The 485,754-nt window shown below is 41.2% G+C and overlaps 27 protein-coding genes and 4 long non-coding RNA genes across 58 annotated transcripts; 19 read left to right on the top strand and 12 right to left on the bottom strand.

Annotated features, from left to right (window-relative positions):
• The first annotated feature begins 907 nt into the window (after positions 1–907).
• On the top strand, positions 908–18,634 carry nadka (NAD kinase a). Of its 7 annotated transcripts, none has more exons than XM_039604867.1 (12): positions 908–936; positions 2,368–2,544; positions 5,493–5,576; positions 13,294–13,423; positions 13,539–13,647; positions 13,752–13,837; positions 13,923–14,025; positions 14,173–14,315; positions 14,788–14,887; positions 15,185–15,342; positions 15,525–15,607; positions 16,113–18,634. In XM_039604867.1, the coding sequence occupies exons 2-12, from the start codon at positions 2,393–2,395 to the stop codon at positions 16,258–16,260; spliced, it is 1,296 nt and encodes a 431-aa protein (XP_039460801.1). In that variant the 5' UTR covers positions 908–936; positions 2,368–2,392; the 3' UTR covers positions 16,261–18,634. The 7 variants fall into 7 exon arrangements, with proteins under 7 accessions (XP_039460801.1, XP_039460802.1, XP_039460800.1 ...); XM_039604868.1 differs by having other exon boundaries at positions 930–958; XM_039604866.1 differs by lacking the exon at positions 908–936 and adding an exon at positions 950–1,096.
• Positions 18,635–20,917: 2,283 nt separating this feature from the next.
• On the bottom strand, positions 20,918–30,703 carry LOC116324489. Its single transcript, XM_031745091.2, has 9 exons — positions 30,563–30,703; positions 27,110–27,206; positions 26,799–26,973; positions 26,041–26,186; positions 23,723–23,899; positions 23,410–23,526; positions 23,180–23,266; positions 22,092–22,239; positions 20,918–21,875 (listed from the first exon to the last, which is right to left on the bottom strand). Exons 1-9 carry the CDS (start codon positions 30,574–30,576, stop codon positions 21,856–21,858), a joined length of 981 nt encoding a protein of 326 aa, XP_031600951.1. The 5' UTR covers positions 30,577–30,703; the 3' UTR covers positions 20,918–21,855.
• Positions 30,704–33,744: 3,041 nt separating this feature from the next.
• LOC116324485 (solute carrier family 35 member E2A) lies at positions 33,745–39,449 on the top strand. Of its 2 annotated transcripts, none has more exons than XM_031745086.2 (9): positions 33,745–33,822; positions 34,622–35,087; positions 35,729–35,864; positions 36,047–36,174; positions 36,467–36,587; positions 36,666–36,719; positions 36,994–37,066; positions 37,170–37,315; positions 38,603–39,449. In XM_031745086.2, the coding sequence occupies exons 2-9, from the start codon at positions 34,817–34,819 to the stop codon at positions 38,829–38,831; spliced, it is 1,158 nt and encodes a 385-aa protein (XP_031600946.1). In that variant the 5' UTR covers positions 33,745–33,822; positions 34,622–34,816; the 3' UTR covers positions 38,832–39,449. The 2 variants fall into 2 exon arrangements, with proteins under 2 accessions (XP_031600946.1, XP_031600947.1); XM_031745087.2 differs by lacking the exon at positions 33,745–33,822 and adding an exon at positions 33,838–34,060.
• Positions 39,450–41,369: 1,920 nt separating this feature from the next.
• On the bottom strand, positions 41,370–46,353 carry LOC116324499 (solute carrier family 25 member 45). The gene is made up of 7 exons (XM_031745105.2): positions 46,299–46,353; positions 45,829–45,884; positions 45,689–45,732; positions 45,534–45,605; positions 45,244–45,423; positions 42,655–42,889; positions 41,370–42,198 (listed from the first exon to the last, which is right to left on the bottom strand). The coding sequence occupies exons 2-7, from the start codon at positions 45,863–45,865 to the stop codon at positions 41,903–41,905; spliced, it is 864 nt and encodes a 287-aa protein (XP_031600965.1). The 5' UTR covers positions 45,866–45,884; positions 46,299–46,353; the 3' UTR covers positions 41,370–41,902.
• Positions 46,354–49,582: 3,229 nt separating this feature from the next.
• On the top strand, positions 49,583–59,903 carry mad2l2 (mitotic arrest deficient 2 like 2). Of its 2 annotated transcripts, XM_031745077.2 has the most exons (8): positions 49,583–49,922; positions 50,207–50,325; positions 50,424–50,495; positions 50,589–50,689; positions 50,791–50,885; positions 58,534–58,607; positions 58,691–58,783; positions 58,873–59,903. In XM_031745077.2, exons 1-8 carry the CDS (start codon positions 49,883–49,885, stop codon positions 58,909–58,911), a joined length of 633 nt encoding a protein of 210 aa, XP_031600937.1. In that variant the 5' UTR covers positions 49,583–49,882; the 3' UTR covers positions 58,912–59,903. The 2 variants fall into 2 exon arrangements, 1 of the variants encoding a protein (XP_031600937.1); XR_005609536.1 differs by lacking the exons at positions 58,691–58,783; positions 58,873–59,903 and adding an exon at positions 55,410–55,666 and having other exon boundaries at positions 50,791–51,025.
• Positions 59,904–59,983: 80 nt separating this feature from the next.
• Positions 59,984–64,500, bottom strand: LOC120435126. 2 transcript variants are annotated; one of them, XR_005609538.1, is made up of 4 exons: positions 64,448–64,500; positions 62,328–62,465; positions 61,972–62,137; positions 59,984–61,538 (listed from the first exon to the last, which is right to left on the bottom strand). It is a non-coding gene; the product is annotated as an uncharacterized LOC120435126 (long non-coding RNA). The 2 variants fall into 2 exon arrangements; XR_005609537.1 differs by lacking the exon at positions 64,448–64,500 and having other exon boundaries at positions 62,328–63,495.
• Positions 64,501–65,589: 1,089 nt separating this feature from the next.
• tmem82 (transmembrane protein 82) lies at positions 65,590–68,173 on the top strand. Its single transcript, XM_031745100.2, has 6 exons — positions 65,590–65,946; positions 66,069–66,138; positions 66,309–66,507; positions 66,686–67,100; positions 67,284–67,471; positions 67,965–68,173. The coding sequence occupies exons 1-6, from the start codon at positions 65,853–65,855 to the stop codon at positions 68,043–68,045; spliced, it is 1,047 nt and encodes a 348-aa protein (XP_031600960.2). The 5' UTR covers positions 65,590–65,852; the 3' UTR covers positions 68,046–68,173.
• A 3,276-nt stretch (positions 68,174–71,449) lies between these two features.
• On the top strand, positions 71,450–97,114 carry spen (spen family transcriptional repressor). Its single transcript, XM_039604107.1, has 15 exons — positions 71,450–72,010; positions 74,664–74,984; positions 81,221–81,835; positions 84,370–84,527; positions 84,697–84,897; positions 84,978–85,129; positions 85,235–85,360; positions 85,498–85,611; positions 85,695–85,808; positions 85,895–85,995; positions 86,082–93,867; positions 93,989–94,327; positions 94,416–94,610; positions 94,820–94,978; positions 95,094–97,114. Exons 1-15 carry the CDS (start codon positions 71,928–71,930, stop codon positions 95,223–95,225), a joined length of 10,596 nt encoding a protein of 3,531 aa, XP_039460041.1. The 5' UTR covers positions 71,450–71,927; the 3' UTR covers positions 95,226–97,114.
• A 22,260-nt stretch (positions 97,115–119,374) lies between these two features.
• On the top strand, positions 119,375–142,284 carry epha2b (eph receptor A2 b). Of its 2 annotated transcripts, none has more exons than XM_031745066.2 (17): positions 119,375–119,581; positions 120,277–120,356; positions 121,778–122,426; positions 132,857–133,012; positions 133,373–133,717; positions 133,904–134,031; positions 134,329–134,500; positions 134,577–134,673; positions 135,410–135,465; positions 135,584–135,709; positions 136,430–136,627; positions 136,728–136,789; positions 136,945–137,154; positions 137,280–137,429; positions 137,554–137,747; positions 138,644–138,799; positions 140,170–142,284. In XM_031745066.2, the coding sequence occupies exons 1-17, from the start codon at positions 119,497–119,499 to the stop codon at positions 140,276–140,278; spliced, it is 2,973 nt and encodes a 990-aa protein (XP_031600926.1). In that variant the 5' UTR covers positions 119,375–119,496; the 3' UTR covers positions 140,279–142,284. The 2 variants fall into 2 exon arrangements, with proteins under 2 accessions (XP_031600926.1, XP_031600927.1); XM_031745067.2 differs by having other exon boundaries at positions 136,430–136,615.
• Positions 142,285–153,570: 11,286 nt separating this feature from the next.
• fam131c (family with sequence similarity 131 member C) lies at positions 153,571–169,386 on the top strand. Of its 2 annotated transcripts, none has more exons than XM_039604109.1 (7): positions 153,571–154,095; positions 154,935–155,214; positions 156,706–156,767; positions 158,370–158,454; positions 165,624–165,869; positions 166,167–166,256; positions 168,789–169,386. In XM_039604109.1, exons 2-7 carry the CDS (start codon positions 155,184–155,186, stop codon positions 169,058–169,060), a joined length of 786 nt encoding a protein of 261 aa, XP_039460043.1. In that variant the 5' UTR covers positions 153,571–154,095; positions 154,935–155,183; the 3' UTR covers positions 169,061–169,386. The 2 variants fall into 2 exon arrangements, with proteins under 2 accessions (XP_039460043.1, XP_031600961.1); XM_031745101.2 differs by having other exon boundaries at positions 153,598–154,095; positions 168,786–169,384.
• Positions 169,387–171,565: 2,179 nt separating this feature from the next.
• Positions 171,566–190,027, bottom strand: clcnk (chloride channel K). The gene is given in 20 exon segments (XM_039605044.1): positions 171,566–172,400; positions 172,632–172,718; positions 174,255–174,335; positions 174,992–175,062; positions 175,463–175,593; positions 178,035–178,251; positions 178,516–178,626; positions 178,776–178,845; positions 179,432–179,584; positions 181,061–181,145; positions 181,372–181,473; positions 181,772–181,856; positions 183,887–184,012; positions 184,551–184,626; positions 186,044–186,121; positions 186,243–186,382; positions 188,012–188,140; positions 188,304–188,435; positions 189,890–190,000; positions 190,003–190,027. Coding segments are annotated over 20 exon segments (2,049 nt in total). The 3' UTR covers positions 171,566–172,361.
• An 8,524-nt stretch (positions 190,028–198,551) lies between these two features.
• On the top strand, positions 198,552–202,644 carry hspb7 (heat shock protein family, member 7 (cardiovascular)). The gene is made up of 4 exons (XM_031745089.2): positions 198,552–198,564; positions 199,384–199,564; positions 201,817–201,941; positions 202,080–202,644. The coding sequence occupies exons 2-4, from the start codon at positions 199,399–199,401 to the stop codon at positions 202,257–202,259; spliced, it is 471 nt and encodes a 156-aa protein (XP_031600949.1). The 5' UTR covers positions 198,552–198,564; positions 199,384–199,398; the 3' UTR covers positions 202,260–202,644.
• Positions 202,645–203,314: 670 nt separating this feature from the next.
• Positions 203,315–212,379, top strand: zbtb17 (zinc finger and BTB domain containing 17). Its single transcript, XM_031745090.2, has 15 exons — positions 203,315–203,684; positions 205,111–205,333; positions 205,425–205,604; positions 206,062–206,394; positions 206,685–206,771; positions 207,320–207,603; positions 207,804–207,946; positions 208,038–208,338; positions 208,793–208,880; positions 209,399–209,515; positions 209,629–209,749; positions 210,105–210,235; positions 210,404–210,667; positions 210,768–210,857; positions 211,210–212,379. The coding sequence occupies exons 2-15, from the start codon at positions 205,129–205,131 to the stop codon at positions 211,626–211,628; spliced, it is 2,763 nt and encodes a 920-aa protein (XP_031600950.1). The 5' UTR covers positions 203,315–203,684; positions 205,111–205,128; the 3' UTR covers positions 211,629–212,379.
• A 315-nt stretch (positions 212,380–212,694) lies between these two features.
• Positions 212,695–217,105, top strand: ddost (dolichyl-diphosphooligosaccharide--protein glycosyltransferase subunit (non-catalytic)). The gene is made up of 11 exons (XM_031745081.2): positions 212,695–212,964; positions 213,596–213,706; positions 213,794–213,880; positions 213,978–214,081; positions 214,161–214,255; positions 214,438–214,531; positions 215,212–215,360; positions 215,621–215,768; positions 215,860–215,980; positions 216,136–216,242; positions 216,460–217,105. The coding sequence occupies exons 1-11, from the start codon at positions 212,730–212,732 to the stop codon at positions 216,607–216,609; spliced, it is 1,401 nt and encodes a 466-aa protein (XP_031600941.1). The 5' UTR covers positions 212,695–212,729; the 3' UTR covers positions 216,610–217,105.
• Positions 217,106–217,631: 526 nt separating this feature from the next.
• On the top strand, positions 217,632–233,851 carry plekhm2 (pleckstrin homology domain containing, family M (with RUN domain) member 2). 2 transcript variants are annotated; one of them, XM_031745079.2, is made up of 20 exons: positions 217,632–218,213; positions 219,979–220,085; positions 220,934–221,043; positions 221,132–221,231; positions 221,374–221,461; positions 221,556–221,730; positions 222,482–222,541; positions 225,562–225,835; positions 225,917–226,702; positions 226,786–226,855; positions 227,230–227,320; positions 227,818–227,882; positions 227,996–228,084; positions 228,457–228,589; positions 229,014–229,204; positions 229,484–229,549; positions 229,663–229,822; positions 230,070–230,249; positions 230,837–230,953; positions 231,073–233,851. In XM_031745079.2, exons 1-20 carry the CDS (start codon positions 218,154–218,156, stop codon positions 231,208–231,210), a joined length of 3,060 nt encoding a protein of 1,019 aa, XP_031600939.1. In that variant the 5' UTR covers positions 217,632–218,153; the 3' UTR covers positions 231,211–233,851. The 2 variants fall into 2 exon arrangements, with proteins under 2 accessions (XP_031600939.1, XP_039460597.1); XM_039604663.1 differs by lacking the exon at positions 222,482–222,541.
• A 3,310-nt stretch (positions 233,852–237,161) lies between these two features.
• Positions 237,162–254,527, top strand: ano11 (anoctamin 11). The gene is made up of 23 exons (XM_039604106.1): positions 237,162–237,398; positions 237,850–237,976; positions 238,056–238,249; positions 238,362–238,469; positions 238,778–238,914; positions 238,987–239,044; positions 239,129–239,239; positions 239,320–239,485; positions 240,313–240,403; positions 242,382–242,478; positions 242,562–242,705; positions 243,019–243,156; positions 244,273–244,371; positions 245,538–245,640; positions 247,170–247,281; positions 247,385–247,439; positions 247,528–247,625; positions 249,339–249,475; positions 249,629–249,834; positions 249,920–250,056; positions 250,329–250,419; positions 250,849–251,032; positions 252,679–254,527. Exons 1-23 carry the CDS (start codon positions 237,267–237,269, stop codon positions 252,708–252,710), a joined length of 2,757 nt encoding a protein of 918 aa, XP_039460040.1. The 5' UTR covers positions 237,162–237,266; the 3' UTR covers positions 252,711–254,527.
• A 365-nt stretch (positions 254,528–254,892) lies between these two features.
• arhgef19 (Rho guanine nucleotide exchange factor (GEF) 19) lies at positions 254,893–274,538 on the top strand. The gene is made up of 16 exons (XM_031745103.2): positions 254,893–255,677; positions 267,065–267,773; positions 267,872–268,366; positions 268,963–269,095; positions 269,176–269,261; positions 269,370–269,626; positions 269,717–269,877; positions 269,987–270,139; positions 270,391–270,520; positions 270,671–270,745; positions 270,843–270,932; positions 271,024–271,187; positions 272,074–272,232; positions 272,321–272,400; positions 272,490–272,594; positions 272,718–274,538. The coding sequence occupies exons 2-16, from the start codon at positions 267,086–267,088 to the stop codon at positions 272,870–272,872; spliced, it is 2,931 nt and encodes a 976-aa protein (XP_031600963.2). The 5' UTR covers positions 254,893–255,677; positions 267,065–267,085; the 3' UTR covers positions 272,873–274,538.
• Positions 274,539–274,576: 38 nt separating this feature from the next.
• On the bottom strand, positions 274,577–284,393 carry LOC116324478 (rho guanine nucleotide exchange factor 7). The gene is made up of 11 exons (XM_039603877.1): positions 284,358–284,393; positions 282,400–282,505; positions 281,654–281,800; positions 281,254–281,340; positions 279,902–279,989; positions 279,674–279,810; positions 279,430–279,576; positions 277,295–277,381; positions 276,767–276,842; positions 276,578–276,654; positions 274,577–275,056 (listed from the first exon to the last, which is right to left on the bottom strand). Exons 3-11 carry the CDS (start codon positions 281,708–281,710, stop codon positions 274,925–274,927), a joined length of 888 nt encoding a protein of 295 aa, XP_039459811.1. The 5' UTR covers positions 281,711–281,800; positions 282,400–282,505; positions 284,358–284,393; the 3' UTR covers positions 274,577–274,924.
• A 263-nt stretch (positions 284,394–284,656) lies between these two features.
• ttll10 (tubulin tyrosine ligase-like family, member 10) lies at positions 284,657–324,906 on the bottom strand. 6 transcript variants are annotated; one of them, XM_039603875.1, is made up of 13 exons: positions 323,355–324,900; positions 293,352–293,682; positions 293,009–293,132; positions 292,696–292,814; positions 292,355–292,475; positions 289,992–290,077; positions 288,691–288,877; positions 288,135–288,306; positions 287,263–287,403; positions 286,744–286,860; positions 286,575–286,668; positions 286,288–286,343; positions 284,657–284,815 (listed from the first exon to the last, which is right to left on the bottom strand). In XM_039603875.1, the coding sequence occupies exons 2-13, from the start codon at positions 293,593–293,595 to the stop codon at positions 284,786–284,788; spliced, it is 1,491 nt and encodes a 496-aa protein (XP_039459809.1). In that variant the 5' UTR covers positions 293,596–293,682; positions 323,355–324,900; the 3' UTR covers positions 284,657–284,785. The 6 variants fall into 6 exon arrangements, with proteins under 6 accessions (XP_039459809.1, XP_039459810.1, XP_039459808.1 ...); XM_039603874.1 differs by lacking the exons at positions 284,657–284,815; positions 323,355–324,900 and adding an exon at positions 301,872–301,982 and having other exon boundaries at positions 284,898–286,343; XM_039603873.1 differs by lacking the exons at positions 284,657–284,815; positions 323,355–324,900 and adding an exon at positions 295,061–295,261 and having other exon boundaries at positions 284,898–286,343.
• A 14,158-nt stretch (positions 324,907–339,064) lies between these two features.
• On the bottom strand, positions 339,065–378,919 carry mib2 (MIB E3 ubiquitin protein ligase 2). 4 transcript variants are annotated; one of them, XM_039604473.1, is made up of 19 exons: positions 378,763–378,919; positions 365,169–365,567; positions 364,017–364,188; positions 357,904–358,010; positions 356,364–356,558; positions 355,931–356,073; positions 355,456–355,563; positions 355,260–355,364; positions 354,487–354,649; positions 353,770–353,903; positions 352,168–352,316; positions 351,590–351,746; positions 350,740–350,894; positions 344,970–345,096; positions 344,607–344,867; positions 342,738–342,916; positions 342,292–342,485; positions 342,102–342,167; positions 339,065–341,790 (listed from the first exon to the last, which is right to left on the bottom strand). In XM_039604473.1, the coding sequence occupies exons 2-19, from the start codon at positions 365,389–365,391 to the stop codon at positions 341,549–341,551; spliced, it is 2,880 nt and encodes a 959-aa protein (XP_039460407.1). In that variant the 5' UTR covers positions 365,392–365,567; positions 378,763–378,919; the 3' UTR covers positions 339,065–341,548. The 4 variants fall into 4 exon arrangements, with proteins under 4 accessions (XP_039460407.1, XP_039460406.1, XP_039460408.1 ...); XM_039604472.1 differs by lacking the exon at positions 378,763–378,919 and adding an exon at positions 374,530–374,752; XM_039604474.1 differs by lacking the exon at positions 378,763–378,919 and adding an exon at positions 374,231–374,360.
• A 3,121-nt stretch (positions 378,920–382,040) lies between these two features.
• ubiad1 (UbiA prenyltransferase domain containing 1) lies at positions 382,041–387,121 on the bottom strand. The gene is made up of 3 exons (XM_031745099.2): positions 386,921–387,121; positions 385,047–385,671; positions 382,041–382,982 (listed from the first exon to the last, which is right to left on the bottom strand). Exons 2-3 carry the CDS (start codon positions 385,609–385,611, stop codon positions 382,495–382,497), a joined length of 1,053 nt encoding a protein of 350 aa, XP_031600959.1. The 5' UTR covers positions 385,612–385,671; positions 386,921–387,121; the 3' UTR covers positions 382,041–382,494.
• Positions 387,122–391,872: 4,751 nt separating this feature from the next.
• mmp23ba (matrix metallopeptidase 23ba) lies at positions 391,873–401,405 on the top strand. The gene is made up of 8 exons (XM_031745092.2): positions 391,873–392,354; positions 395,565–395,701; positions 396,408–396,547; positions 396,973–397,140; positions 397,235–397,399; positions 398,248–398,358; positions 400,793–400,919; positions 401,029–401,405. The coding sequence occupies exons 1-8, from the start codon at positions 392,211–392,213 to the stop codon at positions 401,201–401,203; spliced, it is 1,167 nt and encodes a 388-aa protein (XP_031600952.1). The 5' UTR covers positions 391,873–392,210; the 3' UTR covers positions 401,204–401,405.
• A 1,055-nt stretch (positions 401,406–402,460) lies between these two features.
• On the bottom strand, positions 402,461–414,102 carry cdk11b (cyclin-dependent kinase 11B). 6 transcript variants are annotated; one of them, XM_031745074.2, is made up of 20 exons: positions 414,046–414,102; positions 413,116–413,246; positions 412,656–412,795; positions 411,886–412,013; positions 411,655–411,796; positions 411,153–411,289; positions 410,798–410,923; positions 410,596–410,694; positions 410,217–410,351; positions 410,068–410,142; positions 408,785–409,020; positions 408,579–408,669; positions 408,362–408,483; positions 408,160–408,265; positions 407,874–407,995; positions 407,167–407,274; positions 406,685–406,801; positions 406,154–406,302; positions 403,649–403,838; positions 402,461–403,093 (listed from the first exon to the last, which is right to left on the bottom strand). In XM_031745074.2, the coding sequence occupies exons 2-20, from the start codon at positions 413,224–413,226 to the stop codon at positions 403,001–403,003; spliced, it is 2,427 nt and encodes an 808-aa protein (XP_031600934.1). In that variant the 5' UTR covers positions 413,227–413,246; positions 414,046–414,102; the 3' UTR covers positions 402,461–403,000. The 6 variants fall into 6 exon arrangements, with proteins under 6 accessions (XP_031600934.1, XP_031600930.1, XP_031600932.1 ...); XM_031745070.2 differs by having other exon boundaries at positions 411,153–411,328; XM_031745072.2 differs by having other exon boundaries at positions 411,655–411,799.
• Positions 414,103–421,877: 7,775 nt separating this feature from the next.
• Positions 421,878–424,067, bottom strand: LOC116324471 (ribosomal biogenesis protein LAS1L-like). Its single transcript, XM_039603913.1, has one exon. The coding sequence runs from the start codon at positions 423,916–423,918 to the stop codon at positions 422,182–422,184; it is 1,737 nt and encodes a 578-aa protein (XP_039459847.1). The 5' UTR covers positions 423,919–424,067; the 3' UTR covers positions 421,878–422,181.
• Positions 424,068–427,380: 3,313 nt separating this feature from the next.
• Positions 427,381–433,704, top strand: LOC116324498 (HAUS augmin-like complex subunit 7). Its single transcript, XM_031745104.2, has 9 exons — positions 427,381–427,527; positions 429,172–429,287; positions 429,363–429,433; positions 429,510–429,571; positions 429,686–429,876; positions 431,505–431,616; positions 431,719–431,931; positions 433,202–433,313; positions 433,390–433,704. The coding sequence occupies exons 1-9, from the start codon at positions 427,471–427,473 to the stop codon at positions 433,449–433,451; spliced, it is 996 nt and encodes a 331-aa protein (XP_031600964.1). The 5' UTR covers positions 427,381–427,470; the 3' UTR covers positions 433,452–433,704.
• Positions 433,705–437,138: 3,434 nt separating this feature from the next.
• On the top strand, positions 437,139–439,466 carry LOC120435373 (ninjurin-2-like). Of its 2 annotated transcripts, none has more exons than XM_039604874.1 (3): positions 437,139–437,340; positions 438,665–438,803; positions 438,883–439,466. In XM_039604874.1, exons 1-3 carry the CDS (start codon positions 437,217–437,219, stop codon positions 438,938–438,940), a joined length of 321 nt encoding a protein of 106 aa, XP_039460808.1. In that variant the 5' UTR covers positions 437,139–437,216; the 3' UTR covers positions 438,941–439,466. The 2 variants fall into 2 exon arrangements, with proteins under 2 accessions (XP_039460808.1, XP_039460809.1); XM_039604875.1 differs by having other exon boundaries at positions 438,668–438,803.
• Positions 439,467–457,367: 17,901 nt separating this feature from the next.
• Positions 457,368–459,905, bottom strand: LOC120435311. The gene is made up of 2 exons (XR_005609652.1): positions 459,065–459,905; positions 457,368–458,295 (listed from the first exon to the last, which is right to left on the bottom strand). It is a non-coding gene; the product is annotated as an uncharacterized LOC120435311 (long non-coding RNA).
• An 802-nt stretch (positions 459,906–460,707) lies between these two features.
• LOC120435313 lies at positions 460,708–462,401 on the top strand. Its single transcript, XR_005609654.1, has 2 exons — positions 460,708–461,269; positions 461,407–462,401. It is a non-coding gene; the product is annotated as an uncharacterized LOC120435313 (long non-coding RNA).
• Positions 462,402–463,499: 1,098 nt separating this feature from the next.
• Positions 463,500–465,521, top strand: LOC120435316 (RING finger protein 145-like). The gene is made up of 5 exons (XM_039604689.1): positions 463,500–463,552; positions 463,999–464,146; positions 464,537–464,770; positions 464,868–465,131; positions 465,474–465,521. Exons 2-5 carry the CDS (start codon positions 464,063–464,065, stop codon positions 465,519–465,521), a joined length of 630 nt encoding a protein of 209 aa, XP_039460623.1. The 5' UTR covers positions 463,500–463,552; positions 463,999–464,062.
• A 5,036-nt stretch (positions 465,522–470,557) lies between these two features.
• On the bottom strand, positions 470,558–472,607 carry LOC120435317 (RING finger protein 145-like). The gene is made up of 5 exons (XM_039604690.1): positions 472,522–472,607; positions 472,356–472,419; positions 471,761–471,908; positions 471,136–471,369; positions 470,558–471,037 (listed from the first exon to the last, which is right to left on the bottom strand). Exons 3-5 carry the CDS (start codon positions 471,842–471,844, stop codon positions 470,558–470,560), a joined length of 798 nt encoding a protein of 265 aa, XP_039460624.1. The 5' UTR covers positions 471,845–471,908; positions 472,356–472,419; positions 472,522–472,607.
• A 1,216-nt stretch (positions 472,608–473,823) lies between these two features.
• Positions 473,824–479,679, top strand: LOC120435310. Of its 2 annotated transcripts, none has more exons than XR_005609648.1 (5): positions 473,824–474,492; positions 475,905–477,142; positions 477,285–478,077; positions 478,276–478,495; positions 479,619–479,679. It is a non-coding gene; the product is annotated as an uncharacterized LOC120435310 (long non-coding RNA). The 2 variants fall into 2 exon arrangements; XR_005609649.1 differs by lacking the exon at positions 473,824–474,492 and adding an exon at positions 475,086–475,228.
• The last annotated feature ends 6,075 nt before the right edge of the window (positions 479,680–485,754 follow it).

Here is a 485,754-nt window from a genome sequence, read left to right on the forward strand (position 1 = left end):
GTCCTTAGACGGACGGGTAGTCAGGAAGTGAGCGGCTGTGGACAGCCCCCTTTTTTTTCTCCATAGAAACTTTATTGAACAAACAATGAGTGTCCAACATAACAGATGGGCTGTGGACAGCCTCCTAGCCTTCAACTCCGCCCTTGCGTGTTTTTCCAGTCGCTGCTCCCACTTGTCCACTTTCCTCAGTTCTTTTAAAGACATAACATATCTCAGCATGGTGTGCATGAACTTTTCAGTTAAATAGCTAATTGAGATCACCTTTTGGTGCAAAAATACAATTTTATGCCTGTCAAATTGGGCTACCTTTGAAACATTTTTATAGTTTCAGCTAAGATGATGTGTTTTTGTATGACAGGCTGCTGGAAAGAAAGTGCCTGTGTAAGTTGTCAGTTATGTGTAGACACAACACTGATGCATCCCTCAAGTAAGGTGGCTTTTTTAAATTGCTGAATGACTCATATATGGATGTTAAGTAGCTAAAAAACGCAAAGAGCAATCCTCAAAGAAAAACCTTGAAAGACTAGAACTATTGCCAAAGACCATTTTCGAAAATGACAAGGAGAGTCTATTTCCTTGTAAGGAAAATTTAAAAGAAATGAGGGATTTTTTTTTCTTACCGCACAGTACAGTACTGTTTAAGGGAAAGAGACAGAATAAAGCGGAATAAAGGTTATTTGTAGTTTAATCATTATGAGGGGTAATAGAAAATTAAGCCTGGTGGCTTTAGTAGAATCATTAATCCAAAATAATCCCTTAATTCATGCAGCAGCTATATTTTTATAGCTTTGCCGTATCATTTTTTACCTACAATGTAATTACTTAATAGTTTCCTCCTGTGATATAATTTGAATGCTGTATATATAACCTATGGTGCTGCAGTTTGGAGAGGTAGTCCAATATGACGTCGACGCAGAGGAAGCCCGTGATTGGCTGGTCAGTATGAGGAAGTTGTGAGGTGATTGTTGATTCCCGAGAAGTGAGATGGTCTAACTATATTATTATCAAAGGGAAAAATAATGGTGAAGTTCTGATCCTGCGGGATTTTGCCGCGCGCCAGATTTGCGTCGTCTCCCGTGACGTTGTGAGTAAAAAGGTACACGTGCAGCTGGATGATGTGACGCTCTGTGATCAGGACGGCTAACTGCTAGCTTAGCTTGGGAACTAGCTTAGTTGCCTAACCGGGAATATTTCTCCATCTGTGGTCGCCACCATTCATCCGCTTATACAGTTAGGCAAGTCGGTGGAGGTGCTGTTGTAGATCACACGGGACAGTTAGACCATTAGAAAAGTGATAAATCACAAAGCGAGCAAAGGCTAGGCTGTTAGGCGCAAGATAAATATTAACCCGTGTAAGCTAGGTTGCATCTTTTTCTCTAGCTGGCTGACGGTAAGGAAAAAACTTTAGCCAGTATAATTTAGTTGATGCTTAATGTTGACATAAATGGACGTTTTTACTGTTTAGACAAACTTTTATTTCAATTTAATGTCGACTTAGAAAAGAGTGCATAGTAACTGTTATGTAATTTGGTGAACGCCGGTTACTGGGAGATGTAATCTGTCAGATCGATAGAAAGATAATAAAATTAATAGAAACATCTGAGCGCGTCAGTGGATTTTATTTGTGCCGAGCTGTAGACTCGCTCATGTTTTCTTTATGTATATAATAGGTGGAATGATGTTCTGTAAGTTTTTGCCTCTTTTGGATCATCAATACAAAAGCTGGTTTTATTACATGAAGTTTGGCGCATGCAGCCAATACACTGAGCCGGGGTTAATGTTTCTGCCAGCTGAGCTGATTAATGGTTGCTAGTTTAGTTCAGATCAGGACAAACTCATTGCTGTTGATCCACCTCATGGGAGGAGTGTGATTGAGGGGGGCAGGGCGCAAATTGAAAATTTGGCATTTAGCAATTGACGAAAAAATATAATTTATGTGTGCAACTTTGCCAGCTCTTTCACTAGGTAAATATTACTAGCTATAGTCTATTTTTAAGTTCTTATGCTATAGTCCCTGTATCTGTTAAGGCTGCGATTAACTGTTATTTCAGCAGCTCTTTTGTGTGATCATTTCTTTGGGTGTCAGTGGGGATGAATACATAAATTGGCACATTTCTTTTCTTCTGAGCCGATTGTGAGACACACACATACTGTTATGTTTTCCCACATTCAAAATAACTTGAACAAAAGGCTCTGAAAATCATCTTCGACCAGCCTCACACAGTTGTGAGTCATCTCCCAGCATTTATTGTCACTTGGTTTCCATTCCTTTGTCGCAGTTTAGATCCTGTATATTGTACAGATCATATATCAGGTGTCACGCAAAGTGTAACACCTGATCGCTCACAGATTGCTGTGTCATGTCAGTTTACCTCCAGCCTGGCTGTGTGAGATGGAGGGTGGAAAGGACGTGCGAGTGGAATCGGCCCCATACTGCTGCTCCACCTGTGATGGAGGGGAGGTGCCTGCCCGCACCCTGATTCGAAGAAACAGAAAAGTCCGCAGCTTGAGCACCTCCTCAGCCAGCACCTCCTTTGAATACAGGTAAAGCACGTGTCCACGCATAGAAGTTGATTTTATTTATTTTTTTAATTTTAAAGGTGGTAATGAGCCATGTTTAATGTGCAAGGTCAGAAAAACAGTGTTACTTATAACTTCATCCCCTCATTTTTATCTTTCCTTAGGGTTATGGTCGTGTGCGTATGTGTGTATGTGCACGTGTGTGAGAAAAATTGCTGATTCACTGGTCAAAACCTCCTTATCAGACACGTTACCCTGGTGCAGACTAACCTTTAAGCAAACAAACCAGGGCTTGCTGGCTTTAGGTTCCAGTACGCTTTATGTTGTTGTTAAGTTTGTAAGTTTACTTTCATACAGATCGTTGCTATAAAGGTCAAGAATTCATTACTCACTAAATTTGCAGTAAGTCTGTCAAACACACGTGCACACACAGATACAAACAGCCATGAAGAGGCCCACTGCATGTAACGATGCCAAGTGTTCAGCCTGAAACATCCAGATGTTTTTTAAATGGTCCATGTTGCCATGACTATAGTCCAGTAATACAATCAGTTAACCTGATTGCATTACTGCACTACCACATTGTAAGCAGCATGGAAAATGTTGACACAATCTCAGTTGCAGCAGCTGAGACTTTAGTGAAATGGATTTGTGTGGGTATCTGACTTCACGGAAACAGGATGTTTGAAACCTCTTTGGTTTGCTCACTGTTCATGTTGCAAGGGGTTTTGTTTTAAACATAGTTGTCCTTAACCAGTAACAAGTGCTTCTCCAAAGGAGACATCATTAGAGAGAACACTTTTCTGGGATGTTGAAATACAATCTCCCAGAAGCAGTAAGACTTAGGAGGAGTTTATCCTAATTTGGAAAGGATACTTTTCATTTTAGTGATATTTGTGGGTTGTAAAAAGCAAAAAGTGAAGTTGACCTCTTTTGAAAAGTAACTAATGTGAATTTAGTTAAAAGCTTCAAATAAGACCTAAGCTTAGGATAAGCTGACCGCAGTTTGATATCTGTGTATTATTTTACTAATACAACACAATACAATATCTTCTGTTGGAGTGATTTTAAAAAAAGTTGTCTCCACCTGCATTGGGATTCAGTGCTGGACTGAAATATCAATACATTCAGAGATTGCTTGAGAAGTAATGCAGAAGTAAAGCTTACATACACAGCTGGTTGCTTGGGGACATTATAGGCTCTGGTAACCTAGGTGACCGTCTGATGCTAGGATGTCAAACTCATTTTACATCGTGGGCCAGATACAGCTCATTTAGATCTCAAGTGGGCTGGACCAGTGAAACTGCCCTTTAACTAAACATTTAGTCAGAGGTCAAGTACAGTTTTACAAGCAATCTCAGTTGTGGTTAATTCACAGAATTTTTTTGGACCCACTATTAAAAATAGATTTCTATAATAGAGAACCTTTCTATCATTTAATTGCTTATCTAACACTTAACTAGTTTGGTGTGGTATGAGTGGTCATACGGAGGTCTCTGTCAGTAGGAAAGCTGTAAAGCATTTTCCAAAGCCAATTCTGTCCCCCTGGCCTTATGTTTGGCATCGTCACATGTCAATCAACAATATACTTAAGTCTCATTGGTAGTCTCTTCAGTCTCTCACCTGAGACTGACCTGAGCAGTCATTTTGCCCGTAGTTGCTTGAAGGCACTAAATGCCATTGACTTTTTATGCTCTCTGGTTGCTACATCACCACAAATCCAGTGTGGACACAGCTTTCTCTTCTCTTTTTTCCTTTGCCCATTTGGCAAATGTAAAAGTCTTAAAGTTGCATTACTTTTTTTTTTTTTTTTTTTTTTTTTTTTCTCCGCTAGAGGGGAAAAAATGACCCTAAAACAACTTCACGACCGCTTATCATTGATCGAACTGCTGTCATTTTAAAACATTCTCCACATCATCCCATTGGACTCTGACAAATACCAAAGCAGTGAGCGAAACAAGAGCAGCAGACTCCGTAGAGTTGCAGACTTGGCGGTAACCGTCAGTGTGAACAGCGTCTCTGGCGCTGTGTGTTCATTTCTTTACGTGTTTGTATGAAAATATCGTTCAGTGCAGCTTTAAGCATGCGTAAACAGCAGATGGTGCATTCGCAGAGTGAGACGGCTAAGAGGATTTGTTGACTGAGTGATTCAGCATGAAGGCTGCGTTTGCGCCGTCAGTGAATGCCACCACTGACCTTTTGACCCCACACTCCAGTCACATTGTGTTAACAAAGCCTAATACAGACAGGTGCTTAAGATTTTCATTTTTTTTTCCACTGCACGGAAAGAAGATTTCTGTGAGCTCCAGAGTAAATAAGTGGATAAGTAAGGCTTATAAAACAGCTTGTTGGGCTTAATTTTACTGATGCACTGTTAACACTGCACCTATGACAAATAGACGCCCAACAAAGTCTAAATCTGAACAAAGAACATTTGAAGCACTGGGCTGTAGCGCCAAAGTTTACACTTTCACCTATCAAGTGAAAGGTTTCCAGATCGACGCAGTGACCCAAATAGAGACTCTAGTGGTGTGTCGAGGCTAAGGGGACACAAAATAAGCAAATATCGCCTGATTTGTGAATTGTGTAAATTCTGAACTTCCGCTTCTGTTTTGTCTCGAACACCCTTTGTTTCACTTCCCCTTTTTTGTTTTCTTTTTACTTTTTTTGTCTTGAAAACTGAAATTAAAAGTGTAATTTATTTGGGGAAAACTTTGACAAAAACAGTTGGTAACTTGGGAATTTCTAGAGACCAGCATCGTAATCAAAGGGTACGTGACATTCTCCGGTCTTGAGCTCAGCTTCCAGTTTCCTGTAAACGAGCAGATGACAGTAGAAGAGGTTGTGGGGTCAACTTATGCCCAGTTCGAACAAGATGAGATCATTTTAAAAATGCCTTGGAGTCTTCATTTGCGTTCTTGCCCAACTACTTACTGTGTTTACATGTGAATGTTTTTTATCCTCTCCTTTAGGAGGACTCAATCACTTCATGGACCAAGTCCTGTGACGACATTCGGCCCCAAGGCATGCATGCTCCAGAACCCACATGCAGTAATGTAAGTCAAACGGGGAGTTTTTTTGTTTTCCATCTTTGGACGTCCTTCCTAGGCTTTAGTTTCAGTGTGAGTCATTGTGCATTGAACAGTAGTGAGTTTTAATGGGTCTTTGCATTACCAAAAGCCACCTGTACGACAAAGCATCATGTCATTGCTTTGAAATCCGGTTGGGCCTGTAAAGGGTTTTGGAACAGAGAAAAGAGCAGTGTTGCTAATGTCCTTATTTGCAATAGCCAATAAGGACATGAGTGGTCAACTTTTGGACCAACTCTTTTACCTTCAGTTATGCAATTCTGTAGTTAACTTTGACGCTAATCTAGCATGTCAGTCTTGCAATTTTGTGTAGTTTTCGTACCACAATGGGTCTAAATTCTGCAGTCAAATTAGCGTTAAAGGCTATAAAGGAGCTTTTTAGCATCACGGTGAGACTTGTGCCATCTAAACTTTTGCAAGTCCTCTCAGATCTGCTGTCTGGATGGTTTTAAGGCTTAGCTAAAGCTGGCAGCAGAGTCCATTTTTCTGGCTTTTTTTGGAGAGGCACAAAGAAAAATAATCTGAAATAACTGATTGTCGCTAAGGAAGTGCTGTGGCCCAGTATTGGTAATAAAAGCAACACAATAGTGTCATAAAGTACACACTCATTTCAGTTATTGTTGGATCTCTTTTCTTTTGTTTTTTTTTTTGTTTTTTTTTTTTGTTAATGACCCATTCATAGCTAGTCTACACTTAAAAAAACAATTGGTTGTCAAATGCTGTTCTGTTCAGTTAAAAAATAAAATAAAATAAATGAAAGAGTGGAACTGTTTTTAATCCTTTACGACACATTTAACACAAGCAAAGCATGGCCAGTATAGCTGACCGCTAATAAGATAAGATAAGATAACCTTTATTAGTCCCACACGTGGGAAATTTTGTCACAGCAGGAAGTGGACAGTGCAAAAGTTATGAAGCAAAAATTAGAATAAAATAAAATAAGAATAAATACAGTACACAACTGTACAGAATAGAATAAAATAAAATACTATATACAGTAGAATAAAATGTACAATAAGATAAAAATAGAATACAAATGCTATATACAACTGAGTAAAAATACAATAATAATACACAGTCGCTTTAGATTTGCATGTTTAGAGTCAGATTTTGCTTTAAATCTAGAATGAAGCCTGAGCTGAGTTTGATGCTCTGAGGCTGTTTTTTTGCTGATCTTCAAAAGCAGGTAAATACCTCAGAGTTCATGTAGTTTAACACGTGCACATGTGGCACAAACTCCAACGTGCCGAATATGTTTTTTTTTTTAGCCAACACCTTTAACAATGATTTGCTGAATGTTCTGCACAAGATTGAAGACCATGTGCATACTAACTAATCAGTGACTTGATCAGCTGTCCACATTGTGCAGGACGTGCCAGTATGAGGAAACAAGTCTAGAAAAAATGCAAGCCGTACTCTTAAGCATCTGTAGGCGTCATGACTGACATACTCCATTGTTTCTGAACTCTAGTGCAATTTTCCTATTAAACAAGTTAACACATTTTAAAAGTCATTATCATGGACGTCTTTAAAATAATCATTTTATGAGAACAAGTCTTCCACATAAATGTGCAAATTTCCTCTTTTGTAACTCCCAAGTGTAAACGCAGCGTGTTGCACATCGTGTGGTACTTCATGTCTTTATCAGCCGGTTTCAGTGCTGAAAGTGGAACCTTGAAACCAAAATGAGCTTTATCGTTACACTAACATCATTCTTCATTGTTGTGTTGGCGTTTATTAATTTGTCATCAGTGATTTCATTCGCAATAGGGCTTGGTTATTAGTGTTTATGAGTCTGTTGAGTGCTTCGTGATAATCGCACATCACGTTGGATCACATCAGCACATCTGCTTTCCTTTTTTTGGATCTGTCTGACAAATCTGTCAGAGGCACGTTAGGTTTAGTGTGCTGTGAAATGCTTTTTTAGAAAAAGAAAGTACAAACCAGCTGCAGGTTTGAGAGACTTTTTTTTTTTTTTTTTTTTTTTGCTTGGTCTCAGATCAGTCCATGCTTGACTGGAGGTTTAAGGTCATGTGCCTTGACTACTTAAGAGTGTTTGATTGTCCTCATAAATTTCTGGGTTGCCATGTCTGGATGATAAGTGAGTGTCCTGCTGCGCATCTACCTTTAAACACAACATGTAGCATCAAAGAACGCTGTGTTGCGTTGTTAAATAGAAAGAAGGGAACGTGAAGGTTCGAATAATGACTTTTACAACTGTTTATTGATCCCTTAGATTTAGCATATCAGCAATGATTTCTGTTCAGTTCTTCTCATGTGGCTGCAAACAGCCTCACTGTACTTTGTGTCCTGTGTGTTGAGCACAATACCTAGAATAAGAAAAGAGCTATGGGTCACTTTCACATTGCTGAACTTTCTAATTGCTCAGCTATGTGACTCTTTCATTAGGTTTAGGCTGTTTCTGTTTGTCTGTTGTGGTGGTTTTTTTGAGTCTCCATAAACATTAAAATTTATTTTAATTGACTATTTAGTAACACAACTTGCAACAGCATGCTTTTTTTTGTGTGCGTGTCCTTTTTTTTTTTTTTTTTTTCTTATGTTACTGTGGTAATGCTTGGTTAATGGACGCAAGCATAAACCATATAAAACACAAAAGTGTCTTAAACCTGCATTCTGCCTGAAGGCCAAACAAGGGTCCGAGCGGTGGCTGCAAAAAGCTTTGTGGTCCTATAGACGTCTATGGGAAAACTGATTTCTGACTTGACCTTTATAACGCTTTCCTAATCAGTTTATGGGCTCGGTCACTTGTTTAACATCCCACCCAATTAAAAAGAAAAAGGAGAAGAAGTCTGTTTGTTGTAAATCTTTGTCATTATGTTTCAAAATAGGGCGTTATCTACACACTCACTGGCCAAAAGGTGATCAGTCACAAGCCATTAGCCAATACACGTAGGAGCTTCGTGGTCATTCCTGTCGCATCCTGTTTTTTGCAATCAAAGATGAATGCGCCAGAACCGATCAAGTCAAGGCTTCAGATTGGGTGACGTTGCCGTGGTTACGTCCAGCTTTTCTGCAGTCAGTGTCTTGGTCAGGTTTTTCTTTATACTTTTTTTTTTTTTTTTTTTTTTTTTTTTTTTTAAAGCAAAAGTTTCCTCAAATCTCAGATTCTCACAAATTTGCAATCCACAATCTGAAGATTTTACCCGTGAATTTTCTGATCATAGCAGCAATAGTTTGACGGAGTGATCTGATCCACCTTTTCATCTTTCATGTACAGGAATCCAGTAGTTTGTCTGCATAAAAGATTGCAATCCAACATATTTTGATAATATTTTGATAATGCTGTCCAAGACGTCAGCACTACTTGTTTCTTACAGTCACTGTGGCATCACTGTCATATACACGAGCCACCTTATTTGATTGTACCCTAGATAACTCATCGTGCTGCAGTTATGAAAGAGTCTTGACGTTCAAACTGTTGATCTCTTGACTCGATCAGTCACATAAGTGTCTGCGTTTGTTCAGGCAGATTAACTCCCTTAAAGCTGCTCGACAGGTTAAAAGTAGCAAAACCAGACTATCTTTATTCCAAAGGCTGCACTGTGGTTCTTTTCAGGATAACCTAGTTCCACATATTCAGTGTTTACAAGTGTAATCTTTGCACCTACTGTGGACCCTCAGCTGCTGTGACCAGTAGGTGTTATGCTTTAGGGCAGTAGGAAGAAGGAAATGTGATTAAAGACAAAGGTTAAGTAGCACCAGTTTAGACCTTCCTAACTGGAAACTCGCCTCTTAGATCGCTCTCTGTGGCCACATTGATACCCGACACCCTAAACACACCCTCAAAACTTTACAGTGCATTGTTCTGAAGACCAGCCATGTCACTCCCTTGTTTTGTGTTGTGCCTCGTTGCTTTGACTTCTACTTGAAAGACGAGAGCTGAGGCAACTGTAGTCAAATCCGAACTACCGCTGAATGCACACAGAGTGCTTATGTCATGCCTACGTGTGCTAAAATATAATCAGAACTTATGTTGAGTTTTTCCACTAAGTAGGGATTTAATTGAACCAAATTAAGCCTGGCCTTTTATTAAATCTACAAGTACGTTTAATTCCTTGTGATCAAAATTTAATTATCCAAAGTGGCCGAATGGTAGTGACAATATGTTTATTATATTATTTTGAATTAAAGCCCAACGAGATGCACCAAGCGTGATCAGTTCACGCAAGCAAAGATAAGAAGTCCATGCTTCTCATACAGAGTGTGCATTACTAGTATAGTAGGGGAGAGGTGTAGTGATTTACACGTTTGTGAATGTGGGAGGAGACTCAAATCCATTTAGGGTTGTCAGGAAGGGCACCTGGTGCAAAAATGGGCCAAACCAAACGTGCAGAAAATAAGAAGAGTTATTGTTTTTTAGAAATTTACTGTAATGTTAGTGATCATCTTCAATCTTCCACTAAAACCTTTCTAAAGGACGCCCAAAAAATAATTTACAGCAGGTACTATTCATAAACTTTGACTTAGTTCGAGGCTTTTCTCATTATATAAATGCACACTGATGTGAAAATACCAGCGGGGAGACTAAGACCAGCTAATGTCTGAAGACTACTTCTTGTTGGTTTTGTGAGTTATTTGTGTTTCCTGTTACAGTCACACTGCAGGGTCCCATTATATCATGTGTGAAATTTGATTTTTATGGTACAATGTCTGTACTCTGAATAAAGCCCATATTGTTTAAGTCTCTCTCTCTCTCTGCTTACTGTAGAGCATGAGGAAGCTCGAATAGATCCTGGTGTATTACCATAACCCAGAATTGCATAATTTCCTAACAAAAGCTCTGTTGATGTGTTTGATTGTTTCCTTTCTAAAGCTGACAGATCACATTAGTCATCTGTCTTGCCCATTGGTCTAAGAGGTCTTTCATTGCATTGTACCAGGTCTATGACCTCTGAGTTCTACCGGTGTGGTTTCAGTATTTGAGATAATCGCACCTGTCTGACAAGGAAGGTCCTTCCCAGAAATGGGCGGGTTCAGTACCACAGAGGGGGTGGAGTCTGAGATGAAGTCAACTTTAAGATGAGTGAGAGGTCTGATTCAGCAGCAGAATGCAACAGGAAGGTTTAGTGTTAAGTCCTCGCTGGGCCAAATATAGCCACAGAGGATCCATCAGCAGGGGTGGCATTGCTGCTTGTTGTTGTTAGTTGTTCTCAGGGCCGGACCTCAGCGCATGGAGACACTTTCAGCCTCTCAGACTGCCGGTGGCTGACCCGCGACTGGACTTGGGGAAGCAAACTGTTTCAGCTGCTATAATGTGCAGCTTTCAAGGAAGTAGTTAGAAGCAGAATGAACTGTTTTGTCAGAACGGGCAACGACGACAGAGCCCCGTTCTCCAGCTGAGTCATCCTGAAGCAGCATCTCCGTTACATGTGTACAGTTATGAAGTTCAACCAGTGTGTACTGCAGGACGCTCCCGCGAGCCACAGCGAGAACAGAGTCTGGAAATGGTGAGAGGGTTTTCTAGCATCTTCTGTGTCTTTCTCAACAGAGAGAACATGTTCAGTAGGTGAAATATTAACTGGCATGCCACCGCTGCCAGACAGGTGTTCAGAGAGTTGCACTGCAGTGACCTGCAGGGTAGCTAATATTAAACGGCTTCTTAAGTTTAGACAGAGAATTCAACTTTTTTCCAGCTCGGTAACAAAAATAAACATTTAAAAGTTGTTGTTTATATGTGCGGGGCTTAATGATTGAAAGGGGAAGGTCAGGCTGAGCATGCTTTGAGGTGGTCAGAGGAGAAACTGTCCATGAATGGATCACAGCTTGTCGCTGCTTCAAATGCTAATGAAGTTTTGCTTTTGTCTCATGTGATTGTGTTTGAAAGCAGGCCTGCACTGCTCAGTTTTAGATGTTTGGGCACGTGTGTGTGTGTGTGTGTGTGTGTGTGTGTGTGTGTGTGTGTGTGTGTGTGTCAGTGTGTCAGAGCCAAATCATTCGAAATGTTTTACTACGTTTAACTAGTCCTCTTGTTTTAAAAATGTACCAGCCATCACAGCCTTTGTAAGTAATCTATGAATGTTCTAATTTTGACTTTGGGGGTATTTTGTCTTTACATCATTTTTCGGGGTTTTTTTTAAAGAAAGGGGAACTGAATGTGTCACAGCTTTTTCTTATGTTATGGTGGGAGTTGCGTAGGTGTGTTTGCTGTGGGGGTTTTTTAAAATCACTGGTCACTGCTTTATCATACGGGGTTAGTAGGAGTGTGTTGCTTTAACAGTGTGGCGGCTGATTTCAAAGCATGTAATATGTCCTCGCATGAGGATTAAAGCTTCAAGGATGTTGAGTCAATCTATTGCGTTGATTCCTGTGACATTAATTCAGAAGAAGTGGAAAAAGCGGGTCGATGTGGTTGTTGCTGCAACTTCCAAATTTTTAGCATTCGAAAAAAATAGCAGGCCATGTGCTGTTGCTGTGAACTGTATGTGGAGATGTAAGGTCACTCATGGAGGGAAGAACCGTTACAGGCTGATGGAACAACTTCAGCACCACAGATATGATCTGGTACTTTGTCTGATTCCTGTGGTCACCCACACATTCAGTGCTGATTTCACAGAAATACTCATGTAGGTTAATGCATTACTTACTAATGATTGATTTTTGCATGTGTTTACTTGTCCAAATGTATCCATGAATGCGCTGAAGTTTTGTCATCAGTAGTTTTGGACGTTTTTGCACCAGGATAGCCGCATGATTTTATTTCATTCCTGAGGTCTACGCTCGTACCACAGCTGAAATTGAAATGTTGAAGTTTTATTGATAACAGATAAGAGAGAAGTTGATCTGTGAAAATCTATTGCTCTGAGTAACGAGGCTCAACACCCCACAAAAAGTCATGCTAATGCTAAGCTAATTAATGTTCATTTTGTTTCAAAGCTAATGCTCGGTCGGTGCATAATACTCCTGTTGTGTCATGCGTTTTAAGCAGCTTCAGTGGTTTGATCCAAATGTTTATTAAAGGGTTTACTGAAATGTGTAGATGCGGTTTGATTAAAATCAATAAGAAAGGATTTTAAAAAGCTTTTATATGAAAGTGTAAAAGAACAAGTATGTTTGACTGTGCAGTTATGCTACTGGTGACTGAACCTGAATAATCTCTAACTTCTCACTCCTGTAACTGTAATTGCATATATTTCCAGGGCTGTAAAATCAGCTTCTTGCATAGGAACTGCTTGTAGGAACTAGAATCAGCTGATTGTAGAGTCATTAAGTTCCTAATATGTATGGCAGAGCTGTAACTAACTCAAGTCAGCAGACGTATGTCTTTTTAACCTGTGAGAGTTTCTGATTTTCATGCATCCCGTTAGTTTCTACTTTAACTTTTAATCAGATGTTTGTTTGTTTTGGGGGGGTTTTCTTAAATGTTTTGCAGTTTTGTAAGTATTTTAATAACCGAGATGATCATGCGGTTGAGTCAGAACCCTGCAGACAGATTCACATGTGTGTGGCAGCAGAGCTAGACAGTAAGCCGACGTGTCTAATTGGATAGGTTCTGAGCAGCCTTAGTGGTGATGAACAAGAGGAATTTTCAGTTAGCTGATATAAGATGTGTTGACTAAGATCTCGGGGCTCACGTCCCAGGCCCTTTACGTAAGCCGGTGATGCAGCTTGATGCCGTTTTGCACTGAGTGACGATGTCTTTGTTCTGACCTGTTTCTTTGTTCAGGCACATTCAGGATCCCGCCAGCCAGAGGCTGACGTGGAACAAACCACCAAAAAGTGTCCTTGTCATCAAGAAGATCCGAGATGCCAGTCTGCTACAGCCTTTCAAAGAGCTCTGCATGTTCCTCACTGAGGTAACCACAAACCGAAGGGCGGGGGGCAGTGTTTGTTGGTGGGAAACTGCTGAGTGTTAATGTTATGCCGCATGTCTAGTAAAAATAACCGGCTCTCGATTGTCGTGTCGTTTAGGGGAAAAACATGATTGTTTACGTGGAAAAGAAAGTCCTGGAGGACCCAGCCATTTCAGGCGATGAAAACTTTGCGGCTGTTACAAAGAAATTCTGCACTTTCAGAGAAGGTACGGACACCTGTCATCTCTGATCCAGTTACATGAAGTGTATATTATTATTTTATTTTATATTTTTTTAATAAGATTTAAATAAGTTGTCTTTAATCTCCTAGATCTCGACGACATCTCCAACCGTGTAGACTTTATCATCTGTCTTGGTGGAGATGGAACTTTGCTGTACGCATCTTCGCTCTTCCAGGTATTCAGCCGGTCGCCCGTGCCGCCACTCTGAGCGTTTTTGCTTTTGCTGCTGTAAACATAACCGTCTCCTCCCTCCCCCGTAGGAGAGCGTTCCACCAGTCATGGCCTTCCACCTGGGTTCCCTGGGCTTTCTGACCCCTTTCAAATTTGACATGTACCAGTCTCAGGTCAACCAAATTATTGAAGGTAATGAATGTTTTCTAACCAGTCTTTCAGCCTCCATGTTTGTATGACCTACTTGTACAAATCTTTCTGTTTTGTTTGCATAACTGAAGGTTTGTTGTGTGTGTTATTTTCCTTAAAGGAAGCTTAATGCATTTGTACGGATTGCAGGTAACACGGCCATTGTCTTAAGAAGTCGCTTGAAAGTGCGGGTGCTCAAAGAGAACTGGGAGAAGAAGGCCAGGGTGGACGAGAAGGGGATCATTTTGACCAACGGGGACATCGAAAGTAGCCGCAAAGCCATGCAGTATCAGGTAATGTGTCCACCTCGCATTCGGACATAGACACCCAAATTGTTCCTGCAGCAGAATGCAGATTCACAGACGATTGTCCCTCTGTAGGTTAGAGCTTCTGGTTGTCCGATAAAAGTTTTTGTCACATAACTGCAGGGTGCAGCGCCCCTCGCAGCCGCAGCCCGCACTAAAAATAGGTCAAAACGGCTCGCTAATGCAGTTTGCTCGTCCTGACTCGGCCGTCTTCAAAGAAGGTGCCTGCAGGCTGTTAACCTGCTGTTTAAAGAGCAGCAGGAGCAAACTGAGTCATTTGTGAAATGTAGCTCTGACCGCACGTATGAGGTTAATGGCTTCTGACAAATATTTATACTGGCACAAATCCAACAATGTGGTGCGAGTGGGTGACATCATATCAGCAGACATGGGGGTTGTGGCAAATTGAAAATCATCTGACATGTGAATTGTTTTTTTTCTCCCTCTCACAAATCTGCAGGTACTGAATGAGGTGGTGGTGGACCGAGGACCCTCCTCCTATCTCTCCAACGTAGACCTGTTCCTGGATGGACACCTCATTACTACAGTGCAGGGAGATGGTGAGTGGCACTGAAATCAGATCAGTGCTGCATGCTGATAAGGCTAACAACAGTTTTGCTTCACTATGTGGTGATTAATGCACTGAGCCATCAAAAGAGTGTAAAGAAGGGCAAAGTTCAGCCTGCATCTCTGACTTACCGTCACCTCTTAGTAATACTTGTACTTTGTGCAGAAGCTTCTAGACATTTTTCTGCCTAAAATAAAAAAAGTAGCCAAACCTTTGCAGTGACTCTTGGATATCCTGTTAAGTACCTGAGCTTCAGTGAAAATGTGCTTTTGCATCTCTGTCCACTCAGGTGTGATAGTCTCCACACCTACAGGCAGCACAGCGTACGCAGTAGCAGCAGGAGCTTCCATGATCCATCCCAACGTCCCGGCCATCATGATCACCCCCATCTGCCCGCACTCTCTCTCCTTCAGACCCATCGTGGTGCCGGCCGGAGTTGAGCTCAAGGTATTTGCGTGCTTGCCAAAAAAGCTCATTCATCACGTGCATTTGCTGTTATTTATTTGTTTTAACAAGACACAGGCTTGTACAAGTAGATCTCATTTGAATCTGAGCAGTAACGTCACGCACACAAAAGATGAAGCATGTTCTTTCTTTGACGTCTGCATTTGTTCTGCGTTGTCTCTCAGATAATGCTCTCACGTGATGCCAGAAACACAGCATGGGTGTCGTTTGATGGACGAAAGAGACAAGAGATCTGCCACGGGGACAGGTTAGTCTGCATGCCGAGGCCATAATGCCCCCACACACACACACACACACACACACACACACACACACACACACACACACACACACACACACACACACACACACACACACACACACACACACACACACACAGAGAGAGAAAAGGTGAAACTGAATTAAGCTAAACGAAGCCCACGGACTGAGAACTTGATAAGTTTAACGCCCCTGCAGCTGCCTCAACACTTAAAGGCTTTGTTATGTAACCTTATCAACCTGCTTTAATGGGCTTGAGTCCATGAGTGTCTCCTGAGTCCGATCCAGCTTCTTCCTTTATGTAACTCAGCAAAAACATAATCAGCTTTCTGGTTATTGGAAGCGAGCTGCCGGGATATCTTTATAAGGAAGTTTGAAGACAACACCTCTTTTGTTAAGACTACAAACAATGAAAAGGGTCTTTCCTTGTTCAGCCCTTAAGAAGTAAAACTCCTTTTATTTATTTATTTTTTTCATTTAAATTCTTGTTCCAGTATTACCATCACCACTTCCTGCTTCCCCGTTCCATCGATCTGCTTCCGGGACCCGGTTAATGACTGGTTCGAGAGCCTGGCCGAGTGCTTACACTGGAACGTGAGGAAGAAGCAGAACTACCTCAGCTCAGAGGATGAGGAATTCTGAGGCCTTTTCCGAGGTCTCCTCAAAGTCTTGGTTTTAGCTTGACCGTTCTCTGTGCCTTTTTTTTTTTTTTTTTTTTTTTTTTCATCTTTTATGGATAGACAGTCTCACCAAACTCCCTTCAAAATAAAAAAAAAAAATCTGTTATAATAGTTTTCAGTAAAATGAGGTTGCTACAGCCCCTCATTTCATCCACCTTCACAGCAACAGTTTTAGTTCCCCCACCCCCTCACAAACACAGCTTTCTTTTGATTGGCTGTGCTTTGTAAACAGAAGGTTAGGGATTCTCTGTTCTCACTGACATCATAAATACCGAAGACTAGAAGGAATAAAATGATCTGGGACCGAGCATTTAGAGCAGTTTGAAGCCTGAGCTCTACCAGTGTACCACTGTGCATATATGATAGGAAATAAGGACAAGCATACAAGGTATCTTTAATTTAAAAAAAACAAACAAAAAAATTGCTTATACTAAGTCCTGCTTTCTAAAATATTGTTTCGTCATTCTTTTTTTTATAGTAAGTGTTTTTTTTTTTTGGTAAACATTTCTTTCACGACAGTAAAAAGCTAAACCCCTGTAAAGACTGCAATTGGCTGAAATGTGGACGCTGCAACATGCCCGTAAGATTCAAAATATGACTTTAATAAATTAAAAAACTGAACGTTTTTTACAAGCATTAGTTGAAGAAAATTAAACCAAATCAATATATTTTTTCTTTATGAACTATGAAGCATTAATACAATCTCCCAAATGTACCCACTGGACGTTCGGTGTGTAAGATTTTTAAAATGATGGATTTTTGAATGGAGTTTGGTTCCACTATTACTCCAGGATCTGAATGCTGTGAAAACCTCTCCTTACTTGAAGTTAAAACTTCAGCTTGTTAACAAAGTGTTTTGACTAGTAAGGAAAAGGAAACGCAACACTTGAAGTGATCTTGTACTGAAACTTTAAAAGGTCAGTTGTGGTTATCAGATGGTGGTTATCAGATGTGTCGTAGCACTTTTTAATCAGATGGCAGGGTAAAAGCTAGCGCTCTCGGTAGGGGTGACGGCAGAGTTGCACTTTCCAGGAAAGATTCGACTCTGGTAAAAAAAAAAAAATGGATGTAATGCTATCAATGAAAGGCAAATGTTGTTTTTAGAGGTTTTTTTTTTAGTTGCGTCTCTTGGAGGAGCAGATTTAAGTACATCTACCTAGCAACAGCAACATAACATTACAGACTGTGCCTTAAACACTGGTATCATTCATATAGAGAAATAATATTTTTCAAGGTTTACACCACGCTTTTTTTTTTTTTTTTTTTTTTTTTTTTTAAATCACACATTTGCACAGATTTGTGTTTTTGTGCATTCTCATTGTTACCACATTGTGACTGTTTGTCTACGCTGTCCGCAGCACTTGATTGTCACTCGTTTGTGTCATTTATTACATTGTGTAATATCTCTACTATCAACCACGGGGTGAACACTAGGAGGCGGTATCCATTCCAGGCTAAGAGAACACAGATTGGAAGTCTTCATATTTCATACTTTGTATTTTTAAAGTCTGCTTTTTAAAATGTGCTTTAAGCCATAGTATATTTTATAGACCAATGTCTGTGGGATGTGGGTGGTTTAATGGTGTGAGACTTTGGATCTGTTCTTATCAGTTTACCCCTGTGCTGCCTTTGGTGATTACTTCGAGGTGGCCTGCCTTACATGTCTGTTCGGGCTTAGTGCCCTGATGTTAATATATATATGTTGTGAATTGGCTCAACAAACTGTGTCAGGGTGAAAAGATGAATAGTTTTCATCTGTAACGCTAAACAAAAACCACCCGAGCACTAAAAGCTAATCATTCCTTGAGCTTTTGAGTATGTATATAAATGTAATGTTTGAATAAGATGTATTTTGTAAAGTTCACGTGTTTATTAACAGTTTCTAATGTATTACTAATGGATAATCTATTTAGTACTTTCTTTTTTTTTTTTTAACGTTTTTCGGATGTAAATTCTGTTTCACCGATGAAGACCAATCTGCTTTTAGTAGTTCTGCTCATCCAACTAAATTTCTAACACGGTGTCATTGGACAGAAGTACAAACAGAGCTAAAGATCTCTCTAAATGCATTCCAGGACAAAGTGAATAATCTCATTTCTGACGTGGACAGTGACAGAATTATTTCAAATGTTGGTCTAATCTCAGTTTAAAAACACACACGCGCGAAGTTCAGTAAGATAACCAGGCTTTGACGACTCTTCTGTGAAGCATTGTCAACTCTCAAAGTGCTTTTCACTTTTGTAAATGGGAATTTTGTATGAGTACACTTGTTAATGTTTCTAATATGGAGTCTGATATTTTTCCCAAAACATTTAATAAACGGGTTTAACCAACAACCTGTGTGTGGTATGTGTCTGATCATGTGCTTTGACAAATGAAACCTGTTGTATGATAAAATCATGGGCATTAGCAGTGTTACTGTAAGTACAGTCCTGAGTCACACCCCATTTCTTTCTGTTTTTCCGGAAAATGGGTGCAGCTGTTTAAATGCTCAAACACAAAGTTTGTAAAACTCAAATCAGTGAATATGTGGCGTGACCTGAGTTATTATTCAACACAGCCTGAACTCTCTTTGGCAGCTTTCTTGTCATTTCTTCAGGAATAGTTCTCCAGGCTTCTTGAAGCTCTTTTGTTCTCTTCTCTGTGAAGATGATCCCAGTAATGTTGATCCAGACTCTGAGGAGCCCAATCCATGATTGATAGGACTCTACTGTGTTTTCTATCCTGGTTTGCTTTTACTGTATTGACAGTGTGTTTGGGATCATTAAGCTTTTGACAATTTTCTAGATGTTTTAGTCCTGCCACTTTTGTCCTTCGTCCTGTCCAGCTTCCTCAAAATGTTTAAGTACACACTTCACATCACACTATGATAAGCCAAGTTTTCACCCAACAGCTCTCTGTAAATCACCTGTTTTGTTTCAAAAATATTTTTTATGCCGGTCTCGTGTTTTGTGACACGCTTCCAGCAACAAAGTGCCTAAAGAAACCATTTAAAATAGCATCTTTGCCAAGCTGCCTGTTATGTGCAGACACAACGCTGGTTCATCCTTTGATAAGGTGTTTTATGCTTGAATGATTCATGATGATTCAATTTTAAGTGGCTTAACATACACAAAAACATTCCTCTGAAAATCCTCGTGTAAAAGGAGGTGACTGAAAAGACCACTTTAAAAAGTTACGCTGACGTCAGGTGTTTTCATTACAATATGATGACGTCAGCTTGTTATTGTGACGTCAAATGTTGTTGTACAGCTGTCTATGCCCTTTCATATGATACATGGTTTCTTGGGCAGTGACAATCAAGGTCAAATACAAGGCCTGGTATATTGTTGTGACGTTTGAAAACAATCCACTAAGAATTGTGGGTAATATCAAGTTATTAGTGATGTTCATATTTGATCTGACCTTGAAATTGACCCAATTTTCACCAAAATTAATCAGCTCGAGCTGTTATTGATATCTATCTACCAAAATGTGAAATTAATATATTGAAAACTGTGGATGATACACTTCTAACAAACAGACACACAAACAAACGGAACCGATTACATACTCCCTCACTTTAGGGAGAAGTACAACAACGTCTGGCTCATTGAAAGCAAAATTTGACCCATGTAGCAGACAGGTCTGCCCCAGATCTGGTGTCGAGCCGGCACTGCTGGCTGACTTCTGGCATGGTAAGTGGTATGTCATATGTCAGATATAGGCCAGGCCTGGAGTAGATGGCACTGTTTATGTGATGGCATGCCACATCTGGCCAGATTGTGGTTCGGTTTATGTGGCCCAGGCTCTTAGAAAACAAGTCTAGCCCGGATCCGTCATCAAGCTCGCACTTCTGACTGACTGGTGTCATGGCAGGGTGTATGTCAACCAGATGTGGGCCAGGTCTGGCAATGATGGCACTATTTATGTTCCTTTTTTAGTTAGAAGACCCAAATGCCATGTTGCAATACTATACTGCTGTGGTAGCCAACGTTTCAAATGCAGGTTTGTGAGTGTACACTTTATCCAAAACCTAGTGAGGGTTTACTCACGTTTGTCACCGGGTGGCTGTAGATCAGGAGGTAGATCAGGTCACCTACTGATCAGAGGGTTAGTGGTTCGATCCCTGGCTCCTCCAGTCTGCATGTCAAGAGTGTGAATGTGTATGAATGTAGTTAGAAAGCACTCAGTTTAGAGAAAGTGGGTGAATGTGGCATGTTGTACAGAGCACTATGAGTAATTGGGAGAGTAGAAAAGCGCTATAAAAGAATCAGGCCAGAGTTTCGTCATGTTTCTTTTGCACTATTATGTTCCAGCATAATAATCAAGCTATATTATCACATGGCTTGATTAAGGTACACATTAGGCTGACATCTGGGGCCAGAGCTGAAACTGTTCTGGGCCAGTACAGGACCACCAGTGTGTCTGCAACTGGCCTTGTGCTGGCCTATGTGTGGGCCACCTCTGGCAAACCAGATCTGGGCCACCAAAGGGCCGTCATTCTTTGCCGTACGTGGGCCATGTGTAAGCACATTGTGTGGGCCAGATCCGGGCCATACCAATTTTGCTATGTGAAGAAGAGTGGATCAAGACTTGCACAGAGCTGCATGTCCCAAAAAGATGGGAAAATCAAAAAGTTTTTGTTAAAATACTTTATTAAGAACTTTGAATGAAAAAAACAGGAGTGCATTAAAGTGCAGCAGAGAGTTTAAAAAATATGTCAATAAAAACACGGCTAGTCGTGGTGGTCGACTGCACGAGTTAATTTAAACATTTCTGATTTTAAAAAGCAAACTTAAATCAGTCAATATAACCGTGAATACAATTTACAGGAAGAAATCAATTTTTTTTAAAGTGGAGGATGTTGGCAACGCGACAAAACTCGGTTTAGGTGTTAAAATGCATATTGGTGTAAAAACGATTTTATAAAGCTAGTTTACAAACACATGTTGACAGGATACCAGAACGATCTACCGGCGTGACGACATTCAAAGGGAAATATTTCCGTCTAGTGGTATTTAAATGTACTCCAAGACTCGATTTGCACACGGTATAAACATGCGGCGCATACCCAGATAAACCATCTCCTTGAGGGAAAGCAGATGTTGTCAGGATACGATCGCATCAGCCAGACTGATCTACCTGCGTGACGACATTCAAAGGAAAATATTTCAGTCGCAGTCTGACTAAAGCCACAGAGAGTGGCAGAGCGTACAGCGTCAGTGAGCCGTGCTTAGCTAGTACGCTAATGCACTACTATAGAAGTGTTGGCACAACCTGGATAGTGAGGTCTTTAAATACAGAGAGTCACATCGCACATCATGATGCATGCACGCATCCAGTTACAGACTGATTATATCAGATGCAAATAAAGCCTCAGAATTCATTTAAATTCTGTAAACAGGGACACTGTTGAAGCCAGAAACACATTAACATTCTTACAGTATACAGAACATGGAAATATAAAAAAACATGCTGAGTGATGATTTTGGCAGACTTAATGTGAGCCCCGCTGTCAGCATCACGGTGCGTTAAGCCCACAGCGTGCAGCTGTTTCCTTGGTCCTGATGTTTTATCACTTGTTGTGTGCAAACACTGTGAAGAACAATAAAAACACAAGGTTTCAGTATCCTGATGCTCAAGGTTGGCAAATTCAGGAAAACTCAGGTTTCTTACAATCAACATCACAAGCAAACAAATTCAGGATATTTAGGAACAAACAGAAACTGCTAACTCGGTGTTCTCCAGATGCAGTGTGTGTTTTGTGTTGTGCTCAAAGTGACTCTTAAAGGACTGAAGCAGTAAACTCACTTCTCTCTCTCAGGCCTTGTCCAAAGCTGTGTACCAGTCTGATGAGGCCCCAGAATAAAACCACTTTGATCACCAGTGAAATCAAAGCCCCGGTTACAGCAGCTGCCTCCACCGTGTACGTAGTGTCCTGGAACCATTTCTCTCCCACCTGCGATTAAAGCAAAATCATTGTTTCCCCGCAGGCGCCTGTATCTGAGCGCACGGCTCACCCAAAGAAGAGAACGCCAACATGCGGCGCCATCCTCACATCACAGAGGCCAGCGCCCCTGTGATGTGAGGATGTGCTTTAATGAAGCGGATCTGGTTGAGCAGCGATCGTGTCAGAAAGTGAACTGAAATGCTGCTTGTTTTGCCTTTTTGGGGGGGTTTACTGGCAATACTGAAAAACACTGGAAAGTAACTATTTAAGTGCTACACCAACTGCATTTATTACTGCACCTAAGTCACTCCCCGATGAACAAATGCCCAAATTTACAGCACAAATAAACGGATTTGAAGTCTTGGAATAAAAACCATTGTGTTGCTGTGCAGGACTCACTGTGAAATATTAAGGAAAAATGTGCTTTGAGTGACTTTTCACGTTTCCTAGTGACAGAAAAACTGTATAAGATGTCACCTGAAACACTGCCTCTCTAAGATGTTCTTTTTATACCCAATCAAGTTACTGACCTGTTGAAAATGAACCTAATGAGTTTCAAAATGTTCCTCCAGCTGTTTCTTTTTAGTGCTACTTACTTTTCCAGACTTTTGTTGTCCAGGTCCAAACTTTCCTGGTATATTGTAAATAAAGTTCATGAGATTTGGTTTTACCTACATTTTATCTCCATTTTCCACGTTGTCCCAAAAAACTCATCACTGAGTCACACTATGATAAATTCTCACAGATATAATAAAATGTGTATTGATCCCCCAACAAAGGCACCGTTCGGTCATATTTGAAGCACAAGTTATGTGACAGTCATTCCTAAGCCATTTATGCAGGATTATTATTAGGAAGACTCACTTCATAAAGCACACTCACACAAACGGAACAACAAAATGTGTAGTTAAATAAAATATTTGAATAAATGAGGGAAATCTCAGCCTACCGTGTACATCAGATACACAAAGAATGCCACCTGAGGAACATTCTGCACCATAAAGATCCAAACCAAAACTTTCTTTTCCTTTAAAACCTAAAAAACAAAAACAAGTGGTTACAATTGGCTGCTCTTGAGCTTGTGACTGTTTAAAGTGCATCTATGTTTCTTTTTTTTTTTTGGTTTATTGTCGCTTGTGACTCTCTGGTGTGACCAAAGGATGTATAAAAAGGTCTCACCGCAACAGCGCCCACAACTGTAGTCAGGATGGCCCAGAACACTCCGACACCCACGATTATGTTGTTGGCACCAGCCGTGGCCAGGCTCGTTGTTAAGATCAGGACGCACAGGCACAACTGAAAAGGTCACACCAACAGCACAACATCACGAAGCCGCTCATCAGCTCTGTTAAAAACAAACTCGCCTCACTGCAGGACGCTGAACACCTAGGAAAAAAAGCATCTGACGAGGAGCACATGCAGGAGCACATGCTGCACGTGTGAAATGCCAAAAATTACTACTGTAAAATACAAAAGGGGAACGTGTGTGTACCTGAGCCTGCAGGTCAAAGGTCACCATGGAGAAACAGAGGTTTAGCAGGAAATACTGCTCCTGAAGGCACTCCAAGGCTCCGCCCACGCGGAACGCCATCATGTTTGGTCTCCGGATGAGGAGTGTGGTGCAAAAGATGTGCACGACGCCCAGGGTTACGATGCACACAAAACGCACCTGCCACACAAACAGATCGCCGCTGCTCACTCAGTTTGTGCTTCAGATTTGTGCACGGTGAAAAATTAAAGGCTCTGCAGTTATTACATCAAATTATTCTCCTATCAGTCATATCAGTCACCCGCCAGTAAAAAAAACGGTTCAGTTTGCAGAAATGTGGCATTATTCAGTAACTCAACACTCAGCTGCATGTACAGTAGACTGTGCGTGATATGAACTGCTCTTGTTGGGGCTTTGCATGCTTTTAAATAGAACACTGGTGGAGTTATAACAGGTTTACCACCTTTGCTTTTATGTATGTTCTGCAAACACCAACACACAGCTATAACCATCAACATGTAGTCTCAACATTCACTAAAACTACACACACATGCACACGTGCACGCACACAGATCTATGCTCATACCCAGAAGTGGCTGACACATACAGTCACAGTGACATCAAGTGGTGGAACTAAGAATCATCTAAACATGAAGTAATCATTCACGATGCCTGCTGACATGTTTCCTTTGGGTTTTCCTTTTTCGTTTATTTTGTTTCCTTTCGTGTCTTAACAGCAGCAGCAGGAAGCAAAGATGACACTATTCAGAGCTGACGCATACACAAGTATTTTGGATGATGGCACAAATTTGATTTCCTTTTTCTTTTGTACACCATGGCAGTGGATTTTAAATCAACCTATCAAACATGTTTGAAGTGCAGACTTTCAGCTTTAATTGAAGGAGTCAAAACTACCTGGAAAATTAAACTGAGCAGATAAAAGCTCTGCAGTTCATTCCAAGTGTTTAACATGTGTTTGGTACATTTCACTGGAAATCTGTCAATATGAGGCCTGAAGATATGTTGATATGACCAAAATCTCATATTCCGATAAAAGACATTTCTCATCCCAATAACGATTTATATCACAAAATAATGCTTTTTCTGTAAATTCTGTGAATCTCTGGCAACTCCACTTGTGTGAAGTGTTTTCAGCTGGGGGTCGTGTTCCTGGAGCCGAGTGTTTTGACCAATGCATGAAACTGCTGCGGGGAAAAGCCTGTTCTACCGTTTGAGTCTAAGGTTTATTTTGAGCAGCTGATGGCTATTTTCTGCTTCTCGTCCGTAAGCTCTCTCCATACTCTTTCACGTGATTCTTGCGTAGCTAGTAGACGAGGTTTGTCATGTTTGAGTCTGTGCTGGGGGCCGGTTTGCGGCATAATTAGCATAGTACAGTTTTCTGGTCCGTGTAGACTTTCATAACCAAACCGTGTCCATGCTACAGAGGTAGCCCCTTGTTTAGAAATAAGGTCCTCGATTTGTTTTGACTGGTCCTTCTGTTTGGAGCTAACATGTTCTGCCTCACTTTTACTGGCTATACTGGTATTCTCTGTGTATTTTGCGACACCACGAAACAAACGTATAATGTATAATTTTAAGTGACAGATGTTTCCATATCGTCATCCAATATATTTCATCATATCGCACAGCCGTAGTTGATAGGAGCGGAAGGAGGCCATCATTAGCTGTTCCGTGCTCAGCTGGAACAGCTCTCTGTGAGCACGTTTTCGGTTACTGAAAACAAAACTGAAGGCAAAGAAAGTCACATCAACTAGCAATGGGAGGGGACATGCAGTGAAGACCGGGAAGAGCATGTCAATGGAGGAAACGCAGCATTTGGTGATGCTCTTCTAGACTTAAGGAAGTCAAAAGACATAAAACATACATATCTCAAATTATGTTTGTTTTTCCAGTCACTGCTGGGCCTCTTAAAATAGAAAACTGTATAAAACTGGCTGTAATTTCTTACAGTTAATGAAATATTTTGTGAAAAGAAATCTGAATGAAGTCTGCACTTCAATCACAGGCATGTTGACTGTTTGATTTAAAATCCACTGAGGTGGTGTACAGAGCGAAAACTACAAAAATGGTGCCATTTTTGCAGCCATCAGTCAGTCACGCAGGACTTATAGAATATCTTGATGTTTAATATACTTCTGTCACGCTAATGATGTTTTACCATGTTTTTTTTACATTGTCTCAAATATTTGCTCATATTAACATTATTATATTCTCTGGTTTTGTTTTGTAAATCCAAATCAGTCAAAGTTCTATTTGCTTTTTGCACAAGAAATATTCACGATTCCCTCCAAACTCCTCACCAGCAGCTCCTGTTGGCCTTTCGTCCCCAGCACGGAGAAGTTGACCACCGATCGAATCATCACCACCAGCACGCTGAGCACGAACGCCACCAGCTCCTGTCGGTTCTCCTGCAGCACGCCGCGGGTGATGTAGTAGATGCAGAACACTGCAGGGGGCAGACAACAGGCAGAGCTCACATGCAAGACGAGTGCTTTGAATAAAGATGAAGTATTTGCACTATATGTCTCAATCATATAGCTTAAGGATATAAGTATACGATACAAAGCTTTTAATGAAGCTCTCTGTGTAAAAAATGTTAATGATCATGAACAAAATCAGTTACTTTGCTACTCTGTTCATCAAACATCTCCTCAGAGGTAACATTTACGCTACACTAAGCTCCACAATTTATTTGCTAATCATTGCATTTTGCATTTATTTCGGTTTTACACAGCATCCCAGTGTTTGTTGGAAATGACACTTCAAAAGCTGCTTTAAGCAAAAGTCACCATTTCCTCAAATCTCTACAGGGCAGGTAGAGAGTGCAGCTCAAGTCATTTTTATGGGAAATGCTGTAAACCTGAGCTATGAGGAAATAAAGCTAGCTCAGTTGACACAAATCATCACTGAACACATTACCCACTGGAACCGGCTCCTTCCACTGAAGTTTTCATCATATGATTGCAACAAAAGAACTTCTGCTTTTTAAAAGGAGGCGGTGGGGGCGGTGATGAACGCTGCAAATGTCTTTTTTTTTCCTTGCTCTCAACGAACTCACCTATTCCAACTAGCTGGATCAGCGACACAGTGAAGTTGTCCTCATCGGACACGTCCGTGTCCGTGTGCTGCTTGTAGAGGCTGAACACGGTGAGGCCAAGCAGCGCCAGCAGAGACAGTATGGCGAAGCAGAAATAGCCCTGCAGCAGGCGCGGCAGCTCCGACCAGGGCTTTATCTGCAGCAGGATGGAAAGGACAAAGAATGTGAAACAATCTGCGAAAGCCACAAAAAAAAAAAAAAATCACAATCAAAGCACGACAGGAATGAAAACATGCGCTTCGCTTCCCGGCACGGCAGCGTCAGTATCTCACCGGTCCACATGGTGTCGGGATCAGTTCCTGGTGTCTCGGCCTCAGGTTCGGAGACGGAAGGTCTGAGCCATGTTGTGGCTGGTTGCCCAACAGAGGACTGAAAAAGTAAACAAATTTTATATAACTGCAGACGATCATATTCATTCTGGTCACTCAACTTAAATAAAAAAAACAAACACTGCTCACTGATAAAAAGCGAAACTCTAAATAAGCCGGGATCCATCAGGCTGTTACATGCTGCACATTCAAATGCAGAAAACATCACACAAAGGAAGACAAACATAACAGACATTTATGGCAGCAAACATTTGAATGTGTCGCTGGTTTCGATAACAACATTAATGATTGCTCGGTGTCACAGTGAAAGCTGTGTCTACTTGTGCATTTCCTCCTACGAAATATCAAAGGTTTTCTTATCAGAGGCCACATTTTTGCAAGCATCTTACAACTGAATCATAAAATAAATATGTTTGCGGCAGCTTTCCTCAGCAAATCCTTTAGAGGTCTATAAAAATGGACCCTAGGAGACGACAAACACACCCCACATCACATACAGTGTCCTCCTAAGGTGTGCTCACTGGTAAATTATGATCAATTTACACTCATACACAAAAATGGCGAACCTCGAGTTCTTGACAATTGTAGGCGTTCTGCCTGTTCTTTCTAAGGTGGCTGAAAAACTGGCAGCTTATCAGTTTGTCACTTCTTTAAACAGCACTTATTCAGCTTTGCACCCAGTGCAGTTTGGTTTTTGAACCAGTCACTCCAGTGATACAGCAAACTTTACAAAAGTTAAGAGCCTAATTACACAAAGGGAGCTTGTGTTTTCAGTCTTTGCAAAGCATTTGATAGTGTTAATCATCCTCTGATGTCCTTTGTTGGATTGAATCATGTCTTCTGAACTGCAGTGATAATTCCATTGACCAATAATTGTCATTATAGTTTTCATCAACAGTCTTTTATTTGGTGATTAAAACAAGGTGATAACTAAATAAAAACTAATGCACGAGGAAAAAAATGATGATGAAATGTACTGACACTTTCATCAATGAATAAAAATGAGATGAAAATATTCTGGAGAGACGAGATCCAATCAGAACTAATTAGGTTGTTAGAAAGGTGGGATGAGTATGAAAGTTATCCAATCAGAAGTAATCTCTGTGTGTAATAAGGTCAGACATGCACATTCGATCTGCCCCTGGAAAACAGCAGAGTTAGCTCCCATGGTCACTGTTTCACATGAAAACACAGCAAAATGTAACTGTTTGAGAGGAATAGAAGAGTAGACATATTGACACATTTAGCATTTGATCTCAAGAAAAATATGACACGTTGTAAGCTGTGTGGAGCAACAGTCGCTGGATAAAAATATGAAAACTTCTCATATGAGAAGACTAGACTATATAATCAACAATCAAGCTCTTTGTTTACCTGTAGGCGTTCCTCAAGGCTCATTTCTAGAACCTCTTTTTTTCTTTTTGATATATTATGGATTTTCAATCTGCTTGTTGCAAACTAGTAGCACGTCAAAATGTGTATTAGATATGCTGGTCTACCGTGTCTATTTCAAGCTTTGCCTCTCCAAACAAGAAATGGACACAGATGCACAGATGCTAAGTTGCAGTACCAGCACAGGGAGACATTTCATTGCAAGCCAACATGAAAATGATGACAGGAAAGTGCTAACGCAGACATTACTAACACATTTACATGTACACATTATCTGCCTATCTTAATAGTTTCCTAATAGCCTAGTATTAATAGTTACTTAATAGTTACTTAATAGCCTAGCCTAATAGTTTCTAGCAATTAAGGACCCTGGTATGAAGTACACTTCCTACCTTCCTTGCTTAGTAACAACTTGTATTATCTCCCACTGTGGGTACTGCAACTTGTGCATGCTTGTGCTTTTCACATTTTGAAGAAAAACATTTGAAATGGACACAGTGGACCGGCGTGTCTATAACATGCTTTGTCGTGATATTGGTTGGTTTGCTCTAGAGCTAATACTCTTTGCTGATGATACTGATGATATGCATACAGTAATAATGAAACTGAAATGTTCTACCAAACTTCCATGATTTATTAATTGATATTAATTATTGTATTACTACACGGTCACAGTCTGGCTTTAATACTTTAAAACTACAGTCTTTATATAACAAGATTGGAAATCTTTAATAAAATGGCATTATTGTTATCACTACTGTTGAATTTTACAGAAGCACACCTTACTTGGCTTTGAAAATCTTGTTTAACACATGAATATTTGTCTTATTTATAAAATTTCACATAATTTGGATCCTCCACCTTTTAGTCATTGCATTACTATTAGGGTAAATAGAAACCAAACTACACAGAATAAATACAATATTTTAAATATCAGTTAAAAAGGTGGTTGATCGATAACCGGGATTGCCAACACTGAGGTGGTTTTATCATGTTTCTCTTTAATATGTCTGTTTACCTTTTCTCCTTTTACGTTTCAGTTTACATTCATGCAGCAGGGCCCTGAGGTCATGTCATCAGGGCCAACTGGTTGCGCATCATACCAGGCTGAAAACTAAGGCAGAGCTTTTGCAGCAGTGGAAGTCTCTCCCTCTGAGCTTGAGATCTGTAAACTCGAGGGTCGCTTTCAAAATGCAGCTAAATTTTTTTTAGATTTGCATTTGAGTTTATCTTGAAATGTGCTGAAGAAATATTTTATATTTAAGTACATGTACTAACATTGTCCCAGTTAAAAATATACAAATAAAAATGCAGAAGTTCTTATTGTTACTGCCTCGATAGGTGCTTAAGCAGTTAATACAAAGACAGATATTTCCCAGCCATGTGAAATTACTCCACTGGATGGGAAACTGCCAAATCTAGAAACACCATCCTTTAGACTGTTGATCATCGTGACTTACCAATAATTTCTACAGTTGAGGATTGCAAAACTAGAAATTTAGCACTGAACATGAATCATGCCACACACAGGAAGGCCATCCTTAGTTGGAGCAACTAAAAATACTGAATGCAAAATACGTTGTAAGCATTAACGTGTCTTTCCTGTTTTGTTCCTCTGGTCGTTTATTTTTGTTTTATTTGGCTTGCATAAATATGACTTCATTCATATGTCTACAGAGGTTACAGTCGTCCGTGCCAGGTTCAGTCCTCCACATACAGAAGACTTGTTGAACCATTAAGCCTCTACATTAGCTCAGACTCCATATAAAGCTTGTCAGATGAAGGCTCACAGTTATAAATAACAATAAATAACACCTTTATTGATTTTAATGGGTGTTTCCGGTTATAACGAGATAATTAAGGTGTACATGTACCAGCTGTCTCGTTACATTTTATCACGACGCAGATAAAATGTAATGTTACAGAGTAATGTTACTCTGTGACTAACAGAGAGAGAAAGAAAAAGTAACTTTTACAGTTAAATGCACGAATTAAGCTGCTCACCTTATCTCGTCCATTTCCTGGCGGACTACAGCGCTGCAGCTCTCATTCCTGAAACCTTTTCAGTTCGTCTCCACCTCCAGCCCACACAACTTCAGTTTCACATTTTGCAATATAAACAACGGGAACAGTAGCCTGGCCAAATTCTTCTTCTACTGCTTCATTTGTTGCAGCGCGAAAGTGCTGCTGCCCCCTCGTGGACCACAAAGAGGCTTGCACCGATTGATTTTCACATTTTCACATTTTATGAATTAAATATATATATTTTGATAACTTATACACTACCAGTCAAAAGCTTGGACACATCTTCTCATTAAATACTTTTTCTTTGTTTTCATGACTATTTACATTGCAGATTCTTATTGAAGGCATCAAAACTATGAATGAACATATTTAGAATTATGTAGTAAACAAAAAAGTGGAAAATAACTCAAAACATGTTTTATATTTTAGATTCTTCAAAATAGCCACCCTTTGCTTTGATTGCTGCTTTGCACACTCTTGGCATTCTCTCGATGAGCCTCATGAGGTTGTCACCTGAAATGGTTTTCCAACAGTCTTGAAGGAGTTCCCAGAGATGCTGTGCACCTATTGGCCCTTTTGCCTTCACTTTGGGGGTCTTCTCATCCCAAACCATCTCGATTGGGTTTAGATCAGGTGACTGAGGAGGCCAGGCGATCTGGCACAGCACTCCATCACTCTCCTTCTTGGTCAAATAGCCCTTACAGAGCCTGGAGGTGTGTTTGGGGTCATTGTCCTGTTGAAAAATAAATGATGGTCCAACTAAACACAAAATGGATGGGGTGGCATACCGCTGCAGGATGCTGTGGTACATATAATGGTTCAGTGTGCCTTTAATTTTGAATAAATCCCCAACAGTGCCACCAACAAAGCACCCCCACACCTCCTCCTCCATGCTTCACTGTGGGAACCATGCATGTAGAGACCAACTGTTCACCGTTTCTGTGTTGCACAAAGACATGGCGGGTGGAACCAGAGCTATCAAATTTGGACTCATCAGGCCGATGCACAGATTTCCACTGGTCTAATGTCCATTTCTTGTGTTTCTTGGCCCACACAAATCTCTTCTGCTTGTTGTTTTTCGTTAGATGTGGTTTTCTAAGACTTAGTCTAAGTCAGGGGTGTCAAACTCCAGGCCTCAAGGGCCGGTGTCCTGCAGGTTTTAGATCTCACCCTGGGTCAACACACCTGAATTAAATGATTAGTTCATTAACAGGCCTCTGGAGAACTTCAAAACATGTTGAGGAGGTCATTTAGCCATTAAATCAGCTGTGTTGGATCAAGGACAACTCTAAAACCTGCAGGACACCGGCCCTCGAGGCCTGGAGTTTGACACCTGTGGTCTAAGTCTTGCCCTGTCAAGATGCCAATGTTCACATTTTGGACAGAGAACACAGATGTGAATGGCCATTGTGAGCGACCATCTTTGAACAGAGGGGGTGGCTTACGACACCAACTGTCTGCCATCTATAATCCAGATTTGAGATCCCTCGCCAGACGCCTTAACGCCCATTCACATCTTGGGCCATTTGACATAAGTAAATAACATGATAGGGTGGGGCTAGGTTTCACCCATAACCTTGGCTGATTGTGACCCACACCCATTTTCACACCTTCGCTCATGCGATTAAGCATAGGATCAATCAGGGGTCCATGACCCCCTTAGAGATACTCCCAATAGGGTTTAAAAATCTTGGACTCTCCATCAATTGCTCTTAGAACTGAAGACATTTCTCGTATGAGAGGTGAAACGTCTTCATGGAAACTCAAAGAAGTTCAGACACTTTTCTTTCCAACCTCCTTAGACTACAATGACCTGAATGACTGAGAACCTTCACAGACATATTGCCTGTTAACATGCGATTTTTCTAAGGCATCTAAGACTCAGATGAATGTTAGTTACATATCCTGTTTGTCAGCTCCAACCCATCAGCTCATTCAGTTCTAAGCTAAAAACCACTAAAACCACAAAACTATGAAAACTACACATGCCACTGGGCTAGAGTACTACTAATCTTACCACAGCCACGTGTGTTAAAATATACATCTACTAATGTGATATGCTGATATCCAATAAGTAGTTGAAGTCATCTCCAGGTCTGATATTAAAGCTGTAAACACCATATATATGAATCAATTCATGACAAAAAGCACTTTGAGAGCACAAACATCCGCTAAGGGAGCTCACTCTCTGGGCAGTATTTACTTTACAGTAGCATGACAAATGTTTACTTTGATTACAGACATTATGGAGGAGTAGGTAATGGGCAATAGATATTGATTTGTAAATAAATGGACATGAATATCATATTGTGTAATGTTATACTACAGTATATTTTTAACTAACTGGACAGCTCATTCTTTTTCTTGCTAGTAATTCCTTCAAAGGTAAAACACATTTTGGGTTGAAGCTGAAAGAAAGGCAGATATGAAATATAATAGCAAGCGGTCAAATGTGACATGATATTTGGATGTCAAATATAATGTTGTCATTAAAATCAAAGGCAGCAGAATTTCAAGTACAATTTAAAAGATAAAAGGCATTTTATGAAACTTTGACCTTATCTGAGCTTGAATGAGAGGTCAGGGGTCAAATGTGACTCGATATTTTACCTCTTTATATGGAAATTTCTTTATTTTGATACCACACATCTGTTTCCTACACACTGTTTATTTCTAAATATGCTGATTTCTCCGTTTTTATTGTCCATCCTGAGCCATCTTAGTAACAGTGCTAGGCATTATTTGTTTATTGTTTATTTGGTTATTAATACGTCTGTATTAATAGTCACCAATGAAATCAGATTAAAAATATCTTGTTCTCAACATTTTACAAACTTAACCACGTGTGCTGCTGCAGAAGTCATTTCTCTTGTGCGGACGGAAAGCTTAGAGAATGTATAATTTTTTGACAAGAGTCAAGTTTGACATGAGCCCCACCGGAAACACGCTGATGGCATTATGAAATTAAAAGCACACATTAATTAATTAATTTATTTTTCTCCAGAAAAAGCCAGGATTTTTTAAAGACTATAAACAAGTTTGGAAAAGACATTTAGGGAGATATTTATAATGAGACAAACTTGAACTCATGACCCTTGCGAGACAGCTGCATTCGCCGCTGGAGATTTTATTTTGAAACTTCTGTTCTGGGGCTATTTCGAGGTAACTTGACGCATGCGCATTGTTAGCAACCATGTTTCGAAGCCAGGTGCACAGCTATACGTGACCTAGAAACAAAGGTAAATGCTCTTTAACAGCGGGAGGGGTGTTGCGATGTGGGTGTTGTCCAGTGTGGATGAGAGCGCGGCGTCCTCTGTGTGGGTGACACCGCCTTGTTATATTCAGTGCAGCAGCGACAGCCAACGGCGGCTGCTAGCTAACCTCAACTTCCTCCTGTGATAAGTCCGTTGCCTCGCTGAACCGTTGTCTTCTCAGTATTTGTCTGTACAAGCCTAGCCAGCCAGGTTACAGAGAGAGGTAAGAGCTGGGTCTTCCTCGTGACGTGATGTTTTTCAAGGAGTAGTTTTTCCCGTACTGCGAGTTTCTGCGGGAAGAAGCTAGCAGCCCCCCCCAAACTTGTACGTGTCAAGCTTGTTTGTGTATCGTTGGCGGTCCCTGAAGCCTCGCTGCTGTAACTGTAACTCAGTGTTATCATCGGTTTAGGTGAAATTTCATCAGGTTTCATTCACCGTCTGTCCTCAGTCCTGTCCTAACAATATGTGCAGCTGCTCCTTTCAATTGCAGGGTTTTTGCTGATTATATTGATGTTTCCATCAACGGAGGATACAGTAGATACTCGTTAAATGCAGTGAATGGACTTTATGTAACATAATACACCTTAGCCATTACAGTGTTGAACAGTTTATGAAGTAATTTCACTGTGCACTTGTGTTTCTATGTAAAGTATTGGAGCAGTGTGGGATAAATGTGCTTTGTTTGGTGTTTAAAGTAGGCCATGGCGTTACAGCGCAGAGTGATTTATTTAAAGACTCTGACTTTGTTTTTTTCCCTGCCCTGTGATCTTTTCTTTCTTTCCAGTATCTGCAGCAGAGGACTGGGAAGGAAACACAGGAAGGGATTTCCAATAATCACAGCAAGACTGAGAGGTAGTTTGCAGGACCTTTCAGAGGATGGACTAATAACCAAAAAACAAGCAAACAAACCCTGAAAAACTGAGACACATTAAGAGTCCCCCTTTTAGTGGGGCCCGCGGGGGGCCCTCGGGCAGCAGGAATGATGCCGGGCACCAAGCAGCCGCTCTGGTGCCTCTTGTCACCGTTACGTAGCCGCCAGGAGCGAGTGGTGCTGACCCGTAGTGAGAGCATGCCGGGGGAGCAGGTGCTGAAAATCACGGTAACCGAGACTACGGTGATCGAGGCAGAGTCCGGGGTGTCCAACTGGCGCTCCATGACCTATCTGGGTCTCTGGTACTTCTTCAGCTTCTGCACCTTGTTTCTGAACAAATATATACTGTCGCTGCTGGAAGGAGAGCCCAGCATGCTCGGTAAGAAGTAGTAAAATCATTCTGCTGCTTCTAACACTGATTAACTGCAATAATGACAAGATAAGATACACGCACCTCAGTCATGAATCTTAAGATTAGTGAAAAGGCATTGCGATTAAGATTGATTAACGGCAACTTTCACATAAAACTCAAGAACAGCTTGCAGAGACAATACTTATTGTTTTAGATTGTAAAACTACTAGTGCAGCTGTGGCTAGGTGGTTTGGCGCATTCAAGAAGATTTTAATTTTCCAGTAATGAGGACCTGTGTGCGCTAACTGTATGTTCATGTGAATGCCATCTTTGTTTGTTCAACTATGAACCGCACCTGAGCTGTTATACAGGTCAAAACAACATGCTAAAGCAGCGTGCAGAACAGCACAGCCAAGTGAGAGGTAGTGTGACAAGATGACAGAAGTAAAATTGCAGTGACACAAATGATCAGGTGATCAGTCTAAGTGTCAGCTGAAGTTCAGTTTAAATAGACAACTGTTTATCAGTATTATGTCAGCATTTTTTGGCATGAATGGGCCCTCATAGTCAGACAGGAAACAAGTATTCATTACAGCAGTATTTTGAAGCGTTTTCTCCCTCATGAAAACTAATGTCTGCCTTTGTTTTTTTTGTCATTTTCTTGCTAGGTGCTGTTCAGATGCTCTCCACCACCGTCATAGGCTGCTTAAAGATGTTTGTCCCCTGCTGTCTGTACCAGCACAAGTCCAGAAGCGAGTATCCTTCCAACTTCGTCATGATTATGCTTTTTGTCGGACTTATGAGGTGAGTTTGTTTGCTATCCTGTAAATATGCAGATTAATAACAGATTAAGTGCATGCATTTGAGAAGAAAAAAAGACTTCATTGAGAATTTTATTGTGTTTTTATAAGTGCAGCTTGATAAGAAATTACTCTTGACTGCTGTTGCAAGTTCAGCACAGACGCCATCATTATCTCCACTTGCAGGTTCACCACAGTGGTTCTGGGCTTGGTGAGCCTGAAGAATGTTGCCGTGTCATTTGCTGAAACAGTGAAGAGCTCTGCACCCATTTTCACAGTCATCATGTCAAGGCTGATCCTCGGGGAGTACACGGGTAAAGTTCACGTTGCTGTGCTGGCTTCAGGGCGTGTCTTTCATCTGCAAAGGAATGGTGAACGCCTTATTGGTGTTGGCGTGTTCAAAAGATTTGTTGACAGTCAGGGGGGAGGAGGAAGAGAAATAATTTGACAGCGTTTCTGTAAATGTAATTGTTGCTAGGTTTAAATGCTTCTTTGATTCACTTTGATATTAATGCCTGGGTGTAGTCAGACCAGTTAGGCAGCTGCAGCTCTGGTCACTGGTTTAGTTTAGATAAACACAGTGACTCATTTAACTTTTGTGTGCAGGGCTGTGGGTGAATCTGTCCCTGTTCCCAGTCATGGCCGGCCTGGGCCTCTGCACAGCCACCGAGATCAGCTTCAACATGCTCGGCTTCTCCGCTGCTCTCTCCACCAACATCATGGACTGGTACTGCAGCACCGGCACAGCTTTTCCACCAGTGGTGTATTCCCTACTTTGTCCTAACTCTTGTCTCTCTGATCTCAGCTTACAGAATGTATTCTCCAAAAAACTGCTAAGTGGAGACACGTATAAATTCAGGTAAAATCATGCTTTAATTTAAGAGATCTGTCTTTCGAGAGAGACCTGCATACAAAAAGCATATATAAAAATGGAGACAAATGGCTAGATAATAAAAGGGCACATTGTACATGATCATAACAGAAGAAAAACACGTGCAAGATGGACAATTAAACGTTTTAAAAGACTTCAGTGAAATCAGTGAATGCAGCTTTTTACCCCTAGGCTATAAAAGGCTGATGGGGTGAACACACAGCTTTTTTTTTTTTTTTTTTACCTGGTTGTCTTATTTCAGCCCTCCGGAGCTGCAGTTTTACACCAGTGCGGCAGCAGTCATCATGCTCATACCTGCCTGGCTGTTCCTTTTGGTGAGGCAAAACAGAAGTTTTTAATTTCCAGAGCTGTTAGGCACTACAATACTTAAGAAAACAAGCGGGTAACGTTCTTGATGGTTGTCTGTTTAATTTCCAGGACATCCCCACGGTTGGGAAGAGCGGACAGAGCTTGATCTTTAGTCAGGACATCATCCTGTTGCTGCTTTTCGATGGTTTCCTCTTCCACCTGCAGAGCGTCACTGCCTATGCGCTCATGGGAAGGATTTCTCCTGTTACCTTCAGGTAGGACACAAAGTCAGAATCCTGCATGTCATGTGTTTCCTGGAGGCCATAGTTCCTGCTACAGTTAATTAATTGATGTCTTTGAATTGCCCACGCTTAGCTTATTAGATAACCACTTGTCGCGTCTGCAGATTTTCAAGTACACCACCATCATCTTATCTTAAATACAAGCTGCGCTGACTAAAGTCTGTTGTCTGCTGTAATAACTTCCGTTGAGTTTGACTGCATGCTGTACAACATTGATTTGCACCTCGGTGCTGTGTATTTACACTTCACTAGCTGGGCCTACGTCCTCATTTTAGATTTGACAGCGTTTTAGTAGGTAAAAGTGAATGCTTTGACATGAATTGAGCTGCAGTTTGGGGAAGGCCTCGAAGGGGACTGGCGATGGCTCCTGGGCCTGGCGGATCCCCGTGTACTAAATAGAAGTGAAGAAGTTGAAGAATGGAGAACAAGGAGGGAGGGAGGGTGGGGCACGTAAATGAGAATGATCAGCTTGCAGAACTAGGGGAACCTCTATAGATGACAGCCGGAAGGAGCGTGTTTGGAGGTGTGGTCCTGCTCCTGAAATTCCGATACATAATCTCCAATAGACGAACCAATCCATTACTGAGCGTATCTGAATCCACAAAGTCCAGCGTGTTTGGCTCCCTATCCCACCTGAGAGATGGGATGTGTGCCACTGATTCTAAAATAGCTTCAGTGAAATCACAAAATGCTTAAACTTTTCTGTGCTCTGCGCAAGAACACGAGAGCCAGGAGCTGAGATGCTGAGGTGGAGCGTGCCCAGTGTGAGGAGGCTCTTAAAGAGCAGGTGCACACAACACTGTATGTTTCTCAATATAGACCTTATAGTTTCTGAGGCTGGAAGTTATTAAAGTGGACCTATTATTTCCAGCTCTATATATTTTTCCTCTAGTTGATTAATTTGTATAGGCTTCACTGTTTACAGCAGGCCTTTGTGCAGGTATTTTACTTCCATCTCTCTAAGGCGTCTCCTGATTTAGCCCTTTTCTTTCGATTGGTTGTGCCTCACTAACAGCAGCTTGGTGAGGGTTGGAGAACATGTTAGGGATCTCTCCTTTCTTTGACATCACACAGAGCTGAAAGAAGGAAAAAAATGAGAGAAGGAGCTTTTAAAGCAGTCTGAAACATGAGGATAACTTATATGTACGCTGACATTAAGATTAGAGACTGTTTGTTTAAAGACGAACATATAATTTAAGAAGTTTAAACTGGATGAATTTGTTGTTAACCCCAGTAATAACGATCCTCATTCTTCCTCAGTGTTGCCAGTACTGTTAAGCACGCCCTGTCTGTGTGGCTGAGCATCATTGTGTTCAGCAACCAGGTAACCATTCTCGGCGCCACCGGGACCGTCCTCGTGTTCATCGGGGTCTTCTTGTACAACAAAGCCAGGCAGTTCCAGAGAGCAACCTTACAGGCTATGGCTGCTGAGCAGAACCACAAACCCCTTCTCCACGACCAGGACTTCAAAGCCTCTCAGTCTCACTGAGTAGCCCGCTCTTAAAGCTGCAGTGCTGCCTGAAATAAATTGGAAGCATCAACAGTTCACTCCGGTTCAAGAGCTGCCGTCTTTCAGGGTTCCTTCAGTGTCACTGTTAAAGTAAACCATTTGATGGCTTGATGAGCTGTGGGTGTGTGACCAAGCTGTCAGCCATCAGTCATCCTGTGGAACATTCTCACCAGTATTTCTTTGTACCTGACCGGATTACCACTTTAAGCCTTTTTGATCCTTTGTTTGTCTTTTATTGGTCAGTAAAAGGAAGCTCAGGGTGTTTTTCCTACATTTGCATTCCATTACATGCTAGTTTTTCTCTCATCTGTGGTATAGCAGCTACTAAACGCATGGGAACTGCAAAGCTCGGAAGCTGTAAGATTTTAAATTTTGTGGTGATGTTAATCTTCATTGTATAATCCAGTGTAAAATGTATCTTGATAGCGTCTGAGTGTAGGATGTATGAAGGGCTCCAGTTCCCGAGGTAGGAGGCCTTTTTTGAGGCTTTTCCAGCCAAAGCTTAAGACTGCTTTACACGTTAGTAATCCATGTGTAAAACACTTGGAAGCCACATTATTGCATTCTGAGAATGCTCATCCTCTATAAAGTTATAACTCCCCTTTTTTTTTTTTTGTGTGTGTGTACACAAAAAGCTGACACGACCTCTGATCCATGCTGGGATGGCAGCCCTGTTAATCTAATCAGGAAAAGAGGATTGGAAGGAGGAATAAATGGACAAGCTGCTGTTTTTATACATTTATAATCTTTTTGAAAAACTGTTTATTACAACTTGGGTTTTATTACTGTAGTTCTTGCCAATGGCTCTCAAGCTTTGTGTCCAGCAGTCAGCTGTATTTTTATTTATTTTTTAAATAAACTGTAAAATCAGCACTTGAGGGGTTACTGTGAGTGTAACTATGTTACTTTGATCACTTGGTTAACAGACGTTTATGCATTTTCTTGTTATTTTTGGTGATTTGTTAAACAGAAATGAATTTTAAACTGAAATAAATTAAACACTACTTAATAAAAGAACCACAGCTGCGGTAGTTTTCCAGAACCTCCTTGGTGGGCACCATATTTTGTGTGTGTCTGCTAATCATCTGCCGTAAACATGGCAAACTTCCTGGTTCACCTCTGGTTGCTGCAGTTGTAAACACTCGGTTCTCTTATGTGGTGACAGAAACTTGTAAATGCTCTCACTTTTGATTGTTCCTCAAACTAAAGGAATTATTTACCATATGTGGAAAACGACTGATTGTTTCCAGACGTTGTGTTTTTCTGTGTGGATCTCTTCTTGTAGAACTTACTCCACATTTTGCATTTCTAGCACTTAAAAAAAAACACAAATGACAAAAATAAAACCCAAGTTGCAGTAAAAACTAAAGTCATCCTGTGCTTGTCACTACAGATTTACACAATCTGTGTTCCTCTTTCTGTCCTCGCTGCTTCCAATTTCAGCATCGACTTGAAAGTGGAAGTTTCTCCACCGGTCTGTAGAAAGTCGCTCTGACCATACCCAGGACATGTCTGTCATATTCATTTCCAGTCTGACGGTTTTCGCTGTGCCTCGAGAAGCAGCTTTTCTTCTTCTCTTACATGTTTGTGGTCACAGTTTAACCAGAAGAGCTGCCTGACTTGAACTTTTTGTCTTTACATTGAAAACCTTTTTTTTTCTTTCCCCTGAGTGGGCTCTGATTAAACGTTCAGATGTTAAGAATTAATCTTTTTGTACTAACCTTTCACTTTGAGTCTTTGAAATGCTGCTTCAGGAGGCAATTTTGAACATGCAGATGGTTTTTTTTTTTTCAGTCTGTTGACCAGGTTCAAAGTGTTGAGGTATAAGTGAGCTGTGTTTGGAACTGTGCAGATCAAAGATGTAAAAAATTTTGCAGAGGATGTAAAAATGTTTGATGGACACTGTGCAGAAGATTAAAGCATTTTCTTTCATTATGCTGCGTGTTTAAATGTATAATATGGCGTTGTTAATTTTCACACAGTATACACATATCCTGATTATGGCTATGCACTCACCAGCCACTTTATTAGGAATGCCCGACTACTTTGAGTCTATAGAAAGGCTACAGTAACTCTAATAATTTAAAACCAATGTATACAGAAGAGCATCTTTGAATGCACAACAGGTCTAACGTTGAAGTAGATGGGCTACAGCAGCAGAAGACCATAGCTGGGGTCACTCCTGGCTACAATTTGCACTTGCTCACCAAATCTGGATATTAGAAAACTGGAAAAAACGTTGCTGAGTTTGCTGCAACATTCGGATGACAGATCCAGAATTAGGCATGAACACGGAAGCCTGTCTGAGTGTTGCTGACCAAGTCCATCCCTTTATGACCACAGTGTACCCCTTTCTTTTGATGGCTGCTTCCAGCTGGATAAAGCAATATCACAAAGTCTCAAACTGGTTTCTTAAACATGATGGTGAGTTCGCTGCACTTAAATGGTCTCCATAGTTACCAGATCTCAGTCCAACAGAGCACCTTTGAGATGTGGGGAAACGGGAGATTGAAATCAGGGATGTGCATGTGCATAGTTATTTTAACACTGAGAAATATGTTGACAGAGCACTAACGCATCGTCTCCTAAAGTAACAATGAAATCCAGGCCAATATTTACTTTTCTTGCCATTGCCTTTTTCTGCTCGCGGGCCAATCCTTGAAGCACATATGGTAAACAGCACTGTACTTGAGCACTCAAAGCACTTTATACAACATCTGTCACTCCCACCCAAAAAACAAACTCAAAAGGTCGTTTTTTTATGGAGTCATTTCCAGTCATCACTTTTATTGTGATATGTTGTTAATGCAGAAATGTTGACTGTAGCAGTTTTCATGTAAAGTGTGTGTAGCAGGAGGCTCACTGGCTGCAGCTAATCTGTCCTAACCATTAGGTTACCTTCAAAGTGTGCCCAGGTTTCTGATGCTGGCCAAATGGGATTTGACCTATTCTACAGGCAGTTTAAAAACAGCATTTAGTAACTGAGAACACTCTTTATACTGAAATCTTCTCAAAGATATTTTATCCTTAAAGTCAATGTGTCCATCCCTTTACTGTGAAGAGTGACTGGCTGGTGGTGGATAGAAAATCTTCATCAGGCTCTCGTAGCTGAGGAAGGTGACGGCGTTGACCGGAAATGCTCTCAGGCTGTTCAGCAGGAGGCCTTTGAAAAACACCCTCACTCCTTCTTCCCTCACGCTCACTCTCATGCAGTGCAGGACGCCGCTGTACTCCCGCCCGCCGGCCCCCGACATCTGGAGCCGAGCTTTCACTACGTCCATGGGCGTGGCTAAGGACCAGGTCACCACACCCGCGACGCCACCTGCCATCAATATCGCAAAGGTGCCTGAGGACAGAGAGGCAGAACTAAGACAATACTGAGATGCTTTCTAAACAAATAGTTTTCATTAAATTATTTGCCAAAAAATGTGCCAAAGGTTTTCAAAGCAGACTCTCTCGTAGAGCCAAATATGAGGTTGATATAGTAAAATAGCCATGTGGGTTCATGTGTGTAGGGAAAATTTTAATGAGACCTAAAAATCCGGATCTCTGAACATAAAACTAACTTAAGAAATAAAGATGAATTATCATGAGTAACTAGATATTTATATTCAGCTTCATCGTGTGTGTTCACTTCATTACTGGATTCATGCGCTACAAACTGAAAGCCTTAAAGGTTTCAATGACTAATTCCAGTTGAGCAGCTTTTGTGAGATGAAGTCCTTTTAAAATCTGTCAGAAATACAGGAAACTATCCCACTATGATATCCAGTATTATGTTATGATTGTGACTTTCTCTGACCTGGCTCTTTGCCATCTTGAGTGAGAACCTTACGAGTGACCTCGTAAGGTAAGAAGTAGAGCCCATAGCAGGGGACGTCCCTCAGAGTGAGGGCCAGGCCTCCTCTGTACAGACCCCTGAGCCCCTCCTCCCTCAGGATGACGGCGACGCAGTGCACGGGTCCGCGATATCGTGCTGACGTCGATTGACCCTGCAGACGCACCTTGACCAGGTCAATGGGTGCACAAACCAACACCTGAAAACAGATTGCCTCAAAGAGTCAGTCCACCAAAAACAAAGAAAAACAACTTCTTAATGGTTTTTAATGTGTTTTCATCCCTGGAAATAAAATAGTCCAGTGTGGCTGGTGCAACATAAAATACACAACTACTGCTGAAAGTCTGTATTCAAGTAGAAGTACTGTTAACAGATCCATATTACTTGGTGCATCAGGTTTTTTTAGAGGAGAAGATTAAAGTAGCGTAAAGCCCAGTCATGGTCTGCAGAGTAAATGAATCTCAGTTATGAAACACGAACTGGTTTTTCATTTCCCTAAATCTCTTATCTGATTATCTGATTGTGAGCTGCAGTCAGTGAACACTCGGAGGCCCCCTGGTGGTCAGATGTAACATTGCATGAACAAAACCTGAATTTCTGTGAAAGCAGTGATAATCCTGCTGTTTCAACTTTTACTTTGGCAAGAGCACCAGCTTTAATTGTTTAATGCAGTTTTTTGTCTATTTGTTTGTTTTTCCTTTTTAATTTTCTTTTGTTCTCTACAGAATTACACCACCTAACACTGCTGTTTTCAGCTCTTCTGTGTGTTTTAATAATCTTTAACTTGTAGAAAAATAAAACTGGCCACTTTTTATGTTTCGTCGTTTTTATATTGTGTTATTTTGTTTAAGAATGTTTTTTAATTTCCTCCTGAAAAGCATGTTGGATATGAAGGAGTGTCATCTAGTCTTTAGAAAATGTCAATGAGGTAAATACAACCTCAGCTGAACGACAAGACATGAGATATTACATTTTGTCATTATTTATTTAACAAAATTAAAAAACACACACACAGTAAGTAAACTGTGTGTGGAAAGTAAAATACACTTTTACCCACTCTGTATGAGTTAACAGTGTAAGTAGGTAGCCATGTGCTGATAACCAGATGCCTTTGATTAATGATCACCGGCGAGTGTGAGCACCTCTCAGAGGAGACCAGCGTGGAGATATTTAGCTATGATGCACAACACAATGTTTAATGAGGAAGACAAACACACATGAGCACAGAGACCTCATACCAGCTGTCAGCACAGATGATTTGGGCTGGTTTTTCAGCCACAAGGACTGAGGATCTTACACAATAAGTCGATCATGAACTTCTTTCTCTTTATACCAAAATAATCTAGAGTCAAATGTGAGGAGCTCTGTGTTACAGTTAAAGCCTGGCCCAAACTGAGTCATGCAACAAGACAACGATCCCAAGCACAGCAGCAAATCTACAACAGAATGGCTGCGGAAAAACAACAACAAAAAAATCAAGCTTTTGTCCAAAGTCCAAGCCAGAGATCCGCATGAATGAATTTCTGCAAACCTCAATGAACTGAAACAACCTTGTAAAGAAGAGCTGGCCACGCCTCCACAGTGATGTGAGAATCACAATCATCCGAAGTCATACAGAAAATGCTCACATCTTGTTGTTGCTACTTCTGCTTTGGCTTTATTTCTGTTGGATAAATGATGACACAGTGTAATATGTCATGTGCTGTTGTTCTGAAGTTCCATTTAACTCATTTTAAGACTTGCTAATGAAAAGATTTTTTTAAATGTCCTAATATGTCAAAAATGGTATTTGCACAATATTTCCTGAAAATGTACTTTTATTAGTTTATTACTAGCCTACTTCCCTTCTTCAGATGCATAGCTGACTGTTTTTGTTCTAACCTGCATGCAAAGTTTTGTTACTATAGTTTAAAAGATATAAAGAAAAAAAGTGTTGGGCCGCAGCTTTAAATGGTTAAATTCCAGTTGATTTCAGTCCCTCTGAATTTGTGCATGGTACTGTAGAGGATGCCACCACTGCAACAAGTCTGAAATTTCTTCCCGCCTAGATATTCCACGATCAGCTGTAAGTGTTATTAATCCAGAGTGGAAGCATTTAGGAAAGAGTGTGTAGAAGTTGCCACACTCTGACTCAATAACAGCAGCGCTCCAAACCTCATCTGGCTTTAACATCAGCACAAAAAACTGTGTATGGAAGCTTTGTGGGTTTGGTTTCTGTGGTTCAGCAGCTGCTATAGGTGTAATGTAAAGGTGATCCAGTACATTTGAAAATATAGCATATTTTACATAACTGCAGTGTTATGTAACACTGCCAAAGTCTGTCCTAGTGCAGTCACACTGACGCAGTAACGCCTGATAAAGTACTTCAAACGGACTTGGTGTTGTTTCTACTGTAGGTATGTTTGTCTCTCGTGGCTTGCAGCTAGAATGATGGTGTGGGCAGTGATTTTTACAACATGTGTGGTCTCCCGCAGCTCTGATAGATGAAGCGTTGTGCATACACACTTGTCATGGCAGTGACATGTGCAGCCAGAGAACATCAGGTGATCTTACCTGCACCAGGCCTGAGAAGCAGCCAGCAGTGAAGACCTGTGCAGCAGAGGCCGGTTTGCCTCGACTGCGCTGAGACTTAGTGAGGTAACCTAAAGCATTACTGTAACAGCCAAAGACAAGGGAGTTGGTGATGCCAGTGGTCAGCACAGGAAATGCCATGCCTTTAAAGAATCCATGGAGCTGATGTGATTAAAGCATAAAAGATCAGTGCTGTCTTATCCTAGTGGAGCATCACACTACATTACATCATTATTTCTTGCAAAACAATGTAGGAGAAATGTGATACCCACCCCTTCATGAGAATATGTTTTAATCACACAGTGAAATATCCCTTTATACACAGACTGGGCTTGGAGACGTACCTACAAATGTAAGAAGACATGTGAAATAATTAAAAATAAAAAACAATTAAGTCATATGTACTGGTTTCAAAGTGTCATGCAACCTTCACAGTGTCTAACGGATATCCTACTCCAAGTCCCAGTGCACCTACAACAACCAACAACATTTTATTTCTCCACATTCAGACAATTACTACTCTGTGTTACATTTTCTGTTGTTCTCTTAAAAACAGGGTTTTCCTACCTGAAATGCTCCCAGCTAAGAACTCCCAGAGAGGCATGACTCTTACAGTTTCAACTCTGCAAGAAAACCACAGTGTTTCAGATCTCATAAAGATAAAACATAAAGATGCAGCTGTCATAACTCAAACTGATTGGTCTGGCAGTCAAAGAGGTTAATGTGTGACTTCTTTTAGAAATAGTATTCTATAGGGTTGTATCATAATCAAAGTCCAAGGTGAAAATCCCACAACTTCAATTTTTTTTTCATGGCTCAGAACATGAATTTTCTTGAGAGCACAAACATATGCAGTCTGGCCCAGGGCCGTGCAGAGACGTTTATAGGGGCGGGTGCTCAAAGTTAAAAAGGGGCACATCGAACCAGGCTGAATAACAACAACACACATTCATCAAGAATCTAATATGGGATCGCATCATACTATATCACTGTTGTGAGGTGGCGACAAGGCAAAGCAAACGTAGCCTATGTTTTACCTGATGGGTACAATGTTGCTGTTGAGGGGTTTCTGCTGCTCCTGCTGCTGATAGTGCTGGAGGGCAGGGCTGTGTTGATCTGAGACTGTACACATTAAAAAGTTCATAGGAGAGATGGTAGCTGATTAAACAAGTGTCGTGAGATAATAACAAAATGCAAAGAACATAACAAAATGCGCTTGGAACCATAAGGCAACAAAAAACTGTGAGAAATAAACTCGGCTCTGCCTGTGAATCACTCTGCTTCTCTTCTTCCTTCCATCCCCTCATCTCATATAACACTCTCCACTTGCTGTCTATCTGAGAACAAGGCACAACTTGCTTTTGCAATAAACTATAATTTAATTATCCACACTTAACAATTCTTGCACTTTATAATAAAATGATGACAGAAAAATGTTATAGAAGCAAAACATTTCAGTTGTGCTTATTATTATTTTTATACTGGAATACCTCTCCAACAACTGGTACATGTGTTAATGTTACCTGTGCTCTTTGTAATCCAGCTGCTGAGGGATCCACTGCCTTTAGTATCCTCACACAGCTCCTACTGTTTCCTCCTCATGTCCTTACCAGCCATGTCTGGACAATGTTATATCATGAGTACTAATTTAAAAAAAATCCATATAAATAAAACACACACATGCACGCACAGGGACATTTTAGACCTTCAGAATACTGTATATACTGTGGGCATCATGGAGCTGATCCAGAATCCTTCCCTTATTATTTATTACTAGAGCTACAATAATAAAGCAATGAGGGGGAAAAAGTAACAAATATGAAATAATGTATTTATGATGATTCCATTTGTTTCACTATCCACTCTGTGCAGCGAGAAAGCTTATTACATTTTTAAACTGTATTGATACAATAATTTTACTGCTGTAAAATCAGCATTTTAAAATATAAATCTAAAGTAATCTGTGTCTTAATGTATGTTCTTTAAAATACAGCGTATGTTTTTTAAATATTATAATTATAATAATCCATTATTATGTGGACATGCATATTAGATCGTTTTAAGTGAAATATAATCCCTCCAGAAAGGCAGGAAAAGCCCTGTAACTTACTTTAAAACTAAATATGTTCCCTAAAACGGTGGACAGAGCTACAGACCCATGACAGCCTCACCCAGTGAGCCAGCAGCTATGACCAGCACTACTTGTGCAGTTAATAAAAGGACAGGTTTGTCGCACTGTTACACACACAGCACGCTCTTTTGTTTCAGTTCGTCAGTTGCAACAAGACAGCTTACCAACGTGTACGTGATAAGCTAATACTCCTGTGTGCTGTAGACTACAGTGTATGCTGTACACCTACTTACTGGTTTTGTCGCATCAGTCTGTGTGTCTGAGGTAATTTGTGTTTCTCCTACAGCTCCGGACCGCAAAAAATGCGCGTGCACTTTATGAGCTCGTTCCCGGCTCGTAACCAGCGCCAGGCACGTGCAGAGGGGGGGGACTGGAGGGGCTTGAGCACTCGCCCCTTTCCTGATGGGTGCCCAGAGTGCCCTTTTGTTGGGCAACTTTTTAAAAAAAAATTTATTTATTTTTTTAATGTGTGTGTGCGTGCGGAGTCCTGTCTGTGCCCCTCAACAATAATATTTAACTATTAATCACAGTTTTGCTAAATAAAAGGATCTGGCTTGCATCAGTCACATGATTACTATTAACCAATGATCGCCCTTGACGGCAGAACGTGCTGGCGATCATTGGTTAATAGTAATCATGTGACTGATGCAAGCCAGATCCTTTTATTTAGCAAAACTGTGATTAATAGTTAAATATTATTGTTGAGGGGCACAGACAGGACTCCGCACGCACACACATTAAAAAAATAAATAATTTTTTTTTAAAAAGTTGCCCAACAAAAGGGCACTCTGGGCACCCATCAGGAAAGGGGCGAGTGCTCAAGCCCCTCCAGCCCCCCCCCCTCTGCACGTGCCTGGTCTGGCCTGAGTTAAGGCAGTAAGGCATTTCACACACACTCCTCACAATCTATTGGTATTTCCGATGATCTGATAAACATAAACTGTTATTGTGCTTCAGTGAACACAAAAGATTGTTTTGAGGGTTGTCAAAACAATAAATGGTAACCAAATCTTATTATAATTTAGCCAGGTTTAATCTTTGAAGATTGGTTAAAATGCAATAGCGTGTTCAGGAGGACAGTTCACTTTCCAGTTCTGTTTTTTTTCTTTGCGTGGTGTTTTTTAATATCCAGTTCTAGAAAATAAAAACAAAACAGCACCTTGCCTACCTTTATAGCTGTAACATCCTACGAACAAATTTGGTGACACACTCAAGTCATTCTTCGCTCTGCGGTCAAAGAGTCTCAAGTCCATGGACATAAAAGTCCACTTGTGTCGCATGAGGATTTGGCCGCTTCCCAAGACCGCTTTGACCTCCTAGGACCTGCCGTCCACATATGTGGACATCACATTTTGGGTTATTTAGACCAAAATATTCAATTTTGCTCTACATGGGCCTGATATCCACTTACGAGGACATTATACTGGTACTGTTCTATCATAATTTTAAATGAATATCCTCATTTGTGGCTCTCATTTTTCTTAAAAACAAAAATAAGGTAAAAAAAAAAATCTGGTAATTCTTCGTTTTTACATTCATTGGGCCCCAATATGCCCAAATATCAAAGAGAAATTAAAAATGCATGTTGTGGAAGAGTTCGGGTCTTAGGAGGTTAAATGTGCAACAGAGAGGACTGTTGATGTAAGTTAGTCTAAATAACCAGGTATAAAATTAGTCACCCTTAGTTAGGCTGCATATGATTTACTTATATTTTAATTTAATATGTTTCATGCGTAATTGGTGTGTTTTCATATTTTGAGCAATGGGACACCTCGTGATGGCATAACCGTGCCGAGGAGACAGATTACCTGCATTCGGCAAGGCTGATAATTAAGGATATTTTCATCCATGAAACTGTCATAGCAAGTATAAAACCATAACTAAAAAATTAAAACCAACTTTTAAAAGAATATTATCTTATAATTGGTAATTATCTAAAAACAAATGAGTGAGCTCAAATATTTAGTGAAATCAAGGCTATTATTAATTATAATAAATTTCTGTGTTTTTCGCCAAAGTCGTATTATTATTATTACTTTTTAAATAATTGTTATTTAAGAAAAGAGCAAAAAACAAAAACAAAAATCAAAACCCCAAAAGCTGGAAACTACATATTAAACCAACTTTCCAAGCAACGTCATCACAAGTGGACGGCAGAGTACGCAATTGTAAACAACTAGTGACGTCACCGCGGCGGGCGACGCAGCTTCACGTACCGAAAAAAAATGCCGCGGTTCGGGTCGGCAGGTTGCTAATGTCTCCGGGCTGTCTTACAGTGGACCCTTACATTTTTTTTAAACACGTGCAAAATTCAGTAAAAACTGAACTTCTTATCTCTTCGGTTGTCAGGTACAGCAGCGACAAAAAACGTCTTATCGAACCATTAAAATCACTACGAGGACCAGCAAGACTGCTGCTTTACACGAGTTAGCAAGTCGTACAGAAAATTAAGCGTCTAAATTTATTTTTGCTGAACTGGGGGAGCAAAACATGACAACTCTAACGAGGCAAGATCTCAATTTTGGGCAAGGTAAGGCCATTAAATGAATCTATGTACCAGGTGTGGTCTTTAGTTCGGAGAGAGTACTGTACTGTTACTTTTCCAATATAGTTGTCCTCCTTGTAAAGTCATGGGCATATGGGATCAGCATAAACCATGCTGTCACCTCACCTGTCACTGTCTGCCTCGGTTTTACTGTAAATAAAGTGAGCTAAGTAGGCGACGCTTTATTGCTGAATGTTTGCATTGGGTTTGGCGGGACTTTGTCACATTAGCAAGAACATGAGAGGTTTTATTGTTCGCATGTTTTCCAGTGGTTGCTGACATTCTGTGTGAATTCCTGGAGGTCGCTATTCATCTCATCCTGTATGTCCGTGAGGTTTATCCCTCTGGGATATTTCAGAAGCGAAAGAAGTACAACGTACCTGTGCAGGTACTGGTTTATGTGTTATTACTATTTGTTTGCAGCTGTTAGGTGTGTGCATATTAGTTTCTCTAATACAGGACTTCTGTTGGTGTGTTTTATTCCAGATGTCATGTCACCCAGAGCTGAATCAGTATATCCAAGATACACTACACTGTATAAAGCCACTCATTGAGAAGGTAAGCTATATCCTGAAAGTGACGGGTCAGTGTCACACAAAGTGTCATCTCATTTCTCCTCATAAGCTCTGATATCCTCCATTCGCCTCTTAGAACGATGCAGAGAAGGTGGTTGTGGTCATCATGGACAAAGAGCATCATCCAGTAGAGAGATTTGTTTTTGAGATTTCCCAGCCACCCTTGCTCTCTATCAGGTTGTCCTCCACATTTGAATGTTAACTAAAAAAAGCATCCTTACATTAAAATACATTTTTAGGGTGAGACTGGTCACTGACTGTTGTTTGTGTTTTCACAGCTCAGACACGTTGCTGTCACATGTGGAGCAGCTGCTGAGGGCGTTCATCCTGAAGATCAGCGTGTGTGATGCTGTTTTAAATAGTAATCCACCAGGTAATGTCACCGTGGATCACTGGAAGAGAAGACAATTACATACATGCTTATTGTTAGCAGAGCTGCTCTGTGCAGCGTTATGGCATAATATTTTTGAGGGAGAATAAAAAGTCAACACACATATCTTATTTCTGACGGAGGACTCTTCCACTACACTTCTCCAGTCCATTCACAAAGTCGTTGCATGGTGAGACATGGATAGTAAGTGGGCGGAGCCTTTTACCGTCATTTTATTGTGACGCAAAGTACAAACACCTGTGGACACACAATCCAACACCCCACTTGTACACAGGTTGGGAAAAACAGTCCTCGGAAAAAACATCTTACATTCCAAACACAAATGCAGAGAATTTGTCTAACTTAGACTTTGAAACTGGTTTCGTCATCATATCTGCTACCATTGACTCAGTTGGACAGTAATCAATGAGCACTTTCCTTTCATGTACAGCTGACCTTATAAAATGATATTTCACATCAATATGTTTACATCTTTGTCTGTTCACTGGATTTTTTGACAAAGCGATTGTTCCCTGATTGTCCTCCAATATCATAGGTATTTCATACTCAAACTCATCAAGATCTTGAATCAAATAAGTCAAATACATACATTCCTGAATTGTTGCTGCTAATGCCATGTATTCGGCTTCACAAGTTGATAGTGCTGTAGTTGTCTGCTTTTTGGTTTTCCATGATATCAAAGGACCATTTTCATTTAGGCTTACACAATAACCTGTCATACTGCGTCTATCAGAAACATCGGATGCCCAATCTGCATCACTGTATGCTCGTAGACCTAGTTTTCCACTTGAACATTTCCTAAAACACAGTCCTTTTAGATACCTCAGAACATGTTTCACTGCTGTCCAATCATCAACAGTTGGCGCATTGAAGTGTTGTGACAGTTTGCTGACAACATAGCTTAAATCAGGTCGCGTACAATAGCTCAGATAAATAAGACATCCTACCGCTTCACGATATCTCCTCACATCTGGTAATGTCTCGAATTTATCAGAATGAGTCCATTTCTGTTCACAGGGTGTTAACCTTGGCTTACAGTTTTGCATGTTAAATCTTTTAAAATGTTCTCAATATATATTTTCTGTGACATTTGACACATTCTTTTCTTGAAGAAAATCTATTCCTAGAAAATGGTTAAGTTTCCCCAGATCTTTCATTTGGAATTTAGAAGAGAGCATTTCTTTCACACCTGAAAGCACATTTTCATTGTTAGCTGCAATGAGTAAATCATCCACCCACACTATGATGATTACTTTTTCACTTTCAGTTTCTTTTGAATACACACAATGATCAGCAATATTTTGTCTAAATCCACAACTGCTTAAATAGTCATGTAAGGTTTGGTTCCAGTTACGACCCGATTGCTTCAGCCCATAAAGTGATTTCTTTAGTCTGTACACCAGTTTATTAGTCTCACTTGATTCTGTCTCAAAACCTTCTGGTTGTTGTATATATATTTCTTCATTTATTGGTGCATGTAGATAGGCGGGTTTTACATCCATCTGGTGAACCAACATATCATCCTGAACCACTTTCTGCATCAAAACTCTCACACTCGATAAATTAGCAGTCGGTGAAAAAGTCTCCTCATAATCAACTCCTTTTGTTTGACTAAAACCTTTAGCCACAAATCGAGCTTTATATCTGTCTGATCCGTCTGAGTTCTTTTTAACGGCATAAACCCATTTACCCCCACTGCTTTCTTACCCTCTGGTAAAGTGGTTAAAGTAAATGTGTCATTCTCCTTAAGGGATTGAATTTCTTCATTCATCACTTTTTCCCATTCTTTTGACTCACTTGACACAATAGCTTCGCTAAATGATGTGGGTATTTCACACAACAATCTGTAGCAATAATCAACACTGGTTTGCATCTGTTCATTTTCACACTCTTTCACATCCGTGATATAATCACTCAAATAATCAGGTCTCTTTCTGATTCTGGATGGATAACGTGTAGCTCCAGCATCTACTTTATCCTCAGTTTTAACCTCGGACTCAGTTTGACTGCTTTCACTACCATCTGGAATGTCCTCATCCTTTCGTCTGTTTGGGTTCACCATCTTTTCTGGATTCATAAACCTCATCTTCATACATCTGATCACTCTGTGTTTGTTGATCCATTGTCGCGGGATTTAATATTTTTATCAATCTGTGCTTTTCAACCTTCCGGTTTTTGGGAAATAGATCAAATATGCTGGACTATTTTTGTCATATCCCAAGAAAACACCTTTGTCACATCTTGGATCCAGCTTTCCCTATTTTGTTTATAAGCATAGCACAATGATCCGAATTTTTCATTCTAGAAAGATCAGGTCTTTTTCCAGTTAACATCTTATACGCTGTCTGACCTGTGCGTTTGTTAAAACATCGGTTCCTAATCACTCCCGCGGTTTGTACTGCATATGGCCATAAAGACTTTGGCAATTCGCTCTCAACTAACATGCATCTCGCCATGTCAAAAAGTGTACGCCAGTTCCTCTCTGCTGTTCCGTTTTGATGAGGCGAATATGGCGCCGAAGTTTCCTGCCTAATGCCGTGTCTACTTAATAAATCTCTGAACTGTCTGCTTGTAAATTCAGTTCCATTATCAGAACGAATGCACTTGATTTTCCCATATGACGCCACATCTGCAATAAATCTTTCAGTTGCTTGAGTTGTATCACTTTTGTGTTTCAGATTATATACAAATGTTGCACCTGAATAATCATCAACAAACGACAAAACAAACTTAAACCCTTCTTTAGAGTTTGGCGTAATCGGACCAGCTAAATCCGTATGCACCAACTCTAATGCTGCCCTGGCCTTCTCATCGGTTCTCGGTTCCTAGTTTGAGTAAACTTCCCTTGTATACAGGCTTCACATTGCATATTTTTGTTGATTTTACCCTTAATTTCCATTCCATCAACGACATTTTGCAGATTTTGAACATCCTCATAATTACAGTGTCCTAGGATTTCATGCCACGTTTGCATATCAAAACATCCATTACATTTATCTTCAAACTCTTGCACAGTGTTTATAAAGAACAGTCTCTTGTGTTCATATATAGGAATTTTGTTCCATCAACATGTTTAAGAAAACTGTCCCCGTGTTTGAAAACCACAGTGGCTCCGTTACTAGTAGCTGCTTTTACTGACAAAATGTCCTGTGGGAACGATGGAATGTAGAGTGCTTGTTTCAATGTTACCTTGTGGCTGCGTCCTTTACTGTCAATCATACTTATCTCAGCATCTCCTCGCCGCTTTGCAGCTCCTCTGCTCCGCCTTCCGTCAGCCAACTCTACACAATGAGCCTCGGGTCGAAAAGTGTCATCAAAAGTCTTAAAACTCTCGATCTTCGTGAAGATATGTGACGTCGCTCCCGTATCCACCAGTAGCTGGTTATTCAGCATCTCTTGGCCGCCGTCCGGGACCCTCTGGGGTTTGGAGCCCGTCTTGAACGCGTAGTCCTTCTCCACGACCCTCTCGCTTCATCCCGTCTTAGCTTCCTTCTACAGGTCGCATCTTTGTGTGTACTACTCCGGCAAAAACTGCACCATACTCTGGATCGGCACGTTCTTGCAGTGTGTCCCTTTGTCCACATTTAAAACACACAATCTCATTATCCTTTGATCTTCGGTCATCTGCTCGCCATGAAGTAGAATCCTGGTCTGATTGCACTTTTGTCCTCATTACGTTGTCATCAGTTACAGCCGCACGCATTCTCTCGGTTTCTTCATAACTTCTGAGTTTTACTTTAAACTCTGAAAATGTGATTTTGCTTCACTCTGTGTAACGTGCACAATCAGGGGTTTAAACGTCTCTGGTAGACCTTTCATTATCATTGCGATCAGAAGTCCATCAGTTAGTGACTCACCCGCATTTTTAACGCTGTGATAATTGCTTCTGCTCGGATAATATAGTCCGTCACACTTTCATTCTTTTCATTTGTGAGAGAAGTGAGTTCGGTGTACAGACTTATGATCCTTGGCCTGCCCACTCCTGCATAATGACCTCTCTCAAAATTTTTAGGGCTTTCCGTCCGTCATCAACTGCATCTCTCATAACTAACGATAAACTTTTGTCATCCAGAAATTGTATCAACTCTGCATATGCTTCTGCATTTTTGTCATCATCTTCACCATCGGCTTCTTCATCACCCTCAGCCTTTAAGATGACATCTTTCAAACCTTGTAGTCTGAGATGACCAAGGAACTTCGTTTCCCATATCTCATATTTCCTTTCATCTCCATCAAATTGCAAACGGGAATATCGACTGCCCGACTCTGCCGTGCGTCTGCTCATGATGCACAAAAACGCTTACTCACTCAATCGTGCCAAACTTTTAACACCTGCCGGTAACTTGCGGTTTCAGGAAACGCTGCCCTTCCTTTGGTAGTTACAGGATCTCTTTACTGCTACTCTGAGCTCATAACCTGTTAGCAGAGCTGCTCTGTGCAGCGTTATGGCATAATATTTTTGAGGGAGAATAAAAAGTCAACACACATATCTTATTTCTGACGGAGGACTCTTCCACTACACTTCTCCAGTCCATTCACAAAGTCGTTGCATGGTGAGACATGGATAGTAAGTGGGCGGAGCCTTTTACCGTCATTTTATTGTGACGCAAAGTACAAACACCTGTGGACACACAATCCAACACTTATAACTTTTTATACTCGCCAAAAGTTTTGGAAAGATCTTTGAGTGATTTGCTTTAAGTCACATGATTCAGCACAAAGTCTTGCCTAAGCAGCTTAAGAGGATGCTCTACATTACCGGGGTAAATATTTGTGTTCACCTTTGAAAGACAGGAGGTCCATAAATTGATTTACTCATTAGTAAATGATGTACATTTATTGAAGTCTGTGCTTGCTTTTCTTCATTGCAAACACCACATACTCCTTTAAAGGCTTACAGACACAAACTCACTCATTCACTTGCACAATTAAACATGAACACACACAAATCTACCTCATCCGGGAGAGAAAACACTGTCAGAACTCTTATTGTTAGAAAGCCTTCCAAGAGGACAGAGTAAAGGTCAGTTTTTATGTCTTAGTTTAGATTGTGTATATATATCTTATTTTACTTGACTTTGCCCTTTGACTGTACTTGAGATTATTTATATATTTTTGGATTTTAGATAGGGCTGCTCAATTAATCGAATTTTAATCTCCTTTACGATCTGGGTTTTCAACGATCATTAAAAATGACTGAGCCGATTACTAGCACCTCCCTCGTGCTTTACTCTCGCGCTGCTCCGTGTGGCAAAGCGAGCGCACCTCTCTGCGTTTCGAACACGCGTCACAACAATTAAGAGGACCCGAGGGAAGCTCGGAAAGCTAAGCAGAAGTTATTTGGAGAGGAGAGGATAATGGCTGCTGAAGAAAGAATGCCGTTGGTTGAAAAGAGCGGTAAAACGACTTCAGTGGTGTGGAAACCAATGTTCCCTCTACGCTGCGCACGTGCGCAATTGCGCACTGCTGGCACGGCCTCTGCGCACAGAAAATCTGCGTTGCGCACAAAAAAAATCTAACCTGAATTGAAATTAAAATTAAAACTTTAACAATTCTGTTTTGCAGTGTTAGTCAGTAAGTGACTGGCTGCTCCTGTATGGGATTAGAACGATGCCACCTTATCCTATAGTCCAGCCAATAATGCGATTCACATTCGTATATACGCAGCCAATCAACGTTGTTGACAGGCTATGACAGCGTCCTTATGTGCCGACACCGGTGTTTTAGCTGGCAAAGCGGCGTGGCTGATGTGCAGTGAAGCCACATTAATGACAACGTGTACAACCATTGGAGATGTGAGCAGGACAGACGGAACAATTGACGGAAAAAGTGTGGACTTTATACCAGTTTTTAAATTGTGTTGAGAGGCCACGTAAAACCAGAGTTATGATAAAAATATTTGCAATGTTTGGTTTTCTTCCTGAATACTGTCGTTATTTATATTTACTGCGGGAAGAAACGGTAAAAACGGCGTTTTATAAGGAACACGCTGGAAAGCACTCTCCGCCTGTGAGCAAAAACAAAACCAAAAAACCCCCCACCCTTTCCTATTGGTCGAAAAAAGTACCGTGTCGACCAATCAAAAAATGATATGGCAACGTGGCATCTAGTTGTTAAGAAACGGGGGGAAGTTTTAGGAGTGACGGCGGTGCTTTGATATGTGAGAGATTTGCGACGTTAAGAGCAAATCTTGTGTAGTTAGTGTGTAGTGTAGTCAATAGTTTTGTTGTGTGTGTCAGAACAATGAGGCGGCTGCTGAATGTTACAGGTGTTACAGGAGTGATACATCTCCTGTTGTCAGGCCTGCAGGTATCAGGCTGTTGTTCTCCTTTATCTCGTAGTGGACAGAAATTATTTTTTGGAGTGGCACAAATAATTTGTGTGGCATCAGATTTGATGCAGAACAGCTGATTGTTCTGTAAATAGTTTGAAATGTTTATTTAAAAAAACGCCTTGGCTGCATTTAAAAAAAAAAAAAAATAGCTGCAAAAAACTTTGTTGTTTGCCAAACTGAGTTAGTGTTTTTGAAGTAGTAACTATATAATTAATTGCCCAACATTGGTCATTATATACTGTATTTTACAGACAGAGAGTTATAGGACTCTCTCCCAGACCACAGACTCATACTCATAATACAAGTCAGAGCTTTGTGGAAAAAAAGAAAGAAAGAAAGTTGTGTTTTCAAAATTGGAGTTCAAGTTATTTTTACTTCCAATAGTGTTAACATACTACACAGGTCATGAACAGGATTTTTTACATTTTCATTGTAAGTGGGCTAAAGCAGTTAATTAAAAGTAGTCTAACATAAATGTAAATGCTGTAATTTGATTATTTTAATAAACCATGTAACTTGGAAGGATTAGATGCTGGCGTGACCACGGTGCACACTTCTGATGTCGCTCACAGTGGTCCAAGGGATCGCTCAGGGAGTTTGTGTGTTCGCTCAGACATATGAAAAATTAGAGGAAACATTGGTGGAAACATTATGGGTTCGCGGAGTCAGACGTGGATCAAATATTGTGCAGTATTTTGAAGTTCACTAAACATAGATGTTTACATTTTTCATTTATTTTTTATATTGCAAACATTTGCACTGTAATCAGTATTTGCACACTATTTTATATTATTTTTTGACAATCTTTAAAGCCATTATTCAATACATTGTTATTGTTAAATAAATATCGTCAAATAATCGAGATCTCAATTTCAGTGAAAATAATCGTGATTATCATTTTTGCCATAATCGAGCAGCCCTAATTTTAGATAACATTTTCTTTAAAAAACCTATATTTTAACATGACACATAAATATAGTCAAAGGTTTAGTTTTGTTTGTTTGTTTTTCGACAGGTGTTATATGCAGTTAAAATTTAAAACATTCCATTTCTAAAATGGAAACCAATTGGGGTTTCATTTTGAAATACCTGTAGAGTTTTCTATATTTATTATTGCTAATTATTAAGACAAAAATATTTCTTATCAGATTAATTGATGGAATAATCAAGTCTTTGTCAGAAATCTATGCTAATTAAACTGGAAGTCCAGAGAAATGTGACATTATGTTGCACACAAAGCGGTATGGGCTCATAGATTTGACTGATTGAACTGTTTTACTTTTTTTTTTGTCACAGGGTGTTCGTTTACAGTACTAGTACATACCAGAGATGCTGCTACTCGCAATATGGAGAAGGTTCAAGTAATCAAGGTGAGGTGTTTAAATGCACTTACACAGAAACACAGAATTGTTGTTTACATGTGTTGGTCACATTAATGCGTTTGCCTCTGCAGGATTTTCCATGGATAGTCGCTGATGAGCAAGAAGTCCACATGCAGGAGCCTAGACTCATTCCACTAAAGACTATGACTTCTGATATAGTAAAGGTAAGCAGAAGCATCCCTTTCACTGATTCATTAATGGTGAATTGTTGTCAGCCGCATGTCCACATTGTTTGGTTGTTTGCCTTTAACAGATGCAGCTGTATGTGGAAGAGAGAGCCCAGAAAACATAGATGCTTTCTTAGCAGAAGCCATGCTGCAGGAGATCATCTGTGACACCAGGGAATCCCAGGCAGAATCTTCAACACAGCCTATCAGTGCTGAATTGATGAGTTGTTGGGGAACACATGGGGAGAGAGTGATGTTCCCTGTGAAATGTATTTTTATGAGGTCCATTAACTTTGCTTCTGGCGGCGTTAAAGGTTGGACTCGCACACTGGGTTGATAGAAGTCCTCTATCATCAGCATGGGCCATTTTCTCATTCCACATAAATACGTGATTATGGTTCTGTTTGTGAAATCCTGGGCCGTTGGTTAAAATTTATATATTTTTTTATTTATTTCCCATTATGTGCCAGGAAAGTCTTTCAGCTCTTTATCACACTCCACTGCTAAATATCATCCTATTTGCTGATAGCAGTCAACAAGTCTGATATTGTCATGAATGTGGTCAGTATAGCTGTGCATCCTTGCTGATACGTAATGTGTTTTGTTGTTTTTTGAATGGAGATTTTTAGGGTAACCGGATTGAAATGTCCTTGTAACTCTATGAAATTCAAAGGAAATCAGGAAACCAGTGTAATGTGTACCATTAACACCAGTCTGTAAACTGAGATAACAGTTTTATTGTTAGTGCAAAAATATTACTCTGTTTCTTTGTAGGCAGACTTATTTGCTGAAACTCCCACAGAGAGTCTGTCCTTATAACTCCACATGGAGGTCATCTGTCAGTCTGTCTCACTCTGTTTATTGTACGGTGTCTTAACTCTCTGTAATGTCCTGCCGAGCAGTTTCTTGCATGGTGTTACAGCAGCATCTGTCAGGAAAGCCTTCCTGGAGTTTCTGTGAAGTTAAAGGATTTCGGTGTGTGCATTTGCAACCAGTGGTAGTATTCTCTTCTATTGTTGGATGGCAAATAGAAAGTTTTAATGGAGCATTTGATTTTTTTTTTTTTTCGTTCACAGAAGTTTGTTTTAATATGTGAAAGTTCATTAAACTGTAAAAAGAAAGAAGCTGTACTGTAAATGAAGGTCTTGGTATAAGAATTCAAGGACCCAAACACATGACAGGAGGAAGAGTAACATCTGAAATCTGAATCTTTTAACAAGTTGAAGTCATACAAACAGGTGGTTAATTCCACCAGGGGGCAAAACAAACCAAGTGCTACAGGAGGAAATCTAACAGGAACCAATAATGTGCGAGAAATAAACTAACATAAGGAAAATGGGAAAAACAGTTTGAAAGCCGACAGCTCGGCTGTACAAAGACAATCTGCCATTTGGGAAATGATGCACAGGAGGTCTAAATACCACAGAGACCGATTAGCTACATGAAGTGTTGTACAAAGTAGTTCTGGCACAAGAAGATGTGTTTTCCTGTCTGACAGCAGATCACTTATGGTCTTCATAACAATGGCTAGAATACCACATTAACATATTTACAGTGCTTTTAAATGTAAATGGTTGGTATTGTTTGCACTATGATTCATAGGCATTAACTTTCATGTCAGTTTAACTCTTAATAAACTTACATAAAGCTTAAACTTAATTTGTATCGTTTGCAGGACTGTGTCATATGAAACCAAGAAACACTTCATAGATTTAAAATATTAAAACGATCTGATACCACAAAACACGACAGGCTCTCTAAAGTTCAGTTCATTAAGAAAACACTGAGGTTGTGTTGTTTCATGAAAAACAGAGATAACTTAGATTGAGTTGAGTTTTAAAAATGTATCACTTTTTAGCATAAAAATAAAAAAGTACCTTTTTAAACATCACTTTTGTCTTTACTGCTTAGTGATGTACTGGAGTATGTGTGTGGAGTAGATGTGTTAAATACAAATGTATTAAAGGAAGTCGAGAGCCAAAACTGTTGAAGCTGCAGTTGTTCAGAACAATTGGGAAGAAATCGAACAAACGCAGAAGGTCTGGATGAGTTTGAGTGTTACTGAACGACCAGCAGTAGGAAACATTTAACTTACTCAGTCATCCATTAACTTCTAAGTTGCTCCAGATTCAGGAAAAGTCCCCCCCACAGTCGCTGACCTTCAAATGTCTCACAAATGTTTGTCTAAACCGTTCCTCACCCTCAGTCTAAAGGTGATCTAAGACTCCTACAGCCCACAGAAATACCAGTCAGTAGATCCAAAGGTATCTCCTGCCCGAAGGATTTTATCTCTAGTTATCAGTTTGGACAAAAAAACACAGCCTGATATTTTTTGACAGTGAAGGGAAAATCTGATAATTATGACAGAATCTCCGAAGCAGGAAACAAGTACAATTTATCCCAGTATCATTATGAAGAAGGATATGAATTAATATTTTACATTTCATATAACATCATATAATGATATAACTTCATTTTCATGTGCAGTAATATCAGTATGAACCATGAATTTGTATATTTTCTGATCACAATAAATCCGATTCAGTCACAGCTCATTCTGCATATGAAGCTTATGCTTTTTTGGTGTGTTTTAAATCTCTTTTCTTTCCTGACCTCCTGGTTCCCCTACGGGCATCGATGGATGTAGTACCCCGTCATTTATCCTATGATGTAAACAGCCACCAGTGCAGCTGCGGCTCCTGCTGCTTTTACTACTATTCCAGTGCTGCCGACACACATGCTGTTGCAGATCCTGTGAATGGGAAAGAAAGGGGGCAAGTTTATTTGGTACCTATGGTTTGGTACCTATGGTGGATGTAAGTGTAATTTTAATGGATTATTAACATGATCCCACTCTACACCTTTAAAACAAAGTTATACCACAATTCATTCAGAACTTGGAGCGATCCCATTTACAGACATACAAACACTGTCAAAAACATAAGCTCCCTGGAGGAAGTAACTACATATCATTTAAACTATAAAAAATGGGGTGGAGGAAGTTTAAGTGAGATGGATACATGGATAAAACTACATTACAACCTTTCTCCTACACTTGATTTAAACTGTATGGTCAATGTCAAACTCATAAAACCTGGATTATTTTTATTAAACACATTTAACCTTTGTCAGTTTAATTTAGTCCTCGTGTGGTGTCACCCCAGCCGCTATCTGCTAAGTCTCACCTCTGCAGTGAGGACTGTGAAGCCTTTACATTCATGTTGATGTTGTCCTCATTCCAGCGGTCGTACTGCACGCTGCCGGCACCGTTGGAGTCCATTTGGACAGTTTTCCTTCGCCTCGGGGGCCGATCTGCTCACTCACTGCTTCAGTGTTGAGCTTCACTGCGCTCTGAAACAGCGAGTTTGGACAGTTGTGTCTGCATAACAAAATACTAACACTTTTAGGGTATTTTAAAGTCAATCAAATATCCCGGGGCTAAACCATAGCTCATGACTAAAATAATCCGGTTCAAAAAGCAGTGACTGAAGGATTACAAATTCCATTCATATCCTCACAGTCTTACAAAATTTCTGCTCACCTGTAGGAGTCACAAACAGTCACCAGCCTGCTTAGGAATCTCTGCTCTCCGGCACTTGTAAATCAGCGACTGAGACGAAGAGCTGTGCCTCAGCCTGTCATAAGTCCTCTGCTCCTAATCCATCTGTTGTTTTTGACCCTGTTAAATGACTCTTTCTCAGTGATAAAGGCCAGCTCAATGTGGTTTGTTAGTCTCCTGTTTCATCAGCGCCTGTGCAGATAGTGCACTGCTTAGCAAAGATAGTTGATTTTGTAGAGTTTAATGGTTTGGGCTAAACACAACAGCATGCAGGTTTACTCCTTGGCTTCACTGAAAAGGGGAAATGCAGTACTGTAGTACAACCCCAGTACTGTTTCAGACACAGGGGCCACATAATTTAACGATCCCTGCGACTTACTTTTATTACAGTACATACAATGTAATACCTCAAAAGAAGCAAGGGGATTTTTTTTACTTCCCTTGAAGTGTCATATTTTACGCTGAGAAGTTGAGTTCATGAGAATCCTGCATGTGAATAAAGTTGTTAAGTTGACTTAACCTGTCTGGTTAACATACATTCAAATCATTTGATCCTTGAAACTGGAAGGAAGAAGAATCGGGGTAGAAAACTCCAACACTTTGGATTGGCAATCTGCAGGGACTTGCACTAGTGTTGTTTCACTCTGTTTTAGACATTCTGCAGGTAGAGGTAGAGGCTCATTCATCATTAACTTGAATGGACAGGCACTGAGTTTGCCTGCAGCATATTTCTCCTTTCCTTCCATGATACATCTCCCACAAACCTAAAAATAATAAGCACTATTGTACTTCTTTAGATTTTCTTTCTAAGGAGCCAGACTTTCATATATTTTTTAACTGGTCTTGAGCAATAGTTCTCCAGGGTTTCTGCCGGTCTTTCAAAGTCTTTCTTTAAATATTGACTGTGTTTTCACTCGTTTTCCAGTCCAGTCCTTGTAGCTCAACATTTTAAGAGAAATATTTGTTTTTGTTAACAATGACCTTGGAATTTTAAAAAAAGGCACCAAAAAGACACCTAACTCAAGGGATGAACCTGTGTTGTGTCTACACATAACAGACAATGTAGCAAGGAACCAATGTTACATTGTATCTTATGCCCCCAAAAAGTTGACTCCGTTCATCTGGACACAGCGTTTTCAGTGGGAGAAACTTTTCGTCACTCATCCAGATGACTTCTTCAGTCTCAGCTGACTGCAGGTTTCCTCAGTCTTATAAAAAGAACATTTGCACAATGACTGAAACCAGCCCACTGAATGAACAATGGGCTGTGAGGTCAGTTCCTTGATCATTAATATGAAAATTGTCATGACCATTGATCAACAACCACTCAAACCAGTGATCCTCCCTGTCCAGGATGTGTACATCCTAATCACTGAAAGAGGTGTCAGCTGGCTTGTAGGTGTGAATAGACTGCAGTCCTGGCCCGACAAGTTAGCTCTTCTGTGTTGCGCCATCCGCTTAGCGGCTAAGTGGTGTGAGGGGGGAGTGGTAGGCCCTTTATGTCAGTTAGGCTCTTTATGAGAAAAGGGAAAGACCATCTCTGAATTGAGGTGGGGGCCTAAGGGTACATCTTTCGCCATCTTACAGTGCTGTGATTGCAGCCATTCCCCAACTCTCTGTGAATGGTACTCATGGCCATTGATCAATGGTTTTTGATCAGTGGTTGCTGGTCAATGGTTATGAGAATTTGCATATTAATGATCAAGGAACTGACCTCACAGCCCATTGTTTATTCAGTGGGCTAGTTTTAGTTTTTGTGCAAATGTACTGTTTATAAGATTGGGGAAACCTGCAGTCAGCTGAGACCGAAGAAGTCACTTGGATGAGTGACGAAATGTTTCTCCCACTGAAAACGCTACGTCCAGATGAACAGAATCAACTTTTTGCAATTTCCTTACTTGGATGATTGAGCATGCATTAAAGACATTGTATCTTATGGCACTTGGTTACTACAAGACTGTGACGAAAACACGGAATTTGTTCCAGTTTCTTTCGCTGAGTCTAAATACCAAAGATGACACAGTTTGGCAGGAATACAATAGTAATTTTTGCAACAACAAGCTAATTCATGGTGAGTAGTGTGTCCTTAAAAAAGACCTGACATAAGATCTGAGGGATGCATCTGGCCCTTCAGCTGATCCATCTACTGTTCACTGAAGCTTCAAAAGAAATGGTCTCAGTGGAAGAGTCGCTGTCAGGAAGCCATTCTTAAGGAAAGGAAACAGAGAGAAATGACATTACTTATGAATGCAAAAGGAGGAGGTCAGAGGAGAGGTACAACAGTGAATGTCAACAGCCATCTGTACAACACAGTGGCAGCTCTGTCATTATTTAGGGACACCTTTTAGCCAGTCTTGTCAAAACTGATGAAATTATGAACACAGAAACACAGATTTTGATTTTGATCCACCATACACTACCATTTGGAAAGTGTCTGATTGGGATCATTGCCATAAAGCCATTGCCAAACACACTGCCAATGCAGTAAAAGCATAACTGAATAAACACACTGAATAACACACAAACAGTGGAACACTAACAGTCATGGATTGGCCCCAGCATTAATAAAGCAGTGTGGCATCATGTTGACAGAGAACAGAACAAAAGCCAGCCAACATCCAAAGAAGAGCTCTGAATGTCGCTAAAGAAGCCGGGAAAACTATTCCTGAAAACTACTTAAAGACATGACAAGAAAGCTGTCGAGGAGAGATCAGTGTTCAAAAATAAAGGTGTTCATACCAAACACTGACTGTCAGGTTTGTATTGTACAAACTGTTACACTGTATTTCTTTGTATCTTTGCATTTCTCCAATAAATTTCTCATTTTCAACATAAACACATGAGGTGACTCAAAACTTTTGCACAGTACTGTATATTTTGCTTCAAACAGCTGTTTCTTGATGAGATAATAAAATAATATTTGTAGAAACGTGACATTTGAACATGTGCTCGCAGTTATATTTCAGCTCCATCTTCCCCCAACATCAAATCTACCACTACACACCTCATCCCACACACTTGGTATAACTCTTTAGGTAATTACTGTGCACACTCTAATTCCTATTCACATATTATTATAATATCACCATTTAATAATATTGCAAGTCTACAACTGTTTCTTGTGTTTATTGCCATGAGAATAATCCCACGCTGTTACGTGCAGATCACCACAGAACTCTGCTAACGCTTGCTACTATATTTCAAAGAGAGTGTAAAGTCTTTCCCATGGTGCAATAACCTCCACTATCTTGCCATGACTCAGGCCTGAGGGCACCTCTGCTCCACCGACACTCAGTTGAACTTTGGTACAGGACACAGAACAGGCTTCTGGGTGAGCAAAGCACAACGCTGGGGCAACAGAAAGAAAACAGAAGCGCTGAGCTGATACTTCACAACACTGTAACGCGATCTTAGAACCATAAAATATGAATCTTGAGAGTGCAGTTGCTTAAAGCAGCTTACTTTTATAGACATTCAAGGTGAATTTTCCTCCCTAGAGGTAGTACTATGTTATCTTTCATCACATGGCTTCTTCCAACTTCCTACTTCTTACCAGGGTGGCTGACTCTAGATATAAATCCATTGGAAAGTTTACTCCAAGGTGAGTTCCTCATCTTTTCGTTGTCTCTGAGGTCAGCACGGCTGCAGGCCTTTTCTTAAAAGAGTAAATGTCTGAGGTTTGTTATTACCTGTGCTGGAAATTCACGGCTATCTGACCTGCAGGGCTGGTAGGTGCATGTGGGATCTCTGTGCTGTGCTCCCTGTTGAGAGTGCATTTATTCTTGGAGGAGAGGTGAGAGACGTTGCCTCTTGTGTACAGATTTATGTGGTGTTTTGCTGAAGAATTTCCCATTTACACTTTTCTCATTTAAAAATAATTGATTTTAAAGGGATTTCATCTTCCACACTGTTTATTTTTATGTCTTTGATGTGACTTTTTTTTCTCCTCCCTACAACTCGGAGATGGAGTGAAAAAAATGGTGAAGACACATCAACTCAGAAGACATTCGGTCATCCGATACGGACAAAACCTGGACTTACTGGGCTGCTTCAGTTTCTCTTTGTAACTGGGATACTGTGTGTAGTGGGCTCCCGTGTGGCCTCACTGGTGGTACTAGAATTTTGTCTTCGAGCTGTCTCTGGATTGGTTACAGCTGGACCAGTAAGAAACCAATTATGTGATAAAAATATATATGTATGTGCCTCAGCTGTATCGGGTGATTTTTCTGTGGCTTACTCTGCTGAGTTGGTGTTTATATTCCATGGTGTCAGGATGACTCGCGACAGCCATCGCTGTCTGCTTTGATTCATTCATCACTCGTGCTCCTCTTTTTTCCCAGGAGTCGGGGAAATTTCTGCAGCAGCTGTTAGTTCAAAGCCAGTTCTCTCTGGGTTGTGCCCTAACCTGCAGTTTGCACTTTCTACACGAGGGGGCGGCCCAGCGCTGGCTATGCTTGCTCCTGGCAGCAGCACTCAGCTGGTTTCTGGCTAGGCAGGCCACAAACCTGCTGCACCATGTCATAGCTCTGTATAAACTCCACAGCTCACAGGGCTACTGCGGCATTTGCATCAGCCTCCTCACATCGGGCAGCTCCCTGCTGCCCATGCTGTGCAGGACCATCATCATTACTTTCTCTGTGGCTGTGCTGGCTGCTGTTTCAACCATCAACCAACATTTCCTCTCTGCAACAGAAGCCCTTAGGTTTTGGACACCACTTACTATCTGCTATACGCTGTTGGTGGTGTACATGCAGGGTGAGGAACATTTAAAGACATAAGCCCTTACAAAGCGATATGCCAGTAGCATCACTTAGTGCTTCTCAATTCACCTGACTAATCACTACAGCATCTATGGATAATCTAAGACATTTATTTAGTTTGTTTAAATTTAAATCAAATATTTCTCCCTAATAGTCCTCTAATGTCATGGTTCTGTAGAAGAGCAACATCGTCTGCCTAGCAGCCAGGCCGTCCTCAACGCAGTGGTGGTGCGTCTCGGGGGTTTGATGGTCCTGATGCTGACTGTTGGACGCTGGGCAGACGTGTTCCACATCCTAATATGTTTCCTCGGAGAGGCTAGCTGTCTACTCCCCACCAAGGATCTGCTGGATGCAGCATCCTCACAGGTCAGTGAGTCTCCCTGGAAGCGGCACACGGGGCCAAAGGCACTTCGTTCCCACCGAGGCCTCCCAAAACTGGAGCAGAATATCAATATGTTCATTAGATGAGTCCCAAGATGAGACTGAACTTTTCAAACTTGTATCCCGGGCGGAGAAGGTTTAAGACCCCCAAGACAGATTCAGGTCAATGTGAGCTCTGACTCAGAATACTGAGTCTACTTTTCCTTTCACTGAGCTGACCTATTTAAAGTTGAGGGGTTTAAACAAAGTATAATGCAAAATAAAACAAATGTAAAAAACCCTGCATTTGAGTCGACTTTTAAGGTGAGTCGGGTCTGTTTTGCTATTAAAATGTAGCTCATTTGGTGATTAACAATCATGCATATCAAGAAATCATGGCTACATACACAAAGCTATAAGTCTGGCTGTAGCTTAACAGCAGACATCATGTCTTCAGTCACCCATGTTTTTAGCGTCATATTTTGCTGTGTTCACACAGGATGAAGAGGATTATACAGAGTACAGAAGGAGGGAGCGTCAGCAAAAACCACGAGCCTTCAAGAAGGAGCATCAGAGATAGGCACGCTGGGATTTTAAAGCCTGCACGTCTCTTTAATGGCACTATTTAGTGGAAATCATATCAAGGCAACGTTGCTTTGTACCTACAATGTAGTATGCATTTTGTATTAAATATTTGACACAACTCATCATGTAAGGAATGTTTACAGTCTTTTCACATTCTCTAAAAGAACAATTTAATGGTTATCAACAACTATTCAATAGGCAGCCTTTCAACAAGTCCTGGAGTTCATTTTACTTCTTAAGGTGCTAAGGATGTGTTTTTAAGCTTGTTTTCTTCCTGCTGGTTAGTCATACGGTTTCAACAATAATGGTTGTCTGGGTCTGTGTGACCTCTTGGGAAGATTTACCGTTTGAGATCATTTCCAATAGAGCAGATTAAGGTCAAAGTATTTTCTTTATTCAGTAGCGTTCGCATTTCCCAGCATTTTCAGGTGAGAAAGCAAAACAAAACCCAAACTAATTGCTATTTTTTATATTTCACCAATGCTGACCTCTCTTTTATTCTTGCAGTATAAGGTAGGTATTCAACAGAAACAGAAGTAATAATAAAGCTGCACAAAATAGGAAATTATTCCATTTATTGAAAAATAACTACAGAAAATGTAAATTTAGACTCCCATATCACGTCGTCGTTTTTAACCACGAAGCAATCGCTGTTACAGCAGGTAAATGCACTCTCTACAGAGGAGCTAACATTACTAAGTGCAGTACTGACATGGCTGCAAACATCCAATAACTGCATACCACACAGCCTGGGCAGTGGGTAAGCTTATTCGTTTATTGTTTTGTTGTTGGTTCACTTATTTCCCCGCGACAGGCCCGCAAACACCATTGTGCTCTGCTAGTGTTCAAAGGCTGTGTGCTTGAAAAGAAAGGGCAAAATGGCTGACGACAACGTTAGTGCTCCAAAGACACACAAAATGGCGTTAGACAAAGAAAAAGCTAGTTTACTTGATTATGCGTCGACATTAGCTCCATTTTGTTGGACAAACACACTGTTAAACAGCTAGCAAGCCGTATTAATTCACACTGTTGTTGTAATGGCATCAAATTCGCTTTATTAGGCTACACTCAAAGGGGTTTTTTATGAGGAAGTTTGAGATACCGCCCTTCCAGTCTTTGCTACATTGTCTCAATAACAGTAGCCAAGGTTAAAGCCTGACTTCGTGTGACAATTTAACACCCATATCGAATTAAATCCACAATGTGTCGCCGGTGTTATGCCCATTAGATCTGTCTTTATTGAGAGCTGTGGACAGACAGAAACATATTCCATGAGAGGGTTTTTGTTATGTCAGTCCCGTCATCCCGTGTCAAAAAAAATTACAGGGGGAAACATTAGCCTGACGGTCCAGTTTCCACGATAATCCACGTCTGAAAATCACTGAAGATGAAATTTAGTTTTTTGGTGTCTAGTCGATCCACCAAAATGAGAAATTGTACTCCCAGAGGTTTATTAGACTTTTAATGGAGTAAAGTTCCACATCAGGACGCTTTCAGCAGACATAGGGAGGACGCTCTGAGCACCCGAGTACGGTGAAATTGCCCATTGAACTGACTGAGCGTCGTTGTAACCTCCTCTGGAGATTTCCAGATTGTTCTGTCTTCATCTGATAGGCACAGTGGACGCATGCGCAAAGCAGTTTCGCGTGTCCCCTGTTACTGCATTTTAACGCAGGCGCACTTCTCCCTTTAAGTATTCTTAATATAGTAACAAAAGCAGAATAATGCCCTGCTGTAGTTGCAGCTTTTTTTTTTCAAACCAAACAAGCCAGTGATCATTTTCCACAGACAAAAAATTACAAATAAAATAAAAAGTAAAACAATTCAGCTCCAAGGAGGATTTGGGCACAACACAATGTGGAGAAAATAGTAGCTCATCTACCATTTTACTTAAACGTTGACACCCCTCTTGATTATGTGGATATCATTATTTGGTCTGTTATTTATCAGTCATGGCGGTCAGTCAGAGAAAGTGTGTATGTTTTATAATGGGGATAGTCGGTCAAAGAAAAATACACACACACACATACGGTTTGTATTTTCCCTTACAAGAGGGCTTATCGCCACTGTACTCTTGGACTTTTGGACAGGGGCCTGATTGTTTTGTGTTACTTATTAGCTTAGAGTAGAGCTCAGACCAGGTCAAAGTACTTGACTTAACAGCTCCCTGTGCCTTTTGTAACCCAGTAGTAGAAGCAGTTAAATGTGTCAAAGCATCTTCTTTTGTTGCTCTGACAGACTGCAGGTGCAACATGCAGAAGGCATACGTGTTAATTCAAAGTTTCAAACACATTCAAACTACCTCAGTGTGGTAAGTTTCTTACTGTAATCGTAGCCGTGTTGTCTCGAGTTTGCTGGATTGCTTTTCTGGTCGATCCGGTTTGGGGATTTTGAATTTTGGGGATTTTATTTATTGTGTCAGCGCTTTTCTTTTCTTCTTCTTCTTCTTTCTTTTTTTTTTTTTTACTGATCTAGCAGTACATTGATCTTTTCCATGCAAAAGAACAGTTTCCCACATGAGTTTCATATCTGTCAAAATATGAAACTTATCAAAATCCACCTAAACTTCCTGTAATTTCACTTGAGACAGTGAAAAGCAAACTATTTTCTGTGATACATAAGTTAAGAATTATGTCGTTTCCCCTATTTCCCTGTAACAGTGCCTTACATCAGCTTATGTGGAAACATTTTTGTTTCAATTTTCACACACTTAAGAGCAAAACTAAAGGGAAAAACATAAAGTGTATAGAACCCAACTGAACGAGACAAAAAGGCCCTCATGTGGTGTTTTTGTTGCTGATTGCTGTCTACTCAGACATAGGATATTATTCACACTAATTCAAGTTAAGGAGTAAAAAAATCTCTTAAACTTATTATAACTTCAGGGAGTTAATAAGTTGGTCACAGTTTAACTCACAGCACAATCTTGTTAGATTATTAGCATGCAGAGTAGCCCACAACTGTCCTTCAGTTTCCTGTTTCCTGTGTGCAAGTTTCCGCTTCAAGTGTCAAAAACTTCAACACAACCTGTGCTTAGAATGAGAGTGCAACTAGTATCCTGTTTCTTATGAATGAATGGACTGCAGCTACTGCTGTTTCTGCTGATTTGTTGTGCAGACAAACAGAGCAGTGATCTAAAGTCCCAGCAGTTACGACGCACTCCAAATGGTAAATGAGTGCCAACCAGCTAGGTGACAGGGGGCAACACTGAAGGTTTTGGTAACATTTTAACATGTGAGCTGATGGCTCACTTTACAATTATGGGGTGACAATTTTTTTTTGCCTGTGCTTTGATAACAACGGAACTATTACAACGTTGAAACATAAAGAATACCAAACTTGGGCTCACTGTGCTGTGCGCAGGGTGATTCACCTTGCCACACTTAACTGCCACTGATGGGATCCTCTTGTGAAGCTGCAGATGTCAAAGCACCACCATTCAACCAGGGGTTTTCTCACGCATGCGCAGGGGTGAAAGACCGTCTCATCGGGGAGGGAAAAAAAAGAAGTTCACACACAAAGCCACGCCTGCGCGGTGTGCCTCTCATTACAAGCGAAGTTGCTGCATCTTTTTAGGAAGCTACATGCTTTCTTTCGACACCCAAAGGTCGCATGGTGTCAGGGACGCGCCTAGTCACGGGAACAGACCGGAGCGCGTTCATGAGGTGCAAGATCGCGCTTTAACACTGAAGAGTATCAAACAGCGTGCGGGGATCCAGCCTAATGGTTTACATTGGGCCACAACGAGCAGTCAATGATTTGCGCCAAGCATCTTTTTTCTTGTCCGCCGTTTATTTTGCAGAGCTTTTGTATTTTGCACGGGGAGAAACTGACATAGCAAACTCATCTGTATGATCGGGGAGCAGGAGCACACAGTATGGTCCGGGAAACCAGACATTTATGGGTGGGAAATTTACCCGAAAATGTACGAGAGGAGAAAATTATTGAGCACTTCAAGCGGTGAGTAGAAACACAAATGAGCGGCGTGTGTGTGTGTATGTGTGTGTGTGTTTGTGCGCGTTTTGTAATGTTAAGAGCGGTGCACGTCCAGCATCTCTCTCTCTGTTGTGTCACATTTTAGAGAAGTCGGGATGAAGCAGGAGGTTTCCCTGTAGCAAAGTCCCATTTGGCAACTGTGCTGTCAGTCCCCCCCTCTCTCTCTCCATACACACAATCCGAGCAGCAACAACAACACACGGTGCTCCTGCGTTTGAGCTGAGACGAAAAAGCAAAATCTGCTAGCACACCTCAGCCACCCCAAGCCAAGCAGCCAGCGGACATATGGTTTTGCCATTTTGACACGCTTATTAACTTGTCGGGCTAGGTGATAACTTTACTCACCCCTCTTACGTCTTCCTGGTGCGCATTGCCAGCAGGCTGACTTTTAAGCAGCCTACCTTTCCACCGGGTAACCGTAAAGAGGGGGCTTTTTCTTGTTAATTGTTTTTGTGGTGCACAATCAGTGTAAACAAAGTTCAGTCTACCCGGTGAGCCCCGTGCTTTTATACGTGCCCCATCTCCGGCAGACACCATAAAGTCTCAGTGTTTGCTTTTGCTGTCTGACTCGACTCTGTGAGTTTGTCAGGTCACTGCTTCCAGTCAGACCTGCACACACGCACACAGACACACACACCGCGGTGTATTAGCACGCTGTGCACCCATCTATGAGAGCGTGCCGTTTGCTCCGTTCCTACATCTTAACACAAGTCTGTGGAAGCCGAAAGGTGACGCCGTCACGCCGCCATCCACGCTGCAACATCGCCGCGGCAAACTGGCTGTGATTGACCGGGCTCGGCTGTGCCGCGGAGCAGATGTGCAGTGCTGTGACGCTGTGGTGTTTACTTTACAGAAAATGGTTGTTAAAACGGCGCTGACTCGCACAGCCTGCAGCGTGATCTGATTTCAGGGGAGATCAGACATCATATCCATGTATACACACACACACGTATATTTGTAATGCAGCCTGCCATAATCGCACTGAGCTCCATTGCTACTTTTGGTTAAGAGCGAGTCGCTGGAGACTGTGTGCCTTCAGCTCTTTGTTATCTTCCTCGGGCTGAATGATGATTTAAATACGTTTTCGTTCTATTTATTTTCCTGCGTGTGGCTTTCACGGTTGTCTGCGCGCTCTCGCCTCTCTCCTCTCTCGGCTGTCAAGGAAATAGCAGCCCGCTTCTCCGTTCATATGCTGGAAACCAGACTGCCCCAAAAACATCAGTCTGCCCATATGAGACCTTTTTTGTTGTTGTTGTTGTTTTGGATTTTTAATTATTATCACTGTGTGGGCGTCGCCATATCGGACGAAAGCTGCTAAATGGCAACATTAATCCTTAATAACCAGTGTAACCGAAAGCCATACTCGTCCCACAGCACCCCCCACCTCCCCCACCCTCTTCCAAACCTACAGCTGGATGAAATATAAAAACAGATGATATGCATTTGGTGCTTTGCCCTCTCGCGGTCTTATTATTTGCGGTGGGTTGATGCAGATCTCAGCTACAAATATGGCTCGTATCTAATCCGTGCAGCCTCCGAGAGCAGCAGTAAAAATGAGCTACCTATATACACCGTTTTATTTACATAACCCCCTGTATGAAGTACAACGTAACGTTATGTTTGGGGGGGGGTGGCGACTGGCAGCATCATCTCTTTCTGTTTTTGTGCAGTAGGGGAAACGGTGCTGGCGAGCTTTTTTTTTTTTTTTTTTTTTTTAGCTCGCTACCTCAGCTCCAGCGTTAACCCAGAGGTAGCGAGGGTATGCAGGTGCATGACAGCCCAATGTGTGATAGAAGTCATTGAAGATGGGGGACGACAGAATGAGTAAGCAGTGTGAACAGCTTTTCTAAAATGGCGTCGGGGGCTGTTCGGTGTTGGGAACTGGCATGCCAATAAATTTTGTGATCACCCTACTGTCTGTTATTGGACAGCAAAAAATCACACTCCCAAAAGACCCACTTTTTTGGTGGTGGGGGGGCTATAAAAGATGATAACAGGCTTCTTAACCCTTTCTGTAACAGGCTTCTCATCCCAAAAATTGAATCTTCAACTGATCATTTGTTATTTTCAAGGGGGAAAAGGGTGTATACAGCAATTATAACTCCCATTACACTTTAAAAATAAATATAGGCTATAATATATAATATAAATATATTCTGCATGTGTGCTTGTGTGTCTTGTATGTATGTATATATATAAATAAATAAATCAGTAAATTAATGAGGAATTTCTTAAAGAAACCCCATCCCTGTATAAAGTGCTCAAAACCTCATCTGTGTGTTTTTCAGTAGCTGTGTGTTCATGGCAGCACCTTTTGCTCGGAAAACGTGCTAATTTTAGAAAATCTATGCATTTATTAACACGCAATGTGGCAGGGTTTCAAGTCCAGTTGCTGGGTTACTGTTGCCGTGTTAGAAAGTACCACAGTAGGGAAAGTAAGAGTAGCAAAATTGCCTCATGTCCCTCGTTGCCACAGACACATGTGCACATGTACGCACAGTCAATTTCAGGACTGTGCAGAACCCTGTGTGTTTTTTAACATTCCTAAAAAGTTATGCAACACATTTGCAGCTGCAAACCTGGTGGTAACCATGCTTTTCATCTATTCTGACTTTAGATATGGACGAGTGGAGAGTGTCAAGGTCCTGCCCAAGCGGGGATCAGAAGGTGGAGTCGCGGCCTTTGTGGATTTTGTGGACATTAAAAGTGCTCAGAAGGCTCACAATGCTGTCAACAAGATGGGGGACAGAGACCTGCGCACTGATTACAATGAACCAGGAACAATTCCTAGTGCAGCGAGGGGGCTGGACGATAGTCTGTCCTTAGGCTCTCGCGGCCGGGATGTATCAGGATTCACAAGGGCGGCAGGGGGGGCCGTGTATGGGCCCCCCACGTCGCTTCACAGCAGAGATGGACGCTATGAACGCAGACTAGACGGGTAAGTGGACAAAGTTTCTCTGGAGGCAGGGGGAACCGTAGTTTCTGGTAAACACCTTACCTCCAACCATCTTTCACCATCTGTTCATTTACCTGTTTGGGGGTTAAAGAGGAGAAAATGAGCTTGTGCTCGACATTGAAATCTTATAGGAATCCCTTCTAAGTTCCTCAGAGCGCGGCCAGCGCTCCTGGATTCCTACTTACAGGTAGACACCTAAGATATTTTTGTTAAAACGAGGGCACGTTTGCAAGTGTATCTGATAGTTGAATGAATAGTCAGTAGTTTAAATGGCTGTTGGGGATTATCTTTGTGACCTTAAGCATCTCTGTGAGGTGGAAATATCATTTGAGGAAAATACGGGGCAAAGATTGGATATCGTAAAATTTCCCAGGATTATTGGCGATTTCTGGAAAGAGAGAGAGAGAGAGAAAGAGAAAGATAGAGAATACAGAGTGGGGGAGAGAGAGAAAAAGAGAGAGTGGTCCAGCAGCCGTCCCCGGGATTCCCCTAATCTGGAGTTACGTGCCCTTGTCGGAGGATTAATATCACCCCTTTTTCATCATGTAACCAAACATCCAAGAGCACACATTACATGTATAGAACACCATTGTTTGGATTAGTCTAATTTGGCTTTAAGTTATAATGCCCACCTCACTGAGGTGTGTACTTCTGTCGCGGGCTGGAGTCATGTGGAGGATCTACAGAGGATATTTATTCCCCACTGTTGGATTAACTCTGGCCCAGTACTTAAAGGATATGCGGTCATTCTAAAGGTATGGGTTGCTTTCTTGGTTCTTTTTTTTTCATTTTGTTTGGGATTATGTCTAAAATCAGGGCATTACAAATTGAGTGCTGGGAGACCTCTACTGGTGATGCGACTCAGTAGAATCAACAGAAACAAGTGAGCAAAAGACTTTTATTCCCGCCTTATTTTTGTGGAGATGATTTTTTTTTTTCTTTTTAAACTTTTCAACAACTGAGACTTGCAGACTTGATGAGCAAAGCGAACATTTGGATCATACAATGCAAAGAAGACTGCTGGAAATGGTGACTGGAAAACTGCTACCATCCATGCTATTGGAGATAACCTACGTCAAATCTATGGATTACCTCCTTCTTTCCTAAATGTGGAACTATAATTAAACTTTGGATACAATTACACCGTGTCAGCAGCGCGTTGCACCTGTGAACAGTGTTTCATATTGATTCTGTCCAGGCTGGGACAGCATGCACTCTCTTCTGCTTGAAAGACATCCAACAGTGTTTTGAACTGTTATGCATGTTGTTCACCGTTGGGATGAGTATGGTGCTACTATGAACAAGAACTTGGATTACTCATATGACATCTTCCTCATTCCTAACTTTTTGTGGCCATATTTCCTTCCCTCTACAAAAGGAATTTGACTACTTTGTTGCTGTGAACGGTGTTGGCCAAAGTGGAATGTGCAGGACTTAATGCAAAAGATGCAAGACTTAATTTTTCACATCAACCGTTGCTGTTGGGGAATCACTGGTCAACTAAAGGTGGATTCCTGGATATCATGTATTTATTGCATTGGACTGAAATACAACACAGGTTTTGTTTTTTTCACTCCTGTTTGGATGGATATTTAGACTCGGACATTTTCCAGCACACAAAGCATCCTAACATGGATTTCTACAAGGCCAAAGTTGTCCTCATTGTTTTAACTAAACAGATGCTACCACTCATCTGTGCTCATGAGGTCCCGTGCGCTGAAGACGAGGATTACGTATTCTGTTGTGAACTAGTTTTCTTCATTTTTTTCCCTTCTCCACTCAACATTTTTACCCAGTTTTTGCTCACAAAGTTCTATCTCCCAAAATTGTATTTGGAATAATAGGTCAAGTTACCACTCTCTCAAAAGGTTGGTATGTCCTGCCCTGTGCATTTTAGCTGTCCTCTCTAACCCCCTAGTTTGAACCCCTGTCTCTCTCCATTTTCCACACTAACCAAAATAGCTGGTGCATTATTACTGCCTGTAAGTTTGAACCTTACCTGTATTGCTTTCTTTGCTCTGCCTCTCACCTGACCTGACCCCACCTTCAACTCCTTCCCCCAGCCCTCTCTCCTCCTTAGACTTCACAACGCAGCTGATATTTATAACGAATGATCATTGTAAAGATGTTCTTTTTAATATAAAATATTAATATTTTAACATAAGAAAAACTACAGAATCCTTTAAAATGCTCAAAATTCAAGGATTTGTCACATACTTATGATTAAAAAATATGCAGTGAAGTGTGAGGGTGGGTTTCTCCTGATGGCTAAATGCAGTAAAATAGAAGGAAAAGAAATAAAAAGTGATGTAGATCAAATAAATTTTTCGTGTTTTTCACTAATTCAAGTTTTGTTACAGTCACACTTTAAGATTTTAGTTTGTTTATATATTTATTGCTTAATTAATTTTGCTTAGATTAATTTGATTTAATTATTTGCCTGGGCCCTGAATGTGCACCAAAGTGTGTTCGGTCCATGAACCATGATGCTTATATTTGTTTGTCAGAAATGTTTTTAGTTTTCATTTCTGACCAGTTGCTAGTAATAAACATTAGTTAATATAAAATCAATTTTACTTAAAAAAACCCCCCCAAACAACATATTTATATATTACAATTCTGCTGATTTAATTTTGGTTCTTTTTAAGACGTTGGTAGAGTGACAAGGGAAAGAAAATTGTAGTTATTTGTCAGCTCTGGATCATTTTAAATGAATATTTGAATTTTTGTCAGCTTTAAAACAAAAAACGAAATCCTAAATAACATTTTAAACTCTAGAAACAGTACGGTGGCAAAATATTTTAAGTAACTGTTTTATAAAACTGACCTACAATCCTTCCTGAAACACATGCATATTAAATACTATTTTTATGTAGGAATTTCCTTTTTTGATGTTTGTTAGATTTTCTGGCTTTTAACCACAGAGATGTACGTAATGTTTCTATGTAATCGTGCAACTCACTGAGTGGTGAAGTGACTTCCAGTTATTGGATTACCAGAAGAAATATTCCTATTTCGTTGTTTTATTTTCAAAATTTTCTTTTTGATTAAATTAAACATTTAGATATAGCTAAACGCTAGCTCTGTAGTTTGTGTCGTAGCTTGCAAGACAAAGAGATTCTCAACAATTAGATTCAATTTGTTGTTTGTACTGCAAAATGGATATTTAACAATTAACCTCTTATACTGATTTTAAATGGATATGCATGCATTGCTCCCATATGACGGAGCCTCCATACAAGGCGGCGTTTTATCATGCTGCTGGCATGTCTCCTCATAATTATGCTATTCACGTATCCCCAAACAGGTGCTTAGCATGCTCCGCAGTAGACTAATAATCAAACACTGATGGAAATTCTGTCAAAAAAGTCTAACAGAATTATTTTTAAGCTCGATGAATAATGTAAAACCTGATTTGTGTAGAGTGAAATTGAAGAGAAATTGAAAGGTATCTGCTGAGCAGTGAGCCTTGCGCCAGCACATTAGCATTTTCGAGAGCACCTAGGGGTCAAGGTAATCCGTCATTTTCACAGCCGACATCGTTATAGCATAGATGTTATTCATGAATCCAGCACACAGATGATTAAATCAAATAAGCTGAAAGAGAATTTTCTCCTAACCTGCTCTACTCTTATGTATATGCAATGAATACAGACGTGGTGTCAGTCTCCTAAACTTAAATTACCCTCAACATTTTTCAGCAGTGTGAACGCTGCATACAGTCTTTTGTTGAGTCTTACGACCCTCAGTAAAAAGAGTTCATGGATGACATCCTGGTTACTACCCGGTTATGTCAAAGGTTTAACGCTGATGAATATTTCCAGGTTTGCCACTTTATGGTGCACAGAAGATGTTAAAATGGGTTATGAATTTAATACAAAGGGTTAGGTTTAGGTGGATGTTTGGGGGTCACCTTAAATATAGCAATAAAATATGAGCATAAATATTTTAAACACATGTGTAATGGCCAGATTTGGGAACAAAAACAAAAAAGAAAAACCTAATCTAATCTTCAGCATCATTTACCAAATTACAGTGAAGAAGAAAAGATGCTTGTGTCATATGTCTTATGAGGAATTGCAGAAGCCTTCTGTAACACCAGGTCTAATCTAATGCCGTCTCAGTGAGATGCAGGCAGCCGATTTCACTGCAATTGTGGCTAAAGAAGTCCAGATCGTTAGGTCAGCTGTTTGGTTTGAATCACCAGATTTCATTAAACACTGACATTCTTTATTTGTGCAAGAATTTTCACTAATTAAATGATTCAAATCAAGTGATAGAAGACTTCCAGTGGAATCACCACTTTCAAGCTGTAGAGCACAAACACTGAAAAACTGTAAATGCAAAACCATTAAATGTGTGATGACACATAAGGAACCAATTGCAAAGCAAAACTCATTCATGACCGTTTCATAACCCTGACACTGCTTACTTAACTTTAATATGTAGCTTTTTTTTGACCATGCAGTTTAACTACAGGGAAATAAAAAAGCAAGGAAATGTTTACATAAATACATTTTTAGACAAATAGACAAAAGCATCAAAAAATTGTGCTGGGCCAAACCTTTCAAAAGATTTTCATTTAGGAAATTTAAAAAGTCAGTCTGTGGAATAAATTGAGATAATGTTTTTTTTTTTTTCAAGTCTTGTTAACATTTGTATAGTTTGCACATGAGGCTTTGTTTCTTTCAGACAGTGAGTTGTGCATTGTGGAGATTGGCAGGAAATATTAGGGGAGGAGAGAAGAAGGTAGTGCAGGTTCTGGAAAGCACCAGAACTATGGGACCTTTGTCAATGCACAAAATCAACCTCAGGATGTTTCAGTTTTATGATATGGACGTTTGCCAGCACAAGGTTTTTTTTTTTCTTTCCCTCTCTCTTTTTTCAGCCTTATGAACACACTGTGCTTACATACAGCAAATACAGTTACTAGTATTATTTAGTTACTATTACACTATCTTTACGCAGCTTTGACTAGACATATATTTGATTAGTTTTTTGTGTTATGTTTTAATAAGTCGGATATGCAGTTTTTATGCAGTATTTATACCTGTGTTACACAAATATAAATATAATGTTTTTGCAGTAAATTAAATAAGACTTCACAGTTTTTTCCTCTCTAAAGTCTGACTCTATAATCTAACTATTTTACCATCCTTTGATTTTAACTTGCTAGAAGAATAAACGCCATGTTTTTTAGCTACAGAAGCACTATAATGAAGTTTTGTAACTGTTGTCATATTAAACCATATTCTGCCCTGTGTCGGAACATCACGGCTAATTTGCTGATTATAATTTGATCTGAATTCAAACGGTGGTAATTGCTGCCCTGTCCCGCTCATTATGGCGAGTTTGGTAATACGACTGCTGTAATGACACAGCAGTCGTATTACCAAATTAATTTCTGATTGCTTTATTCAGAAAGCGAGTGTTCGGGTCTGAACAGAATGTCCTTTCAGCGCCGTTTCTAATGTGCGTCTTCACAAAAGATGCTACTGAGGAGATTCTGTTTTCAGAAGAACAAGTGGTGTCAAATTGTGTAACGATATAAACAAAAGGCTTGTCAAAAGTCACCTCAAAACCTTCATCCAGGCTTGACTAATAAAACGCCTTTAGCGTCTGTTATAGTGTGCAGACCAGTAGGACTTTACAGCCTATAATGACATAATCTGCCATTCCTGTTATTACAGTAGCTCTGATATATAATATAGATTTCTGTTCTGTTATAAACCAGATGCATGCCTTTTGCTGAAAATGTTGCTGTGCTGTGTTGATTTACTGATGTATCTAAAAAAGAATGAACATAAAGCTTATATTAACACCTTGGAGTTGACAGAAATGCACGAAAAACAGTCCGATAGCAGCATTGTTGTTCTAGAAAGAGGATTTCTAGTGTAGCTTTGGTTGCAGAAGAATCTGATACAGTTTATCTGAAAGCCATAAATGGTTTGGCCATGAAAACATGTCAGACCCGATGGTCAGTTTCCTCAAGCTGTTACTTTAATCCCCTTGGTGTAGTGCTTTCTTTAAGATGGGGGCAAAAACTAGCTTGGCCCTTCTCAAAACACTTTGCCCAATCTTTCCATGTGTCTAATTATTGACAAACGCACCAGACACACCTGTTAATTTTTGTTTGTCCACTGTCTGATGCTAGCAGCTATCTTTTTATGTCCAAAGTGTAACTGTAATATAACTTGTTGTTTCTTCATGTTTGTTAGGACCACTGAAAGTCGGGATCGGGGGTACGATCACAGTGCCTATGGACTTCACGAGCGTACTGGTAGCAGTTTTGACCGTCAGCGGCATTATGAAACAGACTATTACCGTGACGCGAGGGAGAGAACTCTAAGCACAGCTGGGAGTGGGTCTGGTACCTCCAGCGGAAGTGGTACAACTGTGCCGTCAGGAGTCGGTGGAACTATAGTTAGTGCCGTTTCTGGGAACACCGGAACAAGTGGATCTTCAGCGGCCACAACGGGAGGAAGCGGAGGGTCTACTTCCAGCGGGGTTGGCTTCTACCGCTCCCACAGCAGGAGCCCTTGTCGATTTGAGACACCCGAGCCTCGGTATGAGTCTCGAGCCCGGGAACCCTTTACTTTGGCCAGTGTGGTTCACAGGGACCTGTATCGGGAGGACAGGGGTCGGCGTGGGGAACGTTCCTACCGCCACAGTCGTAGCCGGTCTCCACATTCGACGCATTCACGAAATCCCTCTCCTCAGAGACTGGTGAGTCAGGCCACTCGTCCTCCACGCTCCCACAGTGGGTCAGGCTCTCGCAGCCGTTCCTCCAGTTCAGACTCAGTCAGCAGTACCAGCAGCAGTACGAGTGGCAGGTGAGTGAAGCTTAATCTTGCTGTCAAGATTTCTACTTATGTGCTGTTGTTTACCTTTGTGCATCCCAGTCCGTGGCCTTCTGGATCCAAACTGGCCTCTGCACTTGGAAATGAACTGATATTTCCGTCATTATCTGTGTTCAATAAAAATGCGGTTTCCTCAGCTTATGTTTTTATCATCTGTAGCTATGGATTGCGCAATATTTTTCACACCCGCACCAAACAAACTCAGACTTGTGCAAGATGTGTGCATTTAACTTCCGTCATTCGTTAGCATAGGCTCTTTACAGAACAGGTGACACCTATTTATGTAGAGGCTGTGTTTACTTTGCCTATGTCTCTTTCTTCACAAGCATGTGTATGTGTGCACAGACAGACACAGTGTTATGGCCAAACCTGGAAAGTTAGGCTCGTTGTTTCTGTTTTACAGACTGTGTCATATCTAGAGGCTCCGCCCAGCAGGAGATACAATGGGTGGAAGGTGACAATCGCAGAGAAGTGTCTGCACGATAGAAAAAAAATACATTTCACAGACACGGCATGACGGGGAATATTACTACACGTTTGATTGTCACCCCTCCCTCGTTGATTTTTAAAACTTTGCCCTGTTATAATTGCTGATAGGAGTCAAAGGAGTTTGGAAAATGACCTTTGATGCCTTTAGTGACACAATTGTTACGTAGTTAAGATTTGACCTGAACTGCTTTACATGAACTGGATTAAGTTGAGACGCATTTTATTTCTGCTAGGAAGGCTTTACGTTTCCAGCTAGCTTGCCTTCATTAGAGCGGTGTTGAGTCTGGTTTCAGTAAGGATCCATGTATTATTCATGTTCTTTATACTTTACATGTTAAACTTATCATAAGTCTTTTTTAAAAGATACATTTGGCAAAATATAGTACTCATTTTGTCCAAAATAAAACCAAAACACAGGTTTAAAAATAAAGTAAGGTTTAGGTAGTTCTAGTTCTAGATCTCACACACCCTCTCACACACCCTAACCACAGGTCGAATTATTTGCATACAGAAGCTTAGACTAATACCATAATGGCACAGGATATGTGGACTTTCGATGTTTCCTGGTATGCTGTGTGTGCATTTTTGTGATTATGATGTCAGTTTCATTTTTGTGCACTGCTGTACACTGAAAAAAGAAAATAGGTGAACCAACTTAATTGAATTATTTCAATTGGTAACACCTAATTTAATTAAGTTCTTTGAAATGAAGTTAATACATTAGAGTAACACAACTGATTTATCTAATGTATTAACTTCATTTCAAAGAACTTAATTAAATTAGGTGTTACCAATTGAAATAATTCAATTAAGTTGGTTCACCTATTTTCTTTTTTCAGTGTAAGTGGCTATATTTGTAGTAACCGTATTTTCATCCAAGTTTCTATAAATTCACAAGTAAATCAAATGCCGTTTTAAGCATGTCTGCCCAAGAGGATTTACTCCACTGCATAAATAAACATACTGGAGAGGGGTTAATGGCATCACCTTTGGACACAGCAGAGTCCACAGCTTTTAACGACATGTAGCGACCCATGTGGTTTGATGAGGAAGTGCTATGGGGAAATTTCAGGAGACGGCTGCTATATTTTTCTCACTGCCTACCTCTGTGTATGGGTAATGGCTCCCCCCCCTCCGTGAGATCCAGTTGGAACTGGAAATTTCTGGCCAGTGCTGGCTGCCTGCCCACTCCCACAGGCCAGGCTCCGTCAGCAGCACTTCCGGGAGTGTCTGAGCACAGGAGGAGAAAGTGAGAGGGAAACAAACAGCAGAGGGCCTAGAAAGCTGAGATAGACATGGGAATCATTTGAAATAAAAGGTGGATGAGGCAGCCATGAATTTTGCGACTCATGTACAAGTGGTTTTGTACTCATAACTCGATGCAGCATCTAAATGTGAAACTGGGAGGAGAGGGGCGTGTTTTTTCTCATCATTTGGGAGCCGTTGCATTTTTTTAAACAGTGGAAGGCCACATTCACAATGCATTATATGCTCTTTTATGGAAAAAGAAAATTTGTATATACAATATTTAATCTGAAATGTGGAGATAAATTATGCATGGTTTTGAAAAGGCAATGTTTAACCTCGGTAATTTTGCAGTTCCCTTCAGTTTAGACAGAACCAGGTCTTTGGATTTTAGGTCTTTTATTTAAAGCAGTGTTAACAAAAGTCATATTTAAACTGTTGTTGTTGTTTGTGCACTTGTAGTAATTTCTGGCATATATATATATGTATGTATATATGTATATATGTATATATATATATATATATATATATATATATATATATATATATATATATATATATATATATATATATATATATATATGTATACACATATATACTAGATCTATTATATTGCAGCTGTATATTTTGTGTGAAGTAAAAATGTAACTATATTCTCAAGTGTTCCTCTTGGATAGTCAGTAACCAGGCGCATAATTTTTATTGTGCATCTCTAATGCGAGAGGTGACTATGAGGCTTTAATGTCTAAATTCATGTTGCTCTGTTGCTACAGTGATTCTAGCAGTAGCTCAAGTGATGACTCTCCAGCACGTTCAGTGCAGTCAACAGCTGTGCCTGCACCTTCAGCACTTCCCTTATCCTCCCTTGACAAGGATGAACCACGTAAAAGCTTTGGCATCAAGGTCCAAAATCTCCCTGTGCGCTCAACAGGTTAGTTTAGTGGTGCTCTAGCAGTATGTGGGCATAAAGAGCCTTTTTTCTTATGTAAAAAAACAAAAAATAAATAGTGATGCATGAAATTCAGGCAAATTTTATTTAAAAAAAATAACTACCTTTGTATTTTTTTGCTAAATGGTACGTTCATTTGCTTTATTTACAGACACAAGCCTGAAGGATGGTTTGTTCCATGAATTTAAAAAACATGGAAAGGTCACATCTGTGCAAATCCACGGCGCTTCAGAAGAGCGCTACGGGCTTGTGTTTTTTCGTCAGCAAGAGGACCAAGAGAAAGCCCTTGCAGCATCAAAGGGGAAGCTTTTTTTTGGCATGCAAATTGATGTCACAGCCTGGAATGGCCCCGGTAAGTTTTCTTTGCCAACTGCATTGTAAAGAAAACGTGAATATTGGCATATCAGTAAGCTCACACTAAGCAATTTTTAGAGACGGAAAGCGAGAATGAGTTCCGGCCCTTGGACGAGAGGATTGATGAGTTTCATCCAAAGGCCACGCGGACATTATTTATTGGAAACTTAGAGAAGACCACCACTTACCATGACCTGCTTAACATCTTCCAGCGTTTTGGAGATATAGTGGTAGGTTAATTTTCTTATAGTTTGAGAATCAAAGCATGCAGTGGTTGCCATGCTGTGTGCTGTGAGATAATCATGCTTACTGACAGAACATTTAACTTTCCAAAGGATATTGACATTAAGAAGGTGAATGGAGCCCCACAGTATGCCTTTCTACAATATTGTGACATTGCCAGTGTCTGTAAGGCAATAAAAAAGATGGATGGCGAGTATCTTGGAAACAACCGACTAAAGGTAAGAATTTATTTGATTTTAATTGTAAATCTCAACCTTTACACCATTACAACATTCTTGTCTTTCCCAACCATAGAAATTTGTGTAAGTTGAAAAGATACATGAATTGCTGACTGAAACTTTGTTCTTTTTTGCAGCTGGGCTTTGGGAAGAGTATGCCAACGACATGCGTTTGGTTGGATGGATTAGCGTCGAATACAACTGAACAGTTTCTTACTCGTCATTTTTGCAGATACGGACATGTTGTCAAGGTAAGCCTGTTTAATTTTCTGCTCATTATTTATCTTTTGTTTGCTTTCTAGACTTTTTACCTTATTTTCTGCTATTATTGTAGGTTGTACTTGACAGGATGAAAGGAATGGCCCTTATTCTGTATAACAACATCGAATATGCGCAAACAGCCGTTAAAGACACAAAGGGATGGAAAATAGGGGGGAATAAAATCAAGGCAAGTAAAATATAGATTTTTCTCTGAAATTTCATTCTGTGTTATTGTGCTTGATACACTCTAACCAGCTTTTCTTCCTTCTTTAGGTGGACTTTGCAAATCAGGAAAGTCAGATGGCCTTCTATCGTTCAATGCAGGCATCTGGTCAGGATATTCGAGACTTTTATGATATTCTCTCTGAAAGAAGGTTTGTGAAATCGGCTTACAAAATAATTTGACTCCATGACTGTCTAATATTAAAACTGAAAAAGATTTGTGGTTATTTCTTGGCAGGGATGATCGACGAACCCAATATGAGTTTCAAGCAGAAAGACAATATTATGAAAATGTTAGAACACCTGGAACGTACACTGAAGATCCACGTCGAAAATATCCTGCCAGAAGTCGGGACTTCTACACTGAATGGGACCCATATCAGGGAGATTACTATGATCCACAATACTTTGAAGACCCTCGGGAATATCGGGAATACAGAGCTGACCCTTATGAGCAGGACATACGTAAATACAGCTATCTGCAGCGGGAACGTGAAAGAGAAAGGGAGCGCTTTGAAACAGATCGTGGACGCGATCATGGAAGGAGGACCATTGAGCGTAGCCAGAGCCCGTCTCACATTACCACTCGCCGACCTGCTAGCCCAACTGCATCTCCATCACTCTCTGAGAGAATACCAAGCGATTCAGACCGCCGTATTTGTTGTCGATCTTCTGAAAGAAGTGGTAGCTGCAGTTCAATATCTCCACCAAGATTTGAAAAACTTGAAAAGGCACGCTCTGAAAGGTATAATAAAAGTGAAAAACTCGAGAAGGATAGAGTTTTTGAAATTGACAGTGGGAATGTGGTTGAAAAGGAAAAGAGGACTGGACGAAAAGAACGAGGAGACAAAGACAAAAGTGAAAAACAGAGGGTTAAGAAGCTTAAAATGGCATCACCTATTATCCAGACATGTGAACCGGAACCTGAACTTGAAAGAGATGTTAGTCCTGAGTCTGTTCTGCGAAGCAAGACCAGCAAAATCCAAAAAGAAAGCTCAAGTAAAGGGAGGTTAGACCTTCTGCCTTGTGTGGTGCAGTTAACACGAGTTAAAGAAAAAGAAGGGAAATTGATTGGTCATGTTGTCCAAGAAAAACAAATACAGAGGGGTGGGAGTGACAGTCCGAGACTGGCATCACCTCCAGCTGACCAGAGGAGTCCTCCATTCCGCACAGAGCCATCAAAAATTGATATTGCTAAGCATGGGAAGGTTCCCAGAGACAAAAATATGCACAGTTTAGTGGAGGTCACTGACAAAGATGGCAAAATCAAAGCCAAAAAACATGGGAAATCTGAAATGGGATTTGACAGTGGCATTTCAGTGGATATTGACCGTCTAGCTGCAAGGAAAAGGCGTTTTGAAGACTCCGGTAAAGCTGATCGACAAAAGAGAACTAGTGAAGAGGACCTTGGTAGATCTGGACTTTATAAGCTGTGGAACAGTGCTAAGGAGACAGATTTGGATAAGAATCTTTTGATGAGAGGGATTCATAAAAAGGATCACCACAAAGAAAAATGTGTGCGGATGATTTCAGTTAATAGTCCAAAAGAAGGACAGGACAGTGATATTAACCCCGAAGGCCTTCCTCTGGAGCGGCACTCACAACTAGTGCAACTGGCTGAAGATTCTACAGATCAGTTAGACTCTCCCTACCTTAAAATGGATTTAGAGAGCTCAAAAAGGGAAAATACCTCAAGTTTTACAAAAATATCAGACGATAACGCCGTTGATTTGGACGAATTAAATGAACAGAAACAAGTTATGCCTGAAAACGCACAAGGCAGAGCGAAATCCAGAGACTCTGATGGAGATGAACAATTTGTGCACATTGACCAGACTAATATTTGCACAAAACAAACTGAACAGAGTCAACGGCTCAGATCCAAGCTAGTCGAGCCTGATAGGGGACTAAATAGTGAGACTCGTGACTTTGAAAAGGATTATTTTGTTCAAGACTTTGAAAAATCAGTACCAGATGTGGCCAGTGATGATTTATTTTACTGTAAACGAAAGAAATTAGAGAATATTGACTTTGAAATACTCAAATTAAAAAGAGAGCGCAACTTTTCAAGTTCCCAAAAGTTCAATGAAGACATTTACACCATGTCATCATCAATAGGAGCTGCTCAGTCTTCTGAAAACGAGGAAGATGAAACAGCCCATGTCTCTTTGACAGGTACAAATAAAGAAAGAAAATCCTCTCCAACAGCAGGTGAGAAATTTTCACACACCGAGTCATTGAAAAACAGTTTGGACCTGATGCCTAGACATTTTCAGTCTTCTGACACTGATCTCCCAAAGCTTAACACGTCCTTGCTTGGATGTGATGAAGAGTTAATGCAGCACTGGGAAAGAGGGATAAAGCCTGATTCGTTCAGAATGGAAATGGCATTCCAAAGTGATATTTCAAAGCATGAAAGCATTCGGAAGCGCCTTGGTCAGGATTTGGAACCTGGAGAAGTGCAGTCTGATTCAGATGATGATGGAGAAAACAAGTCCAAGTCGAATAGTTCCTTGTCCTACATCCTCAGGGATCGTGATAAGAGGATGACAGACCTGAAGCTTTCAGGATCCTTGGAAAAGAATAAGTTTTACTCCTTTGCTTTAGATAAAACTATAACTCCTGATACAAAAGCACTCCTGGAAAGAGCCAAAACACTGTATTCTTCTAGGGAAGACAATTGGTCCTTTCTCCCTTCGCGCTTTCCAGCATCCCACAGGTGTTCAGATAAGGACAAGGTGGAACTAACACCTCGACCAATACCTTCTTGGTATATGAAAAAGAAAAAGATTCGTACTAACTCTGATGAAAAGCTGCATGATAAAAAGGAGGATCTTAAGCCACAGGACCAAGAGCGTCAGGAATTGTTTGCCTCTCGTTTCCTTCACAGCTCAATCTTTGAACAGGATTCCCGGCGGTTGCAGCATCTTGGACGTAAAGATCAAGATTTAGAAATTGGAAGTGGAAGGCCTTTGAACAAGCCAGGTGCTGCTGAAGCGGAGCCTGAATCTGCAGGAAGTGACATCCCACAAGAACCGATAGTGCTTTTCCATAGTCGTTTTTTGGAGCTTCAGCAACAAAAAGACAAAGACCACCTTCCACCTGATACTGAGAAGGATTCATTAGTGCCAGACATAAAAAGAAATGAAGTTCAGAACTGTGATAATACCATACCTGATAAGGAACTGGAGCCAGTACAAAAGGCAGATGACAAATCAGCCAGCCCCTCATTAATCGCTACTGCCTTACCGTTTGTTCCTTCCCCTAAAGAAATTTCTCCACAAGAAAAGAAAGAAGTTTTAACTCTGCCCTCAGATCAACCTGTGCCAGTTGTCAAAGAAGAAAAAGTAGAGCCAATCCTTGAGGTTTCGCAACCTCACTCTGTCGCTGTGGAAGACTTCAAACCTGTTGCTGTTAAGCTAAACAGATCCCCTTTGCTTACTCTTTCAGAACCAGAAACTGAAACTGAAACAAAACCAGAGTTAAAAGAACTGAAGGTGGAATGTGGTGATAGTAAAACAGTGGAACATACTCCCATTGTGGAAGATAAACCTCCAACTCCTGGTGGTTCCCTAGGTGGTTTTGAACGAGAGACTGTAGAAATCACTTACTCTGACTGCCCAAAGATGGAAGAAAAACCTGAAACTATGAAGTCAGAACCTGAAACTGAAAATCAAGAATCAAAAGACTTTGAGGAATCTCAGAAAACTGAAACAGATGGTGAGGTGTGCATGCCAGAACTAGAAGCTGAAATAAAACCGTTACCAAATCGCAGACAACCCAAGAGTAAAAGGGCAAAACCGCTGTCAGTATTACGGACTACACAACCTTCCCAAATTGCTGCCACTGAAAAACCTGCAACACGTAAGAGTGAACGGATTGACCGAGAGAAACTCAAAAGGGCTTCATCTCCTCGTGCAGAAGCACCAAAGATATCAGTTGACTCTAAAACAACGTCCAAGTCACCGATACATGCATCAGACTCTGAACAAAACATCGAGTCAAGTTTGATCCATGGGAGAACACGTCGGCGAAACGTAAGGTCAGTTTACGCCACACTACATGAAGACGACCAAGCTGGCAAAGAGGTAGTTGAGTCACCACGCTGCATGCGCAAACGTGGTGCTGATAAAGAACCAATACAGCAAGATGTTCAAATTTCTACCAATACTAGGCGTGGACGCCCACCTAAAAGAGGCATCAAACGAGGAGAAGATGTATCACCAGTAAAGGTTGATCAGAAGAAACTGATGGAAGAAGACACAGAGGCGTCATGTACAGTAGAGGTTGTGAAAGCCTCTGAGGGCTGGCGTTCACCCCGCACCCAGAAGCAGCAGCAAACACCTCAGACTCCATCTACTCCAACTAACAAGAAAGGAAGTAGAGCAGACAAACTGTCTGGGAGCACGACAGAGCTAGCTGAACAAGATGATATGGCAAGTCAAAACGAGCCAGAGCTTAAGCCTAAAACTGAACCGCTTGGCAAGTTATCAGAAAGGGTGGAAAATCCAAACTCAACAGTTCACAAAAAAGAAAAGGAATTAAAAGATGTTGGAAAGAAATCTGGTGATGTTGATGATGAAAAGATAGACACTGGCCCATTAGAGAGGAGACAGCAGCCTGAAAAGAGTGCAAAAGTTAAAACACCGAGGTTAAAACGTAACACCAAACAGATAGCTGAAGACAAATCACACAGTTTAAAAAATCTAGAGATCCGTGTTAGTGTTGATGATGTAAAAGGTTTACTCCGTTCAGAGGATGATGAGCTTGAGACCTTTGAAGCTCCAGCTATTACAAAAACTAAGACAGTACTACAAGATAATGAAGGAATTAAAACAATAGACCAAATTCCAAAAGAATCAAAAGAGCTTGCTGCACAGGATAAGGAAGACTCAGAATCAGAACTTCCAGCTGATCCAGCTGCTGCATTATTAGCACGACAGATGGAGTTAGAGCAGGCAGTCGAAAATATTGCTAAGCTTACAGTGGAGCAACCTTCTCGACCATATAAAGAGCCACCTTCAGAGCAAACTACGATATTGCCTCCTGTTGCAGTGGAACCAGAGAGTGAAGTTGAGGAGGAGAAGCGAGCTAATCCTGCTAGTGAAACTGAACTTGCAGCGGCTATTGATTCAATTACAGCAGAAGAAACATGTGTAGATGCAGATAGCTTCACGTCTCCTCCCACTTACACTGCTCTTATTCCCACCCCTGAATCCTTGATATCCTCCTCCTCCAATGAGATTATGGAACCTGAAACTCACATGGTCATCAACAATATTCTTGCCGGGGATTTAGATGATGGTCCTGTGACACCAAGCCCAAATCGGCCAGGGGCAGAATCTAAGGCAGCTGAAGATCCCATTTTACTTGAAACACCCAGGAAAACCGGAAAAGTTAGAGCCAAAACCCCGAAAAAGGCAAGAAGTCGTAAAGGGGCAGGTAACAGAAAAGGGGATGCTGCTGAAGAGGTTTCTCAGTCAGAGTCCACTCCAGTCAAGTTACCTGAATCAATCCCAGAAGACCCAGAAACCAATAATTCAAAAGCAGTCACTGTTACAGCTGCGGCCACTTCAGCAGCCTCTGTAGTCACTGCTGTTGCTACTTGTAGGCGAGACGTAACAAGTGCCATAACGGTCGACACACCCAAAGAGGCAGAACAACCCGAGGTTGAACAGCCTGTGCCTAAAGAATCTGCTTTTCATTCTGGCACAAACACTATCTCCAGTGTTAAAAAGCACCCCCAAGCAGCAGAGCCATGTACTCCTCCTACATTTACCCCTGCTCCTGCTTGCACACAACCTGTATCCCAGTTAAGTGTACCTCTGTTGCGGCCTGCCAAAGTGCCACTTTCGCCTGACTGGCCTCAGAGATCTGAAGAAAGCAGAATCTATGTTGCCCCTTCAAGTCATGTCACAGTGGTAACTCCTTCAATGCAAGCATCAGCTACACTTGGAACCCCTGCAGCAAATCCTCCAATGCCTCCAGACACCAAGGCCTCTGACATTGACCCAAGTTCAAGCACGTTAAGAAAAATTCTGATGGAACCTAAATATGTGTCTGCGTCAAATAGCAATTCTATACCTACCACTATAGTCACACCAGCTCTGTCAGAGCCTTCACGGATGTCAGAGAATGAAAATCCCTCTGATGCAGTGGGTTCAAGACAGTTACATTCTGAAGACAGGCCACAATTACCTCCCCAGCCCATGCACCATAAACCATCTCCACTGACAGAGTCACAACAGAACTGTGGAGAGAAAAACCAGCATACAATTATTTCTCCTGCTACCTCAGTAATAAGTCGAATTCCAATGCCTTACGATACAGAAGAAACTCCACGTATTTCACTAAGCAACCGAAGCATTGGCCTAACCATTCCCAAGCAAAAATTCAGATCAAACTCCAATGAGAACAGCCGATGCCTTGCTATGGATATAGTAGAAGATGGGACAAGAGGACGCTCTGTTGTTGAGAGCACTCCATACATTACTGGTTCCAGTCCTGGCCTAAGGGTCAATACATCTGAGGGTGTTGTCGTACTCAGTTATTCAGGTCAGAAAACCGAAGGACCTCACAGGATGAGAGCCAAAATTAGTCAGATTCCTCAAGCCAGTGCTGGTGATATAGAGTTTCAGCAATCTGTTTCCAAATCTCAATTAAAACAAGACCCAGTCATCTCATCATCCCAGTCACCTACTCCCAAAGCAGCCCCAACTCCTACTGGTTATGGTCACACAGGAGTCCTTTTAGCCGGCCAGTCATATAACTCTCAACCTGTTATTTCTAGTACCAAGCAGGAGAGTCTTGGATCTGACAAATCTGAATCTCCATATCACACAGCACCCCAAGGAGGTGTAGTAAAGATGTTCCAGCAACCAGTTAGTTCTTCTCAAGTCTTAATGTACAACCCACCTGTGATACAACAGCAGCATGGCAAGAGAGGACTAGGGTCAGAGCCTCTGTCGAAAAAGATGGACCCTGGCAAAGCTGCTCAGCAGTCTAATCTAAGCCCAGTCACACACCACCCATCACTCTCTGGAACCCGCATGAGCCCCAGCCCTGGCATTGTAAATGATCGCTCAGCTCTGCACCTTAAGCAAGAACCACAGTCTCCACGAACAGCTGTTCACTCTCCTTCACCTTTTGTCAAAGCCTGTCCTCCAAGCAGTTCTCCTATCGGCACATCTGTTGTTCTGACTCATGGCATGCCACCAATGTCTAGCTATCATTCTGCTATGCATCACTCGCACTCAGAACAGTCCTCTGTCATAATTCAACCTCACAGTGTCACTCAGTCAATGGCTCATGATGCCAGGATGAACACCCCACCAATGCCTGGGATAAACTATGGAAGGCGAGGTGATTCGCTGTCTGCGCCGCTTCCGGGGTCTCAACAGCGCTCAAACCCACAACAGCAAAATGTCATTCGAGATATGGTTCTGCACTGTCATTCAAATCCCCAAGGTTCAGTATCAAGTGGTGGCGGCAACAGTGCAAGTGAAGAAGAGCCTAGACACTTTAACCAAGCACTCAGTAGACCTTCAGTTCCCCAGCTGCAGTCCGATGTAATGATGATTCACAGTGATCACAGAGGACTTCACCCAAACATACGCATGGAGCAGTACAGAGACATGCACCAGCGCATCCTCATGCACCAGCAACGGGGTGAACAGGCTGCTGTAGAGGCAAGACAGTCACGCAGAGACTCGGAGACTGGAACAGCATCTTCAGGCAATATCTCTGGACCTTCAAAGAGTCCTATTTCGGGGAAGAGCATTGACCTTTCTGCAAAGGAACCTCTCAAACCACTAGAAGGAAAGCTTATTCATCCAACCTCCAGTGAAAGCAGAATCCGGGGAGTCCATGCATCTAGTCCTGTCATGGTGTCGCCTCACCCTCATGGGGTTCACCTAATGCATCCAGGTGGTGCTGGCTCCTTTCCAGTTTATAGGGACATTCGAGGCTTCTCATCCCAGTTTTCACCACACAACCTGGCTAACCAAGGTGTTACATCTTCACAGGTGAGTTAAGATGCTTTGATTATTACATTTGTGCAAATAATACATTCAACTTAAGCACATTTAAACACACATAAAATATAAATAAAAAATATGATGTCTTTTGATGGGTTTGGATTATCAGGTACCTCCAGATCCTGAACTGGGTAACCGTGGTAAAATGTCTCAGTCCCATGGGTGTGGAAGTGATTCCAAGTCTGAGAGCTCCCACCTTCGCCATGCTACCTCTTCGGACCTCTCACACATTTCCCGAATACAGGGGGATACAGTCTCCCCCTCATACCAGTCTCCCATGATGTCCCCTATGGGTCTTACACACAAGTCAGATCTATCTCTTCAGAAAGGCCCTCCAGCCTTCCTGTCTACTTCAGCAGTACCCTCTTCGACTTCAGTACAGCCACGGCCTGATGCCAAACTGGAACATTCAGGACATCGTTCCATTGACATGGTGCAGCTATTGACGGTAAGTAGAATGACAGACCAGCTCTTTGGTCACGTGTAGAATTTATTTTCAGGGAAAATAAAGACGTTTTTTTCTTTTCTTCATGCAGAAGTATCCTATCGTATGGCAAGGCTTGTTGGCATTGAAAAACGACCAGGCTGCTGTCCAGTTACATTTTGTTTCCGGCAACACCATGCTGGCCCAGCGCTCCCTTCCACCCCCAGAGGGAGGTCCTCTTCTCCGTATTGTCCAGAGGATGAGGCTCGAGGCTTCCCAGCTGGACAGTGTGGCACGCAGAATGACTGTAAGTATTTGATTTCTGCTACCTTTGAACAGCAGGCTCTAAAATTTGGCTGAATATAGATTTAATCAGGACCCTCACTTTGAAGAACTGACTAAAACGATGGCTCTATGAATTAATTAAGCAATAACGTAAGAAGATAGTGCCATTATCTTTGTTTTTCTACATATGTATATACACATTTTAAGATTAAAACTTGATATCTGTGGCAGGTGGAAAATGACTACTGTTTGCTACTGGCTCTACCCTGTGGTCGAGACCAAGAAGATGTCCTTGGTCAAACCCAAGCCTTGAAAAGTGGCTTTATCACATACCTGCAAGCTAAACAGGCAGCTGGCATCATCAATGTGCCCAACCCTGGCTCTACTCAGGTTTGACTTTAAGCATTTTATGTTTTTATGTTTGTATATTTTACTGTGTTTTAAGACAGCTAAGATGTTGATGATGTTCTCTCATCATGTTATTTTTTCTTCTTTGGGTTTACAGCCAGCTTATGTGGTTCAGATTTTTCCACCTTGCGAATTCTCCGAGAGCCACTTGTCACGTCTGGCCCCGGACCTTCTCAACAGCATATCCAGCATTTCCCCTCACCTCATGATTGTCATCGCCTCTGTTTAATTACCTCCATTTTTCTTTCCTGAACTAAGCCAACACCAGCCCTTTTGGACTCATCCAGTTTGTTGGAAGCTGGAATTGCCTCATATTTTTATGAGTTGGACTTCTTTTTACGAAAAAACAAAGCAACCTAATTTAGCATGAACTCACCTTTTCTCCTTCACTTCACCAAGTCCTTAAGTCACCCAGTGATGTTGAATTCCAAAAACTATACCTTTCCGAAAAGGATATGAAGGGTTGAGGGGGATTTTATTTTTGGATGAGGATTTGCTCATTTCATTCTTGCCATTTTTGGAGGTGTTGTGCATAGCCTTTTTTCTTATTCATAGCATTCATTAAGCTGTGGATGGATACCTTCGTATGGGATATTTTTTATCTTCATAAAAGTGATTGTGATTTTTTTTAAGACTATGTCAGAAGTCATTGCACTATGTTGAAGAGAAATTGTGAACTTTGTACAGATTTGAGTATAAAATGATACATGTTATGGACTAATTCTTGTGATCACATCAGTCATGCTTGTGCAAGATAAAAGAAAATCATTGCCTGGAAAAACGATCAGTCAAGATCAGTCATACATGCTTTTGCTTATTCACCATCAGCAAATTTCTACTTAATTTCTGGACTCGACTCTCCATCCCAAAGTGTTCCCTGCCCCAGGAACTCGTAAGGGGACGATTGGAGTTGTACAGTTTACACTCAATGCCTCAACAGGGGACTATATAAAGAATATTTAATTAGTTTATTTTTGTTTGCATCTTCTTTAAGCCTAAAGGTATTGTTGACAATTGTGAAACTGTAAATATTATAAATATTTAAAGACTGAAGCAATGTGGAGAGACCAAGTGAATATTTTACAAGACAGATCATCAGATCTTTCTTTGGACAGGGGCAGGGATGGGGAACAACGGGGGAGGATCTGTACAAGATTACTGATTGATATTTGCCCCCCAAAAAACAACAAAAAAACTTGATTTTGTGCCAAAACATTTTTTTTGCTAATACTCAACATGCGCAATGTATCTAAAACATTTGATCAGAACATATTTTCATATGTGACTTTGTATTTTGTCATCCGGAGGGCAGATTTGATTCCTTTTTTTGTATTGTTCATAAACCTTTCTCTGTTATTACAGTGCTTTTACATGATGGAACTCTGTGTTCATTTCAAAAGGACCATTGTACTGTAGGGTTTGCAATTCTGCTCCTATTCCTGTTTTTATTCTCCCCCCATGTGGTCCTGTACTGCCCCCTGCTGTCTGAAAAACAAGTCTCTTATTAGGCACTGCATCTTGAGGTCATTTATCCATGACTTCATGGCAGATATGCATGCTTTTATTTTTCAAATTCTAAAAAGCTAAAGTAGGATCATAAAGGCAAAGAATGTGACTTAAACTTGACATCAAGCCGCTAATGGATGTGTTAATCATCTGTCTCCACCCCTCCCCTTAATCGTGTCCTTGAGCCAAGCTGTAAATACTGATCTCCTTAATCTGTGCTCTCGTGTATTTTTCTCCCCCCCTTATAATTGTTTTCTTCAGGGTCTTTCTTTTTGTTTTGTGCAACAAAACAACGCAGTCTGAAAGAGACGGGAGAGGAGGTGAACCGATGCTGAAAGTAAAAACCATGCTTGTCAGTTTTGTGTTGTAAATATTTCTATGACTGCAAGCTGAATACTCTCATGGTTATGTTGAAGGCACTTATAAATTTTGATAAACAAATGAAAAGAAAAAAAAACTTCAAACAGCGATTAATATGAAAACTGTCTTTTGATCAACCTTCATTTTGAGTGTATTTTGCTGTTCCTCCATGAGGACATTTTAAACTGTAAAATAAATGGTTGTTTAACTTACTTCTGAAGATCATTAAATGGTCCGTAACTCTGTTTTTTTCCCCTTCGTCTTCTCCTTTTGTGATTTGTGAATCTGAAGGTACAGGTGAAGAAGCATTTCACCAGAGACCTTCAGTGCTTAAACCCTCAGTTTTCATGCTTCTCTAACATGTTGCAAAAGCTGCAAATGATTCAGCAATTAAAATGGTTAACAAGAGCGGTCTGACCTTGGATACGTGTGCTGTGGTTAAAAACACACCATGCTTGAACTGTCCGTGGAAAGATTTTCATTTTTTGTCATTTTTCATGTCATTTTTTGAGAACATGTAGACTATGTCCTAATGTTCTTCCAGTATTCTTTCAATTCAGAATTTATTGATGAAAATATGACACAAAATGTACACTTTTGTCTCTCCAGGAAAGGTAAAGAGTCCAGATCTGGATGAACTTCTAAGTTAGGCCAAACTCTAGTGAAAGTTTTCACATTTTTGATCAATCCTGCCACCAAACGGGACAACCAGTCACAACCTTCTGGGCGGAGGTAGAAATACTTTACCTGGCATCCATCCATCAATCCGTCTTCTCGATGGACATGTATACTCCAGACAGAAAGGTGGATTCAAGCCCAAACCACTGCCCCTGCATGCTGGCTTACTCATTATTACAGTTGTTGCTGCAGTGTTTACAGCGGTCAGAAGATGTCACTATAAGACTAAAGTACAAGGCTTACGTTAAAGCCATTGTACGCTTTGGGAATGTGAATCAGTCGACCACAGAAGGCAGTTGCAACATAAACCTATCCTGCAAGTATGACTTTTCCTTCACATGACAGTACCTGTCCTGGAGCTTAGGTTTTCTACAGCGTTTGAATTAGAAACTGAAAGAAATATGTCCACCTAAGGAAGCAGAAGATCTTTGCTGAGACCTAAAAAAGACTTCATTGCAAATCGGTTGTATTTTTATTTATTTATTCTAAAACTTGTGCATATAAACGTTTCTGTCTGTCTTGCTGGGGGAAAATTCTAAACAGGCTCACTGTATTACTGCCATAATGGATAAGGAGGATACAATCAGGTCATCTCCTCCTGCATTATGATAACACACAGATGTTGACAGAAGCTGACAAGGTTCGTCACAGTTAACAGTGTTTACAAAAGAAATTATATCAAATATATAGGGGTGCTGGCATCTTTTAGACTCTTAGGCTGTTCTGTTGGGCAATACGGTCAGGGAGGATCTCGATCTGTGCCAAATTCCAGGCAGGGTGATAAAGACCTATCTTCACTGACAAGCATAACAAGGAGTCCTGCAACCACTAAGCCTTGATTTCAACATACGGTCGGAGATTGTACGAAGACATATAAAACACTGAGTGAGCCTCAAGAACTGTTAAAATTTGTCAGATATGCACAGAAGCACACATCTGCGATAAAAGCAAAGGGCGCTCACACCAAATGTGATTTTAATTTAGTTTTTTTTTTGTTTTTGTTTTTATATTTACTACAATTTACATAAAGTTATTTCAAACATGCGCCTGCACTGTTGTTGAATCAGTCTCAGTGCCTATAAATTCTGTCCAAACGTGAGTGCGGCAGAGTCTGAAAACCTCTTTGTGGCTCCGTCTTTAGAGCAGTGCTCAAGTGGATATGGAGCAAGACAAATGAGCACCGTGGCTGTCAAAGCTGCAGTTACAGACTGATCCCTGAGGCAGGCTGCGCTATGGTTTTGGGGGAATTTTAAGACTGTGGCTGGAACATCAGGGTTTCCGGCTGCACCCGTCCAATTCGGGTGTATGCTAGTTGACAAATTCCCCAGAGGGAGGCCTGTGGGGATTTAGAGACGATTGGATTACTATTTGGGAAAGTTTGGTGGTCCGGGCTGTATTATCTCTCATTAATTTTGGAAGTACTCCTTAGGCAGGAAAAAAAAATACATTTAAACACATGCAGGCGGTGATTTGATCAATACTAAATACAGTTTTTCATCAAGTGTAATGCATCACATTAGTGCTTCTCAAAAAAAGGGACAACAGCTGCTGAGAAGGGTAAAGGGCTCATACCCGAGCTTCACTCATTTTCTCCCTCCTGTCGTTATGCCTACAGTAGAAAGGACCAGAAAGAGGTGAGGCATAAGTGATTTACAGTGGCCTGACAGGCCAAGACTGTTGGAATGTTAATTGACACCCTGTTCGCAGCGTGAGAAGAAGCAGGTCAGACATGACAGAGGAACACATAAGACAAGAAAGACTTCCGCTGATGCTCTCCCCACACCCTCCTCCTTCACAATCGTGGTGCTTCTAAGATTACACACTTTGAGCGTTGGAGCAAAGTGCGTGCTTTTGTCCTTAAAGCGGACCTTGTTCATATTTCAGAGCTGGTTTCCTATTGAATACATTTCCACAGGATGACATTTTGAAAGTTCAGCTTTTGCCAGAAAATGAGAAGAATGTTGGAAATTTAGAGGTTCTTTTTTCAGAGACCGATAAGTGCTTGTTTTCTGGTTTGTGTCCTTTGGACAATGAGCTCCATGCATTCCAACATGTGGCTGTCAGACAATTTGTCCTTTCATGAGAGCGTAGAGGGGAGACAGAGGAAAAAAATCATTTGCTTTGATTACTTTGTTGCACCTTTTTAAAGTCATTTGGGTGAAATTAATTCTTACTGCATTGCTTCCATCATGGGGACCAAAACCACCAGCCACTGCAACAAGGTGGGTGGTTAGTGCCACTGAAGTTTACTGTGTGATACATCAGCAGTGATGATTTAGTTTTAGTTCAGTCTCTTGCGATCCCCATTAACTATTCTTCCTGGTGTCATAAATCTTTATATTTAGACGGTGCACTAAAAAACATATGCACACACACAAATTCCAACGGTGATCAAAAGTCAGACCAAATAAACATTTTAAAGGTTTTCTAAACCCAGTTTTATTGCTTTCTTGCGTTAGCTGTATTGCCAGTGAATAGCTGTGTATAAAACTGTTCTTTTAATTAAATTGGTTCTTGATATGGTTGATAAAAAATGTCCTCCTGTAGCCTGTCTGTTAGGCTATTAATGTCCATCTGCACAAAAATACGCATTTTTATGCGAAATGATTGGAACTGCTGTAACAATAATGCTTGTAATAAACACAACTAAAGAATAAAGTAATCTATTTCTGCAGTTAACCAAATAAGACAATTATGCATTGTTACAATATTTGTAACCCACGGTTAAAAACTCTTTTGACAAGGACACTGTAACCACTATGCTTTTGATTAAGCATCTAATGACACATAAGAACTCATTTAAGTTCTTCTTTAGCTTCTTTTTGACCTGAAGCCTGAAGCGTGAAACGTGTCTATGGCCTTGTGATCCATGTGTTTTCCTCTGTGGGCACTGTCATCCTCATAGAGTCCTGGGTTTTGGGCTACTAGCTGTATTTCTACATAGTTGGCAGATTTTTGGTTAATTTTTTCATCAAAAAATAATATTAACAATAATAACCAATGAAAATTTGAAAAAGCAGCCCTGCAATGGGTCAGGAATCTGTCCAAGGTGTACCCCTTACCTTTTGCCCTATAACAGCTGGAAAAGGCTTCAGGCTTCCCCAGAGCTTGAACCTTTGAACAGTTTTCCTTTTTCTTATTTCCTGACACATATATAGACTATATCGTGATAATGGTGGATGCTCACATTAAATCAGCAGCTAAACGGCTGTGTGTTATGCCCCTCTGCAGTCCCTATTCTCCTGGCAGTGGCAGTACAAGAGCCTTAGGGTTGCCTGGGCCTGCTGACAGTCTATACCTGATGCAGTGTGGACAAAGGCACTCCTGTCGTCAGCTTGGTGCTTCTCAACAGATCTCATCATGTCAGATCTACAGACTCTCGTGTCATTATTCAGGTCATGATGAGCCAGGTAGTAACAAAGGTTACACAGGGATTACTTGCTGGCTCACAAGTAATCCCTGTGAGCCAACAGCTCAGGCCTCAGAGTGCTCTAAATGTCCCATACAGAAAACAATGCTGAAACAGCCACTCACGCAAAGTGAACATGACTGATTTCCATGTTAGGCTGATAAGGTACAGTAATACAGCTGTTTGTTTATTATCCATGCATGGAAAAAAAATTATCAAGGGGAATATGCGAGATATAAACACTGACTGGAGCCTGAGTGTAAATGCTTTAATCCAAGCAATATATTATATGCTGTAAAAAAAAACTGGAATGTGTTAGATAAGATATTATTTTAGTGTTTTAGTGAACCTATCAAAGCATTAAAGACAGGAAGAACAAAAGCCAAAGGTCATGTAGATAAATACACAAAAGCTCTATTAACTACATTAAAGTTTACAAGTTACTCTTTATATATTTCCATTAGGTTCCATTAGGGATTTCCATTAGATTATGAATTCTTAAACACTCCTTGGTGCACTTTTTTATAATGTCAATTTATCTTTCTGACCTGTAAATATGACCAGTTTTCAGAGAGTGAGTGTGACACATGGCCGATTTATAATAACTGTCCATGTGTGGGAATGTTTCTCCAGACTGAAGAGGAGAGGTCGGTGCCAGACAGGCACATATATTGTGATCTCTACGCTTTACAATGGACAAGAGTCAGAAATGGATTAAGTGACTTACAGGGTCACAGTACACATTAGGTGTGGACAGGCTGCAGTGGAGTTATAAAGGCCTCACCCTGGTGACTCAAGCCTCATAAATACAGCACCTTCCCCTGACGTTGCGGCTCGGTGGCCTAGTTGCAGTTCAATATCTGAATCAGATGTGATGCACACATTTTCATATTATGTTTCTCACTTTGAATGCCTGCTAGTGTAATGAAAAGTATGCAATGCTGATAAACACATAACATTGATATGAAAATTGGAGTTCCAAGTGTTTATGTCTTTTACATTTCGAGCATTCAAATGAGATATTTGGCACCTGAACTGAAATATGGTCTTTGTCTTGATGGTCTGGAAATAATTCAGATTTCTGTAACGCTTTTTATACGGCTTGAAAAATGTTTTATTACTAGTGTTACTAATCTGTAAGAGTCAAAACATGGTTACTAGTACATTATCAGTCTAGGAATTTATTCAGTGAACTTCCAGAGAGTCACGCTGTGGAGTTCTTTAAAGGGTTGCGTGATGAGAATTGGCAGAATATTCAGGAGAGTGCGTCATTCATGGGACAAATCAGCTCAACAGTAAAAACAAAGCGCTTATCTTATATCTTGTTTAAAAATAAGTCATGCCAGAGGAGGCAACGTTCTACATCATGCTGAGTGAAAGAACTCAAATGCTCACACTCTGTTTCTGATATCAGTGTTTTATCATGCAAGCGCGTGTTTCCCGTTTTATTTTTAAAGTACTTAGTTTTTGTGAAATTCCACTTCCTGGTCTCGTCTCCAGCTTTGCTGGCCGTCTCCCACCTCCTGCCAGCCCTGAGCCTCCTCCTGCCCCTGGCATCTGCCCCTGTCAGCCCCGTGCGCTCCTCAGTTCTCCTCGGGCTTTTGTCATGTTGACTTTGGCTTCCTTGTGTGTTCAAAGCTTTCTTGTGCAGGGCAATAAAAACCTTGAATTCTTGAGCATCATTATATATCCAGTGTCTGCATAGAAATCCTTTTGAGAAACATTGCAACATGTTTCAATGGTACTTCAAAACTAACCAGTGCTAGGGTTCCAAAGGATTCTGCAAAACTTACTGCGTTTACAGTACTTTTAGTTTTCTAAAGGTTCTTGGATGTTGATGCAAGAAACTAAAAAGACTGGTCCCATAAAAGTCCCGTGACATCATTAATGGTTCTCTAAATGTGGTAAAAACATATTGAAGAAACTAGTGTAGTGTAGAGGGAACATCCTGTACTGATGGTCACCAAAGCCGTAAAAGTCCTCTGAATGTCACCAAATAACGACCTACCACAACCTGGATGCCTGAGAACCTACACAGACACATCTGAAATATCACCTACATTCACCAGCCACTTTGTTAGGTACACATGTTTAACTGACAATGCAGTTACTTGGCAACAACTCAGTGCATTCAGGCATCTAGACATGATCAAGATGATCTGATGAAGTTTAAACCGAGCATCGGAATGACAAAGAAAGGTGATTAAAGTGACTTTGAATGTGGCATGGTTGTTGGGTTCTGAGTATTTCAGAAACTGCTCAACTTCTCGGCTCTTTGTGCACAATTACATTTAGAGATTACAGAGAATTGTCAAAGAAAGAGAAAATATCCAGTGAGTGTCAGTTCTCTGGGTAAAAAATTTCTTGTTGATGCCAGAGATCAAAGGTGAATTCTCTTCTGCTTATTCTTATTGGGGCCATGGGGGGGTGGAGCATATCCCAGCTACAATAGGGGGAGAGATGGGGTCTGATGCAGGGCTAACACAGAGACACAGATGACCATTCGCACTCACATTCACACCTGTAGGAAAATTTAGAATCACCAATCAACCTGATCCCACTAACTGGATGTCTTTGGACTGTGGGAGGAAGCCCGAGTACTCGGAGAGAACTTACACGAGCACGGGGAGAACATGCAAACTCTACACAGAAAGGACCCGCCAGATGGCGGCTTTGCTCGCAGCCTTGCTGTGAGGCAACAGTGCTAACCACCATGCCACTGTGCTGCCCTTTAGCATTCAGTTTTCTTTATATAGCGCCACTTCACAGCGACAGTCACATCAATGTGCTTTATATTGTAAGTTAGAGACCCTACAATCTTACAAAGAAACCCTAACTATCAGTCGTACCTGTGAGAAAGCTGATAGGAAGGCCACTTTAACTCAAATAATCACTCGTTATAACCAAAGTATACAGAAAAATGGTTGAAACCTTGAAGCATATGGGCTACAGCAGCAGAAAAATACACCACCTGTCAGCTAAAAACAGGAAACTGAGGTCACAGTTCACACAGGAACTCACCAAAATTGCGCAATAAAAGATCAGAAAAACTTTGCCTGGTCTGATGAGTCTTAGTTTCTCTGCTGTGACATCTTCTGATGGCTGCTTCCAGCAGGATAACAGACTATGTCACAAAACCTAAATCATCCTGAACATGACCGTGATGTCACTGCCAACAGATCTCAATCCGAACTGGTACTAACAAGGTGAATCTACTGAAGTTGGTACTGAGGGTAGATCTCATTAAACACTGACAGTGCTGCACACATGACCAGGTTATGAAACCATCGCCTTTGAGTCAGCCAAATGAGTGTCTTCAAAACTACCGTGGGCTCTTTAACCAAAAGCCAAGTGACATTAAAAAATGTTAAAAAGTAACATTGTTACTGCCAGAAGGACTGCTGGCAAACTAAAGAGTTTAAAAAGAAAAGCTGGACTTTTATCCAAATGCACCAGTGTGTTCATATGCTTCACCAGTAAATTTCAAAATAAAGCAAACACTACACATGTAGCGTAAGCATAAAACATGTCAAGTCACTACGAGTTACCACTGCATCAGAATTAGCAGGCAGTAAATATAGTACTATGGTCCATATATTTACAGTGTGTGTGTGTTGTTCCATTCCTTCTCCAAAGCGGTAGAGTCTGAGTCGTGATCTGGCCCCAGGGAGATGTGAAGCTGATTTGTGGTTGTTTCACTTTTCAGGGAAAATAAAAGACGGGCTTGTGTGTTGCTGTCTTTTTTTCCAGCCTCCATCTATTCTGAACTTAACCACTCTCCGCCTCCAGAACCCAGTCTGTCAGCCACTGTGATTAAGTGTGAGAGACTCGAGATTATGCCTCAGGCATTCGAGTGGCAAAAGTGGACGCAGGTCACATGAGGCGAGCGTATAGTTTGTATACTGTGTATGCAGGTCTGACTCACTCTCAAATACAGTCGGTTTCCAGGGAGGGACAACAATAAGCTTTTATGCCATCCTAGATGTGCTGATTGTTTGCCTGCTTAACGTTGAGCACACTCTCAGTGAAAATGACAAGGTTTGGAATTTTTTTTAAGAATGGAAAATACAAAAGTATAATTAAGGAAGAGATAAAGCACAAAGGAAGCCATTTAACTGTCAGGATTCCTCAGCAGCTTTTTCCACCCCTCACTCTCTCGCTCCCATTGTGTGTCTGTGTGTTTTTTGGTGAGCTAATTGTTGCTGCATAACTGGCTTGTGAATCTCCGCTGCTAAGCATCCAGGGTACTAACAAGTTATAAGCTGTTTATAGGAATATTACTGCCGCCCTCAAACCTCAACCATGTTATGATTTATGGAAAGCTGTGGTCTCACCAGAGATTTAGGCAATTACCAAAGTCTAGTTTCATACAGATTTATGTCTTGGAGAGAGTCTCTGGAGCCTTTTAAGTTGTATAAACTGGAACGCTGCGACTCTGATAATAATACTTAGCCATTTGGCGCTCTTAGAAGGAGCAGGAGAAAGCAAGTCAGTTTCTCATTTGTTCGGCGAGCCTCTTCCAATTTCACCCAAAACTTTTCAAACAAAGAACGACCCTTTCATGGCTCGAAGTGAAAAACAGTGCTACCTAAACTCTCAGACGTTTAAGGGTGCTACTAATTGTCTCCAGATGATGTCTTCATAACATCCTTGATGAGCATACTCCCCAATGTCCTATTAAAGGGCAAAACATATGGCATATACTCATCGATGAGTGCCACTAGTCTGCTTGTTTTTATCAAGTTGCTCTACATGTTCAGGATTCGTCCTTGGATGCAGTTATTTTGTATCATAGTCAACAAGAACCCTCTCTTTCTATTTCCTTAAAAGGACAGCTTCTTCTTCTATTAGCAGCTTTCTTTAAGGATCATCTACCTGCATCTTGCACTATACCCAGCATCCTCCTCTGTCGCACCAGCCCTCTGCTTGTCCTCCTTTCTGTGGCCTTCCTTCTTTTCCTCCTGCCTGGCAGCTCCATCTTCAACATGCACGGTCCAATATGTTTGCACTATGCCTCTCAATATAGTCACTAATCAGTCTAATGCACTCATTTCTAATCCTGTCACTCCTGGTCACTCCCTTTGAACATCGTAGCATCTTCAGCTCTGCAACCTCTACGTCCTGCCTTTTTATTAGTGCCACTGTCTAGATAGCATCAATACAAACTCTGGCATTGGTATCGGATCAGTGACTGGATCAATACTTTGTTTCTATCATTTAGATCAGTATGTATCCCACATACATACCTCAAACATGCACTGTAAAAAATGTTTGAGCCTTTTCGCATCTATTTATTTACAGCCTATAGCACATAAAGAACAGAAGTTGGCCCAAAGTGCTTTAGAGACAGCTACATTTAGATTCCAGATTTCCACAAAACCCAGTTTCAAAATACACGAAAAGCTGAAAGGCGTGTTTTGTCATGTTAACTAATTATTGTGGAAAATAAAAAGTGATTCATTGGTCATTAAAATGTGTTCAGAATTCGCAAATTGAATGTGATTCATCTCATAAGTCATGCCACACTCCTCTCTTCTGCATAAACTACCTTAATGAGTTACAAATATTGGCACGGATATCGGCAATTCAGGCGCTGTATTTACTGGGTATTGGATCGATACCAAAATTTGCAGCACCACCACTGCCTCCAAACCACACATCATCATCATCATCGTCGGCGGGTTTCACTGCTGTTATAAACCTTCCAAGATGGTAGTGAGACCTGCCATAGCCTATGGGGGACAAGAAGTCAGTGTACTCCGAGTGCCGATCCCAAGCCTGAAAGAGATGGGGGAGGGTTGCCTTTGGCATAAAGTCTTTGCCAAATTAAATATGTGAATCATCAAGAATGGCATTTTCTTCAAGACAGATCATGTAAGAACGTTTTTCACATAAAGCTCGACTTAAATAGCCTCAATAATTGCTTGACTCAACTGCGACTTGGTTGTTAGGTGTTCGTGGTTACTTCTTATTTAAGCTGCAGGCAATTTGTACAACACAAAGGAGTTTCAAAGAAAACTCTCAGAATACGAGCCGTTGGATTATCCCGCTTATCCCGACACGTTTTAAGAAAAACATTATCTGTTATTCTTCACTTATTTGATCATCGTGGAAGTGTTACCTTAAATCCCAAAGAGCTGATTTGCAAATGCTAAAGTCTGATGTTTTCAGAGTTTAGATGTGTACCACAGTGCAACTCATACATTTCCAGCTGATTAAGTGAACGTATGTGAACTAATTCATTATGATGTTTTAACCAACAAGCACAGATATGCACAATGTAAGTACAGTGGTAGCTGAAGTTACTTATTCCACATAAAAGATCATATTATTAAACACAAAAACAGGAAAATAAAGTTCAGTTATGTAATTTTTAAAAATGATTTTCAGCATTTGGGAGTCAATGTTAAGTATATCGCAAAACTTCAGCAGATAAAATCACAACTATCTGCATGGCTGTGCACCATAGAGGTATTTATAAAACATAACTCAACATCTCGCTATTAAATCAATAGCTTATTATTAAATACGCTCAAAAGAAAACTGGTTACTCAGAGTGAGCAGGTTATGCGGGTAATCGGAAATTGTCTCAGTTACGGATGAACTTGCTTTGAGACCGGTGAGAAAATAGTTTGTAGGACTGAGAAAATCTTCCCAGGAACATGTTTGGGCTGGTAATACAAAAGACAAAACTATGCAGCTCAAAAATGCAGCCATTACAAAGCTTATTTTCTCTTTTATTCCCCGTCTCACACCCATCGCGCTTTCTATGTGGCCTCCTCGGCCTCACAGGTGCATGGAAAGATTTCCTGTGGTATTTGGTGTTTGTTGAAAGAGATCAACAAGCAAGGACAAGCTCTCTGCGAAGCAGTCCTGACAGCCCGACATCATTCCAGGAACAGCTGTCACGCTCGTTGTCTGCAGCACCACCTTCACCCTGTTCGGCCAGCGCCAACGGCACCCCATCAGCGCTGATGCACACTCGCTGTCAAATATGGCAAAGAAGTAAAAAGGCACAGACTGCACCTGCATGTGTACAAGCACACACTGTGCATTCCCACACTTGAATCTGTAGATGTGACAGCTGCAGGGAGTGCTGTCCAAACACAGCCACTTCTGACAGCACTTCATGTGAAAGTGAGCATGTGGAGGTTTGTAGTAATTTGCCATCTGGAGGGTCACATTTGGTGTGTTTAAGGTGGAGAAAGGTTAAAAGACTGGAAGTTTCAGTCATCTGCGACGAAGGTAACAGTCGGCTAAGAGACACGAGCTCCTCTCTATACAAGAAAGCAAAGTGATACCATCTCCAGTGATTTGGCATTTTTGATCTGCCCACACACATACATGCCTCGCCTTGCATTATTATGTCATTGCAGCCCACCTCCTTCTGTAATTCCTATTGGCACACCTGGGTGTGGCAGCTTATGAGGATTCATGTTTGGGTACTTTCAAAAATTACTTCCAGACATTTTGTCCCGGCATTGTTAGGTTTCGTAAGACTTTCATCTCCGAAATGGAAATTAAACAAAATCACTAATGTTAAGTATTTACCTCGGGAATTTGCAAAGTGGAAAATTAAAGAGTAGAAAGAAAGACCTTTTCATTTAAACCAAAGATACTGTTGCAGCCACTATCGTGATTACTGTTGCTGCTGCGATTAACTCCACAAGTGCTGGAGTGGCAGCGAAACACACACGTGAAAGCTGATCATGAAGTTTAATGCCAAGATGGAAGAAGAAGAAATGTGAGTGCTAAGGGTTTAAAAGCAGCAACACTGCTCGGTGTGTACGGTGGGCCTATAAGGTTCCATAATTTATCAAAAATAAGTCTGTAATGATCTGTCAATGCAAGGAAATTTGGTTGGGCGACGACTTAACTAAGGGGTTAGTTAACTACATTTGTTAATATGTAATTTGTACTGTCTGACAGTTTGCTCACATAACACAGTGCTGACAGTCAGTGATTTACACTGCTGCCAGGACACTGACAGCCTTTCACAGATACAAATGCATGTGTAAACGGGTTCATAGAGACATTCTTCTAAATCAAATAATGACTCATCCTTTAAATGCAGCTGATGTAGCCTCCTCTGTCAAAAGAGAATTACTTCCACCAAGGCGGTTGTGTTTGCACGCATGTGTGTCATTCTGTCTTCAAACATGGTAGCTCAAAAGGTTTTGAATGAATTGTGATAAAACTTTGTAGGGGTGTAGAGTGGGCTCATTTTAACAATCTAGCTCACAGGTGTCGAACTCCAGGCCTCGAGGGCCGGAGCCCTGCAGGTTTTAGATGTGTCCTCGATCCAACACAGCTGATTTAAATGGCTAAATTATCTCCTCAACATGTCATGAAGTTCTCCAGAGGCCTGGTAATGAACTTATCATTTGATTCAGGTGTGTTGACCCAGGGTGAGATCTAAAACCTGCAGGACACCGGCCCTCGAGGCCTGGAGTTGACCAACCCCTGATCTAGCTTAACTGGTTAAAAATTGACCAAAAGTCTCACAACTTAGAAACTATGATTCTTACAAGTGTGGTTTATAGAGCCAACATAAAGAAAGTAACGTATAAAGATTTTAAAAAGTCACATGTGACCTTTGACCTCTCCTTCAAGGTCAGTCTGAAGGTCAAAGTGATAATAATGCTACATAGGGCTGCTTAAAACTGTGTTTCTTACTACTATTATTTATATTGACAACAAAAAGGCATGTAGGGGAATGATATAAATATCATGTGATTTTGATATCAAATACAAACATTACAGTAACAGGTTCTAATCATTTAAGTACGAATACATGTACAGTGTTTCTGAAGAAGTATAATGTTTTAATAAAAAGTAAACCATTAACCTATTTATAAATGTTCTTTTTATATCCAATACCTGTCCAATAACATCACTAAAGTAAAGCACATTTATTTTAACCGACTGGCTTTATTGGCAGCTTTTTCAAACAGCTTGTTTGTTATTTTTATTTTTTAAGTGCAATCTAATTATTGTGGAAGTTTTAATAAAATATATAAAACACTGGATATTTTAAAAATGAACACCTTAAGTAAATGTGTACGTACCGGTATCCGATGCTCAGTTTTTGTAGAAGCATTATGAACAATTAAGAGGCACAAGTCATGTTTTAGCTAACCCTACTTTTATTTTTTTATTTTTTCTAATGTTACAACACAATAATTTGCTGAGGTTCTCTTATTTCATGTCCAATTTCAGAACAAGTGTGCCAAACTCCTGTTTCATTGCTGTGTATTTTAAGAATGTCTTAAACCTCCCAAATACACGTCCAGTCTGTGCTTCATATTCTGGGTATGAGGAAGCTCACACCCAGCTGTCCCAACACTTTCACTGCCATAACAGCCCTTTATTACTTGGAGTCAGAGTTAGACATGCCTGACGTGCCTACCTCAGCAAACCAAAAACCACATGGGGAGGTGGGATCCAACCGCAAGGACAGGTGCTACTGAGGTGACATCACTGCCAATTGTGGGTCCTGCTGAAAAAGCTCTCACACATCCAGGACCAAGAAGTGATGACAGATACTAATGTGAAAAAATAGAGCTACAAGAATCTAGAATGGCCAACATAAGGTCCTAGCAATGCTGTAGTCATTTGTTTTTAGAGATCAGATTTAATGTTTTCAGCAGCAGTGGAGATAAACAGAGATTTATGAGTAAGGCTGGCTCATTGGATCAGAAAAAAAGAGAAGAAGACGTCAACCGAAACCTTCTTTGGTTTCATCTCCGAAATTATTCATGACTGCCGAGCTGTACAAATAATCAAGCCTGAGACTTATACCTAGAATTAAAGTTTTTGTGGGTAGATTTCACAAGTTGATGTTTTATGAGTTCGGCACAAGTAATTTCCATGTTGTGTGAACATAAATAAATTGTTTGATATGTCAGAATCTTGGCAGAATTGAGAGTCCTCTGTTTGCTTTGAAAGTAAATTGTGAAGCTTGGGCATGTGACCAACTGAGATCAACAGTGAAGCATGAAAGTAGCGTTCTGTGCGGTTGTCAATCACCTGTTGCTAATTGCTACTGGCAGGGCGGGTGGTGGGAGGAAGGGAACGGAAACTGCAAAACTGTTTATCTTAGTGTTGATCTTTAAACTTACCTACCACAGCTTCGACATCTGGGGCACCTTTTTAGGCAAGTTTATGCTTAACAGGACTGAGTGAGCAATTTTAGTTTGACATACATCCAACTAAGAGTGCTCTCACGTAAACTGTTAACATATCTGGGTTTGCTGGGCTTTTAGTGTCTGTAACTGTTGGACTGGCAGAGCCTCTGTTGCACCATGCTGCTGTGCTGAATTAGGAGCCAAGACAAAAGAAAAAGCTTTCAGAGAACCAGTCGAATCACCGGCTAATTCCTGGGTGAAAGAATGAGATTATGTTACAAATTAGTCTCCTTCACAGCGGTGGCATGCACTGACATATGACTGTAGCTCAAACTACTCAAAAATATATAATCAAGTAAAACAATCATACATAAAACAGGGGCTGGGAGAGAGTTTGGAGAATGGCTGTGGCAATGTATTTCACAAAGGGGACGTTGTAAGATAGAAATATGAGATGAGTAGCGCCCCGAGCTACCATGCACTGTATGTGCATGTTTCCTAATATGAGGACTGTTTTTAAAATGAAGTTAAATGCTTTGTTCTTTGAAAGCACAATATCTTAGAAAACCATCCACTAACTTTACACAGTGACAAAACTGATCAAGACTAATTTGCTGCACAAACACTGTTACTTCCTGGTAAAACCACTGATGATCAGATAACAAGCTTCTCATGAATTACACAAACACCTATCAAGTGGTTCTGCGTTGGCTGTTAAGAAAACCACATTCACAAAATATCTTTCAGATCAGAACATATTCACAAGCAAAGCAAAGGCTTTACGTCATCAACTAAAAACACTCACACATGCTGACTGTGTGATGGCAGAGCATTCAAAAACTTTTTTTCAGTGCTGAAAAAAAGTATGTTTGTTGTTTTCAGGATTTACTCTGAGATGTTTCATTGTGTCAATAATAACAGTTGCTAGTTTAAAACACATTAGCCTTCTGCTGCCTCATCAGCAAAGAAATGGTAACATACTCAGGCCGTCATTATTACTAGTCTAATGTATGAACAACTTATTGATTCTGCCAAGTTTGGCCACTTTCAAGGATCCATTACAAAAATCCAAAGTTCACATTTACGTAGCCATTTTTATTCAAATTTTCATGTTGCTCACCTGTTTACAACTTTGTGACCACTCTTTAGAAATGGACACCTCAGTTAGCTAAGATCTACTACAGCCACTATTAAAATCCTTCTGTCAGTTTCAGTCATAACAAGAAACCTCTGCATGACTGTATTTTTTCTCCCATTCGTACAGTGGCCCTGAGAGATCAGATGCACTGCAACACTGCAACACTGCAAACACCACAAAAGTTCACAAGAAATTAAAATAAATGAATAAAATCCCCAAAACACAATGGAAGAGACAATAAAGTAAGCTAACAGTAAACGGCTAACAATAAACATGTATCTGCACCATTACATGAAGCTAACAGACGTTAGCTTACATCTTTTGCTTCCCAGCAACACCAACGAATCCTCTGCTTCTCTTAAGCGTGTTTCAGTGCAAATCCTTTGCATGTTTTGGTTTCTGACACTTCTGCAGCTCTTCTGTCACATTATCGTCTCCCCAAAAACACTTCTGTTGTGTTTTGTGAGATTTTTTTTATAGTTCTATTATGTTTTCTGTTCTTTTGCAGCATTTTTCTATTTGCTGATGTTTTCTTAAGTTGCAGTGCATTTGACCTCTGAGAGCCACCATACATTTGCACCCATTTTGCCTTTTATTGCGACCAATGGTAAAGGGTGCGTGACCCGGACCAAACATGCATGGATAAACACATTTCCACACACTTCCAATCACTTCCTGCCTCTCTCCATTCCATCTGATATCACTTAGCCCAGTAGGTTCATCTGGAACCAGATCAACAGATGGATTTCAATGGAGGCTCTCAGCAGCCCAGGGGCCTCTTGTCAGAGCCCACGGGACATCCCTCCTTCTCTGACCCTCCAGGAATCCCCCTCAACTATTCTAAGCACTGTCTCCTTTTGCTCTTTCCTCTGCGCCTCCTTAAACGTCCACAAAGGCCTTCAGGTTAGCAGTCACTCGATATGGCAGCAGGAGAGGAAGGAGGCGCCTGAAGGAGCAGGTCATTCTACTTGGGTGAGCAAATGGGAACATCTGCCACTTCATTTTGGTCCGTGTCTCTAATAAAAAAACACAGGAGGCGTCGTCTGAGAAAATGAGCGCGTTCCAGCTCAGGGCATCGGAATGCTGAGTTAATGTTGTGATAAGGACTTCAATGAATTATATGCTATAACTATTCTGCCGTTCCACCCGCAGGCTAGGCCAGTATTTTCCAAGGACAGTTAGCTGGAATGGGTAGAATGGGAGGGAGAGGAAGTTTGGCAGGATAGCTGTTCGATTGATTCATGACTTGATTCACAGGTTAGGTAAGCTGCTAAACCAGGGAGATGATACTGTAAATTAAATAAGTTTTGAATTTGAATGAAAAGGACATGGAAAGGTTTTATGGAAATAATGCTCTAATAAAGTCTTTAGTTAATGCTTAATCTGACAAATTCCTTCAAAGATAATGACTAACAGAAACATTTGTATGTAAATACATTAGCGTTTCAGTGTGAACAAAAACCACTTCCAGACTTTAATGAGCTTTTATAAGGCCAGAGTTCTCTTTACTTAAAGTCAATGAATGAAGATTTGGTAAAATCGTTTAATCATTATTTTTTTGTTATTATGTCGGTTTATTTTCTCACACGTTACAGTTCAGGTTTTACATTTAAACTCGGGTACTGTGGTCAAGAAAAACATTTAATAAATAAATGGATCAACTTCAGTCATAAACCACATTCAAAATCCCACTGTGGACAAAAACTGTGGGGGACTTTGTTGGAGATGGAGTATATTTTGTCTTGGGATACAAGAATTTCAAGTCTTTCAAGTCATAAAAGCCTGCTGCAATTGCATATTTTGTCATTTCCCTTGGATGACTCAGTGGTCTGATGCTGGGTTCATGCCATGTATTTGGAGAACTTTGTGGTTTGATTCCATGTCGGCTTGGGAACATTCCTGCATTATTTCAAGACGGATACCCCGGTTTCTGGCCGTGTATCACACCATATAAAGATAAATTACGCTCAAATAATTGTGTTTCACATCTGAGGTATAGTCATCTAAAAAAAATATAAAGTTTTCACACGGCTCTATGAAGTCTGTTAAAAACTAAGTACGTCCTTGGTGCTTCCACAGGAATTTAGAGCACCAGGTGTTGCTAATCAAATGCACTTGATTAACTGACTATAAACGAGTGTGACCACCTCTATAAAAGCAGAGAATTCAGGTGTGTGTTTACACAATGCAACAATCTTCACAGGAGTGGACGTCCCAGCAAATTCGCCCCTTGGTCAGACTGTGCAACGCTCAGAGAAACTGCAAAAAAAAAATCCAAGATATTTAAGATCATGACAGTGGAATCAAAAAAAGACTGACAAAGCATGGCTTGTGTGGAAGGGCAGCATAGTTTCCAAACATTCATCCTTTGAAACAACTTTTTCCTTTGGACAGACAAGTACAGATATTTGGTTATAAGGCACAGTGACTTGTTTGACAAAGAAAATCTAACACCCTGTGTCAACTTTCAGGCACGGTGGTGGAGGGGTAATGATTTAGATCTTGTTTGGACACCTTGTAGGCATGAACTCCCGAGGCCTGACCAACAACTAAAGCTTGTACCAAACTGCGTCATGCAACAGGACAACTATCAAAGCACAGGAACAAATCTACAACAGAATGAATGAAAAAAATGTCTTTTACAAATCAACGAGTTACAGTGACCCAGTCAAAATGCAGGTTTAAACTCAACAAAAAGGTGTGTCCAAAAGCTGTCGAATCATCCGATATACTTGATTTTTCAGAGGATTGTAGATGCCAGCCTAGATGTAAGCCAGCTATAAAACTGTGTGCTGCTCCTTTAATATCAGAGTTGATGTTGATGCAGTGACTTTGCAGCTATTTTTGTACAGAACTTTATTTTTTGCAAAGCAAGCAATTAGAGTCTTGTCATTATGGTCTCTATGATGTGAATTCAGTACAAGAGGAAGATGCTACTGGATGCACTGTGGCACTGTAATAATGTGTGGGTGTGTGTGTGTTTAAAATTAACCCATACTAAAGAGCAGTATCAGGATGCCTGGCTTTGACTCCTTTATTTTGAAGTAATCCCTTGTAAGTTCCCCCACCTTTAAGAAACTCAGCAGAGGGCCCCTTTAATCAGCAACATTCAATCTGAGTAGTTTTAGTGCATGACTAGCAAACATACACAAACCCAAAAAAGAAAAACAAAATGGGAAAAGTAGACGATAAAAGCAATCACAGACTAAACTCTGAAAGAACCGGAGATTAATCTGAGCATCAGCTGTCCCTGAACGTTTCCCCGCAGCAGTGGCCTCTTTAGCTGTTTGAAATACAAATGACCACAGTGAAGCCAGCCACACATGGGTGGTTTACATTACACATCAACACATATCGGTCACACATGCCCCCGGGCCTCCCAGCTTCTCACCTCAATACACGCATCAAGTGGACATTACCACCAACATTTACCCATTACTGCATACTCACATTTGTATATGTAATGTATACAGCTCTTACAGATGTCTGCCTTGTATGTTGATGTGTAAAAATCCAGCTGCCATGTGTTTGGCATTTACAGTGACTGATGACAGCCATTAGTGCTGAGTGCTTTCAGGCTGTTGCGCATTGTTTGGGGTTGTATAGCTAAAAATTCGTAGTGATCATTGTCTTTCCTTAACATCCAAACTATCCATGCAAAGCCCAGGTACAAACGGCTTGATGTTTCTTCTTCACACATTTTTTCTCTGTCTCTCTGCGACCCTGGTGCTGTTAAAAATGAGTTTTTCTTTCCCACTGTCGCCAAGTGCTTGCTCATAATGAGTCGTCTAATAGTTGGGGTTTGCTGTGTTATTGTACGGTCTTTGCCTTACACAGTAAAGCACCTTGAGGTGATTCGGTTCCATTTGGTGCTTTATAAATACAATTGAATTAAATTGAAAGTAGCCACAAATGTGACAAGTTATATGGAACTATTTCTCAAGCCAGCTCCTGAATATAGGGAAAACCAAAGGGATCAGGTGCTGAGGCTGAGGTGGGCAGGGGAGGGCACTATTTGGAGGAGATGGAAGTTCTGGGCTGTGCAGCTTATAAGACAAACAGACGAGCCAATGTCCTGTTTTCACATATGCTGGCCTGAGCCACACTTGTTTCCCTGTATGTGTGTATGTGGAAACAATGCCCCTGCTGTTTGCCCTCCACCACCTCTGCCACTGCTGCTGTAGTTGCTCTACACCTGTGCTTGGCAGAGCTCCCAGCATTTCCACCCCCTCCAAGAACACACGTTACCTCAATCTAATCTACCCGCCACCCCCGCCTCCATAGACCTCAACCGCACACCCCAAATCCACTTTAGTTCTCAGTTTACACCCTGCACTAACTTTCAGCGCTGCAGTACAAAGAACAATAAATATTCAAGAGCTGCTCCAGGTCAGATAGTGCACATGTGGCCCCTCTGGGATGTCTTATCATTTCAAGATGGAAAAGGGGACAAAATCAAAGGTTTCTTCTAGCTACTTGCATCCCATCATGAGCCTCAAACCATAACCTCCCCCGTGCTCGCAGCTTGAGGATGAGGCGTGAGTAAGGGGTGCGAGAAGGCAGCTGTGGAGGAGAGGCGGGCAAGTGGTACGTTTTTTAGGGGGTTCATAAGCTCACCAGAGCCATGATGTTCTTGTGGTTTTGGAGTGGGGGAGCTTTGTGAAACCGGAGTCCCCTGAAGGCATAAAGAGGAGGGTGAGGGGAGGGTGACTGGGACACAGCCTTGACCAGCAGAAGCCCACCTCTTTTCCCGCAGTGTCAGCGTCACAGGTGTGTGAACAACAATGCATGTGTGTGTTTGAAGGAGGCCCATGTCTAATCAATGACACACTGTATTGTAATCGTCTATTGTGGGGACACAACTGGTGCTCAAATGTAAACACAATTGGGAATAAACTCTTGGGAATCAGGTACAGCCCTCTGGCTGGACCGGGATATGCAAGATGGAGTGGGAAGCAAGATGTAAAGCGCGGCAGCGACTTATCGTTTCTATAGCCGGTTCTCAACATTTTGCCATAGAAACAGTGCGCAACAAACAATGAAAGCAAGTCAGATAAAGCTCGACAGTGAATTCCACTCTGCAGTAGTTGCTAGGTAAAGGACTTTTCCTAATTCCCCATATTCATACTGGACTCCCTCACTCCCACTCCCACATACCCTCCTGAGACTGAAAACAAAGATTAAACCTTTTTTTCCCTTCATAACTTGACCACTGTCTATCTCCAGGGTTGGCAGGGTGCTGCATTTTTGGAATATTTCCCATAAATTATGATGGGTATCAGTAGGCCAGCTGTACTTTTGAATTCTGGTATTCTGAGTTGCTATTATGCTGATATGAATACATCTCTCTCCGCCTGTCACAGTGATTCTGCTGCTGTATGTGGCAATGCACAGAACAAAGGTTGCCAAGTTAAGCGGCTCCCACTCCTCCTCGCGCCCATTCAGTGTAGCAAATAATTCTAAATCAATATTTCCATGTAAATGGTGCCATACAGGCTGCTTTATAGCCAGGTAGGTAAAACTATAACCAACCCTATGATGCCTTCAAGTGGCCCCGGTAAAATGAACTTCTTTCACATGAAAACTGGTTGGCTGGTTAACTGATGGTTCATAATTTACTACAATGCAAATGAAGAATTCTTTGGTCTACAAATGAGGAGATTTAAAGTTTAAAGTGCTTTTGTGTGTGTGTGTGTGTTTTTAACACAGCAAAAGATTTTCAACACAGCATTTCTTAACACTACCTAAAGAATTGTTGATGCTCACAAAGCAGGAGATGAATATACAAAGTAGTCAAAGCTTTCCAGAGTGTCAAGAACTAGAGAGCAAAGTATCATTAAGAAATTTAAAGAGAGCCACACAGCACAGAACAAGCCTGGCTGAGGTAGGAAGGGAAAGATTTCAAAGACTCTGGAAAGAAAACTAGTGAGATGTTTCTAAAGACCAGCAACTAAAGAACAGCTGCAGAGACACGAGTGAATGACTTTGCCAAGTCAGGCAAAGTAATACTCTCAAAGATGATCACTAGAACCCTGCACAGGAATGGACTTCGAGGTTGTAGACCAAGAAAAACTGAAGTACGACTGAAGTATGCTAAGGACTATTAGGATTATGTATACTGGGTATACTGGAAGTACATCGTTTGTTAAGATGAGACTAAACTAGAGCTCTTTGGCCACAGAGATGCTGTTAATGCTTGGAGAAAGAAGGAAGAGGTGTACAACACCACCCTCACAGTGAAACACGATGGCGGGGGTATTACGTTGTGGGGACACGTCAGTGCATATGGAACTGGGAATCTTGGTCATGACTGGTAAGGACTGGTCAGGAATCTTAGTGAAGACTCATGGAGATTTTGAATTTGAAAGAAAACCTCGAGCAGGCAGCAACAATCCTGGGTCTGGGTCATCACTTTGTTTTCACACACAATGACCCAAAACATACATCACTCCTTGTGAAAAACTACCTCCAGAAGACCAAAGTGAACATTGCTGACTGGCCTGCAGAAAGCCCTGACTCGAATCCCTTTGGAAATGAACTGAAGATCAAGATCCGTGCCTGAAGACCATCAAATCTGGAGAAGCTTGAGAGATTTGTCAAAGGAGCTGGAATTGCTCTGCAGACATGTGTTTAAAAAAAAGCTGACCATTAGCATCAATTTTGACCCTGGTAGGTTTGGGGAGTTTGTGATTTATTTATTTATTTTTGTGCAAGTAAAATAAAATAATGTAACTTAACTCAAAATGCAAACTTGGATGTTTATATAAAAATCTGCATTTAAAAAAAAACATATCCTTGCTCTGTTTTTTAACACCATTGGGAAATACTTTTAAAAAATTATTAGTAATGTAATTTTCATTGGAGGATAATAGTTCTGTCCTCTAACCCTCCTCTCTCCCACAGGCTAACGGTGCTTTGCCTGTTAGTGCAGTTTGGGGTTGATTGCACACAGAAATATTTCAGGTTTTCTCTGCAAACTTGCACCAGGCTGTACTAACTATGATAAGCTCTTTGAGACGTTCGTGATGGTTCGTTTGTAATTATGAAATGTCCAACAGTCCCTAAGTGCCTCACCACCCCACTGCCTTTCACTCCCACCTCTGGAAACGCTAAACACACCATGCACACGCACTCACCCACTCACACAAACACACACACACATTCCAGCAGGCGGAGTCCGTGACGTGCCGTGCTGTTTGTGAATGAGCTGCAGCAAGCTGTGCTCACCTCTCAGAATCCCAGCCAAGCCCAGGAGCGGAGAGAGGAAGGAAAAGTTTTCTAAATGGATTTCTTTGGTGGAATCAGACGTTATTTGTTTTCATACGTACTTCTCAATGGCATATTTATTACAATACAAACTAAAGAAGGTGAGTGACTTTTTAAAAAAAGCTAATTATTTAAAAACCTGGTTGCATTAAATTTTTCTGGGAGATTTTTGCTTAAGGGAAGCACGCGTGCCATGCGGGACACCAACTTAAAAGTTTATTTTTTTAACAAACAGGAAATATTCTTCATGCTTTATGACAGTCCTGCACTGCTCTGTCTCTTTCTTTATTTCATTGTTTTATTTGGATAAAAAAAGAACTTCCCGGAGTTTGGTTTGATTATTAACCATCAGCAATGCTGAGCCTTCGTGTGCGCTGCAGTAAACCACGTCGCACCAGCAGGTGAAATCTGCCACAATTTGAGTGATCGTCTGTGATTTTTTTTCCTTCCACTCCTTCTCTGTATTAAAGAAGGAAAAAAATATAAATATATTTTTATTCCCATTATTTCAACACGCTGACTCGAGTATATCAAAGTTTGCTGGCATGTGGCAAATGAAACGTGTAATATTCATGCAGCAAGCTGCCGCTCTTATTTAGCTAAAATCTGATCGCTTCTTTAGTCAAAGACCAAAACTCCAACTTATTCGTGGCTTCTTATTTGCAGATATCTCTTCTGAAGAATCACAAGTCAAATATTTGAACTTATTTCAAACCAAACCAAATGTTTCTGGATAAATATATATTTTAAAATAGGTGTATTCTCACTTACTGAAATTGTTCTCGTGTCTCCACAGAAGTGCTTTTGGACATGAGGGCGTCAGGAGATGAACTGGGCTGGCTGACTTGGCCCTTAGATCAGGGAGAGAAGACCGGGGTGAGTAGAGCTCTGCTTTCTGGTTTCTCCTCCAGCTCCCACGTTTCCTGTTGGAATTTGCCTTAAGGACAAATCAGCATGGAGAAAATGCACGGAAAGGCTCCAGCTGAATGTAGACCCTCCAATTTGATGACATTTGACTATTTGACTCCTGTGGTTAGATGTGGAGTGGCTGCTGTGTGTGTGTTTAGGTTTGTTTTTTTTTAATGAAAATCAGTTAACCTTATATTCGATAGTAGCAGGATCCTATCAGGAACTGCATCCAAAGCATGTCTGGGCTACACCAAAAGCTTAGGCAGACAGAATAGCTGCTAGCGCTCAACTGGGAATACTTGTGGCTTCTTGTGGTTTGAAGGCTTCAGCTCCAGAATTGTATGTCAGAGAGCAATTAACTTTTAAAGTTTGCAGCATGTGGTGCCTCTCTTTTTTTTGGAGAGGATGGGTTTAGGATGGAGGGGAAAACGTAAACGTCTACATTTAGTGCAGTGCCCAGCACATTATTACACCAGTGTACTAGAAACATATGCCTTCCGACTGGGCTGCAGTTTCACAGTAATTGACCAGTCAGACTCATGCAAATTCACAGCAAATGGCTTCATCTTGTGTGCTGATGAGTCAAAGGCATGTGCAGGCGTGTTCGTGATGGCTCACCCAACTTTCTTGAAGAGAAAAAGAAAAGAAAGAAAACCTTTAAATAAGTTTCACTTTTTCATTAATAAGCCTCAGGTGTTTTAAAGGCCCCTTGTAAAAATTGTGAAAAATGTTCACCAGCTGTTTTATAGATGTGTCGGTTCTGCTGCTGCACATCAAGTTTATATGCACAGCCACACAATCGGCCAGCTAAGCACATTTTTTTATTTTTTAATTAATAGGACAGGGGCTACATGCAGAGAGCAAACCACAGCCTCCGTGGGGCCAGTTGTTTCTCAGGAGCCAAGGTTTTGTTAAAACTTGCTGTCACTTTTTTTTTTCACCAGAAATATTTGTGGCACCATTGAGTATGCAAGAAGCAATGCTATTTGGGGAACATGCCAACAAGTAGCCAGAGGAAAAAAAAAAAAAAGACCTGGAATTGGAAATAATTTGGTATCTTTGCAATGTCAGAAATGCTCATGTTCATCAGCCCCTGAGGTTTGCAATATTGTAATGCTGCTCGTAAAGTGCACTTTTCCATGTCCCAGAAATGTGTTATTGCTGTGAAGCTGTAAAAATATTCACAGGGAGTAATTAGCAATTTGTGGAGCATGGCTTCCCTGACACACACTCATACTGTTCATACAGTAGTACGATAGCTGAACCCTTATGAGGAGTGCAATGGAGCCTTTTTCCTTTGCCGTCCTGGTAGTTTTGGTTTGCACATGCTCAGTGTTCGTACCTCTTAACCTTTTTCGCTTGTGTGTGTGTTTGTTCTTATTCTTCAGTGGGAGGTTGTCCAGAGGACTCTAAATGGCTCTCAGTTCTACACGTACTCCATCTGCAACGTGGAGGAGCGCGAGCAGGACAACTGGCTGCGCACCACCTTCATCCAGCGGCATCCATTGGCCTCGCGGGTTTTTGTGGAACTTAAGTTTATTGTACGCGACTGCAACTCTTTCGACGGAGCCTCGTTAATCTGCAAGGAAACCTTCAACCTCTACACGTCCGAGTCAGATGCAGATGTGGGCACCACCTTCCGCAAGAGCCAGTTTAAGAAGGTGGCCACCATAGCTCCGGATGAGATCACCGGCAAAAATGAAATGCACATCAACACAGAGACGCGAGTGGTGGACGGGCTGTCTCGAAAAGGTTTCTACTTGGCCTTTCAAGACATCGGAGCCTGCATCGCTCTTCTCTCCGTCAGGGTCTTCTACAAAACCTGCCCGGGCACCGTACAGAATCTCGCCACGTTCCCCGAGACGGTGGCCGGAGCTGAGAACCAGCCACTTACGGAAGTGAGCGGGGTATGCGTGGATAACGCAGCCAGTGAGGAGTTACCTCGCATCTACTGCACCGAGGAAGGGAAGTGGGCGGTGCAGGTCGGACAGTGCCAGTGCAAACCGGGCTACGAAGAGGTCAAAGACACATGTCAAGGTGAGCACATGCGATTGAGTCTCTGGAATTTTCAAAGTCTTTATGTCTACAGGCGCTTCATCTGGGTGTAAACCAGGATTCGCTTCCCAGGAGAGTGTGCTTTTTTTAAGCACACTCCAGCATTAGTCACTATTTACCTTTATTTTAATTGCCACGGGGTGTAAAACAGGCCTGGATGGCAGAGTGTGGAGCTTCATGATGGGTATTATTATTGTAATTCAGTGGAATTCTGCCTTTGGCTAACATGGTTCTTTTGCAATGGAAGGAATGTTGAGGCCTACTTGTACATGCCCTGGCATTATCCCTGACCTTGAACTGATACCTGTAAAATTAGGAAAAGTGCTTTTGGGTTTCACTATGACTAAGATGTACGGTTCTGAGGAAGGAATTATGTGAAGCACTTTAAAGCCTTTGTGATATGGAGGCTTAAGTTGGGAGAAGAGGATTCGAGTCAGGTTGTGTTTGACGTATTCATTTTTCATCGCCAGTGAATCTCATTTGGTAACAAAGAATATTTGAAAACGTATCTTTTAAATAAAGAAACCTTTTGGTTGGAGTCACGCTCAGCTTTCAAATCACATATTTTACAGTCTTGCTCAAGCACATGGCCTTTCATGGCTCAGGGCTTACAGCATGTTGCGTCAGGCTGATTTCCTGCCACCTCATTATCACCTGTTCTCGTTATCTTTTGAGTGTGATATGTCGTCCAGTGATACATCTGTCCCTTTGCCTTTGTAGTTGTGGTGCAGTTGTGCCTGAAGTCCTGCAAAAGAAGGGTTTTATTATTGCGGTGAGGGCTGTCAGAGTGACTGAAAGTGATCAAAGAAGCCGGGAGGCTACTGTACTGTGATGGATTAGCATCTTTAAAGATGGTTTGGGGAGGGGGGGGGGAGTGGGAGGCGGCAGGAGGAAGCTTTTTGAGCCCCACTCACTTTGTTCATATCAAGCGTCACAGAGTGCAGAAGCCCTCCTCTTGTGTGTGAACGGGCAAGTTGGCTGCATGTCCCCCCGTCTGCATCCATGTCTTGATCCTCCTCCCTCTGTTGTCACAGATTTACTGAGCTTCCACTGTGGGGTGTGTGTGTCTGACTTTAGCGGTGTATATGAACATATTGCACAGCCTGGCATGCAAGGACCTGTTAAGATCCGTTTCCATAACTGAACACCTGAAGACTGAGGAGCCTCATTCTCTGCTGCTCGTAACACTTGCTCGTACCCACCCACATGCCTGACCCGAATCACTCGTATACGGGTATGAATACCTCTAATCGTCACCTGAAAGACATTTGGGGGCAGCAGTTGTAAATCCACCCGTGGCTCTGTAACAGATCTACTTTCCCATTTAGTTTCCCCACCAGTGGCAAAGTGCTGTTTTAAAAGCGATGACGTTTTCTGTCAGTAGATCATTTTTAGCTGCAGGAAAGTGGCAGGTAAGATGATTAGGGAGGAGAAGCAGGAAGGAATGAGAGAGAGAGAGAGAGAGAGAGAGAGAGGGGTCATGCAAAAGCGAGAAGCTGTGTTTAGAGGAGGGGGCGTGATATTTTTTTTTTTTTTTTTTTAAATGGCAAGAGGTGAGGAGAGGAATGTAAAGGTAGGAGAACAATGGAGTGCTGTGTTTCCCACCGCATGGCCGGTGGAGCACACCTCCACCTCCTCTCCCTAGTGGTTGATACATTCCTGATCGGTTTGCTGAGGAGGAGCCTTCCAGCATTACTCCAGACCTGTGGAATTCCCAGGAGGGGGAAGAGCAGCTCCGGGTCGAGCCCTCGCATAAAGATGACTAAACAAAGACCCCCAAGGGAAAAAAACCTACCAGGATGAAGTTAAATGAGAGGCCTAAGATGCATGAGGGCAGTTGCAGATGAAGGTGGAAGTGAATCACAGAGCTGCAGTGTGGGCCAAGATGAATGGTTCAGAGAGCTTAAAGTGGAATATCCTACCGACGCACAGTTAATCATTCTCCCCGCTTCTTTCCTGTGTGGAGCGCTGTTACGGGAGAAACCACAAAACTTCAATTGTGGCGCTTTTTCGTAGTTGGGTTGAAAGTTTCCATGTTCGGCGATGTGTTCACTCACTTTTATGACTCCTCGCTCCTCCCGTGGGACCTGTTAAAGTAGAAACCTGTGACTTCATCTGGTTTTTGTCTCCCGTCTCTTCATCACAGCTCCTCACTGTGGTACTTTTTTGGCTTGGAGATCACTCTCTGTCAAACTGTACCGCAGGGATCTTTTTTTCCCCTTTTCTTTTCTTTCCCCCCCCTTTTTAAACCTCTGAGGTTTTTTGTTGTTGTTTTTTTTTCTTTTTTCTATTTGGCGTGTGGCGCTGTTCTCTTGGTGGCCGTCGATGCTCATCGTAACGACAGAACCGAGCAAACAGACCCTGAAGATAAAACACATCGCTTCCTGCACTGCACTGAGTGTTTAGAGCAGTTATTGTAAACGTTTTTATGAACTAGTTGTAAATCATATGAGTCAGCAAGCCTGACAAGATGGGGTTTTTTTTGGGGGGGGGGATTTGTTTTTAAAATTGGGACACTTTTAGATACTTTACAAGTGTGTATTTTGTAAAAAAAAAAAAAAAAAAAAATCTCTTTCTACATGTTTTTAATTAAGCTATTTATTTAATGCTTAAAAAAATTGCAAAACATTGTATTTAAAACCCCCCACTAAATCTAAACTGTAAATCAAGCACTGAGGAAGCTTTCTTTGATTGTTTCCCGTCACCATCTGCTATGGATCAGGATGCTGTGGAAATAAACTTTCCTTTTTTTATTCTGTGGGGGGGAACACAACTTTCTTTCAATTACCTGGTCAGTCTTTTAAACCTCAACACTTTCCCCTTGTGACTCCCTTTTGACACTGACACAGTTTTCCTCTGCAGCCGATCACGCCCTTCCTTACCCACAGTCCTCCCTGGCACAATGCGACGGCATACCCGTTGCACCCCCTCAAAGGATCACAGCTGGTGCTCTGGTTTTTGTGTCTAAGTGCCCTGGTCCACACCTCATCGGTCGCTCTAAAGCCTCAACAAATAAGGCCTAATCCCATATTATGGTTTACAGAAGACGCTAGAAAAAGAAAAAGACACACAGTGTGGAATATTTGGACTGCTGAGGGCACTTTCGGAGGAACAACTGTTCCCCTGAGTTCCAGTAAAGTTCCGACTCCTCTCTCCAAAAAGGTTCCAGTAAACCATTTTCTTCCCCCCCCACCTCCTGCTCTCCGAGTCCGTGTTTCCGAGCTCGTCCTCAGCTGATGTAACAAACAGTTGGTGACTGTTGTAATTGTGACTGCATGCTGTGGTGAGTGATTTGTATGGGTAGTAATTGACTTGGGTGTGTTTAGTCTTTTTAAGCAGAGTAACTACTGGTTCTGCTGCTTTTTTGCCTTTGTGCAATCTCTTTTTACCGTCCTCTGCCCCCTCTCTCCCAACATCCTCCCTGTCCCTGAAGAGTCTTTCTATTTTAACCTCAATTTTCCGCCCTCTCATCTTGTATTTATTTAATAGTTTCTCATCTCAGCGGATTATTTGCATCGTCATTTTGTCACAATTTACTCCCGAAACGCGCACTGTTGCAGAAGCTGCCCCAAGTACAATAAACTTACAGACAAACAAAAAGTCTTTCCTCCACGTCTTGTGTTCATGTCTCCTGTGAAATCACTGAGTGGCTGTTATTTCTGGCCGGGGTTCAGGTCATGAATATGACACCAATAGAGTTTAAACATCCCGTTTCACACGGCTATGATGGGACTATTTAGACTGTGTACAATTCTCATCTCGGCCCCTGATAAATACATTTCTCCGCAAGTGCCTCGTAAAGATAAATAGAGGCTAAATTAGAACAATTCTGCCAATGGGAGAGTTTTTAGTGGATGGGGAGAGGAAAAACCAACTGGCTTCATGTAGTGGTTAAGCCATAAACATTTGATGGAGGTAAAATATTTAAAAACAAAATGCTTGCTCCGGCATTTGCAATCTAAAATGTCAGAGATAGACACTTCAGTAGATTTAAATCTTTTAATCCGGTTGCGCTGAGAGCCAGCTGGTTCCTCATGGTGACTGCAAACTTATTAAAACAAAGGTGTTGTGCAATTTCACTCAATCTGATGGTGACTGTGCAAAGACGTGAACACGGCACCACTCCTCAAGATGACAGGGATTTCATTTAGCTGGCTTAAAGTGGATTTTACACAATGGAATCATCTCACTCCTGCAGGATAATCCCCACACTGAAATTTTCTGCTCTACCAAACTCCTTTAACCTTTGATCCCTGTGGCTGATCTCCAAAATAGGAAAAAAAGGGGGGAAAAAAATTGTTTAAGTCACAAACTCGTTGGACAATGCTGTTCATTTAGATGCACAGTCTAGATATAACCTTGGCTATAAACCCACTGCGATTACACTGATTTACTTTGGATTTCTCAGATCTTACGCCAAGTTAACGTCTGCCTAGCGGGCTGAACTTGAGTGAGCTGGTTAGGTAATGGGGGTGGGGGTGGACTTTCAAGTGGTGTCATGCACAGTCTTGTTGGGCCACGCTTGTAGTGAGCAGAACACTGGCAGTTAATTCAAACAAGATGACAGAAAATGTAGCACGAGTTTCTAATGTGGACTGCAGCTAATCATACTACTGTGGTTTAAAAAGTGTGACTTGTGTTGCGGTCGAGCCGTGGGGCGCTTCATGATTTTATTTTAAAAATATGTATATACTTTTTAAAACAATCTGAGATGAATACCTTACCCTACCTACAGTGGCCCTGAGAGGTCAAACCAATTGCAACTCAAGAAAACATCAGCAAATAGAAAAATGCTGCAGAAACACACACAACACAATGGAAGTTAAATAAAACTCAACAGTGTTTTTGTGGAGACATTAACGTGACAGAACAGTTGGGGTGTTGTCAGGGCGAAAAGTTGCAGGTAATGCATGTTTTAATTCATATAATACTGTAGATGCATGTTTGCTATTAGCCATTTCCTGTTAGCTTACTTCCACAGCTGTTCCATCACATTATTTTCTCCCCCCAAAATTTGGAAGTTTTTCTGCACAGCTTTTTTTCTCTTTCCGTTGTATTTTGTGTACTTTTGCAGCTTTTTTCTATTTGCTGGTCTTTTCTTAAGTTGCAGTGCGTTTGAACTCTCAAGGCCAGGATACGGTACTAACCACTTAAAACACTTGCTGAAAATTCAGTGAGTTCTAATGATTTTAATTGTAGGCAGACCTCCTGCCTCCGAAACATTTAGGAGATGTGCACTGTAACAGTATGGCAGCCACATTAAGGTTTAGCCGAAAAATGCAGTTGTAGTAACTCGAGTGGCAGAATTAAAGACCAAAGTCTCACACGTCCTCCAAGTTAAATGAAGGAGTTAGCAGCCAGTGGACCAAACAACTGTGAGGCACATGAGAGGGAAGCCCAGTTTTTGAAACCTAAAAAATGTATAGCTTTGCATCTACAGTGTAATTAGCATAAATGGTTTTCATGTGTGTTTTATTATTTATCATTAAATAAGTATATGAACACTGAGGCACTGAGAACAATGCTAGTTTTTGGATGTTCAGCAATCCTCATGTCATGGAAAACCAAAACGAGTGAAAAACGGGGGGAAAAAAGGTTCTTTAGAACTAACGAGAAGTTTTTACTTTTCGTGTTCGTCATGACAAACAAGTGTTTTTTGCATTACACGGAGTGCTGTGAATGTATTTTTAAAAATTGATTAGTGCAGCTTTAATCGGTTTCCTCAACATTCTGACCAACACAACCAATTTCTTTTGCAGTCGCCTTATTTAGTTTCCAAATGTCCATTGGCCCAAACAACTGACCCTTTGCAATTTTTAGCTTTTTAGTGTGTGTGTTGGTTGTGGTGGGGAAGTTGGGACATATTTCCTCTTGGTGACATTCCTGAGCCTGCAGGCTGTGTGTGTGTGTGTGTGTGTTGATGTGAAGCGCATTGTATTGTACTGCTGGGGTGTGAGGTCAGCACTTTCCTTCCCCCATGTCAGTCAGTTACCCCCACCTCCCCCAAGCACAACACACCACCCACCCGCCCTTCACTGCTAACAGGACGAGCCCACAGCGGAAACCGGAGGTCACCTAATCCCTTGGTGACTCCCCAACCCGTTGGCTCAGGGCTTTCCATTGTCGGTCGATGCCGAGCGGCCTTGCTCAGCCGCTTTCCATTTCGTTGTCCTCCCTGATAACCTTTATTGTTTATTGGTGCATTTCAGTCTCATTTTGGCCACTTCCCCTAGCCAGGAAGCAGACAGTGATCAGCATCCAGCGTGTTACCTGTTGGCTTGTTGTGGTGTAGTAAAACGGGTGTCGCGTTTGCCACCTGGTCGTCTGGCTCTACCAAGCAGCTTTGCAGAAAACCACTGGAACTTGTCTGTGTTGGATCACCTCAACCAGTACTGGGTTTCTTCGATGCATCTGCAAAACTTTAGAATTCACTGAGCACATTTCGTGTCTGCTTGACTCGACCTTTCTCTCCCAGTTTCCCTGCTCCTGTCAGTGAATCTGGGTGGACAAAGGGAGTGAGAGGAGAAAGCAGATCAGGGAATTTATTGTGTTTGTTAGCAACCCCAGATGAAAGCCTGAGAGCAATTGTAAAACAGATGTAATGCTCTTACAGCTGCTCCATTGGTCAGCTAATCCCTTTGACTAATGCTTCTCTACCCACCACCCCCAACGTGCACACATGCACACTCTGCTCTCAGCCCTTACACCTTTACTGCCTTCTGCTGCTCTCCCCTCCTTTACCTCAGTGACCCCCCCCCACCTCCCCAGCTCATATTACCAGTTCACCTCCTCCAACACAGGCCCCCATTGTTCTACTACCTCCGAGTACCCCAAAATGCTAATGGTGTGTTGTCACCCTACATACAAACAAAATGACATGACATATTGCAGTTACAGGTTTGTCCCAAGATGGAGAAAAACAGGGGGATGGGGAGTGTAATAAGAAGACAAGGATAGAGGCAAATGCCTTCAGTTATACTCGGGGAGCCATTCTGATTAAGATCTAGACATTGCATTTATTTCTTGGTTGGTATTATTTTTGCAAGATGTTTTTTCTTTTCTGTTCACTGGCTGTAGTTCTGAATTTATCCTTTCTCTCTCCCTCCTCCTCCTCACTGCGAGCATGTGTTTGTTTTACTTGGCCACTGACTCCCTGTAAGCCATGCACAGTTTAACTCACAACTGCCCTGAGGCAGACATGACCTTACTGCCTTTAAAAAGCCCTGCACTGGCTTCAATTGTTGGGGGACCAGGGGAGTTTCCCCTTACCATGTGCTGCCCGAGTCCTGAGGGCCGATTCCTGTTGTTGAGCCACCATGTTACCCATTCATCCATCTTTCCGACCGTGCATTCATCATTTCGGCGTCTCCATCCATCTTAACTTCAGCTGACAAGCCTTATGGGGTGGTCATCGGAGGCTCCCACTCCAGAGCCACTCAGGCTCCGAGCAATGTAGCGGGCCCCTGCACTCACTCTCAATAAACAAACACAGAGCCACTCAAGGCACACGGGGCCTCTCAAATGACAAACAGTTCCTTTCTTTGTAGCTACAGGGAGGGGAAAAATGGCCAGTCTAACTTTGTGAAATGTTTCAACTCTGAAGAAGCTGGCTGAGAGACATTTGTATACATGATCATCCATCTAAGGAGCCCCCCCCTTTGTGGGTTTAGTGCCTCTGTTCGTGTTGGGTCAACACATTCTGGCTTCCTTTTGGGTTATTATTCTGTCTCAGGTCTCTGGTAGCCACAGCGGCGGTTCTTCTCCTGGTCACGCTCCCCTTATGCTTCCATGCTTTGATTGGCCGCTTTAGGAAGGAAGTCTGCGTCAGTCTCACACTTCCTGTTTCCTGTTGTGTCCAGCAACAATCCAAAGGCCCTCTCTCCACCTTCTCCGTGGAACAAGGAAGTTGTCTTTCACCGGTCTTTTCTCCTTTGTCGAGGAATCCTCTCATCAAATACCTCAGCAGAGAATCATCTACTTTCATTTACCGTCACAGTGACTCAAATGTTCATGATACACAAACTCCTTGACCTGTTTTTGTTACAGCGGAGACCTGGGCTGAAAATGAATCTGCTCTCAAGGCGCTCTGGTACAGGCCTCCTGTTGGGTGGTGTGCGCTGGAATGCATCTTGATTATAGAGGGGACTCGCAGAGTAAGGCCATCATCTCCGCAGGCCTGACCACGATGCATTGCAGCCGGCACTGTAGCGCCAAAAAGAGGCTAGTCCTCCTCTTTTCAGTTGCCATGTGGCATTCCGGCTATTCCCATCTGCAGCGCTTGGTTGTTTGTATGTTTTTTTTTTTTTTTTCTTCTTTCAGCACTTGAATGGCATGGCATTCTCTTTGCCTGTTGGTCAGCGGTGAATAGCAATGTTAATGGGTTAGCTGGGAGGCTTTTTAGAGGCGACCGGGAGGAGAGAAAGGAGAGGAGGAAGGAATTTGGGGATTACGAGGAGGAGAGGTAGGGGTATGAATCGGGGTTTGAGGCAGCAGCTGTTCCCCCTTCTCAATGAGAGAGTTCACCCTGCCCCGTCTCCTTTCTTTCTCCCCTCTTTTCTTCAGTCCTCAGCAGGATACAGTATTTCTTCTGTCCCCTTCACACCACCTCTCTCCTGCCTCTCCTGTCCTCTTGCCTCGTCTGCGTTAATGAGTAGCAGTAGCTGTTGGTGAAACAGCTGGCTGAGACAGAAGCGAGGCGCTGTCTTGAGAGAGGATTGAGTAACGCGTAAGCCTGTTGGCCAAACTTTTAAAAAAACAAAACAAATGCCTCTAGCTGAGTGTCTTTTTCTGTCTTATAATCCTTATATAACACACACACCCGTTCACAGCAGCGCAGCTCCCAACCCGCAAAGATCGAGAAAAAAAACAAGTGAAGCTGGAGTGAAATGTACGGTTTATTGAGGAAATCCCCTTGATAAATGGAGCCACAGCCATGTGCTTTCTGTCTTCTGTGTGTGTGTGGGGGCACTTGTAGGTTTCAGATAAACTTTGACTCATTTCGACCTCAGTGAAAGAATTCTGCGTGAATCTGATTTTATCTTCATCCTCGGCTCTCCTTTATAAGTCGCCTCTGTTGGAACACGTACATTTTGCCTTTGATTTGAATGTTTTGTTGCTTTTCCTCTGTCAGCGGCGTTAACCACAATCTTTGAATACCATGTAGGGTTCTTACATTGTCTGATCTCTTTATTTCTAGCACCTCTTTTGAGTTTTTTTTATCGCTTGAACCTTTCCAAATGAGAAAATGTAAAGGTCTGTCAGCTATTTGCTCCAGGAATACAACTTGGAACAAAGGCAGAGATGTGTGTGTGTGTGTGTGTGTGTGTGTGTGTGTGTGTGTGTGTGTGTGTGTGTGTGTGTGTGTGTGTGTGAATAGTTGAACTGACTTAGCAGAGGGATGTGAACAGGTGACAGGCAGTGGTCATAATCCCTGTTCTGATGTCAGATTGTCCCATGTGTCCAAGGCTGTGCTTCGCATACATGTATGTGTATTTTGTGCATGTGTTCGGTGCACACATGAACGCGTGTGTGGATGAATGTGCAACGGCGTGAGGACACGAGCGGCAGCAGGCGTTGGAATGCTCTCGCGGAGTTAATGGGGAGCCATCTCGTTTTCACTCCCCTTTATGGCACGCTCTCTCTGAGATTTCACACCACATTAAGTTCGTATTTCACCGCGGCTACGCACAGCTGGACCCCTACCTGCGTCTCTTTATTCCGAGTTGGACGTGTGAAATCGGGTGTCATCTTATCTAAGCGATACAGTTTCAAAGATCTGCATGTGGTTCTGTAAAAGGAAAAAAAATATAGATGATGGATTGTTAGGCGCACGCGGATGCAGTTTTGGGCTGATTCTTGGTGTTTTTAATGAAAGCTGTTGCTTCCATTCCTCTCTCCTGCTGCAGCACTGAAAACCTAAGTATGGTGAAATGTGGCATAACTGGTTGTGCATGGAGAGACAGTGAGAAGTCAGCAGTGGAGTGAGGGAGGACGCGTTAGTGGTTGAAGAAGTAAAGGGCAGGAGTGCAGGCTGGGTTGGGCTCATCTGAGTATTTTAATAAGTAGAGCCAGCACCATGCAAACTCTTGCGCATGTTTTCCCTACAAAATATCTTTCACTTGGAGGTGGCTGAGGCTCGGGAGGTAGAGCAGGTCATCTGCTAATTGGAAGGTTGGATCAATCCCTGTCTGCAACCAGCAAATTACTGAGCCCTGTATAAATGTGACTTTTAGTCTTGACATGTCAGCTTAGCCTGATTGTGTTGCACATGAGGTCAAAAGTTCACAGCATTGCTGGTCTATTGAAGGGTGTAGAAAGGTCTGGAGAAACTAGCTTTGCATTGTCATTTGGGATGCTCCCTGAAGTCATTTGTTGTTCTGCTGCTTATGCAAATGTCGTCTTTGTCTCTGCAGAGTGTCGGCCTGGCTCTTTCAAAGCGGAGGCATCGAGTGACGCGTGTGAGCCATGTCCTCCCAACACCGATACGCTGGAACATGGGGCTGTGCTTTGTGCCTGCAAGGATGGCTTCTTCCGGGCCCCAACCGACCCCTCTACTGGACCCTGCTCAGGTGAGGCCCGTGGAAAAAAAAAAAAACATTTGAAATGAGGATCGGTGTGTTTGCTGCTCGGTCAGTGCAACCAGTGCCATTTCCACACGTGACCTTTCCAGTGTGTAATCAAAACAGACATTTTAAAAGTGACTGTGAATCCTTCAGGATGTGCAGGGGTGTGTTTATGGTTTTGAACTGGCAGCATGACTTTCAGCCGACACCGGACATGTTTAAAACTTATTTTTATCAAACTTCTTTTCTAAAAAAAGTATATTTCCAGTCATAGCTGAAAAAAAAAAATCCCACACATCTGGCATCCTGTGCTTCTCTTCTTTGTTGCTCTTAATACTGCATGCATTTCCATCCTGTGCTCACCAGGCCCCCCCTCTGCACCACGAGATCTTTCGGCTGTCCCTCAGCCCTCCGTGGGAAGACTCATCCTCTCCTGGACCCCCCCTGAAGACACCGGAGGTCGTAATGACATCACCTACAACGTGGAATGCCAGCGCTGCGATGGGGTTGTGTGTCACCCCTGTGGGGAGAGAGTTCGCTATGAGCCGGCGAGCATGAAGCTGACTGAGGCCAGGGTGTCAGTGAGCGAGCTGGAAGCTCACCTCAACTACACCTTCATCGTGGAGGCGCACAGCGGTGTGTCGCAGTTGGCTGGTGAGGCGCAGCGGCCACCATCCAGGAGCAATGTCACTATATTTCTGCACTACACAGGTGAGCGCGGCTTGTATGAAGCAGCACTGTGGGGCTGTCTGTGAGGTAGCGACAGCTCCACAGGTTGAAAGATGAACTTTCGGATTTTATCTCTAAAGTCTACCTATTATTTTATCTATTTTTTCTTATATCTTCTCAGCTTTTCACATCACAAAAAACCCCTAATATTCTCTACCGTCTCCTTAGATCCCCCACAAATTACCACAATGCGACTGGTGGGAAGGACCTCCACTAGCCTGGCTCTTTCCTGGGATGTATCCCCTCGACCACGTCCCCAGCTTAACATCCGGTATAAACTAACTTACCACAAGAAGGTGAGCATCTTTTGTTTTTCTCACCAGGAATGCCCTGAAATCAAACTGTTTGTCTTATGTATCATTTTGGTTTTGTGTCAGTGCATGTGTGTTACGCATGTTGTTTAAATAACAGATCCACTGGATCTATTTTGAGTATTCATAATTATCATCACGAGGCATAAATTTTCAAAATCAGACATCACCATTTTGGCCATAACCTTAAGCCACTAATTTAAATGCTATAAATGGCTGCAGGATCATGTCTTCTGCAGTAACACTGGCTTCTTAGATCACATGTCTTGCTCTGCCTCCCAGGATGATAACCTCGATAAGACTACCTACACCGTGCTCACGCTCGACAAGAACTCGGCACAAATCAAAGATCTGGCCCCGGGCACGGCCTACCTGTTCAGGGTGCAGGCCCTCGGCAGCGATGACAACTCCGAAGGCTCCAGAATGGAGGAGCATTTCGAGACCTTGACTGAAGGTACAGAGCAGAATCCCTGTACAAGTTTCACTAGTTTCATGCAGATGTGTGCATCTAACCTTGTTTTCTCTTCCAGGAAACCCGTCTCAGAACTACACAGTCTTATTAGTGGCGGCAGTTGGGGTGGCGATGATGCTGATCGTAGTGTTCGCGGTCCTTTTCTTCCGCAGACGGTCAGTAAACGTCCCACTCTGCTTCCCTTCCCTCCACTTTCTGTCTGCTAATCGGTCAGAATAAGTCCTCCTCCACCGGCTTCCTCCCTCATTCTTCTGCTTTTCCTTTTTGAGGGGCCTCCAAATGGCCCCCACATTCATCTCTCCTCACCTCTCACTTTCTCTCTTCCTTTAGCCAGCTTTCTCTTTCTATTTATCTGGATTTGTGTCCCAGCATTCACTGGTGAGGAATTTGCGTTGAATGTGCCTTGTCATTGCTCAATGGTGATATTCTAGTGAGTGTTGGGTGGGTGGTGGGGGGACCCTTGAAAGGAAATTTGCCCAGAGTGGTACATTGTTGGTGATAAGAGGGGCTTGGTTCTTTCTGCACCAGGCCACGGGCACTTTGTCAAAGGTGACCCGGGTCTCTGCTGTAGCAGATTGTACTGTAGCCCGTCTGTCTACTTCCCTCCCTCCCCGCCTGCTCGTCTGTCTTTCAGTCTTTAAATCAGCTTTGCAAACACAGTCTATCGACAGCCGCTATCAAAGGGCCACTTCTTTCTGAATGGATGCATTGCAGCAGTGTTGGTATCCTTCTGAAAGCCTTAGAGCACCTAGAAAAATTGCTACAAAGGTTGCCATGTGTTCTTGATGTTAAAGGAGGGAAATAATAAAGAGATAAAGTAGGGCATTAATTTGCAGATGGATGTTTTTATTTATTTATTCTTTTTTTTTTTTTTTTTTTTTTTTTTTTTAGGAAAAGAAACTCTCACACCAGGCAAGGACCAGAGGACACGTACTTCTCCACCCCAGGTAAAAAAAAAAGATAATTTCTCCCACCTTTCTGTCTCATTTCAATGAATTGACTTGATTTATTTGTCGACCTACAATAACAGTGTTTGTTGTTGTTGTTTCTTCCTTTGGTTGGCAGAACAATTGAAGCCTCTGAAGACCTACGTGGATCCACACACATACGAGGACCCCAACGTGGCCGTCCTCAAGTTTGCCACCGAAATCCACCCCAGCCACATAACCAAACAGAAAGTCATTGGAGCTGGTGAGTGACAGCCCTGCTGAGACAGTCTGTTGTGGGTCTTAGCTCTGAGATGTTGAAAGATTTTTCCAATCCCCCAAATTCGCTGTTTACATTGTGCATTTTCTACAGCTTAGCGGGGTGACTGACAGTGGTTACTTCAGTGAGATTAACATCCGTCAGGCTCGCGCAACAAGTCGAGACATTTTGTTGTATGGCAACTTCTTGGCTGTGGCACCTTTTTTGTTTTGGCTCAAGTTGACAGCACACTTACACAAAAAAGGAATTGTTGCAGGAACGGTGTTTTGGAACGATATCACAGCACCTTCCTGAGCACTGTCGGCTTTTTTTTTTTCCATTTTCTGCCCCACACGATGATACGTTTACTCAACTGCGACCACCTTTTACCCTGTAAGCAAACGGCCTTTTTCAACACGCGCTTCCCACGGCCGCGTGCCCCCCACCCATTCTCCTCTCGTGACAGCTGATTCCCATGCCCACCCCCCACCACCACCCTGAACTACAGGCTAATAAAACAACAACAGAGAATCAGGCTCTGAGAACACACCTCTATGAGAGAGCCCCGGGCAAAACAGCCACACAGACTTCCTCATTTTCAATCTGTAGCACAGCCAAACCCCTGTGGGTAAAACCTTGAGATGTATCAGATGCATGTTTCAATATTGGGCATCTAGTTTTAAACTCAAGTCTCTGAATGATGGTGTTTTTCTTTTTTTGTTGCAGGGGAGTTTGGCGAGGTGTACCGCGGTATTCTGAAAGCGCCGGGGAGGAAAGAGGTGGCAGTGGCTATCAAGACACTGAAGCCTGGCTACACCGAGAAACAGAGGCAGGACTTTCTGAGCGAGGCCTCCATCATGGGCCAGTTCTCCCACCAGAACATCATTCGCCTAGAGGGAGTGGTTACCAAATGTAAGGGTTTCTGTGAGTTTGGCCGTTTTTTTTCTAAGTTTTATATGTTTCAGTTGTTTTGGTGCAATGGAAAGATGTGTAATTTATTATTCTTGGTGGCTTCTTTGTGCAGTTAAACACGCCATGATTGTGACTGAATACATGGAGAATGGAGCTCTGGATAGGTACCTCAGGGTAAGTCCATACCATGCAGTTTGTACTAATGCAACTATCTCTGTGAGTATAGCCACAAAGAAGCTGTTAAAAACACAAGAACGAGCTCTGAAGCTCAGTTTGATCCTTTTTCTGTTTTGTTTTTTTAATTATTATAATTTTGTTTCTTACACCAGGACCACGATGGTGAGATTTCTTCCTTCCAGCTGGTGGGCATGCTGCGTGGCATCGCTGCAGGCATGAAGTACCTCTCTGACATGAGCTACGTCCACCGAGACCTCGCTGCCCGCAACATCCTCGTCAACAACAACATGGAGTGCAAAGTGTCTGATTTCGGCCTGTCCCGGGTGCTGGAGGACGATCCTGAGGGGACGTACACCACAAGTGTGAGTAGATGTGGGCCTTCCTGACAGCTTTTCTCCAGCCAGAATCATCTTACCACGTCCCGTTTTAAAGATCTCTCTCTTACCCATTTTTTTTTTTTTTTTTTTTTTTTTTTTTTTTTGCACAGGGAGGTAAAATTCCGATTCGCTGGACGGCTCCAGAGGCAATAGCGTACAGGAAGTTCACCTCGGCTAGTGACGTGTGGAGTTTTGGCATCGTCATGTGGGAAGTTATGGCTTTTGGAGAAAGACCTTACTGGGACATGAGCAACCACGAGGTATGTGCCAGACAAGCAAACTACATAGAAATTTTTAAAAAATGACCACAAAGTTTGAAGAACTCTGCCATTTTAAAGAGAAAAAACAAACCAAAAAAAGGCTAATGAGATCAACTGTTTCCAGGTGATGAAGGCCATCAATGAAGCTTTCAGGCTCCCGGCACCTATGGACTGTCCCTCAGCCGTTTACCAGTTGATGCTGCAGTGCTGGCTCCAGGATCGCGCCAAGCGGCCACGTTTCGGAGACATAGTCAGCCTGCTGGACAAGCTGCTGCGCAGCCCAGAGTCCCTGAAGACCATTGCAGACTTTGACCCACGGTAAGATTTATTTAAACACTAGGCAGAGGGCTTATAGTGCATATTTTTCTAGTGCTGACTCTACAGTGGCTGCCACTATCAGCAACCAGTTCTTGGAAAGAGCCCTTTAACCAAAACATTTGGCAATACAATAATAATATAAATTACTTTTTTTCCCCTCCTTCTGTCTCATTTATGTAAACATCCTTTGAGCTCTTTCAGCTTCCCTTCAGTTAGATGTTAAGATGGAGCCATGCAATGTGCATTGAAGACTATGCAAATCATTATTAACAAGTCTGTCAGGGAAATGAGTCAGTTTATTTAATAAATGAAATCTTTTTTTTTTTTTTTTTTAACAGTTTGACTGACGTGTGACCGGACTTTTGTCACATGCTTTTTAAAGCGTGACTAATCTGACTCGACGCTCAGCTCAGAGTTGGCCGTCTGACTTCAGACTCAACCTTTCCTGGCTTCAAAAGAGAGCTTTAGGCAGCAGCTCAACCATTAAGTTTAATTTAAAACAATTGCAGGATGTTTAGGGTCAACCGGGGCAGGGGCAGTGTTAAGATGTTATACTTAAAAACACCAGGACACACTGACACCTTTGCTGCTGGGCTAATGGAAGAATTATGCGTGCACTCCTTTTAGAGGAAGACTAAAGTTGTTTTTGTTGTTTTTTGTTCTTTTGTTTTTGATGTTTTTTGTGTGTGAGAATACTTTCACCTTTGTGAAAAAGCATTAGAGCCAGAAACGGTGAGAAAGGACAAAGGATGCCACGCTATCTTTCGCCCCAAACTCCTCCGACTGGTTTTTATCACCAACGGGTTTCCTGCACAGTAATTGCAGTTCAGTCATCATCCTTTGTTGTGGGGAAAGCCTGCTGATTATTATCATTTGGATCCATTTTACTTTACCAGCGTATCCATCCGCCTGCCAAGCACCAGCGGCTCAGATGGCTCTCCCTTCAGGTCGGTGTCTGAATGGCTGGAGTCCATCAAGATGAGCCAGTACAGCGAGAACTTCACCTGCGCCGGGATTGTCACCATGGAACAAGTCCTGCAGATGAAAACTGAGTAAGTGTGACATGATATTAAAGTAGCAGTTATCTTATTTGCTCACAGGTTTCTAGATTGATCCAAAAATTGCACACTTGTGTTTTTCCTCCCAGCCCCTGACAGACTTCTCTCGGGCAGTTCATGTATCTGTTTTCCCAAAGATGTTAAGTTTTAACAGCCAGCAAAATAGTTTGCACTCAATATAATCGCTAGCCTCGGTTACAACTTAAGAAATGTTTGAGATGGAAAATTTAATCGAGGGAAGGAGAAGAAGTGGGGCTCATTTGTGGTCGGCTGATGGTGGTGGCTTGTGGTTACTGCAGTTCTTATTCTTCTTGCCCTCCTCCATTCTTTCTCTCCTCCCTCCCTGCACCCACTCACACCCGCTGCCCTGGACGGCACTTTTACTCGAGCCCCTAAAAAACCGCCAGTTTTGCTTGTTTAGATCGGAGGCCTTTTGTGGCTTCTTCAACATTAAAGGAGGGGAAAAAGGGGAGAGGGAGGAGGGAATAGGCTGTAGAGCAGCAGCAACTAGAGGAGATTACTGAATTGAAATGGATGGATGTGATTTCTGGAGAGATTGAAGAGGTGCGCTCAGAAAGTACTCCCTGAACTCATCACAAGATAGTTGAGGCAATTAGATTTTCCCCGATTCCCCCGATTACAAAAGGGGTAATTTAATGAGATGAACTCAACGTTTCGGGGAGAAAGGCTTAGTGAAGCACATAATATAAGGTTGCTTTAGGTCTATAACGAGGGCCAGAGCATTTTCTAACCACATGACCAACCAAAAATGAACCCCCCCCACACCCCATTCTGCCACGACGTATATATGTAGGTCTTGATCTTGGGAAGATGGGCAGACTGTGAAGCAGAGACAAACCCTTTTGAAGTATTTGTCATACAGTATGGTGTGATTTCATGGCCCCATGTTTCCATCTCGGGGCATCTGGTAGCACTCTTGGAAAACCAGCAGTTATTTACAACGCGCCCTCTGCTTGCCAGTGATTCATCGTCAGCAGGGAGAATCCTTGTTAAGTAATTAAGGCTGTAATTAAGGCTTTGACTTTAGGCTGCTGCGTTGCAGAGCTTTTGCAGGTTCGCGTCGTGCGCTCGTGGAGCCCCCTGTGATATCCTTTTTATTTTTTTTTTATGAAAGATCAATCAAAGCTTTGGCAGATTGCACACTTGGAAAGCATCCCACGTAGGCATGAATCGGTTCAGCTCCGGGCTGGCATTTCATCACGTCGAATGAGTCAGTGATTACTTCAAGGCTCGAGAGGCAGGAAGGATGTGCGTGAAAAGTGTTGGAATGTGGCCAGACTGTAAATCCATGTGGCACTTCTCTTATATATCCTCCTCGGTGTGTGTGTGTGTCTCTTTTGCAGGGATATTAAGAACATCGGAGTGAGGCTGCCTGGACATTTGAAAAGAATTGCCTACAGCATCTTGGGCTTAAAGGACCAGACCAGCACACTGAGCGTGTTTGCAGTGTGATCCTTATAATGAAGGGAATTCAAATCAGGCACTGCAGCCGGCAGCCCTTTGAACTCTAAACGGAGCTGGAGCACTACTGCGGGGATGGCTTGGGATCATCAGAATCAAGAGGACTGTGCCATCCTTTCAGGCTGACTGAATAAGACTAGCTTACTGTACATTTTTTCTGATTTCTTCTTATCTACAGGGAATGGAGCAAATACACACCGACAAATATATCAAGTAGACTCTGTATATTTGAATATCTATTTTTTTATTATCCATAATTTCTGTACAGATGCAATTTTATCTTTTTTCTTTATCTTTTTTCCCATTTACGGTTCATAAAACAGTCGTACCCTGAGCTTGTTGTATCCAGTACCAAACAAACAAGCGAAGGCACAGTTAAGGTGTGATCAGCCTTTTTGTTGTGACTGTGGTCGGCAGTGATGTCACAAAATCTTCCTTTAATTGGCACCTTGCTCCATTTCCTGTTAGGCTGGCCGGTGAGGACGGAGCGCCGCGGTGGCTGAAATGAGCTTGAGCTGGCCCAGAGTTAAAGAGATGGTGTTGCCTGGGTGCATAAACACAGATGGACCTTGTGTTTTTACTGGCCGCCTCCTAGCTGTGTGCAGAAATTAAGCTATAATCTTATAAGTGATGTTTATATGAGGGGAAAAAAAAAAGAGAGGACATATGTGAGGTACTCTGTGTACAGGATCTCTCCCCCCCCCCCCCCCTCTCTCTTAGTTTATAGGAACAAAAACCTACAATGTAGCACTTGGATCAAAGAATCAGGAATTGCAATAAAAAAGGCCGCTACACTCAAAAGTTTCTATTGGAATGCAGCACGTTTGTTTGTAGTGTGCCGGAAAATGAAGAGGGAAGTTAAAAAAAGAAAGAAAGAAAAGAAAAAACATACCCTGGGAAAAAAAATGGGGAGGATTAAATAATGAGTGGTTGTGGTTGAGACAATTTCACACTAAATAATAGTTTGGTTTGCAATTTCAATGTCTCCTTTAGTTTTGTAAAAGCTTTACAGACATTCGTTCATATTCTTGTTGGTTTGGGTAACACGTCGACTGGATGAAGCGCTATGAAAAGACAGTTGCTTGATTTCCGACATTTAAAGACTTTATTTTTTGTTAAAGTGCCTCTTTCTAGGAGATTAGCGAGAGTTTGCTTCCGTCTATATAAAAGAAGCGGCTCTATAATGTAGTAAGTAGTGGATAGTGGACAGTGTGCCCCAGTGCTTTTAATTGATGACTGCAATTCGTTGTGTTACTGATGTACACCTTCCTTTACTTGAATTTTTAATGTATTTTCAAAGTGTATCTATGATTCTGTTGTAGCAGTTAGACACCCATCTTTGGAAAAGGGATTTTTTATTACTCTGTTTTATCGGTTGCAGTTACATTTTGTATAGTTTTTATGATTTCACTATTTACCAACTGCCAAACGGATTATTTTTCTAAGTTCATCACTTTCCAAAGCAGCGTCTCCTACTTTTATTTTGCTTTCTTCCTTCATCAAAGAGCAATCTCCTCCCTTTGTGCCTGTTGTTTTATACTGTATTTAATAGTGTATTTATTTTGAACTTGTATTTATTTATCCTGATAAACATTGAGCTGGGTTTATAATTGGAGCTTGCTCTCTCATTGTCAGTAATTAAAAAAAAAAAAAAAAGGAGAAAAAAAGCTGTAATGTCAATTTTTTCATTCCTGGTTTCTTTTTACTGCCTTTGTTGCATTTGTGGAGCAATAAAGTCTTAAACTGAGTTTGGCAAAGCCTGTTGTATGATGGACATTAAAATGAGCAGACCCACCTGGGTATGCTTATGCTATTGGGTGTTTTTAATTCTAGAGTTGGAAACTGTAATAAAAATCAGTGCTCGACTAACTCTGTGGAAACCGATTACAAGGCTGATCCTGAAAATGTCTTACAGGAGTTATATGATCTAATCAACCTTAAAAAAAAAAATCTCACATTTAACACTGATGCCTGCATTTATTAAAAACTTATCTGTGTGTAACGTGGCATTTAAGTACTTCTTGGGAAATGATCCGATGTGTAGTGCTGTGAACTTTTACAGTCATGTGAAAAGGAGAGTTTTCACTGGACTCTATGCAGTCCTGTGAAAAACTAAGAACACCCTAACTGCTTCCATAGGAATTAAGAGGGTAGCAAGTCGATGAACTGATCACCAGCAAACACGGCATGGAGGAGTCATGATCTGGGATTGTTTTGAAGCCACAGGACATGACCAACTTGCAGTCACTGAGTCAACCATGAACTCCGCTGTGTACCAAAGTATTCTAGAGTTCGATGTGAGGCCAACTGTGATGGCTAAAGCTTGGATTGAACTGGGTCAGGAAAATTATCAGAACAGACTGACAGGAAAAAAACAAAACAATCCAGGTGTTGCAACTGTCCAAGCGACTAAAGTTCTGCAGTGGGAAGGGAGGTTATGAGAGCTGTGCTTAGAGAAATGCCCACAAAGAGGCTAAAGTCGTATATAAAATGATCACATCAAGTTATCGCTGCTCAGTGTGGTTCTACAAGCTACTGAATCCTGGTGTGTGGTATATGAGAGCAAGAAAGGCAAATCTTATGTCCTTTTAATATAGTCATGCATAAAAAAGTGGTGCATAAACTGAGTTTTAGCACCACAGAAAATCTATCAATCATTTTTAAACATGAGAAACGGGACAAAAGTGCAGAATTTCACATCGTTGGTTGTAGTGGAAGGTCGTTTCAGTTGATTACATGTTGGCCTTTTCCCATAATGTGGCCATTAAATTATCATTTTGACGTCACTACACCGAGTTAGTCACTGATAAAGGGGAAAAAAGCGAGACGTTCCAAGTTTAGCAAAACTAATCTTAAAAAAGAACAAAAAACCCCATAAAAACACCTGTTGAAAGGTCAGATTGTAGTTTCCACATTCTTGCAAGTTCTTCCTATGTGATGACAGATTACTATCATCTTCCAAATAAACTGATTCAGACAGTCTGATTTAGCTGCTGGGAGGTTTGCAATCTCTGCGTCTGTCCGACTCCTCCTGGTTCTTGTCCCGTCCCGACAGCGTAACAAAGACTGTCGGGCTGGCGAAAAACAGGCTTAAAACAAAATGTGCTTACCAGAGAAGCTGAAAGGGCGACTACTTAAGAGTGTCATGTAATACAACAGAACACAGAGCAGGAAAAAACGGCACCTACCTGTCACTGAAAGCAGCCACGCTTTTAATTGTCTTAATTTTAAGCCTTAATAGAATATAAATGGGGGAGTTATAAGAAGATTAACCCATGACAAAGGACATTTGCTGTTCTTTTGTTTTTTTCCAACCAGCCTGTAAACTGGTAAATTGCCCTTAAGTGTCCAATTTAGGAGCTGCAGTTCTGCATTGTTTTCATTTTTCAATGCACCACAGGTTGCTGCTTGGTTCTTCCACACCTGTGATAGTGCCTCTCTTGCTCTAGTGTCTGCACCATTATCTAAACTAACCAAAAAAACTACACAAAAAAAAGTCCCAGCATGATTTCTAATACTGTAATTGTCAGCCCTGCCCTGAAAACAAGAACGCACTAACCGCAGATCAGCTATTTCTAATGCTGTGTGACAGGATTTTATAAAATAAAGTCATGTATGTTAACATGGGAGCTTTTGCTTTAATCATCAGAATGAATAAGGCGTTTACTTCCAGGAGGAATGTGGGTTTGCATAAATGTAACTGATCAGCGCAGTGCACTGAGCCAGGTTCAATTTTTTTTCTTTTGCTGGTCCGTTCATGTAAACGATAGGGTTATAATTTCTCCTTTTTTCTTTTTCCTTATTTATTTTTTACACGGGACCGTCTCGGGCCTCAGAGTCTGCTGTGTGTCAGTCCACATTTGAACCGTGAATGATGACCAGCCCAGCAAACTTATAAATAAAATCACTGGATCACTGAAAAAGACATCAAGGCCGTTTTATATTTGGAGCTCCTTTCTATGTGACCTTCATGGGAAATGGAAATATTGGTGTTGCAACTGGAGAATGTTGTATCAGTTTCTTTTACATTCACACACCTGCTGAGGACAGAAATTACCAATAAAATGTAACCGTGCACAAGCCCAAGAATCCAGCAAGTCTAGACGTGCCCCATACTTCTCACTTCACCTTGACTGATCCACTGCGCCTTATCTGACTCACTCTAACCTTGCGGCCCACATTTTGAAAATTTATCAGCTTTGATTTACTGATGTAAGGAGGGGGGGGACTTAAATGCACTCTTCAGATAAGAGCCACACACTACAAGGAGGAATGTCAATATTTAGATATTGAATTAATCTGCAGGTCAGTGAAGTAGCAAGAAAAAGACCCGACAGGGCCGGAGCATGGGAACTTGGATCTGCCGCTAAGTCCCTCACGAGTCTTTGTCCTTGACTTCCAGCTGGCTGCGTGTTCTTGCCTCTGTTAAACCAATAGGACGCCTAGAAATAGTCTTGGCTTTATGTGGCCACTGTAAACTGAGAAAGTATTCCACTATTTTCCATCTGCGTCCATCCATGCCTTTAGTGTTTCACAGCGAGGTGGATTTTCCCCCTCTCTCTCTCTGTCTCTCTCCCTTCCAGCCGCTATGGAAAAAGAAGAGCAGAGCCACACAGTTTAACTGCTGATTGTACTGTTTGGATTTATGCAAATCCACGTCTGAGTGCGTCCAAGTTGAGTTCGGTTTACGTCCCTGTCGTCGGCTGTAATGCGATTATCCTCGCTCGCCGAGGGTTGAATGTGTGGAAGTTTGCGTCTTGTCATTAGGACTGTAAATGACAGGGATGCATGGAGAGACAGACAAAGAGCAGGAGGTGGGACAGAGAGGCCTGGTGGTGAGAGTGGGGGTGGAAAGGGTTAGCTGCAGATTTGAGCCATACCAGAGCTTTACTGCAGGCCACAATAGCATGTGTGGTGATTATGTTGAAGGCTTGGCGTCCAGGGCCCGAGCCTCCCCCTGAGGACTGTTGTGCGTGGGGGCCGTGGCTTTCGCTTTCAGAGTTTTTCCCTCCTTCTTGTGGCTTGTTAGATGTCTTTGTTCTCGGGGCGAAGGTCAATTTAAAAAGAAATAAAAAGAAATAAGGAAGGCGGAAAACATTACCCAGGCACTTTTTCATGTATGACCTCTTCCTATACCGCCGCCCTTCCTTTACTTTTTGTTGTTGTTGTTGTTTGTTTGTGTTGCTTTTCTGGCAACTCTCAGTGTCATGCGTGGATCTGAAAACCGGCAACGCTCAGGAATTTACATCCCTGCTAATTTTAGCATCGGGTTCCTGACCAGAAAACACATGCTCCGATTTCTGTCTATATTGGTCTTCCTGCGTCTTTCCGCTGCTGTTCCTCTCAGCAGCACTCCAGGCTTTTGCAGATTATTCTGCTAAGCTAACTCTCCTACGAGCCCCTCAATTTTCCCATTTTCACCGCATTCTCAACTAGAACATCTTACATGTCCTGATCCAACATTGCTCTTTGAACACTGCCAAAGCTCCTCTCCAGGTTTAATCCATGTGAAAACAAACTAAGCTGCTGGAACTAAACGATTTAATGAACTTGTTTAATAGGATAGTAGCTGAGGAGCAAATAATTATTACCGGCATCAAGCGTTTCCCAAACCGCACTGCTGGGATCTGTTTGATGTTAGCGCAGGCGACATGAGGGGGCGAGTGGAGAACAGTAACACATGCTGCTGCCGCTGGCCTCGTCTTTCCACAGACTCCTTGTATATTTTGAAACGGCGACCCTAAAGTCACTGCACATTTGCGTTAATCACTGTGCTGATGTCATTCACTCAGCACACACACACACACACACACACACACACACAAAGAAGGGCCACAAACACATTAGTGCTTTGCAATACTGCAAATTTGTAAATACAGGGCCAATATTGGCAGCGCCAATACCTTTAGCCTATGAAGAGAGCTTATGTAGAGGAACGCAGTGTGTTATGACTTATGACAGAAATCATCGTCAGTTTGCAAACTTGGAACACATTTTAATGACCATTAAATCTATAAACTAAATGTTTTACTTTCCATAGTTAGTACAACAAAACCCACTTTTCAGCTTTTTATATATATTCTAAAGCACTTTGGGTCAACTTCTGCTGAAGGCTATAGTTAAAATGAAACGCTGTTCATTGTGCATGTTTGAGATATAATTTTTCACTTTAAAAAATAAGAAAAACGTATTTAACACAATTCAGTTTGCTATATACTGAACTTAGATGATATAATTAAAGTATTGATCTACTGAACGAGTATTGATCTGATACCAATACCAACGTTGGTATCAATACTCTCTTAAAGAGAGCTCTTTGGCCCACCTCTGGTACACATCATGGTGCTGCTTTTCCAGCTGCTGCGGTATACACGAAGGTTTTGTAATTAACACAGTAAATAAAACCAAAAGCTGAAAGCTGGATAGTAAAATAGGCAACAACGTCCCATTAATACAGGAAAACTTTCTTTGTATAGGTGCAGACATAGTTTTGAATTTTAAAATGAGCTTTTGTCACTCTCTAACTACACATGTGACAGATTTAAACATTTGCTTCCATTTAAAACAGATGTCAACTGTGAGAATGGATTAAGGCAGTCCAGTTTATGGTTAGAGGATCTCGGCGTGCATTAAAGGAGAAAAGTCATTTGTGATTTGACTGAATCACTGCACAGTACAATGCCAGCAAAATCAACAGAGACCAAATACACTTCAAAAGTAAGAACAGTAACGTGGAGTTGTGCGTGTGGACTATATTGTCTTATGGCTGAGTCTAATTTTGACTTACGAGGTAACACATGTTACAAAAACATGTCTGAAATGTGATCTACAGGATCCTGAATGGTTCTTTTCATAGACTAGATTAGAGTTTACGCTCCGCTGGTAGTGTTTTATGATTCTGGAGCCAGAAAAATCCAGATTTGATTAAAGAGAAGTAAACATGGGCAGACCAGTCGAATGGGTTGAGTGGCAACCGCTCTGATAGGCTGAGACACCTGTCGCGTAAGGAGACATGCGCCTAAAACAGCCAAGTGAACTGCCGGCCAAGTATGTTGACACAAGGAATTTGACTCGGGCGGTCAGTGGTTCTTAGCACACACAGAGCTAAAAACAAATACGGGAAGGTCCAAATACAGCCAGACACAGATAATGGGATGCAGCATAAACATGTAGCCATTACGTACAAGTAATATTAAACAGCTGGAAACAAACACTCCATTTCTATAGGTCACATTCTTGTTATACTAATGAAGAGTACATAACTTCCTTAATGGGACAATAATTCTCAAGATCACCCCCAAACATCAACAGTGAATCTATCTAAATATTCTCACAGTCGACTAATTGTTAGCTGACCGTTCCCTCATTATTCTAACATGGGAAGATTTACTGCTTTTTCATAACATATAAACTAAAACAAGGATTTTTTTAAAACTCTTGGCTGAACAAATGTGCAAGTAATTTTGACGGGAATCTTATTTTTAGTTTAATTCAATATAATTTTATTTACATAGCATCAAATCACAACAACAGCTGCCCCGAGGCGCTTTATAAAACCCCATCAATCAGACGACCCCCTGTGAGCAAGCACTTGGCGATGGTCGGAGGGAACAACTCCCCTTTAACAGGAAGAAAACTCCAGCAGAACCAGGCTTGGGGAGGGCCCGATTATTCGAGACCTTATGTGTAAGTAGAAGGGTTTTAAATTAAATTCTGAATTTCACAGGGAGTGAAGAGAAGCCAGGATGCTCTCTCTTTCTAGTCTCTCACTGCAGCGTTTTGGATCAACTGAAGGCTTTTCAGGGAGTTTTTGGAACAACCTGATTATAATTTTGAAGATATTGCACAAATTTTTCACATCAAACAGTTTGTTGATTAACTGAAAAATGCCTCATGCCTCCAACACTGATCTGTTGGTTGCTTTTCTCTTGTTCTGCGTGCCTTTGGTTGTGTGGACTTCTGGCGGTGTGACTATACTCACCAGTACCTGCCAGGTCCTTTACCGGCACACATGGCTGGCATCAACTAATTACCAGCCTGCTGTATATCAAAACTGGCTCTTCCACCCACATGGTCTCACATTATCTGCTGTAGTGTAGTGGAACTCATTTCCTCCCAGGCTCCTCTCTTTGGGTTTTAAGTTTCTTTTGATATTCACTTCTTGTGTGTCTGCTCACTGTCCCGCACCTACAGGCCTCTTCCAGCGCCTCAGGAAATCCACCTGCATCCTCTATGTCATAATGAAGCTTTTTAAATCTACCTGTAGGCATTGCGTCCACCATTAGAATCAGCCAGTTCCTGTTTCAACCATTAGAGAAAATAGATCCTTTTCAGTTTTATCATGTGTTCCTATTTGTAACTCCAGAAATGTGCATTTACTCAGTCAGTCTCCTCTGTGATAGTAAACAAGAGAAATGTTGTTTAACTGTCTTATGAGAAAAATCTCTTAAAGAGAGCACCTACAGGCTATTAGTGGTACTGCAACCTAACTCTTTTTTTTAAATATAGGTGGTTGTTCATATACAGATGTTTTCTAGCACATCATTAAGGTTAACTTTTACCTTTTAACTGTATGGGTGGCATATGTTTTATATGTCCATATGTGCCTCAGATTACATCTCATTAAGATTTTTTAACTTAGTAGAAGATTTCAACCAATAAAGTCCCACAAAGAAAAGGAAAAAAGCTCAAAGTGCTGTGTCATTGTTCTGTTTCTCTTAACCAGCAGGACGTGTCTCCCTCTGCAGCTTTACGGCTCTTTTCTTCTGCACAGCTATTCTTTGTCTCAGTGCCCCCCTCTCTTAATTTCCGCCTGTCTGCATATGTTTTGGAGGCCATTAATCGTCCCCGGCACAACATGCACCCCAGCAGATAATTACAGTCATTAAACCAATTAGGGAGCACATGGAGGGGAAGGTTTAGTCAGCCCTGAGGCCTCCCACTCCTGTTCTTCTCTAACAGGACAGCCGAGGTGGTCCGCTGAAAGTCTGGCAAAGCCTTAAATAAAGAAGGGGGTGAACTACTTCATCCCAGCTCCGGATTAATGAAATTTCCTGTTGGTGTAGCCTTGAGAGACCTCGCCAACTTCGCTGCAGGCCAAGTAACCAGAGCCATTAGCCAGCAAAAGCCGTCTGAATTTTCCCATCTTTTTTTGGAGGGCGTAGCAGCCATTTAGGTCGGTGTCATCAAAATACGTTTTCACGGAGCCAAGAGGGCTATTTTGGTGATTCTGTGGCAAAACACAAAAAGAGATCAGAAGTGGCAGGAAAGGGAGGGAAGAGTGGTCAATCTGCAGACAGTGGTTTTCAGCATGCTCAGTCTATCATGTGATTGTAGAGCTAATATTATGGTTTCAATGCCCTGCACAGTGGGAGTTCTGGCAGAACAAGGCCGTAACACACAATAAATTAAACTGGGATTTCTTAGTTATTGAGAAAGATGGGAGTGAGACTTTTAGTTACTGGCTACATGTGCAGGCAAGCCACAGAAAGTCCCTCACGCTCGCTCTAAGTCACCATGTTGGATGACAAACTGTCCTCCGCTGTATCAGAGAGGTATTTCCCAGCATTCATGTTATGCTTGGCACATGTTTTTTTTCCAACCTCTGAAAAGAAAAGAAAAAACAAAAAAGCTAGGAGCGCTTTATAAGTTTTGTTTGTCCTTATGAATGACATAGAAAAGTAAAAGGCAGATCTTGTAATGAATCCAAAATAAGCAAAGAAAAAAAAATCCTGCAGGTTAAAAATATGAACATGACCAGCACATATGGTCCGAATAAGGCTGGGCTAAGCTATACTGATGGTGTGAACTTTATTCACAGGCCTGAAAAATGAAACTTAAAGAAAGAGAGACGTTACTGGCTCAGTTATAGAGACAAGCGGTTATTATTTGTGCAGAAAGCATGGGGAAAGTAGCTACCTTGACATTTTCCACTATTAAAAAAATACACAAGACGCCTCTAAATTTCAAGAAGAGGGTAATTTGTCCATCCATACATTGTCTTAACCACTTGACCAATTCAGGGTTGAGGTGGGGACTTGCTGTTATAGGAAAAGAGGTAAGATACACTTTGAGTAGTTTAGCAGTCCACTGAGGTTTTATAGATACTTTTCCATCATTTGGGGCATGTAACAATCCTGGTAACAATGTAGGTTTAAGTGAATAAGGCTCAGGTCATGCAAGCCTAGACCCGGTCCACAACCATCTGGCAAACATGACAAACGTGAAAAACTAGCAACTGTGGCAATCTGCCAGGGTTTTGGCACATCATCTTCTTTGTAACCTGTTGTACGCAGCGAGATCCGGAAACTTCCAGGAACCATTGCCAACCACTTGAGTAATACATATGTTTCCCTAGCAACCAGTGTATCACATCCAATACAGAGAACTCTGGAGCAACATGGCAGGATGTAACATGAGATACTTCAGTTGAAAAAAGGATGTGTGAAATCAGTGCAGCAGTGTGAAAAGACTAACTGACTTTTACCCAAGTCCAGTCTTAGACTCTGCATTTTAAAGCTTCACTGTTCGTGCTTTGAAGTCAGATGCTACATTACTTGAATGAAAGGGTAGAAAGCTTACTTCTCAGCTAATACTAGCTAGCTTGGTTAGCAAGCTGCATCCATAGATCATATTGGTGCAATGCTAAATAGCTTGGTACCAGACTAACAAAGCAAAAGAATTTCACTCACCAAAACTGAAGCCAAAGTTCTTGGATGGTCTGTGACACACAGCAAGCCAAAATCTTAGTCAAATAATACACAGTGAAAAATATCCAGTTAAATGACTCAAAGTAATGAAGGTGAGGGCTGTCATGCTCCAGAGTTGGTGTGAGGACAGGAGAGGTAGCGGATATAAAAAACAAAGGATGCTGAATACATGGTGCAGCCAGGCAGGAGGAAATGAGAAAGACCACACAGAAGATTCATGTTTGTAGTGAAGGAGGATATTGGTTTGACAGAAGAAGATGCTGGGGATAGGGTGAGATGGAGGCAGATGATCTGCTGTGGTCACACCTTAAGGGAGCAGTAAAAGAAGAAGTGTTGAGTTGCATGTGTTGTGAAGAGGGTGTATAATCGACTAAGACTGAATGAAGCCAGCTGGCTCTCTGTCCTGTCAGGTTATGGTCTGCAGGTCTCATGATCCTTGATATTCAAATGTTTGTCTTCAATTTGACGTGTGAGCTTATCCTATATTAAATGATATGATTTATGTTTTTAAAAAGCTTTTTTTTAAATACCAGACTGAATTTTAACATCATAATTTGCACAAAGTAAGACATAACTATAACAGTAATGGGTATATTTTGCTTTAAGCTAACATTAACTTTAGTACAGATTTTCATCTTTCACTTGCTTTATTGTTTTTCCATTTTATTTATGTTTATTCTGTTTGCCAAATAAGTCTTTGTCAAAGATTGTCAGGCCTGATGTTATTGTTGGCTGCACATTTAAACCTCATTGAGGTCAAATGTTTGATTCTCGCTCTTCTTGGAATGCTGAATTTTCTCTGGGCTCCCACTGACTCTCACTGAAGGACTGCTGTAACCTTCAAAAGTGGATCTAAAAAACAGAAAAAGCATGGCGGGTGGACAGCTGGACTTTTTTAAAGGAATAAAAAGTTATCGTCCAAGAAAGGCTTTTTAATTCATTCCCTTTTTTAATCCTTGACACAGACTGCAGCAAACAGAGGTTGAATTTCCCCAGAAGCCGAATGATTACTTGCTTTGCAATAAGAGAATCAAAGTAATCAAACTTGTATTGAATCAAAACTTGGCCGCATGAAGTAAAAAACAACTTTCATGTTGAGTACACTGTGCATATCAATGACAATATTTCAGAATCCTCCAGCACTGAAAGGCATCCAACTTTCTCTCTGCCCCAAGGGATGACAGAAATGACTGTTGCTGAATGGTTGTGGCTTCCCACTGAGGAGAATCGCATACGCGTATGTGGATGTTAGACATTCCTCCTTCTCTTTCTGCTCTCTCCTCGACTACTAAGCAAAAACCCACATTCCCCTCAAAGCCTACTCGAGATTGGTTTCGTTTGATGGACAGAGATTTGGTCACACCAAAGGACCATAAAGAGGCCGGTTTTATTGGCGCTGTCTAACAACTGCACACGGTGACAAAAAAAGGTTTGCACAGCAGCCGGCACTGAGACGTGTTGAGGCGTGGTAAAGAGCCGATGTGAATATGTAACAGCAAAGGAATTGACTTTTCTTCAACATGCAAGGTGAGAAGTGGGATCTGACCCCTGGGGCTTTAGTGAACACGTCCACCTGCTGGTCTGAATTATTCATGAAACACTTCCCAAAGCTCTTCCTGTCTAATATCCTAGCTCCGGCTGCTTTAACTGCGCACCTTGTTTGGTTTAACGATACATTTATAAGCAACTGAAGCACAAATGTCATGAAAGGCTGCAACACTGCCTTCCAAGTTTCTCATGCACTTTTGCCTTTTTGCCACAAGGTGTCAGGCTGCTCCTAACCTTGCCCCCATTCCTTTCACCAAGCCGCATGCGTTTCATGACGGGATGTAAGGACATGGGGGAGTCTGGGACTACAGCAGAGATTATTAAGAATGTTCCAGAGCAGGTTCAGAATTATTTAAAGGAATAATAAGATGCTTCTCTATGGGTTTCTGGAGGGATTTCAGAGCCCCCAAAGTGTATTAAAAGGGTCAGTGAACATATTAAAGCCCTCCTTGAGACTGAAAGAGGTTTGAGGGGCTCTGGAAGGGTTCCTGCGGCTGGTGTATGCTAAATTTGAAGGAGTGAGTTCTTCATTTTCATCTTAAGGTTTCTTTTAGGGGAGCTGAATGGATCAGTGAGGGGTCTCTTTTTCTTGAAGGTGTATGGTTTCTTCACTGTGTTCACTGATTGTTAGCAGAAGGTCTCAGAGGTCCTTAGATTTTTGGAGGAACATGTGTAATTTCTAGATGTTAGGGTTCATTCAGTTCTCCTGAAGCACAATTTTCTGGAAAAACGTCAGTGAAGGTCAACAGTTTTAAGCAGGGTTTCATTTAATTAAAACAACTCATTGATTATATTATTCTGTAAAGCTACTCATCAGCTCTTACTTATCTCTGTGTCAAATTAGCCAGAAAGAACTTCTCTTTTCCAAACATCCCATCTTCTTTCTCCAATGTGCAATTTCAAGGCTCACTTGTATTTTCAGTTAGTTATTGTATGGTTGAGCGGTAGCGTCTCTGGGAATGTATATGAAGGAATACCCTGTGGAGTTTCGGCTTAGTGGAAATGATCTGCCCTTGGAGAAAATACAAAGAGCACTGTTTCTTTTAAAGGGAACGTAAACGCAGCACGATTTGTTTGAATGTTTGAGGTCAGCGTCTGCTGTTTCTCTAACTTTATCAGCGCAGTCCTCCCATGTTCATCAGATAATGTTTCTTTGCAGCCTTTCTCCGTCCAATTACAGCAAAAAGCTTTAAAAGCACGGAGCAACGTGGTTGCCACAGCAACAGGATTTTCCCCACGTTGCCGCGGCTGATGTCAGCAAAGCCCCGGTTACTACTGTGCCAGCAGGCACCGGGCTCTGAGACCAACCTACGAAACACAGGGACAAGAAGAGTCGAGAAAGAAAAAAATCGATTCAGGTGAAATGAGCCACTGTTTAAATGCTGTGTTTAAGCAAGGGCAAGAAAGTCTGAACATTCAGCTCAGGCTGCCAAGTTCAGAGAGAAGATCGTCTTAGAGGCATCTCAGTAAACGCCACAAAAATGCTTTTAAAGGAAGATTTGGCTTCAATATCATCCATAAAAGTTTCATATCCCCGGAGAAATTAATCAGGTGAGACAGAATTTGCAAAGGAAAACAGCAAATTATATATTTAGATATATATAGATATATAATTTCTGTGCAGTGTGCGCTGTTGGTCTGCTGTCCTTCTGTGAACTGATGCGCTTTCCCCCTCGTCCCTCGTATAAGGTCCAACTATTTCTTTGTCGTCGGTCGGGGTTCTCTCCTCTGAACTTGTGTGAGTGCTTCTGATTTGTGTGTGGTGTCTTCTTGTTTTTGTCTTGATTTGTTTTTTTCTTCAGTCGTTTTCCTTCTTTTCGTTTTTAAGACCACCCTGTACGTGTTTTCCTCCCTATTTTGTATTCGGAAAAGTCGGGCTGGTTGCTTCTTTAGTGCTGTTGTCTTAAATACGATGTCATACGCACATAATGAAATAAAAGATTGTCTGCCCTTCATGGTCAAAAGATGGGAATGGAAATGATTGCGTAAAAATGACTGAGATCCACCAGAAAATCTGCACTTAAGCATTTTGCACTTTCTGCCTGAAACATAGTTTCAGTTGTGAATCAAATTTCTATCTATCTATCTATCTATCTATCTATCTATCTATCTATCTATCTATCTATCTATCTATCTATCTATCTAATGATAATTTGTCCCACAACATACTTACATACCTCCATCAATAAGCCTTCTTGTCACAGTGTGAAGTCAAATATATACAGTAGCATGAAGAGTGGGAGGAGAATAGAAGAAAGAGTGGGGAGGGGATTCAAATCGTCACCAAACAGACATTCATGCTCTCTGTCTCTTTTTCTTTGTGTCCCCCCTCCCCACACTTTGTCTCTGTTGCTCTCTCTCTCTCACCTCCCCTCTCCTTTATGGAGCAGTGCCTCAGCCTACAGCTCATCAGGCATTCGTGCTTACTTACCCCCCAACGCACACACACACCACCGCCACCACCACCACCACCACCACAGTTTCTCACTTCCCTCTGCTCCTCTGCTTACTGATACTTCTGCATCCACTGCTGCCTCTTTTTTCTTGCCTTCCTCGCTCCCTTCCCTCCTCTCTGTAGCTCGCTCCTCATCCTCAATCCACCATGGTGAACAGATAACCGCCCCTGCCGTCCCGAGACCATGGGTGCCTGCCTCTGCAAAGGTCACAAAGGTCAGTGCCTGACTCCACCTGCTTGCTCTTCCTCATCTGTCTGTATGTCTGAGGGTTTAATCAGCCTTGAAGATAATGTGACAGCATTCACAGGCTGTTTCAGAAAGTTGCATTATGCCTTTCAGGAATAATTATGCATGTGTGGATGTGGAAAATCATGGAAAAATGTTTGAGTTTTGATTTTGGCAGATATTCCTGAAGTTCTAACAGCAGAAAGACCACCTGAATCACATTTTGTGGCATGTTTGCGATGCGCTCCATCATGCGAATCCAGAAACTTATTTTAAGCTGATGTCTTATCTATCCTCGAGCGAATCTGTTGAGGCTGCTTTAGAATAAAGACTCTGGGAGAAGAGGTTGATGACGAGGATTGTGTGGATCAGTGAAGGACAATTGTAGCTTTAGGATGTCAGAGCTTCGTCGGAAGCCGATTCCAACTTGTCGTGACTTGAAGATGTGACTTGGGTTGCAATTTCTTTTCTCTCCTACTGTGTTTGCTCACTGTCTCTGCTTCTGGGGGAAATAAGTTAGTGTTCCAGCGCTGCCTAGATGAAATAACAATACCTCAGCTGAGTGCAGGGCCTCTTCCAGGGAGGACATAGGTAGTATTTTATGCTGTCAAAACAAAAGGTTCACTAGCATAGAAGACAGATGTGAGGTGTCTGTGATACCTCAGAACAGCAGTCTACTTAACATTTTCCCAATACATGACAAAATATTAACGTCATACTGCAGTCGTATACATTATTTTCAGCTGGAGTGCGGAGTGCTGTTTGAAAATATTTCGTGAGACAAAGGTGACAGAGCGAGCAGTGCTTTCAAGCTGGGAGGAAAGAGAGAAGGCAGCTGTGAGGATCCAGACAAACAGATAAGAGAGCAGTGGAGGTGTGTGTTGTGCGTACGTGCACAGGTGTGTGTGTGTGGGAGTGAGTCAGTGTGGGATTTAACCCCACAAGGACAGTGTATTGGATCAGGAATCATGATGGGGTTTCTTGACCTGCTGATAGGATCTGATGAGGCCAGAGAGCAGATACAGCCCTGTGCACCAGTGTGTGTGTGTGCATGTGTAAAAGTGCGTGCTGGCAAGTAAATGGAAGGGCATCACTAGTCACCTTTTGCTGTAGCGTTTCCATAGCAATACCCAATTGTATTGAAGGCACCTCCCGTGGGAAAACCCCTAATGTGTGAGCGTGTGTGTGCGTCTGACATTTCTAATAATGTTAATTCGCCATCGCATGGGCCTGCACTTCATTTCCTCCTGTCATTCATACGAACCTCATCACCATCAATTAGAAAGCAAACAGAGTGTGAGCTGGGGCCGAGCTAAATATGCAGAGAGGCTTTGGTTAAATGACTCTAACAGGATTCAGCCGTCTCCATCTCATCATTTATATATGAGGCTCACTTGACCCCTGGAAGCACATCGACACACACAAAGGAGGCACATACGCTGCAAGTGTAACACCAGGGTTTGTCTGTCACTCCCTACAGAGATCAGCATTCCTGTATCAACACTGCACCACCCCGAGGAGGGTCAGTCATCCCCTGCCAGGGTAAGTGGAAGCCCCTCCACCATCACCTTGTAAATACGGGCCCTTTTAGATTTTTAATGGTGGCTTTAATGGCTGTCATTACCAGCTAATACCTTTTTAAAACCAACAACACAGATCATAGTTTAGCTAATTATCTCCCTATGATGTCATCATTAGCTGGACCAGCTCAGTTTATGATGACATCTAATGTGCTGGCAGCTCTTTCTATACCTGTGCATATAAACAATAACAATAACACAAAGGTTACAACATTTACAAATTCTCAATTATTATAAAACATTTTTGTCCTTCTGTCTCTCCATTTTTGTAACTTTTTAACATTTTTATGTATGTTTTAAGGAGTAGCATTTTATCAAAAATGTATAAAACAACACGTTTTAAAACCTTCAAGTGAAATTGAGTTTACAGGAATGTTATTGTAAGTTTTAATCTGAAATAAATCAATTTACAAGCAAATGTGTTGTCTTTGTGAGGTTTTGATTTGCCTCTACAACGGGAACAACAGTGGCGTATTTCTCAAAAACATTCTTAAAGTTCTCACCACGAGTTACAGCTCATACATTGAAACACTGCAACTACAGTGACTTACCCTAAACCTTTAACTCACGTGTTAAAAAAAAGTGTTGTTGAAAGCCTACCCAGTCAAACTGGTCAAATATTCAGTCATGGTGAATTCCTTGATTTCTAATTTCTTCTACAATGGTAAAACAAAAATGCGTGCTGCTCCAGGCAGGTTATTTTCTGAGGATAAATGACTGCTATTGTGTATCAAGGTGAAAACTGGGGACCCTGATTTGAAGAGAGGAAGATTTCACTTGCTTTTGTAAAGCAAAAGAGCATCTACGTTTGGATGTAATGGGATGGAAAAAAAAGATCGAACCTCCAGCAGTAACATTAAGCTATCAACTCGCGTAGATTGTACAAAACTGAAATTGAACACATCCCAAAAAACATGCAGACTGTCTGTACCAAAGGAAAAAAAATCATATTGTAGAAAACTAAAATATTTTTCGAATGCTGACAAACGAGGGGAAATCGCCTTTCTATGATGCACAAAATGTGAATGTCATTTATTGTTATATATGAAAAACTGTAATATGTGTACAAGTGGATTTGAACTGGTTTCCAGCAGTCTGGAGTGGAACCTTTATCTATGCTCTAATGTGAACTGTTTACACCGTCAGCTTACTCTCAGTTCAAAAATACTAAAACCGAGAGAACACTGTTTGAAAAGTACCTCCCAAGTCTGTATCGATTGCAGCTTCTTGGGTGTAAACAGCAGACAGGCTTATAATACCTTTTGCTTGCAACTTATTCAGGCTGAGTGTGATTACTGAGGGATTTATGGATGTTATTGTCATTATCACCATTTTGCCAGGAAGAAAAAAGTGGGAATAGTGTGGGCTGAGGCTCAACGTGACTGGATGCGGTTGCAAGAAGAGGGTGTATGCAAATGTTCTGTTTGCATCTACTGTTTTTTTGCAGTTGCCTGCCCCCGAATTAGGTCAGATGTCATAAATGCATTGATGGCAACCTAAAAGGAAGCTTAGTCCTGAGAAGTAATGAATATAAATCCCTTCTTTATACTATTATACTATGCAGGACGGCCAGAATCCCTCCAATGGCAGCGTATCAGATAAAACCAGTCGCTATGACATTGCAGAGCTGGCCACGTCCTCTTTGATGGGTGAGACACACACACACACACACACACACACACACACACACACACACACACACACACACACACACGTGTTTAGTTCATGCTGTGTTTAATTCCTGTGTGCTTCATCATGAGTCACTGTGCTGGTAACTACAGGAGATTATAATGTAATTTCCGTCTTTCCTTACTCCCTCACACACGGCAATGCCAAGCAGCACACATATTTCCTTCATCCATGTGTATTTTTTCCTTCTCCACCTTTAACTCTGGCTTCCTGCTCCTCGTCTTCTTTCCCCATCCTGTGTCTGTCTGCCTCATCTCGACTGCTTCCCCCGCTCTGTGGGGGGTTCATTATCTCGGTTAATGTGTTATGCCTTGCTGAACTTTTCCGAGTGAACGCTTCTTTATTACAGTGACAGAATAATTATGGAGACCATGAAAACCTCATGAATGCGATAGACAAATACAGACATTCAGGAAGACGGCTGAGATGCTGGCACCTGCTTTGAGAGGCTGCGTGATATAAAAAAAGAATCAAAAAGCTTTTTAACATTTACTCAATCTTAATCAGTCTTCAGTCATCACTTAAATTGGCGCTGTAAGTTCTGTGGACGTGGAGCTGACACCATAACTGCTTAAATGTGATCACACTGTGCTAACGCAAATATTATTGTACCACTGTAATTGCATTTTGAATAATATTGAGCAGCCGTTGCTGCTTTTATTCTCCTTGTGTGATGCTGTTTGATGAATGCGTCAGGCTGACGTGATTGTATTAAGAGCCAATGGTGCTCAAGCGCTGTTAGCGACTCTGGGAAGCTAAAGTCTTCATTAGATTGCAAAGCTGCAATAATATTGGACTGAAAAAGAAATGACAGTTTTGTTATTCTTAGAAACCCTGTGTTACTAAACATGCAGTGTTTTTCTACACGTATGTTTACGCTGGTCATTAAAATGAAATAGGCGTCGCACTATCAGAGTATGAAGGTGCTCAGTGAATTCAGTGTCATTTGAAAGGTAGTCCTAATCATAACTAAAATTCAGTTTATATAATGCTGCTGATTCTTTCATCGTGGTATACGGCAGTTCTGCAGGCTATAACAGTAAATGTTGTTGCCAGCGCCTAGCAGATGCACAATCAATTGTAAACACCAATCTGTGTGTCCCTGTCATTACTTTAAGTTTAATTAAAACCATAAAACTAGAAGCATATTCTTGCTAGCTGTGTGCAGTCACAGTTCATTAATGATACTGTAAAGGCCTGATCACCTTTATCTGGACGTCTGTACAGCTAAGAGGATCTGCTCAGCAGATCTAGTGGGAGTGTGCAAAGTTAAAATAAAAAAAGATCAGAGAAGTAAGGAGGCACAATCCATGCAATGACTTAAAATCAGCGGGAAAAATGGGACCAATAAAAGGAAATCAATATGGTTGATCTGTTAAGACCCAAACATTTTAGCCCAGCTGCAGACTGAGCAACAACTCACTGACAGGTGAATAAAGACTGTTACAGTCAAGTCACGAAATGAAGGCATGAATAGCCTTTTTCAAAGTCTGTCAAGCAGAGAAATAGCCTCACCTTTTAAGTACCCAAAGCTAAAAGAGCCTAGCTTTAACAACAGCATTTATCTGTTTATCAAAAGGAAAAGAGCTGCCAAGGGTCACGCTAAGTTTCTTCACAGAGGCTTTGTTTTTTTAAAATAGATTTTTAAACGTCTGAGTCAGGTGGGCTTCAGGTGCTCCAAACAAAATCACTTCTGTTCATTTAAAGTAAGAAAATTTAATGCAATCCATCTTTTGACATAGACCAGACAGTCCAGTAGGGCCTTCAGAAGAGCCATGGTTTTGCATTTTAAGCAGATAATTCGCAGAATTATCTGCATAACAGTAAAATGAAATACCATGGGGTTTTTTAAAGATTAAACTCAAGCAGAGCATATACAATGAAAACAGAAAGTGGACCAAAAATGGATCCCTGAGGGACCTCACCTTAAAAGTTAAGCTGGTGAGCATGGTGCGTCCCCCCATCCTAACTGAAACAATTCTGTCAGCTGAATAAGATTTTTAATAATTGCAGAGGAATGCCTTTATTTCTGACAGTGCTCAGACTGAGCAGTTAGAATATTATGCACATTGTAGATAAGGGTACTAATCTCTAAAAGGTCATTTAAAACCTTAAAAAATGCACAAACTAAAATACTTCTGTAACTCAGCTTCAATCTAAAAGGAAGCTTTTAGCTTTTCGGTCTGAAGCTGATAACAGCTTTCTCCAACACTTTAGTCAAAGTGAACTCATTAAATCACATCTCTAAAGAAGCAGCCCATTAGCAGACCTTTTAGTCTTTCTGTGTGTAATTTGAAGAACATACAAAACATTTTGACTTGCCAAATTTTTTAATAGATATTAAATTTAGCAATTGGTGTTTCTGCTTACAGCTATGAAAACAAGGCAAACTGCTCTGAAGGCTATTTTAGACCAGTGCAAATGAAAATAAATGGGACAAATCTGCATGTCGTCAAACCAACTCCTCTAAAGGAGAAAAAGTAAACAAAGGGCACATTTGCCTACGGTTGTAGAGCAAAATTAATGTCCTAGGTTTTCTCAAGTTCAGTTAACAAGTTTTAAAAATTAAAAACTTATGAAGACTCCAGTTTAAGTTCAGTTAATGCAGATTTTTAACACAGCACTGGAACTTAGTGTTTTAAAATCTCTATTCCAATGGCTACATAAAATGTAATTGTTCATCTCGAAGTGAGCTGAATGTTCCCAGCAGTTTATTTAATACAAAGTTACAGCTTAATATACAGAATTTATGGTGGCTTTGAAGGAACATTCAGGAGCTCCCCTAAATATTTCACTTTGGAGCAGGAACACAAAGTTCAGAACAGACACAGGAAGATGTTTTATTAGCATTCATTCACAGCAGTTATGTATGAAATCTTTCTTACTGCAAAGCTTCAACATTGGCAATATTAGCAAACTCATCAGTCCAGTCTACTTTAGTGCAATATGTCAGTAACTTTTGCATGAACTGCCTTGAAATAGGTGGCTATATGGACCGCATATAATTTGCTGCTCCTTCCCCAGTGGCCCACCCTGGCAAGACTGTGCTATATTGGTAAAAAAAAAGGTCTGGAGGCGCCCCTACTTGTTACTATAGATAGGTGTGAACATGGACGTCTGTCCATTCACAGTAGCCAAATTTACATCACTTAGACCTACACACACTCTGACACGGAGAGTGTGGCACCTACAAAATATGTATAAGTAAGACTATAAACATGGTAAATACACAGAGCACCCCTTTGCCTGTATTTAGAGCCTAGCAGGGCTGTTAGCAGGTTAATTTAATGGTAACAATGAATACATAAATACCCCCCAACAATGCAAAACCCACGCTACATCTCCAGATTTTAAAACCTCCACAGTTTATTCATCTGTCTGTGTTTGCTCATAAACAAAGCACAGCAGGAAGTCGTGCTCCACACGACGCAGTATATGTTTTTGGTTTTTATTTGATAAAATCACTTACTCCAGACTTACTGGTTGTTTAAGTAGTACCACTATCTTGATTGCAATAAATGAGACACTGAATCATTTATTACAGTCCCCAAGGAATTTCAGATTATTATTGATATGCTTGTTGCCTCTGACATGCTGAACATGGCTAAATGTATCATTTATCATTTCATTTCCTGTCTCTATTTTAGCGGTGACTCATTTTTAACAGCAAAGTGACTCTTACATATTTTCTGTTAGTTTCATTTTTATGACTGCTTGCTTTGTTTGCACAATCACCTCTACTGAAGCTGCCCATGTTGTGTAATAATATATGTGTTTAAGGGCAACTTCATAGAATAAAACAAAAAAAACTCAAGCAAAAAACCATTGGTTGAAAATGTTGGTTTGCGTGAACCATTCAATATTTTAAAAGGAGTGCCAGCTCTATGCCGATCTTCTTCCCAACCTAAATTTCATGTCTGTGTGTATCAAATGACTTTGAATGTGGGATCAAAAACAGAGCAAAAAGAATAGTTAGCAAACGGATTTGAGCAGCCAGTCGGCTACAGTAAATGATAAAGAGGGGACATTAGTGGAGAAAATAGCTGGCGACAAGCAAACGAGTCGTGGAAATGGCTGAAAGCAGACTCTTTAAAACCTTTTTTTTTGGTAAATCATAAAAGCATCCCGGTCCTATACTTTGTTAGGTAGGTACTTTCAGCTGCCCCCTTATTTCCCATGGGGTCACCACAGCAGATGGATTGGTATATTTGATTTGACACATATTACACCAGATGCCCTTCCTCACACAACTCATTTATCCTGACTTGGAACTTAGGACACTAGGAACACATTAACTTGTGACCCCCTAAGGGTCAGCATGCGTGTTCTCAAACAAGGGATGTTTTGCATATTATACCTATATGTTAACTACTGCAACATGGAGCCACTGGGCCGTAGCCTTTAGTTCGTGTACCACAGACCTCTTAACAAGCTCAATCTGGGTTTGTTTTGACTTTGAAATTACTCACACAGTCACTATTCAACCCAGTAATGGCATACTTCCTCTGAAGTTGTGAAGATAAATCTAATACATCAAATGTGTCTCTAAGGGTCTCCTTTGAATTCAGTCCTCGAACTCTTATTTGATTGATCTGATTGGCTGATCTTACTGAGAAGCAACCAAGCAAATGTAAAACCTGACATGCTAATCCTCTCTATCATGTGCTTAGCAATCAAACTGTTTCAACTACCCAACTTATATATCAGCTTGTTTGTTTCATTTACTATGAGCCGTTCCCTTTTAGCTGTTCCCTTTTTTCCACAGCAGTTCATCTCATCCTATCCCTAGGATCCACCTCTCTCACATTAATATACTACTTCTCTACATCCATGAATCTTCTCTGTGGTATTCCTCTTTTCCTCCTGTCTGGAAGCTCCATATCCAATATCCTCTGTCCAGTATATCCACCATCCATCCTCTGTACCTCTGAGCCTGCTAGCCCTTCACCTCAGCTATGTTTTTGGTCTCTTACAAGTCTTGAGGGAAATTTTTGTCTCTTTAATTGCCGACTGCCTAGCTAAAGGCTAATCGCCATTTAACCAAGCCTCTGCATGCCCTCCTTCAGTACATTCACGAATGGTCTCTGTCTGTATTTAAAAACTATAAATCAACTGATTCAGTTCTTATTTATCCCAGTTCACTCTGTTAGCATAAAAGTCAATCATACAGTATAACTTTATTGTGCTTACAGCTTTACAGAATTACATAAAATTTCCCGTTTAAAGAAATATAAATGAATTAATTGTGTCTGCTGTTATTATCAGGATGCATATGGCTCCAGTAATCTTAACAGGCAAGCTGGGTATAGGGTAAGATGCTAAACTAAAGGCAAAGAAGGACAATATTACTGTCTTTTGTGCTCCACTCACGACTGCTTAATAGGCTCATTGCTTTCAACGCCCAGCAATAATTGAGGCTGACTCAGACGAGCATATGTTTCCAAAGTTTTCAAAAAGGCTTCTGTGATAAGGAAAATTATCTGAAACAATAAAAGCGAGGATGACAAAAATAACATCTTGAAAAAGCCCTTTCAGTTAACTGTGCAAACTCATGAAAATGTTTTACTTCTCTGCACACACAGACAATGCAAATGTGACATTTTGTAGGTTTTTTTTCTTTTTTTTCCAGAAACATAATAACAGGCCTGTATAGAGGCATGCAGCAGCAGCAGCACAGTCAGTAGCTCCAAACAGCACAGTGTGCATCAGCCTCCCATGGACCTGGCGGTCCCTTAAACACTGTTTCTTGTCTGCACTGTACCTACAGATTAACAGCGAAAATCATGCCTGGCTTACGTTTGCCCACTGCGTTCCGGGAACAAATAGGCTGAGCTATGTCAGCCTATTATGATTTAGTCCGTTTCATAACGCAGTGTTGACAGTTAGTGCAAAATACCCCGTTTGGAAAACAGATGGGATTTTATTGCTGTGTGCACATAACCTAAATAGATGCAAATATAGCTTCCTCACATCAACAGTCAGCCAGAAAAGAGCCGCAAAAAAGAGCCGTCACTGTGTGAACGCAGCATGAGACGGAAGTGGGTGTCACAGTGTACAACAAAACGCTGAGAAGTAGGTGTTGAGCTCAGAAGGGAAAGAAGAAAAAGTGATACCAATGTTTTTTTTCTCAGCTTGAACCCAGGTGTCCAGCACATTTGGATCCCTTATCTTATTTACACCATTTCTCAATCCTCAAAGTCGCCTTCTGATTTCTAATCCTTGGTTTTCCTCTAAGCTTCTGCAGTCTTAACATTTTTTTTCTGCTTTTTCCATAAATTCATCTCTTTTTTTGACCTTTACCTTTTCAACCTTTCCTTTGTTTGTCCTTTGTCAATTTGACTTTAACTCGTCCTTTCCAAAGACCTTTCAACTTTTGTCTCCTTGATTAAATTAAATGATGGATCCTTTGAGGTTTTGCCCGGTGATTCCGTGGGAGATACGGGAACACAGAGACTTGATATTGCTTGACAAGAGTCCATTTAGGGCAACATTCAAAGACCAGAGGGAAACGCACCTGATTTGTTGGATCCTTTTGGTTAAACTAACAATTATGATGTCTATCACAACTACAAAGGAGTCCAAACAGACTGAAATGATCTAATAAAATGATAAATGTCAAACTGTTTTTGTTTCAATGGTTTTCTAGCTAAGTGAGACTCGTACAATACTGTTAAAGTGCTGAGAGTTATAAACAAGAACTGCCCGAGGCGCTGCTATGCTCTCATTTCTGTTCTGTCCAGTTTCGTTTCAGTGGCTCGCTACATAAGAAGGCAGCAGTAGAAGTTCTTCTTTTCATGGTTCATGTTATGCAAATCAAGAATAAATGCTCACCCTCAAGCCTGAATTATGCAAAGCTGTAGAATTTCATGTCAAACAACAACCATCTCATTACAGTTCACCTTTCTCTTGCCCTCTATTAGACTTCACATGCCCCGTTTCTCGCCGTTTTCATCTCTTTCCTACTCTACACCATTTTCATGGAGCTATTTCATCTTTACATTGCCTTCCCCTCAATTACTTTCTCTTATTCCTTCGTTGCCACACTTACTCCATGCTCCACCTTTTCAGCCCGGACAACCAAAATCTAATCTTGAGCTTCATCCCTTCTTGTCCTCCTTCCATTATTTAGGTCTGGTGGCCACAATAAAGGAGCACATCACCAAGCCGACAGCAATGGCCCAGGGGCGAGTTGCGCACCTGATTGAGTGGAAGGGTTGGGGTGGATGCGGTGAAGCCAGGGGAGGCGGAGGTGGATGGAGCGGGGCCTGGGGTAGAGGAGGCGGCGCCTGGGGGGGCATGGAGGCCGAGCTGCAGGAAGACGAACAGCTTTATTCCCAAATGACGGACGAGTTCAAAGAAGCTCGCTTCGCTGCAGGTGAGGCAGACGGATGAGTTTCATAGGAGGGAAAACAAGATGTTGTCTGTGGAGATGAAGCGATGCTGTGATCCCCCCCCAACATTGTTTTTGTGTGATTGGTTTGTGCCGAGGGAGCATCTACAAAAATCAATAACCTTTAGAACGTCTGATGACAGTGACTCAAACCTGGTGCACTTATTGAATTTCCCTCTTTCTTTCTTTTTTTTGTCTTGTGGTGTACGCTTTGTGAAAAACAACTGATCAACTTCTGAGAAACGCAACATGAAATGTGTTTGTTTGGCTTGCGTCTCGCAGGTGTCGCGGAGCAGTTTGCCCTGGCTGAGGCGGCCATGAACGTGTGGTCCATGAACGACAACACAGAGCAGCCGTCCACCAGCTTACAAGGTTGGTGTCTCCTTTATCGGCATGTCATTTTTGTTTTTCACGCTGCGAACGTGGCTGATCCATTGTGTCTGAATACGAATGAACCAAATACATTCATTTCTTTTATAACGGTCTCCGTCTGGGTTTCATTAATTATTATCCCAAAGTCATAATTTTACCTCCAAGTCGTTGCTTTAATGTTGACAATGAATTTTATTTGCAGACAGACATAAAAGATAAAAGAATGAATTTGTCTTTCACAACATACCTGATTTATAGCTTTATTGTGTTTGCTGCATAGTGATGTAAGCTGCTCTGTTGTCTTCTTTATTTTGTTACTGCTGCTTTGGCATGGAGATTAATCTGTCCTCTATTAAATAAGAGCCATGAAGGAATCCAACTGACTGGCAGTTACTTTACTTGAAATCAAAAGTCATCAGTGTGTCAGGATTTACTTTGTGTAGTAGTGGTGGATATCTCAGAGGAACTGTTTATGTCGTGTGCACCTATTGCTCGAAGATGACTGGTGCTAAAACTTTACCGACGTAAACAGCTGAAAAATTCTGTAACCCCAAGGATGAATACTACTACCTCAGATATCATGGTATGTACATCTAAAATCTTAAACTACCCACGGTGAAGACCTTTTCATCTTCACACTGAAATTATGATGCCTAATATGTTCCTAGATTTATATATTTAGTACTTTGATATATGTTTGTCTGTAATATGTAATTCTGGGCTTGTTACCCTCTCCAGTCATAAAATCAAAGTACATCCTCTTTCAAATATAAGGTTTTATGTGTACGGACATCATCAAAATCATCTGTTACTTGCAGGTTTTAAAATTGCATAAAAAAAAAACATGGCAACATTGCTTAAATTTGCTATGCCTTAAGCAATGGTGTCTGGCTATAACGTGCTGCACCACAACACCAAACAGAGCATATCAGCACAGCACGGTGATGGAGTGGTGATGATTTGGGCTTGTTTTGCAGCACCTGGGCACCTTGCAGTCGTTGAACCATGAAATCATCTCTACGCTAAAGTTGGTGTGGTAGGATCATAAGAAAGCTGTGTGTGGACACATGTCAACAAGTGTCAGTGAACTAAAGCAACACTGTAATGAAAAGTGGGCCACAGTTCCTCCACAGTGATGTGAGAGGCTGATAGTCTGCTGGAAAACTCTTACTTAAACTCACTACAGCTGAAGGTTCTGGAGCTACTGAGTCATGGGATGAACTTAGGTTGTCACACACTACTTCAGAATTTTGGCTTAGTATTTGTTGAATAAGATACGGTGTAATATCTCACATATTGTTGTTCAGCAGAGGTTGTATTTATCTAGTTTGGATTATTTTTTATGATGTTCTGACACATAAAACCTTAGAACAAAAGGAGGACGTGCTTTCTGTTTAGCATGACTCTTTGTTTTATTTATGTTAGCTGTTTTGTAAGGAAATAAAAAATTAAACTTACTGCCTAAAATTCCCACTTAAAGGAAACTTCACCAACTGATACATCTCCTGTCATGGTCCGGAGAATGGAGACTCAGTGTTTGTGTTTTTTTATTATTAACATGCTTTGTTTCAGTTAGTTTCTGGTTACATTTTGGTGATTTCTAGGTCTTAGGTTTGTTCCTGTGCCTCCCATGTTTAGTGTGTAATGTTTCAGTGTAGGTTTAGTTCTGTCTTCATGTTCATTCATCTGTTTACCAGTCACATCTCTTGCTCCCTCTCTTCCTTATGTTCTGTCAATCCGCGTCTCAGTGTGAGTCTCTGGTTTCCTGTGTTATGGTAATAGTTCCGTGTCCTGTGTGAGTGTATTTTGTTTTGCTTCCTCCCTGACTCGTCATGTCTGATTAGGTTCAGCTGTGTCTTCCTTCTGTTGTGTATTCCCTCGTTACCCTCTGTGTAAATAGTGTGTGTCTTCTGCTTTGTTCCCCGTCGGTTTGTCTGTTAAATTTCCCATATCTCCCCGTGTTCCAAGTTCGTCGTGTCTCAGGTATTCATGTGTTCCTGTTTTCGTGTATTTGGTTTTCCCAGTTTAGGTTTTCGTGATTAGTTTCTCATTCATCTGGTTTTTCACGTTTGGTTCATGTTCTGTTTTTCGGCCTCAATAAAAGGCAGGCCTTTTGTTATAATCCAGTTCAATTTCCACATTTCGGTCATCTGCATTTGGGTCCACTACTTTCCACTCCACACAGTGACACTAATAAACGCCTACTGTTTAGGTAACCAGATCATTTACCCTTAATCCAAGCATTCATATCAAAAATATATACTTACACACATGTCTTCACAAACTTATATATATTTTCAGACAGAAATAGGTCACAGTGTTGTGTTATCCAAGCCAACAGTCGAGTGCTGTGCAGCAGGTGGTTTAGAAAAACATTTTTTTTTCATCTGATTTGAGCAGCGTGTGTGTAAAGACCTTCTAAAAATCACAGCAACCTGTGATGACTCACTTGTTTGTGAAATCCAGATACTTTTTTTCCTTTTGTTTTTACAAAGCTACCTTCTGACTGATACTGATACCCCTCCACAGCAGCACAGAGCCACTACCTGTCTCAGTTCCTGCTTGATGGAGGAAGCGTTGGCGTCCCTCAGCATCTGTACAGCATTCACACCCAGGCGTATGGGAACAACACTGCAGCCAACCTGGTCCCCCCTCCACCACCACCAATCAGCTCTGCTTCCCTGATGTCCAACGCGCAGGACAGAGATCATCCTATTCAGGACAGAAGCACTGTGATTGCAGAAGCCGCTGTCCGACACGTAGACAGCAGCTCCTTATCCGAGGACGATGTTTTTTACAACTAGGCTGTAAAAAAAGAAGCCTTGATGGCAATCTCTAAAATGAGCCTCGGTGTAAGGAGTCTCAACCACCAGCAACGAGCGAGAGGAGAAGTAAAGGCAGACATTTAAGAGGCGACTCTGTAAATGGCTTTTCTGAAAAGGTTCAGAAGACTCCGGATAGTATTTTCCTGAGAGCTGAGGCATATAGTTTTGTGAATGTACATAGTTCAACTGTCACATTAAAAAAAACATTTTTTATTCCATGTACATGAAGTAGTTATATAGAGCTGAACTGTCAAATGAAATATGCTGTAAATACCTTGTTATAAAGTATGTTTTAATATATGTGATGAACAAGGCTGTCTTGTTTGTATCGCGGTCTCTTTTCTTCTCACAGGTGAACTGAAGGAAAAGGTTTCGCTTATAAATCAGAAAATGTCTCTCTTTAAGGATTTCTCGTGTGAACAGAGAGGTGACGTAAGCACACATCCAATTATCCGAGTTTCAGCCGTGATTAGCCATAATTCACACTTTCCTGTCTGCGAGCTGAGAGCAGATGCAGGGAGCGGTGAGAGACGAGGAGAGCGTAGAAAAAACAGAGTGAGAAGAACACAGAATATACTGTGCAGCCGGTGTGTGTTTGAGAGGGAGAGGAGGGAGAGGAGAAAGGTGGTGTTGCTGTTTCCTGTCATGATGCTCTTTAAGCAGAAGCTTACACAAAGTGAAGCTTTCCACGCGGCGTGCTGTGGCTATTCTGTTGCCTCAGTGGCTGTGCACGGCTAGTGTGATCGCATCCATCAACAAAGTCTTTAAGGAGTTTATTTATTACTGCAGTGCAGCAGCATCTAAAGTTAAATGTGACGCAGGAAAGCTGAATGAAAGGTCAGAAGTGTATGTTAGCAAGGGAAAAGTAAACAGAGGCTGTTTTTCAGAAGAGGGCCTCGGTCTAACAGTAGGACAAGGAAAAAAAAAACAAGCCAGAAATGGCAGCGCCCTGCAAAAGAAGAAGAGCGACTCCTCTGGGAGCTTAAGTTTGACCACCAAACGTCTGCGACTGTGGCTGCTTTCGTTCACCGCAATCAGATTAGCCATGCGCTAACTTGAAATGAATGGACAGCAAGATTGTTGGCTTGGGTTGATGATTTGGAATTGAATGCATGAGCAACTGAAAGCTTTCCAAGGGGTTTTTGGAAGTGGAGCCACTCAGACTCAGATCACAACAGAATTTAATGCACCAGTGGCCTGCAATTACCACTTGCGGCCACAGAGGCTCCTGAAAGCCAAAAAGTAATTTATTGCTTCAAAGAATTTCTTAAAGGATGACTCCAGTTTATTCATGTTTGCCGCTGGAGCTTGTTATTTTCTGCCCTTGTTCTCAACAATTACTTACATAGTTATTACACTGTCAGCATAACTGAAGAATGCCAGTGTCTTTTCCTTGTGGTATCTCTGGGAAGGATGTCCAAGTCACAAACTGTTACATTCAACACATAGCAGCTATAATTTTAAATTCAGTGGGTCCTGTAACAAGTTTATAAGATTCAGTCAAAATGTTGTGGGAATAGGTTCGTGAAATTTAGGCACCTTACCTTGTTTGAATTTGGTGGATTTCCAGTTTTCCAGTTTGCTGTTTGTTGATCACTCCCTTGAAGTCTGGTTATAACCACCTCCACTGTGCACTCAACAATTTCTCCTCAGACCTCAAATTTTTGCAGAGGAAAAGTGAAGTTATGTTTCAAATTGACCTGAATTTCACATGGAGGTGGTGATGAGAGAGCAGGGCAATTTTCTGCAGTTTTTAGTGGAAGAGTCACTGTTCCCAAGCCGGAGGGCTTCGTGTTAGACTGTCAGTGCAGAGTTGTAATATAACAGCCCAAAGAGGCTGAGGAGGTAAATTCAGCAGGAACGATCTGAACCGTGAGGCGTGCCAGTGTAATATATGGCACAGAGTGCAATGAAAAGGTCTTTTGGTCACATGAGCATAGAGGTCTGGCTCACATAAGTACAAAGTACAAATGTTCAGAACAGGACTTCGACTGAAAGGTTTAAAAATAGGAGCCATTCTGAAAACAGCCCAGGGGCATACAGGAAGACCTTGAACCAAATTTAAATCAGGACAAGCTTTTTGATTTTACAACCCCAAGTTTGAAACTTCTGAACTTTCAAAATTACCTCTCATGTAGATACAAGTCACAGGAGAAATCATAGGCCAGTGCTGTGTGATACTGAAATGTTGGTATCGATTACCAATACCAGCACCAATATCGCTACTTTTAACTTATAAATGCAGCTTATGTACGGAGAGAACAGCGTGTCACGACTTATGAGTTGAAGCATCAATTTGCAAATTCTGAACACATTTTAACAAGTAACAAGTTAACATAATAAAACACAGCTTTCAGCTTTTCATGTATTCTGAAACTTTTTTTGGAGACCTGAAATGTAAATGTGCCCATCTCGAAAGCACTTTGGATCAGCTTCTGTTGTTTAAATGTGCTGTGGGCTGGAAATAAAACAGACGTGACAGTCAAAGGTTCAGGCATTTTTCATAGTGCATGTTTTGTTTAACACAATTCATTGGGCTGCACACTGAACTTGGAGGATAGAAACAAAGTAACTTATCATGCTGGTATCAACCTGATATTATTACCAATAGCAGTATTGGTATTGTTGATATTTGGATTGATCCGCCCACTTCTCTACCAAAGATACACTACACTGATCCCTTAAAAAAATGCCATGAGCAAAAAATAAAAGCAAAAACATTTGGGTGTCTTTTCAAGGAAGCCTCATCTTGCAAAAAAACAAAAAACATGGCTGCCCCTGGGTTGCTATTTAAGATAGACTGTGACAACAGTCCATCATGGTCACATAACTTTCAGCTGCGCCCACAGGACCTAATGTATACTGAACAGATGCTGGCCGAGAGGTTTAGCTAGAAAACAGCAGGGACTGACTGTTATTACTGGTATACATTTTTAAACTGTTTTTCTTATTATTAGCACTGGTTAATATTCTTTGTGCTTACAATTTTGCTGTGAGACAAAGTGCAAAGCAGTAAATGAGACTGTGTGCTATCTGCGTAATGGACGAGATCCTTCTAATTACAAAAATAAAAATGAAAGATAATAGGCTCTGATAAATGTTTTTCACAGGAGCTTCCAGCTGATAACAGTATAGTTTGGTGTGCAAATATTGTTAGAGAAATTATATCATTATTAAACACGTTGGGCTTTACGAGCTAATCAGGCAGAGACAGGTACATGTTTATTTAAAATACATTTTGATAGGATGTGCTGTCGTGATGATGTCGCTGTGATGTCGCTCAGATTTCTTTGGCCAAGTCCTCTAATATCCTCTTCATCTGGAGGAGAAAAGGGAGAAGGAGGGAGAGATGGAGGTCAGGAACAAATGAGACTGCTTTGAATCCATAAGTAGCTATTTTCTCCCTGCATAATTTTAACAAATCCATACAAGGACGTGGTCTTGTTTGCACAAAGTAAAGCTCATTTGAGGAACATGGGAATGTGACAAAAACCTGCATGCTGAAGGTAACATGTGTGCATGGGTGAAAGTACACAAAAGCACTCCCTACCTCTGGCCACGTGATGAGCCCGACCAGCTTTCCTTCGTCTGCAACAAACAAGGTTTGGGATCCGAGTAAACTCAGCATACTGTGGGCCTGAGAACACACAGAGAAAAAAAGGGTTAATGAAAGCAATTTCTCAGATGAGATGATAAATATTCATCTGACGTCCTGGAAGCTGCAGAGTTTTTGTTGTTGTCGCCGTTTTGTTTTTTTCCCCTTTTTTGTCAGATACGTTGCAAATAAGCCTTTTTTTTAATTATATGCCCTGTGGATCAGACTGTCTTTATCTTCACATATTTAAGTAACTGAGTGTTTAGAGTGTTTTTCAGCCATCTATTGAATCTAATTTTAATTTGTTCTCATTTGGTCTCATTTTTTGTCTCTGTTGGGTTACATTACCCTAGCACATAAAGAGCAGGATATTTCTCTCGTAAGTTGGAAGAGACATTTGTTAAGCAGTGTAGTGGGGGTTATTATTTCTGAGAACAGCTGCCTGCTTATTTTTTTTTTTGAAAAAAGTCTAGCAAGTCCTCCAAAATAATTGCATATTGTTGATGAGAAACACAAGGATTTGGGTTCGCTGTGTGCAATTCAAACATCTACTTCACTCTAATTGGCTACAAAGCTTTTTGTTTGAGTGTGCAGTGAGGGGGGGGGGGAAGCACCAGTTAACAGGGCTTTTAACTGTTGGCACTTGGTTGCTGGTTGTTTGATTAATTGGTTTGCTGTGGTTATAAAAATATTTTGCAGGAAAAAAGATGGTGACAGCAACAAGGAGCAGGCAATGCCAGAAGGTGGAGGAAGTGTAGTCTCCTGTTGCTGTAGCAGCTGATGAGTCAGTGAAGCACACGTGCCACAGCTTCTGCTGCAACTTAAGGTTTGGTGAGGAAGGGAAGAGGATGCTTTTGCAACCCAGCAAGATAAACCCTCTGCCTGAGCTTCAGATTCACCTGCCACAGACAAACCTGAGCTCACAAAAGAGATTCATGATCTCATGAGTTTTATTCAAGCAAGGATCAAAAGTGTTGTGCATTAAAAAAGGGTTTATATTTGTGATCTAATCATCAAAAAAAGTGAGATTTTCTTGGCATCCTGACTGCACTCTTTTTAGGAGAACAACAGCAGAGAGAACAGGTGGAGAGAGCCGAAGAGAGATGAAGAGTTTGGCAGATGATTGAGGCACTCTAAGAGCAAGTGGAGAGGATCAGATAGACACAGATAAAGAGTTAACACAGTTCAGTTTATCCATTCAGAAAATTAGCTCATTACTTAAGAGAAGCAGGAGATGTGAGACCAGGGTAGGTCCATTTTCAGAGACAGAGACTGCATCATCAGTGTTTTACTCATATCTAAAGATTTCAAAACTAAGCTAGCTCCAGTTGCTTTTTTTTTCAATTTCAGTCTGTGCATAAGTGGAATTAAACAGTGAATAAAACAGCTCATTAGTTATTAGCTGTTTCCGACTGATTATGGTCTGCTAACTGCCTCTCGGTTTGTACTTTGGAAAGTGTGCATCATCCTCCAGTTCTCAGAAAGTGATAAACAGGATTTCTTGCAATTGTTGGGATACTGTTGCTTTAAATCAATGACTGGTAACGCTGCCAGTTCCATTTAACAAAGCGCCCCTACCTCCTGAACAGTGTTGTGAGGTGATATCACGATGGAGGTTTGGTGAATGCAGCATCCTTCATCCAGATGTTTCTCCGGACTCTGCGCACACACACACACACACACACACACACACACACACACACACACACACACACACACACACACACACGGTTTTCTGTGGCTCATAAACATGAATCAGTAATTGGGAGTAAAATGCAACTGAAATATACAAAATAAAATGTTTATTTATTCAAATTATAATTGGTTAAGAAAAATATTCATGGTATAAACTCAAGTAAGTCAAGTAAATGCCTTGGTTGGTTTTATATTGTTCTTGCATAACAAAACTAGAAACTTGAAAATTTAAATGTAATTTTGTAATTACAATACAGTCAACATTTTGGGCAGACATTGTTTTGGAGTTTCACAGCTAAGCTTGACCTGGAATAATACCACTAGTTTCCATTTTCTTGAAAAACTGATTTCCTACTTTTAACAGTTTATCGTAGTCCTTTAAAAAAAAGTGTTTTTCTGTGAATGGAAAATCCTTTAAAGTGGATGTGAGTTGTCATGAAATGAGCTCTTCCATCAGTTCGCAGTCCTGCCAGCACATCCTACTTCAATCATCTTTTTTTCCAGCTGTTTCACATTCAGTCAATGTCAAATGGATCGTACGGACACACTCTGCTTTTTAAACGGCTGCTTTTAAAACTGCCTCTCTCAGTGAACTCTCTGTCTCCATTCAGCCTTTTCACCTCAGTCTTCCAGCGACGCAGGAACGTCAGCAGCTCTGATCGCAGGACAAACCCCAGCAAAATCTGCGACTCTTCAACAGAACAGAGGAGAGAAAAATCAATTTTCTTTGCCACAGTCGGTGCTTCAGTTTAAAGTGCGTGCAGCTCTCTAGTGGCTTTGAGTCATCTGTTCCAAACACAAAAATTCATCCGTGCAACTGCTGCCGAAAGGCTCAGCTGCCCAATTGACTATTTTCTCATAATTGTCACCTTCTCAGGGAAGCACTTTTATGAACCTGAACTGCTGGAGCCTTTAAGATGGCTACAATTTTTCATCATTTTATTTTACTTTCAGTGGATCTTTGTGATGTCATACCCATGCGTGCGCTTCGGACCAGCATGTACGTGAAATTTAAAAGCAATAAAACGAAGTAGAGATAATATAAGCAGACTATTGGAGTGAATTATGATCAAATACATTTGTCCACTCACCGTAGGAGTCTACCACAGGGATTTGCATTTCAGTGCTGGTTCTGACAGCTTGCTCAGCCTCCACTGGCCCAGCTGCTTTCTGAAGCAGCACCGATTTCACCGCAACCTGTCCGACTGGTGTGGATGGAAGCCTGCAAGAGAGATGAATCGTCTCACACCTGGAGGAAAAGCAGCAGTGCTTAAATTAAATGATCAATTCTGAAATTACATAATAGCGGCTGCTGAGTGATAAACAGGAACGCATAAAGGAGAACTGCAGTGCTCTGTTTTTACTGATGAATTTGGATCACTTCCACCCCTCATACTCAGGATGCATGTTGTATAAAAGCTGGTTGGAAGTCAGACAGTACAGCTGCTGCTGTCAGGGCAGTGATGTAGAAGACTTTTTGTTATTCCAACAACATTTCATCTGGCAGACATAGGCTGATCCGTGCGTTGTCTGAACTTACCAAAGTGTTGTCAACAATGTGTGATATCTGTTAGTCCTGTGTGATACTGTCGATTTCGGTATCGATCTGATACCAAATAAATACAGGGTCAGTATTGCTGTTACCGAATAATTAGTTAACACGACGAAACACACTTTTCAGCCTTTATTTATTTTGAAACTGGGTTTCTGGCACTTTGGGTCAACTTCTGCTGTTTAAATGTGCTATAGGTTATAAATAAAATACATCTGAAAGTGTGACAGCATGTTTGGGATATATTTTTCATTTTCAAAACAAATAATGTATTAAACACAATTCAGTGGGCTATATAATGAACTGAGGGAATAGAAACAAAATATAAATCCGATACCAATACTAGCATTGGCATCCGTACTGTTGATCTTTGGATCGATCCACCTCTAATTTCTGTCATGATAAAGCATTAAGGGCTGAAATCCTGTGTGGGTGGCAAACGGATGATGATCCAAGTATAGACACATAAATCTCTGTTAAATCTGAGTTCATTTGGATTTACATCCTAATTAGAGTTCTTAGCAGATATATGATTACTGACATTCATAGCCTCTGTGCCCAGTTTCCAGATATTGTCAGTGTGGGTTGTCATGATGAGTTTCTGTTATGTTTTTCTGTGGCTGACTTGGTTAAAAGCTTGACTTCATTGTTGTGATTGTTTTGATTCTGATGGTCGCCTGTGCTCCTGGGAATCGCCTGGTAATCAGTTGTAGGGGAGACAGGTTTGTATGGTTGGTGAGACAGAGCGGTGATTAACTGGGGCACAGGAGAAGCAGGAGAGTGGGTGTCTGTAGTTGGCATTCTTTCAACAATGGAAGTAGAGTGCATGTGAATATATGCATATGTGTGTTTGTATACTGCTGTGAAAAATTAAAGGAACACTTTCAAAACACATCAAAAGGTCATGCTGGCTACACTGATATGGACTGGGTAATGTGTTTGGAATGAAAGTAAGGAAATTCAAATACAGAGGACTGAATTCAAAGTCACACCTAAAATCAAAGTGCAAAAATGTTGCAGCAGGCTGGCCCATTTTGCACAAATTTCATTGCAGAAACTAAAAATGGTACTCAGTAGTTTATATGACCCCCACGTGCTTGTATGCAAGCCTGACAATGTTGGCGTATGCTCCTAATAAGACAATGTCTGGTGTCGTGGGGGATCTTCTCCCAGATCTGGTACTAGTACGGATTGCCTGTACTGTAGAGGTTTGAGCATCCCTGCATGAACGTGATTCCCCAGACCATCACTGATTTACCACCAAACCGGTCATGCCGAATGAGGTTAATGGCAGCACAATGTTCTCCATGGCTTCCCTTTCACGTGTGCTCTGGGTGAACCTGCTGTCATCCGTGAAAAGCACAGGACGCCAGTGGTGGACCTGCCAATTCTGGTATTGCATGGCAGTGCTCATCCTGTTCTGTCAAAGGAGCAGACATTAGTCCTGCTAATGGTTTAAGGGCCTTCTAAGGTCCTGTCAGCTCTCCTAGAGTAACTGCCTGTCTCATGGAACTCAATAACACCAAAGCAGCTGAAACCGATGAACAACCTGACCCGATCAATATCCCAGACGTTCAACTAACTTGATGCTATACTCTGATTAAAAAGTCTTCCTTTAAGTTTTTTAAGCAGTGTATATACAGCCATACATAAAAGTGTTAGTTGTATGTTTATTTACACTTTGGTTGGCTTCCTTATAGTTTTATAGTTTCAGGCATGGACTGAAGTTTTGTTGAAACTTTTGATACTCGGCATAACTTCAGAGTCTGAGGATCCAAACATCAACTGATGAAATATTTCACTGTGAAACACCGTTTGAAAAACAAGCTTTGAACAGCAATGAGCAAACCTAAAAGTAACTAAAAAAAACTTTATATTTTATAAATATAAACTTAATATTCAGCTTTTTTCACATTTTCACACATTTCCCCATTTCTGGCTAGAATTCAGTAATAGAGTAAATTTTCATACTTTATACATTGATATGACTTTCTTACCAATATAATGTTATTACACACAATTCTCAGCTAGATGCAAAAACCCCACAATCAGCACCAAAGTCAGAGGTTTACTACAGATCCTCAGTCAGAAGGCCTTTTGTGTTTACTTACTGAGGACTTGCCTTCTTCAGAGAGGGAAGGTGTGGGAGCCTCTTGCTGATGGACAAGGCATCATAGAAAGATGGGCGGTGGCCAGAGCGTGACAGGGCATTGGCCATTAGAGTCGCCAGGAGGATGGGTACAGCATGGGTGAACTGACCAGTCAACTCTATAGCCACGAGAACTGGGGACAAAGTGTGTGTGACGGCGCCAGAGAAGGCCGCTGCACCTAAAGTAGATAAACCATATGATGCACTTTGAATTGTAGCTTTGCTAAATTTAATGCCACATTTCAGCAAATTTACTGAAAAACTCATGATTTCCTGAAGTTAAAAAGCATAATGATGATAGAAATGAACTTCTTAGCTAATACTGGATTCAAATTGAAGTAAACTAATTAATGCAGGCAAGATTGTCTTTCAGACATTCAGGCAAAAGTCAATAAAAGTGGTAAAATATTAGCACCAAAGTACAGCTGGTCAGGTTTTTCTACCAGCAAGTGCGTAGCCTCCTGGGTTTACAGAAGCCCACTGCTGGCCTGGAGTCACTCCAGTGGAAGACAAATAAGCGGCTCCTTCCCCAATCAAACGGCCAATAGCTGCCCCTGGAAAAGAGAAACCAAAACGACCAATAAGAAAGGTTTTCTTACCTAGTAACTTTGCCATGTTAGGAAAAAGACAGCTTCCACTCCTGCAGAGGGGGGATGCAGTGAGACGGACTTGTTATATCTAAATTTAAAGTTGAAACACTGACCATAGATGAACACTGGCATGAAGTATCCAGCTGGCAGAGGCAGGGTGCAGGCGAGGACCAACATCCACATCTCAGACACAACAAACAAAGAAACAGAGCATCCAGAGGAGTCACATCAGGCTGTGTTTGCACTGCTCTCATTTATGCACAAATGATTTCATTATATGCATTTGCGTTTCACATTTAAATGCAGAAATGAGAGAACTGCTCATTGGTTCCTGCTAAAGTGACTATCAGAAACTGTTCTCAGTGCAGAAATTTTCTTTTAAACTCATTTTCTTTTTTGTGTGTTTCCAAGGTGTTCTGTCTGCTTCAAACACAAATGAGAAGAAGAGATGTGCAGACACATAATGGGACTGATTAAAACCAGTAACTGGGCTATTACCTTAATAGCTGTTAAAGGTCAAAAACCCATTCTTTCCACCCGCAGCGTTGCTATGACTGAGCATCAAGCATCACAAGACATTTCATCCTCAAAGGTTAAACAGCCTTTAGTTTGCCTATTCTATTGTGAAAATGTCAATTACTGTATTCCAATTATGGGTCGCTGTGACCCAGCCCAGAGGAACAAGAGGAGTCGCAGCCGAGTTTGGTGCCTTCTTAGGATTCCTAGACAGATAAAAAGCTGATTTCATTGACCTTTGCATTGGCTGTACCTTCATGAGCAGAAAGAAAACCAAAGAGAAGTAGACAGAAGTCCCTGATGAGCTCCACTCCAACAAAGGCTCCAGCTGCTCAGAGGTGTTGTGGGATTGGGAGGTCCACTGCCTGCTATCCAGGAAAGAAGTGAGGAGCTCCTTCATGGTGTACTGATGAACAGATTAGTGATATTGGTATTACTACCTCACACACGCCATTATGAAGCAAAAACAGACTTTTGCTAACATTGGTCCTCATTTACAAAGAGTGTGTTTGCACTAGAGCTGGGCGGACCCATCCAGATGTCAACAGTAAGCCGGTGTTGGTATCAGATTGATACTTTGTTTCTATCCTTTCCTTTCATCTATCAAATTCATGATGATTCATCTCATAACTCATTACACACTGCTTTTCCCTACATAAGCTGCCTTTATAAGTTAAAAGTATCAATATCAGTGTTGGTATCGGCAATACTGGCCCTGTATTTGGTATTGGATGGATACCAAAATTTGCAGTATCACAAACCACAAGTTTATACAAATCTGCATGTGAACTGTGTGTACCAATATTTTTTAACATTAATTTTTTGGCCTTTATTAGATAGCACAGTGGAGAGCAGGCAGCAAAGGTGGCAGAGAGGGCGGAAAAACAAAGGGCCTCATGTTCGAGCTGAACCCTCGCTGCTGCCTAAACTGGTAGTTTTTCATGGAATAATTAAGCAGTGGTTCATCAATGTTTTCTGCTTCAGATGCATACAAACATATGATGAAGGCCTTCTTATAAAATTTATTTCAAATGTATTTGTTAATTTATAAATTTAGTTTTTACTCTATTGGAAACACTTTGGAAAGATTTTCCTGCATTTTCCCGTTGGGCACTTCACGTGGAGGTAAACATGTTTCCTGTTGCAGAGACATGGATGAGTTGTAGCTGATGGCATGCAGATTGCACAAACCTGTTGGTTGATTCAAAACAGGCCAGTGCCCACGTGCACGTGACCGTCATTTTCAGGTGCACTACCTCTGCTAAGAGTATTTCTCTGCTGATATTCATTCTGATGTGATGGTGATATTCAACAACGACATCAATTAGCATCTTTGCTAGCTTAATGGGATTATTATGATTATTATTTTATTGATTTGAAAAAAAAAACAGCAATCAGAGTCAATCAGAGCTTTGTAAATGGAATTAGGAAACAAGAAAAGTTTCTTCTTTATGTTAGAACTGGGAAATTATTCAAGAAGCTGTGTGCCAAAAATCTCGGTTATGGGTTACTGAGATAGAATTAGATATTGTGAGCTGACACCTTGACAGAAATAAAAGTGAAATAAGCCTCTGTGATGAGTGTAATGATGTCTAAGGAAGAGCAAAGTAATGACGAACACAAACAAAGTGTTTGAGCTTGTAATGAAGTTAAACAATCATGTTAGAGTGACTGATCAGGCTCAGATCAAGTGTTGGAGTGAGCGGTGAAATTGTTGACTATAATTGTGGATTAATAGTTACAATTTAAAGGAGAATGAGAGCAAGGCAGCATACACGGGAGTGCCTCAGAATAAAGTGCATTATAATGAAGGAACATTCAGACCAAAGCAACAGCGTGACTCACTGCAGTGTTTATGTCTTTAAATGCTGCTGATGCCCACCTTAGAAGCCATGTATTGACCAGCAAAATGGGGAAACGTCAGTGATGCCAGGAAGAAGACAACCATGCCTGAGTACAGACCCTTCCTGCAAAATACAGGCATTTGGCTCATTCCATTAGCTTTTTAGGTTTTAATCAGTAAAATTATCTGACTTCTAAATAAACTGACATCGTTTCCTATCTACTCTAGTCCATGCTTTCAGTGGTTTAAAGTGTGTTACTCTACAAATATTTGCTTCTATCTGGAGAAAAAGGCAAATAAGTTGTTGCCCGGATTTTACAGCACAATTCCAGGTTGCAAAGAGCTCTCACTCTGTCGTCAGCATCTTGGCGAAAACTGGGTTCGTTTTAGTGAAACGCAGGATCCACCGGTGGCAGAAGAGGTAGCAGCAGCTCACAGCCCCACACAGCAGCCTGTTTTCAGACAGTGACACAAACCACAGTGAGAGACGAGAGGCTAATTTTAATCCAGGCAGCAACAGACTATCGGAAGTCATTAGACTTGGAGAAGTCATGGGAAGGAGAAGGAGGAGGAGGAAATGGTTGAGATGAGACTAAAAAAATTGGAATGCTAATTGGTACAGCAGGAAAAAACAGCTGGTTTTCATTGTGACTGATATGAATATGAATGCCAGAAGTCAGGGATTATCTGTCAGACAGAGAATAAAAGAGGACCTGTTTGATTATGCAGATACTGTCAAAATAAACCTACCCCAGGAAAGCAAACAGTAGAATTTCCAGCGGGTAGAAAGGTAAAGCATCGGGGAAATTGGTTCTGAACAAGGCCTGGAGAGTCTCTGTGGACATAAAACAAATTGCATCACTTCAATCTCCCCCACAGCCTTTCAGGATTTAATATTCCCTCACATTACTGAACTGAAAATTTATTGGATTTTACAGTCTGCCAGCTTAAATGCTTCCACTAACTTTGCCAAAGTTGATGTTTGACATGGCGAGTTATTATATAGTTGTCAACATTACTGACAACAGGAAGAAATAACATCAGCAGAAGAAAATATTTCATTTAATTAAGGATTTACTTCAACATGAGACATCTTCATGATAAACACCACGAGAGAGATGGAGAGTCTGTTTATGTCAGACAGTCTGACGCATGAGTTTCTGAGAGATCCATGTCATCAACATGATCAATAGGCCTCTGAAAAAGCTGCAGTGACATACATCTTCTGCCCACTGGTGGATTATTAGTGCACTGCAGGCAGTAAAGGAGCTGCTGTCATGTAGACAAAAGCAACAGGCCACACAGTCTCTTCTTTGAATTCAGGTGTTTTCAGCCTATCCACGCAGTCTGCTTTTACAAACACTGGTAAGAGAACAGGTCGTTCTGAAGAGCTCACTGAATTCCAATGCTCCTCTTAAGTGGAGCTACAATTTCCACGCTTCCATGATCGGTCAGAAGCTGCTGTGTGGAATGAGGTTAGTTTATTGCTGCCCCAAGTGAAGAATGCAGGAGATGGAAGTAAACATTAGGTGACCATTTAATACTGATCAGTGTAAAAGGAAAACACGCTACAAAAGCAGAAAGTAAAGCTAAGGAATGCAAATAACCAGGAGCCACTAGGAATGATTATACAGGAAACTGGAAGTGGAAAGACTGTGTGGCAAAGGTCAAGGGGTGACTGAGACAATAACTATAAAAGGACATGAGCCTAGAGGGAAACAGGTGGGAAAAGCATTGGGGACAAATCAGGGATGACAAGGGAAGTAGAACCTAATGCAAGGCACAGGGGAAAAACATCCACCAAAATAAAACAGGAAGTGGCAAGACAAGCAACACCAAACACAGAGACTGAGACGGGCAGGATGAACTGAAACAATAACTTAAATATAAACAGAACCAGGAAAACCGAGGGAAAACATAAAGCAACTGTAAGCACTAGTAAGTGTTAAAACAACCAAAACTAAGAGGTTCTTAACTTAGAAATACTGGGACAGCGACCCAGGACCATGACATGATCAATGGTACTATTGTACAGTTGAGACCAGGGTCACCGAGTACTAAAGACACACAGTTGAAAAGTCTCCAACGCTCTGCTGACTCAGTAACTGCAGACTTCCAGACCTTCTCTGACATTAACATCAGCATAAAAACTGTGCGGTTGGAGCTTCATGGCCTGTGTTTCTACAGCTGAGCAGCTCCTGTAGGTGCAGCGTGTAGGTGGCCCAGTATAATCTAGGACACTGATGTTTAAAATGTCATTATTTTCCCACGCAGTTGTTGGTGTTAAGTGGTCCAGCTTTTAAAAAGGAAATAGCACAGTGTCCTTGTAAGTCTGACTTCAGTAAAATCTCAGCTCTTCAGTCATTATCATCCTATTATCTTGGACCTGTTGCTGTGAGGAGCTGTTACTGTGGCCTGATTATTGAGCTGTCAGCTGCTGGAAAGCAACTTTATTACTCTCTGCAGGAATTTGGTGTTTGAATCCAGTTTGAATCAACACGCTGTCTGGCTGTCTGGTGGAAGGCTGTGGATAATTAATAGATCTGGACCCTCTGCACCACTTACTCGACGTACTGCTGAACATTTTTCTCTGACATCTGTTTCAGCTCCAATGCCCCAAGCACTGATACAGAAAAACAAGGCGTGCATTCATATTAAGCTCCTCATTTCAGAATATTTAGATTTTGATTGAGTGAACCATGTTCTTCTTTCTTTTTTTGGCCACTGTAACACAACAATTTCCCATATTTGGGGGAATTTCTTCTTCTTCTAGGCCTGATTTGGCTTTTTTTTTCTGTGACTCTAAAGTAAACCCTCTACTTGTTGACTATTAAAGGAGCGAGTGGTATTTAGTGCATCCATCACCTCCATCTCCACCCCACACTGCTAAAAGTCGGAAGGTCAACGCCCCACAGGCTGCTGAGAAGAAGCATGGGCAGTAATGCCTCAGGGCGAAGTGAGAGCTCATCACCTCCACAGAGAACAACACACCTGCAGGGGAAGAGGAGCAAAGAGACAAAGGAATAAGAGTAAGGTGCAGATGACATTTTGCATGCGATGGCAGTAGCCCTTTCTACTGTAAACAGTAGAATCTTTGTGGAGGCTGTAATAAATAGTGTTGTCTGCATCTGTGCCAACAGAAATAGGCGTATATTTCAGGTGTTAATAGACCCCCTGCTGTTGCATGTAAATTGTGACATTTTGAGCTTGTGACATTTTGAGCACAAACCTTTGGCAATGAACCTCCAGCAAGGATGCAAAAGAGAAATAAACGGAGGTAAGAAGATCAAAATATTAGGCGGAGAGGTGATCAAAGGAGGAAGAGGTGAGGGAGGAACATATACAAACATGATGGGGGACCAAAAAGGGCTGAGGGAGGATAAAAGGGAACAGCAATTTTGTGAAGCTTGCAAAAGGGAAATCAAAGGTAGAAAAGAGCATTACCTGAGTAACTGTGCGAAAAACAGATTTGCTGTGAGCAGATACATAAAAAGTTATTGATTTGTAAAGCTCAGCCTGGCTTTCTCACCGCCAATGGGAGCTCCGAAGCAGCTGGCTACCCCGACCCCGGCAGATACAACCAACATTTCTCCAGCTGCTTTTTCCTACAAGAAACACATGCTGTAGTGTGCTGTCTCTTTTTCCAGACTTTTATGCTCTAAAGAACGTAGCAGGATTTCATTTACTGTTTTCCAGAGAAGCATTTCACACCCCGTTTGAGCCCATCTGAGGTCCCTTGCTATGATTCAAATAACATGGCCTCCAAACAGTGGAAGAATCAAATGCAAAGCCCTTAACATTCAGATATCACTCAGGCCTTAACAAGCATGTAAGGAGCCTTTGTTCTTTTATTGTGTTTCCTTTAAAGATTACTCCGTCTTTACTGGATTTATGTCAGCCCTTCGATGTGATTCATTTTTTCTGATGTGTCAAAAGCTGCAGTTCCTCAAACGGCCACTCGTGGCTGGCTCCAAAAATGAGTCGTCCTCCATAGACCATCATGTTAAAACGCCCAAATTTAAAGCATAAACAAAAATGTTTGCAGCCTGAAACAAGAAGCAATTTTGGTTTTTATTGCTAATTTTCTCATTTAGGACAACTGCATGAGGGTTGAAGTTCGCATGATTTGCTTATGGCAGCTTTGGCTGAGAGGTGGAAGATGACACCGGCCACCTGCAGCTAGCGCCTTTTGGCAAGGCTTCACCTCAGCACTGATCTGGACCTCTAAAAATGTTTGTGTCCTTTTGAGCATTTTTAATGGAATTATCTGACAAATAATCGGCTGCTGTGCGATAAATATTTCTAGCAGACTGTCCAGGAAGACTGTAGACAAGTTCTAGTATTTTATTCATGCATCACTTACTCTTATTTTACTTATCACAAATTATCAGGTATCTGTTACAGCAGTTAGGCCTTGATCTTAACCCAAGGGTTAAATGTGTTGCAATGAGGTAAGCAGACAAAGATGAAGACAGCAAATAGATTCTGAGTCAGAAGTATTTGTCCAAAGAGATTAGGGGTCCTATTTATAGCAAAATGATGACATCCAGTGTTCACACTCCTTCCAAATCTCTGTCATTTTAGCCACTAAATGGACTTATATAGCACCTTTCCACTCATGCTGAGCACTCAGCTTTCTACTAAAGATCTCATTCACCCGATCAAACATTTATTTATGCCTAAGCACACGTACTGCTTTGGAGACAAGTAAAAGTTCAGTATTTTGTGCAAAGACACTTGGATTGGTGGACTGGAGGGGGTCAGGGATTAATCCACTAACCTTGTGATTGGTAGATTACCTGCTCTAACACCTGAGCTTCAGCTGTGCCACTAAATCATCTCTGGCTTTGTTTGCCTGGTGTTTGGTACTTGATATGCAATATATGGGGTTTATCAAAGCTTTTTTTTTTTTTACTGAAAGGTTTCTGGTCTAAATATCAAAAAAGTTGAATTAAAATGTGCTTTATTTCTAACATACCCAGACTGTTTTAATGTACAGCATCCTTTTTCTCTGTGCTTTACCTTCTTATCACGTTGTATGAGAGTGCAGAGATTGCTCAGGTAACCTCCCACCATGGTGGAAAGATGCACAAATGGACCCTGATGTTTCGAGGTAAATATACAGAACCGTCACAACAAATCAGAAAACACACCATTAGCAAAATGATTACATTACTGCTGCGCAATCTGAATAACAAAATGACACGCTGAGTCATCTTACCACTTTGCCCAGGAAAACAGTGCTGCCAGCAGCCAGTGTACAGATAAGGCCCAAGAACTTGGAAAACAAATTAGTGAGAGACAAATAATGAGGCATTTCAAATCCCGCCAACATGGTTCTCACCTCTGGTATCCCTGAGCCTGAGAAGAAAAAAAATTGGGATTACAAGATTCTTTTGACTGAGTTTGAGGTACAAAAGCAATCACAAAGGCAAAAAAGACTATTATAGGTGAATACGCAAGAATGATTTTTGAATAATTAAATAGAGGGGAACGGCAAGGCAAGGATTTCTTTGGGACTTAAAAAGACAATGAACATAAAACAGGCAAGCTGAAGATGAACTGTGTTTCAGTATTTGATTGCAAAAGCTATATCTGCCCAGACCTGCAGGCTCTGGGATACTTTATGAGGGATTTTGGTTGCATAAATCAAACCAATTTCTCCTTTTTTATGGTTCAGCTGAGATGTCTTCTTGTTTGCTTTGTTTGTAAGTAAGAGACCAGAGGGGCCAGTGGGCTACAGCACAGAGCTGCACTGCGAACGGGGGACAGATATGACATATAGTCCCTTAGATATGCTTTATCCTTCATACTTCAAAAGATTTCTGAGACTGATAATATCATAGTTGACTTCTTCATATCTCATTTGACTGTTTTTCAATACCGTTTATTTTATTTAGACAGAAAGACGTTAAAAAGAGAAAAAGTGGGTGATGAAAAATGAATGTGAACATTCATTTCTGCTCATTTCTCTTTTTTCCAAGACTATAATGAAGATAAAATGATTTAATGTCCTTTCATGTCACAGTGTGGCCACACAAAATCATCTTGGATAATTAGCCTTTCTAATCTTATGCCATATTGTAGCCAAACACTACATAACTTCCACGGTGATGATCACATGTAAGTGAATGAATGGCAGAAGCTTGTTACTGCAATACTCATTAGCTCACACACATCCACATTTGGTAGAAACTCAGTGTTTGCTTAGCTGTCACATCTAAACAAAACTGGTGCTTTAATGCATGGGCTCACAATTTTTCAAAGTCTGTCTAACAACAATAATCAGGTTTGCATGTAAATATATGGAGAGTTTTTTGTGCTGTAGTAGTTCCTCTTGTTCACAATAATCACGTCTTTCTATTGACTTTTAACCCTGAAACAAGTTTTTGAGACCTCTGTATCATTAGTGTTATTGCTTTGTATGTTTTTGTTAAAGTTGAATTAAAAGTATGAATAAATAGTATAAATAATATAAATACATTCCAGTCTGAATCTAGAGGTATTATGAGGCTTTGATTATGTGAGTTGTAAAATAAAATCAAGTCTTTTTAGATATAAACATCATCTTTTTGCTATTTCCTTCTAATCTGAGCTGAGCTGGTGGAAACACTCTATCATGGACACAAATAGTTTTACTTTTTTCTTTCAGTTTTGACATGGACACCTTTGTTTGAGGTAAGCTTGTTGATTAAAAATGTTCTCACAGAACTAAATTGCATACTGAAGAACGTTTCAAGGAAGGAGTGTTTTCTGCTAGAGCTTCTTTGTTTGTAGTGTGTGGTTAATTTTGGAAAAGGGTCATTATCCCCCAAGCCGCAACCTAATGAAGATAGATTTGAGACCTAAAATAAACACTAATTCCCTCCTTCTTCACCTGTGGACTTGGATGGTTGCAATGTCATGCTTTCAGAATACAGAGAAAAGCAGCACAGCCTGTGATAAATAACACCTGAACTAATCATGTTTCCTGCTTGTTGCTGAACAGACCTGTGGAAAAAGGACAGATGTTGTGGGAGAATGATGATGCAATGGCACAAATGCATGCTGGGTAAAGAGTCCAGCAGAAAAACTGCAGCAAAACGTTTCCTTCCAGCATCGTATAAAGCCACTGGTGAGCTGCAAGAGACACGAGAGAGAAGCAAAGCTTTGCTTTACTTAGCTTGTACCATGTAACTGTGTGTGTGTGTGTGTGTGTGTGTGTGTGTGTGTGTGTGTGTGTGTGTGTGTGTGTGTGTGTGTGTGTGTGTGTGTGTGTGTGTGTGTGTGTGTGTGTATCCACCTCGCAGCAGCTTCGCTACACTGAGGTCCATGAGGAAACTGAGGATGGCAGTCAAAATACCCAGAGCAGCATAGCCATACCATTCAATCCCACACACTGTTCCCAGACAACACCTCAGCTTCAACAGCAGCTCTAAGGAAACAATTAGGTTTAGCATGTCAGAGCAACAGCGTTGTGCTGAGATGTTACAGAGGTGATAAAGTTCACAGTTACTTGGAAAGCTGTGGAGCATTAAAGTTTTATATTTTTCATCAGATTGGATTCAGTTCAGTTTCGATTCAGCAGTTTCCAGAGTAGGTTTGAATCTTTTAGGTTAGTTTGCATTGTTTGATTCCAGCCTTCTGGTTCTTACCTTTGTATTACAGATTGTACAAAACAATGTGAAAATACAAACACTTGGCTCACAGTCGTATAAGCATCCCAACATATTGCACATAAATGATTAAAAATTAAAACAGCCTGGATGCATTCTTTTTGGCTGCCCCAGCCACACCCAGCCAGCTGAGGACTTTGCAGAGTGATGATCCTGCAAAGCCCCTGGATCCCAGGGACGCCAACGATACCGACCATCGGCCAGGGCCTTCGGGCAGCTGCTGAGGTGTTCTAGGGTGACTCTTCCAGAGCAAAGGGGACAGACAGATGTCTCGCTCTTCCCCCACACCTGTGTATTCAACTACAGAGCAGTGCACAATCCTTGTTTTTTAGATTTGTGCAAGGCTTGGGTCAAATGACTTAACTTGAAACAACAACTACAGAACCGCATATGCTAATACTGAAGTAAGCACCCATCCGAGCAAACACTAACATGTTCAAACATGCTGTACTTAAGTAGAACTACAGACACTAGTGCTAAAAAACACTCCAGGAAACGTTGAAGTACTGATTCGAACTCTTTACTCAAATAAAAGTGAAAAAGTACAGGCTCTGAAATGTACTCTAATGTATTTGATTAAGACTGCAAAGTAAAAAGTAGCTCTTTGGAGGATGTTTCGACCACATATTTCTGTGTAAAGGTAACAGGAGTATTTTTAGCATTAGTGATTGTACTTCTACTTCAGTATAGAATGTTTGTACTTACTTCAGTATTAAAACGAGTGGTTCTGTAGTTGTTGAACTTTCAAGTTAAGTGACCTGACAACAAGGATTGTGCACAGCTCTGTGGTTGGATACACAAGTAACAATGAAATCAAATAACAGTTTAGTATAACTGAAATAACAGAAGTATAATAACATAATATGAAAGTTAAATCACCACATGTATAGTATGAATTATAACAGCGACTGATTATATTGAGTATGAGAAGCGAATATTAATAAGATATCAAATCAGTAATTAGGATTCAGTGTTGCACCCTGTCCTTAGAGCAGAAAATACATATTTAAAAACATGTGATAATATCTTATCAATAAACTGATCAGACCTTTGAACTCAGTAACAATGTATGACTTTCCAGATTGAGGTCAAACCAAACTGGAGCTCTAGCGTAAAACTACATACTTCATTAAGATTGCACATGGCTGCTCTCAGATAGATTGATTGCATCAGTATTGATCAGATTATAACAATTTTCCAATGTCACTCTGACCTTTGACAGCAGCACGGTGCCGTCTGCATGGTTTCCATGGATCCGAAAGGAGCGGGCTCTTATTATGGGATGTGTCCGATCGATTTTCTTGCTCCCAGTTGTTGTTCTCGCCATCTGCTTCACTCCTTCGAGACTCATCCGGGGTCTTCATTTTGTCTTGAAGTGTTTGCATTGCAGTGTGACTAATGCAGTCACAAATAAGCTGCTTGAATGAAGATAAAATACTTACATGTAAGACAAACAGACTTACCTTCAAGTCCCACTTGAAGTAATATGATGTGTTACAGACAAACGTCTGTGTGTAGTACATACAAACTGGTAGCTGGTTGTCAACTGACCTCTGTTAATGTGTTAGTATTAAGATGATGGGGCAGTCACGGTTGAAAGGGTAGCTAATATTAACTCTTTGGGGGAACGTGGGTATGTGCCCTTCATTTGTCTGGATGTGCATGATATTCAGCTTTTAGGTAAAACAAAATATGCTTAAAATACATGTTCCACTGTGTAATTTATGCATTATCTGATAAATTTAGCAACTGGTTAAACTAAAAATTGACGTTTGTTAGATATATTAGATATTAAGTGTCTATTTTCAAAGGTCAGAGAGGACTTAAAATTGTAAAATGAATGATTTTCTTTTTTTTTCTTTTTCAAAGGACATTATGGTCTGACTTTTATGAACAAAATTAAGAATTTTATATTATATTATATTATATTATATTATATTATATTATATTATATTATATTATATTATATTATATTATATTATATTATATTATATTATATTATATTATATTATATGGAAATGCATTCATTTAAATATAAACTTGAAGGTAGGTCAGTTGAAAATCAGTTTAAATCTGAGTTATTGTTACTGTAATAACTTTACACCTGCAATAATTGCAATTAAAAAAAACTATGACCTTGCTTAGAAGAGTGATTGGCTTTAAAGGCCCTGAGAACCAGAAAAAAACATTTTGCACTAAACGGTCATTGTGAATTCTCTTAATGTCCCAAACTTTGCAGGAAATGCAGGTTTAGCTTCAGCAGGTTGATGAAGGTCAAGGTAATCATTGTTCAGTCCTGGAATACACATACACACGTGTGCGCACCCACAGACACACACACAGACACACACACATACATACACTTTAAATCAGTCATAAGTTAATGGCTATCAGTTATACATCGAATTTATTATTTCATCTCATTTATTTTAAAAAACTTAAGTATGCATTGTGTCTCTCTCTCTCTCTCTCTCTCTCTCTCTCTCTCTCTCACACACACACACACACACACACACACACACACACACACACACACACACACACACACACACACACACACACACACAATATCTCAGTATAAAACTTGTTTCCATGGGAACAGCACACTGAAGTTCCTAGAGAGCCAGACCGAGAGACTACGCTACTTTACTCTTGTCAACAATGACTGCTGCTGAATTGAGAAGTTTTCCTCTCTCCCAAATAAGTAAATAAACCAATCAATTTATTCCTTACAGTTTCTGAAGCCTGAGGCTGAAAATGCATGCACTTGCAAATAAAGATAAAGCTTTATTTGAGAGTGAAGTCACAAATTAAATGACCTCAGTTTATTTTCTTTGTGAGGCTGAGGAGAACTGCTTATCTGTGATAAACTGAGGTTGAAAATGTTTTACTTACGGCAATCTCTAAAAGTTCCCTGAGGTTAAAAGCAGCATTATGCTTAATATTTGATGATCATTAATGATGATATTGCAACAGCCTTAGTGATAAACCAAAAGAACCCAACATAGTTTAGTTGGTGGTAAAACAACATGTAGATGTATGTAATATGTTGCTGTGTTTTCCACTGTATGTTTGAATTGCAGGCTATATTTGTTGTTTTAATGTGTATATTACAAGTAGCGAGAGTAACTGCGATATTATTAACTATGAGTTTAAAACTTCATTACTTTCCATAGAGGCTCCACATAAAACAGAAAAGTTAGAGGATCAAAAATGGAAAGTGAATATTTGTTTTACAGTTTAGTAATCAGAAAGTGACATTTATAATTCAAAATGAAGGCTAATAAACCTGCCCTTACATGCAAGTTTTAAATATAAACAATTTATTTAACTACCTGAACAGTCCACACCTTTGACAAAAAGGACTTCTGCCTACATAGCTATGTTTTCATGGAAATACGATAGGTTAATGAATGAAAACATGTTATCAGCTTTGAGATGACCTTCAAAAACAGCCGCAGTCTGTTACAGTGGGATCTGTCTGCAACATTAACAACCAGCGGCTGAAACCAGCAAAATCATACGTGCTGTGTGTGTGTGTGTGTGTGTGTGTGTGTGTGTGTGTGTGTGTGTGTGTGTGTGTGTGTGTGTGTGTGTGTGTGTGTGTGTGTGTGTGTGTGTGTGTCTCGCAGGTGACATGGTGTCACTAGTTAGTGAGAATGTCATGCCTGATCATTTTGTTTTGTCTGTCCACACTCCCTCTGACCCACATACTGAATACATAAAAGTGGTGAACATCCTGCATGACTCGACTGTACTAATTTGCTGTTAATTCAGCTGTAAGCCTCAGACTAAACAACTGGTCCAAAACTAAGAAACACTCAAGTTAAATTTGAAAACAGTTTAAAAAAAACATCCAGCCTTACATAAAAATTATTAATGAGGGCTGGGAAGCAAAGTTTGGTCAAGCACGAGAGAAGATTTTGTTCCTGATGAAGGAAAACAAGAAAAAAAGTGCTGAATTAAAAGAAACGTCTGCCCAGCTTCAACACAAGAACGCTACTATTGAGGAGATGGAAAGGGATCTCCAAAACATGGAGCAAAAGAATAAGGTGCTCCGAGGAACACTCGATGAAGCTATAGAAGAAATCGTAGAAATCCTCGGACAGAAAAAGGAAGAGGTCATACAAATGCAGCACCAACTCGAAGCCATAAAGGAAAAATACACAGCGCTGAAAGTCAGGTTGGATGAAACAGAGTGCAAAAATAAAGAGCTTCCTCAAGAGAAAGAGCAACAGGAAGAAGAAAAACGCATTCTCCAGGAAAGAAATCTAAAACTGAATGAATTTTGTAATAAAATGAAGGACAGAACACCTGAACTGGAAGGAGAAATACTGGAAATACTACGTTCAAAGATGCAGCGTAGGATCAATGAAATGGCAAGAAAACACTCAGAGGTCATTAATGAAATGTGGTTGAACTTCGACAACTTGAAGCGCGAAAACGCTGAAATGCTTGCACAAAAGCAGCAACAAGAGAAAATAAATGAAGAGCAGCGTAAGCTTCAAGAAATCCCAAGAAGAAATGAGCAGTTACAAGACATCCACAAGAAAAAACAACAGCGAAATACAGACATGCACAAGGCAAATCTAATGCAGGAGGCAACATCCAAAGACCTGAAAGAAAAGCCTATAAAAAAATGAGCAACATTACAAGAAATGGAGCAAAGATGCCAGAAACTTGAGAAGGAAATTGCAGAAACAAATGATCAGTTGAGAACCATCATCCTGGAGAAGAAAGTGCTCATGGAAAAGTACCTGAAAAAGAAGAAAAAAGGCTTCTTCTGCACAGTGTAGCCCCGTCGTCCTCCACCTCTGTTCCATCTTAATTTTCACCTCTCCTCTCCCCCTTCTCCCTTTCTCGCCTAAAACCTCTCCCCTCTCTTCTTCATCTTTTTTCTTTTTTCACCCTAACCCCCCCAACCAGTTGACTGCCCCCCCTGAGCCTGGTTCTGCCGGAAGTTTCTGCCCGTTTAAAGGCAGTTTTTCTTCCCCACTGTCGCCTAGTGCTTGCTTAGAGGGGATTGTTGGGGTTTTCTCTCTTCTCCTCCTTTTTTCTTTCTTCTTCTTTTTTTTTTACTTTTCATTTACGTTGTTTCTTTATTTACTTGTTTAACTTTTTTTTTTCAACTTATGTAATAAAATAATAAGCCAATTGAATTTATCCTTTGAGTATTTTACATCTAATCTTTGCAGCATATTTCCAAAACATTTTCAAACATTAAGATCTGTCTTTTATTTGCTTGTTAAAACCCCATAAATGGTGAAGTACAAACCCTGGGATATGGTTTAAAACATCGAAATAGACTAAACAACTGGTCTAAAACTAAGAAACACTTAAATATTAAGTTGAATTTGAAAACAGTTTTTTTTTTTTTAAATATCCCCATTCAAAAATGTCATGTGACAATCTCATTGGCTTATGGAGGGATGATGTCATAAGGACATCATCACTCCAGCCCTTTAATAAGGCTGACATAAAGGTAGAAAGAGTCAAGGCAAACATGAATACATGAGATCTGAACGGAACCCTAAAGTTGGTTGTAATTGCTCAGCGTGGGGAAAAGAATCACAGCTCACAATAATTTCTATTGAGAGCTCAGTAGATTTTCTTTATGTACAGGCTGTGATCAGCTGACCTGCGACCTTTTGTGGATGTACACAACTGAGTTCAACAAGATGTCGACAGATGGTCATGCCTTGTCCTTTATGTCCAGCCTCTACACTGACAGTATTCTGTTTATGCTCTCTGTTTTCCACACAGGATAAAGTTGGTGTGAAGGTTTCAATCTGTGAATGAATCTAAGCACCATCACCTTAACTTTAAATTCATCTCTGTTACCCTTTATGTAACTGAACTCTGACCGTGAGCACCACAGCCACTGTGTACCAGTCACACGCACTTTAAATCCATCACAGTAAACCACAGTTAGTTTACCTCAGTTTGTTTTGCAGCACATTTCACAACATGAAAAAACATAATGTCACATGTACAGACTCAAAATCTGATTTAAAAACATGAGGACTGACCTGTAAGCTTTACATTTACAGTTTATCACATACCACTGAGCAGTTCTTACCTGTAATTCTAACCCCTCTTCTTCCTTTTCTGCCCTGTCTTTCTTATCTTTTTCCATCTCTGAGTGTAGTTAGCTCTCTTTCTCTCCCTGTGAAATACAGCAGCTGGACCTTTAGCTAGCAACACACTGTGCGACAAAATGCATGAAAGCCATTTGTGTGTTTGTGGACGTTTGTTGAGCTAATAGAAATGTTGCATTTGAAATTACTTACAACTTAAAAAATAATACTCGCTTAATGCTCGCTCATCTTGTGTAGGGCTAAATAGACTCTGACAGAGTACAACCACGACCTGCAACTATTTCGATGTTGTGCAAAATAAAATGAATAAATAAAAATACCCGTGGCTATGGCACACCATTTGCCTCTTTCATCTATTTTTATGCGACATCCCCTGGTGTTTATTAGGGGAACATGACTGCCTCGAATGCATTAAACCAAAAATAAACATGTTTAGAAAATGTAAGGAGGAAAAAGTACTGATATTTGTTTAAAAATCTAGGAAGTAAAAGTCAAAAGTTGACAGATACATAAATTCTTAAGTAAAGTGGAGCTACCTGAAAATTCTATTTAAGTACTGTAAAGAAAAGTATCTGACTTCCTTACTTCTCACCTCTGCTACCTATCGAGCCTGCTTGTCATTTTTTGCGCTTGCGCTTCAATCACCTAGATGTGGGACCAAGTCATTGTTTTGCAAGCCTAAAGTAAGTCTCAAATTTTTATCCTCAAGTCAGAGTCAAGTCTCAAGTCAAGTCCCAAGTCCAAAACTTTGAATTTCAAGTCCTTTCAAGTCTTTTTTTTAAACAATGTTGCAGTCATATGTTAAACGTAAATAACAGACCAGGTGTTCTTTTTCAAATCTGTATTTATCTCAACACCTGATGAAACAAGTGAACTTACAAGATATGCACAAACTAATTCTGAAATTGCACCTCTATAATGTACAGCTCAATTAAACTTTGCTGCAAGAATAGTCTTCCTCTAAACTACAAATTCACAGAATAAACATTCAGTGAAAAATGCAAAAGTAGAACTTCCTGTTCAAACAAAAAGTGCTGAGATTTCCTTCTGTACAAAACAATGAACCATCGCAGTAAGATTGTCCTCTCTCTCTCTCATCATAAAGTTAGCTGTAGCGCTGCTGTTCCCCACATCCTTCTTCTGCCTCTTACAATAAGCAGCAAACAGTCCTCCATCTTCACAGTCTTCTTGATGTTCCTCACCAGGAGTCACAGGTTGCTCTGACTTTGCAGGACTGCAGCATCTTGCAGGATCAGATCTGGCAAAACAAATTAACAACAGCAAAAGAGCCTTTATTACAATTTTAGACAAAAAAAAAATCAGAAAAAATATACACTATATTCAGTCTTTACCTTTAACTTTTAGTGTCACCTCTGTCTTTATGTCACAACTGCCCAACACATGGTGTTCCACCCACAACAGAGAGAATGCTGGATCCACAGCAGCTGCTTTAAGGTATACTGGATCTGAAAAGGGAGCAGTGATCCCATCTTCTGCTCTAGCCTTTTGCACACTGATAGAGATTCCAAAAAATCTTTCGTTCAACGATGCTTGGAGACTCCTGACCAGACCAATCTCTGTTTTTGATATAATTGTTCTGCGACATACTGGGCTGTATTTTCTGTCAACTACTGCCAGAAAGTGCTGAAAATTCTTGTTTTCCACAATAGACAGGGGCAGGTTGCAACCAATAATCAAGTCACTTAATCACGCATTTGTGATAGCTTTCTGCTGTGGATGAGTCATGCTGTACTGTCCGGCACAAGTGTCCATAAACTGTGATATGGAAGGCTGCAGAAGGCTCTGCAATCACCTGATTTCAGTTCGCGTGTCAGAGGAGGAAAATAGCGCTGCAGTCTAGAGCATGGACAGTTATTTTTACTGCACAACAGGACAAGATAAATGGTAAAGTGAAAGACTGCATTGAGGACAGGAAAAATTGCATCATGCTGCTAACACAACTTCAGTTTCAAGCATCTGCCCAGACAGCATGCTAACGCTAAGCTAGCCAAGAACCCACTGTGGTCAGATTTGTCCACTAAGAGACTGATCTTCGAGACATGTCTTCTCATTAGGGATTTGACTTGGTGTGTGGGATGTTGCCTGGGGTTGATAGTGTTAAATTATAAGATTATGTGTGTTGCAGTTATTTCACAGAGTAACATGAATGTAATGTAATGTTACTCTCGGGAGTAAATAAGTCATATACTGCATTGCGGCCAGGGTAATATGTGAAATAATCACTTTTTTGAGTAAAGACTCTGATCACAACAAAGAGGGAAAATACCACAACAAACATGCACAACCATTTGACCCACAGCATTAATGTCATTTCTGCATTGCTGCTTAAAGATGGTGGTGACTCTGAAAACGTACCCAATGAGAACTTAATCTATAAGTGATGTTGATAATGGAATAGGAATCACTAAATTCTTATCAATTCCGATCCCTACAACCAGCAGCTTTAATCTCCGTTCGACGTTTGAAACACTGATTCATATCTGACTCTGAAATAAAGTAACAATATTACTGCTGTTACTAGGTAGGGAGGAGGCTCTGTTAGGGAGGTGCTGAGTTGCTGGGCTGGATTTAGACCTTCAGCAGGGGTCTGTCATGATCTGAGCAGCCAGGAACACACAGGCACAAATATAATCTTCAAAAAAAATGGGTTTTATTATACCCCAAAAAGGACAAGATGATTACAAAAATTCAAAATAACAAAAATAAACTTTTTAAGAACCAAGTGGGCCCATAAAAGAGGTTAAGTTAACAGAACGCTACTCAAAAGTCACTTAACAAAAACATAACTCAACAAACTGACCTGCCCAAATGAGAAACAGCTCTAGTTATATAGCAAATGAACAAACCATTATATACACCAAAGGTGAAAACTAAAGAGATAACAGCTAACCATCATTCAAGGAGAACCCCATTCCCCCTGCATGATCACAATGGATGGTCCAATCCACTTTATTGGCTTCTGCATTTAAACCAGCTCCACCCTCAGCCTCCTCTTTCAGCCAAACCAGGAAGGACTGGAGCGGAGGTCAAGTAACTCAGAAAGAGCAGAAATATAATTAATATAACATATACCTATATAAAATAACAAACAATGCAAAGTCTATGCCACCATTTGGGCTATAGCTTAGTGCTGCCATGCATTACAGGTAAACTCAAAATATCAAATTAGTTAACTTATGATCACAGAAGCTTTAGAGCATAACGTAATCATAAGACAAAAAGATCAAATGAATATTACCCAAGTATCTCAATTGTGTGGTTGCATGCAGCCATCACAGGTCTGTACTGATAAGACTGGAAGCAAATAACAGTGTGGCGTCATTTTCAATACTGGGTAACGTTTCAAAAAAAAAAAGATCACCTTGCATGGTGGATTGCCTGAGAATTTACTGTAAAGATTGACTGTGATGGTCATTATTAGATGTTAAAGACTGAGGTTGTGATCTCTGATTTGCCTATAATGTGTCTTACATATAAACCCCTGCGAATCACAGGCAACCTCCTTTTCACTGGAATAATGAATCACAAGTCAACAAGGCAACCTCAGAGAGTACATAAATGGATTTTAATGGATTAGCTGTCAGCAGCACTAACTAGAAAAAAGGAGCAGAGAGTGTTTGCTAATCATGATGGGCTGTGCTCTCCATGCAGATATTAATAGCCACAAAGCAATGTCACTACCGAGGCCCCTGCCCCCATCCGTGGCTTTGTTTTCAGGCACATTCTTTCCAGCTTTGCTTTTCTCCTAACCTACACTCTGAAAATAGAGGTGAGGCGCTTTTTTCACTTTTAGCTTGACTTTGCTTGCTTCTCTCAGTGCAACACAAGACAGCAGCTGCGTTTTCTGGCACATGATTAGGAGATTGAATTAAATACACTTATGACACTGAGAAGGATTTCAGTCGAAAACGGGCCCTTGTGAGAGCACAAACATCACTATAATGAGATGAAACCGCGCTACACCGTACGCTGTCATTAAATGGCAGAAACACGTGCGGATCTAATTTCAGGTCAAAAGACGTGGCCCTGAATATTAAGAAAGCAGAAGAAACAGACAGATGGGAGTGATGGGGAGCAGGGGGAATTAAAGCGAGGGTCGGAAAGCTATTTCAGGGATGACGTGTGATGGAGTGACAACTGTTGCCCCCCTCCCCTTTATCCTCTGTCAGCCCCTGCTCTTTCTCTGCCTCTCTCTATCAAATCCCACTCTGCCTCCCTCTCTTAACTTTAGGCCCTTCAGTGCCCAGAACTTTTCCAACCACAGACCCATCTCTCCATCAGCTCTCTGAGTCTCATGATAAATTTAGAACAGTGTTCCCAATGAGCTGTGGCTTGTGTGACACGTGCCACCTCCCAACCACTGCATGGGACCGTATAGTATATAAGGGCCGTGGGTAAAGGGCTGCAAGAGATTGGGGGTAAAGGTTGATACTGCCTTACGCAAACCAGAAAAAAAGAATAAATAGACAGACAGAAAAAGACAGTACAGGTAAATAGAAGAGCTGTGTGTGCAACTATAGCCGCAAGAAGAATCAACTCTCTCCGCCTCCCTCTTCTCTCCTTTTCACTCCTCCTCTGCCTTACCCAGCACTTACAGCCATCCATGAGTGTAACCAACTCCTCTGCCTATCGATCGGAGCGTAGTTTCCACCAGACTTCATCCTCAACTACGTCCTCTGGTAACCCATACATGGAGAAGAGCCGGGGACTATTTGCTGAGGACTTTGGCTCGTTCATGCGGCCTGGGAGCGACTCCTTGGGTTTTTCCAGTAAGTTGGAAGCAAATTTAAGGTCTCTGGCATTCGTTTTGTAAACAAAAGGGGTAAAAAATTAATAGTAAAAGAGAGTGGAAGGAACAGCTTTGACGGCAAAGAAGATTTATGCCCGCTTGAAGGCGATTTGTGTACAGTGGTGTGTTTTTGTTCGAGGAGTGATAACATATCTTCAGAGGAAGACGATGGTGTGGCTGATCTGTGTGTGGACAGATGTTTCTTTAAGGAAAACTGTAGCCAAGGTGCTAAAAGAAGAAACAGAACACACTCCATTTTTGGATGTGTATTTTCTCCTTTTTTAAAAAATTTATTAGGAATTTACATATGTGTTTAAAACGGAGGGTTGAGGAGATTTTTTTTCTTCACACAGCCTGGTTCATCTACTGCTTCAGTAACTCAGTGTCCACTTGGTGTGAAGTGCTCCGTATCACTTTGCTGCCGGTCCACGCAGACGCGTGAATGTGTGAAATCGGATCTTTAAATGGTCCATGTGCTCCTATGTGTCAGAGGCAGACCAGCATTGTTTTGGAGCCACAGTTGGTGCTGTAATAGGTGCAGCAGATAAGATGTGAGGTGGGCGCTGCTGAGAAGAAAGCAAAGCAATCACACACACACGCAAGCACACACAGAGTACGTGCAAACCTGGGAATGCTGGACTGACTGCCAGCAGTGTGACATCACACACTGAGTATCTGGGATGACGCCTGCATGAGAAATGACCAGATGGTTGCCCAGTGACCAGTGTACACACACACACCTACACACACATACACGCACAGTGAGGTGAGGTCACATAATTAAGCTAACCTACATGTGAAGTCAGAGCTAATATCACTCACACACACTCGTTTCCAGGCTGCTGCCGTGTGTGTGAGGTCATGCACCACGCAGGCTTTCAGTGAGCTCAGACTCCACAGGGACAGAAAATAAATCACACTTTTTTCCTGGACTCACTTACCTATCAATCAAGGATATTTAACCGGGACTACAGCTGTGCCTCTTGACAATTCTTAAATTCACACCGGGCACGGATTGAATGATTATGTCATGTGGAAGATTCACAGGAGCGACACAGCCACAAACCATCTTTCGGCTGTCGATTTTCTTGCCTCCAAACTGCTCTCAGAAAACTTAAGTCAGCTGGAAACAAAAAACAAAAATCAACTTCTGGTTATTGAACATCTGAGGAGAGAAAGTCATTAACTCAGCAGCTAAAAAGTCAGATATATTCTCCAAAGAGGTGGTGCAGACCCAAACAGAGCAAAAATGAAATGAATATAGATTATGGATGAATGTGGACAGATTAATGATCTGTTTTTTCATGTCTGCCCATAATGTGAGCCAAATTTCAAAACACAGTTAATTTTTACCCCAATTTTTACACCTCATCAACTATCACCATTATTACTCATCATATTTTTTGATCTTGTATATGAATATGAACAACAAGAGCTAAAAAAAGATTTTGGAATTACGAAAGAAACATACAACAAGGGAATGTAACTGATTTCTATCTGACTCCTCAAAGCACTTTACACAACACCCCTCAATCACAGAGGCACTTTTGTCTAAGTGCTTTCTATCTAACAGACAACTTGAGGTTAAAGTATGTTGCACAAGAGTACTTCAGCATGCAGAGGCCAAGAGTTGGACCACAAACCTACAGCCAACCCAAGCTTACAACACTTGGTATTTGTAGGCAGTCTCCCATTGATGTACTAACCTAGCCCAGCGCTGCTTAGCTTTCAAGATCAGCCAAGGGCATGCTCAGGTTGGTAAGCATGCGGCATAGATTCTAGCAGTTTTATTTAACCATGGAAAACAGATGATCCTCAGTACTGTAATAATTAAGGTGCTTGTTCATCTTTTGTCTCTGCTCAATCCATTAAATCGACAATAAAATCCATGTTTGCCTTGAATGTGTGGAATAGGTGTGTCACGCTATTGCAGCAAAAGCAGAGATTCTGATCATGTCTAAAAATGGATTTTGGTGAATACACACAACTGCAGATCCCTCACTCAAATGAGCGTGTGTAGCCCATCCTTAATGAAACACCACCTGCAGGTACTCCAGTGATGAACAGCACGCGGTTCTCAGACTGGTGGGTTTATTCACACAGGAAGTATTGAAGATGAAAATCTGTGAATGTTAACTGTGCGAGATATACGTACTTCGCACAGTTAATTGTAGCTCCCTGATTCATCACTTGTGCTCTAACATCCTTTCATCATCTTGGCCATGGTTTTAGGTGGAGCTGGAAATATCAAGACTCTTGACGATTCGTACCAGTTCACAGTTGACGTGCGAGATTTCTCCCCTGAAGATATCATCGTCACCACATCCAACAACCAGATAGAAGTCCGTGCGGAAAAGGTGGGTAGGGGCGTGGGAGGTGTTGAAACAATGTGAATCTTCATATCAAAAGGGGTTAATGTGAGCTAAATAAACCCTAACCAAGCATCTGTCTCCACAATACATCGCGTGAATCTCTAACGTTTTCTGTTTTGGCAGTTGGCCCAGGACGGTTCAGTGATGAACACTTTCACCCACAAGTGCCAGCTACCCGAGGACGTGGATCCCACCTCAGTGACATCATCATTGGGCACCGAGGGGACCCTCACGGTCCGGGCACGGCGAAATCCAGCCAAGCATGAGCTCGTACAGACCTTCCGCACCGAGATCAAAATCTAGAGAGGGTCCGATCTGTCACTTCTGTGCTTTCATACCATTTCCTGTGCTTCTTATCCTCACTGTCATCATTCAGTTTTACTTCAAACACTCAGAGAGCTGACACTGTGCTCTGCGTGACACAATGCCACTTTGTTGCTGCTCATTTATGTGTTGTGAGTTAGCTCATCCCGCACATACACAACGGGACATACACATTAATTTAAGGAGACGCAAGGGCTTGGAGCACCATTTTGCACAAAGATGTAGACACACAACCAATAAACCATCAGTTAACTTCTCCTCTACCCCTCCCAGTGTTATTCTAAAACTTACCAGTCACTTCTAAAGATGATAAGTTATTGTATTATATTATTTGTGTGAATAAAATGATACTGCTTTGACAATAGGCCATCCTGCTCTGTAGAATGCTTTTTATGAACTTCTAATTTTACAAATTATTGACAGGAAATATGGGTTTGCAGTTTAAGAGATTTATTTGTATTGTTTCAGTTTTGACAGAATTGGAGAAATTTTCTGTGGAGACTTATCACCATCCTTGGTATGACTTGCCTTAAACCACTGTTTTGTTAACCATCCTGGGAAAAAAAAAAAAAAAAAATCTGCGTAAACCTTGAGCACCACAAGGCAAACTACCCTTGAAATCAATATGAGACGGACTTGGCATTCAGTGGGTGCACAGAGGTGTATATACAAAGGTGCTTCTATTCAGTCTTTTGTGCGTGGGAGCATTATGAACCATGGTGTCCTCCTTTCAGGAGAACAGGGTTTCAAAGGAGCTATTCTCCAATATAATTTGGAAGTCATTGTTGTTTATAATTTCCTCCACTGTACGTGAGCTATGCAGTGGCTTTTTCGTTAGAAACACAGGAGGATTACTTTTATCCTTGTATTAATATACTTTTCGTATAGCAGAAAAGCAATTCCTCTTTGTTCCTTCAGTTTTCCGATGATTTAAGACATGGACATCTTCTGATTGTATAAAATAAAGCCTAAAGATATAACTCACTTTAGCACGCAGGGATTCAGTTTGAAATTTGAAGATTTATTATTATTAAGTTAGACTTGGAACGTTTATTTACACACTACACGTGCCTTTAACGACAAACCATCCTATTACAAATCCATTTCAGCTCCACTGTGTTATGAAGGTATCAGTTTCGCACATTATGTAACTTTGATGTATCGCGACACCGCGTGTCCGCTGTCGGCAAAACATTGGTTCCCACTGCGCGTGCTCCAGCGATACATCCGGCCGGTCCCTATCAATCGATCAGAGAGAGGAAGATGGCGTTGGATGGAGTGAGCGGGGTATGATCGATCACCGAAAAACTCGATTGGGTTCGTTTTTCCCAACTGAGCCAAACACTCCGTAAGACCGCTTGGACCAGCAGTTTCAAGCCCGAGTGAAGACGAGATAACAAGGAGGTAAATCGGAAGTTGGTTTCTGTTAAAATGGCGCTTCTTAAACAACCGAAAAGAGCAGGCTGGCTGTGAAAACAAGAGGGGAGGCCGGACTCGCCGCTCCGCCATCTTGTTCCCTCACCACACGCATGTAGGCATGCTAAATTAATCCCTGATAACAAAGCTGCAAGGATTGAGGAATTGCAATCGATATATTGCACCGTCAAACCATGCTGTCAAAACTTGTGGAGAAACTGACGTTCAAGTTAAAAAAAAAAAAAAAGACGAATAAAAATAGCAGCACACCCAGCGGGACACGACATTACGCTTCATCCTTGCGTTAATGTCGTATCTCGCGGTTTAGTTGGCCTTTAGCATCGCATTTCGGATTTAAGCTAGCAGTCATTTTGAGTGGTTGTTTTTAAAACGCCGTTTTTCTCTTTAAAAGCACACACACGCAACATGTTTGTGAAGTTTGGTTCATAGGTTGCGTCCCATGGGACAATTGTGAGTCTGGAGGAGATGTCATTATCTAACATAACAACTGAAACAACGTACTTTGACTTTACCAGTGGCAGAGTTACTATAGTTATTATAGTTTTATTATTGTTATTATTAATAACAATAATAATTAGTTTAGATTTGATTATTTTATTTTTTAGTTTAGTTTTTATTGGTTTCAGTTTTCATTTTGGTATTGGTTATTACTGTATTTATGCCAAATGCCAGATCCAAAATTTGGCCTCATCAGCCAGTTTGTGCCAAAATTCTAACAGATTAACACATACCATATTTATTTATGTTTCCTCTGTTATTTTCCAAATTCCCAAAATAGTTTTAGTTAGTTTACCATTTTTTCATGGCCTAGGTTTTATTTTTATTTATTTAACTACAATATTTTTTCAAAGCTAGTTTAAGCTTTTGTTTAGTTTTAGTTAACTATGGTAGCCGTGGTTATAGTCCAGAGCAAGACACAAATTAGTGTGAGGATAACAATTGCTGTTATTAAAAACAGCTTGTGAAACCACAAATACAGAGAGTTTAAAAACTGATTTAGCGTTGTTGGACGCTAACTTTACTACATCTCTGTGCTGATACATTGTAAAAGGGGTAATTGTGAAATTAAAATGAACACAATTTCCTCAGTGTTTAAAACAGCAATCAGACACAGTATGCCAACTTTCCAGTTTTAAATAAGGATAATAAATAATGTAATGGTTTATTGTGACATATAGTCTAGACACAGAATTTATACTTCATTATAACTCATTATATCTTATTTCTGTCGACTTATTATTGACTGACCGCAGTCAGTCAATAATAAAACTACTATGCTGTTGGAGTATGCATAATTATATCAGAGGTGAACAGTGCAGACACAGATTTAACCTGACCATCACAGCCTTTTCAGGCTTCCTCATGCTCCACATTTCATCCGTTTTATCCACAGAGCTTGTCCTTCAGGACGATGGAGTTCCCGTGGCACAGTGGGAAAGTTCTGGAGCAGCTTAACCGGCAGCGCAAGCAGGGCCTGCTGTGTGACTGCACCTTTGTCGTGGACGGTGTGGACTTCAAGGCCCACAAGGCTGTGCTGGCTGCATGCAGCGTGTACTTCCGCACCCTCTTCCTGGACCAGAAGGATGTGGTACATCTGGACATTAGCAATGCAGCAGGTCGGTCCCCGTCAGGTTATGTGATCTACCCTATCTCTGCCTCGTCTCTGCTGTCTAACTGGATGTGTTGTTTTGATGAATGTTGTTTCAGGCTTGGGTCAAGTCCTGGATTTTATGTACACTGCAAAGCTGAGTTTAAGTCTGCAGAATGTAGAAGACGTGCTGTCGGTAGCTCACTTTTTACAGATGCAAGAAATCGTGAATGCTTGTTCTGCGTACCAGTCGATGTCAAATCCAGCCCCGTCCGTCATAACACTGGATTTTGCTGTTGGTGAGTCGGGTCCTCGGTGAATACTCATGCCTGTACCTGAATAGTCATTGTCCTCAGCTAATCCGTGCATGCCTTGATTCTTCAAATGAATCATCAGTTTGCTTTGTATTAAATTTGTCAACCAATTTTACCATCACTTCTCATAGCATGGTGACAAACGTGTATTTCTGCTCTGTCCATGTTTGGCAGTAGTCCTAACAGATGCTGTTCTACTTTAAAAAAGATAAATGACAAGTAACTCTAAATTAATATATATTTACCCGATTGTTGTTTTATTGAGGTCATAACATGGTTCTTTATCTGTTCTTATTGGTATTCAGTTTGTTGAAAATGGAACACAATCGTCACTGATTCTGCATTCTAGTGTATGAAATATTGCTCCTGATATCCAGCATCCATTACTACAATATTCTTCTGAAAGAATGACCTACTTTTTATTCTGTCTTTAACACACCAGATGAAAAAACAGGTGAAGGAGAGCAGAAAGAGGAAACTGACAGTCAGCTGTCAGATTTGGCATCACAAGCCGAGGAGTGCCCTCGTAGCATTCCCACAGAGGATAAAGAGGCCATTCAAAGTCAGGACATTTTAGAGGAAGAGCTTTCTGCCGAAACACAGAAGCCTGTTTCTCAGCCGAAACCCACTAGAACCCACACAGGCCGCGGACGACCACCAAAAACATCCCCCCTTCTGACTCAAAAGAAGACGTCTGTCAAGAACGAGGAAGAAAGTGGTGCATTAGACGGACCCGCCTTCCAGGACGACCCCGCTGATGCCGACTACACACCGAGTAAATACATATTCATAGAAGTCTTCTCAGTTATTTAATTATGATGTATGCTAGCATGTTTAAAGTTTGAAAGGATCCACATGATGCTAGTAGCTTTTTATTTGATGGCATTTGATATCTTGATATATTATTTCAGCCATTATTAATGTTTTTAAGAAACTATAGGTTATATAAATAAATACATACATAAATGTTTAAAATCAAGAGTTAAAATCAATGGAAAGAACACAAATGATTGTGATGGCTTAACAAAGAAGTGTTTTCATTTCTTATTTTATTGTTTTTATTAGAATCACCATTAAAATCTGGCAGTTCGCCTTATATGAGCTCCCGCGGGAGGAGAATCAGAAAACCACCTCGACGAAACTTCCCACCTGGTGAGCGGTCTGTCCTGAAGGACGCCCCTTTCCTTTAAGCTTCCCACTGGACAAACTCTGTGCAGAGGCAGGAAAAGCGAAGTCATTTAAAAACACCTTTAGATTCAGGTTGATTAGTGCTCGGATGATTATCCGAGCGTTGTTTTCCACATTTTTACATTCAGTTTAAAATGTCAGAAATGTGATTAAAAACATAAATATTTCTTCAGCACCTTTCAAACATGCAGTAATTTCACATTAATCTAATGGAATTTAGAGCATTTGCTTCGTATTAGAATAAACACATTTCTTTAAAGGTTGCAGCAAACCTGCTGTGTGTATTTGTTTCATTGCTGATGGTGCTAGTTGCCCCAGTTGTAGCTCTTATGTCTGGAAGACGCAATGGGGAACATTAACGTAAGAGTGACCTCTGTCTGATGTAGAGAATGTCATCACTTTAACAGACTGATGAAGCCAGCAATCCCATATCTCAAAAAGTCATTGCTATTTCCCGTCAAAGCTGTAGACAGTCTGTCATTTTCAGAGCTTTTCTGCTCTTGTTCTCCTAGACAATGACTCAGAGGATGAAGGCCCATCACAGGCAAAAACTGACAATAAGGTGGCAGAGCCAGCAGGGGTGGCTGAAGGGCAGGAAGAACACTCTTTGGAGGCCGGCGATGTGGAGGCTGATGATAATGATGATAACGGGGATGGAGAGGAGGATGACGAGATAAGTCAGCAAATGGAAGGAGACAGCTCAAGCAGCGAGAGAGACGGAAGACAAGCTCAGTCAGCGTGCATGAGCAGCCGATCTGAATCAAAGCCTTACAGCTCCGTGACACACAAATGTGAGGTGAGAGATTTGTGGGACGGCCTAAGTCGCGCTGTGCCTGCTTTTCCTGCTCTGGTCTGCAGGCTCTGAAGATATAAATGTCAATGCTGGGAGCTTTCATGCAAAGCTTGGCATCATAGATGCTTTTATGCAAATGTTGGTCACATTTGCAGGCATATCTTTGCATTAAAAGGCTTCACTATATATTTTCCTCTTTCTAGGACTGCGGGAAGAAATTCACCCACACGGGCAATTTCAAGAGGCACATGCGTATTCACACTGGAGAGAAGCCCTTCAGCTGCCGGGACTGCAACAAGGCTTTCTCTGACCCTGCAGCTTGTAAAGCCCATGAGAAAACACACAGGTGGATGACTTTTCCTTTTCATATTCATTTCGTTTATCTTTGCATACTTCTGCAGATGGATTAATTAAAGTGAGCTGTCGTTGACTCCTAGCCCCCTGAAGCCGTACTGCTGCTCTACTTGCGGAAAGAGCTACCGTCAGATCAGTCTGCTCAACCTGCATCGCAAACGTCACACAGGAGAAGCGCGGTACAGCTGTGAAGTTTGTGGCAAGCTTTTCACCACTTCGGGCAATCTGAAGCGCCACCAGCTGGTGCACAGCGGCGAGAAGCCATACCACTGCGACTACTGCGAGAAGGCTTTCTCTGACCCCACGGCCAAGATGCGACATCTGGAGACGCACGACACAGAGAAGGGCAACAAGTGTCCGCACTGCGACAAACGCTTCAACCAGGTACGCTTGGAAAGGTTTGGCTTTTCTGTGGACACATATATATAGTCTTATATGAGTCTTCTCAGGACTGTGCTCTTCTGGACAGAGGCCTCTGATGATGTGCCTGAAATCTGCTGGTGCCACTCTTACAGTTTGGGGGTTACCACTAAAGACCACTTTGGACTTTACCTCCCACACCCGCTTTTGCGGCTGGATGGGGGTGAGGGAAGGGAGATAGGAGAAAAACAACATGACTGTCTTTAGTAGAACAGGTCAGGGTACAAATCCTCTGCAGGGCATGGATACAGTAAGGGTCCCCAGGCTAGATCCCTAGTGCTATCCAAACCTGCCTCAGAACACGAGCCAGAGAGACTTCACTAAAGTCATATTTGGCTTGGCTGTCACCGCGATTAAGTGTGCATATACTTAAGTGTCATTTATGGAACATTTTTGTTGTTTTGTGTTTCCTCGTTAGGTTGGGAATCTAAAAGCTCATTTAAAAATCCACATCACAGACGGGCCTCTCAAGTGCAAAGAATGTGGCAAGCAGTTTACCACTTCAGGTAAAAAAGAAATAACAATGTTGCTTTTTTCTCCCTGCATTTTTATTGTCACAGTGAATAAAACGCTCTCTGTTTCTTCATGAATACAGATTCTACCTGTCATGTTGATCTTGAGAGAAATTAAGGACCAAAAAAATATCAAAACATACACCAGTGATTTGTTATTTTATTTATTTATTTTTGTACTTACTAACAGAAAACTACTTTGCTCCTTTCCGTTAGTAGGTAGTGTTAGTCAATGTTATTCAGTTTAAAAATGGTTTGAGATATACAAAAACCCATTAAACTGCATGCAAGTACAACAAATGTTATATTTAGAGATTCAGTGATAGTTATAATATCACTAATAATAATAAAATAATGATAAATACTATTAAAATAAACTGTGATATCCAGTAGTTAGACCATACATGAACAAAATTATTTAATTGCTTTTAGATGGTGTGTTACTATGTAGAGTTGTTTTTCTTCTTTGAGCCATTTGGTCTAATCTGTGTGTGCTGATACCTGCTTTTTAGGGAATCTGAAGAGGCACCTGCGGGTTCACAGCGGGGAGAAGCCGTACGTCTGCGGGCACTGCCAGAGAGCTTTCAGTGATCCCGGAGCTCTGCAGCGGCATGAGCGCATCCATACAGGTACTCTCAAGACAGTCGGATTCTGGGGAACTTATTTTCATTTTTCCATCTGAATCCCTGTGTGAATATAATCTACTTCCCATGATAGTGAAACGGTTATTTATATGTTGCAGGAGAGAAGCCCTGTGTCTGTATTATCTGTGGTAAAGCTTTCACTCAGGCCAGCTCCCTCATCGCTCATGTCCGCCAGCACACGGGAGAGAAGCCCTACGTCTGCGATCGCTGTGGTAAAAGGTCAGCACGGCACAGCGCTGCAATGATAGGCTCAGGTTTCAAACTCACTAATAGCTGAGGTACAGAAACTGGCATTATTTGACAGGGATGTTTGAGAGGGGAATATTAAGTGTAGTTTAGGGTTTTGACCTGTGTAGGCGTTAATGAGAATTGAAGATAATATAGATTTGTGGAAATTCTCAAAGGTCAAGTAACAGTGACCTGTTATAGTTCATTCAAATGATAGTGAGAGTACTGAGATTGCCCAAATTAGAGATTAAAATACAGTTTAAAAGATTCTTTTTTTATGAACAAAATGAATAAATGTGTCAGTAAAGCAGATGAGAGGAAATATCGTATATTTGTTTTTGTGCAGGTTTGTGCAGTCTAGTCAACTGGCCAATCACATTCGCCATCACGACAACGTCCGCCCGCACAAGTGTCAGATGTGCAACAAGGCATTTGTTAATGTGGGAGACCTGTCGAAGCACATCATCATTCACACAGGTGAAGACCACATTTGTTACAAGGCTTTTTATTTTAAGGAAAAATGGGAGAGTGAGGGTTCACCTGTTGAGCAGTGAAGTCTCTTTTTCCCACCACATCTGTATCCATCCAGCAGAACTCTGATCTTTCACCGTCAATCCACTACTCATCTTTGTCTTGTTGTCTCAGGAGAGAAGCCTTTCCTGTGCGATAAATGTGGTCGGGGGTTCAATCGCGTGGACAATCTGCGCTCTCACGTCAAGACTGTGCACCAAGGCAAGGCTGGCATGAAGCGGCTGGTGGTGTCAGAGGGAAGCGCAGACGAGGGGGCTGATGGAGGAGCGGGGGCATGCACCTCTGACGGCGAGATCAACATCGTCACCGTCACCACGGAGGACATCGTCACACTGGCGACAGAGGCCCTGGCGGCCAGTGCTGTAGCTCAGCTGACAGGTCAGACTACATCTTCAAGGCTATAATGTAATCAACAACACAGATGTTTGTAGATGGCAGTGAGGCACAGACAGTGACAAATGTTTGTGTCTGTTAACAGTAGTTCCAGTGGCTGCTTCGGTTTCTGCAGATGAGACTGAAGCTCTGAAAGCTGAAATAACCAAGGCCGTGGAGAAAGTGCAAGAAGCAGGTAAGACCTGGCATTATAAAAACATGTTACGTAAGGAATGAAACAGAATATCAGACATGGTTTGGGAGAGAAGCAGTATGCAGTGTTAAGCTTATAAGCTGAAGTCCATTTATTGACCCTGAAAACAATAATCAGTAAAAGAAGCTGAATGTGTACGTATGAGTATGTGTGACAGATTTTGAAGTACACAGCTACTTGCATAACCATCTAAATGGTCTCAATGAGAAGTATTATTACAGCACTGTAAACAGTACCGTAGACTTCATCAGAAGCCAGTTCCTTTTTCTTACACAGAACAGGACACAGATTGAAAAATGCTTCATTTGTTCATGAAACCTTCTTCTCTTCTCAGATCCCAACACGCAGATTTTGTATGCTTGTGATTCGTGCGGTGATAAATTCTTGGATGCCAGCTCCTTAGCTCAGCACGTACGCATCCACACAGCTCAAGCCCTGGTCATGTTTCAGGCAGATTCCGACTTCTACCAGTACACCGCAGCCACCACTGCCGAGGGGGATTCCACTGCAACATGGCAACCCACACCCGAACAGGTCATCCACGAAGGAGAGCTAATCTTCCGTGCTCAGGATGGAGAGGGAGAAACAGAGGACGGGATGATTGGAGAGGCGCAAGAACAAGAAGAATCAGAACAGGCAGTTCAGGAGAAGGTGGAGGATGGACAGGTGGAGACCACCACTGAGATCAAAACATATGAAAAAGATGTAGAGGAGGACAAGGAGCAGGAGATGGAGTGTGAGAGTCAGTCGTAGTGGGGCAGATTTGTTAAAGTGTGTGTCATTTTGCTTGTAAATGAAATGAGATTTATACAGTATAAGGAAAAGTAAGAAATGAAGTGTTTATGAGTTTTGTTAAATATGAACTGGATTCATAACAGACACTGTTCCTGAAAAAAATTCTTTCCAGATTTGTGATCAATAGTCATGTCCTGTTTTCAGCAAACAAGGTGAGATCTAGTAGTTTTTGTAAACGTTGAGAGGTGGTTATGCTACTTTGTGTAGTTTATTTTTAGACTTCAGTGTAGGACTGTGCTTTGTCCATTATGTAAAACATTTAAAGTCTGTCTTATCCAGTATAACTTAAAGAAAAGAATTCTATGTGATATTTTTCCCATTTTTATGATGAAATAATAATATAATCATTTTCTTTAAACATCCAAAATATTTTTCTTGTACTTAAAGTATTTTCATGCAGAGAATGTTATTCAAAGGCTATCTACATGAACATATATGAGTACTAAACTGAAGTAAAGGACAGTTGATGCCTTTTTTACAGAAGCAAGGTGTTGTAAATCTTGTGTTTGGATAATATTTGTATATTTGTCCTGTGACCTCTGAAAAATTTAGAATTGTGTACAGTGATGACAAACTGACAAATGTCACAAGAGATTTTTCTGTCACTATTGATTTTTGTGTCATTAATTTATCTGCAGAATGCTCGGATAAAACCCCTAATACTGCTTATACTGGAAGATGCCATCAACTCAATAAAGAATTGCCACTGCTTGTGTTGTGCTCTTGTTTTTACTAAAAATAAATAAAAAGAATAACAAAGGCTTATGTGCCTTGCTGATACAGTATTTACGAATCGGAAAAAACAGAAATAACTTAAATGACAGCTGAAAGGCATAATCGTTTAAGTCGTTTAAACGCCGTTTTGGTTGTAAATATTCAGTAAAAATGTGCACATTTATGTTTCAATGCCTGGACTTACCTGTTTGCCAGGCTTACAATGAAGCTCTGACGCTATTGGTTGACTGGCAGTCAGGGCGACGCGTTCCTCTCTGTGATTGGCTGCCTCTTAGGGTCAGAGTTTAGACAACTGCTAACGCTGACGTCGACTTCTGCAGCAAAATGGCGTCGCTGACAGCAGTCATGCAGACGAACCGGTCCGGTTCTTTAACATCGTCCAAAAAACGAACCGGAATGGTGTCAACGAGGCGGTTCAAGCTTTTGGACAATAGCGTCCTTTTATTGCTGTCGTTAGCCTCCGTGCTGCATTGTGCTTTGGCTGACGGTAAGACGTTGGTGCTGCTGGACAACCTCAACATCAAAGACACCCATTCAATCTTCTTCCGCAGTCTGGCAGGTCAGTATGATAATACTATTTTTTTTTTGCAGCTTTACTTACTCTGCTGTACAGTCGTATATATGCCTCGTTTACCGGGTGTCAGCAAGTTTTTGGCAGCTAACAAAAAGCCACTGCTAGACCAGAAGTTGATGCACGATAGCAAGAATGCTAACATTAGCTTAGCTGTACTGTAATATGTTCGCTATCCTAACGTCATTTGAGCCTCTTACAACTCAGTGTAATATATTTATATGGATGAAGATGTGCTCGATGCTGTTGTTGTGAAAATTATTTAAAGAATACTATATATCCATTTCCGTGCATATTTGCATTTCCGCTCCTCTGCTCTTCTGGTTTGCTGGTAGGTACAGTAGTGGGCGAAATCCACTTTCCTGTTTAGGGAGCAGTCTTCAAAAGAGGAGTTCATACAGTTTGGGATATTACTGTTTTAAGAAGATATGTAAAACAAAACGCATATATGAGTCTGAAAATACAACTTTTTGTAATACTCGGGGATATTTCATGCTTGCACACCTTTGCTGTATACTGTTGTAGTAAACATGTCCTAATTTTCAAAAACCACTGTGTTAAAACTTTAGCCTTAGTACGCCACTGTTACTGTTAATTATAATGCATCTCTCTTCTTCAGATCGTGGATTTGACCTCACCTTCAAGACCGCTGATGATCCCTCCCTGTCACTGATCAAATATGGCCAGTTCCTGTACGACCACTTAATTATCTTCTCACCATCAGTTGAAGGTGAGTTTCACAACATTGATACAAAAAATAAATAAATTGTGGCAGGTGATTTCTTCCTGAAGGTAAACACTTTTTTGTCATCTGCAGACTTTGGTGGAAATATAAATGTGGAGACTATTACATCCTTCATTGATGGCGGGGGCAATGTCCTGGTTGCTGCAAGTTCAGACATCGGTCAGTTGATTTATAACAGGGTTTGTTCCAGTATTATATTATTTGAAATGTTTAAGTATGGTCATTCAAGTATATTTGTTTTGTTCTTGTTTCACAGGCGACCCTCTGAGGGAGCTGGGCAGTGAGTGTGGCATTGAGTTTGACGAGGAAAAGACTGCCGTCATTGATCATCACAACTATGATGTGTCTGATCCTGGAGAGGTAAATGGCTTGGCCTTTACACAGCTGCCATTTTAAGTTTTGTTATGTTGTTGTAATTTGTGATCTTTCGTATCTCCAGCATACCCTGATTGTCGCTGACCCAGAGAACCTGCTGAAAGCTCCCACTATTGTCGGCAAACCCACCAAGAAACCTGTTTTATTCAAGGGTGTCGGGTAAGCACAGTGATTTTCACACTGTTTAAGATGTGTAATAAATGATAAATTCATCCTTTTAGCTGGAGCAGAGACTTGTGTCAGAAGATGTAACAGATAGTGTTGTTAGATTTTTATTCTTTTACAAAGATTAACTCCCATGCTCAGTGGAAAATATATTGAATGTGGCTCACTTCTTCCAGCATGGTGGCAGACCCAGACAACCCTCTTGTCCTGGACATCCTTACTGGCTCCTCTACCTCCTACTCCTTTTTCCCTGACAGACCCATCTCACAGGTAATAATGTTGACATGTCACGATAATGTCGGGTAATTAATTATGATTTATTCAGGAGAAACTGTCCCGGGTATGATAAGTAGCTCTTTAAAATTAAAATTGTTTAGTAATGCTTTTGGAAGAAAAAGGCACAAGCTTATTGTGCACTACCTCATTTTTTCCGCGATGTATAACATGGTCAAAGTTTCAGAATAAAGAAACAGCTTTGTTCAGACAGAATGAACCACAGGGAAGCACCAAGCCCAGTATGAAATGATTAAGGATTATTTTCAACTATTTTTAATGCAAAATTACGCTGGTGGTCCAATAATAAACAAGTTGAGTTGAGATCCTTGTATAACTATTATTAGCCTGAATGGATATTCAGTTCAATTTGATTTTATTTATAGAGAGAATTAAATCACAACAACAGTCACCTCAAGGCATTTTATATTGTATTGTGAAGAGGAAAGCTCCAAAAATCAGATGACCTGCTATGAGCAAACACTGGATAGTGAGAAGGAAAAACTTCTCAGTATCACCCTTTTTAACAGGACAAAACATCATGCAGAACCAGGCTCAGGGAGGGGCAGCTATTGGCCATGACCGTTTGGGAGTTACGAATGAACAGAAGTAGTAAACACATTAATCTCATTTTTTTTAATGTTGTTGTTGTTGTTTTGTGTTTTTTAATGCTGTAGTACCCCCACGCTGTCGGCAAGAACACCCTGCTGATCGCTGGCCTCCAGGCTCGAAACAATGCCAGAGTGGTATTTAGTGGCTCGTTGGACTTCTTCAGCGATGCCTTCTTCAACTCTGCTGTGCAGAAAGCCACACCAGGTTCACAGAGGTACTCCTGTCAGTGATGGCCTGGCTTGTTTTTCTGCCATGTGAATGTTACAAGTTCAAACACATTTACTGCAGATTTCTGCAAGTTTAGATGCTTAGAATGTGTTTCACTGAGTTTGCAGTTTAGTGCGTTTGACCTCCTAAAGCTAATCTGTAGGTGGAAAATAGTCTTAAAATGTAAGATTGTAATAACTATTCACTGGTATTAGATTTGGTTACAATGTAGCTGGTTACAGATGTCAGTGTTTGTCTCCTTTTCAGGCACGAGCAGACAGGGAACATGGAGCTGGCCGAGGCTCTGTCTCGCTGGGTGTTCAAGGAGGCTGGAGTCCTCAGAGTGGGAGCTGTTACCCATCATCGCGTGGGGGAGACCGCCGCCCCCACAGCATACACCATCACCGACCTCGTGGTGGGTCTTGTTGTCTGTTTGTTATCATCACCGTGAATATATTTGTTTTTATTGCAGTGTAGCTCAATCACTGTAAACCCTTTTCATGCAGGAATACAGCATTGTCATTGAGATGTTATCCGAGGGCCGTTGGGTCCCATTCGACGGAGATGATATCCAGCTTGAGTTTGTGAGGATCGATCCCTTCGTCAGGACTTATCTCAAGAAAAATGGTATGGTATTGTATTATAGAATACATTTGCATTCATTTACGTCTTGTTTACAACCTACATGTATTGTTTTTATAATGTTTGGCAGGGTTGGCTTCATATTCACTTCATATTTACAAACTGCATTTATGATAAATGTTCCATTGTTGTTCAACTAGGAGGTAAATACAGTGTCCAGTTCAAGCTGCCTGATGTGTATGGAGTCTTCCAGTTCAAAGTGGACTATAACCGACTAGGATATACACATCTCTACTCCTCCACCCAGGCAAGTTCATCTGAAGTTCCCTCCTAGAGACTGAATCATGTTGAGTTTGTTTATTATAAGATAAATATATAGAAATGGTAAATATGGAAAGTATTGCTCAATTAATCATCCTGGTTACTACCTCTGTTCTTTTATCAATCATTTGTTGTAATAGTAACCTATTAGTTGATGTGCTGTATGGCTTGCTAACTAATACAGTTGTGTTTCTCCACCATAGGTATCGGTGCGTCCCCTGCAGCACACCCAGTATGAGCGCTTCATCCCCTCAGCCTACCCATACTATGCCAGTGTCTTCTCCATGATGGCTGGACTCTTTGTCTTCAGCGTAGTCTTCCTCCATATGAAAGAGAAGGAGAAGTCTGACTAATACAGAATGCCAATGGGGAAGAGAAAATAAGACTGTGGAAGTGAACTTGTGGTGTGAAGAGTGGAAATGAATGTCGTGATGGCTTGAGTCTTCATGCAGGGACTTGGACTGTTTCTGTTCTGTTATTGGGGAACTCACTTTGTCGGGGTGTGAGGGCCAAAAGAGGCGCTGACTGTAATGCGGTGGTTGTGGGAGGTTTTTTTTACACTTTGGAATCACTCAGTGGCCCTTGTCTGTTCTGAAGTCAGTCAGTGTTTGTTTAAAGTTGCTTTACAATTGATTAAATATTTCAAGTCAAACATTTGCTTAGAAATGGGGAAGAAATTTACAATAAAATCTGACCTGGATTGTTTTATTTTTCAGCCAGAAAAGTTTATTGTGGTAACTACATGCACTGATTATGGCAACAACTCATTTGTTTTTTTGATGAGATTAATGTGTTTCCAAATAAGTTGGAGTCATCTTAATAAAATATTGACATTCCACTCAATAGAAATGCCTGTTGTCTCTGTAACTTAACACACAATAGGTGTGTGCATTGAAATGTTACGACTGGTTTGATCCACTGAATGTGGAGCTGCTATGATTTGTGTTCAAGGCAAAATAAATGTTTAATGACACTCATTTTAATGCACAGATACTTAACAAGAAGCGAAATGTGGGGAAAAGTAAAAATGAACAACTATCAAAACTCTAGATATTGTTTTAGAAGGGGGGGGTAAACAAGCCTTAATCTTGATATGTCCAATTTTTAAAAAAAAAGAGCCAGGGTGCTTTAGCATTCACCAAGGTGAATAAGCTCTGAAGAAGAGCTGGAACCGCTGGAAAAAAAAAAGTTTGACTAAGTTAAAACAATGGAGTCTTGTGCCGAATTCATCACTTCATTCAGATTAATTCAATCACACACTAATTTACATTGATATTGGGTTTTTGCACTATTCTGAGCATAAAAATTTGTGAAAGTTTAAGGTCCTTCAGTCTGCGGTTAACAAACCGGATGACGTAATTGACGTAACCCACTGACGGCGTGAGTTCAGTTGTCACTCAGCAGATGATAGCATGAAAGTAACCTTAGCATGCGTTACATTGATTAATTAACTACGGAAATAAGCAAAAAGAGGTGACTTAAAGTAGGCGTAGTTCACAAGTGGCAGTCAAAGTAATAAAACGCAGAGTGTGAGAAAAATCGGTTCTGCTAAGAGTAAAATGTGGGTTAACTTTAAAACTTGTTAGCTATCGCAAGCCCCTGAAAAAAAACTCGAGTGGCTAAAGCTAATGCACAGCCACAGGGGAACAGCACTAGGTTAACCGGGCTGTTCAGTGACTGAGGTTACACTGCCTCCCTGTTTGCTTGGCGTTAGCACTATGGTCCCGAGCTAGTGTCGGTCGCTAACACTGACAAAAGTCCTATATTGTTAGTTTGGAAACCAGTTGTATTGGTGGGCAGGATAATGTTAGCAAGCTACTGCGGGCGGCGTTAGCTTTAGCAAAACAAGTGCTTTGAGTCAGCTGACAGCCTGCTGTGAGCTGCCAACAGACCAGTGATGGATCAACTGAAAGTAAAGGATCGTATATTGGAAAATATCTCCCTTTCTGTTAAGAAGGTAAGCGCTGCTGGGTTGGTTACCGCTAAAATACTGCCAGACATTTTCGCGTTAAGATTTTTATCACGTTTGAATCACTATAGCTAACATTAGGTCATCTTTTGTCTGCTAAAGAGGGCAACTTTCAAGTCAGGAGGACACAGGAGGGCCTTGCCCCTACTGATAAAGAGAAAATAGCGCAGTAAATGTTTCATATAATGTTTTATGGCTCCAGCTCTCAGTTAAGTAGAAGTTTGTGTCTTTTTTTGGCTATGGTAACAAAAGTGACACCAAGCCCCTGTGTTTGTTCACTGCGGCATGTGTTATAAACATACCTGCAACCATAAATCCTACACCTTTGTAGCAAAAGAGGTCAGTAAATCTTTGCTTTTGATTTTAAATGTAAGTAATGGGCCATTTTGGAAGTCATGTGCAGTTCTGCTTGGTGTTGTGGAACAACATTTTCTATAACCTGACAGACAGCATTGCACCGTCTTCCTTCTTCTCTCCCAGTTAGATTTTGCATTCGTTTTCAAAAACCACGTTTATTTATTTAATTATTTAAATCTGATCTTTTTATTTATTGTTTTATTTCGTTTTATATTATTACTGTTATATATATATTTAATTTTCTTCCCCTTGAGATTTTCATTTATCTCTGTGTTATATTTTCCAGTCCAAATCACCAGTCCCATAATCAGGTGATTGAATTAGAAAAATTCCATATTTGCGTGTTTATTCCATCAAGCAAATAACTGTGTTTCACCAGGTTTTACCCTGTAATTAACCATGTTCATATGTTTTATGGGACTGACACCTGAAGGACTGTTACAGTGCTTGTAAGCAGATATTCCTCAAGCTTCTGGGCAAATGTACAGTGTTTACCTCAGACAAACATTAGTCATGTGAATAAAGTCACAGGAAATAAATGATCGTTCTTTCTTGAGTTACAATCCTCAAACCTTTCCCAAAAGTGCACACAGTTTGTTCATGCTTTGGCATTTTAATACATTATATTAGGTTCAGGATTAAGTTCAAGGGGCTTTGCAGGACAGTCCAGGACAATGAAACAGTGTTGTCTGTCACTATTTGGTCCTCGGTGCCAGCACATGGGATTTGGAATGAAATAGTCACTACAAGGATAGAAGTGGCACCGTTCATCACTAATCACATTGAAGACCAATCACATGAACAATGTATGAACTAAAGCTTGTTTAGTACCTCCTGTCCCTGTTATAGGTAACAAGAAATACATGCATATCCTATGGATAGCTGAAGTCTCCAGCCCAGAGTCAAAGATATTATATTAGGTCTGTGCTGCAGCCAACTTACCTTGACTGTCAATGTAAATCATGTCAAGGCCTTTCATGTAAATCATGTCAAGGCCTTTCATGTAAATCATGAAAGGCATACTTTCTTGGCAAGTTCTTGACTTGGCTTAAATTCCTTGGTTAACTGTGTGTTGTACTGTAGGATTAATTTTCCTCACACCTTGTCCTACATGTTATTCATGCAGTGTTGATGACATCCATAAAGATACTTCAACTTCATCATCAATTATATTGCTTTAGTTTCATACAACAGCACCTTAGATTTCAAACAGATAGTTTGAAATCCAAGATGATGTTGTATGAAACTAAAGCAATACAAATAACAGTGGATGACCAGTTTTAAAAATTCAGTCATGGGAAGAGGTCCTTTACATGGTTTATGTTGGTGGCTGTTTTATTTGTCTAGAGTGAATGAACAACAAAACAAACCAACGATAAGCGTTGTCTCTTCACAGCTGCAGAGTTACTTTGCTGCCTGCGAGGATGAAACACCAGCTATTCGGAATCACGACAGGGTACTGCAACGGCTCTGTGAACACCTTGACCACGCTCTGCTATATGGGTAAGATGGTCACTAGAAGCAGATTGTACACAGTGTAAATAAAAGCTACCATGACACCATGACTTGCAAAATTCCCATCAAGCTGAGCATTTTACTTGTTGCTATTTTAGTGCTTTCAAGCCACATGTCAGTAAGTGTGGAGACACCCAAAAGGTTGATTTTGTTTATCTGGACGTAGCGTTTTCAGTAAGAGAAACGTTTCGTCATTCATCCAACTGACTTCAGTCTTAGCTCACTGCAGGTTTCCCCAACCTTATAAACAGAACATTTGCACAATAACTGAAACAGCCCTCTGAATGAACAATGGGCTGTGAGGTCAGTTTCTTGATCATTAATATGCAGATTGTCACGACCGTTGATAAACAACCACCGATCCAAGCCCATTGATCATTGATCAATGGCCATTGATCAATGGCCATGAGTGTGGAGACAGCTTGTTCGATTTGTCAACCACAAGATGGTCCTGCCCTAAAGCATAGCCTTGTACAAAGTAAACATCATGTTGTTTTTCCATAAGACCTGAACCTAGAAACTGAGACCATAAACTCTTCCAGAAAATGTTTACTGAGGCCATGAATCAAGGGAGGAACAGTCCATTTTTGCTATGAACTCTGACTTTTTGCAGCTGTGTGAGAATGCGGTTTGAAATCTCTTCTGCACTGGCTTCAGTTTTCAGATCCAGATGTTGAATAGATCTTTTGTATAAAGTCTATCAATTGAAAGAGCAAACATTTGTACCAATTGTATTTTTTTCTGTGTTTTTCTGCAAGATTTATGTCCATCCATGATATCTGTTGCAACTTGTGGATGCTTTTGGTTTCAGCTTACATATACACTTTTCACTGCAGGCTGCAAGACATTTCTTCAGGCTACTGGGTGCTGGTCCTTCACTTCACTAGAAGAGAGGCTGTGCGGCAGATAGATGAGCTTCAGCACATAGCAACCAACCTTGGTCGAAGTGAGGCATCTCTCTTAGACCAGCACGCACACATGTGGAGTACTTGGAGAGTAAATTATTACTGAACCATTATGTTTGTTGTTTGTAGGCCGTGCGTGGCTATACCTGGCACTGAGTGAGAGCTCTTTAGAGAGCTATCTTCGGCTCTTTCAGGAGAACCAAGCACTGCTGCATAAGTATTATTTCAAGTAAGTCATCAAGTCGTTTGATCGCGATGGCTTAAAGGAAATGAAATGTTACTAATCAGTTATACTGAAACTGAAACATTGTCTTTTGTGAACACGTCTCACGAATTTTTGTTGTTTAAAAAAATTCTTCTTTCACGGATAGGAACGCACTGGTCTGCAGTCACGACCACCTCACACTCTTTCTCACACTGGTGTCTGGCCTGGAGTTCATTCGCTTCGATCTGGAGCTGGTTAGCATGTACTTCACTACCATATCAATAGAAACTAAATTTCTTAAATGACTTCAGCATAACTATATGTTTTTGTTGGGTCTTGGTGGTTCAGGATGTGCCCTATCTAGATGTGGCCCCCTACATGCCAGAATACTACAAACCACAGAACCTGCTGGACTTTGAGGAAAGACTGCCCAGCTCAGACAGCCTGTCTCTGCACTCCTTCACCTCCCTCACCTCCACCAACCTGGAGTGGGATGATAGTGCCATAGCTCCCTCTAGTGAAGGTAATGTGCTAATCCGTAGCTAATTTTTATTCCCTGCTTTTCTTACTTTTCTTCAGATTTGATTATGTGTGTTTTAGAGTAGAGACATACACCAACTGGTTTGGCAATCTTTGCGACTTTATGGGCTCTTAATTTTTTTAATAGCTCCTAAAGTCAAGATTGAGTAGTCAGTTTTCCTAATTTCTGATTTTATTGATTGATTTTTTTTTTTTAATAGCCATTAGAAATATGTAGTGTTAGTTTTAAGTGTCGCTGTGTCTGCAGTGTGTGGAATTAGCTCTTATATTCTGCTCTTCGGCTGAGAGGACATGCAGGCATGGCAGGCTGTATTTTGGGGTTTATGATGTAATCAGGGTTCGCATCAGTGCAATCACACACTCATGTGCTTTTGCTCATACTGTGATGTCAGGCTAATGGCATGTCAAAGCAGAAGTTAGTTTGACCTTAGCCTTTTATTACTCACAGATATCAAAGTGCATTTTATCAGCTGACTTGGCGTGCAGATGCCATTGGTCATTGAATATTGTCATCAGGGTGATTGCAGCACTAAGCATTTCCCCATTCACACCCCACAAAGTACCAAGCCAGTTCTCCTTTTTTTTAGTTCCCACTATTTTTCCGCATTGATTCTGTTATTTTGTGTTCCACATATCATGTTGTTTTACTGTTTCTGTGACATTGACACAGTCTCCTCTCACCTGTCTCCACTCCACCTCTCTCTAATGTTGAATGTTATTCCTCCTTTTTTTAGATTATGATTTTGGTGACATCTTCCCCGTGTTGCAGTCATTGCCAAGTGCAGACTGGGAAGGTGGGACATTGGTCAACCCTCCCTCTCCTGTCCTACCATGCCTCCTTCCTTCCTTTCCCTCCTACTGTCTGGCATGTTTGTGCTTAAAGCATGCTGGATACTCTGCCAGTAAAAACTGCTAGCTGGTGTAAAATATTGTATCTCAAGACACAGAAATACACTTGATTAATGGGAAATGGGTAAGAGTGGTTGAGTTTTATGAGTGTAATTTCAGTTGAATTGTAGGTGAATTTCAATCTGAAGTTTTGTGACACATGACTGACTTCTTATGAATGAATGTGATGTACATTTACTCCCATAACTGGGAATTTTAAATTACATTGTGTACGTTTAATACTAATGTAAAAGCCCAGTGCTTGCTTCCATAATTACAAAAGTGAATCTCATAGAAAAGGTACTATTTAATAAACACACCCATAGGACATGGGTACTTCCAGCTGAAAGACTTTATTAAGTAATCATGTTAAATCAGTTAGAAAAGAGGCTTATCATAAAGGTCATCATAAACATTGACTAGTAAGTTTGTTTCACCTGGGAACTCTGTGTTGGGTGGGTTATAAATGAGGACAAAATTTTAAGCCCCACTATGAACATTTTTGTTTTTACAAGTATTTTCCAAGTGCTGTTAAACAGGCCAAAGATTTGTTTTAACGCAGCTTTTCCAAACATCCTTGTTTTATTTTAGATGCTTACATTATTTTACACAGAGAACAAAATTATTTCACAAAAACTACCAGGGTCACAGTTATCAGCTCTCCTGATGCTAAAAGTCAGTTGTGTATCTTTTTTGCTGGATAACAGCCTGCAGGAGTTTGTTGTAGTTTTCAAAAAGTCTCTCACACGTCTGCTGAGCAATCACAGTTCACTTTTCTTTGGCGATTCTCTCAAGCTCCTCCAGATTCGATGGTCTTCTGACATGGATCTTGTTCTTCAGTTCACGCCACAGTTTTTGAGGATTCAAGTCAGGCTTTGTGCCAGTCAGTAACATTCACTTTGGTTAACTGGAGGTAGTTCATCTCCAGGAGCGACTTATGTTTGGATTAATGCTGTCAGACCCAGTTTTGCTGCGGCCTGCTTGAGGTTTTCTTTGAAAATCTTCACATATCCTTCGTTCTTTATGATTCCTTTCAGCTTGATGAGATTCACAGTACCGGAAACACTGAAGCATACCTACTGCCTAATTCTCCCACCACTGTGTTTCACTGTGCAGAAGTTTTTCTTGGTCTACAACCTCACAGTCCATTCCTGTGCAGGGTTCTAGTGATCGTCTTCTTTGTACAATTCCCGACTCGGTCTTTGAAATCGTTCCCTTCCTGCCTCAGCCAGGTTTGTTCTGTGCTGTGTCGCTCTCTTTGAATTTCTTGATGATAGTTCTCACTCCGTTTCATGACACTTTGGAAACGCTTTGATAGCTTTGTATATCATCTCCTGCTTTGTGAGCGCCAACAATTGTTTTTCTGGAGTCTAAACTGATTTTTTTAGTTTTTAGCGTGATGATTTCTCAAGTGACGGCTCAAACCCTCGCTGAAGTTTTTATACTTTGTAAATTGGAAGATAACCCTCAGCTTTAACCTGATTTTACTTTGAGCATCACAAAGTGAAAAGGTCAGCTTTTCAGGAGGCTAATAATATTGATCCTGGATTTCTTTTTCTGAAATAATAATGTTATTGTGTGCAAATTGAACTTATTTGTGCTTTCTAAAGAAAACTAGTATGTTTAGAAATGATGTGTTGAAAAATTCCTTGCTCTGGTTATTTTTTTAAAAAAAGGGACATTTTTGACAAAAGCTTTAAATTTCATAGTTGGACTAATAATTTTGCCCTCATTTGTATGTGTTTTCTGTCATGTTGTGCATGTGTTACTTGTTGGGAGAACGGTCCTTGTGCTCACTATGCCTTATTATTTACCACAGCAAGAGATGCTCCTGAAGTAGCTGTAACTCACCTCATTGAGTCTGTCTCTGGTACACTGTGTATCTGTCTGTCTGGCACACCGTTTTGTGTAATGTCGTCCTGTGTCATGTGTTGCACTGGCCTAGGTTGAGCTAAGCTGTAGTGTAAGGTCAAGAGTGATGATTGCTCTTGGTCACAGAGTTCAAATGAGCTTTTAACTTTACTTTACCACATGTGTATACAGTAAGCTGCTGTATGTGCATGCAATCTGCATATGTGAAATTTGTCACCATTCACAATTCATTCCACAGACTAAATTTATTGGTCAGAAGATCGTTTGTTTAGAGAAATCCTCAAAGTCGTCTAACTCTTTAAGCTATAGTTCTATTTGCTGACATCAGGGCTGAGATACTCCAGGTTTCTGTCATTCACAGATGTTCTTGTTCTTAGTACCTCAATCCCAGATATCCACCTTTTAGAAAAAGCAGGATGCTGTTGGATAACAAATGCTATTCTCCTTTTGCAGAGCCATCCTAGCTGCCACTGGCTCTCTTTATTCTTGACAAAGCATGCTTGTCCATTTTCTGAAGCTTTGATGAGAATATAATTGTCAAATGCAGCTTGAAAAAAAACAACATTTGTCAGTCATTATAAATAACCCTAGTTTCAAATACTGATTCCTCTAAATTATTCAGACGTATCCATGTATCATCTAACTCTACCAGCTACAGTGATAAAGCTTGACCTAGGTCTCTGCCTGTGCAAAGAAAACCTCTGCCTGTGTGCCTAACTGAGGTCTTACTTGTTGCATTTTGTGCTTTCTTGACCCTCCCAAAGGCCTACCAAGAACTCTGCAGTCCCTAACATTTGTTGTGCTACACTGGTGAAGGAATACACAGACTTTTTTGTGGTGCTGTTTTGTTGGTCACTTCTCACGTTCTGATAAAAATGCATGAATAGAAAGAATTCTCCTTCACATTACTTCTTTGTAGTATATTTGCTACCAAACCAACAGGACGGTGCAAATGAAAAAATTCTGTGTATTTCTACAATGGCGTCAATGTAAATGCAGTAACTGCTGCTGCTTTTGCATGAAATAATTGAATCTCTGTGCCTTTTCATGGTAGAGGGTGACCTGACTGACCAGGCGAGCTGCCCACGATCCAGTGGCTCTGATCCACAGACGGTCATAAGCGACACTGTGGTGCTTTGTACCACTGTGAAGGTGAAGCCACCACCTGTGTCTCCTCACAGCCCCACATTCAGACACAACCCATTCAACGAGGACTCAGACACCAATACCTCAGCTGACGTCACACCAGTTCATGTGCCTAGCCGCCACAGTAGCACCACCACAGGGGATGACACGGAGATCAACAGCAATGAACTTGAGGTTATTAGGTAGGGTGGATACAGCTTCTGTTACTGGCATGCACAAATTTCTGGTGTTTTAAACAAGCGCTAATGCCTCTGTTGTTCCAGGATGGCAAAACGAAGGAAACCAACAAAGAAGAGACGTGGAAAGAGCTTTACAGATTCCATCAGCAGCACCCATAACTCCATCTCCTCTGAACAAGTGGAAATGGAAAGTAGCATCACTTCAGTAGATGCTGATTTAGTCAACTGCTCTATAGTGAAGCTGTATGATGAAGGAGAGTTGAGGAGAAGCCGGTTTGGATCAGAGGTTCTGGATGAAGGACGCGATGATGGAACAGGCCTGCGACTCCCAGAGATGACAGACACCTCCATGGACAGCTTGGGCCAACCGCTGTGTGACGTCATTGACCAGCTCAATGGGGCTCTGGATCGAGAGGACACCTGGGAACATCCAGAGGAGGACAAAAATAGCAAATGCTCTTATCGGAGCTCCGAGCCTCCTGCACAGCAGCCCTTTCGTAAGGATTCAGGGGGTAAACCACCTGATCCGGCCCCAGGAGAGACCCCTTGCTCCCCTCTGGCCAAAAGCCCCAACTTCCTGCCGACCTCTCCTGTTCCTGCAGACGTTTGCTGCTTTACCCCCAACAGTCCAGACTCTGCTCCCACGGGTGGTAGCCACCATGACTCTACAGAGCTTAGCCAGTCACAAACTTTTTCAGGTGGCCTTGAAGATGAAAGACAAGCAGAAGCGCTTGCAGGACAAGAACCCGTCATGAAGGAGGAGGAAGACGCACAAACAGACAGAGAGACTTTTAAAGCCGCAGAAGCACAACAAGTATTACAAGAGGAGAAGCTTAGTCCCTCTGAAAGTTCTCATCCTGCAGAGTTTAAGTAAGCAGCTGAACAAAATGAGCTGTTTGTTGTTATATCGTTGTTTAATATTTGTTTAATAGTGTTCGTCGTTCAAATTTCAGGGTGGACAACAATCACTTGCTGCTGCTTATGATTCATGTGTTCAGAGAGAATGAGGAGCAGCTCTTCAAGGTGAAGACGGAGAGAGAGTTTTTTTATTGTCTTGAGAATTCAGCTTCATTAAGACTCTATGGAAACTTTAAGGGATGGTGGTTTTAGTGTTGTTGCACCTGCTGGGTTTGACATCAGAGAAGTGGATACGGGTTATGTTTCACACTTTACACCAACCCTGTAAACAAATACCTACATTTATTCCAATTTCTTCAAAAATCATTATGTAACAGAGTTAAGTAACATTGATAATCAGCAAATATAATGAAGCTGCTGATGAACTGCATCCCTCTAAAAGTCCTGTGTGGATTGTGTCATTTATCTAACATCGACATAGGCTGCTTTACAGCTGACAGTTCCCAACACTTGTCTCAGCTTTTTCTTTGCGTTTTCAGATGCTGAGGATGAGCACAGGTCACATGGAGGGGGACCTGCAGCCTCTTTATCTGCTGCTGACTGACTGTTACATCTACCTGCTTAGAAAGGGTGAATGTCTTGTCTGTAATAAGGGGTGAACAAGTCCAAAACTTAAACTGGGAATTAATAATAATGGCATTTGTTTCCACAATATATATTTATAGTATATATTTAACAGTTTTGGGAACAGTGGTGACCAAGTTTCACAGTTTCACGTTTTATTGTCATTACACAGTAAAGACACATGTTTCCCTGTACATTAAAAGGTTAAGAAATGAACACATAAATAAGATAAATAGGATGAACGATCATTTAAAAACAATAGAAAAAATTAGAAATAACAGCAAATGAGAAACACAGAAGAAATAGAAGATATACATGCAAAACTATATAAATAAAATAAAAGAATCTGAGCTGCAGTAAGATCTTTACATATTTATATAATTTAGAATAATACATCAGCTGAATGTGCTGTAGTAGGAGAGCAGTACTTGTATTTGGGCTGCACATAATGTTTACTCATGAGATTAACATGTGCTTTCTGCATGTCTCGTATTCCTCCGCAGGTGCAGCAGAGAAGCCCTACACAGTAGAAGATGCTGTTTCTTATAACGAGCTGGACTACATATCAGTAAGCTCTTAATTACAGAAGTTGCGTGTTTCATACAGACTACATGCTCTGAGTTGTGAAGCTAAACATGACAGTTTTGTTTCCGATGAAGTCATGATGTTGTTTTCATTTAGGTGGGCCTCGACCAGCAGACAGTAACTCTGGTTTGCACCAACAGACGAAGAAAATTCCTGTTGGACACAGCTGACACCTCGCTGACAAGGTGAGTACATATCTGTGCCTCATATTTCTTTTTACTAGTTTAGCTCCATGCAGTATCTGACATGTCCAGTATTTATGTCCATCTGACATGATTGTGTCTTTGCAGCATGCCTGCGCAGTCTCTTCTCTCATATTTGCATGCATGTATGGGCTGACATGTCAGAAATCAAATGATCTGCACTGAAATGAAGGCTCCTCTGTGACTTAAGTTAATTTTATGTCCAAAGCAGGAGGCTAAATCAGTATTTCCATCCAACTGTAAGCATGTGAGCCAGAGAGATACTGACTTTATAGAAGCATGAAGGTTACACCACCAAATGGTTGTTAGTCCCCCCTCCTTCTGACCTCCAATCAATTTCTTCTTGACTCTTAGTTGGTTCCTGACTATTCTCAAGTCGGCTATGGTAAAAGGATGTCGAGAGCCTCCGTACCCCTCAGTTCTGACAGACGCAACCATGGAAAAACTGGCTCTCACCAAATTTGTCTCCCAGGAGTCTCACTCCGAGGTAAAGTAACTTTAAACACGATGATCACATTCAATTCAGTCATTACTGATATATAAAAAGAACTTCCTGGTGCACCTGTTCAGGTAGGGGTGCATATATGTACATATTTCGTCCTCTAGAGTACATATTTATACTAAAATAACAACTTTCCTTCAAAACAGCTTAGCATCCGTAACATCAAATATTATAACCCCAGTTCCAGTTGGGGCACTGTGTAAAATGTAAATAAAAACAAAATGCAGTGACTTGCACATCTCATAAACCCATTAATCACAGTAGAAGATCAAAAACGTCTTTATGATTGTTTTTCTTTGTATTTTACACGTAGGGTTGTAGAATAATTGAGAGTCCCTGCTTTATTGCTTTCATATTTCTTGGCAGACTTTAAAAGAGGTGGCTAACTGATCCTTACCTGTGTTCCCAGGTATCTGAAGTGTCTATTAAACTGTATTCACTGGTTCACTGGGAGGATCCTATGGACATGACTTTATCTCCCCAAGGTGGTCCACCAAATCTTGGAGGATTTTCCAGCACAAAAGAAGGGTCTCTGCAGTATCGGTCTGGAACTACATACCTGGGTAAAGAGCAGTGGAAGAACTGCTACCTCGTTCTCAGGTACGAGCAGGTTGTTGTCTCCTTTTTTTAATATCAAACATTAACCCTCAAGCATTGTGTGTTATCAGTTTTGTGAGGTCTCTTTCCTTGAAAAAACAAATAAACCACTGATAAGCATTAACACCACTGACATACTTTTATGAGTAGTATGTGCAAAAAGTGTAGATTACATTTACCATACACCTCACTTCCCTCTACACACTTTAGCAGTCATGGTGAACTGAATGTGTTTGATGATTTTTGTTAAGTTGAATGTAACTATGCTCTCTTGTCATGCAGTAATGGGATTCTGTACCTGTATGCAGAAAGAACAGATGTGACCCCCCTGCTCTCAGTCACCATGGGGTAGGCTTCAGATGCAGACTCTTCAAAATCCATCAAGCAATTGTGCGAAGACACTGAAGTTCACTGGTATATATTTTTTCTCATGTTTTTTGTATTCTCTCACTTTTCAAAAGAGGAGAGCACTGTGGAGGCTGCCGTCGCTCAAACAACACAGAACGTCCACACGCTTTCCAAGTCATCCTGACAGAGCGCCCCCCGCTGGTGCTCAGTGCAAACAACGAGCAGGACATGGCTGAGTGGATGCAGTTACTCTGCCAGTCTGTGTCTAAAGGGGTAAGGAGAGAAAGATGGTAAAGACAGCCTGTTCATTAGTGCTCATGAGGTTTACCCAACCATAAAAAACTCTTTAAAGAGCAATGGTTATGGTCAACTTTAGATATTAAAAGAGGAAGTGCATTATTTTCCTCCTATGTACCGGCCGTATGAAAATGATCATTACACATTTATTACAACAGTTTCTGCTGTTCCCATATTTATATAGGCATGGTGTAAATATAACATACAACCACCTTGCTTCCAGGTCATTCCTCAGGGTGTCTCCCCAACCCCGTGTATCCCATGTTGTCTCGTGGTGACAGACAAGAAGCTGCTGACTTGCCATCAGGACTGCCAGACGAGTTTCTTTCGTTCACTGGGCAGCGCTGACATCTGTGATGTCATCGCTGTCAGCCTGGAGGCGGACATGGAGTACTGTGTTATTGTGAGTGACCATTTCTGAAGCTGGTGTTAGTTTTGCTAACATGGCTTATCGGTGTAAACTCTGTGCTATACTGGAAATTGTATAGCACCGCTGGAACCACTGGAAGTTGTATCATAATTTATTAAATGTTGATAAAACTCATGCTTAAGCCGTTTACAGCCGTTGCCTTCAAGCTAGTCAAGAACTGTTGCACTGCTGATCTGGTGGAAATAAAATTTACAGAATGTGCCATCAGATTTCAGTTTGAGGGGTTATCTCATTTTCTCTCAAATGGTAAATAGACTCATTCTTCTGCAGCTGTTTTCTACTCAAGCTCTCAAAACACTTTGTAGAACACATAAGTTCATACAAGCACTTTTTTTGCCTGAGTGCTTTCTATGAACACACTTCAGGGTTCAGTATCTTGTCCAAGGACACTTTTGCATGCAAACTGGAGGAGCCAGGGATCGAACCACCAACCTTGCACTTAGTAGATGACTTACTCTGTCACAGCTGCCCTATGTACATTGCATAAATTATGTTTCACTGCTTTAACACTTTTTTAACACTATAATAAGCTTCACTGTTATTCTCTGATTTGTTGGTAGGAATTTGCGGCTGATCGGGCACAGTTCCTCCCGCCCTGGGTTTTGTACTTCAGCGGGTGTGGAGAAAGAGATCGATTGCTGCAGGCTTTGGACGACGCATGGAAAGCCATTTTTCAGGTAACAACATAGCTTAGCCTGTCACTTGTTGTGTGTTTAAGAAAAAACAGAGCAACTTTGCAGCCAGTGAAAATAACTACTGTCAAGATGTAACCCTCATGCACCCTCTCCGCACACAGGTTGAGCTTCCTCACAGAGACGTTTCTGATCCATTGGTGCAGAAACGCTGCGGCGAGGCACTCGAGCTGATGAAGAGCGCCTGGCAGAGAGCCGACAGTCTGGCTCGAGGCAGAGCCCAGCGTGAACCGTGGTGCTGACATGCATATCTACACATTTGCGTGTGTTTGTGCCCGCTGAGTCTGATAGTTTGACAGGATGGGGTGTAACAGTTTGTGTCACTGCGTAGTCATAAACTAAAAGACTTATAAACCAACGAGATGTGATGTGGCTTGTGATGAACCTCTGATTCTTAAATGTAATCAGAGAAACTTCCTGTTGTAGAAGCACTGCGTGTGCACATCACATTGCAATGATGCAAGACCGCAGAGTCTTTTAGTAAGATAAAACAGCATTATAACTCGTTATTTTGGTGTTCCTCATACATGGAAACAGTGTAGACTGAGTCATGCCAAATCAAAGACATTTGCTGTCACATGATTTGACAATTGAGATATAGATAGAAAATGATAATTAAATTATTTAGCAGATTGAAGAAGCTTGATGGAGACACAGATCAATTACCAGAAGCTTCTCTGTAACATGAGAGTTTTATGCACGCACATATACGAAGAAGCCATTAATGAAGCAGGAAATGGTTGGTTGTCGGTTTAGTAAAAAGTTGACACTCCATAGCCAGAACTTTCTGCACAGCTCACACACCCGTGTTAAGAAAAAGTCACTTGTTGCTTATTAACACTTAGAAAACGTGCTTCTGAACCATAATGGTGGCGTATCATCAGTGCAAACGTACAGCACTGCACAGTATCATTGCATATTCACTGACGGTTACATACGTGTTGTGTACGTTTGGGATTCAGTTTCGGTTTGTCAGCAAGTAGTTACTCTGAAGTATTGACGCATACACACTGCACATCACCGGGAGAGAATGAGGATATCCGAATACTTAACGCTTGCACTGTTACATAACATGCTCATGGCTGCAGCGTCTGTCCGAGTTCTCGCTTTATCAGTTTTAACGTTTTCACTCAGATGAAAATAACTTCTTTCAGGAAATACAACGAACTTGCCTTTTCTCCACTTTGCAGAGATGAGTGGAGGTTTCCATGCCGACTTGCACTTTTTTTTTTCTGTTTTTTAAGCGGTACTGGTTGTGGCATTGCATTAACATGTGATGTTTTATTTTATTTCCTTTTTAGAGAAAATGGGAACAGTTGTTACCAAATTATCCAGTTTGGAGGTTTGTTTTTGTTTTTTAATGGAGGATTTAAGGTTTGCGTGAGGAGTCGTTTAATAACTGAGAGCTAAAAATGTTTTGACTTCTCATTATTATTTTGCATCCGTAGTTTATGCTGTACTGTAAGTTCTGGCCACACATCTAGATTATAACATGCCTGCGTCCTCTGCACTAGTCCCAAAGTAGGACCACGTTTGAGGTTTAAAATCCTTCAAAATTTTACACTCTAGAGCCTTTTAAATAATAGCCTGTTACATTAGCTAATAGTAAAGCCTTAATCAGGAAAGAATACGTAATTACAAGACAAATTTACAAAAAAATTTACTTGGCATAGAAATTATTGTCCGTAGACATTAATAATGCATGTTCAACAATCTGTCTTTAGTATTGAGCCTGATTAGAGGATTAAAGTGCTGCTGCATGTGCCGTGTGACTGCTCTTCCTGGAAGGCTGAGATAAATATGAGGTTTTCTTTGCGATGACAATGTTGCCTTTTTTAGCTGAACTGAATTAAATTGCCAAATTATTTAATTTAAGCACCATTTTTTTTCTTTCAGCAATGCCTTACACTTTATAATTTCACAGGGTCTAAAACAATCAACGTTCTGGGTCCTTTGAGAGAAATGTCAATGCTTGTGCTCGGTGTAGGTCTGTGGGTCAGATACATCTTACCACTACTTACTGTTGAATATGTATGGAAATGTTACCCAAGCCCTATACACATGTCACTGTGTTGCTCTCATGTCTGCATTGATCTGTATTTTAAGCTCTTCTAAGTGCCCCATGTTCTCTTTCACCTTCTCCGTTTATTTATTCGTATATATAATTTTTATTTTATTTTATTTTATAAAGAAATCTAATCTCAGGTGAAAAGGTTACTTCACATCAGAACACTCACCAGTTGTTTCTTCTTTTTTGAGCATTTTATTATTATTATTTTATTTTTTCTGCTTTGCAGCAGTCCTTTTTAAATTCTCAGCTTTCCTTTTGGTTCCTCCCGTGTGCGCGGTGCATTAAGAAGTGATTTTGCACACATGGACGGCTGCGGAGTGATGTCAACTGTTGGAAAAGGTTTTCTGGAGAAATCCTTTTATATTTTAATGGGTTCCAAAATAGGATTGGTTGGCAGTGCAGTTAAATTCGTCTCCCACAGTGGGAAAGCAGCATTGCAATATTTGGACTTACTTGAAATGTTTGTCGGATGATTAATAATGAATGTGTTTAAGAGTTGGAGAATATGAATTGTATATAACGAGAAAGTCAAAGTTAGTCCTTTTAAGCAGTGTTTTTGAAGGTGAGACATTGCTGGCCAATGATGGAAGACATCTTTTAAGTAATGCATTATGAAAAAGCGCCTCTTGATTTCAGTTTACTGCATGTAGTATTTTTATTGTGTTTAGCTTTTTTATTAAAATGTACATGAAGCACTAATCAAACATAACAGTCCCAGAACTCCCACTTGGAGAAGTGCATGTCCTGAAGGTTTTATACTGTTCATTTAATGTAACGAATGTACAAATAAATCTTTGTGAACTGTAACCAAACCTCGTCTCCTGTGGTGTCATTTCCTCTGCTTTTAGTATGCCCGTTTGTGGTTTTTAACAGCTGCCTTTTTGTCATAGGTCACACCAGTGAAATGTGGTGCAATACAGTGGAGTCATGAGGGCAGTTTTGTTAGCGCAGGGACAGAAGATTCACGGGTAAGAGAGCACCTTAGGTCACTATGCTTTTAGGAAGTGTAACACAAAATGTGTTCTCATTGTCTGTGATTGTTTTAGATAAATTTCTAGTGTATGTTTGCTCAATTAATAGTTTGTCCTGGGAAATTTGCTGTTTTTGTAGTCCCTGTGACATGCTAATTACCTGCTTGGTGATTTGTATTACCTCTACCAAGGAGATTATGTTTTGAATGAAGTCTTGAATGAGATCTGTTGAAAGTACCATGTAAAGATTTAAAACATGTCACATTTGACATCTGACCTTTTTTTTAAGGCCAGTAGGTTGATCTGAAGGTCAAAGTGATAATAATGCTATGTAGAGCTTAAATACATATTCATTTTTAATTTTCCGTACTTTACACGCATTTAAAAAGAACAAATTAAAACAAAATGAATAAGTGAATAAGATACAATACTAATCCCTTAAAAAGTAAATATTTTTTCGATCACTGCTTCGGTGTTTTAAATCAAAGTGATCAAACGTTTTCTGACCAAATGTCACACTGAGACAGTGACAGATGAGCTTTGTTACATATTCATAGTTTGCTATTTCAGATACTGTTTTTGTGTCATTGTTGTAATTTCGCTGACACACCTGCAGAGGTCATAGAAACAGTTTGCATCCAAGCCTGATGTAAACCAAAGTGTATAGGGACGGCTGTTATATGGCGTGTATGTTACAGGTAGTGAGTAACTTGTGACTGAAACACCCAAAGTGCTTTTATGTGAATCCAAGTCATTTACTTTTGGCGGAGTAAGTATGGCTCTTGAGCTGTGTACTCTGAGAATAACAACCTAGCTTTTAAGTTTGGAGCACCTTGCAAATGCTCAAGGTGTCGATAAAAGTGTGACTTAAAGGATGTTTGGTATCAGCTGACTCAGTTTGTAGTGAAAGGAAGACGTTCAAGATGGTATCAGATACAATCCAGAGTACATGTTAACAACTTCCTTTATTGCTGATAGTAATTTTATAGTTGCTAGGGCAACGGTTACCACTGGTCTTGTTCAGAGGTATCTTTATTATTTAGTAGCACAGTAATAGTGTGCTTGTGAGGTTACCATGAAAACAAAAAGCTGTGAACTCTTTGTAGTAACGCAGTTTCAGGTCAAAGAGCATTAAACGAAAGTGTTTCTGTTCTGTGTATTCAAAGAGTGCAACAAAAATGTGTGATAGAGAATTTCAAGATCTTAAGAAAGGAAGGAAGCAAAATTTGGAGGCTGAGGAAGACGACAGCACAGCTGGAGCAAAATCATAAATAGGGTTAGAAGACTGAAAGACTTGAAACCAAAAGTAAACCTTTACAAAACAGCATCACTGATAGAAAAGGAGGCTGTGATGGTTTAAGGCAAGAAAAAGAGGAAATTAAACAAACATAGAGATGTTGGATGGATGTTGGGTAAAACATCAAGGCTTTTGTCCTGTAGGGAAATTCACAGGAAAAAGTTTAATATGAAAATGAAGATTATGTGCTGTGCCCTAAAGCAGACTGAAATCTGGCTTTGGATAAATAGTGTTGTTTTCACAAAGCTCGATCATCATTTGCTGGAGATGACGACATGCAAAAAAGGTTCAGTATTGGAACTTTCCACAGCTCATTTGCAAGAGTTACTTTAAATAATCACAAAGTTATCTTAAATAGGAAAAAAAGACCATACGAGTGTAAGTTATACTGATAACATCCAGTAAATACTATGACATAAATAAACATGAACTAATGTGTGAGGAGTCATAAACTTTTAAAGGCTTAAATCAAGTCAGCAGAATCCAGATAATTCGGGTTTGTTGTGGATAGCTAAGGTGAAGCTCTAAAGCAGGGGTGTCGAACTCCAGGCCTCGAGGGCCGGCGTCCTGCAGGTTTTAGATGTGTGCTTGATCCAACACAGCTGATTTAAATGGCTAAATGACCTCCTCAACATGTCTTGAAGTTCTCCAGAGGCCTGGTAATGAACTAATCATTTGATTCAGGTGTGTTAACCCAGGGTGAGATCTAAAACCTGCAGGACACCGGCCTCCGAGGCCTGGAGTTCGACACATCTGCTCTAAAGCATCTTTCAAACTCTGTACCCGCCAGTGTTGGCTCCAGCATTGCATTAAAATCCACTCAAAGATACTTGTGATGTCATCGTTGTTTTTAAAATAGAGTTTCCCTTTGACAGCACGACTCTGGTTACTGTATGTGTTGTGTTATTCGTTCATACATGTCTCACAAGTTCGACTCTGCTCTGACTGCAGCACTGCAAACAGCATGAAAAGCAGGAAGGCTGCTGGAGGTGGTGTGCCAAAAAGTGACTTAGTTTTATATATCCTTTATTTATCCAGCTAAAAAGTCTCATTGATAATAATTAATTAATTAATTTACTTATTTTTAACAACTCTAACAACACAGTTCTATAAGATAAATTAAGTGTGCAAAAAGGACTGGTTTGATCGTAATGTAGGTACTGTTTCTTCATTTTATATATAACCTCTTCATTCATCCTGTTGACTACAGTATTTTTACCATTATAGGCAAAGTTATTACACATAACAAACCTACACAGAAACATCACTTTTAGCACAAATACTCCTGATACATGTGGAGTTTCTGGACTCTGCGTATAAGCCAACAGCATTTTTAAGTGCGCACAATTTGTTCTGCACTTTGAGCAGATCACGTGAGGGTGGTGCTTTGCTACATCCTCCTGTAATTTATGTTAATTATCTGCAGAATTTCAAACCAGTTCAGTGAAGTATATGAAACAGCTTGCGTGGATGAAGGAATACCCATTAACTTCAAAGAGAAGAATCCTCTCACAGTGCGTTATGTCCACATAATTATATTATTATAGCACATAAGAGCTTGGACTGCCACTCACTAACTGTTACATTATTTATGAGGTGAAAATGTGCGATGTACATTTCCTTGCTGAGATGCAGCACAGCACTGTGCGCGGTGTTGCCTGCGTGCTAGATCCATTACGGTATTCACGGCTCTTGCAGTGGAGCAGAGGAGCCTGATGGATGCAGAGATAAAAAGCAGAACGAGGACAAGGGAAGCGCAGATTGCTACAAATGCAGACTACAGCAGCAGCTTCTTTTTCACTATAGCAAAGAGCAGTATCCAGATTTTTTTTTTTAAGTCTTATTCTTTTTTTTGTATCTCTTACCTTCAGCCTGGCTGAAGTTATCTTTGAATTCCTTCAGTACAGATTTCATGTGCAGGCATAGTGTTTGTTTCAAGTCACAGGAGCTTTTTTCATCATGTTGAGGAAGAGCTCAGAGCGGCTGAAGGGAGACAGAGAGGTCCTCCTGGATCTGGATACTAGGGCTGAAGCACAAAGCACAGAGAGCTATGGGAGTCTGCAGAATGGGAGCTTTATCCCTCCACGATATGTAAGCTCTGCTTTACTTATTTCCTACAATACTGCAGTGTGATATCTCTTCAGCTCGCATAAATCTATAAAATAGCATCACTGTCACACAGCAGGTATTCATTATTCTGTTCCCTTTTAGCCTCACTGATTTCTCAGAGATGTGGCAGTGAGTCTTGAGGGGTTTTACCCTTCATGTAATATAAACATGAACACAAGGTACTGTAAGGACACTGATAATGGCTTGTGGTGAGGCCTGACTTTACTGCACTGAAAGATTGTTTTCCGCTCATCTTTCTGGTGTCATTACTGCAAAGTGGAAACATGTACTAGCACAAGAATTAAACCTCTCCTCAAAGCCAATTAAACATTCATACACCGAGCGAAAAGGTTCAAATGCAGAAAAGTGAGCAGAGTTTTCGTCATGTGCTTTACAGAGTTTCATGATATATTAATGGTGGCTCCACTGTCAGTTTTCAGCTGCAGCTGCTGATGGAGATATGGATGGCGATGATCCCATTTATATGCAGTCTACTACAAGAAGTAAGCAACCAGTGCCACAGTTGGGGAATTACTTCAGAGACGGGAGAACTAAGATTGGTAGGTTTCATCAGCTCAGCGGTAGGTAGACAAAGTCATTCGTTCATTTAACCTTTCACTCCTCTGGTCTGGGGTGCAGACTTCGTGCTGGTGTGGGAGATTCGTTCGCGGAGGAAGCGGCGAGAGAAAGGGACAAATATGGCTACCAGTGAGGAGGGGGAAGCCGTTCCCACTGAAGAGAGCAGCAGGTCTGAACGAAGGAAAGCACAACTGGCTCAGTGGAGAGAGAAGTTTGTTCAGAACCTGGAGAGTGTTGGCTTGGTCATGGAAAAGGTGATGGGGACAAGATTAAAGATTATTTATCTTATTATTAAATTATAAATTATTAATTCTTTTCCTGACTTGTTGATTAAACATCTTCTTTGCCGCCTCTCTTTACTTGTAGGAGGAAACTGCAAATGAAAAGAAGACCATACACTTTCTCAAAATTAGCGCCCCCTGGGATGTGTTAGTGTGTTATGCTGAGGAGCTTTGCCTTAGAGCTCCACTGCAAGTAAGTACAGCTATTTATGGCTAGATAGGTTTAATTTAAAGTTATATGTTACATTATGTTAAACCCAGTTGATAATAATACTAATTTTGGGAATAAACAAGGACAGCTTAATATGACAAAACACACTGATGTTTACCAGGTAAAGTCTTTACTATCTCACTTTTCTGTTTAATAATGCAAACATTTTCTGATGATCTCTTAATACAATGAAAACCTGTCGTAACTTTTCACTCAGAACCAAAAATGTGCATCTTATGCTGTTCTACAGTGATAGAAGGAGGTCACCTGTGTCTGTGTTTGTGTCCCAGGCACAGCAGCATCTAGACCTCAACACATCTGCTCGGGTACTGAGTAAACTATGCATACCTAATGTAATGACGGAGTCAGTGCCAAACAGGCCTCTGGACTATTACACATGTGCCTTTCGCAAGTCAAAGATGAGCAGGTGAGTTAACTTCTGCAAACAGTTGGATCAGATCACTGCTGCGTGTTTTGCTGAATGTACGCCTTTCTTCAGATTCCTTGGCTGGGAAGATCAGGATACATATTTCACAAACACGCAGAGGCACCGTGTTGTAAGTAACACAAATGGGACAATAGCAGTATACTGAATGTATCGGATGTATATTTGAACTAACAGACTAAGAGTTTTATTTCAGGTCTATGAGATTCTTGCCAGGACAGCATATGGCAAAAGGAAGAAGGCTGAAGTCGGAGTGGACAGACTGTTAAATGAAGGGGCGTACACAGCAGCTTTCCCGCTGCATGAGGTGAGTTATTTTTATCTGTTCTGTACACTGAACTGTGTCATTTTCTCTTTCTCATTAGCAGCATGTTTGTTTCTCTTTAGGGTCCCTTTCAGCTTCCAAAGCACGAGGTCAAACCTGACGAGCTGAACCAGAGGCAGGTTCTCTACTACTACTGGGCCCGCTGGTGCAAATGGTACAAGTATCAACCACTGGACCATATCAGGGAGTACTTTGGAGAGAAGATTGCACTCTACTTTGCCTGGCTGGGTAAATTTATATTCTTATTTCTGTTGTTCAAAAAATTGGCTCAGATAAAAAGCCCACTCCTTCCTCTATTACTGAATCCAGACCAGATGGTATCACAATAACTGATAATATTAATTAAATATTTAGATTTTGTCAATAATGCTCAAATGAAAACATTGTAAATATCTGTGCAACTGTTCAGGTTTTCTCCCTGTCGACAGGTAATTTGAGTTTAATTAACTGGTCAACGTAAGCTTTCGATTGATTTCCCAGTAATTTTATTACCATGAAGCACAAACTAAAGCAGTTTTTGCAGATTATTTGGTTGAAATCAATTTTAGTAGCTAACTATAATTTTATTACAATTCTGGTGATTTGATTTGAGTCTGATGGGGGCCAAAGCTTTCACTATTTAGAAAAAAAACCTGCTGTTCATTTTAATAAATGAGAAATACTTGGAGTCTGTATTACACGCCAGAGTCATTTAACATGATTAGAAATGGATCAAAACTAATACAGGACAATAGGCAGAGTGCTCACATAAATAACATACTGTATAAAACAGCAATCTAAGCTACAGCCTCCTGGCATTGACTCCACAGTGAGTTGCATCTATTACTTTTTTCTTTCTTTCTTTTTTCACAAAAAGAGACAAGTGGAAACTATTTTTTAGCAGTGAAATTCTTTTATGAATCTCTGTTAAGAGGAGGGTGTAGCATATGCAAAGAGGCTATACCTGAGCTTGAAACCATCATTGTCAGGATGAAAGTCATCACTGCAGCTGAAACTGAACATCAGTCTTGCATCAGCTGAGAGCTGCAGTCTAATGGAGCTTTTTGTCTCTGCAGGTTTCTACACAGCCTGGCTGCTGCCGGCAGCAGTGGTCGGGACTCTGGTCTTTGTGTCTGGAGTGATGTCCATGGGTACCAACACACCAGCGTGAGTTTGCATCATGTATACATAGCATGTGTTTAATTGTGTAACACAAAATAATTTAAATGAAGAAATGCTGCATTACAGAAACGACACAGCTAGTCATGTGTGACTGCACTCACTTAGATGAAGTATTGTGGTATAGTTGTTAAAGTTTTACACACAGGGGTCAGTTTAAGCAGGCAGCTTAAACACAAGTGAAGCAACCACCGTTTTAATAGACACAAAAACATGGATCTTGTCTTTAATAATGTATAACATAAAAATCAAACAAACAGGAAACCCTCATACAAAGTTATGCCAACCTCAAACCGGCTTTGATGTGTCAGAATGTCAGTAATAAGGTGGAGTCAGTCTGCTTTGAGTTTGCAAATGAATGAGGTCAAGTTGACAGTTACATGCACTCTGTGAGTCCAGTCAGATTGTTATAGATTTGAATTAGAAATTTCCCTGCAAATAGTGACATAGTTGTTGCAGGATGGTGATTTCACTGCAAAATATTATAGGCGTTCAACAACCTCGCTTTTATTTAGGAATATAACCCAGTCGAGTTGCGCTAATCAGTGCAGGCTCACTCAAACTGATTGCAGCATGTTGGCAATCTGTCTGCATTTATAACTTTATTTGTAAACCTTTGCCAGTCTGTCTGAGACTCAGATCAGACCGAATCAGACCGCGATTGTTTGGAGACAAGTTGTCTCCCACCAGGTGCAATCGCCTTGTGATTGAAAAGGACTAGTTGCAACTAGTTGCTAACGGTTGCCAAATGTGAAAAAATCCAATGCAGTCATCGGGCAACTATTGATCACCCAGCCCCCCACCTGCCTTCAGCCATGAACAATCTCCCATAGTGAGATCCCTCAATGGAGTTTCAGATGGTAACCAGACATTATGTTTAATAAACATTAAACATACTTATGCACTGACCTGCTGGGTATTGTATCGCTATTGATAGTGATTCAGCTGAATTTAATGCGCATCCACACAGCTAATAATAAAAATAAATGGGACTAATCATTGTCAGTCAGCTGCTGCCTGCAGTGGCTTCTTAGAGTCTTATTGATTCAGTGAAGCTGCTGGAATTGGTGCCGTTGTGCCTGTTCAGAAACGCATAGTAAAAACCTTACTGATGTCCAACATAAGAGCCAAAGTTCAGCGCTGTACTTAATGTGCACATATGAGATTAGCATTGATTTCTTCTTAGAAAGAAGGCAAATAAATGTGTTATAACTTTTGTTTTAAGGGCTGCCACAGTTTCCCGGAAATTAAACTCCACCTACAGACTCTCTCAAACAAGCACAACTTTAGATTCAAATATTTCAAAGCACAGCGTACTCTGCATAAAGACTCGCTTCATAACTATACAATCTACATGTGGGATGTCTGCGCCCGGTTTGTCATACATTATGTATTAAGAGTTGGCTCTCCTTTATGGTTTTTCTTCTCAGTGTAAGTGTAGCCTAGATTGTGTAGAGTAATATTGCCTCTGTAACTGTTTACCAATCTTTTTCTGGCTTCATTTCTTAGAGACAAGTCGATATCCTAGGAAAGAGAGTCTGTGGCAACAAGAAAAAGCAGCCATCTCTAATGGACAATTAGTGCAGAATAATCCTCCTATTTAAAAAAAAAGGAGGAAATAGATCTCGCTGTCAGTCCAGACTTTATTTGTAGCAGATCCCATGTGTAGTCAGGGTTTCAGTGACTCATTCTATGACTGTAATAAAGGAAAGAGCAGTAGCTTTGTTTCCCGGCAGGAGGTTAGGAGAATGCTTTCCACACCGCTTATCTGTTCCCTGGAAGCAGTACGTAATAGGTATATGTGCAGCCTTTACATCCATTAGAGTTAATTCTCCCAATCCTTTAGCTCCCACACTGATCATTATTTGGCCTCACATATCTGTGAGGCCAAATACGTGTTGCTTTAAAACCTGTAATTTGTGTTATCTCAGGTGTAACTAATCTGTGTCAGTATGTCTGTCAACAGGGAGGAAATCTGTAACAGTGGAGCTAGCTATACCATGTGTCCACTCTGCAAAACATGTAAGGCCTGGAACATGTCTGAGATCTGCACCTTGACGAAGGTACCAAGCTTTTTGTGGTGAACAAATCGCTGACTCTGCAAAAAAAGACTTGAACCTAATGGTTGTACCTTTCTCTGTTGCAGCTGGGATACTTATTTGACCATCCAGGTACAGTGTTTTTCAGTGTGTTCATGTCATTCTGGGCTGTAACCTTTCTGGAGTACTGGAAGAGAAAAATGGCCACTCTGGCACATCACTGGGACTGTATGGACTTCCATGAAGAGGAGGTATTGGTTGCTTTCAGTATGAGTGTGATCATACTGGTCTTATTCAGTTTAGAGCTCTTAGGTCTGTCATGATTATAGATCCAGTAATACAATTATGGGCATCATGACTGGTTACACTTGTTTGCCACAGGGATTCTGTTTTTTTAATATTTTATTTTAACCTTTGCACAAGGAAGTTTCAGTTTTGTACAGAGTAAACAAAGTAAACAACAGAGCAAAGACTAAAGTTACAGACCAATCTGTGAACCGGACAAAGCCGATGAAGAGTGTGTCCAGTGATGATGGTCGCTGTGTCGTCACTGTTTTCTTTAAGGAGCGTCCCCGGCCGGAGTTTGCAGCCATGGCCCCTACTATGGAGCAAAATCCAGTGACTGGGGTCAAAGAGCCATACTTTCCTGAAAAAACCAGGCTGTCTCGCATGTTCACTGGCTCCATGGTTATCATAATGATGGTGAGGCTATTTAAAATATTTTACATACTGTACTGCTGTTTTGTTGTTTTTGTATTTCAGTAAAAGAAATACTCGAGGTCCATTTTAACACTATGCATTATGTTTAGTTTGGCACAATGCAGGTTCTTAAACGGTTTAATTACCACTATTATTGTCACACTGTAAAATGTCTTTCTAATACAACAGATCCAGATCCGCTCCCGAACAACAGACTCTCTTTTCTCATCATTAATCTCATTACACGTGGTTTCAGTAAGGAGTCTCGGTTTCTCTTGAGCTTTTGCTTTTGTGATTGTGTTGAGAAATAGAGGTGGGGTTAACACCTTTGTGCCATTCCAGTAAATCCTGCATTGTTAACTGAACCCTTTTTTAATAATGAATCCAGGTCACATGCCCACAGGGCCAGATATGATCCCATCATCTCATCCACGCACTTTATGCTGTGTCCAAGATTCACTTCTTTGTAGATGCAGATCTGAGGATCATTTTTCCTACACCCTTCTTTTGATGATAGTATTAGAGATGGAAATTTTTTAAAATTCTAATTCTCTTCCTTGTTCAGTGGAAGGAGTGCTGGAAACGTACTGATGTTGTGATAGTTATGAATTTTGATATAAGGAATGAATTTGTCTGCAAGTTAATTTCCCGAAACTGAAAGGAATAGAATTCACTATCAGACAAAGCAAAGAAATGAAGATCATGGAAAAAATGATTCAGCTGTTACTAAATTTTATGGGAATAATACCTGATCCAAGCTCTTGTTGGAAGCTCTTGTTGGCTTGCCAGTTTCTAGAAAAATCCTACTACTGAATGCTACTGACTTAGGAAAGCATATGCATATCTAGCACTTTCGATTAAAGCCGTCTTTTAAAAACTTTGTTTGTGCTCTGAAAGATGTCAGTCAGGATGCAACAGACATGGATCAGTTTTATGATGAGCCTCATGAGAGCCGCATCCAAAATATGTCATCTGACAATGAGAATGCTGGACTCTTGACTTCTTGATCTTAGACTCTGCTGCGTGGTGTCGATGATGAGAGCAGACCTTCGTGTGCCTCTGGCTGTGTGGAGCATATTATGTTGCAGATAAAGGTGTGCTTTTCCCCTCTTCTCTCAGCTGTGTGTGGTGATGATCTTCCTGGTGACGGTGGTCGTGTGCCGTGGTATCATCAGTGTGGTGATATTTCATTCTGGGAGCCCTGTGCTGCGGACAGAGGTACGTTACAGCTGTTTTGTGCTTTGCACAAAGAAATACTACAAACACATAGGAGCTTTTTTCCAAAACTGTTACTAAGAAGAGAATGCAATTATTAAATTATTTACAATTATCGCAATCACATTTTAATATAACATTTTTAGTTTTTTGGGCAACACAGTGGTGCAGTGGTGGTGGAATCCACTGGCCAGTTGGGGACTTTCTGTGTGGAGGCCCCAACCCCATACATCCCCATACTGGTGTGGGTTCTCTCTGGGTACACTGGCTTCATCCCACAGTCCAAAGACATGCATGTTAGGTTAACTGGTGAATATAAAATTCTGTGACAGATGGGATAGACTCCAGTCATAAATTATATTTGTGGAATCACCAACAAACTGTGATCACTGAAAGTGCTGCTTGAAGGCCCAATGATCATGACCATTCAGTCTTGGTTTTCTTCTTTGTCCACTGGGTACAGAAATTTATCCTGACACTTTTTTATCATATTATGTAACACATATGATCTGCAGTCAAATTCTCATATTTGCATTATACCAAGAAACAGCTCAGTGTTACTGGCTTGTTGATAATCAACCCTAGTTTGTTTTCGAGGTCTTCAGCATAGGCCTCAGTCACACAACAGTTAAAATAGGATGGCAGCCACACTCGAGTGAGTGTGTTAAATGTTTTTCACTGTCTGGACCGATGAGTATGAGTACCTTAGTATCAATACTTCTACTTAAATGGAGAATCTCTGTACTTTTAACACCTCTGGTTTGTAATAAAGCAACTCTCTGGATAAATCTTGCACTCCACATGAGTGTCAGTCCTCAGGAATACACACACACACACACAGACACACACACGGTGCCCCTGCAGTTTACAACAGTTCACCCTTATAACATAATCATATTGATTTTGGTTGCACAGCAGGCTCCAGGCACTGTTTTCTCTAGTGTGACAGTAGCTTTACACAACTTTTTTTTCTGCCACTCTCCCAACTTTTACTGCCATCAAATTAAGTTCATATGGTCAAATAAGATCAAAGTATTTCTCTGTTTCAACATTTGAGTTGTGTCTGTACTGTTTTTAATTCAATATATTTGTACATGTTTAAATTATTTTACAAATCACTGCATTTTATTTATCATACAAGCATCCATGCATTTAATTTCCTCACACAGGCAGGGACCATAGCCAACATCTCCAGCAGTATTGTAAATCTGGGGCTCATACTGCTGATGGGCCAGGTCTACACTGCATTAGCTGAGCAGCTCACTAAATGGGGTAAGAATCAATGCTACTCTCACACACCTCAAACCTCATGGGTGTTTATTGTTATCAGCTTTTCACTTGATTGCCACTAACTAAAAGCTCAGACTTCTCAAGAGCAGGTGAAGCTCTTCAGTTGGATCCTTATGGTTATTGTTTCTATCGAAGTAGGCTGCATCATGTGGCAGAATTATGGGACTCTTCTAAAGTACAGATAGAGAGAGCATAAAAAGTCTACACACAAAAAAACTATTTAAAAAAACCTAAAACAATGTGGTTGCATACGTCTGCACGCCTTCTTGTAATTAGGGATTAATCACATGCAAATTCATATTAAACATTAGTCTTCAGTTAAAGTGACTCATTAAAATCAAATGAAGTTCAGCTGTTTTTGTAGGATTTTCCTGATGTGTACCTTGTGGCATCTTACAACAAAATTTGTGATCTGCAAATAACTTACAAACGCATCAAACAGATCTCACTGTTGATAATAGATGGAAAAAAAATACCATTACTGCCAGAACTGAGGGAAAGATGAGAAGATAACTGGCCAGGGAGGGTTACAGCGACATTAAATGAGCTGCATGAATCTCTGGCAAGAGCTGGTTGTGTACTACATGTGACAACAATCTTAAGTTAAACATACACATTATATACATACATCAGAGCGTCCAAAAGCATGTAGGATGTGTGTCATGATCTGATGAGGCCAAAGTTGAAGGTTTTAGCAGTGATTCCTTGAGACGTGTTTGACACAAAAACAGAACTTCACATCACCAGAGAAAAACTGTACCTGCAATGAAGCATGGTAGTGATAACATCGTGCTTTGGGGCTGTTTTTCTTCATCTGGAACTGCAGTAGGGCTTTAGTCAAGCTGGGAGGATTTATGAACAGTTCTAAAATAGCAATCATTTTTCACAAAAAAAACCTTCAGGCATCTGCTAGAAAACTGAAGATCAAGAGGAATTGGACCTGGCAGCACAACAGCAGCAACCAGCTGCATATATCCAAATCAATAAATAATAATTTTCTGACAATTATTTCATGGGTCAGGCTTTAAATTGCTAAGGATGCATATATTTTTGCAACCAGATTGTAGCAAAAATTTTAGTGTACATGTTTAACCCCTCCCCCAAAAATTGTAACTGTTAATCTTGATGTTTAAATAATTCAGCCACTGTTTAAAATGGATATCTGTAGGATTCTTGTTGATGTATCCATCTCATTTCAGTCAGGAAAGTATGATAGACAATCATATTTGCTGCTGATTCTTGATTGTTGTAAAAGCACACACACACACACACACACACACACACACACACACACACACACACACACAAAAAAAAACCCCACCCAAAATTAATCTAAATAAAATAGTTTACACTGTGGTTTCCCTTTTTTCTTAGTTTTGACTACTCTTAAACCAGTTATCATAATATTTTGTTATCTATATAAAAATCACTTTGAAGTGATTTAAACCAAGTAAAAACAAAGGCAACATTGTCTCGGTGTCTTTAACACTGTTTTGTGCTTTGTGTTGCAGAGATGCACAGAACACAAACCCAGTATGACAACGCTTTCATCTTCAAGGTCTTCATCTTCCAGTTTGTCAACTTCTACTCGTCTCCCTTTTATGTGGCTTTCTTTAAAGGAAGGTGAGACACACGAGTCACAACAAACACACAGGATAATCATGAAAAGATGAAGACACTGAGACAAAGAAAGTATTTAAGGTGCCACTGATCTCTCTGTGATTAGGTTTGTGGGTTACCCTACCAACTATGGGACCTTGTTCGGGATGAGAAATGAAGACGTGAGTGATTTAGATAGCCTGTAACGTACCAGCATGATGTGAAAATGATGCCCCCATAGCGTCATGTCTGTGTGTCTTTGCGTTACAGTGTGGTGCCGGGGGTTGCCTCATTGAATTGGCTCAACAACTTTTCATCATAATGGTGGGAAAACAGCTCATCAACAACGTTCAGGAGTTCATCCTACCGTACGTTGCTACACTTTTAGCTCATATCCCAGCATGTTTTTAAAAGACTGAGAACTGATATTTATGTTTTTATAGAAAATGTTCTGTTGTCAATCTCCGGCACATTTAAATATCCTTTATTTAAAAGCTTTCGTGGTTTATCAGGGCATCTTACTCATTTGGAGAAAAAATTTCTTTCAGACAGACAGGAGTACATTTTTCCTGTAATAAAATAATAATTAAACAAATTAGATTCAAACGCATGAGCAATAAGTACGGTGACTGTCAAATACAACTGAAAAGAATAAAGCAGAATTAGGATAAAAGCTAAAACTGTGGTACAGATGTGGGAGATGCATAAAAGTAGCTGTGCTGTGTCATATTGTTCTGCAGTTCCAGCTGTTTAGTGCAGTAAATCTCATCCATGTGCCTCTGCACCATCAGCTGTGTGTGACTGTTTTAAGACTTACTGCAGACAGTAAGTGTAAAATAAGGGCAGCAGAGGAGCAGTTCAGTAAATACGCTTGAAACCTCTGGCAAAACAAATTATGTAATCACCACTCTTGAGGATTCAGCTCTTTTACTTTGTAGCACATAAACAAATCAAAGATATGATGACAGAAATTATTGCTATACATGAAAAATAAATGGGCAGAAACAGGAGCCAACATTTGTTACAGAACTGTCAGAAACAGGCTGAATAAAATGGGATTTACACGCAGAGAAGCCAAACAAAAGCCAGCGCTAACACCTAAACAAAAGAGAAGCAGCTTACAGTGGGCCAATGAGGGGCAGTCATGGACTGTGGATGAAACTGATGTTAGTGATGAATCATAAATGTGGAGTGGCCAAGAGGATGATGCTGGAAATTTGGTCTTGTGCTGCTGCAGTGAAACAGATAAAGATGACTGCATGAAGAAAACAAGCGCATTTCCCCACTCAGTGGTGGGGCGGCATGTGTTATAAAAGATGAGAGGGGACTGCAGTCATTACATCAGCAACAAATGCTTCCAGTGATAGAAAATAGGTTTGGTTAACTAATTCCAATTGAAACTCTATGGTGGTTATTGGGGAACAATGATTGCTGTTCAGCTACAAAAAAATAGTCTTGTGTCATATCTGTGATGTAATGAACATCCTCTAAATGTGCTGTTTCCGTCATTTTTGCCATTGCATGTTGCAATGCATACTAACATAAATCCTTATTCTACTGTGTACAGTGACCTTGAGTGTTTTGAAAGGCGCTTTAAAATAAAATGTAGTATTATTATTATTATCCTGATTCCATCAAATGATCAGGTGACCCTGGAGTTATGCTGCAATAGGTCCAGGCTGCTGGGGCGTTCCCTCTTCACTCACTTCTTTTCACTCTCTGCATGGTTTTGCATCACGTGTCTATTTAGTCATTAGCCGTTATTAAACTCTGGCACTTTCTCCCATAGTTATTTCTTTTCTCCTGTTTCTGCTATCTTCTCCCTGCCATCACCCCCAAGTGGTTGCGGCAGATGGCTGCTCCTCCCTGAGGCTGGTTCTGCTGGAAGTGTCTTCCTGTTAAAAGGCAGTTTTTCCTTCCCTCTGTTGCCAAATGCTTGCTCACAGGGGTTGTCTGTTGTTGGGGTTTCTTTCAAATAGTTTTTTGGTTTTAACCTTAGAGTATAAAGCACCTTGAGGCGAATGTGTGCCTTTATAAGTAAAACTGAATTAAACTGAAAATGTCTTTTTCTTCCCTAACAGTAAAGTGAAGGCCTGGCGCCAAAAGAGAACTCTGGCCAAAGTGCTGGGTGGCAAGGCATCCCATGAGCCTCGGCGCTGGGAAGAAGATTACAAGCTGGTTGAGTGTGAGGGCCTGTTCGAAGAGTACCTGGAGATGGGTGAGTATCCATATCTGGATTTACAGACTTTAATATCACTGCATTCAATCGGATCTCCAGTTCAATCCAACTAAAAATTCACACATAGATAATATCCAGTTTGATGAACAAAAGCAAAGATTAATTATCTAATTTTAATTTCATGTGCTGCAGTGCTCCAGTTTGGGTTCATTACTATCTTTGTGGCGGCGTTCCCCCTTGCTCCGCTCTTCGCCCTCCTCAACAACTGGGTGGAGATTCGTCTGGATGCCCACAAGTTCGTGTGCGAGTACCGCCGGCCGGTGGCTGAACGCGCACAAAACATCGGAGTGTGGTTTAACATACTGGAAGCTTTGTCACACCTGTCTGTCATTGCCAATGTGAGTTCATCTCTAATACATTATTGCCAGACTGCATAGCAATATGAGAAAAAAAGAACATTTATTATCATTTATTCTTTTTCAGGCTTTCCTAATAGCGTTCACTTCAGATTTTTTACCTCGCCTGCTGTATCAATACAAATTTGACAATGATCTCAACGGATACGTCAACTTCACCCTGGCTTACGCCCCCCTCAACTACACAGAGTATCCTATGTGCAGGTATGCTGCTTTGATCCTTCTTTTTATGATCCTTTTTATTCCTTCATCTTACGTGTCAAATTCAACTTCTCATATATGGTTATTTTGTGGTTGCTAAGCAACATTTAAGTTTCTAAGTGTGTTCAGGTCATAGCCTTGGCCAACAGTGGGTGATATTACTAAATGTTATGACTGTTCTTTTCATGTGCTGCTGCTGTATATTATACACACCAAGTATTACAAATATTTCTTGTTGTAACTTTGTTGTAATTATGTTTGTTGGGGTTTTTCAGATACAAAGCATTCAGAGACAACAATGGAAACTACACACTGTTTTACTGGGAGCTCCTTGCAGTCAGACTTGGCTTTATCATTGCATTTGAGGTATGAAGGAAGCTTCCTAGCATCTCTGTTTATTTGGCTGTTTTAGTGGTTTTATCTTTGTTTAGTATTGTCCTTTCATCAGCACCTCTATGCCAGTTCTGCTTGTTTGGACAGATTCTAATGATTTAGTCCTCTTTTATTGTTTTGTGAAATGTTTAAGCTTTGTTTTCTTCCATCTGCATCACTTTTTATTTCTTTCTCTATCTATCTCCTCTCTGCTTTTCCTCACTGTTATTTGTTAATGCTCACCTGAGAGAGAAGAAATAATTCACCAGTTGTACAAATTATGTGGAAAATAAAACTACAAGTACTGTTCTCTTTTTCCATTTTCATGCTTGAAGATCGGCTGTCTGTTTGCTTAAAATTAATGACAATTTCTGATGTGGAGATTGTTCGTACTGTTCTTACTGTTGTTCTTACTGTCTCCAGCACGTGGTGTTCTTCGTGCTGCGAGCCATTGACTGGATTGTACCCGATGTTCCCGAGTCACTGGAGCTGAAGATGAAGAGGGAGCGCTACCTGGCTAAGCAAGCTCTGGCTGAAAACCAGGAGGCCCTGTTGGTGAGTCGAGCCCGAGCGGCCGCCGCTGCCACTCCAGGCACCTCCAGCCCAGGTCAGTAAGAACATGGGACGCACACACACAAGGTCATGCAGCACACACTTCTCCATATAAAGTAAATCTAGTTAGTAATGATCAGGTAAATACGTTCATATTAAACTCACTTAAATCATCTTCAAATTTGTGCGTCTGAGAGCAGAAAACAAATAAAAACAAGTCTTTTCTATTAGAAGTTTCTAATAAAATGTTACCGTGCTTCCTTGTCAGCTGCATGATAAACAAATCCTCTGCAGTTTGTTTCCACGTAGGTGATCCATGCCGTGTTAAACCTGTCACTGTCTCTGACACGGCTGATTCACACTAATAAATTCCACAATTGAAAGGCTTTTAAGAGCTCACCCACCCACCCGCCTGCATAGCACCTGCGGCTATACTGGCTGTCATAAACTCGCTGCGTACAGCATGATCATCAGAGTTAATATGTGGGATGATGATGTGGGATCAGTGCCAAATATGTCGCTTGATTGCATCATCAGACTTTGTGACCTGATGTGTGTTGGCACGGGTTATTTCATCCGTCAGCACTTCTGTTCAGGTTCGACTTTAAATAAAATGAAAAATCATTATGCTCAGCAAACTAAGTAGCTTAACACGTCACATGTCAAATTTCATATTCTGCCCACGGGGATCGAGCCATGATCGTGGGGTATAAACTGTCATAGTGTGTATATTCATCCTCACCTGTATGTGTGTGTGTGTCCCCTTTGTTCTGGCCCACGCTGTTGTCATGTGTCTCATGTAGTGAATGTTGCTGGATGAGGACAGGTGAGTACAGCACAGGTAAGTGAATGGCATTCCTAAAAAGGATGTCATGATTTAAGTTCAGAAATATTGATATTAATTCATATTTTTAAGCCAATCCTGTGATCATTTAAAGTCTGATTTTGTTTTTTTTGTTTAATCAAACATGAAGTTATAATGTAGTACATGTCAGCAAAACATCAGTAAGAAGTCAGTGGGCCCGGAGTTGCTCGCAGTTATGGGGATTATTTATCTCCGTATCACATTAGTTACCCAGAGTCTCTGTTTTGAAGCTCCTTATTTTATTTGCTGATGATGGTAGATGCTGAGTGACTGACTTTCAATCAGTTATATCAGTATCATTTTATTATTTTTGATGAAACCATCCAAGTTAATAGCAGCTTTTCCCTCGACGTTACTAACTACTACTAATTACTAACACTACTACTCCCTGCAGTTTCATTGCATTTGGGATACACAGGTTTTGGATTGGACTTTGAAAACTTGATTACAGCAGAACCCTGGCATGGTGGGATTTTTATATCCTGTAAATCCCCTAAAGTCACATTTTGTTTAGTTTAATTTAGAACTTAGATCAACACTGTGTGAATTTAATGTGCATATTTGCTCTTCGAAGATAAAAAGCAACCATTTTATTAGATGTGAGGCCTACAGGACATACAGACTAAGGACTTTGGCATCTGAAATTATTTATTGCATTTCATTGTGTAACCAGTTTATTTAGTGTTGTATTTGCCTGATGTGATTGCTGCAGCAAAGGTATCTGTGTCAGCTTTTTCCTCCTCAGTACCTCTTATTGTAGTCAGTCTAACACAACTAACTCTTTTTCTTGTCTTTCTGCTTCTTTCCCGTTACTTCTGCCATTGCCTCCTCTGAAGGAAGTGACACGTCCCTTGGAAACATGAGTTAGGATTCCTCTGTGGAAAAGAAGCAGTGGGACTGAACGCTGGTGGAATATGAGACTTTCCTTTGTATCTCGGATAAGTGAAATTTTCCCAAGAAAGTGGAATACTGTCTTGGGATTGGTTTTCATATCACTAATACATATTCATCTGCACAGATACGTGATAAGCAGGTGTACTTCAGCCTGCCCACCTTCTTCATATGGACATTTCTCCAACATATTTGGGATTTTTTTCAATCTCATGGTTATTGCAACACTATCAGAGTCTGATGTTTCTTTACTGGAGCAAAGGGCATGAATTTATAAAGCATAAATCTATGTATTGATAAATAATTAAGCAACTTATGTGGGGAAAATTAGTATTTTGATTGGCTTCCACTAGCTGCAGCATGCAATGTTAATGCTACCTGATGCCATGCAGGTGTGGGACTTACTTGCAGTAGTGTGTGTGTGTCCCATGCAGCCTCAGATTGACTTCAAAGTCTGACAACATGAACTATTTAAATGATGCCAAATGTTGTATTGACAGCGCATAGTTTGAAATTACATAAATTCCGATTTGCAGTGTTTTTCTTGGAGTTATTGTTGGGATACCCAGAGGACCTGAAATGTAATGAAGTCGGATTACACCTTGACTCTGCAAAAGCTCATCCTGAATATTTTTGGGGGCTTTATAAAACTCCTCTAATGGGACAGAAGGCTTCAAACAAAGGAGTGCACAGGATCAGTAGTGCCGCTCATGGAAAGAAAGCAGACTTTTATGTGTGCGCTCAGCAGACTGCCTCTTTAATGTGTATGGTTATTATCTGTATGACGAATGCTGACTTGAGGTCAAAGTTCACCTTTCTTGGACAAACTGCTACAACAAGAGCAACAGAGTCAACAGTGCTTTGGGTTTTTTTTGCCCCTCATTTTCACAAAGCTGGCATTGTTCACCGACTGTATTATCATCACATAGTTTGTGCTGCGTTTTCACTCAGCACTAAGCATGACAGTTTTTTCTACGTGAATGTCCTGCACAGTATGACTGTACAGTACTGTAAACAGGAGTGAAACAGCACCTGAGCAGAGGCCATATTTTATGTATGAGCTGTTTTGTCATTTTAGATCAAATAAATCTAGTTTGGCGAACGTAAACGCCTCCTCGACGTGGGATTCAGAGCCTCAGAGATGCTGTACTTGCTGGAACTTAACATTAATCTTTCCACACTATCTACCTTCTACACTTTCTTCTTCTCTTCATTTCGCCCTCCTTCTAAAAACATCACCTTCCTCCCAAAAAGCAGCAGCAGATTAAAAAAGTCTCTGATTTATTGGGAGTCAGAAACAGACAGGTGTTTCGTTAATGATTTCCCTCTTCCTCTCCCTCCTCCCCTCACAAGAACTCCACCAATGGCAGTGGCCTTGGGCAACTCCTGACTTTTACTTCATCTCATCTCCTCTTCCACCTCAGTCTTTTTTTTCCACGTTATTTCATTCCTGAAGTCACTTTTTTTGTAATGCATACTCTCTTCTTCCTCCTCTTCTCTCTCTTGGCCACATTCATCCTTTAGATTGTTGTGATTGCTGTGCGTTCCTCTGCCATGGCCTGCAGGAAGAGTGAGTTAGTACATGTCAGCGAGCACAGGTATGCGCTGCGGACACCGGCTGGCTCATTTACCGGCTGCTGGAGTGAAGTGGGGGAATGCTTGCATGCGAGCAAGACATGGCAACGAGGCATATGATGAGGACTCAGCTGAATAATTTTTAAAAAAGCCCTCTAAACTTGCCTGATAGTCAACGCATTAGCATTTCAGTTGCAAATGCACATACTGAGAAATACAGCTGCATTTCAGGGTTCAGTCAGTGTATATACACATATATATACATATATATATATATATGTATATATATATATATATGTATGTATATATGTATGTATATATATATATGTATACATATATATATATATATATATATATATGTATATGTATATATACATATATATATATATGTATATATACATATATATATATGTATACACTATTAGTCGTACTCGTACTCCCACTGTGAGTACACCGATGTCCCGAGTTAACCTAACTCCCAACAACTGTTCTTCATGTTTGGTTGTTGAACATCGCTGATCCCTCTTATAAACGGTTCAAGCGTTCCTTTGCAGCTTCTCTCCGTTACCGTCCGCAGTCTGACATTTGGTGAAAGCTGCATGCAGGCGCGCGCTCACTCCCGCAGCCAGGGGCATTTCTGGCAATGGAGCTGCACGCACAAAATCCAACATGCAAACCTCTGCCTTCCAATCCCCATGTGCAAATGTCACACATTTGGACGGCTCCCAAAACATGCACACACAAAAGTAATCACTTTTCTGATAAAATAGAGACCCCAGTGCCCTCACATTCAGATTTTTTAGTGGTTCAACACTTCCATAGAAGTGCAACCTTATACTTCCAATTTATGTCCCTTTTCAATCTAAGGGCAGGTGCTGAAATGGCAAACTAAATAACTATTAGTGTTATAGAACGGGCAAGAGAAGGGGAGGAGAATAAGAGAAAATAAGACAGCACTTCCCTAACAGTAGCTGTGTGTGCGTGTGTGTGTGTGTGAGTGAGAGAGAGAGAGAGAGAGAGAGGGAGGGAGGGGGAAAAGCAGAGGGAAAGGAGAGCAGAAGAGCTTAGAGAGGGGATCTGCATTGCAAGTAGCTCTGAGTGCAGCAAGCGGTGGCTGTTTTTTCTCAACCTGTTTTTGTTTTTCTGGAGAGGGGAACAAGAACACGGAGAAGAATCGAGCGGAGGAGTGCAGTTTAGAAAAGTCCAGGCTGTGTCCAAAGCTTCAGGGAGGACGAGGGAGGAGAGAAGCCGGGAGGAACACAAGGCAGCAATGGATAACAGAGTCCAGTCTGACCCTGGGATGGCCTGGATTCACACACTGCTGCTGGACCCCATTCAGCACACACATTAGGCTGCTAACGCCACTGAGGTACAGTACTAAACAAACACCAGCAATAACTCTGAAATAACAAATTAAGTCATGAAATCAACACACACATTCCATCTTCTCTCTGATATCAGACGGCTGCTGTGAGTGGAAGTTTGCCTGAGAGTGCAGGCTGTGCTTTGTGTGATACACTTGAGGAAAGTAGTGTTGTGCATCTCGTCAGGTGCATTGCATAAATATGACAGCTTATAAACTCTCAGCTGGATACAGGAAGCATAGTTTTGAGACGGGTTATCAGGGATCTGTTTGCCACGATGGTGTATTGTCTACCAACAAAAGGCGTCCATTTGAACACATTCTTTAAAGCCATGTGTGTGGTAGAATCAAGTTAATAGCTTAACCATTGTGCTGGTTTCCCCGCTTAGACAAAGTCTGCAGATAGTCAAGTTACCCAGCTCAAATTGCTTCTGATTTAATGTATTCTCTTGGAAGAAGCTGCTTCTTGCATCTGTAATGTTTCCAGCTGCTCCCTAGGCAGTGTAGACTAAGGTGAGCCTTGAATGTGATGGTTACAGTGGAGCAGTGAGTTGTTGCAGAGTGGGGCAGGTAAGTGCATGTCTGCAGTATGCTGGATGAAGGGTTGTTAAAAACTACACAGGGCTGAAACTTGGCACTTCAGCTCAAACACGCTGCTCAGTTCTCCTCCTCGTTAGGTTTTAGCATAATACTCAAAACCACCTCTGTGTTTGTGGCTCCTGGCTAAGAGCTTGTTACTAACCCTTCCCTTTTCTGGCTCGGTGTGCTTCGAAACGTGTGAGTGCTTGTATTAATTAATGCCTTCATCTGCATATGTGACACGAAGGGCTTATTCAAACGCCCCAAACTGGCCAAATTGCTGACGCCGCTCCATCACTGAATAAAACAGTAATGCACTGATGACATTTAATAGCTGGAAGCTGCTGTGTTTCTCTCGCTCACCCACTGAGAGAGAACTCTGACTTGTTCTGAATGTCTTTCTACTATCATCAGCAAAAGCACGAGCCCAGGTGATGGCTGGCGTTCTGTCTGCTATCCTGATGACTAAGTGCGTTGTCATGTGCGTTGACTGCTGCCGATGATGATGACGATGACGACGACGATGATGATGTGTATGGATAGTCTGGAGATTCATATTTTGACTGGAGCACAATTAGATAGCTGTGAGCGTTTTTGTGGATTATCTGATTTACTGCGGTGTGTGTGTCTCGAATGAGCCATCTGCACATCATACGGGCAGAAAGTGTAAATCAGGACCTTGGACTGTTTTACTACACTTTATTACAGGCTGGAGATCGCCTCTTGATAATCTATCTATCTTTTTTCTCATTGGAGGGGAAGAAAGATGTCTGATGACTGATTTGTTTTTCTTTCTGACTACATTTTTTGGCCTCCCAGCAAACGACTGAAGTTCTGATTTCACTCTACACGCCTGCTGATATTACAGATTTATAACTCTGCTTGCCGCAGGAGCGCTGCCTTTCCCCAACACTTCCTCCCCCACACAACTGCATGTCTGCAGAGCACCTGCCCCATCACCTGCCACTCAGACACTGGCTGTCTGAGTGTGTATGTGTGTGTGTGTGTGTGCACATGTGTGTGTGTGTGTGAAAAGTTTAGGAAAGCAATCCTAGATGCCACACCTCACGATCCTCCCACCTCACCTATCCCTGCTAACCTTGCGTGCAACTGCTCCCCTGTTTACCTCATGGGATTTATAGATGCTCACAAACATTGTCATAAGTGCTTCTGCTCTGGTTTCCTCACTCACCTGTTTTCCTTAAAAACTAGGCTAAGATCACTAAGCAGCACTGACTGACAGCAACCTGTCATTTAACCATGAGTGACACTGATATTTTAAACTTACTTGGTCATGTTCCTTTTTTTTTTGGCTTGTGGCCTAAATAGCAGCAGTGTTAACAGCCCATAATAGCAGCCTTTTGCTCCTGCTTGTGTGCAGTCGAGTTTCTTTGTTTGTCTCCTGCCTCAGCTTAGCGGTCAATTTCAGAGGAATGAGTGCGCCGAGTCATCCGGGGAATGTGGAAAAGTGTCTCCTGCGTATCATCTGGGGGTAGGGCGCCTCTCGAGTTGGACGTGAACTTGTCTTCAAAACCTGTACTCTGAAACAGGCCACCTACTGAGTTAAAAGCCTCTGCACTCAGTTAATAATGATAAGCAATGCAATGGCTTTGATTTGTGTTTGGAAACGTTTTTTTCTGAGGCAAGCAGGAGGCTCCAGCCTCGCTTTGAAAACATAAACTTTTTACTTTTTAGGCAGCAGTCCACGGGCTTTGTCAGAGGGCTTTTTGGCACATATACAAAGGTGAAAACCAACAGAATTTTGAAATCTAAACCCGGGGGCGATGTGTGCAGAGCACTGCCCTGACTGTGTTGCTGCACACCTGTCTAAGACTGTAGCCCCAGGTTATTGACTTGGCCAGTGAGACGCAGTGTGTGTTCACATTTGGGCTCATGCACGATAATGCATTCTTGGGTTTGGAAGCAGTGCCCTTCATTAAAATGTTTTCTGCACATCTGTGCTCTTCAGGAAAAAAACATAAACCAGGTGTTACTTTCACATTCATCTGCAGCATGTCTTCTTTCCCACCTTCAAAGCCATTCACTTCTCTTTCACACCCACTAATCCGCTCGATGCTGCTCGTATTCAGAGTTTGGTTTTGAATAGTTTATAGCTTTAGGTCTCAGTTAAACACAAATCATTTCTGAATGGTCATCTCATCAGGCGTGCTCCATTTTTGCCTGATCACATTTCAAAACAACTTATTGCTTGTCCGTGCCTGTCCGCATGATAAAAGCGAGGAGCATGGGTAGGGCTCGGTGCTGAGAGATACTGTAGTTAAAAGTGCAACACAGAGCTTGTGTGCGAACACAGGAGCAGATGAATAGGAGAGATTCATCAGCAGTTCGGTGTAAAGTAGGTCAAACTCTCGAGAGCTCGTGGCAAAGGATCAGATTAGGAATCAAAGTGCTCTGATTGACAGTTGAAGAACTAACAAACTCTCCATCCTCCTGTTCAGCAGACTTACATGTAAACCATAAACTGAAAAGAAACCAGTGCAATTGCATGAATGGCAGTCAGTTATTAGAACGCGGGTGGGTGTAGTAGTAACAGGTAACAAGTTGAAAGGATGTGGTTTGTGATAGGCTGGAGCCTCCCCCAGCTACCACTGGGTGAGAGCGAGGGTACACCTACAAGGTCGCCAGTCTGACCACACAGACACAGGGAGAACATGCACACAAAGACCCGGCCAAATGGTTGTCAAACTCAGGAGCTTCTTGCTGTGAGGCAACCGCTGTACCACTGTGCCACTTGAAAACAAAATGTAAACTTTTATCAACAAACCAAATCATTTGTCAGGAACTATTTTCAGCTGCGGAGTAATCCATATTAGATATTTGAGTATTTAGAGCAGCATATGTAGGACTGAGTTTAAATTATAGTGCTTTGCTTATGTTTGTAGTAATGAATAAAGACACCCAGGAGTATAAGAGTAGTGTGTTTAAAGTACTTTATAGCATGGAGGAATATGCTTTATCAGCCTCTGGATATATATCATTGGGTTTCTTGCTAATATTTTAAGGTACAGTGTAAAGTGTCCTGAACTTCTTCTGTGAATTGGTGCTCAAATAGCTAAAGAGAAATGTAGGATACTAGCATTAGCTGGTCAGGTAAGAGAGTCAGTTAAATCTAATATATATGAATATCTAAAGGCATTTATCTACTGGTTGGAGAAAAAGAGGATATTTGAAGACTTGATGATATGTATAATGGAATGTATTACTATAAAAACTACATGCTTGCTGTATTTTAACTAATCTGATTGGGTTTAACTTTTCATATCTCTGCATAACCTGCTAAAACAGCTCTCCTTTTTTTCAAATCTCATTGCATTCTGATAACCATCCTCTGTAAGAAGGTGCTCATTATGAGATTTTCTGGATTTACTACCTGTTGGATCTTTGGCTCTCCATCTACATGGTAGCTTTTGCGACTCCTGACAAAGCACCATAATTAGATCAGGTTATTTCCATAAGTTTTGTCAATAGCTCCTTTGTGTCGTTGCTATCCTGGCTGCGTGTCTCTTGTGCATCAGCTTATCTGACTGCAGTTGTCAAGCTGGGAGTGGGAGCGGGGGGCAGGAGAAAGGTTAAAGGTCCAAAAGTCTTGGCGTTTACGCGTGAGATGGTCGCCATTTTTCCAGGCTGTTAAATGAGGGTTCGCTGTTTGTTCATCCCTGCTAGCAGGAAGCCCACTGGCTGAGACAAGGTTAGAGAGGGCCTTTATACATGTCGGTTTCAATTAAAGGCCGGGAGCCCTCTCTCCCACACACACACACACACACACACACACACACACACACACACACACACACACACACGTTCAGGTGTACCTTTTGAGTTGTAGCTTTGTGCGATTATAAGCCGGGTTGTCAGCATGCATCTTCATAGTGTCCCAGAAGGTCATGGGTAAGTTGCCTGAGGCTTTAGGGGAGGATTAGGAGAACCCACACCATGTGTAAACATTTAGGTACCCCTCCCACTAATACCATCACTACCAACCTTCTCGGTAGCCTCCAGGGTACTCACCTGTCTCCACTGGTGGAAGCTAGAAGAAGAAGTACGAATACCAAGAAACTAAACTGCCTGACCTAAAATTCACTCATCTGCTTTACAACTGCTGACACGTCTGATCTGACAAAAGAAATACAGATTAGCCCGTCAACCCGGACTACTTTTTTAGTTAGAATTCAGCATAGCTTAATTTTGAAAGATTAAAATGAAACACCATGAATACCACCTGGTTTTCCACACACGTGTCTGTGTTGCACATTTGAAGCGGTGCACAAAATAAACCTGAACTAAGGTGAATTTCCATCAGTGCAGCTGAATTAATTTGACCTTAATTAATTGCATATTTTAAGAATCAGCAGGGAAAGTGCAACTGCATTATAGCTGCGTTATCAACTGTAAGCAATCAGAAAATACTGACAGATAAATAGCAAAACACTTTCTAATGATTTAAGCCGTCATAATCATCCATAAAACTATGGTGGCTGCACTGAAGCACAAGGTTCAATTCCAACATTAATAACAACTCCAAAGGTTGTGGTCATCATTTCAGAAGTTTCAAAGATATTTACTCATTTGCTAAACATGCCTACCTCTGTAATATTCTGTTAGATCTAAAATTTCTCGACAAGTTCCCAGCTGCCTTTAATTGTTTGTATGCCAACGCATCATAATTTGCATCAAATTAGACCTAGTTAGACATCGTTTTTGCTCTACAGCAGCTTGCAGGAGCTCATCAGAACTGCTCACGCTGTGAAATATGCTGTTGCAACAACAGAATACTGCATCAAACGGTTTATGCTTTCCATTTTGAAAGCTGTTTCACATCTGTCCCAGCGCTCAATGGAAATATTTCACAAAACAGAGAGTTGGGGAAGGTGCTTTTCCCTGACGCTGAATGATGTCACGTCTTGTCTCGGCAGACAGTGCTGTGCTCTTTAGCCTGCTGCTTGGCAATTAGTGGTCCGATGTGACCGAGCTAAACTGCGATCTCACACATACACGTGAGATGGTCGCACCACACTGCAAGGACACTCCATGTCTGTCTGACCAAACACACTGAGTACGGCCACTCGTGGAAAAAAGTGTGTCTGTGTGTGTGTTATCTTTTCATTGTGCCTGGTTATTCATATTTCTGCCATAAGGCATCTTAACGCTGCAAGGAAGGAACCTTAAAACCTTAAATTATTGTATTTTATCACTGGCGCCTGTTATAGAGCGTTGTGTGGGTTGCAGCATCGTAGCAATGCAAAGAGTGCATTGGCCTGAAAGTTAGGAAAGTAAAGTGTTTATACTGGATCCTGATGATCAGGATTAGTTTATCTTAGTTTATCCATTCAGCCCGGCAGTGTTTTTGTTTTAAGTTCAGTTTAGTTTAAGCTGGATTCCACAGTGGCTTTAATCATTTATTGTTTAACATTTACTATATAAGCAAATGCACACTATTGTAATCTTTGCATTCTTGTAAATAACCATATAAACATGTTTTTTATTGCTACTATTTCTGTGTAGTTTTTTTAAAAGCTGCTTTTATCCCTTGACGTTGGTTGATGGACAGTCACTAAATGACAAAGTATCTTTATCTCTATTTATTGTTTTCATTGTTAGTTTTGGTCTTTTTAGTTATTATAACGTGGGGCTCATTTATGGGGGGAAGATTCAAAGCTGTTCAGAACATTTGATAGAATACAAACATGAGAGTCTGTGAAAGCAGCTGACCCGAAGTCGTGTAGACACCAGTCCCACAAACACAAATGCACCAGATCCTCATCACGCTGGTGATGAAACGCTTGATATTTTTACTTTGTTTCTGTTTGTTTGGTGACTGCAGATCATCATTTCAGCTAGTTTCCATTTTTTGTTATTTTTAAAATGACTAGATTTTTTTCAATTTCAGCAACTGAAAGTTTTTTACTACACCTAGTTTTAGTGTTACTTAACTTAGAGATTTTTGTTGGGGGGTGGTCCTCTATCTGACATATGGAAGTAACACATTTCCAAAGAGCTAAAAAATGTACATTTTTAAGTGTTATCTATTTTGTCTTGACTAATCTTTGCCACACTTTATTTTTCCTGGTTTTTGATGTAAGACAACATTGACTTTTCTGTTTTCCGGCCAGGTAAATGGCATCAGTGAAAACTTTTTTTTTTTTTTTGAAGAGGCTAGATCTACTCTTATACTGTTTCTTAGTTTTATGATCCCTGAAAATAAAAATCCTTTAGTTTTTGTAGTTTTGGAGACCACGAGCGCTGTCTTCCTGGGCTCAGATCAGCGTTACTTCTTTCAGGCTCCGATTTATGTGCGTTCAGTTCTCTAGTGAGTATTTACAGACGCAAATGTGGAAAAGACTTAAAATAAATTACAGTGCCTGTGTTGATAGCTGGATTACTTTGGCTGTTTATTGTTGTCAGCGAGCCAGTTAGAAAAATCCCGTGGAGCCGCACCATGGCAGAAGGTAACTTTTGAATCCGAGTGGGATCTGGGAATGTGCAGAGGTTGCCGTGTTTTAATAGATCGAAGGTCAATCGCAGCGAGATAACGGCGGTAGTAAGTGCTGTGTGGGACGGGTTCATGTTGATGTTTGAATAATATATTGATTCGTCACCAACAAGTTTGTGATAGATTTGCTTACGTGCCCATTTAAAGCAGTGCTACCTTTATACACCCTAGCATTAGTAAAATAAACAGTGTAGACATGTACATCTTCACTGTCATAAACCACAAACAGCTCCAGCAATGAATCCATTTGTTTTAAACTCCCAGCAGCAAACATCAGACAAACTTTAATTATGCGATTACACAGCGTTTTGGCTCTGTCGACGTGCTGAATCAGCAATAGATTTATGCTCATATTCCTGCGCTGATCCCCATTAAAGGATTATTTTGAGACGTATCACAATTAAAAGTGCTCCTCGTTCGGCTGCTGGCATTAAATGCACGCCACAGCGCCACTCATTACCTTCTGTATGCAGACACGCTGTCTTAGAGCAGCCTAGTGAAATTACAGGGGGGGAAACACTGGCAGCAAAGTCCATAACAGTCACAAAATAACACCCTGCTGTGACAAGGGAAATTACACGTCTTTGGAATTGAAATTTTAATAGTGCATAGATATAATTGTATCAGGGCGAGGAATGCGGGGCACATGTAATCGGATGCTTTCGTGTTTTGATAAAACACAGCGGTGGGATTTATTTTCAGTTCTTTAAATCTTTCTCTTGGTCAAATGAGAAGATGAAACTAATGCGCTGCGCTGATTTATGTTACATTAACGTGCTGTTAAAGGCTTATGTGAACATTCATTCATTAGGATAGATTATTTTCCTTATTTGCTAGACAATGCACTATAAACGACAGCGGTAGAGAGGGTTTAGCTAATACTTGACATACACTACAGCAGGATTAGAGCATAACCAGCCAGTAATCACATGCAGATACCAGTAAGCTGGTGTCATTATGCAGCAGTGGTCGAGATGTGTTTATATGGCTCAGTGGCTGCACTATGTGAGTGGATCAGTATAAGCAGTTCCCACACCCTCTCAGGTGTCCTGTGCTCAGGGCGGCCTGGCCCAGGTACACAGATAAAGGCTGCCTTTGTCTGCAGCGGGGAACAGGTAACCATTTGAGCCTGCCTACCGTGTGTGTTTGTGTGTGTGTCTTTGTATGTGTGTGTGTGTGTGTGTAAGAAAGAAACAGAGAGATAGGATTGACTGGTCTGCCTACCTTTGCCACAAGAACAGGTGTGGCTTTTCAACGACCTCATATTCACAGCGTACAGCACATGTGCGCTCAACAAAAAGCAAGGTAAACTGTGATTTCCAGTCCGTGATTCTCCAGGCAAACACACAACATTGCAAACATACTCTCAGTGAAAGCATGAGTGTATGCTTTTATCCACTTAAGGGACACTAGGCGCATGCCAATTACAGGTACTCGGGTTAATGGGATACATTAATGTAAAATGTAAGCGTCTCGTAAACATTTGCAGTGTGAGAATCATGATTAAGCTCTAAATTACAAATAAAAATCCACAAATTAAAGGGTATAATTTCTGGCTACAGAGAGCCTGCACTGTGTGTGTGTGTGTGTGTGTGTGTGTGTGTGTGTGTGTGTGTGTGTGTGTGTGTGCTGTTGTGGAAAAATACTGATGGAAAAGTTAAAAATTAACATACAGCCCTGTATTGTCATACAGTGCTCTATTTCTGCGCTCTGTGAGTTTGCAGGAGTTTAAAGTAATAAAATGAAGCTGGATAGATTTAAAATTAAGCATGCAGGCTTACATATTTTATTCTGCAGTGCTAACAAGTTATACTGCAAGACAGCTTTTTTCATGAGCATTCAGTAGTTAGCTTTATTAAAAAAGAACAAAAAAAAAGAAGTGACTGAAAACAGTCGACAAATGTGGCACAAATGCGAGCGTGCATGTGTGGAAAACGGCGTTAGTGCTTGCAAATCTGTTTGCTACGTACAGTGTAGCCAAGTGCTTCAGCCACAAGAACATATATTAAAAAAAAAAAAAAAAAACTTGACCTGACAAAGAAATTTATTTTTTGTTATTATTGCCAAGAAAACAGAAGAACCTGGTGTGCTGCCATCGACAGCAGTGTGATTATGCCAGAACCACATGCCTAGGATCCTGCGAGGATGTGACCTGAATATAAAAACTATTTTTTAATAATCCCTACCTCTATATCCCTCTGTGGGTTTGTGTGTGTCTCTGGCTTACTCTTTTCACTAGGTGTTTAGGCCAAAAGTTGAGGATTACCTGCCCAGGAAGCAGTGTAAGGAGAGACAGAGCTCCACTGGTGTGTGTGTATAAAGAGCCTGTCAGGAGAGCTAACTTTATGACCCGCTGCTGTGTTTCAGCAGACACTCACTGTAAATAGTCAATCACTAAAGGTGCCTGCTGGAGACAGCGGGCTGACAGGAAGTCAGAACAACAACCACACTGACAGATGAGTGTAGAGCTCAGGTGAAAGGTGAGAGTGCTGACGATCTCTTCCTCCGTCTGTCCTTCTGTTGTGGTATTCTGTCTGGAGCTGCTGTGTGTGCACGTGTGTGTGGAGATGTTAAGTACAGGGGGTGAATGCTGTGTGGAGAAAAGTCCTTTAATTAGAGCAGGAAGACACACTGCATCAGACTTAAATGTGCGTGCGTGTGTGTGTGTGTGTGCGCATGTCTGCACATGTCAGTTTCAGTGTCCTTTTTCATGCAGCTGTATATGTGCCTTCATCCTGCTGCACGAGTTGTAAAATGTGAAGAAAGCGTTTTAGAAGGTCGTTCTTGTGCCACCTCCACACAGTCGCCATCCATAAATGATCTAAATGGTTTCACGAACCTCCAGAATTTGGACTGCTGCTTATTAGAACTGAAAACACTGTAACACTCGATCGATTGTTAGGAATCCTCTGGCGACACTAAGCCAGGCTGCTAACACTGAGCCGCGTCCAGCCGACCATGTTCGATTGTAAGATAAGTGGTTTGTTGCTGTAGTCGTTCTGTCCAGCAAGGTGGTTGGAGGAATTATGTTTGCTCCATGTTTTTCAGATGTTAGTGCAGAATTAAATGCTATTTTTAGGCAGTTCTAAATCCTGAATGTAGATTTTCTAAAGAAGATGAGCTTTGCCTCCGGATCTAAAAAGTGAAGCTAATGCAAAGTGTCTTCCTAATGGCCAACAGGGAGCCCCCCTCACGTTGCAAAGAGAAATCAGATTGTGTAGATGTCTATACAAAAAAGACCCTACTGCTCACTTGATGTGTGACCATTTTATAATTAGGTGTATGTGTCAAACCCTAGATTCGAGTCTTATTCAGATATGGCATGGTCTTCAGTTTTGATCTTTCCATTTAAATAACACAGACGATATACCAGGGTATGATTTGGGGCATGTATGTTACTGACACTGCTGTATGAGATCCACCCTGGACTCATAACAACTAGTCTTCAAAACCCAAGATGGCCACTGCAAAAAACAACAAATCTTCAAAACAGGTGTCCACATCCCATAAGTGACATCACAGTAGCAGCATCCATCCTTTCTGTACAGGCTCGTTTCATCCACAGGGTAGTTTAAATCATTGTTTACTTACAAATAGTCCTGTTCTTAAACCAGAAGTGGCACCTTTACACAGCCTTCATACAGATTCATGCTTTCTTTAAGTGCAGCCAGTAACAATAAATAAGTGGATTCTAGGTGTGATGAATGTACAGAAATGCATGCTTCACTGGTATATCCATCACACTTCTACATGTCGTCTTTCCTGCATAAAGACGACATGCGATGACCTCCTCTGTACATTTAATGATGAGTTGTGACACCTCAGTAAAGATGTGGTGTGAGGACTGTTAGAATAGTTTCTGGGGTTTTCCAAGGGGAGCTGCATAGTCAGAGACCACCCTCATTAGCTTTGGATTTTATTCAGTAAGCTGAGTTCAGAAAAGAGCTTCAAGGGTTACAAATAAAAGGCTTTCAAGGGGTAAAAAGTTAAGTGGGATTATTTTACACATGTCATGTTTTTTTATCTGGATGTGATCATTTCCCTGTTTTTTTATAAAGCCTTCGCATAACTTTACTTTTGCCATTGTCTAAAAGGTTAAAGGTTGTTCTTCTTGTTTTATGTTCAGAAGTACCAGCTGACTTAAGTCATGGCGTGGAGGCTGTAACACTCTTGTAAATCCTTTTTTATCCAGTCCCTTATGAGTCAGCGTTTACCAAAGCTATTAACAAAGTTCCAATCTGCAGCTGATTTGCATTTGAATTAGAAAATAAGGATGTGTGATTTTCCCTCTCTTCTTTTCTAGCCCTCATGTGCCCGTTCAGCTATGCTCCCTGGGTATGGGTTCTCACCTTTGCCTGACTTCCAGCCTCACCTTCATGCCATTCGCTGCCCAGGAGAAACCCCCAGCATGTGGATCCCGGGCGGCTCGGCAGAGTCCCAGAGTCTGAGTGAATCCACCGAGGACAGACGCCTCATCCACATGTGTCACCACAAGCACGTTGCTGTGTGCCAGCAGGAAACGCTGGCTTTTTTTGAGCTACAGCCAACAGCGACTCACAAATTAAATGGTTTTGGCTCCTCGAGGCCGGCCATTATACCGCACGCACAGTGCACAACACACTCGCAGCCTCTGAACGGTTGCAGACAGACGCTAAACGAACAGAACGACACACGCAGCAGAGGCCGCAGGACAGACAGCGAGCTTGGAACAAATCTGAATTTGAACTCTCCCACACTCGCCGCAGGTGACGGCGAGCTTGAATGCCAAAATGGCAGCAGGACTCGTTCGCAAGAGGAAACTGAAAAGCCCCGAACGGTCACGACAGTATGTCGTCCTCTCCACGCTGCTCTCAGCCTCCCTCTGTCGTTCCCTCTGTCCTCTCTGTACACAAACAGAGACTCCTTGGAATCTCAGCTACCGTCGTCACCAGAATGTCCCGGCATTCAGGGCCCAGACTCCTGCCAGCCTCAGAGGAGAACATCACAGTGTTCCCTGAAAGAGAAATCCATCCGTGAGTGTAAACCTTTTGTTTGATTTGGCAAATTAGGCTCTAAAGCTCCTTAACATGCTTTTTCTCCTCATCTAATAAAGTAATTTTCTCATGCGCAGGGAGAAAGATGCAGGTTTATTCCCCAGACAGTCCGAGTGATGAATCGCTCAGCAGCCCAGTCCTGGAAGCAGACTACATCTTTCCTGGACCTTTTGCATCTTTCTTAGAGGAAGACCTCAGCGGAATATCTTCACTAGAGACCATTTCAAGTCCCTCATCCACAGACGGTGCTACAGATCTCTCAAACACCAGTCACGATGATATTTTTAATCTACCCGAAGAACCGTTGCAGATAATAGAGGACTCGATGCCGTGTGTAGGGGAGGAGAGCGGCAGCATGGACACATCGATCGCCACGGGTGGAGGGAGCTCTTTGTCACGCACCCGCCAAGGCGACCAGGAACGGCGGCGCTTCTCAGCTTCAGAGATAATATCGAGGCTTCAGCTGTCGCAAAGGAAGAACTCCTTCACCTTGAAGCTGGGGAAGTCGCTCTCTGCTCGGGTAGCCTCCAGGGACAGACAGAGCTCCAGCAACCTCAACCCCAACACCGACTGTGAGTAGACAACAGTGATGGATCAATCAAGAGTTTTCCAAAACAGCTCAACGGATTATAACAGATCAGTGAGACAAATTAAAGATGACTTAATAAGATGACTACCACAGGATGCTGTTTGGGCCAGTTTATTCATTTACTTCTTCCAAAAGTTTCAATCTTTAACGCCAATTAGAAATTTAGCATTTACTGAGCAGAGGCAAGAGTAATGACTGCAGGATTCAGCCACATTAAAAGTTCTGCTGTGCTTTAACCTCGAGGGGTGAATGTTAGTGGAACAAAGCCTAACAACTCAGACAACAATCATAAAATCATCATCTCTAATGACTTTGCTATTGCTGCCAAACACCAAGCACAGGCTGACTGGAGAGTGTAGAAGCTGACAGCGATAAATAGCTTTTCCTATGTTCTCAGAAAAGAAGCATCAGGTTAATCCTTAGTGTGAAAAGTCATGAAAAAGAAAATACAACAGTTCTTTGTCTCCTTTATTGCACGCAGTCTCTCAGAGTAGGTCTCAGTAGGTCATGTCATAAATCACAAGATTACTTTATTCTCCATAAATCTCACATCCACCATCTGCGTTTCATTCTCCTAAGATAAGTCAAACTCAAAGCAGCGCAGCTCAGGAGGCTCCAGTGACAGCGCTCCCCAGAGTCCCGTGGGACCGGCGCCTTCCTTTCCCAGTGGTGACAATGGGATGCCTTTGCAACGCTGGAGCGCCAAGCTTGGGTAAATAGCAGCAAATATAGGTCCTTAAAATCTGTAAAGAATAAATCAAAGATAGAGTTTCATTTCCCATCGCTTCACAGAATGCGTAAGAAATCCATAGAGGAGGACCTGAACACACATCCATCTGTTCCTAGTTCAAATCGACTGTCACGGTTTTTACCCAGCTGTAAGTTCGCTTCACTTACTGTTTTTGTTTTTTCCAAAACTGTACGATATTCCAATCTTTACAAAGCCTTACCTGTGCTTTCCTGGAACAAACTTGTTCTTTTTGCAGCGATTCTGTACCAGGAATACAGCGATGTCGCCATCAATAGAGAGATCCAGAGGCAGCAAGGGAAGGAGCCAGGCACAGAGGAGGAGGGGCTCAGGGAGGAGGGCTCCGATGGGATCCCGTCTCCATCTAATCTGTCCCCATCCAGCTCCTTTCGCTCATCGCGAGGCTCTGCTTTTGCACTGTGGCAGGATATACCTGACGTTCGAAGCAGCGGGCAGCTCGACAACTTCAGCAATGAAGAAAGAAAATTACAGGAGGTGAGTAAAATATTATGTTTCCGTCTCATTTCATGGGGGACTCTGTTTCACTCTTCATAAAGCTGAATCGCTGCTTTTATCTAAACTCAGGCAAAGTTTGAGCTGGTGACGTCCGAGGCGTCGTACATTCGCAGCCTGACAATCGCAGTGGACCACTTCATGCTATCACCGGAGCTCGCAGAGTGCCTCGGGGCTCAGGAAAAGCAGTGGCTCTTCTCCAAGCTGCCCGAAGTCAAAGATGTCAGTGAGAGGTGAAGTAACACGCAGCTGACGTCCTTCTGTTACCCTGAGCTCGGCGTGTGCTAACATCTCCGGTATCACATCTCCTTCTCTGAGTGTCTCCTCGCTTGTTGCCTGTAGATTTCTTCAGGATCTGGAGCACAGGCTGGAAGAAGACATTCTCCGTTTCGATGTGTGCGACATCGTCCTGGACCACTGCCCGTCTCTGCGAAGGGTTTATTTACCCTATGTCACCAACCAGGCTTACCAGGAGCAGACATACCAGCGTTTGCTGTGAGTGTAGAAACACATCAGCCGCGGGAGATGTGAGCACACATCTGCACATGTGCTTGACCGCAGTGCATAAAGTCTGATTGTTGTGTGGATGTCTGAGAGTGCTCTGGTGTATTTTCACGCCTGCATGACTTAACTTGCAGATGATTCATCTCGACTAAGAGCATGTTTTCTCAAGCTGAATTGGATGCTGGAATTTTGATGCACTTTCTCTGAAAGTCATTAAAACATTTCTCGCCTTGTCCTCTCAGGCACGAAAACCCGCGTTTCCCCGGCATCCTGGCTCGCTTGGAGGAGGACCCCATCTGCCAAAGACTTCCTCTGACCTCTTTCCTAATCCTCCCGTTTCAGAGGATCACGCGGCTTAAAATGCTGGTGGAGGTACACGCTTAAACATTCACTGCAGAATTCCAGTTGAAACCCAATCATACGGAACTGTATACGGGATAATATTTTTTTCCCCGCCAACATCACCGCACAAAAGTATTGTTTACTCCTTGGAACATCTTCAAAACCATCTTTACTTTTCAGAATATCTTAAAGAGGACAACACCGGGTTCCCGAGATGAGGACACCGCCACGAAAGCTTTCAATGAGCTAAAAAAGGTGGTGATTATCATCTGTAATAGCCAGTTGGATGAGTACCAGTATTATCATTGGTGAGACACGACAGTAATCACCATGTTGGTATTTGTCTTCTTAGATCATCAAAGAATGTAACTCCAGTGTGCAGTCGATGAAAAGGATGGAGGAACTCATCCATCTCAACAAGAAAATCCACTTTGAGGGCAAGGTGAGGGAAGCGTTTGAAGGTTCCTCTTATTATCACATTTTTGTATTTTTTTTTTTTTCATTAAAGCGGAGCCTGCTTCCTTTCTTTGTAGATCTTTCCTCTTATCTCCCAGTCACGTTGGCTGGTAAAGCACGGCGAACTCCTGGAAGTAGACACTCAGACAATGAGCATCTCCGGATCAAAGCTCAAGTTACCCACCAAGCCAGTGTACCTCCACCTGTTCAATGACTGCCTGCTGCTGTCCAGGAGGAAGGAGTGAGTTATATTCATTGTGCACAAAAAGACAAGCTGAAATATTGCTCTAATGATGCATAACATGAAAAGTGCCAAAGATGTGGCCAGAAAAATTCATCCATTTTCAGTAAAGTGCGAGCGGCACACTAGCGAGGACCCCAGTTTGGGTCATTTCCACCGGTCTGTGTCTGTGTTTACAGTCTTACCCTGGGCCATGAATTCAAGTTGCAGAGCCCCACAAATGGGGGTCCTGGTTGTGCTCCCACCGCTTTCATTATTGAGAACTGGGGACTCTTTGACCGAAAACTGCTGTTTGGTCTCTTGATCTCATCAAGACTGATGACCCTTAGCATGAAAGTCGTCCCAGTTTCACATAGAAGTTTAAGGTTCTGTCAAAATGGAACAAATGCACGTGGTCATAACAGGATTTCCACAGAGCATCAAAAAGTGGTAAAAGTGCCGAGATTTGTATGAGAGGATGGTCTTAAAGGTGGTTTCCACCTAGTTTAAAGATGTTGTTTCAGTTTGACAGTGTGGTGTTTTTCCCAGACCTTTAACCCCACGGTGAGGTGATCCGGTTACTCTGTTATGCTGTAGGCAGCATTTTGCTGCCATAATATTGGTTCAATTGTCCCTTTACAAGGAAGGATCCCTGCAAATCATTTCAAAGTTGTACTGAATGCTCTTTATGGAGGAGTGGTGGAGTTTTTCCAATATTACAGGCTACACCTGCAACAAATAGGGAAAGACTGGTGCTTCATTCCTTCTGTAGAATCCCCAAACCATGTAGAATCAAGGCCAGGTGGTGGTAGTGGTTCAAACTTACTGAGATATACTTTTATCCATTAGTTTGTATGTACTGCTTGCTATTGATCATTATACTAAAATGATCCCTTTTCCTTTGCAGTACGTGGAAGTTTATGGTGTTTGTACACGCTAAAATCGGAGAGTTGAAAGTGAAGGATCTCAGTCAGAAGCTGCAGGGCATCTCAGGCTTCATCTTCCACCTACAGCTGTGTGAAGGCCAGCAGCTCAAACATCAGATTCTGCTCAAATCACACACCGAGTGAGTGCCATCTCTTTGTCAAACGCTTCAGTGAGAGCTGGACAAGTTAAGTTGTTTAACCGCTCCTGTCGGCTTTGTGTTTGCCAAGGAGCGGGAAGCAGCGATGGATCACCGCCATGTTTCCGTCTGACCCGCTCGTAGACATCGAGCAAGCCAATGAAAATGATGGTCAGTGGAGATCTATCAGTGCAGAAAGAATCAAGGCAACCCTATTCACCTCCTCATTCATCTTCTCACTTCTTGCTTTTTCCTCTTAGATATATCGCAGGTTCAGTGCATCAAAAGCTACCAGGCTCAAGAGCACGATGAGTTAACACTGGAAAAAGCTGACATTCTTCACGCCAAGACAATTACAAGTGATGGTAAGAATCAGGCAGAGTCTGGTTTTTTTTTACCACTCCAACCTGAACCTAAATGAACAGAACTTGGATGCATTAAACAATCAGTTGTTTATTTGGTGTCTAAGGGCTGCTGTGTTTCAACAGGCTGGGTGGAAGGCATCAGGCTGTCAGACGGGGAGCGGGGCTGGTTCCCCAAATGCTACGTGGAGGAAATCACAAGTCGCAGCGCGCGCCTCCGCAACCTCAGAGAAAATATCCGCATCAAATGTGTCACACAGAAACTGAAGGGAGAGCACTAACTCTTTTTGACTTGCAACTTGTGTTAAAGTTGCATTTTGAAGCTTGTGGATGATTGTTTTCTTTTTTAGATGGACGTGGGACCTCTGTAAAGTATGCAGCTGCTAAAACAAGCCAACATGTTTTGATTGTTATCCCCATGGTTGACATTAGCAGTTTCCTTTGGCATACTAGCTCCAGAAAGAGAGTGCAGAGCTTCTAATCCTCATTTTCCATTTGTAGTTTAGCTTTTCCAGTCGTAAAACTATAAACTTCACAGGGGGGATTGATTTCTGCATGATTCGGTGCCATTTTTACAGGCTGGAAAGAATGAAGAATGTGGTTTAAATATCTGCACGTTTATCACCAGAGGTAGTAAATGTAAGCATCACTAAGCAAGTCTGTCACTGTTTTTCTGTCATGGCTCATGTGGGGCACAGTCTTACTTTGGGCTGTCTCCTGGCCTCTGTGGGGTGCTGCAGGTTCACTCTTCTAATAATCAGAAATTTGCTTGATGTGGGTGCTGCTTCTGAGATGCCTCAGGACACACCGCAGGCAGTTTTATCTTTTTCTTACATTCATATCGTCACATGATATAGGATTTTTAACCAGTGCAACAGTGCATTATTTCCATCCACACACTAAACTGATAAGAATTTGGTAAAACGTGTTTTACCACCTCTTTACTAGAGGATGATGCCTTTTTATATGGACATGATCTGCAGTACCAGTGCTGTGATGAAGTGCCTTCAGGGCGGTGTTTTAGAAATGAAACAGGTCTTAGGGTTTAATACCGGTTACACTGTATCCACGTATGTAGCCAAACCCTGATATATTGTGTGTATTCCTCTGTGCCACAGACTTCCACTTTTGTTCAGAATCCACTGGTGAAATCTCTGATTTGTCAGTCGCACCATGACTGGTTTACAACAACATAACATTGAAACGTCTACTCCTGTTTTAGTAACATCTGCATGAAGTCAAAACTGCAGCGAGCAGCTGTTGACCTATAAAACCAGGAACTGAAAAACCTACCAGTTTCACCTTGTCGAGCATTTACATTAACCATCCATGTGGTAAATGTGGACGTTTAGCTTTACATGTAATCATTTAAACTTTTTTGACCCAAATTAGCAATATAATTTATTATACCATTACACTAGAAATACTGAAAAAATACTGCTTGCATACAGTAAGCGCTAACTTGCATATAGGTCTCCATCCTTCAAAATATTTTGTGTAAAAATTCACAAATGACCAATAGCGCAGTGTGACTGAGCTGAAAGCTGTTGTTAATGAACCACTATAATTAAGATTCCAGTGTAAATTCATCCAGCGGCACATGAAATGTTTGTAACCCAGCTGATTTCTGTATCTGACTTCTTAGTTTTAATTTAAGCTGTTGCAGTTGCAGCATGTGTATTTATAGTTACTCCTCTAGCTGGTTCCTCTCTAAGGAGATTCTGATGTAAATGTGTTTTCCGATAAAATGGCTTTGTGTATAAAGAGCAAAACGTAATTTATATGAACTAAGATTTGACAAATACTGTTGTGTAAATATGCTATTTGGAGTAGGTTTAATTCCCAACACCACGGTAATTACAAGCGCTGTCAGACACTGGACGTTTTCTGGATTTCTGCACATTACTGTAAATGTTTAGTCTGTGAAATAAACAGATTCTTACATTATGTTGTTTGGAATTCAATTATTTTTAAATAGTTTAATTTGAAAAGGTAAAACAACGCTACATACAGGTATTTACAGTTTATTCACCCCTATTTTTAAGCTATTTTTGAAACTCTGCAGTTTCTAAATCTAAGATTTCCTCAGCTCTGATCTGCTCTTAAACTGGGTCAAGGACTAGTTTACGCTCCAACATGAAAAACGGCTTTAAGTGCTGTGTTCTGTCCGTTCACAGTGACAAAATCAACCAAACATATCAAAAATTAGAACAAGAAGTATTCGCTGCTCTGCCTCCATGTTGTGGCACATATCAGACATATGTACAAATTATCTACATGTTTCAAATTTACGATTACAGTGACGTTTGAGGCTCTTCCTCCCGTCTGAGGAGTCAGCCACGTCCATTGATGTGATATGGGTCGGCTGCTAGCATTGGTTCCTGGGACTCCTTCCTGTTCCTCTGCAGCTTTGGCATTAGTGGAGGTGGTGGTTGACTCAAAGTAACGTGGTTGCTTCTGTCTGGCTGCAAATTAAAAAGAAAATCTTGTTTACGCAAATATGCCGCACGGTTAAAGCACCAGACGTCATGTTCTGCATGACAAGCAGTTTTTCTTGAATCTAGAAAAACAACGGACTTTAAAAAGCCTATGCTTAAGGAGTGTCCAAATAAACATTTTTTATATCTTCTGCTTTCAGAGTTGCTGAATATAGCTGCATGAATGTGCTTTTAATCTCAAACAAGTTTATACAAGTTGATTTTCATACCAAACTAAAACAAGTGGCTACCACACATAAGCCTAAACTATGCAGAAATGTGATCGGTCAGTGGTATTCATAGAAAGTTTTCTTCTAGAAAATATTTTATTATGCAGCTACTTTACAACTGCTAAGGAAACGTAGTGTTTAATGCCACAATTTTCTTGAATGGTTATGTGTTCGTGCTCTTGGCAAACCATTTAGGCCAAAAAAAACCTCTTTGTTGGTCGCTTCATTAGATATACATGTTCAACTGCTTGTTAACACAAATATCTAATCAGCAAATCTCATTTAGGCATGTGGACATGTTCAAGATGACTTGACTAAACATCAGAATGGGAAATAAAGGTGATTTAAACTGGATTCCCCATCATAACCATCTCTAGGGATTATAGAGAATGTCTTTGATGCCAAAGGCCAGGGCAGACTGGCCAGACTGCTTCAAGGATGGAAATAACCACTAATTACAACCAATGTATGCAGAAGACGACGGGGGCGGGGGCGACAGTGGTTCAGGGGGTTGGGAAGCTCATCTTGTAACCGGAAGGTTGCCAGTTCGATCCCTAGCTCTCTCTGTCCTGGTCATTGTGTCCTTGGGCAAGACACTTCACCCTACCGCCTACTGGTGTTGGCCAGAGGGGCCAATGGTGCGATATGGCAGCCTCACTTCAGCCTCATGCAATATGGCAGCCTGGTTTGCCTCCACCAGTGAGTGAATAAATAGTGGAATTGTAAAGCGCTTTGAGTGTCTAGAAAAGCGCTATATAAATGCAATCCATTGTTATTATTATTATTATTATTGTTATTAAGACCATCTCTGAAAGCAGCAGCAGAAGACCGCAACAGGTGCCACTCGTGTCGACTAAGAAAAGAAAAACGAGGCTACATTTCACAAAGTTTTTGCCTTCTATTGTCCACAGTTGTGCAAATGTGTGATGCTATAATGTTAACATGGAACAAAATCTCTGAGGAATGTTTCCATCACCCTGTTGAATTTATGCCATGAAGAACTAGCAAAGTGTCCAGTGAATGAGTATAGAAACATTTCCTCTTGCTGGCTGATAAAGTGTTACATGGCTGTTTTTTAAATTAATTTATTTTTCACTCATTTAAATAAAAAGCACATGTTAATGTTTAAAATTAAACCTACACAAACTGGCTGCAAATGATCACCTTCCCTGTGACTCCCTCAGCTCTCCTGACCTGTTTCGCCTCTTTCACTGTTACAGCCCATACATTATTCTTTTATGGTTCATTAAACATGTATAATCATATAATCATGTCTAACCTGTTGTAACTGAAAAATCCAGTTCTGATAATCCTCCATGCAGGTACAAGAGACCTGCAGCGGCTCCACCAGTTCACCTAAATCCAAACAAAAACAGTGATTATGTGAAATGAATCACATATTTATTTTTGCCCTTCTAAACGCTGCATTTAGCTAAAAATACAAAGATACCACGTGTGTAGAGTGTACCTATCAGTTCAAACTCCAGCCGTCCAGGCAAGGCTGACCTCTCAACTGCTTTGACGCTTTGTCGGGGTAACCTGCCCTGTTAGAGATGACAGAAAAGCCAAGCTGTTTTCTAGATGCTGCTTTAAAGGTTTTAACAACAGGTGAGCTGAGCTTCTGTGCTTAAAGACAGATAACCTTATTAACAACATCTCCTCTCACATCATACACAGTCGAAAGTCTAAAAGCCCAGCCAGAAACTAAACATGTAGCGCAGTCTGAAGCCTGAGCATCCACTTCTCTAACAGTGTATATATAAATATGAGCGAAAATGACAAAAAGAATAGTTAGTTAGTTTTACATTCATCATTTTGGAAATAATTTTCTACTAGAAAGATCCTGAATGATGAAGGTAGAAAGTTTGAACTACCATGTTGCGTACCAAAATAACAAGCAACGTGCCATAATTACTGGGACACTGGGAAGTTTTGCTGTCACAGCAGCAGAAAAGGTGTTATTATGGATTTTTCCCATAGAGTAATTTTGCAGTACCTCATATCTTATAGTCAGGCGGTTGTTGTCAACAGATAGAAGCACGATGTCTTGAGGGAAGAGAACCATCAGTCTTTCTTGGATACCCTAAAAGAACAAAGCCAGCATGTCTTGGTTACTGTAGCATACTCACATTTCCCATTGTACCGTGTTATATTTGCATTTTAAAAAATTATCACATTAATTATTTCTAGGATTTTTATCCTCTATTGTAGTTAAAAGGGCAACGTCACCTAACCTGGAGATGACTGAAAAGAGTTTTTGTGCACTGAGCAGCTTTATGGAAATTTTTGCCCATGTTCACTTTAGATAATCTGAACAAAGAACGTGCAACATTAATCTGAATCTCACTTCTGACCCATGGCAGGGACAGAGAGGTGACTTGTTGAAGATATCCTGAACTTCTCTGTCAGTAAGTGCAGCTGTTTTTGCTGCTGTAAGCCTCTGTTATCTGGGGTCAGTCTCTGTTACCCGCTGTTTATGCTGCTGATAGCCACTGTTAGTGGCTGTTAGTCTCTGTTATCTGGGATTAATCTATGTTAGTTGCTGTTAGGTGGTGTTAGCCTCTGCTACCTACTGTTTATGCTGCTGTTAGCAGCTGTTAGCAGCTGTTAGCCTCTGTTATTTGGTGTTAGTCTCTGTTACCCGCTGTTTATGCTGCTGTTGGCCACTGTTAGTGGCTGTTAGTCTCTGTTATCTGGGATTAATCTATGTTTGTTGCTGTTAGCTGGTGTTAGTCTCTGCTACCTACTGTTTATGCTGCTGTTAGCAGCTGTTAGCCTCTGTTATCTGCTGTTAGCTGGCTTTCGAGATACTTTCTTTGAAGTAGATCTAACATTAGACTTGGACACTTGTGAATAAACTCTCATATGATGTGAATGAGATTGTATATCAAACTGTTTATCTGAAGAAAATGTATTTTTTTCATTTTGTTTGTTTTTAGAACACTCCACCCTAACATTAGCTGACATAATGTTAGCTTATAACCAGCTGTTGTTGTTATTGTTTAGCCAGCCCGTTGTCAGCTGTCTGGCGGGAAGGGGTCGCATGTCTAATCTGCTGAAAATAAATAATTGAGAAAATATCATTAATAAATAAGCATATTTAAGTTTTTGTGTGTTAAAACGCCCATATTTTAGTTCAAGAGATGATGCTTGATTTGATGATGTAGAGAATGACGTTTTATCCAGACGCCAGTTTCATTCTTTATGATAAAACACAGCTATGATCTGTCATATGTTGAGTCTGCATGCGCATGCCTACGAGTTTTAACATGTACTACGCAGGTGGCTGGTCTCTAGTCATACATAAAACGCAGTTATGCGGAATAGCGATGTCTATCCCAACAACTGTATTCAAGATGGTGGGGGGACTGTATTTTTAATTGGATTAATTCTAAGTTTATGAGATTGCATTAAGTTGTTGGAAGATTTAATTACACACTTATCAATGTATATTTATGAGAACTCATAGCTGAAAAGATTGAAAACTGCTACATGGTGATAGAGAACAAGGTTGCATATCCTTTTTTTAGGAGCTGAGGGGAAATACGTGCTCTTGTCAATTGCGGTTCAACTTGCATCATGTGGTAAATGTAGAAGGAAAAAGTACTGAAAATAGGGCTCTTTACACTTTTCTGAGGCCTTTAAGAAGTCAGAAGCAAATGTCTTTCCATGCTGAAAGACAGCATGTATACATCATGTTCATTGAATTCATACAGTATATGAATGCAATTAACATGATTTCAACAAGACTTTGCAGTTGTGGTTTGTCATAAGTTAGTTGCACAATGTTAATGTCATAGTTACCCAATCCTTTTTTACTTTGAATGGGAACTCAGAACAGTCTTATTATTAATTTGCAAGCAAATCTTTTAGGTTCCCTATGATGGCGTCATCATTTCCCCAAAGACTGTTTTATAATTCTAATGAAACAAGCTCATTTTTATTAGGATTAAAAAAGAAGTCAAGTTTCTATTTAATGATCTAAATGGAAATTGCCCTCATGTCTAATTTTGGTGATTTTTGTGCCTGCCAAGCAGTTGATCATCTTTAGTTTAATATGTCAACACACAAAAAATGTTTTAAAAATATGTTAAAGAAAACTTTCAGAGGACGTTGGAGAGTATTTACTACCTGTCTCTGTGTGTTGATGATGTGGACAATAGATACGTAGCTCGGCTGACCCATGTGCTGTATGGGCGAGCCCTCCCATTGCCATATTGGAGCTTGTAGTAAGTATTTTTTCAGTTCTTCTCTTTTCCAGTTCTCATCACACGGTAACTAGAAGAGAAAGATGTGCAGAGTGTATTTTACTGACATGTAACTACAATACTTTGGTACAGTTGTAACCAGATGCAGTGCAACAGTTAGTCAGTACTAGATAGGAGAGAGCGCAGTGGGAGGGACTCATGGGCTGCATCATGGCCTTGTATCTCCTGTCTTCTGCGTGCTGCATCCATTTCTGTAGGTCTGCCGCACTGGCACATGTGAACACCTTGGAGTCCATCACTGGACCTGGATAGAAGAGGGAACAGCATAAATCATGCTTAGTTTTTCACACTGCATTGCACGTCTTAGTGGAACTTGGTAATTTCCACTGACTCACTGCTGATTTCAAACATGTGTGGCGAATGTGACGCGTCCAAGTCCAGAGAGACGACTTGGAAGGAAAGTCCAGAAAGGGGAAGAATGCCCTGCAAGATAAAAGAAGACAAACTCAAAGAAATGAATAACATTGGCGATTAGATTCCTGTATTAAGATTACAGTGCAGAAATTGTCCGACAACAAAACCCAACATTTACATATTAAGGACATTGATCCCTAAAATTTCCTGCAGATTTAGTGTGTTTCTACACTTTTGAAACATAATTCTCATGTTCACCCTAGAAAGTTTGGATATTTTCATCAAAAAGAAGTGAAAGGTGTGTGGGCAGGTGGCGGGCACAGTAGATCTGAATAGCTACATTATAGAAGTTTGACAGTATATTTGGAGCTTGACCCATAGCTGGAAATAAAAACTCAAATCATTCTGTTTTCACCTTTTGCAACTTGGAAGTAAAATTCTAACTCGTCTGAATGCAGCTTGATGCAGGGTATTCTGACTAGGGTCTAAAGTTACAGTATTCAGTTTTCTGATCACAAGAGACAGTTTAATTAAGTTAATGAATTAATTTATCATTATTAATAAAGCCAATGTGTGAAAAAAGGCACATGCATGTACAACACAAGGATCTAAAGAGCCTTCCATTAGGTGACCTCAATAGTCTGGGCAGGGGTAAGGTTTCACAGTGGCTTCAGCTGTGGTAATGTCCCATACCTTTTTTCACATTTGGGTCTTCTGATGATGTAAAAGGCTAGTACTGGGTCAACGACCCCCTCATAATGAACAACCCCCACTAGAATTTAAATACACATACATGTGATGTATGATCACACTTATAGTTATAGAATATTCATAACATACTTCACACTGTGTACATTATAACATACCATAATAGACCCATTTCTGTAATATGATGTTACACATCTCTATTATTGCTAATATATATTGTAATATATCCGCACTTTCTGGATGGATGCAAACTGCATTTCGTTGCCCTGTACCTGTGACATGTGCAATGACAATAAAGTTGAATTCTATTCTATTCTATTCTATTCTAAAGCCGATATCATGTTTAAAACATTTGTTGTTTTTGTCGACCAGTTTGGTTTGGGGTCCTCATAGAATCAGTTAGAATCAATCACTGTGTTGTAGCTGTTTTCTGCTGGGCACAAATGACAGCCCATGATTTAATTTCCAACAACCCGCAGCTTTATTATTACTACCCACTTTTAGTTTTACACTAATCCAATAAAGGTTTTCACTTCTGTGAAAGAATATGTTTACTTCAGTTTTCCAGCGATTGTCTGTTAACATAGCATTTCTAACCACATGTCTTAAAAAGTATAAAGAATACCTCATAAACAAAGTCTTGTCGAGAGTGGTCCAGAGAAAGGATGAGTAGGTGGAAAGAGAACAAAACCAGGAAGTGTTCTCGGGTTTCCTGCAGAGGCACAATTCACAGGATTCAATCATTTTCATACTTTTTTAAAATGGTCACATAAACACATGCGTGGGTCTGCTCCTAAAAGTTAAAATGACTTTACAGGATAGGGCCAAACGATGGGTATGGATCCCTGCTAAGTGACTTGTTTATGATATTAATAAATAACTAAATTAACTAATTTAAATGTGATTTTTCTTTTTGCAGCAATTAAAAAACCTTTTCTTTTGTTGCTCATTTCAGAGCCTCGTCTAAATCCAAGGACTGTCTCACACATGAACTTTCTCACTCCTTTTGTGTGTTACCACATTACCTGTGTGTGGCTGATGTAGAGAGACACCAGTGAGGAGTGGATGATCTCTCCATACATGTGGGCAGCTTGGCCCTCCCAGCCCCTGATTGGCTGTTGAGAGTATATCCTTTGGTGGAGCTCATCTCTGCTCTTTCCCCACAGCACCACCTAGAGACACAAAAATATATCAGCTCTGTGGCTCAGTTCATGTGTCTTATTTTTGTCTGTCTTTGACAGCAATGTTGAAAGCTGCAGGATTTTCTCTTGAATAGAGAGAATTTTTAAAAAAAAAAAGTTTTTCTAGTGGGTGGCCATTTCCCCCTTCCCACTGTCTCGTATCACTGTATTTATTTATAGTCAGTATTAACACATGGCCACATGTTCCACAGAGTCATGCATTACACAGCAAACCTGAATGTATTTCACGGTTGCAAGGCTTGAATCACTGTCAACTTTGTGTCTGTCTTTAGGGAACAAATACAGAGGTAAAGTGTAAGAGTTGAAGTCTGAGAACAAAGCTGCGTCTAGCGATGTTTCCTCCCTTGTATATTTCCTGTAAAGTTTGAATCACACCAAAGGGGAATGCAGAATTTGACACTGTTGCATTGGAAATTCCTACAGTGCACGAGGTCTCGTCTCACCCCAGCTGAGCACTACAAGTGTTAATTCAGACTCAACCACACAGCATGCTCTGACCTTGAAAAGTGCACGATCAAAGTGTCAAGATGTTTATTTGTCAAGTACACAGCACACACACACATAGCAACCTCTTGTTCCAGGTGTGGTATTGAAGGTCTGCGTGGTGGCGGGGGCTGCTCGTCTCTGCTGTTCCTCACAGACAGCTGAAGTCTGGTTTCTCCCAGGCTCCACACACTGAAAACACACACGCACTCTTGCTCACTGAAGGTACAAACACTTTAATGCATTAGTTATAACTGTACTGACAATTAGCATGCATGCAAAAATGGGCGATTTTTGAGTATAGTCATGCAGAGCTGAAAGGAAGTAGATATGATTTCATATTATTGTTTGAGAAGTAAGTTAAATTTTGGATCTCCAGAGTCATTCACATTTTAAAATAATTCTAATTTATCTAATACTGGGCCATGAAACAATTGAACTTTTGTGCCTGTGATGACCATAAGAGGGTTATCCTTTCTCTTAGAGCAGGCTGACTACTTGTACTTGTAGGAAAATAATAATAGGTCCTTGTAATTGAACTATACAAGAATTTTTAAGAACTTAAAAAAGAAATACAATGTGACAAATACAAGGGAAAGCCTTTGTGTGTGGTGTTACATTGTAAAATGGCTAAGCACAAGCATTGTCCACATTGCCAGAAATTTAAATCAATGTATAAATATATGTTTTATACATTGATTGAGGGGGAGCATTAAGCTACAAGAGGTGTTTTCAATATAGATATTTTTATATGTTTTATATAATGTTGTTATATAAGGTATTAAACCTACCCAGGAACTAGCTGCACAACTATATGACTGAGCTATAAATATGTGTTAGGGTGGGAGTTCATAAGTGTTGGTTCCTCCCACTTCTTTTTGAGCACTTGAGGACTTTATTTTTCTTCATGTATATTTGCTCTATTTCATTCTATTTTGTTTATATGACCAAATATGCTTCAAAACCGTCAATCAATCAAAACTCATTTTCTGAGAAAGATATCAAATGACTGAGGCAGGTGGTATAACCACATATAACATATAACCACATATTGCTGACCTGGTATGGCCACAGTATAGACACCTTCTAAAGGCTGTTTCCGGCAGGATGACGTGCCATAACACAAAGTTTAAATAATCTCCAACTGGGTTCTTGAACATGACAATGACTTCACACATAGTTCAACTTCACATTTGATATTATGATTGTGTAATATAATTACTGAGTGTTTGTGTGGAACTCTGAAACAACACAAAAAACGATCATGGCTGGGGACATAAAGTCAGTTTATATATTAAACTGTTATTACTGTTAGATATTTACTGATCTAACTCATCTGGTGATTAAATGTTATAGAATTTTTTGTTATTATCATACTCTTATCATACTAGTGGTGGCACTAGTTAAGCAGGTTCTCCTGAAATTGCATTATTTTCTTGTATACAAACAAGGTCAGCATCAGTAGACTAAGCCAGTCAGTAGCTAGCAAGCGCACATTCTAAGACATCTTTGAAACACACACTTTTGTGTGTGTTATGAAATACAAACATAAGTGGCTTGCCTGATAAGCAGTTATAATTAAAGAGCCACACATAAGGAGCAGAAGCTCCTGCGGTGATTAGCGTCTGCTAATCCCCCAGCCTTTGAATGAGAGGGGATTTGTCCCGCCCTTACTCTGTATTAAACCCCTCCATGCTTCAACCATTGTCTTACAGTAATCTGCTAATCACATCAGTGCAGCATCACTGAGCACCCAAGTTCATGTTGAGTAAATAGGAGCCAATTAGCTCTCCTGTCTTGTGTCTCCATGAGGTGCTGATGGGCAGAAATCGAACGCGTGTCATTGGTTGTTCTGCAGTTTTTGTTTTCTTTTTCTTGTTGGGTTTAAAACCAGTTTTAAAGTTTAAAGTGTTCTGTGTGACAACACATCCTGTTACTGCCAAGTTAAAGCCAAGCATGTAGTGTGTGTGGTATATCCTCTACATGATAACACTGAATATGCTGCAGTGCTGAAAAGGATTATACTTGTGTTTTACATTATCACCTTAAAAATGTCAAGAATGAAATGCCACAGAAAACCGCAGGGGTTGAAAGAGAAGCAGCTCTCTTTTCACTTTACAGCCTGCCACCGCTTCCTCCAAAACACAGAAAAACCACATTTAAAGTGACTTTAAAGATATACTCAAAAGAATACTGAGTGAAATTCACACGTTGCTGTTCTGTTAACTGTTAATTTATATTGTAAACTTTTGTTGCAGGATCAAACTACAGTGAAATAAAATTGTGTGTTTTATTTTTGAACAGCTCCTAGCTTCAAACACTAATCTTGCATTTGCGTCTTACCCTAAATTGTCTCCAGAGAGTTCCAGGAGCTCAATCTCATCAGGGCCCACCTCGTCCACTCCAGTATGCCTCTGGGTCACACTGCAGCATCCCATGACGGAGAAGGAGTCTGTCCCTCTTTACCTCGTCTCAGCTTCTGTTCCACACACTGAGCACCATCTGTCTAGACAATCATCCAAACAGTTTGTGCGTGCCTCATTAAAACCAAAGAGATAGCAAAAAAAATGTGTGTGTGTGGGGGGGTGTTTAGAAGAGGATATTGTGCACAGGAGCAGGGGATGAGGAGGCGGGGTGCTACTAAGCTCTAGTTCCCCCTTTTTGCCAGCATGCAGTGTGTATTTCCACAGAGCCCCGAAAACAAAAAGCTTTTGAAGAGGAATTGAAGACAAAAGTGGCAGGTTTTTGTTGAATCGAAGCGTAGTAGTTGTTCCTTCCTTCCTGTCAGTTGGCCGTCGGCAGATGACTGAGCAGCTTCCTATTTTACACTCTGAACTTACGCTGGGAACCTGCTGATGTATCAGCATGATAAATAAAAACTGTTTTGTCACAAAAAGACGAGCCGACCAGTTGAAGGTCAAAAACTATCATACCTCCTGAAGTTGATAAGACAAGCTCCCTCCTTGTTGTGAAACGTGTGGATGAAGCAGTTATCTTATTGGGAAAGATGGGGCCATGCCTGTCTAGTTTACATGCGCTGAACTTGACTCTGAGTAGCCAAGAGAGATAATTATGAGTTATGACACAGAGAGGTAAAGGGCTGCAGTCAAAACAAGCTACAACAACTGCAGAGTGGAGCCTTGCGTTGATCTTCCTGGTTAGAGTTGCAGTAAGGTGGTGGGAGGGTTTGCACACAATCACGTCTGAGTGACTTTCCACAGATCAGAAGCTGCTCTGCTGATGCAACTTCATGTCAGATGACTCACTGATGCATTTTCTACCTGACCCTTTGATTTGAGAATGAATGTTGTATGCATGCACTAACAAAGAAATGGGTTCTCTTTGCCACACCTTCCTTACCAATAAGGACAAAAAAAGAAGCCAGAAGATATTGTTGATGATGAATACATTCTTTATTGACGCATTTTCCAGAGTATTTCTCTTAAAATCTTTAAAAAGCACCAAAGGCTTTTTTTACCGCAGCTGTCTGCATACTGTCACAGTTCCTCTTTTCTTTTCTACACTAAACTCTTCGTATCCTAAATTGTTCCACATGTTCAATACTACATGTAAGGTACGGTGTCCCAGGAGACCCATAGACAGGTAGAGCTTCACTCACTCAGAGCTAGTGATGAAGGGGATGTGATGGTCATTTCCAGCCTTTAAATGATGATTCAAAGTACTTTTGGTTAGCTTGAGTTTAGCTGTATAATGTGAATGCCCCTGACTCATGATGATTTTGTGAAGTGCTAGTGGGACAGTGGCCACTCTGACCTACTCCTTCGTTTTGGAAGTGCTGAATCATTTGCAGAATTATCAGGGGATGCCGAGGGAACACTTTTGCCCTCTGTTCCACACATAAACCTTCTGGGTTCAGTTTTCTGTACATCTTTGGTGTTTTTCTGGAATTCAATGCTAGACTTCTCTGTAGTGGAAAAACCACTATAGAGAAGCACAAACTCCCTCTGACTGACCAAAGGAAAGATTTTCTGCCTGCCATGAATCTTCTTGAAGATCTCCAGAGTCAAATCTAGAGAGGAGCATAAAACACCAGACAGACTTATAGATAGAAAAACACTTTTGGGTGTTACAACACATCAGCCTGTTTAGCAAACATGTGCAATAAAGGGAACTGTGACTATGCCAGTTAAACACTAAACAAAATGTGAGAACATCTTTGGTGGAGTGGTATTAATACAAACATATGCTGAATTTGAGTTTAGGGCCTGCGAAACATGCTGTTTGTTTTTCCAGAACTCACCTAGTGTCTCCACAACCACGCTGGGTATCACCTCCTTTAGCACCTCACAGTTCGTATGGAGAGCTGGATTGCAGTTCATCTCCAGCAGCCACACCTATCAGGAATGCACACACTCAATGCACATGCTAAACACTGTTTGCATTCACATTACCAGAAATGTTCTACCCACTTTGAAGTCTTCATCTACCAAGAAGTCACAGCCGATCAAGTCAAAGAACCCCAGGCGGCAGTCTAACTTGGACTTTACTGCTAAGAAGCACTGGCTCATGATCTGCTGCATGCGCTTCTGAATATCAGGGAGAAAGAAAGTTGTTCATTAGGCATCAGAATGATTTTACGAATTCTGTATTAACGGCCGGTTTGTTTCACTTCAACTAATTAAAAAGGTTCCTCACTACTGCATATAGCTCAAATCTCATTAAAGTTAAAGAAATGTGTGTGTGTGTGTGTGTGTGTGTGTGTGTGTGTGTGTGTGTGTGTGTGTGTGTGTGTGTGTGTGTGAGACACAACGCCAAAAATGAACCCTGTAATCTGCAGGGCACTGTGAAAAAAAAACATCATGTGTGATATCTCATTTTAGTGATGAGATGATGCATCCAAACTTTACCACGATCTCAATTAGCTGCATGTGCCAGTAACCATCATTATAATTGTAATTGGTCCCTGAGAGCTACAACACTGCACTCACTGCAAAGGCGCCCAGCACCCAGTCCCTGGGCAGATCCTTTGCAACCTGAAACCTGTCGTTGACGTAGGCGTTGAAGCTCTCCATGGACCACACAGTGTCTTCCTTCAGTTGGCTGTAAAGAGGGTTCTTCTTCTGCATGTACTGGAAACGAACAGCAGGGGGACCAGAGACACATGAAGACGTGAGCAGAGGCAGGTAGGAAGTTTGTGCCAAAACAAACACTTGATCTTTTTACGTTTTCTGGAAATAATGAAGACGTGTAGCGTAAAAAAGACAGACGTGAGTGTCCCTCTAACAATAGTTTTGACATCAGACTGCTGTTTCCAGCTGAAACATGTTTAGCATCTTTAATATCTGATGTGCACATAAAATTCACCACTGAAAGTAAAACCTAAACTAATGTGTGATTCAAGCTGAAATACAAAATAAACCAAGGTTAAAATCCTTTGCTAGTTTAATTGTTCAATTACAGTGACTTGTGTGTTTTGCTAAATGTAGACAATAAAGTGAATCTGAATTTGATCTGATCTGTCTGTGGAAATGCTTGTAAATAACATTTCAAAGACAGACCGCTCTAGTTAAAATAGTGATGATGTAAAGTGTCATTTTGGTTTCTATTCCTATATACACATTTATGCTATATCCAGGACTCATCTCTTAGCGTATACGGGGGATGGCACATTGTCTCAGGACACGTTTAGCCTTGTTACAAGCTCCACTGGAAGGACCTGCTTTCTAACTGCTTCCCCACTTCACCACATTTTTTTAACAGCTGTCTGATTTCCAAGCAGATGATTGTAAAACCGTTTAGACTTTGATCTTCCAGTTAACCCTTCATATTCTCACAGAGTCTATCTAGATTAGGGGTCTACCTGGTTGGTCAGGTGGGCAGAAAGGTTCTTGGAGGTGGGGTCATAGAGGTCACAAGTCAGTCGCACGTAACCATGACGGAAAAAGACCACGTAAGGTGCAGTGCATGCGATGAGAAGGTAGGAGCGCACGTCAAACTTTTTCCCTTTCAGCAGCAGCGGGTTCTTGATGTAACTGAGGACAAATCGTAGGTCTGCATTCAATCGCACAAACACGTTCAAAGGCTGTTTTTGACAGTAAGAAGCTGACAGTAAGAAATGAATGACAGATGGTTGACTAAACAACCTGTAGTACAACAGAATTGGTTTTATGGTTCTTTATCACTGACTAATGTTACTTCTGTTCATGTTATTTTAGAAAAGCACTGCAAAATGACAGCTGAATCAGAGACCCAAAACTAAAGGCTTTTTGAAGCCTGTTGATGCTTTTAAAATCATGTGCCAATCCTAAAAACCAGGAATAGCAGCCACTCAAGCTACAAAAATAGAATAATATGCCTGCTCCTCTGGGAACTGCAAGTGTGGGTGATATTAATCTTAACAGCCTGTGTTCACCAACTGTTGAACAATGTAAGCCTGAGGCTGGCGGTAACGCATTTTCCTGTTGAACTGGCGGTCCTCCATGTGCTTCAGCTTCAGTCTGAAGGCAGCTATGTCCTCCTTGCTCTTCAAAAGGAAGATCCCTCTTCCCTGGTTCAAACCCGTAGGCTTACAGATCCACATGCGGCTCTCATTGTTGCTCACACCTGCGACAATAACAAAATTTAATTAATGGGGTGTCACAGGAACTGAGCTTTCCACCTGACAGTTTCCCTTTCTGTATTGTTTTTAACCTTTCAAGGCTTAATCCTGTATTGAGACATTTGTCATTTTCACCAGTAAATTCCGATTCGGTGAAATCGTGCTTTAGTCACACTCAAGCACAGTTGTGGGAAAACTGGATTGCACCCAAGTGTGTTGTATTTACTTTTCACCTCTTTAGCAAATGTTTAAATCTGAAATGTGAGTCTGGTACTTGTATTTCCTTTTTTTCTATATGTTGTAGTGGAATATGATCTCTAGTCCACTACACGTCATATCATTATAAAAATAAAGACGTAAAAAAGCTCAGAACATATTGTGAACTGTCAATAAAAATTATGATGCAAAATTTCAATTTCTAATTTTAAAAAAACAGTTAATACACTGTTTAAAAAGAGATGCCAGCATGGACTGTCTTTAACTCTTATATGCACTTCTATTAGAGTTGGTTCTGTTGTTTTTTCTTCTTTTCCACAAATTCATCTATCACCAACAGATCTAAAGCAGCTGTCTGTATTCTTCTGCTGTTTACTTAGTGATAATCGTGTTTGTCAAAACCCGTGCACAACTACTCTCATTATGCTTTGTGCCTGTAATTACTACAGTGGGTGTTAAAAATCGATTTCATCCACAATGCTTACCATAAAAAATGTCATCTTTAATATTAAATGTATTTTCTTTGGCATTCAGATCCTGCAGCACCTCTCTCCTTGTGTTTGTGTCTCAGCCCTGCCCTCTGCTGACTCATCTCTATGGCAACAGCATGTTCCCCTGGTGATTTTATCAGGGCCTTATGGGAGGTGAAGTGCATTATTTTCCAGCGTCCACAGCCTCTTGATTAAACACTCACCAAGGCGACTGTTGTCTTAACGCTACCCAGGACAAACGATTCTCTTTCTTTTCATTGTTGGATGCGTGACCCAACATGCATTTCAAGTTTGATTGATCTCATTTTAAACCTGCAAACTAAAGGATGTTCCAGTTCGACCAGTACTGTTATTGTTGCATCAAAATGCTAATGTGTAAAAGGTTGTTGTAGTTAGGTAAGATGTCAGTTACCCTCCTGTCGGGCAAAGAAAGCCTCCCTTTCTTCCCTCACATCCATGCGCAAAGTAGTGGGTATGAACTCTTCCATTTTCAGCCTCCTGTAAATTACAACAGAACATAACGAACAAGGAAGCCCACATGGATGTCGGTGCCATGGATTGCGGGAAAACTGGCTTTGAGGCAAAAAAGAAAGTCAGGCCACAAACGTACAAAATCATTGGTGTACCACAGCAACATGTTCTGTTCATCCATCGTTTGTGGCATATGTTCAGATTTATTCCAAACCCCAGTTATACCATAATTTCAACTGGTTAAGGCAAATCTTTACATATATGCAAACTGATTTTTCTGAAGTACTGAAGGAAGTTCGTAATAAAAACAACCAAAAACACACACATAGTCTAAAATATGGCATATTTCCTGCTATATACTGGTATAATAGTATATAACATTTTCCAGCATTAGTATAAAATTCCATTTATATACTTTTAATTCTGTTTGTAGAACCTGAAGTACTCTAATCTTAATATTTTTAACTATAATTTCACATATTCACATTAAAAACTGAACAGCTGGTTAAAATAACTCAGTGTTCATAGTTTTTCATTTGTGTGATATCTCTAAAATGAAGAACATCATATCTCAGAGTGATGCTGAAAACTAATTCATGCATTTATTACTTTTAGGATAGACTATTATTAATAAAGCTGTTCAAAAACTTCCTGACAAGCCTCCAGTTGATCCAAAATGCTGTAGTAAGAGCGCACACAGTGACTAGAAAGAGAGGGCATATTTCTCCCATATTGGCTTTTCTTCATTGGCTCCCTGTTAAATCCAGAATCAAATTAAAAATCTTCTTCTCACATACAAGGTATTCATTAATCAGGCCCCCTCTTAAAGACCTCATAGTACCGTATCAGTCCAGTAGAGAACTGCGTGCTAAGACTGCAGGCTTACTTGTGGTCCCTCGGATATTTAAATGTAGAACGGGAGCTTTCAGACCCCTCTTCTGTGGAACCAGCTCCCAGTTTGGATTTGGGAGGCAGACCCTTTCTCTAATTTTAAGATTATGCTTAAAACTTTACTTTTTACAGTCAGAACTGGATCAGGTGAGCCTGAACCCTCCCTTGGTTACGCTCCAACAGGCCTATGCTGCTGAGGCTTCCCATGATGCACTGAGTGTTTCTTCTTCACTCACTATGTGTTTATACACCTCTGTATTTAATCTTTAGTTATTATTAACTCTTCCACAGCATGTCTTTTGTCCTGTCTTCCTCCCCTCACACCCAACCAGTCGCGGCAGATAGCCGCCCCTCCCTGAGCCTGGTTCAGCCGGAGGTTTCTTCACGTCAAAGAGAGTTTTCCCTACTATCATTGAAGCATTTGCTCATATGGGGTCATATGATTGTTGTGGGGTTTTCTCTGTATTATTATAGGCTCTTTACCTTACAATATAAAGTGGTTTGAAGTGACTGTTGCTGTAATTTGTTGCAATATAAATAAAATTGACTTGAATTGAACTTACAGAACTAAGCTTGATGCAGAGGCCTCTACGATGCACACTGATAGCTCTACAGATGCAGTCAAATAAAAAACAAAAAAATGAAAAATGTATTGCATGTTTAAGAAACTGTTAGCTTTGTCCTACTTTAGCTCCAGTTTTGGGGGGCAAAGGTTGGGAGACTTTTTTCCTTTTCATACATGTTTTCCTTTTTCTTTTTCTGTAACCAAAGATAAAGTATCCATCTGTACATGACCTCATTTACCATAAAAATGAGGTTAGTATCAGAGTTTACATCTAACATCTAATACTTCCTGCTCTGACACAGATGTTTGCACAATAAATTTGCACAAACACATTTCTGGAGTCGCATTCAGCATATGCCAATTATGAAAGTGAAGTACATTTTTAATGTTTGTGACTATAAGTGAAGCTTTTCTTTAACTGTATGTCTCTATGAGCGTACAGGCGCTCTCTTTGGTTCTGTTTTTAAAACTATTGTATTTCCTTGCCAACCATGACTTAAAAAAATCAGGTTGTAAAATCAAACTAATTTACTATTAATAATTAACCACAGATCCAACATATACCTGCGACACAAAGCTTCTGTGATTCAATGGAGAGGCTGGATATCTGATGAGGTTATTTGGCATGTTTATTAAATAGTTTCACAGGCTGATATGGTTTTAAACCATTATTTACAGAGTAGGGCTTCTATTGAGCCACAGTAATCGCACCGGATAGAAGCTGGGAGATTTGACACAGCTGTAAAATTTGGTAACAGAGATATACCTGTCTGCTTTTAAGAGAAACAACCATTTTGGATACGAGAGAGAGACAAAGACAAAGAAAGGAAAATAAATGTCGAGCTCACCTAAGTGCTTGACCATGGCTGACTCTGCTGCTCACTCGCTCGTACTGTTGAAGACTGCTGAGGAGACCGATCTTCGTGGTGAGCACCTTGTTATTGGGAATCTGGTACATCAACTGCTTGCCTGGGAACAAAAAATGAGGATTTTTTTTTAATTATTAGTTTCCTTCTGTAAACAGAATACAATAAAACTTGTTTTCACTAAGAACAAACCATGAAATATTAGTTAGTTAGCATGTCTACTTTTACTTCTGTCTCTTAGGCTAAGCAACAAAGATTGCGTATTTTCTTGCAGAGGCTCGTCGTAAACCAGCTCCAGATGATATCCTCTGCATTCCCACTACCTTCTCTGAAGTTGGAGTACTGGGCTGGTGATTTGGTCTCGCACCACTTGAGATTGAAATCCTCCCTGTCCTTGTTGTAAATCCTCTTCCATCCTCTGCTCTCACAGTAATTGCTCACTCTGAAGGAAAAGTCCCAGAGGAAATCACTTAGACTCTAATCACACCACAAACAAGAAGTAAGGGGTCACATTAGAAAAGCTTTAGACTGACAAAAGGCCCAAAACAAAAGACAGACCATGCTATTTTTTATTCAAACATCACACCATACATTTCTGCACAACAGTTACTTTGAAATTCAATAATTCATACTAACATTTTAGCTCCGTTGGTTCCTCCAAAAAAGTAAAAAGGCCCAGGCCCCCTCGGCTCCTCTATCTGCCTGCCTGACAAGTCCTTTAATTTGGACCTCTGGAGGGGTTGTGCCACTACACATGGACCTGATACACAAACACAACACATTACCGATTGATTTCTTTACAACAGAAAGGTAGAAGAAATTAATTCTATTGTATTCTGGGGAATATTTAAGCTGTTTGACTGATAGTCTTTTTACTTTATTGGATTAAAATGTGCAGACTTGCATTTTTGTGTGCTAAAATAAAAAACACCCTATGGACAGAATTTAAAATAAGGCGCCCTCTTTACTCCACACACACCTCCACTTTGGCTCTCCTGGTCGACAGGCGAGTGGGAAAATGTCTGTCCCTCTTTCCAAGTCTGTGTCTCTGGCGGCAGTGTCTGTTCTCTTCCTGGTCCCTGCTTCCTCAGACTTCCTGCAGGCCGGCTGTTTCCACAGGGAACTTCTGTTTCCTCCTTTTCTTGCCCTCGCTTCTTCTCCAGTCTGGTCTCTGCTGCATCCTGGCCATAGCTGCAGGGATCCACTGAGCACTTTGATGACATGTCTTTGCTCTGGCGAAGGTCGCTGGGGTCATTTATTATTGATCCATAATTAGAAAGTGGGAGGAGCTATTTTGATTCACAGTGATCCTGTTGACATAAAGAGTGGAACAAGAGGAAAAGAAGTACTGTAGAGTACGCTTCATTCATAGTATTTTGGTATGTGCATATTTTTTACTATTATATTATATGAGCGTCACACTGTTCATACTTCAAACAGGTTCATAATGGCAGAGAATGACTCTTAATAAATCCTCTTCCTAAAATGCATGTTAATTACACATCAGTCCAAATTGCCAATTTAACTTCATTTGTCAGTGTGGCTCTTTTAAAGTGATCTCCTTCCAAAGGCTTACAATGTGATGACATGTGAAGTTGAATGTGCCTAATTATGTTATGCTGAAATTGCAGCACCATGTCACTGGTCTTCTAGAAAATGGTGAAGGAAGAAAAAACATTAAGTATGCGTACTTAGGTGGCCTGCTTCCTGTACCAACAGCATGTGATCAGGCTGGTATGCTGATCTAGTATGCAAATAGTAGCAGTGGAAATGTGATACATAGTTGTATGGCTTTACCTTTTGCTGTGGTTTAATAAGAAATTAGCTCTGTTAGTCCTTTTACTGTTGTTTTGTGTGAGTAACATAAATGTATGTAAGTATTTATGTTGGAAAGCAGGAGCAGAACTACTACAGCTATTCAAGAGTAAAACGGTTTACCTGCAACTAGGGCTGTGCGATATGACCAAAATCTCATATCCCGATATTAAGACATCTATCGTCCGATAACGATATAAATCACAAAAATGTAACATTTTCTGTAAATTCTGTGAATCTCGGGCAGCGTGAAGTGTTTCCAGCTGGGCGTCGCGTACCTGGAGTCGAGTGTTTTAACTGATGCATGAAACTATACATTTTTAGATATAGGTTGTAACGGCAGCTGTTTTCTTTGTGAGTATTTATTACACAGCCTGCTGCGGGGAAATGCCTGTTCTAACGTTTGAGTCTAAGGTTTATTTTTTAGCACCTGATGGCTCTTTTTTGCTTCTCATCCGTAAATACTCTGCATCTTTCACGTGATTCAGTTTATTTTGAAAAGTCTCAACAGGATCTTGAGCTTTATTGTGAAAGGTATATGTGGAAAATAAACAAGCAGACATGCGGTGGTTTTACCGTCGTTGTTGCTAATGACAACGCATACAAACAAGCAGTGTGGTTATATTAAATATAAGAGAAAGAGAGAAGTTTAGGAAATTAATATAGCCACTACAGTGACTATCAAAATAATGAAAAAATATTGCCGTAAACAGTTTATTTTGCGACACCACGAAACAAATGATAGCGTAAAATGAAACGATAGACGTTTTCATATCGTCATCCGATATATATCGTTATATCGAACAGCCCTACCTGCAACTACAGCTTCACACACACAGACATCAGGGCTCCCTGAAAGACTTGTCAGCTTACTCTTCTTCTGCCAAGTGCACTCAACCTTATAGTCCAACTGCAGGGCCAAGACAAACAGTTAAACCCACAGGCTGAAGGACAGACTCGACAGGGGCGCAATCACATGGTCTGTGTGCAGTTTAGTCTAAAGTTAGCCACAGTATCGCACAATGAAAGCAAGAAAACCAACTAGTAATGTAAACAATCACCAGTTACTCGGGTAATGGGACCCTTGGCAACAGTTGCTACTTGTAGATTGAATCTTACAACACAAACTAACAAGTCAAGATTGTGTATCCCACACCAACCGGACCTCTAAGTTTAGCTTCATTCAATATTTATTGCCCGTAAGCCTCTATTGTGTGGACCCTATGGTAACATGAGAGCAATGTGTCAATCAAAATGGATTTGCCAGTTTTCCAGGGTGACCTCGTAGGTAAAATAGTGTTCTCTACTGGCTCAGTGTCATTAACATCTTAGCAAGTTTCAGGGGACTTGTTTGCTTTAGATACACCGGTGTCCATCTTTTAAGATAACTCTTTTTGTCATTGCACAGTCGTACATAGTACAATAGTACAATGAAATTGGAAAACTGTCCTACGTCGACACTACATATAACACAACACGACACGATACGACACATCACAACGCAACACAAACAACACAACACAGTATATTAACTTAGTAATAAAGAAAGAAGAATAAGTGTAATTGTATTGCACACTGTTATTATTGCACCTTGTAATAAATATAAAAATTATTATTGTTATTGTTTTTACTGTTGATACCTCCCCCCCAAAAAGTGCAGGGAGGTAGCCAATCAGGTCAGCTATTTGCATTGATTAGGGCTGTTGCCCTGTTGTAAAAGCTGGTTTGAGTCTATTTGCTCGGGACCTCAGCAGCCTGAACCTCCTGCCAGACGGCAGCAGCTTAAACACCCGGTGTCCTGGGTGTGTACAGTCCCGTAGGATGCTGCGTGCCCTCTTGAGACAGCGAGTGCTGTACAGGTCCTTCAGGGAGGCAAGAGGATGTCCGATGATTTTTGGGCCATATTAATGACCCTCTGAGTGCCTTTCTGTGTGCTGTGGTGCAGCTGGAGAACCACACACCGATGCAATATGTCAGCACACTTTCAATGGAGCAGCGGTAGAAGGCGGTCAGCAGCTCCTTCTTCAGGTCCATTTTCTGAGGATTCTCAGAAAGTGGAGACGCTGTTGGGCCTTCTTTAAAACCGCAGAGGTGTTAGAGCTCCATTGGAGGTCTGTGTCTATGTGCACACCCAGAAACTTGAAACTGGAGACCCTTTCCACATACTCCCCGTTGATGCTGACAGGCTGCAGCTCAGACTTCCTCCTTCTGAAGTCAACAACCAGTTCTTTTGTCTTGGTGGTATTGAGGTCCAGGTTGTTATCTACACACCAATCTGACAGCCTCTGAACTTCAGCTCTGTACACCGTCTCATCTCCCCCAGAGATGAGCCCCACCACGGTGGTATCATCTGCAAACTTGATGACTGCGTTGTCTGGGTGGGTACTAACACAGTCATGTGTGTACAGAGTGTACAGTAGGGGACTCAGTACACAGCCTTGTGGAGAGCGGTGTTGAGGCTGAGGGCTGAGGAAAAATGAGGCCCCACTCTAACTCTCTGTACACGATCTGACAGGAAGTCTCTGATCCAGCAGCAGGTGGTAGAAGGAAGTCCGATTTCCAGCAGTTTAACTATTAGTCTGTCCGGGAGTATCGTATTGAAAGCAGAGCTAAAGTCAACAAAGAGCAGCCTGGCGTAACGGCCCTCCACTTCCAGGTGAGAGATAGTGGTGTGGAGCGTTGTAGCAATGGCATCTTCAGTTGATCTGTTAGCTCTGTATGCGAACTGGAGCGGGTCGAGTGTGGGTGGCAGGCAGGACATGATGTGACGTCAGACCAGTTCCTCGAAGCACTTCATTATAACAGGTGTTAGAGCAACTGGTCGGTAGTCGTTGAGGCTGCTAATGTTAGTACGCTTTGGCAGCGGGACAATTGTGGCTGACTTCAGGCACGGCGGGATGCAGGACTGGGACAGTGAAGTGTTGAAGATCTTAGTGAAGACCCCAGCCAGCTGGTCTGCACACTCTCTTAGGACCCTTGCAGTTACCCCATCTGGTCCGGCGGCCTTCCTGGGGTTCACTGCCCTCAGTGTGCGCCTCACCTCATATTCCTGCACTATGAGGCTTGGGTTGCTGCTGCTGTCCGATGTTTTTGCTGCTGCTGCCTCTGGTCCCTTCACCTCAATTCATGCAAAGAAGTGGTTTAGCTCCTCCGCAAGCACCGCGTTACCCTCAGTCAACGTGGTATTGCAAGGTTTGTAGTTGGTTAAGTGCTGAACTCCCTGCCATACCTGTCGTGAGTTGTTGTTGCTGAAGTGGTCTTCAATCCTTCTCTTGTACGCTGCCTTGGCTTCTCTGATGCCTGTTTTCAACTTAGATCTGGCTGCACTGTACTGCATACCATCACCGGATCTAAAAGCAGCGTCACGTTGCTTCAGCAGGACCTGGACCTCTTTAGTCATCCAGGGTTTCTGGTTGGAATACACCCAGAGACGTTTGTCCACAGTGACACTGTTGACACCGAAGTTAATATATGAGAGCACTGATGTTGTGTGCTCTTCAAGCTCCTGATGTTCGAACACGCTCCAGTCCGTGTTTTCAAAACAGTCCTGCAGCTGATGTGATGCACCTTCTGGCCAGGTTTTCACAGTTTTTGTGACTGGGGGGGCTCTTCTCCTAATGGGAGTGTATGCAGGGATCAGCAGCATGGACATGTGGTCTGACAAACCTAAATGTGGTAGAGGGGTTGCTCTGTAGCCTTTTTGGATGTTGCTGTAGGTTTTATCCAGTGTGTTTTTCCCCCTCGTTACACATTTAATATGGGTTTAACATTGGGTTGTCTGTAGGACAGGAGGTAGAGCAGGTCATCTGCTAATCTGAAGGCTGGTGGCTTTAGCTCTGGCTACTCCAGTCTGGCCAAAGTGTAACTTGGGTCAGATTTGCGTGTGTGAATAGTTGATAGCAACCATTAAGATGTAGAAGAATAAAGTGCTTATATCAATGGGTGAATAAGTAGTAAGTAAGCGCTAAACAAGACATCATCCTACCTGTGGGCTACCCTATATCTTTAGGTCCAGTTTACACAATTTAAGTTAGAAATCTGAGTAATAAAAGTAAACCCAAGTATCCCATTAAACTAAGACATAATTTAATGTGAACATTAGTTTATCATAAAACTACTTCATACAAGGCGAATCGTTCTTGATACTTCCAGACATCATCATTAATCATAAAGTCTAGTGCCAAATCCAGCAGCAGGTATGCAGTTGAGCAACATAGCATTAGTCTGCTCGCATGGCAAATCCACTAATCACCTTCTGTCTCAGTGATTTGACTCTGGGGGAAACACCCAGGCCCAGCTATGGCTGGCAATTATGCATAATCTTCTCTCTTCCTCCAAACAGCCTGATAATTGACAGGGGTGGGTACCTTTTAGACCCAGCACACATGCAACCATATAATTACACATACAGAGGGGCAACCACGAGCAACATAAGCACACTGTGAGCAGACATATGGACCAAAGTACTGTGCTTTTTAGAGCATACATCAAGTTTGGTTTGACTGATAAGATGACAGGACAACCAAACTGTGAGTCAGCGTGATTTTGGCTGTATTGATCTGGTTTGTTTTTTTGCACCACAACCCAATTAGACAATTATCCTCTGTGATAAATCAAATGTAAAAGAAGGAAGTTGCCAGTCTGATCAGTTGAATTATTTATACACATATGGCTGTAAAAGTGTAAATGCCCAAGTGCAAAATACCAGCTACAAGAGGGAGCTGCTTGGCAATAAAACTAGTCCAGCCACAACACCCCAGTTGTTACAAGGAGGCCTCCTATATTCTTGTTTAACAGAGCTTTGTGTGGAGCCAGTGTGAGCCACACCTTGATAAAGAGCCGCCATCTGATAGACACACTGTGCAAAGTGCTGCGTAGGTGGACAAAGAGAACAGGCTTGTTTTACAACCTCATGGTTCACCATCTGCTAAGAGACTGTGTACATTTTTGTGTGTGTGTGTGTGTGTGTGTCTGCTCATATATGAGTTTTAGTGAATATACTTGTGTAATTAATGTCACCATCCCTTTTTTTATCCTATCTTCCTTTATACCTGAATTCATATCTTTCCTTTGACCTCCATTTGTTAGTAAAGGGCGTGGGAAATATGACACTTTTTACTTTTACTTTCTTTTTCTTTCCATTAAGGTTTAACTTTCTGTGGGTGGTGCTCCACTGATACTCATACTCCTGGGCCTTATTGTAAGGAAAAAACACATGAGATAGAATATGCCAGAAAGACAGTGGGTTAGTATGTGAATTTAAAATACAGGAATATATCGTTAGGTGTGTGTTGTGTTACTGACTGTCCTATCTTGGGGGAGTGACACCTTAAGTTTTGTGTGTCTTTGAAGGCTCACCTATTCCCATGTCATCTCAACTGACTCAAACCAGGAAGTGCGCTGCAATTACAGGGATGCACCCTGCAGCAATGGTGTCCCCACACAACCCATTATTTAGAGGGATTCTCCTTGTCAAGGTGTTATAGTGGAAGAAATGGAGTTAAGTTACGATGCAAAGAAAAGCTTGTCTGAATAGGGTCTCTCGCGCTCGCTGCTGCTATTCATGATTTCCTTACAGGATTACAGCAGCAGAGCACAGGGGGCTGTAGTATTGAGGGGCGACACTGCGTTCCCAGGGTCGATATCTGCTTATTCCCTCTGGTGACAAGTGCAACATGGAAACAGAAAGACATCGAATTTCACAGAGAATAACAATGATATGGGAAAATGTGCAAGTGGAAATGTACATATTGTCCTTTATTTTGAAACAGCCGTGTAACAAGCATGAACACATGTATCGCCTATATTACTTTTACTTGTTAGTAAGTAAAAGTGCTATAAGTGTAAGAGTCACAGTGCAATTTTGTACAAACTTGATGATTCATTCCTACCTCTTGCATAAGAAGATCATAATGTAGGATGATATATATGTGTATATAAATATGTGTATTTGACTGGTTGTTGTTGTTGTTCCCTTTACTATGGTGATTGATGTCATGTACAACGGAGTGGGGCGGAGAGCTGCATTAGGCATGAGAGCATACAGGGTTTTTTTTTACTGTGTAACAATGTAATTTTGATGATTTCAAAGTAAACGCTATAAAACTTAATTAGGTCTTTTGTCATATGCATCAGACCTAAGTTGCTGTGCATGGAGCTCCAGAGTGCCTTGTTTAGAGATTTAGAAGGAATCTCCAAAGAATTCCACGTTTGGGAACATAAGGTATAAAAAATCGTTAGTTGTGTTGGTTACACCCTTTAAAGCTATGAGAAGACACAGGAGGAATACCGCTTGATTTTTAAGTGGAAAATGACTCATAGATAAAAACAAAAATCTTTTACAAGAACATGACAGTACTTGTTATGTTATCCTTTTATATTTCACTTTGTTGCTACTAGCTAAAGCTAAAGAACAGCATCTTCTAGTTAAAGCAGCTAGATTCATTTATTTGGTATATTTGAATCTAAATTCTGTCACATTGTGAAAACGAAAATCTAGCTGAGAGGCTACCCACTAATGTTACTTGGTTTATGACATTTAAAAGATTTGATTATTAAAACCCAACATTAACACATTAAATCTTCTAGCTATAACTGAACAAGCCAAGATTAGTGTCATGAACTATTTATTATTAAGTAAACCTTAACAATTATTTTTGCAATGTTTTGGGGGTTAAAGCATATCTGTGCGAGTCAGAGTTTATCAACAGTCTGAGAAAAAAGCGAGAAACAATTAAACAGCTGCTGCTAAGGTAGGCTAACATACAGTTTCACTGTGAGTGTTTTTTTTATGTGCAAATTATGGAAGCTTGGGTACGATTTTGGTTACTTTTTTAAAGTTTTGTTAGGTATCTCAAAATTTCAACTTGGAAGTAAGTTCAAAAATATCTACCTCGAAATCTTAAAAAATATACAGTGGTCCTTCGCTGTAATGCGGTTCACCTTTCGCGGGCTCGCTGTTTCACAGATTTTTTTAAAATGCAATTTTACTTTTTTTAAAAACATTACAGCACATTGTCTTCTGCGTCCCGATCGGCAGTAGACCATCGTCAAACAATCTCCTGTACAGTACAGAATGTGTTCAGCTTGTCAAATTTACATAAATCTTCGATCGCTACAGTGTGACTCTGAAGTGCTGTACTGTATGCTTGTAAGTTTTCTCCCCAACAAACACAACAATGTTTTTCACCGTCAAAGGCACCTGCGGTAGCACCCAAAAGGCAGAGGAAGATGCTAACCATCACACAAAAGTTGGACTTCTGGACATGCTAAAGGAAGGTAGAAGTTACCGTATTTTTCGGATTATAATATAATACTGGAGTTATTTTTCTACGAATGTTTGAACTTTGAGAGTAAATAAAAGAGAAAAGTGTAAAAATGTTCATGACTGTCTGAGAAAAGTGTATAAAGTGTGTAGTGAGGGGTTTTACAGCCTTAAAACATCTATAATAATTGTAAAAAATAAAGTTAGAAACTTTGCGGATTTCACCTATCACAGGTTATTTTTAGAACGTAACTTCCACAATAAATGAGGGACCGCTGTAGCTTGAAATTTTGACTTAACTCTACCAGTCGCATTTTTTTATTTTATTTTATTTTCATTTTTTTATTTTAATTTTCCTTTAGCAAAAATAAGCTTCCACACCTTAGGTGAAACTACCAAAATTTCCACCTACAAACTTACCGGTTCTCGTTAAGGGCCGACTTTCCTTTCTTCTGAGCTGCTGCTGCAGTTACTTTTCTTGCCCACAGGAGGCCCAAGTTTAGTGTTTACTACAGCACCAACAGTTGTACATATTAGCTGTTAGGCTTGCAGATGACTTCAGAAGGTTAACGTTAACTGACACCAGATGCTTTTCTTTGCCCAGCAGACAGCCTGTAACTACCAGAGCTTCTGATAGCTTCTGTACAACTTGACTATGCTATGGCGTGTTCCTGTAGTATTTATTATGTTCTTCCATGTTAAACTAAGTTAGCTAAAAGTTGCTAGCTAGCTAGCTAACTTAAATATGTGTGTTCACAGCAGTGTATTTTGTGAATTTGCCCTGCAGCAGTATCCAAATTATGTAAGTTCGATTTATTCTTAATAACAAAGAATATTTTATGGTCGAACAGGCCAATACTAATGTTTGCATGCTAAATAGCTACTTAACTTTTGAATAAGAGGAGGTAAAAAATGATTTTTCATCAAGGTAGCAGCTTTGGAAGTAATATCACAATGTGCTTAAAAAATAATAATTTTAAAAAATTAAGGTATATCATACATCATTTAATCACACACTTAACATATTGTGTTTCTCAATGATAGGAAAAACAAAAAAAGCACTGAAGAAAACCTAAAGTGGGACACATTTATGACAAATCAAACAGCAGAGGCAGACCGCCATCTGTAGTGTCAGAGATATTCTGAGTAAGTAACAAAGTTAAAGCTATTCTGTGTTAGTTATTTACCTACTATGGGCCTGCAAACTCCATGCAGGTAAGTACGGTGTGTAATAAGTCTGTCACATCTTATATGTCTTTATCTACATTCTTCAAACACTGACCTGACAATAAATGACTGATTATATTATGAATTGAATCTTTGTAAAAGCTACGATTATCCTGTCTTTAATGCGTTTTAGAAATAACCAAACAAAGATGAGTATAGTTTATGAAATGGATAGATGAAAAGATACTCCTCAGTGTTTCTAATGAAGGCATTTGCTCACAAATTGCAGCTTGTTCCTGATAAAAACAAAAACAGTGAAAGCGAATATTTCTCACATGGATTAAATAAGATATTTCCTATAATCTGGCAATGCTTCTACCAAAACCTGTAATCAGCTCCACACCTTGATACACTCGAGTGTGCCAGCTTTTTACTCTTACTGTGCGTCAGCACATGTGCAGGTATGTCACAGCCGTTTAGCTCCCGTTGTGCTCCTGTTCCACTCCAGTGGAAAACCCAGCTAAGTGAGTCTAGACTTCTCATCCACAGCCAACACTAATACAGGAATCTGGTTTGACTGCAGTAAGCATGCACAGACCAGCGCAGGAATTCTTTACAGGCCCTCTGCCAGTTATGTGATTCAGCGGTGTGACGTCACAAAGGGAGGAGCTAACTACAGCAGTAATTGTACTTAAAGCCTTAAATTAATTATTTCTGACACACTTTAACTCTGTGTCTTTAAGTTCAGTCTAAACCACCAGTAAGCTAAGAGCTAAAACACTTGCAGCTTGTGGAGGAACAAAATAATATGTAGGTGGAGCATGCGTACGCTCTCATAATGGTTTAAAAAGATAATGTTGATCTTCATTTATACCACAGAAGAAAAGTCATTTCAAAATTGTGCTTCCTTTCATATTAGTTTACCAGCTCACATAGAAATGTCACAGTCTTGATTTGTTTGTTTGCTTTAAAAAAAGCATGTTGGTAATGTTTAGGAGCATTAATGCAACAATATTTTACAGCATTTTTTACCTTACCATTCATAGGATTTACACAGTCTAATTTTTCATATACCTTCACTGCAATACCACAAGTAATACCATATTATTTTGATGGCCTGTAAGTATGCACCGCCACAAAAGGGCTTTTTCACAACAAACATTTTGAAAAGAAATGAACTAATAAATAAAACCTTTGCATATGACATTTGAAAATTGCAGTGTCAAAAATACTGAATTGATTGATAACTGTATTTACTTCTGTGATCTTTCCAGTCCTAAAATAAATAGAGTATTATTTATTTAATGAACTGAAGGCCATGTATAAAAAGCCCTCACTGTAATGTGTCATTTACAGTAGAAAACACAGGGTACTATTTTAAAGGTGCGTACACACAATGACTCAGCATAATTCTGCTTTGTTGTTCCCCCATTGTGTGTTTGATCACAGTGAAAGGAGAACCTGCTGATCATGTTGGCTGAGCTTTAGGATTTGATGCTGTATTTAACCTGTTAAATACTAAACTTTTCAAAAACCTTTCCTCACAAACAACCCTTCATAATGAAAAACAAGCAGTGTAGCGATTTAAAATAAAGCTTTAACTAATGAATGATTAAACAGGCGCTGAAAAAAAACATTGCTTCTAAAATTAACTAAATGCTAAAATTAACAGGTTATTGGTTACTGAATAAACACATTCCACTTACATTTAGCTTTTCTTCATTTTACCTTTCAGTGTTTGTCAAATACAAAAACACACAAACACACACTGACGCATAAAAAGGAACTGACCAACTCGTTCCACAGGCTGGGAGCTCATTGAGGCCCGAGGTACGTCATATTAAATGTTTTTTTGTGTTTGCGTTCTCACTGATAAAAATCATAGCTGCTTACCCACTGAGCCCCTGAGTGAACACGCTTAATTAAATACCACCTCCATACTATTCTGTGTGTGTGCGTGTTGTCTGTTTTTCTGAGAGGGAGGTAACAGCATATATGAAAAAATAAAGTTATCATTTTAATCACTGCCTATACTGACTGAATGTGTAAACTTAGGTCGGCCGGTACCCTGGCAGTTTTACTAAGCTAGTCTCTGTGCTGCTGTAGAGCGGGACACAATGAAGGCTTAGCTGATAGTGGGGGGGAGACCTCATGGGTAAATTGAGGCATTTAAAAAGAAGCTCTGTTCAGCGGTAACCTGATCCACACCTGACTGGGGCTCGGCATTCCGGTGTGGCCGGGGGAAGAGTTCACAATTACCAGAGAAACTGCAGCAAAGAGCCAGGGCCCTGGAAATCTGCGGTAAATGGTTAAAAATTATTCTGAAAGTCACTTTTCACGAGAGAAAAAAAACAAGCAAACAAAAGGAACATTTTAATTAATATCCATCTTTATTTAAATGTTTTTTTTCTTTACAACATACCACATTAGATACAGTTTCTATGTACAGAGTGTGTGTGAGAGTTTTAAAAACTGTGTGCATTGTTCTTCTGTACCTGGAGAAAATCCAAGTTCCCAAAAGGAATTTAGTTATTGCGGTAAGAGTAAGAACGCCGATCTTTCAACAGAAACGTTACACAATTTCTAATCCTTTTTTTTTACATCATATTCACATTAACATTCCTGTCAGAAGCCAGATTACGGCACAAAGACCCCCAAAAGTCCAGTCTTATCCTGAACTGCTGCTCAATTGAGAAACTTTGACTCAAGACACATGGAAGAAACCACCAAAAAATCAAACCATCTTCCAGCGCAAGGATCATAGTTCCATAGTCATCACTCAGCCCCATCTGCCACTACTGTTAATATGCTGATGTGCTTCCCTGGATTGCCCTTTGTCAATACGCTGAGTGTCAGATGCACGAGAGTGTGAGAAGAGGAAGTAAGAGAGCAGAAGGTAATGCCATTTAATGGACGGCATTACCAGACAGTATTAGACACCAATAATTACATCTAACCATGTCTGGTAAGACGCCTATCAACAGGCTGGAAGGATGACTTCTGAGCTTTCACCTGTGCAAAGAGGAAGATGAAAGCTGGAGGGAAGAGAACAGTGTTGCAGAAACAGGCTGAAATGAGCAGTTCCTCTTTTGCTGCGATCATAGATTCTGTAAACACTACATTGTACCTTCAGTCATTTTTTCCATTTCACTTTGCCAAGCATGCAGAAAGAGTCAAAGCCACAGGTAAACAGACCAAAGGGAGAAAAAAAAGCAAAGTATGCTTGGCTAGCTTGACCTTTTGTGTTCCGGTTTGGCTACATTTTTACATTAACGCAAATTAAATGATGAAATCCAAAGAAAAGGGGGATAACTGGAGGGACAAAATACAATTCCATGTTTCTGTGGCTTAGATAATGGAGCTAGATGAGCAAATAAAGGTGTGGCTCAATATTTGTGGGGTAATTCTCCCTCCTTCTGCAAACACTAGGTTTCTGCTTGCTTCATGTCTATTATTTGCTTTTGTTTCTGACGTCTGTTTGAAGACTTTACCCATGACATTCACATCTGTCCCGATGATGAAAAGTGTTCATTGTGTAAAACGGTGTATTTAATCTCCTCTGTTCTAAGTCAACAGCACAGAAATTAATTGTAAGTTAAACTTCTAACACATTGCTTCATGTCAGTAATGCATTATAGGAAGTCAGTTTTATATCTGCTTAAAATTCCTGGTAGACAAGCCTTGGAAAGCTGGGAAAAGGCTGTAGTCTATAAATGACTCTATAGCTGGGTTTTTGTTTTTTTTAAGCAGTAAGGCACTCTCAGGTGAGCTCATGTGTCAGTTCCAGGATGTGCCACGCAGGTAGGGCTAGGTGGACCAATCGCTGCCATACAGCACAAAGACCAACACTGTTCAGGGGAGGGAACAAGGAAATGAGGCCCTGCAGGACCGGTGGAACCATCAACTGACTACTATTCTTTAACTTGGGGTGGGGTTGCCATTAACGTTTTTTTTAAAAAGGGAGGTTGGCAGATAAGTTAAAGAGCTGACTTTCAGGACTTACTGTATTAGAGATTTCCTTGCTCTCACAAGAATATATTAGAGAAAAGCCTTACACCTAAGAACTATAGTAGTTCACTGGACTCAGACAGAATTCGGTACAGCCTGAGGCAACGCAAGTCTACTGTAAACAAAAGACTGCAAACTTTACCTGGAATCGACATGCGAGTAAAATGTGAACACACCGAGCAGCTGGCTTTGTGAAATGTGCCCTTCAGCGACCACATCAGAATGCCTCGAAGAGTTCAGCTGCCCTTCACAATATTTGTCACGCAGTCACCCAGAAAACATCGTTACCAGACAGTGTTAGAACAACAGTAGTACAGTCCAGCACTGTCAGGTAAGATGGATCCTGAGAGCCATTTCTGTTGCTGCTCAAGCATTTGAGCTGATCCACGGGGCCCAGAACGGGAGCAAGTTGCCGCCAAACAATGATAGAGCGGTTGATATGATTGTAGTCGGCAGATGGCTATCATCATCATTACCAGGCAGTATTAGAGAAAGTGATGATATCCAATGCTGCCTCGTAAGATGGAGATAATCACCCAAAAAACGTCTGACACCGCCTAAAGTTCGTGAGGTCATTTCACATCATTCATTCATTAACCTTCAATAAATGGAAAAAATTGAGTTTTCTCTAAAAAAAAAGAAGAAGAAAAGAACAAAAATAACAGGGAAATTCAACTTTATCACATTAAATGTTAAGAATTTAGCTCAAAGACATGCAAAATTATGCAACTTTTTAGCTCCACTAAACTCCTGAACTTAACCACCACAGAGCCCACCAAACAGCCATACATTGCTCGGAAAATAGCGCTGGAAATGGGAGCAGGGGGAAGTCCATATCTAGAGACGACCTCTCTGCTGTGTAACTGCTGAGCCCTTGTTGTGGTTGGGGTATTTAGCTTAAACTTGCTGTCACAGAAGACTGGGCCACAGTGGTTGTTAATGATTGCCAAAACCTGTTCTGACTAGTCTAAATCTATGGCACGGCAAGGTTGGGAGGGCTGCTTTTCACACAATACATGGCAGTTACTAATTTCAAACACTACAAGTTGCGCACATCCCTCCGTCTCAAAGGCATGTTAGCCCTCGGGGAACTCTCTCTCCCCCACGTCACACTGTATCCTTGCTGTTTGTTTTAGGTTGTAACATACTATTCTGGTTCGATTAAAGCAGCGTGGTAAGAGAGCTGTTTCAACAGATGTTTAATGAATTTAAAGAAAGGAAAAGCTCTTTTTTTTCTGTTTTCCACTGGCGGACCTTTCAGGCCGTTGTCTTTGTGTTTGCCGAGTGATGAAAGGTTGATGGAATGCTGCTCAGCCCAACCTGACCAATGCTGTGTACGCAGAAGGTCACTGAAACGGTCCTCCTTCACTGAATAACGTGGATCATTCACAGGTATAAAGCGTGAAATCCTCACACCCTATACTGAAATTTGAGTATACATCATTATTCTCTAATAATACATGCGGCGAGTACACTTTTACCTACAAAAAAGAATTAATTAAAGACTAAACCCTCGATTTTGAATCTTTGTCCTTTTAAAAGCAACTAATTTTGAGGCATTTTTTGATAAGAGCAGGTTTCCAGTCATCCTTAAAGCAATGCTAAAGTAGAGTACAGAGGGGGGAGGGAGAAGAAAACAGTATAAAGGAGTGAAAAGTTCGGGGGAAGGAAGCTGAGAATGCACCTGTAACCTTACCGTCATGAAAAGTACCCCAAGGAAAGAATGCAACAAAACCAAAGTAAAGTGAGCACGTTTAGAGGGATGGAGCTGAAGAAGAAAGAAAAAAGATCTTGAGTTTCCAGCCCGCTGCCTGAGAACGCTCCGTCTTCCTCCCGGTCAGGCAGGCCCCATGAAATGAGAAAGCCAAGCAGACCTGCTCTCCCAGACTATTTAGTTAATCATCAGCATTATAAACCAGTGCTGCAGGCCCTCTGAGAAAGACAAGAGCAAGAGAGAAAGAGAAAGAGGGGAAACAAAGATTAGCCTAGAAATTTGAAGCTGGTAGAAACAAGCTGTGAAAATAACAGTACCTTATCAAAGCAGAGCATGTCGTGTGTCAGTATTCAAATATCTAACCAGCTCCTCTCTGTTTGCCCCGCGTTTGTCCATATACTTCCTCTTCTGCGCCAACTTATGTCAACGTACCGCAAAGCTTTTCTCCTATTGTGCTCCGCGCCGTGGGAGTTAGCTGTGCTCGCGGCTAACCACGCTTTTTGCCTGTTGGAAGTGAGGCGTGCTCAGGTAACTCTGCCCTCTCTGCTGGAATGCGACTCTGCTGTGAAGTGAACAACCTGATAGGTAAACTGGCCTGGCCCTTAATCAATAGTTGCTGTCTTTGTGAGAAAACAATGGCAGAGAAACCCAAAACCTTATTTAACTGCAGACCTTATCTCAGTGCCACCTAATTGGCCCTTCAGACTACTGAGGAGCTGCGTGGTGACATTTAGGCTATGATACTGCTTATCATCCGTGTGCCACTCAAGTTGCTTGCTAATGATTTTAAATGTGCGCACTGTGATGGACTAGCTGTACTTTTGTCTTTTTTTTAAACTGTCACTCTTTTGGCCAGCCCACCTCAGTCTCGCCCTCGTCATTTCACCTCCCCCATTTTGACTAAAATATTCAAAAAAGAATTTGACTACCAAAAAACGAGATTTAAGCTTTTCCTACCAGACTCAATGCTTTTTAAGCTCCTCCCCCTGGCATACAGCTTTATTAGCTAAGTTATGATTATGAAAAAAGTTAAATAATTACTTTTTAACATGGTGCCACGTCCCTGGTGGCAGATAGCATTACTCCTGATTACGTGTTTAATCCCAAAACAAACAGAAATCCAAGTAGAAAATTTTTGTTTAATCCCAAAAGTGGAATTTTTTGTTTTTAATTTTAATTCAGAAAGTATTTACTGATGATGTCATTGTTCCTTGGTTTAAAAAAAAGAAAAAAAGTACTAGCCTAGCCTAGCACCGAGTTTCCTTAAATAGTCCTGACCCTTAATGCAGTGTCATTCACCCTGCAATCATATTGCAGCTTGAATTTAACCTCTCACCCCCATGAGGCGATAAGACTTACACTTCCCTTTCAGGTCAGACCTGTGCCTCAAACATGAACAAACAATGTAAAAGAAGTATCTGCCACTTTTTTCTGGCTTGCTGGTGATTAAATGTCACCCCACTGAAATTCTATTCAGTACTTCCCGCCCTGTTGCAATAGACCAGCAGGGCAACTGGCACTCATGTGACTCGCAGCTATTCTGCTGTATGAAAGAAATGAACAAATGTTTCACTTTCCACCAATCACAACCTTCCACCTCGCTCTGCAGTTGTCGCTGTACAGTAAGCAGTCGACATTTTCCCTCCATTTTCCCTTCTCCGTTTCGGACTTCCACAGTCCGCCGCTGCTTGAAAGTATGTTAATAGCGGCCTAGGAAACTAAATGTATACCTTCTATCTTGTGAAAATGCTCTGCTCTGATAATTCCAACTCCTGTCTCAACTTGTAGCTAAACCTCAAAGGTACGGAAAACGGATGAGCAGACATTTTACGTCCGTCTGAGTCACATCCACATCTGAAACGGGCAGCATTGAGTCAAAGTTTAAAAGCCAAAAGAGAAAACCCGTAGGTTAAACGCGAGGGAAAAAGGCTGGATAATGTCGTCGACGGATTTACAGTTCAACAGGTTGAAGGAAAAAAAGTTACTAATTAAGTTGATATGAATTTTCTCTGAAATTAACAGAAATGTTTGTTAAATAATCAGCTACTACTGTCATGCTATGGATTTGTAAAGATGTTTCATACCGTAGTGTCGTGGTTGTCTCCTCGTAAAGCATGTTTAAGTCTGTAAAAGAAGGAGTCAGCGTCTAGCTTCATATCCTTTGACAAGTCTGGCAGTTTGCCTTTACCTGCCCCAACTGGTCTATCCAGTTTAGGAATGAGCGTTAGCCTCTATTGTTTCCTCTTCTTTCTCTCTGCTTAAATGGAGCTGGAATTTGATACACATTATTTTCGCTCCCCATTGAAACTACCCGGACCCTCCTATATCAGCACGCAACTGCCGAGGGCTTCACGCGATGACCTAATTTGTTTGTCGTACATTTCCTGCTCTTAGCCATCTACCAATTGTCCTTAAAGTTCTAACTCTGCCGCCGCTGAGCAACAGATAATGACAACAGCATAAACTTTAAAGATGGAGAATGAAGACAAAGAGGGGATCGCATTTGTGAATTTACCCAGTCGTTCCCAGGTGTGGTCATCGATCCAGAAACCCCAGACAAGAGGCATCATTGTATGCGGGCTCCTGACGCCCTGTTGGCTAGTCTTTCGCGGTCCTGCTCCCGCTGAAGGACAGTCGACCTCTGGACGGTGATTAGAAAGTTAAAGAAAAAAAAAAAGCTGTCCTCGTCACGCAGATGCAGGCGTAGAGTCATAAGACAAGCCAAACCCCGGAACACAGCCAACCATTTCGAAGCGCGTCAGTCATCATCCTGCTGCCAGAGCAAAACTTGTTTTTTTCCGCGAGCCCTCATCGGCGGTGTGAAGCGTTTAAGCTCCTCGAGAAGACAGAGGCTGAATTTGTAAAGGGCTTGGTTTACATGTAGCATGACCTCCCCTCCTCCTCTTTCCCCCCACAGGTGTAATTTTCAGGTTGCAGCCAATCTCCTCAGGCTCTGCCGCTTGCAGGTGCGTCCCCTGTGCTGCCTTTAGCCAATGGTCTTTAAGACGAATACCCCACCCCACCCATCCCACCTCACCGGTTTGCTCACCTCCACCCTCCCCATCGGCCCCCAGGTACCTTGTTGTGTGTGTGTGTGTATGTTTTTATGATGTCAGCTCAAGCCTCTGTGGGAACGACCTCCTATGTTCTTATTACAACTAAAGCGCTAGCCTCCTCAACTGCCAAACACACCCATCCTGCTCAGAGAAAATAAATCATCAAGCCAGACAAACTATTGGGGTCAAGTATTCGAAAACATGTATCTTCAAGTTATTATGTCAAGCGCAAACTTTTACCTCCTTCCTAGAGGCATAAGCCCACCATAACCTGAAATACCTGCCCTTTGCTCTCATAACTTCCCCCGGGCTCTCTTTGTGTCCACACACCTTTTTTGCCCCAACAATAACCCGGCTGAGTTTCACCAGGAAAGGACAGGTGTACAAAGTACAGGTGAGTAAGACATACTGAGAAAGAAACACCAGCACTCTGTGGTCAGTTTGAGTTGTGTGAAATGGGGGAGCAACGACAAGGGGCCTGATGGGGCCCTTGGCCCCTAAGGGCAAAAAGGGGTATTATCCAAACCTGGTCAGGGCTTGGCTGGATGCTGGGTAAGGTCACTTTCGGTCTTGAGGTGTAATTATCGGGATTAGACTCAACAATGAGCACAATGCCAGAACCATATCCTGTTTCAGTAGGGGCGTGGCAGAGGTTGCAGCAGAACTACATTGAAAAAGATGGAATAAAGGCGATTGTTTGAATCTGTAAACCATATAGCAAATAGACATTAGGGAAGGAAACTAGAATAAAATAATTTATTATCCACGAGTCTTTCAGTTTAACCATTAGAGTTTATGATGGTTATGGCAAAGCTCAATGTTCAGCCTGTTAACAGTTTGCTGTCATTTACTGGTTTAGCTGACCACCACACTTGGTAATAGTCCCATAGGGTGGGGTTAAGCAGTTTATTCACTTTTTTCCTTTTGACACCATCAACCTTGAGTGGACCTCAGTCTCTTCAAAGGAAGCAGTTAGTAAATTGCTCTGCTCTGAAAGGTTTGCTTTGTTTTGGCTTTTCATTTGCATACCAAATGAGGCTGGGACAGGACAGGGGCCTGACCTGAGCTTATTTGGCTACTGATGGCTATCTGGGCAGCCGGTCACGCAAGACAGGATGTAAAGACAACCATCATCAGCAGTGACCCAACAGCTTCAGATGTACGACAAACACAAAGAGGCAAATGCATACTTATACACGCATGCTTACATTCAAAACTGCAAAAGCAATAAAAGTTTTGACGTTACAACCCTCTACAATTTGGAGGCACTCTGTAGGTATGTACTAAGTCCATACACAGACCTTTGCTACTGAAGCAGATTATTGGAATATACTAAAGTCACAGGAATAAAATGTAGTTGGAATATTCCCTGGAAAAGGAAGCAGGACACAGACATACTCTAGTTCTGCCAGAGCTTTCTTTTTGTTAAAAGGGACCTTTTCTTACCACTGTTGCCAAGTGCTTGCTAATAGGGGTCAATCTGATTGTTGTGGTTTTCTCTGCATTATTGAAATTATTGTAAAGCTCCCTGAGGTGACTGTTGTTGTTGTTATAAATAAAACTGAATTACTATGACTTAAGGACTTCACAAAGGGATTAAGCTAATCAGTAAAAGTGACTTAATGTTTCTTTACAGTATAGAAAAATGAATGTGTGTGTGTTTAAACAAAAGGCCCACAAACTAACACCTAAAGGCAGGTGTAAACTACGTCCAAACTCCTGTCAAGAATCCTTTCCGGGCAGTGACCGACACGTTAGGATACTTTTTCTATTCGAATGGGAAGTTTGTTCTGTGACTCATGATTTTTCCATGACTTTGCTTTAAATGCTTTAGGTCTTATGTCTTTACTGATACCTGATACACTGCTGTCCCGTGTACTTGGTTGTATCCTTGTTTGCGTTTATAGGAACCTGACAGCCAAACATGTGGATCACATTCTGGATCCACACTAGAACTTGTCAACTAAGAAAAGGAAAATAATGACTCATGCTTGTTTCATCTTTATGCTGTGCTGTTACTGACAGTTTCCATGTTGCCCTTCATTAACCTGCCTTTTGTATCCAAGGTGACTCGCAAAGCTGCACACGTATCTCCCCCCAGGCCTCAAAAGTAAACTATATTTCTGTTTTTATGATGTTTAGCCAACCGAAAAATCATAGTGCACTGAACAGGTGATCTATGTGGCACACTCAGCCCTTTAAAACCCAGTTCAAAAAACTGTGTTTGCCCCCCAAATAATCCCACATAGTTACATCTGTAGCTTCGGGCCTTACAAACACAAACACACAGCTCACCAAAAAACAAAAATAAAAATTAAGGTATTTATTTAAGGGAGCATTTTCTTTTCAGAATCTAGCCCTCAAAGGGTTAATGATTTTTGGTTTTCACTGATCATTGTTAGCTTCAACAAATTACACAAATAACAATTAGCAAAGATTTTGTACTTGGATTTTTCTTTGTGAAGACTCGGTAAGTGAGTTGCTTACATTCGAATGAGAATGATCAAAAAAAATATGCCAGAAACAGTCAAAGAGTTTATGATAAATCTCCTGACAAGTCTATATACGCTCTAAAAGCATTTCATTAGGTATACCTGTTCTATTGCTGGTTAATGCAAATGTCTATTAAGCCAATTACATGGCTGTAGCTCAGTGCTTTTAGGCACATAGACATCATCAAGACGGTGCTGAAGTTCAAACCAAGACTCTGAGCGTGGCTCGGTTGTTGGTGCCAGAACAGCTGTTTTGAGTATTTCTTAACCTGCAGATCTGCTGGGATTTGCACACATAATCATCTCTAGGTTTTACAGTGAATTGGCCAAAAGAGAGAAAATATCCATTGAGCAGCAGTTCTCTGGGAAAAATGCCTTTTTGATGCCAAAGATCAGAGGAGAACAACCTGATTACTTCATGCTGATAGAAGTAAGGCTACAACTCAAATAACCACTCATTACAACCAAGGCACGAGAGCTGTTTCTCTGAATGTACAACACACAAAACCATGAGCTATAGCAGCAGAAGGCCTCAACAGGTGCCACTCCTGTCAGCTAAGAACAAGAAGGCTGATAAACACACACTTAAAGGATCCATCATGCCTTCTATCAACAGTTTAGGCTGCTGTTGGTGGTGTAATGGTGTAGGATATTTTCTTGGCACACCTTGGGCTCCTTAGTACTGTTTAAACACCACAGGCTACACAAGTGCTGTGGCTGATTATGTCCATCCCTTTATGATCATAGTACCCATCCTCTGATGGCTGCCATGTCAAAAAAGTAAAATCCTCTCAAATTAGTTTCTTCAGCATCGTGGTGAGCTCAATGTACTCAAACGGCCTCGATGGTTACCAGATCTCAATCCATTAGAGCACCTTTGGGATGTCGTGGAGCAGGTGATTTGCATCATGGATGGACCAAAATGTTTCCAGTACCTTGTTGAACTGGTGCCACTTAGAATCAAAGCAAAAGGGAGGTCAAACTCAGGACTGGGTGTAACTAATAAGGTGTCTGGTACTAAAATCTGATATGGAAAAAACAACTTCAATAGTAAATGTTTCACACATGAATGTGTTCCTAAAAGTTTGAGACATGCATACAGTATATCAAGCTTCCACACGTAAATGTATAATTGTTTTCTACTTTCCTTCAAACAAGTTGTCAAACCTTATTTTCATATTGTCCTAACATTATTCTTTGCAGCATGCACATTTTAGGAAATAGCATGAATGTCTAAAGTTTCAGCAACGTTTGTAATGTGTTCATTGAAGCAAATAAAAGAAGGCCTGACAGGGCATGTATCAGCCATGTATTGTTTTAAATTATGCCTGTTTGGGATATTTTGGGTATTCAGATACCCACCAAAGCTTTTACACGTGCAGATGGACCTAAATGGAGTAGTTTTAATAAAGGTGTATGTGTGCATGTCTTGAAGTAAATAGACACCTTGTACTGTATAGAGTCACCTGTGAAACTGATCTGAACAATGCAGTATGCTGTGTCTTATAACATATTCATCAGTTATGAATAATGAATACCAATCTTTCCATGTTAAAGTGAAAAGTCAGGGGTAAAGTAGTTGCTGTGAAAGCTGCTGTTCTCACAGGTCTCTTAAATTGGAGGCCTTTAATCGTTCAGTACGCACTAAATGATTGTTCGGTCTTTTCTATTGTTTTATCCACCTGTCCGCTTCTCCTGCCCTTCTGCTCAGGTGACTACGGGATAATTATAGAGATTTACATTGTCTTAGAAGAAATTGGAGGACTTAGCCCAGGTGTGATGTTTAAAGGTCCCTCATTACACTGTTCAGCACTCAGTCACTGAGTTCTACCGAGTCTCTCGCCAATTAGCTCCCTGTCTGCCAGGGCAGCAAAACCCCCTCACTCGCTCAGAGCAGATAACAGAAACATGGCATACAGCTTTCGTTGTTGTCGTTGTTATTTTTTCTGTTCTTTTTGTACATTACAGTGTTTTTATCTCTATATTGAACTTTTGCATTTGCCCTGTTGTTGGAAGAAACAACAAGTCTCGCTTCTTTTCACAAAGCCTGAGAATCACCAAGGGAGCAGCATGCACACAAGCAGTCTAGCAGCCGCAGCCGTGCTCTGACTTGCCGCCTGCCACCAGCAGCAGGTAATTGGACCCAAAGGATTTGGGGCGGGAAGGTGTGTGTGGATGGCGCGGTTGTATCCCATAATCTCCAATGGGCCATATTGCTATAGGGAAGCGGAGCGAGGCATACTAATTATTACTATTTCACAACACACCTGTTTGGCTCCAAACTGCTGCTGTGATCAACCTGACATCCACGACATGCACAGAGATAAATGGCGTAATATTCAGAATTCATACATAACCGTAATCCACATAAATATACCCACTGTTCAATGTTAATGCGCTCTAAATATGGTCGACACAAAGGTTGGAAAACTAAAATTAACATATAAAAAAAGTAAATAAACACACACACATACACACACTGGCTACTGAGGGGTGTACTTACTACCAAGCAAGATGAATGGGTTAGTGAGCTATGTCGAGCTTAAAGTCAGATTGCTCTGTGTCACGAAAGTGGCTCTCTTTTTACTTGGCTAAATCACCATGGCAACTTGTGCTGAACACATAACCTGGTTGGGAGCAGGTTTAGAGCTTCGGTCGATGAATCGCCTGGAAGTGCTGCGTTTTAACTGATTCTTCTGTTTACAGCATGTTTTGAGCACAATATCGATTTTCTGCTGAGGGAATACGTTTTATATGTGGAGTTTGTTAAGTCGTGCCTTACTAACGTCATGAATGAAGAAGCCCAGGTGTAAAGATGTAAATGTAAAATTGTTGAAGTAGAAACTGTATCAGTGTTTTTGTACTTTATTCTAATCTGCTGCTAAACCTGTTTTACACTGCTGGAATTGTAGCTGCTAGAAACACAATAGAGAAACTAGAGTATGTTTCATTTATTAGTCTGTGGGACAGTAACATTTAATGTTTAGAAGTATCCAGTTTAAGCATAAGCACCAACCCTAAGGACATGCTTGTTAAAATAAATATATTAACTCAAATTAAAAACTCAAATTAAAAATAGAAATTTCTCTTTCACAACACTGCTGAATCTTACTGTTGTGGGTTTTTTATGTTCTTATCGCCATTTCATTATTGTCATCTGATAACATCTCTGATTGGACTAGGCGGCTCTCACAGGGTTCATTTTCTGTGAAGTGGGGGTCACATGATCGCGCTTGTAGCCTGAAGCAGAAAGCACAGCTCAACAGAGAATATAGAAAACCACTATCATGATACCCGTTATCTCCAGTTGGGGTTTTAGGTTTTTTTAAGCCAGCTAACACAAAGACAGCATGAACTTCCTTCATGGTATACCCCTCTGGCCTATAACCGTCACCTATCTCACACTCTGACCACAGTACATAACATACATCTCTCATTTTCCTCTCTACATGGTAACATTTTAACTCAGTGTCGCTAATTTTTAGTGAATAAATAGTGAACTAGTTTTTACAGAAATTGTAGAAATGATGATGTTGTAATGATAGATGTTAATAGTAAATATCATGGGGCAGCCAAGAACATTATGCTAATAACAGAAGGGATGTAAAACTGTAAGTGTGATGCGTCATCTCATTTTAATTAATTGCATTTTAATTTGTGGTAAAATGTATGAACGCTGTTTAAAAAAAAGCATCCATTACAAATCATTAACCGCAAAGTTAATGATAATAAATTAAGTCAGACCTCAGTGGTACATGAGAAGCACATCTTCTTAAAGTCAAGTTCAATGTCGTCTGAATGGATTCTTATCCATCCTGAAGCTGCATGTATAGACACTCACACGCTAAAGTTTGACTCTTGTTGCCAGTCAAACACACCTGCAGAGCAGCCGGCTGGCTCAAATTTCAGTCATTCACGGTCCAGACGCTGGAGTTTGTTTAGGAAATGAGCGTAAATGGTGACCTGAAGGTCATCATTCATTGTGTCGTGCTTTAAAAAGCTTGTCAGCCTTGCCTTCTTCACATCCAAAACTGGCATTGTCAGTCTTTAAAGGGTTTCTGTGTGTTCAGTTGGACGGCATTATGAGGTGCTAGGAGAGCGTACCATCTCCAAACACACCTGTCCGTTTCTTCCAAAAGACTTTCCATTTGATCTCGTGTAATTAGCTCACTGTATAATGTGTTTACTAAAGCATTTGAATGAAGGCAATAAAGATTTTCCAAGGATGAGATATCTGCTTTAGCTTATGTGCATGACAATTTCATTCAGGCATGACGACATGAACAGGAGCTGAGTGCCCATTAGAGGCCTTTGAGTCTTTGAGGCAGAGATTATTCAGAAAGGAAAATCATGCTTGGACAGCATATGCAGCTGATTATCAAAGGTTTGTCAGACTCAGAAATCCATTTAGTGCTAACAGGTTCAGTTATATTTATGATAAACACAAGTTCAAAACTGCTTTTAATTAACCATAGAAAATGTCTGGTGTCATTTTTAACTCTGAGACCAGGCAAACCAAAGGGAGGCTGACAGATAAATGTAAACTGGAAGTAGGTTTACTCGGTGCTTTGTAAATAAATCACAAGTCTGTTTTAACCAGAAGTCACCAGGAAGTGAATATTAACTGAAACTAAATCAGGAACTTAAAGTCTTTCTTGTGTAGACCTGTTTGCATTTCTACCACACCGGAACGACCGAGACCAAACGGACAAATTCCAAAGATTAAATTTTAAGAGAAAACTTTGTGATCTTTGTATTGTTTGTCTGATTCTTACACACCATACAGGAAGTAGTCACAGTTTTGAATGTCTGTAAACATGAAAGGTCACCTCCAATCCCAGTATTGATGCAATTGGCAGACATTGCTTGCTGCTCAATGGAAGCCATTGTTGCTGCTAGAGTGTCAGAGTTTGTCTTCAAAGGATGGTGTTTGCTGACACGCACTGCAGCACTCTCAGAGAATTTCATTATTATGTCCTGTAGCATGAAACATCTGGGACAGGAGGGTTTGGGGCTGATTGGAAGAATGCTAAAAGAGCTTTGCAAAGATAAAAAGCAGTTCCCAGTGGTGTCTTTTATACTGAAAACTTATAGATATTCAGGGACTAGCCTGAAAAAAACCCCTGCAACGACTGGTCCATTCTCACAGTCTGCCCTTTTTTAAAATTTTAAAATTACAACTCTTATTTCTAGATTTTACCAGTGATTTTCAGACCCAAAACATGTTCAATGAAATATGGGAAGGGAGTGGGAGGGCAGGAGCTGTGACAGTTTTACAGTGTCGGCTGTGAATTATGTATGGATCTTCAAACCTTCAGTGACAGAGTTCAGCAGAAACAAAGTCTGTATTCACAATGAAGGAAAACATCTGTGTGCAATTTTGATACAATTTTAAAAATGTTGAATTTAAAACAATTAAAGGTTTGATATAATACCCAAAGAGTCTGCCTCCATAACAAAAAGATAAAAATAAAAAGTAAGATAAACACACTCCAAACATCCTGTGGACAATAAATGTATCATGTGTTAGTCTGCCGTTTTTTTGTTTTAAGCCTTTTTAATTCAAGTGTACCATTCTTAACTCTTATCACCAAATTAAATAAAAAGCTCAGAGAATCACTGATGCTCTAAAAGCTGAGCCTAGTCACTGTAACATGGTATGAACTGTCACAACAGGCCAAAAAATATGGGAAATTCATTTCTAAAGGTTCATTTCAACCTTTGTACCCTGAGGACGGCCACACATCACACACTGAAAGAAAACACAGTGCCTACAACGTTTTTCGGTAAACTGGGTTAAAGCAGCGGTCCCCAACCTTTATTGCACCACGGACTGGTTTATGTCTGACAATATTTTCATGGACCGGCCTTTAAGGTGTCGCGGATAAATACAACAAAATAAAACCAGTATTGGTACCAAAGAAAAAAAAGATTTATTCATAACACACAGGAAAAGACCCAGGGAAACCGAGTTAAAGTTAAAAATGCTAAAAATAAATAAATAAATAACGATAAAAACCAATAAAAACCCTGAAAACTATTCATTTCACACCCGAGCCTCAACTCTTGCAGCCCGGTACCAAACAACTCATGGACCGGTACCGGTCCGTGGCCTGGGGGTTGGGGACTGCTGGGTTAAAGGATTGAGTCCAGTACAGTTTTTCATTTTATGTTAACACTATAACTTTTGCAAACTTGTGTCTTAATGTTGCTAAAAATCCTTGACATGTACAGTGCAATTTCTGTTTATTCTTTTTTGCATGTTGGGTAATGACTGATCTCTCCCGTACTGTGCTTTGAGGGGGGGGGGGCAGTAATCGCAGGTTGTGCAAATGATGCAAGATGTGTTTGTGATTTGGAAGCTCTCCGGGGAAGCAGGGTTCAGGTGAAGACACCATCAGGAAGCGTCCCACTGGGACCAGTTACCAAGAAACACAGCCCTCAACCCCATATGCACCCTCCACTTCCTCCATGTCAGGGCCGAGGGCGAAAACAAAAACCACACACACTACAGCAGATACCGCGAAGTGACTAAAAGCAGCCGGAAGCAACTGAGATGAAACCTGCTTAAAAGTATAAAAAAAGCTTTAAAGTCCACATCGAGCCTGAAACGGCTCAGTGCCAAGGCAGCACAGTCACACTTCTCAGAAACAGCCCAGGCTTCCTGCATCACCTGTTTACTACTTCTAAAACTAGTCCGCCTTTTTAGGTCATCACTTTCACTTTCTCAGACGCAAACAGGTGACACTACCTCCATCCCAGATAGGAAATAACGGTCAGCCCTCATGTGGCCCATATCTGCAGTTTGTATGGGCCATACTTGGTCTTGACACTAACAGGGTAGGTCTGGCTGCTTCGACACATCGAAAGGATCCAGATGTTAGGGGTTTTGTGGCATTTGGACCACATCTGGCAGGCGCAGCCTTTTTAGAGCGTGGTAGATACCAAATAAAGCCCAGATCAACCCAAATGCGTCTCAGTATGATTTGCTGCTTCCAGAATCACATGAAGAGTCGTCTAAACATTAAACTCTGGTAATAAAAGAGAAAACTAACTGTACACACTATACTGTAATTTACCTCTGAACTACTTTTACAGTGTTTTGCTGTTACAGGTACTACGAATCTGTTTGACTTGACTAGGAACTCGTCATAAAGGCTTTGTCTCTCATCACTGTCTATTGCCAGTAAATTACCGCAGAACCATATAAAAAGGATGCAATTAAGGGAAATTTATAGCTTAAATCTCTTTGCTGCTCTTTGAAATCCTGAACGTCACTGCCAAAATATACATCTGACCTAAGCGGTAAGGGAGGGGAATAGGGAGATACCGAGAAATTCAACCTTCCCACTCAAACTTTAAAACAAGGGGCGGGGGGCTAAGGGAGTTTTTAAAAAAAAGCAAGCTCAATAGTGAGCCATCTTCAGCTGCAGCTATTCTAAACACAAACTCACTCTTCATTAAGAAACTCGTGCTGTGGCTCGCTGTGAGCACACTGCATATCGGATCAATGCAGGGGAAAAGCTTTTGTTCCTCATGCAAACACAGTTCAGGTTCCGCAACTGTAAGTGGTGTAAGAGCTGTTGAATGTTTATGTGAAAGGAAACAGATTTCCCCCTGAACTGAATAGATCCCTTTGTGCATTTACAGTATCTCTTATTAAAAACATGCCAACTCTCATTGCTGATCCAAATGCTGCAGCGAGAGAACTGACAGGGACTGGACACGTAGTGGCTCCTCACCATTAAATCCAGAAGCAAATTTAACATCCTCAAATACAAGGTCTTGAAAGATCAGGCCACATCTTATCTTAAAGAGCTCATAGTGCCGCATAACCCCAGCAGAGAACTTCAGTCTCAGACTCCTATTTGTGGTTCTCGGATATTTCAAAGTAGAATGGGAAGCAGAGGCTTCAGCTTTCAGGCCCCTCTTCTGTAGAGCCAGCTTCCAGTTTGGATTCAGGAGACAGACACTATCTCTACTTTTAAGATTAGTCCTAAAACTTTACTTTTTTAATAAACCTTACAGTTAGAACTGGATCAGGTGACCCTGAACCCTCCCATAGTTACATAGTAGGCCTATGATGCTGGGGATTTCCCATGATGCACTGACTTCACTCACCTTTTTCACTTACTATGTGTTTAAACACCACTCTGTATTTAATCATTAGTTATTATTAAACTGCCCTGTGTCCAGCTGGTGACCTGTCCAGACGGATGGATATTAATCTCTGGCTCTCTTCCAGTGCACATCTTTTGTCCTGTCTCCCTCCCTCACACCCAACCGATCGTGGCAGGCAGCTGCCCCTCCCCTGTTGGAGGTTTCTGCTGTTAAAAGGGAGTTTTTGCTTTCCACTGTTGCCAAGTGTTCGCTTGCAGGGGGTCATGTGATGGTTGGGTTTTTATTTCTCTATTATTGTTGGGTCTTTACAATAAAAAGGCGACTGTAGTGATTATAAAACAAAATTGAACATCAAATAGTAAGCTACACCTTCCTTTCTACATAAAGCATGAATCAGTTTAAGTGTTCCACCGAATGATGAATGTTTTTTGCTGCTAAAAGCTGCACTTTAATGAGATAATTATATAGCTAATCATACAGAGTATATATGTAAAGCACAGGATTTGATAAAAAGGAGGTAGGATTCTGGAAAACCACTTCAGCTTCGACCTCAGTTGACTCCCAAGTCTGTTCTCAGATTTAATTCATAGAGCTGGCTATGCGAGTAAATCATCAGCACACGAAAACATGCGTGTCAAAGTCCACAGGCCTAAACATTACCTCAGCCTCTCTGCTGCACCAGCCTGTCATAGTAAGAGGCTACACATTAACATATTCAGCACAAAGGCTTTCTCAGCCACAGCTTTTACAACGCCAAACACACCCTGTGGATTCGGGCGCCGCTCTGTAAACACTACAGTTTCCAGACGGTAGGCAACTGGGTTCATATAATCCTTACGGCCAATCAGAAAAGAGGCAGCTAGGTGCAATACAATGCATGAGAACCTGTGGAAGGGCAGGTGCCATGGAGACCAGCTGTTCATCGGCTGAGGAAGTGAAGGTAAGGGCTGTATTTTGGCGAGCAGAGTGTATACACTCATCCCGTATGATGCTGCTGTTTTATGGCCGGCGCTCTGTTCATGGCAGTGTGTTTATGCTATCTAATCTGCGATCATTCAGGAAGACACTGGCATTAAGGAGCCTCTGAATCAACATGCTGAAATTTAGCCAAGTGTAGGCACCATAAAACAGCTGAAATTTAGCGAATGCACCCCACGAGCTAACTCCACCTTGACATTTTAGGATTAAATACGACTAAACACTGCCATCAAAGCTCCTGTCTGTGCATATCCAATAAGAAAAACCCTCCCTTCTCCTTTTCCGCAATGTGTTTCTCATAAGGTTGGAGGGTAAAGACACTCAATAGATGTGGGAAGTCCTGCAGCTTTGACCCCACCTGACCTACCTGTTGATGAGCATAACCTCTGGCCTGGATGACCACCCAGTCTCTCCCTTCCTTCAAAGCAGGCCGAGAGGTGAATCTGCAAACGTGTCCCCGTAACTCCCATCTCCTCTTGAACCTCGCACTCTCCCGTTCACCCGGTGCTCTGAGACCGATTGCATTTAAAACGTGAACTGGGAAAAACTGAGGAAAAGATGCTGGCAGCTGGTGATGTGTGTTGAGAGGAATGCACCGGTGTTATCACTCACTGAGTTATGCAAGAGTGATCCGGTGGAAACCTTTGCCTGGTACAGTATTGGGCCTCAGCCTGCTTGTGCACAAGCTAAACACACTCAGTGGCGCTCTGGCACATACACACACAGCCGAGCAGTTCCTGCCCTGAGGATTTTCTAATTACCCTCAGTGAATGGGAGGCAGTCGGACACGCAGAGGGCCGACCGCCTGGGTTATCACACACACTCACCCAAGACTCCCCTTTTTTCTTCCAAATATACAGTAGTATTTTTAGCTTTCATCTATGGCTTTTTTTCCCCTAAGAAGCCATGAAGTATATGGGCGGTATCCTGAGGAGAAGACTTGCTCTGGGCAATGCTGTAGGCCAAGCTATAATGAAAACTTTTATTTAAATGTGCTTTCAGTTCCCTCACAGAGGGAACTCGTTACACAACATTTTCAATGCAAAGTTTAAAATATTCTTGTTTAAGGCTGCCTTTCAACTTACAGCCTGTTTCTTAATCAGAGGCAGAAGAATAGAATATACGTTGATTTATCTGTCAACATATTTCTCATTCACACACAGAGTTCAGGTACTACAGAAACTGGCTGCTTTATCAAGCTGCTAATCCAATTTAAAGTTCCTCTAGAGTGGCGATGTCACTGTCTGTTTAGATCACAGGCCATGTACAGTCAGTCCACTTTGACCTGTAGTGGGCCAGACCAGTGATACCTCGCTTTCTCTCCATGTAAAGAAGTTTAACTACACACATTGGATCCTGAGATATCGTAATGTAAGACAAAGAAGTGAAATTGAGTGTACACATGTCAAAGAAAGTCTGCTCTAGTAAAGAAGAAGAAAAGACAAGAACTTTTCTCTCATTTTATTGCTTATGTGTTACTTAATTACTTTGGTGAGGTATGAATGGCCACGGCTCCCCCATGGCCTTTATCGGTAGAACAAGCTTTAAAATGTATGAAAATACAGTTTAAAGTCCAAAATTTACACCCCTGCTCTAGAACAAGCAGCCATCTTAAACACACCTTCAGGCAGGTATTTAAAACCATTATCTTAAATAAACTTTAATCTCATTGGTCACCAGGACATTAAAACTGCTACTCACCAGTCAAATCTGATAAACGCTGCTTAAAAAGATTTTAAAAAGCCAGGTTCTCCTGAGAATCATACTTGTACCACCATCTTTGCTGTTACTAATTTCTCCCATAGAATATTTGGGTGTCATATCTTTCATAATGTCTCAATCCAGTCTTGCTTGAACTCGCATGCTAAATGAATGGGAATACTGTGAAAATACCAGCTGTAACTCATGACATTAAAGGTGTGCGCTTGAAAACACGGAACAATTGTCGGGGGGTTTCTTTTCAAATGTTATCAACCCTCAACTGTGAAAACAAGTTTTAAAGGATCTCACATTCTGGCGCCATACAAAAGTCAAACTCAGGGGCACACTGTCTTTCCAAAAGCTTTTTTTCTCTCCTCCATCTCATTCAGAGGGACCAAGTGAGGGACTCTAGGCGATGAATGCAGCGTGGTAGCAAGCTGCAGCCCCGGGCTGCAGAGCTGAATGGAGCGACAGTAAGGTGAGGAAGAGTGGTATCAAATGAACACATGAAAGAGGGAGGTTACTGGATTTAAGGCTTTTTGTCTTTGGACTGTTCAAAGGAGACAGATGTCGACTGCACAAGGCTCAGCTCTATTCATGTGGAGGGGGGGTGGTGACCGCAGACAGACCACGCCAACATACACACACACACTTCAAAAGAAGTTGTGTGCAAATGTACGTCAACTCAGTGTTTTCAGGAAAGATTCACGTTATTATCATTTAACATGACTTCATTCAAAATTAAACTACGTATCTTAGTGGTTCTTAGACTGCAGTGCACAGAGCCGCTGCAGGTGGAGCACGGATAAGTGAAACTAAGGTAAATGAATGATTTTTGAACAAGTAAACAACCGTTTGATGACACTTTTAAAATGCAACAAATCAAACCAAATCAAGCTGCCAAGGTACCGGAAACAATAACCTCACACTGAAGGTGAAAAACTAGGGGAAAAAAAGGTTGAGTTGTCTTTTTCAGTGGGTTTGCTGCGGGAAAGAAGGGCGTGGCACCTGGAGCAACGCTGACAGCGAACAGCGACAGTGACACTAGAGGCCAAAACTGCCTGTGGACACAATTTGCCTTAGTGAGCCACACTACCAGCTTTGGGGAATAGGCCCCTGCATGAGATTGGGCTGTACTGTCCCAATACACAGCACATAAAAGACCAACAAACAGGCCAACAGCCAACTGAATAACAGGCTTCTGTGTTTATTAAACAGAGGACAGGAAGGTGAAAAAATGTGAAGTTAAGGTGAAAGACTAGGTCTTTTTTTAGCATCTGATATCAGACACAGCAGAAAAAATATCTGTCATATCTATTCACATCTTCCATGTTTCTTTCATGTCAGAGACCCACAGGGCCTGACGGTGTTCCCTCAGGAGTGATGCTATGTTGTAACTTACTTCTGGGACTAAAAAGGGCCTGAACTTTAAAGATCTATCCAACACAGCGGCTGTCTGTCTCCCTGACCTGTATAACACATTGTGTTCAGCAGAGACAACATCTAAGCCTATTTTAGATGCTGTGAATTATGCGATATCAGATGTAAAATCTACATACACCTAGAAAATTCAGTTTAGCTTTTGAATGCTACACAGTCTGCAGTGCTTCAGAACTGTTGGTGTCGCTCATAAAATGTTGCCAGACAGAAGAGTTTATTATTTTTCTGTGAAAATCGACCACCGGCTTCTAAAATCTGACATTCTGGATTATGGAAGTCGCCATCTTTATTTTTTCTTAGAAGTGTGAGACACACACATTTGAACTGGATGGTTGAGTCCTCATGTATCCGGCCCCGCTAGCAGGTTGGAAAGTTGAACCTATGGATTGCATCACACAGACACACCAACAAACACCTGCTGATTATACATTAAACAGTACAAAAGTTTTCATCAATCAAAAAAACTGAAACATAGGCTTGTGGAAAGGGCTGTTAATGAACCTAAAATCACTAAAGGCCAGATTATTTGTTGGACAGTTACAATTAAATACTACAAAAATCAACAACACCACACATGACAGAAAAGCCCAGCCCTGTGACTGCTAACACTTTTAGCCACTTTCTACCACCCCATCAGAGCGCTACAGAGAGACACACTGTCTCACATACACACACGCAGTGCTGCGAAAATGTATTTGCCCCTTACTGATTATTATTAATACGATCATCACACTTGAATGTTTCACATCATCAAACACATTCGAATATTAGACAAAAAGTGACAAGGTCATTTTGATTTTAACCTGCCATAGAAGTAAATCCTTTTTTAAATCATGAGTTAATTGTGATTTACCAAATTCCTTTGGAAAGCATTCAGTTTCACTAGCCACACCCAAGCCTGATTATTGCCAGACCATTGATTTGAGAAATGACTAATCAAGATTTTATTTCTATAGCACATTTAAAAAGGACAGTGTCCATCAAAGTGCTTCACACAAGGTAGCAAAGCAGATTACAACAAAGTCAACAAAAGCAGTTAAAAACAATTAAAAACAGTTATAGTTACAGTTACATAGCACAACTGCAGACCAGGTGGAAGTCCAAACTAATTTGCTTCAAAAGCTAGATGGAACAGGTGAGTCTTTTAGCGTGATTTAAACGATTGAATGGAATATGACTTTCAGACATCGATAGGAAGATTATTCCAGAGTTTGGGTGGGGCAATTGCAAAAGCTCGGTCCCCTCTAGTCTTCGTCGGGGCCTTTGTTGCACTAAGAGCAGTTGGTTAGGGGATCTGAGCGCTCTCTTGGGGCCTGTTAAGTAACTGGGTGCCAGGTTATTTAAAATTTTGAAAGTATACAAAAGGATTTTAAAAACGATACAGTATTTAACAGGGAGCCAGTGTAGATTGGCTAGAACTGGGGTGATGTGATCATGCCTTCTGGTGCCAGTTAAGAGGCGTGCTGCGGCGTTTTGAACTAATTGCAAACGCTGGAGGACAGAGAATTGGAGGCCCACGTACACAGAACTGCAATAGTCTAGTCTCGAAGTAATGAAGGCATGGATAAGCTTTTTAAAATAGAACCTGTGTGACAAAGTGAAATAGGCTAAAAGATCTCTCAAAGCAACACATCATGCTACGATCTAAAGAAACTGAAGAACAGATGAAAAGCTATTTCTAAGGCTTTGTGACTCCAGTGAACCACAGTGAGAGTGTTTATCCACAAATACAAGTCCCCCAAAAAGGGGCAAATACATTTTCACTGCACTGTAGAGTCGACAGCTAACCAGCATAGGAGGAAATCTGAGCACCTAGAGGACTTCCACATGTGCTCTAGGTGCTCCAAAGACACAAGGAGAACCCATAAATTCCCCAAGCTGCCCCACTTTTAGTCTTGATACCATTTTTAGACTTTTTTTTAATTATTTTATTTTTTTATATATATATATAACCTGTATCCATATTTATTTCAACAACAAAGTTGGGCATTTTCACACTGGAGCCTGTAGAGAAGTACTGGCAACGTTTATGAAAGTGCACTTTTGAGATTTCCGCTTCCTTTTTCAACTTCGGCGGTTGTTGCTTTGTTCATATGACAAACAGTGTGGAACATACTGAGGCCTGCAGTGCAGCTGCTGAGGCCTGCAGGTGAATATCACTAGAATTTGAATAAATTAATGGATCTGCCTCCTAAACAGGTCACCCGGGCATGCGTTTAATCACTCTTTGCATTTCTGAAACAGTGCAGTGAAACACCACCCTGCATTAGCTAACTGCCGTATACCTACCTTTTAAAACACTACCACAGATCTGGTGTATATTTATACCCTGTCCTTATACAAATACTTCTGTATCTTTATTTACAAAGCCACAGATCCATATCAGTGTGCTGCACACTAAGGCCCTGATCAAATATGTCTTTAATGTAGTCAGACAAGTTTGTTCCTTGAGTTTTCAGGCACCCACCAGCATCATAACTCATAGGAACAGAAGGCAAGCACATTGATAGTTGCTTTAAGAAACATACGCAGCTTTCATGACACCACTGAAGCACATGATGATTCTCTTTCTGTATGTCTACACTACAGCTGTTTATAGCGCTGATCTAGGATCAAAACTCCCCTGACTGATGCGTGGATTTTTTGGATGAATTGTGGGGTTTTCAGTTGTTGAGGAGATAAAGCGTGGAATAGTGAGACGATGAAAGTGAGGCACACAGTTTCGCCAGGTGCACAGAAAATCCCAGTCTGACACTGAAAGTCAAATCACTCTCTCCTTTGCCTGAAGCAGCTTTTTCTGCTGTCTGAGCTGCGTCATCACCGTAGCGCGTCTTCGGTTGATATTTGCATCAGAGGCAAATCAGGCAGACTGTGGGAGAGCCTGTGTCCACGGGCAGAGCTGTAGCAGCTTCTGAGCCAACACATTTCATTTGGTTCTGTTTCACTGCCTGTATTTTTTTTAACTAATAGAAAATGTGGTGAAAACAGCCACAAGTGCAGATAAAGTAATAATATATTCCATATTATCTACATTATATCTATCGACTTTTCTTCCAACTGAATGATCCAGCGATGGTCACGCTATAACCCCTGCTCTTCCAAAGACTTCACTTCTATTTTCCTATGCAAATAACTTTGCATCCATGGACTGCCTGCAGGAGACAAGGCTGCTCTGTCATGTTCAGGCCTCTCTTCCTGACCTCTTTTGTTCAAATCAAACCAAGATGCAAAACTGGCTTCTGCAGCAAACATAACTAACAGGCAGCGCCCTTTGTCTGCGATGGTTTCGCACAGAGACGAGCTGCGGGGGAACTGAAAACAGCCACAACCTCTCTTTTAGTGGTGTGGGAAATGAATGAAAGAAATGTGATGGGTTAGAGTTTTTATTTTAACCTGCCTTAGAAGTAAAATCCCTATGATCTGGTTTCATTTATGGTTTCCGAACAATGTGAACGCATTACAACTCAAACAAGACGGATCCTGTGGGTGTCATCAGGCCTAATTAACCTGCATCCTTCTTTGTTTTCCCATCTGCTGTGGTGGGGGTCCCACTACATATGGACTGTATTATCCTATAAGAAGTGTAATGACCACCTTTTTAACAAATCTGCAGCAAAGGGGGACACTCTGGGCACCAAGGAAACAGCTGGCTGACTACAATGAGCGCAAGATGGGATGGGAGGAGTTAGGGTGGGGATGCAGAAGGGGGTGGTGGGTGCACAAGTTGCAGCATGGGCACGCTATTGAAGTGTTAATCAGTTAAGGTGTGGCAGGTAGTGCAGGGAGATGGCTATGCACTAAAATGCTGTTCAAATGGCTTTGAGGCAACTGTGGAGTCGCATCAATGATCAGCTGTACCTGGGAAACACACACACACACACACACACACAAAGAAACGAGCTCCTGTGTGGGGTATTGTGAGCACAAACACTGAAATTACACAAGGCTCTCGTGTGCCCAGAGAGTTGAGCCAAGCTCGGCTGGTGTTGCATCAGTGGGAATCTCATCATAGCAACCAGATGCCCGCAGTCAGCCTGGGAGGAAGGCGAGAACAGGAGCACAAAGGGGAAAACAAGGTTCTCGCCTCCTGAATGGAGCAGGTGCATCATTTCCATCGTGTATCAAAAAGCCTATAAAACAATTCCACAAATAGTTTTTTTGGATTTTATCAGCACTTTGATAAGAATACACCCAAATCATCACAAATTGGAGCATCGGTTATCATTTACCACCAATGCACAACCGACCCCTTGCTGTTACTGAGATTGTAAAAGCATCATTTCTGTATCCTCAGATAATCATTTTGTGAGACATTAGCAGTAAAATAACAGGATTTCTGCTCCTTTGTTTAAAGCAAGGGATGCTGTCTTAGTAACAAAGGTATTGTCTTGCTTGGGGATTTAAATGTTCCCATTAAAGGCAAAATCTGTTTGTGCGTGCACCACTGAATGAGGGTGACACTATATGTTTATTAGCCTGTGCTACTTATTTATGATGTGTTTATTATTTATTAATTATTTGTCACCGAGAGGAGGGACTGAGACTTCCAGGAAACTTTAAGTCATTGTTGTTAAAGAGAAGCTTTAATCCCGTGGGTCACAGTTATCACGATCTGTGCCATTAAAACTAAACGCAGGATCTTTCCTTTTTCCCAGGAGGACTAACTATACCGTGACAGTCAGTAAACCTGTGCAGCTCTGGAGCAGCTTCATCAGGTTTGATAAGACTAGACTAGATAAGAGTAAGACTAAAACAAAGAAGCCTGGATATTTTGGCCTTTGCTGCTTCTACTACTATCTCTGAGCTCTTGAAACTTAGTGGGAGTGCAGCCGTGAAAAGCTTGAGTCCTTCTTCAACACTGCAAAGCTATGAACTTATAAATGAACTTAATAAATTGTTTCAGGAATGCTCTGAAGCTTTCTTTGCAATTATTGGGCAAAATGCCTCAAATTATCAGGAAAACAAGTCTATGTGTAATAATTATTCTTTAATTTTCCTTTATCATTTATGAAATTCATTTCTTTACACATAAAAGCTAAACTTTTCCCTTTTTTCATTCCCTTCCTTGTACCGGACCATTTTCAGAGGAATGTTCCTCAGTAATTAATTTCTCTGTCACAACAAAGCATGTTCAATCCTTCTTATATCGTCTCTCCTTGTTGAACTATCATCCGCCTGGATACAAAAACTCACAAAACAGGACACTATCAGTCATGGATTTGCCTCCCCAGAGCCCGGACCTCGACATTGTTAAAGCAGTGTGGAATCATCTCGACACAGAACAGAACAAAACGCAGCCAACATCTAAAGAAGAGCTTTGAATGTATTGGAGAAATATTCCTGAAGACTACTTAAAGGAATGACTAGAAAGCTGACTAAGGCTGTGTTACAGAATAAACATGCTCATAACAAAAATACTGACTTTCAAGCTCATTAGAACTGCACAAGCACTGTTTTTACCTTATATACTATATAGAAATAAGAATTTTGCACATCACTGTATATTTGTGCTAATACAATTCTAAAGTTTCTTCAAAAGATGTCAGTGAAGAAACAGGAATGACTGACTGGGGGACGTCTGACAATAAAAACCTCATCTGCTCTGTTTTGTAGCCTGAACTTCTAGCAGAGGATCTCAGGCTGCATCCAGGCTCACACGAGGTTTTGTAGGTCAGAGCTGCAGGACATTACAAGGAAAATCCACATGTTCACTTAAATACTCTTGTTAATAATTGACAGTGTTATTCATTTTTATTGAATCTTGCAGGTCTTTCTGTAGCATTTTGGACCTGTAAGGCTAGGCAGTATGTTCCGCATAAGGACCTGGAAAAGCTCATCCACGCCTTTGTGACCTCAAGGCTGGATTACTGCAACTCACTTTATTTTGGTCTTCATTCTGCCCTCCTTCATAGACTGCAGACAGTCCAAAATGCTGCGGCACGCATTCTGACCGGAACTGGGAAGTTTGCCTGTATCACCCCTGTTCTAGCTGACCTTCATTGGCTACCCATTAAATACCGCATCCAATTTAAAATACTGCTGCTTACGTTTAAAATTACCAACAACACAGCACCGAGCTACGTTAGGGAACTCCTTAAATCGTATGTTCCTGCCAGAGCATTAAGATCATCTACTCGGTTACTCTTGGTGCAGCATAGATCTCGGCTGAAGTCTAGAGGTGACCGGGCGTTTGCCCTGGCTGCACCAGAGTTGTGGAATAACCTTCCGATTGCGATCCGGGCGTCTGATTCTATCCAATCTTTTAATTCACGGTTAAAAACCTATTTGTTTAATCTCCCCTTTCCCGCTTGTTAATGCTCGCACCTGACTTTTAGACTTACTCTATTTTTCTTTATACATATTTTTTATGGCTTGTGCTTTTACTATGTTTTTACTTGATATGCATTTTATACTACCCCTGTGTATTAGTGGCATTGACCTGTGAGTATATTTGATACTTTGCTGAGGCCTTATAATACTCATGTTACTTCTCTGTCTTTTATGTTAAGCACTTTGGTATACCGCTGGTTTTTAAATGTGCTCTATAAATAAAGATTGTTGTTGTTGTTGTAAAGTTTGTTAACTGCTTTGTTTTGGGGGGGGGGTTAAAAAAAAGAAAAAAAGAAGAAGTATTACTGGTGAAAACATGCAAAATGTTTTTACAATATATTTGAAATGATGCAAAAGGTGCAAGAAACAAAGCTGCATCTCACGAGTCGAATAGCCATCTGAATTATTTGTGCGAAACGTCACAGCAAATTTTGCGATGGTTTGTATTTCTTTCAAAGGCTCCAAAGATGAACTTAAAGTTGTTCACTTTGCTTGCGTGACATTTGGAGAAAGTAAAGGGAGCCCTCCTGCCGCATTTTCTTTCCCTTTATCTCCCGCTTTATTTCAGCGAGTGAGCAAAACTTGCAGGTGTGGACGTTTTAAAGTTATGTCCCAAAACAAAGCAAACTTCCATCTCTTATGATAAGCATCTACTTTTCCCTCCACCCCCTTAAGATACTGTAGAAGATGAGGCTTGCAGATCCCGTGGGGAACACTCCGTTTCTGTGTTCCCGCAACAAGAGGCAGCACGGTGACACAAACCCCGTCGGCTGCTGGTGATATTTTGTTTTGTATGTGGAATGAGAAGCAACCGATGCAGTGCAACTTGTTGATGGGACAACAGGTGTTTAGTGACAGTGTAAACAAAGCCAGGCTGAATACTGGTTTCTTTCCCCAGTGGGCGAGTTGCATCACTAAACCTTAGCATGAAAACCTCCCGGCATCTTTTTGGTTAACTTCCATCAAAGGATCAAAACTGGACCCTCAGAGTTCGGAGGGCAAAGCTGCCACAAAGACTGAAGAGTTGAGAGGAAGCGTTGGGCCGGATTTCTCTGTGACTACAAACACATTCTGGTTTTTGGTGTTTGTTTTACTCTTCATCAATGAAACAGGACACAGAGGAATATGTGGACTTCCTGACTCAGGGTGCCACACCTTGTAACAAACAGCTGACTCTCAGGGGATTGTGGATGTGGCAAACAGGTAAACAGACAGTGCTGAAAACACACCTCTGTAGAAAGAGTCACACTGTGATAACGCCACAGATAAACTGACAGAAGACTGAATCAAACTATAATGTGGGGGGAATAATGCTAAAAGAGGCATAATCTGCATTTATTCCTGATCTGTCCATTATCTGATGGAGGATCAAATAAAAGTTCGTCTAGAACCAAATCATGTGAGCCTGAGAGCTTTGAATCATATCGTTAGCTTCATAGCATAAGTGCCTAAGTCATTGTCTGGTCAAAGTGACTTAGGCAATTATGCTATGAAGCTAACGATATGACACTTCCTTCCCCGGGTTCGTTATATCAGATACGTGAAAGTGTACGCACAAACCTATTGTGCTTTCACCTGTTCTTTTCTCCCCCCCCCCACAGTTACCAGGCAATACAGTAAACACAGTGAGTGTCTGAGCCAACCTGTAAGACAACTTAAAAACTGGAATCTGAAGCAGCGTGCGTCATGTCAGCCACTGGATCCCAACTTAGTCACGCTGATACAGTTCATACACAGGTTTATGAGTTAGAAAAACCCCATTTATATGGATCATTAGCTTTACGTTCTTCGGTAATAATGACAGCACATTAGATTTAAATAGCACGTTTCAAAGAGCCCAAGTCAAAAGCTTCAGTGAATACATGACAGTTTTTATCAACTGCTTTTCAAAAATGCAGTCGAGGCATTTCGGAGCAGAAAGGGGAGTGTGTTTCCAGAGCGTGCGGGCAACAGCGCCGAGGACCCAAAAGGAGAGTAGACGTTTATCTGAGAAGGTCTGAAAAGTACCAGGAGCGATGGCATGTAGAGATTTGTAGGTGAGGAGGATTTTAATGGAGATTCAGGTGGGGATGATGTGTTGCCAGGTGTGCACTCTGGCAGGTGAGTCCTGAACATACTGCAGCCTGTCCAGGCCTCTGTTAGGCAGATCAGACAGGTGTGAATGAGGGTTTCAGCGTAATGGCCAGTCTGAATGGATTTGGTATATGATAACAACAGGAGGATAGAGTACAAGATGACACCCAGGTTGTGGATGGTTCCTCCATCTTACTGGAGCTGGAAAGATCCTTCCACATCAAGACAAAGATCAGCCACTGTGTGGAGCAACCACTCAGGAGCCGCAGCCAAGAGTTCAGTTTGAGAAAGCTGATGACATCCAGTTTTTGATGTCTTAGAGGAAGTGGAGAAAAGAGGTGACTGGAGAGGCTGGTGCTGAGAGACATTATCAGCATAGTTTAGTTTATGGTGGTGGATGATCTGACCTAGTGGAAGCATGTAAATACTCTCAAAGAGTATTCACAAATACTCTTTGGTTGACTGGAGCAGAGGAGGAACATGAGTATCTGCAGGTGAGTTAATGTGCCGCATGACACTGGGAGAGTGCTACACCTGCACAGTCGTTGTGGAGAGATAAGTGGTCAAACTGGGAAACTGTATGAAAAGCTCCTGAAAGGTTCAGGACGCAGCGGACAAATTTTAAACCCCAAAATTAATTAGTGTCTTTATGTTGGAGTTTTTCTCAGACAGAACACGAGGAGCCATTTAACACTCACAAAAGCTTTCAATCCAACTATCGGCCTCCTTTCTGTAACATTGTGAGCACTAATGTTCGATAGCTTGTTGGATAGACCTTTAGGTGTAACCTACATACTCCAGTAAGAACTCTTCACCTCACTGGATGGATGGAAAGAGAGAGAGCTTCAGCTCACACAGGGCACGGAATGCAGTTTGGTGAGGAAGTGCACCCTCTGTAGGAGCCCTGAGACATCGCCCTGTGCTTGTTGCCTTCCCGTTACACATATAGTCTATCTGATATAATGACGTGGATATTAATCATAACATCGTGTGTGTGTGTGTGTGTGTGTGTGTGTGTGTGTGTGTGTGTGTGTGTGTGTGTGTGTGTGTGTGTGTGTGTGTGTGTTAGAGCGAGTTTAAACGTCAGGACATTCATTACTCTGATTTTCCAGCTGCCACTAGATGGCGATCTCACCTCATCTCTCTGGCTCTGCTGCAGGAGGCGCAGCACACTAATAGTAACACACTGGCTGCAAATGTCTACGTGTTGTTCGTGGTGGGTGAAACAAACGAAAATCAATAAGACAGAGTCAGACTGTCAGAGTGACACTTATTCTAACACAGGAAAATAACGAGGAGGAGCTGGAACAGAAGCTAAAATCAGAAGGATACGAGACAGAAGAATGTACAATATACCTGAAAATGCCAGTATAGTGATCATCATAATTAAAAGTGTGGAAAAGATGGATGGATGCCAGCTCCTTATTCACAAATATTTAAAGTATATATGTCTCCTAACATGTGTTTCCTGTTTATCCTGTGCCAAATTTGTTGTTGTATTTTTCTTTCACCAAACCTCCCCATGATCAAAATGTAACCGAGATGTTTGAGTTCACATCACAGGAAGGGCATCCCCTTGGTTTTGTCTGTATCTTCATCACTACATCACCAGATTGTGCAGGAATAAAAAACACTGACTAGTCAGTTTGTAAGGTACACCTTGCTAGCTGGGGCCCTTATGCCTGCAGAAGTGCCTTAATTTCATACATTCAGCAAGGTACCTTTTGTTCCATATTGCCATGATATGGGTTGTAGCTCAGGTAGAGTAGGTCAGAAGGTTGGTGGTTTGATCCCTGGCTGCTCCAGTCTGCAGGCCAAATATCATTGGACAAGATACTAACCCTAAGTTGCTCATCAGACTATGAATATGAGTGAAGGAGGCATTTGTATAAAGCGCTTGAGTGCTCCAGGAGAGTAGAAAAGCACTATATAAGAATTGGTCCATTTACATGATAGCATCATGCTACTTTGTCATCTGGACACCCAGGATGTGAATCTCCTGTTCTCCATTGGATTGAAATCGGGTGACTGTGGAGGCCATCTGAGTGCACTGAACTCACTGGTTAATGTTAAATAAACCAGTTTAAAAGGATTTGAGTTTTGATCTGTCACCCTGCTGAAAGCAGCCGTCACTGTAGGTACACTGGACATGCTGCATTGTGCAGCCAACCTCTTTTGGTCACAGTCAGCAGTAATACTCAGGTAGGCTGTGATATTTAAGTGATGCTCAGTTGGTACTGAGAGGTAAAAAGTGAACAAGAAAATCATCCCACACACCATTACACCACCAGGAGGCTGAACCAATCATACAAGGTAGAATGCATCCATGCTTTCAAGTTGACCCTACCATCTTAATGGTAGCCAGACCAGACCAGACATGGGGTGAAGTTATTCACTAATCTTACTGAGCCTGTGCAAACTGTAGCCTCAGTTTCCTGTTCTTAGCTGAGAGGACTGGTACCTTTGTGCTCTTCTGTTTGTTGTAACAAATAGTTATTTGAGTTACTGTTGCCAGAGTTCGGAGGAGAAAGGCAGTCTGGCCATTCCCCTCCAACCTCTGGCATAAACAAGGCATTTTCACCCAGAAAACTGCCACTCACTGGATATGTGTTGTTTGTGGACCATTCTCTGTAAACACTCAACTTGGCTGCGCAGGAAAATCCCAATAGGTCAGCTGTTTCTGAAATACCAACAACCACAACACATTCAAGGTCACTAAAGTCCCCTTTCTTCCTCATTCTGATTCTCGGTTTGAACTTCAGCAGGTTGTCTTCACCATGTCTACGTGCATAAATGCACCGAGCTAGCTCCAAGGTTGAACAGTTGTGCCTAATGAAATGGCAAGTGCGGGAATACTGGGATATAGCAAGTATAAAAGATGTGATGTTAACATGTGAACAAAGTCAAACAAATACATATTGAGTACTGAATGATTTTATGTTGTAGTCCATCTAATTAAACTGGCCGAGCTGGCATTTATTGTAGAGGATTAGACAAACCCAGTAACCTTTTTAAAAAAATAAATATCACTTCAGCTTTGTGATGTTCAAACAAAAACAAGAAATTCGAACATCACGGTTTGATTTTTGGTCCCACTGTTCTGTCATCCTGTCCTCAGACGTCACCAAAGCACTGAGTCATATGCCAAAGCCTTCTGAGCCATAAGACAATTAGGACTAAGAGGAAGCACAAGGTAGTGTTTAACCAGAGACGCTGCTCAGAAACCAGCCACACTAAAAGGGTTACAGCGAACACAACCTGCTCACCTGCTGTTTAGCGGAACTAAGAAGGACCTCATTGCAGGATGCGACCAGGAAATAGGTCGAGGGATTCATTATTACACACACTTTAAATATTTCAGTCTTTAAACCTTTCAAATCATCTTTGATGCTGCAGTCAGTGTTCTTCCGTTTAATCCCCACCCCCCACCCCCCGCACCTAAATGTAGTCAGGGAGGAACGTGTGATTGAAATAGTTTTCCTGGTATAAAAATAGTCATTTGGAGACTTTTCATTTCTCATAGGCTACAAAGAAATCCATTTCTTTGCTGTGTGGGTGAAAACAGGAGTGAAAATAGTGTCTGAAAATAAGTAAGTGTGCACTGATGAAGGTAAGGATTAGCAGGGAGAGCTGGAGAAACCAAGGGGCACTATGAGATTTGCGAGGGAGGCAGCAACCAAAAGGGCTTTGAAAAATTGAGACAACTAACAGGATCATTCTTACCAATTACTGAGAGCAAAACTTTCCATGATTTAATCCTTTGCTTTGATGAAGAGTCCGTAATGGTTCGGCTAAGGATACTGTGGGTCACTCTGATCAAATTCACGACACAGGCCAGACTGAGACCTTGTTAAAGGACATCATCATCTCTGTTGATGACACTTTGGAAATGTGTTGCTAATAAACAGTCATTAGCCTGAAAATAAAACCTTTAAATTGAACTCAAATTGTATTTTTGACCTATTTTTAGGTCAAAATACATCATCACCTCACAGCAAGAAGGTCCTGGTTCAAATCCTGCCTGGGGCCTTCCTGTGTGGAGTTCACATGCTCTCCGTGTGTCTGCGTGGGTTGTCTCAGACTTTCTCCCACATGTCAAAGACATGCATGGGGTTAGGTTACCTGGTGATTCGAAACTCAGGTATTAAGAGCTGGGATAGATTCAAGCCTCCATCCATGAGGAGAACCGACGGATATCTGATCAGCTGAGAGGTTTCCTTTGTTAAAAACAGCATCTTGTCACATCACTTTAAACAAGACGTGTCAATATGAGTGGACACATTATTCTACAAATAAAATTTCGACAAACATGCAGCTTAATCTGTGAAATTTGAAAGAATGAGCTACCTTTTAAATCTAAAATATAATGAATAAGTTAACCATTCATTCACAGAGGTTAGCATCTGATTCTGTTGCTGCTGACACTTGATTTCTGCACGCATGCTTCAAGTCAAGGGGAAAATGCAGCACAGTGAATTGAGGTAAGGTATCTCATTGTTTAAATGAAGAAATGACACAGAGGAGAAGCCCAAGTCCTTAGAAAACAGTTCCATATTTATTGCAAAATATTTTTGTACAGAATACAACTGAAAAAACATCAACAGAGGAGGAATGGACAGTAAGGCCAACATCAGAACTCCAAGAGCTGAAATGTACAAACACCAATAGTAACAACTGCTGCTTTAATATAATTTTTATACATAAATTGTTTCCCGCCCTCACAGCGACCTCCTTAAAAAAACAAAAAGAAACAAAAAACCTCAAACGTCTTCCCCTTTTTTTCTAGAACATTATTGCCTTTGCCTGTAAACCCATCACCTTAAAACACCAACAATCCTTAAAATGCTGAAATTTCTGTAAGAAACGTGTCCCTTGATTGACAATGTCTCACAAAATATAAATATATATATATATACTTGTAAAAAGCTCCAAACGATATGGGACTGATAATATTTCATAAGTGTGTAACATCACGTTTCTTTGAGAACACGAGGAGGTTCAAAACAGTAAGCTAAAGTTAAAAGGCTAACACCATTAGCTCAGCTGCTAACATCAGTAACCGAGTGTGCTGTGATAATATTTCTGATTCTAACCTAAAAAAAAAACATGAAAATTAGCTTTTTTTTTTAGTTCACTTCACACTGCTGGAATAACTGAACCCTCGCTTGAGCTCAGAGGGGTTTAGCATAGTGCGTCTAGGTAATTTCGGGCGTGCATGCCCATGCACATCCTCATGCGATTTGGCACTGATTTAAAAAAAAAAAAAAAGTTCTTTCCTCAAAGCAAATGTCGTGGTACGCCTTGGTTTCTCCAGCTCCTTCTCTGTCACCTTTTTTTTTCTTTATACATAAGAAAGGCAGAGTGAGACCGGATATACCCCCCTCCCAAAAAAAACATTCAAATGTACATCTTTTTAACATTGCCTCTCCCAAAATTTGGGATCTAATGAAGAAAAAAAAGTGTCTCTGGAAGTTTATGTCCGAAAATAAAAATTAAATTAAGATTTATACATATATATATATATATATATCTGCATAAGCCCTTCAAGTTAACACACCAAGAACGGATATCAGGATGATATACAATCCAGAACTCCAGAGGAGAAAGGGAGGCTTTCTTCTGAAAAGACTGGACTACAAAGGTAGACGTGGAAGGAAATACACGAGTGACACGACTACGCCATGTTTTTGCCCTTCTGATTCTAGATCTTACAATACATCTGGTGGGTTTGGTAACAAAATAGCAGTTAAAGTGTGCGCTCGCTGGGTTCTCCGCACAAGCCATGTGACAGACAGACTGAGTGGGCACCACACACAGAGTGAAACACAGAAATGAAGCCGACTGGTGCTTCTGGGAAGCTTGGTGGACTTTTTTTTTCTCCTCGTATTGTCAGAGGAAAACATCAGCTTTGTTGCAAACATTCGTTTAACTAATGAGAATGAAACTGTGACTTTAGACAAAGTGTTTCTACTTCAGTTCTTAGTCAGTATGCCCAACTCTCCAACCTTTCCTTTCAGTAACCTGTTGCTTTATAATGCTGTGTATCTGTATGTGTGTGTGTGTGTGTGTGTGTCTGCATCTGGGGGTGGCTCTTTAATTCTGTATGGATATTCCAAGTGCTTTCAATGATTTGATACCCTGAGTAGAGGCTTGGGGGTGAACTTCAGTAGAATCCAAAAACCTTTTGGCCGAAAAAGGACGTTACTAAGTAATACCACCTTTCACACATAAATACACACCTGTACTCGTAGGTACGTTAAAAACCACGAATGTAAGCAGAGAGAAAGAAAACGACGACGACAACAAATCACCCATGACGACACGGTCATTTTCAGCTTTGCAATATGCATATGTTCATGCATATACAGTGTGTATTTCCCCTTGCATACAGACAATTGGTTGGGGATTATATAGAGAGCCTTTAGTTATACCAACTCCCTCTGCAGAGACTAACACTGATTATTAAGAGACTGATACAAATGAGAGCAAACATAATTCACAGGACAGGCTGAGGAGCAAGATGAGAAGTGATTTCTGCGCAGCCTTGTAAACAGATGTGGCCAGAGAGCCAGAGAGGATGATGGGACAGACATCCACTTAAAGCAGCAAAGAGAGGACAGATTACACGAGGCAGAGGCTGGGTGGGAGTGAGGAAAAGAAGTAGTGAGTGAGGGGAGGGGCGTTTTTTTACCCTCCCAGCTTGCCAATCAAAGCAGCGGCGTCGCCTCGTGACTTTGACTCGGACTCAGCTAAACATCTGTCCTGGAGCTGAAAATCGAATTAAATTAATAGACACGTTCCTGCCTGCGCTGCTCGATGAAAGCTACTCCGAACACAAGGTGGTCTCTCAGTGTTTTAATACAGCATCTGATAGTCAAGCAGCCTGTGGGCTTATCCAAGGGGATGGTTGGGGTTACTGGGGGTGTCCAAAATAACAGCTGCCCACTGCCCATCCCCAGCCTCGCTTCTCTCCGACGCCCCCCTTCACTATTCTCTGGACTGAGCGGAGAGAGAAGCTCAGACAAACAGCTGGATCCGCTCGCGGATGGTCTGCCGGCAGATCGGGCAGGTCTTAAGCGCGGCGCTGCAGTCGATGCAGGAGGCGTGCCCGCACTGGAAGACCAGCTTGATGTGGTTGTCGATGCAGATGGGGCAGGTCATCCTCTCCTCCATCTGACGGTAGCGGGACTGCAGTTGTTCGAGCAGGTTGTGCTGCTCTGAGTTCTCGGTGCCGGGGCTGCAGTCCACCTCCGTTTGGTCTGTGGAGGGAGGTCATCGTTATTAAACGAGTTCGTTTTATGCAGACTGTGCAGTGCTGTGCAAGATGAGACCGTCCTGCTGCGCTAATGGCTCAAAGATAATAAGGTTAACACGGAGACAGCAGTGTCCAGAACACGCAGCTGCTTTCATTTACCATTCAAGTGACATCACAAGACCAGAGAGCACCGCGAATACAGAGACGTCGTCTTTAGGACATCATAAATGATTAAATAATCTCATGAATAAACATTAAGGTAACAAGAAACATTTAAGACTTCAGATTTCGGACAGTAAAGCAGCTAGAACTTACCTTGCCTAATTTTCTTGGTGATTGTGACCTGGCATTTGATGCACTTCTTCATGCGATGGGCACATTCTGTTTAGACAAGCACCACAATTAGACTCAAAGTCTATTTTTATCTGTAACAATAACAATACTGTTTGACATTCAATAATGAAAGTAGAGCAAACAGCAGAGAGAGAAAAAAGGCACAGCCCACCTTCACAGGCCACACTGTGCTGGCAGGGGCAGAAGAGAACCAGAAGAGCCAGCTCGGAGCAGATGAGGCATTCGCTGGGCCCGGGCGGCGTTGGTAGAACCAGGTTGGTCATGGTGTTGGGCGTCGTGTGGACCCGCCGCAGGCTGGCGCTGCTCAGGCCCTGTCCACATGTGATGGCCTGCAGGCGCTGCAACCTGACACACAACACACAGCTATAACGCCCCACTAAACCAAGGCTTCCTTTTTTAACCTCAGCTGACTCCCACACACCAGCGCTTATCCCTTAGCAACTGTTTTCTGTTCGTCTTTAAAATCCTGGTTCATTGTCAATGAAAAATAGCACATAAGAGTGTAAATATGACCGTCAGAAGGTTTTATGAACTATGCATCATAAAAATATCAGCCACCGCTTCGTGTATTTCAACCCTAATTTTGCAAACGGCTACCTGTGCTTCTCAGAAAAGCTCTTGATGAGCTGCAGCATGGTGCTGTCTGCCACCAAGTCCAGAGGACTCTTGCCCTTGTGGTTGGCGTAGCTGATGTCAGCACCTTCCATCGCTAGAAAACAGGCGACAGCTGTGCCTATGCTCAGCTCCGTACTCCCCAGAAGACCTGTAGCGTTCAGCTGTGGACAGAGAAGATAAGGGAGGGGAGAGAAATGTTAGACCATTTTAGAGACGTACTCTTTAAAAACCTAACAGCTGATCCAAACAGTGAGAGCTGAGAACAACTTAAAAACCTCCAGGAGCTGAATTTAAGCAACACTAGGTAACTGAAGTAAAAACAGTGCAACCCAGCTAAGGCTGATATATAATTGCACTCCTAATCAGCACGGAAGAACTCCTAATAACTCATCTGCTGACAGTGGCCAAAACAGCCCTGAGCACTTAAGTCTAGCCACCTTCATGGCTGTGTATGTGTGTGTATTAGTGTGCGCTTGGCAGGTGTCCAGGATGCTGAGAGGAGCTGCAGTGTTTGCGGTCATGTAGACTAGAAAGGACGTTCTTCTTCACTGGTGCAATGATACCAACACGAACTGATGGAACAGCAATTAAAGTGCTGCTCAAAGCAAAGAGTCAAGGTCTCTGTAAGATGAATATTAGGCTACTTCTCGTGAGTTAACAGCTTTCAGAAAAGCCAGATTCAGCCAAGTATCGAACAACAGATAAACAAAGTTAGCATCTATCTAATTACCGGAACCTCTCTTTTCCCAGTGTAGGAATAGGTGGAAATCATGTGACCTAAATCCATCTATTTCCCATTTTGATGATGTCAGAGCGGTCCTAACAGCTCAACAAAGCATGTTTGTGTTAACAATGTACAATTCAAATAACTACAAGTAGTAGAAGTAGCCGTTCTTTGCAGTAATACTCGGGTCCATCTTTGCCACTGTAACACTGGGTGCACTTCTCTCATTAATTACAAGAACTCTGCCAGTATTTTCTCTTAAAGCCAGAGAACAAGGTTAGAGTCAAAGACACAGTCATCTTAGGAAATCCTAAATGTTGAGGGCTTATTGTTCAAATGTCTATAGCATTACTGGGCATGCAGCCCCTGCTTTAAACTATATATGGTATCATTTCACTGCACTCCTAATTACTTTGTCCGCAGTTAACCCCACTCTTCTGCCATGTTTATACAACCTGCCAAAGTCCTTTCTCCTTATTTAACGCCGTCTTTAAGGCCGTGCCACCTGACTCCTTCCAACTCTTTCTCACATTCATCCTGCTGTTTACCTGGTAAAGTCAACTAACTCTCTTACACTAAATTAACCCCCAGAACTAAAGGTAAATAGTGTAACACTTATTCATTTATGTTCATCATTTTATCCTCGACCCTTATTAGCCTTTATTTACCCTAGTATGAGCCTGCACTTACGCTCTAAAGCCCACAATAATCTTTCTCCAGCTCTAAAGTAATGTTCTGCTCGTCATTTACTCTCTTATCCAGTCTATATTTACATCTCTTAGTAGTCTTAGTAACCTGTCTTTGTCCTTTATTTACCCTGTTGCCAGGTTTTATTTAGCCACCATTTCATCCTGTCAAACAGCATCTTTTCTCTTGCTCTCTTTTCATTTGATCCACTTCCAGCAACACCAAGAATTCAACAGTAAAGGATCTTGGAAAAGCCGAACTCACGTTTTAAATCTATCCCATGATAACGGGAATGGCAAAAGTTACAAAGTGGTGAACTTTGATGTAACAGTAAAACAGTTTCATCAAACTGGGCGCTCCCCTCGAACGAATCTTTTAAAAATGAAAAGAACATATTTAGCAACATGCCACCTCTCCCTCACCCTCCCCATCAGTCTCACCCTGCAGTACAGAGACGTGGAGGAACATCCGTCGCTGCTCTCCTCGCTGCTGCTGGTAGCTACGGATGGGCTGAGCATAACGTTGGCCAGCTGCGGGCGGAGGAGGGCCACGTGCATGGCCGTGTCACCGTCCTCGTCCTCCATGTTGACGTCAGCGCCCTCGTCCACCAGCAGCTGCACCAACTCTGTGTGGCCCTGCGTCACCGCCAGCTGAAGCGGCGTCTGGTTGCGGTTGTTTCGGATGTTAATGTCACAGCGCCCCTGTAGAAGAAGAAGGAGAGCAAAAAGAAATACATTTTTTTTTGTTTTACAACAAAAGCATCAGTTTAAATGGGTAAATATGCAAACGTATCGTCAACTCGCCTCCTTGATGAGGATCTCCGCGACATCTTTGTGGTTGTTGAGAGCCGCCAGATGCAGCGCAGAGAAGCCGTCCTCTTTTTTCACATCGACCAGCTGCCGTGCTCGGGCCAGGATCTTTTCTGTGGCCCTGCCAGCAGGACAGAAACACAACACTCAATTAGCCACATCGTTCCTGACTCCTTAAATTAAGTGCAGTATTAGCTGTTCTCGAGCTTGTTGCCCCATCAAACACTCACAGAGACGGCTGAATATTGATATGATGGTAACACTTGAATTGAATGGAATATCAATGTATTTTATTTGATGTTGTTTTATTTATCTACAAATACTTAAACGTAGGGACACTGGAATAAAGGGACAACAAGTCAGGCTTTTACAGGAAACAAAGAAATAGTTATTCAACTGTCCATTTATTTTACTAAAATATATGTAATAAGGCCTGTTCTCCCTTTCTAAGGTAAAATAAAATAAAATACCATATCAGCAATAACTATGTGACCAATCAAGCAGGATTACAAATAAGCTGTTCTAAATCTCTACTAAATACCGAGTATAAAGTGAACATCCATCATGCACATCAGCATAATGAATATTAAATAGAGAAGTTAAAAAAAAGGAAAAGGGTCAAAATTATTATAGTCCATAATAAGGCCCCAAAAAGTGCAATGTATTTATGCTGTGAGCTGGGAAAATACGGTTTGTTTTTCCACAGAATTATAATGAAATGATGCACTTACAGTATAAATAACAGGAAAACAGTCTAAATGTACAACATTGAGTACTTCCTCAATCATATATTGATGTAGGCTTATCATTATGTGCCTGAATCTGAACAGACAGCGACAAGTGTCTACAACACCACCTCAAGCTGAAAAAAAGGCACGAAGCATAAACCTCTCAGATATGGAAATATGATCAAGTTTCCTGGTCTCTGAAAGGAGCTTGGACTGAGACGCAGCTGCTGTAAAGCCGCTAACAAGCCAATCTGACAAGAACGCTCACCATCATCATCAGTATTCAAACAAACAGTGGACTACATCAAGGACAAATACCACAACCTCCACCTCACTTACACAGTGCTCAACTCAGCTGAGGACAGCCAAGCTCAAGTTTTCTAACATGAAAAATTTAAGAGCAAATTTGGTCAGATTAGAGATTAGAGCAAGTCGTCTTAACTGTGAGAGGTTAACAAAAGTGAAGCTGAAATTCGGCTGCATTCGGTGAAGTGACAATATTGGAACTGTTTTTTTTATCTTTAGCACACTGGACTAATTCTGCAGTTTAAGGATGGACTGCACTGTTGAGTTGCCCTCTGGTCTGTAGCCGAGTTTGCTTTATGATGTGTGAAATTGAAGCCGACAGCGTTCACGAACGCCCGGGAAGCTAGCGTGTCCGTGAAGGCCTCCATGTGAGGTGAAGCAAACTTTCCAGTGATCTTAACTTAATTTTAATGTCAACTCTGCTGCATCTCACTGAAAAACACCAGTGGTGCACACATAGATAGCTGGTGTCTGAGCAATCACAGTGAAGCTGAAGCAGATTAACAGATGGCATACAAGGAACATCCATCCATCCATCCATCCATTCGCTTCCGCTTATCCTTTCCAGGGTCGCGGGGGGCGCTGGAGCCTATCCCAGCTGTTGGAACTTCAAATTAGGGGCGTGGACACTTTAACCAACATGGCCCTGTAGCCAATCACTCTCTGCATTGCCTTGAGATGACGCATTATAATTGAGACTGTAGTCTGTCTGAAAATAATAAATAAATGTAATTCATATACTGGAAATAATACTCTTCCAATTCAAATAATGCTTTTCAAAGTTGTGCTTTTTCTTTTAACCCGACACACTGTTTTTAAATACTGGATGCAACTGTATGACATCAGAGTAACAGGGACAACTTTAATGCAGCTTTCACTGACCTAACTAAAATATTACAGTGATTACAGGACTCTTAGCAGCAGAGTGCTAATACATGAGGTCCTGGACTGTTATAAGTAAGCGGCATGTATAGGCACGATTGATGGATGAAGGCTGTTAGGAAGACACTGTGTTTAGAGGTCACTGGTATCTGCAATGCAGCTCTATACGTGTGTGTCAGCGTGTGTGCGGTTGAGCTATAAAAGTTAGCTCCAGACCACCTTTTATTAGCTTCACTCAGGACGGGTAGCAGCAGCCTCAGCTGTGTCACCTCTATATCCGCTCCCCCTTTCTTCTCTGCGTTTCTTCCATAAGCCTTACTCCCGTGTGTGTTCATGAATATTCAGACTTGAGCTGGCGTTTTGAGGCAGTTTTGTACAAACATGCACTCACGCGCAAGAGCTGGAGGGCATCTTAGGCACGCTGGTAATGACTTTCCTGGGGACTGAAGTCATCATTAGGTTATTTTTGGGAGTTTGCATCATGCTTGTTTGTAGCTTGCTTTTCAATCAAAGCTTGAGCAGGAGGACTGCTTGATGTACACGAGACGACAAAACAAAGCATAAAACGTGGCGGTGTTATTAGCTATAAGAGTGACTAAGCTGTGAAATCTAGCTGTGTCAGAGAGTTTACACAGTACTGTCAAGATGAACACTAAAAATAAAGACAAGGGTTTGAGGAAAAGGGAAAAAAAAAACTTGCTGCAGATGTGGTGAAAGTGAGGAGAAAACAATGAAACTATGTTGAGGTGAAATGCAGCCAAGCAGTTTTCATTTTCAAGTAAATACAGCTAGCATCGTCTCTCCTATCGAGCTGAAACCTCTAGGAGAAATCTGGCAACAAGCCTTGTTTCTTTTCTTTCCCAGGACTGTTTGTGAACTTGGCCTCAAGCCCCTTTTTTCCATTTCCTTATAATAAATAAATACTCTAATAAACAAAACATTCTTGTCTTTTGGTCACAAAAAAAAGAAGGTCACAGCTGCTCTCGAAAACTCACTCCTCAGGATAGTAAAGCAGCCATCAATTAAGCAGTGGAAATATCCTAATGGACAAATGTGCTGAAAACTATAGAAAAGAAAACAGACAACGAGGGAAACAAAAGAAGCAGTTTCAGTCTGCTCTGTGTATTGGACAACATAGAAACACAAAAAGTAGACAGTCACTGTCGTGCATTAGTATAGTGTAGGCCTGCTGATGATAAATTAAGGACCTGGTGAACCGAGTTGATCCTGAACACTGTAAATCCTGTGTCTCTGTTTTTGGTGCAGCAGCTGATGTCAGGCTAAATGAATGCTGGGGAGAGCAGCCTAAATTCCCAGAGGTGCACATATGACACTTGCCAGAACAGATCGGACATTTATTAAATGACTGTCTACTGCGGCCTCCACTTGCAGGTGTTGCTTGCCAAAAGTCTTTTCCCCGCTCAGTCCACATTTGTCCACACACCGCTCATGTGCAGGGATGTCCTGAGATCCTATTTTTCAAGGTCAGTAGATTATAAGATACGTAGGAGGAGTCTGGCTGTGGGAGCGCTGAGGATATGTGGGTCACTGGGAGGAAGTCAGAATTTGAGGCTTTAAAGCCTTTTTTGAGGAGAAAACCTCATTAACTTGCAGCATTTTTTAAGTAAATTTAGAGCAATAAATAAATAGTGGAGAGTCTTCAGGAAAAACAGCCAGCGGACTATAGTAAGCTATAGTAATGCATTTGTTCTTTACTGACCATACAGATTTATGGACTTTAGACATAAGATACACTTTTAAAGTCTTGAACTAAAGCCTTGAATGAATGAATTGCTTCGGGGAGAAAATTTATGGTGATTCTGGTATTTTTAATTACTTCCTTGCCTTATTGACCCACCCCTTAAAAAGCCAGGGAAAATTTTCCATGACAAATTTGTGCTATTTGTAAAGGAAAATTCCCAAAAGGTTGTTAAGGCCTCAAAGCAAATGTTCAGTCAGATTTGCTGCATTTAGGGAAACAACAACCTTTTAAAAGTCACTTAGATATTTGAATCTTTAATGCAATATTTCTTTACCTTATCAAAATAATCCAATTTCCACCTAAAGAAAATACAAATTTATACATATAGAACTGCAGTCAGTGATTTTAAGCAATAAATTGTTTATACTCCGGAAGTTAATGGAGAAAAATCACACTACAGACCACATTAGGCAACAGGCAGCGCATTACTGAGAAGAATGATGGCCGTTGACTTTTCCCTTTCTACATTTACAGGTTCCTGGAAGTGTGGAGGACAGAGGGAGATACTGGCACACCAAGAAAAATCCAGGGAACATTTATATGAAACCCTATCATTGTGAGAAAACTCAGTTATCAACTGCATTTCTGTGTCAAGGCTCAGCTTAAGATTAAGAACCTCCAGTGTCGATCAGCCTCAAACCAACAGACAGAAAATAATAGAGCCTTTGTGGCACGTACCACTGAGTCAACTTTGAAGGCTGGCCTTAAGCACTTCAGTGTTGAGTAAAATGGCTGAGCTGATCCTTTTCCAGCTTCCGAACGGTGTCACTTGTACCTCTTTCCCATCCGGACAGTGTCTGCGTTGGTGCTGAGCCGCTTTCAGAATGGGCTTGAATTTCGACAGCGTTGCAAAGTGAAGTTTATGTAACACAGTGTACAGTATTTTCCCTCTGTGCCTCTAAAACAGTGTTACACAGCAGTGACAAAGTCTACAGCCGAATCTTGACAGCTTTGCTGTGTTAATAAAGTCTTTCCTGGGAAAACATGTCTGGCTCATTGTTTAGCTTTTGTTTGGATTTTGGGAATTTTTGCGCACTCATGAATCTCAAAACTGCATTGCTGAGAAATGTCTACAGATGCATACAGTCCGGGGAAAAGAGAAAAAAAAACAACTGAGTGTGTACAGAAAGAAGTGACGCAAAAGTAAATCTTGTTGTATTTCTGCCTCATATTGACAGTCAGCCTGCTGACAGCAGCAGAAGCTGTGTGGGAGATGAGATCTATCTGTAACAGATAGCGCTGAGAGAGCTGACCTTTGAATCCTTATTTGAACCCACAGAAGAGATTCCCACACATAAGCACACAAGCCTATACATGCACATTTCCAACGCTCACAGATACATGCGTTTAGACTAACAATACAAACAAAAAAGCAGGGACTGAAAGCTGAATGACGCTGAAAGTTTTTTACTTTGCACCTGAATTTGTTTGGTGTACATAAAGCTAGATCTGGGGAAACCAAAGCTTTTGATTGATTTTTCATCAACGTGGTGCCAGGTTTAATCCAGAACCAGTTTCCCAAATTCGGAAACATAGTACAGTATCATTAATTTGCTCAGCCCAAAGCAGAACCACTGATGCCAGTGACTACTGCAAGAAATTCAGCAATGATTGGTACATGAAACCCACTATGATTTCCTTCCTAAAGAAACTACCCCAACTCTTGCCAGTAACAATAGTCAAACCAGTCAAGACTATGGACAAGTTCTCAAAGGCCACAAAGTAAAAGCTGGTTCCACCCGAGCACAGACGCCACACTGGCGGAATAAATGTCTTTTATTGCTTTGGCACATTCAATATTGTGATATTTTAAGGCACATGCCCAATACTTCTTAATCTCAAAGTGACAAGTGCAAGACTACAAGGCAAAATCTCTTCAAAAGTCCTAAAATACTCTAATGACACTAAATGGTAACCCCTAGAAAACCCCAAGTGCATGTTAGAGCTCCAAAAATGCCTCAAGTGCCTAAAAAACATTTAAAGTCAAAAAATCTTTTCCAACAAGTTTTGGGGATATTTCCTAATTTCACTTCTGTGTATGACATGTGACTGCGCGTGTAGATATGATTACATCATCCCCACTCACAGTTTGTTTCCTTTGAGGGCAGCATGGTGCAGCAGGTTGAAGCCTCTGTGGTTCTGCTGGGTGAAATCAATGTTGGGCACCACGGACAGGATCTCAATGATATTGCGGAAATCTTTAGCAATGGCGTCGTGGAGCGGCGTGTCCCCGTATGAATCCTGTTAAAGACAGGAAGCAAACAGGGTCAAATTAGCTTTTCAAATTCAGGTTTTTAAATAATTTCTTGAGACTTAAGAAAATAACACTGACGTGGTCTATTAAACATCTTCTATACAAAATATTCTGGTGATCTGTCGATTGAACACGATTTCGGTTCACTACAATTTGTTGACCTAGGGAGGCAAATGTTCCTGATTGCCCTCCCCGCCTTTATGAAATGGTCAAAAAAAGCAGATGTACGCTCAGATCACATGAAGATTAACCACACTGAAAAGCTGAAAAAACTCTGGGCTGGCATGTTTTTAGCTGAGTAGCCACACTGTTGAAGCAGAAAAAAATAAGTTAGGAAATCGCTGGCCTGGTTGCAGGCGTGTTAGCCCATGTGAAAAATCCCCTATGGGCAGTATGACTGAAAGCCAGAGATGATTACTTACTGGCTATCTAAACACTTACTCAAGGGTCTCCCTCCACCCCCCCCCCTAAACTGACTAGCTTGATAATTAATAATAAGCTTAATCACTCCTAACCAGTAACTGCACCAGAGTGAGTCAGAGTGAGTTGAGTTAATTTAGTTAAAATAAAAGATAGGGAGTAAAAAGCAACACTGGAAAAATGATCAAGCACAAAAAACTAACATGTTGGATCATTTTTATTGATGGCTGGGGTCAGGACTGAGCACACAGCCACCTCTCACCTGGAGATTGACATCAGCAGAATGTTCAGTTAGTACCCGCACCACGTCAGTGAAGCCCTTGTTGACGGCGATGTGGAGCGCCGTGCACATGGAGTTGTTCAGGAGGTTGACATTTGCCCCCTTACTCAACAGCAGCCGTGCGATCTCCGCCTGATTACTGGACCAAAACAGACACAAATTAACCCACACTTGATTCTTCAAATTTCAGTAAACTATATTAACTCAAAACTAGGAGACAACAAATGAAAAGAAAAAAAAAAATCTACCTGCATCTTCAAAAAGCCCAAGAGTTGCTTACCACAACACACAAACATCCTGTCTGAGTTTTTTTAATTTGGATTATATGAAATCTTTCCTGATCACATTAACACAGGATGTTAACTGGGTGGCTTATTATGGTTATTATGCAACAGTTCAAGGCAGTCACTTCTGTGAAGAGGTGATCACATTACAAGGAAAGGGATGAGCTTGAGCTCAAGTCATTTATCTGTCAGTCACAAGCTCCTGTTTTGGACTTGCATTTTATCTATCTATATATATGTGTGTGTGTGTGCGTGTGCGTGTGTGTGTGCCCTTACCCAAAAGCAGTGTAGTGCAATGCCGTGTCTCCATCTTCATCTTTGACCTCAACTGAGCCGTTTGCCTGCAGCAGGGCCTTCACCACCTCCATGTGGCCTTGGTGAGCAGCAACCTGCAGCGCAGTCTTGCCTTGGTTCTTGATATCCACCTGCCATGGGCACACACATCGTTGCAGATTCATCAGAGCTGATGCTAGTCTGGACAATAACCGAGCTCAACACTGAGTGGTTGGAAATAATCTGCACATGAATAACAACCACGCTCGTCATGCACTTGATACACATAATCCAAATAAGTAGTGTCGTCACAGCAGAGCTGAATGCAGAGATAAATATTTACTCCGACTTCGCCGCGTGACTTTTTTTTTTTCCTTTTTGCCTTTCAGAAGATTGAACAAAAGAAAAACATCTTAGGAAATTTCAAACATCTCACTTTAATTTAAGTAGTATACATCAACACTGAATGAAAATTGAGTGCGACACAGCGAACACACAGTGGCCAAACTGCAAGGTTTCAAAAGTATTTCGACACTTCAGTGTGTCACTGATGCACAAAAGGAGCCACATGTGACTCAGAGGTGTTTGAGGGATGCCATTTAGAGAAAAAACTCAATACGATAATGAGGTTGTAAAAACCACAGCCTATCTGAGGTCTAAAAATTACCAGTTGGGTATTTTCTAAAAAAAGCACATGTGAACAAGAAAACTTGAAAATTGCAAAAGACTGTGTAAACAATGAATCTCAGGTTTGACAGATGGTGAGAAAATCTGGTTCATGATGAAGACAAATTGCACACAGTGATGCACAGCAAGTCTAGAACCTCACTAGAACACAGGTGATGATTGAAAGGTGAAAAATGATGCCAGCATTTTATTCTACTTTTAAACAACTGATCACTTATTGCTTTTTATTAAACATAGTGTTTGACAGCTTTTAGATTATGCCTTATTCTTCACCTGTAATCAGTTAGGAGTGACTTAAGCACTGTTACAAATAACTTCATAAAGAAAATATATTCAATATACAGGATGTAAGGAATCAGTCCATACATGCTACATGCCTGGGTCAATCACTGATCTGTCCTTTGCTTTTCTACCTCTGACTTTCATAACCAGTTTTACACTCGGTCATCCAAACATGCAAAATAATGCCTGAAAATAATGCCTTGATTCTTTGGCTAAGGTAGGCCATCTGGTTGTGTTGGAGATTGTTCCTCCAAACCATGGGAGAATTGTTGGTTTTCTCTATCATAATGTAAGGTCTCAGCCCTCTTGTGTGTGACCTGAAAATACATATGTCATGCTTTGGGGTTACATCAATAAATTATTGAACAGTGTTTCCACTGCCTGTGTCAGTGGGTGAGGGTGGAGGGGAAACCTTGTAAATCTGTTAACAAGTGAGTCCTGAAGTTGTGTTTGAGTTGCATTTTTACATAATAGCACTGAGCCATCATAAGACGGACTGGAAAATGTCAGCCTATAATATTGCTGTTTCTGGCTCAATAAGTCAATCAGACTTCAACCCAAGGCCTGGAGCCCTGGTGTAAAGAGCTCTTGGAACAGACAGTGGACTGCAGCAAAGAGAAGGAGTGCTGCACTAACCTTGTCAGGATACTTCTGCACCAGCTCCCGCACCTTGCTGGCACTGCCATGCGCTGCCTCAATGACTAGCCGACTGGGATTGTCTTGCTCTGTGGACTGAGAGAGCAGCTTCTCCAGCACTGAGATGACAGTACCTGAACAGAGACACAGTCAGAAAGCGAGGGAGAAGAGGAGGTGTAGAGGTAGGATGTGAAAAGGGAACAGAGGATGAGAGAATTACGTTAGTTTTTTCCACTTCAATTCTAATGTCGCACAAGCCTTGCAAAAAAAAGAAGAAGAAGCCATTCGAACTGGTTAATGAATGCTAGAATGAGTCAAAATGTCCCAGCATGCACTGTAATCTGACCACACACATTCGCAAACACACATCACTCTGTTGTTAGCCTCCCATAATCTGAACTGAACACATAAACAGAGAAGATTTTGTCATGATTAAGAGACTGCTGAGAACTTGTGACATGATGACAAAAGTGTCCGCTCGCTGTCAAAGTGCAGGATCAGGAGATGCTACAGAGAAAATTTCAGAAAGAAGCACACTTTACACATTGCTGGGAAAAAAAACAAACAAACTTGATGCCACTGATGCAGCATGGATGAGAAAGGATGCGTAGCAAAGCTGAAATGAGGGAGAGCAGGGGGATAACTGAAAGCCTGCAGGAGATAAAGCTGGAGCTGGCGAGTTAGAGATGAGCCCCCTCTTCCCGGCAGAGGCCTTACTTCCAGATTCGTTGGGGTTCTCGGCCGTCATGAGGTTGGCATCCACCTCCACGGGTTGGGCTGAGAGGCACGCTGGGTTAAATGTCCATGTCTGGCCTCCAAATGCCACCCGTAGGTCACCATCTGCATATACTTTCAACACTTTGCCGACCTGGCCCAGCACCTATGAGAATAACACAATAAATAGGTGAGAAAGAATTAAAAAGGACAAATAAATGATCTTTACTAAACACCCATGTACAACCTAATTTTCATGAAGTAGGTCAGTCGTAATGTGATGACGTTAAACAACTGGATCCTTTACTTTTGCAAGTAGCACAGTAAACATTGTGCACATAAACAGGGAGAAACCTGAAACCCAGAGTATAGAGAGTGGAGTAAAAGAGCACTGGCATTTGCCAAAATGCATCAGAAAAGCATTAACTATCATCTAAAATGAAGCCATGTTCCAATGTATCTGTATTAGTAAACAATACACAGCAAACTGACACATAAATCCTGACCTGGATATTCGCTGGCTACAGCGGAAGCCATGGAAAACTGGCTGTTGCCCCCGGAGGGTAAGTCAACAGATTAGCTGGGTTGCTGGACTAAGTTATGAAACACTGGGTTCAAGTCAAAGTCATTCTTCAAACCGATCATTACTTCACCAACTTTTGTGACTCAAGTTTTCATTTCTGCACATGAGGTGAAGATTTTCAATCCAATTCTGAAAAACCACAGTAAGTTAGCATTAGCAGGCTACCGAATATTATCAGGTAAAATGAGCATACAGGAGTCATGCTGTCTGTCCATTCTCCATGGCCAGCCTGCAGTCTCTTCACGCTCTCCATGTCCTCCAATACTCTCACTAATTCCCCAACTCCAAACGTGTTCACCTAAGGGGAAAAAAAGCACACGAAGTGTAAACAAAGTAATTTATCTGTAATGAACTGTGATATTAAAATAACAAAATAAGTAATGCAGTACCTTGGTGAGTGCCCCAGGATGGAAAGTCCAGCGGATATTGTTGCTGTACTGGACTCTGACATCTCCTCGGTCAGTGATTCTGTGAACCGTCCCAATCCGGCAAATGTACTGCGAACACAAATATGCTATTTAACCCTGGGTCTTCCTCTACATGGCTGTGACCTTAATGTCCCTTTTAGCAGCTGTGATATGAGAGTTGGATGCTCCATTACTTTCTCCTCTGTTGCAACCTCACAGCCACTGAGCCACTTATATAAATCTTCTGTATGCTGCGTTCTAGAGGCACGTGCAAATGAGGACATGTTTATCTAAAACATGAAGCAGTCCATATGGTTACAATGGAAACCTGCTGGAAAAACCCAAGGAAGAGCACTGTACGTCTGTATTGTATCAGAACTCAATAGGGAGTTATATAAAGCTGCCTATTGTCAACCGGTATTATGTTTTTCCTTTTTCTAGCAGAAGGCATTTGTACCTCTGCCATTTTGGGGTTCCACCCTCCGTGGCCCTCCTGCATCTGTCGTAGGATGTCCACCTCCAACAGACATTTGACCTTGTCACCCTGCTGGAAAGAATGGCCGTCTGCACTCTCCTGACGCTGCAGCTCTGCGTGCTCTCCTGGATGAACAGGTGTCAGCGTCAACAAACTGAAACTCACTGGAAATTTTTTTTCTAAGCTAATGATAAAAATAGCTTGGGTTTAAAGTCAGTATGTAATCAGATTCTCAGTGTTACAGTATTACAATGCCACGCAGAAGTACTGATAGGCACTGACATAAGACATACAAGACATAAGTAGTTTACATCTACTGCTTTTCATCAAGTCAAATGAAGTTTCTGAGCCACTAAATAACATAACTTTAAACTTTCTAAGGAATGCATACTTGAAAAAAGAAAGTCTGTCTTACCAAGCTTTGGTAGGTGATCTTTGTAATAGAAGCCTCCCTGGCCATCTGTCACATATTTGAGGTCTACCTTGCCCTTGTGGCCCATTCGGTAAACATTAGTGGTGCCATTTGACCAGGTGACACTGGCCACACTGCGACCAGACTCGTTGTCCCAGCCACGAATGTCCACTACCTTCCCAACCTTACCCTCCCCACCTACACACACACACACAAAAGTGCAGAAACAAACACAGATATAATGCAAGAAACACCAGTGCATCAGTTTATGGGGAAAATGGGAGACAAATGCAGTGAAAAGAAAACCAGCTCATTAAAAGAATGAAAGGTGGTAAGTTAGACGACCGTGGTGTGATGCAATGATCAAAAAAATACATACATAAAAATTAGTGCAAACAAGGTGAGAGACAAACATTTCATTGTAGGGGCTGCCAAGTATCACAAACATTCATTATGATTTTCTACAATCATCATCAAACACCTGACAATTTCCTCTTTTTGATTTGAGTGAAACCAAAGGACAAAATAATGAAACAATAAACACAAACCACATTATTGATCCACGTGTTGTGTCACAGGATAATTTCAGATCCATACATCCAGCTGTATGATGTCAATAAATACTCGCTAAGCCATTTAAGTCATCAAGCTGCTTCAGCGCCTAGACACACCAACTAAACCAGTGACCCGTAAGACAACATGGTAGGCTGGGAAGACACTGAGCATGCTCAGTGTGTCTTTTATGCACTTAGAGCATACACCATTTAGGCCTGATGAGTGACTTAACCGAACCCCAGGGCACTGATTTCAAAGGCACCAAAAGGACATTTTGACTCATTCTCTTTAGAAAGAAAAGGGAGCGCTGCTATTCTCACAACCCTGGACCAAAAAAAAAAAGAAGTCTAAGGACACGTTGCCATTCTCTATTTCTTTAAAGGGAACGTTTACAGACTTGAATTTAGCCCATCGATGTGGAAGATTACTTTAAATTAAGATTTTAACTAAACATCAGCCAGTGCAGGCTGTTTGGATCTGAAAAAAAAGGAACATGCAACAATTTGTGAGTCTCAACAGCGAAGTCAGTATACAGTATATGACAGAGTTAAACTTCAGCCATTCATGGAGGCAATAAAACACAATTCAATGTCTCATATATTCTTAACTCTCTACTTTATCTAAACTAATCTTATTTATCTAAACTATGACCACAGACCTTAGGTGCATGGTCTTTCTCAGTTTATGCCACTACACAATGATGGAAAAGAAAAGGCAAACAATCAAACAACGAGGATTGAATTGGGACTCTCAGAGACACAAACAGTCAGGCACATCTGTGAGACAGACTCATGAGTCACCCGCAATATAAGTACACACAGACACATGCTAACACAACATCTTACAGGTTAATGAGTTGTGAGGTTACAATGTTATTATGGGCTGTTGACGGTGAAACACTTTGAAGAGGAACATTTCCACATTCAAGCATGCACAGGGTTTGCGGTGTTGCCAGGGTATTGGTATCATAAGCCCACACATCACTCACCATCTTGGTTGCCCCAGTCCCAGTCTGGTCCACGAACCACTTTAACCCCCTGGAAGATTCCTTTGAGGATGATTCGTGGGAGGTTCTGCCTCGGTGCCAGGCTCACCCTGTGATAAGAGCATGAAGACGCAGCTGAACAAACAATCATAGAAAATGCTGAAGTGTGCTAAGCAACCCCAAAGCCTTCTCCAAATATGCACATTAGAAGTTCTAAAAATTGAAAATTAACTCTCTTACATATGAGTTTGGAATTAGTGGCAAGGCAAGTAAGAAAGAAATGTAACACTTGCTGAGAAATGATATCTTACTTAGCAAAGGCCATTTTGTAAAAGGAATTCAATGACTGTGAATAGCTATACTTAATAATAACACACACACAGACACACACACACTATTAAAACCACAATATTCTCAACACCATTAACCTTGAACACAATCTGACGTAGGTGAGCTAGCCGTATCTTCAAATTCAGACATACTTTATGGTAAAAATTTGATCAGATCTTGGTGCAAAAGAGCTGCCTATTCCCATACTTCTCGACGAGATCAAAGCCCAGCTTCCTTTCCAAGCAAACAGCTAATGGGATAAACTCCAAATCATATTAAATCCAGTGTGTTGAAAAGAAAAAAGAGCCTTGTGAGAGCCGTCATCCTCAGGGAGTCTCATAGAGACTCTCGTGCTGGGGTTTTGCTCAAAGTTAGGCTTGACTAACTTCATCCCCATCACTAGCCAGATTTTCAGGATCCCGTATGTGCCACAGCAGAAAATAGCAGTGCATTTTCTTCTTAAAGCTAACCAACAGTGAGTGTGGTCTGAGCTTAGACAGGTCTGTGCCGAGAATGATGTGTATCTGAGCACAGAGCTTTCAGCCTAATCCTAGACAGCAGAGCTATCAGAAAGCAGGGCACCACAGGGCAAATCATAGACAGTGCACATGCTAGCATGCAGTACTATGTGCATCCAGATAGTTATGCACATGCATATATAGCTTCAAACCATGAAGCTACTAATAAAGCTTTGATAATTGAAGGAAAAGACTAGTAATACGAATTCATAGTATTGAGGGAATGTAGGCATTTTTGCCCATTTCCTGATGGTACCATTCAGATTTAGTTTAGAAAGACTGGACTGACTGAAGTATCATGAGCAGCTCTACTTATGACAACAAAAAGTCAGCTCATTAAAACAAACAAACCTATTATGAAAACATGACCCATGGTTTTTTTGAGAGCAGAGAAGATATAAACTGACAGATGTCCCCGTTTCATGACAGTGAAACACACGACCTCAGTGTTTCACATGTTTGTTTTTCAGTACAGCTTCTCTTTCAAGGGATCAAGATTTCTAATCCAGCTTGACCAAATGTCAGCGCTGCTCACAGACAAGATGAGGATCAGGGCAAGAGACCTAAACCTACTGACACAAAAGCTGGATCAACAGTCATCCAAGCATTAGCCTTTGGTATTAAAGCAGTGTAACACACACAAGGACCTACCAAGCAAAGAGAAGTCACGTCTGTCAGAAAGACAAAGCTAAACTACGTGTACTACTATGTAAAAATACCAGGAGTGGGTCATGCAAATGCATTCAGAGCTTGTACCTCAAAGCAAGTTTAAAATGTCTGTCTTGTTTGCATTTAGGGCATTTAATGTGTGAGTTGCCCCTTTACAACTGTAAAAACAGCATTAGGTTCCAGACTTATTGGTGATCTCTTTAGAAATAACATGTTTTGTCATAATCTAGTACGATACTTGTTTTAATCCATACTTCACCTAGTAACGTACTAATCTTAACACATTTGAGGAGTGTTTTAAACAGTATTGTGATAAGATTGGAAAGAAAAAAAAAAAAATCATTACACATTGTACTTAGATCCCTAACAAAAAATGAGAACGAGAGAGAGCGATTTTCCCACCAGAGCTACAACTCTATTCAGTTCTGCCTGGAAGAGGGAAAGCAGCAGAAATCTCTGCGGGACAGTAATGAGAATAGTTTGGATGTAGCTTAAACATGAACACACAGCAGAAAACTGAGAAGTCAGGTGGGGCGGTGAAGGATTAGGTACTGATTTGACCCGAAGGGTTCACTTGGAAGTGCGTGTGTGGTGCTTGTGTTGGGAGAGCCGATTAACCAGCTGCATACCGACCATCTCCTCGTAAACATATGGCACGCACATATGCTGCTGTGAGCATGTAAACACATGCCTCTTTGTACCATGTAACATATGAATCTTAACTAAATGCAGGACTCTGCGGGGTTTTCAGCGCATTCGGTGCATTGCAAAATTATCCTAAGGATTTCAAAACAACAGCCAGAGGCTAATAACGACCAGGCTTCATGGTTTGTGAGCATAAAACTGCGCCCTGACTCGCTCCACATCTGAGACCTGTTAAAACATGTCTTCAAGGAAGATGAAAATGTTAACATGCTAATCCTCACAGCTAAGATGGTAACCATGCTAATCCAGCTAAATCTGCTGTAATTACAATGGAACACTCATGTACAGTACATCCGGCTCAGCTCTAACACCACGTCTGTAACGACGCTATTTTATTGTCAGCATTCTGCAGCCGTTTATTACGCTGACCACTTCCGATTGTCCCCTCAGGCCGCCGATAAAGTTTCTGTCAACAGTATGACAGTAAACTACAAATAGATCAAGCTTGCTTAAGTTGCATTTAAAGCCTTGCACATGTTTGACCCACATGAAAGGAGTCCCTCTTAACTAGCCCGAGCCCCAACTTGAGTTTCCTAACATAAATCACAGCTGGCACTGCATGAAGTCACAAACATTATGAAGGCAAGCTAAATTTGTCCTTCCAGGCAAATATCAGTGTGTCCCATGACTGCCAGATTATAAATTCATCTTTTGAAATACTGTCAGTGAAATATGGGTCAGTGTGGTCCGGAAATAAAGAAGTGCTGTGTGTCTGGCATCACACATTGTCGACTGCTCTTCTATTTCATTCACTGGATGAGAAAAGAAGTGACTTTCATGTGATGATCTTCCAAATCTGTATCACTGAGGGACAACGATTGCAATTTCATTTTAACTCAGATTATACAAATCTCCCTTTGATAAGACTCCAAGATATAAATACATAGCATTATAATGATATGAGAGAAAACTGTTAATTATATCAACCAAATGGTTAAATGATCTTGGTTGTCTTGTATAATTTGCATTCACTACACTGGCTGTGCTGACATTATGAGTAAGGTTGCACTGACCAAAAACACTCCTTTAGAAAAAATGCTTCTGAAATACATAAACAAAAGTTATTTCTAACTTCAAATACTTGTATTTGAGAAAAATAAAAATTCTAAAGAAATACATAAACAGTCCAAGGGCGGTGTCCCTGCAGTTTTTAGATCTACCCTGGGTCAACACACCTGAAACATGATTAGTTGTATTTGACATTTTGAGAAGGTAATTTATCCATTTAAAACAGCTGTGTTGGATCAAAAATCTAAAACTGCAGGGACACCGCCCTCGTGGACTCTTCATTCTTTTAAACCAGGGGTGGGCAACTCCAGGCCTCAAGGGCCGGTGTCCTGCAGGTTTTAGATCTCACCCTGGGTCAACACACCTGAATCAAATGATAAGTTCATTACCAGGCATCTGGAGAACTTCAAGACATGCTGAGGAGGTAATTTAGTCATTTAAATCAGCTGTGTTGGATCAAGGACACATCTAAAACCTGCAGGACACCCGCCCTAGGGGCCTGGAGTTCCCGCACCCCTGTTCTAAACCATCCTCCAAACAAAGATTAATGCTGCAGGGGAAAATCCAACCCAATTTATCACCACTGTGAAAAACAAAACTCAATAACAAATAATAACATCGAAAAATATGTTTTCTGAAAGCTAAAATTTCACCTAAAAGGGGCGGGGCATAATTATAAGCCAGTACATAGTTTTCAGAAGTTAAAGGAATGACTGGAATATTTATTGGAGTAAGATAAATATAGCTTGTAGTCAAACAACTGAAAATATGTCGAGTCACACTGAAGTTCACCACCATCGAGAACAACACGTGGAACATTGTGCACTCGCTGTGAGAGCCGTCAATGATAAACACCGAACCACTCAAAAGACAAAGAGCTTTGAACTGTTGGAGATTTCATCCACATCGTGACTGGATAAGGTCGGCTGACTCTGATAGGCATCAATATACCATTTGTATTTTTGATTCTTTAAAAGTCATCTCCCTGAGAAGCCAGAATTGAGAGAGGCTCATTGTGTTATCAGAAAAGAGCTCCAATTTCTAAATCTCATTCATACTATAGAACCTAGTATTTATGAAAGGCCATTTCAAACATCTTTCAAATAGAGATATTAATCCCACAACATCCTATTTTAGTCTTTGAAATTTCTAAAGATTCTGTATTTCTATTCTTCTACATTGCTTTAAATTAGCATCTATGTAATGTGCCATCATCTCAAAGAACCCACACAAAAAGGGTTTCTACAGTATAAATAGTAACTAACAACAACGCAAAACTGTAACATTTAGGATGATGAGTGTAAATGCTACTTACATTTACTAGCTCAAACAATTTAAAGGGGTTTCTCATCTCAATAAAGTACAGTCTTATTTTCGGCTTTCCAAGTTTAGCCTTGTCTCACTTAGATGTTACGCACCCTGTATGAGATTGCAGCAATGCCTGAATGGTAGATTTCAATAACAAAGGCAGGTTGCTACTTGAAATATATCACTACTATATATTTCCTAAAATCATTATCTTTGTTAATGCGTCTAAAGAAATCCCCAACTCAATGAAATAAAAAATGAACTGTCAGTGAGTATTAGCATTTACTTGTCCAGTACTGACAAAAGGAAGGCGCTGATGTTTTGACCCACATGGAGGTTCACAGAAAGGTTTTTATTCCATCATCTCAATGCTGTTCACAGCTGAGCCAAACAAAATTTTGACCTTAATGAAAATCAATAGTTTTGGGGAGAAACTGAGGAAGGAAAAGAAATGAGATTCCAGCAGGTGTCAGAATGCTAAATGATCACTGCAAAGGCCAGATTTCACTCAGATGTGCAATTGATGTGCTGCTCCAGTACCATACCACCCATCCATAGCAGACAAGTACAGAACTGACCAAAATCTAAAATTCCACTTTATTAACAATACGTCTCATATTTAATTAAAACAGGATTTCACAAGATCAATGCCGGAAAAATCACGCTGTACATTTATAAGCAGGGGTGTAAGAATGCATCTGCCCCTCCCATTTTAAAATAATGTGTCAATTTTGAGACTTAATTTTTAAAACAAAGGGGTTTTAATAAAAATCAAGATTACCAAATTCTTGGACCAAAAAAAAAAAAAACCTTTTGAGAGGAACCATTTGTAAGAAGCCATGAATCATGCACCTATTCTGAGCATTTTTCGGGCAACAGACTCAGAGGAAATAAATGGAACTGTGTTGGACCTGGACAGGACTAAACTATAGAAGAAATCTGGGTCATACATATCACCTCGTTAAAATGAGAACAGGCCATCCAGCTGACATTCAGACAGTGCCTGGAGCAGTTTTGAGCTGTACTGTGAACTGATGCAGAAGAGTGAATTCTGAAGGGAGAACTCACTCCAGTACATCAGGATACATAGGACACTTGGAATCAGCTCACTAAACATTTATCCCCAGCAAGGAGGCGTGCAGTTTGCACGATGCCCACTTTTATACCACAGAAGTCTTGTGATGACATTCGTTAAGAGTTCGTGTGGGAGTGGCCATGCTCTGCTTAGGTCATTACAATTATGGCTGGGACACATACATTTTTTAATGGTTGTGTCAAATACTAACATCTTAACACATAGCGCTGTAGACTAACTACAGCCGCAGCCAAAGTCCAAACAATAACAATAACGATAACACTGAGGTACAACATCACAATCACAAGCTATAGTGACCGCATGATGTTGTTCAGAAGACTCTGACCAGACCTACAGGTATGTATGAATTCCAGATTAAGATTAAGATTTGAGGAAGCCATTATGAGACCAACACAATTTGAAAACAGCAAAGTAGCAAAGACGCCATCATTAGAATTAAATAAGGATCAGCTGTGCTGGAGAGCGAGCAGCGTCATACTCACGGCTGGGAGTGTGCCGTCTCGTAACGCTCGAAAGCGTGGCTCAGGTCATGCTTGTTGTTCATGTAACACTGGGTGCACAGGTCGTAATCGAAGCACACCTTGCACTTCCATCGCATTCCCATGATTCCATGCTTCTTGCAGCTGTCACAGATGATATTGGAGTGACGCACCCCTGGAGTGGAAAGAGAGATGATGAGTGGGGACAACAGGCTTGATGTTTCTGTTTGTATTTTTGTTACAAAGAAACATATTTTTTGATAGAACATGTCATAACCTTCACAGCAAAGAGGACACTACCATTCATTCCCCCGAGTCTAAGTCAGTGAAACATTTACGGCATACGTCACATCCTTAATAATGTTACTTATCGCAGAGGCTAACATCGTGAGATGTGCAAAAACTGAGGCACAAACAGCATGTGCCTCAGGACCCCCACCCCCTTGGCTCCTCATCTCTTCTCCTCCTCTTCTTTCGCTCCATTAATTGAAGGGCAAGTTTTGTGAGGCAGAAAAATGTTGCTTGAAATGGAGCAAAAATGCTAATGAGTCCTGCATTAATGTGTGTGTCATTCAAGTTCAAAACTGAGCTGGATGGCTGATGGCTGAAGATAAGAGATGACTTACTGTACCCGCTTTCTTTAAATGGGCCAAATAAAGGCTACGTTCACAAAAATACAAAGTGTGTAACAAGGACAAAATACAGAGTCAACTACATGGTTACATTTTTTACTTTTTATCAGAGCGTTTTCATGCTAGTGCTTGGTGTTATCAGGATAAGACAGAGTTCAATTTCATTTACATAATTATAAAACAAATCCTGATCAAATGTTTTTTTTAATTTAAAAGAACTATTAGAATTATAATAACACTATAATTCGTAGCAAACAATAACTACCTACACAAATTTGAACCTATTAAAAGCTTGGAAAGTAATCTAACTAAAGGCAACATTTTTTATTTTGAAGGTGCTCTTAAACATCAAAGCTTCTAGCATTTTCCTAAGCTGGAAAAAGCAGAAATAACCATGTTAACTATGAATTACTGAAAGGACTGAAAACAATACAGTAGCATAGTAACATAACTACAATCACACTGGTGCCAGGACTGAAAAGTTTCACAGCAGTTTCAAATGACTCTAATGCAAATCACTTACCAATCTGAGCGTTATCATAAAGCAGCAGGTCATAGGCACCCTGGTAGCCAGTACGGTAGTTGGTTCTCGTGCCACTGTCCCACTGCACCACCACCGTCTTGTCTGGAGTTGTAGTGCTGCCCTGACGCCCGATCTCCACCACAGTACCCACGTGGCCCTCGCCGTCATCTTGGTTTCCCCATTTCCAGTCCAGGCCGCGCACAACACGCATGCCTACCTCCATGCTGCCTCTTTTGGGGCCTGGCCGACAGGCTGAGGGCAACGTCTGAGGCCTGGCAACGCTGTCACGTCTGCTGCTGCTGCGCCTCCGGGGCTTCTGAGGTGCAGAGCCGGCTCGTGCCGATGGTACTGCTGGTAAGGACGGCACAAGGGTTGTTTCCGGGAACAGATCAGGGGTGACTGAAGGAAAGAAAGGATGAAAAGCATTGAAAGAGCAGCCGCAGTACAAGTACTCCAGTCGCGCTCCAAGTACAAAAGAAGTTGATACATTCCACTGCTGCACCATTGTGTTTTACTACATGTCTATCAGTGTTTGCTTGGGGACTTGAATAGCGGCATACCAAATGTCCTATTAATTTCTTAGCAGTGTTTTACTCTTAGTGGTGGATCATTCACTGGAGGTCTTGCTGTGCATGATGGCACACTTGTGGAGAAAGCAGCTGGACATCAATGCTATGCCTTCCTGCGCTAATCAAGCCCTGACCGGATATGTGCACATGTACACACACCCACACACACACACACAAATACACTTAATTCCTTAGCAGGACAACACATTGGCCTCATTCTTGTCCTGAACGTCTACTCATAAGACTGAGCTAGAAATCATGAGGCAAAAGCTGAAAACACATAAGGTGAGATCTCTGAAAAAAACAAAACAGGCCTCTTTTATGTGACATAAACAAAGTTATGATTTAACAATGAACAAAACTCTGAGTTTATATAATTGCTAATGAGATAAGTATTTTGTCTCACAAAGACTGGCGCTACTGGTCCAGATACGATCAGCCATTAAGCCATCAAGTTGAACTTCCTTGTACAGGGGTTTCTTAAACACAGAGTTAATCACAAGAAAAATCTTACCCACACTCCCCTAGCCTGGGCTTGTTGTCATATTCTTCATGAACAAGTGAACACAAAGCTATAACAGCAAAACAATCAAATGCAAAAAGACAAAAAAAAAAAATCTCAGAGTATTTCTCAGTAAGTATGGCGTAATCTGCCTAAATCTCCTTAAAAAAAAGCTCTTTTTGGTGTAAGCGAATAAATTAATTTAGGTTGTTTTTTTCAAAAGAAACCAAAAAAATTACATTTTGTCTGAAGGAGAAAACACTTCACACAGCTGACTGAGTGCACCAGTGGTTTAAACTGATGCTGCTGGGTGTTGGAGACTACAACTACAAGTAAAAGGAAGTGGCATTTACAGTAAGGGAAAACTTGAGTCAGCAGCACAGAAAGAAACTTCTGCTGGAGACCATGATCATCAGCACACATCTAATTACATCCATTAATCACATGTGGCACATCAGATCTACTCTTTTATACACCGCATCATTACATCTCCATCACTGTTTAAAGTATTCCTTGTTTATTAAAGCAATGCTATTTAGATAGAGTGTGTCTCAAATAATTACCAGGTCCTTTCCTACAACATGCATTTCAATAAAGAAGAATTTGAAGATGTCATATAATACATCTTCAGTTCCTTAGAAGTACACATTCTTTTGGTTGCCATTATTCACTGTAAAGCCAGGCTTACTCACACACACACACACACACACACATACCCATACATGGCCTGCCTCCACATACAGCACTACCAAAGAGGCCTCTTGTCTTGCTGTAATGGAGAGGAAGAAAATTTACTTAGACAATGCAGGCATTGTAACTTGATTGCTTTGGATTTCCAGGAATACCAGTAAGACAACAGCCTGGACTTACCAATAATGGTGGTAGAATTCAAGACCCTAAATCAGTCATTGTTTTATACCCCTACAGTTACTGACACAAACAGAGACACTAGTAACAGCAGTCACTAGTAGTGACTGGTTAAACTGGAAGTCAGAACAAGTCAGAACAATAATATTTTTTGCTACATAACTTTGCACTTTTGCTGTAATAAAACAAATTTCCCACCTGTGGGACTAATAAAGGCCATCTTATCTTATCTTATCTTATCTTAAAAAACGCAATAACAGCTTATCTGTGAAATTAAGAGCCATATCTGTCCATATCAGGCATTATATCTGACGACAATCTCTAGAAGATGATGTGGGTAGTCCATAACTTCTCTGTTCACGCAACTATTATTTTAAATCAAGCAGATGATGAGATTTAAGCTTTTTCTGTGAACAGCTCAAACGGAGAAAAAATAAATAAATAAATGATCTTTAAATCCACAAGTCTGTGCATATTTGTGTGAAAAATATCCTTAAACTTTCCAAATACCCTCCATTATCTGTTCATGTTTACACCCAACATGTCTTTTAATATTGAGCCTAACAATACAGCCATAGTGTTTATTAAAAGATAAACAAAAACCTTTATATAAGAAGGCGGACAGATGTTTGTAAGAAGCTGAGATTACACTTGCACGCTTATCGAGATTACAATGTCATTTAGGTATTAATGGTGACTGCTTAAACATAAAACATATGGGATGTAGGGGATAAAAGGAGGAAAAGCAGGCTGCTTATACTCCATTTTCTGTCCAAAGTGACAGCTTAGCCTCTTTTGTGCACTGAAATAACATCCCAGTTATCTAATATTTCAGCGTGCACAGAGAGAAGCTGTGAGCGGCAGTGGACGGCCTTCACGAAGCTTCCCAGCATTCTGCACATGGATGCAAGTAAGAAAAGTGCTGGACGACAACACAATCCTAACTTATTCAGAGCAACAGAGTCAAACTGAAACCCTGGAGGTCAGTATATTTATACCACAGTTAAATCTGCAGTGAAGCTGAGTAAAGAAAAAGCAGCCAGCTGTCTTAGCATTCAGTGTTAGAAGCTCTTTGTCAGATACAGTGAAAATAATAATAATAATAATAATAAAAATAAAAATACTAACCTATCACCTACATTTAAAACTGTTCTGCTATCCACACATACCCTCCCCCTCCAATACCACCCACTCCACAGCCCCCTCAGTGTTCCAGAGAACCCAGTGTGACTACTGATATCTTATCATTATTAAATAGTGCAGTACTGTGAAGTAGACTAAAACATAGTGGATTCACTGGATCGCTTTACCTACGCAACTAGGTCCTTTCCAGTTTCACAATTTAGTGCTGAGGAAGGTGGTGTTTTTGCCTGTGGAAAAGCTTCATGAACATATGCACAGTGTGCAAAAACGGTGAACACACAGCTAAAAGCTGTACTTGGCAAACACAATTAATAAAATATCGCCATATTCTTTCATCCCAAAGCATTTTTTTCTTTTATGTTGGCAGACGGTAGCTGCCAGCGTTCTTCTCAACACACCAACGGTGGAAAAAAGAGCACAGAATCCCAACAAAGCTGCTGTTTAAGAATCCTTTCTGAAAATGAGAGTGGCCTCCTGTTGAATCACCAGCCCTCAAGTCAAGAGCACACTTTTACCTCATGGAAACATTTCAGAAAACGGTGACTACCACTTTATGCTTGACAGCAAAGCGGTACGGATGTAAAAACAATTGAGCGTGCTCTGCTATTAACAGCTTCATGCAGCTTCAACTTTAGAATTTACTCTATGTTTTCATGTATTACCACATCTCATATGTAATGTTGCAAGGCAAATACAAGACTGTGCCAACAGACTTAATGATGAAATTTACTGTCAGTCTTTACTACTTCATTAGTGCTCCAACAGCCAAAATTCGGCTCAGGGACATACAGACAACAGCAATTAGTAGTTGCACACAGTACCAATACTGTGTTTATATTTATAGACATATTTTTTTAAAGTGCACCCATAAATACATTGAAATAAATACCAGACAGACAGTTCCCCTTTTCAGTTCTTTCAAACCTAATCAGAGCCTGTAGTGTAGTTTATGATAACAGCAAAAAAAGGAGTGAGGTCATGGCATGACTTTATGCAGAATGTAGGACAGAACAATAAGCTTCTCAATGGTGGTCTAGGTTTGAGAACACACAAAAGATTGTAGCCACAGTCTACGAGTTTCACAAAGCATTACAACCAATAACCATATGAGATATTCTGAATCATAGTTTCCAGATGTCAAACTCTGGAGTATCACCACATTTCGACAACTGCAAGCGAATATCTAATTAGAGCGAACAGGTGCAGGCGCAGCATGAGCTCTTTTATTCCAGAGGTCGGCTCTCCAGCGCGCATTCCTTGTACGTCTCTCTATGAGGGGTGGGGGTGAAGGCAGTCATGACAAGGCTACCTGTGTTGCTGAAATGTCACTGCCAATCTGCGACAGAGGGCTAAGACGGCCTGGATTACAGCTCTCTGCCTGCAACAACAGATGGCCTAGCTTCCGTCATACACGCTGCTGAGGGCCAATCTGGGAGAGTAAGGTCCGTCACACAAACAACAGGCAGACATGCCAAAATTACACACAGCAAAAACAAACACACACATTTAAAAAAAATTCACAAAAAAAAAAAAACAAAGAAAAAAATCCTCATTGAATTATTATGTGTAGCAGCTGATCACAAAGCCAACAGCAACACTATGTCTAATTTATTTGTGCATATATGTTGTTTGTAAAAATAAGTCAATGCTAATAGCGCCTTGATTGATTTCTTTGTCTCATACAATGAATACGCAAGTTGCAAAGAAGAAACATGTATTTATTACTCACTGGTGATATTTCTTCTGCTAAAAATAGGAAATGCTAGTCAGTTCTTCTGTATTTGTACCATTTTTATTAACTTATTGTTTACTAAAATAAAGTCAGCTGGGAGCAGGCAGCGATGATCATAAATCGTACTGAAAAATAGTCCATGATTAGAGAAGCATTTCAGAATCAGTAATAATGATAAACACATGTCCCCACTTCAACTTAAACAAAGACTGTTACATAATCTTCAGAGATGTAGGCCCATGGCCTGATAAGCTATCTGAAGACATCGATGAAGCAGATACTACATATTTATACTTCTTTATCCAACCATCAGAAAGACCCAGTCCTGCCCTCTACTCACTGAGCAGCTTCAAAATGGAAAATGAGTCAGGAGTATTATTATTGGCAGAGCCAGCACCATCAGATACGTGCTACTGTGCAAAGCTGCAAAGGCCCAGTTTGGCTGCGTGCCCAGAGACACATGTTCAAATTGGCTTATATCCTCGATTTCATTTCTAATAACAAGAGCCCGTTTGCCTGTGCTGATATTCCTTTCATCACTGTCACCGGACCAAAATGCTTACCAAAGTGTAATCTATACACAAGAGTTTAATATCAGCTTTAATATCAGAAGCGAGTAAAAGCCTGCTGGAACTAGTTTACGTCAGAAACATCTGGAAGCCAGAGGAGTTGCAGGAAAATCAATAAGGACCGTGAGTAAATAATACATGTACAAAAAGATTTCTCCAGCTTAGGTGTCGAGATTAAAAGAGAACTCTCAGTTCATTGTTTCAGGTTTCTGCTTGCCCTAGCTTACTTGACATAATCAAATGAGAGCAGCTCATATAGACTTAATAGAGACACCAATCTCACAGCCTCGCTACTGATATGTGATATAATATTGCTCATTTTGTTCTAACAGCATTTCCTGACCACTGCAGGCTCCCTCAGAAGGACAACGATCCTTGCCACACAGCAAAAACAGATCTGAAGCAGATTGCGAAACACTACAAAGAGCACAAGGTGTTGATCTGACTCCCTCATTGGAAGCTGACTGAGCATCCACAAGAACAAGCCCAACCCACAAAAGACCCCAGCCCAAAATGAACAGGATCCATTATTGTTTGAAAATGTTTAGTTTTACAGAGGGCATATGCCTCAACAAACAGATACTAAAAGTAAGTATTTCCTCTATAGGGCTGGGCCATATCATACCATTCACGGTAATACCGGTGTAATTTTGGGCAACGATAGGAAAATGAAATATCGCGATAGAATATAGGTAAAACGCGCATGCGCAGTGCCTATGTTTACATACGCACATGGCGGCGACGCAGAATGAGAAGAGCAAAAGCGGATCGTTAAATGAAACGGATGAACCAGAATTGGTTTGTAAAAATGCTGCAACTTCAGTGATGTGGAACTGGTTTAGCTTTCGTCCGTCAGACACACAACAAAGCACTATTTTTTGGTAGAGCATGCTAGCGGGCCGTCGTTATTACCGTGTTGTTTGGAAAATACGGCACACTTAAAATCAATCCTTTGATTTTTCTGAAAATCGACAGTGCCCCTTATAATCCCGTGTGCCTTATGTATGAATTCTGGTTGTGTTTACTGACCTCGAAACGATTTTATGTGGTACACGGCGCTCGAAAATCTGCCAAATGTTTTAGTATGGCTTTGCTAAGCTACGAACCTGCACCGCTTGATGGATTGTCGGAGCATTACGGCTATCATAGGCAGGAGCCTCGCGGAGTGATACGTGCTGTGCTTCAACATAATATTACCCTATTGTGTGTGTATAACCTCTTTTTAAGTTTTGTGGATATTATACATGGTTATGCTGAGGATATGTCGGCCAATTTCCACTGGAAATGCCTTTTGGTTAAACTGTCAGCAAGGAAATTGCACTGTTACATTTTTATATAACTTTAATGCACATAAAAAACAGCTGCTTGTTTAAGTGAAAATACATTGATGGGGTTTTTTGCACTAATAAAGTTGTGGAGTTGTAAAGTATTTTGTCTAGTGTCAATTATATCGTCAGTTATATCGTTATCGCAAATTTTCAAATGTATATCGTGATAAATACTTTTGGTCATATCGCCCTGCTCTATTCCTCTATATTTTTATATATTTAATCCTTTCAGCTGTAATTTTTTTCAAAGGTGTAGTTTTAATTTTAATTTTAGGTAACTAAATGTTTTTAGTTGCTGGTCTTTAGCCATCCCTGCACAAGAGGAGCCTACTATATTATTTTATTAGGCGGGCGATTTTAATATTGTGGCTCATCTGTGAAGATCTTCAGTTCCACAATTCCACTATATGATGACCATGCACCTCTTAAAACAAATTCACACTAAACTCTTTGTTCAAAAGCATAGTTAGAAAGCTTAATGCCTTCAGCTTGACTCTTACAGATGTTTTCAGATAAGAAAACTTCAACCCTAGAAACTTTAAAAAAGACATCAAAAAACTCTATGACAGCACTGTACCAATCATATTATATCACACAATAATGATAGTCATACTCACTTCCCATGATCTTTAGTCCACTTTTGAACATGTCAGCAGCTGTAGGATTCCAGTTTGCTGTGACACCTCAAGCTTCAACTACTTTTATCCAGGATTTACTAGCAAGACCATGTGAAAGCTCCAGTCACCCCACTACCCGGGGAGTGAACCCTTTCTGGCAGTCTCAGTATTTGGTTTGCTGTGAACTTTGATCTTTGTTTTGGAACATGCAGTTTTTCTCTCTCTCTCTTTTTCTTTTTTGGACAGATGACAGATGTTGCTCAAGGACTACATACGCCCAACGCCTTATCTGGGGTGAAAAACATACTGATTGAGTAAAGAAATAACTTAAAAAACAAACAGTGCAAATCCCACAAGAGGACTGTTTTTTTAGGTAAACACATTACTTTGTGCTATAATGAGCACTGTCACATCAGAGGTATGCGAAAGCTTTGATCAGTTCATGTGTTTGCCAAGGGTGGTCTTTCATACAATGAGCTGGACTCACACAAGCGCAAGTCCAATCAGGGCCGGCGTAGACCTTAAATACATCATTTTAAAAGTCAATGGTGAGTCACATGTGACTACTTGCATATGGTAATTTGATTTGGTATTAATGACACCTACAGAAAAGGGGGGGGACATCAAGTCTTACCCACTGGCTATACCTGGCTCGCTTCATTCTTGCCTTAAAAGCTAAAAACCAACGCAGTATTCTCCACATCACAATCATCCTCTCTAAAATAATCTATTTAATCAACATTTTTGACAGCAGTCCCTATAGCTCTGTAGTCATTGCCTATACTAATACTGTTGAACAACTGTGATTGGCTTCCCTGTAACTAAAATTAAAATTACTTGCACAACGTTGACAGCTCATACTGAGATTATTGCAAGATCATTGCATCTGCAGGTCAGGACGAACATTTTTCGCATTGTGATTGTCACCCAGCTGTTACACAAACAAAGACTGGACGAGCCTGATCCCTTATCTCTAAAAACATACTGGCTGAGTGAGGTAAAGAAAAACCTATACATAATCAGCACAATTGACGACAGACCTAAAGTACAGAATCAATGCTGAGTCACATGTTGCTATTTGTATATTAAAACATCCAGGCTGTACTAACCTCACCTGAAACATATGAACTTTTAAGTCTTATCTAGGCCAGTGTCCATTTATTTGATCGAGTTTAGTTCGCTTCACCAATCACACAGTGTTGTGACAGCTACTTCTAATAAACGCAAATGCCTGTGAGATGGGGAGACTAGTGATTAAACAACCTGCATTTGTGAATCGACACACTAAAATCCAAAAGCACTTGCATTACTTTCACAACACGTACATTAGCGTGATGCAGTGCCTGCAGGCCAGGACAAACATGTTTGGCCATTTGTGTGACAGATTGGTTATAATCAAACAGAGATAGCAGCAGCCAAGCGGCCAGATGTCTGCCTCCTTAGCACGACTGCTAGCTTTACTACAGATTGCAAAGACATGTGGCACAATTGTAGTAGCATGGCTGTGGACACATGCTGACTGCATGTATGCTGCACATGATCAGTTTCTCTGTCTGGGAGCTAAACTGTGAAATCAGGAAATATGTCTACCATATATTGCTGGGGCTTGAAATATGAACAGAATGACAGAATGGATTTCAATATTTTACACAAAAGGCAGGTAGCATTGCTTAAATGGACATCACTGAAGCTGCATCACTTGCTAAATAAAGCATACCCCATTTAGCTGGTTTACCTGTTGGTATAGTGATGTGCGGCAGGGTGAACACAGAGACCGACAAAAAACAGGAAGGAGAGGAAGCAGCTCCTACATCCTGCTACATAAACACATCAGAGAATGAAAAATAAGCTACCAGTGGTCCCACCAGCTTCCAGCAAGGAAAATATAAAACGCCTCTTCAGCACTGAAGCCTCATTCTGATGCACTCCCTGAATGAACCGGCATAGGAGGAGGAGGGTATACTGGGGGGCGGAGGAGTAGGACAGCCAGGATGTCTTTCAAGAGATATCATATGCACTTGCAAGCAGACTTACAGAACCAGCATCCTGCTGTAGTGTACAGACAAACAGGCTGTAGAGGATCAGAGCTGAAGCAAGAGGAGAGTGTCTTGCTGCTGGAGGATGCAGCCAGCATTTAGTCCTTTGTGCGTTGTGTCAGCAAGGATTACCGCCGTGGTGGAGGAGGAGGAGGAGGAGGTGAGAGGGAGGAGGAAGGCCAGGAAAAGCGGCTGCCTGACGAGCGCTGCATTCAGCTTGACGTTCCCGTGGTCTCACATAAAAAACAGGCCAATGGGCTTTGCTCTGTAAAGGCTTCCTCTGATGCTATACTCCATCACTGAGGGACGTGAGCATCAGCAGCACGCATGTGAAGCTGACACGCTGTGTTTACAGAAACAAAAAAAATGCACAAACACATGCGCATCAAGCTCTGCATAAGGATGCACAGCCCTCTCTTTTATAGCCCGTGGGGACAACATTCGCTTTACTGCCAATAAGCAGACAAGCAAAGGACACAGAGCAGGGGGGAGGGGCACATGGTTCAGGGGGAGGGTCTGGATATTGTGTTTTGTGTTGGGAGATTGCTCAGGGAAATGAAAAGGGGTGGGGCTGGTAATGGTTTCTGATGAATGGGCATCTGCCACAATCCTCTATTTTTATTTTTTTTTTCGGTCGCAAACAGGTTTGTGCAACCACTGCTAGTCAGATAGCAACACCAGCCCAGAGATTCCTCCAAGCTCGCACTGAGAAGAGACGGGCATTTTGTGTGTGTGTGTGTGTGTGTGTGTGTGTGTGTGTGTGTGTGTGTGTGTGTGTGTGTGGGAGGGGGGGAGTGAGAGAGAAAGATAGATTCCCAATGCTTTCCTAGCTTTGAACAATTCTCTTCCAATGTGGCCACAGCTGTGGGAGACATCATCAATATGGATCCAAAAGTGAGCCAAAATGACACTCTGTCCATACTAGCACACACATGAATGTACAGACGGTAATGCCAAGATGTGAAAAGACAAGTGCAAGCTTAGGAAGTACTTGAGACCCAGCCATATAATGAGGTTTATTACACCAACACTGTAAACAAGGCTGCTGCTGTCTATGTAATAGACATATATATAAAAGGAAGCATTCAGTCACCCAGTTCCTCTTCTAGCAGACGCAAACACACACAAACATGTCATCAGATGTCACCAGACTGGGAGGACTGCTGAAATAAAAGCCTTGTTAGAGCCTGGGAAAAAAAGATGTTTTAATATAGCTGCAAGACAGCAGGTACGCTGGCTTTATTTAGAACCTTGATTTTATTACAAAAGACAACAGGGAACAGCAAACACATTTAGCACTGCAAAGAATCAAATGCTCACTTCTATTTATGTCCTGGGTACTCAGGCCTGGAGTATGAGACCAGGCCTCACTGCTCAGTCCAAATGCGTGCCATGAATGCAAACATACTACAGATGAAACAGTATGGAAACTTAGTATGATGATGAAAAATGATGAATGTTTGTTTTTCCACAGAGTGAAAACATTCATTCACTGTAATCATTTAAAGCTCCAGCACATCAGCCAAGTCTGACACTAGGTTATATCCAGTAACACCCCCCCAGGAGTAATTCACATAGCTGCAAATTAGTCTTTAGAAAACTGTAGCAACTGCAATGAGCCCAACAAGTAGCATAACCCGTTTCTCCAGTTGCAACCCCTTTACAAGCGTCTCAACAAATGCCAGGTTTCAAATAATAATATTTTGGTCAGATGACTTAACTATGCAACATGTTATGGTGTGCAAAGGCTAAATAGAGCTTGCAGATATGCAATGAATCTGGCAGCAGAAGAATCATGTGTAATTACAAGAGTGGGTAAAAAGAAAGCCTTTCTCAGCAATGCTCTCTGTGTTTCTGGACACCACAACCAACTCTGATCAAGTTTCCCCTGACACCCTTAAATGCAAATATAGCCACACTTCACTTTTTAGTGTCACCCATCAATCAATTTCTTGACAGATCACAATGGCAGCAAGAAAGCTACCACAACACACAGACCACAAATACCCAGAGGTGGTCCAAGACCAGATGAGATCTAATAGCAGCAGTGTGTTCTTTGTCCAACCCAGGGTTTCCTCGAATTTGATGTGCCCAAAAAAACTCAAATCTAAGGCACTAGGGGCAATCCTGATCAGACACGGAAATCACTTAAAATGGTAGTACAGGACACAATGGAGAAGAAGCTCCTTCCACAAGCTGGAGCTCTTTATCTTGTCTCACACTCCTCCCAGCCACTCTACAAAAAAAAAAAACCCAGCCATTTTGGCAATTTACATTAGCAAATATAAGTATGCCTTTAGCTCAGGATAATAGAAATGGTAACGGTGCAAACCTTCACCTGTCAACCTCACGCTCCATTTCACCATCACTAGATGTAAAGAAGATTAAGAAACACTGGAACTCCTTCACTTGGACCAGCTGATCCTGGGAGCTGTGATTTTGGAAATGACAGAAAGCTGTTCCCAAAGTGGGAGCCAAAAGAAGATTTAGAAGACCGATTGAGAGAGGTGTTACCACGTGCTACCTTGTCCAGATTCAGGAAGCCACAACCAGACCTGGGAGGGTAACATCCTTCCAGATATTGCTGGGAGAACTAGGTCAGGTCATTGTCCAAATGTGTCCATTCTCGCATGCAGCACACACAGGTACTGTCCATTTTCAACCACAATGTTTAATGTGATCCTAACAGCACATCCCCTGGGTAATGGTTAGCGAAGTTCTGGGCTGCAGTATGACGATTTTTCTAGTCACCTGAGGCGCTGCTCCATCCCAAGAAGAATTCAATTTTCTGGCACAAATGCTGCACTCTAAAACATCAGCAAAATTAGACTGTTTTTGACCTGTGGATTGCTACACTTGGTTAAACCCATTACTGCACTCGTGACTGCTAACATCAAGCTCCACTATGCAATATTATGCATGCTTGTCAGCCAAAAATCCCCTTTTCTTAGCTTAGTTTGAAAATCTACTTAAAAAGACAAGAAATGTTTAATAAGTGATGTGGAAACACTCAAAAGGTCACCATATTTTCCATCATTTACAGAATGTATCATTCCAGCCACCAAGCGCTAATGATGGAAACACAAACCATAACAGGGCCACTAAAATCATTAATTCTAAATAACTGCTATTTTAAACAGGCCACGTGTTGAAGAAAGTTTCGAACTTCTTTCCAAAAGTTAAATCAAATAGCATAATACCTTACCTTGGGTATTTCCACATAATATTTTCCCCATTTGTCCTAAAACGCAGTAAAGTGAACTGCTTCTCTAAAACACTAGCCACAACCGTGATGTAGGAAAGCAAGCAGGCGCTTCAGGTTATTACTGTAATGTAGATTTGTGGAACCAATAAGAGACAAGACAAAGACACAGCAGAGGGCTGAAACTATGCTGCCGAGTAGGTGTGGCTGACCAGTTATATGACCAGTTGCTGCTCCAGTGTGAGGCAGCTGCAACTGAGCTCTGATTCATCACTACCAAATGACCAGAAAGATGACAGGTGTTTAAAAAAAACAGTGCCACAGTCTTACCACCTGTCAGGGTAGCCAGACACTGCAACATCAATGACAAAATAATTTCTCTAACAGTGCCCATCGTTTAATCTAATAGTTTTTTATTCTTAAGCTCCCACAGTTCTGTCTTTTTCAGCATTTTCAGTCAGGTGACAGTGAATATAAAGTTTGTCCAATGCTGATGGATACAGTAAAACAACCATGACACCCCACAAACTGAAAGTAAGCCTCCTTGTTATCGACTGCCTGACCTCTCATGTGACGAAGGCGTGACACTAAACACCTCTCAAAATTTGCCGGCTTAATTACAGCAAATGTTATGCAGATTGTTACACTTTAAAGGCAGTCCAAAACTATTCGCTCTAGCTTAAGTGTGGCTTTTTTGAATTGACAACTGAAGTTCAAGCAGCTTCACCACAGTATAACGATGCTGTGATTGTAACAGGAAAATTAACGGAAGCCTTCCATCTTAAAGGCAGCTGGACAGACTCACATCTGTGTTCTTATTTAGTCAAAACTGTGCCGTGACACACACACAGACCTTTTTTCCTCGGTAAAACAGTGACCAGAAATCAGCGTCGCTTTTTTAGGGATGGCTGGATTCTGCGTATTACTAGCTTCTCTAACGTTAATGCTAGCTAGCTAATTCATGTTTTCCCAACCTGTACTGGTATATTAAAAAAAGAGGCAGCTTATTTTACAGGTGTAGCTACTCACCGGGTCTTTTCCACGAATTTATTTTGCAGTGAAATAAAATTCCATATTGCTGCCTACTATCAACGCTGACATGGCTTGCTTCAAGACAAATAAGTATTTACAATACTGAAAGCTTCTGCTGCACACAGCCATGACAACACGCCCATGCGTTACGTCACTGGTGCTACCTTCACGTGCTCCTCGTGAAAAAGGAAACAAATCTTCATTCAAATACAAACTGTATACAATCACCGGCCACTTCATTGGGTATACCGGTTCAACTGGTCGTTAATTAAGATATCTTTACAGCCAACCCATCTTATGGTATCAGCTATGGCAGCAACTCCAGGCGTTTGGCTATATAGACATAGTCAAGACGAAGTTCAAACCAAGCATCAGAATGGGGACGAGTGGTGATTTAAGTGACTTTGAACGTGGCATGTCTATTGGTGCCAGGATCTGAGTACTTCACACTGTTGATCTTCTTGGATTTTTCTGCACAACATGTTGTCTGATTAAAATGCCTTGTTGATGACAGAGGTCAGGGCACAGTGGCTGTAACTCGAGTAACCACTCGTTACAACCAATATATACAGAAGAGCATCTCTGAATGCAAAACAGCACAAACCTTAAAGCAGATGGGCTACAGCAGCAGAAGACCACACTGGGTTCCCCTCCTGCCAGCTACGAAGAAGAGACTGAGGCCACAGTTCACACGGGCCAAACTGGACAATAGATGACTGGGAAAAAATTACCTGCTCTGATGAGCTTTGATTTGTGCTGCAACATTCAGACGGTTTGGTGTAAACAACATAAAAGCTCTGACACATCCTACATTTTATAAATAGTTCAGGCTGTTGGTGGTGTAATTGTGTGTGGAGTATCTTGGCACACTTTTGACCCATTAGTGCCAACTGAGCATTGTTTAAACACCACAGCCTACCTCAGTATTGTTGCTGAATATATTTGTCTCTTTTTGACCACAGTGTACCCATCTTCTGATGGCTGCTTCTAGCGGGATAACACACCACATCAAAAAGTTGGCTGGTTTCTTGTACGTGGCAATTAGTTTTCTGGATTCAAATGACCTTCAGTAATCATCTCAATCTAGTAGTACATTTGGGATGTGGTGGCACGGGAGATTTGAATTATAGGTGTTCAGGCGGCAACTCTGCAGCAAGTGTGAGATACTGTAAACATGAACCTAAATCTCTGAGGTATGTTGTCAGAAACTTGTTGAATTTATGCCACAAAGAATTAAGGTAGTTCTGAAGGCAATAGCAAGGTGTAACTAATGAAGTGGCCAGTAAGTGTGTTTTATAGCGTTTGACTTCAAATAATAACCAATCACATTTATCCAGTATGTCACCTGTGTAGCTTCAGTGCAAAGAAACAAGAGCATTAGAGGTGATAATAATATTTTTTTAAACTTTCTTTAAAACATAATAAATGGGTTAAAGGGAAAGCAAAACTATTTGAAACAAGGTTATTCAACAATCGTTCACTGTGCTGACTTATATTTCACGTGTCCTCCTTCTCGTCATCTTAAATGAACTCAAAGTACAACCAGTCACATAAGATTAATGTACCTTTCAGTTCATCAGTATTTATAGGATGCCAACATATCAATAGCATTTTCAATGCATAATGTTATGGTGCTCCACTGTTTACAGCATTTATCAGATGGGAGTGGCAGTTTTCAACATGCAGTTCATTTGCCCCTCATGTCTCTGGGCTATGGGTGGATACTGCAGAATGCAGTATGGAGCCATGTAATTATTAAAGTAAAGCTCGGGACAGCCTTCCTAATGAAATACAATTAAAGCACTCGACTCTTAACTGCACTGTAACTAAGGTTAAAGTGTAAAACTATCAGCTATGTTTAAGGACAAAGAAAAAGGAATACTGCAAACACGTCCAGTAAATAAAAAGTATTCAATTAAAAGAATAGAAATAAAGCTTCTACTACGATCTTTTATTAAAATAACTTTCCACAGAGGCTGTGTTTTATCATCGTTCTTCTGCTAATATTCAAATTAGTGATACTTATAGATTTTGATACTATAAGACATAGAATGTGTAAACAATTAGCCTAACACCGAGTCGTTACACCAAAACGTCAGAGAGCGCGTGAAGCGTTTAATAACACAAAGCCTGCGACAGCTTTCTGTGCCTGTTGTCCTAACACCTGTTCAATGCTGCCCCCTGCTGGCCAACTATGACCATGGTTTTGGGGGGCTCAATATGCACTTGTTAATGAAACTTCAACATTATTGTATTAGAATCATAAGTGTACATTAGAACATAATTGCAGATTATATTTAGTGCCTGCTGTTAGAAATGTAATTTAGTGGAGTTATAGTGGCATGGAGGAATGACTCGATGTGCACGTCTGTGTGGGTTTTCAGTCATCCAGGTCATAGTAAGAAGGCGACTGGTCTTCTTTATGGTGTTAGAAGATGTTTGACCTCTGTGCCTTGTCATGTTAGCCAAGGCACAGTTGAAAGAAGAGCCACTTTGACATGATAAGACATCTGCTCTTAAAGGTTAAAGGTCACTCTGTCGAGGATGCCAATGCTCACATTTTGGAGCGAGACCACAGGTGGTTTGAAAGAGGAATAAAAGAGGTCATCTATGTCCATCATTGAACAGAGGGAGTGGCTGCCCCCCTTCCCAAGCACCTCATGTCATGTGATCTCAATAAATCACATGATAGGGTAGGGCAAGGTGTTCCAATGGTTTCACCTGAAACCTGTGGGTGGTGGTAATGACTCACACCTTGGCTCATGTGATGATAGGAGGTATTCATTGACCCACTAAGCATAAAAAACCCACTAGAATTTAAATACCTTCGTGTCTCCTTTTTGGTTCTAGAACTGAAGAAGCCCCTTGGAAGAGAGGTGAAACATCATCCAAAAAAATAAACCCTAAAGAAGTTCAGTCACTTTTCTAAGTTTCATCTGTCCTGTTCAGAGTTCAGCCTGTGAAGAAAGAAGGGACTCAGACTTTTCTGAATGTTTCTTGACTTTTAGATGATCTTTCTATGTGGTATGAATGAGACTGTGCTACTATTCATGCCAGCTTTGTATAGCTCTAAGAACACGAGAGAAGTGTCCATATTATGAAGCATTAGTTGCTCTGCTATTATGTGTGATGTATTTTCTTTTTCATATTTGGGGGTTGTTGTTTTTTTCCCCCACCCAATGTAAAACTAAGGATTTCTAAACGTTTAGCGATGTTTACTTGTCTCAATCCATCTGGATTAAAGATGAGTAAGCAATCTTACCTTCGATTCAAAGTGAAGACATCAGTATGAGTAACTTTTATTACAAGCTGACAAAATACTATTAGGCTCTCCAAAATGAAAACCACAATGAACAAATCAAGAGTATGTACCATGAAGAGAGGACAGCAATGGTTTACTGATGTTTGTAGGATCATGTTATATGTCATGTCTAGAAATATGGCAACAGTAGGTTTACTTTCAGTCTTTATATGATGAAAATGTTGCCCGCCTCTACAAATCAACACCAACACTTCGTACTTTTACCAACACATTACAGCAGGCTCAATACTCGATAAAAGAATCTTGATTATGTTTTCAGCATCCCGAAGGAGGAGCTAAGTCTGTTCAGCTCATAAATTAAACATTAAATTAAAGCCAGCGAGACCCTTTAGACAGTTTTGTATGAATACAAATCAGTACGTAAACTAGTCAGTATTAAATCGACAAAATTTGAATTTTCTACTAAATCACAGTAATGGCAGGCTGCCAGAAGGAGCCAGAATGATCCCGAATACATAGAAAAGTCCCATCAGGAGGTTGAGCTTGGCTGTTTTCTGGGGGATCTTGGCGTAGCATCGGCTCCTGAACTGCTTCTCCAGGGAGAAGGCCATGGGCAGCGTGAGCAGAGGCAGTGCCATGCTGATGGTGTAACGGGTGGCGAGGATGCAAAAGAGCACGTAAGGGACAAAGAGCAGGAGGTTGTAGAGGACGTAAGACAGCATAGGTCCAATGAGGATGGCCAGGGTGACAATCCCCGCTTGCTTGTCAGAGTCCATGTCTCTCGTGTTGTTGCTGTGGAGGATAGCTTCTGTGTTGAGGGCCAGCGGGACGGCATACACCAACGGGAGCACGGAGAGGTACCCGACCTGCACCGCGTGGGCAAACATGACCGCCAGTGGGCCGAAGGTAATGAGGATGACTACGTCTCCCAGGGCCACATACTTGAGGCCGATGCCTGAAGAAGAAGAGAAAACAGGATCAGTCAAAAACAGCAAACTGAGTTCCACCGAGTCTCACAGGCAAAGGTTTGGCAGTACATTTAAAAGAGTATTCCAGCAGTCTGGCTACTGCATTGTTTTAAAGTTTGGGTTAGTCTTAGACAAGTTTGGTCAGAATCATTTGATCCCCACCTCCCATGACACGATTTTTTTTTTAAGCCTTTCATTAGTGCGTCACTTCCATGTAAAGTCTTTCAAGCCAATTTGAAAAACTGACCAACTATTATCACACACTCACCAGTACCTACCACAGCCAGTAAACTGCTGTTTTTATATCAGTGATGTTCCCCAACACCACCTTTTTTCCCTTAGCAGTGATCAAATTCCTAAAAACACATCACCATTCATTCAAATGATGCATTTTACTTTATTATTTGTAATGGTAAAGTCTTTCAGGAATAAACGTAACCCTACACCTCTGCCTACTTCAGCCTGAGTGGATCTATGAATACCCGACCCCTCCACCACCTCACTGCAAATGACTCTACTTAAACACAATGTTAGAAATTTAAGTGATAGATAACATGATCCTTTAGCCTGACTATGTTATCAAACAGTCAATCTAGGAACCCACCACCTCGTGTGCATACTGAAGCGCAATTTATCATCCGGACATATGGTGACTGGCTGAAAAGTGGAAGGGAATAGTGAAGAGTGTGACAGTGGAGTTTACGTGGAACAGCAGAACTGCAAATAAATACAGAAAGAAAAGCACAGACAGTGGCTGCTTCACAGAGAAAACTTCGCTTTTCGCTGTGGCTCACTGACCAACACCACAAGCTGGAGTAACCCTTAGACCAGTTGTACCACATACTTTGTACATCGCCTCCATCTGACAACAGATGCTCTCTACAGGCACACAGGCCATCCCTGAAGTGCCAGCAGTCGGCACTCTGCTGGACCATAAACTCTGCCTGCAGTCCAGCAGAGGCAACATGTGCACTATCCACTAACACAGTGGTAAAAACAATTACAAAAGTCCAATGCAGCTCCTGTCTGCATTTTTATTGCCGTTTCTTGGGCGCTTTTCCCATTCCAACTGAACTTTGCTGTCACTCCCTTCTTATTCTGGCCTACTTGATGCTTACATCTGCCATTTTCAGCAATGTGACGACGGGAGATGCACATCATGTTACATGGAAGGTTATGGTGTAGGCATCACTGTCCAAATGGAAACATGTACACAGATCCAACACATTTGCGGGCCCATAAATTCTGCTTAAGCTGACCAATCTTATAAGCACTCTAGTCTAATCATAGTAAATTCAGGCCAATACTTTGTGTTACATCTAGCACTCATTATTTAGCAAGGCAGAAATATTTTCAAAAGCCAATAAATAGTTACACTGTCATGAGATGATCTGGTTTTCAGACTGCATTACAGCAAATCCAGTCCTTGTATGAAGTGTTTACCTTCATGCAATTACACAAGACTACAAACCAAAACCAGAAAGCTTCTCATACCAAAACCTGTGTCCTTTGCATATGCAGATATCTGTTAACAGAAGTTATTCAACATCTCTTGGTGGTAGATGAACATTTTTCCTGAAAATCAGCTTTGACAATCCTGATCATCTGAACTTTTTTCCTAAAACAAAATATCACACTTAAAAAAAAAAAAAAGAAAGAAAAAGAAAAAAGTCCTGATGAACTACATTCTGTTGGAAAGCATGGATGTCACCTCATGAAAAAATGTGACACATCTCTGACATGTTTTTAAAGAAATGCTTTCTTAAAGGGCCAGTTCACCCAAATTCAACAAACAGGTAACTGTGGGGATGGGTCTTTTGCCAGTTTTCAGTCATCTGTCTCTCAAACATCTGCCACCAGATTGTGAAATATATTTTTTCAGTGTTGAATCGCACCTCAATGATTTTAGGGTAGATGCAGAGTACAAATTATCTGCAAAGCTATGAACCAAAAGTGACCCTCCAACATGTTGAGTAGTACAGCTTAAATTTAAGATGTGTGTTGACAAACAGATAAGCAGTGGTTAATACTCAATTTAACGTTTCACTCACCACCAGTGTATAAGAAGGAGCTGGAGAGACCCCCAAAGTAAATTAGGGCTAGGTGCTCCAGCCTCAGCGTAGACAGGAAGAAAAGCAGAGTGGCACACAAGCACCCCAGAGAATATAACAAAGCGCCAAACATAACAACATCCTGTGGCGCCAGGATTTCGTCCACAAGAGTCCTATCATCACTCTTCTTGTGGTCAATCCCTTTGGAGAAGTCATAGTAGGTGTTTACAAGGTTACCCGCCCCGTGAACCACGAGGACAGCCACAGCACACACCATCAGAACGACCAAGTCCACAGAGCCATCCAGTTTGTACGCCAAGGCGCTGCCGAGGGCCACGGGCGTAAGTGAGGCGCTGAAGCTCCATGGCCTCAATGCTAGCACATAGGCAGCACACTTGTGCCTCACATGCGAGGCAACGCGGGCCATCCTTGACATTTTGTTAGCAGGTGGAGGATGATTTTGCACAGAGTTACTCATACCAGTTGCCCATTGCTGGCCATTATGACCATTTGACCCTGCAAGTAAAAACGTTTCCGCCCTGCTTTGTTTCTGCTCTTTGGCCATTGTCCTTCAAGGTGGTCTGCAACACGAGCAATGTTCCCAAATATTCCGAGTCTGGGATTTCTGCAAGAAACAAAAAACACAGAATATAAATTTACAAAATGGACAGCTGACAATGTTTACAAAACCACAGCCATCATATGAACATATCATTTCCAATACACTAAACAAAGCCAGGTAGCAAACTTTAGTACTTTGAGGAAATATGTCAAGAATTTTGGTGTAATGGTTTGCAACATTTGCCTTACACACAAAAGATCTCCAGTTTTAAGAAAGAAATGAATGCCAGAATGCACTTAATAAGAAACTGTGGTAACACTTACCAATACCCTTAGTGGTGTGACAACTTAATGTGACGATGTTAACTTACAACAGCAAGTAACAATAAAAACCAACAAGCTTTGTTTTAAAGGTGCTATATAAGTAAAGTTACTGGTTGAGAGTAAACAAACAAAAGATTGGTAAAACATTTGAACAAAGTTTAAAGGTTGGACAGCACTGGCAGAGGAAGTCTACAGGCACATGGAGATTAAAAGCAGAAGCAAATATAAGATATTGAAAAATAATCACCCAAAAGAGATCACATTATACAGCACAACATAAAAGTAATTCAACACTGAGAAAGCCCAATTATTAAAAAATGTCTATAAGAGAGATTTAAACAGACAGGGATGGCTAGCAGAGCCTTGACTTGGAACCACAAGTTTATGGTGTCATATGATTTCAATTATACTTTGGCGAAGTCCAGAGAGGGCCTTAAAAGTCATCATAAAAACAATCCAAAAGTTACAATAAACTAAAACAGGAGTGATATGTTATCCTGTTTTGGTTTTGGCGAAGAACTAAAAACTTTTACATATTTTTTTCTGAAAGTTTTACACAGACTTTGTTACTGACATACACAACCACGTCACATCCTCCATCTTCTGGGAAATGTTCACACAGTTTAAGGCTGTTTGTAGACATGTACATACCCTGTTGTGTTTGTTTGTTAAACTGTGTGAATGAATAAATACGAACTGCGTGACAAATAGTCTCACTGAGTTCCAGGGAATTTATTTTTAAGTGGGTCGTTTAAAAGCCCAACTCCGGCTTACTGTCAATACAAACTTCATTTGAAATTTGGATGAAACTATCCTCGGGAGAAAAACTGCTCAGGTGCTACCCAGACAAGGACACGGCACTCGAAAGGGGGCAAACAACATGAGGCTAACTACTGAGATTATGGGATTAAAGCTAAGTGCTAGCCATCCGAGCTAATGGCTGTGTGTACGGGGACAGAGGGGAGGAAATGTCTGACAGCAGTTCTTACCTGCTATGTTTTCAATATCCCACACACACCGGCACTCTCTCCACTTAAAACCATATTTCTCTTCAAGCTGAGCTCGGTGTTGAAGGAGACAGTTAGAAATCTTACGTGTCAGCTTCTACAGTACCGGACTGGCTGGCCACTGTAAAGCCTGCGAGACCAGACGGGCGCCATTTCCTCCGTCACGAGTGTAACCGCGTACAGAGGTCGAAGAAAACAAGCGTCGTAAAAAAAAAAGGTTCCGCCCTCTTTTTTTATTCTTAGATATAAACCCGGATAAGAGGCAGAAAATAAACGGACGGATGGATGGATACAGCACAGGAAAATTCTTTATATTTTGTTAGGAAAATGGGAAATAGGCCAGTTTATTGAAACATAAGCAAAGATACAGAATATAGGGCACAAAAACGAAAAGAAACGTGTTTGTGAAATTCTATCCAGTTTGCATCAATATTTGATGTGAATACCTTTGTTCTTCAACGCAGCCTGAACTGTCTTAGACAAGCTTCCATTTATTTCTTTAAGTCGTCTTCAGGAATAGTTAAGGCTTCTTGAACATTCACAGCTCTTCTTTGGATGTTGGCTGTCGTTTGACGATCCCACAGTACTTCAGTAGTGTTGAGGTCCGGGCTCCGTGGAGGCCAATCCATGATTGATGGTGTTCCCAAACACATTGCCAATGCTTTGACAGTGTGTTTGGGATCACTGCTATGCTTAAAGCTTAAATAGCTAATCCGAATCCAGATAGCGGATCAATGGTGGTGGAGGATCAAAATCTGACAGCACTTTTCTGCTTTTTTTAAAAATTCCATCTGTTTTGAGAAGATCTCCAACACCACTGGCTGAAATGCAGCCCCACCGTGACAGAGCCTCCACCGTGTTTTACAGGTGGCTGCAGACACTCACTGTACCTCTCTCCAGACCTCCAACTTGTCCAGTTTCCTCAAATATTTAGAAATAGAATAACCTTTATTATCCCACGGATGAGAAATTTCAGTGTTACAGAGCTCTTACAGCAAGGGGAAATAAGATATAAAAGGAAGACACAAGTTGGTCCTATAAACATAAGCAACCAAAGTTCGTATATACAGGTATATACAGGTAACAATGTATTTAAGGAGACTCTAGACATCACACCAAGATATGAAACTTTTTTTTAGCTAATAACCCTTTGAGAGTCACCATGTTAGGGTGAAAACACTATTTTATGTTTGTCTGTGTTATTTCATTGTTTGTAGATTCAACTGAAGAAATGGGAGAGATTTTTGTGTGTGTGTGTGTGTGGGGGTTGTGACAAGCAGCTGGTGATAAAATGCCTAAAAATACAATTTAAAATCGGTTCTTTGCTAAACTGTGTTATGTGTGAACACAGCACTGGTTCACCCCATGAGTTAGATGCGTTTTTGTGTGCTTGAATGATGTATAGGTCAGTGTTAAGTGGCTTAACAACATTCCTCTGATAATGGTCAGGTCCAAGGACTGGACTGAAAATAAGTGAAAAAGCAGCCAATGTAAAAAAAACAACAACAACAACAACAAAAATAACCAACAACTCATAAAGTCCTTCAGAAAGCCTGGAGAACTATTGTTCAAGACCATTTTAAAAATGCCAAGAAGGCCTGACTCATTGGAAGCAAAATATAAAGAAATGAGGATGGCTCAAGACTTTTGCACAGTATTGTATATATATTTATTATATCATCAAACACACATAATGATGTAATCAGGCAAAATGTCAACCCTCCAATGACATATACAATTTAAAGGAAAAAGTGGTCATAGTTATCATATGCGAGGTCCCAAGAAGCTGTTTGTGCTCATAGCAATGAAAACAATCCAAAACAGATGATTGGAAGAAACAAACAAACTGACAAACACAGTGAAAGAAATCTAACTATCACATGTGGTTTGGCCACATAACAAAGAGTGATTTACTCACCTCAGTCAATCACAGTTAAGCTACTTAAAAAAGAAAAGAAAATCAGTGAGTAAGTAGAGTGGTTTGTGGTTGGATGAGTGACGCATGAGTTCAAGCGGTCTAGCTTCCAGCCATTTAAGGGAAAAAAGATTAGCCAGGTCTGGCCAGAGATGACAGTCAGCTGGCTGAGGACCTTTCCCAGCTTCACCCAAGGGTGTACTAGAACAACAAACTCAGGGGAAGGTCATCAGACCAGGAAAAAAGAGAATCTCCCCCCTCGAGTAGTTGGGCTGCACTGGATATACTCAGTAAGAAAATGTAAAAAAAAAAAAAAAAAGTTGTAACATTTTACACAAATGCATACTACAACAATGGATTGGTCGCTCCAGTGACCAGTTTATCTAAGACAAATAATGTGGGAGTGCATTCAGCTACATCACTTTAGAAAAGGGTCCAGTGGAATCAGTTCTATGAAATAACTTCTGGGTTTGGTCACTGTAACAAATCAAACAGATAACAATTCAAAATAAGTTGTATATCTTCAGTTTTTTCTGCTTTGGTGCTTAACCAAGGGGAATCAGCAGAAGTTGCTGATGAGCAGAGGGAGAAACAAAGCATTTTAGGACTGCAGTAATGCTACTAGTTTGTTGAAAGTTAAGTTCAGGGAAAAAATGTTGATTAGGTTCTACTTTGGTTGATCTGTCTTCTTCAGAGCATCTTGGCTTGTCACAGGAAGGAAAAACACAGGCAGAATCATCATTAAATATCATTTATGTGTCCTCAGGGCCAAGCATGTCAGTCAGCATGCATAATACCAGAACCCTGAAACTGGCATGACATTATGAAGTCTTTATTAATTTGAGAAATTCCACCGATTTTCCTGTCAGTCAGACTGTGTCGGGGAAAAAAACAAGTATTTACCAGCCGGAGTCAGAGACACTCAAACAAGATTTGACCTAAAAGCAACAAAAATGATCACATGATAGAAATGCCTCTACGCTATTTAAATACAGTCATAACAGGGTCACACAGAGGGTGCAAGTGTAAACTGCCATTTAAGTGTCACTCCGTCGTGTAGGAGAACAACTCATGGAACATTTTTTTGATTAGACTGAACCTTATTTTCGACTCACTGCTTATGGTTTGACTTTCATCCCAGAAGCAGCAGATTTCTCTCAAGTTTAAATTTCTGACACGTCCTTTCCTGCATTTTGGTGGATTTTTCTGCCCCATTTTCCACCTTTTATGCATCATAGTTGGAAGTGTCTTTATGTCTGAAAAGGGAAAGTTTAATATTAAAAGATTTACTCTTCTGTGCTATTTTGTGTCAGCTCAGATTGACAGTGTAATGAACTGACTGTTTACCAAGCTATTAGTGGCATCTTTAATCTCTTTAAATGTGAACCCCAGAAGTAAATAAGAATGAATTTATGTTCATTTATCAACACCTGGACAAAAATAGCTCATTTAAAAAAGTCATGTGTTTGTGTTTTGTGAAGATTTTTGGGAATCAACTGTGCTGAGTCTGGCTGAAAAAGGAAGAACAGACAATATTTCTGTAAGTTCTGCTGATAAACCAGGAAGACTTCCAAACTTGGGGAGGGGAAAAAAGTGGGTTTTGGACTTTTTGAATTAAAAAAAAAAAATCTCAGTGATGAACATCCTGGTTTCTTTGGATGACAAGGACAAGCACTACACGTGCCGGAACATTTTGTTGTTAACTTCCCCCAAGGGTGTACTAGAAAAAACTATATCTGCAGTTTTTTTCTGCTTTGGTGCTTAACAAAGGGGAATCAGCAGAAGTTGCTAATGAGCAGAGAGAGAAACGAAGCAGCAGTGAGGTCGACCGGACAGTAACAGAGTAACACTATTCTGAAGCAAGGTGTGAAAGGTTCAGACAAACAGATGCCTCCTTAAAACTGGACACAAATAAACCCCCAATGCAGAGAGGCCTGATACGAATTCAGTCTAGCAAGCACATTTTTTTCTTTTCTAAAAAACATAAATGTGTTAAGTGAAGAACTTGCAGATGGCCTCTTGAAACTGTGCCTTCCAGAGATTTTAAGACTGCAGTAGTTTTGTTTGTACTTGTCCTCACGGATTTGGTTTCTTTGCATGACAAGGACAAGCACGATGTGTGCCTGGACATTTTGTTGCCTGCTCCAGCGCTCCATCTTGGAAAAAAGGTCACACTTTTTGGAGAAAGTGTGAGGAAAAACTGCTGTTGCATGATAGGGCTCTCTCCCCTCTGAGTCCAGGGACACAGTTTTGTCTGAGGCCAAAGGTCTAGAGTATTCAGTTGATGTCCCTGCAGCTAGCTGGACTGATTGCATGTTAACAGACTAGACAAGCACAAACCAGAACCATAAAGGGTGCTAGCTGCCTGTGTCACTGTGCCCAGCTTTGGACAGTATCTGGAGGTGGATAGTACAGAAGAGGGTGGCTTAGTTAACCCACTTCCTGTGGCTCCCTCACAAAAGCTCAACTCTTCCATCCAAGCACTGGAGATTCTCCACATCCCTGGACAACGTTTATCAGGCTCAGATGGGCACTGCCCTGCCATACTGAACTTGAAGGATAGAAACAAAATATTGATCCTATCGCACTAGTATCGATCCAGTACCAATAGCAGGTTGGTATTATCGATATTTGTATGAACACCTCAAATGTACACGCACGACTGGATCCCAGTGTCACCCCTGGAGCTGGAAAGCTACAAGCAAAATCTATTATCTGTGGTACATTCATTGTTCATAACATACTCTTCTTCCTGGACATGTAAGCTGTAAAACTTTTTTTTAAAATAAACACTTAAAACTGTCTCATATAGAGTAATTTAAACAAAACAGCCGACTAAATAAAGCCCTGTTTTTATTCTGACCTAAAAAATGTCTGCCACGCTGTAAGGAGGAGAAGACTAAACTCAGTAGCGTTACATAAACGTGCAAAAAATAATCGTGTCCAAAAAAAAAAAAAAAAAAAAAAAAAAAATCAGCCCATGACTCTGCTTTAGCTGCATCTCCTGCGGTTGCAACAAGTGGTTTGACGGACGGCGCGCGTTTGGTTTTCATTAGGTCGTCTCGACACTGACCCCCTGCCCCGTCTACAGTAACGTGAAACCAGCCCGCTGGCAGGCGCGCTGTGCGGAAGAGAGGCGAGCAGAGCTGATGCAGTCTACACTGCTTTCACAACCCGGTCGGTCCGCGGGGCTGGACTGCGCTGCCTGCTGCGCACAGCGACCACAAGCTCCCCAAGCACTGACCCACCAGCAGCGATGCGTGCTATGGCCACGCAGTAGCATTCACTGGAATAGATGGTGAAGCAGTCTTTTGCAGAAGGGATTCTTCTTGTTTTTGTCTCCCCTGGAGGTGCGCTATGGCAGTCATGGTGAGCTGTCAGAGTGGCAGAAGTTTACGAAACGGCGACTGGGGCTTCGCTCCTCTGCTGGCTGCTGTGCTGCTCAGCTTTCTGCTTGCAGGGATGCAGCAGACCACAGCGTTTCCCACCTGGAGGTTAGAGGTATGCTGTGACCACTTTTTCCTTGCAGCTGTGGAGTCCGACACATAGTGCTTATGAAGTTATTAAGATGCTGTTTGCCATTTGAAGTCACATAACGCCAAACTCCATTCAGAATTCTGCTCCATTTGCAAAACTGTTTATGTAACAGGAGACTACATACGGGGGTAGAAAAGTAAGGCTTATTTAAAGTTCATGGTGAAAGTGGCAGTACTGGTGAACCCAGCAATGAAACGCTGTTTTATATTGAGATAAAAGGTAAAAGCAACGCACCATATATTTACCACAAATCCACAAAGGTTAACATCTGCTTTATTATTAGTTGTGCTGGCTGTGCCCACATGACAATCAGCAAAACAGAGCAGCAGGTATCAGGAAAATACCGGATCATTTAGGAACGATGCACATCATTTTCTTTCACTGTTACATTATGCAAGAATCCGTGCAATTTCAAGCCATTCGTCTGGTTTCTTCAAATATATTTTTAGCTGGAAATCCTCACATGAAATCAGTGAGTGATGGTAATAGGCATCAGATTCAATTATGTGAAGTTAGATGAATGCTGCTATTAGGTTATGTCTATGGAATGGGTCCCTGTGCAGTAATATCTTCAGCGAACTGGATAAATGTGTTTCTCCACACATTTCACTCAGTGCCACCCACCCGCTGTGATATAGAGCCTGAGGGATCGCTTTATGTCACTGCCTTTGCCACACGCTCTCATTAAGTGTCAGTCAAGAAGCCCGCTGGTGGGGATTACACAACTCCATGAAGTTAAGTAACAGAACAACCAAAGAGCATTTCTCATTGATTTATACTGGAATTAATGGGCAATTATCCACTGTAACATACGGAGTATTTCTATATTACTAAATGAGATTAACAATATTTGTTTTGACAAAGTTCAGCCTCACTCTGTTTCATTTTAACATGAATATGTGCGTGCTGACAAAAAATGCGACAGACAGTCTGTGTTTTGATTTGTGTACAGAAAATCGTTTTTGTTGACTAGAACCCTCAAAGTTTCTGAGACTTCAGATGAAAATCATAATCCCTTGTTTAGCAATTTCTGGAAATGAGGTTAAACTCTTCCAGACTCCCCAAACGATCCCTGTGGGATTTGTCCTCAGATGTTTCGCCCTCTGTCAGCTCTCACCGCCGGCTCTGAGGTTTAGTCTAGAGGTCTCGTGGGTTTGCGGTTCATCTTTATTTGTGCCAAACACGCGAGATGAGCTTTGTGGTGAATATAACAAGACGTGACACATTAAGAAACGCGCTGGCTTTAACACCTCATAAGTCACTGAACGCATGACTCCAGCATGTCAGCTGAGGTCGGGAAAAGCAACTTTTGTATAAAACAGTGACCTATGCCTTTAATCTGGTAGTGAAATGTTATATTTAACACCAAACCACGAGAGATCGTGAAGTTAAATAACGGTGTGGGACAGTCTGGCCACCTAAAGTACTATTTGGGAAAGGAAATGGAGGAAGTACTGCATCTGTTTGTCTTGACTGGGTGAAGCAGGAACAGGAACTGGAGGACTGGGCGTAGATTCCAAAATGAAGAGAGAGACTTTGATATTTTCTCTCCATCTTCAGTGCTTTTCCTCAGCAAGAAACTCATATTTGTAAAAGAAAATTATACTTGGACTGGGCTTTAGTGTCAGAGATATTATTTAAAAAAACAAGAGGCATGGTACTCAAAGAATGCTGGGGTTGTGGTTTTACAGTAGAATCCAGCTTTATATCCAAGTGACTTCTGAAGTTTAAGGTAAATTAAAAATAGCCACAAATAACTGCTTGGAGAGATTTTGAGATGACTACCAAAATGCAAAACTTGCTCCTAGAAGGACTTTGTTAGTGCGGCCTCTCGTGTAGGACCGTACCCCTGTAAAAGCAAGGTTTTCCTCTGATTGGCTGCCCCTCACAAGCAGATGATGCAAACAGCCAATGGTTTGGGGATTCGGTGGTCACAATCAGAGCAGAGTGCCTGACATGACCATATTAAAGACATCCACACTTAATGACATTATAGAGAGGCAAGAGAAGGAAAAATTGTCTGAAACTGAATGGCTCACGGGGATAACTTGTGCATAATCTGACCTCTTTATTTGAACCTATAGCCATTTTTAATCAGCGCATCCACGATTTAACAGAGGTTGTGTAATTTCTTGCCTGAAAAATCTAAATGTATCAGTATTTATGCATGTTCTGAATGCTCGTGAAAAAGAATCCCAATACTCTTAAGAATTCGTGGTGTCTTGCTCTCTGTTTTTCACTCAGACGATGATTGCAGTCACATGGAAACACTGGTTAGTTTCACACCCGAAGAGACTTGGCGAGCATGACCCATAGCCTCGTGTTGGCTGCATGTTAGACCCTGAAAGGACATTTCTAATCTTGTTGTCAGACCACAGAAGAAACACTTAGTCTGAAGCATACTGAAAACTTTCACTTGCTCTGCTCTCTGCTATAAAATCGTGTTCATCCCCTTGCATTTCACCTGACACAAGGTATTCCTGCTCATCAGTCAGGCTCTTGTAAAGAACCAGGTATAACAGACCAAGTGGTACTTTTCAACAAAGTCAGGTTTAAGCCTATATTCGCCCAGCGCCTTCAAAAGCGTGTGCTGCGCACGTGTCTCCCAATGACTGCCAGTTGTGTACCCTCAGCAGTTTCTCTTTTTAAATGTCTGCCTCCTTAAAACCCCATTAAAGCCATCAGGCAGTGCGAGAAACATTCCTGTTGTCAAGCACGGGAACGGGCTCCTCAACTGAGAAATCGCAGCCCCTCTTCTAGTGCCGAAAAGCGAATTTATTGCTCAAACCCATTTCCATAGAAAGTTATAGATTTATTGCGAGGTGTGATCACTATTATGGAATATCTCTGCAACTCAACATCAGCCGCAGAATATTTATGAAAGCATTAAAACTCAAAGCACCCATAGGCAGCCTTTCAGAGTTATAACAGAGTCCAGACTCCAGCTGTCATCCCCCCGAAGAGATATCAGACTCAACATACTGGTGAAAAGTATCAAACTTAATGCAACTTTTTTCTTACTTCTTTCCTGAGATGGAAAGTTGAAAATATAATATTGACTAATGTGACCAGTTGAATCTCATTGAATTCTTAGGAAAGCCAAATGAGTCTTTCGGATTCAGTTACTCCTGTCACAGTGTGAGGTCATTCATTCAAAGTTTCTCTTTGTCCAAGGAAGAAGCTCACACCACTGTGCTGCTCATCGGGATCCGCAAAGAGGCCCGGTCACAAGTGCTTCACCTCTCCAGGAACAAGCGCTACACCCTCACCCCGGAGAAGCTCAAATGGGACAAGTTCAAGCTTACATACAAGTATTTATTTACAGCCTGCGATGCACAAAAGCAATACAAATTAGGCAAAGGGAGGGCGAATATTAGTGCTAAAAAGAAACCGAGATGAGAGACCGAGGCTCCAGATTTCAAACAATCGTGCACTATAACTACTGCTGATGTGGGTTAGCTGCTACATTTTCTAATCTTAAGTCACTGTTTGCACTGAACCTTGTCCACCAAAAGTTTGACAGAGCACCAAAAAGTGGTCTGAATTATCATCTGACTGTGAACACTGTAAAATAGTGAGCACATAGGGGACTCTGAAAGTCACACCACAGTTGCTTGGCTTCCAAAGAGTTGGATTGAGCTGTGTTAACTGTCAGGAGAAGATCCAGTGACTTTATTCATCCTGGAGCTGTAAAATGATCCGCTAACGGGAAGATTAGATTGAGCTAGAGGAGCTCCAAAAGCCGTTGGTTGGTGGTAGACAAACATTTTTTTCTTAAATAGCCCAATTTAAGTCATTTTCACACTAGTAAAATGGATGGTATCAACAATCTATTAAGTGGCTGTCTAACTGTGATATTAGAAACTATCAGGTCTCAGTAAAACGGAGCTGTGCTTAGGAATGTGGGAATTCTTTTCTGTCTGAACAGTAGCTATTGTGTTTTGGCAGATTCCTCAGCTGTAGAGGAATGTGTTAAGGGACAACTATTAACCACACCATGCTGTTGTTTCCGAGCAGGTTGCTCTCCTTCCCTACAAACTTGATGAACGCCAGCGACACGCGTCGGGGAATTGCCAAGGCTTTTGGCATGTGGAGCGACGTCTCGCCGTTCACCTTCAGAGAAGTGCCGGCCGACCAAGAGGCAGACATCAAGATCGGTGGGTGCATCTCTCCCTCGAAAGATGTTCCTTGGTTGGTTCTCAGTGCCAGACTTTTCTGTTTCTCTGTGCTGTCATTGCCGAAATTTCTTTGCCTCATTAAATCGCAGCAGTGCAACGATATTACCAAGCTTATATTCAACACGTTTCATAATTCTTAATGAAAAAAAAATGTCTAACAACTTCCAGACATATCAGCTCATGGCAAAAGTCCCTAAATTCTGCTTTATCTGCCCCCTTTGGGTGCAAACTCCAGAGTCCTGCATAAATTCTCAGAGTGAATGAGAGGAATGGTTGTCATCCTCTGGGTTTGTCGTTTGTGATCCATCATCTCCCCACTGCAGTCTCCACGGAGCAGGAATAATGGAGGGAGGGCTTCCCTCCTTGGCTCTGAGCTATTTCTCTCTGTTTCTCTGTTTTGGCAGGCTTCTATCCCGTCAACCACACAGACTGTTGGCAGTCCCACTTGCACCATTGTTTCGATGGCATCACAGGAGAACTGGCTCACGCGTTCTTCCCGCCAACAGGCGAAATCCACTTTGACGACCACGAATACTGGATTCTGGGAAACATGCGCTTCAGCTGGAAGAAAGGCACGCATCTTTATTGTGTTTGCTGAAACTTTTAATATTTCATGCGTGAAGTAATGAATGCAGCAGACACCGAGCTGAGCTGTCTCTGTTGCAGGGGTTTGGCTGACGGATCTCGTCCATGTGGCGGCTCACGAAATCGGTCACGTCCTGGGATTCATGCACTCCATGGATCCCAAAGCTTTGATGCACCTGAATGCAACTCTGACAGGGCGCAAGCTTATCACACAGGATGAGGTGTGGGGTTTGCACCGGCTCTACGGTTTGTTCACAGTCCTTATGTTTTGAACTTCTCTCATACAAACATTAAAGGTCTTCTTTTTGTACTTTCATAACACATCTGAGGATTTTGGGGGACTTATGTTGTCTAGATGACACATTGAAAGGCATCCCAAAGCCTCTTGATTGAATGAATGAGGCCCATAAAGAGCTGGGATCAAGACACATGATGAGGCTGATGACACGTATGGCAGCATCAGGAACGAAAATGCGCACTGAGTGTCGAGTAGTATTTCACAGGGGCAGAAAACTGACGGTGCATCTGGGAAGCCTCTCAACAGCTTGACAGAAGAACCTGCAGGAGAATTCATTCCCTCGGGCAGTTTGACAGGTTCAAGAATTCCATAACGTTGTTGTTAAACATGGCCGAAGGAAAACAAGATTGATGCTGCCGCTGTCAGATGAAATGACAAATTGGGTCTAGACTCCAACTGGCCTTCAAACTGCATATGTCCTGTAAAGGAAGCTGTCCAACATCCCACTGGGATGATTTAAGGAATTGCATGAATCGGACGCTTTCTCAGAATGTAGACGCAATTAGACGCATCTAGATATACCTGTAAAGATCCATCAGTGGCGCACTTCTGATCAAAACCAATCAAAATGTAGAGCACAATGTTTGCGTTTGATAACTGAAAGCGAAACATTAATGAATACTGTACAAATTACTCACGAGTGGTCATTAGCGTGTATAGTGAGTCATTTTCACTGGCACATAAAGCAGATTGTGTGTTTGTGTTTGGAGGGTTGGGGGTGTTCCAATTCTTCTGCCTGACTAAGAGCTGCCATCTGACCCTCCTCCTCACTTCATCTCTCCCCCCCCTCCTCCAGGATGTTTGGATCGTCTATTTATCTGTCCGGCCTGGGCTCGGAAAGGCTACTGCGAGAGCAAGCGCAGACTGATGCAGAAGCACTGCCCCTCCAGCTGTGATTTCTGTTACGGTAAGAAGCAGCAGTGGCAACGGCAGCAGCAGTCCAGGGGGAAGGAAAAAAAAAAAAAAAAGAAGACAGAGAAAGTTTTCTCTCAATTGAGCAGCACAAGGAGCTGCTGTGAACCGTTTGCCAATGGAGCAACGGGAGCCAACAGGTCCAGCCATGCAGAGCTGCGCTGGAGGTTTTCAAGGGTCTGATTTGTAGGGAGATTACACTTGGCGCTGGGAGAGTCTGTGTTTTATTTCTGGAGAGTGGCAGCGTTTCAGAACGCTCACACAGCAGGGCCGCTACCTGCCGACTGCTCTCTCACTGAGGGCTGCTTTACACAAGTGTTACTCATCAGACAACTGCCTCTGTAGGTTTATTGTGGGATGCTGTGGTGCTGAGATCTGGGGGGGGGTTTTGCACAACAAGAAGTGGCTCAGTTTTAACTATCACAGCCCCACAGACTGTGGCTTTCTGAGATTTTTTTTGCCAGCAACAGGGGGACAGTGTGGAGAGAGGCAAGAGGATACGATTCCTGGCTCACAGTAATCTGTTCCTCATTGCTGATTGGGAGACGTTGTACGGCTGTGGAAAATTCCTGAGTGACTCCAAACCGCTGGAATTTCAGACTGTGGCTTGAGGGTTAGAGACACACAAGGTCAATTTGGATTTTTGCAGCATTAACGAGAGCGACTGTTTTTTAGGCAGACTCTGAGTTGATCACGAGGCGGCCTGTTGCGCTTGTCACCAGATGGGAGAGATTACACTGATAACACAGGCACACCGCCAGCAGGTTAGGAGCATGGATGCCTGACGTGATAAGGCTGCTATCAATGGTTTTGACAGTAATCAGCATTTTGGCGAGGTATTTGTGAAAGCATGGGCTTTTCTGGGATTTAAAAACAAAACAAAACATGGGAATCGCACGGGGGCTGAAATGAAGAAATGTATATATTTGGTGAAAATATAAATAAACAGAGTGAAGAAACCTGGCGTATAAAACACTGATAAAAATCTCTCATGTGCAGCCCAGCGCCCAGACAGAGATGTATTTTATCAAAAGTCTGCGTGGTGCCCACACAGAATATCTTTAAAGTACTAAAGGAAAAGGACTCATCAGGAACATGCATTCACTCATCTGTGCTTCTCTTTAATGTTGCTGCTAGAGAGGATATTATTTCCTTATGTACTCTTGGGTAGTTTTACCTACAATAATTCTACATTATTACAGCATTTCAGCAGATTAAAAGAAAAATAACTAATAAGTAACTAAACCTTAAAAAATATGGAATACAAATGACACTATGTGCATCCAAAATATAGTGGAATTAAAGCAGAAAGCAGGATAACTTAATTTCTTTATTTTTTGCTTCCAATAAACCAGACTTTCTTGTACTTTTTCTTTAAGTTCTCTTGATGAATGGTTCTCCAGGCTTTCTGAAGATTTTTCACACCTTCTTTTTGGACATTGGCTGCTTTTTCACTCATTTGTTTGTTTGTTAAGTCTCTTAAGACTGACCTATCAATCATTCAATCATGAAAAGGTGCTTAACTCAAGGGATGAATCAGTGTTGTGTCTACACGTAACAGACGATTTTAGAATTACTGCCAGTATGTAAAAAAAAAATGCATCATCTTTTCCATTTCTTTAGTTGAATCTATGAAAAATACCAAAGATAACACAGTTTGACAGGCATGGAATCGTATTTTTGCACCAACAAGATGATTCCCAAAGAGCTATTAGACAAAAACTTGGCATATCTCGGACCTCGACATTATTGAAGCAGTGTGGGATCATCTTGACAGAAAACGGAACAAAAGGCAGCCAAAATCCAAAGAAGAGCTTTGAATGCCCTTCAAGAACCCTGGAGAACTATTCCTGAAGACTACTTAAAGAAATGACAAGAGAGTTCAGGCTGTGTGGAAGAATAAAGGTGGTCATACCAATAATGACTTTCAAGCTCACTAGAATTGCACACAAACTCTGTTTTTGCCGTATATACTGTATTTCCATGTATGATTGCATAATTTCAATAAACTGTTGCACCTAGTTCACATTTTCCTTTCAGGCACTGCAGTGTGAGGAAAGGCTGTGACAGCTGGAGACAGTGAAAGAAACTGAGGTTTATGGTTATCACAAATCTTTTAGTTCCTCTTTGATCACGGGTGGGAAACATTTATTTCATACAGCCACACTGACTAAGTTAGATAAAGTCAGCCAAGAGCCACACACCGGCTATGTGAATAGAAACACAGCTACAGGTTAGAGTGATTAAATTACTAATATTCAACCCAAACATTATATTATCGTTTAAATTAGCCCACATCTTGCAAGTTGTCACACTGCACATGTGTATCTTAGATGATCATTTTATGGTTAAGAACACCAAGTTATGACCTTTGCATTTCTTGTTGTGGTGCACCAGCTCACCAGTGTTTCCTTTTCTATCCTCTTCAGAATTCCCTTTCCCCACTGTAGCTCCCACCCCGGCTCCCCCAAGGACCAAACACAAGCTGGTGGTCGAGGGCAAGAAGCTGACATTTCGTTGCGGGAAGAAAATAGCATCAAAGAAAGGCAAAGTACAGTGAGTGGCACTCTCTCTCTCTCCAATATGTTATGAGTTTACCTGGCTACAGTGATGCTACAGTATGCAGTTGCTGAGCGCCGTCTCTAACGTGCGACTCCTGTTTCAGCTGGTACAAGGACGGGGAGCTGCTGGAGTTCTCTCACCCGAACTACATCTCACTGAAAGACGACCACATTACTATAGTGGCCAACGCCATCAACGAAGGCACGTACACCTGCATCGTTAAGAAGAAGAACAAAATTCTCACTAACTACTCGTGGAGGGTACGCGTGCGCTTCTGAAGCAGAACAGCCCGGCTCCTCTGCACACTGAACAGGACATATTCACACAGATGGTCACCAGGAGACCTCACTCACTAGGGCACATACTAGTATTTTTTGTTTTGTTTTTTAAACGTCCTTCCTGTATCCACGTAAAATTGTCGACTGTCTTTGGTTAAATGCGTTTACATCTGTGCAAAGAATAAATGCTCTGTGACAGATATTTTTACATTTTTTTTGTGGAAAACACTACCTGACTGTAAAAAGCTGTTTGTGGCAGATGCTGTGGTTTGCATTTTATTTGGTGATGAAAGTTCTGTGCAGCTCTCATCAGCTGTTCGGGACGATGACGTCAGTCTGGATTCATCAAGCCTGGACTTCTTCAAAGCTCTTTCAGCTAAGGCAGCTGAAGGAGTCCAAGGCCACCCACGGGATTCCTCTGAAAAATAGGGACTAATTAGTTGCACAGAAACCCAGAAGATATTAGTACTGTTGGGAGAACTCACCATAGCCTTCTACAAAATGTCCCAAATGTCTCTCTTTTTTTTTAATGGACCTGAAAAACTTACAGAAGCCCTTGCTTTAGATGCATGCCATTTAAATAATTTACACACTGACCCAAGTAAGCTACTAAAGCCAGAATAAACAATGTTGTCTACAGCCTTTGGAACCATTCGGACCTTAAACCGCATATGGAACACCTCAGACGTCTAGCTTACTTTACTAGTCGCACGCTGAGGCCAAGAGTCTGCCTCCAGGGACTGAGCAGTCAGTTCCACTCGCAGCTCTCTGTCCAAGCTTATTCAACACATCAGGTGTAATAATCTGCAGAAAGGGCTACAGTGGGTCCAGGGGATAGATAAAATTGATTAATGAATATTTCCATTTAGTGCTGGCTCTGCGAGCCCCAGGACAGGAGGGGCCTTTTTTTCAGTACCTGTTCCAGTCGTGCAGGTACCCCAGCTGCACTATTTATTTTTCTTTGGCTTAAAATCAAAGAATTTATTGGTTTAATTCTGAAGTCAGAGTCATTTAAAAACAAAAGCAAAGCAAGCCGGGGCCTCTTTTTTTTCCCCCCTGAAAGAACAAAGTACTGAGACAAAGTGTGCAGCACAAGGAATGACATCACTTTTGGACGGCAGCTACCAAGCTGGTTTGAAGGCTGGATTTCTTTTAGGCTCGACTTCCCTTCGTTTTTTTCCCCTCCTTTGGCAGTGTGCAGTTGTGTTTGCATAGCTTGGACAGAGTTTATAAATATAGGAAAAAAGGCAGACAAAACAAAGTTTCAAACTTTATTTCTAGCAAAAACATCAGTTCCCTGTCATCAGGAGAGCTGACATTCCCATTTAAATTTTAACATTATGCTGGATGGAACACACAGCAAATGCTGCATCATTATACAGTAGCTCAGGCAGCCAGGAAATACCAACCATTTATAAAACCTGGTCCTCTCTCATGAAATATAAAAGGGAAAATAAAAGTCAAACATGAGAGCAACACTTTTGAATAGATTTATGGTTGTTTCTCCTCTTTAAGAGCTACAATGGTCACATTTCGGTTAGTTAAATGGCTTAATAAAAAAAACACAAAAAACAAACAAACAGGAAGAGTGGAAATTCAACAGGTTTGAGCCATCAGTCTTGCTGTGAGACAGTCTTGACTATGTGGTAACAGTTGTAAATGATCAGATACTGATCTGCTCTAAAGCTGTAAACCAGTGATACCATCCGGTTCCAAACAAAAAACAAAACAAGAAGTCCACGAGTCTTTGCTGGATCTTTTTCTGTTTTCCAGCTGGGCGTCCTGAAGGCTTGAGGCTCAGAACTTGAGGCTGAATCCTGGGCCGACTGCAGATGCCCCCTGATAGCTGGTTGTCAGGTGGAAGCCAGTATCTCTCAGGTCATCATCGCCCTACAGAGACAATGGAAACATTCATAACTTGTGGCATTAACAAAAACTTCAGCTCATCATACATTTGAAATCTTGCACTTCTTACATGCTTATTACAAAACTGACCAATATTATTTTATTAGTCTAGTTACATTTGGGAACCCCTAAACTGAATTTAATGAGGGATCTGATTACAACTAACAGTTTTTATTAAGACTATTATTATTAACACTCCAAATACTTAATTACAAGCTCCAGCACACATTTTTTTTTCACCCTGACAAGAAGAAAAGTGAGACAAAAATACACTTGTCATGGTCTAATTGGCGTGTAAGGCAGCAAATACCAACACTTAATTCCACTGAAAAATCTCAGTAGTGGCCCTAAGCTGCTGGGTGAGCTGGACCACTGCTGAAAACATTAGGAACTAAAAAGTGCTCATCATGGAAAACACAAGGAGGAAATACGCGGACACAAAGCAGAAGCCTGTAGGTCTGTAATCTATTTAACACAGGCAGCGTTCAGAAAGCCTGGTAGCTGTGTGTAATGGAGAAAAGTGAGGCCTAATGCTCTTACCAGGTGACTGTAGCCCAGGCCTCCCTCGGGTGGACGAGGACTGGTGCCTCGCTTCACCCTCTGCTGCTCGCTCTTAGCCGGCCAGGTGGGGAACATCGAGGAGTCAATGGGGAGAGGTGACTCCCTGAAGTACTCGTGTTTGAGAGCCTCATCTGAAGAAATCCTCTTACTGGGGCAGTATGTGAGGAACCTGGAAAACAATCAATAATAATTATTAACTGTTATGTTTTCGCAGCGTTTCATCACAGATGCCAAACTACCTCGGAGAACTCAGGCTTCTTGCGTGGACAAAACTGCCAGACCCCTCAGCGGCTGCTCTCACCTCAGGTTTTTTTTTTCTCTGCTATTCAAACGGGTCTGCCTTTTAGCTCAATGAAGGCCAGTTCCCCAGTTGGAAAACCAATCAGGGCTCTGTAGGTAGGATTAACCATGAAAGAGCGATTTTTCTGTGCCAAGGCCAAAAAATAGTGACAAGAAATGGCCAAGAGAATGACGCATGCATGGATGGGCTTGACGCAGCTTTACAGGTTGTTGTAAGTTAACAGCACCTAACAGCTAATTAACAGCTTCTGTGTAATCAAAGTCCTGCTGATGGTTGTGTCTGATGCGAACATTTGAAGATTACACATGTGCCAGCTGACTTTTACTTTATTGGGTCACAGTCACTGGGTAACACTGGCATATAACTGGCATCTAAATGCTTGAAAAGCTCCATTTCACTGTTTTTTTTAACTTTCGGCTCTAAATGATGTCAAAAAATTTATATTCATAATGTGGTCGTCTACAGAAGGAATGCCCACCTAATCTTCAACCCCCCCCAAATAATATTAACAACGATCAGTCTGATCATTCTGCAAAGTTACTCTTACATAGTCAAAGAAACAGAACATAACAGTGTGTAACAGCCCCTGTAGTGACACAATCTGAACACAAGGTGTGGTGCAGACGCCAGGGGCCAGAGAGTTTCTGCAAACAGTCGTAATTATATATGACAGGAGCAACACAGACTCAGACTGTGTGTGAGGGGAACCCTCTGTAAGTGAGTGCAGACATTAAACATAAAAGATTTTACAAAACAAATGATCTCTAATTTAATGTGAGAGGATACCTACAGGAGGATTAATGGTTGGGATTAGACAGACACCAGGCCTATAAGACAAGAGCACTATACTAGCGACACAAGACAAAACCTGCTACTTGTGTCCAATGCACTATTTTGTTATGGAATTACAAAAATGTGCACTCTTCCTGTCCTGTAAGCTTGTTCCTTTTCTTGACTGAGGACCCAGCTGCTTTTCATTTGAGGACTACGGTCCTATTTATGCACGAGACACCAGGTAATGGAAACTCATTATCTAACAGGATAGAAACGGACAGAAAAACGGACAGTATTCTGACTCTCTAGGAGGATTAAAATCGGGATCTCTTAACTACTACATGTTGAAATGGTAAACGTATAACAGATTAAAGAGTTGTGAACTGAAACCTCCTTCAGTTGGACACTGAATCTAGGTCTTCAAATGCTTTCACACACAGGGGAGGTGTGATACAGCAAACAACAAAAAACACATTGCTCTGCATTGTCAACCTGCCAGATACATCTCCAAAGTTCTGCTGTTCAGTTGTGAAGCTTTTCTAACAGCACTTCCCTATGTGCTGTACACTGACAGCTGAAGTTTCAGCTATTTCGGACATGAACCAAATTTCCACCAAATTGTGGTTCCTCATGCAGCAGCACAGCGAACATGTTACCATCCTCTGCAGCTGGGAGCTAGCTGCCCAGCATGGTTTTGTCATTTACAGGTGTAGAGAGATGTTTCTGTGGCTGGTTAAAGATCTGAGAGGAGAGCTGAGAAGCTCATCTGCGCAGCTGCAGAACAAAGCTGATCTTTGGAATGTGAGAGAAAGAATTATGAAGCCATCACTGATTTTCCCTATTAAATGTGTGTTTTCTAAAACATTTTCCTGTACTGTGGAGCGTCACCATGGTGAGTGCGTGTGTGTGAAACGGAACAAGGGGGATGGAACTGGACTCCTGCTGGGATATATCCACTACTGCTGTCATGTTTTAAGAAAGCTTGCCAGAAGTGCACTGACTAAATAAAAAGCTGTGGAAAGAGTAACAGAATTTGACAGGGTAGAAAAGGGTTCGTCCAAGTAAGGCAATTTCCACTGCAGGAGCCGTGCTGATTGTTACCTAATACATGCTCTTCATCACTGTATACCAGTGATATGTGTTCTCTCAACACTGAAAATGTTATCAAATATTTGCACAAGTCTATGGGACTTATTCTCTACTCCTTAAAAATGGCTAATTTATCATGTATTTGACCTTTTCTTCAAATGATGTCTTTATGGTTTATAACCTCTTTAGCATTTTTGAAAACACAGAATCTACAGACACATGAAAACAGACAATTGCTGGAATACTACAACCTGACTGCACTGCAGTGAAAGGAGCTATGTTTCTTATGCAAGAGTAAAAAAAGTCTCTAAAAATCCTACTTGTTCATGAGGTCAAAGCCTTGGTCTGACAGCAGTGCTCCAAAGCGCTTTCGCAGGTTGTTGTAGGGGTACTCTGTGAAAGTCATCTTCTTCACAGCGGGCAGCTCGCTGTAGCCGGGCCAGATCTTCTCGCTGGGCGACCCTAGATCCTAGAGTCGACACAGACAAGTCAGCAGACATACTTTTTAAAAAAGTGGATACAAGAGATTCCCAGTTTGGCTGATGTGCTCATTAACTGCGGACATGGCATGTAGCCAGTCCTTGGTGCATTTTAAAACTTGAACTGATCATTGGTAACAACAACATGGGAGGCCCAAGTAACATCGCTACACATTGCTGTTATGCCTAATTTAGATAATTTAGTGAAAGGTATGACTACATCATCTGGGGTGACAGCTACCAGCAGCTCCACCCTGTGGTTCACTGCAGAACTGCACTCTGACAGAAAACCTTACAGGCAGTAAAAAGAAGAGCTTTAATATTTATACTGACAATTTCCCACCTTTTATAAGCACAAATGAAAGTGTTTACCTTGAAAATCTTGTTAATTTGGTCAATTTCAGATTTTCCAGGGAAGAGAGGCTTCTGGGTGAGAAGCTCGCCAAATATGCAGCCCACTGACCACATGTCCACAGCTGTGGAGTATTCCTGCGGAGAGAAGAACAAACACAGTGGCAGTCCACAGAAACATAAAGTAGACGGTCTGCCTGGCACGTTCCTCCTGGAGTTTATGTGAAAGTGGATGCACACTGACGGGTCGCTGGGCCTCTGCCGTCTGATGGCATAAATCATGCACTGTAAAACTCTAATAGCATTTTGTGGTATCTGGTGTGTTACAAGCCAAATGCTCAAAAGATGTTGTCTTCTATTGGAGAGATATGCCTTTGTGTAAAACAATCAGTCAGGATGATGTAACCATTATCTATGAAAGGACATCACTTTACTGTCTGTAGTTTCAGCTATTGTATTCAGGATTCATCAGACTCCTGCAGTGTGTGAACTTGAATTCTCACCTTGGCTCCAAGCAGCAGCTCAGGCGATCTGTACCACAGGGTAACCACCACCGGGGTGTAAGGCTTCAGGGGGGAACCATACTCCCGGGCCAAACCAAAGTCACCAATCTACAATCCAAGATGGATGGGGAGACCTTTGAAATGCTCTAGTTTGGGCTAAATAACAGTATTTCAGCATTAAAGAAGGTGTTTATATCAAAATCATCTGACCATTAAAGAAGAAATCAAATGACTGCATACCCTGGCAGCAGGGAGTCATATTCAATTTGAAAAAAAATTACACAATCGAGTGTAATTCACATTATCTACTGCCAATTTGCATAAAATTCACACCAACAAATGTCTGTAAAATTGTGTTTATTTACACATGGATCCAGTCTTCACTACACTTTGCCAGAAATTCATGCTCTAATTGAATTCTAGTAATCATGTGTTGTTTATGCAACTGTGTTCATGCTGCTAGCTTGTTGGAAAGATGGATTAATGAAGTCACCTTTTGGATTTCCTCCATTACTATGCTTTAAAAACAAATTTGAAAGATTAAAAAAATAAATAAAAAGTGAGACAGTATTTAAGAGTCAAACCAGGACTTTAAGTCCTGTCATCTAGTGACTGTTCTTAATGAAGACTACTGATAACCCAATTATCGGTATCTAAGATTACCACACAATTAGCCCCTCAGAGTTAGAACTGCTCTCCTGGTATACCTTGAGAATACCCTTGTGGCTCAGCAGCAGATTGGACGTCTTCAGATCACGGTGAAGAATCCAATTATCATGGAGGTGTCGGACTCCTCGGAGCAACTGAATCATCAGAGTCTTTACTTCTCCTGGAAGAAAATGTGGCACATTGTGCAGTTAGCTACCTTCAGAGATAAACCCAGACGCAAAGAAACATCTATAAGATCTTACATTCTACTGAAGTCAGAAAATCATTTTTCAATCTTTCTCTCTCTCACACACAGAAATGATTGAAGCAATGTATCCACTCTACCTGGCAGGAAGGGCTGCTTCATGGTTTCCATCAGACTCTTCAGGTCATGTTCTACATAGTTCATCACAATGTAGATCTTGTCCATATTGCTTCCAACAACTATTTCCTGATAGAAAAGGATTAGATTTATGTACAAGACATTAGTAGAAGCTGTAAATGGTGAAATGTTAATAGCCAAGTAAATATCAAAATGTTCTCTTACCCTTACTGTGACGATGTTTGGATGTTGAGCTTTGAGAATTGTATTGATTTCTCTTAAAGATGTGATGGGAAAGCCCTCCTTCTCCTTCTCCATCTTCAGCCTTTTCAGGGCAACAATCTCATCTGTGAACATGATACTATAGTCAGTGTTTTACTAAAAACAATAAACCCTGCTGAAGAGCACAAAAGTAAATAGATCAGTATCTTTCTTTTCATACCGGTCTTTTTGTCCTTGGCTCTGTACACCACGCCGTAGGTTCCCTCCTCTATGCGATTCAAACACTGAAATTCCTCAACACTGCGGCAACCCTGAACACAAAATGCAAGTCAAAATTTTAAGATAATGAAAATGGGCCAAAGATAATAACATACATCTATAATTTGCGCTCATATGGATGATGCACAGCATTTGTGTCACCCTAACCTGAAAAGCCGGCAGATATTTGGGCAGCTCCTTCTTCAGCTCCACAGGTGAGACTGGAGGAGACTCTGGGATGTAGTTCCCTTCTGGAGTGGCTGAACGGGAATGAGTTTGAGAGTGAGGGGTGGGTTCCCCCTCCCCTGCTTCTTCTTCCTCCTCATCTTCCTCCTCCTCCTCCTCATCTTCCTCCATGTCCTCACCACTCTCTTCTGAGTCATGGTCAAAACGGGACTCTGGTACTGTGTGGTAAATGGTTACGTGTTACAAATAAGGTATGCGTTTTAAATGAATACGTGTTACAATTTAGAAACCATTTTGAAATAGTAGCTCATTTATCTGAATTCACAAATTATTACCCATAAAATACCAAATTTGACCAGAAAATGTAAATTATTGGAATTTTCAGATGAATAAACTCCAAACAATGTGCGATTTGCATCTAAATCCTCATTCAGCAAACTTCTCAGATATGAAAGGAACATCCACAACACAGTGACACACACCTGAGGTGTGACCCATCAGCCACCAGAACGTGCCTCTTTAGTGATGCTGATTAATTTTCCATTTTTAGCTTGTGGCGATAATGTTGTGTAGATTGTGTTCAAGGGGAGTTTTTAATCACAAGTTTAGTCATTTATGAATGTGCTACAGAGAGTATTTATTTTGCATCATTACTAAAGCACAATAGTTTAGTTTGAGTTAAAAATGATGCCATTAAAAGATTCTTTTCTTTTTGCATGCTAATGTTCTAATTAATTTAGTGACATAAGGTCAAAACAATAAAATAAAAAAAAATGTATACACATCTTCAAAACACTATCAGAAAATATTCTCTTAAATGTGAAAATTCTGTACATTTTTTAATGTTCTGTATGTACACTAATATTTGGCTGATAAATATTTCTAGCTATGCAGATGCCTTGATATCATCAAGTTACCAAATTTAAAACTTGGTACAGCTAAAGTAAAGTAAAGGGCTTAATTTAAGGAATACTTTTTTTCTTTCTTGCCTGAATACTATTTCATACTATTTCTGTGTTTTGACCTTTTGGTGGTGTGACTACAGACTGTGCCTTTAAGAAACACAGTTAGAGTCCCGGATGGGTATATTATTAACCTTCAAAAAAAAGGCTAAGAAAAAAAAAACGCTTTACTTGTCCAAATATGATTTCTACTCTCTCCATCGGCCACTGGTAAACATTTCACTTATGTTTGGTGCTTCTCAGTTGGAGAAGCACACACAGTAACTGAACAGACAAAACCACTGATATCTGAGGTTTACTCACCAGCAGGTATGTGATTTCCATTTTCCCGCTCCTGTTCAAAATCTTCCCCTGACTGCTCGTCCTCACTCACGTCTTCTGAGAGGAAGAAAGCCACTTTGATAAACATCTGATGGCACTGACAGAATCGCATGAGCCACAAATATTTGTACCTGCACTCTGCTCAGACCGCCCTGAGCCTGAAGCAGATTCCTCCTCTTCTTCCTCCTCTTCACCCTCACTCTGGCTGCTGGACTCTTCTTCATCTTCCTCCTCATCTTCCTCTTCCTCAGAAACAGACGCTGATGCTAAATGAAATGAGAAATTTAAAAGACCAGTTTAAAAATTGCAAATTAACTGCAAATCTACAGTGCCTTCCCAACATAATGAGCTGTGGTAGATATTTGTTGTCATCCTTTTCATCTGATGATGATTAGAAGTCTTACCAAGTTTGACCAATCAATGAACATTCCTATCAATATTAATCATCTGCTGTAGTGGAGTCTTTGACATCTGCTAATTGCTAAATCTGTAGGTTACAATTTAACTCACCCAGGGAGGATTCTGCACTGCTGGTCTTCCTTTCATTATCACTGATATCCTGCAGATCAGCAAGCAGATCTTTGCTCTCAGGCTTCTCTTCCTTTGATGCTGCAGAAAAAAAAATAGTATGAGTTACATTGGAACCATAATAATCTCTTATTGGTGTCAAGAATAACCATCAACAAAAAAACAAGAAAAACTTCAAACTTACAAGCACTTTTCCGTGTTTCACTGTGATCAGACCTTTCTCTGGGAACACGTACTGGACTACGGCTGCGGTGACTTTGTTTTGGCTTGTCATCATATTCCTCAGGTAGCATCCGATGGTGAGATGGCACTTTAGATGAGAAAAATTAATTAGGTAATCAGTGATGCAGGTTTACCTCACAGGCTGCAGGGTCTAAAAATCCCAATCCATCAAGTCACAGTTTAGCATTTTGAGACATTTGCCTACTTGCTTAAATACATTTGCTTCCCCAGTTACATGAGAATAAAATTATGACTCTTGTTCAGTGTTGAAATTACACAGCTGGGAAAGGACACCGTGTTTAGTTACACTCACTGACCTTCTCGTCGAGTCCCTCTTTCTTTGCGTCGCTCTTCAGCCCTCCTCTCCCGGTCCTTTAGCTCTCGTTGCTCTTTCTGCTGTTCCCAGAGCTTTCGGTCACGCTCCCGCTGGCGCTCGAGCTGCTCCAGTCGGTCCCTGTGATCCAAAAAAAACCCAGCAGAGTCCACTGGAGGTCTGTTTGGATAATCCAAAGTTCACTCTTGTCACTGCTTTCTTTGGTTTCTTTAAATGGACAGTAGTTAAGTGTTAACTTGAATTATTTATGTTTCACGTCTTTATTTAGTTTAAAAAGGAACATCACATTTAAAATTACAGGTTTTTTCTTAAGGATCAAACACATTAGCGCTGATAGGATTTAACATTCTGACATGCAATCAACAAAAGTTCAACAAAACCGATGTTCAAACAAGTTAGCGCTGACAATATCAAAGGAACAAAACTATCAGAAATCATCTGAACTGACATGTGATTATTTACTGCTGGCCAAAGATGGCGCTCACCTCTCTCTACGTGAATGAGCTCTGGCTTGTTCCCTTCTTTTCTGCCTCTCCCAGTCTCGCCGGGCTTTGTCCTCTTCCCAGTGACGTTTCCTGCGATCGCTTTCGCGCTCTTTTTCTTTATCTTTGAGTCGTGCATGTTTTCCTGCTGTTTAAGTAACAAATACACATGAAAAAACAGCCCTAAACATAAAAATATGTATCTGTAAAACATGTGAAGCAGAGTTTCTGAACCTCCTTCAGCAGAATGACTGCGATGACGTCTTTTATCTTTTCGCTTCTCCTCCTTTCTGTGGTGAGATTTGTCCTTCCTTGCTATTTGCTGTGGGGGCTTAATTGCTAGTGATTCGTCTTCTTCCCCTCTAAAAGAAACATAAAAAAAAAAAATTGTGAGTTGAGTTGCGCCAATTCAGAACCAATATCTGTCTGATAGTCTTATGGATCATTCCACGAAAAAAAATATAATAAATAAATCAGTTCAGAATCAGCTTTAGTATATTTAATGATATCCAGCAACATTTTACCGTCATACTGTGAATATTTTCTGAGTTGCAGGCCCTCAAAGTAAATCTAGGGGGATCAAAATTCCCATTATTTGCATCCCTTTCTCTAATTACAGACCACTTATAAGAAATAGCAGACTATTTAAAAGTCAATAATCTGCTACTATTTATATTAATCTGTACTGTATTGTGTGGTATTGTACTATATTTTGCACGTTCATAATTTCTTGCCCTTATGATGTAATTCTGCATTGCATGTTTAGTGTTTCATCTGCACTGTTGTGCTGTCCCAACTGATACAGCAAATTTGCTTTGCTGCATAATAACAAAAAAAACCTGAACTGAATTAACATTATATAGCAGCTTTAAGCCCTTATAACTTTGTAATAACTTAGTGCTGCTAACCTGCTGGTTATGTATACTAATTTCCACATTTAAAAAAAAGAAGAAAAAGTCATGGGTCAGTTTACCCACTCATAATTTCCCCCAAATTCCAAGTACCTGTCCTCTGTTGAGTCTTGACGTGCATACGGTGAGTTACGAATTGTTATTTCCATTCTTTGATCCCGAAGTTCTCCTTCCTCCGGAGTGTCTCGTTTGGCTTCCCGATCATCCGCCTGTGAAGCAAGGCCCTTTGAGAACTGGCCAAGACAAGAAATCCAGAATTTGGGGTTAAAGCCTACAAGAAGTCATTGAGTACAAGAGGGCTAACATGCAAAAAAAGTCCACAACATTTTTGTATTTAGCAACTTCAACAATGTTTAGACTAAAGACTAAATTAATTAGGCTATGCTTCTTAATAAATTCTATATTCCAGTTCTAAATTAACATGTGGGTTTTAAGATAAAATACTAACATGAAAATAACCTAAGACCTAAGACATTAATTCACAAATCTGTTTGTAGCATTCTGTGTCAGCATGCATGTGTAACATAGATTGTATATTAGCTAGATACTTTACATTTTTCTGGCGTTTCGGATCTGTTTTCTCTTGTAATTCTTTTCTGCGTTTCTTCTCTAGTAAGATTTCATCAAGAGTTTTAACTTTCCAGGTGTCTTTTTCGTCCCCCATCGGCGTCTGCTCTCCACCGCCTGCTTTGCAACACAAGCACACACACAGAGTTCAGTATTGTCTGCTTAGCTTTGTTTGAATCATGCAGAATAACAGTAACTAAACAAACCACTACAGTTCATATACTTCCATGAGAGAAAGGAGGTTACCATTTGTTAGTTACTGGTTTAATTTACCATTCAATTGAATTAGGATCAAAGCTTCAGAATCGCCCCCCACCCCCCCGTCTTGTCTTTGGACAACTACTAATAAAAAACAGATTAGAGCTTTGAAATAATTTCCACTAAAGTAATGGAAAAGACAATGAAAGACTTGCGGATTTCCAAATTTAGCCGGTGGACATAACATAGACTATGTGCACGCTGTTTAATGTCATCGTGCAGTGTGTCGGAGAGTTCAAGTGTTGCTCAGCCGTCAGTCATTTTTATCACTTTCATATATCAGAGACGCCAACCAAGTGTAGTTAGACACGTACAGTTCGCCACCAAAAATAAAATACCCAATATTAAGTTTATGGGGTGGGAACACATGCCAATACACAGAACAACACAGTCGAAAAGCGACTTCTTGCTAAATCGGATGACTAAAGCGGTGGATGCTAACATGTTAGCTACTAAACGTTAGCTAGCGAAAGCTAACATGGGGAATCACTGCTAAACAACTTCAACAGCTAATAAGATGGTGCTGAAAGAAACTACTAATACTGACAATAATGTTAATCACTCAGACACCCATAGACGTGTGCATATCTAAATTTGAAAGGATAAATGCAGTGAACTTTAAAATTATTCACCGAGCGAATGAAACGGCCAAACAAACCTGAAATATGCGCAGCGGTATTATGGCACACCGGAAGCCACAACGCACTGGTAGCGTATGTAATACTTCCGGTGTAAAACAACAAGGTCAAATATAATATAATATATAATATAATATAATATAATATAATATAATATAATATAATATAATATAATATAATATAATATAATATAATATAATACGCAAATCTTTAGGCTTAAATTGTAAGAATTAAATGTAAAAACTAAAGAAAAAATTCTGGTGGCTTATTTCCCAGGCTGTCCTGCAATTATAGAACAAAGTTGTATTTCAATAATAGACAGTGAAAAAACAGGTGTCATTTTAAATGTCTATAAATAGCTTAATTACTTTGTTGTAGTATAAATCGCGATGGGGGAGGTCTTTATCAGTAGGACAAGCTGTAAAACTAATGAAAATACAGTTAAAAGTCCAAAATGCATGCCATCCTTCACTTTTTACAGTGCTATACAGTGGGCCAGAGGGGAGGGAGTGCAGGTCATTTTTGAAGTAATTTGAAGTAATCTTAATTAGTAATATTAATTAATTATTACATTATTAATTGTAAGTGCAGATAATATTTTATATAACAAGTGGTTAACCAGTGTGTGATATAACATCTATTTGTGCACGCAAGATCTTAGCATCTTACCAAACTACAGTCACAGAGGGTCGGGGAGGGGGCTTGAAGGCACCTTGCTGTTGTAAGGTCATCGGCAGAGTAGAGCATAGAGAAGTTAACATATAATATTTGTCAAAGAAAACTACATTAAACGCTTTGTTCTCAGAGTGGAGTACATGCCTCAAAATGAGTGATTGCTGAATTTATTCATGCTACAAACACCAGAGGGTGCTGTTATTCCATCTCCATCAAACTGGATCACTAACATTCTCTGCAGTGTAGCCAAAGAAAAGACAACAAAAGACATCAAATCGAGTTTTCACTGGCACAGGACAGTACTATGAGCATCATCATTAACATTTTTATTTCATCTGTAGCCTACTATCTGCACAGGATGTGGAAGATGAAACCATAATGACCATAATGAACCACACCAGGTTTTATAACTGAGAAAGAGTCATATAATGAGGTGAAAAAAGAAGAGCAAGATTACAGCAGAATTTATGACAGACTGACATGTACTATGGCCAAGTTATCATAGGAGGCAGGGCTTTTGATCTCAGGCTTAAATTTAAAAGTGCCAGCACAGGACAGACACCTTGCCTTTTGCTGGGATTGCATTCTGGGCGTACAAAAGGGATTTTTGTAGGTTACGACAAAAACAGTCCAGCATACAAGGTTTATTTCCCAGACAGCGAAAAATGCAAAAGTTTAGGCTGGTTAAGTCTGTGACCAAAAACAGTGAGGAAAGGCAAATGCAAACTGATAAGACACCTGTGGATGAGGACATACAGGTGAGGGGGCCATCAAAGGTTAACAGGGGAAAGTCCCAGTTCACAAAAATAGTATATAGCTTTGCTGCTTATTGAATAAAAACAAACAGGTTACAATCCTTTTATTTTGATTTTAGTAGAGACTCAAAACTTAGAACAGAAAGCTGCTGGGGTTTGGAAAAGAATTGAATAAATATTTAAAAAATACTTTGATAATTTCTGGAGCAGCCTTCGAGATCTCCACATATTAACATGCTGTTTCTGCTCCCAGTGAAAATGTTTCATTCTGAATTAAAATATTCCATCCATCCATCCATCCATCCATCCATCCATCCATCCATCTTTTTCAGGGTCGCCGTGGGTGCTGGAACCTATCCCAGCTGTCATAGGCGGGGTACACCCTGGACAGGTCGCCAGTCTGTCGCAGGGCTAACACACAGAGACAGACAACCATTCGTGCTCACATTCACTCACGTATTCACACCTATGGGCAATTTGGATCAATCAATTAACCTATCCCCACAAATTGCATGTCTTTGGACGGTGGGAGGAAGATGGAGTACCGGAGGGAACCCACGCAAACACGGGAAGAACATGCAAACTCCACACAGAAAGAGCCCGGCCTGATGGTGGAATTGAACTCAGGACCTTCTTGCTGTGCGGCAACAGTGCTAACCACCGTTAGCACGGTGGCAAAATATTTTGAATGTTAAATATAATTCAGAGCCAGCTGTTTAAATTAGAACAGAAAATTTTTCATCAGGGGATATGACAGGTAAAATATTCAGTTTAAAATCTACTCACAGCTATCCAAGTAAGACTTTAAAATGAAATAAAACCAGACACATGCAAAGGGTTGGGGCTTGAACACCTGTCCCTTTCCTGGTAGGTGCACAAAGTGACCTTTTGTTGGAAAAAAAAATGTTCATTGTTCATTTGAAAAAAATGTTCAAATGTGTGTGTGCGTGTGGAGTCCTGTCTGTGCCCCTCAACAATGACATTAACTATTAATCATAGTTTTGCTAAATAAAACAATCTGGCTTGTATCAGTCACATGACTACCATTAACCAATGTGTAACAGGTCCTTAGCAGATTTAGTGAGGCAGACGGGACAATTTTAGTGGAATAAACTTATATTTATTTGCCATACAGCTCTCCTTACAAACAATTCACTCTTGAGCTTCTTCACAGCACAGCAAAACCTCTATTGACACCTGGCAGCCTTAACCTCCTAGGACCTGGCGTCCACATATGTGGACATCACATTTTGGGTTATTTAGACCAAAATACTTAGTTTTGCTCTACAAGGGCCTGATATCCACTTATGAGGACATTATACAGGGTGGGCCATTTATATGGATACACCGTAATAAAATGGGAATGGTTGGTGATATTAAAGTCCTGTTTGTGGCACATTAGTATATGTGAGGGGGCAAACTCCTCAAGATGGTCGGTGACCATGGTGGCCATTTAGAAGTCGGCCATCTTAGATACAACTTTACTTTTTCCAATAGGAAGAGGGCCATGTGACACATCAAACTTATTGGTAATGTCACAAGAAAAACAATGGTGTGCTTGGTTTCAACATAACTTTATTCTTTCATGAGTTATTTACAAGTTTCTCTTTAGTCACAGTCAATGGCTGTGAATGTCGAAGAGGTTAACACGTGAGGAGCGGATCGAAATTGTGTTGATATCTGGTGAACGCAGTAACCGGGTCATTGCAGCAGATTTCAATGCAAGACACCCTACGAGACCACCCATCTCCCATGCTACAGTTAGCAAACTGCTTGCTAAGTTTTGTGAAACTGGTTAAAGTGGGCAACAGTACGGGGTCTTTGTTGCATTTTGCCCTTCTAAAATGCGCCACACATTCTCTATTGGAGACAGGTCGGGACTGCAGGCAGGCCAGTCAAGTACCTGTACCCTCTTTCTCTACAGCAGGACTTTGTAATGTGTGCAGAATGTGGTTTTGGATTGTCTTGTTGAATTGGTCGGGGGTGTCCCTTGAAAAGATGTGTTGTTCACATATTGTGCTCCAAAATCTCTATGTACTTTTCAGCATTAATTTCGGAGTACACGTTGTCCATTTCTCCCTAAAAAAATACCTGAAATACTTCATTTTGACTTCAACACCGTGGGTAAGGAAGCCTTCAGGTATGAGCTCAACCCCACGCTCTACAAGCTGAACCGGAATGATCCAAGCAAGCCGTACCATCACAAACCCAGCAGTATCATCTCTGTGGAGACCAGTTACAGGAACCTCGAGCTCAAAATAAACTGGCACCGCTTTGTTTCTGCTCAAGACTGTGTTAAACAAACGGTCTCACAGTGTTGTTGAAGTCAGTTAAAAAACACACACCAACAATAAATAGAAAACACAAAAACATGCCACTTTATGGAAATAGCAGTTGTTGTGGTTACATGGACAAAACTCTCTGGTGACAGGTCTGTCATTTCCTGTTTCTCTACTACTTTCAGCAGTGTGGTAAGTTTTAACAGTCAGTTTCTTTAGTATGCTTCCTAACTGAGAGAAGCAACTTGGAAGTACACTGCACTGCAGGCATGATAACAGCTGTCTGAATGCTCCAAATATGGAAGGGAAATTGGATGAAAACTGTATAAATCCCACACTTAAAAATGGCCCACCCTCAAAATATTCATAAAAATGATCATCATGATTGACAAAGTAATGCAGATAATGTGTTTTCTATTTCATGTGGCCTGGAGTCATTCTCAAGGCGCACTCAGACCATAAGCTGTATGCATACATTGCCTCCTTGTGGGCACAATATACAACTACATCTTTTATGTTATTTAAAGGCTTTAGAAGCTCAAAGTCTTATATAGTCTGCATAGGACCACCTCGTATCCTCAGCAATTCTTCCCACTGTACATTCAGGTTTCAAAGAACATATTGAGAAATAAATCATATGCATGTCCTTCTATAAAATATAAATAATAATAACATTTTATGAAAAGCTGTAGCTGAGAGTGGTAGAGAAAAGGGAAATTACATCCTTTCTCCAGGGGCTTGGTTTCTTCTGACTAAACACATTTGTGTTTAGTCATTGTGCTGATTAAGCATCCACACTATTGAGTTCCTGTTTCTCTTTCTTCTTTATACTTTATTCTAGTTGCTTCCGTACGTTTTTTGGCACTTAACTACTTACAATTTTCAGCTGATTTTCACCGTTCAAATTTTAAACTATTCTGCTATTTCTGCTAATGATGGCTATGACTTTTGGTATTTTTTGCTATTATACTTTTTAAAATATTAAGCTTTTTTCCTTTAACAAGTATATTTGAGGGACCCTTAGCATGTTCAGCATTTTTTCAGCTGTCCATTTTGCTTTTCCAATTTTTCTATTTAAGTTATTACTATTGTGCTAAATCATAGATTTTCTGCTGCTTTTTAGGTATTTCTGCTAAATCATACTATTTCTGCTATTTTATAAGATTTGTGCTAAATATAGTATTTCTGCTAAAACATAGTATTTCTACCAAATATAGTATTTCACCTGTTTTGGCGGGAAAAAGTACACAAAAGTACGTGTTTTGTATTTTGCATGTGTTTTGTATTTTGCATGTGTTTTGGATTTTGTACGTGTTTTGTATTTTGCATGTGTTTTGGAGTTTGCATGTGTTTTGGATTTTGTACGTGTTTTGTATTTTGCATGTGTTTTGGAGTTTGTGCGTGCTTTGTCTCTAGGGGCCACCGTAAGAAAGACCCTTTTTGGGGCAGCATCTCATTGTTGGATAAAAATATAATATATTCAGACTGGTTGACTGGCATAGACCCTGTGTGTGTGTGTCTCTCTGTTCATTTGTGTATCCATATTTGATTTTGTGTGTATCTGTTGGTTGTTCTTTCTTGTTTTTTCTAAATTTATTTTTCTTTTTTCACAGGTGAACAACAATTAGTTTTGAGGGAACTTAACCATGTTCCTTTTTTTCAGCTTGTCATTTTACCTTTCCAATATTTTCACTTAAGTTATTACTATTCTGCAGAGGTGTGGACTCGAGTCACTCGAGTCATTAATTTTATGACTTTAGACTTGACTTGAAAAAATGTTCTAAGACTTGTGACTTGACTTGGACTTTTACACCAATGACCTGGGACTTGAATTGGACTTAAACCGGTTTACTTGAAAAGACTTGATATTTCACCCCAAATCTAAAATTTAACATGCATATTATATAAAAAGTGTGCACCATTAATTCAATTCATTCATTCATTTATTCAAACCACACTCCGTACGTATGTGTGCGTGAGCTGTAGCACAGCCAATCAAATTAACCAGATTTTTTTCCCCCCCAAAAAAAACGCTCAAAAATGCTGCGAGTAGTTCTTTTTTTTCAGGTACATAAACTATGAAGTAGTCAACAAAAAACTGAAATGCAATATGCAAAACATGCAAGAAGAGAATCACAGACAGAGATGGAACAACTTCCAACTTTGTCCGACAGTTGAAGTTGCATAAAGAAGGGTAGGTGGTGCTTCTCTTTTGCTATCATGAGATGACTTCATCTAACTAGCAAATGTTGTCCAGGCTATGTTGGTGATACTGTTTTTTTTTAATGTGTATGATATTTTTGTCATGCGATTTTAAAGCCGGTCCTACAAGCGCATCCAAGAATAACATAACTTATCTCAGAACTGTCAGTGAAAATTATTCTTGGAGCTAAGTTTAATTGAGCTGCATTTTATAGAGGTGCAATTTCACAATTTGTGTATATTTTCTAAGTTCAGTATTTCATCATGTGTTGAGAAAAACATTTAAAAATTACATGGTCTAATATTTACATTTAGCATATTACTGCAACATCTTTTTTTTTTTTTTTTTTTTAAAGACTCGAAAGGACTTGAAATTCAAAGTTTCAGACTTGTGACTTTACTCTGACTTTTACACCAGTGACTTGAGACTCGACTCTGACTTGCCTGACATTACTTGAGACTTGACTTGTGACTTAACGATAAAAACTTGAGACTTACTTGAGACTTGCAAAACAATGACTTGGTCCCACCTCTGCTATTCTGCTCAATCATAGTATTTGTTCTAAATCATTGTTATTAAGCTATGTTGTAGTATTTCTGCTAAATCACAGTATTTCTACTATATTATATTTTTCTTTCTTAATATAGCATTTCTGCTATAGAATGGTATTTCTGCTATGTTATAATATTTGTGCTAAACCAGAGTATTTGTGCTGAAACATAGTATTTATTTAAAATTACAATACTCATAGTACATCACAGTGTCTCTGGTAAATCACAGTATTTCTGCTATGTTGTACTATTTTTCTAAATCATAGTATTTCTGTAATGTTTAAGTATTTTTGGCTAAATATATTCTTTCTGTTATCTTATACTATTTCTCCTAAATTCTTGTAGTTTTGAAAAGTTATCATGTTTCTGGTAAGTTACAATATTTCTGCTAAGTTCTGCTATGCTATTCTATTTCTGCCAAGTATTATGTTTCCTCTAAGATATTGCAGTTCTGCTAAGTAATTACATTTTTGCTAAGTTCTTATGCTTCTGCAAAGTTATTACAATTTTTTGCTTCTTTTCAGCTTTTTCAGCTATTTTTAGCAGACAGCTTCAGCGTTACAGCATCCACACTGCATTTTCGCAGGAAATGCAAATTTTTCTAGTTCTACTTGCCACAGTCTCCGGAGATCCTATGCTCCGTTTTCTCATACTTTTCTTCACTGTTTACCTCATTCTGCCCAATAAAATGTACACATTTTTGTAAACAATGCCTTGTTTTGTGCCATTAAAAAACACTGTCTCCATATGAAGACGTACTTGAAAAGAAAAAGTCACCACTTTGCCTTTTACAAATCAATTACACAAACACGGGGCTATTTATGATATAACTAACTTTTAGGTATGTGGGATAGAAGGATGGGAGCTTTAAATGTTGTGCCTCCAGAATTATTCTAGAGTCTTTACAGTGTTCAGTGACTGCTGTGATTTGGTGCTACATACATAAACTGGAAGTGAATTAATCCACCTGTTCACAGGAGATCACAGGAAGATGACACCAAACATCAGAAGATCTTATCATGCGCCACAGTAAAAGGGTGGTTTCTTGGGACTAAAAGCACACAATAAACTACAGCAGAAGCTCACATAAAGCAGGAAATAAGCAGGCAGTGCTGTGTTATTTTTTTTTTTCAGTGTGTTACTGCTCTTATTGTCTTGGAGCAACTGTAACCACACAATTTCCACAGGGATTAATAAACTCTTCTTATCTCACTTTCAGCTCCAGCGTGCAGAGAATGTGTTAAACTTTTTCTCTGCCACCTACTAACAATAAACACAAAGAACATAAAGGCTTCCACCTGGCCCAAATGACCACAACTACGACACATTTTCAGTGTCAGTTCATCAGATGATCAGTTTTCAGGATTCAGATGTATTGTTTGGTCTATTAAATGTCACACACTTGCAAAGAGCATGGTTTATTTGAAGACACAGAGGAATCAAACATTTCATTTAGTTAAATCAGAACATTTTGTCTTCTGAACGTTTTATTTCTGCTTCTGCCTACATGTTTAGTTAACGAGCTCGACTGGACAGAAACAATCACAATAAACAGACTCTTCACATCAAAAACTGCTGAACCTGCACTGTGCTCGTGGTTAAAGCTCCCACAACATTTTGTCTTCTGAACATTGTATTTTTGCTTAAAAACTGCTTCTAGCACAACAAGAGTCAGCAAAGGCTGGAATGAGACTTAAAAAAGCTTCAGTCCACATTTCAGTCTGTTGAGGTCGCTGTTGCTCCAGCGGAGGCCCTCAGCTGGCCGGGCTGGAGCCGAGGCCCCTGGGATGCTGCTACGTGTCGCGCTGCTCTCCAGCTCCACTGGCTGGTCAGACACAGTCATTATCGAATAATTGTCCACCATGAGGCACGACGGGTCGTCCGACTGTCCAGGAACTTTACCAATGGGATAGTTCTTCCATGAGACATTATCAGTGCACACCTGCCACGGAGAACCTCTGAGGGCAAGTGCTCTTTCAGCCTGCACGTCTGCCCATTTGCGCTCCTCACTTCTCTCCGAGTCCATCGGTGAGGAATGCAAGGGACGGGCGTCCTGCCAGGAGTGTTGCATCTTGTCCAGCAGCATCTCCACAGTATATATGGGCTGCTGCTGCTGCTGCTGCTTCTGCTGCAGAGGTGTGCTGGCCTCGGAGCGCTCTGTCTGTGTGTAGATGGAGCAGAGCTGGACCAGCTTCTCTCTGGTTTCCTGGGAGGGGGGGTGCTCCATGTCATCCAGGATGAGCTGGATCAGGTGAGGCGTGCTGATGCAGGGGGCATCCAGACATGCAGAGAGAAGCTGCTGCCACCTCAGCTGGATGCGGTTGATGAAAATCCTGTCCTTCATTCTGGCTTTCTTCTGCAACTTTGTCTCAAAATGATATTCAAATTTGTTGTTGTTGCAGAGGAGGACTTCTGAAATCCATGCAGAAATATAGAAACACCTGTGACCGTCGGGCTCTTTGCTGAGCAGCTTCAGTTCCACAAAGAGCTTCTCCAGGAAGAGGTGAATGAAAGATGGAGAGTTAAGCATCTTTAGCAGGGGCAGCCAAAATCGCAGGAAGGTTTGTGGGACTCTGGGCTCAGTGGGACTGGCACTGTCAGAGGTTGCACAGCCTAATGTTTCCAGCTGCTCCATGGTAGGAACAAGAAATCCGTCCTCCAGCAGCACATCAATCAACAGCTCACTGGACTCCAGTGCAAACTGCTTGATCTCACCCAGCAACCAACTCATGTCTGCTAAGGGGGCCTGCCACAAGCTCTTCTCCTTGTCTTCAGGAGACCCATCAAAAGCTTGGTACTGGTCCTTCTCATAAGAGATCAGCAGCTCCCGAGCTTTTGTGTAGGCGTCCACTTCTTTCTGCCTGGCAACGAGCTCATCCTCCTGTTGCTTGATGTCAGCTTCCTCATCCTCGCCATCCGACTGCAAGTCCCAGCGCTCATCGGGGGCTCCTCCCAGCTGTCTGGACCAATACTCCTGCTGGAGCCACTCCAGGACCACCTTACATCCCTTTCGGCACCATTTCAAAGAAGGAAGCTTCCGATGCGTGATTTCGTGCCTCAGATCCACCACCCACTCGGGGATGTTCAAGTTTCCAGCCAGTCGCCTCAGCGGCCGGGCCCTTCTCCCCTGCTGGCGCTCCGTGATAAGATTAACAAATCTTACCAGGGCCATCCCGTACATCAGGATCAAGTCATCTCCGGTAAGCTGTCCGGACCGGTCCAGCACCTGGCAGCGCACGAGGTCTGCTGTGCAGTCCACGGCCACGGGAAAACTATTAGAGCACCTGGCCCTCCAAGCCGATATCCTGTCTAAGGCAAACCGCTGCAGAGAGGAGTCCATGGAGTAAAGGTAGTCCCGAACCTGATCCCACTCCGCTTTGTTAAGCCAGGCTACCACATGGCGTTTTTTCTCCGAGCCCTTTTTCTTCATCGTGCGCGCTCCGGACGCTCAATCTCTCACTCACCGGGAAAAGCCTCGCCCCATGCAGAGACCACTCGCAGATTTATATAACAGAGGACCGCGTTCAGAGCTTCGAGTTTTACCGTTGCTAGTCGTACAGCATCCAGGAAATGACGCCGACGTTCGTTTCGGCTTCGTTTGCGGCTGACATTCACCCCGTGGGCACGCTGGCGCCACCTGCTGGATTGGAGGATGGAGCGATGGTTCCGCAGAGCGCTTATTTACACGATGCTGGTTATAAACGAGCTTTCTTTGGCTATGGCGATGATCACAGTTTATTTGCATACTCTATAAATTCATGCTGTTTAGTTTTAGACACTGCACTTTTTTCTTGCTCCGCATTCATTTGGACATTTCAGGCTATTGTTGCTTTCATGATATCACTTGACTAAAAGAAATGTTATTAAGGAACCGGACCATGGCAGGTTTTAGAAAACCCATCCAGAATCATTTTGTGGGCCCATACAGGGACCCCAAAGGTCAAAGCTTCTGTTGCCCTGCTCACGCAGTCCTACCCACAACTACCCACTGTGAACCCAGGCAGGTAATAACGTTTTGGCACATTATTTATGATAAGAACCCACCGTGAGGGGAAATGCAGTTGTGGAGAAGATGAAACCACAGAACATGTTTGATGGTTTCACGCCCTGTTGAACTCTCTCTTCAAAGTTCTTTTCAACTTTCCCTTACGGTACTTGTCGTCTATCGGTCTCGTGCCGGTATTTAGCCTTAGATGGAGTTTACCACCCACTTTGGGCTGCATTCCCAAACAACCCGACTCCGAGAAGACCGAACCCCGGCGCGACAGGGGCCGCCACCGGCCTCACACTGTCCGTGGGATGGGGCCTCGATCAGAAGGACTTGGGCCCCCGATCGGCACCGGGCAAAGCGGTCTTCCGTACGCCACATTTCCCACGCCCGCCTGTCGGACGGGGATTCGGCGCTGGGCTCTTCCCTCTTCGCTCGCCGCTACTAAGGGAATCCTTGTTAGTTTCTTTTCCTCCGCTTAGTAACACTGTCAGAAATATGAAGCTGGGAGAAGGCGACTGATGCAAAGCCCCAGTAAAGTGAAAGTTAAAGTGGATCTTATTGATATACTGTAAAAGAACTGAAGAAATGAACTTATCTGCCAACTTATCTGATAGACTTTTTGTTTTCTTTCAATTCAATTCAATTCAATTCAATTCAATCTTTATTGGCAGACTTGTCCATAAAAACAAGACAGAAACACACACACAACCCCCCCAACACAAGGTATAAATTATATATATATATATATATATATATATATATATATATATATATATATATATATATATATATATATATATATATATATATATATAGATAAATAAGTATATAAAGCATTTGTAAAAATATAAAACCATAATATACATAAAACACAATTACTTAAAATAAATCAATAAATACACAAACACTTTAACCAGTGCTTTCTCAGACTGGATGAGTAACGGGAACCACTCAGTGTCGGATCTGTGAGTGCTAAAATTATACTGTTACTCGAACCATCCAGTCGTTCTCTAAAATTGTACATTAACTTTCTTAAAAGTGCTTTAAAAGTCCAAACACCCACAGCTACAAACATCTGACTGGCACTACCACTTCTAGGTATCCTGCAAAGGATTCTCATCGCATCATTATATGCAACATGCAGCTTCTGCATGCTACATTGTTTGTAGGATGACCACAAGGGGGCAGTATATAGCGGTGTGCAATACGCTTTAAACAAAGCCACTTTAACTGGAAGTGAACAAAAGCTGAATTTGCGTGCAATAGTATTTGCCTGCACATAGAGCTTACATCGTTGTCTGTAAATGTCATCATCATCATTCATTTGCTCAGTAATAAAGTGACCAAGGTATTTCACCTTTTTATGAACTTCAAGAGTTTTTTGGGCCAGTTTAAACAAAGGGAAATTTAGCTGTTTATCCTGCTTGGTTCTACATATCAAAACAGCACTTTTAGCAGCATTGTACTCTATGTCATATTGCACACCATATTCAGTACAGACATTAAGAAGATCCTGTAACCCAGCACTGCTTGGACTAAAAACAACCAGGTATTCTGCATACATAAGATGATTTATCAGTGTTTTACCTAATATACACCCAGTGTTACAGGCTCTCAGCTGTATGGACAAATCATCAACATATAGATTAAATAAAATTGGAGACAAAATCCCACCCTGTCTGACACCATTGCTGACACCAAAGGGGGCAGAAATACTACTTCCCCATTTAACCTACATGCTCTGATGAGCGTACCAGTAAGAGAGAATCCTCACGATGTATTGAGGAACTCCCGTCTCTTCAATTTATCAAAAGTTTTCTGTGGTTCACTCGATCAAAAGCCTTAGAGGCATCAATGAAACACATGAGGACAGATGAATTTTTAGCCCTATACAAACTATTTCCTTGAGTGCATATATGCACAAGTCAGTGCCGTGCTTTGGTTTGAAGCCAAACTGATTATCCAGAGAAGAGATGAACACACTAACTCTGTCAAACAAGATTCTTTCTAACACCTTAGATAAAATACTGGCTAGTGCAATCGGCCTGTAATTATCCAAACAGCTCACTTTTGAAGCTTTGTCTTTCATAACTGGTACCAATAAAATACACAGCATTGAGTCTGGTAATATGCCATGAATCATAAACCCAGTGAAACAGAGTGCTAAAAGAGGAGCTAGCCTTAAACTAGCATGTTTTAAATGTTCTGCAGTGATGTGATCCAAACCAGAGGATTTATTATCAGGCAACCTATGAATGGCTTCATATACTTCATGTGTCCTTACACTTATTGTGTCATTACTCATGTCAAAATTGTCCTCATATGGATCACTTTTTATACAGTTAAACAACACACTGTAATGCTGTCTCCATAATGCTGCAATGTTATCTGCCCCAGAAACACCTTCAACAGTTGATAGTAAAGATGGTTTACAGTTATTAAGAGCTTTCACCTCTTTCCAAAAATCTGTCATATTATTACACAGCATTTTCCTGGCCAAAGAATCTGCTCTCAGCATTTGCTCATTTTTAGTTATAAAGCGAACAGCGTACTTATATCTGGCATTCGCACATTTTTTCTGTTCAAATTCTGGGCCTTGTTTAGGTCTTCCAGCCATGGCCCAACATTTATAAGCTATACGAGCTTCATCATGGTACATAGATACATGTTCTTTCCAGCCAGGTCTGATGTTAGGTTTCTTATGCTTATATTGTTTATCAAGCAGTGTACCACGTCTTTCTCTGACGGCAGCTGGATTCACAGCGTATTGATTTATAGGATAAAATATCAAACAACAGATGTCTAGTTTGACTTTGGTAAGAGACATAAATCCCCTGAGGACTGTCAGGAACAGCACGTCGTGTAAACATCAGCCGACATTCCTGAGAGGCTTTCCTCACGTCACCCCGAAGGATGGCGGCAATGCACACTGTCGCTGTTTGACAACCGCCAATAAAACCCACGAAGAAGAACCCGAGGTCGGTTTGGATAATGGCGGGTGTTCTGACAGAAAAACAACTTGCTCGTCATGTGTATTCTTCGTTGGAGGTAAACGTTAAATACAATATTAACTAAATACAGTCATAGTTGTGCTCACATAGCATTAAACCCTGCTCCGTGATGTGTTTAAACAGTTGGACGTGAGCGGCTCATTAATGCACTGAAATGATTCGTGATGTTTTGTAAGGGACCGTGTAGTTGATTTGTTTTACATCAATATTTTTACAGCGGTTTTCCTGCTGCGTCCTTTTCCCCCCACACACACACACACACACACACAAAACATTATGGATTGTACATTAATATAAAACTTGTCGAAACCATATTGAATTTGACCAGAGAAACACGCACACACATGAAGAGAGAGAAAGTATGCATACTATGCGAACGGCTACCAAAAAGCCATCATAATTCGCCATACGATGAGAACAGGACAAATCAAGAATTGACAATGACTAATTAATATTGTGCTGAACACAGGCTCTTTTCTACTCTGGAATATTCTCATCAATTTTCTTGATATTTATTTATAATCACCTCTGTTAATCCTTGATATTTATAATTGAGTGATCTATAAATATTAGTGCTATTTCTTAAATGTGTAAAATCTGTAACATAAAGTGTTGTTTGGAGTTTAGTCTGTTACTGTTACTATTTTTACCATTTCTTCTTGGAGCAACTGTAACCCACATAATTTCCTTAGGGATTAATAAAGTATTCTGATTCTGATTGTTTCAGGATACATGACCTGCCATTATCACAGATTCGCTTTGTCTAGGGTTCATTTCTGGATTTCACACAACCCAGGGTTCAAATCATGAATACATAATGGGCTTGGATTTACAACATTATGAATGAAATGTGCTCTATTTGGAAGCAGCAGGTCTCCCTCCCCTTTCGACAGGTTATGTATGAGACTAAATCATCAAACTGTAAATTATAAATTTTAAATTGTTATTGATCCCTTTACCCCGAGTCCTAACGTGTATATTTATTTTCTTACTCTTCTTATATTTATTGTTTGTTTACTTGCACTGCTGTAACTGGAGCCTCGTCGTCTCGTCTCTCTATATACTGGACTGTATGTAGCGGAGATGACAATAAAGTTTACTTTGACTTCAGCAGCGAGCAGGCGCACCGACGGCTCTCGCGCTCACTTTTTGCATATAGAATTTCGGAAAAAAAACCCACCGGTGCAAGTTATAAGTCTGTATCATGATGTCTGGTGTTTTCGTGTTTGTTGGTTTGTTTTTATTTTGTTTTATCTTGCGAGTTGGTTATTAGATGCTGCTCCAGCCAGCCAGAGAATCCCCCGCCGCCCCGTCCTCTCCTCCCTGTGCCGCAAGCAGCAAGTGCACCTCGCAAACGGAGGGCGCCCTTACTCCCCGCAAATGGGCGATAGAACGGTGCCTATCCCATTCCCAATATGCGCTGGCATGATGTCGGGGCAGCATGAGTACGAGCAATTTTTTTTTTTTTTTTTTTGGCCGATGCCCATGATGCTGCCCCGGGCAACCGCCCGTGTCGCCCGTATCAAAAACCGCTACTGACTGCTGCCTTGTGCGGTCGAATAGAAACACTACAGCTGGAGCCACAGACCCGCGGTACCTTTGCTCATGACTCTTTTCCTTTGATTTGATGTGACTCGTGTGTGTGTGTGTGTGTGTGTGTTTGTGCCGTGTGCGTGTTGAGGCTGCATCCTGTCCCTTGGTTGAAGGTCTGTACCTGCAGGAAGCAGACAGCATGCTGCAGCTGCTGTGCTCCACCTCACAGCACCGCACGGACATACTAGCGTGGATCTGCAGCAGGTAGGAGAAGCTCTGCTCATGTATCACTAATAATCTGTTCATTGTTATGAACTCGGCCATGTGTTCACTTCACAGTATCAGCCCAAATTTCACCAGTTCAAAGGCGATGTCAGTGAGATCCAAGGAGCCTGATGTTCTGACTAAAGGTAACGCAGCTGTGCACAGAGTCCTCCAGATGTTTTTGCTGCTTGACACCAACTGTGGTGGTTTATGACCAAGCAGATGTGGCTGTTCTTGGGCAGGAACTTTTGCTATGCAGAGCATCTGATGTGGACCTGATTAGGGTGAGTGTTTGTATTCAATCAGTGATGTTATTGATTCACACATACAGACATGCAGCATCACAATAAATACAAACAGTAATCATACGTCCATGGTTCTGTGTTTAATCTCTGAAGGGTGATGCAAGTCCTCGGCGGCAGCTTCAGTTTCTGGAGCAGCTTTTAACTTTGGTCCCAGGCGGCGTGAAGTCTGCCGGGCACGCAGCTGATGGAGAGCTGCTGCTGAAGGAGTTCTTTGGTGCTGAGAGTCTGCCTCACCTCACACAGACACTCAGTCCTGCGTTTGACCCTTGGCCTACACACATCAAGTATGTTTGCTGTCGGATGATCTCTTCTTACACACACTGCTGAAAGACTCATTCATGGATGCTTGGTGAATCCTGATCTAATTCATTGTGTTGTTGTACAACCACAAATCAGAAGAAGTTGGGACGCGTGTTAAAGTAAAATCAAACTGAAACCGTGCTTCGTTAAATGACCTTTGACCTGTATTATATTGAAAACAGTACAACAGCACATTAAATAATGTGTTCTTAATGAATTTTATTGTTGTTTTCAAAATAAACACATATTCCAGTTTTGGTTCTTCCAACACATTTCAAAAACAGTTGCAACAGTAAAGCATGCACTGCTTTGTAATGTAGTCACTTAAAGATGTTTAGAGACTGAGGACACCGAGCGATGAAGTGATTCAGGCGTCACTTTGTCCCATTTCTTCCTGCAAACAAGTCTTAAGCTGGGCAACAGTGCGGGTCTTTGTTGTCACCACACATTCTGGACTGGAGACCAGTCAGGACGTGCAGGCAGGACAGTCCAGTACTCGTACCCTCTTCCTCTGCAGTCAGGACTTTGTAACTTTGTTCTTTGGTCCGGAGCACACAGCGTCCATTTCTCCCAAAAAACAGTGATTGATGTTAAACGGGCTGGTTCTTTTCTACTCCTCTGAACACTCACAGTGCTGTACACAACTTGTGTATTTACCCATTCACACAAGCACATTCTCTGAGTGCTTTCTAACTAACATTCACACTCTGATGGATGCATCGGAGAGCAATTTGGGGTTAGTATCTTGCCCAAGGATATTTGGCACACAGACTAGGGGAAGCCAGGAATTGAACCATCAACCTTCCGATCAGTAGATGACCTGCTCTACCGCCTGAGCTACAGCCACCCAATTGATATGAAATTATTGATGTGATCACAGTGTACATTTCCACTGTGACGTGGTCCATCCCAGATGCCTGCGAGCCCGGAGAAGTCCACAGCACTTCTGTTAACGCACAGCTTCCTTTTGGCTCAGTACAGTTTTAACTGGCATTTGTGGATGTAACTATGTACTGTGGTACCTGACAAAGGTTTGCCAAAGTGGTCCTGAGCCCATGCGGTGATATCGCTTATAGATGAATGACGGTTCTCGATGCAGTGCCGCCTGAGGGATCGGAGCGGTTGTTCAGCTTACGCTTGTCCTTTATGCACTCAAATTCCTCCAGATTCCTTGAGTCCTTTAATTCTATTACGCACTGTTGAAGGTGAAATATCCAAATCGCTTCCTATTTTTCTTTGAGGAACATTGTCTTTAAACATTTTGTCTCGTATTTGTTGCAAACTGGTGCTTCTAGGAAAGGACTAGACCTTTCTCAGGTGCTGCTTAGACATTACCTGTTTCCAATCCGATCATTATTTAACCAATTTACCTGATTACGAGCCCTAAATTGCTCCTGTCTCAACCTTTTTTGGAATGTGTTGCAGGTCTGAATGACAGAAAAGGACAAAACATGAAATATTTTGTGTTCATATTCTCTGCAATGAAACACGAGTCAAAGGAAATTTAGAAATCACTGCTTTCTTTTTTTTTTTTCTTCCCAAACTGTCCCAACTCTTTGTGATTTGGTTTGTAGGTGAGAAGCCTCTCTTACTTCTTTTCTATACCTCATAGGGCTCTGTGGAAGAACACAAAATCATCTTATAAGCCAAACAGAGAAGAAAATGGAGATCTTGTTGCCCTCCTACAGGAGACTCAGTCAGCACTGGAGCAGCTGCAGTCAAAGGTCTGACAAGGAGAAAAAAGGGAAACTGTTATTAAAGCTCAAACATCTTGTTTGACATGTGCGACTGTCATGGTGGTAAAGCCGTTTGCTTCGTCCCCTCAGTGTGTATTCCTGAACAGCGAGGCCCAGAGTCCTCCCGCCTTCTCTCCAAGCTCACTGCGTGTAGCAGCGTCTGACCTCCAGCTACTGATGGCCACCTTCAGCCATGTTTATGGGACAGACCTGAGAGTTTACTGCAGCAGAGACCCCCCCAGCTTCAGCTCAGAGACAGAAGTCTTCCAGAGGGTCCAACAGCTGCTGCTGGCCTGCAGCACGGTACTCGCAAATAAGCCCACTCTGTTAAAGTCACACCTGTGTCATTTGGACACCCACAGTCCCAGAGACTTGCACATTAAATCAATTTAGGGCTGCCCTCAAATCATTGACTAAATATCAGCAAAAGAAGTCTCAGTTGACCAAGTTTGGGTGGAGGGAAAGCAAATCATTTACATTCTTATTTACAGACGTGGCCAAATGTTTTGAGAATAACATAAATATTAGTTTTCACAAAGTTTGCTGCTTCAGTTTTTACGATAGCAATTTGCACAAACTCCAACTTCTTTACCTTGAACTTGAACGAGCAACCCAACAATCACATGACCCCCTATGACAGGGGTAGGGAACGTTAGGCCTCGAGGGCTGGCGTCCTGCAGATTTAGATCTCACCCTGGGTCACCACACCTGAATCACATGATTAGTTCATTACCAGGCCTCTGGAGAACTTCAAGTCGAGGAGGTGATTTAGCCATTTGAATCAGCTGTGTTGGATCAAGGACACATCTAAAACCTGCAGGACACCGGCCCTCGAGGCCTGGAGTTGCCCACCCCTGCTCTATGAGCAAGGACTTTGGCAACAGTGGGAAGAGAAATGGAGATGTGTCTTAATTCTGGGAGTGTGACTGCACCTCATACGCTTCCCTTTAAGTTGTGTTACTGTTTGAATTCCTGCATTTCACAGCGTCTGTTCTCATTTTCGTGCCCACACCCTGCTCTTTTGTTTTGCTCAGTAGTACCTGGGATCTACCTGCTGTCAGTCAGAGGGCTGCCGTGAAGCTTTTCCCAAACTCCGGTCAGATATTAGCTTCCAGCTGTTCTCTTTCTATAGACACTGACGATCTAAGTGAAGACACGGTTAAAAACATTTACAGCCAGAAACAAAAACCTGTTTCTGTAGCTAAATTATTTTCCTCCTTAAACTGAATGATGTTTTGATCGTTCTGTTTTTATAACCCAGCAGCTGGTGCTATGTTGATGGGAAGCTGTGCAGACACAGGCGGCTGTACAGCCAGCTTCTGCCTGGTCTGAAACCTCTTCAGGTCCCAGCTTTGCAGACTAATGGCTTTTCAGGGTTGTTGTAGTGAAATTCTGTTTGTTTATTTGGCAGCAGATACCTTGGACGTGTTTCACAGAGGTGTTGAATCTAAGTCTGAACCTTCATTTAGTCCGGACTGTTTGCAGGCCTGACAGCAGGTCGGTGTAACTAATAAACTGACGCTGCTCGTAGGACAGGAACATAGTGACGTGTTTTGGTGTGTGTGTCCGTCAGGAGCTGGAAATGCTGAAGGAAGCGTCAGAAGCTTCTGAGTCCGTGAGCGAGGAGGTGAAGCAGCTTCAAACGCAGCCTCGGTACTGGAGCCGAGCAGAGAAGCACACGTTACGTAAGTCAGTTTAATACTCATATTTAGAGTTTCTTACATATTGTTTATTATTTGTTTCCTCTTTTTTCTCCACTAGCTGATCAACTGGAGAAGGTTATCGGGCGAATTGGAGGCTTTCTGTCTCAGCTTAGTTCATAACGTCATTCAGAGGGATGCACTCATCAGATTCAGCGAGGAGGCTCTGGTGGTGTTAAGATGGAGACAGCACAGCTTGGACGTGTTTCACAGAGGTGTGAGGGACAGACGTGTGTGGTCACTGCAGTCAGACACCCTGTTTATTCTGAGCATGACTGACGTGTTGTTGTGTGAAACAGAAAGTGTTGGTGGGTCGAGAGTTTTTACATCGTTTTTTGGAGAAATCATTGATGACATTAAACATGTTGCTATGCTTCTTTGTTTCATGATGATTACTGAAACGGACCATTTTACACTCAGTGGTCACATCACATCTCACTGCAGTCGTGCTGGGAAATACTCCAGAGCAGAGTGGGAAGAAAGTATGTTCCTACGGTTGGGGTGAAGGAAGCACCAGGCGTCGCAAAGACCAAAATCACTCATGTACTGTCTAATTATTAGGATTCAACTTCATCATTACACATGTATAAGTACAGGGTAACAAAGTACAGTATAAATACAGTGTAACCGGTGGACTGCTGAGTGTGCAGAGTTCCCGCTGTGTTGAGCCTGTTCACGTCTTCATTAGTCCAAAGCTGAGGTCACCACAGAGAGCGAGGGCACAGTCTAGGTGCTCAGAGAGTAACAAACATGGAGGAATGAGGGGTCATCAGGGTCATATTTACTGCTTTTTAAATCTACTCTCCTGATCTGTAACTGAGTACTGTGAAGTTCATATTTATTGTTCTATATTTTGTTAAGCACTCGACTACATGTTAAGAAAACAGAAATGAAAACATTGTTTATCATGCCACAATTATTAACAGTAGTTCAAAGGTCTTATTACATGAACGTGAGCTCAACTTGTCCTTGTTTTATATCTCATGTATATATGGCTTCAAGCTCATGTACAGTGGTGTGATTCAGATATTCAGCCTTCAGACCACCAGCCACTCTATCTCACACAGTTCTACTCAGCCTGGGTGACAGAGAGCAGCTATCTCATCCACCCTGTTTACAAGAGGAGCCTTTCCAAAGACACTGGCTGAAACGAAAGCAGAGGGGAGCTAAACCAGTCTGTCCAGCTTGTACACCCAGTATGAGACTGGAACACATTCGAATAAATAAAAATCTAAAATCAGGAGCAGAGAAATGTTACTCTGGTCAAAGAGATTTAAAAACGGCTGAACTCTTCACTTTTGGTGAAATGTTGAAACTGGGTTCTAATCACAGTTTTTAGGTTTTAAACTTTAAACTGGTCTGAATCCATCATAATGGGAACAAAAGGATAAAAAATCCCTTGTGAACCCAACAGAGCACCTGAGTAAAGGACGTATAATTCTTGTCATTGCTGCAGGCAGGCTGGCACACTGAGTCGTGTTGATTCGTGTACAGCCATATTAAAAGACATTTGAGAAAGATGAGATACTCCAGTTAAAGGGCTCAAAGTTCTCGTATTACGAATGACACGAGTGTTGGAGAGTGACAGAGAGGCATGCAGTGGGAATTGCTTAACAATCCTACAGGAGGAGCAGCCAGACCTGATCCTGTCTCCAGCCTCGAGCTTTTCTGCAGCCAGTACAGCACAGACTCCAGCAGCAGGAAGAAGAATGGCAGAGCACACGCTTAATGCAGAGGACATGGCTCTAAATAAACTGGGCGACATAGAGTAAGCATCAAGCCCGTCTCGTCCTCTCTGCCCTCGGGGGCCGCGGTGCTCGTAGCTGAAATGCCTAAAGTTTGTGTCGGCACATCATGAAGCTGTTACTGAAGGAAGCAGCAGAGTTGTATATGGAGTTATAGCTCGTGTGGGGAAAACAAACTTTTTATCCTGTCTTGGGGCAAACTGACTAAACTTCTGAAGCAAAAGTAAAGCTGTGGCTCTCTCCCCACCGATCATTTAGACATGGGGCTTTTTCATAGAACCAGGTGTAGCTTCGTTCTAGCAGGACTTTAGTCTCACCCACATGATGCTCTACATTTCTGTTTCTGAGGAGCCAAAAGAAAGGTGGATCAAAAAGGCTAAAACAGCTCATTTTTGACATTCGATGAACACAAAGGCCCAGCATGAGATAAATAAGGATCATGTTGAACTGTGATTCAATAATAAAATTAAGGTATTTGACGTGAGCTTAAGAAGTCTCTTTTAATCCCATCATACTGATAAATTTAACAAAGACTGGGGCCGTGTGTCGTCTTAATGTCTTTGGCTTTTGTTATTCCTGATTTATTTATATGGTGAAGCTAGCGACGGGCAGTCTGAAAGTAACTATGTCTTCTCTTAATGCTCTGATCCACGTCAGGCGTGTGCAGGCTATGCTATAACAAAGATGACCTGTACAGTGATGAAAACTGAGAACGTCCAGGTGAACAGAACCAACCTTTTGGGATTTACCTGGATGTTTGAGCATGCAGCAGTAATCCCTGACATCACATCAGCCTCCAAGAACAATCAGAATGACAAAGTCACAAAAAACAAAAAGATTAATGATTCAGTTCAGTGTCACTTCATCATTATGCTGTTAAAGTCCATGATAACGGGGAGAGAAAATAGGAGCGACCCCTCTCCAGCGTCTGTTCCACTCATCAGCTGTACAGAGAGCTGAATGATGGCTTTGGGGCTGAGACAGGGCTGCACCCTGGTGTGACGTCTCGCACCCTTGTGCTACACAGCTGGACTAAATGTCTCAGCTGGTTGAAACTTTCTCCCAGTATTTCTGAGATACATGGTGGCTGTCACCTGGATTTATCAGCTCAGACACAGGACCAGTTCAACTTGTTTTCCACACATGCATGTTTTCAGGGACAGGTAACTAAACGTGTGTGGAAAAAGCGTGGACACGTGTGCAGAGACGTCACACTGTTAAAGAGAGGAGAAACATTGTGAAAGTTATTTGACTTTGCATTTGTGTTCCTGCTCTCATACCTAACCTGTCCTCTCACAGGCCCGGCCTAGAAAAGCACTCCGACTTATTGACATGAATCACTACGCCACTAAGAAGAATGCGGCTCAGAGCATGTTGGACGTGGCCTTGCTCATGGCCAACTCGTCTCAGCTGAAGACCGTCCTTTATGTGGGTCCGCAGTATCGTTTCTATGTCCCCTCATCGTGCTGCTGTCCCTGTCCATCGCGTTACAGGTCATAGTGGGGCTGCTGCTCGGGTCTTCATTGGCAAGTGACATCATTGACTTTGTCTGAATGAAAATGGCTTAAAGAACAGCTGTGCTTCTCTCTGTCTTATTCCAGTTTGAGTGAAAAATGCTTTCAAAGTATTTTTAGAATAGAAAAGAATAAACCTTTATTATCCCACGGATGAGAAATGTGGGTGTTACAGTTCTTATAGCAATATAAAATATAAAAGGAAGACACAAAGTGTTCCTATATACATAAGCAAGTGAAGTTCAGTATATACAGGTAACGATGCACAGAGCCATGTATGAAATGTGCAGAGAACAAACAAGCTGGTGAGTAAGATGACCAGAGGATGTTGAGCTGCATTATAGAGTCTGACAGCCCCTCTCCAGGCTGAGCCTGAGGTTAAAGATGTGGTAACCTCACAGAGTCGATCTGCACAGTCCCTCAACAGTCTGGAGCTGATTCCATCCGGACTCGTGTCCTTCCTGGTTTTCATCATCCTCAGCTGACTTCACACCTGGTCAGCTGTGACGGAGAGGCTGCAGTGTGGGGTGTGAGTGGGTGGTTCCTGATGACTCGCATGGGGGGAGGAGGCAGTGGAGTCGTTGAGGGAGAAAGGACGCAGGTGAGGTGCATCTGTTGTCCCTCGTGCTATGGGGGGCGGGGCTGCAGAGAGGTGCAGAGCTCTGGTGGATGGGGGAGGAAAGGGCTACGGAATCAAACCTGTTAAAGAACTGGTTCAATCTGTTAGCCCAAACCCTGGACTCCAGGCTCCAGGTATGTATGAGGGAACCAGATGGACCACGTTATGGTCTGAGCGACCCAGTGGGGGGAGGGGTGATGATGTATATGCATCCTTAGTATTTGCATACAGTAAGTCCAGTCTTTTTTTTCCCTGATAAAACAGTCCACATACTGGGTGAAAATATTGAAGAGTTGAGGACAAGGAAACATGATTGAAATCTCCAGAGATGAAAAGGAAGGCTTGGGGGTGTGATGGCTGCAGCTGGGACACTACTGTGTGGATTGTCTCGCATGCTGCTGCATGCAAAAGAGTCATCGGTTTAAAAGAAATAAGCCCTTCTAATTTTAAATTGACACTAAAAGTGAATTGTATAAAGATGACCCAAGTAAAAAGGATACAAAGGTTTTAGGGCAGTGGTGTCCAAACCCAGGCCTCGAGGGTCAGGGTCCTGCAGGTTTTAGATGTGTCCTTGAACCAACACAGCTGATTTAAAGGCTAAATGACCTCCTCAACATGTCCTGAAGTTCTCCAGAGGCCTGGTAATGAACTCATCAGGTGATTCAGGTGTGTTGACCCAGGGTGAGATCTAAAACCTGCAGGGACACCGGCCCTCGTGGACTGAGATTGCCCACCCCTGGTCCACAGGCATCACAGAAGTGGTGTTTGACAAAGCATAAAGCCTTTACATGCAGCATTTCCAAAACTGTTTTTTACATCTTTATAAATAAAACAAATATATGAATTCATAAAAAAATAGAAGTTTCACATAATAAATGATCTCAATACAGTTGCACACTTTGCAGATCCAAGCTTGTGCACTGAACTGGAACTCCCAGCAGTTACATGTATGACACGCCTGTTAGTCAGCTGCTGGGCTTAGCATTGAGCATACAGGCTAAAGCATGTTAAGATGGACCACATGCCAGTATTTCCTCCTAATAAACAAAAATGAAGAGCTACGTCGTAGAACAGGACGCCGCCCTCTTGTGACCGTGGTCCAATGAGCCGTCCTTCGTGGGTGCTTGTATGTAGACCCAAACTAAAGTGTGCGTGGATGCTGCAGTCTTAATGCTCTTTAATGTGCTCGACAGTTTGGAAAATAAACATTTAGCTGAGCTAGATATCTGTGTCTCACCTACATTTGCCCCAGAGATTTCTATCAGCTCATAGTTAACCTGAAAGACCACATACACCAGTTTGTTTTTTCTGACAAGTTAACTTTTGATACACAATCATTAATAAAATCCATAAAGTAGTATAAAACATGCATCTGTATCTGTTCATCTAATCCATAAATAACCTGATAACTCTGGTGGTCATCAGTGTAGCTAACTGCATCACTGTTTTGTGTGTCAGCAGTGAAGTGCGATCTCAACGATGTGAGGAAACACGCCAAACTGAACAGAATGAATAATGTAGCAACAGTCTTTGTCTTCTTCACGGTTCTCATCAACATCTTCATCACAGCGCTGGGATTTCAGGGTCATACTATCAGGTTCCCCTGTTTACAGAACACAGATTCTTTGTTTCACGGCGTCTCTTGCTTTTGTAAACTTGATGTTTTTTCTTCCTAGCTCACCAGCCTCACCTGTTCCATCAGTACCAGCGCGTCCCCTCTGCCCATTGACCTGAACAGGACTGGTGGCATTTAGACCAGACTTTGGACCAAAGCACTGAAAGCTGCTGTGGCACAGAAGCCTTACCTCTGTGTGGGCTCTGTGTTCAAATTAAGACTTGTTTGGAGAAAAAATAAATGTTTTTTGAATGAACATAATGAAATGTTTTGTGACTGAGACTTCAGCGAGCTGTGGACCATCGAGTAGACCTCATCCTCGACAATTACAGGCCAGTCCTATCTTAAGATTACAGCTACAGACTGACAACCAAATAACTTTGTGGGAATTAACACTGCCTCATCTTCCTTTGGGTAGAGATGCCAATTCCTGAAATGCACATACTGGACATGGATACTCCAACATATTAAAAGCTTCTGTCGTATAAATATAATATGCTCTTTGGCAGTGTAAACTGCTGGTTCTTATTGTTTTAAATACACTTCATACTCTCCCATGTTAAAATATGTCTATGTAAAAAGGAGTATCAGTATTAGAAAGTAACTTTACTGCATGGTGTAAAACTGGGTTTCTGTGGATACTTTCCAGTTTGGTAGCAACTGTACAACAGGAAACTATATATGTTTTTGTTAAATAAAGTAGCAGTTTGGATTTTATTAGCTATCACTACAACCAATAGCTGCCCACTTGGCCTCACTTCCACTGACTCCAGAAGTCACCTGACCTCTGAAACAGTTTGTAACGTTTTAACAGAAAAATTAAACTGAAGCGGCCCGTTGAGAAGTAAAGACCATCCTAGAAGTTTATGCTGCAGTTCTGGTAACAGAAACTCTAGACTTTTACTAACTTGTTAATTAGCACAGAATAGCATGTATCTTGACTGATAATGAAGGCTCAACCCTCTCATCCAGATTTTTTCCATTTCTGTCTCCAGGAAAACCCAGCACACCAAAATGTGGAGCCACGGTGACTCTGTCCATCTTTTATTTAGCTCTAACCTGCTTAGGGCCTGTTTGTGTGGGTTTCTTATAGGAAGCTTGGTCCTCCCACAGCTCAAAGCTATGAATCTGTAACAGGTTTTATGCTGTATTTGATTCCACTTGCAATATTAACCGCAATGTATTTATTATTTATGCATCTGTAGAAGTTTACTGGCTCAATGGCGCCCTCTTTCACAGGCAGTGGATAAAAGGCTGAGACGAGCCTGAGGTGGCTTGTAGAGCAGAACGCTGTATATCAGAGGTGGGGAACTCCAGGCCTCGAGGGCCGGTGTCCTGCAGGTTTTAGACGTGTCCTTGATCCATCACAGCTGGTTTAAAGGCTAAATGACCTCCTCAACATGTCCTGAAGTTCTCCGGAGGCCTGGGAATGAAAGAATCCTTTGATTCAGGTGTGCTGACCCAGGGTGAGATCTAAAACCTGCAGAACACCGGCCCTCGAGGCCTGGAGTGGGAGACCCCTGGACTAATACCATGAGTGCTGGTGAGCTTTTTACTAGTGATGGTGAGATGAAGCTTCGTGATGAAATGAAGCTTTCCATCCAACTGGTCGACTCATGGTTCAAAGCATTGTGATGATTCATTTGCTCTACTGCACCATCAAGTGAATGATTCAAGTGAAACAGGCTCTTTGATTACAATGATGTGATGTGTAAACCTCTAAACTGAATAAATAAATTGTTTTCATGGTTATTTATCCCGAATATTGTCTCAGTATGTCTGATACAAAAGAGAAAGTGGAAACTATCAGGACAGAGTTTTGGTATGATTGTGTAACTGTGTTATCATGTTTATGTACATCTGGATAATGACACAAACTGTGTGGTGCTTCACTTTTTAATAAACTAAAAGACAGAAATCAGATTATAGGATCTGTAGTGTTGTTTATTTATATATTATGGTACTTATCATTTGTGATATTTATGACTGTGTGCATACTTTATTAGAAGAGATGAGATTAAAAAAAATTCTCTTCCTTGCTGGTTCCATCGAAGAAGAAATGCTGAAGTAACTATGTAGCACGTACGTAATCCAGTTCCACAACACGGTGTGATGGGGCAAATCAGCTGTGTTTTGCTGCCCATTTTATTATGAATCTAGCCGAACCATTGAGCCGAACCGGCGAGCCAGTTCCTGAATCAGTCACGTGGTACGGACTGTTCACGGGGCCTCGAACGTCACTGCATACGTAATCAAAGCAAGCCTCGATACGCGCTTCACAAAAACTCCCCCGAAAATACCCGACACACAGGACACATCACTACTTTTTACTCCCCAGTGGTCTGTACCATACAGCAGACCAGTTTTATGGGTACAGTTCAGTAAAAATAGTCCACAAGGCCCCAGCAGAAGGCTGTGGGCTGGGACACCTATCACAGCAGCCGTACCCTAATTCAATTAATCAGGTGGAGGAAAGAAATGACCCTACTCTCCCTCTCTTTTAAAATAAAGATCAAAACTATTGATAGAGGCCAAAATGGTTGGTAATGGTCTGCAAACATGCTTTTTATGCTATACAGCCGGACGTTTTACACGCGGCCTGGAGCAGCACTTAGAGGTCCTACAGTTTTTTGGCATTTCTTCATTTGGCTTCATTTTCAGATCCAGAAGGGCCCAAGCAGGGTGTGCTGGCACACAGTACTTTAAACCACATCATGGTCAGTGTGTCAGCGCAGCATCCCATCTGCTGAGACATTCCAGTAACAGTCCAGCTCACTGACCATAACACAGAATCCATGTTACTGTCATTCTTAGCCTGCTGCTGTTTCTAGCCAGAAGAACATGGAAACATTAGATCACTAAGAAGTGGTCTATCAAGATAGCAACAAAAATGATGTCAGATATTCAGACATACGGTTTCTCGTAAAATGTCTTCATTACATTTTCTGATTTTTTTTATTTTTACAAAAAATACCTTTAACAATTTGCCTCGTTACATTTCTTGTCAGTCACATTTTATTAAGAGTTTAATTCTTTCTGCTTTACAGTGACTAAGAAACTGTATTATTATTATTATTACACACTGTTACACTGACGCACACTGTTTAGGAGTGATACTTTACAGAACAGCAGGAAGACAGCATTTTAGATTTAAAGTAACATTTTAAATCCTATGTAGCAGGTTTGGATAAACTGGACAGAGGCAGGTGTAAACTTGTTACACAGCACTGTAATCAACTTGTCTACTGTCACTGTCGACACGACGACTCAGTGTGAGTCCAGTGTTTTGAATCTTCTTCGGTTTTCTTTCTCTGGTGCCACATGATTAAGTACATCTCAAAACTCGGGTAAATAGAAAATAATAAAAAAGGACACTGCTTAAAACTGTCATTCAACAATTACATCTGACCCTGAATTAGATAAGAAAAAGGATACATGGATGGCTTTAATGTTAGAGGAGTTAAAACAGTTGTTTCAGACAGAAGATGAAGTGGGGAGCTGCACCAAAGGCCAGTAACAGATAAATAAGTATTATTTTCAACAGTAAAATGATTCTAGCAGAGTAATAACTATAGAGTACAGCTACAGAGTAATAATAACTGCAACTGCAAGGTCAGCACAGATATTACCTGACAGTCCCACTTTTTTCCTGTATTAACAATAACATAATCGACAGTATTACAGTTGTAAAAACTCAAAACTGGCTGGTCACTGGAAGCTTTGGCTTTAAAGTTGGACAGCAGAATGTGAAGCTACTGTAGCAGAGTCCAAGTAAAAAGTGGTGAAGTACAAAAAAAGAATCTCGATGTGACATTGATGGCAAATGGCCTGTATTTATACAGCGCTTTACTAGTCCCTAAGGACCCCAAAGCGCTTTACATATCCAGTCATCCACCCATTCACACACACATTCGCACGCTGGTGATGGCAAGCTACATTGCAGCCACAGCCACCCTGGGGCGCACTGACAGAGGCGAGGCTGCCGGACACTGGCGCCACCGGGCCCCCTGACCACCACCAGTAGGCAACGGGTGAAGTGTCTTGCCCAAGGACACAACGACCGACACTGTCCAAGCCGGGGCTCGAACCAGCAACCTCCCAACACTTGAGCCACGATCGCCCCACAATCCTTCCACTGTTCATCACACGATGTAGGCGTAGGCGTAGTAGCACACAGCTGATAACACAGCTAAAGGCAGCAGCACCAGAATAATCTTCCACATGCTTCCTGTGGACTTGTCTCCAGTGGGCTCCCCTGATCGTACAGACGTGTGATTGGTGGAGCTGTAGGTGACCTGCACGGCAGCCCTGAGGCAGAAAGGAGAAGAGGTGGGTTAGACCCGGCTATAAACTCACGAGCTCAGACATGTGACTGCTTCATACTGCAGGATTCACTCTGTGTCAGCATCTGGTCCCTCGACCTCATGTTACTCAGTGCTTTGCTTCACCCTGTGTGCAGGAAACAGTTCAACAGTTACTGTTCCAGCCAGCACTGGGTTTGTTTCACTGCACTACATTTATGATGCATTTTAGGGAAAGTACCCCTGGCTTTACCCTCAACGTGTCATCACCATTATGACTCTGAGCTGACAAGAACAGTGGATTTTATTAACACACATAACAGATTTGCACTGGTAGTTAGCTGCATGCAGTTTTTGGTTTAAGGAGGGCTGGGTATTAAAATGTTATCAAGTCCGATTAAACAAAATATCCTCAAACAAAGGTCAAGAACATGGTAAAGTCCCTCATGTGGAACACATGGCAGTAAGTACCCTCGCAGCTGCATCAGCGTCAGCAAGCTAAAATAATGAAACGCTGCAGTTTGAGTTTCACATGTAAACCATCTCTCTGCTTCCCTGTCACCTCCTGCAGTTCTCCCATTTTCACATCTAAATGATTTGATTGGCTGAACAGCGTGTGTGTAGTGAGACACACACAACAAGAGATAAAGGAAAAAGCTGCACAGATTAATATAACGTTAGTGTAAATACTAGAAAATCCAGCCTATCATCTTACAGTGTAAATCACAACACTGTACTAAGAAATGTGACTCTGCAGAGTTCTTACCTGCAGGTTAAGACTGACTGACATCTGGGTAAACAACAACAATCTGCCCTTTCAGGTTTACTTCCATGGTAGTGTAGACCATAACACAGATGAGGTGTGATAAGAACAGTGCAGTTTGGGAGAATTTCATAGAGGAAATAAAAGCACAGTGTTGTATGTGGGCGGTGCAAAATAATCAGCTTTAAACTATCCAATCAGAGCGGTGCATAAAGGCGTGCACATTAGCCTGCAGGGCTAGCAAAGCAGCACTGCTAATGTTCCTCACACTGCTAGTGCTGCCCCATTGCTTGGTAATACTACACTAACCAATATTATTTAACCGTACGCTGTCAGCTAAGTAAACAACATTTAACTTCTTTTTACAGTTAACACTGAATGGAACGATGTTTGCTAACTGGGTATTAGTTGTTTGTAAACCAGTCTGGTGGTTGTTGGCAGGTTGCAACTGGTGTTTGTAAATGGTTAGTAAAGAGGGTGGTGCATCGAGAACCACCGGGACCAGTCAAGGTGAATGTTGTTTACCCATGAATGCCACAAACCCACACTATCATTTTATGAGATTCATGTTTAGTTTAATCTGCTTCACTATAGCTTCATGTCCACATTTGTGCATGCACATGCAGCTGATACATCCTGAACAACATGCCTCGATGAGTTAGTGATTCAGAATCAGTTTTAGAAACGCAGAAGGTATTTCACATTTAGCACATAATGCAGTGTGGTAAGACGTATGTGAGGTTGAAGAGATGGTGCAGTAAGCTTCATCTAGTCAAAAGGAAAAACTACAAAAACCTGGATGAGGCGGAGGCATCTGTGCAAAATTAAATAGCTGGGCAAAGGAAAGACGCACCAATATTGATCATTACAATCTCACAAAGAAAACAGAACGCATGTTGTGTTACTACAAGGGTATATTAGCTGTGTCAGCTGTTTGAATGTCAACAGCTTTAATGTCCACATTTTGACTTTAGTCTAAAAGTGTACAATTTGTTCAGTGACCTTCTGTCCCTCACTGACTCACGTGCAATTACAATTAATCAACCCTGTGGAAGTGACGACGGCCCCCAGCACATAACGACAAAGTAAATGATGATTGCTGCTAAAGAACTGACTGAAGTTACTTCGTGACTTTTTAAAGAGCAGGAGCAGTTTGGGGGGGTCTCTCTTCTGTGTAGTGAAAAAATGACAAGAGGATGTGAATCTCAGATTGTTTGTGATTTTAATGAAAGGAAGGAGTGATGCTGAAAAACTAGTTCATGCATTTATTACTTCCAGGCTGGACGACTGTCATTCATTATTATCAGGAAGTCCTAAAAACTCCCTAAAAAGCCTTCAGTTAATCCAAAATGCTGCAGCAAGAGTACTGACAGGGACTAGAAAGAGAGAGCAGATTTCTCCTGTATTGGCTTCCCTTCATTGGCTTCCTGTTAAATCCAGAATTCAAAATCCTGCTCCTCACATACAAGGATTCCCATGATGCATTGAGTTTTTCCTTTCCAGTCACCTTTCTCACTCACTATGTGTTAATAGACCTCTCTGCATTGAATCATATGCATGCTGTCTCTCTTCCACAGCATGTCTTTATCCTGTCTTCCTTCTCTCACCCCAACCAATCACAGCAAATGGCCCCGCCCCTCCCTGAGCCTGGTTCTGCTGGAGGTTTCTTCCTGTTAAAAGGGAGTTTTTCCTTCCCACTGTCACCAAAGTGCTTGCTCATAGGGGGTCATATGATTGTTGGGTTTTTCTCCGTATCTATTATTATAGGATATACTGTACAATATAAAGCGCCTTGAGGTGACTTTTGTTGTGATTTGGCGCTGTATAAATAAAATTGAATTGAATTGAATTGAAGGCAAATTACAGCGCAGGAACACGAGAAAACACGGTGATGCAGGATGCTTGCAATACTTTGGTCACTTCAGGGCACACAGTCCCACAAAACTGGATGTCACGACGCATAAATGTGGCATATTTTACTCCATATTCATTCCTGCTGTCTTACTGTTTATATTTTACTGCTGCACAGTCAGTGTGCAGCAACTATCATGGCATTTTGCATGTACAAGGACAGTAAAAAGCTATTCTACTCTATTCTATTCTACTGTCATTTGCAAACACTGAAGCAGCCGTGTATTTATGTGGAACATTTGTAATATTTCATTTGAACCTAGGCCAATATCAACGAGTTACAGCAAGTTTTGAATTCATTTCAGACTGGATGTAGCCAGTTACAATTCAAGTCTCACATAAGAACTATTTTGTTAACTTTCAAATCAGATAAAAGCTTCGTTGAAGAGTGTACAGCATCACTAACACCTGAGGGTGTTCTATAGCAACATCAACTGTGATGTGCAAACGTTTGGAGGCCTCGAGGGCCTAAAGGTCAGATTGCTGACTCACTGACTCAGAACAGGACGTTTACATGGAACTTGCTTTTGACAAATATTGCAGTACCTCCACCTTTTTTGGTCTGATCTGTCCTATATTCATTATAGCCATAAATACTTATAAGCCTACTTGTAATAGATTTGTTTAACCAGGTTTCATCTGAATAACATCTGCATCAGTCCAATGTGCCCATACACGGAGCATGTCCATCATGGAACATAAGCTACCAAGATGGATATGATGTGGTTTAACATTCCCAGAGATAAGAAGCAGCAGAAGAACGACACGCTTCAGCTTAAAGATTTCCTAGAATTATTTTTTATAATTTAATTCCATAAAATCATGTTTAAAGGAAAGTACAATTGTTGTGAAGAGCCATAACACAAATCATTTGGGGCAGTTCCACAAAAAAGAAGAACATGGGCACAGGTAAAGACTTCATTCACCTCAGTGCACCGTCACTTTTGTACACCACGACATATATTTGCACACTTGCTTGTCCTTATTTATATTCATACCTACATCTCTGTATTCATCTAGTCAGCTCAACATTTATCTAACAATGTCTCTGCTTCTACACTCATTTTTATGAGTTTGTTGTATATGTGCTGCTCTGACAACTCAATTTCCCCTCTAGGATCAATCAGGTTTCTCTGATTAGAATTAATGTCTATTAAATGTGCGTGATCAGTGGCATGCAATAGAATTTAATGGCAAAAAAGCATTATTTTTTTAACACGTTGGGGGTTTACATGTTGTTCTAGTGAACGACCTTGGGTGAAACTAACTCTGATCAGCTGTATGGAAACAAAATAAACAGACTCTTCATATCAGAAGCTCAACCTGCACGGTGCTCACAGCACAGTCAGCGCTAAATCTGATTTGAACTGACCAAACTGTACAGTACCTGTATGAATACTATGAAGGCCGGAAGTGAGAGGCTGTGAACTGGGACGGTCTGTGAGACTGAGATTACCCAGAATGCACCACTGAACGACACAGGAAATCATTCCTGGCTGTGGACATCTCCCTGTACAGCTCCTCCATCTAATGCATGACACACACTTTTGTTCTACAGTGAAAATAACAATTTGTTACAGTTTAGCCTAAAATGTCAATGATATATATTTCTCCTCTGCAATATTTTGGACATTTACAATGGAGCTATTTATATATATTACAGCCACACCTTATATTTTGTAACTGTGTAATGTGTTATTTAATTTTGTTCAGTGTGTTACTGTTCTTATTGTCTTGGAGCGACTGTAACCACACAATTTCCACAGGGATTAATAAACTCTTCTTATTTCACTTTCAGCTCCAGCGTGCAGAGAATGTGTTAAACTTTTTCTCTGCCACCTATTAACAATAAACACAAAGAACATAAAGGCTTCCACCTGGCCCAAATGACCACAACTACGACACATTTTCAGTGTCAGTTCATCAGATGATCAGTTTTCAGGATGTGTTGTTTGGTCTATTAAATCTCACACACTTGCAAAGAGCATGGTTTATTTGAAGACACAGAGGAATCAAACGTTTCATTTTGTTAAATCAGAACATTTTGTCTCCTGAACGTTTTATTTCTGCTCAGGGGCGATTCTAGGATCAGAGCTTTGGGGGTGCTGAGCACCCAGAGAGCTGCCCAGCCAGGCAAAATAAACTTTACACATCATGATGAGACTTCTTCCCTGTCTCTGTCAGTCCCTGCATCCTTAAATGTCTCCAGTTGTCCCGAGTTCTCTATGACTGTCTCCTTGCATTTAAACCCCTGTTCCTCCCTGTCCTTGTTGTCTGTTGTCTTTGTCTCCATTATCAGTCATCATAATTTTACCCTCTCTGTGCAAGTCTGCAAATTTCTTTATTAAATCATAAGATTCTTAAATTCATCAAGTCTCTCTGTGCCTGGGTCCTCGTCACAAAACATGACATCACTGTTTTGTGCATTTTTAACACAATTTAATCCCCACATTTGTGAAAGAAAAACAAAACACTTTTTTAAAAGGCTGTAACAAAACCATCAAATCTGATAAAGGTTATTTGAATGCTGCAAAAGAAGAATGGATTAGAACAAAAAAAATACATATCCTAACCTTAATTACTGCGGGAGAATAATGAATGATGCTCATAGTGAGTAAAAAGTAAACTGAGTGCATTTTTTGGACAGAGATTCACTTTTAATGAGTATATATAATATAATACAGATACATAAAAAAAAATACTCCCAAAACAGAATACGTTATTACAAATAAATTATTACAAAATATTAATAAAAAAATATAAAAATGGAGGCAACTTTGCCTGTGGTAGAATGTATACAATGTATGAAAAAATCTTTACTGCAGATACTAATTTGACTAATTTAATAATACTAATTTTGTGTTGTAAGATTTATGAGTTTCATGCTTTCATAGTGGTACTTGGGAGAGCTTGACATTTTCCCAATGGTACACACTGTAAAAAGTTTGAGAAACACTGATAAGTGTATGTGTGCTTTTGGAAAACATTTAAAGCTGCAGTACAGAATCTTTGAAACAAGCTAGCTGAAAACACTTTTAGAATATAAACAGAGCACTCTGCTTCTCTTTACACTCTTTACACTCCTCACTCCACCAGTGCTGTTTGGCACTTTCTGATTCAGTGCGCAAATGTGGTGCACGTACTGCAGTCATACAGACAACTGGACGGTCCAAGTGTTGGCCTACCTATTACTGGCTGAGGTTTTAGTAGAGTTGTGGCTGAACCACATAAAAATATATCATTAATTTTAATCTCCCCAATCAATGATAATGTTATGTTGGAATGTTGTTAAAGAGGGTCAAAAATGTTTCAACCCAGTTTGTTTTGCAGATTCTGTGTAGCAGCTTTAATATAGGGAGGACACAACTTCCAGACTGTATGAGTAAAATCAGGTTTTTTTCTCTTTGTCAGTTTAACGGTTTCTGTTGTGCCTGTCACTATTCCCTGTCTGTTTTCTTACCTGGTTCTTCCTGACCTTGTACTTTCTCCTCACGTTCCCCTCTTTCCTCTCTCCTTCTTTGGACTGACAATCATACACAAATAGATTGTATTCAATTAGATGAAAAAATTACATTAATATGAAAAAAATACTATTAAGATCACTAACAAAAAGTCCTCTCTCAGTGTACTTACAACCAAAAGGAAAATAACCAAACAACATAAACATCTAATAAAAGATATAAATATTGAAACACCGATCCAACATTATCCTTTATTGACTGATCATTTGATTTTACACTTTTACATGAATGTGGCTCCTTTTTTTTGAAAAAACTTCCTTATATCCATTATGAACCTGGCTGTCTCTCTGTACACAAAACACACACACACACACACACACACACACACACACACACACAACAGGAGTTATAATATAATTAATGGGCATTCAGTCAGTTAGCTAGTTAGTATCCATTTCAAACAGGACAGTGGTAACAACAGTAGGCTACGGAAATTTTTAAGTTTTAGATTTTAAATAGGCTGTATAGATTTCAAAGGGAGCAACAGGACGGTCAAATGTCGCTGATTTTACTACAGACCAGGACAAACTGTAGGGTAGCAAACATCGTCGGAAAACAAGTTTTAAACACTGCAGGTTACCTGGGTGTAATGTTTTTCAGCTAAAAAGAAACATGGACTGACTCCTACCTAACTATATAAAGACTAACTGAAGGTTAAATGCAGCTAATATGTCCTGTTTTAAGGCAGGCACTAACACCCCCGCTCCGCTGCCTCTCAGCCACCATCGCTCTGGCAGCAACGGAGCTAGAGCCAGAGTAGGGGAGAGGCGAGCTGGAACAAACCATTTTGGAGGGGGTATCTATACTTTTGTTGTTGAAACGTTACGTCTCAACCAAGTACTGTATGCTTTTTATATTTTTAGTAGTGTGTCACAAAACCAGCAAATATTGTCAAAAAAGTAAGAAATCTTTGGGGGTGCTTTGATTCATTTTTGGGGGTATGATGACTGTTATTTAAAGCTACTAATTAAAGTGTTTATTTAGATTAAAACTCATCATACAAAACATGCACTCAAAAAAGGTGCAGCTAAACAAACCTGTTTGAATCAACAGGCCTCTGTACCCTGTGTTGCAAACAGTTTTGTTAAACTATATAAAAAACATGAATTTATCTTGCTGGAGAGCACATAATACACACGACAGATTACACATCCAAGATTTAATCATCATGTCATGCCTGTGGGAGTTACCTGGAAGAAATGCAAAGACTGACTTAATATTAGAGGAAGACATGTTGTCCAACATCGGTCTAAGGCATTAGTGAACCAGTTTTTTTGGTTGTCACTATGCAGTTTAATAATTCTTACACAAACTAATAAGAACATATCTGATAAAAAAAATATGATACTGTAAATAATCCTTAGTTTTTAATTTTTGTTATAGGAGGGAACATATGTGGTATTTTAGCATCAGACACTTAGTTTTCTGTTTTCTGATGAAGTTGTTCTGCATTCATTTGTGCAGATGATGTCTTTCATTTAACGAAAACACAAATCAGACACCAGCTCACAACCTTAAACATGATGATTGTGCTAGCAATTGAGTGTGATCCAGTGATGGATTCATGATTAGCTAACAATGAGGAATGGCAGGGATATTTTCTTTAGCAAAAGAAACAATAAAACAATGAAAAGACCTCAAGAGACATAAAACTGTTTTACTGGCAAAATATCAAAACTAAAGCCAATAACTTTGCTGATTTTCTCTATCTGTGCAATATTGATTAACGTTACTGCTCTTTAAGGTAAATATCAAAACTATTACACTGTTTAATCCACACCGATGCATCATATTCTGTAAAATCATATTTTTGTATATGTTGTCCTGTGAGGACATCTGATCTCTGAAAAAACAACTGTTAATGAAGCTGGAAAAACAAACCCACATCTTGATCCTTAAAAAAGCATATTAATATATATCTTAATAACAAAAACAATCACAGCTGAAATAAAAGGCTTCAGCCTACTAATATTAGTTCATAAAATACATTATCTGCGCCAAAAGTGATGAGTGAAGGTGCCCATGGAGGCAAGGGTGCCACCAGGCATTTGGCCCCGGGGCAGACCCAAGACAGGCTGGAGAGATTATATCTCTCGGCTGGCCTGGGAACGCCTCGGTGTTCATATTCATATTAATATTCTTATTCTTCTATGACAAAAAGTACAAGTGTTCATTTAAGGAAATAAACAGAACAGTAAGAGATATTTTTCAATTTTTTTTTCTTTATTTTGATTTGCCACCAATTACATGTTTTTATTTGTAGTTTTTGTAGTGCTCCCCACTATGTGAACCCCTCACCTGATGTTTTATGTTTATTAGTTTAGTTTAGATTCTAAACTATCAACGCCAACAATCAAATGATCCCCTTTAATAGCAAGCGCTGGGCGACAGTGGAAAGGAAAAACTCCCTTTAACAGGAAGAAACCTTTGACAGAACCAGGCTAAGAAAGGGGCAGCCATCTGTCATGACTGGTTGGGGGGTGAGAGGCAGAGGAAAAGAAAAATGAGAGCACACGCTAGCTATATGTTGTTCACATTGCCTAAAATGAACAACGTATGGTTTTCTGGACTGTGAAAGAAATGTCTCAAGTCAGTTTTCAGTGACGTGACTGAAGACTTTTCTGGATGGCCGTGCGGATGCTTGTCAGAAACAGTTCATTTCCTTTCTTGGAGAAATGAACTCCGTCGGGTAAAAAAATTGAGTTGTTGAAAAACCTGATGCGCGGATGCTCAATAATCACTCCATCAAAGCGGTCGACAGCCTTTCTAATGCTGGCATTCACAATCTTCCTGTCCTTATTGATTTCGACTGGACTTCCATATCTCCACACTTGACGCTCATTGATGGATGAATATGCAATTGTCATTGAGGGGAACTGTGTGTGCAATTGCATCAATTCCTTCTCAATGACAGAAGAAAGTTTATAAGCAGAAAAGAGTCCCAAATCATTGCCCCCAGCATGGATTACCAGTATGTCGGGTGGGCTCTGTGTGAATAGCTCATCATAAAAACGAGGAAGGACTCCCCTCCATTGCATTCCTCCTTTGCCAAACCACTGGACTTTGGCATTAAGTCCGAAATTTTCTCCGAAAATCTCTTTTGCTTCACCCTTGGCTCGTCTGATGTAGCTGGACCCAATGATCCACACGTTTGTTTCTCTCTGGTCTTCTGGCCTCTCTTTCTTTTTCGGTGTGTTTTCACAGGTTTTGGTATTGCTGAAGGCCGTATCGTTTGTTTTCTGACCTGGGAGTCGGATAGTCCTGGACCAGGGACTTTTTGAGATGCTCTGTGTCACTGCTGCTTGTTCTGGCCTCTTGTTGTCTTTTGGTGTGTTTTCAGAGGTTTTGGTATCACTCAAAGTCATATCGTTCATTTTTTTAACTAGGTGTTGGATAGTCTTTGGCGGAAAACTTTTTTGGCTGCTCTGTGGCAATGCTGCTTGTTCTGGCCTCTTGTTGTCTTTCGGTGTGTTTTCACAGGTTTTGGTATCGCTCAAGGTCATATCGTTCATTTTTTTAACTAGGTGTTGGATAGTCTTTGGCGGAAAACTTTTTTGGCTGCTCTGTGGCAATGCTGCTTGTTCTGGCCTCTTGTTGTCTTTCGGTGTGTTTTCACAGGTTTTGGTATCGCTCAAGGTCATATCGTTCATTTTTTTAATTAGGTGTTGGATAGTCTTTGGCGGAAAACTTTTTTGGAATCTCTGTGTCACTGCTGCTTGTTCTGGCCTCTTGTTGTCTTTCAGTGTGTTTTCAGAGGTTTTGGTATCACTCGAGGTCGTAACCTCCATTTTCTCAACTGGGTGTTGGATAGTCTTTGGCGGAAAACCTTTTGGAATCTCTGTGTCACTGCTGCTTGTTCTGGCCTCTTGTTGTCTTTCAGTGTGTTTTCAGAGGTTTTGGTATCACTCGAGGTCGTAACCTCCATTTTCTCAACTGGGTGTTGGATAGTCTTTGGCGGAAAACCTTTTTGGAATCTCTGTGTCACTGCTGCTTGTTCTGGCCTCTTGTTGTCTTTCAGTGTGTTTTCAGAGGTTTTGGTATCACTCGAGGTCGTAACCTCCATTTTCTCAACTGGGTGTTGGATAGTCTTTGGCGGAAAACTTTTTTGGAATCTCTGTGTCACTGCTGCTTGTTCTGGCCTCTTGTTGTCTTTCAGTGTGTTTTCAGAGGTTTTGGTATCACTTGAGGTCATATCGTTCGATTTCTGAACTTGGAGTTGGATAGTCCTTGACGAAGAACTTTTTTGGATGCTCTGAGTCACTGCTGTTTCTTTTTTCTCAGTGTCTATTCTCATCCTCTTTGTCTCTGGAGAGTAGCTCTCAGAGTTGTTTTCGCTGCCTCTTGAAATCTGACTGTATCGTCTTTTCAACACAATTTTTTCTTCACAGATTTGTCTTTTTTTCCTTGGTGGAGAGCAGCTGTCCGGACTTCTGCAATTCTGTGCAGCATAATCCAGGGCTCGCTTCCTCTTGAGTGGAAGCTGGAAATGAGTCTCTTCAGAATTTGGCTCTGGATTTTGGCGGTCCATTGTAGTAAAGCCAGCGTAAGCTTGTTGACTTTTGCCGTGTTTATTCTGAGACATCTTGGAGTGTTGATGAAGTGACTGAAGATTCAACTGTTTTAAAATATTTCTCAAGCGTACCTTTGAATGCTTAAGTGTTGCAAATAAACTGCATGAAAGTTTGGGATCCTTACCCCTATTTAAGGATTCGCAGATCAAAGGCATATGAAATCCCTTTGATCACCATGATGATGTCATAACATAATGTAACAGTAACATTCTTTTTTTTTTTAAAATTTGGTGTTATTCTATAGCTTTCGCGCGTGATGTCACGGGAGTTTAGCAAGCCAAACAATGGGATTAAGGAGCAAAAGCAATGGTTCTCCTTGCTGTGTTGTCGGTTGTAATGTTAGATCGCACGATCGGGAAGGGAATAAGCTTGAAAATTGGCTCTCTTTTTATTCTTTCCCCACCTGGAAGCAACGTGAGGGAGCTTGGTTGTTATTAATAGAAGGCATCTAGCCTGGATAGCAGCTGCGAGATGCGCTGATATCCAGTTCGCTACCATCCACAGATATCTGTTGGTGTGCTACAGACATTTTCATTCAGGTAAGTTCTAAATAAGTTCATATTAGGGCTGTTTGATATAACGATATATATCGGATGACGATCGTTTGTTTCGTGGTGTCGCAAAATAAACTGTTTACAGCAATATTTTTTTCATCGTTTTGATGGTCACTGTAGTGGCTATATTAATTTCTTAAAGTTCTCTCTTTCTCTTATATTTAATATAACCACACTACGGACGGACAAGACTGTTTTTATGCGTTGTCATTAGCAACAACTACGGTAAAACCATTCGCTTGTTTATTTTCCACATAAACCTTTCACAAAAAAGATCAATATCCTGTTGAGACTTTTCAAAATAAACTGAATTACGTGAAAGAGTATGCAGAATGTTTATGAATGAGAAGCAAAAGAGAGCCGCCAGGTGCTAAAAAATAAACCTTAGACTCAAACGTTAGAACAGGCCTTTCCCCTCAGCACACCGTGTAATAAATACTCACAAAGAAAACAGCGGCTGTTACAACTTATGTCTAAAAATGTATAGCTTCATGCATCGGTTAAAACACTGGACTCCAAGTACACGATGCCCAGCTGGAAACACTTCACGCAAATGGAGCTGCCCGAGATTCACAGAATTGACAGAAAATGTTAAATTTTTGTGATTTATATCGTTATCCGGACGATAGATGTCTTATATGAGGATATGAGATTTTGGTTATATCGCACAGCCCTAGTATCACACTGTATTGTTGGAAAATGTTAAATGTTACAGTGGGAAAAATGTGTGTGCAATGTGAAATACATACTGTGTTAAAATCAGTATCACTCCTTTCACAGCAGCACCTCTGGAATCTGTTAATCCAGGCCTGACCTCCAGGACGCTCCACTGCTAATGTTTTGTTTCTCTCTAAGAGTGTTTGTGGAGGATTTGGCACAGACACAGACAGACATGAGTGCAAGATGTGCAGTGATTACAGAACACTTGGGCTCATTATCATACCACTATTGAGCTCATAGTGTAAAAATAAGTGAGTGACATTACTTAACAAAAGTCACTGCTTACAGTAGTTTGGAATAAATACATGGGATGATCCATGATTTGGGGAAATTATGGCAACAGTAGTGTTTTTAATGATTTGGGGAAATAAACTGCACGTGGCACACTGGTGTCTGTGGTGTTGGATGCCTTATTACTCTTATGGCCAACAGTTGCTTGCAAATGTGAAGTTGTATTAACTTATAGATTTTGTTTTCTAGGATGCAGGCTCCAGGTGAAGCTAGAAGTTAAACAGACTTAACGTGAAAACCACACTAACATCTCCTAACGCAGGTTTACAGGCCTGGAGCGGAACTACTCCAGGGGAGAAGCCCTGAAACTTTTAATAGAGAATGTGCAACTTTATTGTGTATCTCTAATTGTGTTGAGTTGACGCATGGCAAGAACCATGTGGCAAAAGAGGCCTTTGTGGGGGAGCTTTCATTTTTAAATTGCAGGTACCATGACGTGAGTGGTATGAAAGGAGAGACTGAGGTGTAGGTGCAGACTGAGACTAGGAGAGGAGGCTCCAAGAGGACCAGTGGGAAGCAGGGACCATTTCCAGCACAGCCGACAATCCAGAGAGGAGTTAAGGCAGAGGGCTGTACCACTCGGCTTCCTACAGATCGTCATGAGGAGATTGTGAACAACAGTGAAATCTGAAAAAGGTGGAAAGTGATCCTGTGGTGACATTGAGGAAGACTACGGGGGTGTACGACGTGCTCTGCCCCCAACCCTAGAGCAGAAAAACAGATGTGGATCAGCAACGATAGGAGAAGTGCCTTGCACAAACAACAAACAGGAGGGAATGTCAGAATTGATCATTTAAGATCATTAGCGAGACGCTCACTTCTGCTGTTTCAGCATGACACACGTTAGGTCGTTGATTGATATCATACTTTGTATGGTGTCAGGAAGTGACACACACACACACACACACACACACACACACACACACACACACACATGCTTGTCTTGGTGGTTAAGTGAATTGTGTGCAACCTCTGTTGTCAATAAAAGAGTGAGGCGGAGCAGAGGAGTTGGAGTTGCTTGGACAGGCGAGTGGCAGCTCTGCTCTCCGACGCTCCCCTTGCAAGTAAAACGTACTGAGGTGTCTGTGTGGCTGCTTTCAGTAACAGTTTCTGTTTACCAGCACGGTTGACTTAAACCCAACAGAATCATTCATTGTAAATTACTTCTGATGTTTAAGGAAATATCTACACAGATATGCAGAAACCCACTTTTACTAACAATCACTCCTGTATATTGTAATTTTAGATTGTGATTCTGTGTCAGATGGATAATATACGAGTAGAAAAACCTTTCTACAAAGAATAAGCCATTCCAGATGAAAATAGCATAGCTCAGGTTTTCTGCAACTGCATTTCAGAAACTGAAAAGCATTGTTCTCATCAGAGGAAGCATTACATTGAGAAAGTTTGGGGTCTTGAGCAATGACTTTTTGGGTTCAAAGGGATGAAAAGCTGCTGGAGTGTGTGCTAATGTCTGTAGAAAAAGGTTTTATACAACTGGACGTGTCACTCTCTTTTCAGGAAAGTGAAAATTTGATCTAATCATATTAGAAATGTGTTTCAGACACAGATGTTTCTAGATTTACTATTTTTGGAGAGAGTATAATATTTTGTATAAGGATGAGGGTGTTTATGTATGAAACTGGAACAAAAAGTGAAGATTTCTTACACCGTGGTGCGTAACTCCCTACAAACAAAAGTGCAAACTGGGTCCAGTTATGTCTTGATGCATGCTCAATCATCCAGGTAACTAAATCCCAAAAGGTTCATTCTGTTAGATAAGATAAGATAAGATAAGATAAGACTTTATTGATCCCACGGCGGGGAAATTTTTGTGTTACTTCAGCTCAGTTACAGATAGCAGAAGAAAAATACAAATAAAATACAAACAAATATAAAACACAGAATAGAATAGAATAGAATAAACCTTTATTATCCCACGGATCAGAAATTTTGGTGTTACAGAGCTCTTACAGAAAAGGAAAATAAAATATAAAAGGAAGACACAGGGTGGTCCTATGAACGTAAGCAACCGAAGTTCGTATATACAGGTAACAATGTACAGAATATGTATAGAAAAATTGAGAAAATTGTACGGAGATATGTATAAAATGTAGAGTAAACTAACAAGCTGGTGAGTAAGATGACCAAAGAAATGTTGAGCTGCATTATAGAGTCTGACAGCTGCTGGTAAGAATGACCTGCGGTAGCGCTCCTTCCTACACTGTGGGTGTATAAGTCCACTGCTGAAGGAGCTGCTCAGTGCTCCTACAGTCTCATGCAGGGGGTGGGAGGTGTTGTCCATGATGGATGTTAGCTTAGACAACATCCTCTCCTCCCCAACCTGCTCGATGGACTTCAGCAGACAGTCCAGGACACAGCTGGCCCTCCTGACCAGCTTGTTGAGTTTCCCCCCGTCCCTCTCTGCCATTCCACCACTCCAGCAGACCACAGCATAGAAAATAGCAGACGCCACCACAGTGTCATAAAATGTCCTGAGGAGTGTCCTGTTCACCCCAAAGGATCTCAGCTGCCGTAGCAGGTGGAGACGACTCAGACCCAGTAGGGTCGTTGAAGGAAAAGGAAAAGGGGGACAGGTGAAGTGCATTTCATGTCCCCGGTGCTGTGGGGGGTTGCAGAGAGGTGTGACGAGCTCTGGTGGATGGGGGAGGGAAGGGCTACTGAATCAAACCTGTTAAAAAACTGGTTCAATCTGTTAGCCAGAACCTGGTCTCCAGACTCTGGACCCCCTCCGCTCACAGTGCTCTGTCCAGTGATGGCGTTCGGTCCTCTCCACACACCTCTGGTGTTGCTCTGCTGGAGCTGCTCCTCCACCTTCCTCCTAAAAGGAAGCATTACATTTAGAAAATAAAATACTTGTTTTATATTTGTTTGTATTTTTTTAAGATAATACACTACATACAGTCAGATCCATAAATATTGGGACATCGACACAATTCTAACATTTTTGGCTCCATACACCACCACAATGGATCCCAAATGAAACGAACAAGACGTGCTTTAACTGCAGACTGTCAGCTTTTATTTGAGGGTATTTGCATCAAAATCAGGTGAACGGTGTAGGAATTACGACAGTTTGTATATGTGCCTCCATCAACAATCAACATGCATTTTGAATAAGAAACACTTTTACAAAACCAAAAGCTTCACTGTGCTTAGTGATTTATATGTCTAAACAAACAGGTTCAGTTTGTAACTGAGAGAGCGGCTCGGTGGCGCTGAATTAGATTTCCAATAGAAACACAATTTCATATGTTGTAGTAACAACACACTGCCACAAGATGGCAGCCTAGGCCTACTTTACCATGCTGTTCCAGTAAAAAAGAAAAAGTGACAGAGCCTTGAAAGAGTGACAGTGACACTTTTTATGAACTCATCTGTAATGTGTCACCTTTTCTGTAGAATGAAGAAGTGCTTCTCTTCTTTTAAAGTAAATACAGGCTTACAAAGATCCTCTAAACATGTTTCTGAAATAATCCTAAACACAATCATTAAATCAAAAATGCAAGAAACAATTTTTTTAATCACTCTTCTTCACTTAATTCCTTAACTTATTACAAAAATAAATAAAAACGTTTCTGCTGTCTCACCTCTGTCAGTGTTCATGCTGTTGGAAGAACAGGTGGAGGTGCAGGTGGAACTTTGACTTCACTGTGGTTTGTATGTGCAGGGAGGAGTGTGACATCTCAGAGCAGCAGAGGATTGTGGAGCACGGTGACTCCTGCTGCGATGCCCCCGTCTGAGTGTCCTGAGTTCTTGGTGCTCAGCAGATGGCCCACACACTCATTTATCACCATGTCTTTACCCTGCCTGTAAGAAAACAAAGAAAAGGCTAACATTACAAACAGCCAGCAACCAATCCTTTTTACTCCACCGCCCAAAAACCAGTGACAAACACTAGCTAGTATTAACTTGGAATCAAAGTCCACTAATCCCCAGGCTCCCAGCATAACATACAGTCCAACGCAAACTCCACAAACTGTCTTGCTTCAGCTGACTTTCCTTCACCTTCTCTCCAGAGAATCTGTTGTGCTCTTTTCAGCACGAAGCCACACTCCTGCTCACTGATCGTCACATCTGTTTAACCTGGTCTCAGCAACTTTGTCCCATAGCTTGCACATCCTTTCCACCTCCATCTTTCTTCCCAGCAACCTGATACATACCTTTTCTCCTTCCTTGGAGAAAAGGAATACTTGAAGAGAAAGAACAGCTAAATACTATCATAGTGGAGGTGTAAAATTACTGCTAAAATAGCTCATATGAACCCTGATACTGACCTATGTATTTATCAAAACAAATGATCTGATATTACAAAGAAAACTAATGATTGCTTTTTACAGTATTAGCCCAGAGTGATGTAAGGCAGGGTGGTTAGTCAGCCATAACTTGCTGACAACTTGTATCTGGTAGCTTTTTCACATCCTAATCAATTTTGTTATAGCACTTGCTGAACCTTCTTGGTACCAGCCAGGGTGCGCTGATATCTGGACCCATCACAGCTCGAGAGCGCTCCATCAGAAGATGAGCATCCCAGCTCTGCAATTGAAAACAGACAACAATCACTCCATTCTCTGCTTGTCTTTTTATCATTAGATGTATTTCAGTATTAAAAAGTTCAGTTTATTGGGACACTTTGTGCAAGAAGAATTTTTCCCCCATAAAATAGCCTCTACCATTTCACTAACTTTTGGAATCTTATTTCACTGCTGCTAATAACGTTTTACACTCTGTCACAGGTTTTTTAGCTTCGTTCGTACAAACTTTCTCGTGGTTGAGATTCTTGACCAAACAGCCAGCACACCGACCAGCAGAGCGTGACAATAGTTGGTTTATATTACGCTGAGATTTGACAGACAGAGACAGAAGAATGAAGGAGAACAACACAGAGTCACGCTGTCAAGGAGAACCTGGACGGTAGATTCAGCAGTTTGGCTTGAAACTTGCAAACTGTTTTAACTTGTTATGTCCAATTAAGTTTTCCTTCCAGGGTGCTCGCCAGTTTTCTTTCACTTGTTTCCTGTTCCTGCCAGCAGAATGCACACACAGCTGCAGTAACTACACACAAATGCAGACACTTGGCTGTCTTCAGCAACAAAAACGCCATCAAAAAAGTCACATTATCAGAGCAACATCAGAGAAACAATAAAGTCTAACCATGGAAGGTTTTATAAATATATGCATAAAAACACAAAACAAATAACATCAACAATGAGCACCTTTCGTTTTGCTGAAAGTGATATAGCTTTCTGTTCCCATCAACTGAAACCACCAACATTTCAGGTGTGCATGCTGGGCAGCTGAAGCTGACATCACAGCACAGCTGCTCTTCCTCATCAAGAAAGCTGTGCTGCAGTGCAATCAACTATTACATTTAGGCAAAGATTACTTTTCATCCCTAAATGATTGACGGTCAGAAACTCTGACCTTGTCTCTACAGACAGCAGAGAGCTGCTGCCTTTCTGTGGGTAGCAGTTCATTTTTACCCATCACCCCAGTTAAATTTCACTGGGGTCTGTCTCATTTATATGCCAGAACCAACACTTTGAAGCACTTTTCTTTGATCACTTGTAGCTCAATGGAGACACACATTTATGATCAGGTCCCCCAGTTTCAGACACACTTGCACAAGCACACAGATGACCAATATCTCACAGTGGTTTAACACAGTTCTGTCTGGGCTAAAGTACAGACATCGAACGCTATGACAGCGGAGTGTGCAGATGATCTCATTACTGTCTAAAAATGGATAACAAAACCGAAGGAGTGCTGAATCATTGACAAATACAGAGTAACAGGTGTGTAGCATCGCTAACTAGGTAGCAACAAGCCTCTAACACAGCGTGTATGCTAGCGGCTAATCTAGCAAAGAAATGAACAGAGTGGTTTTAGGTGTTGTAGAAGGATAAGATGATAAGCTGTGTGTCTTTTTCAGAATGACCTGCTTGTATTTACCTTCATTGAAGGAGTGGTCAGTGTGGGTATAGCCATGAGGCAAAAAAGACAGCTGAAGCTGAAGAGTGTGGTGAAAACATGGTGCCGCTGCCGCCAGCAGGTTTCCAAGCAGGGATTCGGGTAGCAGGAAGGCTTTGGTAAGCCCTCCAACATCCAGTCCCATTTTGTGAATGCCAATAAAAAAATAGCTAGGTGTCCATGTGTAATTTGTGTGGAACAATATTGCACAAGAAGCTTAATAGATTTAGAAAAACGATAACAAAAAAAAAATAAAAAATTGAAGAACAAAAGATAAATGTCCTTTTTTTTCCGAAATTTACTCGCCCTGCTGAGTGGTGTACAGCGTTAAGAGGCCAGCATTCGGACTCCAGAGTTTAACGACCCTAGTTCGAGTCTCTGATAGTAGTCCGTCTGCTAGAGCAGGGTAGGCCCAGAGTGAAAGACGAAGCTCAAGCCTGCCTCCATTTTTCTCTCTCTCTTTTTTTTTCATTTCTTTTTACTTTTTTCAAGCCGCAATTAAAAGCTCAGGGAAACACTTAGTTTTAAGGCGGCCTTTAAGGCACCCTATATATCAGTCCATACAGCGGTAAGGGCCAATCTCATGTATCAGTTACACATATATCAACGAAGGAAGAAAACAGGCCCAAACCAAAGAGGTGTGCAGGGAAAAAATCAGGTGTGAGTGTGTGAAATTTACTAAGTATTGGAGTGCAAAAATGCCTGGTCTCCAGCTCATTTCCAAAAGGCTGGGTGCGTGATGTGCGCGTTGTGGTCTTTAAATAGAGGAATTTTCCCGCTTTTGTTTGCCCGTCATGTGGCCACATGTGGCGGGCTAGCAGCTTAGTAACATAGAGGCCCGGGTTCGAGCCCTACGCTCACCTCACCTACCCTACCTCTCTATGTTCATCTGCTAGGGGGAGGTCCAGGCAGGGGACCTTGGAGTGAAAATTCCAAGGCCTGGACTTCCCCTGATTTTCATTTTTCTCTGTGTTTTTTCTTTTACCTGCCAGCAACAAACAGCCCAGCCCCATTTATGGGACCTCCTTCTTGTCATGGCTACCAAGGACCACGCTTTTTCTGCCAACAAGTCATTGCCTGACAAATAATTATTTCCTATGTTTCCCTAGGGGCTTTTTTTAATCTCCAATATCTTTACATATCTTGCTAGATAGACTTCCCTCAACAGGGTTTACAAACGCCTTATTCTCTTTGTCCACTTCAAATAACTTTAAACAACTATTCTTAGATTTCTTGCAACATCTGCTGTCCTCTTGCACAGATTACGCTTTTTAAAAAACAAACAAACACTTTTTTTTTTTAACGTCAACCACATTTTTGGAACTAGATAAATAAAGCATATATAAAAGTCACTACCAAAAACTCATTGCAGCTTCTACCTTGTTATAGGAATGTTGTTTGTGGCTCAAGATGACTTGATTTCATCCATGAAGGATACATTTGATATATGTTTTCACATATTATAGACCAACAAGTTATTATAGCAGTTTAAATACGAGCGATCGGTTTTTGGAAGACGATCATTTTTTTAGCACAACACCGCTAAGCACCAACTCATCCATCCTTTCTCCTTTTCTTCTTTTCATGCCGCCACCATGGGAAGCGCCCACAAATGTGTCATTTCACACTGGCAGCAGGCTCGCAGAGCTAGCTGTGGTGCTTGTTCTTCTTCTCTGACTTTGCTGTTTTACCGTGTTTAGATAACGTGCCATCCGCAAACAGTCGCGCTCATTTTCGTGCTTTAGCTTTGTACTCACGCGCACACACACGTGCACACACACACACACACACACACACACACACACACACACGTGTGTGTTAGTTTAGTCTGTTTCAACCTCTCTTCGTGTGGAAACACACATATCTAGAACTATTCTTTAAGGATGTCTGCATTTCACACAACTGTCTAATAGGATAAAATAATTGACATTGTATACCCAAAGGTCAAGTCTGGATAAACGTGTATATGATCTCCAACTTGAATGCAAAGCCAAGGCATATAATTGTGTGGTGTGTCAACTCTAATGTGTTTCCTCTCTGTGCAGGGGATGACTGAAGCTATCACCTTGCTAATCCTTGCTGTCCAAACTGGCCTCATTGAGCTGCAGGTCATCCACAGAGCCTTCCTCCTCTCTATCGTCCTCTTTATTGTTGCTGCTTCCATCCTGCAGTCCATGCTGGAGATAGCTGATCCTATAGTCCTAGCCCTGGGAGCATCTAGAGGCAACTAAGATAATATACCAAAGACTTTTTTCACGTGTTTATTTTTAAGAAAACTCTGTGTCCCACTGTTTGTTTTATTTTTACTGATCATAAACAACTATTAATAACTATGGGCAGTTAGTTAATTATCACAGAATTCATTATCTATGGTCATCAGTACAACTCATGCTAACATCATAAATTAAGTAATACTACGGTGTACTGTCCTTCTTTCTTCATTCCTAAACAGGCAGTTTGTCTTTTGACATCAATCTGACTGAAAGTGTGTTTGCAAAGCCTGCTATCAACCTGCCTGCTTTCTCATATGCTGGTTTTGCTGCCCGTCCCGTAGGAGTTTGTGGAAGCACTTCCGTGCAGTTTCTCTCTGTCTCTTCCTGCTGATCTTTCCAGCGTACATGGCTTATATGATCTGCCAGTTCTTCCACATGGACTTCTGGCTTCTCATCATCATCTCCTCCTCAATCCTCACCTCTCTCCAGGTAACACACAACCGCATCGCAGTGTGCAAAAACGTTAAATTAAATAGTTTAAACTTGCTCTACCCAAACAGTTCAGCCCAATAATAATTAAACATGTATATTTGCTTGTTTTTAATTCCATAATAACTCTGAAACACTCTACCGCCAGGTGCTTGGCACTCTGTTGATCTGTTGTTCTCTTCATGGTGGAGGAGTTTCGTAAAGCTCCAGTGTAGAACATGGATGAAGTCATATATTGTGTAAATGGGAGCTACAGATTGCTGGAGTTTCTGCTATGTCACACACACACACACACCAACTCTTTGCTAAGTTCTGACTGTAAACAGACACTGTCATGTAATGCATCAGCACTGTCTCTGCCTCACTGTCAGTGATTTGTTACCTCACCAGGTTGCGGTGTGCGTGGTGTGCTATGGTGTATCAGAGACTGTATTTGGCGAGTGGAGTGTGATGGGAAGCACCATCATCTTGGTCCACTCGTACTATAACGTCTGGCTCAGAGCCCAGCTGGGCTGGCAGAGCTTCCTGCTCAGGAGAGATGCTGTAAACAAGATAAAAAGCCTCCCTACAGCTAGCAATACACAGCTGGAGCAGTATAATGACATCTGTGCTATCTGCTTCCAGGTATGAACAGTTTTATGTTTATCTAAAGAGGATGCATGACCCAGACTTAATCTGGGGCTTTAAAAGCTAGGCTAATGTGAAATTTGATTTGTTCCAGGACATGACCAGTGCTGTGTTCACTCCGTGCAGTCATTTCTTCCACGCTGGCTGTCTGATGCCCTCTCTGTCGTTCACAACCAAGAGCCAATCACCAACTAACGGTGGAGCTACCCAAGGTACACCTGCAGCCAATCAGAACCCTGCAGGACAGGAAGAAGGCACTCTACTGGATGACAGGAAAGAGGGAGCGTCAGTAGAGCAGGAGGGAGATAATGAAACTGCCACATCAGCTGGGGAAACCTCCGCTTCCACCTCCCCACTGGCATGTCTGCTCCCCTGCCCATCGTCAAACCTCCATTATCATCTTCCTCTTGTTCTTCTTCTCCTCTTGCAACTGATTCTGTGCTGCACCAGTCCCCTGCAGATCACCCTTCTGCATCTTCTTTCTCTACCTCTTACACATCAGACACACCCGACGCTCCTGCATCTCTCTGCCATTCTGTCTCCACCTTTCACCAACCAACTTCACAGGTACTGACCTAAGCAGAGGCGAACCCTGCTAAATCCGAATCCCCCCCTCAGCTAAAATCAGTCTCCCTTGTGGACAGCCAGGCAAACTCTACTGGTCCATCATCACAATCTAACCCACCAACTCCCCATTCAGTGGAACCTCCTCCACACCCCTCCACCTCCTCCTCCATTCAACCCCTGAGCTCCATTTTAACACACACACAACATACATACATGCATATATAATTACACAATCTAAATAATCCCCTATTCTACTTGTCCAGCTGTTTGCTGTTGGCTTTCCCATCATGTCCAACTTCATATCCATGTTATGTTTCAAATGATCTAAAACAATCTCTAAGCAGAAATTCATCACTCGGCATTAAAAAATGTAAAAAAAAGAGGACAATGATCGCAGCTTTACAAAATGTTAGTACTCGTTAGGCAGTTGTCTTGGAGCAGTGAAACGTATCCCATGATAGGTGTAACCCATGCCAGCAGTGATTTCATCACAGGTGCAGTTGTTTTCCACATGTTCTTTCACAGGGATTCAAATTTAATACAAAAACAGGATGCACTAATCTCATCTCAGAATGAATTGGGAATTTTACACCATGTCCAGAAAATGTGAAAATCGGATTTCCATCACGGCTTTTTCTTTCTTTTTTTCTCCCTACAGTCATGCTTTTACCCCTTACCTTTTGATGCCCGACATTTAGGGCGATGGTTGCTCCTGCCTTTGTTTGTACAGCTTTAACTTTCACCGCTGTATATTTCGTAGTGTTTGGGTGCCACGATTTATCTAAAAATTGATCAGACTATCGATTACTGATGGTTGTATTTTATACCGTGACAAAGTCTTAACATTTCATAACGTCTAGAAATTCTCCACATTTTTTGTTTTTCACTGCTGGGTGTCAGTAGTGTTGTGATTTAGTGAATACTGAGCGTTAGCAGACTGAATGTTGTTTATTGACATTCACATGACCTAAAGCCTGGTGCTAAGCAGAGGACACATGGTATGGTCTAGCTGAGGGGTGCAGTGTGAACTCTTGGTTCACATTGAAGAACTTACATGTGTCAAGCTTTTGCTTTTATACTACTTCAATATCTGATTCAGACTTGTTTGGCTGGTCCCAGCAGAAAAAACTGTTCTATTCCTCATCGCCAAACTTTTGTATTACTGTTAAAGCAACTTTATTGTTAAGGTCATTTTTACATTACTGCTTTATTGGATACCACACGCTGCAAATGGACTAAGGGGAAGATGGAGAGACGAGGTATAAATTAGTCCACAGAGCCGAAAAGGAGCTCGGATTTTGGCCTCATTAGCTCTAGTTTATGGTTCTCACTCGCGCTTACCGTTGCAAGCTTAGCTCACTCACAGATCAACCAATCATTCACATTGTTGGTTGCTGATGGCAGGAGCCAATCAGCTCCTTTCATTAGAGACCCTGTATTTTCTAAGACCATTAGCGTTTTCCTGCTCGTCAGTCAGTTTACTCCATAAATTGTTGATACCAGCAAACTGAGCCACAGCTTCTTTTTTCCCCACAAAAACACACTCTTTCTTTTTGCTACTGCATTTAGCAGATGAAGCACGGCGAGGAAGAAATATGCTTTGAAACGAGTGTGAAAGACTGATAACTTTAGGATGCCAAGTCCTGATGCACACTTATATGTAGACCTTGCTGCCACTCTGACCACAGAACGTGTTTGTCCCCAGTGTGCTATAACCTTGCAACCAATGTGTTTTTTCTACCTTGTTTTTTTCTTTTGGGGTTATATTTGCACTAATGTCATTTTTTACTAGCAATGATCCAAAGCTGTTCTGTGGATGTCGGCAACCAAATACCCTCTGATGTCTGTGTACGAGGAAACGGCCCAATCTGTTTGTGTGTAATGAACACAAATGTTGCTCTGTACGTAATCTATATTAAACCAGAGGTGTGTTGATAAATATATATATATATATATACATATACATAAGTAAGACGAGGGCTTGGTTTCTCCAAAGTTTCCTTTCTTTGTTTCTTCACGTGCCTGAGAGCAAAGAGAATTTTTGGATAAGAAGCTGCTGGGAAATCAAGCCCTCTGATCTTTGAGACCAGCCAGTGTTGCTGCTTCTCCAGTCTATATGACGCATCTTTTAAGCTGGTGTGATCACTCTGCTGCCCTCTACTGTTAGGAGTGGGCTCAGCATGGAGACGCATTAATTAGCGCTCAGCAGTATTACTTACTAGCACTATTATTAAAGGTCTTATTAGTATGAATGACCATATTCTTGACATTGGGAAGCGTGGGCTGCAGGGTTGAGAATGAATACACGATCAGTGTAGGATCAAACCTGACCAACGCTGCTTTGACTTTTTGTGTTCATTTTTTTAAAGAGATGAAATGGAGAGTTTGATGTATTTTGCACATGGTCAAAGGAATTTGCAAAGAAAAGCGTCTGGACTTCTTTGAGTTGCTTGAAGACGTTTCACCTCTCATCCGAGAAGCTTCTTCAGTTCTAAGGTCAAATGGCCGAGAGTCCCAGATCTATGTCCACTGTGAGCGACCATCTTTGAACAGAGGCGGTGGTTTACGACACCAACTGTCTGCCATCTATAATCCAGTTTTGAGTTCCCTCCCCAGACGACTTAACGCCCACTCACATCCTGGGCCATCTGACCTCAGGAATTCACATGACAAGGTGGGGCCAGGTTTCACAATGAGCTCACCCGAAACCTTGGCTGATTAGGTCCCACACCCGCTTTCACACCTTGGCGCATGTGATTAGAGGATCACCAGGGGGTCCTTTGTCCCTCCTTGGGGGGATACTCCCACTGGGTTTAAATCTGGGACTCTCGGCCATTTGACCTTAGAACTGAAGAAGCTTCTCGGATGAGAGGTGAAACGTCTTCAAGCAACTCAAAGAAGTCCAGACGCTTTTCTTTGCAAATTCCTTTGACTACGATGACCTGGATGACTGAGAACCTTCACAGACGTATTTTGCACATGTTCTTCTGAAAGGTGAACCTAAGGGCTTTTCTGTACACACCTTCTTATTTTAATACCAACACCATTCCTTTGACGTTGATTTTTTTTTTTTTCGAACTGCTGTTCGATATTGTTGCCTTTGACTGACAGATGTGTAGAGATGAATTGTAGTTGTGGGGCTGCTCTCCCCGACACTCCCTGCAGATTTTTGTTTAAGATGAATTGTTTTTGTCCATTGAGTTTGTCCAAACACAGCTTTAGGACCTGGTCTGTTTAATCTGGCTCTCAGTGCCATTTCTTTTCTGTTAAAATGCTTCATGTTTGTTTTTTTGGACTTTATGCCTGTCATTGCCTTGGATTGCCTTGCATTTGTGTTCATTACACACAAACAGATTGGGCCGTTTCCTCGTACACAGACATCAGAGGGTATTTGGTTGCCGACATCCACAGAACAGCTTTGGATCATTGCTAGTAAAAAATGACATTAGTGCAAATATAACCCCAAAAGAAAAAAACAAGGTAGAAAAAACACATTGGTTGCAAGGTTATAGCACACTGGGGACAAACACGTTCTGTGGTCAGAGTGGCAGCAAGGTCTACATATAAGTGTGCATCAGGACTTGGCATCCTAAAGTTATCAGTCTTTCACACTCGTTTCAAAGCATATTTCTTCCTCGCCGTGCTTCATCTGCTAAATGCAGTAGCAAAAAGAAAGAGTGTGTTTTTGTGGGGAAAAAAGAAGCTGTGGCTCAGTTTGCTGGTATCAACAATTTATGGAGTAAACTGACTGACGAGCAGGAAAACGCTAATGGTCTTAGAAAATACAGGGTCTCTAATGAAAGGAGCTGATTGGCTCCTGCCATCAGCAACCAACAATGTGAATGATTGGTTGATCTGTGAGTGAGCTAAGCTTGCAACGGTAAGCGCGAGTGAGAACCATAAACTAGAGCTAATGAGGCCAAAATCCGAGCTCCTTTTCGGCTCTGTGGACTAATTTATACCTCGTCTCTCCATCTTCCCCTTAGTCCATTTGCAGCGTGTGGTATCCAATAAAGCAGTAATGTAAAAATGACCTTAACAATAAAGTTGCTTTAACAGTAATACAAAAGTTTGGCGATGAGGAATAGAACAGTTTTTTCTGCTGGGACCAGCCAAACAAGTCTGAATCAGATATTGAAGTAGTATAAAAGCAAAAGCTTGACACATGTAAGTTCTTCAATGTGAACCAAGAGTTCACACTGCACCCCTCAGCTAGACCATACCATGTGTCCTCTGCTTAGCACCAGGCTTTAGGTCATGTGAATGTCAATAAACAACATTCAGTCTGCTAACGCTCAGTATTCACTAAATCACAACACTACTGACACCCAGCAGTGAAAAACAAAAAATGTGGAGAATTTCTAGACGTTATGAAATGTTAAGACTTTGTCACGGTATAAAATACAACCATCAGTAATCGATAGTCTGATCAATTTTTAGATAAATCGTGGCACCCAAACACTACGAAATATACAGCGGTGAAAGTTAAAGCTGTACAAACAAAGGCAGGAGCAACCATCGCCCTAAATGTCGGGCATCAAAAGGTAAGGGGTAAAAGCATGACTGTAGGGAGAAAAAGAAAGAAAAAAAAAAAGCCGTGATGGAAATCCGATTTTCACATTTTCTGGACATGGTGTAAAATTCCCAATTCATTCTGAGATGAGATTAGTGCATCCTGTTTTTGTATTAAATTTGAATCCCTGTGAAAGAACATGTGGAAAACAACTGCACCTGTGATGAAATCACTGCTGGCATGGGTTACACCTATCATGGGATACGTTTCACTGCTCCAAGACAACTGCCTAACGAGTACTAACATTTTGTAAAGCTGCGATCATTGTCCTCTTTTTTTTACATTTTTTAATGCCGAGTGATGAATTTCTGCTTAGAGATTGTTTTAGATCATTTGAAACATAACATGGATATGAAGTTGGACATGATGGGAAAGCCAACAGCAAACAGCTGGACAAGTAGAATAGGGGATTATTTAGATTGTGTAATTATATATGCATGTATGTATGTTGTGTGTGTGTTAAAATGGAGCTCAGGGGTTGAATGGAGGAGGAGGTGGAGGACGTGGAGGAGGTTCCACTGAATGGGGAGTTGGTGGGTTAGATTGTGATGATGGACCAGTAGAGTTTGCCTGGCTGTCCACAAGGGAGACTGATTTTAGCTGAGGGGGGGATTCGGATTTAGCAGGGTTCGCCTCTGCTTAGGTCAGTACCTGTGAAGTTGGTTGGTGAAAGGTGGAGACAGAATGGCAGAGAGATGCAGAGGCGCGGGTGTGTCTGATGTGTAAGAGGTAGAGAAAGAAGATGCAGAAGGGTGATCTGCAGGGGACTGGTGCAGCACAGAATCAGTTGCAAGAGGAGAAGAAGAACAAGAGGAAGATGATAATGGAGGTTTGACGATGGGCAGGGGAGCAGACATGCCAGTGGGGGAGGTGGAAGAGGAGGTTTCCCCAGCTGATGTGGCAGTTTCATTATCTCCCTCCTGCTCTACTGACGCTCCCTCTTTCCTGTCATCCAGTAGAGTGCCTTCTTCCTGTCCTGCAGGGTTCTGATTGGCTGCAGGTGTACCTTGGGTAGCTCCACCGTTAGTTGGTGATTGGCTCTTGGTTGTGAACGACAGAGAGGGCATCAGACAGCCAGCGTGGAAGAAATGACTGCACGGAGTGAACACAGCACTGGTCATGTCCTGGAACAAATCAAATTTCACATTAGCCTAGCTTTTAAAGCCCCAGATTAAGTCTGGGTCATGCATCCTCTTTAGATAAACATAAAAACTGTTCATACCTGGAAGCAGATAGCACAGATGTCATTATACTGCTCCAGCTGTGTATTGCTAGCTGTAGGGAGGCTTTTTATCTTGTTTACAGCATCTCTCCTGAGCAGGAAGCTCTGCCAGCCCAGCTGGGCTCTGAGCCAGACGTTATAGTACGAGTGGACCAAGATGATGGTGCTTCCCATCACACTCCACTCGCCAAATACAGTCTCTGATACACCATAGCACACCACGCACACCGCAACCTGGTGAGGTAACAAATCACTGACAGTGAGGCAGAGACAGTGCTGATGCATTACATGACAGTGTCTGTTTACAGTCAGAACTTAGCAAAGAGTTGGTGTGTGTGTGTGTGACACATAGCAGAAACTCCAGCAATCTGTAGCTCCCATTTACACAATATATGACTTCATCCATGTTCTACACTGGAGCTTTACGAAACTCCTCCACCATGAAGAGAACAACAGATCAACAGAGTGCCAAGCACCTGGCGGTAGAGTGTTTCAGAGTTATTATGGAATTAAAAAACAAGCAAATATACATGTTTAATTATTATTGGGCTGAACTGTTTGGGTAGAGCAAGTTTAAACTATTTAATTTAACGTTTTTGCACACTGCGATGCGGTTGTGTGTTACCTGGAGAGAGGTGAGGATTGAGGAGGAGATGATGATGAGAAGCCAGAAGTCCATGTGGAAGAACTGGCAGATCATATAAGCCATGTACGCTGGAAAGATCAGCAGGAAGAGACAGAGAGAAACTGCACGGAAGTGCTTCCACAAACTCCTACGGGACGGGCAGCAAAACCAGCATATGAGAAAGCAGGCAGGTTGATAGCAGGCTTTGCAAACACACTTTCAGTCAGATTGATGTCAAAAAGACAAACTGCCTGTTTAGGAATGAAGAAAGAAGGACAGTACACCGTAGTATTACTTAATTTATGATGTTAGCATGAGTTGTACTGATGACCATAGATAATGAATTCTGTGATAATTAACTAACTGCCCATAGTTATTAATAGTTGTTTATGATCAGTAAAAATAAAACAAACAGTGGGACACAGAGTTTTCTTAAAAATAAACACGTGAAAAAAGTCTTTGGTATATTATCTTAGTTGCCTCTAGATGCTCCCAGGGCTAGGACTATAGGATCAGCTATCTCCAGCATGGACTGCAGGATGGAAGCAGCAACAATAAAGAGGACGATAGAGAGGAGGAAGGCTCTGTGGATGACCTGCAGCTCAATGAGGCCAGTTTGGACAGCAAGGATTAGCAAGGTGATAGCTTCAGTCATCCCCCTGCACAGAGAGGAAACACATTAGAGTTGACACACCACACAATTATATGCCTTGGCTTTGCATTCAAGTTGGAGATCATATACACGTTTATCCAGACTTGACCTTTGGGTATACAATGTCAATTATTTTATCCTATTAGACAGTTGTGTGAAATGCAGACATCCTTAAAGAATAGTTCTAGATATGTGTGTTTCCACACGAAGAGAGGTTGAAACAGACTAAACTAACACACACGTGTGTGTGTGTGTGTGTGTGTGTGTGTGTGTGTGTGTGTGTGTGTGTGTGCACGTGTGTGTGCGCGTGAGTACAAAGCTAAAGCACGAAAATGAGCGCGACTGTTTGCGGATGGCACGTTATCTAAACACGGTAAAACAGCAAAGTCAGAGAAGAAGAACAAGCACCACAGCTAGCTCTGCGAGCCTGCTGCCAGTGTGAAATGACACATTTGTGGGCGCTTCCCATGGTGGCGGCATGAAAAGAAGAAAAGGAGAAAGGATGGATGAGTTGGTGCTTAGCGGTGTTGTGCTAAAAAATGATCGTCTTCCAAAACCGATCGTCAGTATTTAAACTGCTATAATAACTTGTTGGTCTATAATATGTGAAAACATATATCAAATGTATCCTTCATGGATGAAATCAAGTCATCTTGAGCCACAAACAACATTCCTATAACAAGGTAGAAGCTGCAATGAGTTTTTGGTAGTGACTTTTATATATGCTTTATTTATCTAGTTCAAAAATGTGGTTGACGTAAAAAAAAAAAAAAAAAGTGTTTGTTTGTTTTTTAAAAAGCGTAATCTGTGCAAGAGGACAGCAGATGTTGCAAGAAATCTAAGAATAGTTGTTTAAAGTTATTTGAAGTGGACAAAGAGAATAAGGCGTTTGTAAACCCTGTTGAGGGAAGTCTATCTAGCAAGATATGTAAAGATATTGGAGATTAAAAAAAGCCCCTAGGGAAACATAGGAAATAATTATTTGTCAGGCAATGACTTGTTGGCAGAAAAAGCGTGGTCCTTGGTAGCCATGACAAGAAGGAGGTCCCATAAATGGGGCTGGGCTGTTTGTTGCTGGCAGGTAAAAGAAAAAACACAGAGAAAAATGAAAATCAGGGGAAGTCCAGGCCTTGGAATTTTCACTCCAAGGTCCCCTGCCTGGACCTCCCCCTAGCAGATGAACATAGAGAGGTAGGGTAGGTGAGCGTAGGGCTCGAACCCGGGCCTCTATGTTACTAAGCTGCTAGCCCGCCACATGTGGCCACATGACGGGCAAACAAAAGCGGGAAAATTCCTCTATTTAAAGACCACAACGCACTCACGCACCCAGCCTTTTGGAAATGAGCTGGAGACCAGGCATTTTGCACTCCAATACTTAGTAAATTTCACACACTCACACCTGATTTTTTCCCTGCACACCTCTTTGGTTTGGGCCTGTTTTCTTCCTTCGTTGATATATGTGTAACTGATACATGAGATTGGCCCTTACCGCTGTATGGACTGATATATAGGGTGCCTTAAAGGCCGCCTTAAAACTAAGTGTTTCCCTGAGCTTTTAATTGCGGCTTGAAAAAAGTAAAAAGAAATGAAAAAAAAAAAGAGAGAGAGAAAAATGGAGGCAGGCTTGAGCTTCGTCTTTCACTCTGGGCCTACCCTGCTCTAGCAGACGGACTACTATCAGAGACTCGAACTAGGGTCGTTAAACTCTGGAGTCCGAATGCTGGCCTCTTAACGCTGTACACCACTCAGCAGGGCGAGTAAATTTCGGAAAAAAAAGGACATTTATCTTTTGTTCTTCAATTTTTTATTTTTTTTTTGTTATCGTTTTTCTAAATCTATTAAGCTTCTTGTGCAATATTGTTCCACACAAATTACACATGGACACCTAGCTATTTTTTTATTGGCATTCACAAAATGGGACTGGATGTTGGAGGGCTTACCAAAGCCTTCCTGCTACCCGAATCCCTGCTTGGAAACCTGCTGGCGGCAGCGGCACCATGTTTTCACCACACTCTTCAGCTTCAGCTGTCTTTTTTTTTGCCTCATGGCTATACCCACACTGACCACTCCTTCAATGAAGGTAAATACAAGCAGGTCATTCTGAAAAAGACACACAGCTTATCATCTTATCCTTCTACAACACCTAAAACCACTCTGTTCATTTCTTTGCTAGATTAGCCGCTAGCATACACGCTGTGTTAGAGGCTTGTTGCTACCTAGTTAGCGATGCTACACACCTGTTACTCTGTATTTGTCAATGATTCAGCACTCCTTCGGTTTTGTTATCCATTTTTAGACAGTAATGAGATCATCTGCACACTCCGCTGTCATAGCGTTCGATGTCTGTACTTTAGCCCAGACAGAACTGTGTTAAACCACTGTGAGATATTGGTCATCTGTGTGCTTGTGCAAGTGTGTCTGAAACTGGGGGACCTGATCATAAATGTGTGTCTCCATTGAGCTACAAGTGATCAAAGAAAAGTGCTTCAAAGTGTTGGTTCTGGCATATAAATGAGACAGACCCCAGTGAAATTTAACTGGGGTGATGGGTAAAAATGAACTGCTACCCACAGAAAGGCAGCAGCTCTCTGCTGTCTGTAGAGACAAGGTCAGAGTTTCTGACCGTCAATCATTTAGGGATGAAAAGTAATCTTTGCCTAAATGTAATAGTTGATTGCACTGCAGCACAGCTTTCTTGATGAGGAAGAGCAGCTGTGCTGTGATGTCAGCTTCAGCTGCCCAGCATGCACACCTGAAATGTTGGTGGTTTCAGTTGATGGGAACAGAAAGCTATATCACTTTCAGCAAAACGAAAGGTGCTCATTGTTGATGTTATTTGTTTTTGTGTTTTTATGCATATATTTATAAAAACCTTCCATGGTTAGACTTTATTGTTTCTCTGATGTTGCTCTGATAATGTGACTTTTTTGATGGCGTTTTTGTTGCTGAAGACAGCCAAGTGTCTGCATTTGTGTGTAGTTACTGCAGCTGTGTGTGCATTCTGCTGGCAGGAACAGGAAACAAGTGAAAGAAAACTGGCGAGCACCCTGGAAGGAAAACTTAATTGGACATAACAAGTTAAAACAGTTTGCAAGTTTCAAGCCAAACTGCTGAATCTACCGTCCAGGTTCTCCTTGACAGCGTGACTCTGTGTTGTTCTCCTTCATTCTTCTGTCTCTGTCTGTCAAATCTCAGCGTAATATAAACCAACTATTGTCACGCTCTGCTGGTCGGTGTGCTGGCTGTTTGGTCAAGAATCTCAACCACGAGAAAGTTTGTACGAACGAAGCTAAAAAACCTGTGACAGAGTGTAAAAAACTTATTAGCAGCAGTGAAATAAGATTCCAAAAGTTAGTGAAATGGTAGAGGCTATTTTATGGGGGAAAAATTCTTCTTGCACAAAGTGTCCCAATAAACTGAACTTTTTAATACTGAAATACATCTAATGATAAAAAGACAAGCAGAGAATTGATTGTCTGTTTTCAATTGCAGAGCTGGGATGCTCATCTTCTGATGGAGCGCTCTCGAGCTGTGATGGGTCCAGATATCAGCGCTCACCTGGCTGGTACCAAGAAGGTTCAGCAAGTGCTCGCCAGACCTGGGCCCGTATCCCTAAAGATTCTGAGAATCCTCTCAGAGAGCTCCTAACTTAACCTAAAAATTCCTTGCCAGGAGTTTTAGCTTAGAAGTGATTCCAGAACATTTTCAGTGAACTCTGAGCAAGGAATGGATGGAAAATCCTATCTTAGTGAGGAGGTGTGGTTGACCCCGTTGCTAGGTATGAGTCATCATTTCAAAAGCCGTGATTGGTTGATCCTACAAGTTTGATGGAAATGAGCTTTTGGTGAGAATGAGCAAAGGATGTACCCTCAAATCAATAAACATAATTATACACTCTAATCTTATGCTGACTGTAATTGTAAATATTTCACATTCAAGAAAATATCTGGAAAATGAATAGTAAGCTGTAGGGGTTATAGCCTAACATTAGAATCTAAAATATGTGAAAACTTAAACTCATTACACCCTGTTCAAATAATGATTCGTGTCTTATTTGCTCATATCAATATCCTAGCTGGCATATTTTGTACTTTCACTCCCATATGGACCCCATTGAAAACAAGATGGCCTATCTCAAGGGGCTGTCCCTAATGAAGTAGAAATCACAACATTACAAGTCCAGTGTGGTCTTAACGAGGGTAACACGGCTCAGCTTTTGTCAATGTCTGTGATTGCTGGCTGGTCTATTTATAAAGGCTTGTTAACAAATATCCTACAAACACAGAAAATGGAGAAAAAAAGGACTCGCAAGCCGAACTGGACTGAGGAGCAAGGTTTGTTGCTGGCCCAGTTGGTGAACGAACATAAAGGTATCTCTCCTGCCTCTTCTGTTGGCCATTTTGTGCAGCTGCTTAGGGGAACTCCTAAGCCACTAAAAGTCCTCTTCCCTGCTCTTAGCAGATCTCGCCTTAGGAGCCCTTTTAAGCGCTAGGAATCTTGAGGAATAGCTTTTATATTAACTGGGATTATCGTGTCACTTTTAGGGGAAATTCTAAGAAAACGTCATGACTCTGAGAATTTTCTTAGAATTTGGCCGCTAGGAGCCACTTTTTGCACAAAGATTCTTTAGGGATACGGGCCCTGGAGTCCTGGAGAGGTTCTTCCCGGACCAGCCTCAAGCTGTGCAGCAGATCTGAGCGACATTGGCTGACCTCTACACTCCAGACATGGTGAGAAAAAGGACACGATTTTTTCATTGTTTGGAAAATTTGGCATTAGATAATCCTCACCTGGGTGTTGCTGTTCAGTGTAAGCAATATCATTCACATTTATTCCTCTGATTTGTTTCTCTGTGGTTGCGTTCGTCTACAGGGTGCAGAGAGGGACAAAACAGTATCAATGGCCTTGGCAGCAGCAGAACGGTTTGTCTTGAAGCCTCAGCGAGAAGGAGGAGGTACAGCGGGGGAACAGACGCATCTTTAAAAATGTTGACAATGCAGCAAATGCTGAAACTTCTGTTTATTGTTCACCATTTGTTAAACTAGGGAAGCTTAAGCAGTGCATGGATCTGCACACACATGCAGGATTTGCTTGCATTCCATGTATGAGCCAGCCTCAGTCAAAACAGTGACGACACATACATGACTGCCTGCTGTTTTGCATTACTGTGTATCTACTGTGATTCATGCATGCTGTACTGTGACTGAGATAATAGTGTATATGAGACACACTTGATAACAAAATTGATTAGGATGTGAAAAAGCTACCAGATACAAGTTGTCAGCAAGTTATGGCTGACTAACCACCCTGCCTTACATCACTCTGGGCTAATACTGTAAAAAGCAATCATTAGTTTTCTTTGTAATATCAGATCATTTGTTTTGATAAATACATAGGTCAGTATCAGGGTTCATATGAGCTATTTTAGCAGTAATTTTACACCTCCACTATGATAGTATTTAGCTGTTCTTTCTCTTCAAGTATTCCTTTTCTCCAAGGAAGGAGAAAAGGTATGTATCAGGTTGCTGAGAAGAAAGATGGAGGTGGAAAGGATGTGCAAGCTATGGGACAAAGTTGCTGAGACCAGGTTAAACAGAGGTGACGATCAGTGAGCAGGAGTGTGGCTTCGTGCTGAAAAGAGCACAACAGATTCTCTGGAGAGAAGGTGAAGGAAAGTCAGCTGAAGCAAGACAGTTTGTGGAGTTTGCGTTGGACTGTATGTTATGCTGGGAGCCTGGGGATTAGTGGACTTTGATTCCAAGTTAATACTAGCTAGTGTTTGTCACTGGTTTTTGGGCGGTGGAGTAAAAGGGATTGGTTGCTGGCTGTTTGTAATGTTAGCTTTTTCTTTGTTTTCTTACAGGCAGGGTAAAGACATGGTGATAAATGAGTGTGTGGGCCATCTGCTGAGGACCAAGAACTCAGGACACTCAGACGGGGGCGTCGCAGCAGGAGTCACCGTGCTCCACAATCCTCTGCTGCTCTGAGATGTCAGACTCCTGCCTGCACATACAAACCACAGTGAAGTCAAAGTTCCACCTGCACCTCCACCTGTTCTTGCAACAGTATGAACACTGACAGAGGTGAGACAGCAGAAAAGTCTTTGTTTATTTTTGTAATAAGTTAAGGAATTAAGTGAAGAAGAGTGATTAAATAAATTGTTTCTTGCAGTTTTGATTTAATGATTGTGTTTAGGATTATTTCAGAAACATGTTTAGAGGATCTTTGTAAGCCTGTATTTACTTTAAAAGAAGAGAAGCACTTCTTCATTCTACAGAAAAGGTGACACATTACAGATGAGTTCATAAAAAGTGTCACTGTCACTCTTTCAAGGCTCTGTCACTTTTTCTTTTTTACTGGAACAGCATGGTAAAGTAGGCCTAGGCTGCCATCTTGTGGCAGTGTGTTGTTACTACAACATATGAAATTGTGTTTCTATTGGAAATATAATTCAGCGTCACCGAGCCGCTCTCTCAGTTACAAACTGAACCTGTTTTTTTAGACATATAAATCACTAAGCACAGTGAAGCTTTTGGTTTTGTCAAAGTGTTTCATATTCAAAATGCATGTTGATCTTTATAAGGTTGAAGAGCAGTTAGCAGTACATTGATGGACATCTTTAAACTATTAATTGAAGAATCTTTGGTCATGATGGCATGAACTAGAAACGTGAGCTCCAGGTGAGACTGCACAGAAGAACAAGTGTCCTTAAGCAGCATCAACTGATGACTTCTTACAATTTTACTCTTATTCTAATCTTAATGTTTGGTTTATTTCGGTGTTTGTTTGTTCCTGAGCAAATCAGTTTGGCTGAGATTAAAGTTCAGCTTCATAACCAGACTGTTTTATTTAATTTTAAAGTCTTACTTGGAGAGCTGTCAGTAGATTTTAAACTGAATATTTCACCTGTCGTATCTCCTGATGAAAAATGTTCTCTTCTAATGTAAACGGCTGACTCTGAATTACATTTAACATTAAAATATTTTAATTCAGAAGGAACTATTTTCACCAGGAGCAGAAACAGCACGTTAATACTTGGAGATCCCAAAGGCTGCTCCAGAAAGGATTAAAGTATATTTAAAATATTTGTTCAGTTCTTTTCCAAACCCCAGCAGCTTTCTGTTCTAAGTTTTGAGTCTCTACTAAAATAAAAATAAAAGCATTGTAACCTCCATCCATCCATTCACTTCCGCTTATCCTTTTCAGGGTCGCAGGAGCCTATCCCAGCTATCATAGGGCGAGAGGCGGGGTACACCCTGGACAGGTCGCCAGTCTGTCGCAGGGCCAACACACAAGGACAGACAACCATTCACGCTCACATTCACACCTAGTGACAATTTTGGATTATCCAATTAACCTATCCCCACAAGCTGCATGTCTTTGGACGGTGGGAGGAAGCCGGAGTACCCGGAGGGAACCCACGCAAACACGGGGAGAACATGCAAACTCCACACAGAAAGACCCCGGCCTGATGGTGGAATTGAACTCAGGACCTTCTTGCTGTGCGGCAACAGTGCTAACCACCGTGCTGCCCGCATTGTAACCTGTTTGTTTTTATTTAATAAGCAGCGTCGCTGTACACTGTTATTATTAAGAGAGATTAAGCTTGTGTTTCTGTCATGCAGTGATTGTGCTTAACTGTATGAAGCTTATTAAACATTATGAAATATATCACATGTAGAAGCCAATTCTGCCAAAGTGCTTAAAATACTTGTTTAAATGATTTTTTTTTTTTTTTTTTAAGAAATCTGCTTCATCTTGTGTCATTTTTTTTTTTTATATCATGTGTAATTTCCATCACAACCTGCTGTGGTTTTACTGCACTCAGTGTGAATGTAGAGATTTGTGAATTTCACCAGTAATAAATGTTTTTGGACCCTTTAAGGCTGAAAGCGTTTGTCACACTCATATCACAGACGTCTGACGTCATCTTGTCGGCCACACTGACTAAAGAACAAACAAACAAACAGCCCACCTGTAGCATTTCTACACATTGACCTCCACAGAAAAGTGTCAGTGTTAAAGGACCTACATGACATAAAGCAGGTCATTTTAATGTTGTTGCACACTGTTGTAGTAATGAATGTCCTAATGTGTATAATGTAAATAATAATGTGGATACTCAAATTGCAACTCAGTCTGAAGAATCTACAAACGGTGAGTGGAGATTTTTTACCTATTTTTTCTGAGAAATCATGGATGACATTAAACAGGCAGTTGCTGTGCTTCTACGTTTAATGATGATTACTTAAACTGACCTGCATCATTTTACACTCAGTGGTCACATCACATCTTACTGCAGTCAAAGAGTTCATTAACTTGGCCCAGGTCAGCAGTCATGCTTGCATAAGGACTGAAGCAGGCTTTGAAGTGTGCTCCTGCTGACAGGCCGCCTCCTCCACGGCTCTCTGTCCCTTCAGCAGGTCGATGCCAGCACTGGAAGCTCTTTCAGTCAGAAACCTTTGCTGACCAGCCAGTCCTTCAGCTCATATCGAAGTGACCTTTGACCTTCATGGTCCTGGTGACCTCATTGACCTGTGTAAGCCAGTGTTGGGTGTAAGTTACTGTAATTAAATTACTTTTCCACTGAAAAAGTAGAGTAACGAATTACTGTTCATTTTTAGGTATTTTAATTACAGTTACTTACAATGTACTTGCGTTACATTGTAAAATAATTAAACTCGCTGAATATCATTATTTAATTTCATTAATTTATCTTCTAAACGTAGAAGTAAACTCTGCCGCTTTAACATCGCTGTAGTGCAGGTGCACCGTCACGTATTCTACAGCGGAAGATGTCGGACTCGGCTGAAGCGAGTGGCTGTTTTATGACATGGACATATTCCCATCTCTTCACTTTTCTGAAACAAGCAGACAAGAACATTACAGCAATATGTAAGCTATGTGCTGGGGAGAAAAAACTATCGGCTGCTGTTAATAGCGCGAGTAATCTACTGAAGCGCCTGACACAGAGCATAGACCAGGGGTCGGCAACCTGCGGCTCTTTAGTCCTTAAAGTGCGGCTCCGCCTGGTTTGGGCAAATAAATTAGAAGCATTTAGCTGAAGTGTATTTTATTTATGTTAGTTCTTTTTAACTCGGAGTTCTAAATTGGAAGATTATTGTGATATTGAAATATAAAAATAAAATTATATTCTATTATTTTTTCATCGCTCAAAATAAGAGTCACACTGGCGGAAGCCGGTATACGCGCCCAAACGCCGTGCATTTATCGAGACTTTCAACCCCAGGTAGGCCAATTATGGATCTTCGGATCCACATTATGTCAGCAGCTGTTCTCCGTGAACTACGTTAAAGACAAACACCGTTCACGCCTGACAGATGACAGCTTACAGTCCTGCGTAAACTGACTTCGTATAGCCCCGATTTGCGGACTCTGTGCGCAGAGGTTCAGGAGCAGAAGTCCCATTGTAAACAAATCACGGCAGACCCGATGATGTTTCCATGAACATGCTTTTGAGCATCTCTTTATTGGGCACTTTTCTTTTCACACACGGTTGCTGTACGCATACAGCCGGCTGTAGCTTTTCAGCTCACAGCCCGACATACACCACCACCAACACAACAGCACAGATAGCGCAGACGTAAAGGCAGCGAGGCGTGATTGCGGGTGTCGCTCAGGTGCATCCGCCTCCCCTGCAGCGGCGCCGCACGCATTAACCAGGTAAAATACATATTTAGGCAGAATTTTGCAAATATCTATTTTTCATTTTTCAGCAGCATAGTGCTTTTTTCCAATTATTTTTTAAGAGTCAGGTCAAGGCTCCAACAGCCCAAAGGCGATATAAGGGTGGCGGCTGACAACAGTTTTTGTTTGCTACATGGATCATTTTAGTTCAGGTTGGTGTCTTTCCTTTTGTTATATTTCTTTAAGAGTTCAAAATGTGTTGATTACATAAATATAATTTAATTTTCTCTGTAGCACTTCATGGATTTCATAAGCAGCACACCTTAGTTGTTCACACAAAGCATAAAGATAAAACACAATATATACAGTGTTATCTTCATTTTAGATGTCAAAAAGTATTTGCGGCTCCCAGTGTTTTCTTTTGCGTGGAAACCGGGTACAAATGGCTCTTTGGGTGTAAAAGGTTACAGACCCCTGGCATAGACGAACACTTCTGAGTGATTCTTGTTCATCATCCATGGATAACACCGCAGCAACTCCTGCTAAGCAGCAAAACGTGATTTTACTTCAGCAGCACAGAAAGCGTCTGAAGGGGAGCTTAAAAAATGACTGCAGGCTACATAGCTGGACTGGCCATCGGGCATACCGGGCATTTGCCGGTGATTTTTCATTCATTCGGTGCACATTCGGTCACTAAAAACGGAGATTTCTAAAAATGCCTGTCAGGGTGGATATTTTCGAAAACTCCGTTTTTGCATTTACGCGTGGATGAGGAAAACGGAGAAAACGCAGCGTCAAAGATGTGCGCCTTTTTTTTTTTTTATGTCAAACTGTGCGCCACGTTTTGTTTCGGTGAAATGAATTTCTACAATACTGTTAATTGTACTCTGCAGTGTTTAAATGCTTACATATACACACACAGTTACTGTCCCTCCACACATACGACTCGGTTCTGCTTCTACGCCCCATCTTTGTTTACTATTTCCCACCGAGGCTTCTAGACTTCTGATTGGCCAATATTTCTACACGTTTAGGAATATATCAGCACCTGTTGCTTTGGCATGCTCCTAGCAGCGTTTTCCTTCATTTCTGCATTTACATGTGGATGGGATTATTTTTTAAAACGAAAACGGAAAATCTCTGTTTTCAAAAATACCCGTGTACGTGTGGATGTAGCCTCAGAAGCACGTAAAAATTCCAAAACATGTACAAAAGACAACAGAAGTGCTCCAGAATGCTAGGCACAGTGTTGAGCTTTGTTACCTAGAGGCTACACAAGCCAGCAAGTACCAACGACCGGTGTGTGGTAGTAAGAGGTAAATGAACTTTTTTTTTTTTTTTTTTTTTTAAATTATTTGAATATATATGAGTGCTTGTGTATAAATACACAAACAATACACACATGCTTTCAATTGTGTAATTTAAGTGATCTAGGTAGCTCTGTTTTGGAAGTTCAGTTAACGCTAGAAATGTGTTTTAGAGTTTGTACGTGTCTCTAGGGGCCACTGTATATATTTATATATAAACATATATAAATAAAACCACCTTTTTGTTACATTAGTAATTCCTTTTGTGCATAATTTTATATTATTGTAATAATAAATTAATTAGAGCAACAAAACAACCTGAAGAGCCGGTTCTCTAAAAAGAGCCAGAAATCCCATCACTACTGAAAATGTGAAAGACAAGTAGTTACTTACTGATAACATGTACATTTCATTTTCTGATCTACAGGAGGGAATGTCACAGACACACAGACAAGTATAAATAAAGAACGCAGACAGTGATGGGGCGCAAGTCTTGCGTTCCATGACTGCCCTCGCGAGTGAAAAACTGCAGTGTTTGTGTTTTCTAACTCGGGTGTCTCAGCTGAAGAACTGTGGGGAGATTCTTAGAAATCCCCTGTCATCTACAAAAAATGAAAAAAGAAGAAAAAGAAGCATCAAACAAAAGCTTTGACTATAATGTGTCGTGTTATTTTACTGACTGTCACGGGTTGCCGGGGCAAGCCGTGTGAGAATATATTAGGACCCAAAATGCGGCAGCTCTGGTGCAGGTGAGTTTATTTAGCAATGTGAATACAAACAGAGATGGCGAGGGTGAGCAAAACTAAGAAAACCTAAACTGGGAACAACTAAGGAAAACAAACCTGAAACCTTGAGATAAGAAACCGAGATGCGCGGAGACGAAGAGAAAACAGGGAAAACCACACAGGACGACGGAGGGAGAATCACAGGAAGATGGAGGGGAGCAACACAGACGAAGCAGCAACTACAAAGACAGAAGACGCGACTTAAATACACACAGAGAAACACAGGGAGATTACACACAGGTGGTGGACACAGCTGGGAGTAATTAACAAGACGAGACAAAAGGTAAAACCGAACACATTCACATGAGACGCAGACCTTCACAATAAAACAGGAAACAAGAGATCACTACACGAGGATGCAGACAGGACACTGAAAGACAGAGAATAAAACACATGGAACCTGAACTAAACATGAGGGCGAGATAACAAAACCTAAACCAGAAGTAATAATCATCATCATAATCATTAACAGCACTACAAGAGAATATGAGAACAAACCATGACATAATAAACTCAAAATACTGGGTCCAACGGACCCAGAACCATGACACTGTCCATGTGAGTGAAAACACCTAAGCGCCTTCACAGCATCAAACAAACATACAAGATAAGGTTCCAAGATATGGCGAGGGCTCTCAAAAAAAGAACTCCAGTAAGGTCAGAGTATGAACCTTAAAACAAAAGTAAGAAGTGTCCCAACTCAACCTCAGTTCTGTACATTCAAAGGCCAGCGCTGACTGATGGGGAAATGTAAAGGGCAATAAAATGCTGCAGAAATGTCACTGCATGCCCACTTGACTGGGCCTCGTCATTCCCTTAAGACTCGCAGCTTTCCTGCTCCAGTGAGACCTGTAGTAGTATAGGGCATCTCCCCGTCAATGCCCGGCTGAAATAGAGACAAAGACACTACAGGTCACAATAGAACAGTAATGTCATCTTTAGATATAGTTAAACACAACTGCAGATCTGAGAACTTTGGGACTCTGAATGTAAATAAATGTAAATAAAAACAGAATGCAAATGATTTTATTCACAACAGATCAAAGAAAAACATATCAAATATTTAAACTGACACATTTTACTATTTGATGAAAAACTGTTAAAATCTGATTTTTAAATTTAATGGCAGCAACAGATCTCAAAAGAAACTGGGACGGATGAAGAAAAGTCTGGAAAAGTAAGTAACACTAAAAAGAAACAGCTGGAGCAAAACTGTAAAGACGTAAAACATCTCATCATCTACATGCCTGTGATAGTCGGGCCCTCAGGGAGCAGTTCATTAAATAAAAAAGAAGACATAATTCTGTCAAGGCAATCACTACGTGGGCTTGGACACTTCTAGGAATCACCGTATGTGAACATAGTTCACTGTGCCATACAGGTTATGCAAAGAAGAAGCCATATATGAACGTGATCGATCAATGTCACCATCTTCTCTCATTTAAAATGGACTAATGGAAAAGTGCAAAACTGTTCTGTGGTCAGATGAACCAAATTTGGGCTTTTTTAGGCGGGAAAACATGAATGCCAAGTCCTCGGGTACCACCTGGGTTGTTATCAGTGCTCCCTTAAAGAGCCTTCATCTCTAATGCTATAGAGGTG

This window comes from Oreochromis aureus, linkage group 20 (assembly GCF_013358895.1).
Source record: "Oreochromis aureus strain Israel breed Guangdong linkage group 20, ZZ_aureus, whole genome shotgun sequence".
In the NCBI taxonomy this organism is placed as follows: Eukaryota; Metazoa; Chordata; class Actinopteri; order Cichliformes; family Cichlidae; genus Oreochromis; species Oreochromis aureus.

What these genes read in the sequence shown, in the direction of transcription:
- nadka (XM_039604867.1), top strand. Translation starts at nt 2,393, where the DNA reads ATGGAGGGTGGAAAGGACGTGCGAGTGGAATCGGCCCCATACTGCTGC. An exon ending in AGCACCTCCTTTGAATACAG is followed by an intron (nt 2,545 to 5,492) that starts GTAAAGCACGTG and finishes CCTCTCCTTTAG; the next exon opens with GAGGACTCAATCACTTCATG. An exon ending in GAGATCTGCCACGGGGACAG is followed by an intron (nt 15,608 to 16,112) that starts GTTAGTCTGCAT and finishes TTCTTGTTCCAG; the next exon opens with TATTACCATCACCACTTCCT.
- LOC116324489 (XM_031745091.2), bottom strand. An exon ending in CCTTTGACCTGCAGGCTCAG is followed by an intron (nt 23,527 to 23,722) that starts GTACACACACGT and finishes TGACCTTTTCAG; the next exon opens with TTGTGCCTGTGCGTCCTGAT. An exon ending in CAGTTGTGGGCGCTGTTGCG is followed by an intron (nt 23,267 to 23,409) that starts GTGAGACCTTTT and finishes TTTGTTTTTTAG; the next exon opens with GTTTTAAAGGAAAAGAAAGT.
- LOC116324485 (XM_031745086.2), top strand. Translation starts at nt 34,817, where the DNA reads ATGATGCCGGGCACCAAGCAGCCGCTCTGGTGCCTCTTGTCACCGTTA. An exon ending in AGGAGAGCCCAGCATGCTCG is followed by an intron (nt 35,088 to 35,728) that starts GTAAGAAGTAGT and finishes TTTTCTTGCTAG; the next exon opens with GTGCTGTTCAGATGCTCTCC. An exon ending in CTGCCTGGCTGTTCCTTTTG is followed by an intron (nt 37,067 to 37,169) that starts GTGAGGCAAAAC and finishes TTTAATTTCCAG; the next exon opens with GACATCCCCACGGTTGGGAA.
- LOC116324499 (XM_031745105.2), bottom strand. Translation starts at nt 45,865, where the DNA reads ATGCCTCTCTGGGAGTTCTTAGCTGGGAGCATTTCAG. An exon ending in ATCCGTTAGACACTGTGAAG is followed by an intron (nt 45,606 to 45,688) that starts GTTGCATGACAC and finishes TTACATTTGTAG; the next exon opens with GTACGTCTCCAAGCCCAGTC. An exon ending in TCAAGATGGCAAAGAGCCAG is followed by an intron (nt 42,199 to 42,654) that starts GTCAGAGAAAGT and finishes CTCTGTCCTCAG; the next exon opens with GCACCTTTGCGATATTGATG.
- mad2l2 (XM_031745077.2), top strand. Translation starts at nt 49,883, where the DNA reads ATGACAACTCTAACGAGGCAAGATCTCAATTTTGGGCAAG. An exon ending in AGATCTCAATTTTGGGCAAG is followed by an intron (nt 49,923 to 50,206) that starts GTAAGGCCATTA and finishes CATGTTTTCCAG; the next exon opens with TGGTTGCTGACATTCTGTGT. An exon ending in TGACTTCTGATATAGTAAAG is followed by an intron (nt 58,784 to 58,872) that starts GTAAGCAGAAGC and finishes TGCCTTTAACAG; the next exon opens with ATGCAGCTGTATGTGGAAGA.
- tmem82 (XM_031745100.2), top strand. Translation starts at nt 65,853, where the DNA reads ATGTTATCTTTCATCACATGGCTTCTTCCAACTTCCTACTTCTTACCA. An exon ending in ATTGGAAAGTTTACTCCAAG is followed by an intron (nt 65,947 to 66,068) that starts GTGAGTTCCTCA and finishes TCTGACCTGCAG; the next exon opens with GGCTGGTAGGTGCATGTGGG. An exon ending in GTTGGTGGTGTACATGCAGG is followed by an intron (nt 67,101 to 67,283) that starts GTGAGGAACATT and finishes ATGGTTCTGTAG; the next exon opens with AAGAGCAACATCGTCTGCCT.
- spen (XM_039604107.1), top strand. Translation starts at nt 71,928, where the DNA reads ATGGTCCGGGAAACCAGACATTTATGGGTGGGAAATTTACCCGAAAAT. An exon ending in AGCGTTTTGGAGATATAGTG is followed by an intron (nt 85,130 to 85,234) that starts GTAGGTTAATTT and finishes AACTTTCCAAAG; the next exon opens with GATATTGACATTAAGAAGGT. An exon ending in CCAACCCTGGCTCTACTCAG is followed by an intron (nt 94,979 to 95,093) that starts GTTTGACTTTAA and finishes TTGGGTTTACAG; the next exon opens with CCAGCTTATGTGGTTCAGAT.
- epha2b (XM_031745066.2), top strand. Translation starts at nt 119,497, where the DNA reads ATGGATTTCTTTGGTGGAATCAGACGTTATTTGTTTTCATACGTACTT. An exon ending in TATATTTCTGCACTACACAG is followed by an intron (nt 133,718 to 133,903) that starts GTGAGCGCGGCT and finishes CCGTCTCCTTAG; the next exon opens with ATCCCCCACAAATTACCACA. An exon ending in CTCTGGATAGGTACCTCAGG is followed by an intron (nt 136,790 to 136,944) that starts GTAAGTCCATAC and finishes TTCTTACACCAG; the next exon opens with GACCACGATGGTGAGATTTC.
- fam131c (XM_031745101.2), top strand. Translation starts at nt 155,184, where the DNA reads ATGGGTGCCTGCCTCTGCAAAGGTCACAAAG. An exon ending in CCTCTGCAAAGGTCACAAAG is followed by an intron (nt 155,215 to 156,705) that starts GTCAGTGCCTGA and finishes CACTCCCTACAG; the next exon opens with AGATCAGCATTCCTGTATCA. An exon ending in GGCCACGTCCTCTTTGATGG is followed by an intron (nt 158,455 to 165,623) that starts GTGAGACACACA and finishes TCCATTATTTAG; the next exon opens with GTCTGGTGGCCACAATAAAG.
- hspb7 (XM_031745089.2), top strand. Translation starts at nt 199,399, where the DNA reads ATGAGTGTAACCAACTCCTCTGCCTATCGATCGGAGCGTAGTTTCCAC. An exon ending in CGACTCCTTGGGTTTTTCCA is followed by an intron (nt 199,565 to 201,816) that starts GTAAGTTGGAAG and finishes CCATGGTTTTAG; the next exon opens with GTGGAGCTGGAAATATCAAG. An exon ending in TAGAAGTCCGTGCGGAAAAG is followed by an intron (nt 201,942 to 202,079) that starts GTGGGTAGGGGC and finishes CTGTTTTGGCAG; the next exon opens with TTGGCCCAGGACGGTTCAGT.
- zbtb17 (XM_031745090.2), top strand. Translation starts at nt 205,129, where the DNA reads ATGGAGTTCCCGTGGCACAGTGGGAAAGTTCTGGAGCAGCTTAACCGG. An exon ending in TCGACGAAACTTCCCACCTG is followed by an intron (nt 206,772 to 207,319) that starts GTGAGCGGTCTG and finishes TTGTTCTCCTAG; the next exon opens with ACAATGACTCAGAGGATGAA. An exon ending in TGCGATCGCTGTGGTAAAAG is followed by an intron (nt 209,750 to 210,104) that starts GTCAGCACGGCA and finishes GTTTTTGTGCAG; the next exon opens with GTTTGTGCAGTCTAGTCAAC.
- ddost (XM_031745081.2), top strand. Translation starts at nt 212,730, where the DNA reads ATGGCGTCGCTGACAGCAGTCATGCAGACGAACCGGTCCGGTTCTTTA. An exon ending in ATGTGTCTGATCCTGGAGAG is followed by an intron (nt 214,082 to 214,160) that starts GTAAATGGCTTG and finishes TCGTATCTCCAG; the next exon opens with CATACCCTGATTGTCGCTGA. An exon ending in CTGACAGACCCATCTCACAG is followed by an intron (nt 214,532 to 215,211) that starts GTAATAATGTTG and finishes TTAATGCTGTAG; the next exon opens with TACCCCCACGCTGTCGGCAA.
- plekhm2 (XM_031745079.2), top strand. Translation starts at nt 218,154, where the DNA reads ATGGATCAACTGAAAGTAAAGGATCGTATATTGGAAAATATCTCCCTT. An exon ending in ACGAGCTGGACTACATATCA is followed by an intron (nt 227,883 to 227,995) that starts GTAAGCTCTTAA and finishes GTTTTCATTTAG; the next exon opens with GTGGGCCTCGACCAGCAGAC. An exon ending in GCCAGTCTGTGTCTAAAGGG is followed by an intron (nt 229,823 to 230,069) that starts GTAAGGAGAGAA and finishes CCTTGCTTCCAG; the next exon opens with GTCATTCCTCAGGGTGTCTC.
- ano11 (XM_039604106.1), top strand. Translation starts at nt 237,267, where the DNA reads ATGTTGAGGAAGAGCTCAGAGCGGCTGAAGGGAGACAGAGAGGTCCTC. An exon ending in GCCTTAGAGCTCCACTGCAA is followed by an intron (nt 238,470 to 238,777) that starts GTAAGTACAGCT and finishes TTTGTGTCCCAG; the next exon opens with GCACAGCAGCATCTAGACCT. An exon ending in TGGACTTCCATGAAGAGGAG is followed by an intron (nt 242,706 to 243,018) that starts GTATTGGTTGCT and finishes GTTTTCTTTAAG; the next exon opens with GAGCGTCCCCGGCCGGAGTT.
- arhgef19 (XM_031745103.2), top strand. Translation starts at nt 267,086, where the DNA reads ATGCTCCCTGGGTATGGGTTCTCACCTTTGCCTGACTTCCAGCCTCAC. An exon ending in AAGAAAGAAAATTACAGGAG is followed by an intron (nt 269,627 to 269,716) that starts GTGAGTAAAATA and finishes ATCTAAACTCAG; the next exon opens with GCAAAGTTTGAGCTGGTGAC. An exon ending in GTCAAAGATGTCAGTGAGAG is followed by an intron (nt 269,878 to 269,986) that starts GTGAAGTAACAC and finishes TGTTGCCTGTAG; the next exon opens with ATTTCTTCAGGATCTGGAGC.
- LOC116324478 (XM_039603877.1), bottom strand. Translation starts at nt 281,710, where the DNA reads ATGTATGGAGAGATCATCCACTCCTCACTGGTGTCTCTCTACATCAGC. An exon ending in TCATCAACACACAGAGACAG is followed by an intron (nt 277,382 to 279,429) that starts GTAGTAAATACT and finishes TTGTTCTTTTAG; the next exon opens with GGTATCCAAGAAAGACTGAT. An exon ending in GCTGGAGTTTGAACTGATAG is followed by an intron (nt 276,655 to 276,766) that starts GTACACTCTACA and finishes GTTTGGATTTAG; the next exon opens with GTGAACTGGTGGAGCCGCTG.
- ttll10 (XM_039603874.1), bottom strand. Translation starts at nt 293,595, where the DNA reads ATGTCATCAAAGTGCTCAGTGGATCCCTGCAGCTATGGCCAGGATGCA. An exon ending in CCAGGAGAGCCAAAGTGGAG is followed by an intron (nt 293,133 to 293,351) that starts GTGTGTGTGGAG and finishes TTTGTGTATCAG; the next exon opens with GTCCATGTGTAGTGGCACAA. An exon ending in GTACTCCAACTTCAGAGAAG is followed by an intron (nt 292,476 to 292,695) that starts GTAGTGGGAATG and finishes TTTTGTTCCCAG; the next exon opens with GCAAGCAGTTGATGTACCAG.
- mib2 (XM_039604472.1), bottom strand. Translation starts at nt 374,629, where the DNA reads ATGCTGGCTGCATCCTCCAGCAGCAAGACACTCTCCTCTTGCTTCAGC. An exon ending in ATCCTGGGGCACTCACCAAG is followed by an intron (nt 355,365 to 355,455) that starts GTACTGCATTAC and finishes TTTTCCCCTTAG; the next exon opens with GTGAACACGTTTGGAGTTGG. An exon ending in GGACAGACAGCATGACTCCT is followed by an intron (nt 354,650 to 355,259) that starts GTATGCTCATTT and finishes TTATTCTCATAG; the next exon opens with GTGCTGGGCCAGGTCGGCAA.
- ubiad1 (XM_031745099.2), bottom strand. Translation starts at nt 385,611, where the DNA reads ATGGCCAAAGAGCAGAAACAAAGCAGGGCGGAAACGTTTTTACTTGCA. An exon ending in CTCCTTCTTATACACTGGTG is followed by an intron (nt 382,983 to 385,046) that starts GTGAGTGAAACG and finishes CTTCTTCTTCAG; the next exon opens with GCATCGGCCTCAAGTATGTG.
- mmp23ba (XM_031745092.2), top strand. Translation starts at nt 392,211, where the DNA reads ATGGCAGTCATGGTGAGCTGTCAGAGTGGCAGAAGTTTACGAAACGGC. An exon ending in GGGTTTGCACCGGCTCTACG is followed by an intron (nt 397,400 to 398,247) that starts GTTTGTTCACAG and finishes CCCCTCCTCCAG; the next exon opens with GATGTTTGGATCGTCTATTT. An exon ending in CAGCTGTGATTTCTGTTACG is followed by an intron (nt 398,359 to 400,792) that starts GTAAGAAGCAGC and finishes TATCCTCTTCAG; the next exon opens with AATTCCCTTTCCCCACTGTA.
- cdk11b (XM_031745068.2), bottom strand. Translation starts at nt 413,226, where the DNA reads ATGGGGGACGAAAAAGACACCTGGAAAGTTAAAACTCTTGATGAAATC. An exon ending in TGAAACACGGAAAAGTGCTT is followed by an intron (nt 410,695 to 410,797) that starts GTAAGTTTGAAG and finishes TTTTTTCTGCAG; the next exon opens with CATCAAAGGAAGAGAAGCCT. An exon ending in AGCCAAGGACAAAAAGACCG is followed by an intron (nt 408,484 to 408,578) that starts GTATGAAAAGAA and finishes TCATGTTCACAG; the next exon opens with ATGAGATTGTTGCCCTGAAA.
- LOC116324471 (XM_039603913.1), bottom strand. Translation starts at nt 423,918, where the DNA reads ATGAAGAAAAAGGGCTCGGAGAAAAAACGCCATGTGGTAGCCTGGCTT.
- LOC116324498 (XM_031745104.2), top strand. Translation starts at nt 427,471, where the DNA reads ATGGCGGGTGTTCTGACAGAAAAACAACTTGCTCGTCATGTGTATTCT. An exon ending in GCCTGATGTTCTGACTAAAG is followed by an intron (nt 429,434 to 429,509) that starts GTAACGCAGCTG and finishes ATGACCAAGCAG; the next exon opens with ATGTGGCTGTTCTTGGGCAG. An exon ending in CCTTGGCCTACACACATCAA is followed by an intron (nt 429,877 to 431,504) that starts GTATGTTTGCTG and finishes TATACCTCATAG; the next exon opens with GGCTCTGTGGAAGAACACAA.
- LOC120435373 (XM_039604874.1), top strand. Translation starts at nt 437,217, where the DNA reads ATGGGGGGCGGGGCTGCAGAGAGGTGCAGAGCTCTGGTGGATGGGGGA. An exon ending in CCCTGGACTCCAGGCTCCAG is followed by an intron (nt 437,341 to 438,664) that starts GTATGTATGAGG and finishes TTTGTGTGTCAG; the next exon opens with CAGTGAAGTGCGATCTCAAC. An exon ending in TTTCAGGGTCATACTATCAG is followed by an intron (nt 438,804 to 438,882) that starts GTTCCCCTGTTT and finishes TTTTCTTCCTAG; the next exon opens with CTCACCAGCCTCACCTGTTC.
- LOC120435316 (XM_039604689.1), top strand. Translation starts at nt 464,063, where the DNA reads ATGGCTTATATGATCTGCCAGTTCTTCCACATGGACTTCTGGCTTCTC. An exon ending in TCTGTGCTATCTGCTTCCAG is followed by an intron (nt 464,771 to 464,867) that starts GTATGAACAGTT and finishes GATTTGTTCCAG; the next exon opens with GACATGACCAGTGCTGTGTT. An exon ending in CCGCTTCCACCTCCCCACTG is followed by an intron (nt 465,132 to 465,473) that starts GCATGTCTGCTC and finishes CTCCCCATTCAG; the next exon opens with TGGAACCTCCTCCACACCCC.
- LOC120435317 (XM_039604690.1), bottom strand. Translation starts at nt 471,844, where the DNA reads ATGGCTTATATGATCTGCCAGTTCTTCCACATGGACTTCTGGCTTCTC. An exon ending in CAATCCTCACCTCTCTCCAG is followed by an intron (nt 471,370 to 471,760) that starts GTAACACACAAC and finishes TTACCTCACCAG; the next exon opens with GTTGCGGTGTGCGTGGTGTG. An exon ending in TCTGTGCTATCTGCTTCCAG is followed by an intron (nt 471,038 to 471,135) that starts GTATGAACAGTT and finishes GATTTGTTCCAG; the next exon opens with GACATGACCAGTGCTGTGTT.